Source organism: Equus przewalskii, chromosome 1 (assembly GCF_037783145.1).
Source record: "Equus przewalskii isolate Varuska chromosome 1, EquPr2, whole genome shotgun sequence".
NCBI lineage: Eukaryota > Metazoa > Chordata > Mammalia > Perissodactyla > Equidae > Equus > Equus przewalskii.
The window spans coordinates 111943810-112431396 of record NC_091831.1 but is presented as its reverse complement, the minus strand read 5'-3'; the positions used below and the strand labels follow the sequence as shown (position 1 = coordinate 112431396).

General features: G+C 39.0%; 1 protein-coding gene across 2 annotated transcripts; it reads left to right on the top strand.

Moving 5' to 3' along the window:
- The first annotated feature begins 779 nt into the window (after positions 1 to 779).
- Positions 780 to 222406, top strand: GABRB3 (gamma-aminobutyric acid type A receptor subunit beta3). Of its 2 annotated transcripts, none has more exons than XM_070572263.1 (9): positions 780 to 1097; positions 1962 to 2053; positions 2284 to 2351; positions 160088 to 160308; positions 183542 to 183624; positions 186541 to 186678; positions 203135 to 203287; positions 208522 to 208766; positions 217832 to 222406. In XM_070572263.1, the coding sequence occupies exons 1-9, from the start codon at positions 1018 to 1020 to the stop codon at positions 218171 to 218173; spliced, it is 1422 nt and encodes a 473-aa protein (XP_070428364.1). In that variant the 5' UTR covers positions 780 to 1017; the 3' UTR covers positions 218174 to 222406. The 2 variants fall into 2 exon arrangements, with proteins under 2 accessions (XP_070428364.1, XP_070428354.1); XM_070572253.1 differs by lacking the exon at positions 780 to 1097 and adding an exon at positions 1546 to 1833.
- Positions 222407 to 487587: the final 265181 nt, after the last annotated feature.

Sequence of the window (487587 nt, the reverse complement as noted above, 5' to 3'; positions counted from 1 at the left end):
GCTATGTTTGTCTCTTAACCTATCTTAATATCAACTTTTCTGGTTCTGAGGTCACATTTTCTGTTAAAAACACAAAACTGTTGATTTTTAAAAAGGAAAGATATTTAAAAATTAATGCACAGCAACATTCCATCTTGCGAATAAGGGTCTAGATTTAGATATTTACCTATATAAAGTCTTAACAATAGAAAAGAAAATCTTAAGCTTTACAGGAAAAAAATAAGTCAAAACAGAGAAGCAGATATTTATTATTAACCATTCATTAAGTCCTGGAATGGCCCAAAGAAGTCTATTGAGCACAAAAGTGAACTTGATTTGTAGGTTTTGTTAGTTGATCACAAGCAGGATTGTGTAGTCATCTTTCTCAATATCAGGAGTGTGAGGTACCCAGAAACTTTACTGAGGATCATTCACTAAAGAAAAGTATACACCTATGGCCATAGGCAAGCAGACACCCCTGAGGTACACAGTGGTGACACACAGGGCAGGGTAGACTGTAAGGGTCATCGGTCTGTTTGTTGGCCAACGTGCCAGCAATCTTCCAAAGATAACCAAAGGATGGGGCTTATCACAGGGAAAAGGAGGTTCCATGCCTTACTTTAAGGACCACGGACAGCTCCAGCATGCTCCAGAAAAGGCACGTATTTTCCCCATCCTAGAAATGACAGTCCACGGTTTCTTGTCTGATTCGAACTCCAGTTTATTGATAATAAAGGGAGCATATTCAGTCCTCTCTTTATCATTCATTATAAATGTATTTATGTGGGCAGAGAGGGCCCAGTGCTCACGTGGAATGTTCAGGGGTGAGGGTGAGAGGACTAGTTTAAGGAACCAATTTTTAAAAACGGTCTTATATTGCATAAATAATTCATCGGGCCGCCGTGCAAGGGGCTGGACGATGGGTCAGGAGGGAAAGCCCGTGGGTGGAGGCAGGGGCGGGGATCCCCGTGTAGCTGTTTGAATGCTCCATGGGTGTGGGGGAGAGCGGATCCCACCCAGCTTAGGAGGAGCAGCGCCATGTGCTTCGGGCTCCCAGTGCTCCTGCTGCCCATCTGGCTCTCCTGGACCCTAGGAACCCGAGGCTCTGAGCCCCGCAGGTGAGGTAGGGGCTTCCCCGGGGCCCCGCAGCCTCCTTCCGGACGCTGCAGGGCTCAGTCCCGCGGGCAGAAGCACTGAACTGTACCCACTGGCTCTCGGCCTGCGCCGCAGCTGGGTGGGGGTCGTAGTGAGGGGTCGGGCCCGGGGAGGGGACGGGGCGAAGTGGATCGCGTTTCCCTCGCCGCCGCTGCCCCTGTCGCTGTAGCCGCCAGTCCCCTCTCTCGCTGGTCGCAGGGAGCCCAGACGAGCTGGCTTCGCAGCCGACCCCTGGCTCGGCCCGGCGCCGCGCAGCCGCGGCTCCTGCCTGGCGTCCCCGGCCAGGGTTCAGATTCCGCTCCGCAACCGCTGGGGCGGGAGGGAGCGCCGAAGGCTGGGGCCACCGGCCGCGGCAAACGAGGGGGAGGGCAGGGTGCGCGGCGCAGCCGGCTCCGCCTTCGGCTAGCCCTGCCTCCTGCCGCTCCTCCGCTCCCGCGCCGGCTGCTCCTCCTCTCCCCGCGCCCGCTCCTCCCCCTCCTCTCCTCCCCCTCCCCCTCCTCCCTCCTCCGCTCCGGGCCAGCGCGGCGGCGGCGGCGGCGGCAGCAGCAGGAGCAGCCCCGGCTGCGGGTCGCGACGGCGGCGGGGCGCCCCCTCCCCCGTGCCGGGGCGCGGCGGAGGGATGTGGGGCTTTGCGGGAGGAAGGCTTTTCGGCATCTTCTCGGCCCCAGTGCTGGTGGCGGTGGTGTGCTGCGCCCAGAGGTAGGGTCGCGGTGGGTTGACGGGAGGCTGGCCGGGCGGCGGGCAGAGCGCGCGGGTGTGCGCGCCGGGCGCTGGGGAGTGAGCCGCCGCCTGACCCTGTTCTCTGTACTCCTCGCCCCCTCCCCCAGCGTGAACGATCCTGGAAACATGTCCTTTGTGAAGGAGACGGTGGACAAGCTGTTGAAAGGCTACGACATTCGCCTAAGACCCGACTTCGGGGGTAAGAGGGGTGTGCGCGGCCGCTGCGGGAAGCGCGACCCATCTCTTTCGCGGCCTGGGTGGAGGAGGGAGGCGGGGGCCGCTTCCGCCGAGCTGCGGCGATGTGAGTGTGTGCGTGGGGGGTGGGGGTGAGGGGCACTTCGCCTGTGCCTCTTCCTCGGAGCCCCATCCTCAGAGCCATCCGCACCCCGTGCCCAGCCTCACTATCACTGTGTCGTGCGCTTCCCGCAGGTCCTCCGGTCTGCGTGGGGATGAACATCGACATCGCCAGCATAGACATGGTTTCCGAAGTCAACATGGTGAGTGCCTGCCCTCCCCAGCGCTGTCGCTGAGCCCCTGCCCCGCTGTCTGGGCCCACAGGCAGCCACCGTACTGGGCCAGAGGCCTTCTCTGCCCGGGCGGAGCTTCCCCGTTCGCGGAGGGAGCCGTGCTCCTGGGCGTCGGGCCGGTGCTGTTTCCGCTCCCTCCACCCGCCTGGCGTGCGCGGGGGGCGTCGTTGGCGTCGGAGCCATGCGGAAGGCGCAGCTTTCTTGCGGAAGGAAGGGGTCCTGGGCTGGCCTAGCGCTTGGCTCTCGTGCTCGCAGCTCTTCCAGTGGTCTGTCACCTGGTCCAGAGGCTTCCCAAGTGCTATGTCGCCTCCTTAGCAACAGGCGCTGGATACGGGGGAAAAGAGGCGAGGTGTGGGGGTGGCTCATGTTCTGGGTAAGAGGTACTTAAGGTTTCCTTTGTTGTCTTTTGGCAAGAGATGCTGTCAGCTGGAGAGAACGAAGGGCAGTGGTCTGTGTATTCCACGGTGTCTCGGATCAGTTTCCTTGGTCTCAGCGGCTTTTCTAGGGACAGGCTCCTGGGCAGTGAAACCCGGAACCCAGCTCCGCCAGTCGCTGTCGGAGGTGCTGACAGGGCCCGGGTGACTCTGAGAACTGAAAGGCCTGTGCAGCAGGCGGCTTCTCGGAAGGGGCCGCCCCACCTGGAGAGTCTAAGGCTAGTGAGCTGATTGTCGTTAAGAGCTGTGTTAATGCTGACGGGATTCAATATTCTGACCGGTGGAAAGCAGAGGGCCGAATCCCGAGGTGTGAAGTGGGTGTCACGGGCTTTTGCTCAGGACACTTTAGGACAACTGTGGATAAGGAGAAAAATGACCCCTTTCATTTGTTAATTAAGCTGAAATACCATGGGTTTGGAAACAGGTTTAATTTTATGTTGAATGATACTTTAGAAATTGTAGGAATGAGCATTTGAAAACAGTAATTTTTGGAAGAAAGCCGTAGTTTCCTTCTAACGGATGACGTTGAGAACATAATGAGGCATGGTTTAAGAGAGACTCCGTAGGTTTCTCAAGTCTGGTGGACATCGGAGTCACGTGGGCAAACTCGCTTTACATGTAGACCCCCAGTTTCCCTTCTCCAGAAGATTCTGATCCAGCTGGTGTGAACTGGAATCCTGGGGTCTCTGCATTTAAAACCAGTGCTTCATATTGTTTTGAAGCATGTATTTTGCGGGCAGTATTTTGAGAAACATTACAACAAGTTATAAAAATACAGACATTTACAAATAAACTGAGATTATTATTTTAAATAGACTGTTTAGCAAGATATATTTAAAAATATATAGTACTGTGGATTTTGTAGGAAGAAATGATTGACCACACAAAACTATTTTCATCAATTTTTCCCTCTTAACCTAAAGATCTTAAAATTATCATGTGTGATTTCAAAAAAAATAATGTACCTTTCTATCAGTGCATATCACTTAGGACATTTATATACAGGGCATTGTAATAATAAAAGTGTTAGCAAGAAATACAGAAAGAATATGACTTTACATACATTACATTAAAAATTAACATTATGCATATTTTATTTTTTTGTAATTTTGTAAAATTAATTCTATCCAAAAGGTATGTTTTATGATCTTATGGGAAAAAGCTAGTATATTTAAGATCTACTGTCAGTAATCTGTGACTTTATCAATTGGGAACTTCACATTCTCTAGCGGAGACAATTTTGTACAGAAGTTAATTGAATATTTGGTGGATTATTACGAAAAAAATTATTATATTGAATGTCAAATGAAAGAGAAAATTTATTGATGTTGCTCTTTGAGAACTCTGTACAATAGCAAAACAACCAGGAGAATAAGGACAATGGGTTGTTGCAGACCGTTGCATATTTTCATTGAGATAATTTTTAAACTTAGTCATCTGATTGTTTTGGCATCATGCTGATACCTGGTACCTTTAAAAACTTCATCAATAGTTGCCTAATTCATGCACTATAAATTGGATGTCCCAATTCTCTCTGGACCCAGTAATAGACAAATTGAAGATACAAGCCATTATGTTGAATAATCTTTAAGTGCAATCCCAAAGCTAATAATTATGCATAACATAGCCATAGTATTCTTGTATGCTTTTCTTTACATTCTTGTGATGGTAATTTTTGTGTTCTCTAAACAAATTTATTATAAACAAAAATTGGGGATTGATAGGATTGGAGATTGAAGGCCATTGACAGATGAGACTGACTGGCATTTGAAATATCTTCCACAAGTGAAGTGATTGATATCATACACTAGGAAAATCTAATTTCCTTTAACAAATTTGCTCATGATCTTGATATTTGACTTTTATTAAAGGGCCATCTAATATAGCAATGGTTACGTATCATTTTGGAGGTCATATTTTATAGAGAAAGAACAGAGAATATGTGAGCATAAGATTAGAGCCACCACTCAATTATGTTGCTTACAAACAATTTTTGCACTTCCTTAATCACCTTACTAGTCACACAAAGCTAAGTGTTCTTAGGTCATGAAACTGAATAAGAAATGGTCTAGCATTAAGGGTGTTGTAGCTATTAGAGGAGATATATCAAATGGCTGTAACAGAAAGTAGGATATGTAAGTCCCAGTAGAGGAACAAAAGAGAGAGATGGAAGGAAGGAGGGAGGGAAGGAGGAGGGGAGAGAGAGAGATAGCCAGGGAGAGAAGGAGAGAGATTGAGATTACTTCTGACATGGAAAGCTTCATCAAAGAAATTTTATTTAAGTTGGGTGAGCAGGGGGCATAGAATTGTGACTGGCATAGATGGAAGAGGATGTTCTTGGTTAGGAAAAAAAATGGCAAAGATGTGGTTGGATAGATGAGCAGGGTGGGAGATTGTGAAGTGGCTATTCAAAAGATGAAATTGGAAAAGTAGGACATACCCCTGTTCACCTAGGCCCTTCTCTGCGGTGTCAAGGATTTCAGACGCTAATTTTCAAGAAATAAAGAGCGTGCAAAAGTTTTTAAGCAGATGTTATACATGATTTGAGATGCGGTTTAAGATGAATATTTTGGCCAAAATGTAAATCTAGGTAGAGGAGTGAGGATGCTGAAGTAGGAGATCGAAATTTACAAGAAGATTAAGGATAGATGATCATGGAAGATCGATCGTTCCTTAAAATTTTATTCTCAGGTTTTCATAGATATATTTTTGAAAACATATATTTAGTGAAATAAATAAATGTTCACTAATGTTGGAAATAAATATATGTAAAATGTGTATCTCATGGTGGGACAGATGTGTGCTTGTTTGTGAGCTTTTTGGAGATGACCATAAAGAATAATAGACATTGCACAATAATAATGCTCTCTTTAAACAGTTGCGAAGCACAGTCTTTGTCTACTGGTAGTTCGTGTAGATGATGCCTCCAAAGAATGCTGGTGACTTCAAATAAGCAAATATAACAGATACATTATGCATATACATGTATATATCATCTTCACATTTTCGTGTTTTTTAGAAACAATCTAAGAATGGATTTGAGTATTTTAATATTTAACATGATTTTGCTATAAATTGTTTCATGGATATTGGAGATGTTCTACATTTCTGTTTTTCCTTATCTTCAATTTTTCTTTTCATGCACTGTTTTTTTAACTACCTGACTTGATAGCAGTCAAACAAAGACTGTTTTGCTTTATATAACTTACCTTGTTTCTCTTAGCTCTTATTTTAAAATTTCAGATACTCCTTTAAATTATGTGTGGTTAAATAATTATTGAGACAGCATATTTCTTTAAGTGAGTTGTGTATGTGAAAGAACACTGTCTACTGAAAATGTCTATATGCCTTTTTTATAATTCTCGTGCTTAACATTGATCCTGTGTATAATAAACGTTTTGAGTAGATAGATGGAAAGATGAATAAATGGAGGAAAATTATTGAAAATATAGGAAACACTAAAAATATAAAACGATTAGAAAATTTTAATTTAAAGCAGTATTTTTATTGATAGAGAATGAAGTAATTCTATAACTCACTCAAAAATAAATATTTTAAAGTAATCATATGAGTTCTTTTTTTATCCGAATTATTAGAATAAGCCGTTGTTTGGTTTGTCAATTCAGAGCAGAAACTACACTTACTTAATTTTTACTTAATTAATTATAAAGTATTGAGGATATAAAACTAGATTCAAACTCTAGTAATATTAATACTAATTTCTATGATTTAACTTGCACTTTATTACTTTACACTTAATTTGTCCATTAAAATTAAATCAATTCTAATGTAAATGTAACTACAGGATTACTTTTTTCTGATTTCATGCATATAAATCATAAATTATATCATAAATTATCTTTTTTAAAGTTACAACTTCCTTTTAGGTAACATGTAATGTGTATTCTTAGTTATTATGAGATGTATATGCATGTATTATGCTAGTTCTATTGTATTCCATTCTCATTTTTTGCGTTTTCTTCTTGTGAAATTCACTTTGTTTTTCTGATGTCTACGTGTAAAATAAGTATGGTACGAAAGAACATCGTTTCAGCAGATCTTGCGCGGCATCTATGGAGCTGCATTCCTGTAAAATGGATAGTCTACTCATGTGTAAAAAACCGTGCACACACACACACACAAACATTTGCATCGTCAGTTTGTCTCGCCTTTTCAGAAGGGTGGGAAAGAGGAGAAGGTGTTCTTTGCTAGAGTGAAATCTGGAGAATTCAGCTTTCAGGCATTTTTTTGATCAAACTTATGGTAATGAACCCCCCTCCCCACGTTTCAGAGTCTAGAGGGTGCTTTGCCAGCTGGTGAATGCTGAATGAGCCCAGTGTCCAGCACCTTGGTAGGTCCTCAGGCCAAGGAGCTGAACTCAGGAGGAGGAGTGGTGCTGAAAAGAGCCTAATAGGATGAGGAATTTCGGGTTCTATTTCCAAGTCTATGGGACCATCTAGCCTTAGGCAAGTCACTTAACACACAGTAATCAGTTGTGGACTTCCCAGATGTCTGTGGCATGCCCAGAGAATTGATTCAGAACTGATAGCACAAAGGGTTTAAGCTCTACAGAGACACCCACACAGTCACAGCCACACAAAGACAGGCTGCAAAGCAGTCCTTTCCTGATTTCTTCTAGAGAGGCAGGGGCCACATTCAGAATTTGCATATGAATTGTCATTAGCATTTTAAAGTTGGAAATGTGCTAATGATCTTATTACAAAGTAAGCTCTGGGATGACTCAGCAGAAAGGAAAAAATGTTTTTCTGACCCAGTTGGGGTTGAAAACCTGCTAACGTGGAAGGCACTCCAGGAGTAAGGTCCACAGAGTGTGTTAGCATTGGTTCCAGGTTGCTGCATTTTGGAAGTAAGGCTGTTTATGGAGGACATTACTTTTCACTGGCGTATGTTTCGTGCATAAGTTATGATTATACATCAATGCCGGGGCACTGGTAAGAAAGCATATAATGAACTTCAGAGATGGATGAGAATAATACCTTCCCTAATGTGCTCTTTATGAAGGGAGGTTTGTATTTAATATTAGAAGGAATGGTATGGAGAGGGCAAAGAGAATGCTTTTTGTCATTGCCCTCAGGGAGGTTGTAAAGCTTATGTTGCTACATCTCTTAAAAGGGGCATCTTATGTGCATTGTCCTGTTGTGAAGACCTCTTGATTGAGCCTGAGTACAGCTTGGGGATCCTGTGATATTTTGCACATAGAAGTAAATCTTTGGTTTGTATTGATGATGCAAATCTGCTTATTTCCATATGAAAAAGTCTGAATTTTACAGGTAAAGCAATATGGATTGAACACTTGCTTTTGCACAGTCTGGTATCTGTGATAGCTCTTCTTTTCTTCCCTTAGTAGCAGAACCCTTCTTTCTTGTATTGCTTTTGTATCTTATGATACATGTTGTCATTGCATTTTGAAGCCTACTGAACATTTGATATAAATAAGCAATGCTTATTGACCATTTGGAATCTTTCACATTACTTTGTGATACATACTGAAGTGTAACTTAGGGAGATGAATAACTAACAGTGTGCTATTTTGCAGTTTATGAAATGCTTCAGGTATTTTGTCATATTTGATCATCAAGCCTGATGATCAAGGGCCAGCCCTGTGGCTGAATGGTTAAAGTTCCGGTCACTCTGCTTCTGCTGCCCAGGTTCGTGGATTCAGATCCCAGTGCAGACTTACTCCACTCGTGAGCCATACTGTGGAAGCATCACACATACAAAAAATGGAGGAAGACTGGTACAGATGTTAGCTCAGGGCTAATCTTCCTCAAGCAAAAAGATAAAAGAGGAGGGTTGTCAATGGATGTTAGCTCAGGGTGAATCTTCCTCACCACAAAACCCCGTGATGCTCAGCCTTGTGAAGTATAGGTGTTATCCTCATCTCCATTTTTCAGATGAGAAAACAGCTTCAGGAATAGCACTGACTTACTACATGGCAAAGCTGGGACTTCGTCCTGTTTTCTTTGTTCGTTTTACTTCATTATGCTGCATAGTAGCAAAAAATGCTCTGTTAGGGGCTCACAGGATTCTACCTTCATCCAGGACCTTCATTGCTGTCTATAGTAGATTCTCCCATTCTACTTTTCCATGAAATCTTAGTCTTTCCTTATAATACTTATCACAGTGTAAAATATGATTAGGGTGTGCTTAAAGTCTTTCTCCTCTGTTTCTCTCCCCATCAGACTATATAAGATCCATGAGGCAGAGCTGTGTCTATGAGTGGTGATGCCTGACCCTTGATAGGTACCTAGTAGATATCTATTGAAAGGAAATACATAAATGAAGAATAAATGAGTGAGTAAATATATAAGTATATGAGTAAATGGATATGTAGCTATCTATTGAAATATTTTTATAACTCAGAATTTGGGCTAATGACCAAGAAGAATTTTTTACAGGCTAAATGTGATGTATACAGTTTTTACTTTAGGGAATTTAATTTGATCAGAATTTGTGTAATTGTACGCAATATGATACCATCAGCCATCAAGTATTCTGCAACTGCTACCCCTCACTGGGGAGCTCTTCTGATTTCAAAGCAGAAAGGAGAGCAAATGAGTGCAAAGCTCAGCCTGTGTAAGGGTTAGTGCAGATATTCTAAACACCAATCACTGGTGCTTTTACACTCAAAGTTTGTTTGTTTGTTTTTATAAGGAAGATTCTCCCTGAGCTAACAACTGTTGCCAATCTTCCTCTTTTTTTGCTTGAGTAAGATTAGCCTTGAGCTAGCTTCTGTGCCAGTCTTCCTCTGTTATATATATAGGATACCTCCACAGCATGGCTGATGAGTGGGGTAGGTCCGCGCCAGGGATCAAACCCATGAACCTGGGCCACTGAACTGGAGTGCCCGAAACTTTACCCAGTCAGTCATGGAGCCGGCTCCTACACTCAAAGTTTTGTGTTAACTTGCAAGGTGTATGTGGGTTAAACTTTTCTATATGATAAGGAGGTTCTGATTGCTGTTCTTATACAGGGATTCACTGGGATCTGCCTTCCCTTTCCCATTGGCTGCTCAGTAGGGCAGTGGAACCGTAGTGGTTCTCATTGATTTGCTAGCTTTCCAGCACAGTTTACTTCTGGGCCATCCATGCCAGGCATTAAGAAGTTTCTCTAGCTGCGATGTCTGGGAAACTAGGAGTAAATAGGTTTCATCTCTTGGTGACTTGCTCAGTACCATCAATTCAAGACAGAGTGCTAGCTTGCTATCTCTTTGGTTGAGGTTGTTGAGTTCCCTTATTCCTTGGTTACCAGCAGACCGCATCAAGAAATATAAGCTGTTGTAAGCATTTACTCCTATATCCCTCTTTGCATTTTTACATCGAACTTAAGCATTACACAGAAGCATAAATATAATTAACAAAAACTTTATTATGCATGGAACTAAAATTTCAGATGAATAAGAATAAAATTAAGATATGGAATGTCATAGCACTTTAAATGCCCTAATTTGTGTTTCTCTGTTCAGTCTGAAAGAGGATATGGATTCTATTGATTACATCATCATATTTTACTCCAGTTATATAAAGAAAGAATTCCTTTTATGTAAAGTGTTTGCTAAATCTGCATGCTATGATTCATGACAAGAAATACTTCTTTGTTTTATTTTGAATTGACTTTAAAGGATACTAATCTACCAAAGCTATATAACCCTGATTGTGTTTGATACATATGTATATAATATTTGTTACTTAGTTCAACATCACATCACTGCTCTTTTATAATTTAATTTTTTGGATAAGACTTTACAATTGGTAACTTTAATGAGTAGAAGGAACAAGTTTTCTGGCTCACCCATCATTCCATGTTCTGTGTGTGTATGTGCGCACATGCACGTGTCAATCTATTAAACCAAAAATTATTTAAAAAAATAATTTGGGTAATTTATTGTAATATCATTGATTTTTTCCAATCATTCTGACTCTAAATATCTATCTGAGAGATGAGTCCCTACATCAGCTTGAAAGTAGACTAGAATGGTCACCAAACACAATGCCTGTAATGTAGAATATGCTTGGTAAATATTTGTTAAATGCATTTGTGTAGCAAATGACCCTTGTGATAAAACTGTACCTTTGATTTATTTTATTGTAAAGATTCCCTTATTTGGTGTTTGTCCAGCACATAAAATTAACCACGGGTTTACACATGAGGATTCCTGTGAACTTGTCACAGAAAAAACAATTGAATTATGAAAAACAGTGCCATTCCTATGGTCTAGACCAGTGGTCCCAAAACTATAGACCAAGAACCCTTGTGTGAGGTTGAAGTTACTGCAGGGGTCAACACAGCTAAGTGCCCTCCAAGCAAAATTTCTCATATTGGTGTATTCTTTGCCTTTCCAAAGCAGCTTACATATTAGAGAAAGGTTGGGAGTAACTGAGTGCATGAGGAGCAGGATCGATTGTGCTATATTTCTTTTTATGCTGTTAAACATTCTGTGGATAACTCATTGTATGAGGGGATATTTGATTGTGCCATTGAATGAGTTTTCATTTCTGAATCTTTCCTTTGTTTTGGCCCTGAAAACCAAAATTCCCTGTGAGAATGTAATTTCTTGTGTATGGGCTAAAACAGGGGTAGCTTAAGAGAATATTGTTCTGTAGAATGTACATGTATGCCCCATAATGAAAGTGTTTCTGCTCAAGTAATATTGGAAATCATGTTAAAGATATAAAATAGGTTTCTTTGCTGCAGGAATTGTCAGGCCCTTTAATATGTTAATAATTTTGTAAATCTTATGAGAGAGGTGAAGAATTCAATATTTAAAAAATATGATTGACTGGGGAGTTTTTTAAAAAGTATGTAGACTTGGGAATAGAGGACCTTATTAACACTTATTCATGAAGTTTTCTGTGAAACACAGTTTAGGAAGTGTGGGACTAATCCATTGAACCAGAAGATCTTCAATATGGCCTGTCCCTGAGAGTGATGAGAACTGGGAAGATTACTGCATTACTAAAGACTCTTTTGGTGACCCTGTCCACAGCATAGAAGGCACAATTTTGACCAAAAAAAAAAAAAATCTACCAGTTCATATGGGGATGGGCAATATTTTCTGGAAATGATGATTAAGCATTTGCTATAATTAGAATGATAAAAAACACAAAGATTTTTTTCTATAGAAGTAGTCTCTGTCACGCTGAGGGGAGGTCTGTGTGTTTTAAGCCTCCTTGTTTTCTTGTAAGTATTACAAAAGTAAATTATGGAGAGGTAGAGATATGTATGTTGAAGAGCAGGGGTTATAAAGGGCTCTTGGGCCAACTACAGTAGATTAATTTTGAGAACAAAATATGATGAGGCTGTTGGGCTTGACCAGTGGTTTCTACATGGTGGTCTTGGAAGCCTGGAGATTCCTTCTTGGGGCAGTAGCAGGGGAAGCAGGAGGCACTCTGATACTACATCCCTCCAGGGAGGGTTTACCTCTGTTTTTGAATATATTACATTGCATACACAGATATTTATTATAATCTGCAATGTATTTTATGTATAATGAGATTATATATTATGCTATGTATAATATATAATTTATATTTTATATTTATATGTAAAAATAAGATTCTCTTTGGATGAAAGATTCTAGTGATAAACATATTTAACATCCTCTGGAGTGAGTCATCTCTAAAATTCCACTCATGACCAATTATCATTCTATGAAGAGTTTATACATGTTCATAAATAGTCAGTGACAATGGCCCAGAGGGCAGATGCATTTTTCTGGACGGTTCCGTAAACCACAGTGGTGTCATAAGAGGGCAATATTGCAAAAGAACCACTGCGGAGGCCTCACTGGGGATCTACGTTTGGCTCAGGGATTGTAGAAGGCTGGTAATAATGGGTGAGTAAATTGAAGTAGATCCAGAATTGTAAAGAGATTCAAAAGTGTTAATTGATTGTAAGGGTAATGGCTTTTGTTTGCTTGTTTGTTTGTTTTTGGCATTTAGAAGCACAGAAAGCTGGTTTAAAAAAGGAAGTTTCTTGTTTTGGAAATATATATGTGTGTATATATATCTATGTATCCTTTTCTCTCATCCATGCTTTATTTAGCATTACACCGCATTGCTTCAGAGCTTATCTTTATTTTGTGATTGAAAATCTACTCTCCAAGCTTGAGATTTTACTTTTTATTGTAAACTGTTTGGAACTTTAATTATCTGGGTAATTTCCTCAATACTCCAAGCTGTTTTCCTGTAGAGACTATAGGGGGTCTAAATTGAAAGATTGCCCTCTGTGTGGAAAGAGCTGGTTCCTCAGAACACTTAGATGCTAGCGAAGGGTTTGTGCGAACTTTAGCAAGTCCTTTAGACTCAGTGGTCCTCAATTTGATCATCTTTTTAACCAATGTGTTAAAATGGACTCTCCAAGTTGTCTTCCAATTCTGATTTCTATTTCTGAGAGCCTGTGAGCAGATAGAAACAAAAGGGGCCCTTCTGTTTGCCTTACACAGACCACTACTTCTTGTCATGACTTCTAGTCTTGTTTAAAATGAATTTCTTATACATAAAGTTTGAGCAAGTAAACCTGTGTGGATACAGGTATGAAGATTTGGGCTTGCCTGTACTAGAGATTGCAAAATGATATATGTAAAATTGTTCAATTTTATCCTGGAAGAGGAAAAAATGTGGATGTGCAACATCTAAAATAATTAGGAAACTACTTATTTGGGATTATATAGATGAAAATGTATAGTGTGACTAAAACTTGGGTGTAACAATGACCAAAAAAAAATATTAATGTTTTCAAAGTGTTTAGCTCATATTTTTCCGCTGTAGATGAATTCCTCCTAATAATGGATTGTAGTATGTGGTTAGGGGAAATTGTAGCACAGTCTAAAGAGGGTAAGTAGTGATTTCCTAATTTAGCACTTTGAAATAATTTGGTAGCCCTGCATACATGTTCCTCAAAGTTTCTTTGTTTTTCTCTCTCTCTCCCAGAAGCAAAAGAAGTATCGCAGCTTCTAGCAAAGTTGAGACATTAAAAAGGGGAGACACTTTGTTCTAAGTGTAACTGAGTTCGCGCACCTAGAGTCGAGCCAACTCTGAGCATCACTGGGTGGGCACAGACCCTGGGCCTTGGCTGGTTTATTGAGATTAAGGAGAAAAGGTAAAAAAAGGGGTTGATGCCCTTCGTTGTCTCTCAGCTGCCTACTTGAGTGACATTTATCTCCCCTTATGAGATAAGAAAGGAGGGTCTTACCTGCCAGTTTTTCTCTCCATGTATCTCTCTGGCACTTGGAATACAAAATTTGGATAAGCATCAGTTTGGCTCAGTAATTTTTCTCCTTTTTATCTTATCTCTCAGTTTCTAAAACAATTAGGGAAAATCCTCTTTTCTTCTCCAACATTCTTCAAAGGAAGGCAGAATGAAATTTGTTAAATAAAGGCGGACAGGAAAGCAAGCATCTATTAATTGACATCCAATTTCCTGCTATGCCAACCTTTGCCCAAGACTGTGCTTGATTATGCAATAATGTTGAAACAGAAAAGGGGAGTCCGCTCATGCTACAGTATTACCAGAAACTGCCGGTTAACCAGAGGAAGGACTCACGAATCAGTCTCACATATCACTGAACTATTTTCTGTCTATTACCAGATAAGTGTGAGTGTTTCTAGATCACACTTACATGGAGATTTTTTGTATGACCACCTACATTATAATGGAAATCATGAAAAAAACAACAATCATAACAAAACTCTGAAATATAAAAGAAAACATGGTAGAAATCTATTATGCTGACATAAAGCCTGTTGAGATGGTAGAGAAGAGGAGTATAAGGCACTGATTTTGTGAATATGTTTGAGAAACTGTTTTTGATGCTTCAGAGTGAAGTCCTGTACCTACTTCACACTTATTCTAACTGGTTTGCCCAGAATAGGCTGTGTGTATAGATTTTTAAAGTTCCAGCCTTATCAAAGTATCTTGCATTTGTAGATCAATAGTGGAACTAGTTGGAAAGAGAGAAAGCAATGAACTTTTCTTTTTAAAGATTTTATTTGTTTCTTTTTTCTCCCCAAAGCCACCCAGTACATAATTGTATATTCTTTTCTCTTTTTGAGGAAGATTAGCCCTGACCTAACTGCTGCCAATCCTCCTCCTTTTTGTGAGGAAGACTGGCCCTGAGCTAACATCCATCCCCATCTTCCTCTACTTTATATGTAGAATGACTACCACAGCATGGCGTGCCAAGCGATGCCATGTCCGCACCCGGGATGTGAACCAGCAAATCCCGGGCTGCCGAGAAGCGGAACGTGCACACTTAACCGCTGCGCTACTGGGCTGGCCCCATAGTTGTACATTCTTAGTTGTGGGTTCTTCTAGTTGTGGCATGTGGGATGCCGCCTCAGCATAGCTTGATGAGCGGTGCCGTGTCCGCACCCAGGATCCCAGCTGGCGAAACACTGGGTCACTACAGCGGAGCTCTCGAACTTAACCACTCGGCCACAGGACCAGCCCCCTAACTTTTCTTTTTTTAATTCTCAAAATAACTAATATCACTTAATAATTACTCTTTTATTGTCTTCATCACTTGACTTTTTGTTTCTTCTGCTCTGTGTTAATCAGCATATTCTTCTTCTGTCTCCTTCATTCTAAATACTTCAGATTTAGGAGCTGTCTTAAATAGTATTTAACTGTTCTCATAACCAAATGAAGTGTCCAGCATCCTAAATCCAAATGATGCTAGTTGGGGGTTTTCCACATTTCTCCAATTTAACATACTTGTTCAAACTTTGCCTATATCATTTCAGATTTGAAACACTGGCAAGCCCTCAGGGCCACATAATGTTATTACAGAAACTCATGAAGAGAAGGGGCCTGACTTGAGCCCAGGAGCGAGTCAGTCAACAAATGTGTGAAGAATGAAGAGTTATCATCTTGGGGCATACATCAGTGGGCCAGTTACAGCAATGATAGGAATGAAGAAAGGGGAGAAGATGACAGACAGTTGGGCCTCAGAAGCTGAGCGATGTGCAGTTGGCTGGTACTGATGGTGTTCTGAAAAGCAATTTGGGAGGAGAATGAATAGGACCAGAAGGCCTGGGAAAGTCTTAAGGGAGCTATAGCGGCCATTAAAATAGCAAAAAATGATAAAACTGGTACAAGAAATAGGATTTTTGATTGTTTAAATATTGAGATACTGAGATATTTTGCCATGTTTAATTTAAAAAGTAGATATATATCACTTTGTAGCAATGAATTAAATTATTTACTTCTGCTCTTCTTATATTTATCCTTGATAAAAGTGGAGCTGCTGAGGGTGTCTGACTCCTTGAAATGGACCCCATCATCCTCCAGTGACAGCCACCTCAGGTACATAGTCTCTAAGAGGATTGACAGCCTGCAAAGAACCTGTACTGAAATCCTCAGGTGTTTTCAGAGCTGCAAAACTTAGCGGATGCTTTGATACATGTTCTTTCTAGGTGTGATGGGAGGGCGGCAAGGAGGCAGGAGAATGGTTAAGTGAAAAGGAAGCCGGAAATTCTCTCTTATCCAGCTGTAAACTCTGTAAAAGATCAGCACACTTGTGGATTTATATATATCTCACATGCCATGCGAGTGTACTTTAAATTTCCATGTTCTTTAACATTGTGTCAGGCGCAGGAACTTTTTCCCTGTGAGTAATGTTCTGTGCATTCATATTGTGAAAAGAAGACCCTTATGGCTGGAGATGACACAATGACTGTTGGCTGGAAACTTTGGCCTTCCTTATGCCTTTACTGCTTTCACAAAATAGTGTCTATTGTTTTCCAAAATGAAAAAAAATGTATTTGGGGGCTGGCCCAGTGGCACAGCAGTTAAGTTTCCCTGCTCTGCTTTGGTGGCCTGGGGTTCGCCGGTTTGGAGCCTGGGTGCAGACCTACCCACCGCTTATCAAGCCATGCTGTGGCAGGCATCCCACATATAAAGTAGAGGAAGATGGGAACAGATGTTGGCTCAGGGCCGGTCTTCCTCAGCAAAAAGAGGAGGATTGGTGGTGGATGTTAGCTCAGGGCTAATCTTTCTCGGAAAAAATAAAAGTATTTTCCTGCTAAGAAAGTTTAGAATATGTACAAAAATACATTTGGATGTATTTCTTTTGTTTTTTTTATGCACATATATTATGTGTGTACTATTTTTTACACAATGTATACATAATTTACTATCCTGCTTTTCCATGTAACTTTATCTTATAGACACTTCCATGCTATTGAACATATTTGATAAATTTTTTTTATTGAGTTAATGATAGGTTACAATCTTGTGAAGTTTCAGTTGTACATTAATATTTGTCAGTCATGTTTTAGATGCACCACTTCACCCTTTGTGCCCACCCCCCACCCCACCTTTCCCCTGGTAGCCACTAATCTGTTCTCTTTGTCCACATTTTTAAATTCCTCATATGAGTGGAATCATACAGAGGTTATCCTTCTCTAACTGGCTTATTTCACTTAACATAATTCCCTCAAGGTCCATCCATGTTATTGCAAATGGAATGATTTTGTTCTGTTTTACAGCTGAGTATTATTCCATTGTATATATATACCACATCTTCTTTATCCATTCATCCCTTGATGGGCACTTAGGTTGCTTCCACATCTTGGCTATTGTAAATAATGCTGCAATGAACATTGGGGTGCATAGGACTTTTGGAATTGCTGACTTCAAGCTCTTTGGATGGATACCCAGTAGTGGAATACCTGGGTCGTATGGTAGTTCTATTTTTACTTTTTTGAGGAATCTCCATACTGTTTTCCATAGTGGCTGCACCAGTTTGCATTCCCACCAGCAGTGTATGAGAGTTCCTTTTTCTCCACAACCTCTCCAACATTTGTTACTATTAGTTTTAGATATTTTTGTCATTCTAATGGGTGTAAGGTGATATCTTACTGTAGTTTTGATTTGCATTTCCCTGATGATCAGCAATGATGAACATCTTTTCATGTGCCTATTGGCCATCTGTATATCTTCTTTGGAGAAATGTCTGCTCATGTCTCCAGCCCATTTTTTGATCAGGTTGTTTGATTTTTTGTTGTTGAGTTGTGAGAGTTCTTTATATATTATGGATATTAAGCTTTTGTCAGATATATGACTTGCAAATATTTTTTCCCTGTTAGTGGGTTGTTTTTTTTGTTTCAATCCTGTTTTCATTTGCCTTGAAGAAGCTCTTTAGTTGATGAAGTCCCATTTGTTTATTCTTTCTACAGTTTCCCTTCTCTGAGAAGACATGGTGTCTGAAAAGATCCTTTTAATACTGATGTCAAAAAGTGTACTGCCTACGTTTTCTTCTAGAAGCCTTATGGTTTCAGGTCTCACCTTTAGGTCTTTGACCCATTTTGAGTTTATTTTGGTGAATGGTGAAAAATAATGGTCAATTTTCATTCTTTCACATATGGCTTTCCAGTTTTCCCAGCACTATTTGTTGAAAAGACTTTCTTTTCTCCATTGTATGCCCTCAGCTCCTTTGTCAAAGATAAGCTGTCCATAGATGTGTGGTTTTATTTCTGGGCTTTCAGTTCTGTTCCATTGATGTGTACACCTGTTTTTGTACCAGTACCATGCTGTTTTGATTACTGTAGCCTTGTAGTGTGTTTTGAAGTCAGGGATTGTGATGCCTCCCATTTTGTTCTTTTTTCTCAGGATTGCTTTAGCGATTTGGGGTCTTTCGTTGCCCCATGTGAATTTTAGGATTCTTTATTCTAATTCTGTAAAGAATGTCATTGGGATTCTGATTGGGGTAGCGTTGAATCTGTAGATTGCTTTAGGTAGCACGGACATTTTAATTATGTTTATTCTTCCAATCCATGTACATGGAATGTCTTTCCATCTCCTTATGTCGTCATCCAATTCTCTCAGAAAGGCCTTGTAATTTTCATTATATAGGTCCTTCACTTCATTAGTTAAATTTACCCCGAGGTATTTTATTCTTTTTGTTGTGATTGTGAATGGTATTGTGTTCTTGAGTTCTTTTTCTGTTAGCTCGTTATTAGAATGTAGAAATGCTACTGATTTATGCAAATTGATTTTATACCGTGCAACTTTGCTGTAGTTGTTGATTACTTCTAAGAGTTTTCCAATGGATTCTTTGGGGTTTTTTTATATATAAGATCATGTTGTCTGCAAACAGCGAGAGTTTCACTTCTTCCCTCCCAGTTTGGATTCCTTTTCTTCCTTTTTCTTGCCTGATTGCTCTGGCCAGGACCTCCAGTACTATGTTAAATAAGAGTCGTGATAGAGGGCATCCTTTTCTCGTTCCTGTTTTCAGGGGGATGGCACTCAGTTTTTGCCCATTGAGTATGATGTTGGCTGTGGGTTTGTCATATATGGCCTTTACTATGTTGAGGTAGTTCCCTTCTATGCCTATTTTGTTCAGAGTTTTTATCATAAATGGCTGTTGGATCTTGTCAAATGCTTTCTCTGCATCTATTGAGATGATCATGTGGTTTTTATTCCTCAGTTTGTTGATGTGGTGTATCACGTTGATTGATTTGCGGATGTTGAACCATCCCTGTGTCCCTGGTATGAATCCCACCTGATCATGATGTATGATCCTTTTGATGAATTATTGAATTCTGGTTGCCAAAATTTTGTTGAGAATTTTTGCATCTATGTTCATCAGTGATATTGGCCTGCACTCTTTTTTCATGGTGTCTTTGTCAGGCTTTGGTATCAGCATGATGTTGGCCTCATAGAATGTGTTAGGAAGTGTTCCATCCTACCTAATTTTTTGGAATAGCTTGAAAAGGATAGGTATTAAATCCTCTCTGAAAGTTTGGTAGAATTCCCCAGAAAAGCCATCTGGTCCTGGGGTTTTATTCTTTGGGATGTTTTTGATTGCTGTTTCAATCTCTTTCCTTGTGATTGGTCTGTTCAAATTGTCTGCTTCTTCTTGAGTGAACTTTGGGAGATTGTAGGAGTCCAAGAATTTATCCATTTCCTTCAGGTTATCTATTTTGTTGGCACATAGTTTTTCATAGTATTCTCTTATAATCCATTGTATTTCTGCAGTCTGTTGTTATTTCTCCTCTTTCATTTCTGATTTTGTTTATTTGAGCTTTCTCCCTATTTTTCTTTGTAAGTCTGGCTAGGGGTTTGTCAATTTTATTTATCTTCTCAAAGAACCAGTTCTTTGTTTCATTGATCCTTTCTACTGCCTTTTTCGTTTCAATAGCATTTATTTCTGCTCTGATTTTTATTATTTCTCTCCTTCTGCTGACTTTGGGCTTTATTTGTTCTTCTTTCTCTAGGTCAGTTAGGTGTAGTTTAAGATTGCTTATTTGGGATTTTTCTTGTTTGTTAAGATGTGCCTGTATTGCAATGAATTTTCCTCTTAATACAGCTTTGCTGTATCCCATGTGACTTGGTATGGCATGTTATCATTTTCATTTGTTTCCAGGTATTTTTTGATTTCTTCTTTAATTTCTTCAGTGATCCATTGCTTGTTCAGTAGTGTGTTGTTTAGTCTCCACAACCTTGTGCCTTTCTCAGCTTTTTTCTTGTAATTAATTTCTAGCCTTATAGCATTATGATCGCAGAAGATGCTTGTTATTATTTCAATTATTTAAAATTTGTAGAGGCTTGCCTTGTTTCCCAACATATGGTCTATCCTTGAGAATGTTCCAAGTGCACTTGAGAAGAATGTGTATTCAGCTCTTTTAGGGTGAAGTGATCTATATATGTCTATTAAGTCCAATTGTTTTAGTTTTTTGTTCAGCTCCACTATTTCCTTGTTGATTTTCTGTCTGGATGATCTGTCCATTGATGTGAGTGGGGTGTTGAGGTCCCCTACTATTATTGTGTTGTTTTTAACATCTTCCTTTAGGTCTGTTAATAGGTGCTTTATGAACTTTGGTGCTCCTATTTTGGGTGCATAGATATTTATAAGCATTATTTCTTCTTGCAGAAGTGTCCCTTTGATCATTATATATTGTCCCTCTGTGTCTCTCTTTACCTGCCTTATTTTGAAATCTGTTTTGTCTCATATAAGAATTGCAGCACCTGCTTTCTTTTGCTTGCTATTAGCTTGAAGTATTGTCCTCCACCCCTTCACTCTGAGCCTGTGTTTGTCCTTGGGGCTGAGGTGTGTTTCCTGGAGGCAACAAATTGTTGGATCTTGTTCTTTAATCCATTTTGCCACTCTGTGTCTTTTTATTGGAGAGTTCAATCCATTTACATTGAGGGTGATTATTGATGCATGTGGACTTAATGCTGTCAATCTGTCGCTTGTTATCTGGTTTTCCAGCATTACCTTTGTTTCTCATCCTGTGTGCTTTAGCCTACCCATTGACTACTGCAATTTCTTATGCTGGGTTTCTTAGATTTTTCCTTATTTATGTTTTGTGGCTCTGTTCTGTTTTTTAGTTTAGTGGCTACCCTGAAGTTTGTGTTTAGAATGCCATGTATAATATAGTCTATTCTCTGGTGGTCTCTTACTTACTTGGCCTAGACTGATTTAGTCCCTTTGCTCTTCCCCTTATAAATTATTATTTTCATTTCTTATTCCAACTCATGTTATGAGTTTGTAGTTAGAGTGATAAGATCATCTTTGCTTTGGTAGTTTCCTTACCTTTATCCTAATTCCCTAGTTGAATATTTGCTATCCTATTCTGGTTCTATCTATCTGTCTCCCTACTCTGTGATTTGTGACCCCTTTCTCCCTTTTTTCTTTTTTCAGGTATGAGAGCCTTCTTGAGGATTTCTTGTAGTGGAGGACTTTTGGTTACAAATTCCCTTAACTTTTGTTTGTCTGGAAAAGATTTAATTTATCCCTCATATCTGAAGGATATTCTTGCTGGATAGAGTATTCTTGGCTGAAGATTTTTATCTTTTAAAGTTTCGAATATGTCACTCCATTTTCTCCTAGCTTGTAAGGTTTCTGTAGAGAAGTCCACTGAAAGTCTGATAGGAGTTCCTCATTTTCACTTAGTTTACCTATTTCCAAGTCCTCAAGACTTAATTCTGTGTTTTTATTGTTTTCCTTCTGGTCTGGAGCTTTCATAAATTTCTGGAAGGTAGAGGAGCAGTTTTTGCACATGATGGTAGAATTCGGTTGCAGTTACAGCCTGTCGCCACTAGATGGGGGTTGAGAGCTGCGCATTCTAAGCTCTCTGCCTTCAGGCAAGATGGCGGCGCCCAGTGCGGTTTTCTGGGGGGGTGGGGCAGGGGGAGGGGCAGTTTCTCTCGTCTGCTGATCTGGATTCGGATCAGCTCTGTTCTCTTGTTTCCCGCGGCCCTGGCCTGATGGGGTCCCTGCACACAGAAGCTTTCCCCCATCAGTGGGTTTCCACTGCACTGGCAGCAGGAGTCCTGGACGACCCCCAGTCATGTGGCCCCTCCCCCACTCCTTCCCTCACCCACGGCAGCGATCCCAGTCTCTAGGGGAGGATTCGAAGTTCTCTCCTACCCCGTTCCAGCTCCTCTGAGGGTGGCTCCAGCCTCTCTGTTCTCTGTCTTCTTACTCTGTAGGTCTCTGATGGTCTCGGCATTAGGGGTCATTGGTTGAAACTCAGTTTTTCCGTTCCTTTGGTTTTATTTTGGAGGGGAGAGAGTCCCGGGTCAGCTCACCCTGCCATTTTGCTCTGCCTCTCTCTGTTATAAATATTTTAAGAACTGTAGGGTATTTCCTTGCATGGCTGAATAATATATTTTTCTTAATATTTTCTTATTGGTTATTAGGTTATTTACTCTGATTTGCTAGACTAAATAGTGTTTTGATGAATATCCTTGTGCATAAATTATTATGTATTATGGACTATTTCCTTGAGAAATATTTCATTAAGTAGGATTAATGAATCAAATAGTATGAATATTTTTAAGGTATTTGATACATGTCACCAGGTAGCTTTCAAGAAAGTATCTCTTGATTTGGGCTTCCACTGAATTTTTGTCTAAAAATGCTCTATATCTAATATTCTAGAATAAATTTCTTTTGGTAAGTGGAAAGAGAACTATAGCCCACAAAATATTAGGATTTAAAGCTAAAATTGAATTAAACCTCAAAACTATTCTTAACTTTACCATTATTGAAACACAATCACATCTAACAAAAAATAAAACAATTTGGCTTTATATTAAAATTGACTTTATATTAATTTTATGTTTGGTTTCTGATATATTTAAGGAACAGAACACAAGTTCAAGCCATTTTTTTGAATGAACTAGAGTTAATTTTAATTCCCCACCCCAAACTTTACACTATAAAATTGAAATTTTCTCAGAAATGAGGCCTAAGAAGTTGGGAAAAAAATCTATTTTTAGGGGTTCTGAGGTCACAGCTGACCATTTTTATCTGGAGGCCCATGTTGTCAGAGTCTACCAAGACATTTTAATCTCAATTTAATCCCATATTTAGTGTCAACAACTGAGCAGAGCCTTGATCCTTCAGGTGTCTGAGTGTGTGGAACAGCTGGTGAAGTAAATGTGGGGGACTCTGCAGGGCTGGCCTGGTGCTGGGAGGAGCCCATCATCACACTTGGGGGGAGGGGACTCATGTGTCTTGCTTCCTTGATCATTACCAAGAGTGCAGTGACGCTGATAAAAAGGAAGCACCTGATTCATCTGAGGTATTGTTTAATGAAGTATTAACTTCATCTACATGAGTAACATTTTAGGGGACTATTTTCCATAGAGTTAATGAGGAAAAAATCAGATAATCATATAATATGATCCAAAGTTTGGTCTACTGATGCAGAGTAAGAAAATATTAAGTGATCTTAACATTTAACTGGAAAAGGAATTTGGATTTTTCCATATTGATGAGATGAATGGGTAACCGTTTTGCCTCACTACCTTGATTTTTAATCCTTCCATCATGCCAGAAATAGCACCTCAGTGAAAGCCATTCAGAAACCACCTCGTATTTCCTCAAGTTTTTCAGCTACCCCTGATCTTTATTTTTTAATCTTTTTTACATCAAGGTCACACATTTGACCAGAGGTGTCATTTTGCTGAAGTCCTTTTTGGCTGGTCCACTTGTCCCTCTCTCTCCCATCCTTCTGCCCTGTTAGAAATCTTAGTCTGACTGCTCCGTAAGCACCTAGTTCTGCCTTTCATCCTAGACACCAAAGAACTCTATTTCAACTTTCTTTAGCCCTTTGACATTATGGTTATATTTAGCCTTTGCTCAGCCTTCAAAAAGATGTTCATCAAAGTGCCACAAGCAAGCCTACCCACTAGGAGAAAATGGTGTCCTACTACAGAAAGTCTCCCAGTAAATGATTTTATTATTTAATCTTCATTGTCTTCGCCATGCAGAACATTCTCTCTCCTTAAGGCTGCCATTATCAATTCCCATATTTCCTAGTAGTTGTTGAGCTCAAATCTTGTTTCCCTCAGAAGATTAAGAGCATGGGCTTACTTCGCCCTGTGTTTGCGGAATGCAGGGCCCCTACCCTCATGTCTTTCTCAGAGGAAGATTTTTCTCCTCCTATCTGAATTAATTTCGCTATCTGTGCTCCATATTTTGGCTTTTCCTTTACCCACATTCACTGTCTCCTTTGCAACATATCTTCCTCTCCATTAGGTTCTTTCTTTGAGTCTTCCTATGGGAAAAATAAAGTATTTGCATACAGAAGAGACACACCAAGCTGCCCCAGCTATTGCATTCTCTTTTACAACCATCTTCCTTGACACATATTTCTGGGATGAGTATCAAACTATATCCCTTGCCAATACCCACACTGGAGGGTGCTGGAGTGTGTGTGTGTGTGTGTGTCTGTCTGTGTATTATGTGTGTGTGTGTAAAATATTGTGATCAGGGATTACTTTTCTGCATATCATTGTTGGCTAGGCCTCTTGAATTGTGCTTCTACCTCTTGTCACTCAGTTCTGAAGATAATTTTCATCTCTTTCCTCTTTCTCAAACATCTAATTGTTCACCAAGTCTTGCCCGGTAATTTTGGTGATATATTGAAGACTCACTCCTTTTTGCCCACGACCCTAGTCTGGAGCCCTCAAATGCAGTGATCTATGACCTATCTTAAATCTATGATTCTCTTGTCTTCTGGTTCCACTTGCACAATATTACCTCTCTATTCTTCCTGCCATTTGTGGGGTGGGGTGGGAACTGTTAATGGCTCCAAGGTGCCTGCTGGATGTGTGGTAACATGGGGTGATTGGTGCTAATCCCCACAGTGACAGGGATGGTAAGATTAAGAACCAGCTCCAGGATCTGGGGAAGAGTCCCTGTGGGCTATGTCAGTGGGCATCTGTTCAGCCCTGAAAGAAAAGAATGGAGCAGGAATCTTTGAGGTTCTTAGCAGATATCCAAGCCATCACCATTTGGTTGGTACAAGAGGCAATGTTTAGAGTTCTTCCTGAGAAAGTGCAAAGACAAAAGAAGTGAAGGCGTTGGAGGAGGGAGTTGAGTATACATGTTGGGTTGGAAGGGATGACTCAGGTGCTGGGGACCTAGCAGAATCTAAGAGCTGGGTTTGTAACAAAGCTTTACCTTGATATGGACAACTTGCCCTGTGATTGCCCAACTTCACTTTATTCTAATTCCCAGCACAATATTAACATATTTATTTTTCTGTTACATTTTTATTGGTCTCAAGTTGTTTCACTTGTAATTTCCTCCCTTGGTCATGTTATGTATCCCTTTATTTACATATATTCCATACTACCAGCAATAAATAGAGACTTTGAAAATGAGTATTGATAGTGATTCCTTTTTTGATTGTGGAGATGGCCAGAGGCAGAAAAGGACCTATTCTCCAAAGAAACCATTGCCATAAGGAATGCAGTGGGGCAAACGTAGAGCCATTAAAAACACTCTTTAAAGAGAGCACATGATGAATGCTGAGGAAGTAATTGTGAAATTGTGAGAGTCAGCAGGAAAGTGCTATGGATGCCTCTCTCCCATCACGGCCTTTACCCTGGGTAACTACAGAGTTAAAAAAGACAGTCAGAGAGAAAAGATGGAAAGAAAGCAGGTGTGCGAGGCTGCCCCCATGGCATAGTGGGTAAGTTTGTGCACTCCACTTCAGTGGCCTGGCACTCGTGGTTGGATCCTGGGCAGGGACCTGCACACCACACATCAAGCCATGCTGTGGCAGTGTCCCACATACAAAATATAGGAAGATTGCCATGGATGTTAGCTCAGCGACAAACTTCCTTAGGCGAAAAGAGGAAGATTGGCAATAGATGTTAGCTCAGGGTCAGTCTTCCTGACCAAAAAAAAAAAAAAAAGAAAGCAGGTGTGAGAAAAGAGACTCTTGGTCTGCTAGTTCAGTAAGATTATGCTGTTGAATTTTTAAAAATATTTTACAGCATGCTTTTTTTTATAGGAAAAATATATTTCTTGGTAGAGAGAAGGGTACTGTCTCAGCTAAAGCCTATATTTAATGTGTACACTCCCTTCTTGCCAAGTACCCGTTAGAAGTCAGGTTACATAGTATATCAGAAGATTAAGGATGGAGATAAGGTTTGCTGAGTGTGTTGCAAGAGCATAGCTTTTATTCCTAAAAAAATAAAAATCTGAAATTAGTTAGAAAAGGAACAAACTTGACAAATACGAAACCTAGAGAAGCGGTGGTGAGATTAGTGCTCTGACCAAATTCCAATTACTGGGATGCTGAATCAACAGCAACACCAGACATCCAAGAAAAGTGATGATGAGTTAGATTTATCATTGACTTTTTTTCCCTAAGGTGCTTTGAGAATATTGGGACATGATGTAAATTAAGAGCCAAACATCAAATTCCAAATTAGGAGGATGAGGTGATCTAAGATCCTTTGTTTCACAACCTTCTATGTTTAGAGAGCTCTTTTTAACTGAAGAAAGTCTGATCACTGCTCTGTTATTACTGTTGGGGCTTGTTCCAGGAGCTGGAAATCACAGACTTTGGAACAATGCAGCTTTCCATCTGCAACTGTGCTAGACATGTTCTGGTGCATTTCTGGTTTGGATTACCACAGTGAAATTGTTGCCAGTGTTGCCAGTTGATATTTAAAAGGTTGTTATTATATTTTAGATATTTGATTAACATGAATTATAAAATGTGCTTTGTTAAGGAAAGAAAGGAAGGGATTGCATGAATTCTGGATAGCTTTATCAACAAAAACTATTTTTTTTCCAAATTTACTAAAATGGAAAATAGAAATGCTTAGATTTTGGAGAACTCTTATAAAAATTCATTATATAAGTTTCAACATTTGTAGTCCATGGATCTTCCATAATCTAGAATGATTTTGAAAGTCTAGAGATTTCACTATTCCTGGATGCTAATTGCATTTTATAATACATAATTTTAGAGGAACAAAAAGAGCCAAACACTGTGTTGTTATGTGAGGAACTTAAGAAAAACGTCTGAAAAGAGATAAGCTTTGGAAAACTTTTATAATTCATGATATTTCTGAATTCCAATAAATTATTAGCAAAAAACATACTTTTCTTTCTTTTTTTTCTTCTTTTCTTTTTTGAGTAAGATTAGCCCTGAGCTAACTGCTGCCAATCCTCCTCGTTTTTCTGAGGAAGACTAGCCCTGAGCTAACATCCGTGCCCATCTTCTTCTACTTTATATGTGGGACGCCTACCACAGCATGGTGGGCCAAGAAGTGCCATGTCTGCACCTGGGATCTGAACTGACGAACCCTGGGCCGCCGAAGCGGAATGTGCGCACTTAACCCCTGCACCACCAGGCCAGCCCCCGTACTTTTCTTTCTAAACGTTACTTTTGATCTCTTCACCTTTTTAGCCTACCTCACAGCTTACTTCATAGGTTGTCATATCTTTGGCAGTTTTCTGTCATTCATGAGTTAAGCATTTCATGAAATTCTATTTCTTCAACCTTATAGAACTGGTTTACTACAAAACAACTCCTTTTGCTAACTTTTCTATTCATAATCAACAATAGCTTATTTAAATCTAATGTAAATCCCATATTTTAGTTAATCTTGATTAACTTGTCTTTGTGTATTCAGCCTGCCTCGTATTTTTAATTGAGCATGCCACTAAGATAGATACTGTGCTAGCTGGTCCCTTCTCTTGGTACAAAGCACAACAATTTTTAAAAGCATAATTTATATTTTCGTAACAAAAAAGTTGACATTCCCATTTTGTCATGTAGTCTGGAATTACCTTATCCTTCTCTGAGCAGTTCCATCTAGAAAGCATTTGAAAGGCAGTATGTAGGCAGTGAATGGCATCTTAGCCTTAGCTTTCCACTACTGCTGATAGAGGGCTTGGGTTGAATGGATAATCAACACCCTCAGATTATTGAAAACCTTATTAGTAAGTGGTTTCACCTTCCTTCACTGAACCTCTTCCAGAGTTGCTAATGAGCAGCCAAATGGACTGATTTTGAATCCTAGCTCCTTTTATTTCCTGTCTTCTTTCTGACAGAGGTGCTAATAATAATAAGCAAGAATGCAATCAAAAGGCGTGAAGACAGAAGGGAAGAATTATGTGAAACTATCTTTTACAAACCTCTAAACAGATTTCTTATTCCAGCCACGATGGAGTAGCTTCATTTCTCCTTGTTTTCCCTCTTACAACTAAACCACCCTGGACATAACGCGACATGTAAATAGGAAGATTCTGAACGTTGAAAGAGGAAGGTTGATTGCCCAAGAACCTCAGGACATGAGGAATCACTTGGTGTTGGGTTCTCTAGGTTTTCTTTTGCCTTTCACATGTTCCAGACGACGTTCTGCCAACAAACACAGGCAAAGAAAATAAAGTTAAAAAAAGTCCCCTAGCCAGAGGATCAGGAAGAGGATGGCCTAAGAAAACAGAAACTTTTGATAATGCCTACCTGACTTCAGCCAAACGCCATTCGAAAACTACATACTCTCCCTCTCCGTGGTTTCAGCAGGGCCAAATGGAGAGCTAATATTCCACCCATTGCCCAGTGGCAATGGTGGATGTGCTCCCAGGATATCAAAGAACTGAATAACTCCTTACTCCATAGGATCTGCTTGACAGTTAAGGAACCAATCAGCAGTAGAATGCACATTCTTTTCAATTGCCCACAGAGCCTTCCCCAGGATAAATCATGTTCTGAGTCATAAGACAAACCTCAACATACTTAAAAGAATTCACATCATGCTGTTTATGTTTTCTAACCATAATGGAATCAAACTAGAAATCACTGCAGAAAGATAACAGGAAAATTTCCAAATACTTGGAAATTAAACAAATAAACTTTTAAGTAACCTGTGAGTCAAAGGAGATGTCTCAAGAAATATAAAAAAGATGCATAATACTGAATGAAAATGAAAATGTAACATATCAAAATTTGTGGAAGAGAGTTAAAGCAGTGCTGAGAAGGAAAGTTATAGCACTAAATGTTTACTTTAAGGAAAGGAGAGCTCTCAGATCTAAGGCCTTAAACCCAAGAAGAGGAAGATCAAGATAAATCCAAACTAAGAAGATGTACAGACATTATAAAGATAAAAGTGGAAATAAATGAAAATGAAAACAAGAAAACAGTAAGAGAAAAATGAATCAAATAAAAAATTGGGTCTCCAAGAAAAATAAATTAAATTGATAAACCTTAGACAAAAGTAAAAAGAGAGAAGACACAAACCACCAATGTCAGGAATGAAATTCTGCACTCATTTAAAGGAACAGTGTGAATTTACACACATAAATTCAACAACTTAGGGAAAAAAAGACCAATTCTTTAAAACTCATAAATTACTAAAAGACACCCCAGATGAATTAGATAATCTGAATAGTCCATTAATGACTAAAGAAATTGAATTTGTAATTAGAAATTCCCAAACAAGAAATCTCTGGGCCCAGATGATTTCACTGGAGAATTGTATAGTACATTTAAAGAAGAATTAGCACCAGTAGTACACAATCTGCTCTAGAAAGTAGAAGAGGAGGAAACAGGTCCTGACTCATTTTATAAAGCCAGGATTGCTCTGATACCAAACCAGAGAAAGACAGACAGCACACAAGAGAAGACTAAAGAATAAAATCTCTCAATAACATTGGCACAAACATCTTGAACAAAATATTGCAAATAAAATCCAGCAACATATAAAAAGAATTCTATACCACAATGAAGTGTCATTTATTCTAGGTGTGCAAGGCTGGTTCAGTAATAGAAAATCAATCGGTATCTACCACATCAACAGGCTACAGAAGTAAAAAATCATGTGATATATCAATATACATATAAAAGGCATTTGAAAACTACAGTACTCATTCATCATAAAAATTCTGAGCAAGCTACGAATAGAGAATTTCCTCAGCTTAAAAAGAGAATCTCCAAACAGCCTACAGCTATCGTCATCGTTAATGGTGAGTGACTGAATGCTTCCCCCTAAAATCAGGAATGAAGCAAGGATGTCCACTCTCACTTCTTTTATTCTAGCAACTTCAGTAAAGGAAGAAAGATAAAGAAGAGGCATACATATTGGAAAGGAAGAAATAAAAATGTCCCAATCCCCAGATGACACCATTACCTATGTAGAACATACTAGAGACTCTACATAAACAGTCCTAAAACTAAAAAGTGAATTCAGCAAGGTTGTAGGAGATGAGATCAACACAAAAATCAGTCACATATCTATGTACTAACAACAAAATTGGAAACTGAGATTAAAATAAAAACTATTATAATAAGATTCACAATCATTCTAGGAAAATGAAGTACCTATGTATAAACTTAATAAAACGGTAAAGAACCTGTATGCTGAAAATTACAAAATACTTATGAAAGAAATAAAAGGTCTAAATGGAGAAATCTACTGTTTCATGAATTGGAAGACTGCCTTAGTAAGACATCAATTCAAATTGATATATAGATTTTATACAATTCCTATCAAAATTCCAGCAACATTTCTTGTAGATGTAGACGAACTTATTCTAAACCATATATGGAAAGCACAGGTGCAAGGAGAACTAAAATAATCTTCAAAAAGAAGAAAATGGTGCTATGAAACACACTAGATGATGTTTATGCTTACTATGTAACTACAGTAATCAAGTCAGTGGGATATTGGTGGAAGGATAGATGTATAGATAGTGGAACAGAATAGTGAATCCAGAAATAGACCCACACAAATACGCCCAAATGACTTTTAACAAAGGTTCAAAAGCAATTTGGTGGAGGAAAGATAGCCTTTTCAAAAATGGTGATGGAGCAAATGAACTTTGACCTAAACCTCAGACTTATGCAAAAATTCACACACAAGGGTCTTTAACGTAAAATGTAAAACTTCAGAAGAAAACATGAAAGAACACCTTTAGGAACCACAGATCCTCTGAAAACATGAAAGAACACCTTTAGGGCCTGTGGTTAGGGGAAAAGTTCTTGGACTTGACATCAAAAGCATGATTTGTAAGAGGAAAAATTGATAAATTGGACCTCACCAAAATTAAAACATTTGCTCTGCAAAAGACCCTGCAAAGAAGATGAAAAGACAAGCTATATACTCATAGAAAATATCTGCAAACCATATATTTGACAGAGGACTTGAATCTAGAATATATAAAGAATTCTCAAAATTTGACAGTAACAAAATGAACAATCCAATTAGAAAATAAGCAAAAGATATGAGCAGACATAAGTATATATAGATGGCAAATAAGCACATGAAAAGATGTTCAGTGTCTAAACACCTGTCAGGATGGTTATAATAAAAAAGAAAACAGTGACAACATCCAATACTGGCTAGAATGTGTGGAGAAACTGGACCATGCATTGCTGGTGGGACTATACAGTGGTGCAGCCACTCGGGAAAATAAGTGGACAATTTATTTTAAAATTAATTATACAGTTACCATACAACCAAGCAATTGCACTCTTTGGCATTTATCTCAGAGGAATGAAAACCTATGGTCACATATTCATAGCAGCTTTATTTTTAGTAGCCAAAAACCTGAAGAAAACCAGATATACTGCAATGAGTGAGTGGTTAAACCAGCTGTGATACATCCATAACCTGGAGTACTACTCAGCAATAAAAAGGAATGAACTGTTGATGCATGCAGTAACTTGGATGGATCTCATGGCATTATGCTTTTGAAAAAGCCTAATCTCAAAAGGCTGCACACTGCATGATTTCATTTACATAACAATTTTGAAACAATGGAATTATAGATAAATAGAACAGATTAGTGGTTGCCAGTGGTTGAAAATGGAGGGAGAAGGGTGGTGGTGGGTGTGGTTATAAAAGGGCAGCAGGAGGGAGCCTTGTGGTGATAGAACACATCTGTATCTTGATTGTGGTTACACTAGTCTATACAGGTGATAAAACTGCATAGAACTATAACCACCAGACCCCCCTCCCCCCAAAACACACACATGGAAATGAGTGCATGTAAACCTGGTGAAATCTGAATGGGATTTGCGGATTGTATTAATGTTAATTTCTTTGTTTTGATATTGCACTATAGTCATGCCAGATGTTACCATGGGGGAAGGGTACAGGAAACCTTCCTCTACATATTCTTTTTACAATTTCTTGTAAACCTAAAATTATCTCAAAATAAAAAATTTAAAAATTCTGAAGACATGTATATATATGTAAATATAAGTACACATATAAATATACATATATAAATATACATATATAAATATATATAATAAATGAAATTTTTCTTGAGAATATAATTTGAGAGTTAAAAATAGGTCTTTTGGTGTCATGAGTTTGATACTGATTATTCAAGTTTTAATGAAAGTTTCTGTTATTGTTGAGTTGTGTTGAAAATAATTTCCATTATAATTGAAATTAACTATTTATTTTAGTAAAGAAGCATCGTTTAAGTTAAAAAAAAATAGTAAGTGAAAAGTGGGGGTTACAAAAGTAGTGAAATGTCCATACAGCCTATCTAATTTCTTAAGTGAAATATCTAAGAATTTTCATGCTCAATCTTCATGTCAAATGCCATTACTGAGCGGCCAGGCCCTCATCCTTACTAAATTGCATGGAGAGGGGCACAAAGATTGTGCTATTCTTATATACCTCATTCTGAAAACCTCACCCTGTGCAGAATCCTTTCTCTTCGGGTTGTCTTGAGCTTTGCTGGTTATTTTGGTGGGAGACACGGTCTCAAACACACTGGAAGGGAAATTAAGTACATAGGATTTATTTTTGGTGACTGGCACCTTTCTTTTTCCCGAGCTTTCAAATCTATAAATGTAGTCTCCTTCCTCCTTAGTGAGAAGAGTGGAGAAAGGAATTTGTTACCAAGAAACCTGAAATGACTTCTTAGAGATGAGTGCTCAATGCATATGAATTGCTGTTGATACTTGTATGCATATTCATTCATCTCTAGTGAGTAATCCAATCACAACTTTGAGTCAGTCACTTGTTAAGACAGTAGAAATGGAAATGATATAAGGTAAATGCTCACAAGGAGGAGTGAATTCACAGATGGGGAAGAGAATCTGTATGAGGCAGAAAATGGCCTTTTCCTATTAAGGCTGTCATATTGCATTTTGCTCAGTAACGAAACAGACAGAAAAACTAATGCGATGTTCACTTTTTCCACAATTTTGTATTTTCTTTGCTCTGACATAGAATGCCCACTGAGCTAATGAAATCTTATGGGAACACTTTGTTGTACATGGGCATCATTCTGAATTGGAAAACATTTATAATAACACATACTAATAATCAAGCACCTGCAGTTATAACAGGTAAAAGAGTATACAGTTAAACATTAACAGCCATCTGCTATAGAAGGAAATGGAAAGAGTTTAATTTCTCAAAGCCACATAGCTTGCATGGAGCCAGGATGAAGTCCCAACCTGAAATCTTCCCACTATAGAACTGAATGCCTTTTGGGGTACAGAGTCTTGGTTTAGGGGCTGTGGGAGCAGTGAAGATAGGGGACAAAAGGAAGGATATCATCCATCTTATGTGTACCATTTTCATGAGGAAAATAAAGTCCAGCACCAATGTAATGATAGGATGAGAGACTTAACATTGTATAGATGTTAATCATTCCAAAATTAATATGTAATTAAAATAAAACCCCATTCATAATCCTAACTTTTCACAAGAAATTGATGAATAAGTAAAGTTCATATGGCAGAATAAATGGGTTAGAATAACAATAACAGCTTGGGAGAAAAAGATTAATTATGGGAACTTTCCTTACCAGGTATTTAAAAAGCAGTGTAAAATGAGACCAGGTAAATTGCAGCAAGGGTCATGTAGTAAATCAATGGAAGAGAAGAGAGAGTCCAGTAGCAGACACATTCATATATGGGACTTTAGATGGTTAACAAAAATGGTGTTTCAAACCAGGGGCAAAGGGATAATCTATTTAAGGTTTTGGGTGAAAACATTAGATCCTTGGTTTTCCATCTCATGCCATGTGTGAAATATCTTCCTGATGGAGCAAAGGTGTGCACATTTCAAAAAAAACTTGGGGGAAAATATAGGAGACTATTTGGACTACCCCTTGAATGTAAGTTATAATCCAAGGGTAGAAAAGGGTTTTTTTTCTTTTTAGCAATACGACAAGACCAGACACTATAAAGAAAACAGAGTTGAAATTAAAAACTGAGTATAGACAATACCCATGGCAAACTATAAATATCTATTTTAGTAAAAGGACTCCTAGACTTAGAAGACATCAGAGAGCCGGTCCTGGTAAAGGATGCAACAGACAAGCTGTAGAAGAAATGTGGATGTCAGTAGCAGTAATGGAGAGGCAGTCAGTATGGTTAACATGCTTAGAGAAACACAGGTGAAACAGTAAGGACAAATCATTATGTATATAGCATTAATAAGGCTACAGGGAAGTGCACTACTGAAACATGGCTTATAGGAATGCATAAGGGTACAACAGATAAGGGCTGATTTGGCACAATATATTTTAAAAATTGCATACTTTTAACCCAGAAATTGCATCATGAGAATTTTCCTCTGGAAACATTTGCATAACTGTTACAAAGATAGTTGCATCATTGTTTAGAACAGTGGGAAACTGGTAAGTAACTAAATGCTCATAGTAGTGGAGGCTGGTTAAATAAGGGTGCATACTTTCAGACAGTCAGATACTGTGAAACCCTTTAAAGAATGAGGTATGTATATCCACAGGGTGCGGTCCATAAAATATTTGCAAAACAGCATGCACAGTATGAACATGGATTTGGAAAAAATGTCTATACTTTGGACATGGCCAGGAGGGACATTCACCATATTTTATTTATCGCTTTTGGAGGGTGTCAGGAAGGTGGGATTATAGGGTACTCTCATTTTATAATTCTTTTAGTTTTATGGCTCAGAAGAATATTTTTTCTTTTTTTCCCCCAATTTTATTTCTTTATTTATTTCTTTTTAATTGCAATAACATTGGATTATAACATTATTGTAGCTTTTAGATGTCCATCATAATATATTTCAAATTCTGTGTAATTACATCATGTTCACCACCCAAAAACTAATTATAGTCCATCCCCTCACACGTGAGCCTAATCACCCCTTTTGCCCTCCCCGTCTTTCCCCCAGGGTAACCACCAATCCATTCCTCATTGCTATGTGTTTGTTTGTCGTTGTTTTTATCTTCTACTTATGAGTGAGATCATACGGTATTTGACTTTCTCCCTCTGACTTATTTCACTCAGCATAATACCCTCAAGGTCCATCCATGTTGTCACAAATGGCCGGATTTCATCATTTGTTATGGTTGAGTAGAATTCCATTGTGTATATATACCACATCTTTATCCATTCGTCCCCTGATGGGCATGTAGGTTGCTTCCAAGTCTTGGCTGTTGTGTATAATGCTGCAATGAACATAGGGGTGCAAGTATCTTTATGCCTTTGTGTTTTCAAGTTCTCTGGATAAATACCCAGCAGTGGGATACCTGGATCATATGGTAGATCTATTCTTAATTTTCTGAGGAATCTCCATACTGCTTTCCATAGTGGCTGCACCAGTTTGCACTCCCACCAGCAGTGCATGAGGGTTCCCTTCTCTCCACATCCTCTCCAAAATTTGTTGTTTCCTGTCTTGCTAATTATAGCCATTCTGACCAGAGTGAGGTGATACCTCATTGTAGTTTTGATTTGCATTTCCCTGATAGCTAATGATGTTGAGCATCTTTTCATATGCCTGTTGGCCATCCATATATCTTCTTTGGAGAGATCTCTGTTCAGATCTTTTGCCCAATTTTTAATTGGGTTGTTGGGTTTTTTGTTGTTGAGCTGTATGAGTTCTTTGTATATTTTGGACATTAACCCCTTATCTGATATATGGTTTGCGAATATCTTCTCCCAATTGTTAGGTTGTCTTTTTGTTTTGTTGATGGTTTCCTTTGCAGTACAGAAGCTTTTTAGTTTGATGTAGTCCCATTTGTTCATTTTTTCTTTTGTTTCCCTTGCCTGGTCAGACATGGGACTTGAAAATATCTTTTTCTAAATGGAGATTAGAACTACTGGATGGCAGACTTCCTCTCAGTGTTTGATAATAGCGCTCGTGCCCGGGGGAACAGCTGCAATATTTATTCTTCTTCCTTCTCTGTTAAGAACACCTGAAAATCACTGAAAACAAGTACGTATTCATTGTGTTACAGAGAATTCAGTTCAATTCACCTAAGGCTTATATATTTTCCACTCTGACCCTAAGCTTGGCACTGCAAGGAATAAAAGAAATAAAAGAAGTAGCAAGAAATGAGGACCATATAGTGCTTTCTCTGTGCCAGGTACTCTGATAAAGTATTGGTGCACAGATACCCCTCCCTCAGCCCTGTGATGTAATTACTGTTGTCATCATGCTGTTTTATGGGTGAAGAAACTGAGGCACTCTGTGAGTTGTATATTGCTCCAGCCCCACAGCTGGCTCGGATTCAGACCTGGAGTCCGTGCTCCTTACCTTGGCTGTTTGCCTCTCTCCTACTATCTCCACCTTTCGAGTACCTCCGAGAATGCAATGTGTGTGTTGGGGAACCTGGGAAGATTCCTTCTAGCTTTTCATTCAACTTGGAGACTTTGAGAGTGAAAGAGGGCAGTTAGTAACCATTCTGGGAAAAGCAGGAGTGAGCCAAGGCTGTCCTGGAAAAAGTGGGACTACCTGTAACTGTCTTCAGATTAGATGTGTCTCATATTGTCAAATATAGAGTGAAGGTGTTTCATATCACAGATTAGGAAATGTCCTGTGAGAGTTCAGAAGAGGGAGTGTGGAGCCCAGTCGTGGGGAAAAGGAGTGGCTTTTTGGGATGCCCCCAGGGCAGCAGTGAGGTTGTCCTGGCAGAGGGCACACAGAGCTGGAGGGGCAGCCCAGGTGCCAGAGAGGGGAGGCAGGAGATGGACCTAGTGAGGGGACATCAGACTCAGGGAGTCCTTCTGCCTTATTTCATGCTGTTTCTCCTGCCAGGGATTTGGTCACCACCGCCAATCCTCAGGTCCCGGCTGTACCGCCCCTGTTATCTACTTGGAGATATTTTGGTCTTTGAAGAACAAATGTGCCTTCCTCCTTCATGATAACTCACTCCCTGATCCAGCCAGGGTGAACTGATTGATCACTTCTGCCCTTGTGGGGCCCCTGAGTCCAGTATATACTTCAAATGCACTTTCCCGGTTCATGTCAATGTTGGCTCACTGGAGCTTGTCTGCTGCTGGAGAACAGAGGACTTAGTGTAGCATGTAGTGTAGAGGACTTAGTGAGCCCAGGACCTGGCACCCTCGAAGATGGTGAGTGCTGGGGAACACAAGTCATTTGGTCATTCCCAGGAAGCTCCCGAATGTTGTTTTGAGTGAAGGAGTAAAGACACCCAAACTGACCTGTAGGAAGATTATTTTGTTGTTGAGGTGATTAAAAACAGGGGAGTCCTGGAGACAGAGACAAATGAGCAGCCTGTGAAAGTGTCAAAGCAGGAGGCAGCAAGGTCTGTATTTAGATGGATACAAGAGCTGGACGTCACCTCCTGTGTACATCCCCTTCTATTTTCTGAAAGATGAAGAATAGATATTGTAATCTCAATTTTCCCCTTTCTATTTTATAATTTCTTCTCAGTCTTTTCCTAATAAATCCCCATGTTCGACTTTCCCAAGTTTATGGTCTCAACACACCAAGTATTTATTATTTAGAAATACTTGGTCAGTGAGAAAAGGAACACTCCATCCTGCCTGCTGCCTCAGCTCGAATTGCATTATGACTGTTAGGCTGGTATAGAAAGGTGATGAACAAATGCACTTATTTGCTCCACAAATAGTTATTGAACACCTGCTGACTCCATAATACATTTTTGATTTCCCAGCAACAATATCAGACCAACCAAATACTGTACACAAGTAATTTCTGTTGATAAGGATAAATGTCTTAATTTTTCAAAAATTTAGCTCTTCCTTCTGCTTATCACTTCCGACACAGACACATATGAGAGAATATCATGCACAGAGTCGTATTTATCCAGCCAAGTGCCCTTGTCATTTGAGAACTAGCCTGCATGGGTTTCTGTAGGTGCCGTTCTTACTGAGTGTGACGTACAGTAACTAATGAGATGGTCCAGGTGGAGCACAGACAGTGATGGGTGAGGCTGGACAGAGGTGCCCCTCCACCTCCCAGGGTCAGCTGCACCAGGACAGATGAAGAAACCAGAGCAGGGCACTGATGAACTGGGCCACCTGGGGTCACCTTTTCACTTCTCTAAGCCCAAATTTGAGCTCTTGTCTTTCATAATGGCCTTTCATAGTTGTTAAAATTAAATTAAATAAGACATATCATTAGAGAAGCCAGCCCTGGTGGTCTACTGGTTAAGATGTGGTGCTCTCTCTCGGCTCTCTTTGAGTTTGTGGTTCCTCTCCTGGTCAGGGAACCCACACCACCCATCTGTCGGTTGTTGTACTGGTGTGGCTGTGTGGTGCTGTGATGCTGAAAGCTATGGCACTGGTATTTCAAATACTATCAGAGTCACCCACAGTGGACAGGTTTCAGTGGAGCTTCCAGAGTAAGATAGACTAGGAAGAATGACCTGGCCAACCACTTCCAAAAAAATTGGCCGTGAAAATCCTATGAATAGCAGCAGAGCATTGTCTGATATGGCACTGAAAGGTGAGAGGATGGCACAAAAAGACCAGGCCGGGTTCTGTTCTGCTGTACACAGGGTCACTGGGAATCAAAATTGACTCAACAGCACTAACAATAAAATTATTAGGAAAAAATATTGTTTATGCTTAATACATCTTAGATCCATTCATTCCTTTTTTCCTCACTGTCGAATGTGAAGACCCACCATTTCTTACTCTATCACTTTATCTTTATCCTTTTTATTTTATTGTTATATTGTTCATCTCTCATGGGTAAACCCATCTAACCCTCAGGATGTGATAACTCAGGAAGTCAGGACATATGGCTGGAGAGAGAGCCATGGACTCTCTGAAGAGTGAGACTCAGCCTCTTTCTTGATTGAATCTGCAGTTGCATGTTGTCTGGGAGGGAATTCCAAGTTAAGAGTGGGAGCAGAGAGTGTGGAGGCATCAAAGAGTGAAGATAAATATGATGAGGGGGGCTCACAGGCCACAGTAACAGTCAGAGATTCAGTACTCTCTGTTTGTAAACTGAGTGTACATCAGCGTTCACCACAAGCTTGATGCTCTTTCCCTACCAATATTATGTATTGTTTATTGAGGGCCTTTTAAAAAGTTCGAGCCTGAAAAGCAGTCATAATTCTCACTGAGGACAAAGGAGCAGGGATAAAGGCACAGCTGGTGGAATGACAAGTCCATACAATTTGTCAATAAGTATAAGACCCTACAAAAGTTGGTATCTTTGTCTAATTATTTCTCTTCCAGCAATCTTCCACAAGGAAAGATTCAGAAACTCGGACAAAGACTCATGCTGCATTCTAGTTTTAATAGCAAAAAAGCAGAAACAACTAAATGTCCAACAAACAATGGTAAATAAATGATGGTGCAAGTTGAAATGGTAGAATATTGCACAGTAATAAAAATAAATGTTTTTAAAACTATTTCTTGATAGGAGAATGTTCATATAACGTTAAGTAAAAAAGTTGGATGTGAAATTGTATGAACAGAATGATCCCAATTTTAGGAGATTTTCTGTTTGTCTACCTATCTATCTATCTATCTCTCTCCTACAATAAATCAAAATAGCAGGTACATGTGAACTGACCGGAAGTATCTTGTCCCATTAGCCTGCAAAAGTCATCTTTGTTTTCAGTTTCTGTCTTGATGAAAATATTTACACTTATCTCGCCAAGGAAATAAAATATCTCCATTTGAAAATATTAAAATGATTGATTTTGCTATACTCTTATTTTCAATATCCAATTCTATTTTACATTGTGAGTTCTTTTTTCCCTGGGATTCCGAGTTGTCACTGCATTGGAGGTCCCAGCCTTTGGAAGCACATGACAAAATCACACAGACATATATTACTTTTATAGTCAAATGTTTCACAAACAAATCAAGAAAGGAGCAAGCGCCACTGGCCACAGCTGTGTTAATGGGAATAACACAGAGGGTTTCTCTTCTTGTGTGGGAGTGAGACAACATATTAGAAGGCAGTGATGGCCCCTGGAGGCCCAGTGGTGACACAAGGCTAAGTGAGGGAATCAAGAAGGTCAGATCCGAAGGGAAAAGGTGGTGTCTTGCCAGTTGTCCTCTGTACTGGAAAATACACTCTCTCCAGACCTAACCTGGAAATGCTGTTTGTGTGTTTAAGGGTATTTCTGTGCACCCGGCATCTTCAGGTCCATTCTCCCCTTCAGGTCAAGACCTGTTGTCATTTAGTTATCCATTCCTTCAGTCAGTATTCGCTGAGCACCTGCTACCTGGGGATCCTCACAAAAACCCCCATTGTGTGACGTTGAAATGGAAATACATACTAACTATTTAATTACTTGGCATTAGATCACCAGAAGCTTCCCTGTGCTCCTGATCCACAGCACTGGAGTGACCCCCATGGCAAGAGCTCAGCTGTTGGCCTTTCTATGGAGGAACTGATCCCCCTCCCTGATGCCTGGGGCTCCCCCATGCAGAGGGGTGGTAAACAGGGGAAAGCTGGCAACATGTTTTCAAAAAACTCTGGATGGAAGATGCCTGATAAGAACATTTAGCTAACAATTTCAGAAGGAATAGTCCTCAAGACAGAAGTTTCCATCATGTTTTATTATTTCCTTCCCTATATACTGTTGGCAAAGGAAATTCCATTATACATCAGTTTAAAACAAAGCATAAGTTATGACATAATTTTATTGTGTTGTTGGATAGTTCTTTTCTTCTGCTTTATACTAATGGGAAAATAACTTTATGTAATTCCACTGAAGATACTGGCTTATGTAAGTAGCTTCTGTTTTTTAAGGATCTTCAAACGATAGAAGTCTTTGTGCTAATGAATAATTAGATGTCTATTTATCTGTTGATCAATCTATCAGAAATTGATCTTTCCTTGTAACCTACTAAAATTCCATGTTGACTTTGTTTCCTCGGAAATGAACATAAGCAACACACAAACATCATTAATTACCCATTTTAGCCACACTATCTTTGTGGAGGAGGCAGAGGTTATTGTCATCTTTTTAAGTACACTTCTAAATGGTAGGCAAGGTCTCCTTTTTTCCTCTTGACAGCCCCCTTGCTTGTCTCTTGTTAGTTTACTGAATTTTGACATAAACTCTTTGTAGTCAGTTTTATTGTGTATAATAATTCCATCCAGAAATAGAAATGCAGATTGTCAAGAATACAAATGTGGGGAGAAAAAGGACTTGATGTTATGAGCTCAGTTCTGTTTTAGTTGAGTTTCCATAGGAGGGTGCAAAAACAGGGCTCACGCTGGCCTGCATGCCCTTTGCATACAAGTGTGGGTTTGTGTCTCCCCTGCTTCACGTGTGTGTCCTCAGAAGGAAGCTATGATGTTGAAAGTTCCTGTGAGAACTCTAGAGTGAAGTCGAGGGAGCCAGCAAAGCTCAAAAGGGGTTTTTATTCAACTTGAGTATTCAACCGGGATATTATTCCAGTAAGAGTTGTGTGCAATGAAAAATCATTCTGTCACTGGTGGGAAGAAGTCTTGAAAACTTGAGTTGAAATAAATAGCTTTCTGTAGTAAGCAGTGCTTGTTTGTATGTGTCTACTGGTTTATTTTCTTTTTGCTGTTTATTTTTGTTTTATTATTGTTTGGCAATTTCCTTCATTGTTTAATAGGTCAAAACTGTCCTACAAATAATTTTATTTTTAAAACAAGTAGAGCTGTGTAATCAGTGTTGATTACAAACATAACTTTTAGATGAAAACAGTATCATTGATTTGTTAAAAAGATTAAGAAAGAGAGATTGCATCATTCATATTAGTGTTGCTGAGAATGAAAGGGACTTTGCAGTCATAGCTGAAAGGATCATACCAATAAGGCTAAATATTGAACCCAAATTTTACTCATGATTGCATGATGAGTTATTTGCCAGCTTCTTTTATAAATGCTGTGCATGTATGAATTCATTTCTTGCTTACAACAGTCCTATAAGGGAATTATTTTATTATTAACCCTTTTTTATCAATGAGGATACCGAGGTGCAGTTGGGTAGAGTAATTTGTGCCATATCATACAGGCAGCAAAAACTCAACGGAGGATTTAATCTCAGACATCCTGAGCTCTGAATTTTTGTTCTTACCTTCTGTATCGTCCTACTTCTCATTGTCATTCATTAATACATGTACAAAACTCAGGAAAAATTTCAAAAAAATAAGATGTCTTAAAATGTAAAGGAAGAGCAATGGCTGTGGGTGTCCTGTTGATTCCTTGTGCGATAAAGGTGGGCTCAGCTCCCCTCCTGCCCTTTGCACTCCAATAGCCTTGGGCCGGTGCTCCAGCCTCTCAGTTCAGTTTCCTTCTCTCTGTAATGGGATGCGGCCCTGTTTGCCCATGTGCTGTGGCAGTGCTGTGTATGTGTGTGTGTGTGTTTGTACTGGGAGACTGTAGTTTCATACTCTAAATCTTATGGTTCTAGGTGTTCCTCATCACTAATTGGGTGGGTGTTAGAGTTTCAGAAAATAGGACATAGAAGAAAAATGTAGTTTTTCAGCTTGGACTGTCAATGCAAATATTTGCTACACTTCTCAGGAATTCAATAGATTTGAAAGCCAGGATTTTTCTAAATTCCCTTTGGGTATCTTGGTGTTCCTTCCATACATATAGAGAAGATACTCCTTTTGCTTGATATGGTCATGCCATTGATGTGTTCACCATCCATTTTACAGTATTCAGTGAACACATCCTATGGTTCAGATCTTGTTCTAGGGCTATACCAGGGAATAAAGTCAGGTCCCTGCCATGCTGGAGCTGACAGCCTGTGGAGAGAGACAGACACCAAACAAACAAGTGAGTCAAGACCCACGTTTCAAGTGGTAATGCATGTTTTGGAGCAGGCAAAGCCATGCAGCTAGGGAGTGTGGGGCCAGCAACAGCAATCAGGGGAGGCCTCGCTTTTTGGGTGAAATTTGAGTGTATACTTGGAGGAAGTGAGAGAGCAAGTCACGCAGATACCTGCAGGAAGGACACTTAGGCCATAGGGGACAGAAAGTGTAACACTTGCCTTGAGAAAGAAAGCTGAAACTTTTGGCCCAAGGGGTTGTGGGGAGAAGTGAGACTTTGAGAAAGTGGAGAGTACCCCACTCATGCATAGGGTACTTTGAGGCTGGAAACACCCCATTATCCCAATGGTTTCTTCTCTAGGAACCAGGTCCACAGGCTGTGGGCCTCCAGGACCCCAGCCATTAATTTGGTCCAACATGGCATAGGAAGGAGGGGTAGAGGTGGAGGTTGATGGTGAATGGGTCAATGAGCACACCGTAGTGCCCCCTGGCCTCCGTAGCTCTGAGTGCCCCAAGGCAAGGATGTGGAGGAAGGAGTCTCTGGGTGGAGACTGAGGACCACCCCAGCCTTGTTGCCCTCACATCACTCCTTAAGGCCAGTTGGAGGCAGTCATTCTCAGAGGTCTCCAGGCTGGGGAGCAGAGCAGTCTGAACCTTCCGTGCAGTTGAGACCATGGAGAATGCAAAGATCCCATGCTGCCCCATCATTGCCCCCTTCCCACTGCTGAGTAGACAGATGCCATCTTGGAGAGGACCTGGAAAGACAAGTGAGATCTGAAAGACTAGATTTTTAGAAAAGAATTTGCATCTTGTAGGTAAATTATTGAATCAGACTTATTTTACTTATGTATATTCAATGTGGGGGTGTTTTTGTGATACCCAAAATATGAACCTTCTTGAGGAAAATCACATAGGAGGCTACATTTTTAGTACACATTTCAGTTTTGTGTGAGCAAATTTACATAACCAGATGTATGTAAATTGCTTAGCACAAAACCTGGCCTTATATCTAAAGGGCTAAAATAAAAGTCAGCTGCTGGTGTATGGCCTGATATATTTAGAAAGGATCAGAGATATTTTGAAAAATGGCACACAAATGGAAACATAGCAGTCCTTTGAATTTGAAAGACTGGGAACATTCCAAAAGCAAATATGTGATGCGATCTGAAATAAATTAATGATGACTCTTCTAGAATACTAGAGCTTTTTTGAAAAGTTTTGGTAATGTAAACTTATCCCTGCCTCATGAATATCTTGCATTGCCAGTATGTGCATTGTGGCCAGCGTGGTTACCTGCTCACAAAATCTACAATCTCTTCTCCCTCAGACCTGCATTAGACTACATTTCCCAGCCTCTCATGTAGTTAACTATGATCTCGTGTCTGAGTCCCAGAGGAAGTGAGCCCCATCTGGCAGCGGCCCATAAAGACCTTGTGTACGTGCTGGGGTGGAGACAGTTCCCAGGCTAACCTTGGAAGGCATGTGTTGAAACGACAGAGTCTCTATATGCTTGGGAACCCAGATGAGTGGAGGGGACCACCTGTTCATCTCTTTCCCCTGCCCATGCTGTTAGGAAGAATTAAGCTTGGATAATGTTTGAGGTTTTGGTCTCACTGATATAACTAACCTAATTAATTAGCCCAACCTAATTAATTAGCCCAACCTAATATGAGCAGGAAATGATAAGCCATTAACAGAGCACCCCTCTGTTTTTCCCCTGTAAGAATGTTTCTCCTTACTACTTAAATCTTATCTTTAGATAGGGGGTTCAGGGGGTTACTTTTGAAAACAGTATTTTGACCATACACTCTAAGGCAATAACAACTCTACTCAAATATTGTACTCTAGTTTCTCACAGGTTTATGGGTTAGAATTTCTGAAACTATGTCTATTATAATTTTGAATAAATAAGTAAATATGTTGTGGATAATGGAAGCCATGTTTTTCATTGTCAGAGAAAAGCGTGACAAACAAGGACAGAGGAAGGCTGTGATGAACCATGTGATGTATGAGCACACGTGTTTTTAATATACATACAGAGAGAGAGAGATGGAAATGGATGTAGGTGTGTAGGACGTAGTCATATGTGTGTGTGTGGACATAAATGTTCCAGCTCTGTCCACTGAGAGACCAAGAAGCAGTGATACCTCAATAGCAACGAGCACACCAAGTTTCCAGATCTTGGTTTCTAAATATTCTCCAATAAAATAAACCAGTGGTTCTTGGAGTAAAAGCTGATTTCAGGGCTTTGGCATGCAAAGTACAAGCTGAACCTAGAATACCTTTCTATACCAGAGAGTAAGCAGGTGCTTAAAAATGATGAGAACCTATTGAAAACACATGGGACGCAACTTGAAGGGTGGCCAAATCTGGGAAAATTTGAGCAACAAAGAATGACAGTGATAGACTATAACTTATAGAATAAAAGTAACCCATAAGATAAGATATCCATGAGTTCACAGTGTACAAATAAATAATTTAGCAAATAAAAATGTAAATAAGTAAACAGATAAGGGAGGAGGGACAGTCCTTCCTTACTGTAGGGGGAGATGCATTTAGAAAACTACTGTTTGGCAGGCATCATAGCAATAATTGGTTCAGGTGAGAATGACTAGTGCATGCTAAAATTTGGTCCAGAAAGGGACATGTGTGGGCCTAAAGATGAAATTTGAATGAAGTCTGTGAGTTAGTAGTATAGCACCATTGTTGATTTCTTAGTTTTAATCATTTTACTGTGGTTTTATATGATGTTAACATTTGAGGAAGCTGAGCAAGTGGTACATGGGAAATTTCTCTACTAGTTTTGCAATGTTCTTGTATGTCTGAAATTATTCCAAATGAAGAATTAAAAAAATAAAGAAATTAGAAATAATTCACATGTAAGCAGCATTACCAGTTGCTTGCTATGAGTTAAAGGCTTAGCTCTTTTTTGTTTTGGAGGCATGAACTTATCTGAACATTTTGCCTGGTGCCTGGAAAGACAGCTGAAGTTATAACCACTTACAACTTTCCCAGGAAAATATATGATCAGTTGAAACCCTTCACAAGCTTACAAGAATCCAGACTTATTTGTGTGTGCTCAAGGCAATAAGGCACCTCTTCCTAAGAACCACTTCATTCTATGGATATCTGTTGAATGTTTGTACCAGGCACAGTGAGAGGCTCTGTAAGGGACACGGACAGATAACGAATGACATCTGTCCTCAAGGAGGTTTCACTTTAGCAGTTCCATTTGGCAGATCATGGCTAACTTCAACCCAGGTCATTGTGTGCTACCTGTGCTGGGATAGCCCAAGGGGAGAGGAGTCATTGATACTATCGGATTATTTTGCATGGAGAAGAGAAAGCATTGCAGAACAAGTGACATTTCAGAAAGACGGGCAGAGTGTTCTCAGTAAAGAGTGCTGCATAATTAAAGAAAAACAGATATGAAAGCTTGGCTTGTTGGAGAATAGCCAGGAGAGCAGAGTGACGAACATGTGGACTGTGGCAGCAGATGAAATGTGAACAAAACAAAAAAAAGAAAAAAAGGATGTTTCCAGATTGTGAGATGCCCTGCTAAGGAATTTGCTCATTCCTTGTGGCCCAAAAGTTTGTTTCTGACATTGTTTCTTATTGAAAAGAGATTCAGGGAACACTGGTACAATCATTTGGTATCAGTTTCTTTGCTTTTTGCAAATAATCAGTGGAGCTTTAGGAATCATGGGCATTGGTTTGCTTAACGGGCAGGCGGAGAGAGAGAGGGTAGGCAGCAATATCCTCATTCCATCAAATTTATGGGAACGGTAACAGTGGCTGGAACCCAGGTTGTGTCCACATTATCCACCTCCACTTTGCACCAGTGCGTGTTTAGCTTTGTGTCAGCATGCACAGGCACATTCTATCTCCATACATGTAGAGATAATTATTTGCTTAAATTACACCTGAGTAGTTCATTCTTTGCAATATTGTAGCTGATGAATGCCAAAATGTGGGATTTTTTAGTGTGAGAACAGCTACCCTAAGCAGAGGTTATATTTTAAGATCGTCCATACTTAGGATGTAGAATTAGAAAGAATGTCTACAGCAAAACAGAATACAGCATTCAAAAGACTAAAGTCATTTTATCATAGGAAAAGGTAAATGTAATTTTATATTCTGACCTTGTAAAGACCCTAATAATAATATTAGTTTGAGAAATTTCTTCTGCAAATTGAGTAGAATTTTCCTATGAGTTTTCTCTAATTTGTGTCACCTTGAGATCCCTTCTTCCTCTTATTAATGTGCTTATCATGGTCGGCAAACTTGAAATGTTCTTAATGCAAGTACAAAAGCCCTTTCGAGTGATATTTTGGAAGCTACTCTAAAAGTCGTAAGGTTGAGAGCTTTTGTATTGTTATTACAAAGAAGTCACTCTCCTGAGAAATGAATGATAAAATCTAAAATAGTGTGAAGCTGATAGGTCCCTGAGGCAAAGCAGTGGGCACAGAAAGGCTGTAACAGTTATGGCTGAGCAGAGAAACCAGCGGGTAGCCAAGGCTGATTTGAACACGTGAGTGAGAGTGTCAAAGACAAACCCTTCGGATCTGGGAGTCACATCTGAATGAATATATAGAGTCAGAAATCCTGAGTGCTGTGACTTTCTCTCTACTTTAGCCATGATTTCCTGAACTAATAAATTTGCCTTGGGCCTTAGTTTCCTCATCTATGAAATCAGAAGTGTTGCCAAGATGATGTGTAATGACACCGCCGACCTTGAAACTCTGTAGGTTTGAGGGCTGAATGTAAATATAAAGTGCAATGAATCAATTGCCTTAGAATTTTCCCCTTCAAACCAAATGACATATAAGAAGTGAAGGTGAGGGGCCAGCCTCGTGGCCGAATGGTTAAAGTTCTTCGTGCCCTGCTTTGGTTGCCTGGGGTCCTCGCGTTTGGATACCAGCTGTGGACCTACTCCGCTCATCAACCATGTTGTGGAGGCATTCCACCTACAACGTAGGGGAAGAGTGGCATAGATATTAGCTCAGGGCTAATCTTCCTCAAGCAAAAAAAAAAAGGAGGATTGGCAACGAACGTCAGCTCAGGGAGAATCTTCCTCACAAAAAAAAAACAAAGAAGTGAAGATGAGAGGCCAGTTTTAACAGTTTTAATTTTCACAGCTTGTCGTGTGGTTTATTTTCCACCTGAGGACCTGTTTCACCAACACCATAAGTGGCCCAGAGGGGTAACCAACCAGAAAGCCTCAGTGTCCATGAAATCTTTTAGTCCTGCATTCTCAAATTCCCTCTGTTAGAAACAGGTAATCCAAATAGCAACTCAGAGATTTCAGTGGAGTGGAGCTCAAGTCTCCATTTTGCCGGCGAATTCTGCAGTTCCCCAAACTGTCTTAGAACTGAGCCCAGTGGCACCCTCCACACTCTACCCCCTGCCCAATTGAGTAAATCTCTGGGTGGGAATTTGATCTGGTGAAAAGCCGCCCAGGTTACTTACTCTAACCAGCTGCTCGTGTTGAGGACTCCTTTCCTAGATGGAGCAAACTGAGTGAAGCGAAAATGAGATTAGATGAAGAAAGATCTGGAAGATTCGGTGCATGAGGCTGCATACACTGGAGGCTCATCGAAAAAAAAAAGATTGCATTCCAGTTTAAAGAGTGTAACACTCTTTTCCTAGTAACATTGAGCTGATGGAGCCCTGAGCTTGGGGTGGATCTATAGTTGGAAGATCACCTGTGATTACATCAGGAAGCACTAATTGAACCATTGCTATGGTCTCAGGTCTTCCTGCAGCATTCTTAGATATTTCTACAAAATCTTGTGGGAGCTCGGAGGGTGCACCTGAAACCTACCAGTTCTGGCTCTTTTTTGGTGTCTCAGCTGCCTTAGAGGAGCTTGGAGTAACCAGACTGATGCCCAGGCGGGAGGATGCTGTGGCCATTTGGGATGTGGGCTCTTGCACCCATTTCAGTAGGTTTAGCTTCTCTGGCCTGACTTACTGAATCCCTGCAGCATGCCAGGTAGGAAGCCCACACGTTTCCAAAGGGCTTCAGGAAAGCTGGGGGACCACCTCCTGGTGGAGGGAAGAAGAACGAAAGCCTTGCGAAATGAAGTGTTTGCTCACAGTTGAAATGTTGGCGTGGTATTTTTTTTTCCCTGGCGGGATCTGTTTGCATCCCAATTTTGAGTGCTTTATTTGACTCAATGATGAAATTGAAATTTTTTTGAACACTTTCTGATAAACGAAAGCAAATAGAATCTTCGGAACATCCACATGATGTGATTCACTGAATTTATAGTTTCCATGTTGCATCCGTAGGCTCCATCTTTATTCCCCAGCTTTTCCTCCAGCTTCTATTTCAATTTCCAATCTGAGTAATCTTTCTTCCTTTTGAAGTAACTGGAAAATTCTCAGTGACTGTGTACTTAGCTGTCTGTATGTGTGTAAAGAAGGTTTAAAAATAAATAATGTAAAAATTCATGAATCAGAGAACTCTCAGTATTCCTAAGAAAAAATATTTGTGGTTTAAGTAAAATCTGATACCTTTTGAGAGCAGAGGAGGGAGAAGGAGATTAGATAGTTGCCAATTTTTCAAACTATTTCTCTACGGATCCCTCAGGGATCTGAAATGAATGCTTGGTTGCCATAGTCTGGTCTCCTGAGTCACAGAACCTTTGCATCCCCATCACAGTCATTTCAAACCCCAACTCGACCATGCTGATGAGTGAAGTGGAGATCTGAGAGCCAGGAGATAGGTCATGATGGACGGCGGCTGATATGGGTGACAGCTGATACAGAGTCTGATGGTCAGTCAGCTTTGGGGATGGCCAGTTCTCGTTGTGGTGTCAACTATTGGGTTGGTTTCTGCTTTTCACCCTTTCCCATCTCATTCTGACTGCCCTCATTTCTTGAACAGGTTGGTAGAGTTAGTAATCGGGGCTAACTTTCCTGAGAATAGTTCTGTCTGGACTGATAATCTCTCATATTGGGTGACAGAAACAGCTGCCAGGATGGGATACTAAGACTCAATGTAGGAATCAGTGGGTTCACTCCTTGAGGCAATTGAAAACAGTGTGTGTGAATGATAGTAAATATTTGTTACCTAATGTGGTCAGTCATTTAAAGCGGGATATTTTAAAACGTAGCTTTTATGCACCAGGGTTACAAAATTGAGTATATTAAAGTGTGAATAAAATTAGAATACTAACAATTTTAATAATTATTGACAATTGCTTGAATCACCGTGCCATAGCTTTTCGTATAATGATTTCATGCCCCATTAGAAATGTGAAATTGAAACTAAGCACGTTAAGATTGTGTGTGGGGTGCCTACCTGAGTTCCTGGAAAGGTAGACACGTGTCTATGTGGGTGTGGCATCTAGAATGTTCCACACTAGACAGGTTGGTTCCTTCACTGTGATGGGTCCTTTGTCTGTAGCAAACATTCTCTGAGGCCTGCCCACCTCTATCTTGCATGCCACACACACACAGAACAGAGATCACGAGCTGTTGTGGAGGAGGCAAGAATAGCTACAGGCCAGACCAATGCAAGTGCCATCCCCAGCAGTATGGTCCATGCGGAGAGTGTGCAGGAGGGTCTGCTGCCACACCTGGCAGGAGGGTCCTCGAGGAGGTGGAAGGAGGGCTCTGAAGGCGCTGAAGGTGGTCCAGGAGAAGGCGGAGTTGGGGGTTCTCGCAGCCTGTGGCTCTTCTATAAGTAGGAACCATCACCTACTGTGTTGTGGTCATCATCTTACCTGCTTATTGGATGTGTTTCCTTTTTATTCCTCAGGGCAGTTTCCATCTCCACTCCTAGCATGCACTCCACACACGGCCACATTCAGGGGAGGATGGTAAGCCATGGCATCCATTGCTGGAAGCTCTTTTGCAGTTAGTATCGTCTGGGCCCTTAGGAGAAAAATCAATCACAATCTTAGACTTTGAAGATGAGACTTTTCTATTTCCTTCCTGCTCATCGGGATATTGATCAGCTCATGTGTAATGTGGGCTGGATGGATATGCTTGCGGGGGGGGCGGGGGCGGGTAGGAATTCCTGCACAGCTGTTTCCACTTCTAATTGAAAACCAGCTCTGTTTTCACAGTGGTTTGTGTTCTTACTGTGGCTTGTTCCCTCTGCATTTTGCTTTTTGTGTCTGGAAGATGTAGCAAGTCTGGACATTTTAGAGCAATCTCTGGAATGACAATGACACATTCTATTGAATATTAATGATTTGCAACAAAACACGTGGGTGTGCCAGGCCATGGATGTTTTTAATAGTTTACTGAAAAAGGAACCCCTTTTGCACACAAGGCAACAGATGAGAGATTCAGACAATGAAGACATCAAAGTAATCTAATCACTGTTAGTATGTTGCACATTATCACAACAACAGTGCAACAACCTGTGCACATTAACAACATTCTCTAACATTTCACTATCTGTATTTTTATTTCAAGAACACATTCTCTGTGCTCAGGACTGGTAAGAGAATCAAGTTTATAAATGGTTATTATTTCACAATTTGTTCCACATAATTACCAATGCTAAGTCATATCCTCCTGACTTGGCACTTAAGGATTTATTGTCAGAATGTGCATCTTTCTGAGAGTCTTATTACATCGTGTGGGTTTTCTTGCCTCTGTCTTCTGGGATGCAGCACATCCCACACACAGCTGCAGGGAAAATTCTCTGTAACCATCAGATCTGTTGCCCTATTCCCTCCTCAGTTGGAGAGAGGCCTCTGAGATTTTCTATGCTCAAAGTTGACTTTGCTGCCCAAAGTGGTGGATCAAACAATTGTTCTTTGCCCTTCCTCAGACCCTTCTGACCTCCTGTCTGTGTCCATCTATGGGATGATTATTACAGCTGGTCCTGGAGCGTGACCTCTCTCCATAGGCTGCATCTCCCTCATCCTCAGGCTCGCTCACACCTGGTCATCTACAGACTCCCTGTTAGCCCTCTACCTGCTTTTCTCGTTCTCTCGCCTGCACACCCTTAGCTCATCTATATTTAACCAGCACTCTGTTTCTTATACCTAACTGCTGAGTGGCTTTGTAGTTTTTTGCCTGCTGCCTTTTTGCGATGTGTTTTTTCTCCTCTTGAGGCAGGTGATGGTTCCTTTTCTCCGTTCTTTCTTTGTTCTCTACCACCTCGTTTTCTACATGGGGCTCAGATTTGTGTTCGACAGATATGTATCGAACTTCTCCTGAGAACCAGGGATGGTCCCTGGTGATTCCAAACACACGTGTTGTCATTACTAACAGCAGTGATAATGACAATAAAAGTAGGTAGCTATTGGGGGATGATCCTACATCAGACTCTGTACTTGGCAGCTTGCCCATATCATCTCATTTAATCCTCACGAGAGGCATCAGGACTACAGTCAGGGACTGTTCTGAAGCCTGTTTTATTAGTGAAGAAACGGAGGCTCGGAGAGGTTATGAAGTTGCCCAAGGTCACTCATCTAGATGTTCCACACATCTGTGACTGAGTTCTCGTGTGTTTGATGAAATGACAAGTACATCCTCATTGTACCCTTCACGCTGTTGGCATGTGTTGAACTTTCCTTCTCGGTCAGGGGCCCCTGTCAGCATGTTTACCTCAGCCCTCCCACAATGAGCCAACCTCTGCATGACACTTTAGATCTTTTCGTCACGCAGATGCTCAGACTTCTCTGCTGTGGTTCTCTCCTTTCTTTGACCAACTCTCCTGAGGTGTTTTTGAGGTATTGCATATATGCAGTAAAGAGGGTAGACACATTGAGTGTGCAGCTTGATAAGCGCTCACTTACACGTAAGCTTGTGTCACCAGTGCCCAGATCAAAACAGGGAGCACTCTTACCCCCAACCACCACATCCACCTTTCGGAAACAGCAGGTTGCGTGGCCTTCCTGGGAGCCCACACCCTGTCTTGTGTCAGCACCCTGTACCCCACGGTAGTTCTTTCACCCTACACACCCCCAGGCCAGATCACACCTGCGTCCTCCTCCTCCATCCACATTTGTGAACCTGAGCACTGCATTTTGGTGCCAATGGAGAGGAGTAGTTTTACAGAGTGACTAGGCCACCAACACTTCTGACCAGGCCTTAGTCTCATCTATGACTCACATCCACTCACTCCCTTTTCTACCCTCCACCTCTGCTTCTCAGAACTTTCACCATTTTCTTCTTCCCCCACATTCTCAGCAGAGACCCATATCATGAAAAGATAATGAAAAGATTTTCAAGAGGAAATCCTCTTGGCCGTCCTCATAGCTCTGCTGCCCTATCCTCAACAAACTCATCTTCACCTGGACACCGCTCCTTCTCTGCCTGCTGCACCCCTCCCTCGGCTGCTCTTCAGAACCGAGCCTAAACCCGAGCGCTCCTGGCCCTTGCCTCACCGCTTCCACTCTCATGGCCAGTGCACCTTGACAAGCAGAGCCTGGCCCTCCAACTTAGCAAAAAGTTGCCCTTTTCTCTACTCCTACTCCAGCCCATGGCTCATATGGTGTTCCCCGCGATCTTCTCCTGCGTCTGCCGTCTGAGTAGAGGACCCTGGTGACTTCCTTTGTTCCCCAGCCAGCACCTGAAGTACAGCCTGCAGGTCCCTGCTTCCTCCACAGCCTCCTTCCCCTGCCCCTGCCGACTTCCGTGTGCCTTCGCTCAAGCCAAAGTATCCGCTCTGTGCTGGGAGCAATTTGTGCTGGTCTCCATGCAAGGAGCCTTCTTCCTGACCTTCCCAAGTTCAGGGCCCTGACCTGTGCCTTCCCTCCTCGGCTTTATAGTGTCATCCACATTCTGATACTGATGCAGGGTTGGCGAGCTGAAGAGTCGAAAGAAAGATTTCTTGGACTCTCAAGGTCTGGCAGTAGTGCTCTTTTATTTAGAGAATAGTGTGGAATAGCATGGGGACAGGACCCATGGGCAGTCAGAGCTGCTGCTGCTGGCATGGGGACAGGACCCAATGGGCAGTCAGAGCTGCTGCTGCCGGCATGGGGACAGGACCCATGGGCAGGCAGAGCTGCTGTGTGGGGACAGGACCCACAGGCAGGAGGAGCTGCTGCTGCCGGCATAGGGACAGGACCCATGGGCAGTCAGAGCTGCTGCTGTTGCTGCTGCATGGGGACAGGACCCATGGGCAGTCAGAGCTGCTGCAAACATGAGTTGAGGGTAGGGCTAAATTTAAGGCATAGGTATGTGAGTTATCTCTTTACAAGACAGAGAAAAGAATATGTAAAAAGAGTTGTTAAAATGGTATCAGTGCTGGTAGGGTCTGGTTATTGGGTGGTCCTCTAACTTTTAGATAAGAATCAAACCGGATTAAGTAAATGGCAGAAGCCACCAGATTAAATATTATCTTCAGCTAAAGACAAAGGAGGATGTTGATGGTGGGGAGAGTCAGCTACATGAGGTTACCAGAGAAGCACAATAAACAATACTTACGTCCTTGCCATCCCCATTAAGAGTTTCTAGAGATAAGGTCATCCCCCCTTCCCCCTGGTGCAGAGAGGGAGACACTCCCACAGATGGAGACTTCCTTCACAAATGCAAATGTCTCTTATCCAAGGGCAAGCAAATCCCACTCCTCAGAGCCTCCTTCTCATCTGCAGTTTTTGAAAGTAACCAGCCTAAAATAATCCTCATCAATAGCACCACTAAGGGATAACACATGCCCTCACTTCTTCCTATGGCCAGATTCGTCTCCTAAACAACCACTTGGGGATCTGAGGATCACAGATGTAAAATGTCTAAAACAGTTCTGGAATCATTGGCTTCTGCCTTCCCCATTCTCTCTATTCCTCGCTTATCTGAGAATCCTGCAGAGCACCGCTGCCACATCTGTAGAGGTTGGATCCTCTTGTCACTGTTCCTGCCAATCCTGTCCTCACCACAACTTCATCATCTCCATCTGAACCCCTTCTCATGGGCCTCCTTGCTTCTTTTCTTGTTCCCCCTCCTTCTCACATAGTAGCCAGAGTGACCATTCAAAATCAGGCATTATATTCCATATTTAAAATCCTCTGATCCTTTATGTACTCCCTTGGCTGCTCTCTGTCTCCCTCCCTCCCCTCCTCCTCTGCCTGCCTCTCCTCAGTCCCTGTCCTCTAACCTCCTGGCCTTCCTGAGATTTCACCAATGTGTTAAGCTCTAAGCTCATGTGTGCCTCAGGGCCTTTGCGCCTGTGCTTCTTGCTCTCTGCACTGGGCAAGCTCCTTCTCAATATTCAAATCTACATTCAAAGTCCTCCTCATCATAGAACCTTCCCGTATCTAAAACAGCTGCTGCCCTCCATCCTGATCACTCTCCCTTTACTTCTCAAATTAACAGTGTCAAGATTGCATTATTTAACCTTTGTTTATTTCTTTATATTCCCTCTTTATTAGAATATGGGATTCCCCAGGACAGGTACTTTACGTTGCTCCCTGTGGCTCTAGCCAGAATAGTCCCACACACAGTATGTGTCTTATTCTTCACTCTGCCCCACTGCCTGGCACTCTGCCTGGCACCTTGTAGGTGCCCTTTTCCTGGCACTGGCTGCTCTGCACCTGTGTCAAGCAGGGATTAGGAAGCAAGTGAATTTACTGGTAGTTGGTAAATGCCATCTTGGACTCACTGTCTGTTTCTGCATCATTATTTTTTAGGAAGCCAACTGGGACATGGCACACCCTTCTTGGGGATGACTGTTATGTAGAACAATCAGTTTTACCCTTTGTTTATCAAAACTCCAGGAGAACATGAACATTTTTTTTTTTCATAGAACATTCTAATCTGGTCATACATTGTATCATTTTCTGGGGATATTCTTTCCTTCTCTTTCTCTGCAGTCCTCCCATTCAATGTTAACTTCTGCCCCCATCATTATGCTGAAAGCCTTCATGCTAAAATTCCATAAACCACCGATTGCCCAAACTCTTCTTGCTAAAATTTCCCAGAACCACTAAATCTAAGGGATAGTATTCATAGTATTCACGCTGTGTTACAGCATTTGACAACTTAGTCAATGGCAACGAACCCTGACTACATCTGCACAAAGAAATGTCTTGCTCCATGTGGCTGTGTCTGAAACATCTCAAACTCAGTATCCAATAATGAATGGATCCTCTGAAATGAATAAATTTATGTGCCCGCCCTTTCCATCACCTGAGACAGAAACTCAGGCTCATCCTTGACCCCATGCTCTCTCCCCATGCTCTCCCTCAGTAAATGGCTACAATTAGTCATTCACTCTGTTGGATTCAGCATCCTAGATGCTTCAGTCTCTGTCCTCTTTTCCATCCTAAATGCCACCATTTTCAGTAACATCTTGCCATTTCTTGCCTGGATTCTTGTAGTCATTTCCCAACTGATTTCCCTGCTTCTGATATTGGCACCTATCCTCTATGCTGACAGTGGGATACTCCATTAATACAAATCTTATCGCATACTCCCTTACATAGTATTTGTTAGAAACACCCCTGTCCTGTTCTAAATAAGAATCTCATCCACAGTTCTTAGTGCAGATGTCTCTTTCTACATGAAGCACCTCTGGCTTCCACAAATATTTTCTCCTGTGATCCCATAGCATCTGGTCCATTTCTGTTACAATATTTATCATATATGTGCAATCATGCATTTCTGTTCTTTCTCCTTGATTTCATGAGTGCCTCTAGGATGGAAACGACATCCCCATCTTTCTTGCCTTTCAACATGTAGCACATTACCCGGCACAGCATTGTAGTCTAAGCACTGCTTCTCAAATGTGAATCTTCATTCCCATCTGAACCCCTACCCGTGGACTCCCTGAGGGTAAATGGGGTGGGAGGGAGCCTAAGAATCTCTTTTATTTTCAGGCGGAGATCTGTAGACAGAGATTTGGTAAACACTGGCTTAAAGAATCTTTGTTGAATGAATGAATAAACACAACACTCTTTTCCCTCCCAGAAAACCCTCGTTGATGACTCCACCTCACTCATTCCTCTTACTTTCAGGTCCCTTTGTGCTTGATATTTATGCTTCTCTCTTCATGTATTTGCTCTGATTTTCTACTTGTTTTAACTTGGGTTGTTTAAAAAAAATTAGCACAAGTGTTACCAGAAAAGGGAGCAAACTATTTTTCTTCCTAATTGCAGTTAGTACTTTTTTTTTTGTGCACAGTATGTGTTAAATGAATGCTTGGAATGTTAAACAATACCATACCATAAAGTAAATAAAAAGGAATGGCAAAAAAAAAAAAACAAAAAAACCCTGGATGAATATTATCTGACTTCTTGCAAATAATAGCTAAGTATGAATTTCCAAGGAAAATTTGCTAGGCTTTCCTAACACTTCTGTATGAAGAACTCTTTTGTAGGAAGATCCAATGAATAAGTGGATTTGTCACGTCTGAGTTGCTTCTTCCCACACAGTGTATGTTTCTTCAGGGGTGGTATCTGGCTCAGTCTTTGAGCTGAGCCCCCAAGAAATTTGAAGGTGGGTAGAGCCTGAGTGACGTCTGAAGCGTTTTTTGATTGAAATGCACTTTAGTGGAGTGGGGCACTTTTTGTTTTGGCTTGTTTAATACATTCTTACTGTGATGAAACTGAGTACTTTTTTTTGTTTTGTGTTTTTAACAACTCTTTTGAGAATATAATTGACCTACATAAACTGCACATTTTTAAATTATACCACAAAATGAGTTCTGACTTGTGTATACTCATGGAACCATTACCATAATTAAGGATTGAACATATTTATCACCCACAAAGTTTCCTCCTGCACTTTTGTAATCTCCTCCTCTTGTGCTTCTATCCTATGCCCTGTCTACACTGATCAGCTTTTCCTAGAATCAATGTACTCTTGTTTGTCTGGACTTTCTTGCTCAGTGTATTTTTTTTGAGATTTATCCATGTTAGAGTGTGTATCAATAGTTCTTTCTGTTTTATTGGTGAGTAGTGTTTTATTGTATGGATATACCTGTTTGTTTATCCATTCACCTGTTGATGGCCATTGGGCTGTTTCCAGATTTGATTTTTAAATAAAAGTGGCTTCAATGAACCTTTATGTATGAGTCTTTGTATGGACATATGTTTTCATTTCTCATGGGTAAATGTCTGATGGGTACATTTAACATTTTCTGAAATAGCCACAGTGGTCGTACTCTTTCATATTCCCATCAGCAGTGTGAGTCTTTTTGTTCCTTCCTATGCCTGGCAACAGTTGGTATGGTCAGTCATTTTAATGTTGACCATTCTGATAGATGTGCAGTAGTTCTTAATTTGCATGTCCCTAATGACAAATGATGTTGAACATCTGTTCATGTGATGATTTGCTTGATAGATATCTTCTTTGGTGAAGCATCTGTTCAGATCTTTTGCCCATTGTCTCACTGGGTTGTTTGCTTATTATTGAGTTTTGAGTGTTCTGTATGTATTTTGGGTGTAAGTTCTGTATCAGATATGTACTTGCAAATATTTTCTCCCTGTCTATAGTTTTTCTTTCGTTCTATCTTTTGATCCTCTTAACAGTGTAAGAGTATCTTTCAAAAAATTTTTCACTTTGGTGAAGGCCTGTTTGTCATTTTTTTCTTTTATGGATTGTGTTTTTGGTGTTGAATCTTAAGAAATCTTTGCTTAACGTAGGGTCTCAAAGGTTTTTTCCTATGTTTACATATAGAAGTTTATAGTTTTATGTTTATGATCCATTTTCACTTAGTTTTTGTATATAGTACAGGCCTGGATTGAAGTTCTTTTTTGTGTATGGATTTGTTGCCTGTGGATGTATGGATATTGTATTATTCCAGCACCATTTTTTGAAAAGCTCCTTCTCCACTGAATTACCTTTGTACCTTTGTCAATGTCAGTTGTTCATATATGTTTGGGTCTATTTCTGGACAGTCTGTGCTGTTTCATTGATCTGTTTGTCTATCTTTATGCCAATATCAATTATAATTACTGTAGCTTCATAATAATTCTAAATAAAGTCGTGTTAGTCCTATGGCGTTGTCCTTTCTTAAAAGTTGTTTTGGCTGTGCTAGGACCTTGCATTTCCATATGAATTTTAGAATATATTTGGCAATTTCTACAAAAATGCTGATATTTTGATTGGAATTGCTTTGAATATATAGATCACTTTGGGGAGAATTGACATCCTATCAATGTTGAGTTTTCCAATCCATGAATGTGGTATATCTAGCCATTTATTTCTCTCAGCAAAGTTTGGTAGTTTCCATTGTACAGGTCTTTCATATCTTTTGTTATATTGATTTCTATTTCTTATTTTTGGAAGCTATTTTTTTTTTAAAGATTTTTGTTTTTTTCCTTTTTCTCTCCAAAGCCCCCGGTACATAGTTGTGTATTCTTCGTTGTGGGTCCTTCTAGTTGTGGCAGGTTTGATGAGCAGTGCTATGTCCGCGCCCAGGATTCGAACCAACAAAACACTGGGCTGCCTGCAGCGGAGCGTGCTAACTTAACCACTCGGCCACGGGGCCAGCCCCCTTTGGAAGCTATCTTTAATAGAGGCTTTTAAATTGCAATTTTCAAGTGATTGTTGCTAGTATATAGAAGTAAAACTGGTTTGTGTATGTTGATCTTGTATCCTACAATCTTGTTAAACTCATTTATTAGTGCTAATAGCTTTTTTGTAGATCCCATTGGATTTTCTACATAGACAATCATGTCATCTGCAAATAAAGAAAACGTTACCTTATTCTTTCCAATCTGTATGCTTTTTATTTCTGTTTCATTGCCTTATTAAACTGGTTAGAATCTCTTGTTCAACATAGACTAGAAGTGATGAGAATCATATTCTTGTCTTGTTCTTAATTTTAGAAGGAAGACAGTTTTTTTTTACCATTATGATGTTTGTAGTAGGTGTTCATAGATGTTCTTTATCAAATTCAAGAAGCAGTCTTCTAGCCTAGTTTGCTGAGTTTTTTCAATGAAGAATTGATGTTGAATTTTGTCAAAAATTTTCCCCTTGTATCTATTGGGATGATAATATGTTTTTGCTTTTCCTGATATGTTGAATTACGTTGATTAATTTTTTTTAATATTTAAATTTACCTTGAATAGCTTGGACAAAGCCAACTTGATCAAGATGTATTATCTTTTTTATATGTAGTTGGATTTGATTTGCTAAAAATTTGTTTAAAATTTTTTCACGAATGTTTAAGAATGGATATTGATGTGTAGTTTTCTTGTGATTTTTCTGTCAAATTTGGGTATCAGGGTAATTTTGACTTCATAGAATAAGCTGGGAAGTGTTCTCTACTTGTCCATTTTCTGAAAGAGTTTACATAGAATTGATATTAATCTTTCCTTATATATTTGGTAGAATTCAGCATAGAACTTTGTGGAAAGTTTTTAAACTAAAACTTCAATTGATTTAATAGGAAAGGGTTATTCATGTTATCTATTGCTTCTTGAGTCAGCTGTGGTAGTTTGTGTCTGTAAGAATTTGTCCATTTCATCTGAGTTATCGAATATGTCAGCATAAAATTGTTCATAACATTCCCTCATTTTCCTTTTTCCCATATGTAGACCCTATGGGAAATGATGCCACCTCTCACTCCTGATTTTGATAATCTTTGTTTTTTTCAGTTTTGTTTTTTTTTTTCTTTTCATTACTAGTCTGGTGAATGTTTGTCTTAAAGAACCAGCTTTTGGTTTCATTGACTTTTCTATATTGTTTTTCTTTTCTATTTCATTGATTTCTAATCCGATCTTTATTATTTTCTTTCTTCTACTTACTTTGGATTTAATTTGATCTTTTTTTCCCCCAGTTTTATAAGGTGTAAGCTAAGGTCATTGATTTGAAAAGTTCTTTTCTGAAAGTAGACATTCAGTGTTATAAATTTTCTTAAGTACTTCATTAATAGCACCCACAATTCTGATACATTTCCATTTTCATTCAGTTCAAGAAGCTTAGTTATACTGTATTTATTCCCTTTTCTCCCTGTATTTTATTTTGTGTAGTTTCTATCGCTACGTTGCCAAATTCGTTAATCTTTTCTCCTGCAATGTCTAGTCTGCATATTTTTCATCTCAGATATTGCAGTTTTAATTTCTAGAAGTTCAATTTTTTTATATCCTTCATGTCTGTAGTTAACTTTTAGAGTATATACAATAGAGTTATAGTAACTTCTAAAATGTCCTCGTCGGCTATCCTATCATTTTTGTAAGTTCTAGATCTGTCTCATTTTGATTCATTGATACATTTTCTCATTATAAGTTGTATTTTCGTGCTTTTTTATGTGCCTGGAAATCACCATATGGATGCCCAGCGTTGTGAATTTACCTTGCTGAGTACTCAATATTTTTGTCTTCTTGTCAATATTCTTGTGCTTTGTTGTGGTACAGTTAAGTTCCTTGGAAATAGTTTTATCCTTTCAAGTCTTGCTTTTCATGTAGATTAGGCAGGACTGGAGCATAGCTCAGGCTAACTCTAATCATTTCCCATTAGTGAGGCCAGACCTTATGAGTACCTCACCTCATGCTCCATGAATCCTGTTCTGGTAGCAGTAAGCGCTCTTCATTCCTAACCCCTGAAGTCTCTTTTTAGGCCTTGACAAATGCTCCTCTGAATGTTTGTATTCCTACTTCTCAATTGGCTTTTTAGTTTATTTTTCCTTTTTCTGCTGTTTTGATATATTAGCTTAATGTAAATTCGAAAACTCATCACACTGTATAAAGAATGATATTCTTTTTTTCCCCTTAGCTTTATTAAAATTTTGGTCATCTAATCTAAATTTGGCAATTATGTTATTATTATAGAGGTTCAATACAGCTCACTCAAAAATAAACATTAGTTTTTTGTTGTTGTTGTGATGATGGTGGTTGTTGAATCAAATTTACTATATCAGCTTTCTTTTTCACAGTCCTCAAAACCGACATTTTAACAGATGAAGTTTGTGACATCTGATTCTAGGGAGAATAAACATGCATCTGTTGAATACAAGCTAAGTGGGATTTGGGGGAGATATAGGGGAGAGTCAGCAATGAGCTTGAGAGAGGGCGGATTAGCCCCACAAACATTTTCCTCCCATTAGACCCTCTCCTCACCTTTCTCCTCCCTTCCTCTTTATTCTCCTTCTCTGTCATCTCTTCTCTCTTGGATATATATTTTCTCATCCTTTTGGGCAAGACTCTTCTCCTCTTTCTTGTTATGGGTCCCTTGTCACTATGTTTTATATTCAGAGAATAGTCCCCTATAAATGCATTATAATTGTGATGCCCTGAGTGTGATCACACAGCTGTCAATTGAATTCTATAGATTCTACTTTGGCATCCACAGCCAGGTTGCAAAAGAAATGGAAGAATATGTAATAGAGGATAAATGCTTCTTTTATCAAGAAACAAGCCAAAATATCCCCAACTCTTACCTTTGTGAAGCATATGGGTAAATACTGTTGTGTTTTCTCCTTGTTTCTAATTCCCAGAGGCAAATAGGCTAATGACATTAGTCACGTCAATCCATCTGTCCCCTTTCCCTTCTGGGGTATAATCAGTTGACATTTCTTTGGCAGTCAGAGAGGCTAACCTGGCAGCGTGCTTTGCATCTGTCTTTTCTGCAGATTGCATGGAGGCTGTTTTGTCCCCTTTGCTGGATGTGACTCATAGAGGCTTAGCTGATGAGCTGGGACTCTTTATCAGCTCTAAAGTGATGAGGGAGGTGGAGTGAATTGAAATGACTGATGAGTTCTAAGTCTTTTCCTAGATTTGTTAATTCAATAGAAAAATAAAAGCATTTGATGGCAGCTACCTTATCAAGGCCCTGATCCTGATGGGAGAAACAGTGGAAATGGAGATACAAATGTGAGGAGAGCGTTGCTGCTTGGTCCTCGAGGAGCTTATGTTTAAGACCAATTTTCTTTAGCTAGGATTCATGTGATTTACCAGGTCAGTGACTTGAAAGTGTTTGCACCGGGAGTTGGGGGAGATATTTCAGTCTCTTTTTGCAACTCAAGGAAACAGACTGGATTTTCTGCACACCCTCTTGGCAGAGTCCTAGAGTGAAAGTGGGTATAGGCTGACATATATGCTTCCTGTTTCCCATTTTGTGTGAAGTCCTGCTTCCCTGCAGGATTTGAGAAGTGCCTGGGAGAGTATGCTAGACAGCTAAGTGTGAGTGGAAATGCAGAGGGAGACAAGTCATTCTCAGCAGGGAGGGGAGACTTTCCCAGTGTTCGGGGGTTGATAAGTTAGTTGATAACTGAGCAGATCATGCTGTGTAGACTTTGAATCTTTCCAAAGATTTTCATTTTCAGGCCTAAGTCCAGTGGTGTGATTTCTTTTTTGTTTTAAAGCATGTGTAAGTAGTGTTTATTTCCAGGAATTCAAAGGAAAATAACATTGTTTTAATAATAATAAATAAATGTTTGCTTTTTTAGAATAGACCATTATTTATGCTATTTAAGTAGCATGAGATATTTCTTCAGAAGTATTTCTCCCAAGCTTGTGCTTAAAAATAGTTAAATTTTTAGAATTATACTTCTCATGCATTTAGCACTGTAAGAACCTGTGGGGATCTGAAAACTGCAAGGCCACCTACTTCTGTAAGAACCTTATATCTTACAAGGATTCTTAAAAATGAAAGTGGGTTTGGATATAAATGTGTTTTAAGCACATGTTTTCATGTGTCATCTCTTTTTAATCCCCCAAATTTTATTTTATTGCTTCTGTCAGCATTCTCTCAAGTTTATTATGTGTTGGCTAGTTTATGGGGTGCAATATTGCACTGTCAGATTTAGTATAATAGAACTTTAGCAAAGATCTCCACCATCAGATACTCCATGTGTATGCTTTTCTTGAGAGCGTTTTGACATCTAAGTCTCCCACCCTCAGTGGTATTCAGGTCCTCTTGACTGTACGGTGAGCTCCTGGGATCCTCTGCACGGTTCACATTGAGTGTGATGAATGGGCTGACTTGGCACAAAGAAGTGTGGATCTGCTTGTTGCCAGGGAGATGAAAGTCAGATTGCCTAGAGCCTGCAAACACAAGTCCCTGTGTAGATTCAGGTAATTGTTGATCCAGGGCCAAGGTGAGAGAGTGTGTACACGTGCTGCTTTGAAAGTCCATTCTGACTGCATATAGGTGTCACACCAGACATGATACGTTCCCATCCCTCAGCAGAGAGGCATTATCATTATATGGGAGGTAAGACTGCAGGTCTCAGAGGCTGGGGTGGAATGCTGCATCTTTCTAGCCCCACACCCTTGAGCCTCAGTTTATTCATGGCTTAAATAATAATCATAATAGCACCTACTTTGAAGAGGTGTGTGAAGGTTAGATGGGAAAATGTATATAAAATTCTAAACAGATTGCCTATTACAGTCATGCACTGCATAATGATGTTTTCGTCAATGATGGACCACATATATGATGGTGGTCCCATAAGATTAGTACCGTATAGCCTAGGTGTACAGGAGGTTATACCAGGTTTGTGTAAGTTCACTCTATGTGTTCACACAATGATGAAATCATCTAATGATGCATTTCTCAGGACATATCCCTGTCATTAAGCAATGCATGACTGTACGTAGAAAGCACTGAAAGTCATTGGCTATTATTAAAATAGAAAAACTTAACAAAAATACTATGTGAATGAGCCCATGCAGAGTGCCAATGGAAGCACCATTTGCTTTATCAACAAAATGGTGCATTGCTTGTATGTGCCTGTGGAAAGGACTTGGGAAGTAAGGAAGGGAGCGATGTCCATAACTTAGACTCCTAAAAGTTTGGTGTGGGAAGAATCCTCAAATAGTATAAAATTTCCACTTCAGGGAGAAATAATATAAACTCAAACTCAAAAGTACTTTATTTTACCATCACTTATTCTTTCTCTGATTCTTTCTTCCTTTCTTTTTGTGGATCTGAGTTTCTGACCTATATGAATTTTCTTTTCTTTGAAAAACTTCTAATACCTAATATTTTATTTTTATTTTTATTTTTTTTGAGGAAGATTATCCCTAAGCTAACTACTGCCAATCCTCCTCTTTTTGCTGAGGAAGCCTGGCCCTGAGCTAACATCCATGCCCGTCTTCCTCTACTTTATATGTGGGACTCCTACCACAGCATGACTTTTTGCCAAGCGGTGCCGTGTCCGCACCCGGGATCTGAACCCACGAACTCTCAGCTGCCGAGGCAGAACACATGAACTTCACCACTATGCCAATGGGCCAGCGCTGACGACTCCTTAAATAGAGTCTGAGCATTTCAGTTCGTTCATTCATGATCTCTAGTTATTATAGAAGAGTTCTTTTGTTGTGCTAGCAAGGTGTGGGGGAAAAGAAGCATTCTATAGTCCTCTGATTAGATCTCAGGCTTTTAGTGAGCTTGTGCCCCTGAGCTGTGACCTTCAGAAGTGCTTCGCAGATTTTTCCTCCCCATTCAGTGAGACAGGGAGGCTAGAAGGGGCTAGAGTTGGATATTTTCCTTCCCTCACACTGGTTAGGATCTGGTAAAGCCCTTTTCATTGAGGTCAGGCCTTTGTTAAGGGGAAGAGGGGCTTCTGGGCATATTTCAAAATGGTTTCTTTTCCCCTCCCCCTGCCAGAAGCACAAGGGGATTTTTCTGCAGTCTTCACTCTGAAAACCTGCTGGGGCTCCTGGTTGTAAAAACTCACAAATTTGTGGGAGCCCCTCTAAGATTGGCCCCCCAGGAAATTTTCATTCTCACAGTATTCCATCCTTAGTCTCCAGCAATTAGCCAGTTATTTAGTTGCTGGCTACAGCAGCAGTTTCTATTCCCAGTGAGCTGAGATTCTCTGTATCTATCTATCTGTCTCTACAGTTTTTGAGGCAGTAGTTTGCCCTTTGACCACAATTCTCACATGGATTTGAGAAGAGTTGTTGAAAGTGTGATCAGCTTGTTTCTTGTTATGAGAATAAAAGTGAAGAGTTTCAAACTCTTTACATGTCAGGGTGGAAACCGGAAGCTCCCTGCAGGTTTTAGAGTCTCCTTGTCCTGGGGAGCAAAGCATAGACCTTCTGTTACAGGGATACTGCTCCAGTGGACCTCCCCTTCCCTAGCCAGCAAGGGCACTGGAAGTGCCTATGTATTTAGCATAGGAGAAATCTACTTCTGTTTCCTTTTGTGTGTTTCCTGTTCCTATTTCAGTTTTCTGGAGAAGGTTTGGAGGCAGTGCTGGAAACACTAGGCCAGCTTGGGGTTCTAGACCTAACTCTGTTACTAATCTCACCTGTGAGAACAGTTCCTGATACTTGTGTTCTTCTGATGTTGTGAGGGTCAAGTAAAAAATGTCATGATGCTCTTTAAAATGAGAAATCCTGGGCCATATATTTCTCCGTGCTAATGTATTTTGGCCAGCTGGAACTATTATGGCATTAGCTCCTCAACGTTTGAAATGCGCGTGAGCTTGGTCACAAATGAGACCTTCTTGCATGGTCCTGGTCTTCTTGGTCTCCCTTTGTAGTGTATATTCTCCCTTAATTTCTTGTGTGACCTAATAGTTCTTCTTAAAGTTAGCATCTAAATCCTTTGCTCCATAGGGAAAATTTTAACCAATAAAAAAGAAATGAACTTTACTCAAAATTGGAAATAGTAGAAATGGGTTAAGTAAAATGAGATTTCTTACTTGCATCATGCATAGTTGTGATTCACAAAGTGCCTTAGCATGTGCACATTTATACTTTACCCTTTTTTTTAAGATTTTATTTTTCTTTTTTCTCCTGAAAGCTCCCTGGTACATAGTTGTGTATTTTTTTAGTTGTGGGTCCTTCTAGTTGTGGCATGTGGGATGCCACTTCAGCATAGCTTGATGAGCAGGGCCATATCTGTGCCCAGGATCCAAACTGGCGAAACCCTAGGCTGCCAAAGCAGAGTGCACAAACTTAACCACTCGGCCACAGGGCTGGCCCCTATACTTTATTATTTTCGCAACAATGTAAATATTATGGAAGAGATCTTCAAGTTTCTTTCTCTGCCTTCATTGAAAAAGCTATTGCCATTATTACAGGTAAACCTGGTGACTAAAATAGATATATGTAATCCTCACCAACTACCCCCAGGTAACCATCAGCCACGTATGATACATAACATAAGCCTTCAACTGCTTCAAGTGCAAGGGTAGGGAATTAATAATCCTAATTTAATGCCATCTTACTCCAGGCTAGAGTCAAACACTTGCTATTCTGAGTTGACTACAGTCTTGGAGGGATAGAAAATATCCTTACAATTGAATTGTAAGGAATTGTTGTTTCATCAGATACTTTTACCTTAGATTTCACAGAATCATAAAGAAGAGATTTGTAATGTTCAAGCATGGGACTGTTACACCTGATAAGATTTTTGCTGTTCTCATCATCACTTGACCCTTTGTTCCAGCCCATCACCTTGATGAGTGGATTTGACATGGTGCCGGCTCTTTCAGATGAGGCCATGAACTTTGGTGATGTGCTGCATCTGGACTGAGAGCCTGTGTGAGCAGAGAGGGATGCTGAGGGACCCACATCAGTATTCTTCTGTCACACTCCCATTGACAAAATTTCAATGTTTTGTCATAAATTAAAAGTGGAATTAAAAATGTAAATAAATCAGACAGTATATACTTAATAAAATATGCTTCATATTATGACATGTTTATTTATTCATTTTTCATAAAAAAATGCTTGCTCAGACATGAGTCAATATGCTTAAGTTTCATTTCCTTGTACTAAACTTGTGATGGGAACAGAGAATCCTTAGAGCTTCATAGCCTCTGAGGATAGAAATTGATGGTAATGCTAGCCACCAAGAAAAGGTATTTATGTACCCTTTTATAGCCTTCCTGCTGCACTCCATCCACTCAGCCTCTTATTTCTCTTTAATGTTAAAATGTGTTTCAGTTGGATACTCTCTCACCAGAAAGGAGATTATTACTGAGAGGGGAAAGATCACCTCTAGGAGATTAATTCATGTTTGGAAGGCAAAAGAGATATTGGGGGCTTGAGGCCCGTCACTATTGAGTTGGCCAGTGGAGAAGGTATTCAACAGAGGCTGGAGGTTGGAACAGAGTGATTTCTTGGGTCATTTCCAACTCCAATTTTTAAATAATTATATTGTCTTTAACCCAATTTACTACGGACTGATTTGCAACAAACTTCTGGGAAGAATCATTGAGTTGTAATGGTAGCCACTTGGGCCAACACACAACCCTGGGCAGATAAGCAACCTTATTCCTGTAATTCCTTTTTCACAGAGTTTAGGTCATTAAACAGTCTGTCACTAGATTGTTCTTTCTTCATCCCCTTCCTATGAAGAATCATGGTCATTTGCTTCTGCTCTCTCCATTCCAATTTGTGAGGCCCCCACCCAGCAGAGATGGCTGTTTGTATGCAGAGTGATGTAGTGAATGGAAGTGGCACCTGATAGGGTGTCCTTTGCCCTATCTGGTCTTTAAACTCTTGTATAAGACAAAGGGGAAAATAGAGAAAAACAAATGTGTGAAAGAGGAACACAAAGACTGGATGAGAAAATAGAAATGAGGGAAAAACTGGACAGAGGTGGGTCAGAGTCCTGGGGTCTCAGTGTCTGCTGAGAATGTGCTTGTCACCTGACCAGTGCTAAAAAATTTCTGAAAGAAGAAGGGAGGGACGGAGGAGGGATGAAGAGTGAAAGGAGAAAGCAAAGATCCTAGAGAAAAGGAAGAAGGAGAGGGATGGGGAGAGGGGAGAAGGGGGCTGAATGATGCTGGAGTTTGAGAGTGTTTAGAACAAACATGGAGGATCTTGTCAAGATGATGGTGTAGGCAGACTCTGAACTCACCTCCTCCCATGAACACAACCAGGTTTACAATTATTTTTGGAGCAATTACCCCTGAGAGAAAACTGAAAACTGGATAGAAAGAACCCCCACAACAAGGGACAGTTCCTGACTGAGGCAGAAGAGGCAAAAATTCCTTCTGGAGAGAAAAAAAGCCACCTTCATGAGCAGCGAGCTTCACAGCCAGCCAGGCAGGACCCACCCTAAGGTATGCAGCCCTCCCTGGAGAAGTGGGGACCTGAGCTGGGGCACATTACTGCTATAAGCATCCTTCACACTCAGCACTACTGAGATGAGTGTCCTACAGTCTGGCTTTGCTTGCTATTAACTGCAACAGAGCATACCCCCAGAAAACCTACCTGAAAAAAGCTGAAAACTCCTGGCTCTTAAAGGGCCCATTCACAAATTCACCTCTTTCAGAGAGCAACCTAAAATCAGCAGAAAGAAAGCTACACAGTCCTTTGGTGGAAAGAGACTCACCTGGTAGGCTCCAGGTGCATTTATGTGAGAGGCAAGACCTCTATAGAGACTGAGACATTGGTGGTGGCCATTGTTGTGAGCTAGTAGAGATGTGTTGACACAGACACTGGCAGATGTCATTGAAGTTCTTCCCCTGGCTTGTTAGCCCAGGGATCTGCCACACGCACTAGAGAGAAGATTTAATCCAGTTCAGCCACCGCAGGCAGCCCACCCTAGGGACCAGCCTCACCCAACACTAAGCCCTTAGGCTACTTGTCAGCTTGCATAGACTGGGTGCCTTGATCCTCCACAGGAAGGCAAGTGTGTCTGCCTCTGTGGGGCAGGGCCTGTGTGAGGATGGGGTGAACTGTGAGGGGGCATTGGTGGAGAGGTGGGGGCTTCTGCCATGGGGTGACTGGGTACACTCCAGAGGGTCAGAAATTGTGCATGGGCCAGGACTGTGTTGATTGTGTGTGTGGGGGTAGGGCTTATCAACAGCAGAAGACCAGTGCTTCACAAACAGCCACAAAGAGTATTGCCTCCACCTCCCAAAGCCTGAAACAACTGGGTGCTCCCATGGCTAGTGCCAGCCCCACTCAGCTGCAACCCTGAGAGAGCTGGAAACAGCCTTGCAGACCAGAGGCCTGCAGCAACTGTAAGTCCCTGGGCCTAGCAACCAGCTACACTGGGTACCTAGTCAATTAACAGGAAAACTGCAACAGGAATGTGCTATTAGACCTTGTAGCCAGTGGTGCTGGGGCTCCCCAAACAGCCAACAAAGGAGGCAAAGACTAGACTTCCCAGGTGTCTGCAGTAAGAGCAACCTGCTACAGCAGAAGGACACAAGTAGCCCACAAAGGGGTCACTCCTGGATCATTAGGACTGCTGACTAGAGGGAAGCACAATCCTGGGTCTCAAAAGCCATGTCTTACATGAGGCCACTTCTCCAAGATCAGGAGACATAACTGACTCACTCAATACATAGATATAAGCACAGAGAAAGAAGCATAATGAGGAGGTAAAGGAATACTTTCCAACAAGGGAACAGGACAAAACCACAGGAAAAGAATTAAATGAAACAGAAATAAGCAATCTACCTGACAAAGAGTTCAAGCGAAAACTTATAAGGATGCTCACTGATATTGGGAGAAGACTGGATGAATACAGTGAGAACATCAACAAAGAATTGAAAAATAGAAAAATAAACCAATCAGAAATGAAGAATATAATACTGGAATTGAAAAATTCACTAGAGAGACTCAGTAGCAGAGTAGATGATACAGAAGAACAGATCAGTGAGCTGGATGAAAGACTAGAGGAAATCACCCAAGCTGAAGAGACAAAAGAAAAAAGAATTAAAAAAAATGAGAAAGTCTAAGGGAACTCTGGGACAATATCAAGTGCACTAACATTCGTATTATAGGTGTGCCACAAGGAGAAGAGAGAGACAAAGGAGCAGAGAATCTATATGAAGAAATAATAGCTGAAAACTTTACTAACTCAAGGAATGAAACAGACGTCCAGTACAGCAACCACAGAGGGCACCAAAAAGATAAATCCAAAGAAGCCCACATCAAGACACATTATAATTAAAATGTCCAAAATTAAAGATAAAGAGAGAATCCTAAAAGCTGCAAGAGAAAGGCAACAAGTGACTTACAAAGGAAAGCCCATTAGGCTATTGGCAGACTTCTTAGCCAAAACCCTACAGGCTAGAAGAGAGTGGCATGACTTATTTAAAATGCTGAAAGGAAAAAATCTTCAGCCAAGAATACTCTATCCAGCAAGGTTATCATTCAGAATGGAAGGAGAGATAAAGAGCTTCCCAGACAAGCAAAAATTGAAGGAGTTTATCACCAAGAAACCAGTTCTACAAGAAATGCTGAAGGGACTTATTTAAGTGAGAAAGAGAAGACCTCAAATAAGGATAAAGAAAATTATAAAATAAAAAAAAGAAAACTGGCAATAAAATTGCTGGTAAAGGCAAAAATACAATAAAGTAGCAGATCAACTACCTATGAAGATAAAATGAAGGTTAAAAGACAAAAGTACTAAAATTACCTATTTCAATTATAAGAGGGTAATGGATATGCACACACAAAACAAGTGATTAGATACAATTTCATAGACATAATGTGTGGGAGGATGGGAATAAAAGAATAGAGCTTTTAGAAAGATCTCAAGCTAAGGAGACAATTAACTCAAGAAAGATTGCTATATACGTAGAATATTGTATCGGAACCTCATGGTAATCACAAACCAGAAATCTATAATAAATAACCAAATAAGTAAGAGGAAATAAATGAAACATATTATTAAAGAAAGCCATCAAACCACAAGGGAAGAGAGCAAGAGAAGAAAAAAGGAACAGAGAAGAACTACTAAAACACTCCATGAAAAAATAGTAGCAAAATGGCAATAAATATATATTTATTGATAGCTGCTTTAAATGTCAATGGACTAACTGCTCCAATCAAAAGGCATAGGGTGGGTGACTGGATAAAGAAAACAAGACCCAAATATATGCTGCATACAATAGACGCACTTAGGACCTAAAGACACTCACAAACTGAAAATGAAAGGATGGAAAAAGATACCCCATGCAAATGACAAAAGAAAGCGGGGGTAGCAATACTTATATCGGAAAAAATAGACTTTAAAACAAAAACTGTAACAAGAGACAGAAAAAGGGCACTACACAATGATAAAGGGAACAATCCAACAAGAGGATATAACACTTGTAAATATCTATGCACCCAACATAGCAACACTTAAATATATAAAGCAATTATTAACAGACATAAAAGGACAAATAGACAGCAACAGAATAAAAGTAGGGGAATTTAACACTCCACATACATCAGTGGATACATCATCCAAATGGAAGATCAATAAGGATACATTGGCCTTAAATGACACAGTAGACCAGATGAACTTAGTAGATATATATAGAACATTCCATCCAAAAACCACAGAATACACATTCTTTTCAAATGCACATGGAACCTTCTCCAGGATTGATCACTTATTAGGCCACAAAACAAGTCTCAATAACTTTAAGAAGATCAAAATAATACTAAGTGTTTTTTCTGACCCACAAAAGTAAGAAATGAGAAATCAACTACGGGAAGAAAATGAGAAAAGCCACAAAAATGTGGAGATTAAACAAAATGCTACTGAACAACGATTGGGCCAATGAAGAAATAAAGGAGAAATCAAAACATCCCTGGAGACAAAACAAAATGAAAATACGACATGGCAAAATCAATGGGATACAGCAAAGCGGTTCTAAGAGGGAAGTTTATAGCAATTCAGGCTTACTTCAACAAACAAGAAAAATCCCAAATAAACAATCTAATTGTGCACCTAAAGGAATTGGCAAAAGAAGAGTAAACAAAGCCCAAACACAGCAGGAGGAAGGACATAATAAAAATCAGAGCAGAAATAAATGAAATAGAGACTAACATAAATAGAAAAAATTAATGAAACCCAGAACTGGTTCTTTGAAAACATAAACAAAAATTGACAAAGGTTTAGCTAGACTCACCAAGAAAAAAATAAAGAAGGCTCAAATAAATAAAATCAGAAATGAAAGAGGAGAAATTATAATGGACACCTCAGAAGTAGAAAAGATTATAAGAGAATACTATGAAAAGCTATACACCAACAAAATGGATAATCTAGAAGAAATGGATAAATTCTTAGAACATACAACCTTCCAAAACTGGACCAAGAAGAAGTAGATAATTTGAATGGAACAATCACCAGTAAGGAGATTGAAACAGCAATCAAAAAGTCCCCAAAAATACAAGTCCAGGACCAGATGGCTTCCCTGGTGAATTCTGCCAAACATTCAAAGAAGATTTAATACCTATCATTCTCAAAATCTTCCAAAAAATTGAAGAGGAAGGGAGCCTTCCTACCTCATTCTACGAAGCCAGCATTAACCTGATACCAAAACCAGACAAGGACGACACAATAACATGAAATGACAGGCCAATATCACTGATGAACATTGATGCAAAAATCCTCAACAAAATACTAGCAAATGGAATACAACAACACATTAAAAAGATCATACATCATGGGCAAGTGTGTTTTATTCCAGGATGCAGGGATGCTTCAACATCTGCAAATCAGTCAATGTGATACACAATGTTAACAAAATAAAGAATAAAAATCACATGATCATTTCAATAGATGCAGAGAAAGCATTTAAAAAGATACATCATCCATTTATGATAAAAAAAAAACTCTAAATAAAATGGATGTAGAAGAAAAATACCTCAAAATAATAAAGGCCATATATGATAAACCCACAGCTAATATCATTCTCAATGGAGAAAAACTGAAAGTAATCCTCCTAAGAACAGGAATCAGACAAGCATGCCCACTTTCACCACTCTTATTTAACATAGTATTGGAAGTCCTAGCCAGAGCAATCAGACAAGAAAAAGAAAGAAAAGGGATCCCAACTGGAAAAGAAGAAGCGAAGCTGTCACTATTTGCAGATGACATGATTTTATATATAGAAGACCATAAAGAATCCCCAAAAAACTTTTAGAAATAATAAATGAATACATTCAAGTCACAGGATACAGAATCAACATACAAAAATCTGTTATGTTTTTATACACTAACCACAAAGTAATAGAAAGAGAAATTAAGAATACAATCCCGTTTACAATTGCAACAAAAAGAGTAAAATATCTAGGAATAAACTTAATTACAGAAGTGAAAGCTCTGTACACCAAAAAGTATAAAACATTGTTGAAAGAAATCGAAGAAGACACAAAGAAATGGAAAGATATTCCATCCACTTTGATTGGCAGAATTAACACAGTTAAAATTTCCATACTTCCTAAAGCCTTCCATAGATTCAATGCAATCCCTATCAAAGTTCCAACAACATTTTTCACAGAAATAGAACAAAGAATCCTAAAATGTATATAGAACAACAAAAGACCCCAAATAGGCAAAGCAATCCTGAGGAAAAAGAACAAAGCTGGAGGGATCACACTCCCTGATTTCAAAATATACTACAAAGCTATAGTAACTAACACAGCACAAAAACAGACACACAGATCAATGGAACAGAATTGAGAGCCCAGAAATAAACCCACACTTATATGGACAGCTGATTTTCAACAATGGAGCCAAGAGCATACAATGAAGAAAGGAGAATCTCTTCAATAAATGGTGTTGGGAAAACTGGACAGCCACGTGCAGAAGAATGAAAGTAGAACAGTATCTTACACCATGAACAAAAATCAACTCAAAATGGATTAAAGACTTGAATATAAGACCTGAAACCATGAAATTTCTAGAAGAAAACATAGGCAGTACACTCTTTGACATCAGTCTTAGCAGCATGTTTTCAAGTACCATGTCTGACTGGGCAAGGGAAACAAAAGAAAAAATAAATGGGACTACATCCAACTAAAAAGCTTCTGCACAGCAAAGAAACCATCAATAAAATACAAAACAACCTAACAACTGGGAGAAGATATTTTCAAATCATATATCAGATAAGGGCTTAATATCCAAAATACATAAAGAACTCATACATCTCAACAACAAAAAAGCCAACAACCCAATTAAAAAATGGGTGAAAGATCTGAACAGAGATTTCTCCAAAGAAGATATGTGGATGCCCAACAGGCACATGGAAGGATGTTCAACATCATTAAGTATCAGGGAAATGCAAATCAAAAGTACAATGAGATATTACCTCACTCTAGTCAGAATGATTATACTTAACAAGACAGGAAACAACAAGTGTTGGAGAGGATGTGGAGAGAAGGGAAACCTTGTACACTGCTGGTGGGAGTGCAAACTAGTAGAGCCACCATGGAAAACAGTATGGAGATTCCTCAGAAAATTAAGAAGAGATGTACCATATAATCTACCTATTCCACTTCTGGGCATTTATCCTAAGAACTTGAAAACACAAATGCATATACCTACACCCCTATGGTCATCGCAGCATTATTCACAATAGCCAAAACTGGAAGTAACCGATGTTCCCATCAAGGGATGAATGGATAAAGAAGATGTGGTATATATACACAATGGACCACTACTCAGCCATAAGAAATGATGAACTCTGGCCATTTGTGACAACATGGATGGACCTTGAGGGTATTATGCGAAGTGAAATAAGTCAGAGGAAGAAAATCAAATACTGTATGATCTCACTCATAAGTAGAAGAGAAAAAAACCCCACAAATAAACACCTGGCAACAGAGATCGGATTGGTGGTTACTAGAGGGACATGAGGAGGGAGGGGGAGAAAGATGATTAGGCACATGTGTGTGGGTATGGATTATAATTAGTCTTTGGGTGTTGAGCATGATGTAATCTTCACAGAACTCGAAATATATTATGATGTACACTTGAAAGTTATATAATGTTACAATGCAATTTAAGGAATAAATTCACAAACACAACTGCCCTATTATTGATGAGATCGCATCTATGATAATGAGAAGTTTTGTATCATTCCTCACACCAGTGGTCGGAATGCTCATCCCTGTCATCTATCCCCTTTCCCTGTTCTCCCCCCTTGAAAGTTTGCCAGCTGGTTGATATTCATCCACTGTTGATGCTGACACCAGCAGGCTGGTGCAAGGGCCAAAGCATGGTTTGTACTTGGCTCAGGACAAAACCATATTGTTTCTGAAGAAGCCATTTCTTTATTTGCCTGGAATGAAAGTGATTCCTTTTTCTTCCAATTGATTGTCCCCAAGTCTTTGTAACTGCTTTTGTACAGGAATTTTAGTTGCCTCTCATTTTCCACAAGAATTTTGTGAGGACAACTGTGAGTTGAAATCTCTGTAAACTTTTTTAAAGGATGAGAATTCTAGGAGTGTGATTCCTGGTTTAGAATTTGCATGAGAAAATGAGGCTTAAATAAACTTGAAAATAAAGAATCAGCTAAAGTTTTATTACAGGTTTGTGTTTTAAAGTCCTATCAACAGCCTAGCTAGATTCTAAAGAAGTGGGACTTTGTGCACACTATCTAGACAGTTTACATTGTCTGACTATGCAAGCCCTTTTAGAATTCTTTGAATATTAAAATGTTCAGCATCAATGGCCAACCATCAGTGGCTAGTTTTACACGTCGTCAGAATTTCTCAGCTACTTCAAAGTGACTGATGTAATTCCCGACCCATGGATCAAATACAGTGAACATGGCACGCTATAGATTTTAACTGATATGCCTAAATTCTGGACTGAAGTAAGCAATAACTTGGAAGATCAATCATAGAAACTCTATAAATGACATCAGCGACATACCTTATGGCACTCGTAATCTATTGTTTCCTTTGAAAGTCTTCCACTTCTCTGATAGCCTCATGCCCCTCCTCCAAAGAAACACAAAAGGAAAGCAAACAGCAACAATAAAACCATAATTGACCTAGAGCTTAGTCCACAGAAGGATATCTGTGAGGTGCTGGTTTAGTACCTAACATCAGACAAATGTGTCTACTGAGGTTTAGAGTGGGAAAGGCTCGCTTGGGTTCACAGATCTACACAGCAGCTGGGCATGAAAAACATTTCAGCCACTATAGTGCGTGTGGCTGGCATTCTTTCTGCTTAGATGACTGTGTGGCTGATGTTTGCCCCGTGCCCAGTACAATAATTTGTCTAACAACCAAGGTTTGCAGGGGAAAAAATGTGTACCTACATTTATCTTTACCTTTAAACTATGCTATATATCTGGTTTGGTTTACGATAATTAATTACTGATTTTGAGTTTTTCGCTCAAATTACCAGTCTTGTAATCATCATGTAATAGAGAAAACTTCATTTCCAATTTTAGTTTCTTTTATTTTGTGACTAAAGATGATATGTCATAAAATCAGCATGTCTTCCTCAGTAGTGGATTGTGCATTGGATGTTCTGTAATGATGAAAGTGATTCTTAAGATTCAGTAACATGATACTTACTAAAAATTAAAATAGTGTGTTTACTTTAGGTAATTATTTGATTTGAAGCAGGGCTTCTTTTAAATATGCATTCTCTAATGATGTGAAAAGGACATTCATCATAGGAATACTTATTAAAATTCTCAGTCAGCAGGTGTAATTAAACAGGACCAGACGTCCTACAGGGCAGCAGAAACAAATCTGTATGAAAAATGCAAGACCTGCCGCAGTGTGCTCTTCTCTGTCGGACTTTTATCATTTAAGTGAAAAACAAACAAAAAAATTAGGATGTGATGGTTGTAAATATTTAGTGTTATATAATTTTGCATCATTCTGAGAAACAATTGGGAAGGAAGGAAGGGAGGGCAGTACATAGGAAAGGAAGGAAGGGAGAGAAGACAAAGAGACTAAAGAGAGGGAATCAGGGAGAAAGGCAGGGATTTTCTTCTATAAACAGGTAGTTATTAGAGTAAGTGAGCTTGTTTAATAAAGCACTTTGAAATTTCACATCTTCACTGAGTTCCAAATCCCACATACACTTCTATAGTCTTGTTCTTTCAAATGATAGCATTGATAAATTTCTTGTGAAATATCCTCAAAATAAATGATGAAAGTTAGTCTGGAAAAGAAAGCTAAATGTGTAAGTGTTTCAGCTATATCCATCTGAGAACGGAGTGGAGAGTCAGCCAACAGCAGGATGAAGGAGAAAGGTAAGTGTGCTGACATGGCTGGGAAAGGACCCCACAACATGCAGGATAGGCTCATCTCCCTGCCCTCAGCCCCCAGCTCCATGAGGCGAATGCCCGCAGGGCTACAAACTGGTGCCATCCTGCTGCGCCTCTCAGGCTGTAGCTCTGTGATGCCCGAGAGCCACGGAGAGCTGCCTGGTCATCAAGTTTATGCCTCGTTTGCTGAGGTAGTCAGTTCTACCTCAGCACTTTGCCAGATGCAGCTACTATCGATAAAAGAACTTTCACCTAGTGGAGAAGTATAACATTCCAGGCAGAGCTTTTATTAAACATATTCTTTCCAAAGTAAACTGTGTGTGAGTTTGTGATTCACAGCAACTCCTTGATGGTACCCAGGCAAAGCCAGTCTGAGGTCCAGTGGAATAAATGTGTTATCACACTTGTGATGCTGGAGCTCATGCTGTCCCAGCACTTTTCCTTGGGCATTGCCAGCACAATATAAAGCATCACTGCTGACATGTTATCTTAACCTTATGAAAATCTTTTGATCTGTGGTATATTTTCATGAGCTGTTCAGCTATTATCAAATTAATTGTGAAAGCCAAAGTGTGACCATCTGAATGTTTTGAAGCTGTCAACATCTATTCTTGCCTTTTAACAGAAGATTTATGATTTTTAGAGCTTTCGGTATAGTATTGGATTTCATATTTTGTGACTTATCAATGTAAACACTTAGGCTGGAATATCTTCAGCAACAGTATAAAGGAGAGAATGCCCTGAAAACTACAGTGACATCCCATTCTTGCTTGTTGTTGAAAATCTCATTCTATTTTTACATCCTATCCTTTTTCAAAATAGCTGATGATCTTTCTTTTTGTGGCAGTCATTTGTATTTAGGAGCATGAGAACCACCATACCTACCAAGAAATGGTGGCTCTAATCCAATGGTCTACCCAACAGTCGTACATTTGTGGGCTTTTCACAGCAATAACCTTGACAAGTCAGAAGTCTATTCCTGTTATCTCTATCTTCCTTTAGTAATTTATTTTGGATAAGTTATTTCATATTCGTATTGTAACTATTCTTTAACCTCATTATTTTTTCCATCCTCAATTACTTTTTGAGATAATTTCATCTGTTCATTACCTAATACTGCCTATCATTTTCTCTAAATTGTGGCTTTTAAACTCATGTGTACAGGGTAACACATTGTCAGGTATTTTCAGGGATATAGGAAACCAATGCAAATTCACTTTTGCCTTGCTAATTGTGCTTTTATATATGGACTTGGATCATAACTGTCTATCCTCCACCATTCTATTCAATAATCATCCATCCATACATACATTTCTTGATCCCTGTTGTTATCTCATGGGAAGATTAGTTAACTTCTTGGGGTCTCAAGTTTCCATGGTATTAACTGTCTTGGTTTGGCTCCCCTGGAAGCTGACGCTGAGGTGAGGGTCCAAGTGTTAGTGGTTTTACTTAGGAAGGGCCTTGGATGCTGGCAGAGAAGTGGGGTAGTGGTTTAATGTGGAGAAGGCAGCCAAAAAAAGCCTCATTATTAATCCACATACCATGGAGAGTGACTGGAGCTTACTTGGGAAATGGTAGGAAAAGGTGTAAAACACACCCATCAGCATCATCCCACCCAAGAGAAATGGGTAATGCATCATATACAGGTGAGGCACTAACAGTTGGCTGTGGCAAGGTGTTACGAGGAATAAATGCATCATGATATGGGAAATCTTTGGAATAAACAAAGGCTGGCACGTGGTAAAGCACTTGATATCTGCTGGCTATTATGATTATTTACTATGAAGTTATAGTTAGTTATTTCTAGGCACAGTGCATATTTATTGAAGGCCAATTGTAGGCTAACACTCCATTAGACCCTAGGATTACTACAATAGATACACGTGATCCCGATACTCACTAAGTTTACAGTTGAACAGGAAGATAAGTATATGAAGAGAACAGTGTGGTGGGTGTGGTGAGTAGTAGGATACAAGCAGGAAGGGAGCACGACATTCTGTTTGAGTGAAGAATGAAGGCATTATTTAGACCTGGGCTACAGAAGAAGTGGTGTTCCCCAAAGAAGGCTGGTCTGAGCCTGGCAGGGCTGAGGAACAGTATATGGGGTTGAGAAGACTGCAGAACAAATATGGAAGCATGGGAAAAAGCGTGTGGAAATGCTGAAAAACTTTTTGCCATAGTCAGAGCAGTGAATTTGGAAGACTGAAGAAAAGGGCCACCTTCAAGAGCAGGCAGCCTGGGCAGTTGCCAGAACCCCAGGCTTGAAAGGGCTTCACAGTTGGTTTAATGCTGTGCTCTCACCGTCTTGAAATTCTTTATAATTTTGAACAAGGAATCTTGCATTTCAGTTTTCACTAGGCCCTTGTGAGTTGTGTAGCTGGTACTGCAAAAGAGCATTAAGTTTGGGAGAGATTATAAAAGGTTTTATAAACCCTGCTGTGATGGTTAATTTTGTGTGTCATCTTGACTGGGCCACAATGTACTCAGATATTGGGTCAAACATTATTCTGAGTGTGTCTATGAAGGTGATTTTGGATGAGATTAACATTTGAATTTATAAACCGAGTAAAGCAGATTGCCCTCCCTCCTGTGTGTGGGCTTGATTCAGTCAGTTGAAGACCTGAATAGAATAAAAAGCATCATCCTACCATGACTAAGAGGCAATTTCTCATGCCTGACTGTTGAGCTGGAACACTGGTCTTTTCCTGCCTTTGGACTTGAACTGAAACATTGACTCTTCTTGGGTCTTTATCCTATTGGCCTTTGGACTGGAACTACACTATCAGCTTTCTTGGGTTGCCAACTCCATAATCATATGAGCTGGTTATTTATAATAGATCTCTATCTGTCTATCTATGTATCTATCATCTGTCTTTATATCTATATATATATACATATATCTGTCTCCTTTTGGTTCTGTTTCTCCAGAGAAACCTGACTAATATACCTGCAAAGGTGTTTGTAGTTTTCAGTAGGCAATGTGGGACCACTTAAGATTTTTAATATGGAAAATAACATGTACCATCCATAAAAGTCCAAAGCATAGAAAGGATGGATTAAACCAGGAAAAGGCTTGTGAAATTGTCCTGAAGGAAAATGGTGAGGGTTGGCATTTAAGCAGAGTGATGGTAGAGGAAAGAAGAGTAGTTGGTAAACCATTTGGTGTGCAAACTTAAGAAAATTGAGTTGGCCAAGAAAGAGAGGAATTGAAGACAACTCTACAAAGAAGACATAGTATAACCAGCGTCCTAGAACGTTGTCTTCCCATACTTGAAAATTCCCCTTATAACCCCAGTCATGTTTTTTCTCCTCACCTTCACTACCTTCAACAGCATTTTCCTTTTTCTACCATATGGCCACCAGACTTTCACCCAGCATCCAGATGTGGGGGTATGCAGATTGTCTGTTGGTTTCATTTGCCATCCTAATGGATGGATTGAGGCTTGCCTATCTGTTTTTGACTGCAGAAAACATTAGGATCTTCAGAGGACATCATGAGATTATTTTTAGCTCCTTTTGCTGGTTTGCAAAATGAGAACATGGAGCCATTCCTTTAGCTAATAATTACATTAACTTAAACTTGCATACACTGAAGTGTCACCTACTACATCTTTTTTCCTAAATCTCTTTCTCAGAAGTTCTGCTGTGGTTATTCCCACTAAGTGGACATTTTACTCTCCACAATAACTCAGTAGCATCTGAAAACTCATAGATGGATTTGTGCCCTCCTCCTTCTAGGTTAGTTATGAAAATGTCAGCAAGAATCTCCATGCCTCTCTAGAGAGTTTTTCCCATTTGTGTGTCTCTATTCAGAGACATGAAGCATTATTTCTATCCATCTTGTCTTTTCCATCAGCCAATTCACTACTCAAGAGTGTTTAATTTTATATAGTTTTATAGTGGCTCGCATTTGCTTTCATCAGGAGCATTTGGTGGAGAAACATGTAAAGGTTTTTTGTTCAAGTCTGAATATATTAAATGTTTGGGTTTCCTCCTTTTTTCAGACTCCAGGAGACAAGGGTGGCACAATGTCTTCTCATAGATTGGATTTGCTTAGGTCTTCTCTCCTATGACAATTGCATTTCCATCTAGAGGTCAGCAGAAAGTTGTCCATCTCATTCACTCATTAATTCTTTTGAAGACTGTAAAGGATTTACCATATGCCGGAACTGGGCAAGGGGCTGATGATAGAGCAAGCCTGATACCTCACCATTTCCTGAATTTGTCCCTAGAACCTAGGGAGCCTGCTGCCAGGGGTGGGCGTTGGGGAAGGGAGGGACAGTACTCTTTGGTGGCTGATGAAGTTATTCAGGCCACAGTGGGGCATGCTCCTGGTGCCATGAGATGAGGCAACATGGCGCCACCTTCCTGGCTCTCTAGGGGTCCCTGGGAGGCTCACTGGCATGTCCACATGGCAGTGATGGGCCTAAACTGAAGGGTGCCACCCCCTTCCAGGGGAATGTCCTCTCAATGCTTCATCCTCCCCCATCATGGTTTAACAATCCATCATTATGTCACATACACTAAGGTATGGGGATGTGACTACCCCAAGTTACCCCACTAGTTGGAGGCAAAGCTGGGACCCAGACATCACAGCCTCCTTGCAGCTTCAGGCTCCTCTGGGCAGAAGAGCAAGTTCTGTAGAACAAGGAGTTTACCCTCCTTTTAGTTAGGAATTAGGAGTCATCTGGTGAGATGTTCAGCATCAGCAGGTCAGGGGTTAGGTTAGGTCAGTCCCAATCTCTTCATAGGCCTTGCACATATTTTATCTTGCTCCATTCTAAGACTTTATCTGCTTTCCACAAGCAAATAATTGGGAAGCTTATGGAAACATGCCTGGGCATTTTTCTCCAAAATAACAGGAAAAAAGATCAATTGCCCTGGGAGTGAAAATGGGGAGGAGGGTATGGAAACACTAGGATTTCATACAGACTTCATCGATAACATTGCAAATATGAAGGTGAAGGTAGGCTTTCATATAGTACAAATGAGTCACTACTGCCCGAGCAACATAGGAGAGAATTGCAAGAAACCAAAGATTGGATGTTAGCATCATACATTATAAAGACAAACCAAAGGGTAAAATGTTTGAGTCAAAGATTTAGTAAGCCTCCTCAAGAAAAGCACAAGGACTCAAAGTGTTCAGGGAAAACAGAAGTAAGGTAGTGAGTAATTTTGATGTTATTTCTCCAGATGCTATGATGATTTTATAATAAACATTCTTTTACTTCGCTAGAAATCTGTTTCCCAACTTGCAAGGCCTGGGAATGTCTGACACTAATTAGAACTAATGTAAATTTATGGTTTCTGTTTTGTAATGTGGAACATTATCTATATTGTGACACTTAAAAACATAAACATGGGTAATAATCCATTCTCTGGGAGAGTCAAGACAAAAGGACTTTCTGGATAGTCTGACTTCACTTATGCTTGGCATGGGACACAAAGTAAATAGGAATCACAGTGATGGTCAGATGTAGCAACCTGGATCTGACAATATGCTCACGTTTCCCATATGGGGAGTTAGATATCAGTTGGGATATTATTTATTTTTTCAATAATCTGATTTTGAGGGGAAATAGGCATTTAGAAACTCATATTCACTTTCTCTCTAAAGAAGGAAATGGAAGGCAAATATATCATCATCTCACCTTAATTCATTTTGGGTGCATGAATCTTAATAGTCTAACTTGTGAACTAAGTGAAAATCCAGGATGATTCGATCAAGAAAGGCTAATATTAGATATGCCAGTCATTGGCTGGTTGGTTCATTTCAGTTGCCCCCAAAAGATTTAAGGAAGCTTACAAAAATACATAATGATTAAAAATACATAGTAAGCAAATCTCTTAAAAGTAAGAGTTTTGAAATTGGGCCTAAAAGAAAGCAAGGGTAAGAAAAGTAATATGAAGCCATGGGGAAGGTTAATTTAAAAAAATGTGTGCATTCATGGCTGCTACAATTGCAGGAGGAAGGAACACACTTGGCTCTATTGTTTACAGCAAGCAGCAGCACAAAGAGGAAGACAGTTATTCAGTAAGAGTGTGGTGTTCCTGGACCTACTGGAGGAAGAGCCCTCCATGGGCTCTACGGGAGGACAGCAGGCTGCCTTCTCAGCACCTCACTGCTACCAGGATTCTAAAGCCATGAATGCCATCATGATGGTGTTGATGATGGTCATCAGCACCACCACTTCTTGGCTATTTCTCATGTCTGATTAGAAGGAAAATTTGAGTCAGTAGCTTACAAAGGTCAACTGGCTAGTAAATGGTTTGTTCTCAACTCAGTCTGACCACCAAGGCCTTGTTTTTAACTGCCATGCTGTAAATGAGGAAAAGAACAAATTTGGTTAGTTCAGATGTTAGTCTGAGGTAGGGAAGGGCTGACTGCGTTGAACACTGGGGCTGGCTACTTTTCTCATCTCTGGAAGTGCTTCAAAGCAGCGATTGGCTTTGGGCTTCTCTGGAGGGAACTGTGTGTGGCTCTGTTTCGTCCCAGATACAGTTCTACTGTTTGAGAATATTTAGCTTAAGATTTTATGATCATCCAAAATTCAATCATGGCTTTCCAAAATAAACTGGAGTAAGGATACCAAAAGCACAAATAAGATGCATAGGTCAACCTGAGTTTGAAAATGGCAAGGTGAGATGAGATGGGAGTAAAAACGATGAATACAATAGATGCTACATCATATAGCAATGTGCTTAACCAGATCAGAGTGAGACTCTAATATGTATGTGTGAATTCCCAAGAATAGGTGAGTGCAATTCTCACTGTTATTCTGAGAGTTCAGACAGAGTATTTTAGAAATGTAATGTCAGCCAGTACTTATCCTAATGAGGTTAGAAAACAAGATTTCAGTGGACAATGTAGCCACACTGATCAATGAGTTAGGGACTTAGAAGCAATGACCAGAATGCAGGGGAACTTTCCCATGTAGAAGAGTTTCTGTTTTAATTTTTGTTATTTAAACCATATAACAAGACCAGCAATCCAGACCCTATGTCCTGTAAGGTTCGATCAGAGTGTTGGTTTCATTGCCAAGATAGAGAAGGCACTGGCCTGGCAGGGGTGGATGCTGGAAGTCCCTATGCAGATCCCTAAGACCTGCACAGCCTCCTGGGGAGGGTCCTCTGGGGAGGGTCCCACTGCAGTGGAGGAAACTGCCTCAGCAGAACTACCCCACTCTGTTTCCAAGTTGAGGCTTGTGTCACAACTCACAATAGGAACTCACAATAATTTTCATGAGTCTTCACTTAAGGAAATTTTGTAAACACTGGGCTTTTCTGGTTCTTGATCTGATCCTGCCCTTAGTGAGGCACAATTACATTTGGGATAGAGAGCAAATGAGTGCCCAACTGCCCTGGAACCGCCCCTGTGCTTCCAGCAACTGGGACCCCAGAGAAGCAGTTTCCCCAGAGCATATACCTGGCACTCATTCAGGACTCACCTGCCTCTGTGATTTGAGGGCCATGGTCACCTCAGGGTGAATATGATTCACTGATATTTCCCTTAGACTCTCTCTCTCCTTCCCCTATCCCCCAGATGTCTCTGTCTCTCTGTCTTTGTCTGTCTGTCTTGCCCTTTCCCTCTCAAATAAAATAAGGGCCTGGAGAAGCAAGGAAGGGCACTAGGCTTGGGCAGTGTGTTGCCACCATCTCTCCACTCTCTAGTCAGGTTCATTGTCAATACCCTGAGAACTTAATTCTAGAAAAATGATGTTCCCGGGAGCCTGAAAGAGGTACCAGACTGAACCAATTAATTTAAGATAAGAAATTGTCAGCAGACTAAGCTAGAAGTCCACTTGGCCAGCTCGTTCTCGCCCTGTAATCAACCTCCCGAGAAGCCAGTAGCCAAATCATAATGAGAGCATTGCTTTGGTGGGAGAAGATAAAAACCCAAAGGAATTGACTGAGTCTTCTGAAATGTCTTAAGAGAGTTTGAAGGACAGTCCCATTCTAGGGGTAGCTTTGCCAGCACCTGTGTAACCTCCGCTCTCACTTTTATTTTGGTCTCTCCTTTCATTGGTGCTACAGCTTTTGTTTTCTTTTTTTTTTAGGTGTGTTAATAGCACTCACTAATCAAATTGCTAGGATGCTCACACAGCCAGGTTTTGCATAGAGCTACCCCTAGTGCTTTATTGGAAAATAAATTCTTATCCTATCCATTTACAGATCGTAGTTTCTGGTGGCAGATACTTTCTCCAGTGCCCTAGTCACCCTCCTTTTTGCTGATATCCGGGTGAAATTTGGAGGACATTATTGCCCTGATTTACAAATTCTCCTGAGAACCTCATTACAACCCTCAAATACTGACAAAAAAGGAACACAACCTATTAATTATTCAAGCAGTTTCATGAGTCAACTTCAAAGTAAATAAGCAAGGATTTAGAGCAAAGAACTCAGAAAAATATGATGTTCCATATTAATTTGCTATTGCCATTTTGGTTCACTTTACTGTAAATTGTCTTTCTTTTCCCTTCCTTGGGATAAAGAAGGAACACCGTTCTACCTTTTCTTCCTCCTTCCGGAATCCAAGAAATTGAGAGGTTGTATTCACTTCCAGTTTGGGCCTTTGGATTCAGTTAAGTGCATTAGTGGTCTCTCCAAAGTTTTGGGGAGAAAGCCCCTCTCCCTGGGCTGAAGAATGGTCAGGAGGAAGCCAGAGCACTTGGCTTCATGTTCTAGGATATTTTCTCTCTCCCAAAAAAACCACTTTTAGGAAAGGCTCTGGTAAACTCAGTGTCACTAAGATGTCAATGAATGAGAATACTTAAAATATCAATTGTAAATAAATGAGCAATATTTGTATTATCCTCTTTATGGGTATTTGCATTTAAATGGTCCATATTTGAAATCAGCTAAAGGAATAAGGATCTAACCAGGGAGTTGGGGCATCTTCTAGGCAGGGAAGGGAATATTTAGGGGGCAGAATGGCCTTTCTATCCCTGAAATCACAACTGGTTCCTACCCAGCCCTTTGAAGGAAATGAGTTCACTTTTAGATAAGGCTGAAGAAAAAGTAATGTAGAGGTCAAAGAGGCAACTGGGGTAAAGCTAATGAATAATATTCCATCAGAGCTGCCCCATTTAGGGGAGAGTCCTTCCTAGCACTGGGCCTGGACCTGTAACACCAAGTGCGCTCAGGGAGGCAAGCCTGAAATTAATGGGCAAGAGCCAGTTCTTTAGTTAATGTTATTTACTAAAATATATCTTTAACCAAAGTCACTATATAAATTAGCAAATAATTGTAATGGGCCTGGCCCAATGGCGCAGCGGTTAAGTTTGCACGTTCCGCTTCTCTTTGGCCCAGGTTTGGCTGCTTGGATCCTGGCTGCAGACATGGCACCGCTTGGCAAAAATCCATGCTGTGGTAGGCGTCCCACATATAAAGTAGAGGAAGACGGGCATGGATGTTAGCTCAGGGCCAGTCTTCCTCAGCAAAAAGAGGAGGATTGGCAGTAGTTAGCTCAGGGCTAATCTTCCTCAAAAAAAAAAAATTTGTAAGAGAGAAAAAAAATCCATTAAAAGAAAAGTAATTAAATACAATATTTGGAAAAATGTGGAAATTCTAATCATTTATTTCATTTTGAAATTATTATTAATTAATACTAATCATGCCTGCATCTGTTAGCAGATGATATGAAATGATGTAAATGATGATATGAACAATTTTTATTTATTTTGTTTGTTGGCGATGTTTAACCATGGAAATTTGGGAGAGTATGCCTAAGAAATTGAAACCTAAGATTCCAAGATAGAATAGTTTATCAAGTCTAAGTTCTTTTATTTTTATTTTAATAGATTGAGTTTAAGATCCATTTCTGGTAATGCATTTAATACTTCCAAAGGAACGGCAGGTGTGTGTGTGTGCATGTGTATGAATGTGTGTGAACACACAAACACAGTGCCTTGAGCCTCTTGGGTCTGTCCAAGTAGTAGTTTCAGTTCCATCACGTTCTTCTTGGTTGCAGGGTCACCTCTGCCAATCTAGGCAGTTGAGCTCTACAGGGAGCCCATCCACTCTGATCTTATCAGATAGATGGATGATGGCCATGAGTCAGCTCTCACTACGAGCTTGCCAGGACCAGAGCCAGAAATGAGAAGAGAACAGTAAAACCTGAGAGTATCTTTAGAAATTGGATTTTGTGTAACTCAATCAAGTACTAGTCACAAAGAGAACTAAAGGTTTGTTTAAACAGAAGAGTTGGGAGGAGATGCTAAAGAATTCATTGCTTACCAATTCGGATGCTTTGAAAGATGTATTCTATGTTTATGTAAGCCAAGCTGTGAGGTCTAAGAGTAACTCCATAAGTTGTGTAATTAATTGTCTCAATTCTCTTCTTAAGAGATGCTTTCCATACCATCTCTGCTTATACTGACCGCTCTTAAAACACACAAACACACAGACATAGACACAGACACAGAAATAGACACAGACAAAGACATAGACACAGACACAGACACAGACACATGCATGCACAGGGTGAAGGGATGTTCAGAGTCTTCTGCTCCTTCAGTTGTTTCCTGATTGAGTTACATTGTCTGGGTAGGGGCCCAAGGATGGAGATGAAATGAAGAGAATGTGGTATAGCTTCCTCTTTTGAAGCAATGTTCCACTCTTGAATAGGGCAGGACACGAGTCAAAACCAAAGCTTTGGTTTTATAAGCTGCAAAGGATCTTTAACATTTTGTTGTTGTTCTTGCTTAGAAAATTGGGAAAAAAGAAATTGTGGTGCCATGAGAAATCAATTCCATAATCTCAAATGAACCCAGGGCTCTCCAGTGTAATTTAATATTCAGTGTCTCATTAAGAGACCCAGGGACTCCTGAGATTTCTGAAACCACAGTAATTATTTCATAGGACGTCTCCCTAGCTTGATAAGTTTGATCAACTTATCCCAGTGAGAAGGACAGCAGAGGCTTCAATTACACTTAACTGTGTGGCAACTTGGTTCCTTTCCCTTGGTTCCAGGAGACACATGGTCTAAAAGTGAGCCCTCTCTTCCTTTTGTGCAATAGTTAATATTGGTCTGTAAGGCTTGCCCTTCTCAAGTCTGGTGATCATTTGGTGAAATCCTTGTCCATAATTTTGTAGCTGTGCTCTGGCTCTAATTTCACTATTTTAGGTCCCCACTTGAGCACATTTCGTCAGTTCTCTGCTCAAAGTCATCTCCCCAGAGAGGCCTTGCCACATCACTCTCTGTCCCTTCCCAGGGCTCTGGTTTTTTTCACAACACTTACCAGTCTCCATCATCACATTGTATGTGTATGTATTTATTAATTCTTTATCTTTTCCTAGAATTTCAGTGCCACAAGAGCAGGAGCTTATTATTTCCTCTCTGCCATGCCAACAAGTTCTCAAACAGTATCTCAGGAAATACTAACAAATGAAAAATACTAAACTGAATGAATGAGTGAATTAGTGTATTAATGTACCCACTCCTGGAACTTGATTTGTCTTTTGCTGCCAGATAACATATTTTATAGATTAACAGTGTTATGAATATGTATCTTTAAAAGAGGACTTACATAAAACTACTATAAGGTGAAAGATACAAATAGAAAAAAGGAATCTGCTTTAATGTGGAGTTTGCATTTTAATGAGTTGTTAACTTGTCACATGCTAATTGTCTTCTATCCCAAAAAGTAAAGCTTTCGACAGAGTTTTTAGTACTATGGTGCATTTCCAGATTTATTTTTGTGTTCTGTTAGGAAGAGTGACTGTGGGGGTCTGCCCCTCCCTCCTGCCTGGAACCATAGTCTTGGTATGATGCACAAAGCAGTCTGCTTTGCTCTGAATGAGAATGCTTCCCATGATTTTCATAGTCATTGCTTGTGGTAGCATCCTGAGTGGGGTGTGTGCTACTGCTTTCCTTAAGAATCAAAGAGTAATTCCCTTCTCGAGTGATGTGTAAGATTGATGGCGGCCCTGGACACCATTCAGATCAGATCAGAGTTTGAGGGCACTGTTACATCTCACAACTCCAAGTGCCTTAGGGGACAAAGCTGAATTTTAGGTAAACAGGTAACACTGTAAGTAATAGAGATAAACGAGGTAGCTACAAGAACTCACCTCCCTGAGAGAATGTGCGGAGAATAAATAGACTGAAGACTGAAGTCAGCTGCTCACTCCTCTAATGGTTTAAAAGAACCTTGTCACCAATTTGCCTGCATCCACTCACAGAAGTGAAAAGAAAAGAAAATTACGATTTGAACTTTTTCCTGGTAATATTATGAATGCTGAGTTTCAGAAGTTACTCGAATGTAAATGCCCCAATTCTGTGCCCAGCTTGTTAATTTCAAAATGAGTTGGAATGAATCTCAGGACAGCTGCCCCAGGAAAACACCATTGGAGGTCAATTTGCAGGTCAGTTATGACACACCCTGCTTTTGCTTAAAATGCAAATTCTACCATATTGTGTATTTTTGGACAAGTAAATATGACAAGCACTTCTAATATTTTTTGTAGAACAGAGTTTAAGACACCCTGAAATAGTTGCCTATTGAATCCTAGGAGGCCTATTTTTCTTTCTCTGTCTTTTTTCCTTGAGAGTTTTCCTGTCTTCTTTAATCCTATTTTATCAGTTCTTCTCCCATCACATATGTTTCATTTATATTTGTAAACATCAAGTCTCCATTCCGATCTAGGGATTTTTCCCACTGTGAAAACTTTGCATGTGTAAAATGGAGAGTTATGCCAAGAAAAAAATTAAATGGTATTGTATAGCCTATGAAGTCCTCAGCATCCAAAGACAAGGAGGTAGAGAAAAGAAAACTAGAGAAAAGGAGGAAAAAAACGTTAGTTACAAGCAGGATGTAGAATAATTATTCCAAATTTTTCTTGGTATTATCCCTCCTTCCCACAATGAAACCATTTGTTGATATGTATCAAAACAAATAACAAATTTATAGATGTGAAAATGAACATTTTCCCTTAGATGAGACAAGATCAAACTCTTCTAGAAAGTGAGTGTGAAAGAAAACAGTCTCTGGTGAGTGATCTGCTCAGAATCTTTTCTACCTATTCCTGTGGCATCACGGAGGGGAGAAAAGAACTGAGCCTTTCCTTCCAAAAGCTCATTTCAATTTGTTAATAGTAAAAAGTACACTGAAAACATGTCAACCATAAAATTGATGAGACACAATAAAGCCATTCTGAGATTCTAACTGTAAAACCAACCCAAATTAATCAAATAAGAAATTTATAATTCTTTAACACAACTCATCCATAAAGCACCCCCAGCATTTATAAAGCACACAACTCTACCGCAAATTTTCTTGGTCTCTTGATGAATGTCTAAAGCATTCTAAAAAAAGCCAAGAAAAGGTGCAGCCCTCACTGAGAGATTCTTTTTCAGCAGTATTTGTTCAGTCTCCGAACTTGGAGGAATGTGTCCCGGATTGAACGTTAACCCAACATCTTCCTGCCCTCCCAGATACGTCACATAGATGGCCTATGAAGCGTTTTGATATGTTAGATGTATTTGAAAAATGGATTTGGATTTTACTGTGAATTTATGATATACTTGTATAGCATATTGAAATCTGTTTATTTCAAACCACCAAGTGATGGAATTTTTTCCTAATTTATTTTATTATGGAAAAAATTTTAAGAGATATTAAGAACCTGAAAGGAAGATGATTGGTTGTTTGCATTTTGTTCTAGGGACAATTTTGGAAATAAAAGCCTTTATTTCTCTTGATGGGCATTATGTTGGGGAATTTTTGTTGTCTTTTCTTCATACATCATGCCATTTCTTCCCTTCAAGGTTTGGCCCTGGCCTCATCACTCAGCAGTCAGATATCTCAGAATAATTGCCTGATGAGGGATCTTAATAATAAATGGTCTTTGGAGGCAAAAAGCAAGGGCTTAAAAGTGAGAAAGGAAGCAACATAAGGAAAGCAAGTATAAAACAAGTTATGCTGTGTCTTGAATATACATGGATTGATTTCATTAGATTTCTCAAAGTATGGTTACTCTTCATAATTTTCTCAGTTTCAATATTATCCTTTTAAATCTTAGAATTTTACTTTTCTTATGTTAATATGTATTGGAGAAGCGAGAGCTGGGAGTGTAGCACACAGACACAGACTCAGTCCTTATTGCCACACAGTTTGAGGAGCTCGTGTATTTACTGGAGCCTCTGGTGCCACCATGCACACAGGACGTTCCTCAGATCTCTGCCCTCTGCTCTTCTCACTTCCTACCAGTGACATCCTCTGTACCTGCTTCCCTTGAGCCTCTTGGAAGGGACTCGCGGTACGGGGCAAGACGCCCCAACCTGGGTCCATCCTCCTCACCCTGACCTGCCCCTTCTGCTGCGGGCTCCGTCACAGGGCGGCTTCATCTCTCTCCAGCCTTCCCTAGGTCTCCTTCACCTCCACTTCCAACTGCATATTCTGTCATTCACCTCCCGGACATCTCTGCCTCCTCTCCTGTCTCCTCCCTGCAGCCCCCACCCCACTCCCTTCCCAGCTGGGCGTCTGCCCTCAGCTTGCAATCGGTGTGATCTCCACTCTCTGTCAAGTGGGTGCCACTCCATTTGAGCGCATCATGTGCGGCTTTCCAGGCGCGGCCATCCCTCGGTGGGGAACCTGAGCACCTCGCACCCTGAGTGCCCGGGCTCTCCTTCTGGGGCCAGACACACCACGTGCATGACTGGAGTTCAATAATCTCTTTATTATTGAAAAAAAATAGGGAAAAGATTATTTTCTTGACTGATACTTTTTTGAATATTTCTTCATGCAAGTGTCGCCCACATTTACTGAGCACCGGCTGCATAAGGCACATGCTAAATAATATCAAATGAGGCTAAAGAGAGAGAGCAGTTCTCTCATCAGGGTGCTTAGAATCAGCTGAGATCATCTTCAGTTTGCCCTAAAATATACAGGAAAGTTTTACTTGAATTTTTGTTTTATCTGTTGTCATCAGTAAAGACTCTAAATAATGTATGTTCAGGGTTTCATTGTTGGCAAATGACAATTGTTGCAGTGTTATTTGTTTTTATTTGTATAATTAACTTACTTTGTTTTTTCTATGCTTTGTAATAAGTTTTCACAGTCAACCTAGAAGTTGAGGTATGTTATCTCAAATCTTTGTGCGGAAAATCAACACAAATTTGATCTTTCTATCTCAAGTAAAATCTTTTCAGAAAGAATAAGTACTTAAGAATAAGGTTATTTAGGTTGGAAGTTTTTTCAATGAGGTTTATGATAAGCTTGCAGAAGTCTACTTAAGTAGAGTCAATTTAGATAGCATTCTGAAGTATTTCACACTAATGCCCATCTCACCTAGGGATTCTAATGAAGGCAGCCTTGGGCTGTAGTCATGCTGTTTAGGAGAGTCTAACCTTTACCTTGCTTCCAAATGTAACATAAAAACTCTAATAACATTGATTTGATACTAAATATAAACTTGTTCACTCCCATGCGCCTTCCTTTGAACAGAAGACCAGCGCTCTTTCTGTGCCCTGATTAGCCTCTCACTGGCTGTCATCGTGTGAGTGTGGACAGGCCTATCCTTTGCCGTGTGAGAGTGGACAGACCTGTCCTTTGCTTTGTGCCTTGGTTTCCTCCAGCACAGAATGAAGAGATAAGCAGAGGCTGGGCAAGGCCTCTCTGGAAGTGCTACTCCAGGATTCAGACATTCATACCTATGTGCACTGTGTGGCATCAGGACACTCTAAGGAGAATGGCATTTGGATCTGAGGAGGGGAGTCACCAGAAAGGTACTTGACCCATAGGAGAGAGAGGATTAGGGTGGAGGACAGGAGATCTTGGGACAAGTCAGAACTCTTATAGGGAGCCAGCGAGGGTCAGTTGTAGGAAAGACAGCAAAGACGGTGTAAAAACAGAAAAGAAGTCTTGGATGAAGATTTAAGATGGTAAAAAATGTTCAAGAGGGAAATTTTCGTGTCAGAATAGAAATACTGAGGGAATACAGGTTTGAAGTACGAGAGAGAGTGAGAAATCTAGAAAAAGTCTTGAAAAGAAGCTGTGGGTCATGAGAACATCATGGACCACTACCTTCTCTGGGGAAAAGCAGGTTGTGGCATTGACTATGAATAACTAAGGAAGTAGTGCTATAATAACCAACATTTATTCAACATTTGCCCCACGGCTGACATTTTGCTTTGGATGAGTTATGTGATTTAATGCACACAGCAAATCAACAAGCAAGAGGCAATGAGCCCAGTAAACAAATGAGGGAATTGAAGCTTGGGAAGGCCACCCCCTAGGGAATGCACAGCCATGCTTTGAACTCACGTTGAGAATCGCTGACTTAGACCATAGCACAAAGAATTAAAATAAGACTGCTTCAACTAATGATTAGTAGAAGTCATATTTTTAATACCAAAGAGAAAATACTGTGAATTTAAGAATTTGAAGCAAACCTAATAAAATCATGCCTTCTATAGAGGAATGATACAGCTTAAAAAAGCCAGTGCTAACACCCTGTCTTGGGAATCTACACATTCCAAGGGTAGCTGTGTCATGCTTCAGGAATTTACCATCCTGAACAGGTCCCTCATGGGGGACTCTGCCCTCTACCTGGTCACCACTTTAGTCAGAGCAGTTATGACAAAAGGAAGCACGTGAAGTGTCCTGGACTGTGTCATGCCCCAGATCCTCTTCGAGACAGGAGAACGCCAGTGCAGACGCCCATGGTTTCCTGATGTCTTGGGAGGCTATCCTGCTTAGGAGTTAACTCTTTGGGCACTAGCATTTGAGACTTTGGCTTGAACCCTGACTCTGCTCTGACCTGGTGTGAAACCTGCAACACTGACTGACCTTCTGTTTTCCTTCATTATAAAATGGGAATAGTAATACATGATGCTTTAGGATGCTGAAGTAAGGGAATGTTCATGAAACATACAGTGGTGTACCTTCAGTAAATAATGATCCCTTTATTTTCACACCAAAAGCATCTAACATCCGCAAATGGTGTGCACTGGGGAGGGGGACAGAAGCACGCATTCTTTCCCTGCTAAGGTCATTTTCAAGGAAACGGATTCTCCCTCGGTCTCCCTGGGAGAGGGCAGAGATGAGTGTTTAGAACTAGAGCTGGTTGTACTGGAAACAGAGAGCCTTGGCCCTCTTGCTCGCCGCTTTCTGTGCCATGAAGTGCCTGCCTGCATTTCTTCTTCCTGACACATTGCCCCTTTGAGGACAGCTTGTTTGGCTGTCTAAATCTTTTCTGGGAACATGGAATGCAACCTCTGCACAAATGCTTCCTCCTCCAGGGGAGGAGAGTGCCCCCGTTCTGGAGTCCTGTAGATGTCTCATCCCTGTTGGTGACTCCAATCCCATAGGTATTTCCTATCATGTAGGTGGTTTTAGGAATCCCCCAGAGACACTGGATTGCATTCCTAGTTTACTGCTTCCTGGTGCTACCTTTGACATGTAATAAGGACCAGTGATATAAATAACACCTGTCAGGCTCTCTATGGTTCCCAGATCATTTCACATCCTTCCGCATTCACCTGTTGCTTCTGAACTGCCTCATGTAGAACAGCAAATGGCCTGTGACAAGTCTGTAAGGGTTACTGCATCCCTCAGCCTTTCCCTACTTTGCACATAGAAGAAGCCCAGTGTGCTGCTGGTGAGTGGAAAATACCTTACTTCTAACAAATTACTTTTCAGAAAGTCATAGTAAAAATATTCAGTTCTTGCTTTCCATCTGCCAAGTAATAGAAATAAACTACTCAGCTGGTGCCTTAAAAATTGTTTGACTGTAAGTAATATGGTACTTGGGTAGAGTGGAGGAGTCATGCTTTCATCTGAAAAATTCATTTTCTCTTGAAACCTAAAAATAGCATCACACTTAGATTATTGAGGGGTTTCACAGAGGCCATTTTTCAGTACTATTGTTCTTATGTAAGCTTGCTTTCTGTTAGGCGGTGGCTGCAGGGTGAAAAGCAGCACTGTGTGTGTGTATGTGTGTGCGTGCGTGCACACTTGATAAAATAAGTCTAAGGTCAGAGAGTTTCAACTTTGAGTTATCTGAAATAGAGAAATGTTTTATACTTGTAACATACGCCTCAGTGGTTTACTGTACATGTGATAATATGCCATTTTAACATAATTTCTTTTGTTGTTATCTTTTGAAAATAACCAAGTTTATATTCTTTATGGTATCTAACTTTATAAGTCATCCTAATGCTATCCATATAAAGTTGTTCATTGGCACCTTCAACAACAACAAAAAACACCTATGTGACATCAGATGAGGTTTTATCATCTCCATTTTGAAGACTAGGAAACTATGGCTCAGAAAGAATAAAGGATGTCAGAAGACCTGGCCCTTCCAGTGTGGGAGCTGGCATAAGGGTGGAGGGTCCTCTTTGATCTGATGCCACCCACTTCCAACACCTCATTTCCTAGTCTTCCTTTTGTCATGTGCGGGCAACGGAAGGTCACTTTAGATGGAACATGGGGTAAATATCAAAAATAAAACCTTCATTTACTACTGCTTCTACCCCTACTTAAAAGATACTTTTAGTCCTCTAATCCTAGTTCTTTAATTTTATATGTACATTCAGCCTTCCGGTAGCACCTTGACTAACCTATGCTACCTTTTAAATTTTGCATTATATTTCTGTTTTACATTTATGAAATGAGAGGACTTAATTTTATGGTCTTTAAGGTTGCTTCCCACACTGAGAGGTACACTACTGAGATTGAATGAATTCATAAATGAAGACTAGATTTCCAATTCTGGCCAGGATGGAGAGTCCTCATTCCTCCCTGGTCCTGTTTCTAACAGTGAAACAGCCTGGACACAGCATGACAAAGCATGGAGAGACTTGAATGGTGAAGAAAGAAGGCAGACTGCCTTAGACCTCATGCCTGGTGAACAACATGTCGTGAGTTCCTTAGGTTTTTCTGCTGTCTCATATATCTCAGACACAGTGCTGGGGAAGGCTGCAACCTGGAAGCACTGACAGACAAAGAGCTCCAACCAAAGCCTGTTCCCCATGCAGAGGAGCAGGAAAAGGGTGGAGTAACAGAACAGAAAATGTTTTTGACAATACTTGCCCTCGTCCAGCCAAACACCAATGTTTCCCCATCAATGGAGAAACTACTTTTCCCTCTCACTCTCATGGTTACATGGGGGCCAAACTAGGAGCTGGTCATCCACTTGCCCCCCAGTGCAGCGCTAGTCAGATTCCCCACCAGGTGGTGTCAATGGGCTGATCAGGAAGCTGACCTTCCTTCCATCCCTTGCCTGGCAGAGCAGACTGTAGTGCTCTTAGTTCCCTGCCGGGGTGGTATTCATGGGGCTCAGCAGAGATCCGATCTTCCCTCAGATTCCCCAAGTAGGATAGTATTATCAAGGTCCAACAAGGAGCTGAATCTGCACCCTGACCCAGTAACAAGAAGATTGAGTGAGGCAGGGTGAGGGGTCTAATTGGCACTCTGCTGCTCCTAGTGACAACCAGCCCTAGGGAGTTGAGCATCCATCCCCACATAGTAGCAACAAGACTGAATGAGGTGTGGAAAGTGGGACTAACTGACACTCTGCTTTCCTAGTCTTAGATGTTAGCTGAGCCTCCATCCCTAACCAACAACAGTGAGAGTAAGTGAGGTGGTGTGAGGCAGGACTGATCAGCATTTCACTTACTCCACCCCACCCCAGGGTTCAGTGGGGCCTGGCAGGAAGCTGAGCCTCCACCCCTCCATGCACCAGTAAGGTGGAACATGGTGGTGAAAGATGGGGCTAGTCTTTCTGCACCCCTCCCCTTGGTCAGTGGGGCTTGGCAGGAGAGGAGTTTCCACTCCTACCTTCCATCAGTGAAGTGACTCAAGTCAGCCCTCTGTTTCTCCCACTCTGGAGTCAGTGTGCCCAGCAAGGAGTGGGTGCACTGCTTTTTCTAGGAAGGTGTTGGTAGGGTCTAGGAGGAAGCTGAATTTGTACTCTACATCTGCAGTGAAGTATCGTAAGAGAGATAATGAGGCTGAGTGGAAACTTTTGCAGGGTAGGGTGAGTGGGGCTCATTGGGGAACCAGACATCCACTCCATCTGGATATGCATGCTGCACCTAAACAGGGTGACTGCCTGCTAGAAATGAAGGTAGAATGGAACCCAGAGTTTCACAACATAATATCTAAAATGTCCAATATAAAATTGAAAATCATTTGTCATACCAAGAATCAGGAAAATAACAGCTTGAATGAGAAGAGACAGTTAACAGATGCCAATACTAAGAAGAATCAGATGTTGGAATTTTCAGACAATGATTTTAAAGTATCAGTCTTAAAAATGCTTCAATGAACAATTATGAAGAGTCTTGAAATGAGAAAAAATAGAAAATCTCAACAATTAAATAGAAGATAAAGATATTCAAAAGAAAATTATAGAACTGAAAATACAATAAGTGAAATAAAAAAAAAACCCAAAAACCTTGCTAGAGGGGAGAGTGGAGACGGCAGAGAGAGGAACTGATGAACTCAAAGACAGATCAATAGATATTACCCAATCCAATAACAGAATAAAAAATAGACTGGGAAAAAAAGAATAGAACCATGTGGGCAATCATAAAAGATCTAACATTTGCCTCACCGGAGTCCCAGAGGAAATAAGAGTGTGGCACTTTAAGCAAATTTCAAACACCATAGCTGGAAAATTTCTAAATTTGGTAAAAGGCATGAGCCTACAGATTCAAGAAGCTTAGTGAATCACCAATAGGATAAACCAAAAGAGATCCATACCAAAAAACATCATAATCAAACTTCTGAAAAGGAAAAAATTCCTGAAAGCAGCCAAAGAGAAACAAACCTTTACCTACAGGAAAACAACAGTTTGAATGACAATGAATTTCTCATGTGAAACCATTGAAGACCAAGGACATGGCATCTTTTTCAGAAGCTGAAAGAAATGTTAACTGTGAATTCTATATCCAGCAGAAATATCCTTCAGGAATGAAGAGGAGATAAAGACATTCTAAGACAAAGAAAAATAAGAGAATTTGTCCCCAGGAGACCTACTGGTAAAGAATACCTAAAAGAAGTTCTCTAGACAAGAAGGCGTGATAACAGAAGGAGCCTGATGCATTGTGAAGGAAGATAGAACAATGGAATGAGCAAATTAGCTGTAAATATAATAGACTATCCTTCTCTTCATGAGCTTTGAAAAATTGTGTTTGAAGGTTGAAACAAAAATTATAACATCATCTGATATGGTGCTGAATGAATGTAGAGGAAATTCTAAAGATATTTCTATTTAAAAAGATGGAAGAGTAAAAGGAGCTAAATAAGGTCATAGTGGTAAAATACTGATGCCAGCAGACTCTGATATATCACTTTTATATATGATAAAACCTAAAGTAAATACTAAATTGCCATACTGAGAGAAATAATCAACAGCATGGTAGATAAATCAAAATAGACTTCTAAAAGATGTTCAAATAGTCCATAAGAAGGCAAGAAAAGGGAAACAGGAACAAAAAACAGAATAGGCAAATAGCAAATAAGAAAGACATTGGCAGATTTTAGCTCCAACCTATCAATATTTACTAGAAATATGAAAGGTCTAAACATACCAATTAAAAGATGAGTTGTCAGAGTGGATGAAAAACAACCCAAATATGGTACATACTTTCGACAAGAAGCTCACTTCAAATATAACAACATAGGTAGGTTGAAAGTAAAATGATGGAAAAAATATATCATGCATGCATTAACTTTTAAAAAGCAGGGTTGACTATACTTGTATCAGATAAAGTGGATGAAAGAAGAAAGAAAAGAAGAACATTACGTAACAGTTAAAAGATCAATCTACCAAGATGGCATAGCAATCCCAAATGTGCAGGCACCAAAGAACATGAAATATATGAAGCCAAACTAATAGAGCTGAAAGCAGAAACATGCAATTTCACAATTATAATTGAGAACTTCACACCTTACTCTCAACATTTTGTAAAACTACTAGACATAAAATCATATAATATTCCTAAAAATAACAAAATTACAAAATTGGAGAACACTTTAGTGGTTGTCAGGGGTTGTGAATGGAGGAGCGGAAGATTGGTATAGCTATAAAGGGGTCATGAGGGAGTTCTGTATCTGTTTTGTCGTGGTGGTCACACAAATCTACATTTGTGATCAGATTGTTTGGAAATACACACACACCCCCACAGATAATTGCATTTAAAGCTGGTGAAGTCTCAATAAGGTCTGTGGATTGTACCAACCAAGGTCAATTTCCTGGTTTTGATAGGGCACTCGAATTATGCAAGATGGTAGCGCTGGGGGGGATGGGTGTAGGGTATGGGGGAGCTCCCTGTACTTTTTTTTTCCAATTTCCTATGACTCTATAATTATTTTTAAATAACTTTAAAATAAACAAATGAAGAATACTAACACCATAGTATGCCAGTGGCTTTGTTGGAGTTGTATCTGTGCTTGTGGTCATGCATTTGCTGTCATCACGTAAACGCATCCCTCTTTCTTGACCTTATTTGGATTGGATTGTAATGACTCAGCCCCTGAAATGTACTCATCTGTGCTATGGATTGAAGGTGAAGGTCCTTCTCTTGTGATTGCAGAGGCAAAGCCACACCTGTGGGGACCAGGGCTGCTGGGCCTCTGGGATCTGAGGCCCAGGCTCTGCCTGTTCATCTGAGAGAGACACTATGGCAATGGTGCTGCACATAGTAATTAGGTCTGATTGTGGTGAGGTTTTATATCAGAAGCTAAAAATAGGGCCATTTGTTTCCTGATGCAGGTGAAACATCTGTGGAAATGCACCTGGTTGTGAATGGGGCAGCACAACCCAGTGACGGAGAACTTGTGGTTGTACACATCTGATGGAAGTGACTATGGCTGAACATCTCCACTTGGATAAAACTTCTCATGTGTCCAACCAAATAGAAAGTTAACCCTTTATGTCTGATTAGCTCTCTTTTAGAGCCATCTTTGAAAGCAGAGAAAATTGTAGTCTTAATGCTTTTCTGTGGGAATAGGAATGTCCATTTTCTTTGTATGGAATGTAGATGAAGACTAAATGGCATAAGTAAATCACCTGGGGAGACATGCTTCTGGTAAATATATGTCCTTTTTATGTACCTCACAAATTCTAAAGCCTTTGCTCATTCAAATGGATTATGTTGTGATAATTACTAAAGATAGTATCTGATTAAAGTTAAGAAACATAGTGGAGATGAGTCACTACAGAAGTTATTGATTTCAAATATCAATCTTGTTATAAAGGAGACATGATTTGGGGATGTATGTTAGTCAATTTGACTATCTTGCCTGAATTTACTTGAATACTCAGTGTCTGTTATGTAATCAAATGTTTTTCATGTAGTTTGTCACAGTAAGTGCTGCACATCAGTGTGACAGCTATTTTAAGATCTTAGCAGCAATGCTGGCCAAATACTTTCCCAGACAATACTTTGGCATGAGAACCTGGAGCACAGTTTTCAGGCTGTTCCATGCAAGTTCACACCTCAGCTTCCTTTGCACTCTGCCTGATGAGCAGCGCCTTTTCTTTTCGTATTTGCTGTTTCTTCCTGGAATGGTCCCCTCCCATCTCCACCTTCATCTTCTCTGCATCCTGCATGCATTTCCCTCACCACAGCTCAAATGTCTTATTGCTCTTGGGCATGCAAGCCTTTCCTCTTTACTACTGTGCCTTCCCTCATAGCCCAGACATGCTCATTCTGGCTTCATTGCCCAAGTGCCTTGTGCAGTGTTCCTGGCCCAGAATAAGTGCCTCATAAATGTTTGCTGGCTGACCAGTGAATAGGATGATTGAAAGGGATACTCTGTGTAGACATGTGGCAAGGCTCTTGCATTAAAAAGAAACCTGAATTTGGCTTGGACCTTAGGTACCATTTTACTTAGTGCCTTACTTAAAAAAATAATTTACAAATATATCAGGGTGATGCAAAGAACTACGTGTATGTGCATGTGTGCATGATAGTTTTCTCCTGAGCATATCACTGCTTGAGAATTCAGCTGACAATCAGGAACTCCAAGTTTCATTAGTTATGATAATCTCATACTGCTCAATTTACCTGCTTGTACCTGCACTAATTGTCAGTGAAGTAATATTCCTTTAAATATTTCTATACTTCCTTATCATGTACAAAGTGTGGTCACACCAATATTTCATTTTAACATCTAGCAGATGTGCATGGTGGGTGTAGCAGGTTTTATCTCACTTGGTAGGTTATGAAGCTGAGGCTCACAAGAGTGGTGACTTGTGTGTCTAGAAAAGGCAGAAGTAGATCTAGAACACAAGTGGCCTCAGTCCTGGATGCTCTCCCCAAAATATCCCACAGAATTTGACTGCTGCATGAAATTTTGCCAGATTTCGGGAATGGTCCTTACTGTCAAAGCATTTTGGGCAGTTGCCAGTTGATTTTCATTCTAATTTAGGCAACTGTTGAGTCTGATATATTTGTTCTCTGTATAGAAAGAATTTCAGAGGAGAGAGATAAGGAAATTGATTTGGGATTTCAAAACTCCCTTGCCATCTGAGATCAGGTGGTTTTAACTACAATATAACAAAAGTATTTATTACACATGGTCAGTTGCTATGGACATAATCATATGTCTCATAATCAACTCTGTGTTGGGAGGGTCCTGGCTTCACTCACTTATTCACATGGACATTTTCCCTACTGAGGGTCAAGTCTCCTGTCCTTGCTGCTCCATGAAGTGTACATTCTAAAGGGAGTTCTGCATCTTTCCTGACAAGGCCGACAACATGCCCTTCCTGTGACTCTATGTGCTTTCTCCCTGTGGGCCTCCCAAGTGCAGGCTGTGTCCACGGTCACAGTGCTTTCCTTCAGGGAGTGCCCGGGTTACCTTTAGAAGCTCATGATTCTTTCTTTGATGATGAACTCTTTTCTTGACAAAGGGGATTTATTCCTTCCTCATTTCCACTTTTCTCTTTACAGTCTTTCTCTATTCAAACTACCAGGTGAACATGTTTGGAAGATGTGACACTTGAATCTGCTTTGTTAAAAATTAGTTTTAAAGATGATCAGCCTTTCATTTTGCCATCATCATGATACCTCAATTTTTTTTAAGTTGTTGGCTTCATTTTTCAAACAGAAATGAACCTGAAACAAACTGAAGGATGGCATGTGATTTGAAACATGTAACAGCAGACCCGTCACCTCATGCAGCTCCCCCCTAGACCCACATCCTCCCAAATCTCAGACTGTTGAAAACCCAATAATTCCCCTGCCCCAAGTCTTAAGAGCAAAGTACAGTGGACATAGACCCTGTATTCATGTGAATAAATGGGAAAGTGAAAATATATTCCAGGGGCAGAAATGAAATTGCTTGTAGGAAGAATTTGATCAATTTATTTTAGCATAGTTATTCTCACCTATGACCTATTGTCCAAGTGAACATCCTATGACTTTCTCTGTTGTTGAATTCTAGTTCTGAGTGTTCCATTTCATTTGGAAACATAGCAATATGGGGACATTTGAGGTCAAAACAGCCAATTTCCATTCAAATGCCAATCAATATGGGGAGGAAGTCTTGGCATTAGGTCCCAGATGTGTGAGTACCTACATAGGCTGCATTATGCAATGCGAAGAACATGGGCTTTGGAATGCACAGACACACATTGGTTTGAGCATTTATTATTGCTGTACTGTAAGTTATTAAAGCTCTTTGATACTCAGATATCTATGAACTAGAGATGATACCCTGTGTTCCTCCTATGTTTGCTGTGAAAATTTAATGAGATCACCCATATAAAGTAACTAACATGGTACCAGGGACATATCATGTTCTCATTAATATTCCCTTTTCTGGTTATTAGCTTGCTATCTTCACTTTTGGGGATTTTACTTACACTTGGATATACAGGTGACTAGCTTGTTACTCAATATCCATTCCCAGTTTTGCCCAGACAGGTCTCTATTGCTAAACTAGGGCAAGTGATTAAAAGATTAATGTTTCACTGTCAAAATCACTTTGGATTACATTCAGCAATTGTAATTCAAATCAAGGAATTATAAACCATTGACTACAAGTTCTCTCTGAAAATTAGTGAGGGAAGAGAGACCACTCACCATTAGATACTCAGAGGAGGAGAAATCTTTCGTAAAATAAGGCAATAGATAGGATCTGCCTCTCCACACGAAAGAGAGGAAAGGTCAACCACAAATGAAGTTGAAGCTGCTTGTTTTAAGGCCCCCTCCTGCCCACAGCAAACTCAGCACTTCTGGTGTGAGTTAGAATGAAGGGAGAAGAAGGAATTGCTTCCCACAGACCACAGTGAAAAAGCTTAGGAATATACTAATGACTATAAATCCCCCAAATAATGGGTTGTGTTTTGCTTCTACCAAAATACAAAAGGGAGGGTGTTGCTTTCTACTCTGAAACTGGAGTTCCTAGGTAGGGGCATCATTCTAGGTCTTTATAATAACTCATCATGTGCTAGGACACAGATCACAAGGATCTCAAAATCTAGACAAGAATTCTTTCTAGAATTCCTGTACTCTAGGATATTCTGAGTAAAATTAACAAAGGTTAACTATGCTTAAGGTACTTAAAGAAAAATCTGAAGTTTGCAGCAAACATAAATCATGCTTCTGAGGTTTTCTGAGGGATCTGATTCTATAAGACTCATTTATTTCTTGACAGCATTTATTATTTAAATTTAGAAAGGATGAACTGAGTTTTGCTTCTTGTACTAAAGTCACACAAAATTTACTGGAGGTGATATGAGAAGTGGACAGCTTGCTCCCTCCTTTCACAGATGAGGGAGCTGAAGGCCAGGCAGGTGACTCACCTAGTGCTGGCAGAGCAGAAGCTTAGCTTGGTCGGAGCTGTCCCCTGCTCCACATTGCCTCATAGATGAGGTAAGCATCAATAGGCTACTGTATTGGATGAGTGTTAAAACGTGCATGTCAAAAAGTCACAAAGAGATAAAAGGAAGACACCACAAATGGAAAACTGACTTGCCAAAATATGTCAGTCAGAGATTTAATAACTGCAATAGACAAAGAGTGCCATGATAAGAGTAATCCCAACTCTGAAGACAAATCTAGGCAACAGGCACATTTCATCTACTCACAGAACATGAAATACAGGTGATGCAACTTACGTATAACTGATAATCCAAAAAACGAAAATGCAAACAATAATGAGCTAGCTTTCTTTTTCGTCTGTCTGATAAAACAACTAAAAGTGCAGGTGCCTGAGTGGTGAGGCCAAGCTCAGAAGCAGGCCCCTGACATAACAGGCACCCATGCCCAGAGGGTTTCTCCATGTAAGCTTAGCTGGAAAATGTACATTCACTTCTGGTGTGCATCCCACAAAACAATCAATAGTATGGAAACCTATCTTTATGTGTATGAAGGTATTCATCACTATATTATTTATAAAACTTAAAAAAGGGAGTGGGTTAAGTAAATTATGATACATCTCTATAATAGATTATGTGTGTAAGAAAGTGATCTTCAGAGAATTTTGAATGTGGAAAGATGTTCAAAATGCAATTTTACGTGAATGAAGCACACAGCACAAAATTCAATATAAGCATAATCCCAGTTATGTCAAATTAATCCACATGTACAACATAAAAATGAAAGGCAGCTCACCCAAATATTAACAGTTACCTCAAGATATCAGTTTCGTTTTCTTAATTTTTTCAAACATTCTACAATAAACAGGAATTTTGTTTATAACCAGAAAAAGGAATATAGTTATCTTAAAATAGTTTACAAAGTTAAATTAAAATTAAATACACATTCTAGAGTACCTTGATTTGCTATAAATTAAAAAATTTCGGAGTCATCTAGCCCCATGTGTTCACAGCACATCTTCTGCAGATCACATTGACTGGCTCTCTTACCCAATGATGGTGTTAGTACCCAGTGTTCTCTGCATTCAAGTTTTACTGTTTTAACATTCAATCAGTTCATTAGTCCTAATAAATGTTATAGTCATGATCTGATTGTATACATTTCCAAGCCCCTTCCCGTATTTTCCATGAGCTTTGAAAGGAGGCACTTATCTAAATATTCAGATACTGCACTTTATTCCTCCTTAGCTTCTATATACTTCTTATTAAAAAAAAAAAAAAAAAAGCTAATGACTAACCTTCATTCCATGTGAATGTCCCAGGAGCCTTACATGCTGGTTTCATTTAGTCCTCCTGTTATCCTTTTTTAAAGGAGGAAAGACACACGTAAGAGGTTTACTTTTCAGGCTGTCTCTTCCTCCCTTTCATGCCCCATCCCATTCATTTCCAAGTTTCTGTATCCTGGATCCAGTATAAATAAATATTTTAATTGTTGCTATACGAAGATTAGATTTACCCTCCATTTAGGATCTATCTCAATGGCCTGGGAAATTGCAAAGTGCATGCTTGCTTTTTCAACCCATTGACTGGAGATGATTAAGAGTCTTCATCTAGGCTAATGTTCATCTTTCTGTTGACTGTTTCCAAAAATGGCTTATGGCTTCTATTTATAGTTTTATAAATACATTTATATTTTAGTTTGTTTATATTAGCTACAAATTTACAATTTTATGGGATTATGGGGACATCTCTCAGGTATCAGACAGTTAAAATTCTGGTGACTTTCTCTTGGTTGATGTGTCATTTTCTTTGTCTCCGGGAAGTTAACAGTCTTGAAGGCAGCAACCACCTATAAGTATCATTTCCACTGTCGACGAAAATAATACATAACCAATCTATAAATGAAAATTTGGGTGAGTTTATTCTGAGCCAAAATGTGAGGACCATGGCCCAGGGCCTTTCTTCCCGAAGGAAGAAAGGGCACCAAAGAAGTGGGGTGTACAGAGTGGTTATATACCCCCAAAGAGGATGTTTCACATAGGATTGAAATGTCCCTTTTAGAATAGTCACGAGACTGCTCTGTTGGCACAGCAATTGATGGACATAGCAGGTAGGTCTGCTGTCTCTGTGGACACAGCAGGGTGGCAAGTCTGTTGTCTCCAGCTGGGTGGTCACAGGTGAGCTGGGTGGCCAAAGGTGAGCACAGCAATCAGCCTAAGGAAAGATGCTTATCCTTAAGGAAATGCCAATGTTGGGGGAAGTTGCACCTTTGTCTTAAGGCCATTTGTTCTTGCCACAGTAAATGTTTAAAGCAGATATACAATGCATGCTCCATGGCCATGTCGGCCCCTTTTGGAAAAACAGGGTCTGGACGAATTAGGTTTACACAAAATGGCTTCTTCATATACTCCAATACATCCTATTGCTTGCCATTTCTATTTGTCACCACTTAATAATCTACTTACCTTTATCTCTCTCGGCTCTTAAGAATGTGTTCTGATCTCTGATATTTCTTCACTTGGAAACCACCAATGAGGAGGATATTTAAATAAAATTTTGTATCATTCTGAATATATTTATATGTTTTCACAAGTGAGTACACCCTCTGACTTTTATCAACAGGTAGCTGTATGCAGAGGGGCAATGCTAACACTCATATTAAAGGAACTATTTACATTTGCTTCTGAAAAGAGAGGGATCTTCTGACAATTTGCTTCTCCTTCCCTCATGTCATGATACAATAGCATTATAATATGTTAGTAAAATTAGATGAAGTGCAAAGTCTTATGTTTTTAATTAAATGCACTGATTACAGAAAAATATGTTCACATGACTCATATGGTTTGAGGGGTTGATGGGGAGCAATTACCCATAGAACTGAATTCCAAGTCCTGAAGCTGTGTCTTTATCTTTTCTTTTTGGCTGCAACGTCCTCATCAAATGTCCTAAAAATTAACACCCACCTCCTCATAGAACTGACTTATATGTGTAGATAGAGTTGATGGCTGTAGTGCTAAGAAATGTACTTACTTTCCTTATGCAGGTTAGTTGCTTGACCTCTCACTCCTTTGAAATTCACTCCGTTGTGATAAGGTCTGGTGCAGTCATTTAAAATGCAAATCATCATTGCAGAGTGACAGAAAAAAGCACTTACAAGGTAAACTCTCAGAGTGTCCAGGTGAGATTTGAGAAGAATTCCCTAGGGCTGGGAGTTGGGAGGGGAAAACTACTAGAAGAGAAGAAGTAGGCAGTGCCTCAGGAAGTGAGCCTTGGTGGGTGGGTCCTCGCCTATGAACCTATTGCCTAATCAGGGTGAGGACTTGGCCTGGGGTGGCTGCTGCAGGAGAGGAAGGAGGGGGCAGGCTAATGCCCTGGCCTTGCAGGTGGGCTTGCTTAGGGCCACACTCCTGAATCTGCAGCCCTGGGGGAAGGGCACATAGCGAACACTTGACTGAAACCTGCAGGTTAACAGATGCCTCTAGGATGAAATGGTGAGGCAATGGGAATGATGAGCTGATGAAAAAGAGAATAAAAATGACTCTAGAGAAAAGCATGTATGAGGAACAAGTGACAATCTTCACACTTAGGTCTGATTTATCAGATTTAATACTTTTGGCTTGTCCTCTGGTTTTCCAGTACTATTTTGAAGCTCCTGTGCTGGATATCAGGGTGTAAGCAGATTTGCCTGGCTTTGCTGACAGCTTCATTATGTTTGCCTCAGATCGGCTTCCTCTGGAATGGTTGCCAGTACTTGAGGAACGCAGCACAGCTTTTTGGGAGGACCCAGGACTGGAGCCAGAACTGGGGTCTTCGTAGAAGGTGTTGCCTGGGCCTCAGCTTCCTAAACCTGTAAAATGAGAGCATTGAGCAAAATACTAAGACTAATTATAGTTCTAATGCTGTGGTTGCTGTTGCTGAGAAATAAATAATTTCAAATGTTCTGACTTTTGTTGCATGAAGAATTATTTGAATAATATCAGAGTTCACTATGCAGAAGAAAGGAAAATGGTTCTCATGCTCTGTTTTTCTTTTGCTTTTTTCTTCTAGCATCTGCAAAGTCATTTTAAGATTTTGATGTTGTGGAAGCCAGTGCTGGGGAAACATCAGTCAGTGTGGGTTAGAGCAATTTTGCTAAGTTATACTTGCCTGGAGAATGTTAGTTTTTAAGTGGAATAATTGTTATTTGCTTTCCACCTGCATGTTCTAATTGGGCATACTGAATATGGTTCCTTGTTGAAAACTCTGATTCTCAAAGGATTTTGAATGACTTGGTATTCTCCTATAAGTTGCTGAAGCAAAGGATCTTTTTTGTTTTGAAGGTCTTCATCTTTGATAAATATAAAATGCTTGAGCCTTAAACAGTTGCTCTGTTGAATAAAACTTTGAGAAGGTGCAGTATTGCCTCTTGTTGTTGAAGTTGAACAAATTACTATCCTTTGGGGATCATAAAGAAAGGGATAAAATGATTCTTTGCTCTGGTTGGTCTTCTTTGTTACAAGAATTCATTAGAAAATATTATTATGATGACAACACTTCCATATTTTCTTTGTTTTTTTTTTGAGGAAGATTAGCCCTGAGCTAACATCCGCCACCAATTCTCCTCTTTTTGCTGAGGGAGACTGGCCCTGAGCTAACATCCGTGCCTATCTTCCTCCACTTTATATGTGGGATGCCTGCCACAGCATGGCTTCACAAGTGGTGCATAGGTCCGCGCCTGGGATCCCAACTGGCGAACCCTGGGCTGCTGAAGCAGAGGGCGTGAACTTAACCACTACCCCACGTGCTGGCTCTGCCTCCATTATTTTCTTGGTGGGTGAATTTCAAAAGTATTTGGTACCCCCAACATGGACATTTTCACAATACCCCAGGCTCTGGTAAGGAAAATAGTATGACCAAATAATGCTGGAGCAAGAATCTCACATGTTTGAGAGTTGGGGGCTGTGGGAATGAGGTTACAGTACGTAGTGTAGGGGAGGAAAAAAATTCTTTTGTCTCTACCCATCTTAGAGTCGTTGGCTGGGGCTCTGCAAATTAGATGACAAAAGACAGATTATTTAGAGAAAAACAAACAGAAGTATGTTAACTCGTGCTTGGATCATACCCATGGGAATACTTAGTGTTGAGGGGTGGTGGGAACTTGGACTGAGAGAGCATCTATGGAAAGAACAATGACTTTGTAGAGAAAGGATGAGATATGGGAAAGGGCTGTGGGGGTGCCTGATTGTGGGCAAATACATGGGGAACTAATGTAGATGAGGGCTGGTTAGTAAGGTTTGTTGTGTAGACTCTTTCTTGGTGCCCTCTCATCTCTAGTAATAAGATTATTATTCTTGTCCTGGTACAGAATGAGGGCGGGAACATCTTTATAGGGGATTTTCTGTTCTGCTTTCAGGTAAATAAGGGAAGGGCAGACAGCTCTTCCTGTGTCTGTCTACTTTTACTTAGTAGCCTTCAGCTCAACAGAATTCTTAAGCCAGAATGGCAGATTTTGGGGTGGCGTACCCCGAACCCCTTCACTAGTCCAGTGTGGGTCAGTATAAGGGCAAGACTACTCACAGATCCAGGAAGGGCAGCAAGAGCACGCCAAGGGCACACAGCAGGCAGACAGTGCCCTGGCAAGGAGACTGAAGTTTCATCTCAGCCACCTCCCCTTACTGGGCCTTAGTTTCCTACAGGAAGGGAGGTCGCTCACAAATACTGAAGACATCCCATGCATAGCCTTTGATGACTCTGCCCTTCCCGTGTCCAGGGTTGTGGGAGAAAATCTGTGGACAAAATGCACAAGCCTCAAGTCACTGACAGCTCTTGGCAGCATTGAGGGCACAGCTGTCACTGGATTTTATGTCTTTGGGGATTTCCCTTACTTCTGCTTTTTCTTCACTTTCTTCTGACAGCTTTCCTTCCTCATGTAGAAATTCTGCCTTGAGTGATGCCCTGTACCTTAAGGTCTCAAATCTAGATCCATGAACCTCTCCTCTCAGTCCCACTATCCCCCAGCCCTCTACTAGCTCTTTACTCTGTTCTTTTGGGATTCCCATCTCAGTAAAATCCAGTATCCTTGCTACGGTTTTCAAAGCTCTCACAATTGGCCCTGACCTCTTGTATCTACCACCCTCTTGCTCTCTCTCCAGCCCCATTGACTCTTGTCTCCTTAATTCATCTAATGCACATTCCTTTCCAGAACATTCCCCTCTGGCACCAACCAGAGAGCATATCATTATCTCACTCTGTTCTGTGTTTAATTGTCTCCTTTTCAGAGAGTTTGTCTGTCCACTCCATCAAAAATAGCATTCTTCTGCACCGTTACTGTTCATTCTTTCATTCTACTTTGTTTTTCTTTCAAGCACTTGGCATATCTTGTAGTCCTTAATTTTTTTTTACTTTTCTGTATGTCCCAGAAGAGCATCTTCACTGCATTTGATCTGTTTGTGCAACTCCTACAGCAAAGCCTGATCAGGGGGACTCTAGATAAGGTAGTAATTGAATGAATTATGATCAATCTCTCTACATTATGTGTCATCACTTTTCTTCAAAAATTGCATTTATACCTTCTCCTTAACTCATTTCTATCTGGTTCTCCTGGATGTAAGAAATGGAGTGGTGACTTTTTTTTTGCCATTTTGTTGCCCTTTCCCTGACACTCAAGATCCACACGAGGTCAGGCAAGTGGCTTGCAGACATGCATTTGGTTCAGCGTCTTATATTTATTTAAAGGTTATGCTATCCAGCTGTACCATCTTCCCATCCTTGTTTCTGTTACTGCCAAGCTCTGGAGCAGCTTTCCATGATTCCTCACTGATGCAGGACCAGTCCCCTGTTGTCCACTTCCTTCCATTCCATCTTGTTAGTGGCTCCCCTCTGAGGCTTTGCCGGGATTCTTGCTCCACTGCAAAACTGTTCAGATGTGTCTCCATGTTATCCCCTTGGCAGTACTTGTTCCTATATTTGTTCATCAGGAAACAGAGGCCGACCTTGGGCTGGAACTTTGGCATCAGACAGGCTTTCAATTGACAGTCATTGTCCTAAGGAGCTCCTAGTCCAGCTGAGGGGACACAGAAGGAAGGGGTCACTTGAGGTCAAGCTCCATGGACGAGGCTGTCAGAGGAGACCAAGGGGCCTTGGCTGTGTAGAGGAGGAAGACATTTCATCCTCCCGCTCTGGGTCCTTCTGGCCAGAAAATGAATTAAATTCACACGAGACAGAATAACAGGAGAAAATTAAACAAAGCTTTATAACATGTATACATGGGAGAGGCTCAGGAGAACTGAGCAACTCTCCAAAATGGTGGAAGTTCTCCCCTTAAATATGACCCTCAGGTAAAGACAAAGGAGGATGTTGTGCATGGGGGGAGTCGATTATGGGAGGTTACCAAAAAGTACATAAACAAAGGTCAGGTTATTATGCAGATTTCAGTCCTTGCCTTCCACATTGATAAGAGTTTCTAGAGATAAGGTCATCTTCCCTTCTTCCAGGTACAGAGAGGGAGACACCTTTACAGATGGAAATTTCCCTTACAAATGTAAATGTCTCTTAACAAAAGGTAAGTAAATCCCACTTTTCAGAGTTTCTTTCCTGTCTGCAGTTTTTAAAAGTAACCAGCGCAAAATAGTCCTCATGCCAAAGAGACATATCTTGGGATGGCCAATTCCAATCCCCCTCAGCTGTGTCTGGCATCTGAGGAGAGTCAAGGAGCTCATATAGTCCTAAGCGCGTGGCACAGGCTGTCTATTCAGGAACCTCCACAGATCCTGTCAAAATATGATTTTAGAGACTCCACTTCACAGGTCCTGGTCTCGTGGATTTATGTCAGGGCATAGGCATTGCATTTTTATCATGGAAAAAAGACATTGGGCATTACTTAGACATGTGACCCACCAGTGACAGCATCTGGCCCCACGGACCACGTTAACTCTTCATTCATAAAAGAAAAAAATATCCTACGTCATATTAGGAGGAGGCTTATTGGGTAGGCTGCTTACCCACAGACTGTTGAACTAGATTTCTCAAATTTTGCTTAAAGCAATAATGATTTTGTAATGTAGAGTCAGAGAGTATACTGTGCTTTTTGAGAATAGAAGGTAGGGAATTATATATGGAATGTATGCTTTCTACATATAGATATAGTCATAGCTCTCTCTTTATCTGTCCTTGGTGAAAAAGCACTTATTATAGGCCATAATTCAGTATGGTCTAGGTACTTTGCAAAGAGTGGCAGTAAAATACATAATGGAGGAGGCTACAAAATATTTATAGTAATCATTGAGTAACCCATCAGGCCATGGTGCAGTCCCCAGTGCTTTGTGTCTGATGCTGCTGTGTCTGTTCACTCCTGTGGGCTGGGCATCTGTGCTTCCTGACATCGTGGAATCAAGTCCCTCTGGGAGGCTGTGGAGTTTAACTGGAGAGCTTCTGTCATTTTTAATGCAGTTCCTTACCCCAAGTCTTATATTAACATAAATGGTTATAAAACATTTTTTAAGAAATTGCAGGAAGTCATAAAATGTGAAGTCTTGAAAAAATGTTCATAAAATAGGGCTTTTATTGGTCACTAAGATTTTAAATGAAAGAATTAATGAAAATATTCAGTTTTTCTTTCTGTTCCATCATTCTTTTGTCATAAATATAAAAAATCTATTTTATATACATTGTATCTTCCATATAATGTATATATGCACAGTATTACACACACACACACACGTACACACACTGTGATACGTGTTTGTGATAGAGAAAAAGCAGTTCCTCTGCTCTCTGCAGCTGCTTATACTAAAGTTGTCTCTGGCAATTCTTTTTTTTTTTTTTTTTTGAGAAAGATTAGCCCTGAGCTAACTACTGCCAGTCTTCCCCTTTTTGCTGAGGAAGCCTGGCCCTGAGCTAACATCATGCCCATCTTCCTCTGCTTTATATGTGGGATGCCTACCACACCATGGCTTTTTGCCAAGAGGTGCCATGTCTGCACCCGGGATCCGAACCAGCGAACCCCGGGCCGCTGAGATGCAGAACGTGCGCACTTAACTGCTGCACCACCGGGCCAGCCTCATCTCTGGCAATTCTGATCCAAACACAAATATTTGTTTCTTCCACATATACTGTGTAAAATATAAAATTCATGAAAGTAACATTTTCCCCCCAAATATGCTGACCACACTCTACTGAGTGTACATCACCAAGTGATGTTGGACCGGTGAAGGAACGTGGCAGGACATGCACAACTTCCCCTCCCAGTTCACTGGTCACAGCAAGTCACTGCAATCCCACATCGGCCACACCTCACAATCATACAGCCGGAAGGTGGAGAGTCAAGAAGTTTGGTGGCAGCACAAATGATGTCTGATAAGGGGAGAGTGTTGGATCTTGTTTTTGGTTGGAGAGATTTGAGTGTATGTGTAAGTAGAGGGAAAGAAATAATTAGAAAGAAAACATGAATGCTACAAAGAGAAGGGTGGAGGAAGAGGGTTAAGAGCAGAGGGGAATGGTTTCCTGTCTCTGCTTCTTCCCTTTGAGTAGGTTCCTACTGCGCACTTGCACTTCATCTTCACACTAAATGTGAAAGTAGATAGCTTATGGATTACCCAGTATTTCCTACATTTTCAGCCCCTATGTTTTGTTTACTTTTATCCTCCAGTCTTCATCTGCTGTCTGTCGAATACGCACTGTCCCTCAGGGGTCAGCCCACCTTCAGAGGGCTCCCGGTGCCTCTCCCCACTGTCCTCTTCTAGCTCCCATCATTTACCCATGCGCTTCTCTCTTAGAGCACTTTTCCCTTCCTGCCTTGCTGCGTAATTATGTGTGTCCTCCACACAGGGTGACTTGATGATGGAGCCACTAAATTGGTGTTTACTTCAAAATTCAGCTTGATTTCTGCCTCCTCTCTGGAGCATTCTGAACTACCCACACCCACATTGTTTTTGTCTTTTCCTGATCATTCAAAACTAAATAAATTTTTTTTTAATCCTCGTGACTTATTTATTTTATACCTGGAAGTTTATACCTTTTCTTTATACTTTTTCACCCCCTTCACTCATTTTGCCCACCCTCGCCCCTGGCATCCACCAATCTGTTCTCTGTATCTATGAGCTTTTTTTCTTTGTTTTGTTTTAGAGTCCACATATAATCCTCATGCAGTATTTGTCTTTCTCTGTCTGACTTGTCTCACCTAGCATCATGCCTACAAGGTCCACCCATGTTGTCACAAATGGTGAGATTTCATTCCTTTTTGTGGGTGAAAAATGCGTACACCACATTTTCTTTATCCATTCATCTGTTGATGGACACCTAGGTTGTTTCCCTGTCTTGGCTTTTATGAATAACGCTGCAATGAACATGGGGTGCACATAATTTTTTGAGTTAGTGTTTTCGTTTTCTTTGGATAAATACCCACAAGCTGTTTGAACTTGATTTCTGCCTCCTCTCTGGAGCATTCTGAATTACCCATGCCCACATTGTTTTTGTCTTTTCCTGACCTTTCAAAATTAATTTTTTAAAGAAATAATGAATTGCTCCTCTCTTCAGGCACTAATCCTGGTCTAAATATTTCGGATGTTTAAGACTGTCACTCCACAAATTTGGAGGCTAGTGGCTGGATGGTCAGTAAATGGCAGCTTTCAATACATGCTTATTCAAAGAATGTCTTCAAGGATCATTTTATTCATGGATGTATGTCTATTGTTCCAGAAAAGATAGTAAGCAACCTTTATAACCAGATATTTTAGTTCTTAAATATCCTTTGAAGAATCCACTATAATGCTAGATTGGATGGTTAAAAAGTAACAGACTATGGTAGAAACCTAGGAAATGTTAGAGTCTATGTGTCTGTATTTGTTACTAGTGATATTTGTGATGAAAAAGGAAATAGGATGTAAAATGATTTTATATGAAGCAATGCTCTTGTGTTTAAGAAAGGAAGGGACACACTTGAGGAAGTAAAAATCTATGTTTCTGCTCAGCTATGAGATTTCATAAGGAAGTTAAGAAAGCAAACAGGGCTGTCCTATGAGATTTACGCAGCCTAAGGGATTCCACAGAGCTCCTGAGTATTGTTTCATCGACAAATAGAATAGGAAGGATTCTATATGGAACTTTTATTTATAAAGGGAATGTGCTTTGGAACAACCATTGCTCGATGAAACACATGTGCCTCTCTTTCCTGAATCTTTTTGTGTTGAAGGGTCTAGATAGGTTGTGTCTATGTCGTAGATGCTTACTTTGTTCATTCAGCCCCACGTTTTAAGTGGAAGACTTCACTTTACATTCAATGTCTTTTTATACATTAGCAAACTCTTTAATTCCCTTTGAGATTCCTCTTAGCAGCATCTGAATATCTATCTTAGATTGAAAGCAATGATCTTGAGTCTTCTGAAGGACTGTAGTACTCACTTTGTAGTACAAAGATTTCTAAATGTCCACTAAAATGTTTTAAAGGGTAGATGAATAAGATTATATGAAATTCTCTTAAAATATTATGTGCATTGTGACTCAATTATCTTATTTTGTGCGTACAGGAGAGGAATCTATTCCTTAGCATTGAAAAAAAGAGAAATGATCTGCCTTCATTTGTATAGAATCAAAAAATGTATTTGTCATTTCATAAATTCTCTTCTCCCCCAAAAAGCATTTCACCTCTGGGGGTTTGCATGGCAGATAAGATATTTGGGGTTCTGGCTGATATGGCACTATGGTTGCCTGTGTCCCAGAAAACTTGGATGAGGAGCTGATAGACAGCTACAAGCTCAGTGCAGCTGAGGCCAAATATTATGTTTTCTCGTGAAAAGACATGGCTACAATTAAACAAATGAATAGTTTTACACTTGACAAAAGCCATGTAATGGAGTCACAGGCAAGGAGCTCGGTGCCTTCATGATGGAAACAGGAGAGACAGATGTGTGCACATGGGCTCCACTCACTTGGTGAGATGCCTTCCTTATTCTCCTGAGGAGATGCATGGGCAAAGAAAGGAAGCTCAGGGCAGCACACTTTTGATCCTGGCAGCCCTGCTTACCCAGGCTCTGGTTGGTGAGCATTCTAGGGCCCTGGGGCACAGACATCACAGTGTCTTCCCAGTGTTTGCCACTGGTGTTGTTATTGCCCAGGTGCTGGCCAGGCTTTACCATCATCCTGTAGGAGCCTGTGTCTAACTATTAAAATAATTTTCTACAAAAATTCCCTGCTACTTCCATTCACAGTAGTTAGGTGGCATTCTACACCCAAACCAGAGAAAGATGTGTACTGTTGTGTGTGTGTGCATAAGCAAAGGACTGAGAGCAGCTGCAGCTGGCTGCCCTAGGCTCTAGCCCAAAGACCTGTAATTCTGGATATCTCAGCCTGTGATGGTGGCTATGGGATGCAGAACTGGCCTGCGGTGGTCTGAGGGGATGAGGTGACTGAGGAAGGCCCGGCAGCTCCTGGGAGGTGGTGAACTGAAGGAGAGGAGGAACTGCCTCTGAGCCAGGGCTGCTGTGCTCCCAGATGACATCAGTTGACATGCGGGACCTGGGACAAGTCACTGGAGAACGTTGTGCTCAGCAAGGAATGGCCCAGCTGTCATGAGGCTTCCAGAGTGCCTCCAGGAGCCACTGGAACCCAAATGAGTGAAGCCAAACGGGAGGCATAGGTTTCCAAGGCCCCTCCCTGCCAACTCCAAACACACATTCCTACATATTCACAAGGAAACAAACACTGGACACATGTGCTTTGCCAGTTGAATTTCTGGCTGGCTCCAGCTAAGTGCTTGAACACAGTGTTGTACCAGTCCTTCTGTGACCACTTCAGGCTCACATCTTCCTCTGGTCCTCAGAGCACTCCTATTTGGCCTTCTCACTGTTTGGTCACTTGCTGTCTAGTTGTTCATTGTGTCACTTATAGAAATATTGAAGATGATTCATAATTATCCCATTGTTTGTAGAATAAATGGGATATATGCTCCACGTTGGAGCTACATACAATGAGATCATGAGGTACACATCTCCACTGATGTGTTCCTATCGCCGAGGTACAGAAGACACCAGGATCTCTACATTCTGCTGCCTCCCACTCTCTGTGGGTGAGGGAACTGTAGTGAGGGAAAAAAAAAAATCACCCAATTGTATGATGGCAGTTCCAAATTGGGAAGACTGGAAGCAGACGAAATTTAAATCATTTTGGGGACAAGAGACCTCTAATGGAAAATTCCTTCATAGGTTTGTGCAGGAAAGTTAAAGAACTAGAAAGATATTCCTTAATTCCTGAATGTTGAGAGTGATTGCAAATAAATACAAATATGTAGTTCCATGGATTGTTTTTATTCACTTATTTAGGAAGATTCCGTAAGAAAGGGAATTGCAATGTAAATATTTCCACATTATTAATTATGTTTTACATCAGAATATTTAAAGATTGAAAACAGTTATTTCAAAAAGAAAAAAAAGCTGAGAATGCTTTTGTTTACTCAACATTGTAATAAATTGAGTAGTGATTTTCAAAAACTGATGGCCTGGAATGAATATCATATAATTCAAAATTCAAGGGATAATGTAAATATTAGATTAGGCCTACTATAAATGGGGCATGTAATAAATATTATGAGTAAATCAGCCAGGTGACTTCAGATCATTGATACTGAGCAGAACATTAAAAGCTATGTTCCACTAAGTAAAATAAATGATTATGGAAATGTGATTATCGCCTTGTCTGTTTATGTGGACTGTGTGTGGGAATGGAGTTGACCAGGCATCCATCCCTCTGTTAGTTCTTCTCTCCTAGTGATACTTACTTCTCTAGTTTCCTCTAAATCAGGTAATTTCCATACTAGAAATATAGGACTTTACTCTATAAAGTGACTTTTTGTTGTCCATCTATAATTAATGAGTGAGTCATCCAGTGGGATACTTGGAAATAGTAAGAGCCAGTCAGATGATAGAGGAAGAGTGTAAAACCGTGCCCCCAGTGACTTACATTTTATATACAGTGATCAAACAGTACAGGGAAAGCTTTGACGATGACTCTGGGCTGTGCGTGAACGTGAAGGCTACCCCTTTAAGACTGTGAGACTCAGGCAAGACAAGACCTCTAACTGTATGCAGGGTTCATTTGTAAAGCACTGGCATAATCCACCTCACAGGCTGATCATGAGAATCAGATTGGATGGAAAATATAGAAGTGTTTGGAAAAAACAAAATCTGCTAAAAATAGGAAGAACATAATTAATTATAATGATTCTGGTTTTTGGATAAGATGGAGTAACAAGGTTGGATTTGCTGTTCCACCTGGAAAAACAAAATATTTTTATGTGTTTTTTTTATGAGGAAAAAACAAGAAATAAGATATATGAAATGATAGTTTTCAGGACACTGGACTTCAGACCTTAAAAGACTGTGATCCCGGAGAGATGGGAAACAAATGAGTGACCCTTCAATTGCCCCAGCTCACTGCCTTGAGAGAGTCTCCAGGATGTGGTTTAGGGAGAGGACACTGGCAGAACCTGGTGGTCTCTCTGAGTGTAGGAGGCAGAGCCAAGAGTCTGGGGAGACCAAGGCGATGAGAGTTCACAAGATGCAGAACCAGTGAGGTGAAAGCCGCACAGAGAGAACCCCAGAGATCTGCAGAGGGCCCCCCTCAAACATTCAGTAGAGTATTCAGATCAGTGCCTACATGCTCAGCTCACCAAGTGAGCATCAGTGCATACTCACTCGGGGCCAAGAGCTGCCTGTTCCCACCTGCCTGACTGGAAACCTCAGGACTTACGGGGCCTTTGGAACAATACCATTGGGTAGATAGGGATTTACTTCAACAGTAGGGAATAATTAGCCACAGACTGAGCCCAGCTATGCTTCCACCTAATGAATCTTAAAAGTAAGATCCGAAAGGATAAAACTATTTCCGGATAACTAAACAGCATCCCAAAATAAAGCTCAAGAATATTTCTAGGGAAGCAGAAATTGCCAGCACCCAGCAAGGTAAAATTCATAATGTCTGGAATCCAATCAGGATTTAGTAGGGATGCACAAAAGCCTGAAAATAGGAGCCATAATAAGGAGAGAAATCGATCCACTACAATTGACCCAGGATTCACACAGATGTTAGAATTAGCAAGCAAGTGGGTTAAAACTGTTATTATAGGACTTCTCATTCTGACCAACATGGAGCTGCCCTGTTCCTCCCAGGTTCTCCCCCTTGCAACTAAAAGTCCCTGGACATAGTACAACCAACACAAATAGGAAGGCTCTGAAAGGTAAAGGAAGAAGTGAGGTGGCCTCGAGACCATCACTGAGACAGAACAAGATAGTGGGAGTAAAGGCTGGTGGCCACTCTGCTTTTCATCCTTCCTCCCACTGTGTCAGTGGGACTCCCCTGGTGAGCTGGGCTTCCACTCCCACCCTATAGCAATGAAGTGGAGTGAGTAGCCCTCTGCTTTCCCCCGACTTGGTGTCATTAGGTCCTAACAGGACTCTGATCTCACACACCAACTCAGAGATGATGAGGTGGTATGAGTCCATGCCCCACTTTCCCTAGGAAGGTTTTAGTGGGACCAAGGAGGCAGCTGAACTGCTACCCTGATCTACCCTCAATGAGGCATTGTAACTCAGTGCCTCACTTTTGTTGGGATGCTGTAGGTGGGACCAATGGGAACCTGAATATTCACACCCACCTAGATCTCAAGCTATACCTGTACATGGGGACTGCCTGCTAAGAAAGGAGAATAAATGGGATCCAGAGTTTCCCGACATAATGCCCCAAATATTCAGAATATAATAGAAAAATCACTCATCATTCTAAGAACCAGCACACTCCACAACTCGAATGAGAAAAGACAATCAACACATGCCAATACTGAGATGAATTGGATGGTGCAATTATCTGACAAGGATTTTAAAACAGCTATCATAAAAGTACCTCAGTGAGCAATGACAGCAATGAGCTCATAGAACAAGTCAGAGTAGAAAATCTAACCAAAGAAACAGAAATTATTAAAATATAGAAATTACAGAAGTGACAAATATAATAACTGAAATTTTAAAAACTTGCTGGCTGGGCTCAGTAGTAAAGTGGGAATGACGAAGATAGACTCAGTGAACCTGAGGATAATTCAACAGAATTTACCCAGTTTGAGCAACAAAGGGAAACTATACTGGGAAAAAAATGAACAGCCTCTCACGGACTTGTGGGACAACACTAAGGAGCTAACATTCATATCATGGGAGTCCCAGAAGAGGAGAGGCGAGAGCAAGGGGCTGAAATGTATTTGAAGACAAAATGGCTGAAACTTCCAAAATTTGGCCAAAGTTATAAACGTACAGATTCAAGAAGCTAAGCCAACCCCAAATAGAATAATCCCAAACAAATCCATGCCAGGACACATCACAATTAAGCTTCTGAAAACTAGAGATAAAGAATAAATCTTGAAGGAGCCAGAGGGAAATGTCTTATTATTTATAGGGGAGCACCAATAAGTAATAAGTTTTAATGACAGCAAATTTCTATTATGAAACCATGTAGACCAGTAGGAAGTGGTACAACAGTTTTTAGGCACTGAAAGGAAAAAACTTTCAACTGTAAATTTTATGCTCAGTGAAATATCCTTTGGTAATGAAGGAGAAATAAATACACTCTCAGACAAAGAAAAACTAAGAGAGTTTGTTGCTTAAAAACCTACCTTTTGAGAATGATTAAATAAAAATAAAGTAAATAAAAAGGGAATGCTAACAGAAGCCTTGGAACTTCAGAAGGAACAGACTAACCCACTATCATTACTATCTTAAATCATATTGGATGTCTGAAGCAAAACATTGAAGCATCATTTGATATGGTGCTTAATGTATATAGAGGAAATACTTAAGAAAATTATCTTTTAAAAGTGGGAGAATAAAGGCTCCTAAATGAAAGAAAGGTTTCTACACTCCATCTGTGGTGGTAAAATTGGTTGATACCTGTACACTGTGGTAAGTTACATTTGTATATTGTAATATCTAGAACAACTAACAAAACAATACAAAGTAATATTCTCAGAAACGCTGTAAATAAATCAATGTGGAATCCTAAAAAATTTCAAATAACTCACAGGAAAGCAGAAAAACAGAAGGAAACAGAAAACAAGTAATAAAAAGGCAGACTTTAAGCTCCAACACTTCAATTATTACTTTAAATATAAATTTAAATTGGTAAATTGTAAAATTGTAAATTGGTCTGAATAAACCAATTAAAAGACAGTAACTGACAGAATGGCTTTTATAAACACGTGATCTAATAATGTGCTCTATATAAAAAACTCATTTCAAGTACAGTTACATAGATGGTTTGAAAGTTAAAGAATGGAAAAAGATATACCATGAAAATATTAATTGAGAAAGGAAGCAGGATTGGCTACATTAATATCATATAAAATGTATTTTAGAGCAAAGCAAGCTATTTGAGACAAAGAAGGCTGTTGCATAATCAATCCACCAGGAAGATGTAACCCCTCTGAATGTGTATGCCTCAAAATACGTGAAGCAAAAACTGGCAGAGCTGAAAGGAGAAATAGACAAATCCATACTTATTGTCGGGGATTTCAACATTCCACCCTCAGCAACTGGTAGGACTACTAGACAGAAAATCAGCAGGAATATAGAAAAACTGTACAACGCAATCATGGTTGTTGACATATATACAATATTCCACCCAACAAAAGTAAACTACACACTTTTTTTCAAATGCCCACATAACATTCACCAAGTTAGGCCATATTCTGAGCCATAAACAAACCTCATCAAAGTTGACAGATTTGAAATCATACAGAGTATGTTTTCTGACCACAGTGGAATCCAACTAGAAAGCAGTAACAGAATGACAATGGGAACATCTCCAAATACTTGTAAATTTATCAACATACTTTTAAATAATTCATGGGTCAAAAATGAAGTCTTGAAGGAAATAAAAAATGCATAGAAATGAATAAAAGTGAAAATACAACATATCAACATTTGTGGGATGCAATGCTAAGAATGAAATTTACAGCACAAAAGAGGAAAGATCTCACATCAATAACGTAAGTTCCTACTTTGCGAAACTGAAAAAAGAGCAAACTAAACCCAGAACAAGCAGAAGGAAAAGCATAATAAAGGTAAGAGCAAAACATCAATGAAATAGAGGAGAGGAAATAAATAGAGAAAGTCAATAAAATAGAAAGCTATTTGTTTGAAAAAAATCTATTAAATTGATAAAGATTTAGCATGACTAATCAAGATACAAGGAAAGAAGGCACACATCATCAATATCATAAGTAAAACAGGACATATCCTTGCAGATCCTGCTGCCATTAAGAGAGTGATAAGCGAATAATACAAGCAACTTTATATTCTTGAAAACTAGAAACTAGCAAAGCTCTGCTGAAGTGAAATATACAACCCAGTAATCCTATAACTACTAATGAAATTGAATATGTAGGAAGGAGCAATCCCCCTCCCGCCAAATTGTCAGGTCCAAATGCTTTCACTGGAGGATTCTACAAAACTTTAAAGAAAAATTAACACAAGTCTACAAAATCTCTTCCGGAAAACAGAAGAGGAGGGAACATATCTAACACATTCCCTACTCATTTTATGGGACTAGTGTTGCCTTGATAACAAAAACAGAAAAAGACAGTACCAGAGAGAGAGAGAAAGAAGAAAAAAATTAGGAGCCAATCTCTCTCACAGCTTACCTATAAAGAAAATATTAGCCAACTGAATCTAGCAATATATAAAGAGGATTATATACCATGCTGAAGTGCGGTTTATTTCTGCTGTGTGAGGCTGGTTTAACATTCAAAAGTAAATCATATAATCTGCCATATCAACAGGGTATAGTGATGTAAAAAATAATTTTACAAAATCCAACACTCATTCATAATAAAATTTCTCAACAAACTAGGAATCAAGGGGAACTTTCTTAACTTGATAAAGAGCATCCACAAAATATCGACAGCTGACATCATATTTAACGGTAGAAGACTGAATGCCTTCCTGTGAGGATTGGGAACAAGTCAAACATACCTAGTCCCACAATTTTACAACTTCCTACTGAAAATTCTAACCACTACAGTAAGACAACAAAAGGAAAGAAAAGTCATACCGGTGGGAAAGGGAGAAATAAAACCATCCCTGTTCAAAAATGACATGATTATTTACATAGAAAATCCCAAGGAGTGTATAAAAATCCGTCTACAACTAATAAGTGAGTTTGACAAGTCACATGATACAATATCCAAAAGCAATCCCATTTCTGTATATTAACAAACATGGAAACCGAAAACAAAATCAGAATACCATTTGGATTTCATCACTCCAAAAAAACATGAAATACTTATATATAACTTAATCAAACGCGTACAGGATCTATATGCTGAAAAGTCCAAAATGCTGATGAAAGAAATCAAAGAAGACCCAGATAAATGGAAAGACATACTGTCTTCAGGAATTAGATCAGTCAACATAGTGAAGATATAAACTACATTCAAACTATTCTAGGCTGTAATGCAATTCCTATCAAAATCACAGCAAGGTATTTTCTGGACATAGATAAAGTTATTCTAAAATTTACATGGAAGGGCACAGGCCTAGAATAAGTAAAGCAATCTTGAATAAGAGAATAATGTGGTAGAATTGCTTAACCCAATATTAAGACTTAGCATATAGCTACAGTAATCATGACCCTGTGATATTGGTGGGGGAATTGACATACAGGTCAATGGAACAGAATAGAGAACCCAGAATTAGACCCACACAAATGTGCCCAACTTTATGCACAAAGGTATAAAAGCAATTCAATGGAAAGCAAATATCCTTTGATAAAGGACAGGTATCCAAAATATATAAATAACTCTCAAACCTCAGAATAATGAAACAAATAAACCAATAAAAAAATGGATTAGAGATTTGGACAGATCCTTCACCAAAGAATATATATGATTGGTTGAATAAGTACATGAAAAGATACTTTACATCATTGCTTATTAGGGAAATTCAAAGTAAAATAATACACTTATTAGAATGGCTAAGATTTAAAAAAAGATCAACCATACCATACCAATGTTAATGAGGATGTGGAGGAACTGGAACCCTCATGCTGCACTGGTGGGAATGCAAAATAGTACCACTATTTGGGGAAACAGTTTGGAAATTTTTAAAAAGTTAGGTATATACCTACTGTGATCCAGCCATTTCATTCCTAGGTATTCACCCAAGAGAAAAGGAAATATATGACCATACAAAGACATACACACATATTCATAACAGCTTTACTCATAATAGCCAAAAGCTAGAAATAACCCAAATATTTTTCAAAAGATGGAATAGATAAAAAATATTTGGTGTATTTATACAGTGGAATACTACTGAGCAATAAAAGGGAATGAACTGCTGAGACATACAGCATGGATGAATCTCAGAATAATTATGCTGAGTGGAAGAAGACAGACAAAAAATGAGTAAATACTGTATGATTCCATGTATATAACGTTCTAGAAAATGCAAATTACTCTAGTGCCTGCAAGCCAGGCGTATGGTTGCCTGGCAAGGTGAGGAGTGGGGGAGGGCAAGAGAAGGAGGAGGCAGGGTTACAACGGGGAATGAGGAAACAGTTGGAGGTTTTGATAAGGTCATTATCTTGACTGCAGTGATGATTTCACGGGTATGTATATCTATGCCCAAGCTCATCAAACTGTGTGTTTTGACTGTATGTCAATTACACCTCAATAAAACCCTGTAAAGAGTCATAAATGTCATAGACTTCATTCTAGACTCCAAACCTCAAGAAAGATTGGGAGGGAGCAAGTCAGTGAGACAGATGTAGTTATTAAAGGTAATTCGTTGACATAAAAGAGGAAAGTTTAGATTATAGGAACTGCTTATTTGGGCTGATTGAGACTTTTCAGAATTTTGTCAATTAATTTTTTTGTCACCCTTTTCTCGGTTTTGTCGTGTTGCATCATCATTCCTAGGTATGCTCCTTGGCCTAGTGTACATCACTTTCCTCTAGAAATCTACTACTGGAAGTGCTCTCATTTCATCACAAGAATATTCATTAAATGTGAATATTTACATTTATTTTGCTATTCTCAAATCTTTCTCTCTTTGAGAGCAATAGTGGGATGTCATTTGAGTTGCTTTCTGTGTCTGTTCGTTTTGAGTTACTATGACCATTTTGTTGCTTGTCTGAATATGACTAGAGATGGATCCCTAGCCACATCTTCACACTTAACATTAAATAAACTCAGACCATGTCCTTCTTATGTTTTGAGAAAAAAATTATGTCCACAGTCCCTTTAGCTCTGCAGATGGATGCTGCAACCTTTCGTAGTTTGCAAGTGGGCAGCATGCTGACACAGAAAGATCATGAGATTTAGAAAATGGGGTTCAGTTCTGGCTCTGACATGATTGACTGGGCCCCCCCTGAGCAAGTTACGTGACTGTCTTAGTTGGTTTTCTCTTCTAAAAAATGGGGATAATAATAAGTCTTGCCTTGCTGAGTGTTATAAACATTAAAGATAATGTATGTAAATATGTGAGGCTCTTAATCAAGAAATGATATCATTATTATTCTGTGACTCCATTCTGGAAACAAGTGGGAAAGGGTGCTTTAATGAAAAAATGGCTCTATAATACCATTTCCATCTCCATTTCAACTCTCTTCTACCTGCTTATAATTTCTGTGATGTCCTATAACCCCCATCCTTGGAGCTGCAAATGCTACCTACTCATTCTTAATTCAGATTATCAGTCTCTGGGATTGTTGACTTGACTTCACACCTTGGAGGCTGTGTTGTAGTATAGAGCTGGGGTGTATCACCCCTACCTGATTCTTATCTGATGTGAACCCCCTCCTGGGGGGCCTTCATTCTGGAGAGTATTATGTACCTGCTGCCGTGCCCTCTTTGTTGGGCAGGATGAGTTTTTATTTAGTAGAGGCAAAAACTGTGTGTCAGACAAATTGTGTGCCAGAGGTCAAGATGATATCTGTGACTTGAAGACCAAATCTGGAGCTTTTCTGGGGGCATTTGAGGATGTGGGATTCTTCCTGGTTCACTCTGTGACCAGTGACATTCCTGGACTAGAAAAGAGAACCACCACCAAAATATGACATAAGACTGAGGACTGCTACCCCCATACTGTTTATTATAGCTCCCTTTATTATCTGTCTAGCCCTTAGTTGCCCTTCCTATCTCATATTTCATTATTAGAATTAACATGTGGTGTGAATTTACTTTGTGCAAGACACTTTTATAAGCACTTTGCATGCGTTATGCTTGCAACATCCATATGAAGATGTCAGCATCCCACTCCCCTTCTAATTTGCTCAGAGAATCCTAATTTTGTTCATTTATTCCCCTCAGAGGAAGAAACTCTCTTCCTCTCAGGTATAAATTTTCAAGTCATGGTGCCCCATTGCCCTTGCTAGTGATTTGGTTAGATGGCGACCATGTAATCCAGGTTTGGCCACAGATGTGAGCAGTGTGATGGGCTGTCTGGGAAATTTGTCTGTCTTTTTAACCCAAGTCATGTGGAAGACATGGTACTGTGCAGGAAGTTATGCTGTGTCGTATGTGATGTGATGTCTGCTCTCCATGGCAATATTGCAGCCAAAGTATGTTAGCCAGAGGAATAAGACAACTTCTGGGAAAGAAGAAAAAATGAAGCCAGGTCTTTGATGACATCATTTAGCCACTAAATGAACTAACTCTGAAGCCATCTTACTTCAAGACCTCTTATGAAGATGTATCAGTTAGCTATTGCCACAAGTATGCTAAAATAACAATCTGCCTAAAAGGAAATGGTTTAAAACCACAATTAGTTTTTCAACTTAACGTGCTTGCAGGTTGGCTGGGGGTTGACTGATTTAGACTGCACTCAGGTGGGCTTGGCTTCAAGCTGAAAATTAGGTCCAGATTTGTTGCATCTTTCATCCTCTGGGCAAGTGTACTCGCTGGGGCATGTGAAGACAGAAGTACAAGAGAGTAAGGCCAACCGTGCAAATGCATTTCAAGTCTTTGTTTATGCCACGTCTTCTAATGTCACAGTGGCCAGAGCAAGTCATGTCCAGGCCTACCATCAGTTGGCAGGTGAGCATCCCTGGTGACAGTCTCTGCAGAGTCATTTGACAAAGGATATGGATGCAGGGAGGGGTGGAAAATAGGGAACAACAGTGCAATCTACCAAATGATATCATTTTCCTCATTATTTAAGCCAATGAAGACAGGCTGTAATGTGACTTGGAGCTGGAGGCATCTAGAGTTCCAAGTATGTAGGTGTTCCAAGTCTCCCGATTTATAGGGGACATGTAATCCAACCCCAGAGCCTATGTGCTAGGGACTATGTTGAGTAAATACAGGATTATCATTTCTAGGACAGCTGCCAAGAGTTCTTTAGGACTGTGTACTGAGTCCATTTGCATTTGCATAGATTTGCTCCCGAAACTGATTTCTTAAATATCACTTTGGGCAATAAGAAGAAAGACATATTTTTTTCTCGTTTATTTTTATTTATTTATTTATTTATTTTTTATTATTATTGTTATTATTATTGGAGGAAGATTATCCCTGAGCTAACTACTGCCAGTCCTCCTCTTTTTTGCTGAGGAAGCCCGGCCCTGAGCTAATATCCGTGCCCATCTTCCTCTACTTTATATGCGGGACGCCTACCACAGCATGGTGTGCCAAGCGGTGCCATGTCCGCACCCGGGATTCGAACCGGCGAACCCCAGGCCACCGAGAAGCAGAACGTGTGAACTTAACCGCTGCACCACCAGGCCGGCCCCAGAAAGACATATTTTAAAGAAGAGAGGAAATGAAAAAGAGAAGGTAACAGGAAAAAGAAATACGTACACACACATTGGGTAATGAGGTAAGAAAATGTATGAGCCATGCTAAATTGGTGATTCGGATATTACTGTGGGATTAAGAGGTCAATAAAACCACCTCCTTTTTCCCTCTCGAAACCAATTGAGAAAGAGATAAAGCCAACTGAGTACAAGTAAAAACATCAGGTTTATTAGTGGTGAGATCTGGAGTGGAGAATATGTCTTTGCTGTGCAGGAATGCATCATGCTTTCCTCATACTCCTCCTCCCAGTCACAGCAGCACTGGGAAGCTGCGGCTTCAGAGTCTGGCTCAAAGGAGACAGAGCAAGAGGCTATACACAGAGCACCCATGTTTCTTCTACTTTAGTGGACAAACAGATGAGTTGCCCCAGTTCCCATGGAGCAAAGTGATAGCCTAGCATCACTGGAGAAACTCTGTCCAGGATGAGTCCCAAGAAACAGGAATCTTGTATAGAAATACATGAATAATTGAAGTCTTAACTTAAACTTGAGTCTGTCTTAAATAAAAAGTGATTTGGACTTGATAAACAGTAGGGGTGATTTTAGGAAGTCCTGTAATGAAGACAGCATTTTAAGAAAACTAAACATGAGTATATTACTTAGGCTTGAAATATAGGTAAAGGCTTTATATACTTCATTTTGAACCATGAGAACAATCAAATATGCCAGAAACACACGACCCTGCTCTGAAGTCTTGAATTGGGGATTCCAGTATCTCTGACTGTGTTCCTCATTCCCTTTTACCTCTCTGTCTCCCTAGATCCCTCTGTATCTTCAGGCCTGATGTCTCGGTATCAGAGCCTCTCCTTCCCTCCTCAGTCCAGTAGGGCTTAAGGGCATGGCCTTGGGGTTGGGCCTACTTGGCTCCACCTTTTAATGGCTGTGGAATCCTAAGCAAGTTCATTAACCCAGACCTCAGTTTCTTGCCTGAGTGTTGGTGTGACAGCACTGTGAGCCTTGGAAAGTGGCTGAGATGATGAGAGTCTGAGAAATGTGCAGTATTGGTGTTGTTATTATTCCAAGTCCATCATTATTGGACTGCTGAGGGGAGCTGAAAAAAGCCACAGAAACCTGCTGACTGGCTCCACTACAAATATATGGTTTTGGTCTCTGTTGGCTCCTCCAAACAGCTCAGCATTTTGCTTTGGTTTTGTGCCCAATTATCTCTAAACATAGAATTGGACTGTTTTATCTGGCTAATAAAATATCCCCTTTGTAGAAAATTTGGAAATTATAAAACACTATTAAAAACTCATGGTCCCATCTCCCAGAGATAGCTATACTTCAGTATTTCCACATTGCAGTGTATTTTTAGTGTATTAACTGTGTATCTAACTTCTCTATCCATCCTATCTATCATCTCTCTTTCTCTCTCTCTATCTATCTGTCTATCTATCCTCATCATCATTATCATCAACTTATCTATCTATCTAATTCCCTACATACTCACAGCCTTGTACCTATCTTTTTTTCTTCTAGGTACTCAGAATATTTTCCTCATCAGCTCACTTTCCCTGTAGCGGCTATTGGAGAACCTGACTTATTTCTTTAAGCTACCCCCATTCATGCTCCACATCTTCCAAATGGCCATCGAGAAGATACAGAGAGAAGCCGACAGTTCTGTCACTCCCTGTCCACCAGAACCCTGTGTCTTCTCCTGCCTTTTAGCTCTTTTGCTTTGCTGTTTCCATGGCTGCTCTCCACTTACTTTCTCCAGGACTCAGCTCCTCTGCCACTCTCTCCCCAGGATTACTAGATCTGGTCTCTCCCTGGTACCCGCTATCAATCATCTTCATTCCGCAGGCTCCCCCTTTTCTCCACCTACCAGTCACTGCCTTTTCCTTCCCTACCAGAAAGGAACCATGCTCTCTCTCCCTCCTCAATCTGCCAGTGTCCCTTGGACTCCTGCCTAATGGTTCCACAGAACCTGCTTTTTCTAAGGTTGCCCATGTCCTCCAGGGTCCCCATGTCCATGGCCTCTTTCCAGATGGCCTTGCCTTGTGTTCTCTGCCACCACACAAACTCTTGACTACCTGAAATTTCCACTCCCTGGTTCTGTTGCTTTCTCACTGTTTTTCCTGTGGAAAAAAAACAAAAAAAAAAAACAAAAAAAACCCAACCCAGAACATCTTTTCCTCCACTTTTTTTTAATCCGCTTCCTGACTGGTATAGCTTCACTTAGTCTCCATTCTGAATAAGCAGTTGCTTGGTCTCCCTAGCCAGCCTTGCAGGAGGCAGGTGTGTTCTTGGGTTCCTTCACATCCCCCAGTGCTTACCTGACGAGCACTGCCCTGCGATCCTGCCTTCCTTACAGCCTCACTGCTCCTTCCTTGGTCTGGGTTTCGTTTCTTGAGGATGACTGCCTCTTCAGTGTACCCTATAGATTGCATCCCCCCAAAGCCAAATTATACTTCTGTGGAAGGTCTGCTCTTTGCACCTGCACTTCTCTTTGCCAGGGGGAGTGCCCTTTCTCCTTTCTTTAACAAACAAATTTATACAAACATGATCTGCACACAAAAATGGACTCAAAATGCATCCTAGACCTACATGTAAGAGTAAAACTATAAAACATTTAAAGGAAAAAACATGGGACTAAATATCCCTGATCTTAGATTCAGTTCCAATTTCTTAGATATAACATCAACAGTCCAAGTGATAAAAGAAAACATTAAGGCAACCTACCAAGTGGGAGAAAATATTTGCAAATCATGTATCTGATAAGGGGTTAATATCCAAAATAAGGAACTCGTACAACTCAACAAAATAACAAACAATCTGCTTTAAAAATAGGCAGAGAATCTGAGTAGACGTTTTTCCACAGAAGATATACTGATGGCCAACAGGCACATGAAAAGATGTTCAACAGCACCAATCACCAGGGAAATGCAAATCAAAACTAGAATGAGATTCTACCTCACACCTGTCAGAATGACTATTATCAAAAAGACAAGGGGCCGGCCTGGTGGTGCAGCAGTTAAGTGCGCACATTCTGCTTTGGTGGCCCGGGTTTTGCTGGTTCAGATCCCAGGTGCAGACATGGCACTGCTTGGCAAGCCATGCTTTGGTCGGCGTCCCCCATATAAAATAGAGGAAAATGGGCAGAGATGTTAGCTCAGGGCCATTTTTCCTCAGCAAAAAGAGGAGAATTGGCAGATGTTAGCTCAGGGCTAGTTTTCCTCAAAAAAAAAGGACAAGAAATAACAAGTGTTGCTGAGGATGTGGACAAAAGGGAACCCCTGTGCATTGTTGATGAGAATGTAACTTGGTGCAGCCACTATGCAAAACAGTATGGATTCAAAACAGTAATTCAAAAATTAAAAATGCAAGCACCATATGATCCAGCTTTCCACAAGGATGGACCTTGAGGGCATTATGCTAAGTGAAATAAGTCAGACAGAGAAAGAGAAATACTATATGGTTTCACTTATATTTGCAATCTAAAAAAAAAAAAAAAAGACGGAGCAAAACCCAAAAACCTGAACCTCAAACTCATAGATACAGAGAATAGATTGGTAGTTGCCAGCGGTGAGGGGTAGGAGAGGTGGGTGAAATGAATGAAGGTGGTCAAAAAGTACAAACTTCCAGTAATAAAATAAATCATGGGGATGTAATGTGCAGCATGGTGACCGTAGTTAATAATTCTGTATTGTATATTTGAAAGTTGCTAAGAGAATAGATCTTAAAAGTTATCATCACAAGAAAAAAACTTTGTAACTACGTGCGGTTATGGATATCAACTACACTTCTCTGGTGATCATTTTGCAATATATTGAATCGTTATGTTGTACACCTGGAATCAATACAGTGTTGTAAGTGAATTGCATCTCAGTAAGAAAAAGAAAAGAAAACATTGATAATTTGGACTTCATCAAAATTTAAAACTTTAGTTCTTTGAAATACTGTTAAGAAAATGAAAAGCCACAGGCAGGGAGAAAATATTTGTAAAGCGTGTAACTGGCAAAGGGCTTGTATCTAGACAATGTAAAGAATTCCTACAACTTAATTAGAAAAAGAAAAACAAATTTTAAAAATATCAGCAAAGATTCTGAATAGAGCTTTCTTTCAAAGAAGTTATATGAACTACAGCCAGTAAACAAAAGAAAAGGCAGTCATCATCATTAGTCTTTAGGGAAATGCAAATTAAAACCAAAATGACATATCATTTTCCACCTAGCAGGATGGCCATAATTTACAAAAAAAAAAAAAAGAAAATAGCAAGTGTTTGCAAGGATATGGAGAAATTGGAACCCTCATATATTGCTGGAGTGACTGTGAACTGATGCAGCTACTTTGGAAGAAGAGTTTGGTGGTTTCTTATGTTAGTTACCATATGATCCAGCAGTTCCACTCCTAGGTATACACCCAAGAGAAATAAAAACATTTTTGCCCACGGGAGACTTGTCCATGAATGTTCAGAGCAGCACTATTCATAATACCCAAAAAGTGGAAATAATCCAAGTCACTAACCAGTAAATGCGTGAACAAACTGGTTTATCCATACAATGTAATAAATGTTTGGCACTAAAATGAAATGAAGCACTGCTAAGTGCTGCAACATAGATGCACCTCAAAAATATCATGCTAATTAAAAGAAGCCAGGCATACAATACTACAGATTCTATGGCTTCATTTCTGTGAAGTGTCCACAATAGGCAAATCTATAGAGACGAAAGTAGATTAGTGTTTGTTTAGGGTGATAGAATGTGAACAGAGAATTATTACGAATGGGCACATGTTTCTTTGGGGGATAATGGATATATTCTAAAATTATACTGTGGTGAGCTTTGGAAATTTACTAAAAAATTATTTTTGTACTCTTAAAACAAGTGAATTTTTTGGTATGTAGTTTAAACCTTTACACTAAAGCTGTTAAAAAATAGATCTCATTATTTGGCAAGGTAATATTGAAATGTGGAAGTAAATTTCAAATATATTCTTGATTTAAACACCAGATATGTAAAGGTGCCTCATTTCCTAACAAGTATTTATCTTTGACTACACACACACACACACACACACACACACCCCTAGAACAGAATAGCACCCGAAAGGCTATGCATCAGATCAGGAACAAGGTTGACTTTTGATTGATTTTAATTTTCTCCTTTTATTTTTATTTATTTATTTGTTTATTTATTTATTTATCTGAGGAAGATTTCCCCTGAGCTCACATCTGTTGCCAGTCTTCCTCTATTTTGTATGTGGATCATTGCCACCGCATGGCCACTGACGAGTGATGTAGGTCTGCCCTCGGGAACTGAACCCAGACTGCTGAAGGGAAGCACACTGAACTTAACCACTAGGCCACAGGTCTGGCCCCTAATTTTCCCATTTTAGCTAATTTTCTAATTTTACTAAAAATCTATAGATTAAAAGTTTTTGAGACTCCATGATATGCTGATAAAGTAGAATTGCTCTCCTTATTGGCCTACCTTCTGCTTAGTGCTTCCTTTTCTCGTCCCATGTACAGACCATCATGAAGACCCTATCATTTTATGTTCACAGCCACTCTCCCTATGTGGTGTCTGTGTCCAAATTTCCCCTTTTTATAAGGACACTAATCATATTGGATACTACAGTGTCTTATTTCTCTTTGTATGCCATCTCCTCTTATTGGCAATGGCATTTCGTAGGTCATCAGTCATGTTTATTGGATAAATACATGATAAAGTAACAAAAGATGGAAAGTTTGCACCTTGCAGTCCAGATTGAGGTCACCCATGGGGCTACTCTCATGTAAGAACCTGTGGGGTGAACCTCCACAAGACATTCAGACACACACTCAGCTATCATTAAACCCAGGGAACGTGCGTTGGGTTGCATGTTGGTTCTTGCGTACCATGCCCCATGCTCAGAGGGAATGGAGATGATAATGGCATTGACCTCAGTGTAAATGAGGGAGTCAGAAAACACCACAGGAAGAAAAGTGCTCCTGTCCCAGCTGAAGACCGCCCCTTGGCTGATGCCCACATCTTCTATTTCCAGAGTTCTCTAATAAGTGACTCTTTGAGGATTTACGATGCATGGTGCATGTGCTTAGAATGGGGAAGTCCATCTCTGATTGCTCCTTGTCTGTTTGCATTGTTTGCTCTTCTGTTTTCCAGCACCCATGACCCTGTGACTATGTTTCAGCAATTAAATATTGGGTGTCTGCTATAACTCAGGATGAGTGCATGGGGTGTTCATGAACAAGTAGATCACAGTTACTTGGTAAACTGTTATATATGGCCTGCAATGTTTCGGAGAATCAGGAAACTTTAGGAATATTGCTGGTCATCAAGGACAACCTCCTTATTCTAGGTGAGGACCTGACCTTATCCACAGTAGAGGAGAGAGTTCAAGAACGCTCACAGTGGCTGTGTCACTTGAAAGTTCTTTGCAGAGGGACAGGACAGAGTGGGAAAGGCTTGGAAGATGGAGAAAACATAAGGAGGGCCAACTGTGGAGAGGAACAAGGTGACATAGAGGGAATCAGACAGACCGGCCATATAGGTGCAACAGAGAAATCAACCAACTGCAAAACTAAGATGAGCCAGCCAGAGTTTATAGTTCATGTGATGGGCAGGGAGAACCCTTGCTTGAGAATAGCAGGTGTTCCACTGAGACGATTATGTGCCCAGTGTCAGGTTATTTGCAGGTATTGAACAGGTCACCCTCTCAGGATCCATCTGTCAGAGCCCTGGAATCACAGAGTTAGGGCTGCAGGGAAGTGAGGGCATGGAGGCCTGGAGCTGCAGAGCCTGGCTGGGACCAGGGGCATGTCAGGAACTCCCCAGGAGAGGGGAGTCTGCAGCTGAGCTCAGACACACTGAGCTTGTCCTGCCTTGGTTGCAAACCCAGAGTGAGGCAGGGCTGACCAGCAAGAACTGGAGATTGTTCTAACAAGTGGGCAAGGTGCTCTGGCCTGAGGCAGGGGGAGGTGGTATGCTTCATTGCCTGGGGTTGAGGTGACCAGGGCACAGGCCAGGCGAGGGTAAAGGAAACAAAGGAAAAGATGGACCTTTGAAAGATTTTGATGGGAGAAAAGATGGGATTTGGACAGAGTGTCTAAATGAAAATGTCACAGGTCTTGTGAACTGAATCCATAGCATATGGTTCTTTTATAAGCTTGGCGAGGCAAATGTAATAAGTAAATGAATAGAAAATGAGGAATAAATGAGTACAATGACTGAATGACTGAGTCTATGAATAAATGAATTTACATAGTAAGTGCCTGTCCATTGAGTGGCTGATAATCATTCTTAAAAATAACCCACAATATTTAAAAGTTACATACTGGTACAGCTATCTATTACTGTTTTCGGGTGTGTGTGTATGTATGTGTATGTATATACTATATATGCAGATAGGTAGGTAGATAGATATAGGATAGAAAGCAGCTAGACTGTTTGTAGTGTGAGACAGTAATTCTAAGTGTCCTTCATGTTTCTCATTCCTTTGCAGGCTCTCTCAGGAACCACACAGCTAGGATTCAGCCACTGTGCAGCCAACAGATACATTTTCAACTGATAGACACAGCTTATGGATACATTTTTCCTTCCCATGAGTTTTAAATTGTATATGTGTGTATACTTACATATGTATACGTATGTGTGTGTGCATGTGTATACTCCCCATTCTTTATTCTTGATGCCATTTCATTACTGCAGGACACTCTGCAGTTGTGTATGCATCTCGCTGTCCCCTGTCAGCCAGGGAAACCGAATTGTACCTAGCAATGGCCCAGCCATGAACTAGTATGGTAGATTGGTGTGTCTGGGAAATCATCACGTACTCCTTGTCGCGTCAAGTGTGGTTCACAGGCTGTCCTGATGAAACCAACCAGAAGCAGATGTGAGTTCCCTCACAGATCCAGGGGCTTTGATCATGGACAGTTGAGGGGCAAAATGTAATTCTGGGAACCTTAATTCTGACCACAAGTTTGTATTTCACAGGACATGCTGATCCTGTACTCCAGTGTCCTTGTCTTTTGGCATAATCTTTGAACCTCAGCAATGTCAGTCACTTGCCTTTCCTCCTGCCTTACTTTCTGACCCTCATCCAGCCAGTCCCAGAGGGAGGGTATCCCTGAGAAGGGAGGTCACTGGAGCCACTCTGTCAAGCCTGATCCACAGAACCTCCATACATTTGCTTCAGCTCTGGGGAGTCACTGTCTGCACAGACCAAGTTCCAGACATTATTTCTCTTGCTCATGTCTTGCACTGGAAGGCCATCAGATCATCACAAGTAGTTATTCATAAAGGTAAATTTGATAATAGGCTATAGGGGCTGAGAAGTAAGTCTAAGGATGTTTTACAGATGCCTGTCGCTTATAGTATTCTTCTGTTTAACTTTGTTCAAGTGACCTCTCTAGGACATGGGGTTGAATATTGAATCAGAGTGTAGAAGGAAACAACCAAAGCAGGACTATAGCTTCTGTCACATCACACCCTATACATTTTAGGTGACAACAGTTTCACATTTTTAAAGGTGAATGTAAAGCAAGTGAATCATGACTGATTAAATTACCAGCTGTTAATTATATTGCCATTTATAAATTATAAACTCTAATTTTGATTAGCACACAGCTAATTAATTGACATCTTTGGTTATGTCACAACCGAATCTGGCATGCACAATTCCAAACTCATGGGAAGGGAAAAATGTATCTATGAGCTGTTTAATCAAGGCATAGTGGCTGAATCCTAGTTGTGCGGTTCCTGAGAGAGCCTTCGAAGGAGTGAGAAACATAAAGGACACAGAATTTATTGTCTCACGCTAAAAATAGTCTCGCTGCTCTCCAGCATGAGGTAAGTCACATTTGGAAAACCTGTATTTAATATCCAACATTACTCACAAAATCAGAAAGATGCACAATTAACGTGATAGTTGATGTTCTAACCGGCGCGTTGGTGCATAGGGACCTTTGCTACTTGAAATCACTATCTGGATGCTACATAAAAGTTTGCTTTCAGTGGTGAGAGCCCGCTTGGTGGGTCCACAGCTCTGTATCATGACTCCTTTGAACTCATTTGAATATGAACAGTGTCAGATATTATGTTCGGTTTAACAGGACCACAACTGTAAGCTGAGGGAGTCCAATTGCTTTCTTAAAACAATGCTCTCCCTTTTGAATACGTTAATACTTTTGTTTATTTACCAACTTCCAAAGCAAACTCTGGGCATTTTAACAATCAAAATCATCCTTTCACAGCTCCTGTTGGCACCAAAGACATTTCACGTTCTCTTCATGAATCCTAAATCTTGCACGTGCATATATGATATTCGTGCAGAAGCACTGAAAGGGAATAATTAGAAACATCTGTTTACATTTACCAGGAGTAGATATTAGAGGAATTAAAATAAGCATAACCATCACACAATAGCTTAAATAAACTGAAATATGAGAATGTCTGAATACTCTGACAGGGCTGAATTTCTGTATAAATACGCCACTATGGGAATATACTATATGATATAAAAAGATCCTTCATGAAATGATATAAATAGCAAGCACAGTTAACGTATACTGAGTATTCTGAAATATTCATTTCTATTCTTAATTTACTGAATAGCTCATCAGTTTGGTGTTTGAAGGTAACAGCACATGCTTGGTTGATTGCCACAGTTATTTATAGCATCAGGACCTGGAAGGAGGCAGGACATAGGTGCTCGGAAGGAGTCCGCAGACACCTGTGCTGCAGCACCGTCTGAAATCTGTGGTACTAGAGCCTTGACCGATGTCTTTCTATGGTCATGTCAGCTCTTGCTATGGAGTTGATGGGTTTTGTTCAGATCTGCTTGAAGTAGTTTGCAGTAAGACTGTATTGGCATCCACTAGAATCTGAGAAGTGAGTGGAAAGATTGTGTTCTTGCATCTCTCCCAGCACAGACTCTCCTCTCCACAGCAGCACATGGTGGGGGCTGTACACATGCCTGCATTTCAGTACATATGCATCCTCTCTAAATATAGACCATTGATGTTAGGAGATAGAGCTTCCTGATTTTAATGAAGCTAAAAGGTTCTGTATAATTTCAAGTCAAACTAGTGATCAGAATATGAACTCCTGGTGTAAAGACTAATTGCATGAAAAATAAGAATCGCAAATGAAGCTTTTAAAAAATACCAGTGCTGGACCTTACCTCCAGCAATTCTGATCCATTGCAGCTAGGGCGGGCCCTGGAATTGGACTGGGGAATAAGGAAAGAGAGAGAATAATGATGACAAGGCACTACCAAGTAGAGCTGACAAGAGAGCAGGTGGGTACAGAATCAGTGCTCCAGGGCACACCTGGCTTGCAGATAAAAATGAGGAGGCATCAGCTAAGATATTGTTACCCATGTTAGGAATGAATGAGATCACCTGTAAGAGAGGGAGAAGGAAAGGACCAGAGGGAAACCTGAGGCAATTGATCATTCAGAAGAGATGGGAGGAGCCAGGAGCTCTGAGCAGAACAGCCAGTGGAGTAGAAAGGCCAGAAGAACGAGTGTCTCCAGGAGAAGGAGCGTTCAGCTATGCTGCAAGCTGCCTAGATATTGAGCCAGATGAGGACAAAAGAGTGTCTTCTGGAGGTTGTTGCGTGACCTTTCTGGGACCAGGCCGGAGATGGAAGCAAGCCTTAGGTAGATTGATGAGGGGATAGGGACTTCTGTGTCCACAATATGGTTGAGTAGAAATTCTAAAGAACTCTCAGTATAAAACCTTTAGAAATAGTGAAGAAATCATAATAAACATCACTTAAATATTATCACTTAATTCACAGGAAAATAAGAGAAAACCCCAAGAGCCACAAGGGTCATTTGCCCTCTATAACCAAGTGACTTGGTGTTAATGGCCAGGCAGAAGTGGGACACTAGACTAAGGAACTCCACAAAGCAGAAAGTTAAAATCGAGTCTTCATAGAGTTGGCACACTCAAGGGCTGCATAGCTGTTGAAAAGGAGTTCTAGAAAATAATCCCCCAGCCATCAAAGGGAGATGATAAGGAAATGTGTCTGTCTTACCTGGGCTTTAGGTGGCATGGAAAACTTCTGCCCCAAGAATTTGTATTACATGCCTGTACTAATCTGGATTTGGGGTTTGATTTACAACTGCAGAGAAATTTTTATTGGAAAAGATCCAAGGTTATCAAGGAATCTAGAACACCTGGTGAAAGCACATGCAGAATTTTTATGAAGGGACATGCCAGCAACCCAGGTTACATAGAACTTTTGCTCACAGTTCAGCAAATGTTTCTGAAACTCCTATTGTGTGCTAGGCACTGTCCTTGCGCTGTGCTGGGAAGACATCAGTGAAGAAACAGGTGTAAGTTCCTGTACCTAGGCAGCTTGCATTCTAGCATGGGAGAAAGGAAATAAACAGAAGAGATAAAGGCAAAAAATAAATATATTATCTAGAATACGATGAGGGTTAACAGGATGGAAGGGTGCAGGGGATGAAGGTTGCCGTTGTCAGGAAAGGCTCACTGAAAAGGTGAATTTGAGTAAAGACGTGACTAAGGTGAGGAAGTCAGCCAGAAGGTTATTTGAGGAAAGAGAGTTCAGTCAGAAGAAACAACTAATGCAAAGGGCCCAAGGTAGCAGAATGTCTGGGTTGTTTGAGGGAAACCTAAGAGGGTATAGTTGCTGAAATGAAATTAGCAAAGGGGACAGTAGCAGGAGATGAGGACAGAGAGGTGGTAAGTGGGCCAGAGCATGTCTACTTTGGCTTTACTTTTTCAGTGAAATAAGGAGCCACTGTATGGTTTTAAACACAGGAGCAAATGATCTGACTTAAATTGTAAAAAATATTCTGGATGCTGCATTGAGAACAGGACCATGGGAGAAGAAGGATGCAAGGAACCTGTTAGGAGGCTGCTGTAGTACAGAGGGGAAGAAAAATGACCAGGTGGTAACCATAGCAATGATGAGAAGTGGCCAAACCATAGTGTGTTTTTAATATGGAGTCAACAGAATTTCATATGGATTGGTGTAGAATGTGAGAGAAGAGATGAACCAAAAATGATTGATTTTGACGTAACTATAAGGGTGGCATACCATCAAGTGAATTCGTAAGACTGTAAGAGGATTCATTTTGAGGGTAATGTTAGCAGTTCAATCTGGATGTGTTGAGCTGATTCTGGAATTTGACTTAAAAATTGTGTTGGACATAAAATTTGGGAATTCTAAGCATATAGATAGAATGTAAAGCCATGAAGCTAGACGAGATCACTACAGAAGTGATAGCAGATAGAGAAGAGTAGGGACCGAGGTTTGGTTGAGTGAATGAGTAGATGGTGGGACAGAATGAGGAGTCCTAGGGTGCTCTAGCATTAAGAAGAAAAGGAAGAATTGGAGGGAGAAGCAAAGACGATGGGCCAGTTGGGTAGGAGGAAAAGCAAGAAAATGTGTGTTGAGAACAGTGATGGGTCTGGGATTTTACCCACAGTTTCATGGATGCTGGAAGAAGACACAAATCTCGTGGATCAGATACAAAAGGTAGTTTACTACTTTCAACTAGGGCCAGCTACATAATTTATGGGGCCGAGTATATAATGATAGTACAAGATTCTTTGTTCAAAAAGCAAGAATAAAGTAGCTTTCCTCTCCTATCTAAAGGTTAGCACTTGTGTTTCTCCATCCTTGGTCATTGTGCTTGCTCAAATGTATGAAAACATGCATCATGATTTCTTTCTGGCTACCTAGACTTTGATTATAGTATCCCAGAGGATGGGACTGTTTCATGTAATTCCATGCAGAGATGTCCATCCAAATATTTCTGCTGAAATTTATAACAATTCAGAAAAAAATAAATATCAAACCAATATTTTTCAGTTATATGAAGTGTAATATTGTTAATATTGTGATTTGTCTAATAGTAATATCCTAATCAGTTCTGGGTAGAAACCAGAAATAGACATAATCTCAGAAATGAATGGGCTTGTGTCTAAAAATAACACATCTTCTTAGAAACTGAAAGTACTTTAAAATGTGTGGCATCACTAATCCACATGGTTTGTCTTTGAGAAGAGGAAATCCACTATTAACTCCTGATATAGAGCACAGATATAAAATCAAAGGGCATTTGAATTCTCACAGTATAAGTGTATAGGAAGGCTTCTTGGTTTAAAAAGGAAATATTAATTCTTTATTTTATAACAGATAAGTGCCCTTCTTTCTGTTGAAACCTTTTTTTTTTTTTTGCCTTCTCTGCTCTCTTGAAGGTATACAGAGAGAAGTAATTTCAAGTGATGTTCAGTTGAGCAAATCTAATAATGTGACCTATATAAACTATGTAACTAACCCAAGAGATAACCATCACTATTTAAAGACATAGAATTCTTAACCTCTTAGTCATCTGCAGGCACCATGCTCAAGCAAGGGGAGAGCACAGAGGCTAGATAAATGCCACACAGTCAGAATATGGACAAATCACTTGCAAGTCTCCAAGTATAACATTCTCCCAGTTGTTTAAGTAGTTTTTAAATATAGAGATATTGAGAGTGCCTTGCACAAGCAATAAGGCTGATTCTCACAGCCAGTTCTTGGAGCATCTTGGGATGGATGACATATTTAGGAGTCTTTGCATCCTCTTTTGGAAGTCTATTAATCAAAGATAGTTGCCTGAAAATAAAGCTATATATCTGGTTATCACACACGCATAGGTTGCAGATTTCATATATAAAATTTCCTGAACATTCTGGTGTCTTTAGTGAGTATTATTCATATAAATACTCATTTAAAATAAAGGAGAATATGCAATGACTCCCCAGTTTACACGCACATTCCAAAAGTTCATTCATACAGTGATTGTGCTAAGTTGGAACATCTGTTCTCATGTAGAGTGTGAGACATCTTGTATATTCTTCTGTTTAGCTCATGATATATTTGAGGTGTGGTGTTGGATCAGCATACTCCAGACACCATGGGTAAGTGTTCTTCCGGGTTGCAATGTGGGAGTCTAGGAGTTCATCTCTAATCCATTGTCATGGGACATCGGTGGAAACACTCCCAGCCCTTGTGCTGCTGCTGATGACTCATGCTCCAGTTCTAATATGGAAGGTATTTAGGAAATTGGATCAATGGAACCCAGTGACGAATGAATGTTGAATGTAGGATGAGAGAGAAAGAAGGGGTTGGTATACAGCCTCTGTTTTTCGTTTGGTTGAGTGAGTAGATGATGGTACAGAACGGGGAACAGATTTGGGGTAGAAATGAATTAATTTTAGACATATTGAGCTTGGGTTGCATGTGGGACATCTGGATGGAAAGGTTCAGATGCAGCTGGATTCATCTACAGAAATGTTGGGAAAGTACAATGGGCCAGAGACATTGATGGAGGAACAAAGACCTGGAGGCTGGAGTCAGGAATGGGAAAGGAGAGGATGCTCCTCTCTCCTGGCTCCATGGTGCCCAGTTTGGGAGCATAAGTAACCTCCCCTAAAAAAGACTATAGTAGGGCCACCAATTTACAAATAAAGGAGACTATGGAGAGGGCAACGTGAAAATGTTCTTTATACAGAGAGGTCAATATACTGTAAAATAAAGTTTTCCCCATTTTAAAATGGGGAGAGGTGGGTGAGAGGTGAGCCTTGGAGCTCCTGCAGGTCAGGTTGGCCACAGCAGGTCATGCCTGGCAGGATGGCTGGTTTTGTTTTTGTTTTTATTAGTGCTATTGCTATTTTACAAATTTGTGTTTAATTTTAATTTGTAATTTCAAAGAAGAAGAAATGTTTCATGAAAAATCTAGTGACCTGGTACAATTCAGGGAACAGGCTGTGTCTGTTCCATTTGGACATTGACTGGGAGACAGAACTTGGGATTTTAAAAGCAAAGAGAGAAGCTGGCTTCAGATGGTGCTGAGAATTCTGCACTAACATATTAGGCTGAGTGTTTTTTACCGGCATCTTAAAATGATAGAGCACACTTTTCTTTGAAGTTTGGTGTGTACATGGCATGGAGCAGTGGGCTGGGGGTGCAATTGTTAATGAGGATTACTTTTCATTGGGTGCTGGTGGATTCTTTCAGGGGTGACTGGCCCTGCTCTAGGATCAGCAAAGAGAATGTAGAATTTTCCAAATGCCGGTTATGAGTCAAGCACTGTGTTAAGTATTATTAACCCGATTAATTGTTAGAGCACTTTTGTAAAATGGGCATTTCTAGTTTCATTATTCCACAAGTGTTTGCTGAGGCTCTGAGTGATTAGGTAACTTTCTAAGGTAAGGTCTGGGGCAAGGAAGCCAACCCGGTGGTCTGAGGCATCCTGCTCCACTTCCCCCTGCAAACCAGCCCCTGCTGGAGAGTTTATCTAGCCAAGGACGTCTCTCTTACATCTTCCAGGTTCTTGGTGGCTTAGGTTGACTTCTCCATTTCTTCTGATACTATGTTTTTGTTTTTTTCTTGTCCTTTGAATGTAAGTCATTCTGCTTTTCAAATTTACTGGACTCCAGAAAAGTATCTTATTTTTAATTTAATTTTCTTTTTTTTATTGCAGTAATATTGGATTATAACATTATATAGCTTTCAGATGTACATCGTAATATATTTCGGTCTGTGTAGATTACATTATATTCACCACCCAAAAACTAATTATAGTCCATCACCTCACATGTGAACCTAATGACCCCTTTTACCCTCCCCCCTCCCCCCTTCCCTATGGGAACCACCATCTAATCTCCATTGCTATGTGTTTGTTTGTCGTTGTTTTTATCTTCTACTTATGAGTGAGATCATACGGTATTTGAATATGTCCCTCTGACTTATTTCACTTAGCATAATACCCTCAAGGTCCATCCATGTTGTCACAAATGGCCGGATTTCATCATTTCTTATGGCTGAGTAGTATTCCATTGTGTATATATACCACATCTTCTTTAGCCATTCATCCCTTGATGGGCATGTAGGTTGCTTCCAAGTCTTGGCTATTGTGAATAATGCTGCAATGAACATAGAGGTGCATGTATCTTTATCCATTTGTGTTTTCAAGTTCTTTGGATAAATACGCAGCAGTGGGATAGCTGGATCATATGGTAGATTTATTCTTAATTTTCTGAGGATACTGCATACTGCTTTCCATAGTGGCTACACCAGTTTACACTCCGACCAGCAGTGTACGAGGGTTCCCTTCTCTCCACATCCTCTCCAACAGTTGCTGTTTCCTGTCCTGTTAAGTATAACCATTCTGACCTGAGTGAGGTGATATCTCATTGTAGTTTTGATTTGCGTTTCCCTGATAGCTAACGATATGAGCATCATTTCATATGCCTTTTGGCCATCCCTATATCTTCTTTGGAGAAATATCTGTCCAGATCTTTTGCCCATTTTTTAATTGGATTGTTGGTTTTTCTGTTGTTGAGATGTATAAGTTCTTTGTATATTTTGGATGTTAACCCCTTATCTGATACCTGGTTTGCAAATATCTTCTCCCAGTTGTTAGATTGTCCTTTCATTTTGTTGATGGCTTCCTTTGCTGTGCAGAAGCTTTTTAGTCTGATGTAGTCCCATTTGTTCATTTTTTTTTTAAAGATTGGCACCTGGGCTAACAACTGTTGCCAATCTTCCTTTTTTTTTTTCCCGCCAAAGATTGGCACCTGGGGTAACAACTGTTGCCAATCTTTTTTTTTTTTTCTGCTTTATCTCCCAAAACTCCCCCTGTACACAATTGTATATCTTAATTGCATGTCCTTCTAGTTGTGGGATGTGGGACGCTGCCTCAACGTGGCCTGACAAGTGGTGCCATGTCCACGCCTGGGATCCGAACCCTGGGCTGCCGCAGCAGAGTGCGCGAACTTAACCACTCGGCCACGGAGCTGGCCCCCATTTTTTCTTTTATTTCCCTTGCCCGGAGAGACATGGCACTTGAAAATATGCTGCTAAGACTGATGTCAAAGAGCGTACTGCCTATGTTTTCTTCTAGAAGTTTCATGGTTTTGGGTCTTACATTCAAGACTTTAATCCATTTTGAGTTGATTTTTGTTCATGGTGTAAGATAATGCTCTACTTTCATTCTTTCACATGTGCCTGTCCAGTTTTCCCAACACCATTTATTGAAGAGACTCTTTTTTCTCCATTGTATGCTCTTGGCTCCTTTGTCGAATATGAGCTGTCCTTAAATGTGCGGGTTTATTTCTGGGATCTCAATTCTGTTCCATTGATCTGTGTGTCTGTTTTTGTGCCAGTCCCATGCTGTTTTCGTTACTATGTCTTTGTAGTATATTTTTAAATCAGGGAGTGTGATACCTCCAGTTTTATTCTTGTTTCTCAGAAATCCTTTGGCTATTCTGGGTCTTTTGATGTTCCATATAAATTTTAGGATTCTTTGTTCTATTTCTGTGAAAAATGTTGTTGGAACTTTGATAGAGGTTGCATTGAATCTACAGATTGCTTTAGGAAGTATGGACATTTTATGTTAATTCTTCCAATCCAAGAGCATAGAATATCTTTCCATTTCTTTGTGTCTTCTTCAATTTCTTTCAACAATGTTTTATAGTTTTAGGTGTACAGGTCTTTTACTTTTTTGGTTAAGTTTATTCCTAGGTATTTTATTCTTTGTGTTGCAATTGTAAATGGATTGTATTTTTAATTTGTCTGTCTGCTACTACGTTGTTAGTGTATAGAAACACAACCGATTTTTGTATGTTGATTTTGTATCCTGCAACTTTGACTGTATTCCCTTATTGTTTCTAAAAGTTTTTTAGTGGATTCTTTAGGGTTTTCTAGATATAAAATCATGTCATCTGTGAAGAGTGACAATTTCACTTCTTCTTTTCCAATATGGGTCCCATTTATTTCTTTTTCTTGCCTGATTGCTCTGGCTAGGACTTCCAATAGTATGTTAAATAAGAGTGGTGACAGTGGGCATCCTTGTCTGGTTCTTGTTCCTAGAGGGATAGCTTTCAATTTTTCTCTGTTGACAATCATATTTGCTGTGTGTTTGTCATATATGGCCCTTATTATTTAGAGGTGTCTTCCTTCTATGTCCATTTTATTTAGAGTTTTTATCATAAATGGATGATGTATCTTGTTAAATGCTTTCACTGCATCTACTGAGATAATCTTCTGATTTTTATTCTTCATTTTGTTAATGTGGTGTATGACGTTGATAGATTTGCAGATGTTGAACCATCCCTGCATCCATGTAATGAAACCCACCTGATTATGATGTATGATCTTTTTAATTTGCTAGTATTTGCTAGTATTGATTTGCTAGTGTTTGTTGGATAATTTCTGCACAGATGTTCATCAGTGATATTGGCCTGTAATTTTCTTTTTTTGTGTTGTCCTTGTCGAGTTTTGGTATCAAGATAACGTTGGCTTCGTAGAATGAGTTAGGATGCCTCCCCTCCTCTTCAGTTTTTTGGAAGAGTTTGAGAAGGATAGGTATTAAGTCTTCTTTGAATGTATGGTAGAATTCACCAGGGAAGCCATGTGGTCCTGGACTTTTATTTTTTGGGAGGCTGCTGATTGTTGTTTCTATCTCCTTACTGGTGACTGGTCTATTCAAATTCTCTACTTCTTCTTGGTCCAGTTTTGGAAGGTTGTATGTTTCTAAGAATTTATCCGTTTCTTCTAGATTATCCAATTTGTTGGCATATAGCTTTTCATAGTATTCTCTTATTATCTTTTGTATTTCTGAGGTGTTTGTTGTAATTTCTTCTCTTTCATTTCTGGTTTTATTTATTTGAGCCTTCCTTCTTTTTCTCTTGGTGAGTCTAGCTAAGAGTTTGTCAATTTTGTTTATCTTTTCCAAGTATCAGCTCTTGGTTTCATTAATGTTTTCTATTGTATTTTTAGCCTCTATTTCATTTATTTCTGCTCTGAGTTTTATTATTTCCCTCCTGCTGCTGATTTTGGGCTTTGTGTGTTCTTCTTTTTCCAATACCTTTAGATCCACTGTTAGATTGTCTGTTTGGAAATTTTTCTTGTTTGTTGAGGTAGGCCTGAATTTCTATAAACTTCCCTCCTAGACCCGCTTTTGGTGTATCCCATAGATTTTGGCATGTCGTATTTTCATTTGTCTCCAGGAATGTTTTGATTTCTCCTTTGATTCCTTCATTGGCCCAATTGTTGTTCAGTAGCATTTTGTTTAATCTCCACATTTTTGTGGCTTTTCTGGTTTTCTTCGTGTCATTGATTTCTAGCTGCATACTGTTGTGGTTAGAAAAGATGCAGGGTATTATTTAGATCTTCTGAAATTTATTGAGACTTGTTTTGTGGCCTAATATGTGATCAATCCTGGAGAATGTTCCATGAGTATTTGAAAAGAATCTGTGTTCTGTGGTTTTTGGATGGAATGTTCTATGTATGTCTACTAAGTCCATCTGGTCAAATGTGTTGTTTATGGCCAGTGTTTCCTTATTGATCTTCTGTTTGGATGATCTATCTATTGATGTAAGTGGAGTGTTAAAGTCCCCTACTACTATTGTGTTACCGTCTATTTCTCCTTTTATGTCTATTAATAATTACTTTATATATTTAGGTGTTCTTATGTGGGGTGCATAGAGATTTACAAGTGTTATATCTTGTTGTTGGATTTTTCCCTTTACCAATATGTAGTGCCCATCTTTGTCTCTTGTTGCAGTTTTTGTTTTAAAGTCTCTTTTGTCAGATATAAGTATTGCTACCCCTATTTCCTTTTCTTTGCCATTTGCTTGCAATATCTTTTTCTATCCTTTCACTTTCAGTTCGTGAGTTTCTTTAGTCTGAAGTGTGTCTCTTGTATGCAGCATAAACATGGGTCTTGTTTTTTTATCCAATTGGCCACCCTATGCCTTTTGATTGGAGCATTTAGTCTATTGACATTTAAGGTAGCTATTGATAAATATGTATTTATTGCCATTTTGTTACCTTTTTGGGGGGGTGTTTTAGTAGTTCCTCCCTGTTCCTTTCTTTTTCTCTTACTTTCCTCCCTTGTAGTTTGATGGCTTTCTTTAGTATTACGTTTGATTTCTTTTGTTGTACTTATTTGTTTACTCATTATAGGTTTCTGATTTTTGGTTACCATGAGGATCCTATATAATATTCTATGTATGTAACAGTTTATATTGAGTTGATAGACTCTTTAGCTTGACCTCTTTCTAAATGCTCTAATTTTTCACTCCCTTCCTCCCACATTTTATGTTTTTGAAATCATATCTAATCTCTTATTTTGTGTGTGTCTATCCATTATCCTCTTATCATTGAAATAGGTTATTTTAGTATTTTTGTCTTTTAACCTTCATACTGTCTTCACACGTGGTTGATCTGCTACCTTTACTATATTTTTACCTTTACCAGTGATTTTATTGCCTGGTTTTTTTGGGGGTGGATTATTTTTTTAAATAATTTTTTTATCCCTATTTGTGGTCATTCCTTTCCCACTTAAACAAGTCCCTTCAGCATTTCTTGTACAACTGGTTTATTGGTGATAAACTCCTTTAATTTTTGTTTGTCTGGGAAGCTCTTTATCTCTCCTTCCATTCTCAATGACAACCTTGATGGATAGAGTATTCTCCACTGAAGGTTTTTTTCCATTTAGCACTTTAAATATGTCATGCCATTCTCTTCTCATCTGTAGGGTTTCAGCTGAGAAGTCCGCTGATAGCCTTATGGGCTTTCCTTTGTATGTCACTTGTTGCCTTTCTCTTGCAGTTTTTAGGATTCTCTCTTTATCTTTAATTGTGGACATTTTAATTATAATCTGTCTTGGTTTGGGCCTCTTTGAGCTTATCTTGTTTGGAGCTCTCTGTGCTTCCTGTACTTGGATGTCTGTTTCCTTCCTTAGGTTAGGAAAATTTTTAACTATTATTTCTTCAAATAAATTTTCTGCCCCTTTATCTCTCTCTTCTCCTTCTGGGACACCTATGATACGAATGTTAGTGCACTTGATATTGTCCCAGAGTTCCCTTAGACTGTTCTCATTCTGTCTAATTCATTTTTCTTTTTTCTGTTCAGGTTCATTGATTTCCTCTAGTCTTTCTTCCAGCTTTCTCATCCATTCTTATGTATCATCTACTCTGCTATTGAGTCCCTCTAGTGAATTTTTCATTTCCAGTATTGTATTCTTCATTTCTGATTGGTTGTTTTTTATATTTTCCAGTTCTTTGTTGATGAGCTCACTGTGTTCACCCAGTGTTCTCCCAATATCTGTGAGCATCCTTATGAGTTTTTGTTTGAACTCTTTGTTGTGTAGGTCACTTATTTCTGTTTCATTTAGTCCTTTTTTCTGGGGTTTTGTCCTGTTCCCTTGCTTGGAATGTATCTTTTGTCTCCTCATTATGCCTCTGTCTGTGTGCTTATATCTATGTATTAAGTGAATTGGCTACATCTCCTGATCTTGGAGAAGTGGTCTTATGTGAGAGATGCCTTTTGAGGCCCAGCAGGGTGCTTCCCTCTTGTCCCCAGTCCAAATGATCCAGGAGTGACCCCTGTGTGAGCTACTTGTGTCCTTCTGCTGTGTCAGGGTCGCTCTTAATGCAGATACCCGGGGAGTCTAGTCTTTCCTTCCCTGGCCAGCTGTTTGTAAATCCAGTTCTGGAAGCATCAGCACCGTTGGCTACAAGGTCTAACAGCACACTCTTGTTGCTGTTTTCCTCTTAATTGGGTACGTAACCAGAGTAGCTGGTTGCTAGGCTCAGGGGCTTACAGTTGCAATAGGCCTCAGGCCTACAAGGCTGTTGTGAGTTCTCTTAGGAGTGCAGCTGAGTGGAGATGGCCCTAGGTACATGAGCACTCAATCTTTTCATGTTTTGGATGGTGGGGCCAATCCTTTCTATGGTTATTTGTGAAGCACAGGTCTTCTGCCACTAATAGGCCTCACCCTCCACCATACTACACACACTGTCAAGACAATCCTTGTCTGTGCATGCTTCCCAACCCCCTGGAGCATACCCCGATGCCCCACTGCAGAACCACCCACCTCTCCACCAATGCCCCCCACAGTTCACTTGGTCCTTACACAGGTTTTGCCCCACAGAAGCAGACACAGTTGCCTGCCTATAGAAGATCAAGCCCAGAAGTAGCCTGCGGGCTTGCTGTTAGGTGGGGCCAGTCCCTAGGGCAGGTTGCCTGCTCTGGCTGAACTGGATTTAATCTGTGCTCTCATGGGTGCAGCAGAGCCCTGGGCTAACAGTCCCAGGGAAGAATTTCAATGACGTCTACCAGGGTCTGTGTCTGCATGCCTGGACTAGGTCACAATGGCCACCAGCAATGTCTCAGTTTCTGGAGAGGTCGCTCCTCTCACCAAGATGCACCCAGAGCCCACCATGTGAGTCTCTTTAACCCAAAGGTCTGTCAGCCTTCTCTCTGATGATTTTAGGTTGCTGAGTTGGGTGAGTTTGTATGTGGTCCCTTTAAGACCCGGGTCTTTTTGGCTTTTGTCCAATAGCTTTTCTGGGAGTATTCCCCACTGCAGTTAATAGCCAGTGAAGCCAGACAGTAAGACCATTGTCTCAGTTGTGCTGAGTATGAAGGATGCTTATAGTAGTATTGGGCTCCAGCTCAGGACCTCACTCCTCCAGGGAGGCTGCATACCTGAGGGTGGCTCCCACCTGGCCAGCTGAGAAACTCTGCTGCTCCTGAACGAGGCTTTTTTTCTCTCCAGAAGGAATTTCTGCCTCTTCTGCCTTAGTCAGGGCTGTCCCTTGTTCTGGGGGTTCTTTTTATCCAGTTTTCAGTTTTCTATCCAGGGTAATTTTTCCGAAAATAGTTGTAACCCGATTGTGTTCGTGGGAGGAGATGAGTTCAGAGTCTGCTTATGCCACCATCTTGGTGAGATCTTCCAGAAAAATATCTTTGGTATCTTTTCATACATGAAAAGAAAAGCATATTTTCAAAATAACATATGTCTTATGCCAGTTTTTCAGATGGCTTTAGAGCATTGGGGAACTAACTGTTTTCATCAGCTGTTTCAGATTTCATACAGAAGTGACTAGTTCATCTTCTGAATACATTTAGCATTTAGGTGGATGAATCACAATACAGACCTCAAGACTTTCGGCAGATATAACAGCAATAAGCAGACCAGAACATCTCAGCAACCTTCCTCCCTATTCACACACCAGATTCCTCTCCTGCCAGCCTCAGACTTAGTAGATATACCTTAAATATACACTTCTTTTTCATTATTGTACACTTCTTGACTCCTTCTTTGTGCCCTCCACCATGCTAAGGACTTCAGAATGTGTGGCAGGCAGTCTTCCCAGATAAGTTCAGTGGGCCTAGGACCATGAAATGGCTCACCAACCTTTGTCCAGCCAACAGGAGGCAGATCTGAGACTTGGGCATGTTTGATTCCAAAGCTCCTTCTCTTATTCACTTTAATTTTTGTTGTTGTTCCCCTTTATGTTTACGCCCAAGATTGTGAGCTCCTTAAACAAATGATGTGTTCCTTATCTCTGTGTCCCCAACATCCAGCATGGTTCTTGGCCTATGGTAGATACTCAATGAATGCATGAAGCAAGAGAGAGGGAGGAAGAGAGGGGACAAGTGAGAGGTGGGTCATGCTTTGTTATGAAAGATCACCATGTAGATTCAACAAATGGAAACCTAGATATCATCAAAGTTTGTTTTGGGAGGAAAGATGGATGCAATGTTGGATACTCATTTTTAGTCCATTAAAAGGAATGGATTAGAAGTGCCAACATTCCCCCAGCCGAATTTTAGTTGCAAAAATGCCTGCAAAAGAAGCCTCCACCACCTGGGACTTAAGTAAGCTTTAGAAATATTTTCCTTCTTCTTTGACCTGAGAACAACTTACCTGTGAGGTTTTGTATCATAAACTTGATGAACCAGATGCAAATGCAGGTGTCCTGTGGCTTTCACAGCTGCGGTTAAATATTGAAATTTAGTTTGGAGATTGCATGTCTTTCTTAGGGTTAGTAGATTGTTTCTTCATGTCTTATGCTGAGGAAATACAGTTAGTTACTGAATTGAAGAATAATGAGCAGTATTTCCACTTGCACGTATGTGTTCTTGTAATTTTAATGTGATAAATGCCAGAGATTTCCACAAGAAGGAAGAAACTTTGTTGTTTATCTCTTAATGCAATTTATTTGAGCTGCTTGAATTATACACCTAAAGTTGGGCTAAGGTTGTATTTTGTTACTTTGCTATTTTTACTACTGTTGGTATATTGTCAGGAGATTTTGAAAGGGTAGTCACGTATGTATAAATGCTTGGCTGGTGAATGGCTCCTGTTCAAGAATGCTTGCTCCCTGGATCCCCCAGTTGGGGCTTCTCCCAGAGATATGAGTGTTAGCACCCCTTTCCTAACCCCCCAGAAAGCCTGCCCACCATCACCTTTTCCTGCCTACCCACTACTGCCTCAGCCCACTGGCTGCAAACCACTGGACCCTGGACTGGGCTGGTGTCTTAGTTACTCAGGAGCTCTGGCTTCTGACCTTTGCATGAAATGGAGTTTTGTAATCTGTTGTAAAACCTAACAACCCTAGTGTCTTATTTTTTCCAATGAAATAAAAATATGCAAATTCTAAACAAATGACTTACAAGCTTGTGGACCACCAACCAATAGTATTTGCCCTCACTTTGTGAAGGCAATGTGAAGCATGTAGGAATATGCATCTCAGTGGACTTTAGTGTTTCATGATGATTGATCTGATATGCACATACACACAAGCAGAGAGAGAGGGTGGACAGGGCCCATGACTTCATTAGATTATCAGAGGGCTTTATGATCCCTGAAAGAAACCCAGAGGAATAAATAGCCTTTTAATTAAATGGTTTTGTTTGTAATGTTCTTTTTTTTTTTATAAGGAAGATTGTCCCTGAGCTAACATCCTGTGCCAATCTTCCTCTATTTTATATGTGGGATGCCACCACAGCATGGCTTAATAAGCAGTGTATAGGTCCATGCCTGGGATCCAAACCATCAAATCCTGGGCCATGGAAGCAGAACACATGGACTTAACCACTGGTCCACTTTTTAAGAGGAATGCTTTGCTTTGAATACAATTCTTACTTTAGTATTTCTTCATGCTGATCCTAAGTTCCTCATAAACCTTTTATGAGACAGAGAAAGAGAAAACAAGAGAGATTCAAGACAATTAAAAATCTAGTGATTTGGGTAAGCTACCATAGTTCAAAACAACTGTAATTAAATAACTCACATTTATATATCATACCCCAGAGAGTTCTAGTTCTCAGTGAACTGGAGAATTCTGGATAAGGATACATTTGGGTTTTCCTCCTCATGACCTATTCTCGCTCCACTGAATTCCATAACCCAGGGCTGTAGTGTCCACTGGAATCTGCTGTGGCATAAACCAGAGATGCTGGAGGTTTTCCTTGTCTGGACAACTATCTCAGTTACAGATGAACCTGGTAGGGCAGAGGCTGCGAGATTCTCAGCAGGTGTCCTGGGTCTGGGTCCACACACACACCTCAGGCCATTTGTGACTGGAGATAAGTCTCCACCACTGGACAGGTGGCTGGAGTAACCCAGGAGCCCAAGGATAATTGCTCACCATTGGCTTCCAGTTGAGGATTCAGAGGTGTACTCTTGAGTGAATGGAGCAGCTGAGGTGGTAGCAGGTGCTGGCAGCTGAGAGGGCTGAGGGCCAGGAAATCAATGCCTTTACTTAGGGTCTCCGAAGTATCTGCTTCCAGCCCCATTCAGGGTTGGATCTGCACCTAAACCAGAAGCTGAATGCTCTCATGGCACCCAGGGCTGTCGAGATGCATGCTAACACAATGGATCTGAGTCAGTATTCATGCACACACACCCAATGTGTCAATTAATTAATTTATAGGAGGGATATTTTATAAATCCCCTTAGTACTGCAAATCTCAACCCTCACTCAAAGCACAGTCTTCCACAATCAAGTGATTGATCAAATTATCACCAGAGGGAGCTTTCTGAAGAATTTGGGGCAGTGTTAGGAGGGGAGCTTATCTCCCTCAACCTGTGGGTCCCACCAACAACAGGAGATTCTGTTCTCCTGGACACAGGGGCTGTCACTGCAGCCCCACTGGCAGCTGTTTCCATAAGCCCTGGTGTCTAGGCTGGTATCCTCTCCTCCTCCTGCCGACACACTCTGTCTAGATGTGCTGATAGAGCTGGTCGTACCACAGCCAGGAATCAGTGCCAGGAGAGAGCCTGCCTCTGCCTAGTGTGTGCCCATCTGATTAGGCCCACCCTCCAGGGCCAGGTTCCTACTCCTCCCAGACTCCTGCTTCTCCCACACCCCACTTCTTCTGGCACCTCCTTCCTCTCTGAGTTCCTCACTAAGCCCAGCTCCTCCCTATTCCTCCACTCCCACCAACCCCTAGTATCCCGTTCCTCCCCAGAACTCTGCTTCTCCTGGACTCATGCTTCTCCCCATATTCTCCCTGAGTCCCACCTCTCTGTGATGCCTGGCTGCTCACTACTCCCCACTGCTGCAGGATGTCTGCTTCTCCCTGCAGTCAGCTCCTCCCTACTTCTGCACCCGGCACCATGCCCTGCTCCTCCCAAATGTCTCTCCAGGAGGTTTAGTCTCCCCTGCAAAGGGTGGAGGTGGGAAAGGAGGCGACAGTCACGACTTCCTCTTATCCTGGTGGAGGCTCTTGGTGTCTTAGGGAGTTGTGTGCCCAGTGTATCAGAAGATATTGCTCCCTGTCCCTGGGGGGATTACACCCCTAGAAAGAAAAGTTGAAAGTCAGGGGCCCGGTGAACTCAGCAAAGCCCCAGTGAGTGGAGATGCCATTACTCGCCATCGCCATCAAACGACTCACTACTATTATCAGGTTCTAATCCCCATGATCCTCAGAGCCCCTGAAAATACTTTGTTTGAGAAATGCCATTTCAGGAATTCTGCGATGTCCTCTTTCCTTCCCTCAGCTGCACCAGGTTTGGGGGTGACCACCCCAGGAAGAAGGCAAGGAAGGGTCCTGACAGCCCTGTGGAGTCACCCTTTTCTCTGCCTCTTCTTCCCATGTACAATCTTGGGGCTGGCCAAAGAGCAGAGCTCACCAACCACATTATTGGATGGCTGGGCTGTTTCTGTGAAGAATATCTGCTGTTTGTGTCATTTTGGCATCTACTGCCACCTACCCAGCCCCTTAGCCACCAGCAGGAACTCCAGCAGCCAGAGGCCTGCTTGCTATTCTTTGAGATGCTCTACCCACCTCAGCCATGTCTTATCTCCCTGCTCTTTTTCATGCTGACAAGTTTCCACCTAGACATCACCTGAGTCCACCAGGAGCCTTAAGATTAAAGACCAAAAGCTTAACTCTCCATCTACATCTCATGTTCCAAGAGGGTTCCAGGGTCCCCCACCGTCCACTGCTAGCCCACTGCAACCAAGATCTCTGTGAATTCCTGGAGCTTTTACAGCCTCAAAGGCTCTCCTTTTTCTGAAAACAGGTTCAAAATTCCAACTCCAGCAGACTCTCTATCCCAGACAAATTGCATCTCTTCATGGCTGTGGTCTTTGGCCCAGGCCACATCACTCCAAATGTGAAAAACAGCAACTTTTCTAGGACCCCCTGAAGAAAACAAACTTTCACAAGAGTCTGGGAGGAGTGGGAACCTGGCCCTGGATGGTGGGCCTAATCAGATGGGCACAATCAGCACATCTAGACAGAGTGAGTCGGCAGGAGGAGGAGAGGATACCAGCCTAGACACCAGGGCTTATGGAAACAGCTGCCAGTGGGGCTGCAGTGACAGCCCCTGTGTCCAGGAGAACAGAATCTCCTGTTGGTGGAGCCCCACAGGTTGAGGGAGATAAGCTCCCCTCCTAACACTGCCCCAAATTCTTCAGAAAGCTCCCTCTGGTGATAATTTGATCAATCACTTGATTGTGGAAGACTGTGCTTTGAGTGAGGGTTGAGATTTGCAGTACTAAGGGGATTTATAAAATATCCCTCCTATAAATTAATTAATTGACACATTGGGTGTTTGTGCATGAATACTGACTCAGATCCATTGTGTTAGCATGCATCTCAACAGCCCTGGGTGCCCTGAGAACCTTCAGCTTCTGGTTTAGGTGCAGAATGGGGCTGGTCTACATAGTAGCTAGGCTAAATGTCTGCAAGGATGGGGGCCTTTGGTTGTGCCAGAGTTCTTATTACTCTTCCTCAAAAGTTACCTTACCTTACATAACCTGATTCTCTGCTCTCCAAAGTAGCTTTGCAAATCATCACCCACCAAGCTCATTTCTTCGTGTTATTCAGAACCTTTAGCTCCCTGTCCCTCAGAGCTTGAGGTTGAAGCTGCACCCTGGAGGGAGGCAGCTTCAGCTTCAAATCTCACTTCTCACAGTTACTTGGGCTTAATGGGGAATGTAGGGTAGGGGCAGGGGCAAATTGCTTGAGCTCTCTAAGTTTTTCTTCATGTATTGGGGATAATAATGAGGATACTAAACATCCCTGATTTATATTTAAATGAGATGATACTAGCATGAGGCATGGCACATGCCGAGGGATCAGAACATGCTTACTGCTGCTGCTGTTATTGTGTGCAGTGCTCACCACTGCATATCCCAAGAGTAGCACCATGGCTCCCTGAGCAGTAGAATCTTCCATTAGCTGGGCCCCAACTGCACAAGAGAGCAGAGGGAGGCTTGGACCTGCCCACTATCCCCTTCCTTTGTGTGCTGGTCTCTGCAGGGGAAAGAAGTGGATATTGACTAGTGTCCCACTCATATCATAACTGGTGCTATAGAAGGCACAGCCACTGCAACAGGTTTGGATTTAAATTGTACTTTTCTTTCTCCCTCTGTTACCTAAGCCCTCTCCCCACCCCAATCCACTAAGTCACCTCAGCAAACACCCAAGACCAAAATGGAGAGGTGCTGCTGATGATGTGAAGAGTAGCATAACCCACAATGAGACCCTATCCGAGCTTTCAGACTGTGAGTGACAGCTGGGTTCCCAGGACAAACTAACACATTTCCCCCATTCTCATGGCACCCCATGTGAGCGCCAGTTGGAAGGGAGATGGGAGATGAGTGCTAGACTTCACGACTCAGGCGTGGGATGCAGGCTTAGAAATCAAAGAAAGAAACAAATGAAACTCTTCTATTTCAATAAGAATGTAATTTGGAGGGTGATATTTAAATTGAAAATCCTTGGCTGCTACCACCAATTTATTTCCATCTTTAATGCCACCAGAACTTTGCATATTTCAGTTAAAATGCATCCCCTACATTAACCAAAGTTAATGATAACTAGGGTGTTGATTATGCACATTCTGGGTCCATTCTCATCCTGAGGTTCTACATCAAACCTAATATCTGTGAACTTTTCAGGACTTCCCTAACCACCACCCCCTTTCCTCCTGTTCTGCCTTATCACCCACCAACAAGCGCTCTCCATTCATCATCCCTCTTACCCATTGAACTCACCATTGCAAAACTGATCTCTGTCACACATAGCCTTGTGTTTTCAGTCTAGGTTTTATGATTATTTAAGTACAGCAGGGCCAACAGATCAGGAGACAGGTGCCATTGAAAAGATAGTTTGTTACTCACAGACTGCAAGAGGAGGGAGCACACCATGCCACGTGGTGGGGTGCAAGCGCAGAACCACCAGGGTCACAGGGAGAGAAAGGAGAAACTGTGGGCAGGAATCTTTAATGTGGTTTCCATGGGAAGGGATGGGCGAGGCAGGATAAGTTGTTTTGAATTATTAGAGTTGGCCCTGGAGCCTAGACTGTCCCTAGCTGCTCGGTGCCTGGACATGGGGTGAGGTACTGGGCTGCAGTGTGAGAGCCCAGCAAAGAAGGGTATTGGGGAGGTGGGCTCTGGATTGGTTGGTTTCCACTTGAAAAGCTCTGTCTAGAACTTGACAGAGTTCTTTGCTATCCCTAGGAATTGGCTACCCCTGGAGGGAGAGAGAACAGTTCCTCCAGGGTCAGCCAGGGCCCAGAGGTTAAAGCATGAGAAAACGAGATAGAAGACATAGTCAATACATCTGGTTATATCACTCAATACTTGGAAACCTTAAGAGGCTTTCATTGGCTGTGGAGCTGGCATTCAAGTTTTTCCACCTCTGGTCACTGCACGGGGTCTAGTCTTGCCCGCCACTCTAGCTTTGCCCACTTGCATCCCAAGTTCCAGCAAAACTGCACTCCTCAGGGTTTCCCATCAACACAGTAAAACCAGGATCCCTCTGTGATGTTTCATGCCCTCTACCTGATATCTAGCTAACCAAGGCCTCTCTTCAAGGCCACTTGCAACTTGCCACTTGAGAATCTTTAATGGGTGGTGGTACGGGATGGGTTACACAAGTAATGGTAGGCACAGAGCTCTGCCCACGGAAGCACCTGCAAAAAAATCCCTGTGTTTCTTCTCTTCCACTCAAACGCTACCTTTCCTTCAAGTTGCAGATAAAACTTCTCTAAGACTCCCTAGCCCATTTGAATTTTCTTGCTTCCCCACTCTTCTGATTTTTTATGGGCTTTACAGCTTAAAACTTATATTGTTTACAGTTGTGTAATATGTATTGGTTTTGTCACCTCCTTGCCTCTGACCCCACCAAGCATCCAGATGTGCCCTTTGTCATTGCAGAGGCCTCTTCACTTCACCACTCTTGAGAGCAGTAATAAACAGGCATTGCTGGATTAGCGAGCACCAAGAACTGCTCTGTGAGGCAGCAGAACAAACACTGGTCGGGTTGTCAGAAGACCTGTGTCTAGGATGGGTTCTTCAACCGCTTTGCCATCCTGCATCTATTGCCCACAAAGCGAGGGTGTTTGCAGACAGGATCTGCAAGTTTGTGGACTCAGAAGCCCCAGTGTGTAAGAGCAGTGAATTTTCCTTCCCTGATTGGAGAGTTTATCTACTCATCTTTGGATTTTCAATTTGGATCCTTTCTGTAGTGGGGTTCAGAATGCCGCATGCGTATTACCAAATTTTCAGACTTGATTGTTCTAGACTTGGATAGCGATTGGCAAAAAGAATAAAAATTAAAAATTAGAATTTCCATGCTTAGCCTCTGATGTGTTGTTTTTTTCCACTTTGTTATTGCACTAACTACTTTACAAACAAAAACAAAATCAGAGCTGTAGGATCATCTGCCTAGATATTTACTTATTTTGTTGACAAGACTATGGAGGCTGCGCTGTGGTCCATCTCCCTGCTCTCACATCTGGCTTTAGCTTCAGGCTCCCATTTTCCCCAGATGAATATGTCATCTCAAGGTCATGATATGGCCCGTTAGTGTAGAAATGGCCATGGCCATTTGTAAGAGAAAGAAAATGTGACAGACAAAGCATAGAGACCTCCTTAGGGAAACGTCCTCCATAGGACGTTGCATCTCCAATGGATGTTTATGGAAGCTTTGTATTTACAGCCTCATGGAGGGCAGCAGGAGAGGAAGGTGGCTTATGTTGCAGAGGGAGAGTTTGCAGAGACAGCTTGTCTGTTGTGGGTGGTTAAGGTACATGTCTGCTTGGAGGGTGGTGGAGGATCTAGGGGAGAACTTAGGTTCCATGCCAGCAGCCTGATTTTTCAATGAGATTTTTTTTTTTTTTTTTGCCTTTATTTCTATGTGGTTATGTCTTAGATGCCAATTTGTCTAGTCTGGTTCTTACCTAAATAAACCAGGATTTATATACCTTACATACACCTATTAAACCTGGTATTTGCACTTAAAAGAAAGCAACCACTACTTCCCACCCTCCCTGAAAATGTCATCTGTTTCCTAGATTCCAACTTGAATTTGGTCAATGGTAGAGGAAATATGCCTGTGGATGAGCACAAACTAATTTTTTTCTCTTCTTTTTTCCCCTCAGGATTACACCTTAACCATGTATTTTCAACAATATTGGAGAGATAAAAGGCTCGCCTATTCTGGGATCCCTCTCAACCTTACACTTGACAATCGAGTGGCTGACCAGCTATGGGTGCCTGACACATATTTCTTAAATGACAAAAAGTCATTTGTGCATGGAGTGACAGTGAAAAACCGCATGATCCGCCTTCACCCTGATGGGACGGTGCTGTACGGCCTCAGGTCTGTCTGCCTCTTAAGGACCAATTTTGCAGTTGCATGGTGCATGGGCATTGAATTTCTCACTTGACATGATTATAGGAAGTGAGGCCATGTCCTCAGATTAATTAGAAGTCATTCATGAAACACTTTGAGCTTCGCAGGAAAAAAAATCTAATAAATACAAGATTTGGGGCATTACTGTTGCTATAAATAGTCCTCAAGCAAGTGAAAAAAATGCTCCTTGGATTGATTTTATATAATTGGGTTGCCATATCTAAGAACACAGATTCCCTACGGATGGATTTCCCATATCATAGCCATGAAGGCCTGTAATTAATATTACCATGACACTGCAGAGGCTTTCAGTAAAGTTTTCCAAAAGCTGTTTGCAGAGTTGGAAAAAAACATCTGTTATGCCAATATAGAGTATAGCCTCCATGGAGCTTTATGAGATGGTGCTGCCAATATTTATGGGAATGACTAAATGTGAGGCTTCCTGATGAGAATCATCTCTCATCAGGTATCATAATGAAATCACTTGAATCGGGAAATCAGGCTGCTGTCTTGAATCCTGAGGAAGCCTTGGGCTTCCTCGGTTACCCTGCTAATCGCCAGACCTTCCCATGATGCTCTGCTACTGCTGGTGGTTAATTGTTGTGAATATCACCCTTGCTAAATGGTACTCTTAAAAATCTTCTGTCTCTTGCCTGGATTTTTGTTTTGTTTTAGAGTAATTGTGTGTGTGTGTGTGTGCATCTTTCTTTATCTCCAGTGCCCTTGAGGCCTTCTAGGAGTGGCACACAGTTTTGAGTGGGACATAGGTGGTTACCTTGGAGAAAAGATTTGTCTCAAAATGTTGTGAGTTCATGGCCTTTTAACTAAGACTCTGAAAGATTTAAGTTAAATCATAACAATATATATTGAAATCCACACCACTGTGACTTTTAGTGCTTCAAGATGAGTAAAGGGAATTGTTTAGCATTCCCTTAAATAGAAAAATGTTGAGTGGCTGTCTCAAAACAAGGGTATATAGAATGAGAGTTGGAATTTTAGCAAAATCAGACTTTTTTTAACTATGAGAAAAAAAAGGGGCACATATTCATCAAGTCATGGTATTACTGTAAAACGGATCTAGATTGAAGTTTTGGGGGTATGTTTTCAGCATTTTGTGCTTTTGCTGGAAATGAGAGATGTGGCTGTAAAGTTCTGGGGGTCCTGATGAGTACATATCATTTGTACAAAAGATTATCTACAAATCTTCTGAGCATAAAATGAGGAGTCATGTCCTTCAATTCCCTGCTCCCTCCAAAAAAAAAACTGGAAAGAAAACCTGTGTGTGTGTGTGTGTGTATGTAGCAGGAGGAGAACAAAAAGAAGCAAATGTCAGTAAAAATTAAGCTAGGCTTTCTTGGCTTTTTAAACAAAAGTTCCTATTTGGATTCTATTTTTATTTTTACATTCTTTATTTTCTTACCAGAGGTAGTGTATTTAGTATATGTCTGTTAAAAGCTAAGAGCTTTAACTCTGTTAGAACAGTGTCATAGTCTTTTTGGGCTGCTATAACAAAATACCACAGACTGGGTGGCTTATAAACGATCGACATTTCTCACAGTTCTGGAGGCTGGAAGTCCAGGATGAAGGTGCTAGGAGATTCAGTGCCTTGTGGGGGCCCACTGCTTGGTTCATACTAGGCACCTTCTCATTGTGTCCCTACATGTTGAAGGGTGAGGAAGCACTGTGAGGTCTTTTTCATAAGAACACTAATCCCATTCATGAGGGCTCCACCCTCCCGACCTGAGCACCTCCACCTCCTAATACCACCACCTTTGAGGGTTACGATTTTAACACATGCATTCTGAGGGGACATAAACCTTTCAAACTTAGCAGACAGAATTATAGAATATGAATGAAAGAACTGTAATAAATTTCCAAAAGTCGTTTGAAAGTGTTGTATTTAGCACCATAAAACAGGTAAGAATAAGAAAAACCAAGAGAATCAAACTATATCTTTAGCTAATACACTGCCTGTAAATTTATATACAAAAGTTAAATAATAATGTATGGGAAACTTTCAATAATAAACTTTGTACAATTATCTAAAAAAATCTCTCTAGTCAAATTTACATCCATTATACATCTCAAACAGACTCTTAAACCAATAAATGAATTTATAAATAAGTAGCTGTTTTTATTCAAATGTAGTCTCAATATACTCCTTAGATCTTTATTTAGAACCTCATATTTTCAAAATAATTCTTCAGATCTATGTGGACTTGGACAAGCTGTCAGAAGGAAAATCTCCAAAAACAGACCACCACATTCCGCATATGCTTAGCAGCTACGCTGTGCCATCTGATTCCTTTTGAAATTGGCTAATCTAGAAATTTCTGTCTTGAGATTTAAAAAACACACATAGCTATGGAGATTAAACTGAATTTGGATTTGAATTAATTTGAATTTTTGGACAAAAATTATATTAGTATTTCAAAATACTGATAATTTTATTAAATTCATATATACATATATTCTGTGCTATTCTATGTGAACTGAAGTACTAATATTCTACATGATATATATACACACACACACAAAATACACACATATACACGCATGTGCATACTATGTATCTTGTTTTTCGATAAAAAACAAAGTGTGAGTGCTCACATTGGTGGGCTACCCTCTATCCTTCCCTTTCTTTTTATTGCTGTGCTCACTGGATCATGTTGGGGACATGGAAAGCCAGGGATGGGCCAATGTATGTGACCCCAGTGATCCACTGTATCCTTTTGGTAAATATGTACCATGGCATGGACCTGAAGGAGGTATGGAGCAGCTGAGGACTTTAGTGGGTTAAACTCCCCATGAAGGTTTATGGAGCACTGGGATTGTTGCTGCTCTCCTGCTTTTAAGGCAATACTGCTGAAGGTCCAACCCAATAGATTACTTTCCTACTGGCTTTATCCCTAAGATACCAGTTCACCTGGCTGTATCCCTGAGACCTTAAGTTTGAATTTTCCTCACCACTGCGTACTAGGATTGGCCTTCACTCCATCTGTGCAGCAGTAGCCCACTCTGAGTAAGTCAATCACCAGTTACCTTCTCTGGGCTCATTTTCCAATTCATTTCCAGCCACTGAAGTACAGGATCAATGAGGGCTTTTGCCTTATCAAGGGTAGATGAAGATCTCTGGCTGTGGATGAGCTGTCCATTACATAGGTTTGTACGTCATCTCAGTCTTCTTTTGGGGAATCATTAATCCATTACGCTGGTGACTCTACAAAAGTAGTCGATGACTGCTCACACAGATGCTGGAGAGTGATCATGTTCTCATAGTGATAAAAGGTCATTTTAAATCATGAACTATTTTTTCAATGATTCTTACAGCCCCTTGAGCTTGAAATTTGGCCTAACACTAGCTTCAACTCACTGGCTTGAGCTCCACTGAATATGACAAGGAACTGAGCCTGCTGCACAGGTCCAAGTCACCATGGGATGTGAGAAAATGCTCTCGATAGATAGAAGATGTTTTAATCTTCACTTGATTAGTTGTATTCTTATTTCTGTTTCCTGTTTTACTGCATTGATTTCAACTTACAGAAAATGAAAAACAATAGGGATAACAATGTGCAATATCTCTTAGCTTTTCCTTGTAATAAGAATGCTTTTTGTGCCCCATTGTGAAAGATGATTTTCACTTTTAGTTTAATGTAGTTATGACTCATTCTTTTACATTAAATACATATATATACACTCACAACCACACACTTTTTTTGGACTGTGTCATGAGTTGGATAACACAAGTATCACAAATTTATGGAGTTAATATTCAACAACTAATTATAAATCAGACAATTTATCCTAAGTTGCTTTTTTTACATATCAGAAATAGAAATAGGTTTTATTAATTGTCTCTTTATATGGCCATTTTTAAAATTTAACCTGTAACTGTGATGTATTAATTTCCTACCTTGATCCATCATTGAATTCCTGAGGTAAGTCCTATTTTGTCATGGTAGGCAATACTCTTAAAAAGTTATTAAATTTGCTTTGCCCATGGCTAATTTACAATTGTTCATTTAAAAATCTTTAGAAAACCAGTTTATTGGTAATAAACATACCTTGTGATCTAGTCATAATACAGTTTTTATTGTCCCCCACCATCCTCTTAAATAAACATTGGTCAGTGAGATATCAAATTTCTTTGCTTTGGGTAAAGATTTGGGCAGAGCTCATGTTTTTTTGTCAATGTTGTAATAGTAGTCGTTTTCCATTTTTATGGTACAAAGGAATTCTCACTTCAATATTTAATACTAAATTCAGATTTAGCATTAATATCTTCCCTTTCTACAGCCCACCCAGCATTATTTCAGGCTGGAAGCCTGTAGTGGCAAAGGGAGGGTAGTTTACTTCTCAGCTTCTCTGCTTCTATTTCTCCTCAATCTCCTTCCCAATCCAGCTTGGTAACCTACACATGACTCCTCCAATTTTGAAGGTTTGTTTTTGGGGGTGGAGGAAAATAAGTAAGAAAAGCTTTATTTGAACTGATGCCATTTTCTGGTGGCTTCTCTGTACCTAGAAGATATTGAAAATTGACTCTTCTAAGGGCTTCCCACCACTGGGCATGTCTCCAGCTGATCCTTTGACCAGCACTTTGAGTTGGGGAAATGGGAGTAGGATGTGTTTCTATTCAATGGAGTCCCTTGGAACTCTTTCCTTAACTGTAGGAATCCATCCTTCATGGTCATCTTCCATCTCTCTATTGATCTAGGCAAGCTTATTATAGAGGATCCAACATAACTGCAGATCCTCCACTTTTTCCCTTGTAGCTCAAGTGTGATCCACAGGATATATGTCTGCATTTCTAGTCTAACAATCCAGTTCCTATTTAATCTCCGCTATCCTGCCACCTCAAGACTACTTTAGTTTTTCCAGCTGTGAGGCAGATACCATTCCTCCTAGAGTCCTGACTGGAAGGAGTTGATCTCTGGATGGTTGGAAACTCTTACAAGAAATCTGTTCCCAAATTAGTTCACTCTCTCTCATTACTCTGACGCTATTAACATCTATGACTTGGCTGAAGTTTCCAAGAACCTTGAACCACTTCACTGAAATTCCCTAGTACATTATCCAGTGGTGAGGTGATAATGTTGGGCCCTTTCACACATTTATGATACATACCATATAGATTGTGTCAAATATATTAATAAATTATATCTGTCTTTAGATTTCTTTCTGTGTTTTGACATAATATGAATCAAGAAGATTTCTCTCTTTTTGTATGATCTGTCACAGATTATATTGTATGGTAAATATCTATTTCTAAAAGAGTTGATGTTTTTGTAAGTATTACAATATCCCCATAAATATATACCTCATGAAACATGTTTTTTATAGATGCATGGTACTTTGTATAGATTCTTGAATGGCATTTCCCACCCTGGCATACACAGCTTCAATTTCTGCTATACTTATAGGTCTCCTTAGGTTTTCTTTTTGTGAGAATTATGAAAATTTATGTTTTTCAGGAAAATGTCCTTTTCATCTGGACTCTCTAATTCATAAGCATGCACATATGCATTGCCCTCTAAAACATATTGTTATATTCCCTTCTTATTATAATCTTATTCAGTAGCATCAGGAAATATTTATCTTGCTCCAATCAAGAGACATAGGGTGGCCAATTGGATAAAAAAAACAAGACCCATGTATACGCTGCATACAAGAGACACACTTCAGAAGTAAGGGTACTCACAAACTGAAAGTGAAAGGATGGAAAAAGATACTCCATGAAAATGGCAAAGAAAAGAAAGTGGAGGTAGCAATACTTATATCAGACAAAAGAGACTTTAAAACAAAAACTGTAACAAGAGACAAAGAAGGGTGCTACATAATGGTAAAGGGAAAAATCCAACAACAAGATATAACACTTGTAAATCTCTATGCACCCAACATAGGAGCACCTAAATATATAAAGCAATTATTAACAGACATAAAAGGAGAAATAGACAGTAACACAATAATAGTAGGGGACTGTAACACTCTGCTTACACCAATGGATAGATCATCCAAACAGAAGATCAACAAGGAAACACTGGTCTTAAACAATACCTTAGACCAGATGGACTTAGTGGATATATAGGGAACATTCCATCCCAAAAGCACAAAATACACATTCTTTTCAAATGCACCTGGAACATTCTCTAGGATTCATCACATATCAGGCCACAAAACAAGTCTCAATAAATTTAAGAAGACTAAAATAATACCAAGCATCTTCTTTGACCACTAAGGTATGCAACTAGAAATAACTACAGGAAGAAAGTGAGAAAAGCAACAAAAATGTGGAGATTAAACAAAATGCTGCTGACCAATGATTTGGTCAATGAAGAAATCAAAGGAAAAATAAAAAAAATACCTAGAGGCAAATGAAAATGAAAATATGACATACCAAAATCTTTGCAATACAGCAAAAGTGATTCTAAGAGGAAAGTTTATAGCAGTTTAGGCCCATCTCAACAAACAAGAAAAATCCCAAATAAACAAAATCTAACAGTGCACCTAAAGGAACTTGAAAAAGAAGAACCAACAAAGCTCAAAATCAGCAGAAGGAAGGAAATAATAAAAATCAGAGCAGAAATAAATGAAATAGAGACTTAAAAAAACTATAGAAAAAATTAATGAAACCAAGAGCTGGTTCTTTGAAAAGATAAAGTAAAATTGACAAATCCTAAGCTAGACTTACCAAGACAAACTGAGAGAAGGCTCAAATAAATAAAATCAGAAATAGAAGAGGAGAAATTACAACAAACACCTCAGAAATACAAAAGATTATAAGAGAATACTATGAAAAGTTATACACCAATAAATTAGATAATCTAGAAGAAATGTAATTCTTAGAAACATACAACCTCCCAAAACTGGACGAAGAAGAGGTAGAGAATTTGAATAGACCAATCACTAGAAAAGTGATCGAAACAGCCATCAAAAATCTCCCCAAAAATAAAAGTCCTGGACCAGATGGCTTCCCTGGTGAATTCTACCAAACAATCAAAGAAAATTTAATACCTCTTCTTCTCAAACTGTTCCAAAAAATTGAAGGGGAGGGGAGGCTCCCTAACTCATTCTATGAAGCCAATATTATCCTCATACCAAAACCAGACAAGGACAACACAAAAAAAGGAAATTACAGGCCAATATCATTGATGAACATTGATGCAAAAATCCTCAACAAAATACCAGCAAATCAAATACAAAAATATTTTTAAAAGATCATACATCATGATCAAGTGGGTTTTATTCCAGGGATGCAGGGATGGTTCAACATCCGCAAATCAATCAATACAATACACCACATTAACAACACAAGAAATAAAAATCACATGATCATCTCAATAGATGCAGAGAAAGCATTGACAACATAGAATACCCATTTATGATAAAAAAACACTAAATAAAATGGGTATAGAATGCCATAATAATAATAAAGGCCATATATGAGAAACCCACTGCTGATATCATTCTCAATGGAGAAAAACTGAAAGCTATCCATCTCAGAACATGAACCAGACAAGGATGCCCACTTTCACCACTCTTATTTAACACTGTGTTGGCACTCCTAGCCAGAGCAATCAAGCAAGAAAAAGAAATAAATGGGACCCATATTGGAAAAGAAGAAGTGAAACTTTCACTCTTTGCAGATGATATGATTTTGTATATAGAAAACCCTAAAGAATCTGCTGGAAAACTTTTAGAAATAATAAATGAATACAGTCAATTCTCAGGATACAAAATCAACATACAAAAATTGGTTGTGTTTCTATACACTAACAACGAAGTAGCATAAAGTGAAATTAAGAATACAATCCCATTTACAATTGCAACAAAAAGAATAAAATACCTAGGAGTAAACTTAACTGAAAAGGTGAAAGATCTATACACCGAAAACAATAAAACATTGTTGAAAGAAATTGAACAAGACACAAAGAAATGGAAAGACATTCTGTGCTCTTGGATTGGAAGAATTACACAGTTAAAATGTCCGTACTTCCTAAAGCAATCTGTAGATTCAACGCAATCCCTATCAAAGTTCGAAGAACATTTATACCAGAAATAGAACAAAGAATACTAAAATTTATATGGAACAACAAAAGTCCCCGAATAACCAAGAACAAAACTGGAGGTATCACACTCTCTGATTTAAAAATATACTATAAAGCTATAGTAACCAAAACAGCATGGTACTGGCACAAAAATAGACACAGAAATCAATGAAACAGAATCAAGAGCCCAGAAATAAGCCCGCACATATAAGGAGAGCTAATTTTCCACAAGGGAGCCAAGAGCATACAACAGAGAAAGGAGATTCTCTTCAATACATGGTGTTGGGAAAACTGGACAGCCACATGCAAAAGAATGAAAACAGACCATCATCTTACACTGTGCAGAAAATTCAACTTAAAATGGATTAAAGAATTGAACGTAAGACCTAAAACTTTGAAACTTCTAGAAGAAAACAGAGGCAGCACGCTCTGACATCAGTCTTAGCAGCATATTTTCCAAGTACTCTATCTGACCAGGCAAGGGAAACAAAAGAGAAAATAAACAAATGAGACTACATCAAACTAAAAATCTTCTGCATGGCAAAGGAAACCATCAACAAAATGAAAAGACAACCTAACAATTGGGGAAGATATTTCCAAACCATATATCTGATAAGGGGTTAATATCCAAAATACACAAAGAACACATATGTCTCAACCACAAAAAAACCAACAACTCAATTAAAAAATAAACAAAAGATCTGAACAGATATTTCTCCAAAGATAATATACGGATGGCCAACAGATACATGAAAACATGTTCAACATCATTAACTACTAGGGAAATGCAAATCAAAACTTGATGAAATTTCACCTCACTCCAGTCAGAGTGGCTATAATTAAAAAGACAGGAAACAACAGGTGTTGGAGAGGATGTGGAGAGGAGGGAACACTTGTACACTGCTGATGGGAGTGTAAACTGGTGCACCCACTATGGAAAACAGTATGGAGATTCCTCAGAAAATTAAGAATAGATCTACCATATGATCCAGCTATTCCACTGCTGAGTATTTATCCAAAGAACTTGAAAACACAAAGGCATAAAGATACATGCACCCCTATGTTCATCGCAGCATTCTTCACAATAGCCAAGACTTGGAAGCAACCTAGGTGCCCATCAAGGGACAAACAGATAAAGAAGATGTGGTATATATACACAATGGAATACTACTCAGCCATAAGAAATGATGAAATCCTCCCATTTGTGACAACATGGATGGACCTTGAGTGTATTATGCTAAGTGAAGTAAGTCAGAGTGAGAAAGTAAAATACCATATGATCCCAATCATAAGTAGAAGATAAAATCAACAACAATCAAACACATAGCAACTGAGGTTGGATTGGTGGTTACCAGAGGGGAAGGGAGGAGGTAAGAGGGAGAAAGGGGTGATTAGGCTCACATGTGTGGTGATGGATTATAATTAGTGTTTGGGTGGTGAACATGATGTAATCTACACAGAATTCAAAATATATTATGATGTACATCTGAAACTTATATAATGTTATAATCCAATGTTACTGCTATAAAAACAAAAATTAAAATTAAAAAGGAAATTAAAAAAGAAATATTTATCTATTTAATTTATATTTTTAAAGACCTAGGCTTTGATTTTATATCATAATTCTGTTCATTAATTTCTGCCTTATCTTTATAAACATCCTCCTTCTCTTGCTTTTAAAGATCTGTTTATTCGGGAAATGACATCAGCAAAATGTCAGACTAAGAAGCTTCAAGCTCTTGTTTCTCCACAGAAACATCAAAAGACAAACAGAAACTGTGTGAACTAACTTTTTAGGAGCTCTGGAAAATATTCTAAGGTTGACAGCAACCAACCAAATTCCAAATAAAGAAAATAAAGAAAAACCTATATTCAAACAGTAGGAAACTTTTATGGCATTTTTACCTGCCATCCCCTCCCTATTTCCAGGGTGGTTTTGGTCTTGAAGAGTTGCCAGCCCCTTGTTACTAGTTCTCTCTCTTACATTGAGAGAGCATAGCAGATCTCATTTCTGAATTATTGTATTACATATGTTCTAAACTGTCTGGAGGATACCTGAAGGACTGAAGCAAGATGCTCGTCTCTATTTTGCATAAGGCAGAATGCAGGCAGGAAAAGAGGGAGGTACTGCTGATAAAGGCTGCAACATGTCTACAAATCCATAGATATCTATGGCAAGAGTTTCTGGGTGGACATGAAAAATACGTCATCTAAGATCTATAGGAGAAGCTGGGGTGAGATTCCCTGGGAAATCTGGTCACTTAAAAGGAACTACACATACAGGAGAATTTAGAAAGCCATGCATATGCCCAGGCAAGACATATCCTCAAAGAAGTCATGATAAGACCTAAGTTTTCACCTTGGCTGAACCCTAGGCTCAAAGCCTTGCTAACTAAGTTGTGAAGGAATGAAGAAATGGTTCCTCTCTCTTTTTTGTTTGCTTGTTTTTGTGGGATTTTTTAATTTGTTTTAGAGCCTGGCATTCATAGAAATCTCAGTTAAAACATTAGCTGAACATAAACTAACAGAACTGAGACAGCTGATTACACTTGACAAGGAATAGTTTTCTCAAAAATGTGAGAAATGTCTCCAAACAAATGGACTACTAAAGCCTGCACCCCTCCCCCTAAGCCACAAAAAGACAAAACAGCCAACCCTGGTGAAAGGGGAAAATCTGATTTCTAGAGTAACAACATAATTGTCAAATGCCCAATTTTCAAGAAAAAAAATCACAAGCCATACAACAAAACAGGAAAACATGATCCATTCAAAGGAACAAAATAAATTGACAGGAACCATCCCTGAGTAAGCCCAGACGTTGGAAGTACTAGATGAAGACTTTAATTCATTTGTCTTAACTATATTCAAAGAGCTAAGGGAAAACATGGACAAAGAACCAAAGGAAATAGGGAAAATGATGTATCAATAAAAGAAACAAAATAAAATAAAAGACAAATTGTAAAAGGAAACCAAACAAATTCTGAAGTTGAAAAATACAATAATTGAAGTAAGTAATTCACTAGAAGGGTTCACCAGCAGATTTGAGGAAGCTGAGGAAAGAATCGGTAAAAGTGAAGATAGGACAGTTAAAATTATTGAGTCTGAGGAACAGAAAAAAAAAGATTGAAGAAAAGCAAATGTGGAAGCCTAAGGGACTTGTGAGAAAGCATCAAGTGCACCATTATATGTATTATGGGAGTCCCAAGAGATGAGAGTGAGAAAGGGGCAGAGAGATTATTTGAAGAAATACTCACCAAACACTTCCCAAAGTTGATGAAAAACATGAATTTACAAATCCAAGAAGCTCAATAAACTCCAATTTGGATAAAAACTAAAGAGACACACGCTAGGATATGCTTAATAAAACTGTGAAAAGCCACGAACACACAGAATCATGAAATCATTAAGAGTGAAGTGACTCATCACATATAAGGGAGACTCAAAAAAGATTATCAATCAATTTTTCATCAGAAACTTTGGAGGCCTGAAGGCAGTGGGATGATTAAATATTTAAAGTGGTGAAAGACAAAATCTATTGAGAGAGAATTCTATATCTGGCAAAATTGTCCTTCAAAAATGAGGAGGAGGTAACAAGTTCCTAGATAAACAAAAGCTGATGAACTTTATTACCACCAGACCTCCCCCATAAGAAAGGCTAAAGGGAGTCTTTTCAGGTTGAAATGAAAGGATGCTAGACAGTAACTTGAAGGTATATGAAGGTGTAAAGATCTCCAGTAAAGGTAAATAAAACCAGCATATTTTAACTTTTGTTTGTAACTCCATTTTTTATTTTCTACATGATTTAAAAGACAAGTGCATAAAATAATTATAAATGTATGCTATTAAGTATACAATGTATGGAGATAGAATTTGTAACAAAGCATAGGGAGGTACAAAGAGAATTGAGTAGAAAATTTATATGTGGTTAAAGCTGGTATCCATCCAAATTAGTTATAATTTTAGGATGTTATATCATCCCCATAGTAACCAAAAAAAAATCTATGGAATATACATAAATGAAATGAGAAGGAAATCAAAACACATCACAAAAAAGTCAATTAAACAGAAAAGGAAACTAAGATGAGAGAACAACAGCTATACGGCATACAGTAAACAAATAGAAAAATGGCAGATATGTCTTTCCTTATCAGTAAATGTAAATGGATTAAAATCCTCATATAAGAGCTAGAGAATGGCAGAATGGATAAAAAGTAAAACAGAAAAAAAAGTAAAATATAAATAAAACAGGATTTATCTATATGCTATCTACAAGAGACTCACTTTAGTTCTAAAGACACAAAGAAATTTAAAGTGAATGGATGAAGAAATTTATTCCATATAGATAGCAATCAACAGACACCTTAAGTGGCTATACTAGTATGAGATGAAATAGACTTTAAGTCATATACTGTAACAAGAGACAGAGGACAACACCATATATTGATAAGAGTAAATTCACCAAGAAGATATGACACCTATAAACATAAGCACCAGACATCAGAACTCCAACATATATGAAGCAAACATTCACAGAATTGAAAGGAGAAATAGACAGTTCTACAATAATACCACAACTTATGAGATGCTGGGAAGCAGTGCGAAGAGGGAATTTTATACCTGTAGACACTTACATTAAAAAGAAGAATCCAACTTTACACCTTAAGGAACTATAAAAAAGAGTAAAACCAACGCTAGCAGAAGGAGTAAAATAATAAAGAACAGAGCAGAGATAAATAAAATAGAGTACTAAAACTAGTTAGAAAAAACAATGAAACTAAAATCTGGTCCTTTGAAAAGTTCAACTAAATGGAAAACCTTTAGTTAGATTGACTAAGAAAACCGAAGACTCAGATAACTAAAATCAGAAATCAAAAGGTTAACATTACTACAATTTTACAGAAATAAAAAGATTTATAAAACAATACTATGAAAAATTATATGCCAGAAAATTGGATAACCTAGATGAAATAGACAAATTCCTAGAAACACAAAACAAAACTGAATCATGAAGAAATAGAAAATCTGAACAGACGTATAACTAGTTTGATGATTGAATCTGTAATCAAAAACCTCCCAACAGAAAAATCTCTGGGTCCAATGGCTTCACTGGTGAATTCTACTGAACATGGAAAGAAGAGTTAACCCCAATTAACACACAATGAAACTCTTCCAAAAAACTTGAAGAGGAAAGAATTCTTCCTTACTCATTCTATGAGGCCAGCTTTATTCTGATACCAAAGCCAGACAAAGACACTACAAGAAAAGAAAGCCACAGATCACTATCCCTTATGAGTATTAATGCAGAAATCCTCAACAAAATACTAGTAAACTGAATTCTGTAACATTTACCATGACCAAGTGGGATTTATTCCTGGAATGCAAGAATGGTTCAATATGGGAAAATGACTTTAACAAAATGAAGGAAAAAAACCACATGATTGTCTTGATGCAGAAAAAGCATTTGACAAAATTCAACACCCATTTATGATAAAAATGTGCAAAGTACTAAGAATAGAAGAAAACTTCCTCATATGATAAGGGCTGTATATGAAAAACTCGCAACTAAAATCAAGTTCATTTGTGAAAGATTGAAATCTTTTCCCATAAGATCAGTAACAAGTCAAGGACACCTGCTTATGCCATATCTGTTCTAATTGGAAAGGAAGGAGTAAAGGTTGCATTTCTATGTGCTAATAATGAACAATCCCGAAAGGAAATTAAGAAAGCAATTTTATTTATAGTAGTATCTAAAAGAATGAAATAGGAATAAATTTAATGATAGAGGCAAAAGACTTGTACACTAAAAACTATAAATATTGCTGGAAGAATTTAAAGAAGATGTAAGTCATTGGAAAGACACCTTGTGTTCATTGATTGGCAGACTTAATATTGTTAAGATGACAATACTACCCAAAGTGATCTACAGATATGATGGAATCTCTATTAAAATCTCAATGATGTTTTTTTGTTTTTCAAATGGAAAAACACATTCTGAAATTTAGATGGAATCATGTGGAACCCCAAATAATCTGAAACAATCTTGAAAAAGAAGAACAAAGTTGAAGGTCTCACATTTTCTGATTTCAAAACTTACTACAAAGCCATGGTAGTCAAAACAGTGTGATACTGGCTTAAGAACAGACGTATAGGCCAATGGAATAGAACAGAAAGCCCAGAAATAAACTCTTACATATGTGATCAAATGATTTTCAACACAGCGCCAGAGAAACCCATGGAATGAGAGAAAATATTCACAAATCATGTATCTTATAAGGCTAGTTAATATACAGAATATATAAAGAACTCCTACAAGTCAACAACAAAAAACAAATGATCAGTTCAAAAATAGGCAAAGGACATGAATAGACATATTTCTCCAAAGAAGATGTACAAATGGCCAATAAGTATGTAAAATGAGGCTTAACATTATTAGCCGCTAAGGGAGTGCAAATCAAAACGACAGTGAAATACCACTTCACACCCATTAGAATGGCTATTGTCAAAAAACGGAAAAGGACAAGTGTTGGCAAAGTTATGGAGTAATTGGAGCCTTTATGCCTTGCTAATGGGAATGTAAACAGGTCAGCCACTATGGAGAGCAGTATGACAGCTTCCCAAAAAGTTGAACATAGAATTGTCATAAGATCTAGCAATTCTTCTTCTAGGTATATACCAAAAGAAACAAAAGCAGTGACTCAAACAGATGCTTGTATGCCAGTGTTCACAGCAGCATTACTCACAATTGCCACAAAGTAGAAAGAACCCAAATGTCCATCAACACATGAATAGATAAACAAACTGTGGTATATACATACAGTGGAATCTTATTTAGCCTTAAAAAGGTATAGAATTCTGATACATGCTACAACATAGATGAACTTTGAAAACATTATGATAAATGAACTAAGCCAGGAACAAAAGGACAAATATTATATGATTCCACTTATATGAGGTAACTACAATAAGTGAATTCATAGAGAGAGAAAGTACAATATAGAAGTCCCAGGAGAAGGGGAGAGTGGGGAGTTATTATTTAATGGAGACAAAGTTTCCATTTGGGAAGATGAAATAGTTCTGGATATGGATGGTGGCAATGGTTGCGTCGCAGGTGAATGTATTTAATGCCAATGACCTGTATACTTAAAAATTATTAGAATGGTAAATTTTATATTATGTATAGTTACTCCAATTTTTTAAAAGATAATTCTTTATTGTCTCATGTTTAATTATAATTTGTTGACTTGTATACTGTTTAATTTTGCTCCATTTGTCTAGTAAAGCTCAATTTCATACCCATTTTCTGTCCTGTACCTGTCATCTTCTTTCTATTTTCAAAGCTTTGTCTTCGTCTTCTGCCCTTAGGAAGGTTTTACAATTTGCCCTCTCCTTTCCACTCTAAATATGGTCCCCAGACCAGCAACAGCAGCAACATCATCTGGGAAATCCAGAATTACAGACCCACACCAGATCTGCTCACAAACTGCATTTTAACAAGATCCCTCAGTGACTTGTGGGCCCATTGAAGTTTAAGAACTCATCCCTTCATTAAATGACTTTCAGCTGTGTCAGTTCTTCAGTCTCTGTCTTCAGTACAAATTTCCATTCAGCACTTGCAGTGGGAGGAGTCTTTGCATTCTTTTCACAGTTTTACAGCATCTGTCCATCTCTGCCTTCATTGCAGGCTGTTCTTTCCTTATGTCTCCCTGTTCTTCTTTACTTAAAGAGAATATATGCATTCATGCCTTTTGAAACCAGACACATCTTCCAAGTTTTTCAACTTTCATTTTCTATCCTTCCATATTTTTCACTGAACATGTCTTTGTTTTATTGAGAATGTTTATCCATAGGTGGGATAGATTCATGGAGACAAACTGGTTTTCTAGTGAGATTATGGATATGGTGACTTTAGCTTCTTTCAGGCTCACTCTCACTTTGGAAGCTTTAGCCCCAAAGCTGTAAATCTGAAGATCAGGTTAATTGCTCCATCTGTGATACCTAATTGCCGTTCATTTAGGGTAGGTCCACCCCAGTGACTGCTGGCTTAGCTGGTTAGGCCATGAAGTTGGGCGCAATGTATGATACTTGGAATAGAGTCTTGAATGACACCTTCTGCTCTGGCACACGCGTCCCTGCCCTGTGCATATCTGCCTCTAGCCACAATGGCTTTTCTTTGAGGTGGTGGGTTGTGGGCGTTTGTGTCTCCCCAGCCACTTTCACCCAGGGAGTTGTATACTCTAAAGCTATAGAGGGGGAAAGAGAGAGAAGAGTTGAGGGGGTGGGTTAGAGGGCGGGCCAGGTCTCTCATTCTGTCTGACTCAACACTGTTTTTCTAGCCCTTTCCAGTGGAGCTGACAGTGGTGATGATGTTCTAGAATGTGTACTATCCAATACAGTAGCCACCAGCCATATGTGGCTACTGAGCACTTGAAATGTGGCTAGAGGAACAGAGGAACTGAATTTATAATTTTGTTTAATTTTAATTAACTTAGAATTTAAATGTAAATAGTTTCATGTGCCTAGTGGCTATCATCTTGGACAACACAGTTCTAGAAGTGAAGCCCCCCAAGTGCCATAATTAGATCCAGATGGTTGGGGAGACTCAAAGTACTTTTCTGATTCCTTCAAATTGTTTCCTCCCTTCTTCTTCAGAGGGCTGAGCCTGTGATGTTTTCCTGAGAACTTCCTCAGTCCCCAACCCAACAGTGCTGTTCCTGGCAGGTGCTCAAGGGTCTGGCACACACTTCTCTCTTGGCTCAGGTTTTTAGCACTGTTGCCAGTTTGGGCCTTTGTGTTGCCTTATCACCACATTTTTTGAAAATCAGGAGGAGGCACATCAGGGCCAGTCTCATTTGCCTGATGTGACTACTCTTTTCACCAAGATTGATATTCCTGAAATGATAGTGGATTTATGCTGAAATGGAGAAATAGATGCTCCTGCTTTAGAAAAATACTAAGGGCTTTGCTATCTTACCACACTCCTGAGAAGTATTTGTAAGATAATTTATGCTTTTCTATGTATGCAGTTACTTGTGTTGATTGTTGTATCTGTCATTTATTGCCACAATGTTGCTGTGTAACAAACAGCTAGAAAGCCTCCATGTCAGACAATGATAAGTGATCATCACTTGTGTGTCTGAGTGATTACTGAGCATGTCTGCTGATTCTGGCCAGCTCACTCACAAGCCCAGGGGTGGCGGTGGTCTCTGCAGGGATGAGTGGGCACCCGTATCCTGCTCCCTATATCTATTCTTCTCCTAGGACCAGCAGACTCATCTGGGTGTAGTTTCCTCACAGCAAAGGCAGAAGCACAAGAGGAGACTAGAAACACAGAATACTTCTTGGGCACTAAGCTTGGGACTGGCACCTTGTCATTTCCACACATTCTGTCAGACAAAGGAAGTCACAAAGTTGGCCCTCATTCACGAGGTGGACAGACAGCTACTCTTTAGTGAGAATTGCAAATGACAAAAAGAGAGTGGATACTGGGAAGGAGGGAAGGAATGGGGCTGCCAACACAATCAGCTTACCACAATGATTTTCTCAGCAACATCCTAAATGAGTCTGCATAGCGAAGGACTTCGGACAGTTCTGTGAATGTATTTTTTCTTATTTTTTTTGTAAAACAAAACACAAATTGGGATAACTTAAATGTTGGCTTATGTTCTGTGTCCTGTCCACATTGAATAAGCACTTGCGTTAGAAGAATGCTTGGTCAGTCTGAATTATTTGATTTAGGTCCTTAATCTCAGCATCTGAATTCCTATTCCTGGAAAAATGATAGACACCTCTACTGCCTGATGGACCTGGCATATAGGGAACCAGTAATGAAGATGAGTATGAGTTACCATAGTGCAGGTGCAGAAAGCTAAATGGTTACCTGTAAAGCAATACTCCAGGTATACTGCCATCCCATGGCTGTAGACACAACAATTGCCCAGAGTTCTTGGACATTTAGGCACCCCCAGTGAAAGCCAGAAGTCACACAGGAGGTGATGCTAACTTGCTCCTGGGTCCACTTAGTTTAAGAAGATTGTGATCAGAGAGCTAGGATTCCACTGATGGCTGCATTTTGCTGTGATGTACACTGCAGTAGAAACATTAAAACTTGTAGGCTTCAACATCAGCCTGCTAAGATTTCATTCTGCAGCAGCAGGATTCAGAGACCACATCCAAGTATCTTGACCGGTGAGCCCATGGAGGCTCTCAGAGGATCAGTAATCATGCAAGGTCAGAGCTCCTACTGGGAGTGCTTAAGAGAGGGCAGATGTCCCCTCTGGCTCTTAGATTTGAGGGATTAAAGGCAAGAAGGGCCAAGGTACCTCTTTGTGTTTCCACATTTTGTTTGGGTCCCATGCTATTGCTTACATCTTCTCCCTGTATCTTCAAAGTAATTTTCTGTTCAGTGAGTATTTACAGAACACCTGCTGTGTGTATGTGGGCACTGTTATAGGCATTGGGGAGCTGGCTGTGACCAGGCTCACCTGAGGAAGGGCAGGGGCCTGCAAGTCAACAAATAGATGGATGCTGCAACTGTAGTTGGTTCGAAGTGCAATGAAAACATTAAAATGGGGGTAATGAGAGGAGAAAGGACTGGGCCTGAGATACTTCAGTTCTGGAAGGCCTCTGAGAAAGCCAGTCAAGGGCATTTTAATCTCTGTATTACCTCTCTGGTAATACCTCTCTGGTATTTGCCGTGAATCTAAAAGATTCTTACAAGTGGAAAAAGAGATTGTGTGTGTTGCCGTAATGATTCACTGTAAGCATGGATCCAAGACTCTGCCCATAGTCCACCTTTCGCAGCAACACTGACAAGGAGTAGTTTCATACCTCGACCGACAGATGGACATTTCAGGCAAATGTTCGTGCTAGTAAATGTGTTCCTGATCAGCTAACAGCGACATTTCTACAGCAGCTTCTCCAGGTCATCTGTAGAGAAATCTGCATTTGTGCAATAACGTGAAGAATTTGCATCTGCTCTTCTTTGTAATTGGTGGAAATTTAAAACTGGAAGTGCTGACACAAAAGTACATCTCAAAAGGTTAATATATTGAGACAAAGTTAAAACCCTTCAACATGCTGAAAGCCACGGGCCTCCCTGACTCAGGCTCCTTTACTCAGCTGTGCAGGCAAAGGACACACAGGGATAGTTCACAGACAGTATCCAGAGATAGCAGGTATCTCATTATAGGATTTTAAACTTGCTCTGTAGCATTTAATGCTTCCTTTATAAACTTCAAGTTTATTCCTTGAGTTTTCATACTTTTGACTATTAAACATATCTTTAGGAATGTTTCACTTATAAAAGCAGGACTATCTACTAAACTCTATTCCACAATGGGTTAAATATCACTACTGTTACTGCACGTGTAGCATGTAGAATATTTATTTTCTCCCTTTGTATATTATATTTCCAACTTGTCATATATATAATGAAAATGATGTATATATATGATCTCTCTGTGTGTATATATACGTGTGTGTGTGTAAGATACATGTATATCTACAAAAAACAAATTTCTCTACCCTACTTGCTCCTCTTTCAAAACAAGAACCTGTGTCATACCTCATTCCCTGAGTAAGCTTTTAAAAGTTGAATATATTTCGTACTTTAAGGCAGAAGAGGTGTCAAGGAGGTAGTTGAGTATAGGATTCAGGCTGCCTGGGTCTGAATGCCGCATCTGCCTTCCAGTAGCATTGTAAATGTGTCCACAACCTACTTATTCTTTCCAAGCCTTGGTTTGCTCATCTTCAAACTGGGAATAATACTAAGACTTTAGTGGTGTGGTGGTTGTTGTTGTTGTGAGATTAAATATACAAGTATTCAAGTGCTGAGCACAGAGCTGGGCACAAAGCAAACCCAACCAATGTTACATGAAGTACCGGTGGGATCGCATGCTGTCCTGGGCACAAAGATAGTAAGTCAGTATCCTTTCCTATAGCCTTATCCAGTCCTCTGTCCCTTGCTTCTCCACTTCTCCATCAATTTTGGCTTTTTTTTACTTTCTACTTTTAGCACCCTCAAAGTGTGACTATTTTGTAAAGTAAGGACAAATTAAATGCAGATAACTTTTTTGTCACTTGGCCGCCATCTTTCTCTGCTTTTCTATCAGAAGCATACGTTGCAGCCATAGAGACTCTAAGCACTGCTCTCTCTCAAACAAAAAACAAAAAAGAAACACCAGCCAAAAAAACAGTAATCTGCTGAAGAGTAATACTGCAGAAATCCTCACCCGGTCATATTTCTCATTGACTTCACCACTATTCCTTAGAAACAGTTTTGGAATTCTCAGATTACAGAGGCTGTGGAAGTGGAGCTAGATGTTGGTTAAGTTCCCCTCTCGGAACAAATAAGATTTATTAGGGAAAAGTATGGAAAGGTGTGTTTGAGTGTTGGGGATTATGCAAACGGAGCTCAGATGTCATTGTGGCTTCCCTGTCCTTGGTTGATCTGTATTAACTAGGCTTGAGCTCTCAGTTCTGTGGACTGTGAAATTCCCTCATATGGCTTCTGCAAAGTCCCAGGGATACAAAATTTGGTCAATTCACTCAGATAGTCCACTCCTCAAGCTTGTTATAAGTTCCGTCAACTTGAATGAAGGTTTTTTGGCTTAGGGAGGGGTTCTGGCAGGTTGCCCCTTTCTTGATTTCTTTGCCCCCCTTCCCTGTCCTTGCTTTTCTGTCCAGCAGCACACATACACTTTCCTTCTTCTGTTGTGTCATCCCTGTGCTTACATTTCACAGCATGAGTAGGCTGTCATGTCTTACTTTCCACCTTGAGAAAGTTTTCTGTGCATTTCTTCCATAGGAAAAAGAGTAGTGAATAGATGTTTTTACCTTATTCCTCAAGTAAATAGGAAAAGGGCTTCATTTTATGGCTAGTATTATGTCAAAATGAGAAGACAGGACAACAGCTGCACTGGGGATACTCTCACCAATTTGTCTAACTTCATGTTCCCCTTCCAATAATTCTCATGCAATACTGTACATAATGTCCCCAAATAGTGTGGACATGTTTGTGTTTGTGTGCGTGCACATGTGTTTCAGGGATCATTGGGCAATGAATAAGGAAAACAAACAAAAAATAGTATGCTAATTGTTGACTCTGTTCAAGTGAATACGTACCAAATATGTGGGAAAATTTAAAATATTTGAACATTTCCAGAAGAGATCTTTTTCTTTTCTTCATAAAAATTTGTAATTTTAGCAGAACGTTATTCTAATTTTGTCTTGTAGTCATCTTCTATGGATGTTGGGTTGTAAATCTGCCATAAAACATGCCAGAATTTAAAAGTGTGAGGCTGGTTCTTCAGTTGGCTAGAAAGTCAGATGCTGTGGAAAAATACACCAAAGAGCTATGTGTTGACTTTGGATTACAGAATGTAATCCACACCTTGGAATGATAATTGAAAGTGCTATGACATTTAGAAAAAACACACTTTCACCATTGGTATGGGTCTTCTAGCATATGCCCGCCTGTCACTTGCATACTATTTATAGAGAAAAATTTAGCATTGACCCACGATTGCCAAAAATGTTGACATTTTCCCTCTCTGCTCTTCTCAGCCACTGAAATGTAAAACTTTCTTTAACCTACTGCTTAACCAGATGCTATCGAAGGACATACTTTACTCCATTATTCCCTTAACACCTGCAATTAGGGTAAATGAGACAAGCCCAACAGAACCAGCACATGCCTGGTGTTTTACTAGTGTTTTGTTTAGGGTCTGATAATAGGAGCAGAACTTGCTTATATTGCCTGAAATAGTAGAAGGTTTATTGTGAATATTCATGTAGAAGGCTATCCAGAGAAAGCTAAATACTGGGCTTAAAGAAAGGTGGAACCTGGAAAGTAGTTGGGAATTCAGGATAACTCTACAGATTTCAGGAGAAAGGATTCTTACTTCTTCATTCTTATGATCCACCATTGAATGGGCTTTGCCAGGGCAGCCAGTTGCACAACTTCCACATAAGCTATGAGAATGCTGCTCCCTGAGGTGTGTAGTACATACCCTAAAAGGCCGTGCACTGTGGCCCAGCCACAGTAACCACTATCTCCTCAACCATCCTCTCTCTGCATTCCTCTATTTCTATTATGCTTTCTCATGCCTTACTCTCCAATTTGAAAATGGCATCACATGCCTCTAAATCATGAACTCGCAAGTTCAGTTGCATTCTTGTCTTTAATTCATTTCCATGGAAGAGAATCCCTTCAGCTCCATTCTGCCTTTTAACTCAGGCCGCATCATAGATTCTTGATCAACTAATGGATGACTGTCCATGAATCAGGGACCCAGCCAAGTGGTGGGGAGGTGGTAGGATTCTAGAAGAAGAGAAAATTTAAAACGTGGTGGCTAAATTTGCATTTTCAACAGAGGCTTTGGGTAGATTGATTTCTCTAAAATGAGGCTGTAGACAGTAGGAAATGAACTTGACATTTCTGGAAATGTTGTCTTTCAATGTGCAATTGGTTTAACCATTGCCTGACAGAGACTTAACTGTCCTTAGGCCATGATATCAATTCTTTTCATGGCTGGGATTGACCTGAAGGGAAGCTAACCCACTCACTTTGATTAATAATCAATAACATAAAAGTCAAATATTTTCTTTGAAAAGATAGATATCTCATGGTGAAAAGCTCTGGAGTGTTAGGACACAGCCCAACGGTTGACTATAATAAAATATGATCAAGCAGAAACTTAGCTCAGAGTTCCCAAGTGTAGCCTGTGAATCTGTAGCTACTTGAACACTTCACATGGAAAGTCAGAGAAATTCAATCTCAATTTAATCAGCATTGTTGCCATACCCAAGTTTTCTCTGTGCAATAAAGGTTAGAGAGCCACTAGACAAGGAGGCAGAACAAAAATGGCAGATAAAAGCTTCCTTAAAAACCTCTTTCTCTGCTCTTGATTATCCAAAGTCAACAAGACTCCGTGAATAATTTCATAGGATTTAAAGTTTTGTGTTGCTTTTCTTAATAAAGCTAGTCTACAGTATACTAAAAACCTATTCATTGAGTGTCTATCATGAAATATGTTTAGTCAGGTATACGTTGAGGAGGGGTCCTCCATGAGGGTTACTCATTGTTTATGTAGAGGCGATTTTCCTGCTGCATGTCTCATCCCACCTTTAATATCTTCCCTTGCTGTTTGTTTCAGAATCACCACAACTGCAGCGTGCATGATGGACCTGAGGAGATATCCCTTGGACGAGCAGAACTGCACTCTGGAAATTGAAAGCTGTGTGTACCTGTATTTCTTTTTCACTCACTTTGTGTTTTAGGCCATCTTGTCATTATTTGGCATCTTTTCCAAGACATATGCAATTTTCTTGACGTAGTTTTTAACTATCTTAAAGATTGGAGATCTAAACCTCCACTCTGCTAATTTCACTGTCATGGCAGAGAGACAGAGAGAGAGAAACAGAGACAGAGAAAGAGTGACAGAGATTGAGACTCAGTATAGAAGAGTTCTCCATTCTAATCTGATTAAGAGAGTCTGTTTGCTGTGCTGAAATATAAGAAAACAAATCAGTCCATTTGATGAGAAGAGAGCAAACCCTGAGATGCAATTTTCTTACAGTGTGCTTCATCACTCCTGAGTGGCAGTACTCCTGGGACCCTGACAGTTGGAGTAAAACTCATTTCCCATCAGGAACTCAGCTTTACAAGCGAGCTATTTCTACATCTTGGCAATTTTCTTCAATTTGAAGAGTAGTTAGATGCCTTATTGACAATTCAGTGTTGAGTGCCTCTGTGTGAGGGACAAGAGCTGCATCTATATCATCTAACAAACTAATGTCCTGCCTACTACCTAAACTACATCTCCTGACATATCCAGTGCTGTTGTTGTTACTTATCCTGACCTATCATAGATAGGCTTATAATTAGTCTCAATTGGATTTGGGCCTGTCAGTATTTATATTGAAATTCTTTGGGGATGCAAATGACTAACTTTGCAATGTCACTTGATGCATTTGTGGTGAGAAGTGACTGTCTTTGTGAATAAACATATTGGGAAGTTGCACTGGTGGTAGGTCAGTGTCCAGGTCCCAGACGGAGCGGGCCCACTGTGTCCCTCACTTCTACTCTACATCACTGTCATGTTTTCTGAGAGCTGAGCTTTCAGAAGATGAGGGACATGAATTCATGTCAAGTGCTGCATAATGGAATTGTCTGGGGATATTTAGCATGGAGCACAAAAGGCTCAGGGGAAAGATGATGATTCCCCAGTAGCTGAAGGCCTATCCTAGGAAGTTAAATGGATTCTGTGTGGCTGGAGGGCACAACTCCCAATGAGTTGATGAAAGTTTCAGGAAGGCAAATTTGGAATCTAAGTAAAGAAGCAGTCTAAACATGTAGTGAGTGCGTTGAACCAAGATTCTGTTACTGTGATGCTTGAACCAAGATGGGGGATGTGTGGGAAGTCTGTTGTAAAAGAGATTTCCTCAGAGTGTGTGAGGCCCCTCCCTGCCTCGGAGAATCCATGGTTAAAATATTTGAGTGGAAGAAGGGACTCTCCCAATTGTTTGTGTGAAAGATTTTATTTAAGTCAAGATGCAAATGTGGGGAAGAGTGAGCCATGCAAAATTCTGGAAGTATGTCCCCTCAGAGGGCACACAAGCCCTGGGCACAGCATGCTGGTCTGAGCTACAGTCCAAAGGCAAGTGGGTGTGGGCTGAGCAAGGGAGGGAGAGGGCGTGGGCATACTTATAGTGCACACAGGGGCCAAACCTGTAGATTCTTGGGGTCCTGGTAAGGAGATTGGACTTGTTTTGCTGATTGCATTGGGAAACATTTGAGGGTTTTAAGCAGAGGAGTGGTCTTGATAAGATGTATGTTTTATTAACAATCATCATGGCTGCCAGGTGAGAATGGAATGCAAGGAAGTCAGAGGGAAGGGAGGAGACAGAGGTGTAACCACTGTGATCCAGGGTGAGAGGACAGTAGATGGGACTAGGGAGATGGCATTAGTCTTGGAGAGCAGTTGTCCCCATAGCTTTGGTCTAATTGCTTGTCTAATGTCAAATATTGAGTATCTGCCTTTGGTTGTATTGTATGTTCAAATCAAAAAGTCCATTATATTGATAGGGTATTTTTCTCTACGTGTGAGTTTTAATTGACCTTTCTGATAAGCTTGACCTAATCCTTAGACCTAATCCTTTAGAAAACTCCTCCTGGGTGCTGCAAGTAACATCAGACTTTACTCCTATTTACTCACTGTCAAGAAGCATTGACTGATTACCAAGTGAGCATGAGCAATGTGCTAAGAGCTGGGTTTGGAGTTAAAATCCAACTAAAATCCAACTAATCCTCTTTGTAATGAGACCATTGCACAAATCTCTAAGGGCCAAGAGTGTCCCAAGAAAAGGCATTTCTAAGGATCGCAAACCTCACGGCCAGGAACACCTGATGCAACCATCCAAAAAAGCCAAGAACACTACTTTTGCTCTGAGAGCGTCTGATGTTATTAAACATCATTTGGTTAAATTCACCCTCAGTGTTTTAACTTTTCAATAGCTTGTGAGAGGCATTGCCTTTCTAGAATTCTCCATACTTGAGTTCTCATTTTTTCTTACAGCCAGCTTATTCAGTGCTGTTAACATATGTTTTAAATTCGTTTCTGTGCAATGTCCAGGCCAGCTCTACAGTTAGGCTTTGCAAACAGCTCTGGTCAGAGCACTCAGCCTCCCCAGTTTCCCTGCTTTCCAATGCCAGCCTGGTCCAAATCAAACAGCAGAGGTAACAGAAGAATATTCAAAAGTTAGTTCTTTGCTGACACCTCTTCTTAGATGAGCACATCAAACAAATCTACAGTCATGAGTCACTTAACAACAGGGATATGTTCTGAGAAATGCATCCTTAGGCCATTTCATCATTATGCGAACATCATAGAGTATATGTACACAGATCTCGATGGTATAGTCTACTGCACACCTAGGTTGTATCATACTAATCTTATGAGACCATCATATGTGCCATTCATTGTTGACCAAAACGTTGCTAGGTGGTGCAAGATTGTATTTCAAATAGTCTTGGCAAGCTGTTAACATGGGCAAGCTGTTACTTCTGTTTTATCTGTGACAGTTTCTTTAGCTTTGCATGTAGACAATGATGGTGTTTCATTTCCGCCATGTCCCTGCTTCTTTCTCCTGGCAGATGGCTACACCACAGATGACATTGAATTTTACTGGCGTGGTGGTGATAAGGCTGTCACAGGAGTGGAGAGGATTGAGCTCCCACAGTTCTCCATTGTGGAGCATCGTCTGGTTTCAAGGAATGTCGTTTTTGCCACAGGTGAGTTCTGCATCCACTAATGCTACCTGGAGGGACACTGGCTGCCTGGGCTGTGATGGTCTCCTTATGAAATATCCTGCAACTGACTTACAGTACTGGGTCATGTGAAGAAGCACCATTATAAATAATTCATAATCTTAGCCACCCCTTTTTCCTGTACCTAAAGGAGATCAGTCAGCTTTGATGAGTAGAAAGGATCACCTGACAAAGAGATGTACTATGGGACTGGTTATTGAGAAGTTAAAAGACTCAGGGCGAATTTAACTAACTGATGTTTGGTAACATAAACAACTCTCATCTGGGCAGACAGGAGACCACTGATGGCCTTGAGGCAGGAAGGCAGGGCAGGGAGGAAGACCTGAGGCGGTGAGTGCTGTTTTCTTGGAAGTAAGAGGCCTTCTCCCCACTTCTGGGCTAGCAGTCAGCCTTGGTGGTCCAGGAACTTGGGTCACCTGCAGTTAGCGATGCCTCTTCAGACACCGTCATCTGTTTCTAATATTATCTGGTTAAGGTTGCCCCAACCTGGGTTTCATTGTCATCTTTGTTTCAACTGTCCAGAGACTGAGAAGGTATCTTTAGCTTTCCTGTCTGCCCTGGCTGAGCTTTTATTAAATTACAACCATGTGTATTTTACAATGTGTAGTGCTTCCTCTGTATACTTACTGAATGCTGCATATTATAATTGAGATAATAGATGAAGTGCTTTGTAAATGGTAAGCTATTACAAAGACCACAAATTCTGGGTAGAAAATGCTAAATGAAGGGACCTCCCACCTCAGCTTTTTCCTGTTGATAGAGCTGCAACAACAATGAGTGTGTAGAGATTAGCCCCAGTCCTGTGCTGGCATTCATGAAGCCTGAAGGCCTTCTTTCTCTGCCTATTGCCTCTGGCTTAAATGCCAATGACACACAGCCACCTGCCTCCCTTTGCCTGGCTACCTCCTACTATTTCTTTAGATTAATCTAGATGCTGCTTCCTCTGGAAAGGCTTTTAGGCCCTGCTCTGCTCACACACTTCCTCCCCAGCCTGGGTTAAGTGGCTGCTCTGTGTTCCCACGGTACTGCACTGAGTGCCATCTAGCTCTGCTGTGCCTGTATCCTTAAGAATGCATCTCCTTTAGGAGGCACATGTCCGCCTCATGATTTAGCCCCTCCCCCTCCCCACCTTGTGGAATGCCTGACACATCCCAGGCATGTAACAGTAGACACTGAGCAAGTGAACAATGAGTCAAGTGCCATCTTCCCTCTTCTTCACCCCAGCCTCTAAGAGCCAATGGACAAAAGCCCAAATGTTTAAGGACCATTTTTATGTAGTGCCACTTTATCCTCTGTTGCAAGATGTCCTGAAAATGTCCCTGCAGTCTCTGGAGAGGTTGCCCTGAGGTGCTCACCTCAGGTGGGCAGTGAAAGCTGACAGGGACATAGGCTTATCATTAAGGAATAGCTTCCACAACCAAGAAAATTGCCCTGTGATGCATTGAATAAAGTGAGTTATTGCTTTTAAAACCGGGATCAAACTGTTTCATGCTCCAAGTGTTAGGAGCAAAAGGTCTACTCAGAACACAGGGGTAGCGTTCTCTCTGTGGAATAATCCTGCCTGTGCCTTCCTTTGTTTCGAAATTGCAGTTATGGCCAGTGGGCTGCTGCCATGAGGATCTCTTAGTGCATTTTCATCCAGCCTCACCAGAAAGCCTGATGAGGTGTTTGTGGAGGGTGCAGTGCTTCCACAGAAAACTGCAATCACTTAGAATGGCCTTCCTGAATCCTCTAGCTGAAAACCACTCAGAGGCACTTTTTTCCGGGTGCAGTCTTTGTCTTTCTTTTAAGTGTGCATATGGTAGAACATAGCCCAAACACATCCAGAGAAAATATACACTACAGGTATGGGGAAAATATTTAAACTATGCTTTGAGCCACCAGGCCATCAGAATGCAATATCATTTCTTCTTTCCAGTGCTTACCAAGTTTCTGCATTGGCAGAGTGTAGCCAGGGGCTCCAGATCAGTCAGCTATAAACCTCCCATCTTCCAAATTGCTTGCACTTTAAAATTATTCTAATTCATCTATTTATGTAGAAACTTTATAAGCCACACTGTTTAAAAATTATTTTAAAACTAAATATTATACTAATTTATTTTTCTTTCCACACGTATTCTGAATTAATAAGATTTCAATCAGTAAACTGGATTGAAGGAGTCTCTAGCCTGGGAAAAAACTCAAAAAAGGGATTAGGAAAGAGAAAACACTTCAGAGGTTTATTTGGAACAGGCAAACAGAGTACATGTTGAAGATTCAATGTGATTCCATCCAGCAGGGTGTGAACACAGAGCTGTCACACTGGAGTCTGCAGGACAATGGCTGGAGGCAGGTTGGGACTCTTGGGAGGTGAGTGAGGCATTTAGGATGCAAAATGGCCCTTGGGTCAGAGAGGAGAACAAGGAGCCTCTAATCCTATGGGATTTCTCACTGGGCCTTCATGGTTTCAGCAGTGTTCCCCAGACGGTGTCTTCGCTCTCTTACTTAGAGAGGTATTTAGCGGGAATTAAGCCACGGTAAGAGAACCTGCTTAGCTATATTCAAGAGACAGTACGTACAGGCTTTGAAAACACAGACTCTGGAGCCAGACCATCAGAGCTTAAGTCCTAATAGAAATTTGCTAGGAGTGTGACCCAGGGTAAGTTATTTAACCTCTCTGAAAAACCAGGGATATTAATAATATATATTTGGTAGGGGTGTTGAGATGATTACACGAGTTAATAAAGTAAATAAAGAGCCTAGAATAGTGCCTGGCCCATAGTGAGCACTGATTAGCTCTCATTAATTAAAATGTGTGGGACCAGCAATGAGGCATATTTTGAGGAATAGATACTGTGGTGGCTGACCAGAGCTTTGTATGTTAGAAAATCTATGACATTATTCTCCTGGACTATTGGTCATGACTGACTCCTAGTTGCTTGTCTGAGGGTTTTGTAAGAATAGAGATTGTTTGGGTTCATATTTGTATCCCTAATACATATCTCAGTGCCTCGTTCACCCAATAATTTGAAAACTGAATGATTATTGAATTGAGAGAGGAAATCTGATCATCATTACTAGGTATGTATTCAACTCTAATCAAATGGATCGTTTCTGCAAAAGAGATGCTTTATAAATTAATGACATTATATATTCAAATGTCTAATGTACTGAAATATTATGCGTTAAAAGAAAAATCCACATAAAATCTCTTTGTACCTGGGGAGGAAATTAAGTATAACTTTGCCCAGAAAGAAGAGCTGTGTACATAAGTGTGTTTTAAAGATAACAAAGAAGCACTGTCTTAGTTCATCAACAAATAATTATTCAGTTCTTACCATGATTCAGCAAAAATATTTCAACCTCTTTATACTCAAAACAAAGCAAGTCCACATTACTGTAACTTAACTTATAACTCTAATGGCATGCTACATTATAGTTTGTAGCACCTTGTTTTAAACTTTTTTATTAATGTCCCTTAGAGATTGGTGGTTAACAAATAAATTAGCCCAAGTTAAAGTACAGGAAAACTGAAGCCCAGTGATGATAAAGATTTGACCAGATTTACATAGTAAAGCTAGAAAGGACAAAGATTAATCCCAGGTTCCTGACAAATAGGAACCCCTGATATATTTTTTGACAAAGGTTTAAAAGACTAGCTTTTTTTGGCTTTATTTTAAATGATCATTTTCCATGCTTTTAAATATTAACATTATAAGGGTTCTTACAAAATGTGTAAATAGTTGGCATGGCAACAATCTCTCCCATGTGGGCCTGTCACTCCCTCCTTTACATTCCTTATTAATGTGTGTTCTTGATGCACAATGTTTTTATGCAAGTTTCCAAAGACTGACATTGGGAGTGGAATTCTAATCCAGGGACCTAGAAGTGCTTATTCCAACACCCAGAAATCCTCACTGGCAAGAAATGTACCTCTGCCTTCCAATCCATGCTGCACTTTGCTGCCGGATTAGTAGCCATGCAGCACCATTTTCACTGAGTTGTTACCCAGCTCCAAACCCTGTGATGACTTCCCTTTGCCTGCAGCACGGAATCCAGGCTCCTTCAGCTTGGATCCAAGTCTAGCTCCAACCTCTCCTCTTCAGTTTAGCCCACAAGCGTCCCCAACACAAAGCCTTGGTTTTAGTTGCTGCATTTAACTTTTTTTCTCCACCAATCATTCACTCCTGCATTTTGTCTAAAGACTTTTGCTCCTTTTATAGCCTCCATTTGATATGTTTTCTTCCTCTTTTTATTATCCAAATCCAGTACATTCATCAATGGACAGTGGAAACACCAATACCTCTCTGCTTGGCCTTCCTTGAGTGTCTCTGCTAATTATCTTTTTGCTTTAGAAAGCTTCGAATCACACACTGACAGTATCCTTCCTTTATTAACTGTCATATATTATTATTCTCACTCTCATGTATATCAGGCATTCAATAAATATATTTTTAATTAATTCGTTTGTTCATAACCATGTGCTCAGAATTCCTGCAAAATGCCCAAATCCCAAATACAGATTCTCCTCGAAAGTCAAACAGAGAAGAGAAAGAAAATTTTCATTAGGCCCATTGTATATCATTCACTATTTAAATCTTCTGGATTTCTTAGAAAGTCCTCGATCTATTACCAATATTCTTTCTTGATCCAGGACTATATTTTTTAACAGAAGAGTTTATAAAGTGAATACTGAGATTATTCTTTGACACCCTCAATCTGTAGCTTTAAGCCAAACTGAAAACATGCATGAATAAGGCTTTCTCAGAAAGAGAAAGGAGGTCAGATTAAAAGAGAAACAATGCAAGAGGGAGTCTCTCCCTCCTCAGCTTGCTGTTACCTAGATGTAAGACTGCATGGTATTTCATTTCTGCTTTAAATGTTTAAATGTCGAATGTTTTTATTATAGTCGATAGAGTTCTACCTAATGTGTGATCTAGTTCTATACAACTCATTAGGGATTTATGGTTGAATTTCAGGAAATACTGAAAGTGTATTTTTAAAATAAGTGCAAACCTAAGACTAGTTTTTGAAATGCTTTTGATTGAAACCTGGAAAGATATTGGCCTTCTATATAAGCTTTGGGCATAGTTTAAGAAATTTTTACTGCACTTAACTTTTAAAGCTGTTTTAGATAGACAATTTATAATCACTTAAAAGGTGAAGTTTAAAAATCCTTGGGGCGGGGCCAGTGGTATAGTGGGTTAAGTTTGCGTGCTCTGTTTTGGTGACCCGAGGTTCATGGGTTCAAATGCCAGGTGCAGACCTATACTCCACTCTTCAGCCCATAATGTGGTGGCATCTCACATACAAAATAGGGGAAGACTAGCACAGATGTTAGCTCAGGGACAATCCTCCTCACCAAAAAAAAGGAAAAAAGTTCTCTCAAAAATATTTAATAAAGCAAATATTATATAGTCATTTTCTAATTATTGAAGTTAAACCAGTGATTCAAGTAGAAATCTCAATAAAGGAAAGATTTTCATTCTTTTATCCAATTTCTGTTTAATTAAACATGATCAATATACATGCATTACTAAAGTATTTAGGATGTGCCAGAAATACCCAGTTGAATGTCCTTAAAGCAAACAGTTCCCAATTCATCAAAAAAAATCTGAGAATTTTAAGTAAATTGTCGAACTCCAGTTGGTGGCCCTTCTAAATAGGCTGTAATTCATTAAGCAAGACACTCCTAGGAAAGTTTAGAATTTTTCTCATGCATTATTTTTTTATACAGAGACTTGCAGAACAGAGTTTATGACTTTAATGATTATTTTATAATGTTTCTAGATGTATACCTACAGAAAAATGTTAAAAATAGAAATGTAGAGCTAAGTGAATTATCATAAAGTCTACAGTCGTTTATCTGCCATCAGATTAAAAAGTAGAATGTCTCTGGCACACCAAAATTCCCACTATGACCCCTCCTAATTTCCTCACCTTCCTGCTTCCCAAAGGAAACCACTATCCTATCACAGTAAAGTTAATTTTCTCTGTTTTTGAACCTTATTTAATGAGATAATAGAGTTTGGATTATTTTCTGACTGCATTCTTTAAGTCAACATTATTTTTATTAAATCTGTGTCGTTGTGTTTCATTTATTTTCCTTGCTATACTACTGTGTAAATACACCATGGTTTATTTATACACTCTACTACAGGTGGACTTTTGTGACTAATGCTACTATGAACATTCTTTTGCTTGTTTTTGTGAATATCTGCACACATAAATGTTGAGTATATACCTAGAAGTGGAATTGTGAATGTTCAAGCTTTTTTGATTATGCCAAACTTTTCCCAAGGGGTTGTACCAATTTGCACTCATACCAATAATGCGTGAGAGTTCCTTTTGCCCCATATCCTTGCTAACATTTCATGTGGAAGTCACCTGCTGGGTGTTGGGTGATAGCTCGTGGTTTTAACTTTCATTTCTCCATGTACTAGCGAGATTGAGCACCGTTCCCTGTTGGCTATTTGGAGATCCTCTTTTGTGAATTATCTGTGCAAGTCTCTTTTATGAGTTGTTTGCCATAAATTTTTTTATTGTTGATGGAAGCTTTTTAGAGGTTATAACATGTTAAAAAGTGTCCTTTTTACATTGAGACATACAGTGCCACATGGAATTGATTTTATATGAATAGTGTGAAGTATGGGTCAAGTTTCATTATTTTCCCCAGTGCCATTGCTCTGCAGCAACACCTTGTTTTAAATTGTTTGTATGTGCACAGGTCTGCTTTTGGACGTTTTATTCTGTGCCTTGGGTTTATTTATTCATCTTTGTACCTTTACCTCACTGTGTTAATTACTGTAGCTCTAAGTAGAGCAGATCCTTCCTTCTCTTTCTTTTTATTTACTGTTTGCTTGATTATTTTTGGCCTTTTATATTTCCATACAAATTTTATAATTAGATCATTATAATCATCTCCTTGTCACAAATTTCTTGCAGTTTCTAAAAAATCTTTATATAACTTTATATCATATTTGTTCTTGTAGGATATTTTGCTTGTTAGAAAAATTTAGATTGGCATGCTTTTTTTTGCTTCCTGTTTGAAGATATTATTTCATTGTCATAGGATATATTTGCTGGTTATAGAAATCTAGATTGGTATGCTTTTCCTTTTCTGTTTGAAGATATTATTTCATTGTCTCTGACTCCCATTGTATCTATTCATTTGTTGGTCTAACTGCTGCTAGTTTCAAATTAATCTGTTTTCCCCCTCTTCTGGATGCCTATATGATTTTTCCCTTGTTTTTGGCTTCATTGGCATTCACAATGTACCAAGATGAAGTTTTCTCTGTAATCATTCTTCTTGGTGTTTGAAGATCTTATTGAATCTTTGGCTTGAGATCTTTCAGCCATTTTGAAGCATTGTCAGGCATCATTGCTTTTGCTCCATTCTCACTCCCTTCTTCCTCTTCTAGGGTTCCAATTCCAATTCTAACAATTCCAGCATTAGGTCTTATAAGTATATCTTCCATATATCTCACCCTCTTTTCTGTATTTTTCATTTTATTTCCTCTTCATGCTTCACTCTGGAAATTTTCCTCTGATTTCTTTCAGTTCAACAATTCTTTCTTCATCTGTGTCGAATCTGCTATTATTATCCATGGAAACATTGTAGATGTTTCCTTTCCTCAAAGAGGATATGTGCCTGCCTCTGACAGGCAGCTAGAAGTGCTAGTAAACCAGGGCAAGCTTCATCTAATTTCTTGGATTTGGGTTAATTCTGAGTTCAGATTCAGCTCTTGTTCATGCTTGAGTCCTTCTGGTTTATCTTTGCATTCTAGGTGGAGTTCTTTGGAATCCTACCCCTCAGATATGAATTTAATACAGCTTCCCTACTTGGTGGTCTCTGTCAACAGGTTTTGCCCCCTTAGTCTCATGAGTCTGTCAAATATTCTGCTTAGTTTTTCCTCTCTCTCTTCTAGAACCTGCAGCTACCTGAAACGTGGGGCTCAGTTTCTTTTTCTCCCAGATCTTGGCCCAGATTTTTACTAGCTTCAGTGCTTTCAAGGAGATATATTTAACTTTTGTCCATTTTTTTTCTAGTTGTTTCTCTTAGGAGAATTATATAATTCCTAAACACCATGGTTTATTTTTCAGTCATTTTGGGTTTTTCTGAAAAGCTTAAGTTGTTTAAATATTAATTCTTAGTTAGTTTGGACTATGAGAGTGAAAAAGAAGAAAATTTGGAATGTATTTTTTTACAGTCACATTTTGGAAATTATAAAGCATTTAATTCTGTATTTTATGATAACATTATATAGAGGAAGCATTTGTCCAGAATAGTGTGCTATTGGGGAGAAAGCTGTAAAGCTCAAAGTCAGGAGATTTAAGTCCTTGGTTATAATAATAACAAGCTGTGAAAATGTGAACAAAGCAGTTGAACAGCAGATAGGTAAAGAGATCAGGTTAGAAGAAACACTGAATTATATTTATTTCAACAAATATATGCAGCTAACAATCAAAGAGTCCCTTAAATATCACCCTGGAGAGAAAATCACCAGATTGGGATTTCAGCCTTTGTATTGGTCTTAAATGCATATTCTGCTGACCAGCATAATTTGAGATGTACAGTTTTTGCCAAACCTGAAATTTACTCCTAACCGTTTGGTTTTCTTTGAGCTAAAAGCCTGAGATTTTTGCTAGATACACGGAGAAGAGATTATTTAATATGTTTCTTTAATTATATCATGTTTTTATTTCTCTTCCTTTTTTTCTGGAGTAAACTTGGATTGATATATTGTAACTTTATTTCAAAATACTTCCAACAAGATTAGAAGAAAGAAAAAGAGAAGGATCTAAAAATGAATGATGATGAAAGAGTTCTATTAAGAAATGTGAATTTTTTATTCTTCAAAATTACTTTTCAACATACCATTTTGCTTTTCATTAATGATTATAATGAATTGAATTTTTTTAAAAGTCTGAATGTCACCTTGTTAATACATGACTTAATTTTCTCTATTCTATTTGTGAACTCCAAGCTTTAGTCTTTTCTAACCTAAAGACTTGTGATCAAATTATTGCCCATTGGGTCTATAAATAACACCTACTATAGGTCTAAAGAAGATATTAAATGAAATGTTAAAAGAAGGAATTACCATCTGTATCTCATTTATAATTTAGCTTTTTTTTTTTAAAGATTTTATTTTTTCCTTTTTCTCCCCAAATCCCCCCGGTACATAGTTGTATATTGTTTGTTGTGGGTCCTTCTAGTTGTGGCATGTGGGTTGCTGCCTCAGCATGGTTTGATGAGCAGTGCCATGTCCACACCCAGGATTCGAAGCGACGAAACACTGGGCCACCTGCAGCGGAACGCGCGAACTTAACCACTCGGCCACGGGGCCAGCCCCCTCATTTATAATTTAACTTAATCTTAAATTCCAGGGACAAATTCCCATTCTTTTACCCCTGTTGACTTTTGTTAGGATTCTTAGAGACAACATGCTTCACCTGTGCTTCCTGGCCAAATACTACCCCTAATCCCTCAGTCCAAAATGGCAGGACCAGAGCAAGCTCACTCTAAGTGCCAAAGGGGAGCTTAACTAACTTATCTTGTTGCTATGACGTCATTTTCCTTTAAGGGCTTCTGATCTATGAAACATGTCTCACTACAGAAGTCAGATTTCTTCAGAGATTCATTGCTTCACACTCCCTTTGCAAAAACAATTCTTGTCTATCTTCATTTTCTGGAATTGCTTTTAAGACCTCCAGCACAATTTTTAAAATATGCTCCAAGGTAAAAACTCTTAGATTACAGAATCCTGAGCACAGAGGGCACCATAGAGTGAGAAAATGGGAAGGAATTTATTGAGTGTGCATTTGGGGCCATCAGATAGTATGTTTTGTACTTGATTTATATTAAGCCATCTAAGCTCCATCTAAGTAAAGTTCCATCTAAGTAAAATACATGTATAGGTATTCTATTTTTCTTTATAACAGATTTATTGAGATATAATTCACATACCATACAATTCACTCATTTAAAGTGTATAATTCAATGATTTTTAGTATATTTACATAGTTGTTTGATCTTGACCACAATCAATTTCAGAATATTTTCATCACCCCAGAAAGAAACCCTGTACACATCAGCAGTCACTCCACATTTCCCCCAACCTGCCTCCCCTAACCCTAGGCAACCACTAATCTAATTTCTGTTTCCTATGGATTTGCCTATTCTGTACATTTCATATAAATGAAATCATACAATATCTGGTTATTTGTGACTGGCTTCTTTCACTTGGCATGAAGTTTTTAAGGTTCATCCAAGTTGTGACATGTATCAATACTTTATTCCTTTTTATTGCTGAATACTAGTCCATTATATGACTATATCACATTTTGTTTATCCATTTATCAGTCAATGGTCATTGGGTTGTTTCCACCTTTTGGCTGTTAGGAATAAGGCTGCTATGAACATTTGTGTACAAGTTCTCCCATGGACGTATGTTTTCATTTCTCTTAGGTATGTACTTAGGAATTGAATTTCTGTGCCATATGGTAACTATTCTTAACCTTTTGAGGAACCGTCAAACTGTATTCCAAAGTGGCAGCACCATTTAATATTCCCAGAAGCAGTACATGAGGGTTCTAATTTTCCACATCCTCATCAATACTTGTTATTGTCTGTCTTTTGGATTGTAACCTTTCTAGTGAATATGAAGTGGTATCTCATTGTGGTTTTGACTTACATTCCTCTATGAAGTAGTGATGTTGAGTATCTTTTCATGTGCTTATTATTGAAAACTCGTCTTACCTTCTTTGAAGAAACGTTTATTCAGAGCCTTTGCCAATTTTTAAATTAGATTGTTTTTGTTTTTTCTAAATGTTCTTTATGTATTCTGAATACAAGTCTATTATCATGTAAATGATTTGAAAATATTTTCTCCCATTCTGTGGGTTGTCTTTTCATTTTCTTGATGGTTTCCTTTGCAGCATAAGTTTTTAATTTTGATGTAGTATAATTTATCTGTTTTTTCTTTTGTCACTTGTGATATTCTTGCCCTGATAACAGGGTCTGAGAAGATAGTTTCCCAGAAGAATGTCTAAAATAAATGATGAGATTGAACCTGGATTGTTCAGACACCCCTGCTCTTTGCTCCAGAGTAACGTGATACAACCTTCTTGTTTTATTGTGGAGGATCAGAAAGAGAGTCATTGCCTGGTTGAGATAATGTTTGTAAAAGATTTTTTGAGCTCCAGTGCTGTTTTCCCTCTTCCTCTTTCTTATTTCATATATCTCTTTTCTTTCGTGGATTTTTTTGAATATATAATAATTAAGGTGACAAGTAATGGGAGTGAGAAGATTAATAACAGTTTTTGAATTTTAGGTAGTATTATAAAGTAAAAAGGTAGATTGTAAATGAATGAAACAGCATATTAAAGACCCTCAAGAGCAGCACTGAGCTCACAGAGCTTCTTAGGCAATGGTGGGAGAGCCCCCCACAGTGGCCGTCTTGAAGGGGGAGAGACACATGTGCATAGTTCAGCTCTGCTGCAGTTGTTAAAATATCAGTTTGTTACTTTATAGATACATTTGAGTGGCTCTTATCACTCCACAAAAGTGATGTGATATTCTATGTCCACATTTTTTATGAGTTCTTCAATAATATTAATGCCTTACAGAGTGATATTAATTTAGGCTGGATGAGAGATCCAGAGCCTTGTTTCTGGCCATAACTTTCAGTGCATCTGGGGAGAAGGAGTTGAGATCACCATCTTCAATAGATAGTTTTGCCAAGGAAGTCCTGAATTAGAATGACGCACTTGTGTTCAGGGACTGTACCTTTGTCTGTTGGCTCAGCATCTCCTTGGGAACCTGACCACATCTGCATTGGCACAAAGGCTTTAGGGCTTCTGTGCCTTTCTGTCGTAATTTTTAAGCTTCTATTGCTGTTTTGAAGGGTATGTCTTAATGCAGCTGACTCACTATTTCTCAACTTTAAATTATTGGCCACTAGTTATGATCATTTGGGGAGTTTTCCCCATAGATGCAGCATACCTCCTGGCATTTTTCATGCCAGTGTAAGGTGTAAGGACTTTGTCTAACAGAGCTATGAAGAGACTATTATACACTCTTTAAGATGCACATCAAATGGCAAGAAGCCTTTGCCTAGAAGCATAAGTCTTGACATCTCTGAGGATTCTTGTGTTTATTAACATTCTGAGGTCTCTCTCTCTCATGGCCTCTTGAAAGGCTTTTCATTTGACCTTGCTGAGTCCTTTACCCTGGAGGCTTTCCTGCTTCCCTGCCTGGAAAGAATCTTATTCAACCAGAACCATCTCAGTTCAGATATCATGAAACCTCTCATGCATCACTAAATCTTGCACCCCACAATATTTTTGTATTTCCAGTGTAGACCTTACTTCTGTTTTACTAAAGCCAGTTCTGTATAAGTCTCTCTCTGACATGGATTAGGAGCTAGTTGAGGGCATAGACTATCCTCTTATTCATCTTCGTTGTCTGCTCCACTCACCATTTGCACCTCTGGGATTATGAGACTGGGATGGGTGGGGCACATCGTGAATGCCTAAAAATTTTGTTGATTTGAAGTGGTATTTCACTTTTAAGAAATAGAATATATGATATTCTATTTCTTACTTATTATCTCTTTATTACTTATTCTTCTATAGATATTCTGTATCTATTTCTTACTTATTCTATTCTATTACTAAACAAATACATAAGAAAATGGTGTACTTTCATAATTCTAAATCCTGTGTTAATGAGAAGTTTGGCAAATTTCCAGAGATTAAGGTAGTTTTGAAATTGGATTAGCGTTCCCTTCCTCAAGGTCTCTAATCGTCTTCCAAATGTTTGACTATACAGTCATGTCATTGGCCCCCATATTGCAGGGGGCAAGGATTCCCAGAAGCATGTCAGTTGTACTTCATTACATGCGTATCAATATTTGCCTCTGTTGGGAACAGCTTTCCCGAAGAAGATGTGCTTTGGAAGATGCTAAGAAAGTTGACTTGGAAAATGGAAAGTTGAGGAACATTGTAGATTATGTTATCATTCAAAATATATTTTCCGCTCTACCCTGGGAGAGAACTGAACTTTCTTACTCCAGTGACATAAAGATTGAGATAAGACTTGCTCTGGGCAATGAAATGTGAGGGGAAGTATGTGTTACTTCTACCACAATGTCCAGCAGTGTCCCAGATAGAGGAAGCTAAGTGTCTATGTAGTAAAAGAAAGAAAAACTTTGTTGTAAGCTACTGAGATTTGGGGGCCCTTTTGTTATTGTAGCATAAGCCATGGATATAGTGGCAAGTATCTGAAGCAAGGAACAGCCATTCATAAGTGATGAGAAAAGCATGAGATTGCCATTGAATTGCAAAGTAAGATCCAATGCTGAAGTTACTTCTGTAAAGATGTTGAAGTTGCCATGGGATTTCAAACTAAGATTCAAACAAGATATTGAATGTTTTGCATATTAAACTCACTAAAGAGTCACATAAACAAATCAAATATACCTATTTTTATTCTTTCAGCATACAGATGTATTTATTGATAACTAGAGATGGTTTACACATTTAGCAAGGCATTACAGTGTATGAAAAATACATTATTCTACAAGCTCTGCTTTTGGGTTTGTACAACTTGCTAAGGAAGATCTCACCTTGGTAATTATTAATAATTGTAATTTTAATGAGAAAGCAAATAACTCAAGAGGATAATTACTTACATTTGGAGGGAAGAAGAAGAAAGGATTCAGGGAAGGTGTGGCATATGACCAAAGCCTTGAGGTATGGATAAAGGAAGACATTTCTTAATAAGGGAATAGTGAGTGTGAACCAATAGAGGCAGGAAATATGGACAATTGTTTTGAGTCAGTGAGGGCACTCTTTGAATAGAAAATATTATGCTTAATTCAGGAACATGGTGGAAAATAAAACTAAAGTTAATTTTGGAAAACATTTTGAAGAACTAAAATTCCCAAATGAGTATTCTAACCTTTATGTGAAGCAATGAGCCATAGAAGGTTTTGAATATGGCATGACAGTGCACGCCCATGCTGTGCTTCTGGAATTTGTGGATGGAGCATGGGGCCAGGGACCTGGAGATGGCAAGGCCCACGATGAGGCTCTGACCCAGATCAGTAGTGCATTATGTCAGTGATCCACATATACATGGAATGTAATATAAAACAATAGAGTGTATCAAATCTATGTCCAGGGAAGATTTATTCCAATGATGGTGCTGGGAAAATTGGTTAGCTGCTTTTGGAACAAAAATCAATGTACACACTCCTTTTAGATCAAACATTGAAATAAGTGCCAACCCTCAAAATAAGTTTGTGGTTAGACCTCTGTTGTGAACTTATCTAAGCCTAAAAGCAAGTTTTAAAAATAACAAGGAAAAGATGAGACAGATTCAACTACATACGAAAATTTAAGTACTTATATGTCTCCCACTCAAACCCTCTATAAGTTTAAAAAAAAACAACTGAGAAAATGCTTGCAGAGAATACAAGCAAGGATTGGTGTCAAAAGGACTCAAATGAATAAGTAAGAACAGTAAAAGGATCAAAAAATGAGAAAAATGAATAAGTATAATCAGATCATTTATGAGATTAAATACAGAGAAAAAAACATTTAGGAAGCATTCAATTAACGAAAGTGATTAAAAGGACAAATTTTTCACAAGGAAATTAGCAGAAGTTATTTTTAAGAAATATTTTGTAATATTTTCATGTTTACAAAGTGAGATAGGCAATTCTATAAAGTGCTCATAGCAGCATGTCCACTGGTATGATTTTGTTTGTGAAGTAATTTGGCAATTACACATTGGCCTAGCAATTACCCTTTTACCATATTCATCCTAAAGAAATAAGTCTAAATATAGCAAAAGGACTCTACTCAAGATATTCTTAAGAATATTTATAGTTTTGCAAAAATGGAAATAACCTAAATTTGCAGCATTCAGGAAAATGTATTTATGAACTATAGAGTACATATATATATGTATTTGATGGAAAATTAGGAAGAATTTAAAATTGTGTTTACAAATAATTTGTAATGAGTAGGAAAATGTTTATACTGTGCTGACAGTATAATATATGCATTTGATCAGAGCCATGTAAAGGAAACTGTGTGCATGCACACGCATGCAGACATGCACACACACAAAACAATGGGAGGAATTTCCCAGATTGTCAGCCTTTAAGTGTTGGGTCTCTTAGGTGATTTCTTTTCTCCTTTATATAAGTCTGGCTGAAAATGTGGGTGATGCTAAGGTAGGAGCCTGGAGATATAAGTCTTTCATCTTCTACATAGAAGGAACAGTCATGTGAGTGGGTCAGACTACTAAAGAAAAGAAAGTGGGGACAAAAATAGAAAGGGACATGAAGTAAAGTCTGGAAAATGCATGTATTTGGGGGCAGGAGGAGAAGAGGAGCCTGTCAGGCTTGGAGTAGACGGAGATCAAGAAAGGCAAAGTCTCTTGAAGCTTATGGTGCAGCAATCTCAGGAAGAGAGCACTGTCCATCAGTGAGGGTGGGAGGGGAGGAGGCAAGGAAGTTGGAGATTAGAGAAAGCCACTCACTGGGTTTTCACTGATTGACCTTCCAGCAGCTTCATTAGAATCCAGAAGATCAGGAGCTGAGAGGTTTGAAGTGGATTGTTGAAGTGGACAGGAGAAAATGGCGCCTATACTTGCCTTGCTCCAGGAAAAACAAAATAAAACAGAAAAGGCAAATATATAACTAAACGTGGCATAATCAGTGGGCTGTTTTATCACTGCAATGGGAGTGGTGGTGGGGATTTCGATGTGCTAAGTGGGACACACACATCAGAAGATTAGCACTGGAATTCACATACAAGAAACCGGACCAGGTGCTTCTCCAAAGCTCTCCTTAGTGCCTTTTCTATGGTTAACGCAGAACATCTTAGGGTACACCACTGCCTTTTCTGAGACCGAACTTGCTTCTGTGCCTCTCCAGCTCTCAAGGTACCCTGAGCTATCCCAGTTGGTTGAGGATCAATGCCTCAAACATCTGTGCACAGTGTCACTCTATATGTGCTGATAGGTGCCGGCTGGTAAAAGCCATTTTGCGCAATAAAGCCTTGAGCCAAATCTTCCCTATATATAGTGGAGAAGAAGGGGACCATTAATTGAAAACTAAGCAAGGTATTTGGCATTATTCTGTTTCTAAACTAAACTTTCCCAAAGTTTTCCCAGGGGCAGTTCTCAGCTGAGCATTTAGCTTTAAAGGAGTACCTCATCGTTACCTTGTAAATAGTCTAAAAATCCTTCCTCTCTCAATTCCTCTGTAAATACCATCAGGCAGACAGGAGCAAATCACATGGTTGTGGACCAACTCTCAGTTCATGGGCTTTTCAAGTGCATGCTGTTGTCCATGGAAGTCAAAGCAAACTCTTTTGTCTGCTGTTTCTTTTCTCCAGTGTAATCCGTGTCTATTTACCGTAGGTGCCTACCCTCGGCTCTCACTGAGCTTTCGGTTGAAGAGAAACATTGGATACTTCATTCTCCAGACTTACATGCCCTCTATACTAATTACGATTCTGTCATGGGTGTCCTTCTGGATCAATTACGATGCATCTGCAGCTAGAGTTGCTCTTGGTATGTGCTATTTTAAAATGATATCTAAAATGTAAATTAACTGTATCATTACAGTATTCAGAGTTCAAAGACTATAGTTCAGCTACAAATTTTTGACATCATGACACCAATCTTGCTCATATATTCACTCTTTATCCTAAAACACTAATTTCATGCATGATTACCTTGATGTGTTAATTTAATTATAAGGCTCAAATGTGAATTTTCATGCCCATGAAAGGGAAAATATGCTTGCAGAATATTTGCATAATAAAACTATTTTTGACACTAATTTTAAAGCAAGGATTAACATCTCCTGTTCAAAATTATTCTGTGGCCCAGAAAAACTTGATTAATTGTGCATTCTTCTAAGTCAGAAAAATAGTCAAATATTATAGCATATAATTGGAATTACACAATTTAATGGTGTTGAAATATGTGATTAGATTCTGAGTGATTACTGAGAGCCCTCCTGATCTTTTCTGGCCATTGGTCATTTGACAACTGGATTATTAGCTGATGTACAATATGTATTATATGTTCCAATGATATTTCTAATATTTTCTTATTATTAAGGGAAAGCTTGTATTTTCAGAAATGTTATTCTCTATTAAGTTAATTATTATGAAACTGCATGGGCAAAGTAATAATTTAAATACATTTTAGATTAGTACAGAGCTGAAGAGCAGCTAATCCAGTCCAGCCCTTCTTTGGATAGGGTTGAATTTTATTCCTAAAAGTGAAATTATCAATAGTACTTCTTATTTTTGGCAGGGAAAGATTTGCCCTGAGCTAACATCTGTGCCAATCTTCCTCTATGTTTTAGTATGTGGGACACCAGCACAGCATGGCTGCTAACAGAGCAGTGTAGGTCTGTGCCTGGGAACTGAAGCTGGGCTACTCAAGCTGAACTTAACCACTAGGCCACCAGGACTGGCCCTATCAATAATACTTTTTTAAAAATGATGGGAAAGAATTATCAACACATTTGCTAGTAAATTAGCTTACAGAGAAGCATAAGAATTCAGAGTTTCAGTTATCCCTCTTTCTTCATTTTTCTATTTACCATCTTTTCCCAGAACTTTAAGCTGATTAATATTTTTTTCTAGGAGTATCTGTGTACATGTGCATATATGGATGTCTGGTTTAGACCCACATATATGTGACTTTCAGAGTTATAGTTAAAATTAGATTTTTTTCCCCCAGGAAATAACACATAAAAATGACTTAAGAAAATCAAGTAGCTGTTCCTAAAGGTGTTGGGTGAATAAAAAAGCACTTTGAGGGTCTGACCCCATGACCTAGTGGTTAAATTAAGTGCACTCCACTTTGGTGGCCTGGGTTTGGTTCCCAGGCATGGACCTACACCACTCATCGGTGGCCATGCTGTGGCAGCAACCCACATACAAAACAGAGGAAGATTGGCACAGATGTTACCTCATGGCAAATCTTCCTCAGCCAAAAAAAAAAGAAGTTTGAGAAGAAGAAAGTATCAAAAACTAAAAGTGCTGTATTAATTGTTATGTAGTGCTGATGGATATGGTAAGAAGAGTCTTTCAAAAAAATCTCCAGGATTTGTCTACAGCCTGCAGAAGTTACCCTACAGCATCAGTCCTTTCTGTAGGTTTAGTTTTTTTTGTTGTTTTTTAATGTTTCTAGATTACTCTTTGTTAAACTATTTTCTCTTCTTCTCACTTGGAAAAGTCAGAGCTAAAATGAATTTGCAGAGGCAGATTTAAATTTTGCAGAGCTGTTAGCTTATACAATTTCAGAGCTCTCTTTAAGAAAAAGAATATAAAATATACAAGTATAAAATTTCTGGGACCCTCTCCCCAAGCCTGGAAGAGGCCTATGCAAGAAGTGACCTGAAGCTGAAGTTCATGAGCTTCACAGTGAACCAACCTCAGAGTCTTTATCGTTATTGAAACAACTAGAGAAATATGAATACAAAAGAACCATGATTATCTGGCATCCATAGGAGTGAACTGTACTGAAAATATGAATTTCTAAATTTTCTGGTTATACAAGTACTATAACTCCTTAATTGTAAAACATTATTTTCCACAATATTAAATAGATAATCTATCTGAAGTAGGTTGTAGTCAACCCAATCTCATTACAGTATACGAAAGTAGATTTCATTTTTTAAAACTTTTATTACTGTAAACTTAAGCCATCCTGCTGTGGCTTTTCTCTGCCAAGAGTTGCTAAGGCTTTGCCACTGGAGAAGTGCCAGGTTCTGATTGATATCAGAAGCCTGAGAGGCAGGTGTGAGTGCAGAGGCAGAAGTGAAGGGCATTTACCAGTGTTGAGGTGAACCTGAGGCCTGGAGGTCTACAAGGCAGCCATGATCTTAGGGCCACAGTGGCTGAGCAGACAGCAGTCCAACAGGTCCAGCTCTTAGAGTGGGACACCAGTATGTTCCTTCCCTCTGTCCCACCTTCTTCCTACATAGATCATGGTTACTGAGCCCGGGTCTGCAGGGCTTGGGAAATGTCAATTGGTCACCTCCAATTGGTTAAGGAAAGTATATCATAGGGTCATGAATGCTCAATAACAACAAGAACAATCATTCAGGCTGAGACTTACCAAATACTCAGGTGCCAGGTTCTCTGCAAGGCCATTAATGTGGTTGCCTTACCTATTAGCAGAATAGGCAGTGTTATTGTTCCCATGTTACAGAGCAGGAAAATGAGGTACAGAGAAGCTACATAACTGGTACAAAGTCATATAATATTAAGTGTCAGAAGAATGATTTCAATCCAGTTAACTGACTCCAGGGCACTCTCCCTTAACCATTAGAGGTGATTCCTATGGTGTCAATAGATAGTTCACAGAAGGGTTATTTGGTCTATTAGATTATAAAAACCATGGATTAATACAAAAAGCTAAGCAAGAATTATTTTTAATTATTACTATTGAAGGAGGAATCCCTCAGAACCTTTAAGACGCTAATGTGCTCCGTGCCTCTTTAAGAGGATATGGCCATGATTTGGAAGGCTTTGATTGGAGAACTCCCCCTTCCCCTACTCCACTTCCACGTCTTGTCATATACCACACTCTTTGAAATGCTTAAAATGCTGTTTCCCTTCATCCTGAATGGCTGCACCACAATTAATGCACCTCATTTCTAAATGAGGTCTGCACAGAAGGATGCTCAGCAGAGACCTCCCTGTATCACTCTTTCTCTGGCTCAGGGCATGGTTGGACCTAGAGTTGTCTGGGGTTGTCTCCATACTGAGAAGAGAAATGTGGCTCTTCATTCAACTGTACTAAACAGATGCTCTGTACACTTCAGGATTTTATGTTTCTGCTGCCCAGGATCTGGCCCCCAGGTCTGTTGAACTGGTAGTGTTAGAAGCCACCAAACTGTGAAGTTGGGAGTTGCAATTAGATGTTCTTCTTCAAAACCCTGAAGTCGACTTCTTGGTGAATAATAGTATTGGTCCTTCTAACAGTGAAAATTTATACTAAAATAATTTAGGCAATATTATTTTGATCACAAAGAAGAGAAATAAAATATCTTTTGATTAAATGACGCAAATTATATTTTTATTTCATAGTCATCTTTATAAATGCAGTTTTTCAAATATAATATTTCATTAACATACTCTAAATGAGAAGTAATTTCACGCTAACAATTAGAAAGACTTGACATCTTGGTAAATGTATAGAGAGCACAGAAGGCACCACTCAGCCTTCTCCCATACTGCAGTTAGTTGGTGTCCCCATAAAGGGTGGAAGTTCAGGGCAAGACTGTCAGGACCTCCTGACAAGAAACTAGAGGCTACTGAATAGTTTATTTTTCTGTAATGATGATAATAATACAATTATTTGTTGTTAGTGTTAACAATGCCAGTTACCATTTATTAGCCTATCACTATTGCTTTTCAGGCATTTCATTTAGACTTCACAACAGTTTTAGATGATGGTTGTGGACCCACTAAGGCTCACTCAGGTCATACCGCTGGGAGGTGGCAGAGCTGGGCTTTTGGCTTGGACCATGTGGCTCTACTATCCAAGCCATGAACCACTACAATCCACCACTGTCCACAGTCTCTAGATAGGAAGTAAAACAAATACATTGGCCTTTTAAGCTAAGAGCTCATGTGAGCCGAAAGCAGAAAGACTAGAGCACTCACTGCAAAATCTCACTGTGAAGGGACATGCTAACGGGCCTGAAACCAGGGTCCATGCCCATTTTCCTCCAGCTGCAGTTACCAGGCAGAGTGCCTGTGACAGGTGCCACTGTCCCTACCCCTGGGTTCTTTTAGCCCATTTCCTGCAGGTATCTACTGAGGCCTGTGTTTTCCGTGTCCGCTTAAAATATTCAACTGGAGAGCCAAAGCAATGGCTAAGGCAGAACATTCAAATCCATTTGGAAGGAAAAAAAAAAGTTGTGGAAATATTACAGAATTTTTGAATAATGGTCAGAACACCTAATTTTGTAGCATCTGCATGGTTATTTCACATTTATTTGTAAACTATAATTATCCCATTGCCATTTTCAAATTTTCAAAGTCCCCAGGTGCACATGAATTTTATGTTAAAGGGGAATCTTAAAATATTCTGACATCTTTGATTTCCGTATATTCTATTGGCAATCATGATTTGCAGTTATACCTAAAAATAGTTTCTGAGCTCTTCAATTTCCTCCTCTACTTTTAACAGCAGTTCAGAGCTGGGCAGAGGGAGAGTGTATGTTAGTGATGCAATACTGGGCTCTCTTCCCTGCTCTCTGGGTGATCAGCAGAGAGTGGAGCTCTGTGCTCTGGAGATCTCTCTTGGGGAAAGGAACCTGAGCCCTCACTAACAGCCTTGCCTCTCCAACCATAGATGACCTTCCTTTTAGATTCTTATGTTCTTCATAGATTTATTCTTCTTCCCAGGAGCTTCTTATTCAGACACTTAGTGTTTTCTGTTGAATTCTGGGTTTATTTTTGTTTCTTTCAACTTTCATATAGAGCATGTTCTCCTTTGCCGCCCTTCACATCCCTCCATCTGCTCTCAATTCCATTCTCTCCCTAGGCCAGGTCCGGGAGGGTGGTGTCTGCCCTGGAGTAGAGATGTCAGCTTCTTGACCTAAGGCATGACCTGCTGCCCAAATGACACATGTTATGCTCTATTGCATTCCAGTTGCTCAATAATATTCAATCTACTATCTCCAAATATTTGAAGCTGTTTGAGGAAATACAAAAGGAAAGTGAAAAGTGAAGAACAAAGGAGCTGAGCTTACCCTTCCATTTCTTTTGTAGGGATCACAACTGTGCTGACGATGACGACCATCAACACGCACCTTAGGGAGACATTGCCCAAAATCCCCTATGTCAAAGCCATTGACATGTACCTCATGGGCTGCTTTGTTTTTGTGTTTCTGGCCCTTCTGGAGTATGCCTTTGTCAATTATATTTTCTTTGGAAGAGGCCCTCAAAGACAGAAGAAGCTTGCAGAAAAGACAGCCAAGGCCAAGAATGACCGGTCAAAGAGTGAAAGCAACAAGGTATGCCCTCCATCATCTTGACCACTCACCCATGCCTTTCACAGACCCCACCCTCCCCCTTACAGTTCATCAGTAACTACAGTTATCTGCATGACCTTTGAGTAGGAGTTATGTGGGCTTGTTGATCATTAAATCTGAAATGTTGCCTTGTGCACGTCACTGAGTTTTATGTGAAACCAAAGTCAGTGGAGAAGCTGGAGAAGCCAAAAGCTTTCCAGTTTTTTTATGAAAAGAACAGAACACGTAGATATCAGAATGAATGAAACTCTTGGGTGTGGGGCCCAAACTTGACAGTTGGAAGCATTTTCCCAAAATGTTGCAATATTCCCTCAGTGGTAAAATTACAGATTTGATTATAGCTTGCCACTGTTCTTTGCAGCGTGGGCAGATGCTTCTCTTGCCCACCCTCCAGCCAGTGCAGTCTCCTGATTCAAGGTCCTTAGTGCAAGGCAAGAGCCCTGCTCTATCTTGGGGCTCTTGTAGGTTTTCCCTGGCCCTGCCCCCTGCCTAATGTGTTGTGCAAAAAACCAGGGCTTGGCACACCCAGACAACAGTGCTCGAGGAGGATGCTGCTTTAAGAAGTCCCTGGGCTGCACAAGCAGGGAGAGAGCATAATTTAGCTCCAACCCCTCCAGCCCAGCTCAACATGCTCTTACATACTTTCAATTACAAAGTAACTTTGCAATTAGATGTTATTTCAGCTTATTTTTAATAAAAATATGTTATTGCAATTATAAGCAATATTTTAATGAAAGTACATTAGAGTTTCTATATAATTTTTGTCTTTATCTTTCTACCTCTTGCATCCCATCAATTTCTCCAAAATTTCCACCTGTTTACATGGTGGACTTCATCCTCCATTTTTTTGTTTCGTAATTCTTCTTGCTAAACTCACTTATTTCTCAAGCTCATGAAATTTTCTCACTCTTTCCTGTGCCTTATGGGTCTTTGCCTCATCCAGGAAGGCAGCAGCTCCTTGGAATATTGCTGTGTCTGTGGCCCACCAGTGGCCCAGAAAAGGTTCACAAACATTCATGAATGAATGGAGGCAGTTAAATGATTGTAAACGGCTCCCATCCTTTCAGCAAAGCATAAATAGAGTTGGTCAGAGAAACCCAGGATCTATGAATAAAATCAGGCTTCCATGGGCAAAATTATCCTGAATTTCTTACTTGAAAATATACTTAGTACCATACTGTTATGTTTCTAAATAAGTCTGCATCCTACTTTGAATATGCAATGTGCTTTGGTCATGCTGTTTCTGAGGAAACAAGAATTCATCATGTTATTATTGTTTCCATCACACAGTCATGCATAAATGCATACACATACAATGCTGTTTTTCCAAATTCCCTCATAACTTCAAATTGATTATAAATTTGTTTCCTTTTTTCTAAATGAGACTCCTTAGAACAGTCAAATTTTCCTTCCGAAATACCTTTTTGAGTGTGAAGCTTAAAATTTAAAACAAAAACAAAACCCAAAACCTTTAACATCCACGGAGAATATTAGCAGAATGTCGAAATAATATATTATAAATAAGATGCAGAGGAAAATTCGTGAGTTCCATTTTTTTTTTTTTTTTTGAGAAAGATTAGCCCTGAACTAACATCTGCTGCCAATCCTCCTCTTTTTGCGGAGGAAGGCTGGCCCTCAGCTAACATCTGTGCCATCTTCCTCTACTTTATGTGGGATGCCTGCCACAGCCAGCATGGCTTGACAAGCAGTACGTAGGTCTGCACCTGGGATCTGAACCAGCGAACCCTGGGTCACTGAAGCGGAACATGCGAACTTAACCACTGCACCACTGGGCCAGCACCCCATAAGTTCACTTTTATTGTTTGTTTTTCTAAAAATTTATTTCTGCTTTCCCAGCAGGTATCTGTTAAAGCCTTTACATGTTTGTATTTTTAAAAATCTCTAATTTTAGATCAGCTCTTTCAGTTTGAAGTTGACATACAACTGCATGTATACTAGTTTTAAATGTAGGTTTGATGCTCTTAAAGATAAGCATTAAAAATTGTTCCTGGGACTGGCCCTGTGGCCAAGTGGTTAAGTCCATGTGCCCCACTTCAGCAGCCTGCGGTTCACCGTTTCGGATCCTAGGTACGGACCTACACACCACTCATCAAGCCATGCTGATGCAGCCTCGCACATAGAAGAACTAGAGAGACCTACAACTAGGATATACAACTACATAGTGGGGCTTTGGGGAGGGAAAAACAGGCAGCTTTCTCTGGTCTGAGAGACACTGGGCTGACAGCAAGGATTGTGCTGTCATTGTTCTTCCTGAGATCACCTTCCTGCATCCTGAAAGAGATGTTGGGGCAGTGCCCTCGGGCTCTGCGGGCCACCAAAGGGATCTGTGCCACCAGCAACTGCCTTTGAGACTCTGACATTATTGACCCTACTGCAAAACCATGAGTAGATTTTCCTTATGTTTAGTGATTGTACAATATTTTAACTTAGTGGTTGATTCATGAATGCTCGAACTGTTTACATAGTCACTTAGCTTTTTGCCAGACAAGTGGTACAATGTAAATCTTGACCTTAATTTATTTGTGCTTAACCTCTATTTGTTCCTGAGTTGTTTCTATACCCAAGAGCTAGTCTTTGGTTGCAGTGCATATATTATGGTTACAAGCCTTGTGATATTTTGCAAGGTGACTAGTTGGTGTTTGAATTTCGTGAAGTGGCAGAAAGTCATAGTTCTTGCTGAGGAATCAGAGCTGCAGGCTTGACATCATTCCTCTAACTAAAGAGCAATATTTCATTCCTTATGTGACAATTACTTTATTTTTCTAAAATTAGAATATTTTACTCATTTAGAAATTTGAAGGTAAGCAGAGAATGATATCAAAAATGGGCCAATCCGATGACAGATGCTTAGAAAAAATGAAAACCCCTTTGTGATATATTCGCGTAAGATGTTTTTTATCTTTGAATGTTTATTCCTATCCAGGTTAAAGAGCAGGAAGAAAAACTACTTTGAAGTCAATGATTCCAATTATAGTAGATATGAGACAAACTCCTCAAAATAAGGAATATTCATGAAATGCTTTAAAAATGGCAAGTCATCATCTGTCATTCTATACAGGGCATTTCAGTCTTGTATTTCACCCACAATCACTTGCATCTGTGTTAAGATTTAAATTCTAGGTGATAGGAAAAGATTAGCATCTCTTCTGGAAATATTTGTTTAAAGTATTTAGTTTCTAAGATTTAGCACATTTTAATAACCCTTTAATTCTTTTAGGAAAAAATGCCTTCTAGTAATCTTGGTGTGAATTTTCTACACATTGCTTCATGTTTAATTAAAAGCTATGCAAATGTAAAACTGTAAGTCAAAAGCAGCCACTACACTAAGGTCTTACTGATTCAATATATACTCAAGTTCCTTTCAACATCTTTGTTTCCATTACAACTATTCACCCACTGTGAGACAGGAATAAGGTAATTGCGTTGGTCCTGATACCTGAAAGAGCTGCAAGGGAGCCATAGTGTCCAACGCCCCCAAGGGCACTCTAATTTTGTAAATCATTGACAATATTGGGTTCTGCTTCCCGCAGGTTAGCTTTCCTTCACTAGAGTTCAAGGGACAGACTTAGATCCCCACCCTCATGAAGTCCTTTCCCAAATGCAAGAAACTGGCCACAAGGGACTGGGGAAGACAGAATATTAATTCATACAAATTTGTCATTAAATCTTGAAAAATCAACTCAGCATTCAGTTTTCCTTATTTCTTTTGTTTTCTGCACTCTCCCTGGGGGCTTCCCGTAATCACCATATACTTTATTATCTCTGCCTTTGGTTCTCTCTTCCCAGAATCTCTTTCTCCTTCGTCCACATCTTTCGGTCCTTCAAGACCTACGCCAGCTGCTCTTCTCCATGACATTGTTCCTGATTTTTTTTTTCTACTTGTTTTCATCCTGCCTCTGTCACTCCCAACTGCAAGCAGCTGGCCTTGTCCCTGTTCTCCTAGCTTCACGGTACATGCTCTGTGCTTGTGAGACGGCATGTCACGTTTAATGCGGCCACCGTGCCTTCTCTACTAGACAGCATCCAATTCTTTCCATCTACCAAAATATGCACACTGTGGCTCAGACATGGTAAATGCTCGTGGAATGTTTGTCCATGAATGAGTCGTATTTGTCATCAGTTTTATTCCACTGATGTGGTATGTTTTTCACTTTCCTAGTGGGAAGATATCCAAAATTGAATCTTTTTAAAGCCAGGTGAAACTCTGCGTCATTAGAACCATTGAAGATCATCTGAATAAACATATCACAAAACTCTCCTTTCCTTTAACAAAAGACATTTCTTTGTTTGGTATTTCGTTCTACACGTTTGTTCATCATAATCCCCTAAATTTTGATAAAAGGAGCTTTTCATATGGCATTTTCGGTAACTAGAAATGTTATTGTCGGCATGTATTTAAAAATATGTTTTAAAGGCAGTATGTGCTGTTTTTAAAAACGCATTTGCTGATTATTTGAAGCTCTCACCTCCTGGACCCCTTGAGGACAAGGACCTTCTCTTATTCATCTGTGTCGTCCTGCACCTTGCACAGGGCATGCAATGGAGCAGGTGTACGGTAGTATTTTGCGTGAACAATCCTGAGGAAGGATCGAGCTCCTTCCTGTGCATGTGTCCAGTGAGGCGCCCACCTTCTTAAGTGGATGACTGGGCTTTTCATCTCGTGGTTTTGTTGTGTTTGAAACATTACATAGGATATAGAGAAAAATTTTTTTAGGGCTAAATAATGTTTTCTGTTTTTTTCTACCTTCAGGAAAAAAATTTCAATCTTCTCAGTTTCTAATTAATCTGTAATAAATCACTTATTATTGAAAAGAAAAAATTCTACATTACTACCTTTTAAAAAAAACAAGCATCTTTTACCTTTGGTCGTTTCTCTGACTCGACTTTAGATAAATTTTGTTTTAAATACACTAGCTTACCGGTAATTTAAGTGGATCTGTTTAAAATGTTAGACATTTAAATAAAATCTAATTGAACTAATTTGATAAGTGATCTGATTTATAAAATCTCTTTAAGTGATAACCTAATATGGTTTGTATCGTGATTCAAAACCAGATGTTTGGTGGGGTATCACACATATGCCTTTCAGTACTAAAATAAACTGAATTAGCAGAATCACTCTAGTTGACTCCCTGCCCAGGGAAAGATGCCCCATGTGCACTTCTGCTTTCCCTGCAGTCCCACCTATCAAGCACTCACCATTTGGTTCACTACTGTATGGCATAAAGCATGATAGAAGGTGCTGGAGGGAGATAAAGACTAGTAAGAGGGTTCTCTCCTCTAGAATCTTACTTTCAACTTTCGTTTGTGTGAAGGCCAGCTCAGCTAATCGCATCATGCTCTCCTCCTTACTGTCTTAGAAGCTGGCAGCCCACAGCTTCTGCAGTAGGTTCAGATCACTCCCTTCTTAGGGAAAGTGATTACCTCCAGTGGCCTCAGCACTCCCACAGCCCCTGGGTGCTTTGCACAGAGGAAAAGCTACTCCCCACTCCTTTGCTGCTGTTTTTATTTTATTTTATTTTTTTGAGGAAGATTAGCCCTGAGCTAACTGCTACCAGTCCACCTCTTTTCGCTGAGGAAGACTGGCCCTGAGCTAACATCCATGCCCATCTTCCTCTACTTTATATGTGCGACGCCTACCACAGCATGGTGTGCCAAGCCCGCACCCTGGATCCGAACCTGTGAACCCCGGGCTGCTGAGAAACAGAACGCGCAAACTTAACCACTGCGCCACTGGGCCGGCCCCTTTGCTGGTCTTTACGTTGCTCTCTCCTCCTGTTTCAACCACACCTTAATTTACCTGTCGGGCTTCTCCTCCCACATCTTCTTCCTACAGTAAGAGACTCAGTCTCCCAAACCACTAGCTGCTTCACTCATCCTGAAGACAGGGGCATAGACTTTTTTATTATAAATTTTTACTGCTAATCATTTCAGGGAAAAACAACAAAAAGAACACGTATAGAACACAAGTTCCAAACTCTTACAAAGGTCTAACATCCCTCGTACTTTCAAGATACAAGCCTCATTAGAATTTTTACCCCCGCTGGATAAAAAAATGACAAAACTCTAATCTTCTTCTGTCAGTGCTCTGTCCCCTTCCCCAAGAATGGGTCTCCACGAAGAGCCTTCTGCCCAGCACATATCGTGTTATCTTGGTCCATTTGCATCTCCGAGCACCCCTAGGCTGGCTGTGTTCCATTCTAAGGAAACCATAGATCTTCATGGTCTATCCCCACTGTGGCACTCTTCACTCATGATGTAGACAAACTAAGCACAACCCAGGCTAAGGACATGCTAGCTGGTGCTGCACCCCACATTAGTGGTGTGAGTGTTTCTGCAGGGTACGCAGGAGGGCCAGGAGGCCAGGTGAAAGCAGGGTGATGAGTAACTCTCTCTCCATTCCTTTCCTGCCCTCTTAAACTGCAGAAATGACTGGGTGATGGCGAGCATTGCTGCTGCTGCAGATACACATGTGTCTAGAATACTTAGAGGAAATGCTGGCATTTGTGGCAGTGGCTGGAGAAGAGCAGTTGCTCATAACCTCTTGGCATTTCTCTTCCAGACTGCCCTGAAGGAAACAGAAACCAGTGCAGTACACTCCCACTAGGGTCCCTCTCTTCATTTTCTCTTCTCAAATCCATCTTTACGCTTTATGCTGCAGCTTCAGTCGTGTTTCAGAAATATATCACTTTTCTACATAGAAATCTCTTTTACTTCTCACTACCTAAAGGGTAAAGTTGAAATTCCTTAACGTGATATACAGAAACTCTTACTGGCTTGACTCTAATCTGCAGGTATACTTTCTCATAATAATAAGATGACAGGAAGATGATAATGACAGTGATAAGAATGACAGTCATCTCATGTATCTCAAGCTTAGCATCTGCCAGGAGCTGTGTATATGAATCCCTTCTCTCTGGGACTTAAGTCCCACTCAACCAGTTTGCCTCTCTCAGAACACCTCAGGCACTCTTCAAGCCTTTGCCTGTGATGTTTTTCCTTCTTTTTGCCTGATAAATTTCTACTCTTACTTTGAGGCCCAATTCAATTGCATTTCTTCTCTGAAATCTTCCCTCTTCCCTCCTGTAGTAGCTTTGATGGCTGCCATAACAAGTTATCACGAACATAGCCACTTCAAACAAACCAGATTATTATCTCACAGTTGTGTTGGTCAGAGGTCTGCATACTGTGGGGCTCAGCTGGTTTCTCTGCTGAGAGTCTCAGGAGGCTGACATCCAGGTGTCACTAGGACTGTGCTCTCTTCTGGAGGCTCTGGGGATAAATCTGCCCCCAGACTCATTCAGGTTGTTGACCAAACATAGTTCCTTGTGGTTGTATGACTGAGATCCCCATTGCCATGCTGGCTGTCAGCTAGGCCAGTCTTTGCTCCTTGAGGCTGTCCCATTTCTTCTTATGCTTTCCCTGCAGTCTCTTCTATCAATGGTAAATCCAGCCTTCTCATGCTTCAAATCTCTCTGCTTTCACATTCTGCTGAATCTCTTTTTCTCTTCTCCTTTCAGCAGGAGAAAATTCTCTACTTTTAAGGTCTCATGTGACTAGATTGGGCCCACCCAGATAATCCAGGATAATCTCCCTATTTTAAGGTCCATAACCTTAATACATTTGCAAAGTCCCTTTCGCATGTAAGGTAACACAGTCGTAGGTCCGGGGAATGAGAGTTAACATCCTAATGATTACACATCTTCCCCATCCATAATTGAATGGTATTCCCAAACCAGGGGTTAGCATCTCAGAGTCTTTTTTGGTGCCTTTGTGCCAGAGCCTGAGTGTACCCTGGATGTATGTAGCCCTTCCTGTGTCTGGGCCATCTTGTTGTCTGGGGCCATCCCACCTGTGGTCCTGGCACTGCTCAGAGACCTGCACAAGTACCTTCCTCCTCTTAGTCAGGAGTCTTTTCTCCCTGCCTCACCTCCTTCACATCTAGCTTGATGCCTTTAATGAAATTAAGGAATGTCCATAAGATGAGAAGATGAAAATTAATATATCAATAAATTATTCCTCCACAAAATAACTAATTTTGTGAAAGCTTCTTGGAAGAAGCCATGGACAATCTAGTCCTGGAAAAGGTGTAGGTTTTTACAGGCAAAGATAAGACAAGGAAGATGGCTCTCCAGGCAAAAGAATGATGATAGATGGGGGAACATAAGGCATGCTGGAGAAAAGTGAGTGCCCAGGGGTCTGTGGAATAGACCCTGAGGCCCTGAGAGGGACTGGTACTGCTCAGAGAGGAGAGATTACAGACACATCCAGGAAGGACTCCACGGGGGCCCCCTAGCCTCAAGCATGCTCCCTAAAAGTTGTGTGGCAGACCAACAAATAAACAAATGGACCAGTGGCATTATCATGGCAAGTCTGAAGCTTTATTTAGCACAGAATAAAATATTCTAAAGTTTGGCTCCAATGTGGGAGGAGACTTTAGTCTATCTTAAACACGGCCCTTAGAAAGGAGGCCTCCTGCCAGGATCAGGATTGGGCAAGGAGATCATATTTGGGTGGAGGTCTGTATCTAGCCCACAAAGTCATCAGGAGTGTCCATCACAGGAGTATTCACTTGTTTCTCCATGGTAATTTGGATATTTTGTACCATCAGAAAAGTGGACAAGCTGACTTCCAGGAAAAAATGGGAGAATACAGTTTCTATCCAGTGCATAGTTGTGAAAAATGGTTTTCACACCTAAGTTAACATCTTGAAAGGTATTTGCACTTTAATTTTGTCTTCAGCAGGGACTCGTATCCATAATGTGAAATTTCAATTTCAAAAGGTCCCCCTTATTTTATCTAATATCCTAGATGACAATTTTTAAATCAAGGAAATAAAATCTCTAAACTGCAGTTAAGCCTCCAAAATGACAATTTTCTCTAAAACAGAGTGCTGGGTTTGACAGATGTGCAATTTCTCATAATATATGTGATGTTATTGCATGACACAAGTCTGTCCTAAGTTTGCATATGGAAAGATTTATTAGCATGCTAGCATCTAACGATGCCTATTTTCTTCCACTTAGGTGGATGCTGATGGAAATATTCTGTTGACAACACTGGACGTTCACAATGAAATGAATAAGGTCACGGGCAGTGGTGGTGCCGCCAGGAATTCACCAATATCCTTTGACAACTCAGGAATCCAGTACAGGAAACAGAGCATGCCTATGGAAGGGCATGGGCGACACATGGGGGACAGAAGCATCCCACACAAGAAGACCCATCTACGGAGGAGGTCTTCACAGCTCAAAATTAAAATCCCTGATCTAACCGATGTGAATGCCATAGACAGATGGTCCAGGATCGTGTTTCCATTCACTTTTTCTCTTTTCAACTTAGTTTACTGGCTGTACTATGTTAATTGAGTGACTGTACTTGATTTTTCAAAGACTTCATTTAACACTGAGTGAAATATTACTCTGCCTGTCAAGTTTTTATACCTGTACACACACACAGACAAAAACACAGACACACACACATATATACATACGCAATTGTATATATATGTGAACTTTTCTCAGCATATATATAAAATACACGTGTATATGAGGATGTATGTGTATATGTTTATACACACAGGTGTAAGGACCCACGTGTATGTAAAACAGATACACATACATATATACATTTTGCAGCTATGGACAATTTAACACAAGATGCATATTAAAGAAAGTCATAGTTTTTTCTTTTTTTATTGAAAGGGACAAGCATCATCTAAATATTATGCCTTGAGAATGAGGGCGTGAAACACAATATCATCCCAAAATATGTCTTTTATTATCATAAGTTAGATATTTTAGTTTAAAATCAGAAAGAAACTCTTAGTTATCTTCAAAAACTCATACAGTGGTATTGCTAGTTTAAAACAAGTCACACACTTCATATCCTTTCTTTCAGTTTGTTAAGCAAAGGCTTTTCGGCTTGTTGGAGATGGGGTTTGCTTTCAGCGAGCGTACTTTTTCTGTACTGGTTTAGTGGATGACGTGAGCCACTATCACGTGCTCACCTTTTGGCTTAAACAAAGATAGATCCCACGTTGATGTCTGAACATGCATCTTTTGAAAACCCATCGGGAATAGATGGCATCTCATTGTAAGTACTCTGATGTACAGTGTGTTTTTTGTTCACTGGGAGTGGATCCAGCTTACCTGTCATGTGGGAACACAGTGGCACGTTTTGGCAATGTTTGGTTGACATGTCAATCACTGAAAATGTGCTCCACATCTCTTATGGATTTCTGGGCCTAATATCTAACAGAAAGCATAGACGTCTCAGGTTATTTGTTACTCTAAGGTAAAACCATCTAGGATGATTTTCTCCCTTGTCTTTATGTTATTAATCACTCTTATAACATTGTATGTTAATATAAAATATATTTGCATAATATGCATATATACCAAGATTTTGTTTCTTATGCTTGCTCTCCTGGCAGCATGCGATGTCATATTTTTCTTTCTGTGATGTAACTACTTTCTGTTATCTAGAATTAAGATTTAAGCTAAAACACTTCTACTGTTCAATTTCAGAAACAAAGAAACATCCTCATGCCTTTATTTCTGTATCTGACATATTTCATAAGCACATCCAACGACTCCTAGTCTAACTAGGATGCTGCAGGAACATGACGAGTACACACCACGCATCACCCAGTGACCCATGACCGTTCTCTTGAGGCAAAGGAGAGCAACCTGACAACAAACACAATCACTTTTTTTTCCTTTTGATCCACAGCCTCATCAGTATTTGGACTTTTTAAAGCTCGTAGAAACAAGACAAGGTGCACCGGTTTCATAGACGCAACCTTAACTTACTATTTAGATGAGATCTTTCTAAAGAAAAAAAAAGAGATGATATATTTTTTGTAAACAATATTTCTATCACAGGCATCCATAAACTGAAATGACTACAGTTGTGCAAACAGAGTCACAGTGAAGTTTTAAGTATTTGGAGAAAAAAAAAGCAAACTATTCAGGAAAGAACTGCTAAATTAATACTTTATCTCAAAATGCCACATATGCCTCACTCTCTCTGTTCTATCTGAAACCAATGACCAGAGTCTCGCCCAGTATTCTACAGCTGGCACCAGTTTTCTCCACATAGACAGAGGCACCACTTTCCCTGAGGATGTGTGTAGTGTGGGCTGTCACCATGAAGTGACCACTAATTTAATTTGTGGGAATCTGTAACAGCTCAAAACCCACCATCAGGTAAAACATAATCCAAAAATTCTCATGCTAGAAGAAATGACCAATTTGTATATCCTTTCCCTTCCTTCATTCCTATCTTTTTTCAATGTCTACTCCCAACTGCTGCTCTCTGGTTTTATTTTTACCTGGAGACTTGCCAGTGATTTCTTGGTCTTTGGCTTTTCTCTGACAGTTTTCTTCATGGGTAACAATGGGGTATCCTAAAAGTTAAACAGATTGGGAAAAACCTCATAAGTGGCCTTATCATTGTTAACTTGCTCAAGAAAAAAAAGACAATTGTGAAGACCTTATCCCTTTCAATACTTCAGGTATCTTTTTTTGTATCCAGTGATTCAAGGAGTGAGCTCCACGTGCAAAAGAGGGACCCCCAAATGCAAATTAATGTGGACAAAAGCAGTCGGTGGTCAATTTAAGTGTATAATTTATACTGTTCAGAACTGTGACATTAATTCTTTCTGGGAGAAAAGTGATTTGAAACTTTTTTGGTTTTGATGCATAGTTGAGGTACCCAACTATCAAAGGCAGAGACCCAATAGGGCTCAGAAGAGCTGCAGTCTACTTCCCAAGGTTTTCTGAACATAAATTTGCATGGTATAGTCATAATAGCTTTTGAGCTTTTTATATGCATTTGGCACCAAGACTGGGATCCACAACTTTGTAGACACTGCAATGAAGTTAACATAATAGCTATACTATAAATAGCATTTGTAACTACACACACACACATACACACACAAATACATACATATATTCTGTAAAAAAAAAAAAACTTTTTAAGATCCTTGGGTATGTGTTTGCTTTACTCCATTTCAGAAGAAAATTACTTTTCTTCTAATAAAGTTATTTTATAGAGTCTCCATTTTTAAAAGTTGCAAGAAATATTGAGAAGCAGTGCCCGTGCTGACAGAAGAGTGTTGGCGTTTTGTTCTCTGTTCTGTTACAATGACCTCTCTTACTCCATGGTAGTTTCTGGAGCCGTTGAGCGAGCCATATAGATGAATTCCCAACCCAGACCTCTGACATTAATGTGAGCTGGCTGTTACCCATGTCCAGACCTCTTGAGTAAGGAGGAAAAAGTTGAATTCAGAATATAATGATATTTCTTTCTCAACAACTGCATGTAATAAAAAGTTAATTTTCTACATACTCCTGTCTTTCCAAAATGCTTCACAGGGGCTCAAAATATACAAAAGACTCGTGTTATGACAGTTTGTTATGGCCCATGTTCAGATATACTTGAGACAGTTCAAGAGCCCTACCACATAAATCCGTACAGAGAGAGACTGAGAAGACTTGAGTAATTTTTAAAACAAGTATTGTTCTTCTTGACCAACCCTAGGACTATAGAGGGGTTTCACTGTCTATACCGTTATTTCTCCCTGAATCTTCAATGAACTTGAAAGTACATCATGATAATATTCCTATTAGGTTTAAAAATTACATGTACTTCTGCAGTATCACGTGTTTTTAATGCCAGCACCCAGAACTTTTGACATGTTCCATCCACATCAAAAGCACTTCTCCCCCGTCCAGCTACAGAATTAACATTGTCACCAAGGAGATCATCTCAGAAGTGATGCCAGGCACATTTGGGACTTGTTTTAAGGGGACAGGCACATTGCAGCTGTAGGTGATCATTTTCAGCATCTAGTAGATAATCACACTGGTGTTTGTCCCACAACAGTGTGTTCAAAAAAAGAGAAATGTGTCCAATTTTGAATTTCCTGGCTTGAAATTATAAACCATCGCATAATTCTTAGTTGAACTCTCCACCTGAAAACCAGTTCATATTTCTGGCTATTTTTATGTAAGCAAAACTGATCCATTGGTGAAATATTTTGTTATTCATGGAATTGACTCTGGCTCTTAGCTTAGGTGAGCCATGTGTCAGAGTAACATTGAATCGTGGGGCAAAGAGCTGCTCAGGTGGATTAAATTTTCCCAGGACACTAGCTAGTGTGCCTTGGATTGATTACCTCTTCTACTGCATTGAAAGGTGCCATGTTTTCCTGAAATACTCAATTCCCAACACCTGGGTAGACAGTGACCTCCCAGAGAGTGGCTCACATACCATGCCTCTCCCTAGGGCAAGCCCCATAAACATGTTCTGTTATTCTTGTTTCATATTTCTACTTCACAAGTCAGTGAGTGTGTTAAAGGTAAGTACAGGATTATTCTAGTAGGAATAGGTGATTGCTATCATGATCAATTCTCATGTTGATTTAATTTCATTGTAAAGATAAATTAAAACCCAATTTTGCTTAAGCACATTGATGTAATTTTTTGGTATTATTTGACATGAAAAAAATAGCAAAATTGAGTGATAGATACAATATGAAACTTGTTGATGAATGAATTCAAATTTATTAAAAAAGGACTAACTGACTTAAATGTGAAGGCTGATTTTTTTCTTCCTTGGCTACCTATTGTTGAAATGGTGTGGTTATTTTAATTCCAGGTACTTTTAGCTACACATGCCCATTTAGGTTATGCTGAAAGTAAAAAGAAATAAGCTCAAAGCTGACTGCGTGTGAGACCAATTCAACCATGACTTTTTTGTTCTAAATCATGATTTATCCTGAACTTCAAAGAACAGCTAGACACGCAGACATCCAACTTGTTCCTGTCTTTGGATACATTTATTGAGAGAAATATTTTTATATTAAAAGCCTAGGAACCAGACTACCAATAACCTCTGGTACAGATGGTATGGTCCTTACTTTTCAGTTCTTTAGTACCAAAAGGCAATTTGTTGTTTCCTGTTCAAATTGAGAGAGGAATAAGAGATGTCTCTAAGTGAATGAATGAATGAATTCTGATCCTCAGACACCTCGAATCAGACAGAACTTTTATTGAAGAATATATCTCTGGGCTCCCAGAAAGGCTGCTGTCTTACCCAATAAATACCTTAAAAGGAAAGCTCCCCGCTGTGCTTGTCAGTCTTATAGAAGGCCCTCAGCCACTTAGTATTTAAGGGAGGTTTACCTTCGGATTCACCTACTCTAAGAAAATAGCGCGAACTTTTCACTAATTCCTAACAAGTCCTGTTTTCATTCATTCTTTTTTTTCCCCTTCATCATAGGTGTTTTACATCCCTGGTCTACTGTGGGACTCTGACTTGGACATATTTCACATTAGTTCTTTGTCTAAGACTAGAACATCACTAAGAGGACATTGCTCACCTGTGTCATTATGCTTTAACACTATCTGTTTGGATGACAAGTTTAAATTACCAATAACTGCAGAAAAACCAATTTTCAACTTTTGACCAAATTTCTTAAAGTTTCTTTTAAAAGCATCCCACTTTTGATTGACTGAGAAAGCATCATTGAATGCAGGTCCAATTACACTCAGAGAGCCTCCACCCAGAATGGAGTCACTCCTGTGTCCCCATGGCTGCCACGCCCACATACACCTTTGGCACCCTTTTACAATTTGACCCACTTCATTTTTGCCAGCTTCTAAAGGACAGGGATTGTCAACTCTTCTTTGAGTGGGAAAATTATTCTTCAGAGAAGATTGGCTCTTTGGAACCTGTGTTGGATATTTAGCCCCTCAGAGGACTAAATCGGCGATGGTTATTGACTGAGGTACTCCTGGCATCAGAGGGACTCACAGTCTGCAGCCCTTTCCTTTTATATAAGTAGGTTAGTTTACAATCCACAGGTAAGCAACATAGTGGGTCCGTATATGCAAAACGCAATTCCCTGACAATGGCCGACTTGGAGGCATATCTGGTGTGGGTGTGGGTGTGGATGGATGTGTGTGCATCTTGAAATCAAATAGGAAACTAGTTAGTGGCTCTGATGATTGAAGGAAAATATTTTCACAATTTGAATCTCAATTTCTTATTTCACTAGGTTTAGGCAATTATCTCTTAACTCTCCATTTTTTAGATGAAGATATTAGCACCCCTGTCCTTCCATGTGTTTCTCTTTCCCTTTCTCACCTCCCATCTGCTGTTACCTGTATAATTATACTTTTATGCTATCAAGGTAAAAAACATTTATACTCTGTCTATAATCATAGAAGTATATTTTAATAGGTAATATTATGTTTATAGATTGATTCTAAAACTTGAAAATTAATGAACAAACCACATTATTGAGCTATACAAGTACAGTTCAAAGTTTAGTATTTCATTTAAATGTATAAAGATAAATGTTAGAAGAAGGAAAAACACAGAAATACTGTAGTTAAGAGTTTTTCTGCCTGGAAAATGGGCTCAGTTGATGGAGTGTGAGAAAAGAGAGGTCCTGTGAGCTGTCACTGCATTGTCCAGGTTAAGAACTTGTGCAGTCAGCGCTGTAACTGTAACTGCACTCCAGCCTTCAGGATTTTACTTATAAATGCATTCTAAAAGTTAGAAAACAATAAACAACTTTGACAACATTAAGAGTATATAAAATTATGTAAAGCAGCTCTAAGCAATTTGCTCAGACCTCTTTCCCACCTTTAAAAGTCCAATATCTCAACCTTGGGTTATTTGGAGAATATTCCTAAGGTCCAGACCAAATGAATTACTTTTTCTTACATTCCTTCAATTATCCAAACCACACAACATGTATGTCTGCATCAAAACTTTCCTAGATTTAATCCCTCACCATCAGCCACAAATACTCATTCTGGGGTTTCAATTTGCATTCTTTTTTCTTAATGAGGAAAGAGGAGTGTGCTTTCTTTTTTTTTCATGGTAAAGTATTTTATTTATTTTAATAGGATATAATTGACATATACCATTAAATTAGTTTTATTTGTACAATATAATGATTTGATTTTTATGTATTTTGCGAAATGATCACCACAATAAGTCTGGTTAACATCCATCACCATATTTAGTTATAAATTATTTTTCTTGTGATGAGAACTTCTAAGATCTACTCTCTTAGTAACTTTCAAATATGCAATACAGTATTATTATCTATAGTCAATATGCTGTACATTAAATCTCCAGGACTTATTTATTTTACACCTGGAAGTTTGTATCTTCTGATCATTTTGACCAATTTGGCTCACTCACCCATCCCCTGCCCCCTGCCCCCCACCCCACCTCTGGCCACCACCAATCTCTTGTCTATATCTATGAGCTTGGATTATTTTTTTCTTTCTTTCCTTTTTTTTTACATTCCACTTATAAGTGAAATCATACAGTATTTGTCTATCTCTGACTTATTTCACTTAGCATAATGCCCTCAAGGTCCATCCATGTTGTTGCAAATGGCAAAATTTCCTTCTCTTTGATGGTTAAATAATATTCCATTATATATTTGTGGACTATATATATTATATAAATGTGATATATACACATATATCACATTTTCTTTATCCATCTATGGACACTTAGGTTGCTTCCATATCTTGGCTGTTATAAATAACGCTGCAGTGAACATGATGAAGAAGATATCTTTTTGACTTAGTGTTTTCATTTCCTTTGGGTAGATACCCAGAAGTGGAATTGCTGCAGCAAGAATGGCATGCTTTCTGACCATGTATCAAATATTATCCACCACCTTAGTAATTAAATTTATTGTTTGTAGTGCTTTCCATTTTTCTTTGTGAAAATACTCTTTGGCATTGACTTACCTCCTGTATGAATTTGGGCTGCTTGCTTTTTGGATCTTCTGAAAAACTCTATAATTTCTTTCCATTGGAGTCTAGATTAGTTCCACCATTTTTTAAAAAACAGCCTATGTCTTCCCCTTTCCTGGTTTTATTCTTCATTTTGCCAAAGTTCATTCTCAGTTAATATCTCAGGAAGGGTGCATGGGACAGAAGGTTTCAGAGGCTTTGCATATCTGAATTCTTTCCTTGGTCCTTTATATTTAACTGGTAATTAGCTAGCTTGTTGATATGGATTGAAAGTAGTTTCCCTAGAAGTTTGAACTCATTGTACCCTTGTATTTTATCATGCAGTGATGCTGATAACAAGTTTGATATCAACCGATTCTTATTTCCTTATAAGGACTCACCCCCAACTTCTCAAACTCCCTATCTACCCAACCACTCCTGGATTATGGAAGCTTTCATGACACCTTTCTAGTATTTCATAAGGATTATTTAGTGTGAGTCTTTTGTTTATTGTGTTGGATCCTGGGTAAAACTCTCAATCTAAAGATGTGTGTCTCTTAGCTCTAAACACCTTTCTTATATTATTTTTTAAAAAGCATCTCTGCCTATTTTTATGTTCTCCTATTAGTCAAATTTTGCACTTAATGGTTTGAGCCTTAATATATTTTCTTTCTCTCCTATTCTGCTTTTTTTCTGTTAACTATGTGTTCTGGGAGATTGACATTATTTTTTAACAATTCTATTTCATTTTTTAAATACCTTTTCTGAAGTATAAATGACATACAAAAACTGCACATATTTAAAATGTGTAATTTGATAAATTTTGACATGTGAAACCATCATCACAATCAAAATAGTGAAGATATTCCTTCCCCCTAAAAAGTTTACTCGTGCCACTTTGTAATATCTCCACCTCACTCTGAGACACCCATTCCTATCCCCAAGCAACAACCAACGTGCTTCTAGCAACTGATATGCTAGAGATTAGTTTGTACTTTCTAAAATTTTACATAAGTGAAATCAAACAGTATACACTCTTTTTTCTTTAACTTCTTTCACTCAGCATAATTATTTTGAGATTCATTCATGTTATGTGTATCAGTACTTCAATACTTTTTATTGCTGAGTAGTATTCCATTGTGCAGATATCCACAATTTATTTATCCATTCACCTATTGACAGACAGTTGCATTGTTTTCATTTTTTGGCTCTTGTACATAAAGCCGCTATGAACATACATGTGCAAGTCTTTGCATAGACTTCTGCTTTAGCTTTTCTTCAGTAAATACCCGACAGTGAAATATCTGGATCTTATGTTGATGTATGTTTAACTTTTAGGAAACTGCCAAACTATTTTCCAAAGTGGTTTTACCATTTTACCTTTCACCAGTGGTGTTTGACAGTTTCAGTTCCTGCACGTATTTTCCAGCAGTTAGTACAGTTGGTCTTTTTAATTTTAGCCATTTTAAGAGTTATATAAGTGTCTCTCCTTTTGGTTTTAATTTGCATTTCACTATTGGCTAATGATATTGAATATCTTCACATGTATTTACTTGCCATCTGTTTGTCTTCTTAATAAAGGGTTTGTTTAAATCTTCTGTCCATTTTTAATTGTTTTTCTTATTGCATTTTGAGAGTTCTTTATATAATTATGTATTTTGGATGTCAATCTTTTATCAGATATATGCTTTGTAACTTTTTTCTCCTCGTGCAGGGTTTGTCTTTTCATTCTCTTAACAATTTTATGGAAGGCATGTTTTTAATTTTCATGAAGTCTGATTTATCAATTTTTTTCTTTTATGGGTCATGTATTTGTTATTGTTTCTCAGAAGTCTTTGCCTAAGCATAGGTCACCAAGATGTTTCCTTCTGTTTTCTTCTAGAAGTATTATAGTTTTAGATATTACATTTAGACTTATGGTACATTCTGAGTTAACTTTTGCATATGTTGTGAAATATAAATCAAAGTTCATTTTCTACATGTGAATATCCAGTTGTTCTACCACTATTTATTAAAAAAACTATCTTTTCCGACACTGAATTGCCTTGGCATCCTTGTTGAAATCAATGGCTCATATACATGTGGGTCCATATCTGGACTCTATTCTGTTCCATTGATCTATTTGGGTATGTTGAGGTCAATACCACACTATCTGGACCACTGCAGTTTTATAATAAGGCTCAAAATCAAAAGTGTTAGTTCACCAAATTTGTTATTCTTCTTTAAAGTTGTTTTGGCTACTTTAGGACTTTTCTATATGAATTTTAGAATCAGCTTGTTAATACATATTTTCTTGGAATTCAATTGGGACAATATTGAATCTATACACCAATTTGTGGAGACCTGGAATCCTAACACAATGTGGGTTTCTCGACCTTGGCACATTGACATTTCGGACCACATAATTCTTTGTTGTGGGGAGCTGTCCTGTGCATTGTAGGATATTTAACAACATCCTTGGCCTCTACCCACTGGATTCCAATAGAACAATCTGCCTCCTCTGTTGTGGCAACCAAATGTCTCCAGACATTGCCAAATGTCCCAGGGGTAGAAAATTGGCTGACAGCCACAGCTTTAAGTCTCTCAGCAAAAGTTTTGGTTTTAGATGTAGAGTCTTTGCACATCTTTTATTGGGCTTGTCCCTAGTATTTCATGTTTTTTGATGACATTAGAATTGGTATTTTTTCATTTCAATTTCTGATGCTTGCTAGTATGTGGAAATACAATTGATTTTTGTACATTGATTTTTGTCATCAGTTCAGGTTGGTCTATTTTCTCAAGTCTCTCTGAGAATAGTAAAAATTTTCTTGGATTCCCAAAGATTTTTTTTTTTGAGGAAGTTTGTCCCTGAGCTAACATCTGCACCAGTCTTCCTCTATTTTATATGTAGGATGCTGCCACTGCATGGCTTGATAAGCCGTGCATAGGTCCATGCCCAGGATCCAAACTGGTGAACCCTGGACCACTGAAGCAAGCACGCAAACTTAACCAGTGCGCCACTGGGCCAGCCCCCATAAAGTATTTATTTTTGACATTAATTTTTCTGTTTTGTTTATTGTGGTCTTTTTTTTTTTTTTTAATCATGCCGGTGGTTTTCTTTCAAAGACTGTTGGCCTTTTGTGAGACAGCTTTCTCAGGTTTTCTTTTTTATCACATATCTTGTGTGTGTGAGTCTCTTTACAACCAGCTTTTTCTATAAATATTAAGACTAAGTAAGAAGTGTAGGGATGTTTCTGGGAGTTTAGCAGGAATGTTTTATTTTAGGGTGAGCAAACCGAGATCTGACCTAAATGCTGGGGGCCCCCAATGCCAGAATACAAAGGGCCTTTCTTTTCTGGGCTACTTATGCCCTCTCCAGGAGGCTAGATTTTCATAGGTAATTATTCTTCAATTTTTATATTAAAGATGTCTGTGGAGACTTTCGTTGATGTTGCTCTTTTGCTTGTTTGTCTTATCCTGGTGATAAAATACACAGCACATAGGGTTGGAGGGAAGAGGATGAAGTGGTGGGGAGTATGGAGATCCAAACAGACATTTCCAGTAACCCCTCAGCTTTTTGGGCATCTCTTTCTCATTCTGTTGACATCCTTTATGTTCACTGTACAGTCTGTAAAATCAAACTATTCACTTGCTGGCCTTTACAGAAAAACATTGCAGACCCCTGCTTTAGATGCTCTAGATGAATCAGAAGCAAATGGTTTGGAACCTAGCTTTTTAGTTAAATTACATTCTTGACTTAGGTTTCCAAAGGGTTTTCTTGTCAAATAATTATTCTGATCCTCACTATTATGGACTGAACATATTAAAATTTTCCAGTAAACTACATTGAATTAGCAATGGATTTCTTTTTCCATCAAACCTATATCTAGTCATAGCTTTTGCCAACTACTTCACTTATAACTCTTTAGCTCATTTTTTGAGCAAAGTTTACTGTACAAGATAAGTTTAACAGTCAGATTTAGAATAAAAACTCAAATTTTATATTTTTAAATAAACCAAGTAAAACTTATTTAGCATTTTGCTTCAGAATTAAAATCATATTCCTGATCTAAGTGAGCATAAATAATTGCTGGACTCACCAGGTTGATAATTCTTCATTTTCAAAAGAATAAGCCTCGCAATGGAAGGAGAAGAGAACTATTTCTGTAGGATCTACTATGTGAAGTTATTTACAAGTTTAATATACATTATCTTCACATAAAAGGAGTATTATTTCTTCAAATAATAAAAATGTGAGCTAAAGGAAAATAAATTTCAAAGCCTTGAGTCTTTTATAGACAATGTCCTTTTTCCATGCCCACCCATTATGGACAAAAATGATTATTTGTGGAGATTTATCACAAGACATCAACTTTTATTCTGAATATGTCTCTGGGGATTACAAATAATTGAAGTAAAGCCAATTAATAGTGACAATTAAGTTTGAATGCAGAAAAGTCAAAGAAATCAAAAGCTGATTCTTTGATAAGATTGACAAAATTGACAAAGCTTTAGGCAAATTTACCAAGAAATAAAGAGAGACTACTTAAATTGCTAGAATTATAAATGAAATACAGGACATTACTGTTAACATTATAGAAATAAAAAGGATTATAAAGTAGAACAATGAATAATTGTACACTAAAAACAAATAAAGATAACTTAGATGAAATGGACAAATTCCTAGAAAGACAAACTACCAAGACTGATGCCAGGAAAAATAGACATTCTGAGTAGACCTATAGTAAATGAAGAGATTGAATGAGTAATTTAAAAAATTACCCACAAAGAAAATCCCAGATTCAAATTACTTCACTGTTGAATTCTACCAAACATTTCTAAAAGTACTAAATCTTCACAAACTCTTCCAAAAATAGGAGAGAACACTTCCCAAATCATCTTATCATTACAGTATTACCCTTATACCAAAGCCAAAAATACCACAAGAAAAGAAAACTACAGACCAATATATTTTTTAATATGAATGCAAAATCCTCAACAAAATTCTATCAAACTAAACCCAGCAACATATGAAAAGAGTTATCCACCATGATCAAGTGGAATTTATACCAGAAATTCAAGGTTTGGCATCTAAAAATAAATTAAGGCAATGCATCATATCAATAGAGTAAAAAATTAAAGTAACATAATCATTTCAATAGATGCAGAAAAAGCATTTGACAAAATCCAACACTTATTCATGACCAAAAAAACTCAAACTGGAAATAGAAGGGAACTGCCTCAATCTGTTAAAGGGCATCTACAAAACCCCACAGCAACATCACACTTAATAATGAAAGAGCAGATGCTTTCTCCCTGAGATCAGGAGCAACAGTAGGATGTCTTCTCTTGCCACTTCTACCCACGATTGTAATGGAAATTTTAGCCAAAGCAATTAGACAAGAAAAAGAAAGAAAAGACATCCAGATTATGAAGGATGAAGTAAAACTAACTCTATTTGTAGATGACACGATTATATATAGAGAGAGAGTCCTAAGGAATTCACTAAAACTCTGTTAGAACTAATAAATGAGTTTAGCAAGGTAGCATGATATAAGATCAAGACACAAAAATCAGTTGCATTTCTATATATGTGCAATGAATAATCCAAAAATGAAATGAAGAAAATAATTCTGTTCACAATTATAAAGAATAAAATACTTAGAAATAAATTTAACAAAGAAATGCAAAATTATACTCTGAAAGCTATAAAACGTTGAAAGAAATTAAAGAAGTTCTAAATAAATGGAAAAACTTCACATGTTTATGGATCAGAAAACTTTTATTGCTGTTAAGATGGCAATACTCCCCAAACAGATCTACAGATTCAACACAATCCTTATCAGAATCCTAGATGACTACAGAAACTAACACAATGGTTCTAAAATTCGTATGGGGTTGCAAGAGACCCAGATGGCCAAATAATCCTGGAAAAGGAGAACAAACTATGCGGATTCACACCTCTCAGTTTCAAAATTTACTATAAAACAATGATAATCAAGACAGTGCAGTATTTGCAGAAGAATAAACATATAGCCCAATGTAATAGAATTGAAAGTCTAGAAATAAAGCCACATGTCAATGGTCCACTGATTTTGACAAGGGTGCCAAGAGCATTCAATGGAGAAAGAGCAGTCTTTTCAACAAATGGTGCTGGGACAATTGGATAGTCATATGCAAAAGAATGAAGTTGGACCATTGCCTCATACCACATGCCAAAATTAACTCAAAATGGTCAAAGATCTAAATGTAGGAGGTTAACTGTAAAACTCTCAGAAGAAAACTTGGGGTAAATCTTTGTGACCCTGGATTTGGCAAATAATTCTTAGATTTGACACCAAAAGCACAAACAACAAAAGGAAAAGTAGATAAATTGGACTTTCTCAAAATTAGAAACTTCTGTTCTTCAAAGAATACCGTCGAGAAAGTGAATAGACAATCCACAGAATGCAAGAAAATATTTGCAAATCATACATCTAAAAGGACTTGTATCTAAAATATATAAAGAACTCTTACAACTCAATAATAAAAAGACAAGTAACTCAATTTGAAAATAGGCAAAAGATCTGAAAAGACATTTCCCCAAGTGGCCAAGAAGCACATTAGTCATCAGGGAAATGCAACCAAATTCACTATGAGAAACTTCTTCATAACCACTAGGATAACTAAAATCAGAAAGTCAGATAACAACAAGTATTGGCAAGGATGTGGAGATTTTGGAAGCCCCATACATCGTTGGTGAGAACGTAAAATAGTGCATCCACTTTTGAAAACAGTCTGGCCATTCCTCAAATGAATAAACATAAAGTTACAATTTGATACAGCAATTCCACTCTAGGTATATGCTCAAGAGACATGAAAACATATGTCTACATAAGAAATTTTACATTAATATTTATAGCAGCATTATTGATAATATCCTAAATGTGGAAATAATCTAAATGTCCAATAATGGATAAACAAAATGCAGCATATGTGTACAGTGGAGTATTATTCGGTCACAAAATGGAGTGGAGTCTTGATACATGCTATGACATGGATGAACCTTGAAAACATTATGGTAAGTCAAGGAAACCAGTTACAAAAGACCACATACTATATGTTTCCTTTCACATTGAGCTCCAGAATAGGAAAATCTATATACAGAGAAAGCAGTTTGTTGGTTCCTCAGGGCTGGTGTGGAGTAGGGTGGGTGAATAGCAGGGTAATAGCTAAAGGGCACGGAATTTCTTTTTGAGGTAATGAAAGTGTTCTAAATCTGACTGTGGTGATGGTTTTGCACATCTCTGACTACACTAAAACCATTGAATGGTGCACTTTAAATGTGTGCATTATATGGTATGTTAATTATATCTCAGTAAAGCTGCTAAAAATTGAGTTTGGTTGGTAGCAAAAAAATAAAATAAAATAGCCACGGTTTGAATCAGAGATGTTTAATTTTTGTCACATTCAAAACATCCAGAAGTAGGCAGCCCAGGCAAAATGTCAATCCAAAGTTTTAGGGACCTAGGCTGCTTCTGTCTTATTATTCCCAAGGTTATCTCATGGTCCACTGGCTGCTAAGATGCCAGCTATAACATCTGACTTTTAAACAACAGGAAGGAGGAAAGGGGAAAACGATCAAGCCCCTCTCCTTTTAACGACACATCTCAGAATTGTACATACCACAGTTGGCCACAATCTAGTCAAATGGCCACTCCTGTATGAAAATGAGGCTGGGGAATGTAGTCTGTATTCCGGCAGTACTACTGTTATCGAAAGGAGGAAGGACATCTATCAGTGGAGCTCAGCTATCTCTGTCATGTTAAATAAATCTTTATTCAGCGTGGCCATAAAAACTGTAACACTCTATTAAAGTCGAAAATGACTTTCTTACTGAGGTGTGAGGTGGGGAGGAAGAGAGAGAGACGATTTAATTAAAAACACAAAAATAGCAAAATTCTATATCAGAGATTCTGGGTAGCACATATTCATTATAATTAACTATCAAAATAGTTTGATAAGCTACAGAGAAACCAGCGTAAGCTTCAAGAAAGCAGCAATTTCAAGGCAGCTCTGAAGTAATAGGAAGATAGATAATGCTCGGTGTCTCTACAAAAGACAAGGTAATTGAGGTGCTGAGTATAAATATCAAAAAAGTCAAGTAAGGGGCTGGCCCAGTGGCGCAGTGGTTAAGCTTGCTGGTTGGGATCCCGGTTGTGGACCTAGCAAAGCTTGTCAAGTCATGCTGTGGCAGGCGTCCTACATATAAAGTAGAGAAAGATGGGCACGGATGTTAGCTCAGGGCCAGTCTTCCTCAGCAAAAAAGAAGAGAATTGGCAGCAGATGTTAGCTCAGGGCTAATCTTCCTCAAAAAAAAAGTCAAGTAAAAGAAAGCTCATTTAGATGAATTAAAAGTTCACAAAAGGAGGCTGGCGTGGTTGCACAGTGGTTAGGTTCACGCACTCTGCTTTGGCAACGTGGGGTTTGCAGGTTCTGATCCCAGGCATGGACCTAACACTGCTCATCAAGTCATGCTGTGGCAGCATCCCACATAAAATAGAGGAAGATTGGCACAGATGTTAGCTCAGTGAGAATCTTCCCCATGCAAAAAAAGGAAGATTTTCAACACATATCGGCTGAGGGCCAATTTTCCTCACCAAAAAAAAAAGGAAAAAGAAAAACGTTCAGAAAAGATCTATTCCTTTTTTATACCCTGTCTCTGTTATCATGAAATTGAAATATATCCTAGGGAAAGTGTTTTTTGAGTGATGACATTTGGGGAAAAAAATCTCTTTATTTTATTACGTGATCTTGAGAGCCAAAATGAAGCCTGTATTGTTATAGTTAGGAAGGTGGTTTTATCTATAATCCTTATGTTTGCCTGATTTTGAATATTAGCACAGTCAGTGTGTGGGGAAAATTCAGCAGCCATAGGTGTTTACCTTAGCTTGAATTCATAGTTCACACTGCGGGGTTGATATTGGCATCACTTCTGCCAACTAATCTAAATAAACCATGAGGAATCCTTTAATAAGCAGAAAAGGTATTGATATTTACTGTGGTATCATTTTTAGTTGCATACTAAACTAAGTAAAATGATACATTTGTATCCTCACCCATAAATTTAAAAATAACTATCATAATGAAAATTATCATAGTCATTGTACATGATGACTTACAGTGATACAGTTCTTGGAAATAGAAGGAACTCATCCAAAGAACTTATTTGCAAGTGCATAGGAAAAGAAGATAAATAATGCTGGATATAAAAAGAAAGAACCAAATTTCCCTAGCATTTCTTTAGCTCTAGAAAGATGTGACCAGAATTGTAAGTCAGGAACTTTGGTGAATGCAGAGACCTGGATCCAACATCACTTTCTAGCTATGTGACCTTGGAGAAGTTAAGGAACCTCTCTGAGCTTCAGTTGTCTCTGGTACAGAATAGTAATAGTCTTCTCCTCATAATGATAGGAGACCATTGAAGTGCTCGTCATATAGCAGGTACTAGCTTTCTCCACTCCACCCTCTCTCTTTACTCCTGTATAGAAATGTACCCAGATCATCAGGAGAATATAAGGCACAAGGCAGAGGAAAAATCAGAAAGCCAAATCATGTAGGCCACAGATGTTTACTTTTCCCTTCATTGGTTCCCAAATTATTATTTGGTTTACAGTTTGGCTCAGGACAACAGTTGATGAACGATGTAGTGATTGAAGGGCTCTCAGCTGACATTGGTCCTACAGTGCTGGCAACACCTAACACAGGATATTTTTGTTTCACAGTTTTTTGTCCCAAGCCTGGGTGCACACAGGTCTCCTAATCAGCTCCAGGATGATTGAGGCTGAGCAGACTGGTTTGGAAGGAGAGACGCTGGATTTCCTTCCTCTCCTGCCCACCGGCTGGGGGAGCTTCTCCAGGGCCTTTCCAGCCTTTTCTCTACATGGTGCTAACTGCTCCTATGGGACTAATAAGCACATTCAGATAAATGACTAATAATTTCTCTACCATCAGCTCGCATTTATCACAGCCAAATTATCTGAATTTCAAATTATCTCCAGAAAGCCTCCGTTTTGAATATTTATTGACATTTAAACAACTCTTCTTGATTAAGTACTTTATTGAAACGAACAAGATCTTTGTTTACTCTAGTCCAGCAGAAGCCTGAAGAGTCAAAATGACACCATTCCTCTCTGTAGAAGACATCGAGAAGCACCCTGCCAAAAATCTTTGTTCTGCTTTAGTTGGTTATTCATTTGTCCAATTGGCATGAGTGATGCACAGGACCATCCGCTGCTGGATTCTGGGCACAGATAAATGAAAAAGTACATTTGCTGACCTTAGGAATCTGAGAACCTTCTGAGGAAAAAGACATGCAAACAACGATAATATAGAAAGAAATGTATCTCAGGAAGGTGCAGTGGAGAATAGGAGAAGACATCTAAATCAGCCTCACAGAATCAAAGACAGGAGCAAGTAGATGGTACCTGAACTTGGCCTTGAGGCAAGGGTGCAAGTTTGGGTGGCTGTGAAATTGGGAGAATGCCTTGTGTAATGGCACAGCAATGTGACAGACAGAGGAAAGATCAGTCTTTTGTTTCTAATGTGAGTTTTCTGAGTGGTGATGTCATCCTGTTCCAACAGAGCATGCTTTATAGAAGCCCTAAATCCATGGTGGTTTCACTCTTTAATGTACACTGTGAATCCTTGGAATACCAGAGGCTCCTGCTTTCATAATTTGACATTAAATAAGTCAAAATAATTTAACTGTATTCATTATTTATTATTTCAGGTATTTCGTACTGCTAATGACGAGTTGGCTGCATTCACATTGTATCCCATTAGTCTCCATTTGATTGTTATGCTGTGCAATTCTCATTCCAGGAGTAAAGCATATACATTGCTGCTTCAGTTACAACCATGAAGATAGAGGATAAGAGGCTCCATGTGTTGAATTCTTACATACATTATCTCATTAAACAATGTACACTAACAATTTTCATTATGATTATGTTCAAATCTTTGTAAATTCCATTGCAGGCAAAAGAAAAATATTGAAAATGTAGCTGTTTTTCTTAATATAAGCTTTCATTTTTAGACAAAAACAGATTTTCTTCTATTCAGGTTTTTTATGATCTATAAATATATCATTAATAAAAAATTACATCCCTGGTGTTCATTGACCATTGTATGTTAGGTGTTTGTTTCATGCTTTCAATGATTGATGAATGAAATTTTTATTTTTAAAAATTGTGTAATGATTAATGAAAACGATTGACGAATAAACATGTATAAAGAGTAAACCATTTCACAAGTCATAGACCTCATCTAGACACTACCCTGGGAGTCAGAGCTGCTTCAAGTAGTAACAGAATTAATTCCTTGCACCTACTCAGGACAAGTCACATTTTTAAAGCTGTTTTGAACAAAAGAGCAGAGAAAAGCACCCTCTGGGAGTGAAGAGATGGCAAAATGGACAGTGTTGTATGGAGTCTGTGAATCAGATGGCAACATAAGTTGCATGTAGATGTTTTCCCTTGAGTTTTTCTGATCTCTCTCTCATTTTTGTCTCCAAACATGGATTATAAATGGGAAGAGGCTAAGTGCACATGGCCATGCCTGGATATGCAAATGGCTATGCATTCTCATTCCCTTCTGACTGATTGGTGTCAGATTGTTCTCATTGTAACTGGATAATGGGTGAACTACTTACACTTCCTCAGGACAAATATTAACATTGGGACCTTCAGTGATAAAAGGAAATCTTTTAAACCAGAAAACAAAGACCAAACAACACCATCTGATATTGCTGACAATGAATATCTTGAGGCAGAATTTTTCCCTGGATTTAAATTTTTTAAATGTTATTGTTCTGTAATTATAATGTGATACCTGGATTCCACTTTAATATATCTTGCACATGATTACTGTGGATGCTTTTCTTCAAACAGAAATTCAGTGGTCAGCTCTGCTTTAACAGGAAAGTGTTTTGGCTTCTGTTTGTCAGTGAATATTAAGGATTAGGAATATAATTTTGAAACAATAGTACAGCTCGGCTAAAAATCACAGGCTTTATCTTCCAGTTGCCTAAATTTCAGAATTAGTTGATATGAATTAAAATAATGGCCATGGAACAAAATCTCATAACAAATCGGAATTGTTTTCCTTTAAAGGTATTCTTGCTTTTGTCTAAGGCTGGGTATCCCTGAAAGCAGAGCCTGAGACAGGGATTCAGACTCAATTGATGTATTGGGGATGTTCTCAGGTGAAGGGAAGTGAGAGTGGTCTCAGCTCAGACTGGCTTCTGTTTTATCCCACCAGGAGCCATCTGCAGGACCAGGGAAGGGGCTGGCTTCTGCACCTGGATTAGTCACTAGCCCAGGTCTGGGAGGACAGAGTTCCTCTTTGGAAGAGGTCAGTTCTCCAGAGAATGGATGGTTATGGGTGGTCATCAACCCTGGTGTGCACCACTACAACCAGCCTTCCAGCAATGGCTCAGGCGGGTACTCTGGAGGTAGGAAGCAAATAGACTTCACATGGGGCTGTCAGAGCAGTAGCTCTCATTGGCAGTTGTCTTCAAAGATGGTGCAGAGTCATGTTAGATGCCCTCCCTTAAGTGACCTCCAGCTGGCCCTGTGGCCTCTATAAATTGTGCTATTGACACCTTTGGAAGTGGTGACCTCTTTGGCATGACATTCTCCTAGAAGTTCTGCCTAGAATGCCACTGTTTGGGTGGTAAACCATCAACAGTGCCAGAAGTTTCCCATGGCTGAGGTGCAAAGGGACTTCAAGCCTTTCAGCTTTTGATATGACATAGGTGAGAATAAATTAACACTGCTGAACAAAGGAGAATGACAAAAAAAGGGAGACGTTTAACACTAAAAGAGAAGAGTGACTCTTTGGGTCCCCAAGGTCACAGAAAAACTTACCTTATTTACTGAGCAAAAGTCCCCCAGCCCCTGTGCTGTGACACAGCCTAGTGCTTAACTGTCGGGAGTGGGGAGGAGGCAGAGGTCCACTGTTCCAGAGCCCATGGTCTGGAGGTCCGGGAGGACCTTCCTCCCCAGTCGCATTGGCGTGGAGTTGCATCATCACCAGGTGGAGCGACTGTTGCATCAACATTTCTGAGGGTAGGCACTCCACTCTTGCCTCCAATATTTTCAGGATTGGAATCTTTCAATAGGAACTTTACCAAAAATATGCTTTACAAATTTTACAAAGTTTTAAACTGGTTAACTTACACACCGCCCTTGGGAATGTGTGTGCATTCAAGTATGATTTCCATTAAATCTTTCCTGGTGACTGACTAGGCCCAGCACTGTGCTGCTGTCAGGAGGCATAAACAGGTGAAACTGATTTGAATCCTCATTTGAAGCAAATGAGTTTCCTAGGTGATGGGGAACTGCTAAAAGGAGGACATTTCTGTGTACCATGCAGATTGGAGCATGAAAATGCAGCAAGGTAGGCCAGTTAAGAAGTTATTGCAATGAAGCCCTCAAGATGCTTACAGTATGCAGTGGTGGCAGTGAGCAGGAGCAGCCAGATGGACCCCTCAACCTGATGCTGACCTTGTTTAGTAGGATTTTAGTACTTTCCTCCCTATACCATGTGAGAGGAGCCAACAAGAAGCTCCCGCAGTCCTTTGATTGGCCACCAGTGCTCCAGGGGAGAAGTGGAGTAAGTGCCCCAGCATTCTGAGAACAGCAGGCATGAAATAAAGGTCGGTGTCCTATCACATAATGCAGCATTTAACATCTTCATGGGACAAATCAGCACTAAAAAAATAAAACATGTGCAGCCCAAGGAGATCCTCTCCTCTTTCCCAGCAACTGAAAGAGAAAAGGAATGTCTTTGCGAAGGAGCTACTCTTAGCACTGACCCAGGCAGTCTCGACCCTTTCCTGGGAATCCCCAACAATGTGAGAAGGTCCAAAAAGCAAAGATCAGAGGCTACCTTTCCAAGAGCTTCCTCTGCTGCCTTCCACCTCCCATTGCCTTACAAGCCAGAAGATGGATCCCAGAGTGGGATTTGAGTAACTGCTTCCAGGTGGGTCCTTTATTCTCACCTACCAATACAGTGGTTCCCGCTTGTCTGAGGGGGATATGTTCCAAGACCCTAGTGGATGCCTGACAAACCTCGGCTAGTACTGACCCTATATATACTATGATTTTTCCTATACTAAGCACTTATCACACATTGTGACTGTAACTTTTGAAATTTGAGTCATGACAGGAAAACTAGCATGAATTTCTTTTTCCCTCTTCACAATTTCACAGATGGAACATTTGTTCTTACTGCAGATCCTAGCAACTTGAGCATACAAAATTTTTTCTAACCAAATTAGAAAATTCTCACCTTTTCACTTAAAGGAAGCACTTTACAGATTCTCTTTGGTATGTCCAAAGGGCCAGCATCACTACTCTTGTGCTTTGGGCCCATTATTAAGTAAAATAAGAGTTACTTGAACACAAGCACTGAGATATCATGGCAGTTGATCTGATAACTGAGATGGCTACTAGGTGACTAACAGGCAGGTAGCATCTACAGTGTGGATACACTGGACAAAGGGACGATTGGTGTCCCGAGAGGGGTGGAGCAGGACTGTGCAAGATTTCATCACATATCAATGACTGCTATTTTGAATAGAAAATTTGTAACAATATCAATGTAAGGGAGAACTCTTTGCTTGATGCAAATTATCAAGAAGACATATTTGAATGAAGCTTTATTTAGAAAGTGATTTTAACAAAACTGTCACTGTATCTCTACTTTGTTCTCAGTGATTCATAGATTCCAGGTTAGATTTCTAACTAGTTAGGAGTGCCACATCCAGGTAAGTGAACTTTCCACAATCTAACTTAAAATTAAAACATTACTGACACTCCCTGTACTTCCAATCAAATGGTTTGGCAATAGAATTAAATTAGATGTGTATTTATTTTTGAGTAAATCTAATCTGAGATATACCAAAACTGGGTTCACTAAACACTTCCTCACAGTCCTTATCACTATCATATTGGAAAAAATAAAAACTAGTGGGGAAATTAATGTGAAAATTGAGATTCGACTTAAATTCACACTAGAACAATACCTAATTGTGTTATGTAAAATTACTCTGGTTGTGTTATTAATTAAAGAATGTTTCAGCTCTCTGAATCCTAAAGGTTTGGGCATCTGTAAACTTCTCTTCTACTTACCCATTGCTTGCAATGCTTTAGTAGCAATTTAACCTCCTTTCTGTTCCCTACTGAACTGACAAGTGAAATTTAAGTTTCTCTGATTGGATCTTATATCCTTAATACAATATAAAAACACCCAATTGAAAAGAAACATGGATTTCAGTTATTTAAAGAATTAGTATAGCCTTCTATAATGCAAATACTCACTCACATTTTAAAAGTGTGATTGTACATATGTTGATTAGTAAGCACAGTTATTCCTATCTGCCTTAGTATTCCCACCTCATAGGCTGTGCTCTGCCAAAGCAAAAGTACTTGATGTTATTTGTACAGAATCCCACATTAGCATAGGCAGTGACTGAGCCACAACGTCTCATTCTCAAGCCAGCATTCAATGAAGTAGATCCTCCTGGGACTTCCAGTTTCATGTAAACAGCTTGGAAGTTGTCACTCATATACTAGCAAGAAGGAGAAAGCTGACAAAGGGAAAATGAATGACATTTCTTGGACCTATCAGAAAACTGAGGTCACAAGACAAACCACAAATCCAAAATCTGGAGAGACATGTGAATAGCCACAGTCACATGACTGTGAAGAGTCACAGTCATGATCTGCTTACCTGAAGCAGAAATTGTGGAGCCATAAAGTGGTATGGACATTTAATTGACAATTTTGATGAATTGATGAAGGCTGAGTGTAGACTAGCATGAGAGTGAAAAAGTCCTTGGGGGCTGCTGTCTTAGGGTAATCATCACAGGAAACTTGCCAGGTTCTCATGGTGAAGATTTAAAATAGACCCCATTATAGCTCTGGCAGGGGAAGGAGAAAAAGAATCATTGAAATATATGCCCAGATCCTTCTCTGCAACAAACACCTGCTCATTTCCAGGGTATATGATATTGTGAGACTTATCTCACCTGGGGAAGTACATTTCTCTCCAGCTCCCTCTAGTTTTCCTATTTCTCTGTTAGGGGAGTGAAGAAAGGAGGAATGGAAACACAATCAATGCTTCAAGTAAATAAATGGGGAATGCTGCAGACACAAAAGTAAGTAAGGGGCTGGGGATGCAGGGGAGCTATAGCACTTGAGAAATACTTGTGATGGTCACTACCCAGAGACACAGATCCACTAAAAGACTGAGATTTGATCATGAGATTATAGTACTCTCTCCTTCCACCACCCACACTTTTCCATTTCACCAAATAGGCTCCAGTATAATAATAGTGGATTACAGCTGAAAGAACAAGACACAGACTATCACTAATGAGGAGGAGTTAAGGAAGTTCAAGGTCAAGAGGTCAGACAAAAATAAGGACACTTGAGGAATTTGAAACATCTGGAAGCTCTAGGTGCTGTAAACATTAAACACCTTCCAACTTCTAGCCAGATTAACATAAATACTCACACTAAAAGCCTGTTTACCTCAGTTTCTAGTACCTAACACAACATGTCTGGCTTTCTCCAAAAATTTCCAAGGCATGAAAAAAGGGAAGAAAACATGTACTCTGAAGAAACAAAGTAATCCTCAGAACTAGACTGGATATGACACCCAAGTTGGAATTATCAGGCAAGGATTTAAAATAACTGTGATTAATATGTTAAAGGCTGTAACGGTAAAGGGATATATCATGCAAGAACATATGGGTAATGTAAACAGAGATAGAAACTCCAAGAGAGAATCAAAAGGAAATGCTGGAAAGAAAAAAACACACTAACAGATTGTAATGCCTTTGATGACCTCATCATCAGACTGGACCCAGCCAAGGACAGAATCAGTGAACTTGAAGATAGGTCAAGACAAACTTTATAAACTGACATACAGAAAGAAAAAAAAAAATGGAAAAAAAAAAGAACAGGCCATCCAAGAACTGTGTGACAATTTCAAAAGTTATAACATGTATGGTTAGAATCCATACAGAGAAGAAAAAGAGAATAAAGTAGAAGAAATATTTGAAGTAATAATGGCTGAAAACATTCCAAAATGGACAGAAATGAAATTACAGAACCAAGAAGCTGAAAGGGCACCAAGCTAGACAAAATACCTTAAAAAAATCACATCAATGAATATCATCATACTAAAACTGCAGAAAAATAGACAAAGAGAAAATCTTGAAAGAAGCTGGGGCGAAGGAGCATGAGGCAATCACATTACCAATAGAAATACACAGATAAGAATTACAACAGACATATCATCAGAAACCATGAAAGCAAGAAGAAAGTGGAGTTAAACATTTAGTGTTGAAAGAGAAAAACCCACCAACTTAGAATTCTATATCCAGTGGAATAATTCCTCAAAAATGAAGGAGAAATAAAGACTTTTTCACACAAACAAAAAATAGAAAATTCATCACCAGCAACTTCCCCTGAATTAATGCTAAAATTTCTTGGCAGAAGGAAAGTGATATAGGTCAGAAATCTGGATCCACATAAATAAAGGAAGCATGTTAAACATGGAATAAATTAAGGTCAAATAGTCTTTTACTTTTCTTATTCTTAATTGATCCAAAATATAGCTGTTTAAATGAAAGATAGTAACAATGCATTTGGAAAGTATAGCATGTGGATAAGTGAAATGAATAACCTCAATGTCACAAGGGAGAGGAAGGAAGAATGGGGATACTCTGCTGTAAGGTACTTGCACTACACCTGAAGTAACACAGTGTTATTTGAAAGTGGACTTAGATTAGTTAACATGTATATTGTAATTCCAGGCCAACAACTATTTTTTTGAAAGAAGTATAACTAATAGGTTTAGATAAAATTGAATCATATTAAGTTCTCAATTAAAACTAGAGAAGGCATAAAAAAGAGGGTAAAAAAGAAACAAATAAATGGAATGAGTAGAGAACAGCTGGAAGTGTGGTAGATTTTTAACCCATCTGTATCTATTTAAAGCAGAGATTATCATAGCAGATAAAAAAGTCTAAGACCCTACTATATGTTGTCTATAAGAAACCCACTTTCAATATAAAGATTCAGAAAGGTTAAAAATAAAAGGATGAAGAGAGGCATACCACATTAATAGTAATCAAAGGAAGATTGGAGTATCTATGTTAATTTCAGAAAAGCAGACTTTAGAAAAAGGAAAATTATCAGTAACAAAGAGAGGCACTAGATAATGGTTCTAAATGAATATGCATCTGACAACAGTGTCAAAATACATGAGGCAATAATTGATAGACCCTAAAGAAGAAACAAATCAACTCTTATAGTTGGAGACTTCAACATCACTATGTCAACAACTGATAGACTCAGCTGGAAGAAAATCAGTAAAGATATAGATGACCTGAAAAGCACTATTAATCTAGCTGAGCTCATCAACATTTATAGACCACTCCACCCAACAAAAACAGATTACTCATTCTTCTTAAGATCATTCTTTTGCATGAAGCTATCCACTTATCACAGAAATATTTGTCAAAAAGACTGTTTTCCCTCTTTGAATTCCTTGGGCCCTTTGTTGAAAATCAATTGTCCATAAATGAAAAGGTTTATTTCTGGACTCTATCTTCTGTTCCACTAATCTATTTGACTGACTATCCTTATGGCATCATCACACTGTCTTGATTACTACATTAATACATTTTTTAGTACATTTTGAAATAGAAAAGTATGAGTCCACTAATTTTATTCTTCTTTTTGAAGACTGTTTTGGCTACTCTGAATCTCTTGTACTTCTATCTGAATGTCAGGATCAATTTGTGTGCTCATTAGAATTTTCTCTGCATGAGATCATTTAATCTGTGAACAAAGATAGATTTACTTCTTCCTTTCCAATCTGAATCCCCTGTAGCTATTTTTCTTACCCAAGCGACCTGGTTAGAACCTACAGAACAATGATGAATAGAAGTGGCAAGAGCTATCCTTGTCATGTTTCTACGTTAAGCAGAAAGCATTCACTATTTTACCATTTAGTATGATGTTAGCTGTAGGCTTTTCCCTTTTACCAGGTTTTGATTTCCTTTTATTCCCAGTTTGTGGGGTTGGATGGTGGCAAATACTTTTTATGCCTTTATTTAAATAAACATGTATTTTGTCCTTTATTCTATTAATACGGCATAACACATTGATTTTGGATATTAACCCAGTTTTGCATTCCAGGGATAAATCCCACTTGGCCAAGATGTATCATTCTTTTTATGTGTTGCCAGATTTGGTTTGCTAGTACTGTGTTGAGGATTTTCACATCTATATTCATATAAGATATTGGTCTATAGTTTTTTTTTTCTTTTCTTGTGGTGTCTTTGGTTTTGTTATCAGGGTAATATTTATCTATTTTCTAGAAGAGTTCATGAAAAAGTTGGTGTTATTTCTTCTTAAAGTCTTTAGTAGAATTCACCACTGAACTAATCTGGGCCTAGGCATTTTTGGGAAGAAGTTTTAAAGTTATTAATTCCATCTCTTTATTTGTTCATGGTTTATTTATATTTTATATTTCTTCTTGAGTCAATTTCAGTAATTGTTTGGTAATGTTTTTCTCGGATTTTTAATTTTTTTTTTTTTTTGAGGAAGATTAGCCCTGAGCTAACTGCTGCCAATCCTCCTCTTTTTCCTGAGGAAGACTGGCCCTGAGCCTACATCCATGCCCATCTTCCTCTACTTTATACGTGGGATGCCTACCACAGCACGGTGCCATGTCTGCACCTGGAATCCAAACCAGAGAACCCCGGGCCGCCGAGAAGCGGAACATGCAAACTTAACTTCTGTGCCACCAGGCCAGCTGGATTTTTAAAATTTTATCTCTGTTATCTAATTTATCAGCACACAGTTGTTAATATATTCCCCTATAATCCTTTATATTTCTGTAAGGTCAGTAGTGATGTCTTCCATCAGCTCAAGCCTCCAGTTGATCCCCTCTAGTGAATTTTTCATTTTAGTCATACTTTTCAACTCCAGAGTTTACATTTGGTTATCTTTATAATTCCTATTGCTTTATTGGCATTCATTATTTTCTCAGTTATCATTATCACACCTTTATGTAATTCTATAAACATAGTTTTCTTTATTTCCTTGAATATTTTATAATAATTTTTGTTTTCATTTCTTACATCCAACATCCTGGCCCCCTTCATGGCAGTTTCCAGTACCTGTTTGATGTCTTGTGTATGGTTCACACTGCCTTATTTCTTCACGTGTGCCCTCATAATTTTTTGTTGAAAACTGGAAGTTATAGATGACATATCATAGCAACTCTGGATAATGACACATATTCCCTTCTTCTAGGATTTATAATCTTTGGTCATTTTGTAGTTTGTTTGGTCATTTTGTTGGACTAATTCTGTGAAGTCTATTTTGCCCACAGTGTGCAGTTTCTGATGTTTTTGCTCAGAATTTTCCCCTGATTTATATCTTTTAGTTTAGCTTTCTCGGGATCACACCCTCAGTCTGCATTAACTACTTTTTGGTCTAAAGTTGTGCATAGGCCCTCTTAACAAGTTACGTTTTCACCCTTTATTGTTGGCTGCATGTGTGACTTGGAGACTAGCTTTTACTGTTTGAGGAATCTGCAGTCCTGTGCCCTGCCCTGCCCTGCCCTGCATTCCTCTGGAGACTAGTAGTTCTGAGGTTATATCTCCAGGTGCTTTGGAGAGAGCTCAGCCTTGGGCACGTGCATGGTCTTCCTGATTCCCACGGATGAGTGTGATTTAATTTTTGAGCCTGGCTTCCTATGAGCTGCCCCAGGTCCACGTAGCTGGTTTTTCTGCCACTGTTTGGTCCCAGGTTGTTTTAAAGCCCTGGAGCCTTTAAGGACCAAGGCCCTTTACTGATGGATGTATGGGTGGCCTGGGGAATTTTCCAAGTCTGCATCACATCCTACTTTGATTTTCCTGAGTGGGTGCAGCTTAGTGCCTGTGCACATTCTTATGTTCCCTTATGAGGGTGACTCCCCAAGGGATCTTCTTGGCTGATTCTTTGATTCTTTTTGTTAAACCTCATGCTCAGTGTTTTCCAATCGGGATTTTTGGATTTCCTTTAAGTGTTTTTCTTTGTCTGCTTTTGCACTGGTCAAATGCACTTTAGATTTACTGGGACTAGGACAAATTAGACAATAGCTAGCCTGATTCCCAGAGTTCAGCAAGCTTTTTTTTGCTACAGCTATTTTTCACTGTGTTACATGGTTCTTAGATATTTTGAATAGAAGGATACCCGATGCATTGCTTCTACCATTTATCTCACCTTCACAATACCTGTAGGAATCATATTTGTGAAGATTATATTTTCCAGGCTATAAGGCACCTTGATCTCTCCCCAGTCCTCTTAATAATGAAGGTGGAAGGATGAGAATAGCTCTCTGGCTATCCCTCAAAAAAGAGATTTTATGATTAGATGGACTGCTACCTACTTTTCTTACTAATATATGTTTCTTAGACTTATGCATTGAGTTTTTGGTAGCATATCCAGAAGAGTATTTTCTAAATACTTTCAATTGGGCTTGCAGACAGCATCTTAACAAAAATGGTCTATTTTACACATTTTTAATGCCTCCTTCACTATAGTTTGAGCATAAATTTCTTGGAGATTCTGACACTATGTTGTGAATACGGTTTTTCAATATTGTACTCAGTTTACACACATTCCTGGGTATTCATATGTATGTTAGTGATAAGTAGATGAGGCTGCAGTCAGGAATTATTAGCCATATGGCATTCTACATCAGAATCCCAATGCATGTACTTTAATGTTAAGAACAATGTGTAAGTTCAGACTGAGGGTAGATTAACCAGATTAGTGGTTCTCATAGAAAATTCTATGTCTGACAAAAATGGAAATTTTACAAAAGTCTGTGGGTCTGTGCCCCAATCATTGATGATAAACAAAGCACATTATCATATAAAGGCTCTGAGAAGCCCAATAATAAGCAGACTTCTTGAATTTTGTGGCACAACACTTTGGTTGTCACTTAAGTTAGCCCAAATAAAAAGAGACTGAGAGGATAGAAAAGGCGATATCATAAAAAACAAATTTTCCACATAAGACTAGAACTGGAAAGTAAAGAAGTGAGGCTATTACCTCCATCTCTGGTGGGGCTGTCTGATCCTCATTGTAGGTCTATAATGTTCTCCTGTTTCTCTGTACAGACAGGCTTTTTCTATTAATGCTGCTCATCCCTACTGTGCATATGATTTTGTTTTAGAAAGGGATAACCCCATCCCAGGATATATGCCATTTTTTAGTTCTAACTTCCATCACAGTTTAACTGGCCTAGCATCTTACTGTCAAAGGCACAAAGGTCCACTCCTGCTCAAGCTGTGGTTGGATGATAGGATGGGTGACATATGGGGCTTTTGGGGTTATGCACAGGACCAGTTTTCAAAGATGAGGGTGTGAATTTGGAGGAGATAATTGGCATATCTATCTGCTTTATTTGTCATCTTATCATAGCCCAAAGTTATTTAAAAGTAAGCATTTCTTGAGGAGGATCCAAGATGGCGCCGTGAGTAGTCCTCTTTGTCTCTCCTCCTTCGAGTCTACAATTATTTGGACACTCATCGCTTAACAAAGGATATTCAGATAGCATCTCAGGACATCTGAGAGACCCACGCGACTATACATCAGAAGGCGGACGGACTTCCCTCCGGGAGGATGTGGAGATAGGTGAAAACTCTCCGACCCCGACCGAACAGCCTAGTACCTGCAAGCGGCTGTCTTCCAACGGACGCCCCCAGAAGATCAACACACACCTAGGGCAGGAGTGAGCACACACCAGAGGAGCGACAGTGGAAACGGGTGACCAGAACCCTGCCTAAACCCCCCGCAATTACTCCTAAACGCAGAGGGAAACTCTAGAGTTACACACCTGAGCCCACGGGGAGAGTCTTGCCCCGCCATGGACGGGGAGATCCCACCAGGTGTTCACAGCGCCCAGAGGGTCCCAGAGAAAATCACAGAGGGTACGGCGGACCCCCGGCTGCCACTGCCTGCACAGTGGAGAAAGGGATTGCTGGAGATCTCAGAGAGGACTGGGGCTGGGTGAAGCTCCAGAGGCTGGCTCCGCGGCCTGGAGGGGAAGCCCCAGAGTTCCGTCCAGGCAGCAGACAAAACTCTCTGTCTGCCATTAGCGGAGGGGCCATTCCCAGCATTCACAACTCCGGGAAAGTCCCAGAGAGAGTCCCAGAGGGCGAGGTGACCCCCAGCTGCCGTTGCCCGCCCCGTGGGGCTAGGGATTGCCAGAGATCTCGGAGAAGACTGGGGCTGGGTGAAGCTCCAGAGGCCGGCTCCGCACCCCGGAGGGGAAGCTCCAGAGTTCCGCCCGGCAGCAGACAAAACTAGACTGCCATTAGCGGAGGGGCCACACCCAGCATCCACAACACCGGGAGGGTCCCGGAGAGGAGAATATCAGGCAGGGCAGCAGCTGACCACCTACCACTGAAATCAGGATCTCTGGCTATCCCCCAGACAGGGCAAAGGGCTCTCCGAGTTCCTGGGGAACAGGACTGGGGCTGGGTGGAGTTCCAGTGACCCAGCTCCATAGCCTAGGGGGAAACCCTACAGGCTCACAGCAGCCTCAGGGAAAGCCTCTGCACAGCACTAGTAGAGAACACCCATCCGGGAGCCACAAGGCTGGAAGACCCTGGGACAAAAGTAGCAATAGCTAGGTGAGCTAACCACAGACTGTACAAGATGCCAATAGCTCTGCTGTGACCCATAGTGGACAAGTGAGATTTTGTGGGTGCCGACAGTGATGGAGTGGCAAATATAAGTGACCCTACCCCTGGCCACTGGAAAAGCCCATAACACCGTTGCAGACCCCAAGGAGGGAGCACGTCTAGGTGGGCTGCAACAGTAGGCACCAGCAGGCTGAAGCCCCTCCGTGATGGCCCCCACAGCAGACGAGGGAATCCAAAGGACCACTGTGACTACGAGGAGGGGCCCAGGCCCAGTTAGCAACTGCAGATAGGGTTCCTGGTTGGTGCAGTATACACAGCTGCTCCCCCACCACACCAGCAGAAACAAGTGGAAGGAGCAACTAAACTCTATCTCTATGTGGAGGCACAAATCTACAATCTCAAGCAATATGAAAAAATACATTAAATCTCTGGAACAGAAGGAAAATAACAAATACACAGCAAACAATCCCAAAGAAAATGAGATATATAACCTAAATGACGATGACTTCAAAACAGCCATCATTAAAATACTCAATGAGTTAAGAGAGAATTCAGATAGACAACTCAACGAGTTCAGGAGCTATGTCACAAAAGAGTTTGATACGATAAAGGAGAACCAAACAGAAATACTGGAAATGAAGAACACAATAGAGGAGATTAAGAAAAATCTAGATGCACTGAACAGTAGGGCCGATAATATGGAGGAAAGAATTAGCAATTTGGAAGACGGGAATATAGAAATGCTGCAGGCAGAGGAGGAGAGAGAAGTAAGACTAAAAAGAAATGAAGAAACTCTCCGAGAATTATCAGACACAATTAGGAGATGCAACATAAGGATTATAGGTATACCAGAGGGAGAAGAGAAGGAGAAAGGGGCAGAAAGCCTATTCAAAGAAATAATGGCTGAGAACTTCCCAAATCTGGTGAGAGAGATGGATCTTCAGGTGACAGAAACCAATAGATCTCCAAACTTTATCAATGCAAGAAGACCAACCCCACGGCATATAGTAGTGAAGCTAGCAAAAGTCAACGACAAGGAGAAAATACTAAGGACAGCTAGGCAAAAGAAACTAACCTACAAAGGAACCCCCATCAGGCTATCAGCAGATTTCTCAGCAGAAACTTTACAGGCTAGAAGAGAGTGGAATGATATATTCAAAAATCTGAAGGACAAAAACCTACAGCCGAGAATTCTCTACCCAGCGAAAATATCCTTCAAATACAATGGAGAAATAAAAACTTTCCCAGATAAACAAAAATTAAGGGAGTTCATTGCCACAAAACCTCCTCTTCAGGAAATCCTCAGGAAAACTCTCATTCCTGAAAAATCAAAAAAGGAAAGGGGCTACAAAACCAAGAGCAGAGGAGATAAGTAGAAGGACAACAACAGAGAGTAGCAGCTCTTCATCAGAACAGATTTAACCATGGGACGAGAAACAAAGGTAATTGAAGAAAACCAGAAAACAAGACATAAAATGGTAGTGGTAGGCCCCCACATCTCAATAATGACTCTAAATGTAAATGGATTGAACTCCCCAATCAAAAGACACAGAGTGGCAGGATGGATCAAAGAACAAGACCCAACAGTATGCTGCCTCCAGGAAACACCTCAGCCCCAAAGACAAACACAGACTCAGAGTGAAGGGATGGAGAACAATACTCCAAGCTAATAATGAACAAAAGAAAGCAGGTGTCGCTATACTAATATCAGACAAGGTAGACTTCAAAGCAAAACAGATAAAGAAAGACAAAGAGGGACAGTATATAATGATAAAAGGGACTCTCCACCAAGAAGACATAACACTTATAAATATATATGCACCCAACACAGGAGCACCAAAATTTGTAAAGCAACTCTTAATAGAACTAAAAGAAGACATCAACAACAATACAATAATAGTAGGGGACCTCAACACACCATTAACACCAATAGACAGAACATCCAGACAGAAAATCAACAAGGAAATAATAGAATTAAATGAAAAATTAGACCAGATGGACTTAATAGATATATAGAGAACACTTCATCCAAAAACAGCAGGTTACACATTCTTCTCAAGTGCACATGGAACATTCTCAAGGATTGACCATATTTTGAGAAACAAAGCAAACATCAATAAATACAAGAGAGTTGAAATAATATCAAGCATATTTTCTGATCATAATGCTATGAAACTAGAAATCAACTACAAGAAAAAAGCAGAGAAAGGTGCAAAAATGTGGAGACTAAACAACACGCTTCTGAACAAACAATGGATCATTGAAGAAATTAAAGAAGAAATCAAATATTATCAGGAGACAAATGAAAATGAGAACACGACATACCAAATCATCTGGGATGCAGCAAAAGCAGTCCTAAGAGGGAAATTCATCGCAATACAGGCTCACCTCACTAAACAAGAAAAAGCTCACATAAGCAACCTCAAATGACACCTAACAGAACTAGAAAAAGAAGAACAAACAAAGCCCAGAGTCAGTAGAAGGAGGGAAATAATAAAAATAAGAGCAGAAATAAATGATATTGAAACAAAAAAGACAATAGAAAGGATCAATGAAACAAAGAGTTGGTTCTTCGAAAAAATTAACAAAATCGACAAACCTTTAGCCAGACTCACCAAGAAAAGAAGAGAGAAATTGCAAATAAATAAAATTAGGAATGAGAGAGGAGAAATCACAACAGATACTAATGAAATACAAGGGATCATAAGAGAATACTACGAAAAACTATATGCCAACAAATTGAACAACCTGGAAGAAATGGACAACTTCCTAGACTCCTACAACCTCCCCAAACTGAATCAGGAAGAAATGGAGAATCTGAGTAGGCCAATCACAAGTAAGGAAATAGAAACGGTAATCAAAAACCTCCCCAAAAATAAGAGTCCAGGACCAGACAGCTTCTCCGGAGAATTCTACCAAACATTCAAAGAAGACTTAATACCTATTCTTCTCAAACTATTTCAGAAAATTGAGAAAGATGGAATACTCCCTAACACATTCTATGAAGCCAACATCACTCTGATCCCCAAACCTGACAAGGACAACACAAAGAAGGAGAACTACAGGCCGATATCACTGATGAACATAGATGCAAAAATCCTCAACAAAATTCTGGCAAACCGAATACAGCAATACATCAAAAAGATTATACACCATGACCAAGTGGGATTTATACCAGGGACACAGGGATGGTTCAACATCCGCAAGTCAATCAACGTGATACACTACATCAACAAAATGAAAAACAAAAACCACATGATCATCTCAATAGATGCAGAGAAAGCATTCGACAAGATCCAACACCCATTTATGATAAAAACCCTCAATAAAATGGGTATAGAAGGAAAGTACCTCAACATAATAAAGGCCATATATGACAGACCCACAGCCAACATCATACTCAATGGACAAAAACTGAAAGCCATCCCTCTGAGGACAGGAACAAGACAAGGGTGCCCACTTTCACCACTCCTATTCAACATAGTACTGGAGGTGTTGGCCAGAGCAATTCGGCAGGAAAAAGAAATAAAAGGAATCCAAATAGGTAATGAAGAAGTAAAACTCTCGCTGTTTGGAGACAACATGATCTTATATATAGAAAACCCCAAAGAATCCATAGAAAAACTATTAGAAATAATCAACAACTACAGCAAAGTAGCAGGGTATAAAATCAACATACATAAATCAGTAGCATTTCTATACACTAACAATGAGCTAACAGAAAAAGAACTCAAGAACTCAATCCCATTCACAATCGCAATGAAAAAAATAAAATACCTTGGGATAAACTTAACCAAGGAAGTGAAGGATCTATACAATGAAAACTACAAGACTTTCTTGAAAGAAATTGATGACGACATAAAGAGATGGAAAGACATGGATTGGAAGAATAAACATAGTTAAAATGTCCATACTACCTAAAACAATCTACAGATTCAATGCTATCCCAATCAGAATCCCAAGAACATTCTTCACAGAAATTGAACAAAGAATCCTAAAATTCACATGGGACAACAAAAGACCGCGAATTGCTAAAGCAATCCTGAGCAAGAAAAACAAAGCCGGCGGAATCACAATCCCCGATTTCAAAACATACTACAAAGCTACAGTGATCAAAACAGCATGGTACTGGTACAAAAACAGGTCCACAGATCAATGGAACAGAATTGAAAGCCCGGAGATAAAACCACACATCTATGGACAGCTAATCTTTGACAAAGGAGCAGAGGGCCTACAATGGAGAAAAGAAAGTCTCTTCAACAAATGGTGTTGGGAAAACTGGACAGCCACATGCAAAAGATTGAAAATTGACCATTCTTTTTCACCACACACCAAAATAAACTCAAAATGGATCAAAGACCTAAAGATTAGACCTGAAACAATAAGTCTTCTAGAAGAGAATATAGGCAGTACACTCTTTGACATCAGTTTCAAAAGAATCTTTTCGGACACTATAACTCCTCAGTTGAGGGAAACAATAGAAAGAATAAACAAATGGGACTTCATCAGACTAAAGAGCTTCTTTAAGGCAAGGGAAAACAGGATTGAAACAAAAACAGCTCACTAATTGGGAAAAAATATTTACAAGCCACTTATCTGACAAAGGGTTAATCTCCATAATATACAAAGAACTCACACGGCTTAACAACAAAAAAACAAACAACCCGATCAAAAAATGGGCAGAGGACATGAACAGACATTTCTCAAAAGAAGATATGAATATGGCCAATAGACACATGAAAAGATGTTCATCATCGCTAATCATCAGGGAAATGCAAATCAAAACTACACTAAGATATCACCTTACACCCATTAGATTGGCAAAAACATCCAAAACCAAGAATGACAAATGTTGGAGAGGTTGTGGAGAAAAAGGAACCCTCATACACTGTTGGTGGGAATGCAAACTGGTACAGCCACTATGGAAAACAGTATGGAGATTTCTCAAAAAGTTAAAAATAGAAATACCCTATGACCCAGCCATCCCATTACTGGGTATCTATCCTAAGAACCTGAAATCAGAAATCCCAAGAGTCCCTTGCACCCCTATGTTCGTCGCAGCATTATTTACAATAGCCAAGACGTGGAACCAACCTACATGCCCAGAAACCGAAGATTGGATAAAGAAGATATGGTATATATACACAATGGAATACTACTCAGCCATAAAAAAAAGACAAAATTGGCCCATTCGCAGCAACGTGGATGGACCTCGAGGGTATTATGTTAAGCGAAATAAGCCAGTCAGAGAAAGACGAACTCTATATGACTCCACTCATAGGTGGAAGTTAATATATTGACAAGGAGATCTGATCGGTGGTTACCAGGGAAAAGGGGGGTGGGGGGAGGGCACAAAGGGGGAAGTGGTGTACCCACAACATGACTAACAATAATGTACAACTGAAATCTCACAAGGTTGTAATCTATCATAACATTAAAAAAAAAAAAAAGTAAGCATTTCTTTCCCATGAATGACACCCATAAACATCCATTACAGATGGCAAACATTTGGAAACACTAGTATAGACAAGATGGTGTAAGAATGTGGAGGAAAATGATCTGTGAAGATCAAAAAGATGACAAAACTATTGGAAGTTCTAATGAGAGAGGGTTCTGCTGGACTGAGTTTGTACATGTGTCTTTGTGTTTCCCTTTCATTTCATTTTGAGAAAATTGGAAAATTCATTCAAGTTGTATGTATTATGAAAAATCTGTGGTGGGAAATGGTATGGCTTAAAAGATAGAAATTTGTTTGAGTACAATTTGCCCCTCCTCCTACTAAAAGAGTTTATGTAAAAAGGATGAAAAAATAGATGGGAATCAGAGATTAATTTTATTAAAAGCTGGGAAAATGCCTGATATTCTAATTTGAAATTCTCTAGTAGAAGCTGATTTTGTGTTAATGTTCTTAGTTAGGAGGCCTCAGCGAGGTCTCTTGCTTCCTTTTTCTTTTATCATTTGTGCCTCACTCCCCAAGCATATATCATATAACTTCCTAACCACTGCAATTTGAGAAAAGTCAACCACAGGTGTCAGAGAAGGAGTAATGGGCAGACATCAAGGAACTCAGAGTTTCCTCTTTGTTCCCCAATGCCTAACACCAGGCTAACCTAGACCTCTTGGCCTGTGTCCAAGCCTGAACGTGGCTATCATATGTAAAGAGAGAGATTACCACGGCAAAGCATTCATTTCAACAGCAGAAAGCATGGCAAGAGGACATACTCCATGTGAGCATCAAACTTCAATACGTAATGATGTGATCCACAATGACACATGATTCAATACATCTGGCCCAATGAATGTCACATTGTAACCAAGCAAATTATCTCCTCCTTCTGTGTGGCAAAGTTCTTGGTCCTGTGGCCAAGTGCTTAAGTTTGCACACTATGCTTTGGTGGCCTGGGGTTTGCTAGTTTAGATCCTGGGTGCAGACCTACACACCACTCATCAAGCCATGCTGTGATGGCATCCCACATAGAAGAACTAGAATGACTTACAACTATGGTATACAACTATGTACTGTGGCTTTGGGGAGAAGAAAAATAAAAGAAAAAGATCGGCAACAGATGTTATCTCAGGGCCAATCTTCCTTACCAAAAAAATAAAAAAAGCATGGAAAGATAGAAAGAAGAGCTTGGGTTGTTTCCTCCACCCATTTTCCATTATGGGAGAAGCCTGAGTAGAAATTTCATCTTGCCTATAACAGAGGCAGATATATGATGAAGTGAGAGAACTGCTCCCACTCCCTGAACAGCCTACTCTTCTAGGTAGATATTATGAAAAGAGTCAGACATGCTTATTAAGGTCATGGTCTTGTCCAAGGTACCTGACCTCAATGAATTTCAGATTCCTCATCTGTAAAATAAAGACAGTTAATTAACACTACCCCCCTAGAATCGCATGTGAAATTTCTAAGTGAGATAATGCATGTAAGTGAGATAATGCAGGGCCCGTGCCCCATGCAGCACTTGAAGTAACAAAAGAGCTCAAAAAATATGCTAATAATTTTTTACTACTCTTACATCATAGTTTGTAAAGATTAAGTGACTTACTGTATGTCAGTGTTTATAGATTCCATAAATCATATATCTTTGTTTCTTTTAACCATAAAATAACTTGAATAGATAGATGAATAGAGAGAATTAAATTATTCAATTGTCTTACAAGGTCTGTGAAAATGTTTTAACATCATGTCCAGAAGGACTACTTAAGTTATCAAAGATAGAAGTTCTAAAAATCAACAAGATTAACTGGAGTCTAAGGAAGCCAACTGATAATTTATCAAGTATTCAGTTTTGAATATGTCTATAAAGTATTGCTAAGAATAACTATCATGTCTACCTGTTCTCAACAAATAATTTTAACTTGATTAACTCTTACTGTATCAGAGAAAACAGTCATACCATTTACCACTTGGGTTCAATGGAACCTTTTGATTTTTAATTTCAATGAAGATTTTAAGCAGATTTATGAATTATTTACTTCAGAATAAAGTGATAGCAAAAAACAACTTTGTTTAAAATTTTAATAAGAATGTAAATATTGCAAAATAAAATTTTTATTTCATTTTTCCTGATTTTTGAAATTATATATACACCAAGTGGACAATGTACTTTGAATGCAACTAAATCCTTAGCAACTGTCGTGCATGAACCTGTTAATACTGATTACAGATTTTACATTCATCTCTAACAGTTTCTAGATTATCATTACTTCTGGTCTTTTTGTGCTTGTGTCACCAACATAAAATACTTCTGAAACTTTGATGTTCATAATTTTGTTAAGAAAGAGTAGTTATCTTCTTTACTCCATAGTTGCAAAATTTTTCACATTTAGATTCACAGCACCAACTAGAATGATCAACCCCAAACCTCTTTCCATTTCTACATTATTTATTTCCTTCCAATCCTTTACACACATAATTGCCTTCAGAATTTTTCCACTTAAGAATCATATTAAGTAAATAATGCTGCACAGCGTCATAAAAAATGAAAGAATAGTGTCACATATCCTTTAGCAAAATAGGATAGTCCAAGGTCTTGTCAAAAAATATTGTGAAGTCCTTCCAATAGAGTGACTAAATGCATGAGAATGCTTATTTCCTTTTTGTCTTGATAAGCATATTTTTCACTCATTTATTTGAGAAAACTTAGCTAGGATATTGTCATCTAAACATACTTGGTTTGAGATTTTCTTTATATGTCAATTTCATCATTATCTGCAGAATCTAGAGTACTACTCTCTATCTCTTTGCATGCATCTTTTAATTCACTTAATAAATGTGAATTGTTTTCCCCTTAACTAATTTCAGGGAAGGTCTTTAAAAACATGATTACAATGATAATGTCTCCAGATTTGTTTTATATCTTCTTAAAAGATGATGTGATGCTTTTGGGAAACACAGTAAGAAAATTAAAAGATCATGATGTAATAGTGATCATTTATTTCCCCACTGCATCATCCTTACAGGCAATGCCACATGTATTAGTTTTACATTGCTACCACAACAAATTACTACACGCTTAGCATTTTAAAGCAACACACAATTATCTCACAGTTCTGTAGGTCAGAAGTCTGGGAACAGAGGGGCTCAGCTAGGTCCTCTGCTTAGAGTTTCACATACTGAAATCAAGCTGTCAGCAGAACTTCATTCCTTTCTGGAGGCTCTGGAGTGAGTTTACTTCCAAGCTTATTCAAAGTATTGGCCCAGTTAAATTTCTTCTAGTTGTAGGACCAAGGTTGCTATTTCCTTGTTGGCTGTCAGCCAAGGGCTAGTCTTGTTCCTAGAGGCTACCGAATTCCATCTCATTGCTTCCATGTGGCCCTGTCCAAAAGTGGTGGGTTGAGTCCCTCTCACACTTTAAATCTTCCAACTTTTCCATCTGCTAGATCTCTCTGACTCTAGCCAAAGAAGCTTCTCTGCTTTTAAGGGCTCATGTGATTAGATGGGCCACTTGGATAATCCAGAATTATCTCCATATCTTGAGGTTCATAAACACTTTAGTCATATTTACAAGATCCAGGGTTTAAGGTATAAACGTCTTTAGGTTATTCTGCCTGCCACACCATTATTCTTCCACTTTTGTATTATTCTGTAATTTTTGTGTCATAGTTGGGAATAACTAAGGGACAATGATGAAATAATTCCTAAGGTGATAAAATACAAAAAAGTATTTCAAGGTCCAGGAAAAATAAAATCACCAAGATCCAATACTATATCTTAGTTTATTAAAGGTTCCAATAGACCCATATGGTAATTATAAAATAGAATACACTTTATTTTATCAAGAATAAGTAGAACTGTTTTTTTTGGAAAGAACTCTAAGATAATAAAAGACGTGTAAACTATAAATCCTTGTAAATAGTCTGAATTGCTTAAGAAAACCCTCAAAAACTAAGACTAGATCCAGTAGAACCTGATGGTTTTCTAAGGATTAAAACTCAGTGTTGTTCAATATAGGCATCTGTACTATGGATAGAATGAAGAGAAAATATTAAAATTTAGCAGTTTTGGTTTAGGTCTACTATAAAAAAGTTTATTAAAACTTTTAAAATACTCAGGGCCGGCTCCATGGCTGAGTGGTTAAGTTCACACGCTCAGCTGCGGCGGCCCAGGGTTCAGATCCTGGGCATGGATATGGCACCGCTCGTCAGGCCACGTTGAGGTGGCGTCCCACATCCCACAACTAGAAGGACCTGCAACTAAGATATACAACTATGTACGGGGGGGTTTGGGGAGATAAAGCAGAAAAAAAAAAAAGATTGGCAACAGTTGTTAGGCCAGGTGCCAATCTTTAAAAAAATAAAAAAAAATTTAAAATACTGAAATAGACTGTCAAGTAAGCTAACAGTCTTTCTTCTGTTTAGATATCCTTAAGACTACTGCTGAAAAGTGGAAAGCATGTGTTATGATCTGTTAAAGTTCTTTCTGATTCCATCACTTTGGAATTTTGTTTTATTTTTTTATTAATTCCCCTTAGCATTCCCCACTACACATGTACACTCATGCATGCATACACACACATTTTAATTTGTTTGTCTGCTTTTTTATTGAGATTGCGTCATGAATACTGACAGTGGGGTTACCTGGTATCATGAAAAGTACCCATAAACATGAGAAAATTGGCTCCCAGTCAGTTTCTCTACTTACTAGCTATATAATCTTATTAATCATTAAAACCATGCATATTTCACAAAGTCCTTATGGGACCTAATAAAATAATGCAGCTATACATGCTTTGTAATGTTGAATAGTTATTAGGTAGCAATGTGGCACTGAGAAGTGCTGCCCTGCTTATTCCTGCCCACTGCAATGACATATGTGAAGTCATTTTACTTTCACACTTTCTCTGCTTGTCAGATATCCTGGCATATAAAATCAGTTAAATGCAAATGCTTTTCACTCAGAATCACAAAGATTGTTATATATTACCATGATAGGACAGAATTATGTAACCAAGTCAGAATTTCTGATATAAATATGTAGATTGGCATTGATTTTCTAGTTAATGATTCAAGCTCATCTGTACCTATCACTTGTCAATATGTAAAGGTACACAAAAAATGACAAATATACATACTGTGACGGTTAATTTTGTGTGTCAACTTGACTGGGTCATGAGGTGATCAAGTATTTAGCTAGTCATTGTTTCTGGGTGTGTCTGTGAGACTGTTTCTGGATGACATTAGCATTTGAATCTGTGGACTCAAAGAAGAAGTAGATTGCCCTCCCCAGAATGAGTGGGCATCATCCAATATGTTGAGGGCCTGACTAGAACAAAGGTTGGAGAAAGAGAGAATTTGCCCCTTCTGCCCAACTACTGAGCTGGACATCTCAACTCATCTTCTCCTGCCTTTAGATGGAGAGTTATGCCATCAGCTGCCTTGGTTCTCAGACCCTCAGACTTGGGCTGAACTATACCACTGGCTTTTGTGGGTCTCTAGCTTATAGACAGTAGATGTTCTCAGCCTTCATAATTACATGAGCCAATTCCTCATCTTAAATCACTAGATCTAAATATCTCTCTTTTTTCTTCTCTGTCTCTCTCTTTTATATATACATGGTTCCTGACTAATACAGTAACCATCTCTTTAACTTCATGTCAGTATTTCTTTTAAAATATATCAGCATATTCCCTTTTATTTTTCTTCTCTATGCTTTTAGCCTATATCTGTATGATATTTACAGCAATGTTAAATGATTTATAAACCTGGCCTTAGAATTAATGTACCTCAGTTTGAATATGAGTTCGCTATGTAGGAGCTGTGCCACCTTGGGCAGGATACTAAACCTCTCTAAATTCAATTTCCTTATCTGAACAATGCTGTGAAGATTAAATAGATTGATGCATGCAGAAAATCTAGCTCCATTCAGATAAGTAGTAGATTAAACTATTTTAGGATTATTAATATCATGTGGACCTGTGTGTTACAGTGAAACCCAAAAATTTGTATTTGGAAAATGAAAAAAAAGAGTTGTATTTGATTTTATATTGTGAAACATTGTGCTGCATTTGTCAAGATTGCCTGTTTCAACATTTATAGCTCGAGAGGGAAAGTTTCAAAATAGTTATTATTCTTTACTAACTTTAATCACTTGAATGAGGAGGGTCATCTTCAGTTAAACACTGTGGGTGAAGAATAATCAAGAATTTGAGGGACTGGCCCCGTGGCCGAGTGGTTAAGTTTGCTCGGTCCACTACGGCAGCCCAGGTTTCCACTGGTTCAGATCCTGGGTGAGGACATGGCACCACTTATCAGGCTACACTGAGGTGGCGTCTCACATGTCACAACTAGAAGGACCCACAACTAAAATATACAACTATGTACTGGGGGGATTTGGGGAGAAAAAGCAGAAAGGAAAAAAAAAGAATTTGAGGATTTAGATGGACTGTGTACAGCCATGGAGGATTTTTCCTGAGGCATCTTAAAGTTGTCACTTGGTATAGGATAGCAAATTTCTCCAGAAGTTACCAAGTTTATGACTACTGGGTTATAAATCCTAACAAGTGTAAAGTGTTATCCAAATGGAAAGGGCTACTTACAATGATGAGTGTGCTGGAGTTCTGTGGAATGCGAATTACCAAACACTTTGAGAAACAGTCAAATAGAAATAGGAATTTCAAAGTTTTTAATATGTTAGGGTTAGGAAGGAAACATTTTTAACTTAATGAGATGTTCAACACCACACCAAAAACAAGAAGCGAAAATTTAGCAGATATGTTACTGGTAATCTGGAGTATTCAAAAATGCTTGAAGTTTGTCAGAACCAAATGCACGTGTATCATGCCTTCTTCCCAGACTGGCTCTTGCTGTATCTGTGAAATGGAGAAGGAACCCTCTTCTCAGGCCACACCATCATTCAAGTCCAAATCCCTGTAACTTGTAGAAGAATACATCCCTTCTCTCCTCTTTCTAATTATATCTAGACCAACTTCAGGCTTCACAGTGTGAAAACTATGTGTGGATTTTGTAGGATACCTTGTTAAGTAATTAAATATTTCCAGAGCTATCAAACTATACAAAGTTCCTAGCTCAAGATGATAATATTATTTTTAGGAGGTTATTATATTCATAATGTATTTTCTGTCTTTACTCAATCACTTATTTAGCTAATCCTTTAGTTAGCCACTGATTTATTCCATTTATTCATCTATTTAGCACCAAAGTATCTGTTCTTCTCAGACAATCAATCTGCTACACAAAATCATTCTGATAAGCTGTGAACTACTGACTGTTTTAGACTGGCAGTGCTAAGAGATTTGCCCCAGGTTGAATCTCCTAAAATTTTTTTGATAAAATAATATATCACAATTTTTTTATTGATTTATTAAAAATTTGAGATAGATCTGAAATTTGATCAATTTCAACTTATTAACTTTATAGATGAGAAATTTCATTCAACAAATATTTTTTATTTATCTATTTTAAAACTTGCCTTCTTCTGCAATACCTCCTGAAGGACCTGCCTGAGGCTCTTCTTGAGAAGATGCTACTCTTTTAAGAAAGGTGTCCATGGTGGTTTTTTTTTTCATCATAGATTTGCTAGTAAGCAGATAACCCACTGTAAACATTCCTTTCTATTAATGAAAACCTTTCAGTGTTGGGATCCATGTTTTCAAACTCTTTAAGGAGATTATTGAGGTCTGAAAAAGCTTCTGATAAACCCTTCACTATGAATTTTCTTAGGAGTTCTTCTTTTTCTACCCCAGCAGTTTTCTTTTCTCTTGTCTCTTCATCAGTTATGGGTCCTGTTCCATTTCCAACAACTCCTCATTGTCAGTTCCTCAGCAGCCACCTCTAGGAGCTCCTTGGTGTCAACTTCATCCACACCCAGATTAAAGTTGTTTGCCATCTCAACATTTTTGTAATCTCCTCATCCTTGGCAAATCCTTTGAAATTATGGATGAACCTCTTGAGTGTCTTCTTCCAGGTGCCATTCATATAGTCCTTGGTGACATCACCCCAAGACAAATCAAGGTTCCTGATGCAGTGAAAGATACTGTAATCCTTCCAGAATTGCATCAGTGTCTTCCTCACTTGCAGCAATATCCAGCACAAAGGTCCTCCTCAGGTCATAGGCCTTAAAAGCTGCTATAACTCCTTGATCCATTGGTTGAATCAAAGAGGTGGTGCTTGGAGAGAGAAACACCACTTTGATATTGGGATAAAGATTGCCAATAAAAGGAGGATGTTGGGAGTGTTATCAACAATAAGAAAAATCTTGAAAGGTATGTTATTCTCCAAATAGTGCTTCTCTATTTTGCTGGCATAGCAATTCAGGAGGGCATCTTAGAAAAGAAGCTGGATCATCTATGACTTTTTATAGCTCTTGTAGTACACTGGCAGTGTGTGCTTATTGATATCTTGAAGGCCCTAAGGTTCTCACTGTGCCAGATCACAAAGAATTTCAATTTAGAGCTGCAACGTTGCCCCAAGCAAGACTGTTATCCTATCCTTAAAAGCCTTGAAACTTGGCATTGACTTAGCCTCCTTAAGGATGAAAGTCCTTTCAGACATTTATGTTCAGAATAGAAAGGTTTTATCTATATTTAATAGTTGCTCTGGCAAGTAATTTTCCTCCACACTCAGCTTATCTAGAATTTCCAAAAGTTCTCCAGCACCTTCACATCAGCACTCGCAGACTCACTGCTCACTTTCACATTACGTAACAAACAATGATTCTTGAATCGTTTACACAACCCAGAGCCAGCAGTAAATTCAACATCATAGTTGGGTCCAGCCTTTTCTTTCAACACGGCAAACAAACTTTATGCTTTGTCTCTGATTGCCATTGTGCTGAGAGGGATACACTACTGTATCTGGTCTTCAAGTCATTAGAAGTTTCTCCATGTCTGATATAGATCCATCTCAAATTTTTGTTAGTCTTGTAGCCTTCAGTGAGGCCGATCCTTGAACAGCTTTCATCACTTTGTTCTTGTTCTTCAGGATCGCAGCTATGGTGGAATGGGACATGCCTGACTGGTAAGCAATAACCATCAATGATTTCCCACCTTTGTCGTCCTTAATCACTTTTAATTTCATTTCCAGATCAGTCACTCAACAGCACCTCCTACGGCAACATTAGAAGTGAATTTTGTATGCTTAAGAGCTGTGCTGAACAAAATAACAGGAGACTAAATCAAACGCAAGAAAAAATGATGCAATCAAGAGATGTGGTAGAGCTAGCCCTGATGGCCTAGTGGTTAAAGTTAGATGCTCTCACCACTTTAGTGGCCCAGGTTCAATTGCTGGTTGTGGAATTATACCACCTGTCTGTCAGTTGCTAGGCTGTGGCAGTGACTCACATAGAGGAACTAGAAGAACTTACAACTAGGATGTACAACCATGCACTGGGGCTTTAAGGAGGAAAAAAAAGAGGAAGATTGGCAACAGATGTTAGCTCAGGGTAAATCTTCCCTACAAAGAAAATAAAAAGAGTTAGAGTAAACAAAAGATGTATGAGGCTGCTGCCAGTGTAACATGGCATACTGTTTCACAGCAAACTTTTTTTATAAGTAGAAAGAATACACTCTAAAATAACAATAAAAAGTATATTATAGTAAACACATAAACCAGTAACATAGTCATTTATTATCATTCTCAAGTATTATGTACTGTACATAATTGTATTGCTATACTTTTATACTGGCAGCACAGTAGGCTTGTTTACATCAGCACCACAAACACATGAGTAATGGGTTGTGCTGCGATGTTACAACAGCTGTGATGTCACTAGGTGATAAAAATTTTTCAGCTCCATTATAATCTTATGGGACCACCATTGTATATGTAGTCCATTGTTGACTGGTGCATGACTCTATATCAGTATTAACTCTAGCATATTTATTTTATCTATGGCTTACTATTACTATTCATTTTGTTGATCAAATTGTTTCAACTTTGGTTACTGAATGTTCCTTCAAGCTGCCTCCTGTATCCTTTCAACATGCTACCATCAGTTTTTGAGCTCTTCCTTGCTTTCTGACACTACAACGTTCTCCAGATTCATCTTGTATTTTTGCTGCTCCAACTCTGGAATCAACCATGCCTTCATGGGGCACTGGTTCCTTCTATTGGAGAACAGAATGAGGAACTAAGATACAGATGCTAAGACTGAGCACTAGGCTCTGTTCTAGAAACCTGATGAATAATAGTGCACAAACAGATCAGAATCCCTGCCTATCTTAAGCTGGCATTCGGAAAGAAGGTGCTAAGAGCTAAGGGTAAAATTCAGCTGCAAGAAAGGAAATGTAAGTGCTGGAGACAGGGGGGATGTTGATGGGGATCAGAACGCAATATTGAAGATAGAGAATAGAATGGGTCTTATTGAAAAGGTGGCATTTGACCGAAGACTTGAGGAGGTAAGGCAGTTGTCTTAGTTGACTTGGGCTCCTATAACACGATACTATAGACTGGGTGCTTAAACAACAGACATTTATTTCTCACAGTTCAGGAGGCTGGAAAGTCCAAGATTAAGCTGTAGGCAGATTTACTTCTTGGTGTAGGCCCTCTTCCTGGCTTGCATATAGTTGCTATCTCACTGTGTCCTTGTATGGCCTTTTCTCAGTGCGAGTGATTGAAGAGAGATCTCTGTCTTCCTTTTCTTGTAAGCACTGTTCCCATTATGAGGGCCCCACCCTTATAACCTATCTAAACCTAATTACCTCCCCAAGGCCTTACCTCTAAATGCTATCATATTAGGGATTAGGGCTTCAATATAAGAATTTTGGGATGACACTTTCAGACCATAACAGAAATCAACTACCAAATATCTGGATAAAGTGCATTTAAGGAAGGGAAAAGCATTCACGTGTTCACCTCATAATACTGTTCTCATGACTAAATGGCAAAATGTCTCCAAGGTGTATAGTAAAGTGTCTGGCATATAGTAAGAGCTAAATAGATTATTAAAGTTGTTTTCATATTTATTGATGATGTGTTTATCATTACCATCAATATCATCACTCTGAGCTGTATCAGAGTCTCTGGTAGAAGAAGAGGCGTTGATAGAAAGGGCTGGGTGTTTTTGGAAGCCAGTGACTCATTTAATCCTCTAATTTTGCAAATGACAAAATTTTGAGCTGGAGTAGTAAAAAACTCTCCCATGATTCTCCAGTTTCTCTGTTTCCTTAGAGTAGACTTTGAGAGAAAATTAGATTTTTATGTGTAAATCCACTGAGATTGCGGGATAGTTACAGCAGTGTAAGCTTAACCTATCCTGACTAACAAACACAACAAACCATTGTAGAAGGTGGTGTTCTGATTTCTAGCTCAGAACACCTTTCACTAGTTCATGATAAGTGGTTATACAGTCAAAGACCCTCCTGAATAAATTATGGTGAAAGTGAATAAGATGATGTATATGAAGGGAGGCAGAAGCTTGGGAGAAATGGTGATTGGGACCATTATGGGATAAATAAGATGTCTGTGGCAGACATCAATTCATTTACCATGGAGTGGGTATCCATCCTGGACTTAGGGTTTGGGATGGTGTGAAAGGAAGGAGGAAAGCCCTCAAGGCATTCACCTGGACTCCAGGTGGACTGCCTCTGGAAAAAGCAACTTTATCTTTGCTTTGGACAACTGTGCAATTCCAGAGTAAGGTGACCTTAAACAGGAGCATTATCTAAGAAATGTTGCAGGATATTAGAAGTCTCTCTTTTTATTTTAATTTTTACATTCATCAATGTTATGCATCCATATAGTTTAAAAGGACTAATTATACAAGGCTTATTATTGAAAAAACGTTATCTAATATACTCCCAATATCCTATTCCACAGAGCCCTTGACATTTTTAAGTGTTCCTTGTGGTTTTGTTTTTATAACTCAATATAGCATGCTTATATTGCCACTTTTTAATGTTTCAGTTTTTGACATCATCTACGAGCAGATAAAGTTTTAACTCTTATTCCTGCTGCTGCTAACACACACACACACGCACCATTTCTCAGCTCCAATGTTCTCAATATAATCATAACATATTTTAGTTTAAATCAATATTTATGTTTATACCATTACTGTTATGTAAATGCTATTCATAGACAAATTATAGTACAATTACTTCTTTTTTGTATTTATGGTTGTCTTTGAAGTTAATTGTCTTGTTTTCATTTGCTTAGTTTTGTACGAACTTAACATTCCATCCCCAAACTCTCTCTCAGATGTCAAAATCTCCTTATAATACATCAATTCCATATTCTTTTGTTTTTTTAGATTGGCACCTGAGCTAAGACCTGTTGGCAAACTTCTCATTTTCTTCTTCTTCTTCTCCCCAAAGCCCCCCAGTTCATGCTTGTATATTCCAGTTGTAGGTCCCTCTGGTTGTACTATGTGGGATGCCGCCTCAGCATGGATTGATGAGCTGTGCTATGTCTGCACCCAGGATCTGATCTGGCGAAACCCTGGGCCACCAAAGCACGGTGTGCAAAAAAGCTGGGGCTGGCCCTCCGTATTCTTAAAGAAAGCTCTCCAGGAGATTTCAGGTCCCCTCCAGTGTCCTAGTGGCCTTCACAGCTGAGTCTCCAATACCTCCTCAGTGATATTTTGGCGGTTCTCTTTGCCTCTTCCTTGACTTGGCTTCAGTATGTCCTGGCAGCTGTGGCCCGCTTTATTGAATTACTCTCTCTTTTGGGTACAGTTCCCTTCCAGGTAGCTTCCTAAGAAAAGAGAGGTATGTTTATTCAACTCTCATGCTTAATAGACAATTTTTATGGGCTTAAGGTTGAAAACAATTTTCCTTCTGAATCTTAAAAGTTTTGCTGCATTTTTTCCAACTTTCAGTTTTGCTCTTGAGAAGTACAAAGCCATCTTTATTCTTAAAATCATTTGTATCTAAAATATTTTTTTATTTCTCTTAAAACTTAAGATATTTCCCAGAATTGTGATATTTTACATTAGGCTTGATTTTTTTTTTCTAATCTATTGTGTTGGGTACTTTATCAGCCTTTTCAATTTGAAATTTGTGTCCTTTAATTTTGGGAAATTTCCTTGAAGATTTAAAAAATAATTTTCTACTCTCTTTTGATGCTTTTTCCTCCTTTTATTTGAGTGTTGGACCTCCTCAGCTGATCCTCTAATTTTCTTATATTTTTTCTCCTATTATCCACATATTTGACTTTTTTATTTTCCATTCAGGGAAATTTCCTCAACTTATCTCCAAATACATTTACTGAGTTTTCTGTATATCTTAATTTTAATTTACAAGAGCTCTTTCTTGCCTTTTAAAAACATGATATATTTTTAATCAGCATCCTGTTTTCGTTTCATGGATGCAATATCTTCTCTTCTCTTTCTAATAGTACAGTATATGGATACCATGGTAGCAGTTTTGTTAGTATTCAGGTTTTATTTCCCTGCATGGTTTTTGTTTTCTTCAAGTAGCCTTTTTCCTTCAGGTAGGTTTTAACTGTTTTCTTTGATATAAGAGGCTTCCATCAGATATTTAGTCATTCTGTCTATATTTAAGGATGGGCCACTAAGACAATCATTCAGATATCTGTGCATGGAATGGTCGATGGTGGGCTTTACAAAGTGCAAACAGTATGGACAGCTTCACTGGGACATCCCTGATCTCATTGTAGGCTTTTCTTTTCAGGCTGTTCAGAATTTCTGTAGAAGTCTTTCCATCTCCTGCCTGGAGTTATTAGCCTATCTTACGGATTTCTGAGCATCAAGTGGGGAAGAAGGCTGGAGAGATCAGCATTCAGTGTATAGGTGTTGACTTAATGTCCCTTTTTAAAGAACTATACCCACCTTGCCCTGCTTCAATTGTTCCAGGTTCCCTCTGGCAAACAACACTTCACGTTACTCACTTGAGAGGATAACTGCTGGAATTCTGCTAGAACTATCTAGCTGCATGGAGTGTACGTGTGCGCGTGTGTATGTGTGTTGTTAAGGGGGGTAAAGGGATACCGATAATATAACATTTTCCTAACAGGTTTTTAGCAATCCTCTTTATTATTTGCTTTCATTTCCAAAGCCATCTGATTGCTTCTAATTCCTGAGTCTTTTTGAAATCCTGAGCTGAAACAAGGTTTTCTTCTTGGCTTTTTATAACCCTCGGCTTAGGATTCGGTTTCCTCAGTTGTCTAAATCAGTTTGCATTTTTTCTTTTGCAGTTTTATTAATATTATTTCCGTTCCTGTACCCTTTGTCCTAGTATCCACTTGTATCTGTTTAAAATATTTCACTCTCTTGTTTTAGTGAAGTTTCTGTGAGGAAATGAAGTTAAATTGACATATCTAGTCAGTTTGCCAAGGGAAGTAATATCTTAAAGTTTTGTATGGATATGTTAAAGTTGAGTAATGTGGTTGTTCCCATTGAGAATATTTTTCTTATTTTCAATTACCTGCATGCTATATCCTATCATAGCATTTTCAAGATAATTCCGGAATTTGCAATAAAAAATAAAACAAATTACCTTTTTCTTTCCCAGGATCTCATCGAGGATACCGCATTATATTTAGTAATCATGTATCCTTAGGCTTCTGTGGACTTTGAAAAACTTTCCTTGTTTTCAATGACTTTGAACATTTTAAGCAGTACTGGGCAGTATTTTGTAGAATGTCCCTCAGTTTGGTTTTGTTTGATGATTTTCTCATGGCTGCATGATATTACATGTTTGTGGGGGGAACCAAAAAGGTATTAAGAGTTTTATAGTTCTAACTCTTACATTTATATCTTTTGATCAATTTTGAGTTAATTTTGATACATGGTGTGAAGTAAGGATCTAACTTCATGTTTTTGCATGTGGCTATCCAGTTGTCTCGGCACCATTTGCTGTAAAGACTGTTCTTTCCCCATTGGATGGTCTTGTCCTTTTGTCAAGATCAGTTGACTATAGATGTATGGATTTATTTCTGCACTCTAACTCCTATTCCATTGATCCATATGTCTATCCTTGTGCCAGTACCATGGTCTCCTGATTGTCATTGTTTTGTAGTAAGTTTTGAAAGTGGAAAGGATTTGCTTTCCTACTTTGTTCTCCTTTTCCAAGATTATTTTTGCTATTCTGAGACCCTTGTAATTCTACATGAATTTTAGAGTCAGCATGTCATTTCTACAAAGAAATCAGCTGGGGTTCTGATATAGATTTGTAAGAATCTGTAGATCAGTTTAGAGAATATTGCCATCTTAATACTAAGTCATTCAATCTATGACCATGGTGTATTTTTTCAACTAATTAAATCTTTTTCAATAAAAGTCTGTAGTATTCAGAGTATAAGTTTTGCACTTTTTTTGTTGAATTTATTCCTAAATATTTTATTCTTTTTAATGCTATTAAATGGGATTATTTTTCTTGAATTCATTTTCAGGTTGCTCATTTTAGTGAATAGAAATATAATTGATATTTGTGTATTGATTTTGTATCTTTTAGCCTTGCTGAACTCACTTTTTAGTTTTAATTTTTTCAGTGGATTCTTTAGGATTTTCTATATACAAGATCATGTCATCTGTGAATAAAGATAGTTTTACTTCTTTCTTTCTAATCTGTATGTCTCTTTTTTTTTTCCTTGTCTAATTGCCCTGGCTAGAACTATCAGTAAAATATTGAATAGAAGTGGTGAGACATCTTTGTCTTCTTTCTGATTTTAAGGAGAAAATTTCCAGTCTTTCATGATGTTACCTGTAAGTTTTTCTTAGAACTTCTTTATTAGGTTGAGGAAGTTCCTTTCTGTTCCCAGTTTGTAGTGTATTTTTACCATAAAAAGGTGTTGTATTTTGTCAAATGATTTTTCTGCATCTATTAGGATCACTGTGTGACTTTCGATTTTCATTCTTTCGATATGATGTATTACGTTGACTTACAGATGTTTAACCAACCTTGCATTCCTGGGGCAAATTCACTTGGTCATGGTGTATAATTATTTTTATGTATTTCTGGATTCAGTTTGCTGTTTTGTGGTTGTTTTGTTGAGGATTTTATATCCATGTTCAAAAGGGATATTGGTCTGTAGTTTTCTTTTCTTGTGATATCTTCATCTGGTTATGGTATCAGGATAAAACTGGTGTCATAAATTGAGTTGGGAGGACTTCCATTCTCTCCCTTTCTTTGGAAGGATTTGTGAAGAATTGATATTAATCCTTCTTTAAATGAATGGTAGAATTCAGGGTGAAGCCATCTGGGCCTGGGCTTTTCATCGTGGGTAGTTCTTTTGTTTTTTATTACTAATTTAATCTCTTCAATTGTCTATTTCTTCTTAAGTCAGTTTTGGTAGTTTACGTCTGTACTGACTTGAATAGTATTCCCTCAAACTTCATATCCTCCTAGAATCTCATAATGTGACTTTATTTATACATAGGGTCTTTGAAGACATAATTCAGTGTGATGTTATATTTGATTAGAAATGGCCCTAATTCAAACACTGGTGTCCTCACAAGAAAGTAAAATACAGACACAGACAGTTACACAGGGAGAACACCATGTGACAACAAGGACACAGATTGGAGTGATGTGTCTATAAGGCAAAGAACTCCAAAGATTGATAATAACCATCAGAAGCTAGTGAAAGGCAGGAAAGATCCTTCCTAGGGACTTCAGAGAGAGCATGGCCCCGCTGACACCTTTTTTCTCAATGGCAGTGTAGCAGAAAGCACAAAGAAGACCTGATGTTTGATGGCATATCCAGGTCATCTGCATTGCACTGCCCTCCTACTCACCTACTCTGCTGTAGTCACTCAGAGGATTCATGCTCTCCCTACTCCATGATGGCCCTCCTGCCAGGGACTCTCCCATTTCTCTCTGTGCTAACTCCTGCTTGTTGTAAATTTCACCTTAAATGTCATTTCCTCAAAGACGTTTTCCCCAATTTCAAGTCTAAATTAGGTTGTAAAATTGATCTCTTTTCAAGCAGCCTTCACTTTTTTCTTCAAATCTTCTGTGATGATTTGTAACTATATCCCCCACTCAATGTGTGGTCCCTAAGATTAAAAGCAATCTCTCTGTTTTACTTATCATTATATACTCAGTGTCTGGCACAAGTGCCTGACTCAAAATAAATACCAGATACATGTGTTTTGAACAATGGTTGGAAGAATGGATCCTAATTCCTCCCCTATTAGCTGGGCAATTTATTAGTTGGGTGATTCTGAGCATAATTCTTTAAGCCTGAGATTTACTGTAGGATGGGCACAATGTTTTAAATTTTGTGTAAAAGCATCTAGCACAGAATAGATGGATAGTAAATATCCAACAAATGTTGGTTAATTTGGGTGTTAGCTTATTGCAATATGGTATTCACTGAAATTGCATCCTAATAATCACAAAAATCTATACTAGAGAATATGTATTTTAATTCTCTTTTCTATTTTGCTGAGGCGTGGGTGTCGGTAGATTCTCCATGACTTAATGACGGTAGAGCAAAGTAAGCTACTATAGGTACGTTTACATGGAGCATTTAAAGAATGTCGACAATTGAGAAGTACTCCCACTGCCTATTGGCCACCTACTGACCCACACACCAGTCTCATTGGCACCTGCAAGGCAAACTATTCTAACCGTATTGTTTTCCTTCCTTCATACCGAACTTACAGAGATCCTTTGGGGTAGTTATAACATGCTATTGATTTAGTGCTTAAACGTAACCCAGTCCTGGAATATTTACTCTTCCAATGTCAGTAAATTGCTGTGCTCCTAAAGTTATGCATAGTTGATCATTTTCCCCCTCATAATTATTAGAATAAATATGGTTATGTGGTTAGCATTCAGTAGGTGACAAGAATGAGCTTTGAAAAAAGTTTGGACAAAGGCATTCTGCGGGATAGGTGGGAAATGCTTACCTAATATTTCTCAAGTTAACCCCACTGAAAAGTCTCCATACTTTAGTCCACAGGTTCATTTAACAGCATTGCAACAAACCTACATTGATGGCCTTTCATATGCCAAACATGGAGTAGTTTGCTGATTTAAAGCAGATAGTTGGATAAAGATTGTAAAAGTGTATTCTAGGCTGTTCAACTTCCCATCATGGCTTATCCCATGATAATTCCTAGGGAAGTCAAGAAAATGCACTAAACCACACTCAACCCTCTGCCTCACTTACAAATTCCCCTGAAATTCTACTTCCTAGAAATTGTATAAACCTGCATAAAGAAAGACCATTTAGTCTGTTCTGAAGTTATTAACTGAGTCAAAATGTTCCATCCAATGTGTTGAGAACTTACTAGGTATAGTATAACTCTGGTGTTCTGAAGCCCTAAGATGGGACTCAGACAGCTTTCCCATCCTGATTCCCCATCCTTTCTTCTGGGGCCTACCTGCCCTTCAGGGCTATGCTCATGTTATGCTGTCAAACCTTCCTTACAAACACTGTGCACTCCAGCCTCTCCTGTTCCTGAATTCCTGCAAGATTTGACAATTTGAATTGCTGTATATGTAGCCTCTGTAACTTGTTGGTTTGGCTGGTCTATGGCTCCATTGACACCCTAAGTGAGAAGACTAAGAGGGGATCTGCTGTGTGAGATGTCTGAAAGACGATTAACTGACTGCATAACTGAATGAATAAGTGGACTGTTCTATGTATCTGTTTTATGTTACCTGGCAGAGGATGTACTTCAAAAATTTTTGGTGGGGCCCACCTGGTTGCATAATGGTTAGGTTCGTGTGCTATGCTTTGGCAGCCTGGGCTTTGCAGGTTCAGATCCCAGGTGTGAACCTACACACTGCTCATCAAGCCATGCTGTGGTGGCATCCCACATACAAAATAGAGAAAGATTGGCAACAGATGTTAGCTCAGGGCAGATCTTCCTTGCCAAAAAAAAAAAAAAAACCCACAAAAAATCCCCAACTTTTGGCAATGATAATGATGATCATTGGTGTTAGCAAGACCGAAACCCAAGAGAAATGATTTTACAAAGATTTGGGAGGAAGAAAGTTTCCTTTCCAAGAACTGTAATGGAGTAAAAGCTACTTTCCTTGGGAAGAAATTGTCCTACTCTTTTAATGTCAAATTCTTTATTACTTTATTTTAGCATGTGAGTTACCTAAACATAAGACTAAAAAAAGAAGTGTGTCCTACCAAGAGAAATGAAAAACAGAGAGTGCGCTAGGAGGAAGAACTTATTATAAGTTTATATGGACTGCCTTTCCTTCCTACTAGGAGCATGAGGCTTGAAGGGGTACTCAACTCTCTCTGAGTCTGTTTTTCTCCTTTCCTAAGGGGAACCATAGCATTCACCTCCATTATGAACGTGTTACTTCTTTTTCCTTTAGAGAGCCAAACATTCACCATTGACATTAGACATCAGTATAAATCAGAGAAGAAGTGATTCCCTTATTGTTTTAGTCCTAAGAAATAATTGTTCTATTGTAGTAGTCCTCAATCTTAGATGAAACTACAAACCAAACATTCCAAGACAAACTTTCCATGACATGTGCTGCAGTTGGTTTTCAGAAATCTAAGTGCAGATTTGAAGAATCGATGACTAAATTTTTCAGACATATTTAAAAAATGCAAATTGTATATTATGTCAAAATTATGTTAACATGCTATTTCTTATTATTTAGTATTAATTTAGGGATTTTTTTTCTACTTTGGAGAGTTCCAATAGTTAAGAAAATAAAAGCAAAATTAGTTATCATAAATAGATGGAAACAGTTAAAGCCAGGTTGCTGATCAGATGGTTAAGTCCATGATGAGCACGGCAGTGGATTAAATCTCTCATCAGCATAGAACATTGCCGGGAAGACAGGGGCAGGAGGAATATTGAAAACCTACCTTTCATCTTCTTCTCCACCCCTTCTCTAATATGCCCAACTTGTTTCCTTGCAGGACCTCCCTGTCATCGGTACCTTATTCATTTTCACTCTGTTTCTCTTTGTAAATGAATTCCTCACTGCTTCTTCACAGAGGATAAACTCATGTTCATGTGAGAAGTACATCAGTCTTGAGAAAGGAGAAACAAAGGAGGATGTCCTTGTAATTCCCTCAAGAGTAAGAAATCAGGCAACTCTATTAAATTGTGCTCAAGGCAAGATAGCAGACCAACTAGTGAAAAGTTTTGAAAAATCTCTATTGTAGGTAGGAAAATACCTTCTCCTTTTAGTCAAACAGCATTGAGCTCCACAAAGTATGGGCTAGCAGGGTGTGGCTGACACAGGTGGGTGATGCTTGATAACACAAATTCAACAGATTAAGAAAAACTTTCACAGGTTTGCAGATTTTCAAAAAATCTATCTGAAATCCTGTTGTCAACAGTCTCTTTCAATAAGATCATGAATAACGACAAATGTACAAAGTAGATCAAATCAGACCAGCAGCAGGGCATTAGTTCTATATTTCACTTGAGGTTAGCAGCTGCCTCCTTGTTCAGCATCTGTCAAGTCTAGTTACTACCAGTTCTAAAAGGCATCTCTAATTCTCTGTCTATTTTCACATAAGAACAACAGGTTAGGTAACATAGCTAATTGGAGTGAGATAAAATCATATGTAAAATACTAAATGGTGAATGTGGTTACACTTTAGTTCAAATCTAGTTTATCTTGTTCACACAGTAAAAATAGCACCTAGGAAATCTCTCTCACTTGAGCTCAGAGGGCTTATAGTTTGGCAGGCCTTGGTGTTTATACTACCTTTTCAATTTAAAAACATCCTGATGTGGTTTAGCATATTTTAACAATAAAGTGTATTCTTGAACATGCCTCTTTCCTTCAGCCTCAAAAAAGGGAAAATTGAAGGAATTTTGGCCATGTCGCTGTCATAAAATTGAACTCAGGAGCCTAGAGAGTTACCACCTGTCAGTCCTTTAGGAAATTTATTGGAAATCTCATCATGTCCCTAAATAAGACTTAAGTGCCCAGGCTCAGAAAAATCTCCAAATATTGAAGCCCACTTCAGAAAGTCATTAGGGATGATTTTCTCACCACCCCCCAGCAGATGAGTGTAACCTCACAGCTGCTTCTATGGAAAAAGAATGGGCACACAGTGTGTGGGGTGAGACGAGAGGGCCATGAGCAGCCACAAGTGTGATACGACTGGCCTCCCTTCGACACTGTGGACAAGAAAGTCCCCCTTGTCACACAAGAGCTTCCTTTCTGTCTGTGGAAAGGGGAAGGGAACAAGATGCAAATTTACAAGAGCTGAGTTGTGTTGTGCTGGTCTCAGCCTATTGATAATGACATTATCAATTAGAAATGCCTGGGGAACTCATCTGGGTCCAGGTTCCCCTTTCAGATTCAACGTTGTAGCTAGATCAATCCTTATTGGTTCTTAGTATGATTGCAAGACATCCCCAGCAAAAACCATCAGGAAATTTTGAAAGAGACAAGGTTTATTACTCTACAGGTCCTGGAGGGTACACGGCATACCCAGGACCACACAGCGAGGTTATGGGCGAAGAGAGAAAGTACAAGTCTGGGGTTCTGCTTTTACTAGGGTAGAGGCAGGTGGCTAGAGTTTCACAGGTTCACTCTTTATTGGTGAGTTTAGAACATGAGAGCGGGAATTAAAGTGTGGAAGGAAAAGAAAAAAAAAGTAGCCAAATAATCAATTATCTAAATCAAACAAAGATCTCTAAAAGAAAGGAGTCAGGTGTGTATTTGTGTTAGGGCCAGGGTTGAGGGGGTAGGTGTCAGTTGCAGGAGGTGCTGGCTCTTTATCTTGTGTGGCTGGCAATGTGTTTGTTGAGACAACTGTCTTTGAAGTGGATGCCTCAGCAATCAAACCTCAAGTAAGGCACTTCCATTACCCAAAAGAAAAACCAACTGTCAGAGCTTATACTACATGGGTACAAAGAAAAGGTAGGGCATTTCATACATATTATCCACTAGCGCTGACATGCTTAGAAAATGAAAGCAACAGGAACAAGATGTTATAGACAGAATTTTTGTGTCCCCTCCAAAGTCATATGTTGAAATCTAATCTCCACTGTGACTGTATTTGAATGCGGAGCCTTTGGAGGTGACTAATCCATGAGGGCAGAGCCCTCATGAAAGGGATTAGAGCCCTTTATAAAAGAGACCTCAGAGAGCTTTCTTGCCCCTTCCACCACGGGAGAATATATGAGAAATCAGCAGTGTGCAACCCATAGGAGAGACCTCACCAGAGACTTCCAGACTCCAGAACTGTGAGAAATAAGTTGTTGTTTAGGCCAGCTAGTCTGTGGTAATTTGTTATAGCAGCCCAAAAAGACTAAGACACAAGCCCACTGAGAACTTTACTTCCAGGGTACAATATGTTATGTTTTTTCTCAAACTTTCTTTTACAACCTGGACTTCTAGTTTATAGGGTAGGAGAATTTTCATCTGGGAAAGAAGAGAACAATGTGCATAATAGGAAAAGAGTTTCGAGGAAAAAGTTACCTCTTGATGAGAATAATCTTGGAGGAGAGACGACTAATTTTTCTAGAGAAATACGGGAAGGTGTAAGCCATAGGGACAAAGCAAAGTTGCCTCTTTCAGCCTGCCCTCTCTTGACCACCTGACCGGGCCACGGTATCCCCTGGGCTTTGGGTACTCTGCAGGTCCCCTCAGCCTTTGGTTTCTTCTTTCATTCTAAACATCTACAGGTCAGTGTTCAAGTTGACCAACAAAAAACAGATTTTCAAAGACTTAGGCCTCTCCTCCAATCCCTTGTTACAGTCTTTAAAACCCAGTCTTAGAATTTAATGAAGACAATTCTTCCTCATTGATTTTGGAATAAAGTGATGGAGTGTTCTGCACACTTGAAGGAAGGAAAATCCTTCCAGCTTTTCCTCAGGAGCATGCGGCTCCTGTGCCTTTCTTCAATACAAAATTCTAAGGTGGCCTAAGAAAATTTTAAAAGTTCTAAAGCCACCCAAGAAATTTCTGTATACAGAAAGTCTAAATTAGGCACTAAGACATGTGACCAGAAACTTCTGTAACTCATTTCTTAGCATATCTTTATATGAAGGAGATATTTACCAGTTTGCGTGTTATTATACACATTCAGTTCAGGAACTGTCACACTTCAAGTTTTCTCTGTCCAAAATGTAAGAAAAACGTTGCCCCTCATGTGTCCTCGCACTGAGCCTGGGGCGGTGAAAATGGATGATACCTAAGCCTCCTTCTGACTCATCTGTAAGGATTAGGGTTCACTGCAGAAAACAAGTCACTCCAAAGACTTTAGTCAGGAAATGGTTTAATACATAAAAGTAGATCCTTACACAGAAGGTATAATGGCTGAAAGAATGGGGTATAAGCTAAGACTCCTGGAACAGCACGGTTCTCTCACAGGGCAGTTACTACCTCTAAGACCATTAATGCTGCCTCTAAGTTGCCCCTACAATTACAAACTGGGTATCACAAAGCTACATCACCACTGCCGTCTCTTCTTTCACTCAGGAATTGGGAGAAGGACACTAGAAGCCAGCTCCTGCAGAAAGCCTCCCACTCCCATGACTTTGCTTGCCAACAGGACAGGAGTCCATCTTCTGTCTCAGTCTCTTTTTCAAGTCTTATGCAAGTTCATCTAACTGGCTGAGATTAGTTAACAGTCTGAATCCTACTTGCAAGGAAGTCTAGGAAACAGAGTTTTTAATTTTCCAACTTCTCCAAATAGAAGCCAGGTGGCGTACAAACTAGTCCACAGCATCTTCAATCAATTTCTCTTCATGCTTGAGGAATGAAGCAGCAGCAGCAGAAAGGAATGACATGTGAGATGCTCACAAGCAAACTGCATGGCTTAAGATGGGCAGGGAGTTGGTCAAAGTGTGGCGATAACAACAAAGCCAAATGGAAGTCCTTGGATGCCTTGACCCAGCATTGCCCTGAGGGCCAGAACTGTGGCCTGTGTACAGCCCTGGTACCATTGCTGAGACTCTGTCAAGATTCAAATTATCGCCCACAGAGCCTCACCAATGAGTCCCCATGCTGAGTGGAGACTCCATCTCACTCAGTGCCTTAGCAAATATGGGACAGGGAAATTAAAGATGGTAGATCATAGACAAAAAGTACTGCCTGGGATTTAATTGTTGTTTTAAGAGCTCAAAGGCTGATTGGCTAAGAAGTAACTTCACATTTACTAGTAAACAAAGAAAATAGCAATGTCAGCAAACATCTAAAATAACTGAAAGGCAATATTTTTCTTTCATATACATTTAAATTCATATTATTGCCTTAATATTTGACATTAAATAGTTTTCTCATATCAATTATATAATTTCTTATAGCTAAATATTTTATTTCATATGGTATATTTTAATTGAGGAGTGACATGAGAGAGGTTAATTCTATTACCCAAAAGTAAAAATGATGGGTAAATAATATAAATGAGATTTCAACATCTTTGACAAATAAGTTACTGCTTTTCAACTCTTCTTTAATGAATGATGCCATTTTCAAAAGAGAAATAAACACACAGAGAATAATTTTCCAAACAGCATAATTAAATAGGAGCCTTGAAATTCCTGCCGAGTTGAGTTATAACTAGAAAATTGTTTGATTTCTATTCCTCCAAAGAATATAGAATGTTGCCTAGACAGCCAATACAAGCCTGCACGATGAGGACCCCCGGTTTCAGTAGAGGGTCACTTCAGCTGGGGATTTAGTGACAAAGTATAACAGAGTCCTTTCTGAAGTGTTTGCTTCAAAGGTCAGAGTTCCTGCAGATTGAGAACTAAATGTTTCCCCAGAGCCTCTTTTCGTTTTGGGAAAGGCAGCATCATCTGCGTCCTATGATCCTGTGTCTCTGTCTACCCACTAATCCCATGTCATGTGAACTTCTTTCCTTAGGAGTCATGGCTTTCCTTCCTCTGGAGGGAATGTTAGGACTTGAGAAAACGAGACTCATATATCAAAATGATTTTTATTCCAATTTGGTCTCCTCCTGCAAATGAGGAGCACAGTGCCTGGCGCCTGCATAGGAACCCTGATCTGGCCAGATTAGAGGAAATTCAGCAAACAGTTGGCTGTGTTCTTCACACATGATGCTTTCCATTGTTTTTCAAAATCCCTCCACTCATGCACATTTGTTACCTCTCTGATTTCCTTTGCTTTTATCCAGCCCCTCACTCAAATGCCCTATTTTTAAATTCCTCTCTGGAACCAGCCAGTTTGCACTGATTGTCTAGCATCTTCACATCCTTCACGTGCATTGGAAATTCTCCACCTTACTCAGGTAGGTGGGAGGTAGAACCTACTCTCAGAGATATTCTTTAGAAGCTGGATACACCTGGTGGTCCATTTAGGCATTCTTTGCAACTCCGGCCATCTCAGACACCCAGACTCTGAATTAGAAGCAGGGAAGCAGGGCAAGTAACAATATCAGTGGTTGGAAAGGATGCAGAGAGATCAAGTTTCTTGGAATATTAGTCTGTTTGGGCTGCCATAACAAAATACCACAGACTGAGTGGCTTAAACAGCCGACATTCATTCTTGAAGTTCTGGAGAACATGGAAGTCCAAGATCAAGGGGCCAGCAGAATCGCTTCCTTCTGAGACCTCTGTCCTCACCTTGCAGATAGCCACTTTCCTTCAGTGTCCTTACATGGTCTTTCTGTGTGTGCACATCTCTGGTGTCTCTCCCTCTTCTTACAAGGCCACAGTTGTATTGAATTAAGGCCCCATCCTATGACCTCATTTAACCTTAATTATCTCTCTCCAAATACAGTCACACTGGGGGTCAGGGCTTCAGCATATGAATTTTTGGGGAACACAATTCACTTCATAACACTAGGCAACAATCCTACTGTCCACATCCAGTGTCCAGGCCAACTGGTCACAGGCCAGAACAGTGTCCACTGCATGGCCAGGTGAGTGATGTTTCTACGGGCCAGCTCTGCCCCACGTGGTTTGAGATATACTCCCGGCCAAGTAGCTTTTCTGCCTTTCTGGCCTTTCTGGAGAAAATTATTTTCCCACCCAGGATATTGAAAGAGGGAGTGGCCTCTTAACTTCACCCCACTGCAAACTGTGTAACTACAGCGTCACTTTGGAGATCATCTTAACTTTCTCAATTTCTGGACTTCAACTAATTGTTTATCTTCCTCCTCCAACTAAAAAATACTAACTAAAATCAGAAATCATAACTCTGGACTAATTTTAGAAATTTGTGTAAACCAAATTACACCTGTTAGAAGAGAGGTTCTCAGAGTGGATCCCTGGACAAGCAGCAAGACTATCGTGTTCGCACCCATTAGAAATGTAAGTTCTCAGTCTGCTCCAGACTCCAGGAACTCTGAGATGGGGCCCAGGCAACTGTTTCAAGAAGCCCTCCAGGTGATGCTGACACGCAGTAAAGCTTGAGAACCACTGATTAAGAGAAACCTTAACTCAAGTATAAAATGCTAGGATTAATAGAAAACAGCAGCATTACAACCATGACCATGACCCTGCTTGTCCCATATTCCCCCAACCCCACACATGGTATGGCAGTGTTACTTATCTATCTAAAAATCAGGGTTATCATACATTCATGTGATTGGACATTTGTTCTCTACATATGCAGGACTATGCTGTTGATCAAAAGTGTGTCTAGTAATCACTTTGCCAAATATTATTCAGCTGTATGGAAGTGCCACTCTGGGACCACATTTCTGCACAAACTGTTAAGCTTTATCATGCAGTGGAGTGAAGTTTTCAGTGTTCATCAAAGGAAGTGGAACTTTTGTTGCCGTCACCATTGTTTTTATCCCTGAAACTCCACAAGCTTCTGGTGTTCCTAATTAGTAGAAAACATTTTCTGTGTGAACATGAATATGATGCCAATGAGTTTCTTCAGCAGAAATATTTTTCAAGTTTGAAAACGTGTCCCTCTCCGTGCTTGGTTTGGAGACCAGATGTTGAGAAAAGCATGTTTTTCACACTTACAGCTGATTCACTTCAGGACATCATCTCTGGGGGATAAAAGAATTATTGGGATGCCCTAAGAATATTTTCTCCCAAACTCATAATGCCACATAGCTACATATATGGGAAAATGCTCATTAATTCAGGCTCCATGAAATCATCACACAGTTGTTGAGGAAGGCTCCACGACCAGATGCCCATTCCACTGCTTTGGAGAAGTCAGCTTTGGGCTGGTGAACCTCTCTAGGCCTATGGGTCCCCATCTGTAAAATGGAGATAATCAGTGATCCTATTTCCTGGGGCTATTTTAAGAATCAATAGAAGTAACATGTTTAAACCCTGGCATGTCCTAAGCAGCAGCCACCATCTCCCCTTAGAAGAAGGAGCCTCTTAGGGTGACACCTGGTTAGAAGACCAAGGGGAGGATGTCTTCTGGAGCTGTCTTTGCAAAGTGTTTCAAAAGTGAGAGGTTTTAAAAGTTTTTAGGTTTTAAAATGACAGGGAGTAAATATCTCCATCAGAGAGTGGGACGTGGGATGCTGGAGCCTCTGCTTCTCCAGGTCTGCCTTCACATCCTTATGTGAAGCTCGGTAAGTTTTATCTGTTTTAAAGAAAATAGTGAAAACAAATAAAGACTAAATAATATGGGCAACGAGGATTTGCATTGGAGGCAGGTCGTGACCTCGAGGAAAAAGTGCTATGTGAAGAAAACACCAGGCTGCAATTTGGAATGCCTGAGTTCCTCTCACTGTGGGTCCAAAATAAGCCAGTTAACCCTTCTGCGGGCCTCTTTTCATTCGTACATAAAATAAGAAGATAAGATGAATCCTAAGATTATTTTCATAATATGATTCTAATAATTTGTTTTAAGTATCCTAAATGTTTTCTTCCTCTCTTTTTTTTTTTTGCTGCCACAGCATGGCTTGATGAGCAGTGTGTAGGTCCAGGCCTGGGATTGGAACCCATGAACCCTGGGATGACAAAACAGAGTGTGTGAACTTAACCACTATGCCACTGGGCCCACCCCTCTTCCCTTTTCTATTTACAGGAAATCTGTGCTAATTTATAATATTTTTGCTTAAAGAAAAGGGGCACAAAGAAACTTTTAGTGATGGATGTTTATTCCCATGATTGTGGTGATGGTTTCATAGGTATATGTATATGTCCGAAGTCATCAAATTGTAGACATGAAATACGTGCAGTTTTTATATGTCATATGTACCTCAACTAAACTCTTAAAAATACTTTTTTGTTATTGCATGCATTGGAAAGGAAAGTATGACTATAAAATTTTAAAAAACACATTAACTAGAACCTCTTCTCCTTACCCTTTAATCCTAATCAATATGGCTTTACAGCATTAGTTGTAGCCATGACACCTCTTCAACAGAAAGTTTCAATCATTTTTTTATTTTTAGGAGAATCAATGCTATACCAGCATAGTCATTAATTCTTTCAGGTTGGTTTAATGAAAGCCATAGCTCTTCAAAAGAAGAGAAACCCAAATTCTCTTGTGAGTTGTTAAGGAAAGTAATCATTTCAAAGTTCTTGGCAAAAGCAAAATTGTTCGCTATATGAGATATAAAGTATGGTACATGTTTTAAGTTAATAGAACATGAATTTATTTTCTGTAGAACAAGATAATGTGGAACCAAGACATTTTTTAATATCAGAGCTCTGTTTTAGTAATGTGACTTATAAGTGATAAACTTTCATTGTGCTTCATTTCTGGAACACCTTTGTCAAACATAGGGGAACGCTATATATGTGGTTGTGGAATATGATGCCACTGACTGATGTGATGTTGCCATCATGGAAGACAACGGCATTTTAAGAATGCTGACATTCTCAAAATGAACAGCGTCCACTTAGGACACATTGGCAAGGGCTTTCTAAAGCACTCGGTAAAATATTCCCCAGGCTTAGAGAGTAAGGTACTTGAGGTGGCCCAACAAGTCAATGATGGTAGAGAATTAGTGTTGTAGACATTAAAAAAAGGCCAAAACTTTGGAAAGGATGACTTTCTGCTTTGTTAAGGGACTGCACTTCATATCTTCTTGACCCTGGGCACTGGGGATAAGCACTGTACAAAACAGAATCACGGGGCTCCCATTCTAGTCCTTGAAAGGCAGTTAGTTGATAAACAAACAAGCAAAGCATCAGAGAGCGGTAAGTACTATCCCTGCTAGCTCTGCTGCATGACCTGTCTGATGTTGCCCCACTATATGCCAGCCACCTACCACTCCACAAAGCTGAGCAACCCATGCCAAGATGGCCTATTCACTTCTGGAAAGTGAAATATCAAGACTCTTTGACAGGCAGTCCAGGAGAATGGATATTGTATCTTTGACTGAAATGAAAAAAATTAGAGCTGACAGAGGCCTTAGAGAGCTAGTCCCAACTCCTCATTTGCAGGGATTTTATAGGCTGTTCAACATTCCTAAGGACTTTTGGAGTTTCACAAGCTCATAAAACACAAGGGACAGCTGGGTAATTTTATACAGACACATTTAGATCCATGGTGCCTACTGGAGCCTATCCAACTCTGCTAATGCGAAGTCTGGCTCATCTGGAAGCTCTGTCTGCGTGTTCCTGTTGGCCTCTGAGGAGTGGCACCTCTGCACAGCTGCCCCTGTCTCCTTGGAGATCATCTTCTGCTGGCACTCCAGTGGCTCTCTGCACAGGTGGAACTCTCTAGCTCTCATAGCGCTAATCTCCATTCTCCCATTGAGTATGCTTTTTATGTCCAGTCTTCTCTAGAAACTCTGCCAGATTGGGTGTGCCCAAAAAATACTGACCTCCTTAATATCTCTTTGTAAAAACAGCTCTCTTTTCTTTGTTTTCCATGTTTAAAAGAGATGAAAGCCATCCCAATGGAAGAAAAGTATTTGATTGAGATCTTTGTGTTGGTGGGTGCTCTCCTGAACTAAATTAAGCATGCACACATCCTTCTCTCCTCTGCAGAACTGAAGCCATGACTGTAAGTTTTCTACACTCGATACACATTTTTACAACTAGGTATGCATGAGTGGTTTGTTTATCTTGCTTCATCCATAGGCTCTCTTCAGGTAGAGCTGGGAGAGTCAGACTCAAAAGCAGGAGAAGGGGTTGTAGAATCACAGCAGGAAGTTTTAGGATGTTAGGTAAAATAGATAAAAAGATGCAATAATATATCAAAATCTAGTAAAGTCAGATGATGGGGCTGAATAAATATATACATAATCAGCACATACTTCAAACCTTTGAGTAAGTAATTGCTTAGGAACAGGTTAATCATTGCAACAACATGGATGGACCTTGAGAGCTTTATGCTAAGTGAAACAAGTCAGACAGAGAAAGATGAATACTATGTGTTCTCACTTATGTGTGAAATCTAAAAAAGAAGGCAAATACATAGAAAAAGAGATCAAATTTGTAATTACTGGAGGTGGGAGTTGGGGAATTGGATGAAGGTGGTCAAAAGGTACAAACTTCAAGTTATAAGATAAATAAGTACTAGGGATGTAATGTGCAGCGTGGTGTTCTTATCACAAGGGAAAAAATATTTTTTTTCTTCTTTGTATCTGTATGAGATGACAGATATTAACTAAACATTGTGGTAATCATTTTGCAAAATCTGTGACTCAAGTCATTATGCTATATGCCTTAAACTTATACATTCCTGTATGTCAATTATATCTCAATAAAACTGAAAGAAAAAAAGAGATCACTTAAGAAGTTCTGAGGATGTAATGTTTAGCATGATGACTATAGTTGATACACTGCATTGTGTAACTGAAATTTGTTAAGAGAGTAGATCTTAAGCATTCTCACACATAAGAAAAAGTAACAATTTGAGGTGATGGATGTTTTAATTAACTTGATTGTGGGACTCCTTTCACAATGTATACATATATCAAATCATCACATTGTACACTTTAAATATGTTACAATTTTATTTGTCAAGTATGCCTCAAAAAAGCTGGAAAAATAAAGAAAAAAAAGAACAGGCTAATTATTTTGCTTGGTATCCTATCATTTGATTTCTTGAGCAAATTATAAGTTCCCTCAATGGGATCTGACCTGGGGCAGCTGGGTTCAGTTGTGGCTTCTCTCTTCAGTACACTAGTGCTAACTAGAAAGAAGGGGAATGGAAGAAGTGTAGAACGCCAATCCAGTAAAATGAAGTTTTCTTCAATTCTGATCTCAAATTGAGATAGTCAGGAATGGAAACTATTACGTATGACATCCTTTAAGATTTGAATTTTGAGACCAGCAATATTGATACCAGTGTTCCTCAGAGTGGATCAAATGAGCATCTGAATCGATGTGCCTGAGAAGTCATTAAAAACATAGATTCCTGAGTTGTGTGTATAGCTGCTGCACCAGAATATGCACTTAGGCCTTGTGAAACTCCTTGTTTTCAAGGACACCAGGTGATCTTTCTGCAAACTAAAGTGTGAGAACCCCATTCTGAAACTCATTCTGAAGGTTGCTGCCATCAGATAAATAGATCAAGAAGTGGGTGGCTGGGTTTTCTCCAAGCTACTCAGACTTGAAAAATACCACAACTATGCATATGACAGCAATCAAGGATACAAAATGATTGCCCAAGGAGTGGGCTGGATTTGGCCAGGAGATACTCTTTGACTCATACGACATCTAAAGTAATTTGCATTTGCAAGAGTTTAGGTGAATCATGTTCTCTAATTTACCATAGTCCTCAGCACTCCCTATTGTATCACACTTGATCCATTTCATCTGGTTGACTCTTGTGACCATTTAAAGTTACTATCCTTGAATGTGGATATTTGATAAAAGCACTTAGGGTTAAAGACTCAGAGTAAGAATTTCAAGAGAAATTGATATGTAAATCAGAATGTCAACTTATTGAATCATTGTGAGAAATAGTTGAAAGAATGATGGACATCCATGCAGCCTGACCCTGGACTTTTTGTCCTGTAGGCAAGTCACCTCTGAAAGCCATATTATCAAAGACTTCCCAACAAGAATCAGCACAAGAGGAATTGGTTCTGTAATTTAACTTTTGAACGGCTGTAGTGTAACCATGTGCCCTCCAGGACCAGTTTAACTGAACCCATGTCTTATCAACAGAATGATTAAGAATTGTCTTTCAGAAAAACTTCAAAGTCATGTAGCCAGAGCATGCCTAAAAGAAGAAATCAGGACCCAAAACAACCTCAGAACTAAAGATCCTCCTCCCCACAGAACCCAAAGACAAGGAAATGACCTGAACCTGAAAGTCCGACTCTTATCAGAAGGGAGGGGTCCCTCATTCAGGAAGATCCAATGTTAAAATTCCTTCCTCACTCTGTCATAAATGTTTAAAACCTTACCATAAATGCTTGAAGCCCACCAATCAAAACCTGTTCCACCAGTGTTTCTGCATGCCAGCCTGTTTTCCCTAACCTTTTAAATTTCACCCCAAATCCTGAATCTGGGAGACAGATCTGAAGGCACACATCCCCTGTCTCCCTGCAGAACAATCTCACAGCATAAAAGCTGATTTCTCCTCCAAAGACTGATGCCATAATTAATTGGCTTGTTTATGCACATAGGGAAGAAAACTTCAGTTTTGTGCGGTAACAGAAAGATAAAAGCCTGCTGCATCTCTTTCCACAGTGTCTGCCATAGACTCAAGAGAATTAGACTAGCCAGGGCACTCTTGTGTAAAAGGTTCTTCATTCAATCATGGTGTTTGTGAACTTAGGTATCCTTGCTTTGGTTTGTTGTATTTGATTCCATAGTTTAATTGTCAAAGACAACTCTTAATTCAAATTCTGAGCTGACATTTGAAAATCTCTGTTCTATTTCTCCTGTAGAAAGAAAAAGTAAAAGTGACACTTGAGGGTCTGTTGTGTTTTGTATATGATTGCATTAATGTTCACCTTAGCTTCATGATGTATTCACTGTACCATGTGAGAACACTGACCCTCAGAGTGGTTAAATAAACTGCCCAAGGTCACATAGTAAGTGGCTGAACTGTAATTCAAACCTACACATATCAACTCCAAAGCCTAGATGTGTCGCTGACTCACATGGCCTCAGGATCCAGCCCACTGTTTTTCCAACATAAAATAAAAGTACAAATACTCAGGGGCCCATACCTAATATCCTCATGCTTCTCGTGCCTTAGAAGACAAGGGACTATTTAGAACAATATTTATTGCAGCACCTAGGTACAGATTAGTCTATTTATAAACATCTATTGAGCAATGACTATATAAAATGAGCTGTGTTATGTGCCATAGGGGATATGGGAATTTACAATTTGATGTCCCAGAGTTAAACAACTGTTCAATGCAAAATCCTAGAAATGCTATAAGGCAGAACATGATTAAATAGTGAGTAAGAAGCTGGAATTCAAGACAGAGTCCACCTGAAATGATGAGGAGAGCCTTCAAGATTGCAGGGGATGTGCCCTGGGTCTTGCAGGATTTAGAAGTCAGAGGAAGGGTGCTGGCATTCCAGTGTCTCTGGCCAAAATTCAGAGACCTAGGGATGTGGAACAAGGTTACAGTAGAGACAATAAGCAGCTCTTCTCCTTTTAAAGGCCACTGTTGTAGATAAGCAGTTTTTTGAATTTCCACCTGTAGGGTTCACTGTTTTCAAGGAGGCCTTCAACTGTTCTGCCTCGACTCTAGCAGAACTTTTGGTTGAAATGCAAATGCCTCCAGCCCTGCTTCCTGCCACATCATTTCCATAAGAAAAGGGGCTGTTTGCAATCTGCTTCAGACCTCTGATCCCAACTGATTTTTGCTTCTCTGTACTTTAAAAATAATTTTTAAAATTAGATTCAAATCTTTAAACTGAGATACAGTGGTAGCGTTTATCTTACAATGAAAAATGTCTATTGTATTTTGTTTTTGTAAAACTACTTCGGATTTTGCCTTATTTGGTTCATGGAGATATCTTTGTGTAGACTCATTTTCATTCTGAAAACTCCCATAGTAAATGGGTAGAAATGCTACTTTTGGCTTATACAGGCAAACACAGTCCCAGTAATGATGTGCTTCTAAAAAAAAAAGCATATTGATGGGATTCAGGACACACTACCCCAAAATACGGCACTTTGGCAAGTTGAACATTTTAAGCTGAAGGAGTGTGAGAAATTCTCCCACCTTTCTTCCCTGAAGCAGGTCATAAAATCTCCCTATACCTGGAGGAAAGGAGCATCAGCATCCTTATCTCAAAGAAGGAGGGACATGGAAAAGAATCTGAATGAAGAAGACTTGCTAAATTTCCCGCAATTCACTACCCTTAACTTATACTCTTAGTCTTATCATATCTCTCCACCACTTCCCACTCTTCATCAAACCTAGCTTAAAAATACTCAGTTTTAACTATTTCTTTGGGGTACCATTTCTTTATGAAGACTCCTGTGTAATGTAAAACTTACACTAAATAAGTGTGTATGCTTTATTCTTATTAATAATAAAAATTAGCTGAGTAGATTTTAAAGATCTAATTGGCTTTACTCAATGATTCATGAATCAAGCAGCATCCAATCTAGCAGATAGAAAAGAGATCCAAGCAACTCTGCAAGATGGAGAATTTGTATAGGCAGAAGGTGATGCGGGGTTGGTGAGCCGAGGAGTCGAAAGAAAGATTTCTTGGACTCTCATGGTCTGACAGTAGTGCTCTTTTATTTAGAGAATAGTAGAGAATAGCATGGGGACAGGACCCATGGGCAGTAAAGAGCTGCAGGCATGGGGACAGGACCCATGGGCAGTCAGAGCTCCTGCTGCTGCCCTGAGTTGAGGGTTAGAGCTAAATTTATAAGGCACGGGTACATGACTTATTTTTACTGGAAAAAAGAAAAGATGATATAAAAAGTCTGGTTATTGTGTGGTCATATAACTTTAGATACGAATCTGGTCATATAGATTGGCATATAGGTGAGGATGCCCTGGGCTTCTCTCCCTGGGGCAGCCCTAATTCATACCATAAAAATCTACTGGGTCATATAGATCGGCATGTAGGCCAGGTCACCTTGGGCTTCTCTACCTGGGGCAGCCTTAATCCACATCAGAAGGGAGCAGGAAAGGAGGCAGAAGGGAGGAAATTATACTAGACAAAAGAGCAGCTTGGTTATTGCAAGTTTACTTTCCTTTAGGGGATGGCAGGGGTTTATCAGGCAGATTACCTAACTATTGCTAATTAGGAAATTCCTGATTGACTGTTTTTAAGACTCCATTTCTGGGAGAGCCAAAACTGTAATTAAGTCTCACTTTGATGATGTAGTATAAGGAATTTCATGTTGGATCTGTTGTCTTCTTTTTTAGATTGTATTTATTTTATTTTTCTCACTTGAAAGAGGTGCAGGGGTGAGCAATAAGATGGCCAGGGATCCTTGGTTCCTCTAACTCATAGCTCTGTTCACCCTTAGGTGTGATTCTCAATCTTGTGTTCCAAGGTGGCTGCTAGGACTCCAGCTGTTACATTTCTTTCCCAAGCAGCAGGATAGAGAAAGGAATTAGTATCACACCAGGTTCATTTTTGCCCACTGCCTGGAAAGCCAAACACTGAGATGATGAGATTGCAGCAGAGAGAAGGTTTTAATCATAAGGCAGGCATGTGAGGAAGTGAGAGCATGAATCTCAAATCTGCTTCCCCAAAAATAGGGACTCAGGGATATTTATGGTATAGGGAGGCAAGGTGGTCTGAAATGTGTTGATAGGTGTTTGGACATGAGGAGAGATGAGGTAATTGATGATCTGTGTAAGTGTAGTCAGTCTTTATGGCTCTTTATAGGATGCATACTCATAAAATGGTGATGCTAGTATGATCTGAATATGGAGTTCTTAGCCTCTTGATGCCAAAAGGTCACTTATTGGACATCTGTGTGGGCCCAGTTGATGGGTTGGTGGTCTCAATTGCCTGAAGTGGACAAGGGGTTCTAATTCCTGAAAAATAGCTCAAAACATCCATTACCATGGTGATCCAGGTTCCAGGGAGACGTTGTCTGTAGGAACCCAGTGGGAGTCAGATAGCATATTGCCTAAACAGCACAGTTAACAATGGGTGGGTTAAACAGCTAAAAGCCATAATCAATAATTGCAAAAAGGAAAAAAAACTTTAGTTCCTAGCTACTTAATCATCAATGGCTAACTGTTTGCTGGTTTCAATCCCCCTATTCCTTGATAATTCCTTATTCTTGAAGGATTCATGGTGATGACCAATCTACTACTTCCTGCTAAATTGGAGCATAGACTTGGGTTAGAGGAATGAAACTATTTACACTTAGTTGGAAATATTCTCTTGTTCTTAGCTTCAGGTTGACATTTTGCGTTATTAGAAGTTTGTACCTTGCTCAAAAGTTTTGGAACATCTAAAGTCATATTTTATAATCAACTATCAGACCAGAAGGATAAGAAGTATAGACAACCCCAATTTTAACAGTTCCTAAAATATAGACCCAATCCCAGTGGGGCCTCGATCTCATCTCCAGGTGAGGCAGACATCTGGTTTTAGTTCCCAATAGTCTTCTGTTCCACTGAATATGCATCAGAGATTGGAGCAATGCCCCATTCCCTGATCTTTCAGTTGTCGTTGATGATAGCTATCAGAATAGACTCTCTGCCTGGGGGTAATCATGTTCCTAAGGATTCCCCAAAGTATTTTGAGGTTCCTTGCACCTGCCAGAGAAGTGACCTTCCTTACTCACCTGGTAAGATTGTTGGGGACTCTATAAACAGGGTACCAGCCTAATATTTCCAAGTGGCTTTATTCCAGAAAGTCAACCTTTATTCCTCAAAAGCTGTCTTGTCATATCTGAGTCTGTATGTTTCTCTCAAATATGACGTTCCAGTCAAAGCCTTGGTAATATAACCAGTATTTCCAATCATGTCTTGTTATAAGGAGACCAGATTCCTATTAAACTTATGCAAACAGCTTTATCACCATGAAAATAACAATACTCACTCACTAAGAGTTTCCAAATTTTGGAGGGATAAGGTAGGGAGAAAAAGATAAATGTTTCAATTCTGCTTCCAAAGGTATTTTACCAAATTGCTGTAAGTTGTAGTTAGCATGAGAGAAAAATGAAAAAGATTTCCTTAAATCTGAAAAAAAAATTTTAAAAATCATTGATATTTCAAACAAATCATAAAAATTATAATCATCCTTACTAGTTCATTCAGTCCCGTGTAATTGATTCTTGATCTTAATCTTTTGTTAGCAGTTTCATGAAGTCATCAGTTTCTCCTTTAGTGTTCTGTAATTTCTTACCCAGTTCAGTTTTATGATCTGAAAGTTTATCAGAAATCTGTATTATAGAGTAAGTTCCAGAGTCCTGTCATGAATTTCTCTGAAGATGGAATATGTTTTGCAAAAGCATCAGAGTAAAACAATCACTGTCTGTAAATGACAAAGGACTTAAAAGTGGCAAATAACAAAGATATTTGGTTAATCTTGTGACATAAAACACTTTAAAATAATAATCAGAATTGTGACTGATAACTAGAACAGATCAGAATTTTAGTAATGTTATACAATTTCAAAACACCTATATCAATAATATTCACCAACACAATGTCATAGGTCCCCATGAAACAGTGCTTAACTATCCATTTAACCATGGTGACAACCAGAGATCTTGAAGGCAAACATCTAGAGCTAAATAGTTTAAAGAGCTTAATAGAGAGACCTCAGTCTTTGAATATAGGAAATTACTCTAACAAAACATAGTTCTTTCTGTCTTTTAGGTAGACTTACTCAAAAATAAAGAAAAACCTTGGATAACCTCTTTATCAAGAGCAGATCAAAAGTTCAAGAAAATTATCCTTTTAAGAGAAAGAAGACCAAATTCTAATTTTGCACCAACTTACTTTTGGCATTAAAACTCATTTGCTTAATTGGATTTAGTTTAATCTTAGTCAACTTGATCATGCATAAAACTCCTCAGGGCTTTACTTTCACAAACTTCCTGTCACTTACTTTTTACATTCAGAATTTGACCCAAGTTTTCTTTCTTCCCTTTTAGTACTTTAGGACAAATTTATCTTTTTTAACAAAACAAACAAAAATATTTCTATTCTTTATATCTTTACTGCAAACATTTTACTTTCCTTGTATACAAAGCTGTTTTCCTTATTAATTTTAATAGCTTTCATTACATATATTAATTAGAATGTTTAACCCTTACAGACCCTAGGAAAAACTAAAAAGTAACCAATTATGAACTGTCTTTATATCAGCTTTTTAAACACTTTTCATAATTTCTAGAAACATACCACTTCATAGCAGAATTTTTTAAATAAAAGACAAGATCTGCTTACTAAGAGATCTAAACACTTTTTAGTTGCTCTGAGATAAGAAACTGAAGGCAGGCAAATCTATGCTTAATAATCATTTTCTAATATTTTATCTTATGTGAAAATGACCCAGATACTCAACAAATTTTTATCATTTAACTTAAATTTAGCAAAGCTCTAAAGTTTTGTTACCAAAAAGAATTTGGAAGCTGTTTTTTTTAAGTGTACAGACCATAAAACATAATTATTGCACCCCAAAACTCTTACCCATTTTCATCTATCTAAATCATTTGTTTCCAACGATTATGCTCAGATTACCCAAGAAAATTTCATGAGAACCAGGGCAAAATTAGCTATCATATAAAGCTATTTTTGATAACAAATTTGTAACAGATAACATGAGATTACTTGACTAGTAAACCCAGGCTGCATGTCTGCATCATATGCAAATGCTGACAACTCTAAGGACATACTTACTGTAATAAAACCAACAAACTTAAACCAGCTTTCATTTACCAAAGGTTAATTTATATCATGTTAACTTGAAGGACATTTGAGTTAATGTCTATTATATTTAGAATTTCTGTAAGCCACTTACTTTAAACTAATTTCAATAGAGTTCTTAATTTTGGCCATATCATCTGGAAAATATCTTACATTTACAACATATACATATGGACATATACATGAGCACCCAGGTATACACAGAGACTTTATAGCTTCTGTTAAATTTTTATGAATCAGGTGCAATACAAAACTCACTAGTTTATGGGAAACATTAGCATTTCAAACAATGGCTTTTAAGTCCTAGAGAAGATGAGAACAGAAAGTTTACATCATAAAGGCACAGAGAAACCACTCTAGTTTTCTCCAAGATGGAATTTCTGGGCACAACCCATCCAATTGAAAGCATTTCCAATTTGTTAAAATGCCCCCGAGGGGTGAGGCTCTGAGGATGCTTGGAGCATTCCCCATTGTGATTTGACAGCTGGTGTCCAACTGTCAGCGGGCTTGGAGAAGGATGCAGAGCCCAATTGCAGGCATCAATACAGTTATAAGATTTAGTCAAGTCCTGCTCAGCCCAGGCACTTAGTCCCTGAGCCAGCACAAGGCAAGCCAGTGAGGCAAGAGGCAAAGGCCTGGAGAGGGCTGGGGGCTGAAGCTCTTAACACTAGGGTTGAGAGCTAAGTCCCAGGCAAAAGGCTTTCAAGTTTTCAATTTTACAGAAGGTCCATATTCTGCTCAGGTCCAGCCTGAACTTAACCTCGACCTGATGACAACAGACGAGGTGACAAATGAGACAGACAAAGAGGGGATCAGGCCTTGACCTCATGTCTCTTCCCAAGGGTTATCAAGGTAAGGCTCACACAAACAACATTTCCCAGGCAGGACAGTTTACAGAATAAACTACAGATCTCCTGTCCCTATAACTGACTCAGTATGCACCTAAAATAGTCAACAGGTTCTTGACAGGAGACAAAACAGGGTTCCAGATTGTCAGTCAAATGACTGACCCGGGAGCCAACCTGGAATCACTCCAGGTGCCCAAAAGCCAGAGGAGAGCTCCCAGGGCTGGAACATGGACTCTCTGAAACCAGCCAGAGGAGAGCTGCCAGGGGTAGGACATGGACTCTCCAAAACCACACTGCAGCCTTCCCAGTCAAAGGACTGACCCAAAGAACCTGGAATCACTCCAGATGCCCAAACAGATTAACAGAAACCAGAACTGCCAAGAGAGGTCACCAGGGTGATCAGGCTCACTGCCCTGGGATCATCTCATTCCTAAGGAACTCAAAAGAACAAAGTTATCAACTTATAGCAGCTGGGAGGGGCCATAAAATCTACAGAGCATGTCTGGGTTAGTTAATCAGAGGTTATTCAAAGTTACAGTAGGGTTTCTTTTCTACATTATGTCTTCCCTTATGTCAACCTTGTGTCGAGCTGGTATTAAACCTAGACACAAGACCACACTAGCTTCAAGTCAGACTGGGAAATGGAAGGACAATGTCCCAGCTAAGCCCCACATTTGTTTCTAACTTAGAATGGGAGAATGAATATTGGGTGATGATCAGCAGTGTGTGCCTCCTGTGCAAACACATTGGCCTAGAACAAAGATATTTGCTTCCTTATAAAAAAGAAAGCTTTCTTTTTACTGAAGATCTACCATCTTGACCTCAGTGTTAGATTGCTGCAGGTTGTACGGATCAGAGATATTTTGAGGTAGCCTCAGTTGAACACTTATTTTGTACGGGGACACAGAAAATAAGAATAAAAAAATAAAGACCTGTAAACAGTCACATCATTTGCCATATTCATTTACCAAGTAATTATTTATTAAGTGCCTACCACTATGCCAGACATTATGCTAGGAAAAGCATAAATTAGTTTAGCATGATACCGGTCATTTCAGAGCTTACAGGGTTTAGAGGTATATATGGACTGTGTATAAATAGCAAATACAACACAATGGCATATGAGTGACAACAGGGGAAGTCTAGGGGCACCCAGGAGGGACAGTTATACCAGACTTCACAGGGGAGACATATTGTTTCTACTAGCTGCAGTTTATGGAGAAGTATTACAGGAAGAGAAGGTGATGGGGTTCAGGACACACCTCCCCCCAAAATGGCACCTTGGCATATTGAATATCTAAAACTGAAGGAACTTGGGAAATTGACAGGAGCAAGAAAGTCATTGTGACCTCCCCATTTGCTCTTCTTCTCTGAAACAGGTCATAAATCTCCCATGTGAAAGGTGCCCTCTCTGTACCAGGAGGAGGGAAGACATCCTTACCACTAGAAATAAGGAATTTGGGAACAAGAAATCTGTACAAACAAACTTTGTTAAACTAACTCTTCTCTTCCTAGTTACTTCTTCACCATTTACTCTCCTAGCCCAAACGCCTTTGTCTTGTCAGTTCTTCACAAATTTATTGTTTTTTTGCCTAAAAGGTATAAAAGCTTCCAGCTCTGGTCACTTCTTTGGGTCTTCTTTCTCTTGTGAAGCCTCCTGCATACATGTAAAAATTCAATAAAATTTGTTTGCTTTTCTCCTGTGAATCAGTCTTGTCAGTTTAATTTTCAGACTCAGCCAAGGACCCTAAGAGTGTCAAGGAAAACTTTCTTCTCCCTACAAAGGCAACAGCTATGCAAGTGCAGAGAAGGGCTATGACAGCATATCTGAAGCCTCTGCAGACACACAGCGTGATGCAGCTGGGGTGGATGCTGGTCTTCCACCTTCTACAAGGCAGGCCCTCCTGAGTCTGTGCCTTCTTTCACCATATCAGACTCATTGTTTCTTTGCACTCAACTCACTGCTTCTGGTTAGGGTGCTGGTTCAGATCCAGCTGTGGTCAGGCTGTTTAGGATGTGTGTAACTTAGCTTATGGTAACCCAGAAGGAGCATTCTTCTGAAATCTCTACTTCCTCTCCTCCTGTTCTCTCAAACCCCTTCTAGGCAGGCTTAGCCTTCACCAATCTGCCAAAACTCATCTTGTCAAGGCCAACAATAACCTCCATGGTGATAAACCCAGCAGTCTTCATCCTACTGGATCATATGATAGCACTTGGCCCAGCTCACCTCATGTCCCCGTCTCTAATATCCACATAGGAATGGTGCTTTCCCTCATTGCTTTCAGGTCTCTGCTCAAATGTCACCCAGCCTGAGCTCCTTTGACCACTTCTCCCCCTTGGCACTGCCAGGGAGAGGGAAATTCCCTCCTTCTATCCTTCTTGTGTTATTATGGCTTGATTAATAAAATTGACATAAAGCCAGATTAACAGGAGAAAAACCCAGTTTAATACCTAGGGATTGGAGATCCTAGAGAAATGATACTCGGAGAGTGACCAAAGCAGGCAGTATATATATCTTTTACACATGGAAATAATACATTTGTGAGGAATTGCAGAACAAAGAAACAGATTTGAGGTATGTAGTTAGTGAGGAGTTTAAGCATAGTTTAGGTTTGAGGTAGTGAATTAGTAAAAGTAACAGAGTTTGTTTACATAAGCTTTTTGGTTCTGAATTCAGGGGGAACAAAGAGAGAAGGATCAAAATACTTTTTTCTTGCATTGGCTGCTTCCTAAGCAACTTTAAATCAAACAATCAACATGCGATTGTCGAATATTTTGGGGCAGTCTGCCCTGGGCCCCCACAGCACTGAGACCCCTTTCTTCCATTGATGGCCCTCCATGGCTGGTAGTACAGAGGCATATTATTTGTTTATTGGGTAAGGGAAGAGAGACTTTCCTTCTACTCTTCGGTTCAACAGCCAGGTCTATAAAATAAACTGAGAATGGCAGATTAACAGGAGAAAAGGTATATAAAATTATTAGTTTTTAATATTATGCATATGAGGGCATCACACGAAAAAAAGTGAATACCTAAAAAATGTTGAGATTTGAGAGTCTATATACCATCTTAGTAGGGGAAGGGGAGAGGGAATGTAGGCCACATAGAGGACAGAAAATGATTTTGAGGAAAGAGGAATGGGCCTTAGAAGAATAGATGGGAGAAACAATAGTTTGCGACAAAGTCTGGGTGTGGTGTTGACTTCTGGTCTCTTCTCCTGTAATGAATCAATCTTCCCTGGTTTATGAAACTACCAGGAAGAGCTCTATAACAGTAGAGGTCCTTTTGGAGGATCTGTCTTTAGGCAGCTAAGCAAGTTCAGAGAAAGCTTTTCCCAACATTTGCTGTTTTCCAAGTCCCTACAACTCAAAATAATCAAAATACCAAAGTGGCATATTTTGGGGTGGCATGTCCTGAACTCCTTCAATTGTCTCTCTTTCCCACCAGAAGGAGAGCCTTAGAAGAGCTGTACCCCTGAACTCAGAATGGTGCCAGAACCCAGAAAGTGACTGAGCCACATTTGCTGACTGGATGGACTCTGTGCACTGCCACCAAGGGGACTGTGGATGTGTCAGGGACTTCCAGGCTCTTGGATTCCTCTCTCCAGTACAACCATGGCATAGCAGTTGTAACTGCCAACTCGTTTCAGAGGCTGCTCTTTAGACACCTTAATAAACACATTCATCCAAATGAACATTTCTTTCCCGAGACATCAACTTGGTAAGACACATGTGTGCTAACCCCACTGAGGCAGCCATCCTCATGATGTTTGAAATCCCTTCTCACAGATTGTTTTAGAAATATCTAAACTCCTAAAAGCATATTACACTTTTAGAGACAGGAAAATGAGGTTTGAAATTAAGTTGCTCAATCTGAATAATTTCTTCATCTTTTTTTCTTTTCTTGGTCAAAACAAGATCTGAAAATAAAATATTGAGACCTATAATTTTATGTAAAGTGTATACATCAGATCAATAGGTAAAACACAAAAGTTACTCTGAAACTGTTGCAAATAGAGGCAGAAATCTCACAACAGGAACACAGCCTCTCAGAAGACCACCTTACAGGATTTTCAAATTTGCTTATATCTAAAATTAGATTGTGAAATTGCAAAAAAGTCAATTGCTTCATAGTTGAGTCTAATGTACATTTTACTGTGACCTCTAAATCCTGTATGTTACAATATTCTCAATTTTTACCTAACATTGCTACAGAACTTTACGTGGTGCAAGTTACTAGAAGAAAATATTTTCTCAAAGGGCCTAATGTAAAACCAAAGGGCGACCTTGCTGTGAAAGAACAAGATAATGTGTATGTGGGTATGAGCAAACAGATATGGGAAGATAAAAAAAATCAACAACTTCAGAAAAAGATTCATTGTCTTATATACTTGATCTTTGTCTTTGTACCTTTTTACCCTCGTCTACCTTCAGCATTGTTCAGGGTCAATTACAATTGTTTAAACATCACGTTAGAAAAAAAAGCCCCTTTCTATAGATAATCAGACTATTCAACTCCATTTTAAATATCATATGCAAAATATCTTTAAAAAGCAATCTTGTTAACAATGAAAAAGTCTTCATTTAATCTGGGAGTCAAAATTAGGTTCTTTTATCAGCCTTGATTTAGAAAATTAATGAAATTATATCAGGAAATCTCTGATCACTTGCTCTTTCTCAATTGTAATGATTAATTTAACAAATTTTGTCTATTTATAAGTATAATGATAGTTGTCCACCAAAGCCAAGTCATTCTTACAAAATGGGAAATCCTGGCTGATTTCTCTTTAAGTAAATCTGTAAACCAGATGATTCTCCAGTAATCCCTCTTTGGGTCTCAGATCCTTGTTCTAGAGATTATCTGGAAAGGAGTTGCTGTGACATCTTAAATTATTGAAGCATCCTTACATGTCCAAAGTGTCAGTGCATCTGCAGATGGGCCATGGAGACTCATCACAAATGATTTACATTTCGGTCCCACTGAAAGCAAATGTGGAAAGCACTCAGAAGGATATGGTGTCTCATTTCTGTTGCCACGGGAGGCTTATTTTCTCTTTTAAACAATTCTAAATTGTACTTCAGTCACTAATATATAATATCTGTACATGTAGATGCTTTAAATGACAATTGCAATATTGAAATGCACAAACAACAGAATATTTGATTGACAAACGACCTGGAAGGTAGTTTAGCAATTGTAGACTCTGATGCTCTTATTTGAGAGACAGGACACTGAGGCCTGGGGAAGTTATGTGTCTGGCTGAACCACATGAATAATTTATGGCAGAACTGGAATTACACTTAGTCCTCTTGATGTGCATATCAGCTCAGCAGGTCACTGAAGCAATATGCCAAGTTCCACCTTCCTTCACGTGACAAAACTTTTTAGGTAAAAGTAAGTTTTATTTTAAAAATAGATAAATTCCTTTATATGGAATAAGTGGGCAGTGATTTTTTTTCCTCTCAAATCATAGCAAAATATATCTTATGTTATTTATTATTTTAGCTAAAGAAAAGGAAAAATTGAGATTTGCGTAGAAACCATACCTAGATAATAATATCATCTGTTACTTTGTGAAAAATATTTTAAATCTGTAGTCTGTGCCATCAGATTGACAATTTTGGAAATTGGTAAAAAAACACTGGAAGTAATCATTTGGCATTATCTTTATTTTTCCAATCTACTCTTTGCTTTTGAAGGATAGCAGAATATGCCACTCCAAAATATGCCTCTTTGGAATAAGGATTATTTTGAGAAACTACAGACACAGGAGAAGCTCTGAAAACAGAGTAGAAGCAAGCTTTCTTTGTAAGGAAAATTTACATTAGAAAGGGGGCCTGTACCAGGAAGGGAGCTGTTACCAGAGATAACTTTTTCACCTGAGAGACTTATCTGCATGTCAAGGTAAACTTTTGTTTATCAAACATTTCTCTTCTCATCTTCCCATGGAATTGTCTTTCTTCCCTTTGAAGGCCCCGACCTCTATTCCTTGCCTTAGCTGAGGATGATGTAGAAGCTTCAGTTGCCTGGCCACTTTTGAGTCTCATATATTTGTGGGACTCACATGCATTTGTACACAATTAAAATTGTTTTTTTTTTCTCCTGTCAATCTGCCTTTTTATTACAGGGAGGTCTCAGCCAAGAACCTAGAAGAGTAGTCAGAAAATTATTTTTCCTTCCCTATACTCTCTTACTTTAATGTGAGAGTATTATGAGAGATGAGAATATAACACCCCAAAATAAGTCTCTTTGGCTTGATTATTTTTAAGAATGAAAGACTCAGAAAGAAACTTTGAACTTCCCCCTAACTGACTAGGAGAATTTTAAGTAAAAGACCTGTTCAGGAAAAAGGTGTCACCATAGATGACTATGGTATAATACGAACTAGGTGTGGTGGACAGAGAGGAACCTAGCAAAGTCCACTTAATCAAAGTGTTCCCCATGTCACACTATCTCTGCATGGCTTGGCAAACATTTGTATACTAAATATTTGCTTTTTCATCTCCACATGAATTACCTTCCTTCTCTTTGAAGTCCCAAGCCACTATATCCCAAATCCTCCTTTGTCTTTTAGCTAAAGATGATATTTAAGGTGGTGACTCTGGCCATGTTGGCAAGTTACTCAGTTTTCCTGGGTCTATCCCATGTATACATTAAATTAATAAATATTAAATATGTATTACATTTGTTTGATTTTCTTCTGTTATTTTGTCTCATGTCAATTTTATTGTTAGACCAGCCAGAAGGACCTAGCAGGGTAGAGGAATAGTTCTTCCTCTTTTATGGTATTTATGTTAGAGTTTACTACAAGAACAATGAAACCTCTTTTTTCAAATTAGATCATTCAAGTCCATCTATTCAGTGGATATAATGATGAAGTAAGAGTTGGTGGCCATCCCAAGCTCTGTGTTACTATTACAAAATCATTTAACCAACCATTTCCTTGGTATTTCTATATCATAGCTGAGGATTTATTAATTAATTCATGTATTCAATTGATTTGTTCACTGCTTAACTCATTTATTTTATTTATCCTTTAAGTGTCCAAATGACATGTCAAGTACCGGTGATTAGAAGAAATTGTACAAAACAGAATCCTTAACCTCAGGTGCTCAGTGTTCCTTGGAAGAGACATGTATATAAACAGAGTGTGGACTAGCACATGTAGTCCAAGACAAGCACAGGGTGTAGAAACACAGATAATAGAGCGTCTGTTTAGGGTGGTTGTGAAGGCCTCAGGGAGGTTTCCCAGAAGCAGAAGCCTGGTCCAGACATTAAGCATAAGGACTGCATATGCAGTGGCACAATGCTACAACCAAGGAACAGGAAGACATCCTGAGAGAAGGTAAAGTATGCTTTGATGGCACAATGGCAGTGGATGACACGAGATAAAAATGTTGTGACAGAAAGTCACTAGTTTTGTTTGCCAAATAGAAGAGACAGAAGTTTAAGTAGAATAGCAAGTCTTTGGAAGATCATCTCCAATTGCTTTCTGATCTCAAACTTGGAATTTTTCCATAAATGCGAAGTATTCATATTTTAGTACAGAGTATTATCTAAAATGTAGATAATAACAAATATGCCAGAAAGAAGTGAATAAACTAATGCATGGCGACAATTTGCATTCTGAATATTGCATTGGGACACCAGCATGAACCTTGTGAATCTGAACCAGCTGAATCTTCAAGGGTTAAGGCATAATCATATTTCTTTTATTGTTTTAGTCTTTGCCAACCCGAGTTTCCTTTATTGTTAGTTCCTTGTTAACCAGAAAATCAAAGTAAGCATAACACCCTAATTCTTAACTTATGAAAAATAGGTAATATACCATAGCTTACTATAAAAAGAATATTATGAAAAAAATTCCAGGTTTGGCTATGAGATTTTCTTAGATCTTTTTGTATATACACTTAAGGGAGGAAAATGTGATACGTCAAGTACTGATGATTAAAGCTAGGTATGGTTTATAAACAAATCTCAATTTTTCCTTTTCTTTACATAAAATCAATTACTATACAGTGTCTCCCCAGTAGTTGCTGGTTCCCTAAACTCTGTTTTGATCCCTTGGCCAAAAGCTATCCACTTCCATGCCTATAACATGTTCAAGGCCAAGTGGCAGGACAGAAATAAAAGAAAAACCTGTATGATCACACTCATTGGCGCTATAGTTCCACTCAGCGAAAGGTTCCCTTTTGTCACAGTTTTGGCTCCTGGAAGCTATTGTTCTTCTCCACTCTTGCCATTGGACCATTTAAGCACTGGGATGTGAAAGAATGAAGAAAAAAAAAAAAAAAGAAGAAAACCCCCTAGGGATTCCTCTCATTGTCTCTGAGTCTTGGGAGTTCCTTTTCTACCCTGTCAAAATTAGAGGAATTCTCCTGTATCTCACTATGCCTATACCATAGTGTTCACTTCCAAGTTTTGAGCTGTATTGAGTTCAGGTTAGGAACACCAGGGACAAAAATTGTTAAATTTACTGTTTTTAGTGGTAATTCAGGTTCTTGGGTTCTTCCCTGATCTGCCTGCCTGTTTTTACTTTCCAGAATTGTCAAGTAGTTATTCTTGTGTTCTTACCAGGTTTTATATGAGTTAGTAGGAAATAAGAGGAGGTGTGTTTTCCCCGTCTCTAGAAATTTGAGGATGTATTTCTACTTAAAGAAGACAAAGAAAGAGGAACGGAAGAGAAGAAATTTGATAGTTATATGATGAATTTATAAATATAAGCTCACTTGATGATTCACAATCCAAGGGAGTTTTCTGGTCACATTAAACAACGAAAAGTAGGAATTTGACAGTTTTCTGGTTGGTTAATTAGGTAAATATCCCTGTGAATTGTGAAAGTTCTCCCTACATGTGGGCAGTGTTTGCTTTGAGACGAAAATGAATAATGCTTTTAGTAAAACCGGGCTCCTTTTCAATTCCCACATGAATGTGTAGGTCTTGCGGATATAGAAGACGTATATCCATAAGGCACAGGTGAACTGGGTGTTTTCTATTTTATTTTCTTTGGTATGTTCAGAGAGGATCCCACTATAGGGAAAATAAAGTGCAGTTAGCATTACTTTTTTCATTATTTCTGTTTCCTCACATTTAATTTCTTTACTGATATTAAGTAAGTTAATTGCCTGGAAAAGAATATAAACTAAGTTAGGGAAATATACAAATTAAATTTCTGAGTGTTATGGGTTGAATTTTGTTCTCCCAAAATTCACATGTTGAAGTCTTAAGCTCCAGTACCTCAGAAGGCGATCTCATTTGGAAAAAGGATTGTTGCAGATGCAATTTGCTAAGATGAGGTCATATTGGACTAGGGTGGGCCCCTAATGCAATGACTGATGTCCTTATGAAATGAGGAAATTTGGACACAGACAGCACACAGGGAGAACAGGCAGAAGAGAGGAAGAAGAAGGCAGAGAGAGAGGTAATGCTTCTATGAGCCAAGTAATGTCAAAGATTGCCAGCAAACCCCAGAAACTAGGAGAGAGGCTTGAAACAGATTCTCTCTCACAGCCTCCAGAAGGAATCACTCTGCTGACACCTCGATCTAGGGCTTCTAGATCGCAGAACTGTAAGACAATACATTTCTGATTTTTAAGCCAATTGGTGATACTTTGGTACACCAGTCCTAGCAAACTAATACAGTGAGAAATGTAACAACCTAAGAAATAAATTTTTAGAAATGAATTTGTATTCAAACAATTTAGTTTCTTTTTGGCTAGTGAAAAATGATATCTTTTGGGGATCATGCTTTTCCAATAGGGTTTACCCTATTGGAAATAATAACAAACTAAAGATAAAAAAATTGTAGATTTCCTATCTTAAAAGTAGATGTGAACAAAAAGGCATAAGAGTAGCTAGTAGAAGAATTCTCAGATTTAAATGCTGCATTGTGAAAAATAAAAAGCTGGTTTTACTCATATAATATCCAGCCTGTATAAAAGGAATCCTGGCAGGGCATGATCAACTTTGCTAATAATTACACCCTAAGTGGAGAGAGACCACATCTGGAGCTGGAGAGGACTCAAATTGCACAGGGAATATGGCACAAGATTGGATACAAATATTGGGAGTATGTGTGTGTGTGTGTGCATGCACACGCATATGGTGGGTTGAGGAAATCTTAACAATTTAGGCAAATAAATGCCAGAAGCTGTGGCCCAGATGAATGACATAAAGGCTTTATGCAGTAACATTAAAAACGTTCTTGCAAATGCTGCTGGCTTCTATAAATCACATTCTATTGAAGGATGCCTTGAGAAAATCATGATAAAGACAAGATACAGTCCACAATAGTCGTATAAGGGGCTCAGGAAAACCTCTGCCCTAGAGAGACATATATTAAGTTGGTAAAATTAGCAAAAACGGGGGCCCAGCCCCGTGGCCTAGTGGTTAAGTTTGGTGTGCTCCGCTTTGGCAGTCCAGGTTCAGTTCTTGGGTGCAGATTTAATACCACTCATCATTGGCCATGCTGTGGGGGTGACCCACATACAAAATAGAGGAAGATTGGCCCACATATTAGCTCAGGGTGAATCTTCCTAAAGTGAAAAGAGGAAGATTGACATTAGATGTTATCTAGTGGTGAATATTCCTCAGCAAAAAAAAAAAAAAAACGTAAGCAAAACCAAAAAATTGCAGTAACCTCTCATGGGCAGGAAAGGTGTGTGAATACCTCTCACCCTGTGAGGAGTAACATCAAGGCTTCTCACTGCAAAGGAAATGGACTTCACTGAAACTGAGAATAAAAAGAAAACAGAAAACGTAAACAAAAATAGTTGATTCTTTGGTAAGATCAACACAACTGATAAACGTTTAGCTGAACTGACAATAGAAGGTGAGAAAATGCAGAATACTAAAATCAGGAATTAAGAGAGAACATCACTACTGACCTTACAGAAATATGAGGGATTATAAGGGAATAGTATAAGCAACTGTATGTTAACAAATTAGGTAACTTAGATAAAATGACTCTGATCCTAAAGTTCCTACAGAAATACAAGGGATGTGGAATAAGCTAAAAATTCTTCAAAAAGAAGAATAAAATAGGTGGACTCACACTTCCAAATTTCAAAATTTATTACACAGATGCAGTAATCAAGACAGTGTGGTATTGGCATAAGGGTAGACTTATAGACCAATGAAATAGAATTGAGAGTATAGACATAAGCTTACATATATGTTTAGTAGATTGTCAACAAAAGAGACAGGAAAATTTAATGGAAAAGAGTACTCTTTTCAACAAATGTTTCTGCGACAACTGGATATTCCCATGCAAAAGAAAGAGTTTGGATTCTTACCTCACACCATATACAAAAATTAACACCAAGTGGACCATACACCTTTAGAAATCTTAGAAAAACACATAGGAGTAAATCTTCCTTATCTTGATCTACACTATAATTTCTTAGATACATTCCCCCAACACAAGTGAAAAGGAGAATATAGATAAGTTGAACTTCTTCAAAATTAAAAATGTTTGTGCTGTAAAGGAAATCATTAGAAAGGGGGAAAAGAAAACCAAAAAACTGGGAGAAAATATTTGCCAGCCATACATTTATAAAGGGACTTATATCCAGAACATAATGAAGAATGATTACAGTGTCTTGCTCCCAAAAAATAGAATATAGAAAAAGAAACGTGGAAACTTTCCATGAGATATCTACCAGAAAACATCTTACTCAAGTGATTAAGGTTGATATCACCAATCACAAGTCACATGGATATCATGTACCTGCTGATGTGATGTTATGAGCAGAGCACCTCACTTCTGTGGCATTCTTCTCAAAAACCTCTAACCTCACTCTAATCATGAGAACATTAGACAAACCCAATTTATTTTATGGCATTGCTGTCATACATTTCACATATCCAAATAATCACACAATACATTGTTACTATTATTTAAGGTTATCTTTTAGATCATTTAGGAACAAAAAATATTTCATTTATTTCAACTCCAATGCTCTTCCTTTCTATATGTAAACCCAAACTTCTGACCTATATCATTTTTCTTCTGCTTGGAAAAAAATTTAACATTTCTTGCAGGGCATGTCTGTTGGTGATGAATTATCTCAGTTTTTGTGTGTCTGTAAAAGTCTTTATTTCTCCTTCACTTTTGAAGAATAATTTCTCTAATATAGAATTCCAAGTGAGTCTTTCTTCCCAAACACATTAAATATTTCACTTCACTTTCTTCTTGCTTCCATTGTTTCTGACAAGACATACATTGTAATTCTTATCCTCATTTTTCCATAGGTGGGGTAAATATTTCCCCCTCTGGCTTCTTTGAAGATTTTCTTTGTTTTTCTGCAGTTAGATTATGATGCAATGTTTAGTTTGGTTTTTTTTTTAGGTAATTGTCCCACTCAGTGTTCTCTGTGCTTCTTGATTCTGTGGTTTTGTGTCTCCCATTATTTTTGGAAAGCTCTTAGCTACTACAAATATTTCTTCTATTGCATTCTCTTTCTGATATTTCAGTTACACATATTTACAACTTTTGAAACTGTCCCACAGTTCTTGGATGTTATGTTCTCTTTTTTCTATTCTTTTAAAATTTTTTCACCTTGTATTTCATTTTGGGAAATTTCTATTACCTTATCCCAAGCTCACTGATTCTGTTTGAATGTGTTTGCATTCAATCCACTATTAAGCCAACATAAAGGCACTTTTCACTTCTGTTAGAGTGTTTTTGATTTTAGCATTTCTTTTTTGCTCTTTCGTAGAGTTTCTTTCTCTGCTTATATTACCCATCTCTTCTTGTATGTTGTCTACTTTATTCCTTTTGAGTTCTCAACATATTAAACTTATTAATATGATTATTTTAAATTATTTTTATTTTTGAATTATTGAAATTCGCTATCTGATAATTCAAACCTCTCTGTCATATCTTAGCCTATATGACAGTTTGGCAGTTACTCAAATGTTAAACATAGAGTTTTTATATGACCCAGAATTTCTACTGCTAGGTTATATCTAAGAGAAATGAAAACTTATGCCCATGTAAAAGTTTATATAAGAGTATTCATGGCAGCATTTGTTATAATACACAAAAAGTGGGAGCAACACAAATGTCCATCAAATGACGAACTGATAAATAAAATATGATATATTACTTGGCAATTGTGGTAGGCAAAATAATATCTCTTTCCCAAAGATATCCATGTTGTAATTCCAAGAACCTGTGAATTGAATATTTTGTCTTACATAGCAAAGGAATTTTGCACATGACATTAAGTTAAGGATCTTGATGGCAAGATTATTCTGGATTATCTGGGTGGGTCTAATGTAATCACTTTCAAAAGTCCTTAAAAGTGGAAAAGAGGGAGACAGAAGAAGACAGTCAGAGGGGGATGTGACTGTGGAAGAATGACCAGAGAAATGCACTGTTGCTGCCTAGTCAGTGTTTTGTGGAGGAAGGAGCCACCGACCAAGGAATGCAGGCAGCCTCTAGAAGCTGGAAAAGGTAAGGAAACATATACTCCCTTAGATCCTCCAGAAGGAAAGATGACTGAGATGACACTTTGATTTTAATCTAATGAGACCTGTGTTGGACTTCTAATTTATAGGACTGTTATGAAGAAATTTGTTATTTTAACTTACCAAGTTTGTGGTAATTTGTTACAAGAGCAACAGAAAACTAATACAACAGTAAAAAGGAATGAAGTTTGACACACACTAACATATTAGCATTAGTATTCACATATTACTTATGAACACTGTGCTAAATGAAAGAAACCAGTCATGAAAGACCACATGTAGTCAGTCCTCTGTATCCACAGGTTCAGCATCCCCAGATTCAACCTACAGGATCTAAAGGCCTATGATGGTTGCGGCTGTACTGAACACATGCAGACTTTTTTTATTGTCATTATTCCCTAAACAACACAGTATAACAACTATTTACATAGAATTTACATTGTACTAGGTATTTTGAGTAATCTAAAGATGATTTAAAGTGTACTGGAGGATGTGCATAGGTTATGTGCAAGTATTATACCATTTTATATAAAGGACTTGAGCATCTGAGGATTTTAATATTCATGGAGGTCCTGGAACCAATTCACTACGGACACCGAGGGACACTGTATTGTATGATTCCATTCATATGAAATGTTCAGGATAAGCAAATCTGTAGAGACAGAATTTAGATGAGTGGTTGCTAGGGGCTGGGAGTGGTGCAAAATGTGAGTGACTTCTAATGTGTACAGGATTACTTTTAGAGGTGATGAAATTATTCTAAATTTAGATTGTAGTGATAGTTGCATAATTCTGTAAATATTCTAAAATCCATTGAATTGTACACGTTAAATGGGTAGATTTTATGGTATGTGATAATATAAAGCTATTTTAAAAACGAATAGCAAAATAAAGAGACATAAAGATTGACTCAGTCTTTCATTTTTAGTTCTACTGAAAAAATACTGCTGACTTTTAGAGAAAAAGTATTCTTATTTGTATCAGATTCTATTTTCCTCTAAACTCAGTGATACCTTTCTCTGAGTCCCCATGTGTATTTCTCTGCCCCATTATTTAACTTATTGTAAAATAGTTATTGATTTAATTGTTGGTCTCACCCTTCAGACTGTGAACTCCTTGAGGGAGGAACTGCCCTCATCTTTTTTTATTTGCAATGCTTTCTATATGGAAGATTCTAGTTAGTGTTTAGTGAAAAATAGGGACAAAAAGAAAAAGAACATAAGTGAGATTAGGGGATAATGAAAGAAAAGCTCTAGGAGATGAGCAGTCCACTTTACGAAAGCTTATCACCTTCATCAGAATCCAAATACGTCCCCAATAATGGGAACAGGACCCAAGGTGTAGGTAAAAATCAAATGTGTTCAGAGACCCAAACAAAAAGAGTACGGGAGTGTTCAGTGTGGAACTTGCTCAGTCTGCACATTTTTCCTACTCTGGATGAGCTGGGTGTAGAGGAGGAAATAGGCATGCACTGATGGGAACTGGAAGAACATGTATTCCCAGTTCCTGGTGAAGAGTGGAAAGTGGAATGACAGAAGAAGAATGACTGACATAAAAGCTAGTAGATCTGTCAGGACAAAACTGTATTTCAGTACTACTCCTAGTACCACTACTGCTGACAGCTGCTGTTCACTGAATGCTTACTACCTGCCAGGCTCTCTGCTTTCTACGTGCTCCCACACTAGATCCCTCTAACCACTCCAAGAAGAAGTTCACGTTAACTCATTTTGCACATATGGAAACTGAGGCTTTCAGAGTCTGATCATGTCACTCAGCTCACTTACCTGCTGATCTGACAGTGGTCCAGCCTTGCCTGTCTTTTCCAGAGCTTGAGCTCAAGGCACTAGGTGGGAAGGGGACACAGAGAAGACTGGGCTTGGCGTGGAGGCACTGAGGAGAGATATGAACTCTGACAGTGCATACTGGAAAACAATGCAATACATTCCACAGTGCTTGAGGAGGTGGCATTCTTACTGGTACAGGGGTGAGAAAAGAAAACAGTAATCAGTAGAAGGCACAGGCTCAACACAGAGGAAATAATGTTGAAGAGTTTCTAGGGCTGAATAAAGGATCAAGAGGGAGGCAGGAGGCAGTAAGTTGGGAAATGGAGTTGGGGCTGGCTGTGTGGGTCTGAGAAGGGTCTGAAAAGGCCACATGAATAATTATTTTGTGAACTATGGGGAAATATTGAAAATTTGGGGAAAGGTAAAAGCATCTTCATCCACTCAGATCTACTGTCATACTATCATTTCTCTTAATTCCAGGACTGAGGATGTCCTTATCAACTCCCAGATGAAGAAGGCCACGGAAAGGGATGGGATATCTCCTAGACTGAGCCTTTCACTGAGCTGCATATCATTCCAGGGGACTTATTGAAATTTGTTCTAAAATGTGATTTGTCTGTGCCCACAGAGGGAAATGACAGTTTACCATGGTTTGTCATTTGTAGTAGAACCTTAGCAAGGCTCTTTTAGGCTTTCTAGTCTAGAAAATTGAAACTCTTGGAGAGGATGGGAGACATGAATCTTGCTGGGTCTGGAACTAGCTGAAGTGATTCCTGCCTGAGGTGAGCAACATACCTCTTCTGTTCTGTGGGCCCCTGGACTCTGGAGCTGGCTCAGAGTCTGGGTATATCACACATAGACATTGTGTGGTGGATTGAGTAATGGCCACACATTCCATCCATTCTGGTATGCACATAACATGACTTCATCACTCATTCCACCAAAGGCAGGTTCTACTCCAGCCCTTTTGACTGGGATGGCTGTGTGACCTGCTTTGTCCAGTAGAATGTGGCACTCTAACACTTGTGAGGCTGTGCCTTAGGAGACCTAGCAGCTTCTTCTTTCACTCTCTTGGAATGCAGCCTTGAGAGCACTGTGAAATGAAGCCAGTTTGACTATAGGTGAGGAGGATCATTGTGGAGGAGAACCAAGGCACCCTGCCAACAACCATCACCAACAGCCAGACGTGACTCAAGCTACTGTGGCCCTTCCAGCCCAGTGGACCCTCACAGACTGCACCTATGTGAGTGATCCTAGGTGAAGCGAGCAAGGAAATTATGTACCCAACTCACGAAATTGTGAGAAATACTATATGCTTGTTTAAGTCACTACATGTTGAGATGGGCTGTTTGTAGCTATAGGCAACTGATACAGCTGGATTGGATAAAATATCAGCACACTTCTTTCCACACAGTTGAATTTTGTTGGGAAGGAATGATGAGTTATCCTTCGGTACTGTTTTCTCCATGGGTTCCAATCACCCCCTCCCATAGCAATATCAAGTCTACGGTAAATCTCAGCTTTGGGATGGAAAAGAAAATAGTATTTCTACCCCTTATGATTTTCTATTTGTATGTTTGGGTGGGGATGAGAGGTCTCAGTAAGATAAATAAATACAATATATATTTATGAACTGATACAGCAAGCCTCTTTGCTAGGTGCTATGAATCATGACAACAATATGGACCTTAGGAAGCTTGAGTGTAGTGGAGGAGATAGATATAAACATAAATGAGTACGATTCAATGCAAAATGTGATATGTCCTATAATATAGATAGCAAAGAACATAGAGAAGAGATGACTTATGACAGATGTGGAGACATGTACTAGGCTTCAATAAGTAAGAAGCTGTGGAGCAAATAGTCCTATTACCCCAATACATTAAATCTTTTCCTTTTTGTGCTGTTCCATGAATGTATTTTGCATTTGGAGTTGAATAAACGATGTGCTGAGGCCTGCTGTTCCCACAGATCCCTTCGGTAATTCCTTATACTTGGATCGCTTTGACCTTGATATTCAGACTCCACAGCCCTAGTCACGATTTACCGAGGTGGAGATGTGGCTGAGCCAGAGGCTGCCATCCAGGCAAGAGCTCCTTGGGAGATCAACATTCAAAGTAGGGTGTAACCCTGACTGGCACTGGCCAACCCAATCTGCTGTTGAGATAGGAGTGACTGGGATCTCTGTGAGGCTTTGATGTGTGGCTGCTGTGGGAAAATGGACCCAGGTATTTTTCAGTTTTGATAAATTGGAACCGAAAAGGAAATTTCTGACTGGTACTCCCTAGGTCATGATGCTGATTTCCCATATATGCTAATTTGAAGCCTGAGTAATGCAGACTGGCTACATGTATGAAGTGTTGGCTTATGTGGCCATGGAGCCAGTATGAGGCAGGTTTTCCCTGGAAGGATATCATTATTATTGCATAACTCATTCAGGGATTAGGACATACCTAGGGAAGGAAATGGACTGGAGACATTTTTCCTTGACCATGTGGGGGTTGAAAGCTGAGCTGCCCATGGCCAGCCAGAAGGTGGGAATGAGGCATGGAGCTGGCTCAGCCCAGGACCCCAAGAGGGCTGGGCCTGTGCAATCATATGAACCATTCTGTAGAGTACAGTTGCCCTCCTATATTCCCAACTCTTCGCTAATGTTTTGTAAACAGGCCAGTGTGTTCTCTGTTGTGTTGGGGGACCATGGGTGGGTTGCCTCATTAGGGGAGAACAGGATTCTCGTTTCCCTCTTGGCTTATCTTAGCCTGGAGAGGCCAGAGATACTGAACCTATGTTTTTCTCTCTATGACACTGTGCAATTATATTGACAACAGCAGTGAGAGAGACTAACACAGAGGCAACCATTCTCAAATCACATATATATTCTTACATGAATTGGAAGGGAGATTTGGTTTGGCTGAATCACAACTTAAATCTCATTATTATTTTCATATGATTTTAAATTCAGATGGGAAAACTGTTTAGTCAGAATTACAAACCAGGTTTAGTAATAGCTTTTTGGGTGCTACTGAGTTTTTATAATTTCTGTGTTGTTGGATCTGTGTCTTTACTAAGTCAAAATGCTTGGGCCCCACCATTCATCCATATACTCATGAGCTCATCAAAACTTTTTTTGGATACCTATTACGTGCTGGACATTGTGTTTTGTGTTGGAAGATATAAGCAGTCCTAGTCCTTTCCTCCTTGCTCCTGGAGCCTTTGTTTCAATATCAAACCATAAATTAACTTAGGTTTATGTTTTCCAATTTAAAATAAAATGTAAATCAGAACCTCAGATGTATCTTAGAATTTAGAAGGACTATGTGTGCCTTTTATTTTTCACATGAGAGATGTCTTTAGTTTTCTTTATTTCAAAGTTATTTATTTATTTTGTCATTTGTTGTAATTTATTTTATTTTAATATCTTTCCAGAAAGTCAATGTTTTGCCAGAGGGGTTCGCCCACTCAATATGTCACCCACTCAATAAGTTCATCCCTCAATATGGAGGGAGGAGTGTTGGAAGTCATAGACACATAGAAAGCACATGAACTTGGGGTCAGCCTGTATTGTATGTAAATATTTGCATTAAATTAAAGAAAATAATGTATAGTCATAAATATTAGCATAAAATATCTCTGGAAGGATAAATGGAAACTAGTCAGAGAGAGGGAGAGAAGTAGATGGCTGAATCCAAAGGCAGGACGCAGATTTTTCAAAATCCCTTCATACTATTTTTAAACGGTGTGAAAGGTCAAATTTTTGAAGAAAAAAATATTGTGGATTCTTTGGCTCCACATCACCAGCAGAATCAGAATCCCTGAAAAAAAATGGGCATTTTCATTAGGTACTGCGGGACATTGCTATGCCCACCAAAATTTGAGGCACATTGAAGAAAGCCAGATGTGTCCTAATAAACCCTTGGACTTCATATTGTGGGCAGTGGAATACCACATGCAGGAGACATGGCATGATCAGATTGAACCATAGTCTGGTAAGTTTGGGTATTGTGTAGATTGTAGGTTGGAGGAGCACAAGGTGGATAGAAGCAAAGAGTATGACTAGGTGGCTGTCAAAGTGGCCAAAATAGGAGATTATGAAGATCTGACCTAAGACATTGGCAGCTCCAGTCTTGGGAGCAATTCAGGAATCAATAGAGGAACTAGGCCACACTGAGAATTCCTCAGCTACTCTCCTCCATGGCTCCCATCCTAACAACTGCATGGCTCATGGTTCAGCTTACCACTGTGATGTTCTACTACTTCAGTCCTTACTGGTTTTGCTTCTTATGCCCTTGCCCATTACTTTCTCTTTTCCTCTCTGTGGCTTTGTTTCTGAGGCTTCTACTGCCTCATGGATTCGTCTAGAACTTTCTGTGTGTTTATACTTATTTTTGGGACCTACATTGAAGAATCTGAATGGGTCAACCAGTCCCATTCTGGTGCACCCCACCTTGAGTGTTGATCTCCCAGAGTTGTTGCCTGGATGGCAGCCCTCAGCTCATCCCCACTCCCTACTTCAGTAAATTGTTATGAAGGCTATGGAGTCTAGAGATCAAAGTTGAAGGGATCCAAGTGTAAAGAATTACTGCAGGGGTTTGTGGGTACAGCAGGACTCAGCACATCATTTACTCAACTCCGAATACAAAATACACTTATGGAATGGGACAAAACCAAAAAGATTTAACATATGTGAGAATATGTCCAATAGTGCCCATATCATTTCAGTTTTCTTTGTATTAATAGAGCCAAATTGGGCTATTGAGAAATGAAGTCCCTTCCACTGTGACAATCACAGGACAAAACATTTTTTCTTTTCCTCAGGAAGATTCACCCTGAGCTAACATCTGTGCCAATCTTCTTCTATTTTGTATGTGGGTCGCTGCCACAGCATGGCCAACAAAAAGTTGTGTAGGTCCACTCCCGGGAACTGAACTGGGCCACTGAAGCGGAGTGCACTGAACTTAACCGCTAGGCCATGGGGCTGGCCCCACGGGAAAAAAATGTTTGATCCGTGGAAGAATCAAGTGCCCATGAGCCTCCCCATGTGCCTGCCTTGTTTATTCATTCCAGTGTTAACTTTCTCCCATGTGTGCTTTAGACTTACTCTTAGAGAGAAAATAATTATATATCCTCAGCATTTGACTCATATGAACAAAGTGACACTTCCCGAAAGTGAAATGTGGCTCGGTGTGTGGTATTTAGTCTATAGAGTGTTGCATATCATGACTAAAACATGACAAATTGTTCCCATCCTGAGAGCTAACTCTACATGCCTTTTTAGCATTGTCATAAGGTAGAGCTCTTTTGCTTAGGAATAATTTGCTGTTACTATGAGGGGCTCATTGATCTGCTCTAATTTTACTGTTTTTTTGGTTTTATTTTTAGTTGAAGTTTTTCTTGTGATAATTGCAGAATCACATGCAGCTGTAGAAATAATACTGCGAAACCATTTGTATACTTTGCCACATTTTTCCCAATGGTAACATTTTGCAAAATTGTATTATAATATCACAACCAGGATATTAACATGGATTTGATGCACCAATCTTATTCAGATTTCCCATTTTACATATACTCATATATGTGTGCATTTATTAGGTTCTACACAATTTTGTCACCTGTGTAAGTTGATGTATCCATTGCAAGAGTAAAGATACTGAACTGCTCAACACCACAATGATGCCTTTTATAATTGTGCCACTTCCTTCTCCCAACCCTGTTGCAACCACTAATCTGTCCTCCATTTCTAATTTTTTTTTTTTGTAAGCAGTGATATCTCATTGTGGTTTTAATTTGCATTTTGCTGATGACTAATGATGCAAACATATTTTAATCTTCTTATTTCCCATCTATATATGCTGTTTGGTGAAAAATCTCTTCACGTCTTTTGCCCATTTTCTAATTAGGTTGTTTGTTTGTTTTACTTTTATATTTTAAGAGATCTGTCTATGTTCTAGATACCAGTCCTTTGTCAGATATGTGTTTGCAAATATTTTATCAGTCTGTAGCTTGTCTTTTCATCCTCCTCCAATGGGCTTTTACGGAGCCAAGTTTTCTACTTTGATGAGGTCAATTGATCAACTTTTCCTTTTATGGACTGTGCTTTTGGGTTAAGTAGGAGAACTCTACCTAGTCCTATATTCCCAAAATTTTCTCCTGGTTTTTATTTCCCTATAAGTGTTATAGTTTTGTATTTTAAAATTAAGTTTATGGTCCATTTTGAGTTAACTTTTGCATAGGGTGTGAGGTTAAGTTCAAGATTCATTTCTTTGCCTATGTATGTCCCAATGATTCAGTTCTATTGGTTGAAAGCCTATCCTTCCTTCATTGAATTGCTTTTGTGCCTTTGTCAAAAAGTCAATGGAGCCTACCTTTGTGGGTCTATTTCTGGGTTCTCTATTTTGTTCCATTGCTCTACGTGTCAATCCCTCTGCACTGTCCACACTATTATGATCACAGTAACTATAGAACAGTCCTTAACAGCAGGTAGACTAATTCCTTTCACCTTATTCTTCTTTATCAAGATTGTATTAGTTATTTTAGGATCTGTTCCCCTCCATATAAATTTCAGAATAAGCTTGTCTAGATCAACAGAAAACTTTGATAGGATTTTGATTGGTATTACATGATACTTTTGGATTGATTTGGTGAGAACTGACATCTTGACTATATTGAGTCTTTCAGTCTATGGACATGGTATGTTTTTATGTTTATTTAGGTCTTCTTTGATTTCTTTCATCAGAATTCTGTAATTTTCATTATACAGATCTTGTACATTCTCTGTTAAGTGTATACCTAAGTATATCATTTAATTTGGAGCAATCGTGAATGGTAGAGTGTTTTAAATTTTAGTTTCCATATGTTTGTTGTAAGTATGTAGATATGTGATTGATTTTTGAGTGTTGATCTTGTATTCTGTCATATGCTGAACATACTTCTAAGTTCTAGGAGCATTTTTTTTGTAGATTCCTTGAAATTATCTATGTTAATTATATCATCTGAAAAACACAGGCAGTTTTAGTTCTTCATTTTCAATTTGTATGCCATCTATTTCTTTTTCTTGTTCTATTGCACTGGCTAGAACTCTCAGCACTATGTTGAATAAGAGTGATGAAAGTGGACATCTGTGCCTTGCTCCTACTCTAGCGGGAGAGTATTCAGTCTTTCACCATTAAGTATGATGTTTGCCATAGGTTTTTTGGTAGATATTCTTTATCATGTTAAGTTCTCTTTATTCTTAATTTGTTGGTGCTTGGCTTCAAGTATCACTTGATTTCTAAGTGCTTGATTTCTGGGTTTTGGTAATTCTTTTTTTCCCTCCTGGGTGGTGTTATACAAGTGCTACACCAAGTATTACACTTTGTGCTAAATCACGGCAGTGTATTTACATTTTGTGAACTTTCCATACATGTGTCATATGCCAATAAATTTTTTTTTATGTACCTGACAGTTTTCTACAAGCAAATGTAAAAAAGAAAAAAATCAAAAAAATTCTAAGAGTTACCAGAGAGGAAACACAGATAACCTATAAAATAGCAAGTTCAGGTTAACATCAGTCTCTCATTAACAAGAATGAGCTTCAGAAGATAATGGAGCAATATTTTTAAGGTGCTGGAAGAAATGTTCTTTTAAACTAGAATTATATATTCAGTTAAACTTCATTTAAATATGAAAGCAAAATTATGAGTTTTAGATTATTAAGAACTCAAAATTTTTACCACTGGTGTAGTGTCTGTGAAAATGAGCTGAAATTACATTTCAGCAAGGAAAAAAACAAGAGGAAGAAATAGGATACAAAAATAGTAAAGATATTGGCAAAAGATACTTTTACCTAAATGAATTGTTTTCCAGTTTTGCAATATGAATCTGGTAATAAAATGCCAGATAACATAGAGGAGGAGAGCAGGAATAGAGACATTATATCATGCTAAGACTTTTACCTTATTTGGGAGGATACTGACATTGATTAATTGTTTGTTTTGTTCAAGTATGTGCGTTAATACCTTAAAGGTAACACTAAGAAAAGAAAGAGAATGGATAGCTTTCAATTAATAGTTCAAAACTGAACAAGCAATTATGAAAAATAAAATAAACAATGAACTGAAGTTATTCTATTTAATTCTAAAGTGTACTTTTTGGTGCACATATCTATTTCTTTCAAAGGATCCAATTAAGTGAAAACAGTACCCGCCATTGAGACTACATCACAAGCAAGAGTTTCCATTATTTTGAGTGCAATGGCAAAATTCTTACTTGGTATCAGATTTGTCTATTGAAATATCTCTTAAAGTATTAAAAACATATTTTATATTACATTTCCTCTCACAAGTGAAAATTCAAATTCCTAGGAACTCTATTAAAGCCATGGAACTTTGACTTTCAGAAATCAAAGAAGAAATGCTTTGTTGTTTTCTCCTGTATTGAAGTCAAAGGAAAAAGACTGCAGAGTAAGCTAAACAGGAGCTATTCATATTGTCTAATGGCAATGATAATTAATGACCTATACTCTTATCTTACACAGCTCATATGGATAGCAAGTCATATTAATAGCCATAATAAGAACTTCTTGATGGAATTTTGAAAATATTATCATTTGTATAAAAAATAAATGATAGAATTTGATGAAAACACAGGGATTATTAACAGAGCTATATTTCTTCTTTTTAAACATTGAGAAAAATGGACCAAACTTAAATGTCCAATCCAAAAGGATATGTTAAACCTATTTATACAAGATAGTTACTTAATAGGATGATTTGGATATATTTTTTCATTAGGAGAATGTTTTTATAATATAGTAAATGATAACATAGAGGTTATAAAATAGGATATATATATTCTATTTTTTATCATATGTGTTTTAATAAAAATATGTATAGATATATTCATATCTGTATACAAAACGAAGGGCAGAGAATATGAAGCATGACATAAGTGCATGCATATGGCACTGAAGTTTTGGTGCTATGGGAATTTTTTTTTAGTTTTTACTTTGAATTTTCTTAATTTTCTAATCCAATTAGAATATACTGGCTGTATATGAAAAAAAAAGGAAGGAGAATAACCATGAAAAGAATAATAAAAGAGGTCATGTCAGCTATTTAATTGCAATCTCTCTGCAATGTTCAAAACACCTCAAAACAAAACAAAAAAAAAACCAACAACACACAACTAGATAGATTAATGAGAAAAAATAAACAAAATAGCACAAAATACCATATCTTTAGCAAAAGTATGAGGTTGGGAATACTAAAAATTTCAAAGTACTTGTAATAAACAAACAAATCACTGAATTCAGCAAAGCTATAGCTCAAGCTTCTGCTGTAAGAATTTGGAGCAAGCAAAAGGAATATGAATAAACTCTATTGAAGACAGAAGAAGAAACAAGAGAGCCTAAGACTGAACAAAAATCACTCCTTGAAGGGGAGTCCTAGTATTTCAAGAGAATTGATTTCAGGGAGGAGATTTAAAAGTGCATGAGGCTTGAGGTGGCAGTCTCCAAAATGTGTTGATTCTAGGGGTGAAAAGTAACAATGTCGAAAAGAAAGATGAGTCCTTTGGTTACTAGTTGGTGAAGAAAAAAAGAAGCAAGAATAGGAATTTTAAGATTCTGAAAGACAAAAGAAAAGCAAAAATTCAAATAGCCCATCCCTTACTATGCCAACAAAGATTAACTCAGAAAATCTGAGTTGCTCAAATCCTGTTCATTCTTAACAAACATCTGTGGCCAGCTTCTGGGAGATGAGTTCCGAGCCCTGATAATATTCTGCCTGATAAGAATATTTTTGTATGTGTGAGGCCTTTGGCCGTGTGCACTCTACTAGTGTGATCACACAGTTTATGCTAACAAATGTGATTTACGGTGACTGCTGGTTTTAAGTCTGGGTGACAGAGGTAGGTAAAAAGTTGCTGTATGCCTATTTGACTACCTCCTAATAAAAACTCTGGATGTCAAGGCTCCTTCAAAGGTGCAACTTTGTACCCATTGTCACACATCAGTCCTGAATAAACTACATTAGTATGACTCCACTGGAAAGGACACCTGGAAGCTTTCACTTAATTTCTCCTGGACTTTGCCTCATGTATTTTCCCTTTGATAATTATAAGCTATCATTTTACTGTAATAAACTGTAACCAGGAATATAATCGCTTTTCTGAATCCTATTGGTCCTTGGGGATCCCAAGCCCACTCAGAAAAAAAAAGCCATCTATTAAATAAACTACACTTTGCAATACTGATGGAAAAGTGTGCTCTGGAACTAGGAATCTTGTAATTCACCCCAAAACACCAACCACGTTCACAAAATGAATAAACAAACTTAATCATGATCTATTTAAAGTTAATACAAGAAAAGAGAAAATGAGAATCAACCATAGCAGATCAGAATTGGCCACCCCAAAATGTGTCTCTTTGGTTAAGGACAAAAGACTCTGAAACAAACTTTGACACTCCCCCTAACTGTCTAAAAGAATTTAAGATAGAAGCCCTGTGCCGGCACATGCCATCATCATAGATAACTCTGGCTACCTACTGACTGTGAGGGTCCTTGCTAAGCCCATTCTTATCAAAGTTCTGTCCACCAAACATTTGCTTTTCCATTTGTATGTGAAATGCCTTTCTCCCCTTGAAGCCTCAAACCATGACCCCCAACATCCTCCTTTGTCTTTAGCTGAAGATGGTATTGAAGATGGCAGCTTTGGCTATTTTGGCTGAGTTACTCAGTTTTCCTGAGTTTCTCCCATGCATACATGTTATTAAACTTTGTTTGATTTTCTCCTGTTATTCTCTCTCATGTCAATTTAATTCCTAGGCCAGTCAGAAGGACCTGGAGGGTAGAGGAATTGTTTTCCTTCCCTATAGTTTGATGACTTGGATTGGATAAAACTTGACTGGCTGGACGCTGCTTGCTCCTGGACTACTTCAGCTGAGAGATCCTGGATCCCTGACAAGAGCCTGCAGGAAGTAAGAGTTCTTACCATGTCAGTCTTCTGGATCTCTGCCTGCAGGATCCAGTGGAAGCAAGAGTGGTGAATTTTGTTTCCTTTTCTAAATTTATATTAGCAGGAGAATATATTGGCTAAGCTAGCTTCTTGGACTCAGTGACTCTGGGAAATTTAGTTTGACCACTCATTGGTTTATTGATCCTTTTCCTCCCAGAGATGGTCACTATTTTCCCTTGTTCTGGCTTTTGTGTCATTTATCATAAAAAGGGAAAACCATAGGGCAAGATGCAGGCATCTCTATAAGTCTGTTTTTTTTGGGCCAGTCCTGCAGTCCATGGGTTATAGGTTTTTTCTTTTGTTTTGTTCTACGTCTTAGGAGCTTGGCTTTGTGAACTTTCTGGTCTCCACCATCTGGAGGAGGCATGTACCAGTGTACATCTTGCTGACCAGAGGAATGGACTGGGGTTCAAAGAGGCATTCTGTTTTTCTAGCTATGTCAGTTCTCAGGGAAATTTGTCATAGGGGGTCCTGGTTGCTTTCACAAGGGGCCTTTGCCATCTCAAAATTTGTTGCTTGCTAATGCTGACGCTAACTGCCTGCACAACGAAGGCCTTTGCTTTCTTAGACTATTTTTGGGAGTGAACTTTCTGGATCTTGTGAGGGCTGCTTCTTTTGCACTCTTTTTTAGGGACACCTCTTGCATCCATGGTTAAGCTGTAAAAGGCTTACTGGTTTGAGTTGCTGTTAAGATCCTGTTGCCAATGTGGCCAAATGATGGACCATTTAAATTGGAAAAACTTCTAAATTAAAAGAAAAATTTCTTAGAGAGCTCTCATCATAATTCCTTTATTGGTACCTATGAAAAGGCCAAATTAAAAAAAAGAAATACAAAGAAATGATGACTAGTCTTAAGACCCAGACTCATGTTACAATTAAATTGAGAAAATGTAAAAATATAAGTGTTGATAAGATTATAAAGCCTTGAATGTTTGAACTAATTATATCAACTTTTCCTGAGTATGTTTTAAAATGTCTAACTGGGAATGCTTCCCCTATCCAATATCATAAGACCAAGACCTATTGATAAAATCCTGATGGAAACTATGATAAAAGGTATAAAGTTTGATGAGACTCAGATGAAATTTTGTAGGAAGATTAATATATTTACAGACTTTATGTGAAGTGATTGCATCTCTTTTTGCCTGATTGAATTATAAATTGTATTGTGGGGATAGACATTGTGTCTCACTGGTGAGTGTTTCCCCTGCCTGATTGTAAAACAGCATATAAATCTGCCCTTCAGACAATGTTAATTAAACATGCTAAAGGGAAGGTTTTCTTGAGCCCACACTTTATGAAATGAAGTCTGGAGGCTAATATTGGGTGCTAATAAAGAAGATAATGGGGGCTCCCCCATCCAAGGTAAATTCGTCTGGGATTGAATTGTACACTTAGAAAGAGGGCCTTTGTTAAACAATTTGTGCAGACTTTTAAAGGTGTGGTACATTGTCCTAAAGTTTTAAAACAGTAGCTGTGGAGTCTGTATACGTATGTCTATATGTATGTTACACATGTGTGATATTCTACCTCTTGATTATATGGCCAAAGATCTCTATTCAATTGGCTTAAAGTAAGCGCTTACATAAATTATGTCTAAATGTAATAGAAACTAACTCAAATGTCTTTCAAGTTAATGTGATATGAAATAGTCTTTGGTGAATAAAAGCTTATTTAAGTTTATTGGTTTCATTAAAATAGGCACATACTCAAGATATCAGCACTGGATATGGTGCAGACATGCAACATGGATTGACTAGTTAAATAAGCTCATGGTATCCCTGTTACAAACTTTTCAGCAAAATAATAGCTTAAAATGATAACTGATTTTGTTTGATGTCTCAAAGTCTTTATAGGCAATCTAAATATTTATTGGAAACAGTTAAACTAAATATAAAAAGGGTAAAAGTTTTGAGAGAAAATTTTTAACAATGATTATGTGTTATGGTGTATGTACTTGAAATGACTTTAGATGACGGCTAACTTCTTTAGTGTCACATAAAATTTTTGTGAGTCTAAATATGATTGTTACAAACAAATAGTCTGGATGTGAGATAAGAGTTGATAGATAAACTTTTAGCAATAATTACAGTGTATGACATGAGTACCTAAAACAGCTTCCAAAATATCTTTGGTAACTTGAAACTTTGAAATTAAATTCTAAAAAATCATTGAACATCTAGATCATTTCAAAATAAGATAAAATATTAGACATTAATTATTAAATATAGCTTTGTCTACTTTTGGCTTCTTATTACAGAGATACTAAAAGATATTTGGGTCTATTAGTAAACATGTTCTGTATTTTATTAAAAATTTGTTCTATAAGGTGACAAGAGATTTTCACATATTGAGGTATATGGGGTAAATATTCAAGTTCAAAACTGATTCAGCTTGAACTGAAGAAGCCTGACTTATGGCCTATAAAATGTACATTGTACATCAGCTTTAACCATTAAAGTCAGGAATGCTCTCTCTTAAGATAAGAATGCCCTATTGCTAAAGCCCTATTGGTAACACCCGGATTAGTCCCTTTCCTGACATCTGGGTCATGTTGACATGCTAATTTGCAACTAAATACCTGTTTGAAACTTTGATGAAAATGTGTCCTGGGTGTGCTTAATGCATGTTCTTTGTTCTAAAAAGATATTAGATTGTACTGAAAACCATGTGTCTCTGGAATGCTTTCTAAGGCCTTCCTGGGTTATAATTTTCACTCTGGCTCAAGTAAAACTCACCTTATTTCTCTTATCTATATAATGTTCAGTGGTTATTTTATATCCACAATGGTAACATGTTTCTAGAAATTCTAAAGAGCGTTTATGAGTTTGCCAAGTCACAGAGTGCTAATGTAAAGGACAGTTCATAATTGTTTGCTTTTAGGTTTCACTTGAAATTAAGGTCTGCAAGGGTTAAAAATTCTAAATAAGTAATTAAAACTACTAAAAATTTAATAAGGATAACATCTTTGTATTTAAGGAAAGTAATATGTATGTTTTCAGTAAAGAAGGTATAAAGAATGGAAATATTTTTGTTTGTTTTGTTGAGAAAGATAAATTTGTCCTAAAGTACTAGGAGGGGGAAAAAAAAGGAAAGCATGGGACAAATTCTGAAAGTAAAAAGCAAGTGGCAGAAGATTTATGGAAAAATAAAGTCTGAAAAAAGAGTTTTGCACATGGTCAAGTTGGCTAAGATTAAAATGAATTTACTTAAGTAAATGAGTTTTAATATAGAAGGCAACCTGGTGCAAAAATTAGAATTTGACTTTCTCACTTTAAAAAGATAATTTTCTTGAACATTTCATCTGTTTTTGATAAAGAGGTTATAAAAGGTTTTTCTTTATTTTTTGAGTAAGTCTACCTAAAAGACAGAAAATCTATGTTTTGCTAAAATAACTTCCTATCTTCAAAAGACTGAGCTCTCTATTAAGGGTTTTTTTTTTTCTTGTTTCTGTTGTCACTTTGATTGAATGGATAATTAAGCATTGTTTCCTATTTGACCAAGTGTTTTACAACTTTTTGATTTATTTTTGAGGAACCTCCTCCAAATTAAAGTTTTTCTTTTGACTTAAAAATAAGGGAAACTTTGAGAATTTCTGATCAGCCCTGGGACTTCTCAAAGAATTTGTTCTCTCTTTCTATAAAGAGGAAGATGTTAAACTGATTAGACTTATTTGGTATGTTAAAAGTGCATGGGAAACATTATCAACTAAATGATGATAAGCTTTCCTAGGTTATGTTGTGTGGATAAATGTTATTAATATAACTGTTTTTGAAAAATTTTAAAACATTCCAAATATTCTGATCAGTCCTAGTTGTCAGTCATAATTCTAGTTATTATCTCAAAATGTTGTATATCACAGAAATAGCAAAGTGTCTTTGTCAGTTGTTATTTTTGAGGGCTTTGTTATGTGAAGACAAGTGTTGTACTCTCATGTTTTTGCAAATATGTTTCATCCTTAGAGAGATCCATAGAAAGGACTCCAGTATATGCTCTAGAATACAGATTTCTGATAAACTTTCAGATCATGACTGAATTAGGTAAGAAATTGCAGAACTGTAACAGAGAAACTGGTGACTTCATGAAATTGCTAACAAAAGATCAAGATCAAGAGTTGGTTACATAGGACTGAATGAACTGATGAGGATGATTATAATTTGTATGACTTTTCATTTAAAATATTGCTGATTTTCTTATTGTTTTGTTTTTCAGATTTAAGAACATCTTTTTCTCTTTTCTCTTAAGCTAACTATGACTGATGGCAATTTGATAAATTATACTTTTATAAGCAGAATTGAAACATTTACCCTTTTCTCTCCACCAGATCCCTCCAGAATTTGGCAACTCTTAGTGAGTGAATGTTGTTATTTTCACAGCAATATAATTGTTTACATAAATTCAATAAGGATCTGATCTCTTTATAACAGCACACAATTGGAAACATTAGTTATATTACCAAGTCTTTGACTGGAATGTCATTTTTAAGAGAAAAAATACATATACTCTGATATGACTGAGCTTTAAGGAACAAAGTTTGGACTTTATGGAATAAAACTACCTGGAAATATTGGCCTGGTGTCTTGTTTACAGGATTCCCAGCAACCTTACTAGATGTGTAAAGAAGGTCACTTCTCTGGCAGGTGCCTGGACCCTCAGAATATTTTGGGGACCCTGAAAAGAGAGGAATTCACCCGAATCTATATGTATTTCAGGCATAATCTGATTTCAAGCCCTTGGCTTTCCTTTCCTGGCCTCAAGAGGCCTTTAAAGTTCAATCTGAGATTCCTTATAAAAAGTTGCAACAAAGCAAATTTAAAAGAGCTATACGATCAATTGCTATTCTTGCATAACTTGGCTAAGTTTATTGAAACTAGACATTTTTCCAACCAATGAGCCATAATTTGACTATGTTTGGCAAAAATGAGGGTGACGTTAGAGAGAAAAATTATGTTCCATTGGAAACAATAGTACATATTCACGGATATTAGGTTCTAGTTCTGATAATTGTCTTTGAGGTATTTATTTTCTACATGGAAACTGGACTGGAACCTGAATTCTTCTAGTCTCCTGAAATATCTGGCTACAAATCTCCAAACTAATTTTTTCCATCATTTTAATTTGGCATCACTGAGAACTAAAATCACTCTTGTTCCCAAAGTCCTGCAAACTGAAGCTAGACAACTTAACATCAACTCAAGAGTGATCACAGAATAGCATGCCTGTTGCTATGTAATTCAGTCAAAAGGATACCTGAACAGCTGATCACACTATCAGAGACATTTCAAGCTGCAAAAGATGCTTCAACTCTGACACCTAGAAATCATCTTGACTGACCTACTGTGCCCTGGGCTCAAAAATTGGTGTATAATTTGCTCCAACAATTAACTTTGTTTTTATTTTTGTTTCTGCAGAAATATTCCTTATTAATTATCTGATTGTTTACTACCATAATATAGACCTAACTTTGTGGCCCACTTACATTACCACCTGCTAAAATGAATTTAACTGTACTGATCTATTATCAGGATTAAGAAATGTGTTCAGTGAGATGGAATAATCTACCAACTCAGCTTCTGAACTATGAAACTTCTTAAAGTTTCAAAGGACTGTGAAATTTCTTAAAGTTTCAAAGGAGGAACAGAGGGGGATCAGAATTTGCCACCCTAAAATGTGTCTTTGGTTAAGGACAAAAGACTCTGACAGAAATTTGACCTTCCAACTAACTACTTAAAAGAATTTAAGATAGATGCCCTGTTCCCAGGACAAGCCATAATTCTGGGTATTGATAGACTGTGAGGGTCCTTGCTAAGCCCGTTCTTATCAAAGTTCTGTGTACCAAACATTAGCTTTTCCATTTCTATGTGGAATGCCTTCCTCCACTTTGAAGCTCCAAATCACTACACCTAGCATCCTCCTTTGTTGTTAGCTGAAGATGGTAATTAAGGTGGCCGTTTGGCCATTTTGGCTGAGTTACTCAGTTTTCCTGGGTTTCTCCTATGTATACATGTTATTAAACTTTGTTTGATTTTCTCCTGTTATTCTATCTCATGTCAATTTAATTCTTAGACCAGTCAGAAGGTCCTGGAGGCTAGAGGAATTGTCTTCCTTTACTACACAACATATATCAGTTGAAGACCTTTCTCAACCCAATAAACAAGCAAGAAGCAGAGAAAAACCTCTAACACCGAACTGTAAACTGAATTAGAGATCCTCCAAAACCTGTAGAATCAGAAACACAAAAACTAAGGAAAGAAATAGATTTTTTATAAAAAAGAAAAATAAAAAAGTGGAAAGAGGTTTTTGAATTCAAGAAAATAAAGGATAAAAGAATCAAATTAGAAATGAAGAGTAGCTTACAAGTTTCCCAGGAGAGTATAGATTTGAATGAAAATATAGAAATTGGCATTGAGCAAAAAGCAGGAAAACATCCAAGAGGATGAAAACTTGTTTTTAAAAAATAGAGTCAAAGGATTAGAGACAAAACAGTTAAAAAGGAAAATAGGTACAAGAAATCTAGCATTCTTATCATTGGAATCTCTGAATATGAAGAACAAAAGAGTGGAATAGAACAAAAATTTAAAATTATAATCCAAGACAAGTTTTAGAAATAAAAGAAGAAAGAAGCCTGGAATCAACATATTGAGAAGGCCTACAACATACACGAAAAACATAACCCAGAATGATTTATTCCAAGACACATTTTTGAAAACCTTTCAGATTTCAAAGATCAAGAAAAAAAATCTCAGGGCCTACAGGGCAGAAAGGACCAAACAATATAAAAAGACAAAAGAAATAGGTCAGCATCAGGCATTCCAATAGCAATATAAAACTCAAGGCAACAAAGGTAAAGCATTTTTAAGACCCTCAAGAAAACGGAAGTGTGAACAAAAGATTTATATCCAGTCAAGCTGTCTTTTAAAAAGCAAGATGACAGGAAAATGGGTTTAAACAAGTGAAAACTCAAAGAATACTATTCTTATGAACTTTTCTTGAAGAATATGAGCTTGATCCAACCAAGGGATGACTTGGGAAACTTTGTCAAAAGGACAGATAACTATGAGTTATTTGAAGAGTGCTTCTTATTCATGCCTGTTTCTCCAGTCCTGAGATCAGGACCCAGTACAAGGCAGTAAACCTTCCCTTGTGTGGGCTTTGATTAGGCTTAGCCCTGAGGCATGACGACATTACCATTGGAGGAATACATAAAAGGGGAAGACAAAATACTGATCCAGGGGAATTAACCCAACTAGAGAGCTTGTTCCAGAAGGCTACCAGCAACTGGACACACTGTAACCAAAGTGCCTGTGCAAGTCAGGCTAGATCCACGCCAGTATCAAAGGCTCCTCAGTTATGCGAAATGACAGATAAAACATGGAGAGAAAGAAGAATCATATTCAAGCAATAATAGTTCTACATTCCTAAAGGCAATAATTGGCTGGAGCTGAGTAGTTATTTCCTTTTCTAAATGGACGTGGGCTCTCATCTCACTATAGTCCCCACTACTCATTACTGTGCCTCCAACATGAGTCTAAATGCCAATTGTCATTTGTCATCATACTTTTCCAGTTCTTCTGACCATTTCCCTGATGTGAGTTAACTGTCTGGCACCTGTACACACTTGACAAAAGCTGTGAAAATGCAGAATTTTCCTGTTTTGTAGAGCAAATAACAAATCTACTCTCACATCAATGTGCAGAGCTTTCATATGACTATAAGCAATGATACTGTGTGCAACTGAAGTTAAAGACTCAATGCCTATTCTCAGAAAGATTACAATTTAGCCCTACTCTTTCCATGTAGTGTAAATCAGCTTATTCTTCAACAAAAAAAAAATGGCTAAAGCATAACTTGAAGTTCATCCAAAGCTTCTGTCACTTCTCATTCCTTCCTCAGAGGTATCTGAGGTACCTCAGAGGTACATATCTTCAGCATGGTATGTATCTTTTCACATCATTCTCTGAACATTTGCATACATGTATGTGCTCCTGCTGAAAATATATAGTATAACATCAGTGGGTATAAATTTTACAACTTAATGTTGAACAAAAATGCCAGTAAAATAAAAGAGTACATAGTTAAAAACACATGCAAAACTATAGTGTTTGGAGATGTGTGCTTAGGTGGTAAAACTATAAAGAAAAACAAGGAAGTCACTACAATAAAATCAGGAGAGCAGTCAAGTTTAAGATGAAATGGGTGGGGATAATTGAAAGTGGACACAACACTGATTTCTAGGTCGGTGGCAATATTGTCGTTCTTGACTGGGGAAGTATTTACACAGGTGTTCACTTTGTGACAAATCAATACAATGGATATATTTACTTTGGACATTTTTCTGTCTATAGAATATAAGAAGAGTCAGTAAGAATACTAAAAATGTAAAACAAACATGTTGATCAGAAAAATAAAATAATAAAAATATTTTATTAATTTGAGTGAAAGTAAGAAAGAAGAGAAAGGAACTTATAACATGGAGGTCAAATGGGAATAAATAGTAAGTTGACAAACATAAATTCAAGCATATCCATGATTACATTACATGAAAATGTACCAAATAGCCCAAATAAAATAATAGAATTGTCAGAATGGATTTTAAAATGACATACTATAAGGTGCTTATAATAATTGGTCTTTAAATATGAAGACACAGTAAGGTTGAAAGTAAAAGGATGGGAGATTTTGAGTGCTGGCCAAATGGCCACACATCATGAAGTAAAGATGAACACTCTCAAAATGAATAACAAGGATGAAGTTTTCTCCAGAGAAATAGAAACTGTAATAAAGAAACAAATTGAAAATTCAGAAATAGAAACTACAACATCAAAATAAATTCATTGGATAGGCTCACAGCAGAAAAGAATTAACAAAGGTAAGAGTCACTGAACTTTATCTTAGATTAATAGAAATTAGCTAATCTGAAGAAGAGATAGAAAACAATATTCTCTTTAACCCAAATCAATATCAAAATGTATAAAATTCATATAACTGGATGTCCAGAAAGAGAAGAAAAAGAGATTGATGGAAACAAAAGCTGGAGTGTCTACACTAATATCAAAGTATAATTCAAAACCAGGAATATTACCAAGGATAAAGATGTAGATTACACAATAATAAAAGAGTTGATTCACAATAATCTTAACAATGATAATTTGCCAAAAAGACATAGCAATTCAATAATATAGCTTCTAAAGACACGGAGCACAAACTGATAGAATTGAAAGAAGAGATAGACAAATCATAGTTATAGCTGGAGACTTCAACACACCTCTTTCAATAATTGAAAAAACAATTAGACAGAATATCAGCAAAGATATAGAAGACCTGAACAACACTATCAGCCAGCTTGATCTAACTGGCCTCCATCCCTAAACAGAATATACATTCCTTACAAGGGCAATGAAATATTCACTGAGAGACCATATTCTGAGCCATAAAAGAAACCTTGATTTTTTTTTAAAAGAGTTGAAATCACATGGAATTAAACTACAAATCAATCACAGAAGGACATCTGGAAATCCCCAATATTTGGAAATTAGACAACACAAGCTGAAATAACAAATGGGTCAAAGTAGAATTAATAAGGGAAATAATAATTCATTTTAAATTGAAGGAAAATGAAAACATAATATATCAAAATTTGTGTTATACAGCTAACGCAGTGGTTACAGGGAAATAAATAACATTAAATGTTTATATTAGAAGAAAGAAAGGTCTCAAATCAATGATCTAGGCTTCTACCTTAAACAACTAGAGAAATGTGAGTAAATTGAACCTGAAATAATCAGAAGGAAGAAAAAATAAGTACAAAATCGGAAGTCAATAAAATTAAAACTAGAAAAATGGTAGAGAAAATAAGTAAAACTAAAAACTTGTTCTTTGAAACGATCAATAAAATTGATAAACTCTAGTCAAGAAAAAAAGAGAAGACAGAAATCACCAATCTGAGGAATGAAAGAAGACTCATCACAAGAGACCCTAGAGACATTGAAAGGACAATCAGAGAATACTACTAACATCTTTATGCCCATGCATTCAACAACTTAGATGAAACACACAAGTTACGTGCAAGACACAAACTCCTATTGCTCAACCAAGATTAAATTGATAACTGGAATAGTTCTACATATGTTAAAGAACTGTAATTTGCCAAAACATAAGCAGAAGTAAATTTTCCACACTTGAGTCAAACTGGTAAAATGTTGATTACCGTAGTATGGAGGTACTGCAGTTTGTTTACCTATTTAGCTATTGAAGGTTCCCTATCTTGGTTATTCCCAGTGTTTAATGATTAAGAATAAAGCTGCTATAAACATTCACACACAGGCTTTTGCTGAAACTGTTTTCAAGTCATTTGGAAGTAGGAGTGTGGTTACTGGTTATTATGGCAAGTTTCTGTTTAGCTTTCTAAGAAACTGTCAACTGCTTTCCAAAGTGGCTGTGCCATTTTTTTTATTCCAATCAGCAAAAATAAGAGTTCCTGCTGCATCCTTGCCAGCATTTGATATTGCCAGTTTTCTGAGTCACACTCATTCTGACAGGTGTGTAGTGCTATTTTGTTACTTTAATTTACATGTCCTGAAGGAGAAATGATGTTGAACATCTATTAGTATGCTTATATATTATTGGTGTATGTTCTTTGGCTCATTTTTAATACGGTTGTGTTCTTATTGTTGAATTTGGAGGGTACTTTGTATATTCTGCATACAAATCCTTTATTAGCTATCTGATTAGCATACACATTCTCCCAGTATTTAGCTTATTTTATTTAATTACTAGCGTCTTTAGCAGTGGAAGTTTTAAGTTTTGGTAAAGTCCAACTGATCAATGATTTTCTTAATGGATTTTGTTTCTGCTATCTATGTAAAAATCTGTAATCAAACACAAGGACATACAGATTTTCTTCTAGAAGTTTTATAGCTTTGCATTTTCATCCAGGTCTTTGATCCATTTTAAGTTAATTTTTTTATAGGTGTAAGGTCTGTGTCAAGGCTTATGTTTTTGCTTATGGACATTCAATTTCTCCAAGACCATCTTTTGAAAAGACTATCTTTTCTCCATTGAAATGATTTTATTTGTCTAAAATCAGTTATTTATTTGTGTAGGGTCAATTTGTATAGGCTCCCCATTGTATTCCTTTACTAAATATGTCTATTCTTTCACCTATACTCTGCTGTCTTGATTACTGTAGCTTTAGGATAAGTATTGGGATAGAGTAATGTGAGTCCTCCAACTTTGTTCTTTTTAAAAATTGTGTTAGCCATTCAATTTCATTAATAGATATAGGACTATTCAGGTTATCTATTTCTACTTAAATGAGTTTTGGTAGTTTGTGTTTTTCAAGGAATTTGTTTATCTAAATTATTAAATTTATGGGACTAGAGTTGATAGCATTCCTTTATTTTTTATTATTATTTTAATGAATATTAGATCAGTAATGATTGGTAATTTCTGCCTTCTCTTTTTTTCTTTTTTGCTTAGCCTAACTGGAGGTTTATCAATTTTACTGATGCTTTCAGACAATCATCTTTGGTTTCTTAGATTTTCTCTATTGCTTTCCTATTTTCAAGTTCATTTACTTTTAAATAGAATACACATTATTTTCTTTTTTCCTCTTGCGTTAGTTTTAATTGATCTTATTTCTCTTATTGCTAAGGTGGCAGCTTAGACTGTTGATCTTAGATCTTTTTTCTTTTTTAATATGCATTTAATGCTACAAATTCTTTTCTAATCTTGGTTTTAGCTGCATCCCACCAATTTTGATAAGTTGCATTTTCATTTTAACTTAGTTAAAAATATTTTAAAAATTTCTCTTGTCATTTCTTTGACCTGTAGGTTGTTTAACAGGATGTTAAATTCTAAATATTTCAGACAGATACTCTTCCTGATATCTTCCTGTTGTTGATTTCTAGTTTAATTGCATTGTAATCTAAGATTATACTTCATATGATTTCTATTATTTTAATGTATTAAGGTGTGTTTTAAGCTCAGGATGTGATCTATCTTGCAGAGCATCCCATGTGCATTTGACAAGAATATATATTCTGCTGATGTTGGAAGGAGCATTCTATAAATGTCAACTAGATCAAGTTGAAAGATAACACTATTCACATTATTTACATTGTTACTGATTTTCTGTATACTTTATCGATTACCAAGACAAAGGTGTTGAAGTCTTCAACTATCACTGAGGATTTGTCTGTTTCTCTTTTTAGTTTCATAATTTTTTGCCTCATGTGTTTTAATGCTTTAAGTGCATACATTTTAAGATTGGTATATTTTCTTGGAGAATTGACCTCATTATGATTATTTTATATCCTTCTTTATCCTTGATAATCTTTGTTCCAAAATCATCTGTGTGTGTGATAAAGTAATATGACTATTTCAGCTTTATTTTAATTAGTATTAGCATGGTATATGTTTCTCAATCCACTAACGTTTAACCTATGTGAGTCTTTACATTTAATGTGAGTTTTCTTAAACAGTATATAATTGGGTCCTTCAAAAAATCTAATCTGATAATCACTGTATTTTAACTGGTACATTTAGATTATTAACATTTAGAGTAGTAATTAATGTACTGGATTAAAATCTAATAGCTTGGTAATTGTTTTCTATTCATTGCATTTGTTCTTTATGCTCCCTCCTTTATTTCTGCCTTCTGTGGCTTAAATTGCGTGTTTTATACAATTCCATTTTGTATTCTCTCTTTATATATCATTTATACTTCCTTTTAAACTTTTTAAATGATTGTTCTAGAGTTTACAATATACATTTTTAAATAATTTAAGTCTATCTTCGAATAGACTAATCTAACAGCACTATTATGCTGCTTCATGTATACTGCTGTTACTTTATAACACAGCATTCCAAATTCCCCCTTCTACCCCTTGTGACATTGTTATTATTCATTTAACTTATCCATATGCTGTCAACAACATATATTGTTAGTATTATTGCTTTAAACAGATCATTATATTCTAGATCAATTAAGAATTGGAAAATAAAACAGTTTATATTGCCTTCATTTATTCCTTTTTGATGTTTTTTCTTTCTTTTGTGAATCTAAGTTTCTGACATGTAATTTTCCTTTTTCCTGAAAACCTTTTGGCATTTTTTGTATGGCAGGTCTACTGGCAATGATCCCATTCAGATTTTCTTTGCTGGGAAATATTTTTCCTTCACTTTTAATGAAAAATCAGACATAGAATTAATCAAATATAGAATTCTAGGTTGCCAGGGTTTTTTTTCTTTAAACAATTTAAAGATTTTACTCTACTCTTTTCTTACTTAGATGGTGTCTGATGAGAAGTCTCCTATAATTCATATTCTTCTTCCTTTGTAAATAAGGTGTTTTATTTCCTCTATCTTCCTTTAAGATTTTCTCTATTTTTATGTCTGCTGTTTGAATATGATTTTTCTAGTTTTTTAAAAAAATTTTATACCCCACTTGTTATCCTGTGATTTTTTTGAATCTGTAGTTTGGTATCTGTCATTAATTTTGGAAAGTTTTCAGTCATTATTTCTTCAAATATTTCTTCTCCTTTCTTTTTCTTGTTGTGTTTCAATTATGCGTATGTCACATTTTTTAATATTGTCCACAGTTATGGGGAGTTTTGTTCTGTTATTTATGTGATATTTGTGTTCCCATTTGTGAAGTTTCCATTGACCTGTCTTCAAGTTCACTGATTTTTTTCTTCAGCTGTGTTGTCTACTGATGATCCTGTCAAAGGTACTCTTCATTTCTATGAATGTGCTTTTGATTCCTAGCATTTTCTTTTGATTATTATAGTTTCTTTCTCTCTGCTATCATTCCCATTTGGTCATGTATGTTGTCTACTTTTTCCATTGATAGCTTTGCTATATTAATCATAGTTATTTTAAATTTCTTGTATGATAATTCCAACATCTGTTGATATCTGAATCTGGTTCTGATGATTGCTTTGTGTCACACTATGTTTATTCTTGTTTATTGGCATGTCTTTTAATATTTGTAGAAATCTAGTCGTATTTTATAGGGTAATGAGGTCAACTTCTTTCACATGAGAATTTATGTTTATATGACTATCAGTTGTGCTGTATTTAATGTTTGATGTAGCTATAGGTAGCAGAGGCTTCAAATTCCTCTAGTGGACTTGTTTTTTCCTCCTCTCTTGTCTTTTGGGTTTCCCTTTGTTCTGCTCCTGAGAGAGTGTGGATCTTGTAGTTCTTTAAACTATAATCCACTGTTATTAATGGAGGATTTTTTGTTTCATCTTAGGATAAGGTCCTCCTTATTAGAGGACATTCTCTAATATTATGATTAAATGTCAGGTTTTAGTGGGCCTGTGAGTCAGGAATATGTCCTTCAGAATTGTTTTAGGACTATCTTTGGGTGGTCAAACATCCAGTCTGGCCCCTGTTCCCTTTCCTATTTCCAGTATTCCCGATCTATTCGTTTAAGCCCTCTCCTCTATTGATCATGACATTTTTTTTTTCTTTTAGTGAAGTAAGAATGCTGGAGCATCTTGAAGTGGGGCAGAGGTCCCTTTCCCTAACAGGGATAAGGTTTCAGAATTGCCCATTGTGTGGTAGAAGGGTTTGGGAGGGTTTTGAGATGTCTACTCTTCCTATTCTCCTGTCAGAGCCATGTTGGGAGCTTTCTTGGATCCCTTCTATGAGAACCTACGGGGGTTTCTAGACAAAAATCCTGCAAAATTATGGGAGTTATCATTATGACTGCAGTCCCCAGGATCTTCTCAACAAGTTGTCAAAATTACTGTTTAGGTGTTCCTACCAGCTTAAAGGCATCTAGTGCCTTCTTCTCCAGGTCAGAAAATCCTGAGAGCTGTATCTCTCTGGATGTGCCAGACTCTCCTGATTTTATAATGATAATTTGCCCTGCAGCTTCAATTCTCTGATTGGTTCAAGAAAAGTCATGAATTTTTTGTTTGTCCAACTTTTCCTTGTTGTAAAGAAGATTTCCAAGTGCTTTACATGTCTGAGCTGAAATTGGAAGGCATCCCTTGCTTTTTATGACATAGTACTCTGCTGGCTTTCTTCCAACTACTTGGACAATTATTTTCCAACCACTCTTCTTTTTGCCTTATCTTTTTTGGTGCCACGTAAATGCTACTATTTCTCAGGGTTCTTTCCTTGGATCTCATTTTTATGAGATTCGATCTATTTGCCCCAACATATTCACCTCCATGGCTTCATCCACAATGTATTGCAAAAAACTTCCAAATTTCTCTTTTCGACTCTGTCCACCTTTCTCAACTTCACATACACTGTTTCAGATTCATCTCAGCATCTTACAAGCACTTCAAGCTCATAATATCCCAAACTGAAGTCATGGTGCAACCCTTCTCTCCTCTGTCCCCTGGACACTTCTTCTTGTATTTATTCCCTTAGTCAGCCTAAAACATCTTCTGCTCAATTATCAGAACAACTCATGAGTCATCCTTCGTGTTTGAGCACACATTATCTAGTCAGTTGCCACGTTCCAATCCATCACCACTACTGCTTCTCCATTTTAAACCCTGAACGTGATTTTACTCTAGACCAAGGCAATAATCCTTTAAAATGCTTTTCTCACTCATGTTTCCATCCCTTCTGCATAGGCTCTTCTGTTATCTCACAGTTCTACAAATTAGATTGTGTTCTTCTGCCTAGTAATATTCTGTGCATAAACACATACATGATTTTCTCGTTTATAGCCTCATTTGCTTTGAGCATATTGAGGGCAGGGCCTGTCTTCTGGGCCCCCTAGTACATGTGCAATAAATATTACATACTCAATAAATATTTGTAGAATGCATGAAGGGATAAACAAGAAAACAGTGTTCTTGAAAGCTTGCTTGCTTTCCGACAGAAATTCCAGGAAGGCAGCCCTAGAGTGAGGCTGTAATGAAAACGTGTCTATGGATTGGCCTGCCACTTGCTCCCTTGGGCACATGTCCTGCTCCTTTGGATGTGATAATAGCTCTGCAGGTTGCTGTAAGCTAGGAGTGCATTGACTGATGAGTGATCAGATTTAGTCTGCTTTTCCTAACTCTTTGACCATAGTCACGCCACTTCACTACTTGATGCCACATCTGTGAACCCAGAAGCATGATGGTGATAACAAATTTCACAACTTTCTTTTGATCTGGGTAATAACAGGATATTTCCACAGAGCACTAATCCTGTCCCTTTTAGTGAAACATATGGAAAATGTCACCTGAAATGTGGACAAAGGAGAAATTGTTTCATCTCTACATGCTCAGTACTTCCTGGTGTCATGTTAATTAACATTAGGAATAATGCTAGATTCTATTACCAGTGATAGTCATTGTCTAAATACTGCAAGAAGAACACTTGTCAGGAAAAACATTGGATTTGCAGGTACTGGTTGTCTTTGCATAATAATAACTATGTAGAAAGCTGAGTGTTATGAGGCCAGGCAGAGGGAGGAGTGAGGATAGGAGCAGGCTGCTGTGGAAAGCATGAACTGGTGATCTGAGAAAGTCGTATGAGCTGTACATAAGAGAAAATACCAGATTTGGGTAATACCCACTACCAGTTTGAGAGTCTACATGGAAAGTCTGTGTGTGTAATTTTGCTATATTTTTGGAAAGTAGAGTAGCATATAGGTATTTTACAACATATTTGCCATATATTTGTATACTGCATTTTGCTACATACTTGGAAAGCATAGATTTAAGGTAGCATAGATTTAGGGTTTCCATCTGAGTTTCATTCTTGTCCCTACCGTTACTGGTGATACGACTTTGGGAAAGCTATTTAATGTCACTGAGCCTCAGCTATTTGTAAAATGGAGATAATAACAATACCTGTCTTATATGGTTGTTACGAGGGTTAAATGAAGATAACACCTGTAAAGTTCTTAGAACAGTGCCTGTACATAATGTACCTAATAAATCTTAAATATCATCATCATCATCACCATCACCTTGATTATTTTTACAAGACAAATCATCCTAAGGAGTTGGGAGCATAAAACTATCCTATTTTGGCTCCTCCCTATAGATCTACATTAGGATATGAATATCACTAAAAATAATGCAGCATATCTGCAAATACATCAAAGTTTCACTTGTATAACCTGCTCTTCTTTTTTATTTATTGAGTTGATAGTAGTTTACATCAATGTGAGATTTCAATTGTACATTATTTCTTGACTGTCACCACATAAGAGCTCCCCTTCATCTCCAGTGCTCCCCCACCCCCTTCCCCTGGTAACTACTGAACTGTTTTCTTTGTCCCAATACTTGTTTATATTCCACATATGAGTGAAATCATCTGGTGTTTGTCTTTCTCAGACTGCCTTATTTCACTTAGCATAATTCCCTCTAGGTCCTTCCATATTGTTGCAAATGGGGTCAATTTGTCTTTTTTTTTTTTCTGGCTGAGTAGTATTCCAGTGTATATATATATACACCACATATTTTTCATCCAATCATCAGTCGATGGGCACTTGGGTCGCTTCCGTGTCTTGACTATTGTGAATAGTGCTGCAATGGACATAGGGATGCATATGTTACTTTGGATTGTTGATTTAAAATTGTTTGGGTAGATGCCCAGTAGTGGGATAGCTGGGTCATACGGTAGTTCTATTTTTAGTTTTTTGAGGAATCTCTTTAATGTTTTCCATAGTGGTTGCACCAGTTTGCATTCCCACCAGCAATGGATGAGGGTTCCCTTTTCTCCACACCCTCTCCAACAATTGTTCTTTTTAGTCTTAGTGATTATAGCCATTGTAACAGGAGTAAGGTGGTATCTTAGTGTAGTTTTGCTTTGCATTTCCCTGGTGCTTAGTGATGTTGAACATCTTTTCATGTGTTTATTTACCATCTGTATATCTTATTTGAAAAAATGTCTGTTCTTCTTCTCTGCCCACTTGTTGATTGGGTTGTTTGCCTTTTTTTTTTTATCATTCATTTGTGTGAGTTTCTTATATATTATAGAGATTAACCCCTTGTCAGATATATGATTTGCAAATATTTTCTCCCAATTGGTGGATTGTCTCTTTTTTTTGATCCTAGTTTCTCTTGCATTGCAGAAGCTCTTTAGTCTGATGAATTCCCATTTGTTTATTTTTTCTTTTGTTTCCCTTGTCTGAGAGGACATGGTATTTGAAAAGATCTTTTTTCAGTTCAGTGTCAAAGAGTGTACTACCAGTATTATCTTCCAGGAGTTTTATAGTTTCAGGACATATCTTCATGTCTTTGATCCATTTTGAGTTTATTTTTGTGTATGATGTGAGATAGTGGTATGCCTTCATTATTTGCATGTGGCTGTCCAGTTTTCCCAACACCATTTATTGAAGAAACTATCTTTTCTCCATTGTATGTTCTTGGCACCTTTGTCGAAGATTAGATGTCTGTAGACGTGTTATTATATTTCTGGGCTTTCAGTTCTGTTTCATTGATCCGTGTGCCTGTTTTTGTACCAGTACCGTGCCGTTTTGATCACTACGGCTTTGTAGTACATTTTGAAGTCAGGGATTGTGATACCTCCAACTTTGTTCTTTTTTTCTCAGGATTGCCTTAGTAATTCTGGGTCTTTGTTTGCCCCATATGAATTTTAGTATTCTTTGCTCTATTTCCATGAAGAATGTCATTAGGATTCTGATAGGGATTACATTGATTCTGTAGATTGCTTTGGGTAGTATGGACATTTTAACTATGTTTATTCTTCCAATCCATGAACAAGGGATCTCTTTCCATCTCTTTATGTCATTATCAATTTCTCTCAGTGATATCTTATAGTTTTCTTTGTATAAGTCCTTCACCTCCTTGGTTAAATTTATTCCTAGGTACTTACTTCTTTTAGTTTCTATTGCAAATAGAATTATATTTTTGAGTTCTCTTTCTGTAAGTTCATTATTGGAGTATAGAAAAGCAACTGATTTTCCTAAGTTGACTCTGTACCCTGGAACTTTACTGTAGTTGTTAATTATTCTATTAGTTTTCCAATGGATTTTTTTGGGTTTTCTCTATATAAGATCATGTAGTCTGTGAACAGCGAGAGTTTCACTTCTTCACTCCCTATTTGGATTCCTTTTATCCCTTCTTCTTGCCTAATTGATCTGGCCAAAAGCTCCAGTATTATGTTGAATAAGAATGGTGATAGTGGGCATCCTTGTCTTGTTCCTGTTCTCAGGGGGATGGCACTCAGTTTTTGCCCATTGAATATGATGTTAGCTGTGGGTTTGTCATATGTGGCCTTTATTATGTTGAAGTAATTTCCTTCTATCCGCATTTTGTTAAGAGTTTTTATCATAAATGGCTGTTGGTTCTTGTCAAGTGCTTTCTCTATGTCTATTGGGATGATGATGTGGTTTTTATTCCTCAGTTTGTCGATGTGGTGTATCACATTGATTGATTTGCAGATATTGAACGATCCCTGTGTTCCTGGTATGAATTCCACTTGATCATGATGTATTTTGATGTATTGCTGAATTTGGGTTGCCAACATTTTGTTGAGAAATTTTGCATCTATGTTCATCAGCGATATTGCCCTGTAATTCTCCTTTTTTTGCTGTCCTTGTCAGGCTTTGGTATCAGAGTGAGATTGGCCTCGTAGAATGTGTTAGGAAGTATTGCATTCTCCCTAAGTTTTTGGAATAGCTTGAAAGGATAGGTATTAAATCCTTTCTGAATGTTTGGTAGAATTCCCTGGGAAAGCCATCTGGTCCTGGGGTTTTATTCTTTGGGATGCTTTTGATTACTGTTTCAATCTCTTTCCTTGTGATTTGTCATTCAGATTGTTTTTCTTCTTGATTCTGCTTTAGGAGGTCGTAAGAGTCTAAGAATTTATACATTTCCTCTATTTTTCTCTCTTTTTTTCTTTGTAAGTCTTGCTAGGGGTTTTTCAATTTCATTTATCTTCTCAAAGAATCAGCTTTTTGTTTCATTGATCCTTTCTACTGCCTTTTTTGTTTCAATTACATTTATTTGTGCTCTGATTTTTATTATTTCTCTCCTTCTGCTGCCTTTGAGCTTTGTTTGTTCTTCTTTTTCTAATTCAGTTAGGTGTAGTTTGAGAATACTTACTTGGGATTTTTCTTGTTTGTTAACGTGTGCCTGTATTGAGATGAATTTCCCTCTTAATACAGCTTTTGCTGCATCCCATATGAGTTGATATGGTATGTTATCATTTTTATTTGTCTCCAGGTATTTTTTGATTTCTTCTTTAATTTCTTCACTGATCCATTGCTTGTTCAATAGCATATTGTTTAGTCTCCACATTTTGTCCCTTTCTCAGGTTTTTTCTTACAGTTAATTTCTAGCTTTATAGCATTATGATTAAAGAAGATGCTTGTTATCATTTCAATTTTTTGAAATTTATAGAGGCTTGCCTTGTTTCCCAACATATGATCTATCTTTGATAATTTTCTGTGTGCACTTGAGAAGAATGTGTATTCTGCTGTTTTTGGATGGAGTCTTCTATACATATCTATTAAGCCCAACTGTTTTAGTTTTTCATTTACTTCCACTGTTTCCTTATTGATTTTCTATCTGGATGATCTGTCTAATGATGTGAGTGGTGTTGAGGTCCCCTACTATTATTTGTTATTTTAAATGTCTTCTTTTAGGTTTTTAATAGTTGCTTTATGAACTTTGCTGCTCCTGTGTTGATTACATAGATATTTATAAGCATTATTTCTTCTTGATGGAGTGTCACTTTGATTATTATATATTGCCCCTCTTTGTCTCTCTTTACCTGCCTTATCTTGAAGTTGACTTTGTCTCCTATAATTATTACAATACTTGCTTTCTTTTATTTGCCATGAGCTTGAAGTATTGTCTTCCACCCTTTCACTCTGAGCCTGTGTTTCTCATTGGAGCTGAGATGTGTTTCTTGGAGGCAACAAATTGTTGGATGTTGTTCTCTAATCCATCTTGCTACTCTGTATTTTTTTTATTGGAGAGTTCAATCTGTTTACATTGAGGGTGATTATTGATGTATGAGGGTTCAATGCTGTCAGCATATCACTCTTTTTCCAGTTTTCCTGCATTTCCTTTGTTTCTTCTCCTGTGTGTTTTGGTCTACCCATTGAATTATGTGGTTTTTTATGCTGTGTTTCTTTGTGTTTTCCTTATTTATTTTTGGTTTCTCTGTTCTGCTTTTTAGTTTAGTGGCTACCCTGAAGTTTTTTTTCAGAATGTCATGCATAGCATAGTCGATTTTCTGATGGCCTCTTATTTCCTTAGTCTAAAATGATTCAGTCCCTTTCTTCCTCCCATCCTAAGTTGTTATTCTCATATCTTATTCTAACTTGTTTTGTGAATTTGTGATTAAAGTGACAAGATTGTCTTTGTTTTTGGTGTTTTCCTTCCCTTTATCTTAATGCTATAGTTGAATATTTGCTATCCTATTCTGATTCTCTCTATCTACTTGTCTCCTTACTGTGTGTTTTGTGACAACTTTCTCCCTTTTTTTCTTTTTTCAGGTATGAGGGCCTTCTTGAGGATTTCTTGTTGAGGGGAGTCTCATGGCTACGAAGTCCCTTAGCTTTGTTTGTCTGGGAAAGATTTAATTTATCCCTCATTTCTGAAGGACATTTTTGCTGGATAGAGTATTGTTGCCTGAAGATTTTTATCATTTAAGGTTTTGAATATGTCATTCCAATCTCTCCTAGCTTGTAAGTTTTCTGCAGAGAAATCTGCAGAAAGTCTGATAGGGGTTCCTTTGTAGGTTATTTTCTTCTGCCTTGCTGTCCTGATTATTCTTTCTTTGTCATTCATTTTGCCAGTTTTACTACTATATGCCTTGCAGTAGGTCTTTTTACATTGACAAACCTAGGAGATCTGAAAACTTCCTCCACACACATTACCCTCTCATTCCCTAGATTTGGGAGGTTCTCTGCTGTTATTTCTTTGAGCATGGTTTCTGGTCCATTCTCCTTCTCTTGACCTTCTTGAATAACTATAATTCCTATGTTGCATTTCCTCATTGAGTCAGATATTTCTTGGGGACTTTCTTCATTTCTTTTTAGTCTCAGTTCTCTCTCCTCCTCTGTCTGGAGCATTTCAACATGTCTATCTTCAATCATGCTGATTTGCTCCTCTCTGGTGTCCATTCAGGGAATCCGTATTTCATTTTATCTCTTCCATTGTGTCTTTCCTTTCTAATATTTCTGATTGGTTCTTCTTATAGTTTCAGTCTCTTTTGTGAAGTAGCTCCTGAACTCGTTGAATTGTTTCTCTATATTCTCTTTTACCTCATTGAGTTTTTTTGATGATAGCTATTTTGAATACATTGTCATTTAGTTTACTTATTTCTGTGTCCTCAGGGCTGAATTCTGGGTGCTTGTCATTTTTTCTCTGGTCTGGAGATTTGATGAATTGCCTGATGCTAGAAGGACAGGTCTTTCCCATTGCGATATTATTCGGTTGCGGTTACAGCCTATTACCACTGGATGGGGGTTGAGAGCCATGTATTCTGAGCCCTCTGCCTTCAGCTGAGATGGCGCAGTGCAGGTCGAGGGAGGGATGCTTTCTCCTGTGTGCAGTCCCGGGTTTCCCAATCAGCTCTCGCTATCTGTTTTCCTGGGATCTTGGCTTGATGAGGTCACCCCTGCATGAAAGCTTTTGCCCCATTAGAGGGCTTCCCTCTAGGCTGCAAGGGCCTGTGGCAGTCCTGGGTGATACCATGGACCCCTCCCCCACACCTTCTCTCCTGGAGCCTCCCATGGCGGCAACCTCAGTCTTTAGGGGAGGGAGTGAAGATCTCTCTTACCCTGTTCCAGCTCCTCTGAGGGGGGATCCAGCTTCTCTGCCCTCCATTGTGTGGCTGCCATGACTCTCTGAGGATTTTTGTGCATTTAGGTTATTTTCTGTTGGAATATGGTTGCTCCTTTTTGTTGTATGTTGGAGGGGAGAGAGTCCTGGGCAAGCTCACTCTGCCATGTTGCTGCCATCACTACCCTGCTCTTCTTTTTTTTAAATTTTTTTAATTGAGGTAACTTTGGTTTATAACCTCATATAAATTTCAGGTGTACATCATTATATTTTGACTTCTGAATAGATTACATTGTGTTCACCACCAATAGTCTAGTTTTTATCTGTCACTTTACACACGTGCCCCTTTGCCCCTTTCACAATTCCCCCACTCCTTTCCCTCATGGCAACTCTCAATGTATTCTCTTTATCTATGTGTTTGTCTGTTTATCTTCCACATATGAGTGATATCAAACAGTATTTGTCTTTCTGTCTCTGACCTATTTCCCTTAGCAAAATACCCTCAATGTCCATCCACGTTGTCATAAATTGCAAGATTTCATCTTTTTCATGGCTAAGTAGTATTCCATTGTATATACCACCTCTTCTTTATCAATTCATCCATCAATGGGTGCTTAGATTGCTTCTAACTCTTTGCTATTGTGAGTAATGCTACAATGGACATAAGGGTGCATATATCTTTTTGAATTAGTGTTTTCATGTTCTTTGGCTAAATACTCAGAAGTAGAATAGCTAAATCATATGGTAGTCTGTTTTTAATTTTCTGAGGAACCTCCATACTGTTTTCCATAGTGGCTGCACTGATTTACATTCCCACCAGCAGTGTATGAGGGTTGTCTTTTCTCCACATCCTGTCCAACACTTTCTATTACTTATCTTTTTAATTATAGCCATTCTTATGGGTGTGAGGTGATATCTCACTGTGGTTTTGATTTGCATTTCCCTAATATTTAGTGATGTTCAACTTCTTTTCATGTGCCTGTTGGCCATCTGTATATCTTCTCTGATAAAATGTCTGTTCAGATCCTCTGTCCATTTTTTGTTGTTTGTTGGGTTCTTTGTTTTTTTTTTTGTTGAGTTGTATGAATTCCTTATATATTTTGGATGTTAACTCCCTATCAGACATACGATTTGCAAATTTCTTCTCCCAGTGGGTAGGTGTCTTTTCATTTAGTTGATGGTTTTCCTCACCATGCAGAAGCTTTTCAATTTGATGTAGTCCCATTTGTTTATTTTTTCTTTTGTTTTCCCTTGGTTAGACACGGTATTCAAACAGATACTGCTAAGGCCGATGTCCATGAGCATACTGCCTATGTTTTTGCTAGTAGTTTTATGGTTTAAGGTCTTACATTCAAGTCTTTAATGCATTTTGAGTTAATTTTTATGTATGGTGTGAGATAATGGTCTACTTTCATTTTTTGCATGTGGCTGACTAGTTTTTCCAACACTATTTATTGAAGAGATTTTCCTTTCTCCATTATACATTCTTGGCTCCTTCATTGAAAAATTAACTGTCCATAAATGTGTGGGTTTATTTCTGGGCTTTCAATTCTGTTTCATTAATCTGTGTGTCTCTTTTTGTGCCAGTACCATGCTGTTTTGATTACTATAGCTTTGTAGTATATTTTGAAATCAGGGATTGTGATGCCTCCAGCTTTGTTCTTTTTTCTCAAGATTGTTCCATTTGATTTGCTAATATTATTTTGCAGATTTTTGCATCTACGTTCACCAGCGATATTGGCCTGTAATTTTCTTTTTTTGTGTTGTCCTTGTCTGGTTTTGATATCAGGTAAAGTTGGCATCATAAAGTGAGTTAGGAAGAACCCTGTCCTCCTCAGTTTTTTGGAAGAGTTTGAAAAGGATAGGCATTAGATCTTTGAATGTTTAATAGGATTCACTGCTGCAGGTGGAGGGGATGGGGATCACGGGCTCCACTGTCACTGATATTGAGCTCTGCATAGCCTTGGACACTGCTACCACATGCTCCTCCTGTGCTGCTGTTCCTGGGTTTTCTGGGGAAGCTGGAATCCCTGCTGTGGGGGGTGCTGTGTTTGTGGGTGTCACCACTGCTACTGGGTGGGTTGGAGTTACAGGTGACACTGCCACGGGGGTAGGGGTACCTGGGTCACAGGAGCCACTGTGGTTCCTGAAGCCTCTGGTCTTGGGTGACAAGGTGATTCCTAGAATCTTAGGTCACAGGTCCCACCACCACTTCTGGAGGTACCAGGGTCTTGGATGTAGCCCCTGTTGCTGGGAGGGCCAAGGTCAGTGGTGGGAGGCAGCTGGGTCATGGGCATCACTGTGGTTCCTGGAGCCTCTGGGAGCATGAGCTGCCTTGGTACCTGGGGCCTATGTTTGCAGGCATTACTGCAGTTCCTGGAGTCTCTGGTCCCTGGAGATGTCACCATTGTTTCCCTGGTTCTATCATCTCCATGAGGTCCAAAGCACTCACCTTTAGACATATAGATGAATGGATCTTTCAGGCATTCTGGGGCACTCTACAGAGAGTCCTTTGTTGGTCTGTGGATGTCCTACTGGTTGTAACTTAAAGAAGAGAGACAAAGGGAACCACTCACTCCACCATGATGCTCAAGTCACTCTCTATAACTGGCTCTTATTACTAAGTTATATATTCTCCATTAATGCATAATCCCTTAAGAAAAACAGTTACTTCTCTTATTTATTCTTGCTTGGGTCACCTACTGCCACTCATTTTCTATCATCTGTGGCATTGCCAAATCTTTTTCTTCTTATAGGATTAATTAGAAAAATATGGCATTTCAGTTCTTGACGGCCACACTTTCTATGAAGGGTACATGTTTGGCCTGTATACTATTCAGTGACTATTAACTTTATACATTCTTACTGAAGTTGGAGTTGCCTCAACCAATCGCAGGCATCTACTGCATAGCATGGTCAAAGGCCAGAAGAGGAAGCTACGAATGATATGTTGCTGGAAAGGTAGTCCTATTCTTCTTTTGAACATATTGATTAAAACACAGAATAAGTTGTATTTTAAAATCTAGTGAGAACATTTCTAATGAGTTTTAGGTATAATCGTAGCCTCTTAATTCAAGTCCAAATAGTTCTTTTCAAGAAGCTAATCTTTCTTCTGAGGTTGACTCTTGTCTATCTTAAGAAATCTGCTGGATAGTTTCTAGGGGAACCCTCCTTGGCATTAATGTTATGGAGTTGAACACAGAGGTGCAGGTGGAGTTGCATTCTAATTTTCTCTATATTTGATGTATGCTGGCAATCGTGCCCCTTTTTTTAGGGCAATCAGACTGATCAGTCTTTTGGGAATATCTTTTGACAAGGTTGCAATACAAGGCACACAAACCTGGTGATGTTCGTGGAAGCTTCTGTTATGAATGCTGTCCGTCTCATTATTTGATGGCTTGTACACTGGAAAGATCAAGTTTTAGTTGAGAGTTTCATCAAATCAGATAGATACTGCATTTACCGATATTTCAGTGGTATAGTTAAAGGTAGTTCTATGGATTTTTTTAATTGAAAAAAATGTTTTATGTAAACATATAGGAAATAAAAGAAAGAATAATTAGTGTAAATTCCCAGAAATACACTTTTTGAAATCTAAACTTTTTAAATGAAATTGTATTAAGAAATTCTGATATAGTAACTGAAAAATCCTGATATAAGCAGAAAACATAGTTCTAAATCAAACTTGATTTATAGTTGATAATATAAACCAATAAATGTAGCAGGAAAAGAGATGTGCTGAGGAAGCAGTTCAGTCTTTTTTTTTTTCTCAAGGTATCTCATTTGATTGTGCTATTTTCGGAACGACATTCTGCTTACAGCAGAGGAACTCAGATGAACCCAGATATGAATCCTCACTCCATATGGCATGATACCCCTTGCCTTCACTTAATCACCTTCCAGCTATTGACAACCTTATCTTCTCCAGGGGAGGTAATTACTTCAGAGAATGCCTACTTCCTGATCTCCCTCCATATACCAATGGAAGAGATTATGACCATGGTATTCTCATGAAATATTTTCAAGGGCTTTTAGATGTTAAAAGTTAATTTTATCTCTTGAATCATTTCCTTAAATAACAGCCAAGAGTCCTATCCTGTAGGTACACATTAGAATCACCCAGGGAGCTTTTAGAAAGTGTACTTGTCTTCCCATGCCCGTCTGAGACATTCTGATTCAGTTTAGGGCCTAGGCGTCAGCAGTTTAGAAAAAATGTCCCCCAAGAGATTCTACTGGGAATTCTGCAGGGTGGAAAGAGATATTTATGACAGACTTTTTAATTCCTTCCTAATTCCTAGACTTTGACCCAATATATATAGCTCTTAAATCTGAGCATTTACTAAAGATTTTAAGATAACTAAGTATAGGTTGCTTAAAAGTACTATTGTACAAAACTGTAGTCTGTAAGATGTGTTACATCTAAATATCCTTAAGGAATTATCTCAGAAATAATACGCTACAAAAATCAAGAAGTACTGCCATGGTTACCAAACACTAAAAATAAGAGAGTGAATGATCTGTTTCATTAGCTGCAGGTGATTTTCCTTTAAAACACTTTGCATGAGATCAAGGATGGCATTTCTACTACTTATCTGAGAACAGATATAAGCATGCAATATTCTGAGATTCAGACAGAACTGAACCTCCCAGGCTAACAAGAAATATTTCAAATTGAGAGATCCATTTCAGAGAATTGGTGAGTTAAATGCATCTTTGCCAATCACTTCTCAAAATAAATTTTGTTACAAGTAATGTGTTTAGCTTGCCTGCTTTCTCGTGTCCTCATTCATCTTTGCATGAGTCTAACCACTGACAAGGTAGAAGAGCGTGGCAGATCCTTGGTGACTACACTGGAAGGATGTGGGCTTCACTCAATATCTCACAACCCACAATGTGGGTGAACTGGCTTTCTCTGGAAAAGGAGAGCAACAGTTGTTTTACACCTCTAGTTCAGAAGCAGCTTATGCAGTGCTAGTGAAATAATGTGTGTACAATTACTATGAGGAAATAAAATATATACAGAATGTGAAATGAAGGAATTTCTGTCACCGTATAGGCTCATGGGGGTAAAGGCCAATAGCTTTGTACAACGCAAAAATCTTTTCTTGCCTTTCTGATTGCTTAACAACTGTGCTGACCAGGGTGATGAGAAAAGCAGATGCCAAAGCATGATGGAACAAGAAATGGGACTGAGTACAGACCTTTGAGCTAGAGAATGCTCAAAGCTCCCTTTGTCATCCAGCTTTGAGTTACCAAGGGAGGAAGACCTCCTCTCCTCATTGCCTGTCTCCCCTCACACATGTGCCTTCATGAGTAGCCTCTCATATGCCAGTGTCAGAGTTATGGGTACACCCATGAGAGGGTTTAGTTCTTTCTGGCACCCTGGCCTTCCTGCCATAATAAACAGAAGTCAAATGTATTATATACTTGCTGGTTGTTTTTGTTTGCTTGCTTGTTATTGAGGAAACTTGACCCTAAGCTAACACCTGTGTCACTCGTCTCTTTCTGCTTCAGGAAGATTTGCCCTGAGCTAACATCTGTGCCAATCTTCCTCTATTTTGTGTGTGGCTCACTGTCACAGCATGGACACCAACAAGTGGTGTAAGTCCCTGCCCAGGGACCAAACCTGGGCTGCCAAAGCCAAGCATGCTAAACTTAACCATTTTAGGGCAATGAGGTTGGCCCCTCGCTGGCTTTTTTAAAAATGTGACACATCTTTGCCAACCACAACAGGAATTGTTAAGCTCACTCCTACAATTTTAAATGGAAATATCATTCTTCCTCTTGGCAAGTATGCGTTGAGAACTTACTACATATCCACACCATTCTAAATACCAAAAACACTTTGCCACATAGAAAACCAAAGGTCGGAAAACAAAGCCTTATAATTTCATAAGATTCAATGCACGATTTAACAAAGTTTAAAGCATGGTTTGCTTAATCTGTCTCTTGAATCTTTCTATCTCCCTCTACCCCATTTTACTTCAAACTGTTCAGTTGTTAAGGCATTACCTATCAAAGGGTCTAATCCATTCTTCCTCTTTTATACAGCTATTGGGTCTCAACTCTACTCTTTATTTCTGAGTTTCTGTTTTTTTTACTATTCACTCTTTACCAGAATCTCTGGACTGCCTTTTACAACAGAGGCATAATAGATGACCTGTGTCTGTTTCTAGATTCGTATCCTCTTCATTCTGACTTTGGAAGCACAGAGTGACTTAGCATTATATGATCCACCTTCTGAAAAATACTGGAGCTCTTTACTACCAAAACCAGATTCTCATAAGTGATTACATCACACATATTTGGTAAGAAAACATAAAGTTGATTCCTCAAGCCAGGTGGGAATCAGTAAGAGTTTGCACAGGAGAGGGTCAGAAGAACAGCAAGCTCGTTTAGTCCAATGATTATCTGATGTATGAATTCTTCTTCAGAATTCTTGAGTGACCACTCAACTTCATTGATTCATTCAATTCTGCACTCTGAGGACATTTCAATCAACCTTAGTGAAATAATGAATAACTCCAGTGAGGGAGAGCAGGTCGTCAAAAATTCTTTTTTATATGGTCACTTGGATCTCTGGATATTTACTAAAATTGGGATGGTTTCAATCAGTATCCTGACAGAAAATGTGTGATAAATGGAATAAAGCTTTAATGAAAGAACTATTCATGATAACATGAGCAAGGTTATGGAAAATGACAAAGAATGGTGAGGCACTCCAGGGCCAGCAATGACAAGAAGGCCAACCCCCCCATAGGCCTGCAGGGGCCACTGGAGTGAGAGGCCACCAAACCTTGGAGAGAAAACTACAGCCTTAAGAGAAGCCTACAGAAAAGAAGTTGTGCTCCCACAGAGGAAAGTAGCCAGTGCTAACCCCAAAGCTCAGTATGGAGGGGTCCAGTGGAATGATAGCATTCTCTCCACACATCATCTTTGAATCCCGTTGGAAGCCAGAAGACAAGGGTGTCCATGGAAGTGCTCCATAAAGAAGCCCATCCTGTGTATAGATGGACGCAGAAAGTGAAGGGTGGACCCAAGCAGGCAAAAGTAGACAGCCCAGCACAGTCTATCACTTTTCTTTGTCAACAACCAGAAGGTTTGTGTCTGTATGAAAAACAAGAGCTCTGACCAGGGGAAAAACAATAAGTCACATCAGCTGCAGGATCATCCTGGGAAGATGTTGATTCAGTCACACTCACCAAAAACTTAAGACACGTTGAACTATAGAGTGAGCTTCCTTACCTGCATGTAGTTTCAGAGGCATGTGGAGACACAAATGGCCAGTCTCAGCTTGATGCCACCAGGACTGTGTGTTCCAGTGGAGGCATTTCTCTCTTGATCATCAGAACCTCCAAACCTTTCAAGCCTAAGAAAGCAAGGATGGGAAACGCAGTTCCTGAAGTGTGTTATTTGGGGGAAACTGGCACCTTTCCCTGCCTCCTCTATAGGTATGCATCCCATGGACAGTTTAGAAAAATAACCCAAACACTTTGTACCTTGAGATAAACCAAAAATAACCTGTATCATTCTAGTCCCCAAGACAAATAAAACCATGAGAATTCCCTATAAGTTGCTGATTCTCTAACAAAAAGAAATTTAACCTTGATCTCTAATAACTGAAGATAGCTGAAGATATGACAAAAAAAGTTGCTGATTCTCTAACAAAAAGAAATTTAACCTTGATCTCTAATAACTGAAGATAGCTGAAGATATGACATGCCTTTGTGTATATGATAATCATGTGAGAAAATTATTTTTCCTCTGTCACAAACAGATTAAGTATAAACTCATTAACCTTGACAGTTTTGTAGAAGCCTTTCCTGTTTAGATGTCTGCTATGATTTGACTTGCTGAGTCTTCTGAAGTCTGATTTTCTTGCACTTCTTCAAGGAAATTTCTATTTTTACTTTTCTAAATGCTTTTATATTTTTCTTTTCTTTTCACATGCCCCTGGACACCTCAGTGATATACCAGGTCCTTGAACTTTGGCAGGACCTATTTGCCAGCCTCAGATATGCATGCATGTCACAAGGGCTGTTCACTGCATCCTACTTTCATGATGATACCATCATAATGGACGAATGTGATGTTCTATGGATCATTAGCATAATCAAGTTCTCTAAAAACAATATATTGCAAGACAGCAAGAGAACAAGTATACCCTGGGGTTAAGACAAAATATTTCTGTCTTTGCCATATAAAGCAAACTGCATTAGACAATTATCTTTGCTGATAAGATTTAGAAAAGAAATATTAGGTCAATAGTTGCATAGCAGGATAACAGCTTCCAGCTACTACATTAATTTACTCCAATTAAAACATTGTATCCTGAAGAACATTATTATCTGATTAAGGGTTCAATAGACCCTGGGCATTCTTCAAGATCCTTCCAGTTTTTGTACTGGTCGTGAAAGAGAGTTAAATGAGATATACTAAGAATCACAAATCCCTTATGTTTCAAGAGCTGTATAATGGCAATAATCTCTGAAATTTCCCTAGTAATATGGTATTGCTTTGTTAAATAACTTGGTGAAGGAGTATTCCAGGGGCTTCCTTCTGTCTGGACTTTCCTACCAAAATAACCTTCATTATATAAATCAGGGAACCAATGTGGGAACTCTGCATGTTACTAAGTATAACTGTTCCAATTACATTCTTGGCCTCAGAAAATTACCACAAAGTCACAGGATCAAATATGAGTTGAATTCAAGCCAAGTACATTTCACCTGTGTTACATATGCCACACAATCTCAATGATGGATCACAGTGGCTTTCCAGGGATCTGAGAGTTAGGATGTGAGTATTTTCCTTTCCTTTGTGCCCAATAACTCTGGCAAATGGAAGCACGTCTTTCTGGAGAAGGCTTAGAGGAAGATGCACAGTATATACTTGTAGCTGTGTGGTCAGGTTCTTCCTCAAAATGATCCAGCATACTCCTTAATCAAAGAACTCCATCTATATGAGGGCCTTATATCCAGTCACTAAAAAGAAAATCTATAGATTCTCACAGAGCAACTAGTGTCAGGTTTCCACCCAGTAAGCTTAGAAAAATTTTAATAAACATAGTAGACTGTTTCATTCTTAAGAAATCCATGATCCATTAACCATACCCACAGATACGTGGGTCAAAACTGTGACTTTTCAGAGAACATATGTGTCCCACAACCCCCAGCACCATGCTAACAAGTGTGGAGGAAAAGCAACAGTGGAATATAACTTGGGGTGCTGCAAGAGATAAGCTCTCTTTAGGGAGCAGCGCAAAGGGACAGCCAAGTGGTCAGACGAAAACAGTGTCTCTAGAGGAGCTGAAGTTAAGGCTTCTTGTGCACTGACCATAACACTTCTTGTGTTGTGACCATAGTCACAACAAACTTCAAATTCAGCCTGACTTCTAATTAAGTTAATGCAAAACCCTACAATTAAATCCTATGTCTGGGTATATATACAAAAGAATTGAAAACAGAATCTTGAAGAGATATTTGCATACCTGTGCTCATAGGAATATTATTTACAATAGCCAAGAGGTGGAAACAATCCAGATGTCCATCAGTTGATGAATATATCAAGAAAATGTGGCATAGCCATATGAAAGAATATCATGCAGCCTTATAAAAGAAGGAAATTCTATCACATGCTACAAAGTGAATGAACACTGAATATATTATGTGAAGTGAAATAAGCCAGTCACAAAAGGACAAATACTGTATGAGTCCACTTATATGAGGTATTTAAAGTAGTCATACTCACAGGTATAGAAAGTGGAATAGTGGTTACTAGGGACTGAAGGAAGGGAGTAAAGGCTTGTTTCTGTTTAACGTATATAGTTTTTCAGTTCTACAAGATGAAAAAGTTCTGGAGATCTGTTTCACAACAAAGTAAATATACTTAACACTACTGAACTGTACATTAAAAATAGTTAAGATGGTGACGTTTATGGTATATGTTTTTTACTTCGTTTTTTTTTTTAAAAGCTCATACTAGATACTTAGCAGAAGGAAAGGCATGCTCATCTCCAAGCATGAAACTATTTACCTCAATATCAAATATCCTATAAAATGTTTGACTTTCAATAAAAAATTGCAGAACAGACAAAAAGGCAAGAAAAAACAGTCTGATGTGGTAAAGCAATCAGAACCAAATCCATCTATGACACAGATGTAGGAACTATCAGATATGGAATTTAAAATAACTGTGATTAATGAAAAAAGTAGAGAATATTTAAGATCCAAGGGGTTTTCACAAGAATGAAGGAAATATGAAAAAGAATAAAAAACACACTACAGATATGAAGAATGCCTTCAATAGGCTCATCATCACACTCAACACAACTGAGCAAAGAATCGGTAAACTTAAAGATAGTACAGTAAAAATTATTTAAACTAAAGGCAAAAGGAAAAAAGGGTAAAAGAAACAAATAATGAGCAACAACAACAAAAAATACCTAAAACAACAAAAAACAGAACAGAGAATTCAAGAGCCATGTGACATCACATATGAGTAGTTGGTAATCCTAGGAAGAAAAGAAAGAGAGTTTGGGGCAGCAGAAGTAGTTGAAAAAATAATGGCTAAGAATTTTCTAAAATTAGTGCTAGATAACAAAACACTGGAGGGAAACACACATACACACCCATAATGCACACAACCTAAAAGGAAATAAGGATAAGAATTATAATAAACTTCTCATCAGAAATCATAAACAAGAAAAAATGGAGTGATGTGTTTAAAGTTTAACATTTTAGAAGAAAAATGACCTATCAGACCTGAATTATTGATATACTCTGGCATTATCCTTTAAGAAAGAATAAATATGAAATAACAGGAGAGCTACAAATTACATGAGATTAAGAACTGGTAGATCTGAAAACAAGAAAGGACAAATGTACAGGTATAGTTGGGGACTTCAATACTCCTCTCTCAGTTGTTGACAGGACAAGTAGAGAGAGAATCAGTAGGGTTATGTGCAGATGACAAAAACATTATCAATCCACCTGATCTCACTGACATTATAAAACAACCCACTTAATAACATCAGGCGACATATGAAACATTCACTAAGACATATCACATTCTAGACCATTACAAAAAATGTTAACACATTTAAAAGAATGGAAATCATACAAGGTATGTTTTTGATCCATAACAAAATTAAACTAGAAATCAACAAAAAAAAAGATATCTGAAAAATCCCAATATACATAAATTAAAAACACTTAACAATAACCCATAAGTCAAAAGGAGATCTCAAGAGCAAGTTAAAATAATATTTTGAAATAAAAGAGAATAAAAACAAAATCATCAACAAAATATTAGCCAATTGAACTCAACAATGTTTAGAATATTTATATATCATGACCAAGTGGGATCTATTTCAGATATGCAAGGCTGATTCAACATTTGAAAAACAATTAATGTCATACATCAAATCAACAAATTTAAGATAAAAACAATATGATTATGTCAATAGATGCAGAAAAAGCATTTGAGAAAATCCAATACCCATTCATGACAAAAGCTTTCAGCAAACTAGAAATGGGGGGAACTTTCTCAAATGAATAAAGTACTATAGCTAACATCATACTTAATGGTGAGAAATTAGATATTTTCTCGCTAAGATCAGAAATAAGGCAAGGATGCCTATTCAGCATCATAATGGAAGATGTAGCTAATGCCATAAGATGAGAAAAGGACTGCAAAAGAATAAACAAAACTGTCTTTGTTCACAGATGACATGATTGCGTATGTGTAAAATACAAAAGAATCAACGACAACAGAAAAACTCCCTGGAACTACTAAGTGATTATAACAAGGTTACAGGATTTGAGTTTAATATACAAAAATCAATTGCTTTCTTATATACCAGCAATAAACAATTAGAATTTGAAATTCAAAACACAGCACAATTTACTTTGACATCCTTCGCAAAAGAAATAGGTATAAGTATACATATAACAAAATATGTACAAGATCTGTGAATATATGTACAAGATGTCTATGAGGAAAACTATAAAACTCTAATGAAACAAATCAAAGAAAATTTAAATAAATAGATATTCCAGGTGCGTGAATAGGAAGACTTAATACTGTCAAGCTGTCAGTTCTTCCCAACATGATCCCAGCCTGATTCAATGCAGTTGCAGTAAAAGTCCCAGCAAGTTATTCTGTGGATATCAACAAGCTGATGTTAAAGTTTACATGGAGAGGCAAAAGATCCAGAATAGCTAACACAATATTGAAGGAGAATAACTTCAGAGTACTGATGCTACTCAACTTCAAGACTTACTCTAAAGCTACAGTAATCAAGACAGTGTGATATTAATCTAAGAAGCGATAAATAGGTCATTGAAACAGAATAGAGAGTCCAGAGGAGACTCACATAAACATAGTCTTTGACAAAGGAGCAAAAGCAATTCAATGGAGAAAGGATAATTCTTTCAGCAAATGGACATCCACATGAAAGAAACAAAATCTAGAGACAGACGTTACACCTTTCAGAAAAATTAACTTAAAATGGATCATAGGCCCAAATGTAAAACAGAAAACTATTAAATTCCTAGGAGAAAATCTAGGTGACCTTGGGTTTGGTGATGGCTTTTTAGATACAACACCAAGTCATGGTCTATGAAAGAAAAATTTGATTTTAGACTTCATTAAAATTAAAAACTTATGCTCTGCAAAAAAAATTGTTAAAAAGAGCCACGGACTTGGAGAAAATATTTGCAAAATGCACATCTGATAGGGGACTGGTATCCAAAATAAACAAAAAATTCTCAAAATTCAACAATTAGAAAACAACCCAATTTTTAAAAATGGGCAAAAGATCTGAACAGACATCCCACCAAAGAAGATGCACAGATGGCAAATAAGCACATGAGAAGATGCTCAACATCATACATCATTAGAGAATTGCAAATTGAAAGAACAAGATATTAGAATGTCTGAAATCCAAAACTTGATAACACCAAAATGCTGGCAAGAATGTGAAAGAATAGCTACTTTCATTCTATGCTGATGGGTATTCAAAATGGTACAGCCACTTTGGAAGATAGTTTGGAGGATTCTTACAAAATGACACATATGCCTACCACATGATCCAGTAATTATGCTCCTAGGTATTTACCTAAATGAGTTGAATACTATGTCCACACAAAAACCTGTACATGGAATTTTTTAACAGTCTTATACAAAATTGCCAAAAATTGGAAGTAACCAAGATGTCCTTCAATAGGTGAATGGGTAAACTGTGGTACATCCATACAACGGAAAATTATTCAGTTACAAAAACAAGCTATCGATCCACAAAAAGACATGAAGGAAACTTAAACACATATTTTTAGGTGAAAGAGGCCATCTGAAAAGGCTACATACTGTATGATTCCAATTATATGACATTCTGGAAAAGGCAAAACCGTGGTGACAGTGAAGTTTAATGCTTGGAGGGTAAGAGGTTAGGGGAAGAGGAGTATGAATAGGCAGAACACAGAGTATGCTTAGGGCAGTGAAACTGTTTCGTATGACTCTGTAATGGTGGACACATGTCATTACACCTTTGTCAAAACCCATAGAATGTGCAATACAAAGAATGAATCCTAATGTAAATTATGGACTTTAGTTAAGAATGTGTCAATTTTGGTTCATCAATTGTAACAAATGTATCATGCTAATACATGATGTTAATAACAAAGCACACTGTGAGTGTGTGTGGGTGGGAAGATGAAGAGTGTATGGGAATTCTCTGTACTACTACTCAACTTTTCTGTAAACCTAAAATTACTCTAAAAATCAAAACATATTAATTTTAAAAAAGAAAAAAGAGAATGAAAAGAAAACCACAATTTGGGGAATACAGCTAAATGAGTGCTTAGAAGGAAATTTGTAACAGTAAACGATTGTTTTTGAAAGACTTAAATTCAGTAACTTAATATTCCCCTTAGAGAAACTAGAAACTAGAGAAAGAGAAAATTAAAACTAAAGCAAGCAGAAAGAATGAAATAGTACAAATTACAGCAGGTCAATACAATTGATAACAGAAAACAATAAAGAAAATCAAGAAAGCTGGTTCTTAAAAGAGATCAATACAATTGATATACCTCCAGTGAAGATCATAAAGAAAAAAGGACAGAAAATGAAAATTATCAGTACCATGAATCAAACAGGCATCATCAATACTGATTATACAGATATTAAAAAATAACAACAGGATCCCACAAGCATTATTATGGCCCTAAATTTGAAAACTTATGTGATATAGACCAATTCCTTGGAAGACCCAGATTACCAAAACTCACTCAAGATGAAATAGATAACCTGAATAGGCCTATATCTATTAAAGAAATTTAATTTCTAGGTAAAAATTTTCCAAAAATGAAAATTCCAGGGCCAGATAGTTGACCAAGATGCCCTTCAACCAATGAATGGATAAAGAAACTGTGGTGTATAGTACAATGGAATATTACTCAGCAATACAAACAAATGAGCTACTGAATCACACAGAACATGGATCAGTATTAAATAAATTGTGTAAAGTGAAAGAAGCAAGACCCAAAAGGCTACAGATAGTATCATTCCATGCATATTATCTTATTAAAAAAATAAAAGCAAAACTGTAGGGTCAGAAAACAGATCAGGGGTTGCCAGAGGCTACTCCAGGTGGGGTTGGCTCCCAAGGGACCACATGTGGAAATTTGGGGTAATGGAGCTGTTTCATATGGTACCATAATAGGCACGTGAATCTATGCATTTGTCAAAACACATAGAACTGTATAGTAAAGAATGAACTTAACTGTCTGTAAATATAAATAAATCATCCAGGATATTGGGAGATCCAAGGATTAAATGCCTACTATAATAAATGAATCTAACTGTATTACAAACATATGCATAACATCATTAAAGAGAGTGGAGCAAAAATGAGCTGACCTAAGTAACTTTGGAAAACAGTGTTTTGACTAAATACTGTAAGGTTAAAGACAAAAAGAACTGTGCATAAGCAATGTACAGCAGTAGGTATGGGTTGTCAACTCTGAATTTAAGTTACATGTGTAGTGGAGTTAAATAAATAACTAAATACATTGTAAAAAATAGGAACTATATTTCTCATTGTCAGAAATGAAGTTACTAATATGTAAGGAGAGGGAAAGCTAGAATAAATCTTGAGGTGCTTGGTTGTAGTTGGAAATATCAGTATGAACTCATGTTAATCTTGATAGATGATAGAGAGAGAGATGTATAGATAAAAGATAAAGAAATAAATATACATGCATGTATACATGGATAATATACATATATATTTTTTCTAGCTATGTCCACTAAGAGGGTCTAGAAGCAGTGACAAGCCAATAGTATTGGATGTATCCAGCAGTCAGACCTTGTTTTCTCATACCATTCTCCAATAAAAGGAACCAGGGCTCCTTGGAGAAATTGTTGCTTCTAGGGCTGAGGAAAAGGAAAATATGAGATGTGATTAGAGCATCTTGCAGTGCCAGAAAGTAATTTTGGAAGTGCTTAAAAAAATGATTGCATATCAAAATGATGTAGGGGTCATCCTGAAAGAGATCTTGATTGTCAAAGCAGGGGCATTTTAAACAATGTAATAATAATAATGAAAATCTTGAATTATAATTCAAAAAATAAAAGAAATCCATGAGTCCATACTAATATAAATAAATAAATAAACAGTAAATTTGGGAGATGGTTCAAACTTTTCTTACAGAAGAATTCCAAATAACATATGGAAATACTCTCCCTTGCAGAAGACAGAGCTTAATTCTCCTCCTCTTGAGTTTGAGCTGTACTTGGTGACTTGCTCCCAAACAATAGAGTATGAAAAGGAAAAAGAATGGCAATATAGTGGAGAAACATGACCAATAGTGCCTTAACCAAGTTATCAAGGTTAATATCATCAGCAATGAATCAGTTGAAATCTTGTATCCCCTGATATGATGCGATGAGAAGGGCACTTCACCTTTGTGCGATCCTTCCCCAAAATCCTGAACTCTAGTGTAATTATGAGAAATCATCAGACAAACCCAAATTTGAGGACATACTATAAACTACTTGACCAAATACCAAAATACTCGCCAAAATAGCCATGATCATGAAAAATAAAAGACAGATCAGATCAGAGGAGACTAAGGAGACATGATGACTAAATGCACTGTGATGTCCCTGGATTGGATCTTGGAACAGAGCGAGACGATACAAGAAAAATTAGCAAAATTCCAGTAAAGTCTGTAGTTAGTCAATTATATGATGCTAATTTCTTAGTTTTGGCAAATTCACCATGGACATATAAGATGTTAACATTAGGGAAAGCTGGGTGAAGAGTATACAGGAACTCTCTGCACTATCTTTGCAACTTTTCAGTAAATCTAAAATTATTCCAAAATAAATAGTTTTTCTTTTTTTAAAAGAACTCAAATTGTCAATCCATTCTCCAGCTTTTTAGTTCCATTATCTGGTTCTACCATTCCAGGATCACATTATTTTCACTTGGAGCAGGGAATTCAGTTCCAATGTAATACCTTTTATTGCCATCTTCAGGCTTGCAGCCATCAACGAATTTTTGAGTATACTAGTGCCATCCATACCAATGTCTTTCTTCAAATCTTGGTGAAAAGAGTGTCTTCCAGGTCCTCTGTAGAAGCTGCTTAAAGAGTGGCTGAGCAGTTTGCTCACAATACATCCATGCCAACATGCCAATCTCCTGAGATTTTGCACTCCTTCCTCTAGAGGTTGCCGGGAAATTTTTGACATCTCAACCTCATTAACTGCTGGCAACCATTGAGTCCAGGCTTCACATACACAACTTAGCAGACTGTTAATGCTATTCAAGGTGGGTAAACCAAAAAGTTACATCCATGTAAATACATCTGCGTTGATAAGTTCAGTTCAATCTCATCTAAAATTTTGTTCATTTTGGACTAATATTCTTAAAATTCACTCCCATGTATGTTTACTGTGACTCCTGCAGATAAAAATTGACACGTTCCATCTCCTTTTGTATTTGTGTTATCTTCATAAAGATGACTAGTTTTTTTCTGTCTGGACTCTGCTTGGATGTAACACCCATTATAGATATGGAGGCCGTAAGGAATGCTGAGAAAAATTAACATCTCCTTCTGAGGCCATTGCCTTAGGAGCAGTCACTGAAAATATTTTTTGCTGGAGAAGGTTGGTCCCCTCAGACTTGGGGGCTGGGAGGGCAGGGCAAAGAGGAGGATTCAGATGGAATTTGGGGTTCAAAATTCTCAGCTTTATTTCTCTTTGGCCAAATTCTACCTTTACCTTAGTTATCTATTGCTGCATGACAAGATTACCACAAACCTACTGGCTTAAAACAACACAAATCTACTGTCTCACAGTTTCTGTGAATCAGGAGGATGGACAAGGGTTAGCTGAGTTCTCTGCTTCAAGGTCTCACAAGTTGCAAGCAAGGCATCAGCTGCAGTTGCAGTTTCATCTGAGGCTCTGCTGGGGAAGGATCTGGTTCCAAGCACATATGGTTGTTGGTAGCATTTCTTAAGGGCTGCTAGTCTAAGCACCTCAGTTTGTTGCTGATTGTATGCCAGGGGCCACTCCCAGCTCCTTGCCACATGGTCCTCTCCATATGGCAGATCACTTCTTCAAAGTCATCCAGGATCAGAGAGTCCCCCAGCAAGACAGATTACAACCCTATGAAATGTAATCACATGCATCCCATCACCTTTACCATACTCCATTGTTTAGAAGCAATTCACAGGTCCCACTCATACTAAAGTGAAGGGGATCACCTAAGAGTGTGATCACAAGGAGGTGGAAGATCACAGAGGCCACCCCAGAGTTTGTCCAGCACAATCCCAACCCCTCATCTTAGACCTTCTCCTTCTCCATCAGTACGCTGATCTTAACATAAAGGGACCTGAGAAGATTGTGTATTAAAATGGAATTGCAATTCTTGTGCACTGTCGGCAGGAATGTAAATTGATGCAGCCATTATGGAATCAGAATGGATGTTCCTCAAAAAATTAAAAATAGAACTACTGTATCACCCAGAAATCCCACTTCTGGGTATATATATATTAGGAGACAAAAACCCAGTATTGTGAACAGACATCTGTATCCCCATGTTCATTGCAGCATTATTTACAATAGCCAAGACACGAAAAGAGCCTAAACGTCCATTGATGGATGAATGGATAAAGAAAATGTGATATACATATATGGAATATTATTCAACCATAATAAAAGAAGGAAATCCTGCCATTTGCAACAGCATGGATGGACATTGAGGGGGTTATGCTAAGTGAAATAAGTCAGACAGAGAAAAATTAATACCATAAGATCTCAATTATATGTAGAATCTAAAAACAAACTCGTAGATACAGAGAACAGATTGGTGGGTTGTCAGATATGCGGGCTGGGGATATGTGAAATGGGTGAAGGTAGTCAAAAGGCACAAACCTACAGTTATAAGATAAGTGACTTCTAGAGATGCAATGTAGAGCATGGTGACTGTAGTTAACAATACTGTGTTTTATATTTGAAAGTTGCTAAGAGAGAAGATCTTAACAGTCTCATCACAAGAAAAAAAAGATTTGTGACCAAGTGAGGTGATAAATGTTAACTAACCTTATTGTGGTGACTGTTTTGCAATATATACATATATCAAGTCATTATGTTGTCCACTTAAACTAGTACAACTTAATATGTCCATTATATCTCAATAAAACTGGGAAAAAGGTCATCACTGGCCCCGTCCACATAAATAAACAAGCAAACAAATAAATAAATTAAATAAATGGAACTGCAACGCTACAATTAATAATTAGAACCTGGGCTTGGGTCTCATCATATCTGCAGTAAAGAAAGTAAGATAGTCCCTCATTGCTCCCACAGAGACTTGTTGATTTTTCTCTGCATGTTCTGTGTTGGCATTTAAGGCCTTCAAATTATTCTTTTCCTTTTGTGCACTCTCTAGGCCCACCTAGAACAGCTATGTAACCCCACATCATTGTAATCACCACTGTTGCCATAGTAACAAAGTTCAATAGCTACTTGGCTGTGTAATGCCTTGTCTTCAAGATTTTTAATTAAACACATACTGTATTGTGTAAAATCCCTTTACATTTCAAGCTTTGTTTTGCTTTTCCATTACTGAAAATTAAATGTAGACTTATCATAAAACAGAGTAACTCCAATCCATTCAAACATCATGATGGAGTGAGTTCTCCTGGCTATCTCTCCTGTCCACCATACAATGAAAAAGACATACTTACTCCAACAGAGGACATCCACACAACACAAAAGACTTCTGAGAGACCTGTGCAGCCACACATTGGGGGGTGGAGATGCTGCAGCTCCCTTCAGAGGAGGTGGAACAAGGTAAGAGAAAACTTTGCTCCCTCCCCTAAGATCATGATCTGGGATTGTGCACAGCCTCAGAGAGGGAAGGAAAGGGAGAGGGGATGCTCATTCACAGGAACTTCAAAGATACCTAAGGTCCCTTGCAGCTTAGGGGAAAGCCCCTACCAAAGTGAAAGCTAATGTGGGAGTGACCTCATCAAGTCAACACCTCAGGAGAGCAGATAACAAGAGCACAGCATGTAAGCCAGTGAGAGCATGCAGAAGAAAGCACGCCTCCTCCAACTCGCCTAGTGCCTGGGATCCCGGTGGAATGCAGAGGGCTCAGAATACACAGCTCTTGACCCCCAACCAGTGGTGATAGATGGTAGCTAAGAGCAAATAATAGCAGAATGTGAAAGAACAAAGCCATGCCCTCTAGGAGTATCAATAATTATATTAAATCTCCAGATCAGAGGGAAAATGACAAGTATCCAGAAGTCAGTCCCAAAGACAAGAAATATGTAATCTAAATGACAGAGAATTCAAAATAGCTATCATCAAAAAACTCAATGAGATAAGACAGAATGTAGAGAAACAATTCAATGAGTTCAGGAACTACTTCACAAAAGAGATTGAACTATAAAGAACAATCAATCAGAAATATTGGAGATGAAAGACACAATTGATGAACTAAAACAAAATACGGATTCCCTGAACAATCAAGTGGACATCATAGAGGAGTGAATCAGCATAATCAAGGATAGACATATTGAAATACTCCAGATACAGGAGGAGAGAGAACTGAAGCTAGAAAGAAATGAAGAAAGTCTCTGAGAAATATCTGACTCAATTAGGAAATGTGACATAAGAATTATAGGTATACCAGAAGCCAGCCAGGTGGCACCATGGGTAAATTCACACGTTCTGCTTTGGCGGCCTGGGATTTGCAGATGCAGATCCTGGGTGTAGACGTATGCACTGCTAATCAAGCCATGCTGTGGCAGACGTCCCACATATAAAATAGAGGAAGATGGGCACAGATGTTAGCTCAGAGCCAATCTTCCTAAGTAAAAAGAGGAGGATTAGCAGCAGATGTCAGCTCAGGCCTAATCTTCCTAAAAATAATAATTAAAAAAAGAATTATGGATATTCAAGAGGGAGAAGAGAAGGAGAATGGAGCAGAAAGATTGTTCAAAGAAATAATAGCAGAGAACTTCCCAAACCTAGGGAGGGAGATGGAAATCCATGTGGAAGAGGCTACTACATCTCCTAAATGTGTCAATGTAAAAGTATCTACTGCAAGGCATATAGTAGTGAAACAGGGAAAAGTGAATGACAAAGAAGAAATACTAAGACCAGCAAGGCAGAAGAAAATAACCTACAAAGGAGCCCCTCTCAGGCTTTCAGTAGATTTCTCCTCAGAAACCATACAGGCTAGGAGAAACTGGAATGACATATTCAAATCTTTGAAGGACAAAAGCTTTCAGTCAAGAATACTCTATCCAGTGAAAATATACTTCAGATATCATGGAGAAATAAAAACTTTCCCAGACAAACAGAAGTTAAGGGAGTTCATAGCCACAAGAGCACCTCCTAAAAGAAATCCTCAGGAAGCTCCTCATACTTGACAAAAAAGGGAGAAATGGTTACAAAGCGTGGATAAGAGATAAATAGGTAAACAAACTCAGAAAATTGTAGTTATACATGAGAACAGTTTAGCAAATTACTCAAGTATAACATTAAAGATAAGGGGAAGGAAAACACCAAAAACAAAGATAATCTTGTCATTTTAACCACAAACCCACAACACAAGATGGAATAAAATGTGAAAAAAAGCAAGTTAGGAGGGGAAGAGGAAAAGGACCGAATTGATTTAGTCTAAGGAAATAAGAGGCCATCAGAAAATGGACTATCTTATCTATGATATTTTGAATGCAAACCTCATGGTAACCACTAAACAAAAAAGCAGAACAGAGACACGAATAATAAATAAGGAGAAAACAAGGAAGCACACCATAAAAAACTACATAACTCAATTGATAGACCAAAACACACAGGGCTAGAAACAGAGGAAATGCAGGAGGGCCAAAAAACAAGTGATAAAATAGCAGCACTAAGCCCTCATACATCGATAATCACTCTAAATGTAAATAGATTTAATTCTCCAATGAAAGACACAGAGTGGGGCTGGCCCCGTGGCCGAGTGGTTAAGTTTGCACTCTCTGCTTCGGTGGCCCAGGGTTTCACCAGTTCAAATCCTGGGTGCGGACACGGCATCTCTCATCAAGCCATGCTGATGCAGCATCCCACGTGCCATAACTAGAAGGACCCACAACTAGAAATACAAAACTATGTATTGGTGGGCTTTGGGGAGAAAAAGGAAAAATAAAATCTTAAGAAAAAAGACAGAGTGGAGAGACAGATTAAAGAACAAGACCCAACAATATGCTGCCTCCAGAAACACATCTCAATTCCAATGACAAACACAGGCTCAGAGTGAAAGGATGGAAGACAATACTCCAAGCTAATGGCAAACAAAAGAAAGCAGGCATCACAATAATTACATCAGACAAAGTAGACTTCAAGATAAGACCAGTAAAGAGAGATAAAGAGGGGCTGTATATAATGATCAAAGAGACACTCCACCAAGAAGCATAACACTTATAAATATCTATGTACCTAACACAGGAGCACCAAAGAACATAAAGCAACTATTAATGAACCTAAAAGGAGGTATTAATAACAACAAAATAATAGTAGAGGACTTCCACATTCCACTCACATAAATAGATGGGTCATCCGACAGAAAATCAACAAGGAAACTGTGAAATTAAATGAAAAGCTAGATCAGTTGGATTTAATAGACATATATAGAACACTCCATCCCAAAACAACAGAAAACATATTCTTCTCAAGTGCACATAGAACATTCTCAAGGATAGACCATATGTTGGGAAACAAGGCAAGCCTCAATAAAATTAAGAAGATTGAAATAATAACAAGCATCTTTTATGAAAGCAATGCTATGAAGCTAGAAATTAATTACAAGAGAAAAGCTGAGAAAGGAACAAAGATGTGGAGACTAAACAACATGCTATTGAACAGCAAATTGATCATCAAAGAAATTAATGGAGTAATCAAAAAATATCTAGTGACAAGTGAAAATGAAAACATAACATACCAACTCACATAGGATGCCGCAAAAGTGGTGTGAAGAGGGAAATTCATTGCAATACAGGCTCACCTTAACAAACAAGAAAAATCCCAAATAAGCAAAATCCCAAATAAGCAATCTCAAACTACACTTAACTGAATCAGAAAAATAAGAACAAACAAAGCCCAAAGTCAGCAGAAGCAGAGAAACAATAAAAATCAGAGCAGAAATAAATGTAATTGAAACAAAAAAGACAGTAGACAGGATCAATGACATAAAGAACTGGTTCTTTGAGAAGATAAACAAAATTGACAAACCCCTATCCAGACTTACAAAGAAAAAAAGATAGAAACCTCACATAAATAAAATTAGAAATGAAAGAGGAGAAATAACAACAGACACTACAGAAATACAAAGGATTATAAGAGAATACTAGGAAAAGCTATATGCCAACAAAACAGACAATCTAGACGATATGGATAAATTCTTAGACTCTTACAACCTCCCAAGGCTGAATCAAGAAGAAATACAGAATCTGAATAGACCAATCACAAGTAAAGAAATTGAAACAGGAATCAAAATCATCCCAAAAAATAAAAGCCCAGGACCAGATGGATGGCTTCCCTGGAGAATTCTACCAAACTTTCAGAGGAGATTTAATACCTATCCTTCTCAAGTTATTCCAAAACATTAGGGAAGATGAAACACTTCCTAACACATTCTACAAAGCCAACATCACTCTGATACCAAAGCCTGACAAGGACAAAACAAAAAAGGAAAACCACAGTCCAATATCACTGATGAACATAACTGCAAAAATCATCAACAAAATTTTGGCAACCTGAATACAGCAATACATCATAAGATCATACATCATGATCAAATGGGAGTTATACCAGGGACACAGCATGGTTCAGCATCTGCAAAATCACTCAATGTGATACAACACATTAATGAAATGAGGAATACAACCCACATGATCATCTCAATAGATGCAGAGAAAGCATTTGACAAGATCCAACAGCCATTTATGATAAAAATTCTTAACAAAATGGGGATAGAAGGAAATTACCTCAACATAGTAAAGGCCGTATATGACAAACCCACAGCCAACATCATACTCAATGCAGAAAAACTGAATGCCATCCCTCTGAGAACAGGGATAAGACAAGGATGCCCACTATCACCACTTTTATTCAACATAATACTGGAGGTTTTGGCCAGAGCAATTGGGCAAGAAGAAGGAATAAAAGGAATCCAAATAGGGAGTGAAGAAGTGAAACTCTCGCTCTTTGCAGATGACGTGATCTTATATGTAAAAATTCCTAAAGAATCCATTGAGAAAGTATTAGAAATAATTAACAACTACAATAAAGTTGCAGGGTACAGAATCAACCCACAAAATTCAGATGCATTTCTGTACTCTAATGACAAACTTACAGAAAGAGAACTTAAGAATACATTTCCATCTGCAATCGCAACAAAAACAATAAAATAGCTAGTAATAAATTTACCCAAGGAGGTGAAGGATTTATACAATGGAAACTGTAAGAAAATGTGGAAAGAAATAGATTATGACATAATGAGATGGAAAGAGATTCCATACACATGGATTGGAAGAATAAACAGTTAAAATGTCCATACTACCAAAAGCACTCTACCGATTCAATGCAATCCCAATCAGATCCCAATGACATGCTTCACAGAAATAGAACAAAGAATCCTAAAATTCATATGTAGCAACAAAGACCCTGAATTGCTAAGGCAATCCTGAGAAAAAAGAACGAAACTGGAGGCATCACAATTCCTGACGTCAAAATGTACTACGAAGACAGAGTAGTCAAAACAGCATGGTACTGGTACAAAAACAGGCACACAGATCAACAGAACAGAACTGACAGCCCGAAAATATAATTGCACATCTACAGACAGCTAATCTTCGACAAATGTGCCAAGAACATACAATGGAGAAAAGATAGTCTCTTCAACAAATGGTGTTGGGAAAACTGGACAGCCACGTGCAAAAGAATGAAGGTAGACCACTATCTCACACCATACACAAAAATAAAATCAAAATCGATCAAAGACTTGAAGATAAGTCCTGAAACCATAAATCTCCTGGAAGATAATATAAGTAGCACACTCTGATCAAACTCAAGAGGATCTTTTCGAATACCATGTCTTCTCAGACAAGGGAAACAAAAGAAAAAATGAACAAGTGGGACTTCATCAGACTGAAGAGCTTCTGAAAGGCAAAAGAAACTAGGATCAAAACAAAAAAGACAACCCACCAATTGGGAGAAAATATTTGCAAATCATATATCCAACAAGGGGTTAATCTCCACAATGTATAGGAACTCACACAACTGAACAACATAAAAACAAACAACCCGATCAAAAAACAGACAGAGGATGTGAACAGACATTTTTCCAAAGAAGATATACAGATGGTGAATAAACACCCGAAAACATGTTCAACATCACTAATCATCAGGGAAATGCAAATCAAAACTACACTAAGACACTACCTTACACCGGTTAAAATGACTATAATCATTCAGACTAAAAATAAATGATGGAGAGGGTGTGGAGAAAAGGGAACCCTCATCCACTGCTGGTGGGAATGCAAAGTGGTTCAGCTACTATGGAAAACAGTATGGAGATTCTTCAAAACAGTAAAAATAGAAATACCACATGACCCGGCTATCCTTCTACTGGGTATCGACCCAAACAATTTGAAATCAGCAATCCAAAGTACCATATGTAGCCCCATGTTCACTGCAGCGCTATTCACAACAACCAAGACATGGAAACAATCAAGTGCTCACTGACCAATGATTGAATAAAGAAGATGTGGTATACATATACAATGAAATATTACTCAGCTATAAAAAAAGACAAAATCATCCCATTTGCAACAACATAGATGGACCTGGGGGGTATTATGCTAAGCAAAATAAGCCAGACTGAGAAAGACAAACACCAGATGATTTCACTCATATGTGGAATATAAACAAACATATGGACAAAGAAAACAGTTCAGTGGTTACCAGGGGAAGAGGGGTGGGGGTGGGCTCAGGGGGTGAAGAGGAGCACTTATATGGTGATGGACAAGAAATAATGTACAACTGAAATTTTGCAATGATGTAAACTACTATGAACTGTGAGGATTAAGTGACTGTGTCCATGGAGGGATTTCTATGTTGATCACATTTGGAGTTCTAGCTGTGGAAAGAGCTCTGTGGGGCATCTCCCCTCAAGAATTTCATAGTCTAGATGAGGAAAGCCAACAAAATCACACAGCAACAAAAAGTTGAAGCAAGCCTTCAGCTGTGGGCTGAGGGGAGATGACAGAAGGTGATACAGTCACTAATGGATCCTGTCAGAGAATGGAGGCATGGAATTCAGAGAGGAGAGATGCCTCTCCAGGCCAGAGGGGTGAAGGGGAGCTGCACAGAGAAGTTCAGCATTGAATTGGAGGAGAAGAAGTGAATAACAATGAAACCTGGTTCCTGGAAATTGAATGAGACCAAGAATCAAGCGATCTGGGTGATGGGCCCCCTCGCTGCAATGCTATGTTCCACTTTTCTGGGTATCAGAGGAAGCCTATAATCAGATAGACGTTTTCTAATTTCCCTTCCAGGTCAGCATTTTATATGCATGTCTTCAATGACCCCAAGTAAATATGTTGTGGTTGCCTCAAGTATTTCAGTTTCTCGTTTTGTCTAATAGTTTATCCAGCATTGTCAAATCAAGAGACAGCCTGCCTTCACAGCGAAGACAATGTTTTCCTCCTGTCATTGTAGTTAGATTTCCATTACAGCCTCATTTTTTATCTTGCTTTATGTTCTGTGGAGCTGAATCAATCACACTCGTTTCCCTCTACTCCAAATCATCGACCTGATGGAGTGTAAAAGAATTCAAACTTTGAATCTGGTCTATTTCAAACCCTTAAAACAAAATAACTAAGTGGGCTGTCAGATATTCCAACTCCAGAAATAAGATGTGTTTATAGAAATAATTTCTCGAGATGGTTGCTCTTTATTCTGAAACAAGCCAGTACTTCTCACCTGGTCCATCCCCGACCCTGATTCAAACACGTGCCGAGTGAGTAGGAGCACCTCCCCATGCAGCTGAGTGCTCCAGATAGTAGCGTTGACACTCTCAGGAATATGAAAACCCCTTTTTGAGTTTCAGAAATTAATCTTAAATCCTAGGAAACAGATGAGTTGGTGCCTACCACTCAGTTAATTTGCTGTTGCTTAGTTTGTAAGATTTCTATATGTATTGAAAGAATCAGTTTACCCCAAACAAAGGAAAATCAGAAATCCTTACCTAAAGAGAGCCTTAAGATTTATGGGTCCAGAATATCACCAAGCTCTCACTTGGGGGACTGTCCACCTCCCTGAGACGGGTATACCCACGAGCTGCCTTAGAGGATTCTCCAGTGACAAGGGAGGGCTGACTGAGAGCTGGTGCCCACTTCAGCTGCATCCGTGTGGGATTTATACAGGAACATTCAGGCCTACACTATCATCTACAATTTCCCAGCCCACATCAAATGATTTTTTGAAGCATAAATTACCATGAACAGAAGAGAAGGGGCTGGTGAGAAGTGTGTGGCCTAGAGGACATGCAGGGCCAGGGCTTGTCCGCAGCTGCCAGGACATAGGACAATGGCAATGAGGCTACTGCAGACCTCTGAGATGCATCTTTGCCTGGTCAGGATGAGCTCTGTAGTCAGATTCTTCTTCCTCTCCCCACTCCTCACCTCTCCTGGGATATGGCCCCCGAACCCCAGTTTGCTGACCCTGCCCTCCAGCACTAGCTGCTCTCTCTTTGATGACTCCATTCACTCCACTCCCTGGCTCCATCAATTTCATGGCCTGTTGTGGTAATAAAGCACAGAAAAGCCTGCTCTCGCCTGGGACTTCATGGCATTGCGAGCCACAACCTCCTATAATCCCATTGGTTGCTATGGTGTGAGCCTGGGCTACACCTTCATGCAGAAAAGAAAAGTCAAAGTAAAGCTGGAAGGTGGTGGTGCTGAGTGGATTACCAATAGTCGGACTAGCTACCAGGGTTTACTAAGGTGAGGTGACTTGTACATCCAGGTGTGCCAAGCTCATGCTTAGAGTGAAAGCGTTCCTTTAAAGGCTGGAGAATAGAAGATAAGCAAGATGTAAAGAGAAAACACCGCAAATTTCCTCTTTCTTTCTATAAATAAATAGTAGGAAGAAGGGCAATTTCACAGCAACTATTAAAACTTAAAAAGTGCATAACATCCATAGAACGTAAGCACCATGACAATGGGAACGTGGTTTTCTTCACTGTTGTTCACTGCTCTGATCCCCAGAATCTAGAACAGTAGGTTCAAAATATCCCACTTCAAAATATTTGTGGAATTGGCTTAAACTTCTGACTCAAACATTCTACTGCTTGGGATTTAGTTGCACTTTTCAGCTTTCACTGTAGTATTGAATGACCCTAATATCTCAGCATGGTATAACAGTAAACATGTCTGTCTCTGTCACACCAGATGGGGGCTGCAGGTCAGCTCTGGTCCTCTCTGCATGTGTTCCCATTCTGGAGTGGTGGTTAGAGGAGAACCAGCCCTTATCTTAGATGCACTGCACCTGAGGCAGAGGGAGAAAGTCAGCAGGCCGAGCTGAATCACATTACTGCGGGCAAAGCGTCCATTGTGATGTGATGATTGCTACATGTCCTGGATCAATATCGGGACAGGGAAGTGTGCTTTGTCTGCTGGGAGCATGGTGAGGGCAGGATAAAACTGATGCAGTGTCAATCACTGGTACACAATCTACCACACTATCATTGGAACACATATCACACAACACAAACAAGCAGGCGTGGCCAAAGGTGGTTTTTGGAGCCTTGTTTGTAAGGAGTAAAAAATTGGAAAATACTATCAATAATGGAGTAGATAATGCATACTGGAGAACATACTGTAGCAGTTGGACATGATAAAGTAGAGTTTTATGGAATGAACAAACAGGTAAAACATCCTACTGAGTGAAAAAAAAAACACATTGCAAAATGGTATATAAACAAGGAAATACCACAAAATGCTACCATTATTGGGTATGTTTGTGCATCTACATGCCTTTAAGAAGATCTTACCAAACTGTTAGAGGATGGTGGCAGGATGAAGGATAGGTGGGGGAGAGGAAAGTCTTCAATAAACACCAGGATAGAACTGCTATTCTTTTGCTATGAAGGATTTTTCTTAAAATGTTCTGCCCAAGAAGATTAGAAAAACTAACTCTTTTGTGGAGACTATCTCTTCCCCTGGTTGGACAAGAAGGGCAACTTAAAATAATGTCCAGATAGCTTTAGTTATGGAAACCAACTCCCATGTTAACACTTTAAAAGTGAGCCTGAAATCTGGGGCTAAATTTGGTTTAATCGAAGGTTAAAATTTCTGGTGATTGTTTCCTTTTTCATAGTCAGAAGCCTAATTTGACCCCAGTAGGTTGTATGGGCACTGTGGGTCACTCTGTGTTGCTCCCTGGACTCTAGTGGGGGCCTGAGCCACTGGGTTCCCAGACACTAGCTGATCTGTGTTCCTTCGGGTACCTTTGATTTCAAGAAAAAAAAAGAGCACATAACACTTTCTATCCTTAGTGAACTCTGGTTGAACCTGACAGATGTTCGAGCTTTTCCTTTTCTCCTCAAGCAAGCCTTCATAGAGAGGTTGTTACCAGTGTAAAGGCCATCACTCTGTTTGCTCTGTTAATCTAAGCTCTGAATGTTGACTGTAGATATATAATCACAGCCTAAGTATCCATTTTCCTACCAGCATACCTACCTAGATTTCCATTTTACAGTTTTACTCTCTCATATCAGTCCCCTAATAAAAAAAAGGAAAGAAAGCAAAACCATCAAGTGCCTGGGCTGTAAATCACACACTTGGAAGAAAGGAATTTTGCTTGTTCTTTGGGTTCCTTCACCATCAGGGTGTTGCTCTAACTAAACACTTCTCAAGATGTTTGGGCTTTGGAATCACACAGACCTCTGTTCATCCACATCCTGATGGAAAACATCACTGGACTTCTGTGAGCCTGTTTCCTCTCTAGTAGTGGATAAATAATTGTTACCTCACACAAGGTCATTAGGAGGATTTAATAAGATAATGTATGTGAGAAAAGTACTAGGCTACTGTCTTAAATATGACATGTTCCCTGAAGTTTAGTTCCCAAGATTCTGTCACTGATTGTGTGAAGAAAGGTGGTGATACTGGCATAGCTTCCATTCTGCTCTCAGTTGCATCAGAGTGAGTGCAGAAGCATACTCCAAGGGTGAGTAAGGAATAGGCACTCTATAGAAGGCGAGGGAAGAATGCTGGGTGGGAAGTGGAGCTTTCTCAGACCCACACTACTCCACACACCAACAGCCTGACTTCAGTCACCGTGGACCTCGTGAGTGTTGGCCAACCCCTGGACTTCAGGCTGGAAATTTGAGGAATATAGGACAAGAGGAATTTTATTTCCTGTTTTCTACTTCAAAACACATGAACTTAGCTAGACATTTTACCTCTCAGGGTCTCAAAGTTCGGATCTGAAAAGTTAGGGGAGTAAGTTACATCACCTCTGAGATTCCTTCCAGAACACACATGGATAAATCATGACCCTGGGGTTCTAACCTGCTGACAAAATGTGGTGAGTTACACCACTGATTAGGTCTACCTGTTCCAACTACTCTGGGATGCAAACTGGCAAGGAATGGTAGAGATCCTGTGCTTAACTGTGTAATGATCAATGTGTTTGGCTAACTCTAGACAGAATACTAGAGTTACATGGCCTACTTGTCTAAGATCAGAGAGAAAAAAGCACCAATATGTGTTGAGTATCAGCATCAGACCAGGTCATATACTGAAGGCTTCATAACCATAATGATATTAGTGTATTAAAAATCAAAACAAACAAAAAAATCCCACAAAGCTCTCATATATTCCTCAGTCTAGCTGACTTCTGCTCAGATTCTGATCTTTTCTACTTCTTAACTCTGTCACCATGGATAAGCTATTCAGCTTATTGAGACTCAGACTTCTCATCAGTAAAGTAAGAATAGCCATTCACCTTACAAAGTTTTTGTGGATTAGGAATAGTAATCTGTAAACAGTAATCTGTAAATCTGTAAACCTTAGCACACAATGAGGGTTCCTTCATCAATGGCCATTAGTACCATAATTAGTACCACATGGAACATACGGGATGCCGTAAGCCACATCTGATCTCTTTGTACTCCTTACGTGATATCCAGCAAGTGGTTTAATCTCTCAATGTCCATTTCCTCATGTATAAAAAAGACTAATGGTATTGTGTACTAGTGTATACAAGTGATGTGAAATGCATTTGTCAGAGTGAGTCCTGGCAAATAGTTAATGCTCAATAAATAACTGCTACTATATATCATGTGTCCACTTTTCCCCTACACTTTCTATCATGTGCCATGCTGTTACATTTACTAGACTATTTTACAGCCAAGAAATATCATTCTCCAAGTAATTTTGGTTCAATTTGGTTCTTGAAATAGGCCAAAAGGTAGAAAGCATTCTTTGATGTAGGAGTCATGAATGCCTTCTCCCACACGAGGACATTTCATGCCCAACAGGAAAAATACTGCACATTTGTTTCTACAGAAAAACAGCAGATTTACATGTGCTTCTGATTTCTTCCAGACAGTATGCAGTAGATCTCATTTGCCACACACAGGACCAGGTATCAGAGGAAAACATAAGAAGCCAGGTATATAACAAGATGAGATCTGAATAGAAAGTTGCATTTCAAAGATAACTCCGAGACGGAAGGACTCTAAAGAACAGGTGGGTGTTTGGTGCTTTGTTCATATTTCCACTATGAGCTTTTCTTCTGAGATTAAAAGGCAGCTTGCAAGAGGCTTTTCTTTCCATTTTCTGAGCTATTTTTATACTATTTTTCTAGTATTCAGCCCTGCAGTATTTTTTTTTTTTAATTTTCCTCCAATCTTCTTCATGCTTTTTTGACTACACATTATCATTGCTTCTGTGTTTGGAATGGATCCCTAGGAAGCTCATATTCTCACATCTTAATTTCTAATGCAGGCTATGCTTTCTCACTTTTTGACTGTGTGTCTCTGACTTAAATTTTCACTTGCATGTACTTGGGACAGTTGGCTCTTTTTTTTTATCAGTAGGTTTTTTTTCTTTAAAGCAGTTTTAGGTTTGCAGAAAAATTGAGCAGATACTGCACAGAGTTTCCATATGCCTCTCTCCACAGTACACAGTTTCCCCTATTTTTTAATAGCTTTATAGGGTATACCTGATATATAAAAATATACAAAAAACTGCACATATTTAATGTACACAATTTGAGGAATTTGGACATATGCATACACCCGTGGAACCATCACCACAGTCAAAGTAATAAACATATTCACCATCTCCAAGAGTTTTTTTTGTGTCCCTTTGTGGGTCTCGTGTGTGTGTGTGTGTGTTTGTGTGTAACATGAGATCTATCCTCTTAACAAACTTTTAGGTGCACAATACGGAATTGTCAACTACAGGTATGATGTTGTACAGCAGATATCTAGACCTTATTCATCTTGCGTAAGTGGCTCTTTTTAATTGAATGAATTTTACTTTGAGGAGTTGACATCCTATGCTTTTCCGTTAATGATAAAAGCTAAAATACTTGTGTCACATTCCTGTAAGGTACATTTTACATCTTGTCTTCCTTGAGATGCTTCCTATGGGGACTATTTAAGAATAAGGCAGCTTAAAGAGAGTGTTGAGACAAGGAGGGCCAGAAAGCTTATATGCTAGACTTCTTCTTAGATGTTTTGTTTAATATTTCTTTACTAGCTTTGCCTTTGGCATCATCTCACCTTTACAAGCCATTATTTGCTGAGGAAAGAATGATATCTTAGCTTGAATTCCATAGAAAGCAAAACCTGAGGTGAAAGTTACACATTATTATTTAGAGAGTGCAATCCCAAGATGGTGTGAGTGAGGGAAAAGGTAGCAAGGCAGGGAAGGAGGGAGAACCAGCCACCCAGTGTGGGCCAAACCTGACTGCTCAACCTTGTGGGTCCATCTTCCAAGAGAGGTGGTGTGAATGTCCATGTCTCAAGGAGGCCCAAACAGGGGAAGGAAGGGAGAATGTACCAACTGATCTTCATATCCCATTGATTGGAGGGTCTCTCCACTTCCAGTTGCACAGTTGTGGGCACAGAGCATGTCCTGTGGAATCTTATGCCTCAGCACCAACAGGTAAACTTGGCAAGGGTTGAAAAATGACTAGTGATGACACAAAGTGAGGTGCTGTTGGGTTATGCCTACATGAAATTGGCTGCTCTGAGACAGCGGGACTGGGACAGTGCGGGAAAGAGCTGGAGTTAGAGGGGCTGAGAGGATCTGAAGTAGCAGAGTCGAATAGGTGGTGATGTTTGGGCCATTTTTGAGGGAGACTATAAATTACAGAGAGGAATAGGTCTTCACACCTACTGTGTGGCTGAAGTACAGCCAAAGAGAGATTCAATATATTCACAACCACAAGTAAGCTACATAACTAAGCATATAGTCTCTCTAATAAAGAGCTCTTTATTTAATAGAAATTGAATAAATCCAAGTTCTAGTTGGTAACCTAGGAGGCTCCTGAACTCACCTCTTCCCATGGACACACAGGATCTACAGCCACATATGGAACAACTCCTTCTGAAAGAAAGCAACTCCTATACTTCGGCAAAAGGGAAAAAACCCACATTGAAATGGGTAGGAGATGCAGAGACACAATCTTGCCATAAATCTCACCCCTGGCATGGCTCATGTGATTGGGAGGGAAATCACAACTTTCAACTTCTCCCTGAGGAGCAAAGGGTTTGGACCAACATCTAGCACCCCAACTTTTAAGACTTCTGCCTGAGGGACAAGCCCCCAAAACATCTAGCTCTGAAAGCCAATGGAGCTTGCATCCATGAGACCCACAAACTACAACCAACAAAGAAACTTCTAATGGGCTTTTGAGGATTCACTGTTCTAATTTAACACAAATCCAGAGGCCTACTGCTATCCCCTCCAGAGACTGGAGAGACTCATAGGTATAATATTTGTCCTTTCCCTCTACCCAGCTCCACGTTGTCCCTGCAAGGAGCTTGTGCACATGTCTGGTGCCTTGGCATTTGTGGCTGCAACCCAGGGCTCTGGCACCTAGCAAGGCTTCTGTTTGCACGTCCCACAAGACTGTATCAAAGAAAGAAACACTTCCTGACTGGCTGTCCCCCCAGGGCTCAGCATAGAGCCAGCAGTCACAAATGTTCATCCTGCAGTCTTTCCCTGATAGAGGCTCATTTGCACATCTTAATAAAGAGTGCTTCAAAATCACAACCATATGCCTTATAATCATTGGCATCATAACTCTGGAAAAAAGAGCAGAAAGATGGGCCAATTGTGGATGCTTCATCTGACTAGTTCATAGGCTCCAGATGATGAAACAGAAACACAAAATGCAAACTCCTGGGGGACAAGAATTTTTTGTTCTGTATTGTTCGTGATAGTATTCTCAGCCTGACATACAGTCATTCAACACATATTAGTCACTCAGTCACTAAAATGAGTGAATAATATGTATGCATGTGCGTGATAGGAAGTTAGTTCCTCTGTGAAAAGGGCTTAGACTTTGCTGAGTGAGGAGAAGAGAAAGCTCTGCTGATGAGAAGCCAAACTAGGAGAACTAGAAGCCAGCACACTCCACCAAAGCTGCAGGGTAAGCAAGGCTCCTAAACCCTGGAGGCAGGAGTACTCTCCTCAGGAAAGGGCAGCCATGGACACTCAAGGGGTAGCTCTTCTTTATGGCCATACAAACACTGTCACCTATCTGATGTTTATAAGGCACTCCACTCACTAAGTGCAGAAAACACTTTCTTCTCACATGCACCAAGACAGGTCATATTCTGGGATATAAACCAAATCATAACAAAGTTAAAAAGATAGAAATCATATAAAGTATATATCAGACCATAATAGAATTAAACTAGAACTCAATAAGAGAAGAATGTCTTAAAAACCTTCAAATATTTAAACAACACACTTCTAAACAACTCAAGGATCAAAGAGGAAGTCTCAGAGAAATTTTTTAAAAATGAAGTAAAAGAAAATGAAGACACAACACGCCAAAATCTGTGGGCTGGTCCAGCCCTGGTGGCCTAGTGGTTAAGTTTGGCATGCTCAGCTTTGGCAGCCCAGGTTCAGTTTCCTGCTGCAGACCTACACCACTAGTCTGTCAGTGGCCATGCTGTGGTGATGGCTCTCATGCAAAAAGAAGAAGATTGGCAACAGATGTTAGCTCAGGGTGAATCTTCCTCAACAAAACAAACAAACAAACATTTGTGGGCTTCATCTAAAATAGTGCTTAGAAGGAAATTTATGGTGTTAAATGAACATAACAGAAAATCAGAAAGTTCTCAAATCAATTATCTAAATGTCCACCTTAAGAAACTAGTGGGAGGGGGGAGCAAAATAAACCCAAAGCTAGCAGAAGGAAGCAAATTATAAATATGAGAGCAGAAATCAGTGAGAGAGAAAACAGAAAATATAGAAAATCATGGAAACTAAAAGCTGGTTCTTTGAAGAGATTTTTAAAAAATTGATAAATCTCTAGTCAGATTGGCAGGAAAAAAGAGAAAAAACAAAGATTTCCAATATCAGAAATGCAAAAGGGGACGTCAGTACTGACCACATAAACATTAAAAGGATAAATAGGTAATACTATGAACAACTCTATTGCCATGTAGTCAACAAATTAGTCAAAATGGACTAATTCCTCAAAGCCAAAAATCAATGACAATTTACTAAAAAAGATAGTATGAATAGTCCTATATCTATTTTTTTAAATTGAATTTGCAGTTAAACATGCTCTCTCTCCCTAAAGAAAAAGAAACTCCAAGTCCATATGATTTCGCTAACAAATTCTTCCAATTCTTCAAGAAAGAAATAATACAAATTCTACACAATCTTTTCCAAAATAATAAAACACTTCCTAATCTGTTTTATAAAGTTGCTATTACCCTAATAACAAAACCAGACAAAGAAATCACAAGAAGAAAATACTAAAGACCAAAATCCCTCATGACCATAGATATAAAAATCTTCAACAGAGAATTATTAAAAAATCAAATACAGAATATTGAGGTAGGATAATATATCACTACCAAGTAGGGTTCATGCTAGAATGCAAGACTGGCTGAATATTTGAAAATCATTGCTATAATTCGCTATATTAACAGACTAAAACCATATGATCATCATTAATTGATGTGGAAAAAGCATTCAGTAAGATTCAATATCCATTTATGATAAAAACTCTAAGCAAATGGAATTAAACAAAACATCCTTAACCGAGTAAAGATTATCAATAAAAGAAACTCTACAGCTAACTTCATACTTAATGGTAGAAGATGCAGTGTCTCTCCCTGCCCCTCGGAATTGGTAAAAACGTTATCCTGGAAGTCCCAGCCACTGAGATAAGGGGGAGACAAAAATAAAGACAAAGAAATAAAATTGTCTCAATTTCCAGGCAACGTTACTGTATATAGAAAATTCAAAAGAATCTACAAAAATGCTACTAGAACTATTAAGTTAGTTTAGCAAGTTCATGATTATACAAGATCAATTTGCAAAAGTCATCTGCATTCCTAAGTAGGTAAGTACCAGAAATGAACAACTGGGATTTGAAATGACAAAAACAAAGCCATTTCCAATAGCACCACACACACACACACACATACCTAGGTGCATGTCAAACAGAACAAGTGCAAGATCTGTATGCTAAAAACTGCAAACATTGATGAAAGAAAAGGTTTTTTTTTTCTAAGTTCTACATAAAGAGGTATACCACGTTTACAGATCTGAAGACTCCATGTTTTTAAGATGTTAATTCTTCACCACATAATCTATAGATACACCACAGTCTTAGACTAAATCTCAGTAAACTGTTTTTAGATATTGACAAGCTAATTCTAAAATTTACATGAAAGTCAAAGAAATTAGGGCAGCTCAAGTAAATCTGAACAAGAACAGAGTAGGAGGCTCCAGACGATCCACAGTGTTCATGAAGGATAGACCAAGATTAATGGATCAGAAGACAGAGTCCAGAAGTAGACTTACCCAAATATAGACAAATGATTTTTGACAATCCAATGGACAAAGGACAATCTTGTCAATAAATGGTGCTGGAACAATTGGGCATTCACATGCAAAAAAAGGAACTGACACATACCTCACACTTTATACAAATGAGTCATAGACCTAAATATAAAGTTTTAGATTACAAAATTTCCAAAAGAAAGCAAAGAATAAAATCTGATACAATAACAAGACTGTTACCCATAAAACACAAAACTGAGAAATTTGATTTTATCAAAATTAAAATGTTAGCTCTGGGAAATATGTTGTAAAAAGAATGAAAAGACAAGCCCCAGACTGGGAGAAAATATTTAAAAAGTCACATATGATAAAGGACTTGTATTTAGAATATACAAAAAACTCTAAAAACTCAACAAGAAAATGAAGTGCACAACTTTGAAAATGGGGCAAAATATCTCAGCGAACATTTCACCAAATGAAATATAAGGATGACAAATAAGCATATGAAAAGATGCTTATTTGACAATGTTGACAATATTGGTCATTAGGGAAATGAAAATTGAGACCACAATGAGATACCACTACACGCCTATTAGAATGGCAAAAACAAACAAACAAGGACACTACCAAATATTGGCAATGATGCAGGGCACCAGGAAATCTCATTCATCGCTGGTGGAAATGCAAAACAGCTTATTATAAAATTAACCATACACTTACCATACCGTCAAGCAATTCCACTCCCAGGTGTTTACCCGAGTGAATTGAAAGCCTTTGTTCATACAAAAACCTGTATGCAAATGTTTATGGTGGATTTTTGTCATAATGGCCCCAAACTGTAAACAGGCATGATGCACTTCAACCTAGTGGATGAATAAACTGTGGTACATCCATAAAGCAAAACATTACTCAGCAATAAATAAGAATGGACTGCTGATTCACTCAAGAACATGGGTGAATCTTAATACACTTTGTTAAGTGAAAGAAGCTGGACCCAAAAGTTGCTCAGCCCCTCATCGCCCATCCTGGATCAGTATCTCTGGGGCAAGGCCTTGAAATTTATACTTTCTGGCCACTTCCCAGTGATGCTGATGCTACCGATTTCAGACCACATGTGAGTATTTGATCATGTATCTGCCCTAGACTTTGTTGGCCAACAGTCTCCATGACAAATCTATAAGGAAAGGAACCAGATTGCTGAAAAAGGGAAAAACACTTGTGTATGGGAGTAGGGGATGTAACCGCAAAAGCTTAACCATGTTAAACACGTTTTTTACAATATATTTTAACTTTTGGTTTACTTACCTGCGTCTCTGAATAGACAGGAGTATGTGGAAAAATATTTTCCTCCATTTTATATTCTCATGGCTTATTACAATTAGAAATAGATAGGAGGGACTAAATATAGACATATGTTAACATATGCAAATGGAGTCACAAAGCTAGAGATGTCTTGCTTTACTAGTCCTAGAACCCTGGGAAATGTACCCAACTTCTCTCTCAGTTTATCCAGCTATAAAATGTGAATAATAATAGTAACCAACATTACAGTGTTCTTATGGGGGTAAAAGAAGCTAATACATGTAAGTTTCAAAGAATAGTGCCTGACACCGAGCAAGTGCTCAATAAATGTTCATTTTATTTCATTCTGCAGAATAATACAAATAGTGGTTTTGTTCAGTACATGCCTAACTGTGTTGGAAGGAAAAGCATAGCTGCTGCTTTGTTACCAGGGAAATACAAATTTCACCAATAGACTGGCTGAATAAAACATTTTCAGAGGTTTTGGAACTTGCATTCTTAATTTCCTTGTTTCTAGAAGTAATTATGATTGAATATATTTTGCTCCTCCCAAAGTTTCTATTTTTGAAATACTACACAAACATAACTTTTCTGAAAGCTTTTCCTTCTCTTTATTTTGGCAATCAAAATCTTCTCATATAAATGCAAAAGACACAATAGTGTTTCATTAACCTCATGTATCATAAGGCAGAGTCATTTTATCTCCATTGAAACTTATACTAGCTTAAAATATAGTTTACAGCTATAATCTTCTTTACTTATCCAAATATAAGCACAAACTGAAAAGCATTTGATTAAAATAGCAACACTTATCAAGTCCTGTTCACTCCCTTTTAGATTAGAAATAACAAAACATACCAGATATATAGCAGATTGACAGGAGGATGATTCTTAAGTAATTGCATTCACTTCTGTAGCCCTTACCATAGATTTCATTACCATAATCAAAACCACACTATCCTCGTACTCTTCAATATGGTTGCCACTAGCCACATCTGTCTCTTTAAATTAAAATTAAATAAAATGAAAAGTTCAGTTCCCCGCTCACACAAGTCACATTTAAGTTCTCAAATAACCACATGTGACTAGAGGCTGCTGTATTGGGCAGAGCAGATGTACAGCATTTCCATCACCACAGAAAATTTCTCTGGAGAATTCAATTGCACTAGCCAGTTGCAGTTGGAAACATTGGATTTTTATCTCTGTGTTCTTTTGAGGACTGTTCTGGAGCAGTTAGAACTTCTTTCTAGAATGCTTCCCATCTTTATAAATGGCACAATTGATGATGAACTGAAAAGTGTCCTTGTGGCGTCCAGGAGTAGTTCCAAATGTGCGGAAAGCTGGTCACAACACACAGCTTCAGTTCTGTATAGGCCCATGGGTGGAACTAAGTTAAAAATAACTTTACACCTGCTCATTTGCTGAACTCAACGAAGTGAGGAAATGGGCTCCTGAACCATTCTTAGAGTCTGCTCACCCAGGCAGTCACCCTCTCCCCTTCTCCCACGCCACACACCTGCTATTCTCTCCCTGAAAAGGTACGAGAGACAAATTCTGCCATATTGTTGAAATGCCGAATTATACAGGATGCTTCTTTGATTCAGACAGTTTCTTCTGTGAGAAATTACAAACACCAATGTAGTGAATTTCAGCTCATTTTCAGAAGTGAGCTACCTTGATCAGACCCCAGGCACTGCAGGTCTGTTGAGGATGCAGGACTGAATGAGGCTGTGGAGGTTTGTGACTGGAGAACAGCCTAGATTGGAAGAGGTGGGGATTTTGAACTGCCAGAGGGTAGCATGAGTGCCTGAGATAACAGATGGAGGGAGTAATGGCAAAGTGGTTTCCAAAAGGCCATCCTAGGCCCCCAGGGCAATCTTCCCACGGGCTAGGGCAGCCGCAGACATAAGTCCCATTGGCAAGAGTCTGCATTATGCTTTGCTCTATGGGGAGGAATTCAGGAATGTGGCAGGTGGATGGGCCCAAGGGTGATCTTGTGTATGACAGATGAGAAAAGTATCAGATTACAATCGTCTCTCTGCGATACAAGTGGGTATCCCTGGACTCTGCAACGGCTTCACCTCTCTCCTGTGGGATCCCAAGGCCATCCAGTTTGGCTCCTTCGACTCTGACACACTACGCATTAATAAGAAATGTGATCAATTAGGAAGAATCTCCTTGTTCTATGCTCTATAACTCACTCTGTCTGGAGGTGTGGATAACGTTGGAGGTGTTCTTTTAAAAAAACTGTGTAAAGAGACATAAAACAAATATACATTGCTTGAAGAGGTGCTCACACAGTGGTGGTGACCAGGCAATGCCCTCACTCCCCTAGCTCAACACTCCATGCCCAGCAGCATCCTCAGGGTCCTCAGTTTACCTAGGCTCACAAGATTGCCCATTTCACAATGTCCAGTAAAGTTGTAGTGGCATGTGGACAAGACTGTCTCAGGCACAGTCACATGGAGGTGAAGTTAAAAGCTGCTGGCTGAGTGTGGATTCAGAACAGGGCCAGTGTGTTAAGAGCTCAAATGCATAATGGAGTCCAGATCTGATAAACCCACAGGGCTTTGCTCCTTGAGAGGGAGAATCTGACTTGGGGACATACCTCATAGGCACCTGGCATGATGCCATTCTACCCAGAAAGACCCTGTTCCTCCATCTCCTGAAGACACCTTCTTGTTCCACTTCACCTACAGACTTCCTGTTCACCATGGGAAAGTCTCATGGTCCCATCTCTAGTGAACTCCCCAACTGTCTGTTTGAGGACAGATTACTGTCTGTCTCCTCATCCTACTGGGGAAATTAATCTATATACCTGGAGTTACTCAGCAACACTTTGGACAAACATAGTACTTTTAAAAAATTAAAAATTTCTTAAAGAATAAGCAGAATGCCTATTTAATGTGAGGACATGTTAAGGACATTTATCCCCCTCCAAAGAGTGAGATTTTATTCCTGTCATTGTGCTTTAACTGTATATTGACCAGGGAAGCATAAGGGGATCTGAAGGCGAAGGGCATCTGAACCTGTCCCTTACTTCAGCGACAGCCAACCCTCAGTGTCCTTTAGCTGTTCTCCCAAGCCACCGGGCTGGTAGTGGTGGCATGCGTTTCTGCTTGCATCCAAAGCCTAAAGAGCACAGCCTGTTTTGACTGCAGCCATCTGATAGCAAATATTCTGCTACAATAAAATAATGAGATGTGAAAAAAGAAAAGAGTGGTCAGTGATGAAAAGAAAGCAGTAGCAAGGGCTTCCTTTATCTTCTGAGATAATTACTTTACAGCAGATCCATCTTCTCTCAACAGGTCTCTCCCATTGCCCTCCTGCCCCCCAACTTCATGTGGAATATTCTCATTCTCCTTAGTTTACACAAAGCCCCAGGGACCAGGTCTTCGGCTTGCGTAGACTTGTTTTGTGCACCTCTGATTGCTTATCCTTGGTTTCTCTCTAAGTCACACACAGATATTTTAGCTGAAGGACCTCCCTTTCCACACATTCCTGTCTCCCTTGAAGACCTCAACTGAAACCCCACCCAACAACCTAGTCAACTTGGGATCAGCTGAGCCAGGAAAGGGGAAGATTCTCTCCACTTGATGTTCTGTGTGGGGACCTTCCTGTTAAGGTCTGGGTCACAAATCTAAAAGCTTCTGAGGGACACCTGGGCAGCTTCTCCTTTTCCAGATTTCTCTCTGTTTAGTCCCAGATGACTCTTGTGGTAGGCAAAATAAAGGTACCCAAAGATGTCCAGGTACTAATGCCGGGAACTTACTTATATGTCTCTTGGTTTCCATTTAGAAATCCTAGAGGACACTTTTAATATGGTTGATCTGATTCTTTGTATGAATTATTGTGACCAGGGAGATGAAGGACAGTGACAGCTCAGTGTGATTTTGATGTCAAGCCCAGTGGTCAAGGTCTGCTGTCTGAGTCTGTGTGTAGCTTGTGCACATGGTGGCAGGTGCTGCAGAGAGAGCAATCACTGGTCCCGGGTCAGTTTCTTCAACTCTGCGTGCAGCCATTTTCCAGAACACACTGAATCAGAGCACCATTCTTTTGCCTTAGTGTGAAGTAACACTAGTGGGAGAGGAGAGGAGGACCCAAAATAAATCTTCTTCCTTCCTTCCTGTGTTCTGTCTTTCCATCCTTCTTCCATTTTATATATATATATATATATATTTTTTTTGCATATTTCTTTCTTTGCCAGAGATTTCTTTTTGAGGAAGATTACCTCTGAGCTAACATCCGCTGCCAATCTTCCTCTTTTTGCTGAAGGAACACTGGCCCTGACTTAACATCTGTGCCCATCTTCCTCTACTTTGTATGTGGGACACCTGCCACAGCATGGCTTGACAATCGGTGCATAGGTCCACACCCAGGATCCAAACCAGTGAACCCTGGGACTCCGAAGCAGAATGTGAGCACTTAACACCTGCACCACTGGGCCCACCCCAGAGAATTTTTTTGCTTGAGGAAGATTAGTCCTGAGCTAACATCTGTGCCCATCTTCCTCTGTTTTGTATGTGGGATGCCTCCACAGAATGCTGAAGAGTGGAGTTGGCCCATGTCTGGGATCTGAACCCATGAAGCCAAAGCAGAGGGTATGGAACTACAGTCACTTGGCCATGGGGCTGGCCCCTTTGCCAGAGATTTTAAGAACACATTTGTGATGTGAGGCGATCTGGAAATAAGGCAGTGCTGAGACTCCCTTTCAGGTCTCCTCTGCCTGACACACTGATTCTGAGAGCACGTCTGGTGGTTTCACTGGCATGCTTTTGTTGGTGCACTATCTTGCACCTTCATTTTCCCCAATAGCCATAATTATAATTTGGTTTTTTTTCTTAAAAGTTGCTACTTGATTACCTCTTGGTGTGAACCACAGGTATCAAAAACTGATTTTCTTTTACTCTTTGCTCAGACTTGATTAAAAATTCCCTTTTATTCAAGAACTGTTAAAGCTAGAAGGCTCAGAAATGTGTTCCAGGTCACACTTAAGTGGCAGCCACAGGACTAGAACTCTTCTGGCTCTCAACTCAATACTATGTAGAGTTTTGCCGAATCATGGAGACTTGTGTCTTACACAAGTAAAATTTAGCATTATAGTTTAAAAACAAAACTTTTACAAGGTTTATATGGTAAATATTTAATGATTTATATAATCATTTCACTATGTGGTAAAAAGGCATAAAGAATAAGCAGTTTGTATGGATTATTATTATTCCTAATATTGTTATGGAGCCAAACCAAACATTTCTAATCTTGTATTAGCTTTCTATGGCTGCTGTAACGAATTACCACAAAATTAGTGGCTTAAAATAATGTGAATCTTTTACCGTACAGTTCTGGAGGTCAGAAGCCCTAAAATGAAGGTGTCGACAGGGCTGCCATCCTTCTGGAGGCTAGAGGAGAGAATCTATTTCTTGCCTTTTCCAGTTTCTAGAGGCCACCCACATTCCTGGGTTTATGGCACCTCCTCAATCTGACCCATGCTGCCGTTATCACATTTCCTTCTCTGACCCAAGACTCCCCTGCTTCCCTCTGTAAGTTATAAGGACTTCTGTGATTAGATTGGGTCCACCCAGATCATCCGGGATATCTCTCATTCCAAGATCCTTAATTTAATCACATCTGCAAAGTCCCTTTTAAAGATTTCGTTTTATTTCTTTTTCCTTTTTCTTCCCAAAGTCCCCTGGTACATAGTTGTATATTCTTCATTGTGGGTCCTTCTAGTTGTGGCATGTGGGACACTGCCTCAGCGTGGTTTGATGAGCAGTGCCATGTCCGTGCCCAGGATTCGAACCAACAAATCACTGGGCCGCCTGCAGCGGAGCGTGTGAACTTAACCACTCGGCCACAGGGCCAGCCCCTCCAAAGTTCCTTTTAAAAGTAACGTAACATAGTAATATTTTGACATGGACTGAATTAGGTGTTCCCCACTTGAAGCCCAAGGAATTGAAGCTTTTACTGAATGGCAGCCCCAGGAGATGCGAATGCATCAAGATTACAACATATCAGTGTGGTATTCCTCACCTGGTTCTTCCTCTCTTTGTCTTCAGTGGCAACAGCATTCTACACATCACCTGGCAGTCAGCTCTGAGTTACTTGTGGCTTTGGATTGGCTTTTACACTCATCAGAAGGCCAAAGTATGGGCTTAAAGCAATAATGGCTTCTTGAGCTCACGGGCATTGGGATATGGAGATGTCCTCATTAGCCAGCCTTGTTTATAAGCATCTACTGAGATTGGAGTCAAAGACCCACTTTGCTCTATCCAATATATTTCCATGCATTCCCATTTTTACTGGAGACAAGGAAGGTACAAGAGAATGATGTGGAACAGGACTTAGATATTGCCAACTTTCTTGGAAAAAATATAATAATCCATTAATGTCATATCTAATAGCAACTTATTTCATTATGTTCTTTATAGAACACTGAGAATTTAGCATGCACTTATTTTGTTTTTCCATACGACTCACCTTTCCAGGTCTTTGTTAATAAAACAGACAGGGCTAAAAATGGGGATAATTGCTAATATTTAGCAGAAAGCCTTGATGCTAAATATATGGAAAAATCTCCAACCCAGGAGTTACTCTTTCAAGAAATAGATTTACAGCTGAAGGCATGCCACCCAAAGATATTTTAAAGTGGAAAAGCTATTATATATCTTGGGTTATTTTAATGTCTTTCTGTCTGAAGCACAAAAATAGAACCAGAAAAGTTGTGATCTGTTTTAAGGAAACTTGTCAGGAAGGAAAAGATAAAGTTCACCATTGCCCAAACCCATGGGTATCACAGCACACGATTAAGGAGCCACATGCTGGAATGTATCGTGACAGCTTTCACAATGCCTAGCATCTCTGTGTTTGGAAAATCCTCAGATGTACTTCTAAATTGAAGCAATAATAAATCAATTGAATGACTCGGAAACTGGTGTGTTGACATCCTTGCACAGGTTCAGACAAAGTTCAGGTCACTCCTTTGAACTGCATTCTCTCTATGCTTTGGCAACTTACACTGACAGGGGGTCCCAGTCAAACCTGGTCCTTGTGCTTCTCTCCTCTTCCTGGGAATCGCCCATCCTGGGCCATCAGAATGTGCCCCCAGGGAATTCTTGTTTGAATGAATACTTCTGCTTCACACCTAGTGTGATTCAACTGCCCCACCATTATTAGCCAAATGAAGCTGGACAGAGCCTTGGCACACAGCATAGCTAGGCATACAAGGCAGCTCAACTGAAAAGGTACATTTTATCCATTCCAATAAACAGTGTCACCACCTAATAACAGTGGGCCAGGATAGGCAGGAGGGGGAAATGCCAGGGACAGAAAACCCAGGCCAGCAATCTAGACTCAAAAGAAATGAATTTTCCCATTAGTTGATTTTTCATTTTTAGGGACTGTTTTCAATTTGGAAGAAGAGGCTAGGAAGGAGCCAGGAAGAAGCAGATCAACGCTACCATAGCCAATGAGTCATGGCCTCCAAGGCTGCAGCACACCTTCTGAGTGGGATATGAAACTTTCCACAAATCTTCCTTTGCAATTCATGATTTAAAAAAGTAAATATCAGTTCCAGGCATTCTTTGAGTCTCTTACAGCCTAGGTGTAGGCAGAAGCTGTGACCTTCCTCTCACATTCTCCCTGCTCTCCCCTCAACTGGGCCAGTGGGACGACAAGCCTCTTCTGCACCCAGTGCTATATAGACATAAACACAGGCCACATTCAATTTAAGGTAACTTATTAGATCTTGGTAAATGATAATGATCAGTTTTAAAAAAAAAATTCTGATGGAGCCCAAGCTTCTCATTTTTGACCTCATTTTGCTACTCATTATGTGAAAAGAAGCATCACATTACCCATAGTTGTATTTGTAATGATGCCTCAGTAACAGTGCCCCACTTCATAGAGGTGTTGTAGGAAACTGATAAAATATAAAATGCTTTTCAATTATTTATGTTTCTGGGAGCTATATGTAGCACAAGTTAAAACTGAGGTATGGCGTGTTTGGGCCAAATAGTTTTAGGCAATTGCATTGAATTAACCTCCATCTAATGCAGGAAAAAATTGGGAACCTGATCATCTGAGTAAAGACCACTGAGAAGAACCACTCCTGCCAGGGGCAAGAGTTTTGAGATCCTTGGCAGCATTATTACCAGGAAACAGAACCCAATGTAGCAACAGCGAAATGTTAAAACTTGGCCCAGTTGCGTGTTCCTGAACCATCTGTGGTTCCTCAGTGTTCTCTCTAACAGAAGATGGTCCTTATGTTAGAGTGAGGCTTCCAAATACATTGGAAGGCATCCGTGGTTCTCCATTTACTTTTGGACAGAGCAAGGCAGGGGGATAGTCTTGTTACCCAGCCTGAAGAAATTGATAAACCCAGGGAGGAAAACACTGAGGGCTGAGTTCATAAAGCTAGCTCCAGCAACCAATCGATTCTGTTTTTGTACGTTTAGAAATAATACAGAAAAGAGGCCTTGAATCATGTTTCATACCAAATGAATATATAAAGGTTTAAAACCTGTGCTAACAAGTTGTTTATAGATTTAAGCTGCCCCTTCTGTTAACAACATGAGATAATTTCACAGTTTCTCTAGATCACTCTTCCAAATACAGACTAAAGGAGATTTCACAGTCCAGTGAACCGTCAATCACAAGAAAATACGCAATTCTCTAACATGTTAAGATTTAATAGACAAAGTTATTTATGGACTGGAAATTACCCCAAGACATGGGAATAACATTATGAATCCCAGCAGTATAAATGAAAATGATGGTCATATTCAAGGTCATGAAATTTGGAGGAAAGCATCACATATTTCTACATAACCCTTCTCTGTGTGAATTGTTATATTCAAGTTGGTGTTCTTATTTAGTCTCTGAACTGAGGGGAGAAGGTTTCTATGGTAAATTCTTAAGATAAATGGCCAGTGTGTTAATCAAACCCTCAAACTACAATCATAGACTATGTCACAATCTTTGCTGTTCTTGCTGGCATTTGAATGTATACACTGTTAAGCTTAGGAAGAGATTATGGAGAGCAAGTTTTCTGTAATCACACTTTGTTCTCAGACCCTTAGATTCAGTTTGTTACATGTCCCATATGTGTACTTGGCTGTAGAGAATGTGGAGAATTATGAGCAGTGATTATTTTCATAGCAAGAGAGATATCATCATGAGCCTTGAAGATAGACATAAAATGGAAATTAATTCTGGAAAAATAGATAATCGAAAGACTGGAAAATTAAGTAAGAAATTCATTCCACTCAGTAGAGAAACTATTTATACAAGCTGTTCCTTCTTGTGCCATAGTCTGGGTAACTGAAGGAGTTTACCAAATTCTTACTATTTGGTCAAGCAATTAATTTTGTTTTAAGAAAAAAAATACTTGGGGAATTATTCTTCTTAATATAAAAAAAAATTGACCATACTGAAAGAAAAAAAGGGCATAGTAGATAGTAGTGGAAATAGAGGTGGCATGGCAAAAGCCCATGGCAGAGAGACCCGTGGGTCTGTCTGGGTCCATTCAGGCTACTGTAGCAGAATATTACAGAATGAGAAGCTTATAAACAACAGACATTTGTTTCTCACAGTTCTGGAGTCTGGTAAGTCCAAGATCAAGGTGCTGGCAGATTCAGTACCTGGTGAGTGCCTGCTGCCTGGTTCATAGACGGCTGTCTTCTAGTTGTGTCCTCACATGGTGGAAGGGGCCAGCTAGTGTTCTGGGGTCTCTTTTATAAGGGCACTAATCCCATTCACAAGAGCTCCACCTTCATGACCTAATCACCTTTCAGAGACCTCATTTCCAAATATTATTTCCTTGGGGGTTAGGATTTAACATATGAACTTTGAGGGGCCACATTCAGTCTATGTCAGGGTCCTTACCCTGCCATGCTCTTATTTAGTGCCAAGTCTCCCCTGGGAGGCTCAGTGGCCTTGAGAGGCCTTGAAGGACTGACACAGGACACATCTGCGATTCAGCCCTACCTCTACTCTGTTCCCAGGCAAAATCTGTAAAACTTCTGTCTGTGGAGGATAATCAAGGATGATTGGGATTTTGTCTAAATTAAAACACTTACCATTGCCATTTTCAGCCTCCTATCATGTGCCCCTTTCCTTCATTAGGTAACCCCAATATACAGAACCATGAGCCTTCTAAGTCACTTAGCTCTTCCTTTTATGGAAATAGGAAGGAATCAGATATCAGCAATTTATATTTATTGCTTGATTACTTCATTAGAATTTAGATTAGATTCGATTAGATTGAATACAAATGTTCTGAAAAAACGCTTAAATTTGGGAGTTCTTTCTCTCTCACTATGGAATAATGGATTTTGTCATCATTGGTTAAAGGAGCTTCAAATTATTGTAAGAAAGAGGAGAAATATCTTGGAGAACAACAAAATGTTTGCCTTTTTGTCCAAGTAGGAATAAAAATAAATCTTTAAATGATAACAGAAAATTCTGATCTTTTAAGTTCCTTTCCAAAAATCCCTCCACTGTCCTGAGGGTGAGCGAGAAACTGACTCTCAGGCACGTTGTGCCAGGAGCTACGTGGAGTAAAGAAGTTTGGGAACCAGGAGTTTGACCTGTCCAAGCATGTGACAGCAGCTTTGTAGATCCAATTCTATCCTCCTTTTATTCCAAGAGTCCTAAATGCTATGTCATCTGCTTCATGTTAATGCTATTGTTTGTGTTGTGTCTTGGAACTCATTCATTCATTCAGTGGATGTTGAGTGTCCACCATATGTCAGACAGTATTTTAGGTGTTTGAGAAACATCACTGAATAAAACAGACAAAAATCATTTCTTCTCTCATGGAGTTTACATTCTAGCTTAGAAGAGGCAAACAATAACAGCAAACATCACAATAAGCAAATTACAGATTATATTAAAGGGTAACAAAGCTAAGGAAAATTGCAGCAGTGTAGTGTGCTCAGGGGTCTTGGGTCACAGAGACAGGCTGCAACCTTACACAGGCTGGTCCATCATGTGCCTCTTTGGAAGGGCACATCAAGGAAAGACTTGAGGTAGTTGAAGGGTTTGTCCATATGGACATCTGCAGAATGGGTGCCCAACTCAAAGGAAGAGCAGCGCAGAAGCTCTGGGCCCGATAGTGCTGGCCCGGTTAAGGAACACAAGGCATGTGTGGCTGGAGCCCAGACAGTCACATGGAGACTCACAGGAGGGTCTGGAGACCGAAGTGGGGCCAGGACAGGGAGGGCTTTGTCAGCCACTGTAAAGAGTTTGGCTTTTACACTGAGGGGGATCACGAATTGGAGGGCTTTGAGTAGGGGAATCGGTCACATGATCTAACATTATTTTTTAAAACCATCACCCTGGCTACTAGTTCTGGAGCTCAGGAGAGAGGGCTGACCTGAAGATATAATTCTGAGAGTGACTAGCCTATCTATAGCATTTAACACCAGAACAATGGATGAGATCATCTAGAGAGTGAGAGAGAAGAGAAGAGGACCAAGGACTGAACCCTGGAGTAGTCCAATTTTAGAGGTCAAGATGAAGAAGAAGAATTAACGAAACAGCTGAGAAGGTGCAGCCAGTGAAGTGGAAGGAAAACCAGGCAAGTGGTCTCCTGGAAGGCAAACAGAAATCTTTCCTATGGAGAGGAAACAAGACTCAGTGTATGATTATATTTCCACCTCAGCTGCTTACTTTCGTCACGTGGACTCCATGGATGATTATGCTTTATTTAGTGCTTTGAGGTTTGTGTAGCTCTTTCATATACTATCTAATTTTATACACAAGCAGTATGAGGTAGGTCGTCAGGTGTTAAGTTCACCGTTTTACAGATGTACAGACTGAGGTGCAGAAAGAGTAAGTGGCTGGCTTTCAATTCCTAAAACCCATCAGGGAATAAGAGAAAGAGCCAGTGTTAGGACAGTGTTCCAAGGCTAGTCCAGTGTTCTTTCTTCTATCACTTGATGCTGGGAATCTGACTGCACTGTCTTTCACTGTAGTTAGGATTGGCCTATAAATTTGCTGTGGACTGAGGTGCACAAAAGCTTTCTTACCCTCAGGGCATTTGGCTTAAACTCAGTCCACACATTCTAAGTGCCTACTTCGCTATTCTGCTGGGCTGAAGGGCTTCTACTCTCTGAATGCTTATAAAATGTCTATGGACTCACAAATATGTTTAAATTGTTAAATAAAATTTCCAGGCAGTAAGTGCCAAATGAGCCACTCATAAACAAGGCTGACCTTGACGCTGCAGTGCAGGAAGCTAGGTAAAGACTTTCTGGTCAGACTGCTCTTGTTCAAATACAGGCTCCACTCAGTACTGTGTAATCTGGATTTGGGGAAAACCTTAAATCTTAAATCTCTGTGCCCCAAGGTTTCTCATCTGTAAAATGGGATAATGATAACAATAATAAACGGAAATTCACAGAAGTTTGAAATATGAGGACGGAGACAATATAGGTAAAGTATTTAGAAGGGGAAGGGATGTGGTGCAAAGTAAGCACTCAGTGAATTATAGGTCTTGTTATTTTTCTTTCCCTAATATTAATCAGAGTCTCCTGCACAGAGGTAGTACTCAGTCAATGTCTCAAAAAGAGACAAATGAGAGAATAAATGAGCAAAGTGCTAATCAAATGATATTGCTGCAATACTTCAAAGAAAATCAGAAGATACACTAATGCCATTTGGTCCAAACCAGTGACCACCTGAGAGAAAGGAATTCATATAAGGAGAGTTTTCTATGGCTCGGTCATGAAGTAAGGATGACAAGCCCCAAAGGGGAAGGTAAGGTGCAAGGTGGAACAGGTAGAAAGGATGTCCTAGCATCCATAATGCTGAGCACATGTAGCCTGTTTCCATAGTTGTGCTCCTGCTAACACACATGAGAGATAGACTTTGGAGGCCATGGGAACATGGGACAGAAAGAGTGTGGGAAAACGAATCTATGAATCCCCAAATGTAGTAAATTCGATGATTTGATTCAGCTTTCTTCCACACTTCCCAGAAAAAAAAGGTTTTACCCCCAGTATTCGGTATACATAATAAATACAAGAGTAGGAATGTAGTAAAAGAAAACACCTAAGTGGGATATTTATCAGTGAGATGAGGGGAGAAAATGTACGAGGTATTACATAAACTGGATAATCACTCCTATAAACTCTGAAAGGTGACTTTTTCTCCATAAATAGGAATGCCATTTTTGCTTCCGACAAAGGTCCTTATTTCATTCTCTAAATATTTACACACCTGGAACATAGCTTTGAAGAAATGGGAACCTATATTTCCATTCATCTCTATCATTTCTTTCTAGACAATTTTAATCTTTTAAAAATAAATCTCTCTGGGCCCCACTTTTTTGATCTATAACGTGGGATAGTAAACCCAATTAAGAGAATTTTTTTGAGGATATAAATATGAAGGCTTGTGAAAGAACCCAGCAATAAACCTGCCAAACTTAAAGTCATAGTGTTAATATTTCTTTCACTTTTTACAATGAATAGCAAACCTGACTTTATATTTTAAGTCCTAGCCCAAATATCGAAAAAAGCGAAGACTTTTTGAACTTTTCTAATTGAGTTCAGACTTTCTCTCTATGCACTCAACATATTTGGCACTTTCCTTTATTATAGCATTTATTAGTTTGAATTATAATTATTTATGTGTCCGTATGTAAGTTGGGGTACTGAAATGTAAGCTATAGAACCTAATTGTGCATGACTAAGTAAAAAAGAAGAGGATTTATTTATAAGATATTGCTCCTTCCTGAAGCTCTACTAAAATGAGGTAAAGAATTTTTTTAAGGAATAAACTCACAAATCCAAAGGAATAAAAAAGAAATCATCAATAAAATTTTGAAAGCCAGAAGGTATTAAAAGGGTTTTAATTGACTTATAAGACCCAAGAAATGTAAATTATAAGTGAGCACAGAGAAATTCAGTAAAACCCGCAGACCTCTTATGCTTCTCAACATATAAAACATAAGTGATAGACTTTAAGGACAATAGAAGATTCTTCTCTGGGGAACATGACAAGTTCCAAAAGGGATAAGGGAACAAAACCTAAAGATGTTGACAGTTGAGACTTCTCACTATAATGCCCCACCCACATCACCATAAAATGAAAATTATAGTCAGCAAGCTTCAACTGTGTGTAGAGAACTTCCAATGCGATTTTTAGGGCCCCAGTCTTACACACGGCAGACAGCCAACGATCACCGTACATCTGTGGAAAGCCTCTAATATGAAAGAGATCAAAACAGAGAAAAAAAAACAACTTGGGAAAAACAGAGACTGCGTGGCACAGAGATTAATACTTCCAAAAATGAGTTTGCAACAATATCTTCACAGAAGAAAGAGAAGATGTTACATTTGCAAAAACAAAAACAGAATGTTACATATAAAAGAGGGGCAGGACATTCAGAGGGAAAAATAATGCCTCTATAAATTTAAAATGTGTTACAAATATTAAAACCTGGATGGATTGAAAGATAAAGTTGAGAAACTCTCCCAGAAATTAAAATCAAAAGAAAAAGAAAAAAGACAAGAATATTAAACAATCATTCCAGAAAGTCTAACAGCCAAATAATAGGCCTTCTAAAAACAGAAAAAAGGAATACAAAGAAGATATATCATCTAAGATGTATTTAAAGAAATCTTCCAGGAATTGAAGAACATAAATTTTCAGACTGAAAGATTCCATGAGTGTCTTCCAAAATGGGACAAAAATAGATCTGAATCAAGATGCATTCTAAGAACACTAATGTGAAACAGTAGGAAATACATATATTGGTCTCTGCCCCTGGTTCCTGGCACAATGCTCCTAAAAAGCTTGTAAATTCCTAGGTGATAAGAGAGCTAGAAGAATATTTTGTTCTAATGAGGCAACTCTGGAGGGGCTCCTGGATGGCTCCTGGGTGGCAAATGGTCACCAGAAAGACCAAGCCATGATTAGGAGCTTGGAATTCTCAGCCCTGCCCTCCCTCACTTCTCTAGAGAGGGGAGAGGGTCTAGAAATGGAGTTAATAATTGATCATGCCTGCGTGAGGAAGCCTCCAAAAAATCCCCAAAATACAGGGTTCCATGCTCTACCAGGTCCGGGAACATATCCATGCACCAAGAAGGTGACACAGCCCAACTTCAGAGGGACAGAAGCTCCTGCACTTGGGATCCTTCCAGACCTCACCACGTGTATCTCTTCATCTGGCTGTTCATCTGTATCCTTTATATCACATCCTTTATAAACTGGTAAACACAAGGAAGTATTTCCCTGAGTTCTGTGAGCCACTCTAGCAAATTAATTGAACCTGAGGAGGAGATCATACGAACCTCAGATTTATAGAAAATCTGTCAGAAGTACAGGTGACAATCTGGACTTGCGATTGGCATCTGAAGTTGGGGGCAGTTTCATGGGACTGAGACTTTAACCTCTGGAATCTGATGTTGTCTCTAGATAGATAGTGTCAGAATTGAATTGAATTGTAGGACATCCAGCCAGTGTCACAGAGAATTGCTTGGTGGGAGAAAAAATCCCACACATTTGGTGACCAGAAGTGAAGTGTTCTGTATGAGAGTAAAGGAAGAGACTTAGGTTCCTAATATAACTAGGGATAAGTAGAAGTTTCTAAATGCTTCTAGAGGAAGGCAAGGCAAAAACAGGTTATAAAAGGATTAAAAATCAAAACGGCTTCAGTCTTCTCAACCTCAACACTATAATCTCAAAGATGATTGAGAATTACCTTTAAAATTCTGAAGGAGGAGTAATCCCAATCAAAAACTCTATGCTCAACAAAATATAAATTATGATAGAAAACAAACTTATTTCAGATATTGAAAATTTCAAAAAATTTACCACCTATGAATCTTCCCTCAGAAGGTTGTTGAGGGATATGACTCCTCAAAATGGAAAAGTAAACCAAGAAGAAGAAGACATGGATTTCAAGGAACAGCAAATTCCAAGGATCATAGTGAAGGCTCAGTATGATAGCTGTCTACCAGGTCTCTTTAAAAGAAATCAGTCTAGATTGCAGCCTTAAGAAGGCTCAAGAAGAAATACCTCTGAAAAGATAAAACTGATAGAATTTGCTATATTTAAGGAGATTCAGGCAACTAAGGGAGAGGTTAGGGATGAATTAGTGAAAATGGAAGCTAAGCAAACAACAACAAAGATATGATTATGATAAAAACTAAAAATGCTAAAAGTCTTTGGGCATCTGAAAATTGGGGATGCAGTATCAAGTGATTAGGAGGATAGTGGCTCTCAACTGCAGCGTTGTAGAACTATACTCTAAATTGTGTTCATACATACCTTTCATTAAAATTAAAGCTGAACTTAGAAAAGAAGGCTATTAAATCTTTTGGTGACTAGAGAACCAGGCTTGGAACTGCTGTAAACTACCTTGCAAGGGCCAGTGCCCCAGTCAAGTAAAAAGGAGTGTACAACACTGCCACCACATCCAGGCAGTAGACACAGCTTCCACCACTGGCACTGTGGTGGGAAAGACCATCCGCCCAGCCTCTAGAGAAAGGCTTTCCCCTTACTGGAGATCTACGCACAGAAAGAAACAAAAAGAGCAATTATAGCCACAAGCTAGAGGGCATTTAGTGACTTGCTAGGCATGTAGCTTATATATTTAAAGGAAAAAAAAGAAAAAGAACTAAAACACAAAGGATTAAATGTCCAGAATAAGCACATCTGCAGAAACGGAAATAGATTAGTGGTTGTCTCGAGCTGGGAGTGGGGAAAGGTGTAGAGAATGATTGTTGAAGAGTGTGAAGTTTCTCTGTTGGTGATGAAAATATTATAAAAACGGATTATACTGATGGCTGCATAACTGCGGTTGCACAACTCTGTAAATATACTGAAAACCATTGAATTTTATAGTTTAAATCAGTAAATTTTATGGCATATAGATTACATCCTAATAAGCCTATTAACTATTGATTTTCTTTGGGTACAGTACATTACGAGGCAAGCCAATCCGGATAGAGACTACAACAGTGCTAACTATTTGCCAGTGGCTGTGTGATTAAATCCCAGGACGACAACCTCAGAAGGCTATTTGCAAGGGGCACTTTAACATACATTTGAAAGTAACAGGAAATTAATTAGCAAAACAGTAAATATGCCTGTATACATGCACATTACATAGACATGAACATATACACACGTGGTTCTTGGTATTTTTCTAGGGGAATATAACATTAAGGGTATGTTTCTTTGTCAAGCCATTAAGCTTTCATATCCTTAACATGAACTTGTATTTTTAATGTGGACTGTTTGCTTCATCAATAATGACATCCCACTAGTTCCACTACTAGTTCCACTACTACTGTCCTAGAGATTTGTTCTTCTTGCAACTTCTGCTAGCAGGCCCAGAGAAGGGACACTTCTCCAGCCCCAAGACTCTAGGTCAGTTGGTCATGGGCCATACCCAAGGCAGCTGCCTAGATCCCTTGTTTGACCATCTGAACTATACTTTCATCAGCACTCTCAATCCCCTGCTGTCCTTAGCCTTCTGCTTCATCCCGACTCCACCAAAAGTCCAGTCCAAGATCCATATTTCTACCAGCTTTCACTCACTGCAATAGTCACAGTGGGACTGGAGAAGGAATTCATGGTCCCTAGCCTCGGCTGAACTGTCTCTGTCTCTTGTTTTGGTTTAGCTCCCATTCTCATTCTCTTCATCAAATATGTAGAACACTTGCGGCTCCTAGTGATCCCCTATTTGACTGTTACCCACCTCCCTCCAATTCTTAGCAGGGGACCACTCCTCCTAACTCTCTTCCAAATTAAGACAAATCATTAGCTTCCTCAATCAGCCTCATCTCCACCCATCTCCCCTTTCCTTTACCCTCAGCTGCAAACATCTCTATGTCTATATTCATCCTTAGCAGCCTGTCTCCAGTTTCCCAGAGAAGTGTACTCTTTGCTCAAAGCCAACCCCTCCACCTGTGATCCCTCCTGTCTCTCCTCCTGGGGGACCTTGCTGAATCATTTCTCCTTGATCTAAAATGAGTCCCTCCTGCCTCTCCTCTTCTGGGATCTTGCGTCATTGTTCCTCCTTCTTGATCTAAAATTAGTCGCATAAAGGCCTAACATCAAACAAAGCATGATGAGCTAGATCTGGGACTAGAAACTCTCCCTTTCTAGTGGATTCTCTCCTGGGTAGTTTTGAAGTGCTCCAGGCTTTCACATCCTAAGAAGACTTTCTACAATCCCACAGCCTCCTCTAGCATTCTGTCTCCCCCTTGTCTCATTCAAACCTCTCAAAGAGCAGTGTAAACCCAAGTTTTAGTTACTTCATGTCCCATTTATATTTCACCTCATCCCGAATTTGCTTCTGCCCTTACCAGTCACTGACACCACCTTCAAAAGGGGTCAGTAGTGACTGCCCACCAGCCAAGTCCAGCACACATATTTCAGGTGCCATGTTACTGGCCTTTAGGTTCCCTTAAGTACAGTCAACCAACCTCATTCTTTACACTCTCCATTCTTTTAGTTTTCTATGCACTCCTAATTCACCTCATCCATCTCTGATTTTCCCTTTTCTGCTTATCCAGTGGTTCCTTATCCTTCATCTCTCCCTAAAATAGAATCTCCCATCACTATTTTGGGTCCGCTTTTCTCTCTTTGCCAATAATCTCATATGCTTTTATTATTTTGACTGTCAACTAAAAGCAGATGACCTGAAAATCTGAATATGCATCCAAGACTCTACACCCAGCTTCAGACTCACATGTACTGCTGCTCCATGGACACCCCTACCTGGGTACACTAGTAACCTTAAATATAACATGTCCAAAATCGAATCTTACCCATACCTCTTTGTCCTTGCTGGCACATCTGCATCGATCAATCTAAATACTTGGGTATCATCTTTTATTGTCTCTTCTCCCTCAATTCCCATACCCATCCATTAAGCCTCTAAATTCTATTTATCTCCTAATTTATTTTCAAGTCTGTCCACTCCTCTCTATCCTCACAACCACTTTATTATTTCAAGTCTTGATTATTACTCACTCAGATGACGGGAATAGCCGCCTAACCCCATCCTACCACCATTGCTCCCACTTCAAATCTATCTTCAACACAATTATCAGTTAAAATGTACATCATAAATTTGGTCATATCTATCAATTGCTTTTATTTGTTTGTCTATTTTTCTTTTTTTATTGCGATATAATTGACATACAACATTATATTAGTTTCAGGTGTACAACATGATGATTTGATTTATGTATATATTGTAAAATGATCATCACATTAAATCTAGTTAACATCCCTTACCACACATAGTTACAGGTTTTTTTTCTTTTGATGACAACTCTTAAGATCTACTCTCTTAGGAAATTTCAAATATGGAATACAAACAGTATTATTAAGTATAGACACCATGCTGTACATTACATCCCCAGGATTTATTTATCTTATAGGTGGAAGTTTGTACCTTTTGCCTGTTGCACCCACTCCCCACGCCCTGATTCTGGTCGCCACCAATCTGATCTCTGTCTATGAGATTGTTTTTTTAAAAATTTTTTTAGATTCCACATATAAGTAAGATTATACAGCATTTATTTTTCTATGTCTGATATATTTCACTTAGCATAATTCCCTCAAAGTCCATTAACTACTTTTAAAATATAATTAATATTAATTACTTTAATTGATAAGATAATGTCGAAACTCCACCTCTAGGCATACAGAATCCTGCATAATCTGAACCGTGGCTTACTTCCCACCCTCACCCAGAACTTGGTGTATTTCTGCACACACACTGCCCCTTTCTTTCCTTTATCTTTTTGCTTCTTTGTACTTGCTCCCTGGGCTTTACCTGTGGTATACCTGGCACATAAAAAGTTTCAAGTGATACTTACTGAAAGAGAAGGAGGAATAAAGAAAAGATAAAGGAAAGAAAATAGGAAGGAAGAACTCCCTCCCCACTTCCTGCCTCCTATAGTTCTCCTCGAACCTGGCTGGCTCGTGCCTTTCATTTAGTATTCAACTCTGGAATCACCACTTTTTGAAAGTCTTCTTTGATCCCTCCCAATGCCCAAGGCCAAGTAGAAATCTTTCTCTTTGCTGGTAAAAATTAGTGTGCATGACTCCACCATTGCATTTAGCATATTATATTACAATTACACCAGACTGGGAACTCTCTGAAGCAGGGATCAATCATGCATTTTCCATTGTAACATTACTAGTGTGCTTTACACATAACAGGAACACAGTAAAAGTTTTTAGAATCAATGAATTATTGAATCTTACAGATAATGCCAAGACAGATGACAAATGAAAGGACTGAATGGTACTTCAGAACTCTGACAAGCTTCCCCAGCATGGTGGGCTCTTGGGATCCTTTGCCATTTGACCTCCAGTTGGCCCATGTTCAAGGGAGGGCCAAAGAATAAGACACGGGTGAGATAAATGAGCATGATAGATGCATCTATAAAAGCTGTGTTAATTTCAACATTTAAAAAATTCCAGAGTATATTTTTTAATGAAGTCTTTTAGAAAATGAAACCAATTGAGACAGCATAATTTTGAGAACTTAGTAGACTCGGGAAATACAATTTATGACAGCATTTATTAGTCATGACAGAACTTTGTTGTTAGTGCTGTTGAGTGGACTTCGACTCCTAGCGATCCTCCATAGCTGAGCAGAACTTTGCTGGGTCTTTTTGAGCCATCCTCTCACCTTCCAGCGCTGTATCAGAAAATGACCCCTGTCTATTCATGTAGTTTTCATGCCAACTCTTTTGGAAGCCAGTGTCCAGGTCTTTCTTTCCTAGTGTGTCTTAGTCTGGGAGCTCTGCTGAAAGCTGTTCACCATGGGAGGCCCTACTGGTATTTGAAATACTGGTGACATCACTTCCAGTGTCACAGCAACAAGCAGCCTCCACAGTATTATCACCGACAGATGGGTGCTGTGATTCTCTGACTAGGAAATAAACCCAGACCTCTGCAGTAAGAGTGCTGAATCTTAACCACTAGACCACTTGGGCTGGCTCTTGACAGATTACAGAAATGACAAAATAATTCATGCTTCAAAAGGACAAATAGATGGAATGTATTCAGGGTTCAGTGTAAGTCATTTAAAATAACATTATGATCATTAATTTTATTTTTATTGCATTTCCGTCATTAAAGGGAATTCCTGCTCTTTCTGGGTACACAAATTCAAAACTTCCTCAGCAGTTTCACTGCAAGTTAGCATTAAACAATGTACAGAAAAAACATTAAAACTGTTGTTTTTAATTAATTACTCTAACATTTTTGGCATGGTTATTACTTTTTCCCCAGTGAGTTACTATAGGAAAAGCAATTTATAATGCAATAAAATAAAGTATTAGTAAGGGAAATTTCCAATGTTCTATTATTTCAGCTGCCGAACTGTGAAGAACAGAACTAAAGTTTGCCATCTTTTAAAGATAATCAGAAGTACCTGCAAGCACTCTGAACACACTCTGTTCAAACCCATTGATGCATTTCCATTAATAGAAGTTTCCTACTTCAATAGTGGTCCAAGGGCCATTTTAGCCTGGTAAATGTTCCTGATGGTATTACCCTTCCTCAGCCTTTGTCCTTTGCTAGTTGTTTCTGCCTCTGTTTACTATGTAATAGCTATCTAGTCAGCTATCTACTTTGGGAATTCAGTGCCAATGCCACCATCATAAATTGGAAGGAATAAGTAGGTGTTAGATAATGCCAACCTTTGAAGCAGGAACAACAGTTTGATTTGATAGTTCACTGAGAACAGCTTGGTCAGAATATGGATTGGCATGTGCTCAATGTGAATTCTTGACCTCATTAGTTCCTTCTCTATAATTGGCCTTTTAAAGTCATCTTTATAGGACAATAGAGATCAGGACCCCATGAATGTATCTAACCAATGTCAGTCCATCCTCAACCTAGGTTGAGATGAGTCTGTCACAAATGCAAAGTCTCATCATCTCATCTATATTTCCCATGTTAACCAGGTTCTTTTATCTGACTCTGTGTTGTCAGTGTCGCAATCCAATGTACACATCAGCATAGACGCAGAGAGGGCTGATGGCCACTCTGAGTTTATTATAACCAGCATTTCAATATATACATAGCTCACATTTGTTAAACATACACAGGTGTTCTGGATGAAGCAATTAGTGAATGCCAAGAATTCTTAGTGATTTCACAAGGAGCCCTCCCTTGACCTCCGTTTTGATATTATCATGTTATTGCTGTGCTTGTATATTTTATCTCGGAGCATGCAAGTCCTCCTAGGCAATGGCCCCTCCTGCTCCTGATATCGTGTCTCCATCTGTGCCCCTGGGCAACCGATGCCTGTCTTAGGTTGTCTCCCCCTGGAGATCTTACTCATCATTGGCTAACTGGCCTTCTCACCTCTGGGTCACAGTTTGTGGGCAAGCTTTTTCCAGTGATTATTAACCCTTCCTGCATTAGGGGTGGCTACATTTCCCCCTTTTTTGTTTTTTAAAGCAAGGAAGGTGTCATGTTGTGCTGAGGCCAGAAGGCCCATCATAACCAATGCTTGCTCCTGTTGCCTTTGTTGTTTTTTCAGGGAGCACAGCAGACGTAAAACATAAACTATTAACATGGATAATATCACAATCACACCAGCATTAACAAATATGCATAAATTGAGGCCCGAGAACCAATTGGAGGGCTCTAGCCAGTGTAACCCATTTTCAATGTCTTGAAATATTTTTTGAGAGAACATCTTATGTACTTCTTGTAACTGCCTCTCTAACTGAGCTTGTAGCCCAGTGATGTCATTGGCCAGGGAGGTATTAAATGCCCCCCGTAAATGCCTTTTTTATTTCTTGCCAAGACGTCAGCAAGCTATTATACAGTAGGGGGTTAACGCATTGCATGGTAAATTGCCAGTCACATTTTAGTTCCATACGCATATATAATGCATTTTGCTGCTCTCCCAGCCACTCTACTGCTGCCTCTAATGCCTGCAATCCTGACATTAACCCTTTATCAATATCCACCTATGTCTGTAATTCTTGAGTGACATTTACCAAGACAGACTCCACCTTATGGGCTGTCTGAACACTGTTAACCAAGGCAGTAGTAGCTGTAGCGGCTGATGCAATGATAATCACCGTGGACACATTGAACACGATTAGTGTAGCCAAAGACCGCTTAGGGCGTAATTTTCTCATGGACTCAAGGAGGATATGTACAGCACACTCGTAGGACCATGTCCGATTTAGAGAAACAGGTAACCAAATATGTGCTCTTCTTTTAACACCATTACATAGGTCACATTCAATGAAGTTACATTATAATGTGTTAAACAATCAGAATACCAATATGGGGGAGAAATATTAACCACATACATACCAGAAGATTCTTGGAGAGCAGGGACACTGTTTCCCCATAATAACACATAAGGATGGGTGGTACAAATCATAACGGTATCAGAAACATTTTTGACCAATGTTAGTAAATAATTGCCAGTTTCATTCCCATACTTGCCATGGGACAATTGTCATGATATAAAAGGCAACCCGATCCTCCATATTCCTTTGTGAAGGGGCTGTACACTGTCTCATTGTAAGATAGTTGTAAAAGGGGTCCAGACAGGCTGTGTTCGCTCCATGTTATAGGTTTCTGACTTGATCTGTTGAAGGCCCAAGTATGATTGTCACTCAAAAGATGTCCATGAGGTCCCTAATCCAGCACGTTGGCCCCAAAGATGTTGCCCCGCCTTGGATATGCTGTACGGCAAGGGGACCACTGTACTGAGTAATGTTTGTAACACCAATCAGTTTTTGGATGGCAAATTGGGATGGAAGGAACTTGTGTGACATTACTTCTGTCTTCGTAAGATGTTGATATAGCAGTAATATATGTCAGATTGGCTGACTGTTGTCCTTTCTTAGGTTGGTAATACAAATATATTTGTTCCTGAAAGGTGACACATGTTGTGTTTTTGTTTTAATAAACCATACAAAAAGGTGAATTGTTAGCATATATCACCAGAGTTTCTTCTTCCTTTTGGTGCAGGCCTGTATGTTGTTGTTGGGGTACCCCGGTTCCTCCTGTCCAATCAGAATAATTCGAGGACAAAGGGGAATTGGCATGCCACCAAGTAACCGGAGTAGAGAGAGGAGGATTAGGAATAAAGGCCCAATATGTGAGATTCTCATACTCTGAAATCACCTCAACAGGCATTAGAAAAGAAAAGAGGAAAAAGGAAAAAAACTGATTTACTTATCTGTTTGTCCATTTTCCGGTTATTCCAGAGCAGGCCGTACATGTTTTGATGGAATGCACTCAATGCCTTTATCTGTCAAAATACAAAGTGCTCCTCTCTTCCCACATTTAACCATAAAAGGGCCCTCCCAGATATCCGTATAAGGACATTTTAATCCACACTTTGCCAAGATATTGTGTCAAAACAGATGTGTGTAATGCAGCCTTTGTTGGGCCATATTGTTCTGAGTTTGACCCATATATCTTTCTGCAGCTGATGTGCCATCCTCTGCTAGATTCAAAAAATTTAAAGTAAATAAGGCGAGATTGAGAATACCTTGCAGATCATTCTTATAACACTCATTTCCCCCTTTCATATTTTGTAAAGCAGCCTTTAGTGTTCTATGACATCGCTCAATAATAGTTTGTCCCGTAGAATTATAGGGGATGCCAGTTTTATGGATAATATTCCAATTTGCACAAAATTGGCGGAAAATTTGCTCTGAGAACTTGGGACTATTATCAGTTTTAAAGCATGTAGGAGACCCCATGAAAGCAAATATAGCAAGCCAATGATGAATGACTTGTTTAGTGGTATTTTTTTGTATGTGCCGATGCGAAAAGAAATCTAGAGTGAGTGTCAACAGAAACGATAATATACTTGAAACGTCCAAAAGGAGGAAATATTGTTGTGTCCGTTTGCCAAAGATCATTGCCGTATAGTCCACGAGGGTTAACCCCATCAGCAGCGAGGGCAGAGGTGGCTAGGGAAGATTGTTGACAGGCTGGACAACCAGCAATGATTTGTGCAGCCTGTCGTTTTGTTAAGTGAAAGCGCAAGCGCGGGGCTGGAGCATTGCAATGATGTAAGGCGTGAAATGAACGTGCTGCTGTAAAGGCAGGACAGTCAAGTGAAACAACGATAGCATTCCCTTGAGATAAAGGACCAGGAAGAGGAGTGTGAGAGCGTATGTGTGCAATAAAGCAGGAGTTGAGTACGCTGGGACAATAATTGCTTGATTTTCAGAAAATGAGTGAAAATATCTTGTGTGGTTTGATGAAAGTTTAAAACGGAGGGCAAAAGCAGGACAGCATTAACTACATAAGCAGAATCCGTAAGAATATTCAAAGGAACAGAAGGAAAGGTGCGCAGTTGCCAATTCTGCAGTTTGAGTAGTTGAATGTCCATGAGAGACTTTGGTCTGCCAGTCACTACTACCAAACCAAGCTATACTGGCTTTTCTGGTTTTTCCGGAGCCATCAGTGAACATGGTTAAGGCATCAGGAATATGTTGGGAAGAGATAACCGAGGAGATAATCAAATTGAGAAGATGTGCAAGGTGAAAAAATGGTCTGAGGGTCAGCGCCTCGCAATTGTAAACACCGTAAACGTCCCCTTTGAATAACCTCTGCTATTCCATCAAAATATGTATAGAGTACCTTAGCTGGTGTGTGGGGCAAGTATATCCACTCCAAGCATTTTATAACCTTGCCCGCTTTTTGAAAGACGATAACAGTAGGACTCTTAGGTGTGTTTATCACATAAAGGCATAAGGGAATTTCTGGATCAAAGCGATTTAAAAATTGGGAGGTTAGAGCCTTGTTTACTAGGCTTAGTTCTTGTTTTGCCTCAGGGGTAAGAGTGCACATAGAAGAGGGGGAAGAGTCACCATGTAGCAGGAAAGCAAGTGACTCAGAGAATGTGTCGGGATGCCAAGAAAGGGACGTATCCAATTGATATTTCCTAAAAGCTGTTGCAATGTAACTAATGTTAAAGTATTGGGTATGGAAATAGAGGGAACGCATGGCTTTACCAGGTGTCTATCAATCATTAATCCTAGAAATTTCCAGGGGGAGGTAAACTGTACCTTATCTTGAGCCATAAGCAGGCCTTTGCCTTTTAGCAATTCAATTAATTGTTGGTATGCTGTTAATGAAAAATTTTTAGTTGGCGCTGCTAATAAAATATCGTCCATATAATGGTAAAGTTGTATAGTAGGGTATTTGCTTTGAAAAGTTAATAACACATCTTCTATTAACTGTTGGCATATGGTAGGACTGTTTTTCATGCCCTGAGGCAAGACCTTTCACTGATATCTCTGGGGGACCTTTTGATTGTTATTAACTGGGACAGTGAATGAGAGCTTTTCCCTATCAGCGGCGCACAAAGGTAGAGAAAAGAAACAGTCTCTAATGTCAATAACAACAATTTGCCACTTCTCAGGTATTAAAGAAGGGTTTGGCAATCCCTTCTGTAAAGCCCCCATAGGTTGCATGAGAGCATTAATTGCCCTTAAGTCCTGGAGTAATCTCCATTTTTCAGATTTCTTTTTTATCGCTAATACTGGGGTGTTTGAGGGTACAATATGGCCTAATTTTAGTCGCTCCTGTACTAGCATCTTTAAAGCCTGTAATTTTTCTTTTGGAAGGGGCCACTGATCTATCCATACAGGCGTGGTAGTTTTCCATTGAATAGGTATGGGAGGAATGTTAATAACATCAGCGGCCCCTAGGAAAAAGGCTTAATGTTTAGAGATAGTTTCCATTGAGAAAGCAAATCTCACCCCCATAGAGACTATGGAATTGGAAGAATGTAGGGTGTAATTAAGGCAATTCTGTTTTCAGGTCCTCTGACTCTGAGTACGTGGTCACTTCCCTCAGGCGTCATAAGCCCCCCTACACCTGTACAGATGCAGAGGTTTGCTTTTTAGGCCAATGGGGAGGCCCAGTGGGCGAGGCTATAAAGCACTGTCGCCAGTGTGGCCCAAGACACTGCCCCACCTCTTGGCAGCGGAGCTCCCCAAACTTCATTTCTTGGGGCACTGGGGAGTGTGCCCCGTTTCGAGTTTCCCGACGCCAAGTCACGGTTGCTTAGAGATATTGCCAGCAATATCCTCTGTAACTCGGCGGGAGAAACTGAAACTGAAATCGCCTTTAGCAGCCACTGAAGTGTCTTAAAGTATAATTTTTGCTGAGTCGCCAGTTGTTGGCCCATCATTCTCACTGCGGACCACTGAAAGGTGGTTGAAATTCCCCCATATCGTTACTCACCAATAATGCCACTGATCTTGGATCATGTCGGGCTCACCATATGTCGTTGTCACAATCCAATGTACACATCAGGATAGATGCGGAGAGGGCTGATAGCCACTCTGAGTTTATTATAACCAGCATTTCAATATATACATAGCTTACATCTGTTAAGCATACACAGGTGTTCTGGATGAAGTAATTAGCGAATGCCAAGAATTCTTAGTGATTTCTCGAGGAGACCTCCCTTGGCCTCTGTTTTGATATTATGATGTTATTGCTGTGCTCGTCTATTTTATCTTGCAGCCTGCAAGTCCTCCTAGGCAACGGCCCCTCCTGCTCCTGATATCATGTCTCCATCTGTGCCCCCAGGAGACCGATGCCTGTCTTAGGTTGCCTCCCCCTGGAGTTGTTACCCATCATTGGCTAACTGGCCTTCTCACCTCCGGGTCACAGTTTGTGGGCAAGCTTTTTCCAGTGATTATTAACCCTTCCTGCATCAGGGGCGGCTACATGTGTCACAGAATATGCTTTGAACTCCTAACTAGTAATGTATAAAATGAATTACCCCTATTTTAGGTGACACAAGAAAAGTTGTTTGAAACAGAATAAAACCAAAGCTAGAACCCATTAAAAGAAAACAGTTTGTTATTAGTTGAATAGTTTAAATTTGAGTATGTACATTTTGAACTATGAAAAAATGTATTTTTTCATTCAAAAAGTATATACGTATACTATATAAAAAGTATATACATATACTATAACTCAGATATTGTGCTAACAACTAGGACTATAGCGATGAATAATACTGACATGATCTCCGTTCAATTAGTTAAATTGAATACACAATTTCAATTCATTAATGAATTCTATAAAAGAGAAGATAAGGAGTGAATGATAGTACTGAGGAAGTACATCTAACTCAATGTTCTGGGGAGCCTGGTCATGATAGGCTTCACAGAAAAGTAAGAATAACTGATGTTAATGTATTAGTTTAGTTTATTGAGGAAAAGTCATTAGGCGTATGAGAGGGGTTAAGTGTTTCAAGTAGAGGTAACAACCCGGAAAAAGGCCATGAACTAAGGTATGGTCCATTTTAGGAGGGAATTCAGCATCAATGAAGAGTAGAGTACAAGGGTTGAAGGACAAGAGATAGAGTTAGGGAGTTAAGCAGGGTCTTTTAAACAATGTCAGGGAGTTAAGACTTGACCCCAAAACATAGAAAAGTGACACAAAGAGTTTAATGGAAGAAAGTCATGTGACATATTCATGCTTTATTAAGATATTTATAGATATATGTGGAGTACAAACTGAAAGGGAACAAAACTGTTATTATAATGCAGTTAAGAGAAATGAGGGCCCGGGCTAGAGCACTGTTGGTGGACATAGAAAAAAAAATAAGTGTAATTGAGAATCTTTAATAGGTAACATTGGCAATGCTTGGTGATTGATTGAATGTGGAAAAGGAGATTAATGTCCAAGTTTTGGCTCAGACACATGAGTTGGCAGTAATATCATCAGCTTAGGTTTAGAATTCAGGTAGATGAGCAATAAAAGGAGATTTTGAGTTTGAGATTGGCGTATCTGTAGGCCATACACATAGTGAAATCCAGTAGATAGTCTAAAGCTCAGGAAAACAATTTAGGTTGAAAATAAAGATTTCTGAGTCGATAGAGAGATGATAATGTACACCTCTGGAGTAAGCAAAGAAGTGTGTTGGTTCAGAAGAAAAAAGAGCTTGGAGCAGGACCTGGTGGGGATACCAAAATATAGGAAAAGCAGAGGAAAAGAAATGTACAAAGGAAGCTGGGCAGGTATGGCCAGAAGGTCAGAGGACTGTCAGGAGAGTGTGTTGTCCTGGAAGTCAAAGGAATATATGTGTATATATATATATTTTACTTTTTGAAGAGAATAGCAGTCAGCAATGTCAAATATTATAAAAAGAACAAGAAAGATAAGGAACAGAAATGCACAGAGTTTGTAATACAGGTCCACATTCATAGTGATTTATTCAGGGGTTTTCATTTCCTTGGCACATCAATCATCTTTGTCTTTTTCTTATGCCCTGCCTGGCATCATACCCATCTACTCTATAAAAACAGTTCCGTCTCAGTCTTGTGTTCAGAACCACAGCAATGCTCTCTAGCCCAAATCACCTCGATCAATGTCAGACACATTTGCCAGAAACACTCTTACTTGGGCTTAACCTCTCATTTTTATAATTTCAGAAAATGAGTTTTTCTAGTTTCTGGTTGCAAAACAAAATGAACTTACACTAGTAGATAACATTTCACTTGAGTTTAGACAAGGTTGCCAGCTCAAATGATTTCTGGAATAATTATTTTTACTTATCTTAACAATTTCTGAGGTAGACAATCAGAACAGTCTTGCTATCAAGAAGATAGCCCCAAATAGGGAAAACATTTTTTTAAGCTAATATGTTTTATTGTTTTGATACAACCCTAATTTAACACACGTATACATTTTCCACTCTATCCTCAGATATGTCACCCTTCTGAAATGCTGTACAAAACCTGCATATGTGATCCAGAATTGTCTTTTCAATGGTTTTAACATACTGTGATCAACACCAACCTTTCTGTATTATAGAAAATCCCACTATCATATTGAGGAGAAAAATAAAGATTACAACATTTCAATGGTTTTACTTTGGCTCTAGTGAATAATGATGGGAGTCTTTGGCAAAGACATGAGTTATGAAAAAATCTTTGTATGTTAGCAAGAAATGCAGACTATAATACTACAGATTCCATTTAGTGTAGAGAATTCCAAATATAAGGCAGGACTATAAAGATATAAGTATGTTGGAGACTAATTTAAAATTTTAGAAGCGTACTTATTCAGGAAACAAAATGTTATGTATTTTTCTCATTAATGTCTCTAGCTCTGTTTGCACATCCAGCTACATGCCAAACATGTATTATTTGATGATAGGAGATACACTTAACACATATTGCACAAAATTTCTTTCTTTGGCTGCAAAAATCACTTGCCAAAATGTGGGATTAATTTTCATAGTGAACATCAATTAGATGCAACAGCAAAATGTCTGTGATGCAGCTAAGAAAAGAAAAGATCCAACACATCTACTGTCAACATCAATAAAATCCCCTTTAAGTCTCTGTAGACATTGCCTTTTTTGTAAGCATTTTTCAGTTTCTAAGCTTTATACAACTCTGACAGGAAGATGAGCTGGAGATCCAGAAGGATGTAAGGGAAATCATAGCTTTGCCCTTACAAAAAGTTGTGATGCCACCTCAGGAGATTGAGGAGGCACTTCTGCAAAGACCTAGGTTATTCAAAAGAGTAAAAACTAGGTGAAGGCTGGGTTAAACGTTCTGGTCGTTCCAGAATCCTCTCATTATTCCTTTTAGGTACAAGGAGATGCTATGATAGAATATAGCCATTTCTGTAACACCAGAATTTCATGACTAATTGTTTTCTTTTGAGGAAGTCAGCCCTGAGCTAACACCTGCCACCAATCCTCCTCTGTTTTGCTGAGGAAGACTGGCCTTGAGCTAACATCCGTGCCCATCTTCCTCTACTTTATATGTGGGAGGCCTACCACAGCATGGCTTGACTAGCGGTGCGTAGGTCCACACCCAGGATCTGAACTGGTGAACCCTGGGCTGCCAAAGTGGAACTTGTAAAGTTAACTGCTGCACCACCGGGCCAGCCCTGATGACTAATTTAATTGGCATACTTATGGTAGTTTAAAAAAGCTGTTTGACATCACTTAGTCACTTGTGTCTGTCTCATCCTTCCTGCCTTTTTTCTTATGCATCTATGCAAAATGCTTTGCCATAGCAGGATGTTTCCATAAGAAGCAAGGAATATGTAAAAATATATGTAAGTAGCAAGAATGTGTGAGAAACCTTAGTAAGCAACTCAATTATGCGTCTTCATGAGTCTATTATACCTTAATATTTATTGAACACGTTTAATATTTTCCGCTAACTTTTCCTATGGGTGAGAGTTGTAAATTCACCAAGACCATTTTCATTGTATTTTTCTTTCAGAAAAAGTCTTTGGAAATGTTCTAAATCAAAGCCAAGCAGGATGTCTTCCTTCCTTCCTTCCTTTCTCCTTTTCTTCTGTTCTTCCTTCCTTTTTTTGTTTTGTCCTGTTTTTGAATTATGGTATGAATTAAATACAGGTTCAAAAGTAGCATGGCAGTAGTACTGGTTAGCATAAAATGAGGTTTTCAATTTGCTTAATATTCAATTATTCATCATACGATCTCTTGAAAAGAAGAGTGGGATAATATTTCTTTTTTCCATATGCTAAGTACCCTGCTGTAGGTACCGTTGTCATGGACACTGCTTGCTGAGTGCACCCAGACCTTGACTGGCCAATGTTTACAGGGAATTGATAGACTGAAACGAAATGTTACACAACAGCATGTTGTGCTTGCTGAAAGCCTGGCAAGGGCGGGCATGACAGAAGAACTCTTTGTGCCCTTCTGGGTGTGCTCTGATAAGATTAGAAAAAGCTGTTATCAATCCATTTACTTTTCTTTGCCTTTTGGAGCAAGAGGGAAGGGGAAAAAAGGAAGGATCATGTAAAAAACTGACAGGTGGAATAGGTCCATAAACCTAAATAGGTCAACCAAAGTGGGAAGATCATAATCAGAATAATCTACAAAGCTAATCACAGTTGATGAAATCTCAGCTCTGTTCACTTTAACAGCTACAGTTTGTATAGACCATAACCTCCCTGAGTTCAAAGACAAGGGTTTATTCATGTCAGAGCTTCCCAGGTTACACAGTGGCACGCTGCACCTGGTAGGTGATCTGTAATCATTTAGTGAATTAAATGTGTACCTTTTTGCCAGTTTCCTTCCATTTCTTTAACCAAAAAAATAAATATCCACTGTCCTAAGTGCTTACAAGAAGAGTGATTTTCTTTTTTTGGTTAGGAAGATTGGCACTGAGTTAACATCTGTTCCCAATCTTTCTCTGTTTTCTTTTTTCCTCCCCAAAGCCCCAGTATGTAGTTGTATATCCCAGTTGTAGGTCATTCTACCTCCTCCATGTAGGATGCCCTCACAACGTGGCTTGATGAGTGCTGTGTAGGTCCACACCCAAGATCCCAACCGGTGAACCCCAGGCCACCCAAGAGGAGCTTGCAAATTTAACCACTCGGCCATGGGGCTGGCCCCAGAAGAGTGATTTTCAAAAGACCTAGCCAGCAGGGCTTGGGCCTCAGCCATCGGAGTGGGCTCTGATGATGGTATAGGTCCAAGCTGCTATATCCGGCACTAACCATGATCTAGGGCTGGCAAGGAGGACTCAAGATGAGGGGACAGGAGCTGAGGGAGCAAAGGCATGAAGTCTTAGAGGAGTAGTTTTTTGCCAGCTGGTATGGATGTTTTTGAATATGTTGACAGCTGCTATGGACACACTGTCACAGATGAAATGAATAGAGACCCTGCCTACAGGCGTTGGGCAAGACTTTCCCACGGTGCATTAACATCAGGAATGTTAATGTTTCCAAAAAGAAACCTTGGCCAGATTCTACCGTATCTGTAAACAGTCTTGTCAAAAATTTCAAATACTTGGCAAAAGAGTCATTAGGTGAGCAAGGTGTTAGCTTTCTCAGTGAACCAGATTGTTATTGATTATTGACCTACCCCAAGGTCCAAGGTGCTGTGAGAAAGCAATGTTGTCTTTAGATGAGGAGGGTATTGGGACTGAAAGTGTCAAGGCAGGTGCTGGCTATGTTGCACTGTGACAATATGTGCTAAACTCTCTCAAGTGGTGACCAATTAGCTTCAGCTCTGAGCCCCCTTAGAAGAAGGGGAAGAACTTACACTTGGCTTTAGAGAAGACATTTAGTTTTATATGTAAGTAAGGCAAAGTCTAGGAACTTGTGTCAAGTCTGGATAGTTTTACTGGCGAGCCAAAGGTCCTCTTTCCATGCTGGTGCCTAGATTTTCTGTCATGCAAATAAACCTGGCTCAAACAACTGAGTAGGGGGTCAAATTGAACCAAAAATAATGAAAGCAGATGCTAAAAAGATTGCTATCCAGACAGAATCTGATTATTAAAAGTAGGAAATGGATTCATTGAAGTGAACCTTAAAGTCACTTTTAAAGGGACTGATTTAGTTCATACTGCTAGGGTCACCAAGAGAGAAAGTGAAAGCAGTTAGAAAGACAACAAGGGAAGTGATGGAAAAGTGAAAACAAAATATGTTAAAAATAACATGTACTTTTCCTGTTGCTGGAGCTAAAAGTCCTGTTAGAGTTAGAAATAGGAAATCTTGTGACGAATATATGTGAAAATCTCTGAATGTTGACAACTTGTTATACACATGTGATTTTTAAAAGATGGAATAGATACTGGTCCCATTTAAAAAAATTAAAATAACAACAAAAATTCACAATCATATTCATCTTACTGAAAAGATGAAAAAAGTAAATGGAGCCAACAAGCACAGATATAAAACTGATATGAAAATTGCCACATGTAATAAATTCCACTTAGAGCTTTCCTCTTCTTGGAGATGATATATTTTAATCTTCATGGGAGTGAGAATTAAAATGGTGAGTATTTCCCTTTATGATTTGGCTGCCTGGGAGCTCAGAGTCAAACTTAAGATTCAGGTTATAAGAATTATCATTTATTTCTTCCTGATTGCTAATTAATATTTATATACTTTTAACACTTTCCTTGGTCAGGAGTTTTAATTTTTTATAGTGTTAACTCTATTTTTATTATACAGGAAATATACATAATTATTGTATAATACAGTAGAAATAAACAAATAAGAATCACCCATAAGTCTGTATGTTCTGCCACCAAAGAAGTCATCCAAAATGCATTGGCCTATAGCCTTCTGGATGTGTATGTATGTATGTACGTATGTATGTATGTATGTATGTTTGAACACATACATGAGATCATGCTGTATATAGTGATGTAGATTCTTTGTTTCATTTTATCATAAACACGAATCAATGTCAGTAAGTAGTCACATGTGGTATATTAATGGCTCTTTTAGCATTCTGTTACATGAAGATACCGTTTTATTTAACCTATCAAGTTGTCCATGGACTATACTTTAAGAAGCAAGGGATGTAAATGTTCTTTCTGATGGTTTCCTTAGATCTGAGACCTTCTTTCAACTCCTTTGCAACCTTGAAATACACCATAAACTCACCCTGATGGAGACAGGATTGGTTTTCCTGGTCACACCTTCTGTGTATCCTCTTTCATTCACTTATTAGGGTTTCTTGGGCCCACATACTGAACACTTTCCTTCCCTTGCTTAATAATTTTTCCTTAGACTAAGACACCTTCTCTATGCCAGTAACTCAAAAACATTTCTCTAGCTTAAATCTTTCTCCTGAGTTCCAGCCCTCATACTTGACATCTCCTCCTGAATGTCTCTCAGAATTTTCAGCATAAGTGGATTCAAAATGGAATTTATGATTATGTTTCTCAACCAAATATGACCTCCCCCCAAATCTTTAAAATATATATATTGAGAAAGGGTACTATCATCCAGACACTTGCTCATTCAGGAAACCTGGAAGTTATCCTTCATCCTTTATACCTCTCCACCCCACACCCAACCATCAACAATTCCTGTCAATCTCCAAAACGTATTTTGATTCTTTTTGCTTCTGTGTCCACTACTACCAACCTCACCCAAACTCTTAGCTGTGCTATTTGTCCACTTTTACCCCGGTTCTTCTCAAACACATTCTCCATGAAACCAGTGTTATTTTCTTAAAACATGAATCAGATTAAGTCCTCACCATGTTTCCAACTGTTGTGTCGTTCTCGGAGCATTTAGAATAAAATTCAAAATCTCATTACTAATGTTTCTGCTTATCTTAAATGTCTCCAAAAATGGTGACAATGTTATGTTACTTTAATATGACAAGCGCTTTGCTGTAAGATAACAAAGTCATCAGGAAGCAGAGGCTATGAAGAAAGTTCTGAGGATGGAGGTGAGAATGCACCCACTGTTAAGATGACTACTATAAGTGTTTCTGCTTTTGTGACTTAGCCAAAGTTAAGTCTCCATTATTACGTAGAATTGGTCATTGGGAAGGATGTAGATTGCATAAGGAGGCCAAAGTTTTTTGGGTAAAAAGTGCAGTATGTAACTCCACACCATTTCTCCAAAAATTTGGATATTGGGAGACAATCAAAGTAGACTAGGGTTTCACATTCCAAAGTTCACTGGCAGAGAGAGAAATAAATACTTTGAAATTCAGTTACTTTAGAGGAGAGGAAACTGCTAAATCCAGCCAGCATAAGGATCTAAGGTTTCTTTGAGACTAAGGGATGACGTCTGAGCAGTATGAGAGGGACTTGGGCTGAAACCTGCCTGGAACACAGCGGTTGAGCTTCCAGGAGCCTTATCAGAGTTTTTAACTAAGGAGGTCATAATTGTGCTACCTAATGGTGACCTCTACTGTGGCTGCATAGGTACTGAGACAGGAAAGGGCAATTCAGAAGAAGTGGACAATTGCTACCTGTCAAAGATCCCTACAATAGTGTTTAGTAACGACAATGCCACAAAATGGGAAGCCAGAGAAGTCTGTGATGGACCCAGTGTGGTGCCAGCTCTCTCTCTTCAGCCAAGTGGAGAGGACTAAACTTTTTGTTTTGATTTAGGACCTTAGCTTTTGGTAAATGAGAATCAAAAGAAATGGAGAGCTTCGAGAGGGAGATATTGACGTTCCTGCTGATAGAGTTGATGGATGTCAGGGGATTAAATGACGAAGGAAGAAGAGGAAGGGGAGGAGAGGGTGAGATGATAATAATTGTGCCCCAGGCTCATGGTTTATATGTCAACCTCATTGGAGATCTTTACAAATGGTTATATAGAATTGACTAAATAAAACTATGTCATTGATGCCAATTTATTCATTAAGTCATTCATTTAACAAACATTTATTGAATTTCTACTGAGAACTGGATGCCCAGGATGATTCTAGGCACTGAAGGTACAGCAGTGAACAAGGCATTCGAAAATTACTCTTTCATGGAGGCCACATCCTAGTCGTAGGGTTGGCAGGAGCCTGACGATATACACAATAAATAAGTCAAATATATAGTATGTCAGAGAATAAAATGAGCTACAAAGGAAAATACAACAGAAAGGGGAGATAGGAAGTGTATGTGAGGGATTAATTTTAAGTAAGAAGGTTGGAGAAAGCCTCTTTGAAAAGCTGATGTCTGAAGAAGGACCAGAAAGTGGTAAGGAACACAGCCATGCAGATACTGGTGATATTGAACCTGAGGTGAGTTCTCTCACCTGTTGTGCAGCAAGCCAATCTCTGACACCGGGTGTAGTGGAAGAAGTTAATAATTTTATTATTGCACAGCACTGAGCAAGGAGAAAGGGCAGCTAATGCTGAAATCCCAAGCTCCCCAAAAAGCTAAAACTAAGGGTTTTTATTTGGGGTTTTAGGTAGGGGAGGGGAAGCATACGGCCTTGTTGGTCAGAGCTTTTCCACTAGTATGTTTGGCCTTGAGACTACTTTCAGAGAGGAGGAGGAGGAGATAAAGAATCCAGGTAGTTGTCCTTGGCTATTTGTCTCCATGGGGGATAGTGGATTCTTGAGCCAGGAAGCCAGGGAGTAAGCAGGGAATGAGTGCTTTGGTTTTAACCCAATATATGCTGGGTTTAATGTAGGGAAACTGATATGAGGGCCGATATCATAGGGGGAAGATGGTTCTGGGCAAGAGGAACAGCAAGTACAAAGGCCCTGAGGTGGGCTGTGCCTTGGTGTTCACGGAGAAGCTAGAAAGACAGTGTGACCGAACAGAGTAAGAATGGGGAAGGGAGACGGGAGACGAGATAAAGCAGGTGATATTGAACCTGAAGTGAGTTCACTCATCCATTGCACAACAAGCCAATCTCTGACACCGGGTATAGTAGAAGAAAGTAGGAATTTTATTACTGTACAGTGCTGGGCAAGGAGAGAGAGCAGCTAACGCTGAAATCCCAAACTCCCTGAAAAACTAAAAGGAAGGATTTTTATTTGGGGTTTTAGGTAGGGGAGAGGTCCATGGCCTTGCTGCTTGGAGCTTTCCCACCAGCCTGTCTTTGGCCTTGAGACTACTTGCAGAGAGGAGGGAGCCTGTGACCTTGCTGGTCAGCAGCTTTCCCATAAGCCTATGTCTCTTTGTGGGGAGGAGATAATGAATCCAGGTGCTTGTCCTTGGCAGTGTCTGTCTCCATGGAGAATGAGGATTCTGGAGCCAGGAAGACAGAGAGTAAGCTGGGAATGAGTGTTTTGGTTTTAACCCCGTATATGCTGGGTTTATGTAGCGAAACTGATATCAAGGTCGGTATCACAGGTGAAGGGGAGGATGGATCTTGTGGGTCCTTGTACGCCATTGCAAAAACGTTGGTCCTGAGTAACATGGGAAACCACTAAATGATTTTGAGCAGTAAAGTGGCATAATTTGTCTTATTTGTTAGCAGGATCACAGTGGCTGCTGTGTTGAGAATCAACTGTAAGGAGGCATGGGAGGAAAGAGCCAGACCAGTTAGGAGACCATGACACTAACCAAGGTGAGAGATGGTGCTCGCACAGTGGTGGCAAATCATCAGATATTGAATATAGTTGTAAGGTAGATGCCACAGGATTTGTCTATGAATCAAGGGTGGGGTATGAAAGAAAGTAAAGAATTAAGACTGCTTAAGGTTTTTGACTTAAGTAACTTCCATTAACTGAGATGGAAGAGTTTAGTTGGAGCAAGTTTATGAAGGAAGAGCATGTTGAGGAGTACATTTGACATCCATGTGTAGATTTTATACAGGCTGGTGGAAATGTTTGGATGAAATTCATGGGAGAGATCCAATAGGAAGAAATACATTTGAGGGTGGAAGTTGGTCAGCAGGGTACAGATGCTCTCTAAAGACATGAAACCAGATGAGATCATCAAAAGCAATGCAGAAGAGGTCTGAGTACCAGGCCTGCAGGTATTTCAAACTTAAGAAATTGGGGAGATGGTAAGAACTATAGAAAGAGAAAAATGAGGTGCACATGGGGTTCTGGAAGCCAACTTAAAATAAGTCCATTTCTAGGAGGTGGCAGCCATCATTAGAGTAAAGTACTGCTGATAGGCCAGAACTGAAAATTGACCACTAGATTTAGCAATGTAGAGGTCAAATTGATATTTGGAACAATAGCCAAGACCAAGAAGCCTAGTATACAGGGATGGGTGTGACCTTTCCTGTATAGAAGTGAACTGTGAAAAGTTTGGGTTTAGAGGGTCCTTTACTGTGCTCTAAAATCTTGCTCCTCAACCAGCAGCATTGGCATCATCTTGGAGCTTATTAGAAAATGCAAAATCTCAGACCCCACCCTACCCCCACTGAACCAGACTCTGCACTAGAAGAAGACCCCCAGCCAATTTGTATGCATGTTAGAGTTTGAGACACACTACTTTGAAACACCTGGAGGCTTCCTAACCCTTGCTGGGTACTGTACTGATGGCACATGGACTTTGTGCTTCTACAGTCTGTGTGTGCAGATCCTCCCAAGGCTGTGCTTTGGCCACTGCCTCCCCTGTCAGTGTTAAGTGTATAGGGAGCAGGGAGCTGAAGCTTGGTGTCAGAGCCAGCAGGGGCTGAGAATCACATGTCATGCTTGGAAGTTAGTGGCCTTAGGTGTTTAGTAAAGAAGATAAAATGCCCCTCTTTTGGTTCCTGTCACTCCTGAAGCCCGGGCTTCCATTACCTGCACTGAGGTACAGTTGTTGCTTGGTCCTTCCCTCTGCCCTAGGATACTTGTGCCCCAGCAGGGTATTTAGCTAATTTGTTCTGTGGAGTGTTATCATACGCGATGTCCTTGTAAAGGATTCCATACAGAAATATATTTGAGAAATACTGAGAATTTTTGCTCCCTCTTAAATAGTCAAAACACACACTGAAAGCCTCTGAAAAGATGTGTACTTAGAAGAATTTAACACAGCACAAAATCCTCCCCCACTCCATGTGGTGCCTAGTGCCAATCAGGCCTTTAAATCCTGGGAGGTAAATGTCCTGTGGATGCATCTTGGGGAATAATGAACAAGTAATATGTTCACCTTAACAAAATTACTACCTCAGCCTTATTACTGTTTGTATGACCTAGTAAAGCAAGAAAGAGCAACTAGGTAACTCAAATCGAAAATTGTGTATCTGAACCGAACAACTCATGTTAACTCTTTCACAGTTTAAATGAAGACCCATTCTTTCATTAGAGCTGTGATCACTTAGAAAGTTTCTCTGAACCTGGTACTTTGGTGTGAGGATAAAATAAATGTGGTGCAAAATCAAGGAAGAAATTATAAATGAGAACTAAACTAATTTTAAAATTTAAACACTAATTTAGTTTAGGGTGTAGCACTATGCATAGATAAGCTCCTTTTTGCTGTAGTGACGACATCGACACTTTGCCAAAGTTTCAGGAATATTATAGGAGAATCAAAAATTCTGAATGTGAATGTATGTTTGCATTAAATAGAATGATTATACAGGTTAATGCAAAGCGAAGAATAAAAAACATTTGTTTTACTAAAATATGTGCATTACATTCAAGATATCATCCAAAAGACTTCCATTTTTACATATAAATAAATCCGGAATTTAAAGATTATAGGCAACAACAACAATAAAATCTGTGATAAGACAAATTTTTTTTCTCTTTTTCCATCTTACCTTTAAATTACTCTTTCCCTCAGTTTCAATTCATTACTTTATTTTATTTTGAAAAGAACATTTAACATGACATCTACCCTCTTAAAAAATTTTTAAGTGCACAATACAGTAATGCTGACTATAGACACAGGGTTGTACAGCACACCTCTAGAAATGATTCATCTTGCGTGACTGAAACTTTATGCCTGTTGATTAGTAACTCCTCATTTCTCCCCATCCTCAGACCCTGGCAATCACTGTTGCACTCTTTGATTCTATGAATTTGACTATTTTAGACCCTTATATAATGGAGTCATGTAGCATTTGTCTTTATGTGATTGACTTTTTTCCACTTAGCATAATGTCCTCACAGTTTATCCATGTTGTTGCATACTACAAAATTTGTTTTGAAGGCTGAATAATATTCCATTACATGTATATACCACATTGTCTTTATCCATTCATCTACTGATGGACACTGGGTTATTTCCATAGCTTGGCTATTGTGAAAAGTGCTTCAATTAACACAGGAGTTCCAATATCTCTTTGAGATCTTGATTTCAGTTCTTTTGGATAAATACCCAAAAGTGGAATTGCTGGATCTTATGGTAGTTCTGTTTTGAATTTTTTGAGGAACCATCATACAGTTTTCCAAAGTGGCTGCACCATTTTGCATTCCTACCAACAGTGTGCATACTTTGTAATGTTTTGTTGAAGGTTTATGTTTTATATAGGATGGTAGGTGCTGGGGTATGTATATTTTATACTTGGAAATAAGCATGCCTTTCCTTATACTGGGTCTATAGTGTGAGGTTTTGTCTTTATCTATTCAGGAATGGAGCTGGATTTGCAGTTTGTTGTTGCTGTGGTTACCATCAGTGCTCCATTGCAAATTCAAATTCCTCTGAGGTTACCTTATGTTTGTCTCCCTGCTCAGCTCAGGCCTTTCCTTTACACTTCTCCACAGATAGATCTGTCTCTTGCAGACCTCCCAGATGTTTTTTGCTGCTAATTTGTTTTTCACTGCTCCTCATTCTGGCAGTGAGTGATGGAAGAAGGGAGTTTCCTCTGAGGTCCTGGGCAGGCACTGTGAACTTGGAAATACGCACTTCCCAAGGGCTCCTGCCCCAACTCCAGATATAATACTGTCTTAGCAATATTCCTGCCCTAGGGGTACAGCTTGTCCTTTGCTTCTTTCCCCTCCCGCAGTTTCCATGGGCATCCATCAGTGCTCTTAGGCTGTGGTTTTTGGGGTCCTTGCCCTGCAGAGTCAGGCTTTTGTTCCCTAGGGGAGATGGATCTCTGCAGAATCTGTTTCTCCTCACCTGCAACGAGATTCCACAGGAGTCTTTAGGTGGCTACAGTGCTCCCACCCATAGCCAATGTCACCTCTGGGCTTTCTCTAGACTTCCTCTGATCTTCTCTGTGGGCACTTGGTGGATTCCTGGAGGAAAAGCCTCCAAGAGATTATAACCTCTCAAGTCTGCAGCCAACAGAGGCTTCACATATTCTCAGTAGCCCACACTCAGCCTTCAGCAATTTCTTAAAAATGTTTAGCTTATTCTCCTTACCAGATGTTCACTGATGTTTTGTGGTGTCTGTCCCAGGTAAGCAAATACTCAAGACCAGGTTCTCCCTGCTAATTCCTGCTCCTCTTTAGATTTTGTGTGAATTATTATCTTTACCATAGGTTCAAAAGAAGTCATTAATTTGAAGTTTTCCGAGCTTTTTCTCATTACATAGGTGACAACAATATTCCTTCCAGCTCTTGACGTCTCTGAATTGAAATTGGAAAACTCTGTGCCCTCTGAAACATCAGGTCTGCAATTCAAGTGGTACCAGAGATAATATCTCAAGTCTAATATTTCTTCGTATTATCTGACCCTCAGAGACAAAATATATATTTGGTAAAGGGCATCCTCATTTCTCCCATTCTTCTTATGCCAAATATTAAACTTAGAAGATCCACTTAATTACTGAAAACATAGCCTACCTAGTGTAATCAGAAATACTGCTGGTCAGTCATCAAAGTAGCATTCAGTTACAGTTTCCAAATTTATTTTACCACTACTTAGCAAACTCTAAACAGACCAGCCTCGAGTGACTTAATAAATACAAACATTTAAGTAGTCTTTTCCCCCGCTAGTCCTGTGGAATATGTTGAGTTAACAGAAAAACAGGTTACTGTGACTGTTCAAGAATTATGTTTTTAATTAGGAAGAAGAAAACTGCAAAGGACTTCTAAGTCCAGCTTGTATGCTTATCAAATTTAATCAAAACTTCCCAATTGTACTGAATCTTATTACAGAATTAGACTGAAATTCTCGTGGGAAAATATTTTCTTCCAAAGTCGCAAGTATCAATTTTCGTTTCATTTCCTCCACAGGTCAATCCAGAAATAGTAAATAATTCAACAATAATCTATTTTGTAAAGTTTTATAAATTCGCTTCCCCACCCTGGTCTCCATGGCTCACTCTGAATGGTTAAGCCCAGTCTTTGCTAGATGTAATACACACATACACACGTGCGCGTGCACGAGCACACACACACACACACACACACACACACACACACACAGGGTTGGAGGCACATGACCCTCTGGTCAGTTCCTAGACCAGTGAGATAAGTTCTGATGTTCTTTGTTACTTCTCATCTTCCTTTGAGGTCCAAATCTTGGGTTGTTTTTTCTTTGACCCAAGTTTCTTGCTGCTAGTTGGGCAGAGCTCATCGAGGGCTTCTCTGGGCTTCTGTAGCAAGAGGGCAGGTCTGCCTAGGAAGCATGGACCACCTGACATTGTGATTGCTTCTTTAGGCGAAAGGAGGGACAAGTGTACACCAGAAAATCTACTGCTTTAATGGCGGATTTCTCTGGGTTGCACCTGTAAATTGGGTTTAGGCCCTCCAGGTATAAGACGTGATCATAGCTGTCTCTCAATAGTAAAGGAAGCACTCCCCAGTGCAGAGACTGTCCTCAGACACTAGATGTCTTCAGGCATTATTCTAGATGTCCCTGCATGGTTACTATCTCCCTTTCCCAAGTTAATCAGGACCTAGAATTGCTGGCAAGCTTTGAAGACTCTGAATATAAGAGAGGATAGACTGTTTCTTGGAAGCTGAATCTTTATTTTAACTTGCCCATTACTTCTATATTGTCACTACCCCTTATGAGGTAACCAAGTGTCACATATGATTTTTATTTTCAGCCATAATTCTTAGCCTTCTTGTCTCCCTCAATAGATTTTCCACTCAGCAACCAGAGTGATTTACTATTACTTAGTAAATAATAGTCTGGCCACAAAATTCTTGTGCGCAAATCTCTCCAATCTCTTCTGCTCCTTCCTAACTGTGTGACCTTGAGCAAATTACTCAACTCCTCTGTGGCTTGGTTCTTTTTTATGTAAAATCTGGCTAAGGGTTTCCTTCCTGACAGGATTGTTATGAGAATTAAACACAAAGCACTTGGAATAGGGCCTGGCACATTGCAAGCTTACAATAAATGGCGCTGCTGCTGCCATAATACCCAGTATTAGTACTGATGTTACTCACCTTAAAGTACCTCAATAATTCCCTTGTGCACTTAAAATTAAAGCCAAGCTCTTAGCTGAAGCTGTGACATTTGTGAGGACTGTACCATCTGTTTTACCTCTTCTCTAACTTTGTGTCTCGCTTGCCTTCAGTCCCTTCCTTTGTCCTGCGATGCCAACTGTAAGCGATTGTCTCTCAGCCCTACATGAGCCCTCCACACTGCTCTAGGTGCTGACCTGGGGCCTGGATCCCACCTCTGCCTGCTGGCTGCTCCTTGACACTCACCATGATGATACTAGACAGCAGGAATGTGTGGTGGGGTCTGCTGCTCCCCTTCTTTCTGTTCCTGTTGGTGTTGCCTGGGCAAAGGCCCTTAACCCCATCTGCAGTAGCTGGGCCAGTCTCTAGCCATTCCAATGCTTACAGAACCAGTCTCAAGGCTCCCAGTCAGAGGCCCGGCGTAGAATCTTGGAGGTCTGGCCTCAGCTCTGTGGGCTCTGGCTTTGGATCACTCCATCCTGCTCCCTTCCTACCTCCCATCTGCCTCCTCTCTCCATGCAGCTACTCTCTCTGTGTCACCTCAGCATGCCTAATTTGCTTTCTCCATCCTCCAAACCCCACATGATCTACTTTTTAGGTTACATTCTCTCTGATTTGTGTTTTCCAGAAGAGGACTTTGCTTATACCATTCTCTTGGCCTGGGAGGTTTTCTCCTCTCACCTTCTCCCTCTTCTGCCCCTTCACTGGCTGATGCTGAGTCCTATTTCTTCCTTGGCCTCTCCATCTAAAAGACTCTCATCTCTTTATATTTAGTGCATCATCCAAATGTTTTTATTCCTAGCACTTCTCCCAGCTTGTAATTACTGTTTGCATTCAGCTTAAGTTTTATGAGGGCAGCAATCTTTAATCTTCTTCGTCTGTGACACATCTTTAATATCACAATCAACACAGTGCCTGGAGCACAGTAGGTAATCACTAGAAATGTCTTCAGTGAGCTGACACATTCCTACCACCTCATGACTGTTGGAGCAGGGAGACTTCCTCCTAGGAGCCACTTTTCCAAGGGCTCTGCCTGTTGCTCCTCCTGGTAAAAAAAAGTGTGCTGCATTTATTGTGAATTTGGTACTTTTTCCGGGGCCATTGAAGGACAACTCTTTTTGTGCTTACTTAATAATAAGAATAGACCTTATAAAATTACATAGCATTGTTAAAATGATCCTTTTAGGGAATCCAGAGAGGTATTTTTTTCCTTTTGCTCTTTTTAAAATGGAATTAATATCAGTAAAGCAGTTAACCTCCTACATTATATCAATCAGTTTTTACAAGCACAGCCATCAGGGTCCAGAGGAGACTATATCACATGGAATTGTGTTTCGTATCACCATTCTACTGTGCCCTGAACGTTTCTCTAAGCAGCACAAAGTTGGGGAGGGATGTGTTCATCAATTCCCTCAGAGCAGATGAATGCCTCTGTGCTCTTCAACATGCCCTGTTTTAAGTCTAGGGTATTTCCCTTTGTAATATTTACCTTCTTTGTGAGGTCTGGCCTCACAGGCCACAATTCTGATTTTCCTCTCATAATGTTATTTAATATTTCCTCTCATAATGTTATTTAATATTATTTACTGTTAGGCTATTTTATGTAGCCCACATTATAGGAAGTCTACTCCGAGAGACAACTAAATGTGAAGTATTATGGAATCAACCAAATGTGTAGATGGCCCATGTCAAGAACACATTTTAATAAGTGAGAATGTCTTCTCATGACTAGAGGAGATGCTGTCAACAGTCCACAGAGCCCTTTGACACTCTCACCTTTGTCTCATGGAGCGGAGGGAGACACCTGACAATCATTGCCACATTGTCTGTAAGAGGTTAATACCTATGGCTTATCTTATTCAGAGTTTTCTTCTCTTCAAACTTTTCCATTTCTACTTTCTTGACATCTACCCTTTCATCCTAAGGTATCTCAACAAATCTCGTTTGCATGATGGTTCAAATATCCCTCAAATGTAAATTACTCCCAAACACATATCTCTAACCCTACAATCTGTGTGTTCCCTTCTGGTCATTCTCTTACCTGGAGGACTGCCAGTCCCCTCCACAGTCTTTTTATCTATGGGGTCACCTGAGACGCACCTCCTCTGTGGCACTCACATCATCTCCCCACATGAACCTCTCCTGCCTTGACCTCATAGTGCCACACCTGCCATTCTACATACTGCTCATTTCACTCTGCCTCGAGTGTGAGGGGTCACTGATGGGTTGTCAAACATTTCCAGCTTTCTACTCTCTGGGCCTGTGATTATGATTGTTTTTCCTTGGCCCCTGAGAGATCAAGAAGGCCAATGGAAGACTTTATTTCCCATGTGGGACACTCCAGGACTCTGTGCAACATTCAAGGTAGTGGCTGCTCTGTCAACCAGAAAGCTTGTATCACAACACCTGAGTTCTCTGCCAACCAGTGATGGATGGGTAGCATTGGAGAGAAACAAACCTTTGTTGTTTTAAGCAACCATATTTGGAGGTTGTTAATTGCCTCAACACACCATAGCCTATCCTGGATGAGCCTCACTTATGTAAATGATCTTCACCTCCTCTAAATTACCTGTACTTTAAGGACAGAGACAACATCCTTTACATTTTAAACCACACACATGGTCATTTCATCCAGCAGTTGCTCAAAAACAAGATTCTTTAAATTGAAATGTATTCAATAAAACCACACATAAAAGTAAAGAAAAATGCGTGTGTTTAGAGGGAGGTGGAAAATTTTCCTTTCTCAACTGGTGAAATGAAACTCATGGTATGGATATGCTGGTGAATTTTGGCAATGTTCAAGATACAACTAAGTAAATGAAGTACTGGGTGAATTTTCAAAAATTATAAATAAATTGTGCTGAGTTTACATAAAGAAAGCTTTTGTCTTCCTGACACAGCTATTTCTCAAGACAATACAAAAATATTTGCTTTACCATAATGTTAAGTGACTTTTTGACTTTTAAAAAGGACCAGTTATCGTTTATTAAAACCTCCCAAAAGGTCAGCATTGAATTAGCAGAGTCAAGTTTTAAGACAAATATATCTAGGAAGCGAGCAGCAATCCTTACCCAAGGACATCAGAGCTTCTGTTCAGGGTGAGTTTATGTTCCTGACATGTTGCCTCCCATGCTAAAGGGATAGGAAAACTCAACCTCATCCAACTGAACCAGGAAAGACTGAAGTCCTAGGCAGGGTGAGGCTCAGCTCATCACAGGCTGGATGGAGTCACACAGGAGCACCCCTGGGAGAGAGATCTCATAGGCAGGCCAATGGAATTTCTGTTAGAGTGAGATGGCCAGGGCGCTCATCAGGTTGTTTGTCAATTTTTTTGCATTTTCTGTGTATTAAGCTATTCCATGGAAACTCAGTGTCAAGGCAGAGGAAGCAAGACCCAAGAGTCATTATACAGAGTCATAGAGTGAGAATCAGAAATAAAATATGAGGTCAAGAGTTTGCAACTTAGTGGAAAGCAGGCTTCTCTGGTTTGCTCTTGTATCTCCTTTTGTCTCCTGATAGCCTGCTAGGGTATGCCCCAGGCAGTTTAGGCAGAAAAAAATGTTTCTTACTCTGAAAGAATATGAAAAGGAGGATCCTTATTTTATTTTATTTTTTAGTAAGGAAGATTGGCCTTGAGCTAACACTTGTTGCCAACCTTCCTTATTTTGCTTGAGGCAGAGTGGCCTGGAGCTAACATCTGTGCCAATCTTCTTCTATTTTTTATATGTGGGACACCACCACAGCATGGCATGATGAGTGGTGTAGGTCTGCACCCAGGATCCCAACCTGCTAACCCAGGCTGCTGAAGCAAAGTGCACTGAACTTAACCACTATGCCACTGCGCTGATCCCAAGATCCTTATTTTTAATATCACAGCATACCTTCATGAAAGCAAAACAATTTGAAGGAGAATGACTACACATCTTGTGACGTAATAAGAAATATATATTTGGTCTTTGTCCTCAGTTCCTGACACAGATCTCCTAACACCCTTAGAATTTCCTGGGTGATGGGAGTGATAGCAGCATCTTACACAGAGCTCCTAAATCTCTTAGAATTTCCTGCGTGATGGGAACATCTTTATCTAATGAGGTGACTCTGGGCAAGCTATGTGACTCCTGGACGGGGGCTAGTTGCCAGAAAGACCAAGCCATAATCAGAAGCTTGTAACTTTCAGTTCCATCCCCTCATCCTCTGGAGAGGGGAGACGGGATGGGGATTGAGTTAATAATTGATTATACGCATGTGATGAAGGCTCCATAAAAATCCCTAACTATGGGGCTTGGAGAGGTTCCAGGTTCATGAACACAACCATGACCTGGGAGGGTGGTGCACCCCAACTCCACAGGAATAGAAGATCCTGTGCTCAGGACCCTTCCAGACCTCTTCATCTGGCTGTTCATCCATATCCTTTATAATATCCTTTATAATAAAGTTAACATAAGTAAATGTTTCCCTGAGTTTCGTGAGCCATTATAACAAATTATCAAACCTGGAGAGGGGTTTATGGAAGCCGCCAGTTTGTAACTGGTTGGTCAGAAGCACAGGTGACATCCTGGGACTTGTGACTGGCATCTCAACAGGGGCAGCCTTGTGGGACTGAACCCTTGACATGTGGTGTCTGCACTAACTCCAGGTACTTAGCATCAGAACTAAATTCTAAGATACCCAGCTGGTGTCTGGTGAGTTGGAGAATTGGTTGGTGTGGGGAAAACACCACCTACTTGGTGTCGGAAGTGTCGTGAGTAGAAAAAACAGGTTTTCTTCTATAATTCTAACAAATTAAGCAAAGAATCACAAAAGCTGAGCTATTCTGACATCACACCACCTCAGATTTTCTTCTGACTTTGGAAATGCAAGTGACCATTATCAGAAATAGCCTTGCTTTTGGAAGGAACAGCATCTCTGCAGCAACGCGGGCATTAGCTGTGATTTAATTTCCAGATCTTCCTTCACAGTTGCTGTTATCACCTTTGGAAATCGTTGGCTGTATTTTCCTTGGCTGCTCAAACTTTTTTCCTGATTTATGATCTCTACTTGCACTCCAGATGGTTGACAGGGGAGGGCCCTCAGTGCCTGATCAGATGACGTCTCCATCAGCTCTTCTGACAAATTCTCGGACTACTGGAGACTTTAAATTTGCTGATTTTTCCTCGATATAGCAACTTTGTGTCTAGATTAAATGACTAAGGTTTTCTTTTTTTAAACCCTCCCAGGGGCAAGAAAACGTTACAAACTAAATTCTTTATGGGAAACACTATGATTTTTACTGAACTGCCAAACAACTTTATAATATTTAATTGCCTTCGTTCCCAATTCCTCATTTTATATCTAGAGCAGTAGAGGCAAGATGTCACTTAAACTTTATAATTATGATCACTGCCAGGTTAAAAAATATCTAGATTATGAGGGTTTGGCCAGGTTTAGTCATGATAAATAGCAAATTGATATGATGCCTTGCTTAAAAAATATGTGCTAGTTTTGTGGATTTGTGTGGGTTCATACATTATAGTCCAAATAATTTTTTTAAGACATAAGCTGAAAAATGACCATCAAGATGCTTAGACCTCAGACAATCTGAAACAATTGAGGGTGAGAAGGAGGTCGAGACACATATGTGTTCTTTTTCATCTTCTTAACTAAAGAAAAGATCATAAACACTGCTGTCATGTTATTCACCAGATGTTCTATTTTCTATGTTCCTAATTACTTAATTTTCTCCTCCTACCATGCATTTGATCCACTTAATGGGATTGTCTCTTCATTTTTCAGTGAAAACTGAAGGAAAGGAGAGAGATGCTCAGGTTGTCCACATCCAGCAGGTTTGGGCCTCCTGAGCCAGGTTGCCATTGTTCCTGTCACCTGACTCTGCCCAGGCCACAGTTGCCATTTTCAACATCTTGTCACCAGAGTTACTGTGTTTTTTCCCCCCAAATGAGTAATTACACGCTTATCTACTGAGTCTCTATCACAACAAACCCTTTGAGGACAGCACCACAAGGTCTCACCCTGAATCCCAGGCTTCTAGCAGTACATGTGGAGCTGAGTAAGTACTCACATCTGTTTGCTAAGTGACTGGACAAGCTTTTTAAAAATTTAAAGGTTAATATTGGGTCTTATAGATTTAAAGAGGATACCAAGGGTTACAAACTTTTGAAATGTATACACTAATACAACTTCACGGAAATACGAAGTTAGCATTGGACTGCATCTTTGCCAAGAAAAGATGTTAAAAAAAATAACAATTACACCACCCCATTTACTGCTGGCATAATATTTACACATGCACATGCAGGTAATAATTTTAGAATTTTGCAAGGCACTCTGTATTTTCTCTGTTGTTTCCTCAGTTTTCGATCCATTCCCGAACATTATGGATCCATGAAAACATCTGTATATGTTTTCTATGGTTGCCATAAGAAACTACTGCAAACTTAGTGGCTTAAAACAACGCAAATTTATTGTCTTACAGTTCTGTACATCAGAAGTTCACACAGTCCCACTAGGCTAAACTCAGGGTTGCAGTCAAAGGCAGGGCAAGGAAATGAATTTTCTTCTTCCCAGCTTCCCAAGGCCACCTTCTCATCTTGGCTCATCGTGCTTCCTTCATCTACAAAGCCAGCCACATAGCAGCTTTCTGACTCTTCTTTCGTTGTCACATCTCTCTGACCAGCCTGGAAAAATTCTCCGCTTTAAGGACTAGTGTGATTAGATCGGGTTCTCCAGGATCACCTCCTCATTTAAAGATTCTTAACTATCATGCCTGCAAAGTCCCCTTTGCCATGAAAGGTAACATAGTCACAGGTCCCAGGTATTAGGATGTGGGCATCTTTGGCGGGGAGCAGTATTCTACTGACCACAAACTTCTTACACATGTGTCCTGCTGTTTGCAATGCATGCATTAGATTTCCCAAGAAGAGAAGGTGATTGATGGGTGTGTTCTGAAGAGTGGAGGAAGGGAAAGTTGAAAAATGTCTAGCAACCCATGGGAAAATCATCTGGCTTGATTTGTGCAGCTGGTCCATTACACAGGATTAAGGTTTGCGCTGAGCTCCTTTGAAATCTGTTTTTATGCCACCAGGTCCACAAATTGACACAATATTTTTGGCAAAAACAGAAATGAAGTTTAGACCTTTGTCTTTCCTTATTGGCATATCTGTGGAAAGTGATATGTAGGACAGTGATGCATTGAGGTGAGCACATTGCACAGCTTTGCAGGACTTGCCGTCGTAAGCAGATACTGCCCTCTTAAACACACTGCCCTCTGAAACAGCCTTATTGCTGGAGAAGCCCCGAGTCTTAAATTCAAGCTTTGGGTTAGTTCTGCCTTGATTTAAAACTCTTGTTTTCCTTTTTGGTACATTTTCTTCCCTTCAATTGTGATTATCCAGTGAACAGAGATAATTTACTTAATTTCCTTAATTAAAAAAGAATGCCTTCCAGATTATAATAACTTTTAAAAAGCAGATGAGTCATATAAAAATGTGTCATTGATATGTATATTGCTCTGAAATGTAATCCTGTACATTTTGAGATACATGCTTCTATACAAACCATAACATGTTATATTACATTGCGATAATTGCATCATTTTTCACTGATGTTTTATTATTCTATTTATAAAATTAAAAGGTACTGAATGTACTGTGTAAGATTTTGAGGGATTTTCTTTTCATTGTAGCTTTGCAAAGATTTAGTTGCATATTCATAACCACTGGTGACATGGTGCCAAGTGCTGAAACAATTATTCAGTGAATTTTTTGCATGACACTTCAGGGGAAACGATGAAAGTGCTGAAGCTGGGTTCTATTTTAAGATCTTTGGCGGACGACTGTTAGAACTGCATAAAAGAACATTGCACTCCTAGAGAAAGGTTCAAGAAGAGGAGAAACAAAGCACATATGATTAGAGGGAAAAGTTAATGTAGACTGTGGCACCCACTGCATTCCTGAAATATTAACTGAATAACTGAAATCATTCCGGTTCTAGAATAAATGTTCCAACTTATGTTTAAAAAGTTAGAGTTTGCACCTTTTTCTTGATAGTTAATACATAACCACTAAAGGTTATATCATATAAATGATACAGGAAAAACAAAAGTCTATCACGTTGAAATGTTATTTCAACTGATCAAAAATGGTAAGCAGAACAAGAATTATTCACCCCTCTTTTCGCGAAGTTCTTATCCAAGTTCTCATGGCTGGTAGTGCTAAACAGAAATCTAGTCTTGTAGTCTTCTCCTTTCTTTCCTGTGGTTTTTCCCATATGCTACACTGCAGCTTGCAGAAACATGCTCCTTGGTATCCAATAATCCCCATTGCGATCCCCATTGCAATATGAGTTAACTTCTCATAATGAGAAACAGTGACACATAAAAATTCAGTACTCAACTAATCAGCCAGTTTCTACTTTGTCCAAGTGTTCAAACAGTAAGTGGACAGTAGAAATCACTCAATTCAGATAAGGCTTTTTAATTTTTTAAAAGTTTCTCTTTACTCATTTATTTTTTGCTGAGGGAGACTTGCCCTGAGCTAACATCTGCTGCTAATCCTCTTCTTTTTGTATGTGAGCTTCCCCCACTGCATGGCCACTAACATGAGGGGCGGCCCAGCAACTGAACCTGGGCCACCAAAGCAGAGCATGCCAAACTTAACCACTAGGCCACTGGGGCTGACTCCAGACAAGGTTTTTTAAATTTTATTTTATTTTTCTTTGGTGAGGAAGATTGGTCCTGAGCTAACATCTCTGCCAATCTTCCTCTATTTTGTATGTGGGTTGCTTCCATGGCATGCCTTTATGAGTGATGATAGATCTGCCTCCAGGATTCGAACCTGCAAACCCTGGGCTACTGAAGCAGAGTGTGTGAACTTAACCACTATGCCATAGGCTATGCCCAGACAATGTTCTTTTAAAAGACAAGTTAACGTTTGAGTTAGGGCCAATGTCTTACAAGCTGAGAAAAAAGACCTTGCAGACTTGCTTTCTAGCAGGATCTCATGATTCCTGTCTCCAGGAGAAAGGGAATATACAAAGGGAAAATCAGCTCTTAGCAGACTTTTTAAAAAGCTAGCAATTTTATTGAAGCATAAATGGCATACAATAAACTGCACATATTTCAAGGATAGAATTTCATGAGGTTTAACACATGTATATGCCTGTAAAACCATCACCTCAATCAAGATAGTGAACATATTCATTGGGCCCAAAAGTTTCTTCTCACTCTTTTGTAAATCCTCCTTCTCACGTTCTTAATCAATTTCCAAGACCCCGGGCCCCAGGCAACTGCTGCTTTCTGTCATTAGAGATGAGTTTGCATTTTCTCAGATTTTACTTAAATGGAATCATAGTCTTTGTGATCTTGTTTGTCTGACTTCATTCACCCAGTATAGCTATTATGAGATTCATCCAAACTGTAGCATATATCATTTGTTCCTTTTTACTGATGAGTAGTGTTCTTTTGTATGAATATATCACAGTTTTTTAATGCATTCCCCTGTTAATGGATATTTACGTTGTTTCCATTTAAGGGCTTGAAAATAAAACTACTATGAACATTTGTGTCCAGTCTTTGCATAGCCATATTCTTCAGTTTCTCTTGGGTAAATACCAGGAGTGGAATGGCTGGGATATATGGTAAGTGTATGGTGAACATTTTAAGACACTGCCAAACTGTTTTCCAAAGAAAATTAAGTTCAGGAAGTAAAAAATGTTTAAAAGTAACCTAAGAGCCCAAGAGATTATTCAGCACCTGAGCAATAAGTTTCTTGTTCATTTAGTGAGTAAGCAGCATATAAGGGTTCCAGTTCCTCCATATCGTCACCAACACTTGGCAGTCAGTCTTTTAAGTTTTAGATGTTTTATTGTTGTGGAGTAGTATCTCACTGTGGTTGTAATTTGCATTTCCCTAATGACTAATGATCTTAAGCATCTTTTCATGGGCTTACTTGCCATCCATATATTTTAATGGCTTTATTACGATGTAATTCACACACCATACCATTCAACTACTTAAAGTGTGCAATTCAATGGTTTTTAGTACATTCACAGATGTGTGCAACCATCACCACAGTCCACTTTAGAACATTTTCGTCACCTCAGAAAGAAACTCCATATCCTCTACCTACCACCTCTCAACCCTCCACCTCCTTCCCCAGCCCTAAGCCACCACTAATGCACTTTCTGTCTCTATGGATTTGTCTAATGATGTGAATGGAATCATGTAACATTTGGTCTTTTGTGACTGGTTTCTTTCACTGAGCATAATGTTTTCAAGGTCTGTCCATGTTGTACCACATATCAGTACTCCATTCCTTTTTATGGTCGAATAATACACTTCTGTATGAATATACCACTTTTGTTTATTCATTCATGAGTTAATAGACATTTGGGTTGTTTCTACTTTTTGGTTATTATGAATAATACTGCTATAAACATTCATGTACAAGTTTTTATGTGAACATGTTTTCATTTCTGTTGGTTAGGTAGGAGAGGAATTGCTGAGTGATAATGATAACCTTCCAGACTGTTTTCAAAGTGACTGCACCATTTTAAATTGCCATCAGCAGTATAGGAGGGTTCCAATTTTTCCACATCTTCACCAAAACGTTTTATTACCTGACTTTTTAATTCTAGCCATCTTAGTAGGTGTGGAGTGGTAATTCTTTGTGGTTTTGATTTGCATTTCCCTGATGACTAATGATGTTGAACATCTTTTATGTGCATATTATCCATTTGCATATTTTTATTAGAGAAATGTCTATTCAGATAATTGAGTTATTTTTCTTTTCATTGTTGTGGCATAAGAATTATTTACATATTCTAAATACAAGTACCTTATTAGATATATAGTTTGCAAATATCATCTCCCATTCCGTGAGTTATCTGTTTACTTTCTTTATTCTGTCCTCTGATATACAAAATTTTCAGCTTTGATGAAGTTCTGTGCATTTATTTTTTTCTTTTGTGCTTTTGGCACAAATCTAAGACTCCATTGCCAGGTCCAAGGTCATAAAGATTTACCCATATTTTCTTTTAAGAGTTTTATAACTTTAGCTCTTATATTTTGATCATTAACTTCTTTTGAGTTAATTGAATGGTCTTGGCACCTGTGTTGCAAATCAGTGGACCATAGATATATAGGTAGTTGATAGTGTTTTAAATAAAGAAAAGAACATAAGCATTTTGGAAACTAAAAAGTTTTGCTTTGCAATTTGTTTCAAATTTGGAATAAAGGTTCAGTTGTATTCATAACTGATCAGTGGTCAGCTGAAACATATTTTATCTGATACCATATTTTATGCTATACCTACAGCAGGCACTTGAATAATTCTGATAAACTGCTTTATTTGCATGGAATGCCTCACTGTGGAAGTTTCCTGAAATTAGTATTGACCAGTAGGTAATGAATCTGGCAGCAAAGTTTTCTCTAGGGATGATATTGAGCTATAACTAAAGTGGCAATTTAGGATTGATTGATAAGTCCAAACTTCCATTCAAATAAGCCAATGAAACTAATTCTGCAGTTGGAGATAGTTATATTTGGTATCTGATTGGATTGGATTCAGCTTAAAAGATTAATTTTTGGATTAAACAAGACAGAAGCCTATTTCCCCTTCATGTGAATGTAATTGGCGTCAGCAGTCCTGAACTAATATAGTCCTTGGAGTCCCAGACTCCTTCCAGCTCACTGCTCTACCATGCTCTGGGCAGGGCTATCATCTTCAGTGCTCCAAAATGGTGACTCATGTTCCAGCCATCACATTTGTATTGCGAGAAGGTTGTAAGATGAGACGTAGAGGAAGGAAGTGGGCAAAGGGTGCTCACTAGATGCCATTAAGGAGGTTTCTTGGAAGCTGCCATACAACTTTTCCTGGCATACCTCAATCACTAAGACTTAATTACAGAGCTACTACTGGTTAGGTCACATAGCAAGGGAGGCTGGGAAATGTAGTCTTTACCAGGTACTTTTACAGAGATGAGTTTTATTACTAAGGATATTGGGATAGGCAACTACGGTGATGCCAGATGCAGGCCAGTGAGAGAGTGTAACCCTCATTTCAGGCAGTAATTCGAAAACAACAATAAAATTGAGTAGAAGTTTGTCCATTTTTATTACCATGTGTCAGTAAATCTAAACAATGCCTGTAGTAAAATGTTCCACTCTGAAAACATCTTTTGGCAATGTATTGTCTAAACCAGGGTTTCTCAACCTTGTCACTATTGACATTTTGAGCTGGATGATTCTTTCTTGTGGCAGGAGGATGGCTGTCCTGTGTACTATAGGATGTCTAGTGGTATATACCCACTTGTTGTCAGTAGACCAACTCCCACCTCATTGTAGCAACCAAAAATATGACCAGACATTGCCAAAACTTCCTTGAGGGGAAAAACTGCACCCTGTTGAGAACCACTGGCCTAAACATTTGCTACAGTTACTGCCAAGTTGTAATAATATATATAACATATTCAAGTTAACATGTATTTGAATAATTTATCCATTTATAAGCATTGTATTTTATGTGGAAGCAAATTTGGGGAACTTTTGATGACGCCGTCAGCCCTAAGAAGTGGCCTCAGCTGCATGCATCCTTTCTGAACATAAGTGTGGATGGTTCAGAATCCTCTGAGTGTGTTTGGTCTCCAACCACTGTGGGCTACACACTCCTGCTTTGAAACAGTAGCTTCAAAATAAACAATCAGAGCATAGTGAATAAAAGATGAAGAAACAGAATTTGAGTTACTTCAATTCTAACGTTCTCTATGACCACGTTGAGTTTTTGTATTTGAAATGAACCAATTTTACTTAAGTGCAAAGTTTAGATGATGTGTGAAATATTTTATTGACTTGAATAATAAATTTAAAATTGAAGTTTCTTCTTTTTAACTGTTATTCTCATCTATTACTAAACTTAAGTGTTATTATTTATTATTGTCACACACTGAATAATATTTTTCTCTTGTGTTAAAAATATATTAATATAATTAAGATATTTTTAAAAATTTATTGTAAACACTGATATGATATGTATATATGAGGTTCAATATTAGAATATTTTCACTGAATTTCCTTTCTGGTCATTATTATTAGGTATTTACTTTCATGATTATTACTGAGAGTAACTTTGTCATAAATATTTGAGGATTGTTAGAAAATGATCTGCTCTGGATTTCCCTCTGCAGCTATGTGCTGGGCAGCCAGCATGCTCATCGGGTACAAACAAACAAATTCTGAAAATGGTGTAAAAGAAGTCATGTTAAAAACAAGAGACCTGGAAGAAATTCTCCAACAAAAATAATTCATTTGAAAAGGACTACTGAGATTTCAAACTCTGCAGAATCCAGGCACTGGGCAGGGGGCAGGCAGGCGTACCACCATTTGAGTCCGTTGAAGCCCAGTGGCTGAAGGCTGGGAAAGGGCAAGTGACAGGCTGATGAGAGGCACTTTAGTTTGCATCAGAAAATCTAAACTGTGACATTTTTCCTAAAGAATACCAAGGCAAGGAAACGCTAACCTATCTGAAGAGAGAAAGTCTTTGCTATCTCTGTTCACCCATGAAAGCTTGCCCAACACTCTGCTGAAAGTTTAGGTAGTTTCCTCTTGATGAGATATTGACTGAATGCAGAGATTTCCAGAATCTTGACTTCCTTCAGCTTTTCCATTCCCACAGGGTGAGTTCATTAAAACCTCATGAACAATTCATGGGATTCTCCATATGACAGAGTCTTTTACCTGAAATAGACATGAACATGCAAGAAGCCTGAATTAGAAAAACAAAATCAAAACAAAAATAGTTCTATCTTGACCCCTGTTTATTTAAAAATTCTACATTAGAGGTTTTAGGAAAATTTGGGTTTCAGAAGTGAGTTTCAAAGTTGGAAAATACCAATCTAGGTATGTTTTGAATTGACTACCAAATAACAGATTGGACTTAATCCTGGAGTTGAGAGGCCAGCTTGTACAGTTTTAGATGATTGTGAAAAGTGGTCAGTAGAACAGAGACTTTGATGTAGATCTTTCTTAGACAAGCACGCCCCTCCCCTCCTCCAAGGTTATTTGGTACTCTACACTCTGTTGGTGACTATTAGTGTCATCAGTACAAGGTTATTTTCTCCAGAGTAAATGATGAATCTATGGTTAGATGGCATCAATTGCTAGTGTATTCATAGGACATTAGATAGACAGAGAAACAAGTCCAGCACATAAATACCACTGCAGCCCTCTGTGGCAAGAGAAGCAGAGCCAATGCCAATCACAGATAGGATAATTTGAGCATCAAAAAGAATACTTGTCTACATTCTCTTGGGAATGTAAATTGATACCTCCCTTCTGGAGCAGATTTTCCCAATATCCAGATGACTTGCATGCATATTTAGCAATCTCACCTCTAGGAATCTATCCTAAAGATACACTGGCAAAAAAAGAGAAACGATTTTTGCGTAAGGCTACTCACTGCAGCATTATTTATAAAACTAAAGACTAGAACTAACAAAATATCCACCAAAAGGGGACTGGTTGAATAAACTATGATATACCCATACGGCGGAGTACACACAGTTTATGGGAGGCCGAAAATTCACCCTCCCCCACAAAAAAGATATCCACATCTTTTGCAGATGTGATTAAATTAAGGATTTTGTGGCGAGGAGATTATCCAGATGAGCCCTAAATGCAACCTTATAAGGAGGTCCAGAGAGATTTGACACACACAGAGGAGAAGGTGATGTGAAGGTAGAACAGAGCAAGATTTGAAGATGCTGGCCTTGAAGATTGGAGTGATGTGGCCACAAGCTACAGAAGCTGGTAGCCAGCAGCAGCTGGAAGAGGGAAGAAATGGTTTCTCCCTTAAAGCCTCCAGAGAGAGTGCAGCCCCGTGAACACCTTGATTTTGGTCCTGTGATCTCATTTCTGACATCTGGCCTCCACAACTGCAAGACTGTAAATTTCTGTTGCTGTAACCCACCAGCCACGTTTGTGGTAATTTGTTACAGCAACCACAGGAAACCAATATACATCTCTAACAAGGAATAAAGAATATATTGCTGTGGATTGATTCTACAGCATACAAGCAGATGTTGGCAAAGTTTTTGTATATAGGGCCAAATAGTTAATATTTTTTGCTTTGTGTGCCATATAGTCTCTGTCGCAACTACTCAGCTCTGCTATTATAGCCATTGACAATATATAAATTAATGGATGTGGTTGTATTCCAATAAAACTTTATTTACAAAAACAGGCAGTGGGCCATATTTGTCCTATAGGCTATACATAGTTTACAAACCCCTGATTTAGAACTAAATTTAAAAAAAGAAACGTGGAGAAAAGAAGGTATGGTAGCATAATATGCTACCGTATATCTAAGAAAGGGAAATAAGAACACATACAGAAAACATTGGAAAGAAACATCAAAAATACTTTAAGTGATTATATAGGAGACAAGAAAGGAAGTAGAGTGGAGGTGGTGGTGATGGAAACTAGACTTCTTTAATGTATTTTATTTTATAGACTTGACTTTGTAATCATAAAACTACTTTATATAAACAAAGTTAAACTTAAAAACCAATGCCTTCCCACTGAAGACAAAAGGAAATAAATGAACCTGTGTTCTACTTGTGACATGAGTATGGAGAGACTTAAAATACAATTATTTGGCTATACATTCACGTGGTGAATATTCACAAGGGCAAGAAAAGAAGAAAGCAAAAAACAACTTAAAATGTTTTCAGTAATTATGTTGCTGCTGATGGTGTTTGTATAGTTATTTATTCTAAGATGGGTGACTGCATATTGTAGGATGAAACAAATGGGTCATTGTAGTGGAGTTGTTGAGAAGATGACTATATTTAATGACAAAAAGTTATTTTTTTTTTTAAGGTATGCTCTATTTGGTGAGAAAGATCAGCCCTGAACTAACAACTGTTGCCAACCTTCCTCTTTTTTGTTTTCTCCCCAAAGCCCTTTACATAGCTGTATATCCTAGTTCTAAGTCCTTCTTGTTCTTCTATGTGGGGTGCTGCCACAGCATGACTTGATGAGTGGTGTGTAGGTCTGCACCCAGGATCTGAACTGATGAACCCCAGACTGCCAAAGTACATGAACACAACCACTATGCCACCAGGCTGGCCCCAGCAAAAGTTATTCTTTATAGAAGACTGACAGCTAAGAAAAGGAGGAAGAAAGATACAAATTTTTCAAATCGCATTTTGCAACCTCTAGTGAAATAATGGAACCTGGCAGCGTCAATGGCTGATAAAACCATTAGGTAAAATGTTGAGGGGTACTTTTTAATGGATGAAATGCACTAACACCACTTGACCCTGTTTCCTATTCTTAATATTAGTAGACAAGGGACAACCTGGCACCATCTACTTCTGATGTTGCAATAGGAAGCACTCACATCATTTATAAAGTGTTCTTGACCAAAAAGCTAAACTTTAGTCTAAGTAACGCTTTCTAGATATCTAACCCTCAGTTTCAGAATATTCAGGGGGCAAAGAAGCATGTTTAACTAAACCAGGAGGAAGCAATAAATCAAGTTCAAAGAGTAAAAAAATCTCAGGACAACTGACACAAGTTCTTTAACAAACACATGGCACATAAACAGGGGGGATGTTCTAGAGGAAGAGAGACTTAAGACCCACGAACCACGTGCGGTGTAGGCCTTGCCTGCATCCTGATTCAAACAAACCAATTGTTAAAAGCCATTTTTCTGAGACAATCATGGAAGCTTGTATACTGATTGGATTTTAGATGAGGAAGATAAGAAATTAATGTTAATTTTGTTGGTTGTGATAATGGTGTTGTGCTTATGTTAGACAAACATAAGAGAAAGAAAGACCATTATCCCAGAAAGATACCTACTAAAATATTTGCAGGTGAAATGAAATGGGGTTTGGTTTAAAATACACCAGCCCTTGCCCAGAAAAAGTGGACTGGGAGAGACGAAATGTCAAAACTAAATGAACAGGTGACACAAGAGCAGCGGAAGGGAAATGGTTGTGGAGCTGCGTGGTGGGCGGGGTGTTTCATTGTTCTGTGCAATTTGCTTTTATGTGTGTTTGAAAATTTCTGTTAAAATCTAATAAAAACATTCCTTCTGCTTCCTTCCTCATTGTTCAATATATCAGTTACCAACTTGTAACAAGAATAGAGTCAATGTTCAATTTTTCACTTTTTGGAAAACAGATATAAGTCAAATTCTGAAATTATTTTTTCTCATTTCTCCATCCTTATGTTTTTTATTTCAGCACACAAAAGTTTTCAGAATTCCAAGAAGCAAAGAATATAGGTTTCATCCGGCAAACAGCAATATGCTTCCATTATAAGAACATGTTTAAAAGCCACTTAGGTACAAATTGATGTACTGGGAGCCAGTAAGTATGAATTTTGGAGCAGTTAATGAAAACAGTCTTCAGGGCCTTTTTATATCTAAAAAGAAGAGAAAGCAAAAGAAATCCCTCACTCCATGCTTTTACTTTAGCAATGGAAAAACTTGTGACGATTCATTCTATGTTCAGATTACTTATTCACACAAAAGTACTGAAATACAATCTCGCCAAGTGCCTGCTAACATATTAATCACTAGATACTCTAGGCTGTCTTGGCTGCAGACTTTGATCAAGACCTTACCCTGAGCTGGGAAAAACAGCCTGCGTTAGAGACTGGCAAAGCCCAACAGACCTTGGGCTGCCCAAGACAACTCTTTTATAGAACGGGAAGCTGAGGTGCTGAAGGCTGAATCAGGCAGCTGTGGCCTCACCGCTGCATGGAAGCAAAGCAGGATGCAGCCTGGGCTTCCTGACTCGCGGGCCTGTGATCTTTTATCTTGTTCAGAGATGCAACATGACACCAGGGGCTAGCAATGTTGTGGATGAATCTTCAACTTTTCATCTTTGAGGCTTTCTGTATCATGATTATGTTTAAATTTACAAACAGTAAAATGAGCTTTTTTTGGGGTGTATAGTTCTGATAGCCCATGTATAGATCCACGTAACCAGCACCGTAATCAGGGTATAGAACTGGTCCATTACACCAGAAAACTCCCTGATGCCGACCCTCGGTTGTCAGACATGCCTCCCACTGCAACTCCTGGCAACTACAGATTTCACTGAGTCTTTGTAAACTTTTATATTAAGGTTGTCTGCCCTAATGTTAGGTTAATGCCTTCTGTCTATTTCCTGCCGGCTTCGCCAAGCACCCTTATCTACCCTGAAGAACTCTTGTTAGTCTTTGGTTAGCAAGTATGGAAAGGCTGATGCACGTTTCCCTTGCCTTGCACTAAATAAAGTGCTGCTATCAGATCCCTCATATCATACCACCCAAAATGAGACCCTGCTTTATTTCTCTTCATTGGAGGCTGTGGAGAAATAAGGAATGAGATGAGTGTCTTAAAGCCACTTAAAGCAGAGTTAAAACTGCTCAGAGCTGGCTGGGTGCCCCAGACCTGAAGCAGCAGGAGCAGAGGGATTTGAGAAATTCTGGGGAAACACACATCCCTGCCCTAGCCCCGGGATGTGGTCACCCACTCAAAGATGGTAAAATAACAAAAGTGAATGTTATGGAAGTCCACTTTGTAATTAGTAGCAAATTTAAATTAAATTTTGGTCTGTCAGACACGGGCTTTAACTACAGGCTCATGAGATTACAAAGTATTGGAAATTATAACAAAAAGAGGAGAGAATCAGCATGGAATCTGTACGTACTACATACCAGGAATTTCTCTCTTCCTGAGCTCCTTGTATTTTTCACATCATATCTTTGAAAGAAGCAGGGTTGCCCTCACCTACTTTTGAGAGATGATAGATCCAAGTAATGTTGGCCTAACTCACATGCCCATGAGCCACAATGGGATTGGGACCCAGGTCTCTGACTTCTAGATTGTGAAGATGCCAGAGGACGAGAGAGGCCTTTAAATGATTCCATTTAAATGATTTCCTTTGACCTTTCCCTATCTTAGAATACAGGAAAATGAATTCCACAAACAAGCTATTCTCGATTCATTCTTCCCACCATTGTATCTTGCTGGATAATCAATACTGAGCCTTCCAAATTGGCTCTTTCTCCCCTGTGATGGAGATACAGAAGCAATTGGCACATAAGCCTAGAAGATAAAACACAAAACCAGCTGCCAGAACATTACTCCTTGGCAACAGAAACAGGCCTAATCTGCTCTGGAGGAACTCTGCAGTCGTCTGTCTACTCTGCTCCCTTCCTTTTAATCAGTTCTTGGGAGCAGCTACAAGACGAACACTGCAGAGCACTCACCTGCACAGGAGCTATGGGGCTGCGGCTGCTGGGGAAGGCTATTTTTCCCTCTCAAAAGTAGCGAACAAAAACAACTGATCCAATTTATCAGAATTAAATTTCTAATTATAGGGGGATGAGGGGAAAATTGATCCAGAAACAAATACACGCAAGGGGTTCATAGAGTCCATTCCTCTTTCTCCCCGGTTAGTTACCCAGGAGCTGCCCACAACAAGAAGCAGGGTGTCAGCACCCCTTGAACCAAGGTCTGTCAGCAGTTTTTCTCCTGAAGTCTTGCTTGCGGTGCTCCTTGTCATTTACAAAGATGCTGACAGTGGAGGTTCCAGGAGGTCTTTTATATTTTGGGATACAAAATCAACAGTCATGTATCACTTAACCTCTGCAGTCCCATAGTACCTACCGGATACATGGGGCATTTTCCTTCCTCCAGCTTATCCCCACTCAGAGTTAAGATGGCCTTCATTCACCTCCCCTGTGCCTGGGACAACGCTTGGAAGAGAGCAGGTGGTTAATAAGGGTATTGAGTGTCTCTTAGTGAAAGAAATACTTGCTGAATAAGTAAAAGTGAACAGACTATACAGATACAGAGAAAAAATCCTAGTGTGCATCACAAAAAATAAATCCACTGATGGATATCTCAAGGAGTTGAGAAGGCAAGGAAAGTAGTATTTTGTGGGTTTCTTTTCAAATCCATATGCTTGTTTTTTCCTAATCAGAAATCAGGGGTGAGGGAGAACATCCACGTACATTGCTCATTGATACGTTCTTCTTAATAGAGCTGAAGATATTTTAAGAATGTGAAAAGCTTTTCAAGAGATCTGTTCTCAAGGGTAGGGCGTAGTAACAGAAATACTCTTCAGAATTGTCCTAAAGTCTGTCCCAAGAACAAGGGCAGCCCACTTTCATGAGGTATCAAGGCATGTTCTGGCAAAAGCATTTCATTTCCTAAAGTTATATGCTGTGTTCAAGTCCAACTAAGCAAAAACAAAGGAAGGAAAAGGCTCAGAAGAAAATATAACACTCACCTATGGGTAATTTTAAAATCATATACAAAACAGAAACACAGGCAAACAGGTTTCGAACTGAGCTTTGTTTTTGACTACCCGCCACATCAACAGAGATCTTGCTGGGCCTGACCACATTCTCCAGAGACACCGCTGGTCTCCAGTTGTCCTTTCTGGGACCTGGTCATGGCCATTTAGCTCCACAAAGCAACATAGAGAAAGATGCAGTGTTAAATGGTCCCAGATTTAAACAAGTCCTTAGCCTTTGTAAAAGCGTTGTGCCAATAGTTGAATCACCTACAGCCCATGCCTTCACGTGGCTTGCTGAGGGTGCCAAGAGCAGATACCCTGCAGCATCATTTGAACTCTCTGCCACCTGATTTCATGCTCTCTGGGCTGCTGGCCGCTTGCTGCAGGAGTGGGAAGAGGGACATTGCAGAGTGAGGGCATCACCCACAGAGAGAAGACAGAGCGTGTCTGGAGCCCAGGGCACCCCAGCTGGAGGGAGGGCAGAAGAACAGCCCCTTTTAGTGCAGCTTGAGATGTGGGACAGGTTACTCTTCTGATTCTCCTTTTGGCCACATATTTACTTCCCCTCCTTTAAACAAATGGTCTTAGAGACCCTTGCTGTGGGTTCCAATGGCTCTGAACTTTTGGTTTCCCAGAGCTGTCCACTTACTCCCAAGTTTCTCTCTGGAGGCCTGAGTCCTGAGTCCAGCACAGGCCTTGCCCTGCAGTGAATTTACCAATGTGTGGCCGTCCAGGGGACCTGTGGAATCCTTGATTCAGAACTCTGCCCACCATCTGCCTTGCATCTCCATCCATGGCCATCTGGTTCTCACAGTCTCCCTAGAAGCTCATGGGGTGGTTAGAAGGCACTGATTATTGGAAAGTACTAGGCCTTATTTGGGGCCCACATCAGATTCTCTGTAACATACAGTCTTCCTTCTAGTGACACCATCCAAAGAGACAGAACGCATCAAGTTGCTCTTGTACCTCAGGGCTTGTAAACATCACACCTGGCCTCCCTCAGACTGCACCCATCACCCTCATATGGCTCTGTTGCTTACTGTGGCCTCATTTCTGTTCCCCAGAGTCTCTCTGCAGCACTCCTGGCTGCTCAGACTGTACTGAATTTAATGGTTAACTCCAGTCCATCAAAGATGACTTGTGTGTCTTCTCTTGCCAGGCACTGTCAAAGATGAGGCACACAAAGGTAAATGTAGCACAGTTCTTAGCCCCAGGAGCACACTTTTGATGGAGATGGGGGGAGGGGTAAGACATGTAAACCAAATCATAGAACACAATGATTAAAACGTATTCAGAAAACAGGAGAAGTTCAGAGTCAGATTGAGGTTTTGCAAGAGGAATGAAACATTAGCAAGTTGACAAGGGCTGCAAGGTCCTCCTGGGTAGAGGGGAAAGCGTGTGGAAAAGCATATAAGTATGGTGCATTTGGAGAAGTGCAGAGACGATAGAATTAGTAGAACGTAAAATACTAGAGGAGAGTGTAGGTGTCTACTGGCAGGAAGAGCATTACTAGGGACTCAGTTAGGACACAGGCTAAGAGGTCCAATGTGAGGTTTTTCTTCCCCCACACCACCAAGAAATCCTCCAACACCATCTGGGTGTCCTATAGTTCATCTCAACTCTGACACCATTTACCTGCAGATAGCATCAGATCCCACAGACTAAGGGCTCAGTCTGTTCCCTCAGACTGTCCCCACTTCAGGTACCAATTGAAAGTCCAGGTTGTCACCTGTGCTTCTGACCAACAAGCTATAAATCAGAGGTTCCCACAATCCCCTCCTTGGATTTGATTAATTCACTAGAGCAGCTCACAGAATGCAGAAAAATATTTTACTTACTAAATCCCCGGTCTATTATAAAAGAACATAACACAGGAACAGCCAGATGGGAGAGATGCATAGGGCAAAGTATGGGGAAAGGGCATAGAAATTCCATGCCTTGTCCAGGTGCCACTCTCCCAGCACCTCCATGTGTTCCCCAGTCTGGAAGCTCTCTGAGCCCTGTTCTTTCGGGTTTTTATGGAGGCTTCCTTACATAGGCATCATTGATTAAATCATTGGCCATTGGTGATTGATTCAATCTCCAGCCCTTCTCCCCTCCTCAAGATCAGGGGGTTGGGACTGAAAGTCTCAACCATCTAATCACATGGTTGGTTCTCCTGGTGACCAGGCCCATCCTTAGGTGCTTTTCAAAAGTCACCTCAATAACATAAATTTAGGTATGGTTGAAAAGGGCTTCTCTTGTGAATATCAAGATACTTTTATCACTCTTATCGCTTAGGAGATTCTAAGAGTTTTAGTAGATCTGTGCCAGAAGCAGGGATGAAGACCAAATAAACATTTCTTACTGTAAATCGCAATATCACAGGAAGCTTATTGAAAAGGGGGCTCTTTGCAGTATTTCAAGACTGGGAGTGACCTGATCAAATTCACTTTTGCTATACTTCATTCTGAGAAGGAGTTCTGATGTCTCCCATTGTTATCACTATATTGCTGTGAACGTTACCTGAATCTAATCATATTTTTTAAAAAGATTTCTGCCATATTCCAATATATGTTCTAAATGGCTTGCAGTCAAATACTATTTGCTAGGTGGAACCAAGAACTGCAGATGTAGACATTAGATGGCAATGCCACCCAAATAACCCCAGTGTTGGTAGGAATTTATGTTCTATTTACAATGCAGTTGATGGGGAGACCTGGACTGCTTATTTGACTTCCATACAGTTTGACTCTTTTCTCTTTGTAGAGAGATGGAAAAAGTAATGAAACATTAGTCCCCCCAGTGACTCTGTCAAGGAGGTAGTAGTATGCATAGGAGTTCTTTCAAAAATTCTTGATGGAAGTATGCAATCTGAGTCCTTATTCTGCCTTAATGATCAGCTTCTGTAGATAGTTGGCCATTAGGGTTGTTGTGTCTGGGTTTCTTATGCTTAGTGCTGACTGGCTTTGGTGTTGACTGTGCCTGCTGAGAACAGAGCAGACAAAGTGAGGAAAGAAAGTGGCAGCTGAATGGCAGTGTCTGAGAACCCCAGCAGGGCACTCTGAACCTGCTTCTTTACCAGGAGAACCTCCCTCCTGGAGCCAGCACTATGCTGCTCCATCTAGTCTCTCACTCATTGGCTGTAATTACACACTAATTAAATTTCTTGAACTACAGTCACCCCCAACATGAAATGACAGAATCACCTTTCAATCTTCCCTTTTGCTTGGCTGCTCAGTTACTGAGTCAGGGCATTTCTGTATGGTAAATATTTCTCAGACTTGTCTCCTCCAAAGTGTTCACTCATTTTTGATAGATACATAAATCTGTGCATTCATACACTGGATGAACATTTAGTAAATCTTCCAGGGATAGTGTGCCAGGCACTGGACATTCAAGATGAATATGACATGGTGTTTGTGGGCAAGGGATTATGGAATGAAAAGGTGGGTGAATATGTCAATAGACACGCACAATGAGATACCAGGATAGACATAGAGATAGAGACATACAGACAGACACAAAGTGCTGTTGAATGCAGGGGTGTGAATGGGGAGGATATTATCTTCTCCTGGGGCATAAGGAAACTTTCATGGGAAGGCAATATCTGATCACTGTTTCTGATGGAAGATCATCAGGAGAAGAGGAAGTAGGAAGAAGAAGGTATTCTGGTCAGAGGACAGAAAATGAGCAAAATTCTAGACTAAAGACATGTGGTCAGTGGTCAGAGGACAAGGAAAGTGGAGGAGGGGTGGGCCAGGGCCTGTGAAAGGGGACAGGAAGTCAGCTAAGGAAAAGACCAGAAGTCTGAAGGACCAACGGTCAGCTAAAGGAAAAAGTTTTATCCTGAAAGCACTGTCGACATAGTAAATAGTTTTAGATAAATAGTACAAATAGGATTTTATTGAATATAAAGTGAATTTAACAAATTAAAGTATTTGTGTGTATGTATGTATGATGGTGTTATAATACATTTCCAAGACTTCTTGTGGCTTCCATCCAACGTGGAACAACATTTCTTCAAATAAAAAAATTTTTAAATATAAAATGACTAAGTGTCAAAGTCAAAATATAAATTTAAAAATGTGTTTCCTTTTTACTGTGAAAGATGTTCTTTACATTTTAAATGACTGCTTTAAGACATTTGATCACTCTCAATATATATTGCAATCAGACCCTGAAATACCATGTAATGAACTGCACATTTCTAGCTATATGTGGCATTTCGATGGCTTGTAATTGAATGCAATTGCAGTATTGAGAAAGCACTTTCTAAAACAAAATTTATGATGCAATGGGTACTCTCCATTCCTTTCACCTTGTAAATCCCCAGACCTGGTTCTTTGGGCAACAGACCCCAAAAATGGCCTGTGTGGCCTGTGGAATGATCAGGTATTCTGGATTCAGATCAGCTGGGGTTGACCCCTGCTCTGTCCCTCTGTAGTTGGATGAACACAAGCAAGTTAGTCAAACTTTTGGAGCCTCTGCTTCTGTAAAGCAGAGATAGTAACATCATCCATGCCACAGATTTATTTTGAGGGTTAAGTGAGCTAATGAAGGTGTGGGGCTTCCAGAAGGGAGATGTGAGGAGTTCAGCTCACCCTCTCCCCAGTGAGACAAAAGCAAAAATTTAACTGATGAAAATTATTTTAAAAAAACAATTTAGAGTCTCTGGAAACTATTCAGTGAATACAGCAAGCAGAGAAGTATTCACTTAGGAAAGTATCCTAAATCTTGATAAGAGCAGTGATAGTCTGTACCATTTGAGCCACTGTGTTTCCCACCCAGCCACCCCCTCAGCTCCATGTAATGGGGCCCTTACTGTAAGCACTATTCAGGTGGATGTGATACTGGCTCAACACAAGGTTGACATAAGGGAAGCCATATGGTAGAAAAGAAACCATATTGTAACTTTGAATGACCTAATTAACCCAGCTGCATATGCACCCTCTAGAAGATATACATGCTCTTTAGATTTTATGGCCCCTCCCAGCTGCAATAAGTTGATAACTTTGTTCTTTTGAGTTCCTTAGGAACGTGATGACCAATGGGCAGAGAGTCTATGCTGATAGCCATCAACAATAATAACTGAAAGATCTGGGTATAGGGCATTGCTCCAGTCTCTGATGCGTATCTAGTAAAGCAAAAGATTATCAGGAACTAAGACCAGATGTCTGCCCTGACCCAGAGACCAGATGCTTCCCCTACCTTGAGACAAGCCCCTTATATCTGGCCTGTATTTTTCGCTCTGTAAGATGGTTCTTTCAGACATTAGTTAGTTATCTTCCCCCTTGCTAGCAAGCTATAATAAAACCCTTTCCCACCACTTGCCTCTCAACTATTGACATGTCTTGTGGCAGACAAACAATCTCCCTTGGGTAGTGACAGGTGCAGCCAAGAAGACAGGGATTCTCTCTTTCCCTAACTCCTAATTTGGGCTAAAGTTTCATGCCAGGAGAGTCAGGCTTCAAGATTTGCTCATTCTTCCCAACCCCAGCTAGTGTAAGTGCTGTTCCAGGTAGATGCAGCAGGAAAACCCTGGGCTCCTTTTCCTCTTTCAACCTCACTCATAGGGCACTCGTTCTGCTCTAAGCGTGGCAGGCTGAGAATGCCGGGATCCAACTCTCCCTCTGTGCTTGCTTATAGGGTGGAGGTCCCATGTCAGAAGGTGCAAGTCAAGAAACAAGAACCATTCTCCCCTAGAGTTCACTCATAAAGCAGAATGTTACTCTGGAAAAAGCAGGCCACTGTCTGCTCTTCCCACCCCCAGATCCAATATAAATGTTTTGCCCAAGAGAAGAGGTAGGTCATAAGGAAGGACACCTCCAAAGTATTGCCTGAAGTGACAGACTTTGAAACAGAGCTGTAGAAGTTCATGTGTAAGTGCATGTAGACAACAATGGAGATATCAGTGGCAAGCAATTAAGAGAGAGCTGTTAGTTCTATGGCACTAGTAGCAAAAAGGCAAAACAATAACCTAGCCAGAAGTTTAACAGGGAAAACCAGAGAAGAAAGCAGCCAAAAAGAACCCTTTTAGGATCACATTTGTCTTTGGAGTTCTGGAAGGCTGTGCCTATGTGTTAGATGGCATTCACTCAGGAACAATCAGAGCAGGACTGGAGCAGACTTGTAAACATTCCCCTAGCCACACACACAGATCCATAAGCAGAGGACCTTGAGCCTTGGATCACAAGTTAGCTACTCTGACACAGGGAACACTTAGTGTGCTAGGCTCAAAAATTAAATCATTCCCATCCTGAGGTTTGAAAGACAGTGCAGATTCCCAAGCCTGTGCCCTTTCAGAAGCAGCTAAAGACTATCTCTGAGCTACTAGTGCCTGGATGAATGTAGGGCAGAATTATAAAGTCCTTCAACAGTGAAAGCAGTCACTAAGCTGCACATATATGCAACGGTAAGGTGTGAAAATGTAAGTGGTTAAGGGAGCTTAAGTACGACTTTTAACCAATAAGTTGTTTAGAAAGACCCAAGGGTGATTCCTAGGAAGCCAGGCTAAAAGATAAAAAGAAGGAAAATATATCTAAGTAGGGATATCAGGGGCTGCACCATGCAGGGGAAATATATACGAAAAATTATCCAGTCTAGCCGCTAAACAAATAACCAAACAAACACGCCACAAAAGGGGGTCAGTATTTACAGTTGTCACAATGTATTATCTAAAATATCTAGTTTTCAACAATAAAAAATATAAGACATGCAAAGAAACAGGAAAGGGGAAAGAGTGGACCATAGGGAAAAATGGCAATAGAAATTGCCTGTGAGAACGCACACATGTTGGACCTAGCAGAGAAAGGTTTAAAAGTAGTAATTACAAATAAGTTGACATAATTAAAGGAAACCAGGTTACAGAATGAAAGAAAGACATTGTAACAGCAATTCATCAAATAGAGAATATCAAGAAACTGAAATTATTTTTAAAAAATTTGTGGAAATAGAGTAAAAAAATATAATAAATGAAAAATCACTAGAGATGCTCAATAGAAGATTTGAGTTGACAGAAGAATCAGCAAACTTGAAGATAGATAATAGAGATTGTGCAGATTGAAGAACACAAAGAAAAAATAATAAAGAAAAATAAACATAGCCTCAGAGAAATGTGGGACAGCATGAGCACATAAAAATAACAGGAATACCAGAAGGAGATAAGAGTGAGAAAGGGGCAGAAAAAATGTTCAAAGAAATAATGGCTGAAAACTCCTAAAATCTGGTGAAAATCATTCCCTGACACATCCAGGAAGCTGAATGAACTCCAAGTAAGAAATTTTATTTTTAAACACAAAGAGATCCTTACCCAGACACATCAGAATCAAAATGTTGAAAGTCAAAGATGAAGAAAAAATCTTTAAAGCAGCAAGACTGCTGTATATGACTTTACATACAAGACTATGTACACAATTCATGATGTACAAGGGAACCACCATAAGATTAACTTCTCATCAGAAACCATGGATGGTAGAAGGCAATGGGAGGAAATATTCAAAGTGCTGGAACGAAAAAAGGTATCTTTCAAAAATGATGGTGAAATAAACATATTTCCAGATAAACAAAAACAGAGAGAAGTCATTGCTAGCATATCTGCCTTAAAAGATATAGAAATGAACTTCTTCAGACTGAAAGAAAGTGACCCTAGAAAATAATTTGAATCCACATGACAAAGCAAAGAGTAATGATAAAGATAATTAATGTAGGTAGTAATAAAATGCACTATATTTATACATTTCTTTTTCTTTCTTTTCTTAACTGACTTAAAAAGCAATTTCATAAAAATATTATCTATAAATTATATTATTTGAATTATATACAAATGTAATATATTTGATAATGATAACACAAAAGAGTGGGAATAAAGTCATATTGTACTACTTAGTGACAGGAGAAGGTAACTTGAATCCAAATGAAAAAATGAAGAAAACTAAAAACAGTAAGTATGTGTGTGTATATACATACATATTTAAACCCTATAAGTATATTTCTGCTCTTCTTTCTTCTCTTGGCTTCTTTAACAGACATAAGATTCTGTAAAGCAATAACTATAGCAATATGTTGTTGGGTTTGTAACATACATAGATGTAATTTGCATAATAATAATAATAGCACAAAAGGAGAAGTAATAGAGTTATATAGAAGTAAAGCTTTTATAAATTATTATAATTAATCAGTAGAAATCTAATGTAGATTCTAAGTTATGTGCATACAAAGTAAGCCTTAGAACAATCACTAAGAATATAACAAAAAAAATTTACTACAAAAATAACTAAAGGACTTAAAAGGGTACATTACACAGTCTGTATTAAAGGCAAGAAGAGATAGTAAAGGAGGAACATTTGTCTGACTTGCACCTATTTTATCCCATGCTGTGGGCTGTCTTTTCACTTCATGATGGTTTGTGTTACAGCACAAAAGTCTTTAATTTTGATGAAGTTCAATGTATCAACTTGTTCATTGCTTGTGCTTCTGATGTCATATCTAAGAAATTATGGCTTAACCCAAGATCATGAAGATATGCTTATGTGTTTTCTTCTAAGAGTTTTATAGTTTTAGGTATTACTGTTAAGTGTATGAGCCACTTTGAATTAACTTTTGTGCCTAGTGAGAGGTAGGGGTCCAGCTTCAATCTTTTGCCATGTGGATATCCAGTTGTCACAGTGGTATTTGTTGAACAAACACCAAAATATTTCAAAATGTTAGATTTAAGAATACACATTTTTTTCAAATGCACATTCTCCCAGATTGGTCACATAGTAGGTCACAAAACAAGTCTCAATAAATTTAAAAAGATTGAGATAATACCAAGCATCTTTTCTGACCACAACAGTGTGAAAATAGAAATCAACTACAGGAAGAAAATCAGAAAAACTACAAATATGTGGAGATTAAGCAAAATGCTACTGAACAATGATTGTGTCAATGAAGAAATGAAAGGAGAAATCAAAAAATGCCTGGAGACAAAAGAAAGTGAAAATATGACATGCCAAAAATTTATAGGATACAGCAAAAGTAGATCTAAGAAGGAAATTTATGGCAATACAGACCTACCTCAATAAACAAGAAAAATCTCAAATAAAGAGTCTGAGTGCATCTAACAGAAATGGAAAAAGAAGAACAAACAAAGCCCAAAATCAGCAGAAGGAAGGAAGGAAATAATAAAAATCAGAACAGAAATAAATGAAACAGAGACTAAAAAAAAGAAAAAATCAATGAAATGAAGAACTCATTCTTTGAAAAGATAAAGAAAATGAACAAATCTTTAGCTAGACCCACCAAGAAAAGAAGAGAAGTCTCAAATAAAATCAAAAATGAAAGAGGAGACATTACAACAGACACCTCAGAAATAGAAAAGTTTGTAAGAGAATACTACAAAAAGCTATATCCCAACAAATTGGATAATCTTAGAAGAAACGGATAAATTCTCAGAATCATACAACCTTCCAAAAGTGAATCAAGAAGGAGATCCAATAAGGAGATTTAAACAGTAATCAAAAATCTCCCAAAAAATAAAAGTCCAGTACCACGGCTTCCCTGGTGAATACTGCCAAATATTCAAAGAAGACTTAGTACGTATGCTTCTCAAACTCTGCCAAAACCTTGAAGAAGAAGGAAAGCTTCCTAACTCGTTCTATGAAGCCGCCATTACCCTGATACTAAAATCAGAAAATGACAACACAAAAGAAGAAAATTACAGGCTAATATCACTGATGAACATCGATGCAAAAACATAACAAAATACTAGCAAATCAAATGCAACAATACATTAAAAAGATCATACACCATGATCAAGTGGGATTTAATCGATAGATGCAGGGATGGATAAACATCTGCAAATAAATCAAGGTGACACACCACATTAACAAAATGAAGAATAAACATCTCATGATTATCTCAGTAGATGCAGAGAAAGCATTTGACAAGATACAGCATCCATTTATGATAAAAACACCAATTAAAATGTGTATAGAAGGAAAGTAACTCAACTTAATAAAGCCCATATATAACAAACCCACAGCTAATATCTTTCTCAATGGAGAAAAACTGAAATTTATACCTCTAAGAAGCGGAACCAGACAAGGATGCCCACTTTCACCACTCTCATTTAACATAATATTGGAAATCCTAGCCAGAGCAATCAGGCAAGAATAAGAAATAAAAAGGATTCAAATTGGAGAAGAATAAGTGAAATTGTCACTATTTGCAGATGACACGATTTATATACAGAAAACCCTAAAGAATGCACCAAAAAAAAATTAGAAATAGTAAATGAATACAGTAAAGTTGTAAGATACAAAATCAACATACAAAAATCAGCTATGTTTTTATACACTAACCACAAAGTAGTGGAAAGAGAAATTAGTAATACAATCCCATTTACAATAACAACAAAAATAATAAAATAGCTAGGAATAAACTTAACCAAAAAGGTGAAAGATCTGTACACTGAAAACTACAAAACATTGTTGAAAACACAAAGAAATGGAAAGATATTCCATGCTCTGGAATTGGAAGAATTAACATAGCTAAAAAGTCCAGACTTCCTAAAGCAATATAAAATTCAATGCAATCCCTAACAACAACAATTTTCACAGGAATAGAGCAAAGAATCCTAAAATTTATATGGATTTATAAAAGACCCAGAATAGCCAAAGGATTCCTGAGAAAAACGAATAAAACTAGAGGTATCACACTCCCTGATTTCAAAACATACTACAAAGCTATAGTAACCAAAACAGCATGGTACTGGCACAAAAATGGACATACAAATCAATAAAATAGAATCAACAGCTCAGAAATAAACCCACATATCTATGGTCAGCTAATTTTTGACAATGGAGCCAAGAACATACAGTGGAGAAAGGAATGTCTCTTCAATAAATGGTGTTAGGAAAACTGGACAGCCACATGCAAAAGAATGAAAGTAGACCGTTATCTTACACCATGCACAAAAATTAACTCAAAATGGGTTAAAGACTTGAATCCAAGACCTGAAACCATGAAACTTTCAGAAGGAAACACAGGCAGTATGCTCTTCAACACTGGTCTTAGCACTTATTTTCAAGTACCCTTTCTGACTGGGCAAGGGAAACAATAGATAAAAAACAAATGGGACTGTATCAGACTAAAAATCTTCTGCACAGCAAAGGAAACCACCAACAAAATGAAAAGACAATATAACAATTGGGAGAAGATATTTTCAAACCGTATGTCTGATAAGGGGTTAATATCAAAAATATATAAAGAATTCATAGATCTCAACAACAGAAAAATGAACAATCCAATTAAAAGGTGGGCAACACATCTAAACAGATATTTCTCCAAAGAAGATTTACAGATGGCCAACAGGCACGTGAAAAGATGTTCAACATCATTAACCATCAGTGAAATGCAAACCAAAACTACAAAGAGATATCACCTCACTCATGTCAAAATGGCTATAACTAACAAGACAGGAAACAACAAGTGTGGGAGAGGATGTGAAGAGAAGGAAACCCTCATACACTGCTGGTGGGAGTGCAAATGGGCACAGCTGCTATGGAAAACAGTATAGAGATTCCTCAAAAGATTAAGAACAGAACGACCATACAATCCATCTATTCCACTGCTGGGTATTTATCCAAAGAACTTGAAAGCATGAATGAATAAAGATACATGCAACTCTATACTCATTGCAGCATTATTCACAATAGCCAAGACTTGGAAACAACCTACATGCCCATCAAGGGACGAATGGATAAAGAAGATGTGGTATATATACACAACGGAATACTACTCAGTCATAAGAAATGATGAAATCCGGCCATTTGTGACAACATGGATGGACCTTGAGGGTATTATGCTGAGTGAAATTAGTTAGAGGGAGAAAGTCAAATATCATATGATCTCACTCATAAGTAGAAGATAAAACAACAAGAAACAATCACATAGCAACAGAAACTGGATTGGTGGTTACCAGAGGGGAATAGATGAGGGAGGAAGGTGAAAGGGATGATTAGGCACGTGTGTGTGGTAATGGACTGCAGTTAGTCTTTGGGTGGTGAACATGATGTAATCTACACAGAAATCAAAATATAAAGATATATTGATTATATATAATTATATAGTGTTGTAGACCAATCTTACCATAATAAAAAAATAAAATAAAATAAAGAAAAACTTATTTAAATGGTGAAGATATTTTCAAAGTTAAAAAAAGCTAGGTTTCAAAAAATAAATAAGATATTAAATTAAATCAACTGGGGACCCATATCTTTGTATATTTGCAGAAATAAAAACAATGTTAGGTAGTTTGAAGTTTGGAATTAAGACATATGCTAGTACCACCAACAGAAAGAGCCAGAGCATTGAAGCACACAGCTGGGAAATCCATGGGCCAAAGTTACTTAGTATAAACGGAGGTGGTGATGTTACCCTACTCGTTAGGGGAAAACATAAAACGCATATCAAGTGCTCACAGCAGAGTCAGGCTGTGTGAGGACTCTCTTAATCTTAATATTTTAAAAACTAGATAAAGTTCTAAGTTTACAGATGAGAAGCTTAACATTTTGAAAGCTTACGAAAACTTTTTCAGCTAGAGCTGAGATTTGAATCTGTCAAATCTGATTCTTCAGCTTCAAGTACATTTCTTGTTGCTTCCCACCTGTGTCCAGGTTGTTCTTCAGCTGCTGGAGAAACTGTCCAGAAGAAATTGCACAAATTTTCCTGCTGGGAATTATTCTTAGGGGAATATAGGATGGGTAAAATTTCCTCTCTCTCTTTCTTTCTTTCCTTCTTCCTCTTTCTTTCTTTCTTCAATAAATAATTATTGAGCATTTATCTTTTTCAAAAATTTTGAGGTGGAATAAATTCTTTTGGCTTTATATTCCAAAGTTGCTGATATAATGTTTTTAGGACCTCTGAGGAATCTAGTTTCAGGAGTCAGTCTCAGTAAGGTTCGTCCAAGTCTCCATCTCTGATACAAGTTGCACCAGAATGGCAATATCTATAAGAAAATGCAGATGGAAAATCTGCATGTATTTTCTGAAGTTAAGCTTTACAATGTAGAGGAAAGCCAGAAATAAGAAGCTGATTGCATTTAGTTTAAAAGAAAAAATTACTGTTCATAAAGCTGCCAAACAGTAATGCTCTGGGGGAAGTTTTAGTAATGTGATTGCTGACCAGATTCCCCCCTGAATAAGCTGCTGTGTCGACAAATGTGGACAACATTGGTTCTGCTTGCCGAATTTAACATCGGCAGGTGCAAGTGAGTCTAGAGAACTTATTTTCAATAGAGAAAGAGAAAGCAAAAATCAAATATGAGATACCTCTTATTTGAAAGCAGATTTTTAGGCATGCTCCATAGCCTACACTCTCTTCTACTACAGTACAACACAAAAAAATGCTCCCAAGGATAACTGTCTTTAACTCAATTGGACGTTCAACATTTTGCATGGAAACACCTTTAGCACTACAACCAAGTGCATCACTCACAAGCTTTGCTTTTCACAATGTGGAAATTTTGCTAAACTTTCCACCACCACATAACCAGGATTCCCCTTCCTCCAGTTTTCAATAACGCATTCCTCATTACCTCTGAACCATCACCAGCTGTGTTCCTAAAGTCTGGACTTCTACTAACAATCTATTCAAGATAATTCAGTGAGGGAAGTAGGAGAAGGACCTGGAAAGTGTAGGGTTCCAGAGGAGGCTGTCACAGAGGGGACTGGTACTTGGGGACAGAAAGTCACCTTAGAAACAGAGGAGGTTGTCCTTTGGATTCCTACTGGTTAGTAAAATATGGAAGCAACTGAAGATATGGGGCCTACAGAATAGAAGAGTTTTACAGGTTTGGAAGAAAAGAAACAAAGGAAGAGAGTATTTATTAAAGAAACTTTATTCACTATAGTAACAGGAGATGATGATGCTTTAAAACAAGAAACTGAGTGGCCCATGTGACCCTTTCATTTGTGAAATGATAGCTTCCTATTGTTGGTCTGTGAAAATCTAACATAAATAATCATGAATAGAAAAGAGTCCAGAATCCATACAAAGTTCCTAAAGAAATACAGAGAGAATGAGAATTAAAATCTTTTCAGCAGATAAGACTAACAAAAACAAACAACAATAAGAAACAAGCCATGAAACAGAAGAAACCTATAAGGCACTTCAAAAAGAAATAAATATTGGGGCTGGCCCCGTGGCTGAGCGGTTAAGTTCGCGCACTCCGCTGCAGGCGGCCCAGTGTTTCGTTGGTTCGAATCCTGGGCGCGGACATGACACTGCTCATCAAACCACGCTGAGGCAGCGTCCCACATGCCACAACTAGAAGGACCCACAACAAAGAATATACAACTATGTACCGGGGGGCTTTGGGGAGAAAAAGGAAAAAAAAAAATAAAATCTTTAAAAAAAAAAAAATAAAATAAATAAATAAATAAATAAATAAATAAATATTGTTAAAAAATAATCACAGATATGAAAAACCCAAATTCAAATTCAAAAATTTAAAATATAAATTGACAAATAATTTAAAAATATGAAATAGGAACTGACCCAACTCATGGAAAACAAGTGAAGAAAAAAGGCAAAATTATCTCAGAAGTAAACAGAAAAAAGCAAGTGGTCAAAGGAAAGCAGATAGGATTGAAAAGACAGTAAGAGGACAGAAATGAAAATGACACTGAAATAAAGAGGTAAAGTGATAAAGATAGAAAGTGATAACAATAAAAAACAGGCAACTATGATCCAACATATCATAAATTGGAGCCCCTAATAGAACAAAACAAAACAAAAATTTTGTAAAAGCAAACAATGGGGTATAACTAATACAACTATAATTCAACCAACTGTTTTGAATAAAACAAGATGCAAAAGATAATTTTGAAAGAAAAATTCACTGAACCTGGGGAATTGGGCTAAGAAAAGTAAATTCAGAGCTCTGTTAAAGTATAAATAGTACAAATTTTTACAAGAAAGAAGAAATGAATGAGAAAGAAGTGGTATAATATAATAAAAACATTGATTGGCACATAGTTGTGAAGTGGGACATAAAGGGTATAATTTAAAGGTGGTAATAATAAAAAGCCTGAGCAATAAAAAAGGCGATGGAGACATTAAATAGGAAATTAGTATAAATGTAACCTCTCAAACATAATACAAACCATTCTCTATGCAAAAAGAAATATAAAAACAAAATGAATGGGAAAAGGAGAGAGAAAAGACAACATAATAAAATACACACAGTAAATATAATATAAATAAGAGATAAAATAATACGTCCATGTCAAGATCAAATATATCACTTGATCCATACATGGAAATGGGCTTATCTCACCTATTGGAGTAAAAAAAATATTCTTCATAAAGCTCGAAAAGCAAAACAAATATCTGTACTGTAAACAAAAGATAGGCCTAAAACAAAGAAATTATAAAGTCTAAAAATGAAAGGATGAGTAAAAGTGTATAGCAGACAGAAAGCAGAGGTTACGATCCAGATATAGGATAAGATAAAATTCTGCCCAAAATTATTAAACTAGACAGAGGCAAATGACAGATTTATGAACAAATGTGTAAGAGTTATAGATATCTATATAGTAAATAACACAAAACAACAATCTGCACCAAGTAGAAACTATAGGCAGTTTGAGAAAAAGTATAAAGAAACATATTAATAATCAAAGAGATTGCTTTTTACACACCACTGTTACCACAGACTGATCAAGCGAATAAGATATATATATAAGTAAGTATATTTTAAGTAGAACACCAAACTGCATGATTAATATTGTTGATATGTACATAAACTTTGCACTCAAAATGATAGAGAATACAAGCCTTCATTTCAAGTGAACATAGGACATTTATAAAAATTAACTATCTATTTTTAGATATGAAGAAAACCTCAATAAGTTTCATAAAGTAGGAGTAATGAGAAAAAAATTTACCACAGTGCAATGGCAGTAGAAATAAATATTAAAATTTCAACCTGGACAGTTAAAAAATCTCTATTAAACAACTCTTAGGTCAAAAGAATAATAATAATAAATATATAATAAAATAATAAAATGATAATAAAATATATACAGGAGAATCTATAGGATACATTTAAAATAGTGATAAGTGAAAAAAATGTAGCCTCAAATATTAATTAGAAAATAAAAATAAATGAATTGAACCACCAACTAAAAAAGTTAGATGTATGGAAGAAAAAAGAAGATGTAAATCAAAAGAAAAAGGAAGATACAAATCAAAAGAAAGGAATATAAAATAGCAGAAAAAATAGAATTTTGACATCCACCTTAAAAAATGACTCTTTTAAAAATCAACAAAATAATCATCCCTGTATATGTCAATTAAGATACAAAGGGAGGGAAAATACTTAAAATAAGATACAACTAGAGAGAAATACACATGAAAACATAGGAAATTTTAAAAATTATAGGAGACTATTTTACTCAATACTATGCCTTTAAAATCAAGAACTAATTGAAATCAATAATTTCTTAGAGGATTGGTAATTTATCAAAATTAATCCAAATACAGATAGGAAGTTTAAAATACTGATTTCCACACATGAAATAGAGAAAGTTTCCAAACAGCTATCCGCCCTCCTCCACTAAAAGAAAAAGGGCACAAAGTATAGATGATTTATCAAGGAAATTCTACAAACTTTTAACAATAAGAAGGTCCCAATGCTCTTTAATTGTTTGAGAGCATAAAAAAGAATGAAAATCACATTGATGTGTAATATATTCCAAACCATTGTGGGGGCCTGGAATTGGCCACCCCAAGATATGTCTCTTTGGCATGAGGATTATTTTGGGCTGGTTACTTTTAAAAACTGCAGACAGGAAAGAAACTCTGAAAAGTAGAATTTACTTATCCTTTGTAAGAGACATTTACGTTGTAAAGGAAATCTCCATCTGTAAAGGTGTCTCCCTCTCTGTGCTAGGAAGAAAGGGTGATGACCTTATCTCTAGAAACTCTTATCAATGCAGAAAGCAGGGACTTAAATCTGCATAATAACCCTACTCTTGTTTACTGTACTTTTCTGGTAATCTCCCATAACTGACTCCCCCCACTCCCAACATCATCCTTTGCCTTTAGCTGAAGATGATATTTAAGGTGGTGGCTTCAGCCACTGTGGTGAGTTGCTCAGTTTGCCTGAGCCTCTCCCATGTATACATGTTATAAAGCTTTGTGTACTTTTCTCCTGTTATTCTGTCTCGTGTGAATTTAGTTCGTTTACTGGCCAGAAGGACCCAGAGCAGGTAGCGGAAATGTCTTCCTCCCCTACACTGTGATATATCACTCCAAAAAGAAAATTACAGTCCAACCTTATTTATAATATAAGAGCAAAAATTAGCAAGAAAAATCCCGTGACACATTTAGAAAAGTATTCATCATGAAGAAGGAATACTAGGAATTTAAGGATCGTTCAATATTAGAAAATGCATTAATGTAGTTCATCATATTAATAGATCTAAGGAAAAAACTCACAATCAAATTGAAGTGTTATTCCAAAATATTTGATACTCATTTCCAAATTTAAAAATCCTTAATATTTTACCATCTTAATAGATCATATTCTGATACTTCAATAGATATTACATAGTATTTGAAACAATTGACACTTATCTCTAAATTTTTAAAAGAGCTTAACAACAGATCATCCAAAATTGTGTGAAATACACATGCAATCCTGAAAGACAGAAAAGAACACGTGAAAATACATCATATATTCTTGAGGAAGTAATTCAGCATCATTCAGTTGTCAACTTCTTCAAGCTAATAAAAAGATGTAAGATGATCCTAATAAAAATAACAATTTTTCTTCCGGCCCAGACCGATTCTAAATTTTATGTGAGAAAGTAAGCTATCAAGAATAACTAGGACAACTATGAAAAAGAAGAACAATAAATGGGGTTCTACTAGAGATTAAAAAATACTATAAAGAACTGTGATTAAATAGTGTTACTAAAGCATGAAAAGACAGATAAAACCAATAGAAATAAATAATAATGGATAAAACCGGAGATAGTCCAAAGCACACTTGGAAATTTGAGATGACTGAAAGTGTGTATTATTTATCTACTGCTGTGTAACATATTACTACAAACTTAGCAGCTGAAAACAACACTCACTTATTTTCTTACATTTCCGTCTGTCAGAAGTCCAGGCCTGGCTTCACTGGATTCTCTGCTTAGTGTCTCACCATGCTGCAATCGCGGTGTCACTGCGGTTGTGGTCTCCTCAGAGCCTCCTCAGAGCAGCAGTCACTGCTAGCAATATGGAATCTTATGCAGTGTGATTTAATCGAGAGAGTGACATCCTATCTCTCTTGCTACGTTTTGTTGGTTAGAAGAAAAGCTCTACCCACACTCAAGGTGATGAATCATATCGAGATGTGAATACCAGAAGGTGAGGATCATCATAGAGTCTCTCCACCACAATGTGACCTCTCAAATCACTGGGAACAATGAAGATTTAACAAAAGGTGTTGCTAAAACTGGAGTCATTTGTAAAATAATAACTGCATATTTTTATCTAATATTATGGATCAAAAAATCTAAATGGATTAGAAATCCAAATCTTACAGTGAAACTATACAAATATTAGAAGGAAACATGGATGTGGGTCTCTTTTATTTGGGAATTGAAAAGCCTTTTAAACATACGATAAATTTGAGAAGATTGATAATTTTACTACATTAAAAAAATTGGTAAAAAAAAAAGCAAAGCCAAAAAACAAATAATCTGGAGAAAATATTTGCAATTCACGTCATAGACAAAGAAACATTTTCTTACTCTATAAAGAACTCTTAAGAACTAAAAAAAGACCAAAAAATTAATAAAACAACCCATGGACAAAGAGGATGAACATGCAAAGATATTCATTCATAGTAAAAGGAACACACGTTAAAACTGTACTGAGATGCCCAGTCTTCACACCCAAGGTTGGCACAGATCCAAAAGTTAACAACTCACGCTGTTATTGGCAAGTTTATGAAGAATCATGCACTAAATGAAAGGGAATTGGGAAAAATCCTACAAAAGGGGAGGTGCATTTACCTTTTTATCCAGCTATCTCACTTTCGAGACTCTCATCTCAAGATTCACATAAACACATACAAAACAACATATTTCCGTGGTTATTCACTATAGCATTAAGATAAAAATAGCCCAAAAGTCAGATAAAGGGTTGAATAAACTATAGTAGCAAACTGGCTGATAAACTACAAAATAGAAAAGAACTCTGACATGGATTTGAAGTGACCTTCAGAATATATTAAACACAAAAAGCAAGGTACAGATAGTATATATAACGTGCTTGTTTTGTGTTCAGAGAAGGACCTTCTGCATACATTTTTGCAGAACTTACCCACTGTATAAGACTTTTTGTTTACATTAGATTGAGGATGCTTGAAGCAGAGGTCATCCTATTTATTTTCGTTTTGTTCAGCTCCCCAGTGCCTGGGACACATTAGACACTTGAGGTAGACAAACCGGTTATCTCCTCTCTCTCTCTTCTTTCTCCTCTTTCAGGGATTTCACATAGACTCTTTAGAGCCCAGTCTCTGAGTAGCATTAATAATAGAATTGTGCTCCACACCTCGTGTTTTGTGCTCCAATCATTGTAACTAAGTTACTTCTGGGTCTACAATTCTCCACACTGGTTGAAGGACCTCCCATCTTCCTGGGTTGCTTGGTAACACCATCTAGTTATTACCTTTATTGCCATGTGAATTACCTACCGCTGCTCTAATTTAAGCCCTCAAACAAACAGGGAACTCTGGAGAAGTAGTCAGTCCTTTCCATTTACCCCTGTGGAGGATTCCTCCTCCTGCCCTTGAAGTTATGCAACAACGGCCAGTGTTCTTATTATATATTCCACAAGCAATCAGTCCCAGTGCTCAGGAAGAAATGTTCCTTCAACTTATCTCCAGCTTTCAAGGTTTCATTTTCTCTGTTTTTGCAAAAGATTAGATATAACTCAAAATTAATGCAGCAGAAACCTGATATCCAACTTGTTCCAAGATATTGCTCTATTTTTAGGTCTGCACCTTTATGAAAACTGTTGTGATGTGAAAATGTATTCAACCCACTGATCTGTTTCTAACAAGCCCATTTTCATTATTTTTTGCAACTTAGTGTACTGAAGAGGTGTGTATGTGTTTCTTTTTTATCTCTTGTCTTCTTAAGTATATATTTGCATCATCTATGATAATCTATTTCTTTTTAAAATTGTCCTGGTAACAAATAAAATATTTTAAGGAGGTTCAGGCATGTGGCAATCCTCTCCCCCAAGGTCAACTGCAAGAAAGAAAACAATAATGGTAACAATAACAGAGAAAACTGTGATAAGAGTCAGTGATGTATGAAGAAAACATATTTGCTTATTATTGCTAAGATAAATCAGAAACAAATGAAAATGATTACTTAGAACAGGTAGGAATGGAAGAGGGATGGAAGCAACACCTCTCTTAGTCTATCTTTTTATGTGGTCATGAACTCTGCACTTATTTTCAGGTGGTTCAGAAAAACATATTGAGATGGATGGATGAGAGATGATCGATAGATAGGTGGTAGATACATAAATAGGGTATAGATAAGGAACAGATGGAAGATGGATATATAATAAATAGAGATGGAACATGGATATATAATAAATAAATAGAAGGGAAATAGATGAGACATAAACCTGCTGTGGCAAAATCCATTAGATGAGGTGAAACTTGACATGGGAAAATGGCAAAACAGCAGACGAAAAAGAATCTCTTTAGATTTCAAGTGCCATAAGTTCCAAAACCGCAAACATTTATTGAGAGAGACTTCAAGTTTATGTGGTAGGAATAAGGTATTTCTAACATTCTCTTCTATTAAAAAAAAAAAAACTGAAAAAAATGACAGCCACAGTAGAATGACTTCCTATCCAATGAGCTGGGACTTATATAACAAAGGAAAGCCTAAAGTCCTAAGAACACAAAAGAAGTCTTCAAAGGAGAATTTACATAAAACCTGAGGTTTGAAGAATCTATAGGAATTCCCCATTGGACAAATAAGGAGGAATGTTGCTGGTGGGTGGTACAGAACATGGGATGTTGTGGAGTTGTGAAAGGGATGGTGTGTTAGGGGCTAAAATCAGACATGGATAGCTATAAGTCATGATGGGTTAAGATTGTTCATTTTTGGGGGTGGGCCCCAGGCCCGAGTGGTTAAATTCGCATGCTCCGCTTCGTCGGCCCAGGGTTTCCCTGGTTCGGATCCTGAGTGTGGACATGGCACCACTTGTCAGACTGAGGCAGCATCACACATGCCACAAATAGAAAGACCCACAACTAAAATATACAGCTATGTACCGGGAGAATTTGGGGAGAAAAAGCAGAAAAAGAAAGTGAAGATTGGCAACAGTTGTTAGCTCAGGTGCCAATCTTGAAAAAAATGAAAGATTGTACATTTTCTGTCAATGACAAAAAAACTGAATATTAAGTGGGAAGGACATGCTCAAATTTATCTCTAGAGAGAGCTCATTGGCTGCAGGAGGAAGCTCGGTTGGAAGATGGGCCAGGAGGCCATCTGGTGGGTTTTAGCGTGGAGATCAACATGCAGTACTCTGGAGACTACTGACTCAGTGACAGCCTGGCCTCAAAGTCCACACCCTGAGAGCAGCTAGGGACTAGTTATGCCAGTCCCCGAATCCCCAGTGCCTGGCACTCTGCCCAGCACAGTTTTGTAAAGTTTCTGGTTTAAGTTACTAGAAAGATAGCAGTACCCTTTTCTAAAATAGGAAATTTGGGAAAACATGCTGTGAGGGTAGAAAATACAGAATTAATATTTATTTTAGGCTGAAGAAACAGAGCCACGGCCTAGAGAAAGGGCTTGTGATTCTCGGGAGAGTAACATTGGTGGGAACTTGGAGTTGCTGTTGGTGGTGGTGGTATGTGTGTATGTTTAGTGGTTTAAATGTATGAGCAGTAAAGTGGATGCCTATACCGGTAACATATCTTAACATTGGTGGTTCATCTTCCCCAATTATGCCCACCTTATTAACTCTTAAATTTTGCACTGAACCTCATGGCTGTGCTTCGGAAAACCCAGTAAGAAAAGGAGAATTGCTAGACCAGTGATTCCCAACTCTGCCTGCTCATTTGAATCAGGTGTGTCACTTTACAAACAACAGTGGTGCCCAGCACTCACCTCCAGGCCAACGACAGCAGCATGTCCAGCTGGGGCTCAGGAGTCTAGCCCTCGAAGTGACTGGAGAGTGCAGCCAAGAATTAGAGCCACTGTACAATAGTAAAGACAGAGGATATTCAAAAACAAAAAGATTCTTTGTTTAACTTTTATTAATGTCAGAGTTTCATTAATTCTTCTAGTAGAATATAAAGCCTTAATTTGGAGGCATTCTGGGTAATTTTGAATTTATTTTTATTTATAAATTTATAGCGACTTGAAAACTAATAAAATCCATTCTTTGAGTTTGACTCTTAAGAACCATGTTGGGTAATAATTAAATTGGAGCTTAAGACATGAATCTTGGCTGAGTTCACAGTTGAACTAAAGGGAGCCTAGAGTCTCTGGTAGCCAATTAGATGTAACACATCTAGGTGTTAATACAACTTAAACATTCTCTAAGTAATTTTTATTGGACCTCAGATTCATTGTCTCAAAAAATAAGGTGTCTGACAGTAAGATTTCTGGATGCCTTTTTAAGTCCAAAGTATATGATTTCTCTTATGACCTCTTAATTTGATAGAAAAATTTGATTCATATATTTTTCATTCACATTTGAATTTCTCAGAGTAAAGTTGCTATATAAATGCGTAATAAAAAGTAGTAATATGGAAGTGTTCATTTCAAAGGTATTCAAAATTTATGAAGGCCTGGTGCCATTTTGATACCATATTTTATACATTATTCTTAAAAAAAAGTTTCTGTCTTAACCTATACACATATCTGTACTGATAATACTCATTGTATTTCACATATACGTACACTTGTATACAAGCATTGGAGGCGTTTATCTTTGACAAAGTCAATGATCCATTTGAAAATTTAGTTTACATGTCAAGCTTGGGGAATTATGAGGTACTGGGATTTATTCTCAGGACTCAATTAGTATAGCACTAAGGTCTGCGTATTCAGCTTTCTCGGATGTTTCCATTATCTAGCCTCTTTCAGCACTTCACCATCTGACATACCTCAGTTCATGCTCCTACCCCCATTCTAATGTTTTAATTTCCTCCTTGATCTCTATCTGTCTCTATCTTAGAGGCCTGCAGAAATCTGGAAGTTGGGGGAGAGTTGTCAGTAAAGATCAGCCGTGTGTCTATATCACCATCACTAATTTAAAATGGTGATTTAAAATTTACAAATGTGATTTAAACCAACACATGAGGATCCAGAATCCCAGTTCTAACCATACCAAAATTAAGGAGACAGGTTGATCTAAGTCTTCTCCTGCTCCCCAAATTAAACCATGGCCCAGAGTGAGTCAGGGCCAGTGTGGACATCTGCCTGCTCCATCCTGCAGGATGCACCCCTTCCATCCAGTGTGGGTCTCTTGCAGTGACTCCTGAGGTGAAGATGCTTCAATGTGACCCTGAGTTACAGCCTTGAGAGGATCACCCTGAGAGAGAACACCTCCCATCCCCATCAGTGACACTCTCATGGAATCTATGAGCGATTCCACCACAGGCCAGGACTCTGAAAACACAGGGGTACACAGTTTGGAATGGAAAGTGGGGAGAAGAGCTGAGCAAGGCACTACAAGAGGGGCACATAGGGCCTGGTGGCTTCTGTTCTGGCACATGTCAATTTTCAATCAATTCTACACCCACTGCTTTTAACAAGAGACACTTAACGAAAGGCTAATTCCCATTTGAACCCAATATGTGCATCTTAATTCTACTCTTGTATCTATCCTTTTAGCCTAAATTCACGTACATTTTATCCTTGCGTGTTCTCTGATCCCACTACAATGGTGTCATTAGGTTGAAAAGCTACAAATGATATAATGTCTATAAATGCACTTAAAATTGAGTATAGTAATGATTAGAAGGTGAACAATATACAACGATTGCAAGAATATTTCCGGCCCAATTAAAGTGATTTTGATTTTTCCTTCCATTTTATTATAGTAGCTGTCTTCCCTATCAGTGGGCCTTTCTCCTTTCCCAACAATTGATACTGAATTTTAATTCCACTGCAGTGGATTCAATAGTGTCCCCCCAAATTCACATCCTCTTGAAACCTCAGAATGTAACCTTATTTGGAATAGGGTCTCTGCATAATCTTGAGATGAAATCATCCTGGATTTAGAGTAGATCCTAAATCTAATGACTGGTGTCTTTAAAAGAGAAAGGAGAGGGAGACTTGAGAGTCACACAGAGAAGAAGGCCATGGGAAGACAAAGATAGAGGCAGAGTCTGGAGTGATGCATCTACAAGTTAGGGGATGCCAAGGAGTGCCATCAACCACCAGAAGCTAGGAGAGAGGTGTAGGATGGTTTCCCTCGGAGCCTCCAGAAGGAACCAACCCTCCTGACATCTCGGTTTCAGACTTTGGGCCTCTTGAACTGTGAGAGAATAAATTTCAGTTGTTTTAAGCCACTCAGTTTGTGGCAATTTATACTGTAGCCCAAGGAAGCACATGCACCTACCTTTAAAGCTCAGCATCAGGGTACTCAAATGGGAAGTCCTATCTGCCACACTGTGCTGGCTATAAGGTATCCCCTCTGCCTGCTTCAAGTGCAAGTGTTCCCCTTTGACATTCCCTATTGCCGTACTTAAGGTGCTCAAAAGACATAGACATTTCTACAGGTGGATGTAGACTGTTTACTCCTCTTTAGGACCTGCACTCCCAATAGCCATCCTTCTGTGCCTTGCCCCTCTCCCCATCTCTCCTGCCCTATCAGGGCTGTTCTGCCTAGCTGTGTGTCATGGTGAACCGAAAGGGACTGGTACAGTTTCAGTGTTCTCAGGTTCCCTAAAATCTGTCTGGAAGTTGCCATTCACCTCCCCTGGAAAATCGCGTCTGCACTTCTCTCTCTCTCCATGAGACTTGTCACACAACCCGTCCTGTCAGGCAGGCATTCTCCTCACGCCCTGTGTCTGTCATACACTGGCTCAGAGTGAAGCTCTCTTCTCAGATCTCCAAATTTACCTCCAGACCTGTGAAAGCCAGGATTTCAATATTATGGACTCCGAAAAGTATGGTTGAAATTCAACATTGAACAGTGGCTTTTCTGTTGTTGTTATAGGTAGTGTCTGATCTCTCTGGAAAGCAATAAATGCTGCTGATTCAATGGTTGAGGGGAACCTGCTTTACTGCAAATTAAAATTCATAATCTAGTCATTTTTCAAGATATTACCTACATACACATCTCTAATCCACTCATTGATTCGGTTTTCGAGTATCTACTGCATTCTGGACCCTAGAGATGACCAGAGCATCCTTGACCTCAGGAACCTCACAGTACACAAATGTAATCCTAATGATAATGACAGTTACAACACAAAATAACAGGCTCCCAGGAGGTGTAAGCCCTAGCTCCTTGAGAACCTGGGAGGAGCCGAAGACAGCATGTCGTGGCCTATTACCTTCCACTCCAGGACCACGACATGTCTGCTACCAGTCACCATTTAATGGCTATCTCCTCTAACCAGCAGTGATATTACAACTATCTAACCAGGCATGTGCTACAAACACTGATGTGAACAAAGCGATGACCAGTCAGCATGGATGTGGCTGTAGACAACTGATACCAGAGTTTCCCTTCATTTGCTGAGTTTCCTGATTTCTAGACTCTTGAAGACTTTTTAAAGTTGTTTTGTAGGGCGGGGGATGAGTCTAAGAACCTCACTTTCTCAATTGGGAGTGAAACAATTAGGATGCTCTAACTGGTACAAAGACTGTTCCCCTTTTGGCCTCTAGGGGGAGTCCAAGGGTCTCCACTGTCCCCATCTCTATACCCCAAAGAAGAACTGGAATCAAAAGAATGATGTTCAGGTATTCCAGGAGGACGACTTTGCTGTGGCCTCCTTATCTGAAGTTGCACCTTTCAAAGAAGATAAAGAATATAGGTGCTCTCCACTCCCTCTCCCTCCATTTCCTGCAAACCAAGGAGGCGCCCCCTCTTTGGACCATTTTTACCTCTTGCAGCAGTCCTCTCTGAGGCCCCTTGTCACAGGGTGATGGAACACATACTCTCTTGCCACTCTTGTCCCTTGATCTTCTTTCTGCTGCTAGCTGAGAGGGGTCTTCTCACTAGGGTTGCCAGACAAATACAGGATGACCAGTGAAATTTGAACTTAAGATAAATAGCAATAGTTTTTTCATATAAGTGTGTTTCAAATGTTGCATAGATCAGCCCACCTCTGGGTGCCAGCAGAGCAGGGCAGGGCCCTGTAGCTTCTTTCATCCAGCCCCCTAGAATCCTGCTTGGGCTCAGGGCCAGGGCTTATGTAGATGACTTGCCTGTTTGGCCAAAGTGGCGCTAGCATGTTCCTGGACCCCATCATAAAACCTGGTGAAGCCCTCTGATTAAACTTGACTTCTATCAGCACTCTTCTTGAGCTCACTCTGCAAGCAGGTCCATTCAGTCTCACTGGGCATGGAGGCCCTGAGCTGAGTGGTGGTCCCAAGGTTAACACACAAAGCAGAGCCGAGATTCATCTCTATCTTGTTTGAATCTGCTCTACAGGGACTGAGAATGAGGGTGATGCCTAATATATTTAATGCCTGAAATATATCAAGTTTAATTTAACAATTATCAAATTTAATTTAACAATTAGAAATATGGTTATATTTTACATTCCTAAATCCTGAATAAAAATGCTCTTCATCCAAGTTGGTTTCAGCTATGACTGCGAGTGGTGACATTCTACTCATGGCATTCAGAGTTCTATCTTTGAATGCCATGATAATCACTTGCTTCCCTTCAAGGCTGTCGTGTCTGGCATGAAATTTAAGAATTTAAAATACTTCCTCAGTAAGCTCATCCCCAACAGAGATGGCACATTTGAATGTGCAGTTAATGATTACACATAGGGTATATTTCAATGTGAAAGTGAGGCATGTGGGAACTGACAGTAAAAAAAAAAAAAAAAAAACACACTAAATAAATTATAAATGCTTTTAACAGAGTAGCAGGAGTGTTCAAGTTTACAGCAAAGAAATTTGAGATTCACTCACTTACAAGGTAGCCAAGATAGGTAAATTCAGCTCCCCCTAGCTAGCTCAGAGCAGATGCCCCTAACCAGGTGAAGATTCTCCAGCTGGTCTTCAGTTCTGAGGCTGGAGAGGGACAAGAATCAGGGAACAGCATTAAGGGAAGGAGCTCTGCTCAACTGACTGCGCCAACCCCAGTATGCACATGTGTTTGTTGAATTAATCTGTTGACTTAAAATTACAGGGGGAGGATGATATTTGCCTGGGAGAATCCTCCTCAGTGTTGATGACAAATTCGAATAAATAGTTGAAGTTGGCATTCTTCCTTTCTGCAACTTTCTCCTATGCGTTATCTCATGCATACTGAATAAAGTATAATAATATGCAACTAATATAGACACAGCCAGAAATTCATTCTGAGAAACTGCTGGTACTTTTAGTATTTTGCACGATCATTATGAGCTTGAGAATCAGGGTACACCTGCCTTCTCATGGCATTTCAACCCTCACCCATAGCTAAACGTGCAAATATAAAGTGATTCTCTGATTTAGAAAGAGCAAAGTCTCATATTTAGCAGGTCTATTTCTGGTACTGCACACATAGCATCACTTCAGTAGAGCTAGTGATTAAATACAATCTTGGAGGTAATTTAGTCTAGCAAGGCTGTGGGAAAGTGACAGATGAAAAATAATGGGAGCAAGAGCAAAATAACACAGCTAGAAAAAGAAAAATAAGCTTACGCTAATTTCATTGGATTTTGAGCTCTAAACTTTCAGGTTGGATGCAGGAAATGGAACTCAGATTCACTATAGACCATTTACTGAAGACGTTACTTAAATGTGGGCTGCTGCTACCAGAAAGTTCAGCCAAATGTTCAGATTTACCGGGAAGGACTGGATGCAGTCCAGAAAGCATTACCTTACTTATGTGCCAAATCATGATGCATCTCACACCCCGAGTGTGCAATTTCCTGAAGTTCTAGTTACTGGACAACAAGAAAGTCTAGCAGCACTACAATCAGCTCAAATGAAGGAAAGTGAAATAATCACTATGATGAAGACACTTGTTAGAAGGAAAATACTGAATTGCATTTAGATCGAGTGAGAAATAAGAAGAAGAGATAAGACTGAACTTTGTAAAAGCAAAAATCAGACTTCAACCACGTCTTTGGAATTTCATGTATGTACTTAGGAGAAGAGAATAGTACTATTAAGTTGCAAAATTAGAAAAATTATCTTATTAAAGAAGTGGTAATGTTGGAAAACAAATAAGTTCTAAAAGACTTGAGGTAAATCCATCTTTTATAGTTTGAACTTATTGAGAACAAATAGTATTTGGAAGAATATTCTTAATATTTTGAATGGAACAACATTGCTGCAAAGTGCTGCACTCCAGGAGCAGCAAGCACACTCAGTCCCTAGATATTGGTTTCTCTTATCATTCTCCAATTAAAGGAATCGGGGCTCCTTTCAGAAGTGGATGAGTCTAGGTTTAGGGCAGGAAAGACATAAGATGAGCCTGGAGCATCTAGTAGTGCTCAAAAACCCAAAAAATGAGCTTGTCAAAAAGACACAGGAGCCAACTGACACAGCTCTTAATGGTCAAAGCTGGAGCAATTTGAGGAACAAAATAAGTGATATCATACTGGATCATAATCCAGAGCATAAAGCAAATATCCGTGAGTCCGTACTGTTGCAGATAAATGATTGAATACATACATAAGCAGGGGAGAATAGACAAATCTCCTAGCAAAATAGTTCCAAATAACTTCGGCAGATATTCTGCCCTCAAAGAGGTGGAGTATAGCTCCCTAACCCTGAAGTGTGACCTTCCTTCTAAAGTGACTTCCTTCCAAAGAGTACATTATGAGGGGGAGGGAACGTAACTTTACAGTGGGGAAACCTGACCAACACACCCTCAGCAGGTGATCAAGGTCAACATCAACAGTATTGAGTCACTTTAACAGTATGTGTCCTTGACATGATGTGATGAGAATGGCACCTTACCTATGTGGTCTTCATCCCAAGAGCCTATAATCTTGGTGTAACCGTAAGAAAAATATCAGACAAATCCAAACTGAGGGGCATTCTACAAAATACCTGACCAGTGCTCCTCAAAACAGTCAAGGTTGGGGTTGGCCCTGTGGCATAGTGGTTAAGTTCACATGCTCCACTTTGGAGACCTGGGTTTCACAGGATCCCAAGCTCGGACTTAGCACTGCTACTCAAGCCACACTGTGGTAACATCCCACATAAGATAGAGGAGGATTGACACAGATGTTACCCCAAGGACAATCTTCCTCAAGCAAAAAGAGGAAGACCAAAAAATAAATAAATAAAAAATAACAAATGTAAATAAATAAAAAATAAACCAGTCAAGGTCATCAAAACAAGGAAAATCTAAGAATCCATCACAGCCAGAGGAGCCTAAGGACATACGATGACTAAATGTTTATCTGGGATACTGGATGAGACCCTGGAACAAAAAAAGAACAAAAGGTTAAAACTAAGGAAATCAGAATAAAGTATGGACTTCAATTAATTTTTAAAAAATGCTTTATAGTACCATGATAAGACCCAGACTTCTAGGATGGGCATTCTTCAAATTATTTTTTAAATGAGAAAAAATATAGAAATAAATATATTGGAGGAAGTAGGCTGAGTAGAGGAGCCCATAATGAACTGACGCACTTGAAAATTCTGGCATCTGTGTCCTGAGATTCCTTCTGGAGGTAAAATTAGATGGAGTAATTGTTTTCTATTGACACAGCAAGTGAATCAGCACCTTGGCCTCACTGCAGCAAGCAACCAGGAAGATTTTTTATTTTTCTCCCTCGTAATCACATTCCGTAAGTAAGTGAAGCATATTCACGAGCCAAGGGGAAGCACAGTGCTTATACATTGGGCTGTATTTTAAAATAAGCCTCTCAATGGGTAACTGGGAAGCTAGGAGGGCTATGCCCCTCTGTGGCTGTCACGGAGCCCAGTTTTGTGAAAGTCCCTGTAGACATGGTCCTTAGGTCACTAATATCACACAACAGGGTGGAAGAGCAGGATAATTTTTGAAAGGATAAGATATGAGTTTGTTGCTTTGTTTTAAGGAGAGTAACTAATCCTGTGCATACAATTCCCTTGTTCATTTACTGCAATTGACCAACAACTTGCAATGAGCATCTACTCCATGCCTGTCACTGTGTCCACAGCTGGGGATATGAGATGCATAAAGGGAGATTCTTACTCTCAGTCTGTCAGGAAAGCAAGTAGCAAACTAATCCTTCCAAGGCACAGGTTAAGTGCCCACCAGAGATATGCCCAGGTACTGAGGAGCACTGGGGAGGGGTCTCTGACTTTGAGGATGAGTGATATCATCCTGGAGGAGATGAGCCTGAAGACACCAGAAAGGAGTTGCCAAGGTGAGGGTGAAGGTGAGATGTTGGAGTGTGGACTGTTGAGTGCTGTGACCTAAACTCAGCACAAAGAGGACAACAGCCAGACCGGGCCAGCCAGCTATCCTCTGCTATGTGAGGAATTGTGTTTTTCATCACAGGAGACTTTAGCAGAGGAGTGACGTAATCAGTTTTGCACTTTGGAACTATGGAAACTGTGTGGACAATTGTCTAGGTGGCAGAATAATTGAGGGTGTAACGGCAGCTATCAACCTCATGCAAAATCCAGGAGGGCCTGAGCCAAGGGAGGAGCTCTTGAGGGAAGAAAAAAAGGAATGGATTTGAGAAGCTGTGACTTCAATGATGAAGCAAGACATGGTATCAGGTCTGAGGATTGGCATTGTATGTGTACAGGACAGCCTCCACCTTCTAGAAATCAGATATGCAATAAGCAATGAGGGGTGTAATGAGTGTTATAAAAGGAAGATCTGGACACTGCTGAGCAGTTTAGCTGGGATTTGCTGTATCCCATGGTGGAAGGGATGGTGTCCTAAGGAAATAACATTTAGCTTGAGAATGGAGAATGAGCAGCTGTCCCTCTGGTGAAAGGGGTGCAGAAGTGGATGGAGAGGACAAGGTTCCAGCCTGAGGCAGCAGCCTGCACAAGGCCAGGAGAGATGGAACACAGGACTTCGCTGAGAAAAGAGCGAAAGAGCTGCTGCAAATGAGGCTGGAGACGGGGCCATGTAAATCTGCCATGGGTTCTTATTCTGAGGACCATGGGAAGCCACTGAAAGAGTTAAAATGGAGGGCAATGATTCGGAGCGTCAAACATTTAGACTTTCTACCATATTGAGGAATAATGGGAGGGGGTCAAGATTAGATACAGAAGGACTCGTTAAGAGGCTGGTGTGGGTGGGAGATGATAGTGATTTGAACTAGGTCATTGCAGTGAAGATGGAGAGAAGTAGACTTTCAAGAGCTCTTCAGGAAGTAGGAGTGGTGGATGCAGTGGATGTTAGGAGATGAGAGCAGGTGGAGGGAAGAACACTCCTGGCTTCCTGTAGATGTGTGTCATTCTCCATGGCCGAGAAGCAGGGTCATGAGTGATACCAAGTAATGAGTTCACTCTACTCACTTCAATCTGAGCCAATTAATCAAAATGAGTTAGAGATAGAGAAAGGAAGTTTAATTAGATTATCTGGCTAAGTAGAAGATGGGTGACTAATGTCTTAAAAACACATCTTCAAAAGTTACAGAATCTGGAGGCAGTTATATAGGGAAAATGGGCAGTGAGGAGAGGGTCCAGGGATGTGGGTCTCCAGGCATGACAGGCTCCAGGCATCACCTTTTTCCATTCTTCTGGCAACTGTGAAGGATAGCTGGTAGGTGTGTTTTCAACCTGTGGTCAGCCTGTTTCTGGAGAGAAACTCATAGAATAAAGTTTTAATTTATCAAGCTACTGGGCAGTACATATGTAAGCAGAGGCCATACATCAGGAGAGCATATGAATTTTTAGAGTATGTGCAGAGGAGCAAGTAGTCACACAGAGGAGGGACTGGGGCCTATTAGCAAAACAAGATGGGCTCACTTTTTCTCATTTATATGAGCAGCCTCATATATGTGGATGTGTGAACTGGACTTGGATGTTCAGCACTCAGAGAACACTTGGACAACAGTCCATTGGTTATGTAAGTCTGAAGATGAGAGAAAAGAAAGGAAAGCATGGAGTCATTCACGTGCAGAAGTATGTGGAAGGAAAGCATAGAATAAATCAATCATGATAGAGGGTATAGATAGAAGAGACCTGAAGACAGAAACCTAAAAAACCCCAGTATTTTAAGAAGTGGGCAGAGGAAGATGAGCCCTTAACAGAGCAGTGTTCCAGCAACAGTTTAATACCAGCTCTATGGGAAAGGAAAAGTAAAGGCCCTCAATTGTAGCATTTGCCAATTTCTATGATGTAAATACTGCCATCATAGCCAATTTCAAACACCAATGTGATATCAACTGGCTAGTATAGGGGAGGAAGACATTTCTTCTACCCTCTCTGGGCTCTTCTGGCTGCAGAATAAATTAAATTTACATGAGACAGAATAACAGGAGAAAAGTAAACAAAGCTTTATAACATGTATACAATGGGAGAGGCCCAGGCAAACTGAGCAACTCGCCAAAATGCCTGAAGCCACCACCTTAAATATCATTTTCAGCTAAGGACAAAGAAGGATGTTGGGGGTGAAGGGGGAGTCGATCATGGGAAATTATCACACACGCACAGTAAACAAGAGTCAGGTTATTATGCAGACTTGAGTCCTTGCCTTCCACATTGACAAGAGTTTCTAGAGATAAGGTCATCCCTCTTTCCTGGTACAGAGAGGGAGATACCCTTACAGATGGAGATTTCCTTTACAATGTAAATGTCTCTTACAAAGGGTAAGTAAATTCTACTTTTCAGAGTTTCTTTCCTGTCTGTAGTTTTTAAAAGTAACCAGCCCAAAATAATCCTCATGCCAAAGAGACATATCTTGGGGTGGCCAATTCCAGTCCCCCCCACCTAGCAAAATTCCTGAAAATAGAATGAGTGAATGTCAAGAGCCAGAGCCAGCCTGAGCCTGCCCCAGTATGTCGCAGCTTCATGGAGACCAAGGAAGGGAGAGAAAGCAAGAGAGGATGCTATTGTGGGAGGTGAGAGAGGAGATGGTCTTAGAGAGATGTTGAAAGAGCAAATGCTGCAGAGAAGTCTAGTCACATAAAGACTCTAAAGTGACTTTTTAACTTTGCAGCTTAGAATGCCTTTTACCTGTTAGATCAACTTCTGTGGAATGCCAGGGGCTGAAGTTTGACTGTAAGCAGTTAAGAACTGATGGAGGAGAAAGAAACTGCTGAGTGCCATTCTTTTAGGAGGATTTCACAGGGAGTCAGACATCATCTTGCTTTTAAAATGCCTGATTTATATAAAAGCGTAGGAGGTAATAGACTAGCAATACGAAAGGCCACACTGAAAGAAACCCTCCCTTTTCTGCTTTTAGAATGTTTGCCATTTTTAGAAATTCACCACTTCCCCTCATTTGATGCAAGCCAAGGTAATTAAAACAACCAAAGGCCTCCAGCTCAGGAGCCATGCAGCATTGAACGTCAGCAGCTTCATCAACACATCATGACCTCAGACAGGCCCCTCATCTCCTCTGTAAAGGACCACACCTGAAAACTCACTTGGAGCAGCCCTCGGCAGGATAAAAATTACTCTCAAGGGCATCACAGGGTCAACAAATCCAGTTTACCCAACCTGGGGACAGACAGAAACGGAGCAGAGAGGATGAAGGAGTTCCTTCACGTCATGCAAATAGAATAGTCAGCTCTGAGGCTTCCTTCTAGTACTCTTGACCCGTGCCCAGGGGTCCTTGCACTCCACTGCTATCAAAATAATCCAAATACAAAAGAGACAAAGAAAGGGATGGTGATTTGGGAAAAAATATTTTAAAAATTTACAAAGCAAAGTCACATTATTTTTCTGAGCCATGTTTAATAGTTAAAATAGCTGACATTTGCTTAGTACCCACCATAAACTTATCACAAAACACGATGTGGATCAATTTACTTGCATTTCTTTTCAAACTTTCACAACAAGCCTGGGAAGTGGGTACTAGTATTACATCTGTTTTAAAGCTGAATAACTGGATATTAAAAGAGGGAAAGTCACAACTTACTCAAGGTGGCACTGTGGGCAAGAGTGGGACTTTGTTACATATGCTGCTGTGGTGGCTCATCTCCCACCAGCTGGTGGCTGTGTATTCGCCACCCAGGTCCCCTCATCTCACTTGTTCCCAGCCCACTGAGCAGAAACAAGCAAAGTAATATTGAGCCTAGTGTCCATCCCATATTCTCAGAAGCATGCCTGCAGAGACAGGTAAGTCTAGAAAGTGCAGGGCAAGCAGAGTAAGAAGATGCTGAAAGGAGAGGGGGGCGGATGGGAGGACAAGGCAGGGGGGCCAGCACCCGCAGCCAGCAGAGCAGGAGCAAGAGCAGGGTGGACAGAACTCAGAAGATGAGCATTCCTCAGGTCTGGATGTAGCAATGCATCCCCAGGGGACCCCCCGCCCCCGCCAGGGCCTCTCAATTGGCAGCCCTGGACACGTGTGGTCCTCAATAGAGGGTGGGGGCCTGGGGTACCTTGTTGTCAATCAAGGCAGGGAGGTAAACCCTTAGCCCCTGACCAAGTGGAGGTGGACTGAACTAGTTGACTTTTCCACTGGTGCCCATGTCAACACAGTAACATCCTTATTGTATGGGAGGGAGCATAGAGCCACAGGAAAGTTAGCAGATGAGCTTTGATTTTAGCAGCAGGCAGGTGATTTTCTTCAGTTATTGTTTTTCTTCCACTCAGATTTATTTTCACATCTGGGAGTTGATTTTAATTATTAAAGTCATTTAATTTGACTGCAGCTGAGCTATTTTTAAATTATAGACGTTCACAGGGTCTCACTTATTTTCAGCTGATAGGAGACCCTGTTACAAAAAGCATCATGGGTATCTGGCTGTGTTGTAGATTTTCAACAACAAACGCAGAAAAACCATAGCAACCTGGCTCCCATCAGCACGTAGCAAAACACAGATTACTGAGAAACTCCATCAGTCAGGGAAAAGGTCCTCCGTGGGGCTCAGCTCTGCCTGTGTTGTTGAGGGGAAGGTGAGAGGAAACAGTCAATCCCCTCTGAGGCTTTGTCAGACTGGGGAGTGTGTTAGTTGTCAATTGCTGTGTAACAAATTAACACAAATGTAGCAACTTAAAACAACACCCATTCATTATCTGAGAGTTCTGTGGGGCTCAACCGGGTTCCCTGCTCTGGGTCCTGCAAATCTAAATTAATGTGTTGTCTGGGCAGGGCTCATATCTGGAGACTGGGGAGAATCTGCTTCTAAGCTCATCCAAGTTGGTGGCAGAATATACTTCCTTGTGGCTACAGGGCTGAGGTTCCCATTTCCTTATGGGCTGCCAGCCAGGGTCTGCTCTCAGCTTCTAGAAGGCACCTGCATTTTTTGGCACGTGCACCCCCTACTCCCAAATTTTCAAGCCAGCAATGGCATGTTGTATCCTTCTCATGCTTGGAAGCTGGCTTCCTCTTCCGCTGTCAGCTCTAGAAAATGCTCTGCTTTTAAAGGGCTTGCCAGATTAAGTCAAGCCCACCAATAGCATCTGTATCATATGTTAAGGTCAACTGACTTGGGATGATAATTACATCTAGAAAATCTCCTTACAGCAGCCCTAGATTAGCATCTGTCTGAGTAACCAGGGAACAGAATATTGGGGGTCATCTTCAGAATTGTATCTATCAGAGACAGTTGAGATAGCCTCCAGGAGACTGTGATAAACAGGAGAGGGTCTAAAGCAAGAGCGAAAATGTGTACACACAGTCAGCCTAAGAAGCCTGTGTGGGAAGAAGGCTATGGCAGGAAGAACGTGAGAGCTTTGAGGCATAGGTGAGGAGAGGTGCAGGTGTACCCTGTGAAAGGAGAGAAAGCAGCACTTCAAGCCAGAAAGCAGTGTGTGCTATGACCCGTGGACAGTAACGATGGTGAGGGGTCTGCAAGAGAGCAGACTCCAGCAAGTTAATTAAAAGAAAAGATGACAAGGTGAGTATTAATTAAGGAGAGTGAATAATACTCCATTTAGTACCTTCCACTGAACAGATACACACGTCCCTGCTCCTTCACACTAAGCTTCTGATTGAGAAAGTGAGGCAGGGGGCTCCCGGCCCTCATTTCTATGGGGAATTTGCCACGTTATTATAGTGTGAAGATGTATCAAACTTGTATGAGTTCACCACAAACTGGGTGGCTCAAACCACCTAGAAATTTATAGTCTACAGGCCAGAAGTCTGAAATAAAGGCTTGGTTCCTTCTGAGCGCTGTGAGGGAGAATCTGTTCCAGACCTCTCTCCTAGATTCTGGTGGTTTGCTGGAAGTTTTTGGAGTTCCTTCGCTTGTAGATACATCACCCTGATCACTGCCTTTATCTTCACAAAGCATTCTTCCTGGTTGCATGCATGCCTCTGTGTCCACTTTTCCCCTTTTTATATGTGCACCAGTCATATTGGGTAGGTCCACTCTATTCCAGTTTGGCCTTGTCTGAACTAAATACATTTGCAGTGACCATATTTCCCAAATAAGGTCACACTCTGAGTTACTTGGGGTTAACACTTCAACATCTGAATTTTGGGGGGACAAAGTTCAACCTATAACAGTCCTCTCTACCTAGAGATAAGGCAGCCCTCCACACTTGAAGTAAGGGTCATATAACTTATAGTTATATAACTTGTATTTTATTTCTATAAAGTAAGTGAGCCAAACGCTAAGTAGAGTTTAATCTCTTGCTTCTCAAAGCATGTTCACCAAACCAGCAGCATGGGCATCCCCTGGGACCTTGCAGGAAATGCTGAATTTCCGGCCCCACTCCTGACTCACTGAGTCAGAACCTGCATTTTGTGTTTATTTTATTGCAGTAACATTGGATTATAACATAATGTAGCTTTCAGATGTACATCCTAATATATTTCAAATTCTGTGTAGATCACGTCATGTTCAAGACACAAAAACTAATTATAGTCCATCCTGTTTTGCCCTCCCACCTCCCGAATTCCACTATGGTAACCACCAATCCAATCTGTGTAGCTATGTGTTTGTTGTTGTTTTTATCTTCTACTTAATAGTGAGATCATATGGTATTTGACTTTCTCCCTCTGACTTATTTCACTTCGCATAATATCCTCAAGGTCCATCCATGTTGTCACAAACGGCCGGATTTCATCATTTCTTATGGCTGAATAGTATTCCATTGTGTATATATACCACATCTTCTTTATCCATTCGTCACTTGATGGGCACCTAGGTTGCTTCCAAGTCTTGGCTATTGTGAATAATGCTGCAATGAACATAGGGGTACATGTATCTTTATGCATTTGTATTTTCAACTTCTTTGGATAAATACCCAGCAGTGGGATAGCTGGGTCATATGTAGATCTATTCTTAATTTTCTGAGGATACTCCATACTGCTTTCCATAGTGGCCACACCAGTTTGCACTCCCACCAGCAGTGTAGGAGGATTCCCTTCTCTCCACATCCTCTCTAACACTTATTGTTTCCTGTCTTGTTAATTATAGCCATTCTGACCAGAGTGAGGTGATATCTCATTGTAGTTTTGATTTGCGTTTCCCTGATAGTTAATGATGTTGAGCATCTTTTCATGAGCCTGTTGGCCATCCGTATATCTTCTTTGGAGAAATGTCTGTTCAGATCTTTTGCTCATGTTTTAATTGGATTGTTGGGTTTTTCTTTGTTGTTGAGATGTATGAGTTCTTTGTATATTTTGGATATTAACCCCGTATCTGAGATACAGTTTGCAAATATCTTCTCCCAATTGTTAGGTTGTCTTTTCATTTTGCTGATGGTTTCCTTTGCTGTGCAGAAGATTTTTAGTTTGATGCGGTCCTATTTGTTCATTTTTTCTTTTGTTTCCCTTGCCTGGTCAGACATGGTCCTTGAATATATGCTGCTCAGACTGATGTCAAAGAGCATACTGACTATGTTTTCTTCAAAAAGTTTCATGGTTTCAGGTCTTACATTCAAGTTTTTATTTCATTTTGAGTTGATTTTTGTGCATGGTGTAAGGGAATGGTCTACTTTCATTCTTTTGCAGGTGGCTGTCCAGTTTTCCCTACACTATTTATTGAAGAGATTCTCCTTTCTTCATCATATGCTCTTGGCTCCTTTGTCGAACATTAGCTGTCCATAAATGTGTGGGTTTCTTTCTGGGATCTCGATCCTGTTCCATTGATCTGTGTGTCTGTTTTTGTGCCAGTACCATGCTGTTTTGGTTACTATGGCTTTGTAGTATATTTTGAAATCAGGGTGTGTGATACCTCCAGCTTTATTCTTTTTTCTCAGGACTCCTTTGGCTATTCAGGGTCTTTTGTTGTTCCATATAAATTTTAGGATTCTTTGTTCTATTTCTGTGAAAAATGTTTTTGGAACATTGAGAGGGATTGCATTGAATCTGTAGATTATTTTAGGAAGTATGGACATTTTAACTATGTTAATTCTTTCAATCCAAGAGCACAGAATATCTTTCCATTTCCTTGTGTCTTCTCCAATTTCTTTCAACAATGTTTTATAGTTTTGGTGTACAGATCTTTCACCTCTTTGATTAAGTTTATTACTAAGTCTTTTATTCTTTTTGCTGCAATTGTAAATGGGATTGTATTCTTAATTTCTCTTTGTGCTAGTTCATTGTTAGTGTATAGAAATGTAATTGATTTTCTTTTTAGGAAGATTAGCCCTGAGCTAACATCTGCTGCCAATCCTCCTCTTTTTGCTGAGGAAGACTGGCCCGGAGCTACCATCCATGCCCATCTTCCTCTACTTTACATGTGGGATGCCTACCACAGCATGGCTTGCCAAGCAGTTCCATGTCTGCACCCAGGATCCGAACCAGTGAACCCTGGACCACCAAAGCACAATGTGCAAACTTAACCACTGCACCGCCAGTCTAACCCCCTGAGTTTTGTATGTTGATTTTGTATCCTACGACTTGACTGTATTCATTTATTATTTTTGAAAATGTGTTAGTGACCTCTTTGGGGTTTTCTATATGTAAAGTCATGTCATCTGCAAAGAGCGACAGTTTCACTTCTTCTTTTCCAATATGGATCCCTTTTGTTTCTTTTTCTTGCCTGATTGCTCTGGCTAGGACTTCCAATACTATGTTAAATAAGAGTTGTGACAGGGGCCGGCCCAGTGGTGCAGTGGTTAAGTGCACACGTTCTGCTTCTGCGGCCCGGGGTCCACAGTTTGGATCCTGCGTATGGACATGGCACTGCTTGGCAAGCCGTGCTGTGGTAGGCCTCCCACCTATAAAGTACAGGAAGATGGGCATGGATGTTAGCTCAGGGCCAGTCTTCCTCAGCAAAAAGAGGAGGATTGGCAGCAGTTAGCTCAGGGCTAATCTTCCTCAAAAACGAAAAAAAAGAGCGGTGGCAGTGGGCATCCTTGTCTGGTTCCTGTTATTAGAGGGATAGTTTTCAGCTTTTCTCCATTGAGAATAATATTTGCTGTGGGTTTGTCATAGATGGTCTTTATTATGTTGAGGTATTTTCCTTCTATACCCATTTTATTCATAGTTTTTACCATAAATGGATGCTGTATCTTGTCAAATGCTTTCTCTGCATCTATTGAGATGATCATGTGATTTTTATTCTTCATTTTGTTAATGTGGTGTATCACGTTGATAGATTTGTGGATGTTGAACCATCCCTGCATCCAGAATGAAACCCACTTGATCATGATGTATGATCTTTTTAACGGATTGTTATATTTGATTTGCTAGTATTTTGCTGAGGATTTTTGCATTGATGTTCATTGGTGATGTTGGCCTATACTTTTCTTTTTTGTGTTATCCTTTTCTGGTTTTGGATTTTATGGCTTTTCCGCTTTTCTTCCTGTAGTTGATTTCTAGTTTCATACCTTTGTGGTCAGAAAAGATGAATGGTATTATTTCAATTTTCTTAAATTTATTGATTCTTGTTTTGTGTCCTAATATGGGATGAATCTGGGAGAATGTTCCATATGCGTTTGAAAAGAATGTATATTCTGTGGGTTTTGAATGGAATGTTCTGTATAGATCCACTAAGTCCATCTGGTCAAATGTGTTATTTAAGGCCAGTGTTTCCTTATTGATCTTCTGTTTCGATGATCTATCCATTGGTGTAAGTGGAGTGTTAAAGTCCTCTACTCTTATTGTGTTACTGTCTATTTCTCCTTTTATGTCTGTTAATAATTGCTTTATACATTTAGGTGCTCCTATGTTGGGTGCATAGATATTTACAAGTGTTATATCTTATTGTTGGATTCTTTCCTTTATTATTATGTAGTGCCCTTCTTTGTCTCTTGTTACAGATTTTGTTTTAAAGTCTATTTTTTCTGATATAAGTATTGCTACCTCTGCTTTCCTTTCTTTTCCATTTGCATGGAATATCTTTTCCCATCGTTTCACTTTCAGTTTGTGAGTGTCTCTAGGTCTGAAGTGTATCTCTTGTATGCAGCATATATATAGATCTTGTTTTTTTTTTAATCCAATTGGCCACCCTATGCCTTTCAATTGGAGCGTTTAGTCCGTTGACATTTAAAGTATTTGTTACTTTTTTTTTCTGGGTGTTTTAGTAGTTCTTCTCTGTTCCTTTCTTTTTCTCTTGCTCTCTTCCCTTGTGGTTTGATGGCTTTTATTAGTAATATGTTTGATTTCTTTTGCTTACTTATTTGCTTAATTATTATAGGTTTCTTATTTGTGATTACCATGAGGAACCTATATAATATTCTGTGTATATAACAGTCTATATCAAGTTGATAGACTCCTTAGCTTGACCTATTTCTAAAAGCTCTACTTATTTGCTCCCCTCCTCCCACTTTTTATGTTTTTGAACTCATATCTAATCTCTCGTTTTGTGTGTGTCTATCCATTACCTTCTTATCATTGAAATAGGTAATTTTAGTATTTTTGTCTTTTAACCTTCATCTTATCTTCAAAGGTGGGTGATCTGTTACCTTTACTATATTTTTACCTTTACCAGTGATTTTATTGCCTGTTTTTTGGGGGGAGGTTATTTTTTTGATAAGTTTTTATCCCTATTTGTGTTCATTTCTTTCCCACTTAAATAAGTCCCTTCAGCATTTCTTGTAGAACTGGTTTCTTGGTGATAAACTCCTTTAATTTTTGCTTGTCTGGGAAGCTCTTTATCTGTCCTTCCAATCTGAATGACAACCTTGATGGATAGAGTATTCTTGGATGTAGGTTTTTTCATTTTAGCACTTTAAATACGTCATGCCATTCTCTTCTCGTCTCTAGGGTTTTGGCTGAGAAGTCCGCTGATAGCCTTATGGGCTTTCTTTTGTATGTCACTTGTGGCCTTTCTCTTGCTGCTTTTAGGATTCTCTCTTTATCTTTAATTTTGGACATTTTAATTACAATGTGTCTTGGTGTGGACCTCTTTGGGCTTATATTGTTTGGACCTCTCTGTGCTTCCCGTACTTGAATGTCTGTTTCCTTCCTTAGATTAGGAAAATTTTCATCTATTATCAGAATCTGCATTTTAACAAGATCCTCAAGAGATATTTTTACACACCAAAATTTGAAAGGCAGTATTTAATCCACCTGGGCAGAAATGGATAGAAAAATTCTTTACCACAAAACGATAATGTCAACTTCAAATCAGCACTTTAAAGAAAGTAAAGCTAAGTTTTTGGAAGAGGTGGCACAACAACTTTAATTTAGTTTATTTCTGATATAGCAATAGATGGGCCTCAGAAATAAATTTAAATGGCTGCTTATTGTTAAAAAGGATGCAACCAATTGGGACTAGAAGATTTCTGCATGTTCACTTAACTGGTGTATACTGGGAGCCAGAAACATTTATCCACTCAGCAAACCATCATGGAGCTCTACAATGTACCAGGTGCTCTGATGAGTAGAACATCCATTGGAGTCCTGGCCATGCTAACTCCTGGGGTTATTAACCTCTCTAAGCCTCAGCCTTCTCATCTATAAAATGGCTACAGTAAGAGCAGACCTCAGAGGTTATAGGGATCCAGCAATGAGGTGGACATCTGACTTAGCAGAGTGCCTGGTAAAGGATGGGTGCCCAATGAATGCTGGCCTGATGCTGTTCTTGTGGGTCACTACTCTAGTCTCTGTGTATACTAAAGGGTGGTGGGAAAAATATGACATGCACACCTAGGTCGACACCAGGTAGGACACAGTGCAAAACAAAAAAGGGAAAAAGTAGAAGCTGTTTGAGGAGGGAAAAGCAATGAAATCACGTTTCAGAGATGAGGAGAGCGTGTTGAGGTGGTGGTCATGCAACCCTGACATTTGAGAGACAAAGCAGAGAGGAGGTATCTACTGTCCCTTTGAGATTTATCCACTGGAGGTAGTAGCCTCTTTTGGAGTCAATGTGGGAAGTTGGATAGGCTCCCAACTTTACTGTGCAATCCCAGGGAGCGGCCACCCTTCCTAGGTCATCAGTTAGGAGCCCAGTGCAGGCATTCACCAGACTTCAGTCTGAAGCTGAAGCCTGCAGCTGGCAGGGCCCTTCCCTCTCTCCAGCTGTCACTGTGTGGCACCAGGGGGAAATGGAATTGTGAGACAATGTAGGGAAGAGAGGAATTGTCCCTCTTTTTTCTTGTCTTCTTTTCTTCT

Coding starts and splice junctions, on each gene's coding strand:
- GABRB3 (XM_070572263.1), top strand. CDS start 1,018: ATGTGCTTCGGGCTCCCAGTGCTCCTGCTGCCCATCTGGCTCTCCTGG. Junction 2,054..2,283: donor CCTAAGACCCGACTTCGGGG/GTAAGAGGGGTG, acceptor CGCTTCCCGCAG/GTCCTCCGGTCTGCGTGGGG. Junction 2,352..160,087: donor TGGTTTCCGAAGTCAACATG/GTGAGTGCCTGC, acceptor TTTTCCCCTCAG/GATTACACCTTAACCATGTA.